Source organism: Narcine bancroftii, chromosome 3 (genome assembly GCF_036971445.1).
Source record: "Narcine bancroftii isolate sNarBan1 chromosome 3, sNarBan1.hap1, whole genome shotgun sequence".
In the NCBI taxonomy this organism is placed as follows: domain Eukaryota; kingdom Metazoa; phylum Chordata; class Chondrichthyes; order Torpediniformes; family Narcinidae; genus Narcine; species Narcine bancroftii.
The window spans coordinates 212865432-213351909 of record NC_091471.1 but is presented as its reverse complement, the minus strand read 5'-3'; the positions used below and the strand labels follow the sequence as shown (position 1 = coordinate 213351909).

The 486478-nt window shown below is 42.4% G+C and overlaps 2 protein-coding genes, 3 long non-coding RNA genes and 1 pseudogene across 10 annotated transcripts; 1 reads left to right on the top strand and 5 right to left on the bottom strand.

Annotated features, from left to right (window-relative positions):
- Positions 1-16089: 16089 nt before the first annotated feature.
- On the bottom strand, positions 16090-208758 carry LOC138758104 (AF4/FMR2 family member 1-like). Of its 5 annotated transcripts, XM_069926542.1 has the most exons (23): positions 173498-173682; positions 173190-173393; positions 121944-122067; positions 119990-120895; positions 72088-72132; positions 66022-66108; positions 65789-65822; positions 62673-62715; positions 54879-54933; positions 52878-52915; positions 49883-50054; positions 49090-49113; positions 37316-38473; positions 31940-32031; positions 29895-30132; positions 27309-27406; positions 27138-27201; positions 23068-23204; positions 22843-22914; positions 22646-22739; positions 20092-20135; positions 19361-19569; positions 16090-18285 (listed from the first exon to the last, which is right to left on the bottom strand). In XM_069926542.1, exons 2-23 carry the CDS (start codon positions 173318-173320, stop codon positions 18164-18166), a joined length of 3987 nt encoding a protein of 1328 aa, XP_069782643.1. In that variant the 5' UTR covers positions 173321-173393; positions 173498-173682; the 3' UTR covers positions 16090-18163. The 5 variants fall into 5 exon arrangements, with proteins under 5 accessions (XP_069782643.1, XP_069782646.1, XP_069782648.1 ...); XM_069926545.1 differs by lacking the exons at positions 173190-173393; positions 173498-173682 and adding an exon at positions 208410-208758; XM_069926547.1 differs by lacking the exons at positions 173190-173393; positions 173498-173682 and adding an exon at positions 208410-208758 and having other exon boundaries at positions 121944-122064.
- Positions 208759-208760: 2 nt separating this feature from the next.
- On the top strand, positions 208761-288017 carry LOC138758105 (uncharacterized). Its single transcript, XR_011354149.1, has 4 exons — positions 208761-208916; positions 275131-275260; positions 278165-278248; positions 287699-288017. It is a non-coding gene; the product is annotated as an uncharacterized lncRNA (long non-coding RNA).
- Positions 281770-295695, bottom strand: LOC138758106 (uncharacterized). The gene is made up of 3 exons (XR_011354150.1): positions 295643-295695; positions 295128-295223; positions 281770-281990 (listed from the first exon to the last, which is right to left on the bottom strand). It is a non-coding gene; the product is annotated as an uncharacterized lncRNA (long non-coding RNA).
- A 30151-nt stretch (positions 295696-325846) lies between these two features.
- On the bottom strand, positions 325847-333125 carry LOC138756374 (uncharacterized). Of its 2 annotated transcripts, none has more exons than XR_011353029.1 (2): positions 333058-333125; positions 325847-326154 (listed from the first exon to the last, which is right to left on the bottom strand). XR_011353029.1 is itself a non-coding variant. In XM_069922882.1 (2 exons), the coding sequence occupies exon 2, from the start codon at positions 328646-328648 to the stop codon at positions 327704-327706; it is 945 nt and encodes a 314-aa protein (XP_069778983.1). In that variant the 5' UTR covers positions 328649-328668; positions 333058-333110; the 3' UTR covers positions 325847-327703. The 2 variants fall into 2 exon arrangements, 1 of the variants encoding a protein (XP_069778983.1); XM_069922882.1 differs by having other exon boundaries at positions 325847-328668; positions 333058-333110.
- Positions 333126-357964: 24839 nt separating this feature from the next.
- LOC138756373 (uncharacterized) lies at positions 357965-366693 on the bottom strand. The gene is made up of 3 exons (XR_011353028.1): positions 366509-366693; positions 366258-366304; positions 357965-358051 (listed from the first exon to the last, which is right to left on the bottom strand). It is a non-coding gene; the product is annotated as an uncharacterized lncRNA (long non-coding RNA).
- Positions 366694-407592: 40899 nt separating this feature from the next.
- Positions 407593-407691, bottom strand: LOC138759714 (U6 spliceosomal RNA; annotated as a pseudogene).
- Positions 407692-486478: the final 78787 nt, after the last annotated feature.

The window sequence follows — 486478 nt, the reverse complement described above, 5'->3', positions numbered from 1 at the left end:
AAACATTTTATTAGGAGGAGACTTTAATTTTACTTTGGTGATAAAATGATGGCAAGTAAATAAGCTAAAATTGGAATAGATCTACTCATGAAAGATATGGGATTAGTAGATATTTGAAGAAGAATCCATCCAAGTGAGAGATTATTCTTTTTATTCTTTTCAGCATAAAACATATTCATGAATAGATGTTTTTAATTTATGCACAACTTCAATCTACAGGACAAAATGTTGAATATCAAACGCAAATTCTATCTGATCATTCACCTCTAATTCTATCAATTTTATTAGAGGAAGAACAAAAGATAGGTTATAGGTAGAAATTAAATACATTATTGAGAAAAAAATAATTTGTGACTTTATGAGACAAGATCAATTTTTTTCTTGAAACTAATATTAATTCAGTAACGAGTAAGTTTGTAATATGGGATTCTATGAAGGTATATTTAAGAGGTCAAATAAGTTATACTTCAAAAATAAAAAAGAAATATATGAAGGGATAGAACAGCTGGAAAAAGAATGAAATTAGATAAAGAATTACAAGTGTGTGATGGTGCACATCTCTTGTAGTGAACCAGCCCTGCTTGTATCGCCACGTTGGCGGGGCAGCTGCAGGAAGATGGTGCCGTTGGGGCTTGCTGATTGCCTCGTGGCTTAGGCCACAGCTCGCGCCCCAAGCAATGTGATGATGTCACCTCTGCACAGGGCAGAACTCCCGTTGGTCTTAAAGGGGCACGCGGAAAATTCAATTAAACAGTTCAACTGGAACCCCACCGAGTCCTGTGGTGTGTTTCTGTGCGTGTTTCTGTGTTACAGTGGTGACCCCACAGAGCCCACGTTTATCTGGTCTCCGGCTATGGATTCGACGATCAGCGTTGTGGCAGTGAAACTTCCCCTCCCTTTAGGACACATCGCCCATGCACTTAGTTTGGGCAGTTTCACATCAGACAGATGACCTCTGACTCCACCATGTTTTACCACATGGTGAGCACCGTCAACGAAGAAACTGAGGCCAGAGTGGATGACCTGATCCATGACCCACCAGAGGAGGGCAAATATGTCACCCTGAAAGCCCTCCTCCTCGGCACCTTCGGTCTCTCCTGTCAACAACGCGCGGCCAGGCTGATGCACCTCAATGGCCTGGGAGATATAGCTCTGTCTGCTCTGATGGATGAGATGCTCGCACTGGCAGAAGGCCACAAACCCTGTTTGAGCAAGCCTTCCTGGAAGAAATGCCGGAAGACATCCACCTCCTACTGGAGGACGAGTACTTCTCTGACCCTTGGAAAGTCGCAGCCCGCGCCGATGTACTTTGGAGAACTAAACAGGAGAACGAGGCTACCATGAGTCAGGTCACCTGCCCTGGACCAAGTCGACCACAAACTGCCCCCAAGCAGAAGCTGAAGGAGCACCAAACCACCTGGGGTTTCTACCACTAGCACTGGGGAGCCCAAACCCACAAGTTCCGCCAGACCTGCTCATACCAGCTGCCGACGATGGCTGCATCGGCTGGCCACGTGATCTGCCTCCTGCATGTGATAGACAAGACCAGTGGACAGCATTTCCTGGTGGACACCAGAGCAGACGTGAGTGTGCTTCCCCCAACCATCCTCTAATTCCGCATGAGAACATGAGGCCCGACCCTACAGTGAACAGCACCGAAATAAAGACTTTTGGTGCATGAAGCATTCACATACAGCTCGGGCGAGACAAGGACCAATGGAGGTTCCTATCGGCTATTGTGCGAACTGCAATCTTAGGAGCCGACTTTCTTTGGGCGCACAGTTTACTAATGGACCTCAAAGGCAAGAGACTCGTACACGCCCACACGTTCCAAACTCTCCACCTTGAGACTTCCAGCACGCATGACCCTGGTAGCAACCATCTGTATGCCCAGAAGTGAGTAACCGCACATCCTCAACAAGTTCCCTGCCATCTTACGGCACAATTCACTGCCATCATGCCTCAACATAGCGTCCACCACCATATTGCCACAGGGCCCCCCGTGCCATGCTAAGGCCAGACAACTGCCACTGGAAAAGCTGCAGCTTGCCAAAGAGAAATTCTCCTGCTTCCAGGAGCTCAGCATAGTTCGCAAGTCAGACAGCCCCTGTTCCTCTCCCCAGCATACAGTCCCAAAGGCCTCTGGGGGGTTAGCACCCTTTTGGGGACAACCACCAGCTGAATGACGCAACCATGCCTGACCAATACCCCATCCTCCATATACAGGAATTTGTGGCCAATTTGCATGGTGCCAAAATCTTTTCAAAGGTTGACTTGGTGAGGTGCTACCACCATATTCCCATCCACTCAGATGATATTGGCAAAACCGCCATCATTACTCTGATCGGCCTCTTCGAATTTTTGTGGATGCCTTTTGGTCTGTAGAACGCAGCCCAAACGTTCCAACGGCTCATGGACGTGGTGAGTAGAGATCTGGATTTTGTGTTCATTTATCTTGACGATATCCTCATCACCAGTCGAGATCACAATGAGCACAAACCCCATCTCCGCGCACTGTTCCCCCGTCTGGCAGAATTTGGCCTCACAGTCAACGAGGCCAAATGCCAGTTCGGAAAGGAGTTGTTGAAGTTTCTGGGTCATATCATCACTGTGGATGGGGCAGCGTCATCACTGGACAAGGTCAAGGCTACACAGCAGTTCCCCAGACTGAACACTCTCAAGGGCTTCAGGAGTTCACAGGGGTGGTTAATTTCTACCACTGTTTCATCCCGGGGACATTGTTTACCCAGATCTTGGTGAAACAAAGGACTCTCGAGTGGATGAAGGAGGCCAAAGCAGCTTTTGCCCAAACCAAAGACACCATTGCCACTGGCACACCCATGACCCGACACCCACACAGCACTTCCAGTGGACACAACTGCCATTAGGGGTGTCCTCGGCAATCGGTTGAGAGACAGTGGCACCCGCTAAGCGTTTTTTTAGCTGGCACCTCTGACCTCCCGAACTGAAATACAGTGCCTTCGACTGGGAGCTCCTGGCCCTGTACCTCTCCATTAGGCACTTACGCTACTTTCTGGAGGGCAGGCCCTTCACGGACCATAAGCCACTTACACAGGCCCTCGCCATGGCAGAGGACCCTTGGTCGGAGTGCCAGCAGCAACACCTTTCCTGTGTCTTGGAGTTCACCACCGACATCTGACACCAGGCGGATCAAGAGAATGTCGTTGCCAATGCGCTCTCAAGGCCCACCATCCACAATTTATCCCCCCGGGCTGAACTACGCCCAATTAGTAAAGGCCCAGAAAGGGGATGAAGAGATGCAGGCCTTCTGAACTGCCATCACTGATCTGCGCCTCGAAGACCTGAAGCCACAACACACTACTGTTTGACGTCTCAACTGGCTCCCCACGTTAGGTAGTCCCCCCACAATGGAGGCAACAGGCATTCCAAATGGTCCACGACCTGGCCCACCCTTCCATCAAGGGATCATTGGGCATGGGGGTGGAACATTTTGTCTGGCATGGCTTAAAGAAACAAGTGGCCCAGATGGCGAGGAATTGTATGCACTGCCAAACCTCTGAAGTTGAGCACCATGGCAGAGCCCCTGTACAGCATTTCAACCCGCCAGCCAGGAGGTTCAACGATATCCACATCAATATAGTGGGCCCCCACTACCTCCTGACTGTGATCGACTGAATGACGAGGTGACCAGAAGCCATCCACATTAAACACTTCCGTCGAGTCCTGCACCAGAGCCCTACTCACTGAGTCGCCCGGTTCGGCATCCTGGCTCACATGACCAGTGATAGGGGCGCTCAATTCCCTTCCAACCTCTGGGCACAACTGGCAAACCTCCTGGGGATCAAACTCCACCATTCCACAGCTTATCTTCCCCAGGCTAATGAACTCATGGAGCGCTTACACCGGCACCTCAAGGCGGCTCTCATGGCGCGACTCAAAGGACCCAATTGGGCAGATGAACTGCCTGGGGTCCTGCTTGGCATCCGATTGGCCCCGAAGGAGGATCTCCAGGTTTCATCTGTGGAAATCATCTATGCTGTCGCTGCCGGGAGAGTTCTTCGGTCCAGGCAGTGTGAGAGTATTTTGAGGTGGAATTGCATACACACATTTTAAAACACAGAATTTTTGCAGGACTTTTGCAGAGGAGCTACAAAGTATCAACATATAGCTTGCTTAGGAGAGCATGTGATTTTGCAGGCAGAGACAGAACAGCTTTGCTCTCAGAGAGGGAGTGAAGGAGAAAGAGTCACAGAAATCAGTTCCAGAGGGAGAAGCTGGCAAATTTTGGAAGGCTATCTGTTCAAAGGAGAAGACTGGTGGTCTGAAAGGTGACCTGAAAGAAAGAGGATCATCTGGAGAACCCTGAAAGGGGCAAGTTTCGTCAGCAAGGGTGATTGGAAAGGAATCAGTTGCGGATGTCCTGGAAAAGGAACCTCTCTCCGAAAACTAGCAAGAACCCTCCTGAGAGGTAACCATCTGCCTGTAAAGCACCAAAGACTGGTGAACTTTGTTAATGCTAACTTCTGTGCACAGTACAAGAATTGCGTGCAACCAGTGAGATTGGACTGTGATCCAAAGAACTTTTCTAATCTTAAATATACATTACACACACCTGCACTTAGGATTAGAGGGGGGGGGGATTAAGTAGGTTAGGTAAGTTAAGTAAGTAGGTTAAGTAATAAGTTAAAGTTTAATTCTATTTTCTTGTTCAAATATAATTAAACTATTTTTGTTTAAATAACCGTGTTGTGGTGCGTATCTATTACAGTTGGTTTTTGGGGTCCTCTGGACTCTGTAACAACGGAATCAGGAGGTGAGAACCCAACCTTTCTCGCAGACCTCCACAACTGACTCACATTGCTGGCACCCCCACCACAGAAAACGTTCCCAAAGAGCTGGCCTCATCGGATTTCATTTTTGTCCGCATGTCCTGCATTTTACCCCCCTGCAGTGCCCATATGAGGGCCCATTCAAGGTCCTTCACTGTTTGGGAAAGACTTTTACCCTGGACTTTGGGGGCAGTAAGGAGTTATTTACTGTTGATAGACTGAAACTGGCGCATTTGGACTTGAACCACGAGGACAGCCCAACCTAAACAAAGTGGTTGGCCACCCAAGTGGTGAGATGTGTAAGCCAGTTGTAGTTGTGTGGTGGTGCACATCTCTTGTAGCGAACCGGCCCCACTTGTATTGCTGCACTGGTGGATCAGCTGCAGGAAGATGGCGCCGTCGGGGCCTGCTGATTACCTTGTGGCTTAGGCCACAGCTCGCGCCCCTGGGCAACATGATGATGTCACCACCGCACAGGGCAGAACTCCCATTGACCTTAAAGGGGCGCCAGTGAAATTCAAACAAACAGTTCAACTGAAACCCCACCGAGTCCTGTGGTGTGTTTCTGCGTTTGTAGCTACTGCTACAAGAGCAAAAAAGAGAAAAAAATCATTGTTTGAATCAAACAAGTTGAGATTCAATACAATACAAACCTAGAAGGTGGAGAGACATATTATGAGGACATGACAGAAATATTATGAATTAGGCGAGAGAGCTCAAAGTATTAGCATGGAAATTAAAAACAGGGCAAGTTTCCAGGATAATAATTGCTACGAAGTAAAACACTGGTCAAGTTACTTATAAAATGCAGAAAATAAGTGATAATTTTAAGAAGTCTTATGCAAAACTATATCAATGAATTTTTGAAAGATGAAAATAAAATAAAGGAATATCTATGACAATTTAAATTACCTATGCTAGATGTTGATGAAAAAATAGAATTATCTAACTCTTTCTGAAACTGAAGTTCATGAGACTTTGATGTCATTGCAGAATAATAAAGCGCTGGGCGAAAATGGTTTCTCACCAGAATTTTAAAGAATTTAAGAAATTATTAGTACCTGCATTAATGGGTGTATTAGACCGAATGAAAGAGGTTCATGACCTGCCAGAATCTTTAAAATCAGCATTAATAAGTTATTCCAAAAAATGGAAAAGATTATTTATAATCTTCTTATAGACCCTATATCATTGTTGAATACAAACTATAAAATTGTATCAAAGTTGTTAGCTAATCGATTAGCTAAATTTTTACCAAAATTAATAAATATGGATCAAACTGATTTTTATTAAAAACAGATGAATGGCAGATAATATAGTCAAATTTTTGTTTAATAAATGTAACATAGAATAGAAGGAAACCAGCAGAAGCACTTAATGCAGAAAAAGCATTTGATAGATTGGTATGTGACTTTTTACTTAGAGTACTAAATACATTCGGGATTCCAAATGTTTTTTAAATTGGATAAAAGCATTATATAATCAGCCTAAAGTTAAAGTGGTTACAAGTAGACAAATATTAAAACCTTTTTTTTGTTAGAAAGGTCATCTAGACAAGGATGTCCACTGTCACCATTTTTATTTGCATTACCAATAGAACCGTTGGCAGAAATAATTAGAAGTGATAAAGAAATTAAAGGTCTCAAGATAGATAATAAAGAACATAAAAAGTTTGTTCACAGATAATGATATAGTATATTTAACAAGACCATAAATATTGTTGAATAAACTAAATGCAAGATTAGCAGAGTATGGATTAGTATCGGGTTAAAAAAAAATTAATGTTGATAAAAGTGCCTATGGTTGTTATGGATTATTCACAATGTAGAAGAATGATAAAGTTTAAATGCCAAATAGAACCAATTAAATACTTAGGAAGAAACACTGATAGAAATTTAAGTAATTTATTTAAGTTAAATTGTTCACCGCTATTAAAAGAGATAGAAGATTTGAAGAGTTTGAATACTGTTACGAGCCCAAAAGGACCCCAAAACCCAGCAGCAATAGACATACACCAAGTGGCTTTCAAAAGAAAAGTTATTTTTAATAGAATCAAACTTTAACTCTATACTTAACTAACCTAAATAACCCCCTTCTCATTCTAAGAGCATGTGTATGTAATGTGTGTGCAAATTCAAGAAAAGTTCTTTGGTTCACAGTTCAATCTCACTTCTCCTTCTTCCAAGTTCTCTGCTTGCAGGGAATCACCATACTGTGCACAGAATTTAACATGTATAAAGTTCAGCAAGCTTGGTGCTTGAAAGGTAAATGTTTACCACTCAGGAAGGTTCTTGTAGGTTTGCAGAGAGAGATATTTGTTTCCTCAACTGAGGTACCACCACTAGTCACCTCAGGGTCTCGCTGATGAAACTTGCCTCAACAGGATTTTCTAGATGGTAACCTCTTTCTTCAAGATACCAGAGTTCCATTCCTTCCTCTATTTCAAGAGAAACATCAGACAGATAGCACTTCCAGCTATCTACTGCTCTGGAACTTGCTTTCATCAGTTTCAAACAGTTTTTTGTCAGTGTCCCACACACTGACTGAGCTGTTAACTCTCTCTCTCTTTTCCAACTGCAACTCCAAAGAGAGCATGTGAGTCATGTCTTGCAAAACACCCACCTTCCTGAGCAAAACAACAGCAGTTCTTTCTTCTGCTCCCATCTGTTGTTAAATAAACAAAATCCAGGGCAGAAAGGGTACTGATAGACAGCATGACTCCAGCTTTATGCCTCAGTTCAATTAACACCTACTTGTGAAAGGTGCTTAAGATCCTGCAATGTGAATTCTTCAGTCTTCTGAATAAATCTGTTTTAAGATGTGTGAATGTATTGTGACCTACTCTAAATCTTATAAATTCTCCCCAAATATTAACATTGTTACAATACAAGAATTTCATTGGAAAGGTAAAACATCACGAATTGGTCTCAAAAAATTAACATGGAAATTTGATCAGGGAGGACTAAGATTACCGAATTTTAAAAATGATCATAAAGCAGCCCAATTAAGATTCTTGTTATCCTGTTATCACATTGGTGAGAAAACAGCTTGGGTTCAGATTGAAATGAATAAAATTGGGGAAACTATCTCAGAGCAAATTTTGTATAAATGGAATAGTGAATTATAACCATATAACCATTTACGGAGCGGAAACAGGCCATGTTGGCCTTTCGAGTCCACTCCGAATTGATTAAAGGGAAAGTGGGAATACCAATTTCAAAGCATTTATTGAAAATATGGAATGGGATCCATGAGGAGAATGGAATGAAAAATGATCAATTACCTAAAATGTTAAAACAAATTAACTTATTGCTTTCACTTTGAATAATTCTTTATTTGATTGGTATATTAAAGGTATACAGAGAATAAAAGACCCTTTTATAGGATTTTTTTGAATTTTGAACAATTAAAAGATAAATATAGCATACAAAATAATACAATTTTTGCACATTATCAAGTAAAATCATATTTATAAAAGAAATCGGGAGCAAATTTGAGACTTCCAGAACAAAGTCAATTTGAATATATAACATACTCTATTATTAAGAATTGTATTACCTATTATGTATATAAATTACAAGAAGAAAAAAAAGAATTTATATAAATCAAAACTATAATGGGAAAAAGATTTAAATATACAAATTCAAGAGGAAATATGATCTAGATTGTGTGTCGAGAGAGTTACAAGTACAGTTAATGTTAGATTCTTTCTTTGGCTTGGCTTCGCGGACGAAGATTTATGGAGGGGGTAAAAAGTCCACGTCAGCTGCAGGCTAGTTTGTGGCTGACAAGTCCGATGCGGGACAGGCAGACACGATTGCAGCGGTTGCAGGGGAAAATGTTAGATACCAAATGGTTCAATATAATTTTCTTAATTAATTATATTATACTCCACATAAATTAAATGAACTTAATTCTAATTATTTGGATAAATGTTTCTGGAGTAATAAGGAAATAGGGACTTTTTTTTATATTCGGTATGTAAATGTGGAAGAATTCTGGAAGGATTTGACTATTATTAAGACAAATTATGAAGATAAAGATACAAAAATATCTGACAATAAATTTACTTGGAAATATATATGAAGCAGATAAGAAATTGAAATTGGATAAATATCAAGAAAATTTTTGAGTAAAGAATTGTGTAGCAATAACGTGGAAGGCGGAGAATCGTAAAAATATTGAAATGCAATATTGTATGTATACCTTTAGAAAATCTTACTTACAGCCTAAGAAATCAAATTGAGTTTTTATAAAATTTGGAAGCTGTATATGAATTTCGTGAACAGAAGTCCATCCACATCCTCTACCTTACCCACTCCTATCAGTTAATAATTATGAAAAATAGTCAATAAATACAGTATATGCTCATAATATTAAATATATAAATTTAGATGCTCTTTCTAACTTTTTGCTTTCTTTTTCTTTTGGGGGTAGGCAGAAGGGGAGAAATAGAAAAAAAATTATTGTATCATTTTGTATTGTTTGTTGCAAGCCATTATTTCACTGAATAAATGTTCTGTATTGATGCTTACAAGTAAAACTGTCACAAAAAACCAAAGGACAGGAGACAAGGTGGCACTAAAATCAGCCAAGGCTTAACTCTCTTCTGTAATCCAGAAGACAAAGTGAGGGTATGCAAAGAAGATCCACAGACCACTGTGCGACACTGGTGACACGAGGCACGTGTGGCAAGGGATCAAGAGCATAACAAATCACAACACAACCTTACGAGTTAAGGACTATGACGCTTCCCTTCTGGACAGACTGAACATCTTTGATGAAAACAAGCTGATGCCAAAGGATACTCTGTGTCCCCGATGAACGGGCCTCTTGCACAGCTGCAGCCAAGGTGATGAGAACCCTATTGAAGGTGAACCCACACAAGGGTATGGGACCAGACGACATAACTGATCAGGTACTGAAGGATTGTGCAGACCAACTGATGGATATCCTTATTGAAATCTTCTACACATTACTGCAGCAGTGCATCATCCCCACAGGGTTCAAGGCATTATCCTGGTATCAAACAGGACGATAGTAACAGGCCGTGACACTGACCTCCACCATTATGAAATACTTAACTGTCTGGTGATGGAACACATCAAATCACACTGGGCCCATTTCATTTCACCTATAGAAAAAAACATTCTAGACGATGCTTATCCCTCCACTCCATCTTGACCCACCTGGAGAATGATACCTCATACACCAGGCTGCTGTTCATTTACTTCAGCTCAGTGTTTAATATAATCATTCCCCAGAGGTTGATGGAGAAGCTGCCCTCATTAGGACTCAATACCCTCTCTGTATCTTGAGTCTGAACTTCTTAACAGAACGGCCAGTCTGTCCAGATCAGCAGCAAGAACATTGAGAACCGTGAACCTCAGGGCTGTGTGCTCCACCCATTCCTGTTCACACTACTTATCCACAACTGCATTGTCAGATCCAGCTTCTACAGTTTCATTAAAGTTTGCAGATGACGCTAGAGTAACTGGCCTCATTCACGATGACAACTAATCGAGCTACAGAGAAGAGGTAGAAAATCTCATGATATGGTGGGAGAAAAACAACATGAAGTCTCAATGTAGATAAGACGAAGATGATCCTGCAATTAAGGGGGATCAGGAACAACTACCCTTGACTACACATTAATTACTCAGTAGTGGGGAGAGTGCACCAAGTTCCTTGGAGTCCACTTAACAAGTGACCTATCCTGGACCCACAACACCTCATTTGTCGGGAAGAGGCAACACAAACTGCACTTCCTGTGAAGAACAAGATGGTCAAGGCTACCGCCACCACCCTGTCAACATTTTACAGGAGCTCTATTGAGAACACCCTGGTCAGCTGCATCACAGTGTGGTACAGTAGCAGTAGAGAATTGGACTGGAGGAGAACCCATAGCACTGTAAGAGCAGACAGGATCATTCCTTCCCCCCACCCCACCAAAGAGGACCTGCAAAATCATTGAAGAACCCTTCCCACCCCACACACAGCATCTTTCTGTTGGGAAAGAGACACAGGAGTATCAGAGCCAGAACCATCAAACTGAGAAATGGTTTCTTCCCACAGGCAGGGGCACTGCTGCAGGACTGAATGCTCATACAAACCCTCCAAGACTCCACTATTTATTAAACTGTATTTATTTTGCACATGTATCATTCGTCTGTTTGAATATTATGTCTGGAGAGGACTGGAGAATCCTGTTTCACCAGGTTGTACCTGTAAGTTTGGAAATTGAACTTGAAACTCTCATTACTTGTTAGAATTTTGTCCACCATTTGCAATACTCCTGTGGACTGTGGATTATGCATCTCCTGCCTCAATCACATTGGAACTCAAAATTCTTGAGACGCAACAGAACTGATGCAGGATATTTTTTAATCACAAAGTGAAAGACACTGCTTCAAGTGTCCCAGCTACCGTATTTTCACTCATATAATGCAAACACACACATATAACACGCAGAAAGTCATAAATTGTGTAAAAATAAATTTTTGCATATCATGCACACACAAATACTGCATGGGTGTAGTATTCTAAATTCCAACTGAGAAAAGCAATTTGCATTTAAATAGGCCAGTTAATCTCCTGCTCTTAACACCCAATCAACCTCCCACAGGTGTCAATCACTTATAGTGATACCCTGCTGCAACATATTAACAAGCTTGGAGAGGAATCAATTAAATAGATCAATTCTTCATAGTGTCTCATCAATCAGAGGCACTTGATATGTTAATCTCCTCCCTCAAGGACAGGTCTGAACCATTAACATCTAGAAGGTTAGTGCCTTGGCCAGAATGTTGTGTATATAGCAATGCCATGCCATTCAGTTCAGAGATATTCCCAAGATCAAAATTTCCCACACCCACTGTAAATTGCTGGCTTGCCTTTCCTACGACTGCTAAAATTGTGCACTTCCTTTCAACGGCGCCATTATATTCCCAGGACCACTATAAATTGACTATTCAACTTTCCCACACCTGTCATTAATTATGCAAGTTCTTTCAACATGTAAATATTCTCATATAGCACGCACACCCCTGGTTTGTAAAATATACATATAACACACACGTTATATGGGTTTAAAAAAGGTACATGAAGCTTATTGTCTGGGCTTGAAGATTAACAAGGAACTCACTTACACTTGTTACTGACAGAGTTGTTAAGTGGATTGCTTGCCAACATACTTACCCCAGAAAGGGAAAAAGAAAGTTTCTTTGAATGTCCTTGACTTTTTTTCCTCTCTCAAAAGGAAGAGTATCTCCAAGTGCAGTTTCATATCAGTGCATGTAGACCAGACAAAATAGCTGCTTTGGGAATACAAATCATTCAATGTCAGGTTTCTTCCTCACAAGAAAAATTAGTTCACACAAATACAGGTTGTTGCATTGTACAAGGCAACTATTTATTCACACAAGCCCCAGAGTTTACATTACTTATGGAAACAGGCTAAAATACAAAGATTACTTGCGTGATGTGAATTTTTCTGGAAGTTTAATTTTTTTTATGGAGTAAATTTTTCCGAATGTCCAGTTTAAAAAAGGTAGTTTGCATCAACACAATAAAGGAAACATAGTCCAGTATTCCAATAATTCATTTACTTTCAAGCCAATATATTTCACGGCTAAGAATGATAGGCAACTGCTATTGTTAAATAAAACTAACTTATAAAGGAACACATTTTTATATTATTTTGAAAAACAATTTAGTAATCAACACCACTTACAAAGCTTCAAAAAAAAATGTGGCAGCAGGGAGAAAAATATTTCTAGTTTATGCCAACAGAAACCAAAATCATCTGTATTGTATGATTTTTCACAGAATCCCTAATTACATGTTGAGACTTGTGACCCAAAAAATGAACTGGTTTCCAAATCATAAAATGGGATGCCTAAACCAGCCTGAAATAAGTAGCTGACTTGTTGTATTGCAATACTTTGGTCAGGGCAAACATTGTTATACAGCAGAAACTCTTCTTTACCTAATATAGAATAGAAACTCCACAGCTTTTTGAGGGCTGCAAATACTGTCTTTGCTTTTTTAAATTTTAAATAAAAAGAGTGCAACAAACAAGACTTAGAATTTTTGAAGGGATCCTGTAGTATCATATGACTTTAGTGTATTTGACAAGAGTATCAACTAGCGCTTGAGAGACTTTATCAACTTTAATAGAAATTTGGCATGTCTCTGAAGGGCGTGCTTCGAGAATAATGGACAAACTAAATTAAGGCTCTACTTTGCTTACCATTCAACATTTTAAATAAATAATTTGAGAAACCAGCTTGGTCAAGAAAGGCACAATAAATACACGCAATTACACACAAAATCCCTTATTCATTTCATCAATTTCTCCAAAAATAACCCTGCATCATACAAATTCAAATCGCAACCAGATTGGACCCATTATTCGTTCAGGTAACAGAAACTTCCTCATGTTTGCTGTAGTTCTCCATGTTATATTTCAGAGATTTTTTTAAAAATTAAAGTTACAAGAATCATTCAGCATCTTTCCATGTGGAAGGACGGGTGGGAGAAGGGAACAGAGGGAGATTAAAAATAGCATCTAGATTCTTCACTTCACCTTCATACGTGGTGGTGGTGAATGTTTCTTTAAAAATACTTTTTCACCAAATCAAGTCATGGCTGAAATACCAGTTGTCTCTATCCCTTAAAAATTTGATATCGGAGACAATCAGGGCATCCCTGTACCCATCCCCTTCATAACTTGGGACGACCCCTTCCAACTAACCCAATCTGAGATAAGTATTTCTATGCTTTAAATAAATAGTAATAATTTCTGTGATTCATTATTCTGTGGATGATTGATAAGAACAAAACCAAGCTTTTTGTTTCAATAACAAATTTGCTGTTTCCACTGTGATTTGGTTCAGGTTAACTACATACATTACCTCTAAAACAGCAGTCCGTATATCCATCACTTAATTCTCATTTGAAATTCCACACACTGCAACATCAATAGTTTTGACAAGTTTAAAATAAACAAATCCATGAAACACCCACAAAAATAAACACAATGGGTGAGTGTTCAGAGTGAAACAAGGAAAATTCAGATGGCATTTTTACTAAGGAAACCTACTGCAAAAATCAGTCTTTCATTTACATCTCCATTATTGGGACCACCAACTTTATCAATGTCATTTAATTGGACAAGTAGCCAGTTATTCTCCGACAAGAATATTAAATTTTTAAATTTTAAAATAAATGGTAACAAGCCATTTAGGCCCACGAGTTCGTGCTGCCAAAATTACACCCTATTAACTTACACCACCAGTATATTTTGAACAGTGGGAGAAAAACAGAGCCCATGGAGAAAACCCAGGTAGACACAGGATGGCGCTGTAAAAGTGTTGAGCTAACCGCTATGCCAACCGTGCCGTTTTTTTTTACTTGAGTGAGTTAGCTGAAGATGGAAGGGGTATAGAAAAAAAAATACAAGAAAATAAAATGTTGGCAGTATGTGACCAGCTTGCAATGGACGGAATCAGCAGAAAATGATTCTAAACATTTTCAATATTTCTCCTGAATTTCCAAGTGGCAGAAAATGATAAAAACAAGCTGTGATGGTAATTACATTTTTCAGCTGTAAAAATGTCACAGAGTTCAGGGATATACAACTTAAATCTTGCTAAGATGTCTGATAGTGATACAGTCCTGAGATTTTGTAAGGACTAGTACATTTAAGTGGAAGGTATCTATCAATGGAATAAACGCGATAAATCAAATCTGATCCTGTTACAAAGTTGCTCCCATTTTTATTATTATGTAAATTACTTTGGTTGTGGCAAGAAAGTCCACCACAATGCTGTTCATTAAAATCTAACAATTTGAAAAGCCTTGTGTAAGAAGGGTAAAGGATTAGGAGAATAAAAAAAATCCCACATGATGTGGAAATGCATAATGCAAAGTACCGAGGACTCAGGCTGGAAATGTGATTCGCGTTTTATCAGTGAGGCAGTGAAAGACACCATTTCATTGTCATCGTTTGCAAGGATCCTGAAGCAAAGAACAGAGTTCATCTTCTGTCCAAGCAGGATGTGTATGGCTCTGCAAATTATATTGCGTGCGCACTGAAAGAGTCAGATTTGTTTTTGACATCAATCAAAGTTCAAACACTCAGAACACTCAATTGCCAAGCTCAGTATCCTGATTAAAGATTGTATCTGTATTGTGAGGAGGGATATGGATTCTAGCCCAACAATAAAATAAGTTTCAATGCATATTTAGGCTTTGAGACACTCGATGTTAGTGTAGCTCTCTACATCAGCTCGTCACAAAATGATCATCAGTTAGATGCATGATCATTCATCCAGTCTTGAACTCAGCTATTCTCCACATACCACTGTCAGTTAAATCAAGAGTAACTGCTCAAAAATTCTCAAGCCATGGATTTTGAGTATTAGTCAAAGGCAATAAAGTCCTGTAGAGTTGCATAATTTTAGAAACAAAAGTTATTTCAGTACAGCTTCATTCACTCATGTCCACGATGAGAAATGACATGTTCAGTTTTTGGGGTTTATTTCTGATACTGAACACATGTAGGTGAGCAAAAAGAGATTAAGAAATTGTTAAGTGACACAACTCAGCCTTTGGACTCAAATTCAAAGTAAAATGAACAAAATGCTGGATTTAGATAGGTTTGATTTAGTTACATTGCAGATTCTTGGTATTAGATACAAATCAAGCACTGATTTGCACCAATGGAGACATTGAGTGACCACCCAGGCGGCCTTTTCGTAACTTGTCACAGGCCATGATGAAGAAATAAAGTTCCCAAATTTGAAGGGAAGGAAAAGAATAAAACAGTATGATTTTATGCATATTCACTGCATATTAGCTTCTTCCTCTTATCTAGCTTTTTACCCATATGAACCACCTAGTAGGCTGCAATTCCATATGAACTGATTGTCCTCTAATAACTACAAGTCATTCTGATGGATATTTAAAGCGGGGAGTTAGGATGGAGCAACATCTCAATTAACAGATCTTATCCCAATCCAATATCCATGTAAATGTGAAATACAGCTTTTCCCAAGACAAAAGTATCAAAGCAAACAAAAAAAAACTTGCCTCTTGCCAAATTTAACAGAGAATAGCAAGAGAACAAGAGGTTCATCAAAGTTTAGGTCCTCCAGCTCCACTCTAATTACTCACTCAAATAAACAGACACCACTTAATCAATAATACTCTTTAAAATATCATAACTTAGTAATTGATCTAATCCTTAAAAGATTTTATATGCTACTGTAAATGCTATTGGAAACACTTTTTAATGGGTGACTGGAAAATAAAACAGACTTTCATATTTCTTTAAAACACTCAGAAACTGTGCATGTTCAAAGGTGCAAAGGGAAATTCATTTGGAAATCAAAGTGCATTTTTCTGTATTCATTGATAACGGTAACATGGCCCCTGAATTCAACGTGCCATTGCATTATTCCATACAATCCTCATTCATTTCCCATTCACCCAGTGTTGGGTTTGCAATTTAATAGGGTTTTCTGTAATGATTAACTCAATTTCAAACATGTTTTGCAAAGTTTCAAATCAGCAAGTGTGTGTGTGTGTGTGTGTGTGCGCGAGAGAGGGGGAGAGAGGGAGAGAGAGAGAGAGAGAGGGAAGGGGAAGGGGGAGGGAGAGAGAGAGCACACGTGTGTGAGAGTGTTTGTGTGAAACTTCACATAAAATTCATGATTTCTACTAAAAGTGAGCAGCAGGAATTGTTGGAGTTTATGACTCCACTGTTTTTACCCCAGGCAGTTGGAACAACTTAATTCATACCATTAATTAAGGCAGTAGATGAGCAATTGCTTGGTTTGTCCATGATCTATGCATGCTTGAAGCAAGTTTTCAGTACGTTTGTTTTGAAGATGCCTGCTTACCAAGGGAAGTTTAATTTTATCCAGAAATCTTCGACAGTTGCAACATTTTATTTTTGTTTCCCATGTCCCTTTCCCCCTATCGAAACATTGCAAGAAATCCCCTTCCCCTAGTTATAAAAATAAAATGATAGGTAGAAAGTCATCACAAGGGCTATTCCAATACTCATATAACTTGTTCACCTTGACTCAGGATAAGTCTGATGTGCAGGGAACAGGACAAAGTGAATAACAACCCTTGTCACCATTGCTCATTTAGGACTAGCACATGAATTAAATTATTTTTTTTAAATAAAGACATACAACACAGTGACAGACTGTTCTGGCCCATGAGGCCATGCCACCCAATTACATTATTTTACCTACAAACCCCAAATGTTTTGGAGGATGGGATGAAACCAGAGCACCTGGAGGAAACCTACGCAGACAGCGATTGATTTGAACCCAGGTCGCCAGCGCTGTAATGATGTTATGCTAGTCTCTGTGCTACCCCAAACTGCAACCAAATTATACTCGTAGCTTATGAATTTCAACACAATTTACCACAACTTCCATATTTTCCATAATCCTTGCTCATGAAGCAGTACAATTCATGGCCAGAACCAACTGTTCTTTACAAAGTAGAACATCTAAGGCACGCTGAACAATAATAGTTAATTTTGAGAGGAGCTACATGTGGCATTGATTTGAACTTTTACAAAGAACAGACAATGGCCAATAGGATACTCCAACTACTACTTCCCTGTTAACATCCCTACATACCCTTCACCCTGCCCTGTCCCAACACATCCTTGCTTGCATTACTTAGGGCCAATGAGAAAATAAAATGTTTTGTTTCTAATAAATAAGAGAAAAATGGCACTGTATGAATTTAACAGAGGAAGGAAAACACACAAGTTCTTTTTCCATAGCTCTAAGTGTGCGAACTAAATTAACAGTTGGAGACAAAACATTTATGTAACCCTCCGTCCCGAAGACCTTGTCCATTCAGTGTTGCATTCAAATGTTTTCCAGGAATTACCATGTTCTGGGCACTGCAACACTATAGCTGCTAAATGTTTTTCTAAATTCATGCAGTTAATGCACAATATGTGCACTACTGTTAACAAGAAGGAACAGCTACTGCCGTTTCCTAGCCTTTATACATGTCCAAAGGGGACTTTTCATCCTCTTATCCTTTTGAGTTACTTCAACAAAGAAATGTTCAATACCATGCATTCATCATTCTGAATTTCAGAGGCATCGAGAGAAAAAAAAATTGCACTTTTGCTCAAAGTGAACATTGTCAGTTCATTTTTGTCATAATTAATTCCCAACCTACATTATTAAAGTTTCTGCTGCACAGAAACACCTTTGAATTTGCTTTTGCTTTTTTTTTAAAAAACAGACAATGGTGATTTGGGTGCTGAGGTTGTACAGATACACGTCAGAATCATCTTCAGCTGCCTGTTATAGCAATTTAGTTTCCAGACGCAACCAGTGTAAACCTTGTCTGACGTAGTGTACAAGTTCAATCACGCTGCTGGTCAAGGATAAAAGGCCAACCGCTGAATCGAGCTCCATGAAGAATTCTAAGAGACACACAAAAAATAAAAAGTTTGACTTTTTCCCAATAAGCACGTTAATTTGACCAGAATGGAATACAACGAGATTCACACTTTACTTGATACAGCTTTATTCAAAAACTAAAAGAAGTATTTTTTAAAATTCTGCTTCAAACCCCGCAAATGGAAAGAGAATTGGTCACTCAGGAGCAAATATCAGAAAACAGAAATAATCTTTAAGTAAATGAATGAATAGAAACAGTGTTGAACTTGTAGGTTCTTTCATTCAATTACATTTTTAATACTGAGATCTTTAAAAATGCAGAAATGAGGCAGAACCAATGCACAAGCACTACTTACACTGGAGTGGCAGTGCCTGCCTGAGCAGCATGGAATTCTGCATCTGCATTCACTTCACTATGTGCAAGTTCTGTCCTCATGTGAACGAGGATGGCACAGGTCACGTGGAGGTTAGTGCAACGCCATTACAGTGCCAGCGACCTTGGTTCAAATCTTGTGCTGTCTGTAAGGAGTTTATACATTCTCCCCATGTTTGTGTCGGCTTCCTCCCACTTTTCAAAAACACATAGGGGTTGTAGGTTAATTGGGGTATTTTGGCAGCATTTAAATTTTAAAATTTATAACTGACGATGATCTCATTGTTCCAACATTTGATTTTCCTGGTCTCACTTTTTAAAAATAGAAAGATAATTATCTTTTATATCTGTATTTCAATTCCAACTTTACGATTGTAACTTTTAAAGAAAAACCATTAAATTCAGAAAACAAAAGATTTAATTTTTAAATTTAGACATACAGCACTGTAACAGACCCTTTCAGCCCATGAGACCATAGTGCCCAATTACACCCGATAACCTACACTCCCGGCATGGTATGAAGGGTGGGAGGGAACCGGAGACCACGGGGAAAACTCACGCAGACAAGGGGAGAACATACAAACTCCTTACAGATAGCGTGGGATTTGAACACTGTTCCCCATCACTGCCACTGTAACAGCGTTGCTCAAACTGCTACGTTAACCATGCCACCATTTTATTTTGCAAGTCACATGGAAATCCTTTTCCCTCTAGTTTTGACTTACCCCTGTTTTTTCTCGCTAGCGCATCTGCTTGTTCCCATAAGTCGTGACCATGGAGGAAAATGGAGGTGATGTTGACATAAGTGGAGGCCAGCTGATGAATCATATGTGGAATGGCAACACTTCCACCATTACTGGTAGATCCTGGCTGGGAGCCTCCAGAGCTGGCAGGGGATGGCGCCTGAGATACTGGAGAAGGTGTGCCAGTGCCTCTGAACACAAAGAAATTAAATTAAGGCTGATCTTAAAATTGTGCAACTCATAAACACAAGATTTTTTGTTTAACAAGATTTATATTATCCTCTCTCATACCATCCATGCCTTTCTTAAGATGTCAGACAAAAAGACTACAGCACAACAAAGTCACAATATAAAGGAAAAAAAGTACATACAGAATAATGGTCACTAAACAATAACATATCACTGAAGTCTCTGTCACAATTGATTCCACACTACTCAACTACTATGAACAGAACAGTTAACAGAATTGGCAAACACATTTTGTTCCGGTGCATAATGGCAACTTGCACATTCCAAATATTTAGTGTAAGCTTAATCTAGGGTGATGGATTATAGCAATGTTGATGTAATGAGCAAAATTAATTGATGAACCCAGAACTAATTGAAAGGAAATATTAGGATATATAACAACAACTGGCATATATATTTTAGGAGATGAAAATTTTTAGTACTAGTCTAAGGGAATAAAGATTAGAGCTGCATGCACTAATTACCTGGCAACACGGGGAGATGGAGCTTGAGCTGTCCTGGAAGAACTCTAAAACAGAAGAGAAATGCTCAATTTTCTGTGAAAGATTAGGGATCTGCAATAATACACAATATCCCGGTCCTCATTTCTTTCTTCCACTTCTGAAGATCTACTGTTTCTCAAAAGACAACTAAATTCCAACTGTGTGCCCAACTACCTATTCCTCGACGTAAGGGCTTGGAGGCATCTTACGGCAAAGCACAGTCTTGCCCTCAAACCACACAAAATGAACACTTTCAAAAAAAAAATCAACTAAGGAAGAAATTCTCTCTCTCTCTCTCATCACCAACCTAACATATAACCTAGTACAATGGTTCAGGTAATCGCCATCACCATCTATATAGTTCAGTAGTAATTAGATTAAAAGCAATTATAAGCTAACAAAGCACTTAGCCGATACAGGTACAGTACCCCTTATCTGAATACTTGAAATGATCCAAAATCTGAAACTTTTTTCATCTGTGTTCCCATAAGAGTTCAGAATCCCGATCAGAGAACGGGAAGCAAATAGTGCTTTATTGAGTATAGATTTTTGTCTACTTCAGTTAATTTGTGCATATGTAAATAATTGTCTTGTAAAAAAAGCAATATCGACTTGTATTTTTTTCAATATAAGCCAAAACTTTATTCCTCTTAATTTTATTATTAAGCCAATTTATATTAAAACTTACAAAATGTAATATGTTATTGACCATCATTTCTTAAGTTCAAAAATTAAAGAACTCTCGCCACTCATCCTGTTGGACCCCTGCTCCATACGAACTTTGAATTACATTTTACATCTCCAAGCAAGAAAAAATAGAAGAAAGAAAAAACCTTAAAAACAAAAAAAGTACAGATTAAAAAATACCAGTACAACTTCCATCTATTGTACGGGAGTGGCCTTCACAACAAAATGGCAAGTGGCTACGGAAGAAGACAAAAAGTCCGCCTACTCGGGACAGAATATACATTAATTAAACAGTTCATTTATAAGTATAAAGAGCTTCTTCAAGATCTTTATTCACTTGATCATCATCAATCTCAACCAATTCTTGAGGCTTTGACATCTGATCTGCAACTTGCTTCTTTCTCAGGTCCATCTGCCAAAACTTGCTGAGTAACTTGACTGAGCATCATTCGTTGATCTTTTTTAATATTTGGAAGAGAATTTGCAAATTCCAAAGCTTCATGCTCATCAATTAAAAACTGTGATTGATTTTCTCCAGAAAACACTTTAACTGTGGCTGGATATCGAAAAGAGAATTTATATCCCTTTTTCCAAAGCACTGATTTTACAGGATTAAACCCCTTTTTCTTTTCACAATTGACTAACTTAAATCTGCATAAAAAATACCTTATTTTTGCCCCTGTTAATGGACCTTGGTATTTTTGAGCATTTTGCACCGCCTCTCTTAATATAGTTTCTTTATCTGTCCTGGGAACAGCTTTTTTCTATTAGCCTTATGTGCTCTATCCAACACAAGTCCATTTGGAAAGCTCTCAGCAGCCAGAACTTCTGGAATCCACTTATGAAAAAATTGTACTGGGTTAGAGCCCTCAAAATCTTCAACCAGCCCGACAATCTTCACATTACTCCTGTGTCTATGATTTTCCAATACATCAATCTTTTGTAAAAGTTCTTTCCTTTGCACATCCCAAGGCATGACAGAATCTTCCATTTTATTAACTGTATCTTTCCATTGCTGTACTTCATAACAATAGTCTTGAATATCATCTTCAATTTTCTGGACTTGAATTTTAACTTATCAACAACTTCAGTATATTTTGCCACTTCTTTAATATTTTTCATTTCACCTTAATTTATTCAAATTGTGCTTTAACATCACTTCTGACATAAAAATTCCAAATCCATATGTTTGCACATTAACTGCATTTGGTTGATAATTATAGAAGTCTGTTCATGAGCTTCCATACCTTGAGTTCAGGCTTCAGGATATCTGTTGGGCTTCATCTTTTTCATATTTTGCTCCTGCTCCCTCCAATTCTTCATCAACTTTTTCTTCCTTCCCTTTGTCTTAATCTTCATCCTTTTGTCCCTCTGAATCACTGGCAGATGATCCTGATTCAACATCTTGTTGAATCAACGGCTCTATCTGACTAGCAACGCTAATGACCACAACCTTAACAATTCAGCTGTTCCCCATAGGGAAACAGGTTGCTCCATTGTGCGCAGGTGTGAACTTGAGTGCATGCACCGTTGCTCCTGTGACGTCTGCAGTTCGATCATCATCTTCTGTACTCCACCGTCATCTTCATCAGCTCCCCACAGAGATGGCGCTGGAGTCACATGAATCCTTGCCATTGCAGTACGAGATGCATGTATATTTAAGTCTGAGTGAATGAGTGCATTTTTAAAATTGTGTTGAAAACTCCAGAAAAAAATCCAAAATACTTCTGGTCCCATGCATTTTGGACATGGGGTACTCACCTGTACAACTAGAAAAGTACATATTGGGAAAACACTGGTGAGATGTGAAGATGACTGATAAATTCTGTCCTTCACACTTTGTGCTTACCTTGAAATGTTCAGTTAAGGTCCTTGAGTATTTCAATGCAGTATCCTTCTTTAATCTGAACATTGCCATTGAGAGAAGAGACTGGCAGCGGATACTGTTAATTACAAAGTTAAACAGGGTATTGTCACTTTTCTTGTTAAGTGTTTTGAGAAAAGTTTCTTTATTAAGTTTTATTATTGTGTACGGTGTTTACATACCATAAAACTACAAATATTTTTTCTATAGGAGTTTCTGATGAGTCATTGTAGTTTATTAGTTTCAGAATATACCTGTGAGCAAGTTATAAAATGATTTTATATTTGTGGTTAGAATGGAAATAAATGTAGATGAGAATAAAACTGACATTTTGCATATTATATTAAATTTGTTAATCGTTTAAAGAGATTAATTTGATTACTAAGTCCAAACATGAGGGCACCTACTTGATCAGATCCACAGTTTCAGAAAACATAGTGTAAGCAGACTTTGGTGGCTGTGCCTCACTTTCCATTGCTATTCCACTCTCAACAAAGGACAGAGCAGCATCCAAGTAGTTGAAAGCTTTCCCAATTTTGTCCAACTACATTGTGGGGAAAAATATTAGTATTACATTTCTTTTGAACTACCTACCATTACATTTTTTCTATTCATATGAACCAAAAATATACTTTCCTCTAAAGCAAAACCTTTTATGAAAATGTTAATTTTTTACATTTTACTTCAAGATTGCACTTGGGTAAACACAAGGTAATCAAGATGAAAAACTATGCTGTGTGAAACTAGGACATGAAGTACTTAATCATCAACAATAAGAACAAATCACAAGCCTTTTTTTAAAAAATGGGCCTTGATCTCAAGTTTGGAAAAGACAATAAGTTCTGAAGAAGGCACACCAAGTACACAAAGGGTTTCTAGAGTACGATAACTGCGGCAAATGAAGTACAGCTTGGAAGTTATTTTGACAAGAAAAGTAAATGTATAAACTAAATACTCAGTGATCACACAGGGCTGGGAGATGCAGAGGGATCCAGATGCCCAAGGGCACAATTTACAAAATGCTCACAGGATAGCTACAAAATCATCATTTTGAGGGGAATTAAATACAAATGCTAGAAGATATATTTATTTATTTATTTGTTGAGAGAGAGCGAGAGAGAGAGAGAGCTAGAGAGAGAGAGAGAGAGTGAGCGCATCATTTGGAAGTAATTCACGGAAAGGCAAGAAGGTGGACCAACAAGTAGTATTTAATTCTGAAAAATGTGAGATTGTGTAAAAAAAAACCCAGCATGTCAAATCCTCTACTTCCTTAGGAGTTTGCGGAGGTTTGGTGAAACACCAGAAAACCTGGCAAATTTCTACAGAGATGTAGTAGAAAGAATGCTAACCAGCTGCATCATGGTCTGATAATGGGGACACCAATACCCCTGAGCGTAAAAGATAGTGGACGCAGCCCAGGACTTCACAGGCAAAACCCTCCCCACCATTAAGAACAATATAGGGAACGCTGCCGTCAGAGAGTAGTAGCAATCAAAGATCCACATCACTCAGCACATGCTCGGTTCTCGCCTTTACCTCATCAGGAAAGAGGTAATAGGTGCCACCACCATGTTCAGGAGCCAGCTGCTCCCCCTCCACCACCAGACGCCTCAACAACCAACTCAATCAGGGATTTATTTAAAGACTCTTACTTTTGTACTTCATTGATTATTTTTATTCTTTCTGTATTGCACAGTTTGTTTACAGTTCTTTATTTTGTTTACATGTAAATGCTGCATACAGGTTTTTTTTGTACTACTAATAAGTGATAATTCTGCCTCGCCTGCTGGAAAAAGAATTTTAGGGTTGTATGTGATGTCATGTACGTACTCTCACAACAAATCTGAATCTACTACTCTTTGGAAGTCAAACCAGCGTACAGAGTAAATGGCAATGTGTTGGAGAATGTTATTGAACAGAGAGACCCGAGAGCATAAGTGTATAGTTCCATGAAAGAGGCGACTCACGTTGGCAGGATGGCAAAGAAGGTCCTTGACATGCTCTGGGCACCCAGCTCTCAGAAGAAGATCAATAAGTTGGAAGGAATGCAAAGGATATTCACCAGGATGTTGCCGGTTATAGGGAGAGGTTGGATAGGCTTGGGCTTTATTCTCTGGTGTACAGGAAGAGTCTGACGACTGACCTTATAGAAGTTTATGAAATCATGAGGGGTATAAAGTGAATACTTACAGTCTGTTTCTCAGGGCAAACAATTCGAAAACTAGAATGCAAAGGTTTAAGCTGAGGGAGGATTTTAAGAGGGACTCAAGGGGAAACTTTTTTATTTATTCAGAGAGTAGTCTGTATCAGGAACAAACAGCCAGAGGAAGCTATAGAAGTGGGTTCAATTACAATGGTCAAAAGACATTTTCTCAGAAGGGCTGAGAAGGACATGGACTGAGAAGGATATGAGACAAATTGCATCAGCCCAGAATGGTGACGTGTGGTCAGTATGGATGAGATGGGCCAAAGGAATTGTTTAATGCTGTACAACTCCATGACTCCAGAATGAACAGGTTATCCTATGTGCAAAGGGCCATCCAGGCTAGCCTTCATTGCCTGGAGTTTAGCAGTCTGAGAGATAATGAATTGAAAAGATCCCAAAGTATATATTTTATACAAGAGAGAAATTAATGGCACCTAAAACAAACAAAATTCCTTTTCAACCATTATAAGCCATCTGTTCTATTCGACAGCTGTGACTGGGCGGAACCAAACTTACTTTATAGCAATGTTTCCCTGGTAGGTTCCAATCCCATATTTCCACTACAAAGACAGTTTCTATCCCTAATACTGCTGCCCCTGCCCCTGCCATCCATTTACTGGTGAACCCCTCTTTATTGCTTGAGCCATCTTCAAACTCAGCACTGCCAAAGAATGCTCGTCTTCCTACAAAGAAGAGCCGGTGGATGCCATTTACTTGGATTTTCAGAAGGCATCTGACAAGGTGCTGCATAACAAGATAGGAGCCCATTTTATTACAGGAAAAGTACTGGCACGAATATAAAAATGAAATACAGTAAAGTGCTGGAGAAACTACTTTTCACATTGTACGCTCGTGATTTGGATAATGGAATTGATCGCTTTGTGGATCATATAGGCAGGTAAGGACAGGTAGAGTTGAGAAAGCAGAGTCTTCAGAGGAATTGGGCATAGGTTTGGAGAATGAGCAAAAATGTGGAAGATCAAATACAGCAGAGGGAAGCATTTTGTCATGCACTTTTGTTGAATGAATAAATGGTAAACTATTTTCTAAATAGGGAGAGAATTCAGAAAATGAAGTTCTAAGGTGATCTTGGAATCCTATACCAGGATCCCCTACTACTGATTTTAGCCTGCAAAAATCAGTAGTAGGGCTAAAATCAGTAGTAAGGAAGGTAAACGTAACGCTAGCATTCATTTTGCGATGACTAGAATGTAATGCTGAGGGTTTACAAGGCACTGGTTAGGCAACAATTAGGAATATTGTGAGCAGTTTTAATTTTTTTAAATTTTATTCACAGCACAGTAAAAGCTGATTCTGGTCATTCATACTCGTGCTACCCAATTGCACCCAAAGTAACCTACAACCCTGTATGTTTTGGAAGGTGGGAGGAAACTGGAGCACCCAGGGAAAACCTATACAGACATGGGGAGAACGTACAAACTCCTTACAGACAACGCCATATTGGAACCCAGGTCGTTGTAGTGGAATTAGTGCCACACTAATTCTGCTACCCTTATCCAAGGAGGGATGAGCTAACGTTAGAGAGGATCCAGAGGAAGTTTTCAAGAATAGTTCTATGGATGAAAGGGTTTATATGTGAGGAATGTTTGATAGCTCTGGGCTTTCAGCAGATGTTTTGAAGGATAATTGGTGGGAGGGGGAGGGGGGCGGGTCCTCATTAAAACACTGATATTGAAAGGACTCGATTTGGAGAGAATGTTTTCATTAGTGGAAGAGTCTAGGACCAGTGGTCACAGCCTCAGAATAAAAGAATGTCCCTTTAAAACAAACAAGGAAAACATTTTCAGCCAGAGGCTGGTAAATCCGTGAAATTTGTTACCACAGACAGCTGTGGTAACAAATTGAGTATATTTAAACTGGAGGTTGACAGGCTCTTGATGAGCAAGGATATGAAAGGTTTTGGGGAGAATGCAGGAGAATGGAGCTTACAACTAAAATTTACATCACAAGCTGCTCAAGTCTCCTACTGCAATTCTCTTCTAATGCAAGTAACATTCCAGTGAATTCATTTTCCACCACTGACACGCCCCTGAATTCGCCTATCTGTTGAAGCAGTGAACTTGAAACCGTGAATGGCATTTTCTATTTACATACTCTTTGCCCAATCCTAAGCTCGAGACACTTCTAAATTTGACAACTATACTAATTAATCAAGCAAAAAAGAATCAAATAAAGCTTAACACAGTAAAATTGATGATTTATTTTTTTAAATATATACTCGCATGTACAATTTCATGACAAACAACTTACCATAACATCAGCTTTGTGCTTTATTTTTTTGGCTTCCTGCAAGTGATGCTCCACTGAATATTGCCTCAAAAAAAGGTTAGAAGTTAGTATGAATACAACCATGTCAGGTTATAGATTACAGCATGGTTTTGGTGCTATGGCAAATAACTAATTTAAATAAAAGTAAATTACTTGTCATCAAATTTGAGTAGAAGCCTTGTTGGTTTGGAGTTTCCATTAGAGAGGGATTGTTCTGGAGTGATATTACTTGAAGTAACCTGGTAAGATACCTGGGGACAAGAAAGTTTGACAAATGTTAATTTTAATTCTTTCAAAGTATAAAGGAATAATTCAGTACATGCTGAATGGGTAGATACACAATATATTATGGTAGTAATCCACAAAAGTTGGAGATATCCTATTCAATTCCACATCTGTACTAAACTGAAAGGTCTCAATAGCACCAGCATTATCAATGGTCTTGATACATCTTGGCAAGGGAAGAAATCACTAACTACCATTCATATGCAACCCCAAGAACTGACAAAAGAAGACCAGCTGCTTTCCTCAAGTTTATGTTGGATATCTTTGGAGGAATATAGTAAGTCAAAGAGGTCGGAGAGGGAAGGGCACTGAGAAATAAAATGACAGATAAGTGGTCATGCTACATGCATTTGGTTTCTCCGACATAGAGAAAACCATGCTGCGAACACCAAATGCACTCGTTAGATCAGGAGAACTGCAAGTGAACCTTGAAATCACTTGGAAAAACTTCATGGATCCCTGGATGGTAAGAAGGGAAGAGGTTAAATGGCATATAGTGCCTCTCTCAGTTGTATGCCAAAGTGACAATGACAATGGATGTGGCAGGATAAATGGACAGGAAGTTCAGAATAAATAGTCCCTTTGGAATGCTGAAAAACAAGAGCAAGATTTATCTGGTTATGGAATCTCATGGATGGTGAGTTTGAATGATCAGTGAATACATTGGATGACAGATTGAAAGGTGGGGACAAGGAAAAATTTTTACCTGGGTGTAGAGGGGATGAGTGCAGAAGTGTGGGAGATGCTGTTAAGAGCTCGGTCAATTACAGTAGAGAATAAACCATAGCTAAGGAGAAAAGAGGGACTGTCATCAATGTCAATATGATAGAGACAGAGAAACCTGGAGAAGTGTATGTTTTCCTCAGGTGGAGTGACTTTTAATAGATATTGATAGCTAATCTATCTCAAGACAGAGATGTCTAGAAAGGGAAGGGTTGGTCTGGGCAGGATGATGGAAGCTGGTAGTAATGGTAGTGGAACATGAATTTCATACAAGTGTAGGAAGTCTTCTTTCTCAAAAAGTCTAAGGAAATTTGTCAAGTCTCCCTCGTGCCTCAATAACTTCAACAGGTGCACCATCAAAAGCATACTTGTTGGATGCGTGGTATGGGAGCTGCCCTACTTAAGATCAAAAGCTACATAAAGTAGTGAATGGAGCTCAGAACATACAACCATCCCTACTGTCCATTAACTCCATCTACATCTCCTGCTGACAAGAAAAGGCAACCAACTTACTGAAAGACCCATCACACACTGGACATACTCTCTTCTAACTCATCCCAGCAGGGAGAAGGCTTTTGGCACTGAAAACGTTCACTAACATGCTTGAAGACATTTTCTTTCCCAGAGCCACAAAGCTCCTTAATGACCCTCATAATAGTACTATCATGCCTCCTCTGCTTGGTACTAATTGATGTTTTTACTTTGTAAATTGTGCTCCTCTTGAATGCAGGAGATAACCTGTTAGTCTGCTTGCAGAAGAACCCTATTCACTATATTAGTTGTAATATGAAACAAGTCATCAAAATCATAGAAAGAGTTGAAGGAAGTGGCCCAAACAAATCTTAAACAAGCATTTTTTCCCTCAATTATGCAGCAAACAGGCTGACAAACAGGCCCCTAAGAGTTCAATTATAGTGAAAGTTATTCATTGCAAGTTCAGCCACATGAAGGAAAGTGGCAACAAAAGGACAGCATCATTAGCGTAGCGGTTAGTGCAACGCTGTTACAGCACCAGCGATCGAGAGCAGGATTTGAATCCTGCGCTGTCTGTAAAGAGTTTGTATATTCTCCCTGTGTCTGCAAGGGTTTTCCCCACAGGCTCCAGTTGCATCCCAACGTTCAAAATGTACTGGTGGGGGGGGGGGGGGGGGGGGTTGTAGGTCATTTGGGTGTAATTGGGCAGTACAGGCTTGTGGGCTGAAAGGGCCTGCTGCTGTGCTGTATGTCTATATTAAAAGGAACTGGTTAGGGCTCTGAAGGGTCCTCAGATCATCCTTGTGTCAGATGAAAATAGATGATTGAATGCCGGTGGTAAAGATAAGCCACTTTGGCTCAGGAAATTGTAAACTGTCAAAATGACAGCAGGCATTAGAGGTGACATGAATTTAAGTGGATAGGTACTGGCTAAGGAGAGAAAACACAGTTAAGGTAGGAAGAAATGTGTTCTGCAGGGAAAAAACGGGTTGAAACAATAGATCTTGCTTGTACATCTTGGGAAGGAAGTAAAAGCAAATGATACGAGCTTGAGGCAATATAAGATTGTAAGGAATAGAGGAAAGTTCTCTAGGCTAAACCAACAAATTAAACACATTGCACAAATAATCTTATACCTATCTATCTATAAGATTTAACAGGACATTTTAAAGTCTGCATTTGACCTATATATGAAATATAAACATTGTAAATTTATTTTCCACAGGCCAACAAATGAAGCAGATTTGTTGTTCTTACCTTGCCTTTTACATGTCTTGACTGTTTATCCTCTATTCTTTTGTGCTTGGAAGTCAACAAACCAGATGCAGAGTTACTCATGCTACTCTTAGCCTTGGTATCACTAGCATTCATCATGGAGACTTGGCTGGAAGAACTACTTATACTGTCAGGCTGTTTGTGGGCAACCTTCACCTGTACAGGAGATGGAAGTAGTGGTACGAATGATTTTTCCTTCTCAGTGAGAGATGTAGAAACTCTAAAAGAGAAAAAGTATAGTTTTGACTTTACTGACAAATATTTATATTTACTGTACAAAGGATACATTCAAGGAGTCAGTAGTATTTTTAACCACAACAAAATTGGAATTCATCAATTTGTCGTCTCCCTAGTTCAGCTTTGGACTCCATTTTTAAGAAAGGGTGAGTTTGCACTGGGCAAGGCAGAGAAGATTCCCAAGGTAAAGGTGTTGATGTACAAAGGAAGTTTGTTCAGGTCAAACCCACACATTTTTGGACTTGAGAAGGCCAACAGTTGAACTTACTGAGAATTGACAAGCTGAATGCTGAGACGTTTCCGCGAGTTGGGTTATCTGGAACCATGGGTATAGTTTCAGTATAACTGAGTCAGAGATACGGAGGGAATTTATTTTGTAAGAGGATCAAAACCTTAGGAATTCTCTCTTTCTGAGAGCTTAAAGTTGAATTTACTGACTATACAAACAGCAGTGACTGACACTCATTTAAACTGCAAGAAAATGAAGGCCTGTGGGAAAGAGAGAGATGTTGTTTAAGATTGGAGTGGTCAGGATCTTACTGAATGATCAAGTAGGCTTGGGGGATGATTAGGTTAGGGAGTTGCCAGAGCTGTGGGGGGGGAGGGGTTCTGCAGGCAGAGGTAGCTTATGGAAAGAGATAGAGGAATAGCAAGAAAATAACAAAGACAGTTCAAAGAAAACTCTTCCAATAAAAGCAAAGGTACGCTTTACAGATTTGCCAGAATTGAATTTTCACCACAATATTTTTTTCCATCCTATTATAATCCTATTTCACAAATTATTGTTTGACTTCTTGGCAGCCAGTGAGTGTAGACAAGGGAGTACATGTGAAAACCAGGTTTCTACTTACAAACCAAACTGCTACAGACGTGTTTGATGATGTAGCCTGTGTAGACTGACACTTGTTAAATACAACTGTTTGAAAGTACTGCCAGCAACTATCAAAACTCCATAGAATCACACTTTATTAGGAGAAGGTAAGAAATCATACTAGATTATGAGAGGATAAGAATCGTCAAATTCCTGGAGTCAACATCTCTGAAAATCTATCCTGCAACCATCGTGTCAATGCAATTACGAAGAAGACACATCAGTGGCTATATTTTGTTATGAATTGGAGGAGTTGTCACCAAAGACTTTTGAAAATTTCTGCAGGTGTATCACTGAGAGCATTCTGATTGGTTGCATCATTGTTTAATATGGAGGTGCCAATGCACAGGACAAGAACAGGCGACAAAGGGCTGTAAATTTGGCCAGTGCCAATATGGATATTCATCTTCATCCATTAATAACATCTTTAAGAGGTGGTTCCTCGAGAAAGAATCTTCTTTCACCTACCACCTAGGCCATGTCCTTTTTTCACTGTTACTTACCATCAGGAGTCTGAAGACACATACTCAATGTTTCAAAAACAGCTTCTTCCCCTTTGACATCAGATTTCTGAACAGACAATGAACCTATGGACACCACCTTACTTTTTTGCTCTACTATTTTTTATATCTTGCATTTACAAAATTTTAATTTATAGTCATTTTTACACCTTGTTCCGCACCATTCTGCTGTCACAAATCAACAAATTTTATGACACGTTTGTGACAATAAACTGGATTCTAATTAAAGAAATGTAAACTTTAACCAGGTCTCAAATATTGATTTTGTTTCTTTTTGTGATTGCCACAGTAACTGAATCAGCAAGGCCAAATTCAACAGGTGTCCGATGAGAACTGCTCAACTGCAATACATTAAATCTCTCTAGCTAATTTTAGAAATTGTGATACAAGATACACACCGCTTATGACTAGGTTCCTTATGGCTTGAAGAGAACAACTTATTTTCTTTTTCCAACTTTTGCTTTTTGCTCTCACTTGATTCCGCGTCAATCTGAAGCAAAACATTTCAAACAAAGAAAGTGAAATATAAAAATTTATGTTGACAATTACAATTTACAATCTATATTTACACAATTATTTAAAAAGAACCTGAAAACTCTTCAACACGGGAGCAGCCTGGTAGTTTGACTGGATCAGCATGTGACAACACATCTGCGAATTGCACACTCAGTATTCGACTGCATGGACAAATTTGATCATTGAACTGCCAGGGTCTGGTCCACATGATCAAAATGGAATGAGTCTCTGAGAATGGAACATTACACCATCATGCTTCTCTCCTTCCCCTTCTCCCTCAGTCTATGCCAATCATAGAAACACAAATATCTCAAGGTAAATCCATAGTTACCATTATGACAGGGAAGCAACTGTAAGAAAGGGAATCAAATCTACTTAGAACCAGCAGATTAACCACCAGTGAATTATCTTTTCACTACATTTGCTTGCTTAAGACAAATTGATTCTTTTTAAGAATTCCTGCATGCTGCACATACCTGCTATATAAAATGGATTTACTTTAAGGAATTTTGATATTATTTCCAAAATAAGGTACGAAAAAACTATGGCAAGCAGGGTGAAAACTAATCCAAAAGAGTTCTACAAATATGTTAATGGTAAGAGGAAAGCTAGAGACAAAATTGGTCCCTTAGAAAATCAGAGCGGAAAACTGTGTGTGGAGCCTAGAGAAATGGGGGAGATATTGAACAGTTTCTTTTCTTCGGTATTCACTAAGGAGAAGGATATTGGGAGATGTGAGATAAAAAAAAAAGCAAATTGGGTAAATATGGGGAATATAGAGATTACAAAAGGTGTAGTTTTAAGGCTTTTGAAGAATATAAAGGTGGATAAGTCTCCGGGACCAGACGGGATCTTCTCCAGGACATTGAGAGAAGTGAAGGAGGAAATAGCAGAGGCTCTGGCGGTAATTTTCCAAATGTCATTAGATATGGGGATAGTGCCGGAGGATTGGCGCATTGCGCATGTGGTTCCGTTATTTAAAAAGGGTTCAAGGAGGAAGCCTGGCAACTATCGGCCTGTAAGTTTGACGTCTGTGGTAGGTAAATTAATGGAGAAAATTCTTAGAGATAGTACTTATAAACATCTGGATAGACAGGGTCTGATCAGGAGCACTCAACATGGATTTGTGGGAGGAAGGTCATGTTTGACCAATCTGATTGAATTTTTTGAAGAGGTGACTAGGAATGTGGATGAGGGTAGCGCAGTGGATGTTGTCTATATGGACCAGTAAGGCCTTCGATAAGGTACCACATGGAACGTTAGTTAGGAAGGTGCAGTCTTTAGGTATAAATTTTAAGATAGTCAAATGGATTGAACATTGGCTGAAAGGGAGAGGCCAGAGAGTGGTAGTGGATAATTGTCTGTCAGGTTGGAGGCCGGTGACCAGTGGTGTGCCTCAAGGATCTGTATTGGGCCCATTGTTGTTCGTTATATACATTAATGATCTAGATGATGGGGTGGTGAATTGGATTAGTAAATATGCAGACGATACTAAGATAGGTGGAATAGTGGATAATGAAGAAGGTTTTCAAGGATTGCAGAGGGATTTGGGCTGCTTAGAAAAGTGGGCTGAAAAATGGCAGATGGAATTTAATGCTGATAAGTGTGAGGTGCTTCATTTTGGTAAGAAGAATCAGAATAGGACATACGTGGTAAATGGGAGAGCATTGAGGAATACAGAAGAGCAGAAAGATTTAGGAGTAACGGTACATCGTTCCCTGAAGGTAGAAACTCACGTGAATAGGGTGGTGAAGAAGGCTTTTAGTATGTTGGCCTTTATCAATCATTGCATGGAATATAGGAGTTGGGAGGTGATGTTGAGATTGTATAAGACGTTGGTGCGGCCTAATTTGGAATTCTGTGTGCAGTTCTGGTCGCCTAATTATAGGAAGGATATAAACAGAGTGGAGAGAGTGCAGAGAAGGTTTACCAGAATGTTACCTGGGTTTAAGCATCTAGAGTATAGGGAGAGATTGGGCAGATTAGGTCTTTATTCTTTGGAGTGTAGAAGGTTGAGAGGGGATTTGATAGAAGTATTTAAGATTATGAAAGGGATAGACAGAGTGGATGTGGATAGACTATTTCCGTTAAGAGGAGGAAAGATTAAAACAAGAGGACATGAGTTAAGAATTAAGGGGCAGAGGTTTAGAGGTAACATGAGGGGGAACTTCTTTACTCAAAGAGTGGTAGCCGTGTGGAATGATCTTCCGGGAGAAATAGTGGCGGCGGAGTCAATTGTATTATTTAAGAAAAGGTTGGACAGGTATATGGATGAGAAGAAGATGGAGGGTTATGGGTATTGTGCAGGGAGGTGGGACTAGAAAGGGGTGTTTGGTTCGGTGCGGACTAGAAGGGCCTAATGGCCTGTTTCCGTGCTGTAATTGTTATGTTATGTTATGTTATACATTGAGGAAGAAAATCCTGGGAATACTCAAGTCAGTAACAGCAGAGAGAGAAAATAATTTATTTCATACTGATGACCTTACACCAGAATTGAAATAGTTCAGAGAAAATGGTTTTAGCAACAGAAAATTGTAGGAGGGATACAACAAAAGGTCTGTGATAGGGTGGAAGGGAAATTAAATGACAAGAGGGAAGCTAGTACAAGGAAAAGCAAGTAAACATGGGAAAAGTCAATAAATATGGGAAACATCATCTCAAATTGCTGAACACAAATGTTAATCGTCATTTGTTGCATAATTTTCCTAGTATTTAGTCATTGCTCTTTTATTTTAACACTCCTCCCCCATTCCACCCGCATCCATATTACTTCTGTATCTAAATATATTAGCAGTCTTATATGGCCACAAATTTTTTTTTAAGTAAACCTTGAGAGACTGAAGCCATTGTTTTTTGGTCTTCAATGGAATTTCCATGTCCTAATTATCTATTAAATTCATCTTTCAGACTCCTGGCTTGAGTTGAATCAGACTTTTCACAAGTTGCATTCCAATTTTACCCAGATAATCCTACATAACACTTGCTCCACTGCATCAAAGACTGCATTGGTGCTGCCTCCCATACCATGCAGATATTGGCAATGTCATTAACTTCACCACCAACTTACACTCTGGCCCTTAACTTTACCTGGAAACCTCTCTCCCTTTGTCTCTATCTCAGGGGACATACTATCCACTGACATTCGTTACAACCCCAACTCCCACAGCTACCTGATAATTCCTCTATCCATTGTCCTTTGTACGGATATCATCCCTTTCTCACAATTCTTCTGCCTCTCCCTCATCCATTCTCAAAAATGAGATCTTCTATTCCAGGATATCTGGAATGTCCTTTCTTTGATAAATGTGGAATTTTACCCCCTTTCCCCACCCATAGTCACTGATATAGCCCATAACTGTATCTCTTCCATTTTCATGCTTCTGCCCTCTGCTCACTTATCCTCAAGCAGAACAAGAACAGAGTCCCTCTGGTCCTCACTTTCCACCTCACTAGCCCTCCGCATCCAACACCTATCCCTGACACTGCAGCGTGATCCCACTGCCAGCCCTATTGAACCCTCCTCACCAGGCATCAGTCTCTCTGAAGCACCATTTTCTGCCCTTCCCTCTCCTTTCACCTTCCTTGGGCTCTTCCCACAGTAATCTCACAAAGTGCATATCTTGTCCCTATATCTTCCCATCCCCTCAACTCCATTCAGGGCCACAAGCAGATCTTCCAAGTGAGACAGAACTGTACATGCACGTCATCCAACCTAATCTGCTGCATTAGGTTGCGGTGTAGCCCCCTCTACATTAGAAAGGCCAACATACATTGGATTGCATCACCAAACACCTATGCTCTGTTTGTGGGTCTATGCTTGAGCTTCTTGTAGCCAACCACCAATTCCCTCAACCATTCCTTCACAGATAGATCAGTCCTTGGCATCATCCACTGTCAGCATAAGGCCAAGAGTAAACATGAACAACACAATCCTCATCCCAGTTCCCATTAAACTTCTCTGATTCCTGTGAAATTTATGATAATACCGTGCAAGAGCTTAAAAAAAAAAGTGAATTAAAAGCAATATCAGGGAATTAATAACTGGAAGATCTACCTATCTGTGCTGGATTATCAAAGTTTGATTGTAAATCAACAAAGAAATTCTTACAGCAAGAGAGTTCAAATAGCAAAAGAAAATCTCTTTTGAAGAATTGGAACAGGTTGCAACATCGCAAATTTCAATATTCGGACTTTAAAAGAAGCTTGTCTATTCAAATAAAAATAAATAGCATAATTTTTTTTGATGGAAATGTAACAACTATAAGGATTATTACAACAATTTAATGAAAACAATTCAGCTGGTAAAGGCATGAGAAGTTCACAAATCAAGCACAAGTTATGTGATTGTAGCATGAAAGAGGACCTTAATAAGAACGAAATATTCAACTATTTCTTCCAGAATGCAATTTTGGGCATTAAGAATTTTCTGGACTTGACTGATTGCTTCTTTCCTTAAACAAAAATTCCAAACTGGAACAGTGAACACAATGAAAATAGAAAACAATTTTGGGAAAACTGGGAACCCTATTATTTGGACAGAATAATTTGTAATCCAATAAAACGTCAGATGTGAGAGAAAAATGGGAGGAGAAAATACCTTGGAAAAAAAACTCTTACAGAAGGTAGTAATTACAACATTATCATTGACATTTTCCAAGGAGACATTCCAGATGTTTAACCGGCAAGAAGTATGACAATATACTGCCTGGACATGCATGAATTTGGAGGGGAGGTAAGTTGGTCCCTACAGCCACCGACATTCAAGACATTTGAGAAAGATCGCTGAAGATAACTTGACGACCCTGGTCATAATCCAGTGCCGTAAGGAGTTTATACTTTATCCACAAATCTGCGTGGGTTTCCATCCTTCAAAATGTACATAGGTTGTAGGTTAATTGGGTGGCACAAGCTTGTGGGCTGGAAGGGCCTGTATGTCTGAATTAAAATCTCAGTCCTTTCTGGGAAGTTACAAAGAGAAGTGAAGACTATGCCATCAGTGAAAATCCCACTTTTGACTCCATGATAAAAGCTGTTGATGACAGATCTTAAAGATACCCATTGCCCTAATCTTAATGCTGAGGAACTTTAGCTATTGTGTCACAAGTTTGCAAAAATCCTCACAAGAGTGCTGGAAAATTGACCCATCTTCTTCTGGCCCTACAGCTCATTAGCCAGTGATGCCTGGTCAAAGGAAGCATAGAAATTAATAGTTTTTTTTGCTGCTTTAAGGAGGAAATATAAGCAATAGAAAAACTCACTGCATGCTTTCTCTTGGTCTTGCCTGATGAGCTTTCTTTGCTCTCCTTCAACCCTTCCTTATTCTTCTGGTTCATATGTCCCATTGTACACATCTTGGGTAGTTTGTCCTCATTGCCAGGTGGCAATGGGATTCTTGAAAGCAAACTTAAATCAATTTTTACCATTAATGGCATATTACTTTTGTTATCTCTTATTGGAGAGAGCAAACTTCCAATACTCCCTGAAGAAAAAACTTGATTTTTGAGGATGTTATCTTTTGTTTGATTGACATGCTTACTTAGTTTAGTCCTTTCCTTTGTGATAACTTTCTGAGTGTTACTGCCATTTTCTTCTTTGACCTTACCAGCAGGTTTATTAATGTTATTGTGAACTTCCTCCCTAACATGACTGCCAGCTTTGTTGCCGTTGGTCCTGGTTAGCTGCTTCCCCTTATTGGCAGGCTGAAAGTTGGTAGCCCTGTTTGCCTCTTTGACCCCAGTGGAAGACTTACTAATGTTTGTATCATTTATGTTCCTGACCTCGGCAGACTTATGGAAGGTAGACCTGCTTGCCTCCCTAGCCAATTTACCAGTTTTAGCCTCATTTTCATTATTTTCCAGTCTCTGAGATACATGGGCAGCAAAAGGCAGTGGTTTGTCTTTGGTGGAACAATGGTCTATGGACAAGGAGCAGTTATCTGTAAATTGCTTGCATTTGGGAGCATTCTGTACACGACCCTTGTGCTTTTTCCTTTCTATTGAAATCTTGGCTGAAGATTCAGTTCCCCTGTTCTCACTTGACCGCTGCCCATCTTTTACTTTGGCCCATTCTGTGCAAAGCTGGTCTTTGTCACCAGACTTGCAAGCTTCATTTTCTTGCTTTGCTCCAGGCACAAAGGTTATAATAGGTTTGTTAGGTTGCTTTTCCTGAACAGCTTGTTGCTGATCATGTAGGGCAGGGGATTCCTGCTGTCTGCTTCTGCTTGGAGAAGGTTCCTCTGTCATTCTCTTCTCTCTGCTGGAGCCTGTACCATCATGGATCTCCTTTGTAACAGATCGCTTATTGTCCTGGGAAATGCGTCCCATTAAAGACTCACTGTGGCTCTTGGAAGGTATGACTGGCTGCTTGTCATTCAGCCAGTTATCAAGTTTCCATTTATTTGTTAGAGAAGGATCAGGCTGCAACAGACGACAGAACACGAAAAAGAAGTCAGCTCCAATATAAATGTCAAACACACACACAGACAGTTATAAAAATGCAAAGCAATAAAATTGTTCCAACTTTAACATTTAATATTACTGCTGCAAATTTTAAGTAGTTCTACCTCTCATTTATACGAGAATCTTAATGCAAACATAAACCAGAAATAAGTGTCCCTTTGATTTTGAGAAATTGAACATGGAGTTTCTGGAAATTTTTAACTCCCATTTATGGGGGATTTTGCTGCATTCCTCAAGGTAAGAATCAGGAGAAAAACTAATTTTGGGAGGGGAAGGAAGTGGGGAGGTGACAAAATCATTTAGCAAAACAAAATGCAGTAAAACCCATTATCCAGAATTCAAGCAACCGATAGCTTCAAGTAACCAGCAAAGGAAATCGTCGAAAATAAGTAGGTTAAAAAATATGGAAGTTTAAAATCATTGTGCATCATCATTAGTTCTCCAATCACGCAACATGTAATTTCAAGCAATGGGAAAATACACATCCAGCATCCACCAGTCCCGACAGGTGCCGGACACTAGGGGTTTTTACTATATTCTCCATGCCAGTTTAGAGTATTTGTGAACAAAAATGTTCATTTTTGACCCAGCACATCAGTGTTAATTATAATCTGAATCCAAGCAAATCTCATCTGCCAACACGAGGTCTGTACCCTCCATTCCTTGTCCATTCACATCTGTCTAAGTGCATCTATGCGATCATATCTGCTTCCACTGCCTCCCCTGGCAGCACCTTCCAGACACCTACTACTTGCCTCACAAATCTCCTTTCATATTTCCCCCTCTCAACTCTACTATATGACTTTCTCATCCAGAGAAAAACACTCTTGACTATCTATTCTATGCTCTCATAATTTTATAACCTTCCATCAGTCACCCCTCAGCTTCTGGCACTCCAGAGGGAAAAACAAGTTTGACAATCCTTTTTTTTGTTGCCAATGCACTCCAATGCAAAAAACATCCTGCTGCACCCTCTCGCAAACAGGTACGGCACATGCATAGTAGGGCAACCATAACTGCACATAACACTCCAAACATGGTTGAACTGTAGGTTTACAGTTTTATACAACTGCAACACAAGTTCCTGACGTTTATAGTCAATGCCGTGATTGAAGGCAAGCATGCAGGTCTGCCTTCTGTGCTAATCTATACACTGTGTTGCCTCTTCCAGGGAACTTATGAACTCGCACAAGATTCCTCTGTGATATCAATGCCCCCAAGGGTCCTGATATTTTTTGAATAGGTTTGAGAATTTATGTACTTTTAAGAAGCAATTTTAAAAAAATCTAACACATAACAATACATTGTAAAATTGCATTAACTATCTCTAGGTTCTAAAGCCTCTCTTTGTAGCGGTGCTATGGCAGCACTACAACTTGCAGGAGGCATAAAACCGGCCATGTGACATCAGTGTGTGATGAAGTCAGCGCATGCCGAGCGTATGATTCTGGCTTTTAAAATGTTGTGCGGCTGTCAAAAGAGTAAATCCGTTTGATTCACTCGAGAAAGGCCTTGTATGGTTATTTAGTCGTATCCACTGCAATTTCAGTGGCCAAAATTGGTGACCTCGACGAATCCAAAAACGTATTTTTGGACAAACATGGACTCTGCTGATGTGAAAATACCATCTTTCTGGACAGCTGAGCCTGAACAGGCTGAAGCACAATTTCACCCTTGCAAAGACAAAATGGAAATAGCTCGTTATTATCAATTTGACAGTACCCTAGACTAGGCTGTCACTAAGAGGGTCAGCGACTTTCTATGGGATTCACCACATACCGGCAAATATGATGATTTAAAAGCACTTTTATTACATGTGTATGGTATGTCCCGTAGGGAAATGGCAGCCAAACTACTACATTTCACTAGGTTGGGAGACCGCACCCTTTCAGAACTAATGGATGAAATGCTGTTCCCGGCAGCTGGCGAAAGTCCCAATATGTTATTCAAGCAGCTCTTTTTAGAACGATTGCCAGATGATATTAGGCTCTTGGTATCCAAGTGTTCATTTGAAGACCCAAGAGCTGTAGCAACAGAGGCAGACATTCTATGGCTGGCTAAAAAGCACAGCAAGGAAAGACAAGTCTGCACAACCAAACCCTCTGATATTGACCCCATATCACACTCTAGTGCTCTTAGCACATCACTCCCTATAAGCAGGCAACGCCCCAAGACAAGCAAGCAGTCTGTGGACACCTCATCTTAATGTTATTACAACAGGAGTAGGGGAATAAATGCCCACAAGTGCCTTCCACCCTGCCCATTTGCGGGAAACCCCCATAAAGGTTGAGGCGGTTGGCAAGAAACCTGCAAGCCTACTGTATGCATGGGACCAGTTGTCCTGACGAAAATTTCTGGTGGTCACAGGTTCAGAAGTTAGTGTATTTCCACCCACTGGTTTTGACACATGCCAGCCTATCCCAGTTCTGCAACTACAAGCAGTTAACAGTTCTAACATTCCGACCTTTGCCACCAGGAAGATGAAGATCAAGTTCGAGAATCATCTCCACACTTGACCATTTGTTATAGCAGCAGTATCCCGACCTTTGGTACAGATTTTCTTCGGGCTCATTCATTCCTCATCGAATTAAAAGAGTGTCGGCTAATAGATGGAACTACTTTTCCGACTATTCCTCTGGCAAATGCCTGTACTCCTGCTCTGTGCATTCAAACATTAAGTAAACCAGTAGATGTTTGAAGATTTCCCTGAGGTTACTACTCTACAATTTTCTGCCTCCACCGCAAAGCATGGCATTACTCATCCCATTTGTACTAAGGGCCCTCCTATCCTAGCTAAAGAGTGCCACTTGCCTCCAGAGAAGCTGTGCTTAGCTAAGGAAGAATTTACCAAGATGGAGGAACTAGGCATAATTCAGAAGTCTGACAGTCCCTGGGCATCACCTTTACACATGGTCCTGAAACACACAGAGCTTGGTGACCTGTGGAGATTACAGGCGTCTTAACGATGCTACCATCCTGGATTGTTATCCGATACTTCATATTCAGGATTTCTCGGCTAACTTGATTGGAGTGAAGATCTTCTCCAAGATAGACCTGGTGCGTGGCTACCACTAAGTACCAGTAGAGCCAGAGGACATTCCAAAATCAGCAATAATTATCCTGTTTGGGTTGTTTCAATTTTTACGAATGCTATTTGTATTAAAGAATGTCGCTCAATCATTTCAACGGGTGATGGATGCTTTAGGATGTGCTATGACCAATGTCTTCATTTACCTCAATGGTATTTTAGTGGCCAGTGGGACTCAGGATGAACATTTGGGAATATCTTCATATACTTTTCATTCGTCTTCAAAAGTTTGGACTGACCACCAATCTGGATAAACGCGATTTTGGACAAGAAATTATTGATTTCTTGGGTCATAGGATTACTCAGGAAGGCATGACTCTGCTGCCATCCAAAGTTGAGGCCATTACTCAAGTCCTGCTACGGTTAAAAGCCTGCAGAAATTCTTGAGAATGGTAAATTTTTACTATTGGTTTCTTCCAGGAGCAACTCATATCATGAAGCCTCTTTTTGATTTACTGTCCAGAAACACCAGAACCATCCATTGGACTGAAGAGGGAAACAATGTCTTCTTGAAGACAAAAGCTTTGCTGACTCATGTCACTGTGCTCAGCTACCCAGTTTTAAATGCAGCCACTGCCCTTTCTACAGACGCATCCAGTATGGCCGTAGGAGGTGCACTTCATCAATATGTCATTGAAACCATTAGCATTCTTAAAATACCAACTTCGTGAAGCAGAGAAGAAATACAGTGCTTTTAATAAGGAGCTTTTGGTCATTTACCTGTCTATTTGATTCCGCTATTTTTTTTGGGGGGGCAGAGATTTTACTACATACACTAGCCACAAGCCCTTAATATTTGCATTTTCCAAGATTGCATAGCCCTGGTCAGCTTGACAACAATGCCAATTATCATTTATTTCAGAATTATCCACAAAAATACTACTTATTTCCAGAAAAGACAATGTAGTAGCTGATGCACTTTCCCTCTCTGCTCCACTTGAGGTTTCGTCTGTATTGTCCGCTTTGGAGTTAATGGCAAACTACTCCTCTGTGATATATCAACAGGACACTCATGCCCAGTAGTTCTGGCATCATGGAAACATCGAATATTCGACTCTGTGCATGGTCTCTCACATCCATTGATTAGACTGACCGTTTGTATTGATTTGGACAGGTTCATGTGGCACAGTCTTAAAAAAGACGTTACACAAATGGCATGGTCCTGCATTGCCTGCCTAAAAGCAAAAGTTCAGCAGCACTAAGACACCACTCCAGTCCTTCCCTGCAGTTACTCGGCATTTTGCATGTGTCCACATGGACATTGTTCGTCCGCTTCCTGTTTCAAGAGGATACCATTACCTTTTTACAGTAATAGGTTTACGTGGTGGCCCGAGGCCATGCCTATGGTAGATGTTACTACAGACTCTTGTGCTCGGGCGCTCCTCAGTTCCTGGGTGTCTCATTTTGGTTTACCGATGCATGTTAATTTAGATCGAGGACCACAATTTACTTGCTCGCTGTGGACGGCCTTGTTTCGCTTGCTCGGATCAACAATTCATCATACTCAGGCCAACGATGGAAAGATTTTGTCGAAATCTCAAGTCAGCCTTGATGGCTCAGTTAGAGGGCCTGAACTGGGCTGATGAGCTGCCCTGGGTATTACTGGGCATTCGAACAACTCCAAAGGAGGATCTCCCAGCTTCATCTGCGGAGCTCGTGTATGGCACACTTTTGGGCGTCCCAGAGGAGTTCGTCCTATACCATTCCAACTCCAACAATGATCCTAAGGAACTGTTGAGCAGGCTGAAGTAGACCGTAGGAAAATTGACCCCATACCACTATTGTCGCATGGAGAACACTCTTCTTTTGTGTCTGAAGATCTAAAAAATTGCGAATATCTTCATCCAAAGGGGAACACTTGGTCAACCTTTATAGCGCCCTACTAGGGATTTTATAATATACTCAGACAAATTAGTTCGACCTGTATTTTGCACTTTGGAGGGAAGCCACAGTCTTAAACCAGCTCAAGAGGACAAATCCTCCCCACTGCAGTAGCTAACAGTCCAACACAGATGACGACCACCTAAAAAAGTGGGGGTGGGACCCATGTAGCAGCACTATGGCGGCACTACAACTCCCAAGAGGCATCGAACCAGACATGTGATGACAGTGTGTGATGACAACAGTTTGTGATTCTGGCTTTTAAAAGGTTGCGCAAGTGATAAAGAGTAAATCCATTTGATTCACTCTAGAAATGCCTTGTGTGGTTATTTCACCGTGACCCCTGCGATTCCAGTGGCCACATCTTGATAGAATCCCAGACTGGTCACAGCATAGAACAAGTCCATTCACCTCATTAAGTCTGTTGGGTTTTATGTAAACTTTTTCCTTCAAGATACTTATTTAGGTCACTTTTGAATCCTACAATCGAAGCTCCCTTCATTACTACCCTGGCAGTTCACTTCAAACTTGACCACTTATTTAAAAATGTCTTTGTTCAGATAAGGTATTTTCTATCCTTTTGCAATTAGCAGCACGCTGTCCAAGCTCAAGGCTCATCAGCACTGATGCTAATCTGCAGCAATGACTGGTCTGATTAGCTGGAGCAAGGAACAAGATAGGAATGTGGACCAGATGTCGGGACAGTAACGCCACAGCCAGGGAGGGGATAAGGGGGAATAAACAACATGGTGGGAAATAGGACCAGGTGTGTGGCTGGGGAAGTGGTCAAAAACTTGGATATGTGTGGGCAAAGGTAGGGAACAGTGAATGTGTTCCAAGTGCGTGGCTGAAAACGAGGTTCAGGAATGTGGGCTAGGTTCCAGTTGAGTGGGGAGCTGGATGTTGGAGAGCAGCCAGAAGCCCGAGGTTGAGGGTGGGTGAGGGGTTGAGAGGGAAGGAAGCAGCAGACAAGGGCTGTTTTAATTGAAGGGTATGAGACAGAGAACAATGATTTTATACCTTTATAAGATGTTGCATTTTATCTACAGTTTACATTGATAATGGAAAGTGTGTTTAAGGGAGCATTGATATCACAGAGTGATTTTGTGGTACAAGTCCATAGTATCGAAACACAGTGGATAGGATGTCAAAGAAGGCATACAGAATCCTTGCCTTTAAAAAGTAAATCACTCTCCCCTGACTCTACAAGGGATGGTGCCTACATTTAAACAAAAGGCAATTTTCACTTCACATCAAAGGTTTCTTTTCAAGTCACGTTTATTGGCATCTGATTGGACAAGTACAACCTGACAAAACAGCATTCTCCCGTCCTCGGTTCAAAACACACAGAGACAACCAGACATAATGCACATACAGACAAAAAATAATACATATGCAGGACAAGTATTTTATCTATACAAATAAATAAATACGGTTTGATGAATATGAGCGTCTCGAATAGTTAAAGTGACCAGTTCCTTTGGTTGTTCAACTGTCTCATTGCCCATAGGAAGAAACTGTTCCTTAGCCTGGTGATGATGGCTTTGATACTCATGTGTCTCTTCCCCAGTGGAAGCAGCTGAAAGATGTTGTATGCAGGGTGGAATGGATTCTCAATGATTTTGTCCTCTTCAGAGAACAATCCTCGAAGATCACATCAATGGGTGGGAGGATGACTCCACATCCTCTCTGCCAGTCTTATGGTCCTGTGGACTGGCCTCCGATCAATTTCTATGCAGCAATATGATCCAACAGGTAGTCTTGTCCCCTTCAGTCTTCTCAGGAAGTGCAGTTGCTGTTGCGCCTTCCTGACAAGTGAGATGTTGAGAGCCCAAAATAGATCACTAGTGAGGTGAACTCCAAGGAACTTGGTGCTCTCCACTCTCGTACTATAAGAGTTGTTGATGTGTAGTGGAGGGTGGTCGTTCCTGTTCCTCCTGAAGTCCACAATTATCTCTTTTGTCTTGTCCACCTTGTGACTCAGGTTGTTATTCTCGCACCAGTTCATGAAAGATCAGCTCCTTGAATGGTGCAACAACAACAACCTTGTGCTCAACACTAGCAAAACCAAGGAGATGATTGTGGACTTCAGAAGGAAGTCAGGAGAACATGACACTCTGTAGTGGAGAAGGTCAAGAACTTAAAATTCCTTGATGTAACATCTCCAAGGATCTGTCCTGGAGCCTCCATGTTGATGCAATCACAACGGCGCACCTGTGGCTATACTTTGTGAGGTGTCTGAGGAGATTCAATATGTCACTGAAAACTCTCAAAAACCTCTACAGATGGAGAGCATTCTGGCTGGTTGTATCACTGTTTAGTATGGAGGCACCAATTCACAGGACAAGAATAACTCCAGAGGGTTTTTAACTCAGCCTGTGACATCACAGGCACCAGACCACTCCATGGGAGGATATCAGCCTCTATCGTCCCCTATCACCCAGGCCATGCTCTCTTCACTCTGCTACCATCAGGAAAAAGAGGTGCAGGAGCCTAAAGACGAGCACTCAATGGCACAAGGACAGCTTCTTTCCCGCTGTTATCAGATTCCTGAATAATCGATGAACCAAAGACACTGCCTAACTTTTCGTGCATTACCATTTTTATATTTTTTATTTTTAATAATGTCGTAAGATGGTTATAATGTGAATGTCTGCACTGTGATCCTGCTGCAAAATACTGAATTTCATGACTTGTTCATGAGAATAAATTCTGATTCTGATTTCATGAGATTTTCTATCTCTTCTCTGTAGTGCAACTCATTATTGTTGCTGATGAAGCCAACTACTGTTGTGTCACCAGCAAACTTGGAGCTGGATCAGCTGATAGCTGGTCAGTAGCTGAATAGAGAGCGGGATGAGCACACAGCCCTGAGGTTCACCAATGCTCAGCTTGACGGTGCTTGATGTTCTGCTACTGACCAAGACTGACTGTGGTCTCCCCATTAGGAAGTCCAGGATCCAATTACAGAGAGGGGTTGTGGAGTTCCAGTGTGGACAGTTTTGCCACCAGCCTCTGGGGAATGATCATGTTAAATGCCAAGCTGGTCAATGAACAGCAGCATGAGGCATCATTCTCCAAGTTGACCAGGATGGAGTGAAGCAATAAGGCTATAGCATCGTCTGTGGAATGTTTTCTTCTATAGGCTATTTAAATTGGTCTAGCGTCTTGTGAGGTGTGCTTTGATGAGTTCCATCACTAGACGCTCGAAGCATTTCATAATGGTGGAGGACAGTGCCACAGGGTGGTAGTCATTGAGGCCTGTTGTCACCCTCTTGGTACTGGGCTGTCTTGAACCCTGCGGGAGCAATGGACTGCTGCAGTGAGGTTGAAAATGTCCATGAAGACCTCAGTCAATTGGCCCGCACAGTCCTTCAGTACCTGACCAGGTATGTTGTCTGGTCCCTTAAACTTGTGTGGTTCACCTTGGATAGGTTTCTGCTCACCTCAGCTGCGACTATGCAGGGGGCCCATTCATCAGGTGAACATTGAGCTTTCTTTGGTGTCATCCTGTTCTTCTCATCAAGCCATGCATAAAAGGTGTTCAGTCTGTCCAGAAGGGAGATGCCATTGTCCTTGATCATAATGTTGACTTGTGATTCATCGTAGTCTTGATCCCTTGCTACATGTGCCTTTTGTTGCCAGAGTCACAGTCGTCTGTGGATCTGCTGTGCATACTCTGCTTTGCCTTCTGGATTACATGGAAGAGTTTAGCCCTGGCTGATCTTAGAGCCACCCTGCCTCCTGTCCTGAGAGCAGCATTAATGACCCTGAGAAGGCCCCGGACCTCTGGATCCAACCATGGTTCCACTTTAGCTTTGGTTGTGAAACGTTTGATCTCAGAGACATCCTCAATGCACTTGCTGATGTAGCCAGTGTCTGAGCTCATGTACTCCTCTATGTTTACCTGACCTTTGTAGGTGGCTGCCTCCATGAAACAACTCCAGTCCATGGTCTCAAAGCAATCTTGCAGCACTGCTATATTTCCCCCACCCCCCCCTCCCCCAGGATGTTCTGACATTAGAGAGGATTCAGAAAAGTTCACAAGCATGATTCTGGGAATTGAAAGGTTATCATATGAAGTATGTCTTGGCCACTACTTTTTGCAATTTTGGAGAACGAGGGGAAATCTGCTCATTGAAACATGTTGAATATTGAAAGGCATGGACAGAGTTGCTGTACAAAGGAGGTTTTTCCATGATGGGAGAGTCCAGGACAAGAAGGCATAACTTCAAGATTGAAGAGCAATGACTTAGGACAGAGATGCAGAGGAATTTCTTTAGACCAATGGTGGTGAATCTGTGGAATTTGTTGCCACAGGAAGTGTGGAGGCCAAGGTGTTGGGTGTATTTAACAGAGAGATTGATAGGTTCTTTATTAGCTAGGGCATCAAAAGTTATTGCAAGGTGGCTAGACAATGGAGCTAAGTGGCAAAATAATTCAACTCATGATTGAATAGTGGCGCAGACTCGATGGACTGAATAGTTTATTTCTGCTCCTCCTATGGAGTTTTCAGTGGCCACCCATTTTAATTTGATAGAGCAAAACAACCCCCCCCCCTCAGTTTTTCCCCAGCTCTGTACAGCTCTCCCTTCCCTGTCTCCTTTCACACAGACATAAGTTATTACATCTCCCCTTATCATATCCAATGAACACCATTTGATGGTCTGGATTCCTCCCCCAGCCAGCACAGTCTGAATTCTAAGATTTCCTGAAATTTCCTGCTTCTGGCTCATTCTGTTTATTCCTTGAAGAAAGACTCAGACCTGAAACATCGGCAATATATCTTTGCTTTGTATGGACCGGCTGAGTTCCTCCAGCATTTCATTATGTTTTTATTTCAATTACATACACCATTCCCACAGCAACACATCTGTCCATGAACTTATATACTGTCAAACCAATACTGAAGTTTGTAAAACCATGAGCAACATTTGATAGGATGGACTGTAAGAAATTTTCCCCCAGGATAAAAGTGTCACACACCAGAGGACATGGATTTAATGTGAGCAGAAGTGAGTTTTATGGAAAAAGAATTGTATTTTCCTTAAATTTCCCTCACCTCAAATGCCACTTTTATAAACTTCTATCAGGCCACCCCTAAGGCTTCTACACTCAAGAGTTTGCCCAACCTCTCCCGATAACTTACAAAATCTCAACCAGGCAATATCCTGGCAAACCTCTTCTATATTCTTTTTAAAGCCTTCACGTTCTTCCTGAATTGGAGCGAACCAAATTGCACAATATTCCAAATGTGACCTAACTAAAATTCTACATCGCAACAACACGACTTCCATTATTCTGCATTCAGTGCCCCACCCACTGAAGGCAAGCACCACATACACTTTATCAATTCATGTGGCCACTTTCAAGGAGCCAGGACCTGGAACCCTGGATCCTGCCACATATTCATGCTTTTGAGTCCTCATTATTAACTTGAAACATTCAGTTTACTTATGACCTCTCAAAGTGCAACACCTCACACCTCACAAACCCCATCTGTCATATCTCTGCTTGTATCAGAAAAACTTATTATATCCTCTTGTGTTCTTAGGTTTAATTATAAAGAAAGCCAAGAGAAATAAAGAGGAACTGAATGGCTTACTTTGGTCTTGGTGTTTTCATGGTTCTGAAATGCAAATGACCATTTTTTGGTATTTTGCAAATGTAGGTTTAGACATCAATTTTCTGTTTTACAAATAAACCTTTACTTTGCATCCATAATTCAGTGATTATAGCTAAACAAGATGAAATTACCTTTATGGATGACCTTTAACAATTTTTATATGAAGTTGCATTCTGAAATTTAATCAAAAGTGAAATTTTATATTTTGCAAGCTTTGAGTTTCATTTTTGCCATCTGTATTTGCCTGTTACATCTAATTCTATTGGAGCAATTGGGCTCCCATTGTCAAGATGCAAAGTTATGACTGCAGAATTAATCTGGGACATTTCAAAATTGTCAAATTTGATCACAATACAGCAGGACATCAATGATCTCCCCCACCAAGCTCCTGATGGAAAAATTCAGTGACACAGAAAGATCCGAAGCACCAGTGGGCAGAGAAGTGTGGATGGGAAGAAATAGATGAATCAGATGAGCTTGGGCATGTGCACCAGAAGACCAAGGATGAATATTTGTAAGAGCCTGAATAAATGTCCAGAGTGATAGCAAGTAACATAAGAGCAGTTGTTATTGCACTCTTCTTTAGAGAAATCAAATCAATTTTCAGTTGAAACAGAAAAAAAATCAAGTTCCCCAATTGTGATTTTTAATTCTGCTTTAAAACGTCTACCTTTTAACAGCCATTAAACATTTACTTTAGTTTAAAAGAGATCAACATTGGCGAAAAGATGAACATTAAATTTGCTCATATGCTTTTTAGTACCCACCATACCTCAGGAGTGGGAGCTCTTGATACCCCTTCACTTGTTGCTCCCTCACTGTCTGTAGAGGTGCTTTCACTCTCTGAATCAGAGGTAGAAGAGTTCCCAGATTCACTCAAGTTATTTAAGCCACTACTGGAATGTCTTGGTAAAATATTGTCACTCTGAGGCAGTGAGGAAGCACTATGAAAATAAAATAGTTAAGTCAGAGAGGACAATATGCAATTTTTACATGTTCCTTAGCTCTTAAAGTAAGTAAACTTCCACTAACCCTGCATTAATAATATAAATGAACTTTATGTTAATCGTGAAAAGGCATGAACTTCATAAAATTAATTCTGCTTTGCTTATAGTATTTTTAAAAATTACAACTCTAGCTACCACTTTAAATTAAAACTTGAGCAAACACTAGGTCAAAAGACAGTGCTCCAACCACTTTGCTTGCTGATTTCAGTTTTTAACAAATTTTAAACTAGATGTCTTAGTATCGCACAAAAAAGATATACAGTAATAGATTCAAATCCTCAAAACACATAATACTGCAACACAATACTTAGCACTGCAACAATATGACAACTCATGCAACACATCTTGGATTTTTTTTAAATGATTGTCTGACAATGTCCTGAATAGTCTTTAACAGTTTTGCTGCTTTAATTGACATCTTTGACATGTCAATTTACAATATCAAAAATTTAGTCAGCAAATATAATTAAGCAGTAGCTAACAAAAGGTTATTTTAAAAAAAAATCAGGTCTACAGGCAAGGTCAATGTGGAGTTGGTGGTTTGTTGATTAAAAAACAGAATTGTTCACAAAAAGGCCATGGTTGGCTTGAAATTGGGTCATATTTCATCTCCAAGAATTATTTTTAGCTCTGTCATGGAGTAGGAAATGATTAAAAACTGCTGAGATATTGATACCTCAGGATAGGTTGGAATGAATTCTGAGGGTACAGAGCTTTGAAATGGCATCAGTTTTCACTCTTGCATACAAAGTAAAATGTGCAATATGAGGATGTCTTGGATAGGCTTAAGTCTCAAATTAAATCGTTCTAACGATCCACAGGATATCTATTTGAGTTGAAACAGAAAATAAGGGAGAGTAATCGGGCACTTAGCCTCTAGAGCTTGATCTTTCATTCAGTGAGTTCACAATGAACTGGGTCCTAACTCCACTTTCACTTTTGGATAATTAATTAATGCTAGTAATTGTCATTATAAAAAGCTCTCTGAAGAAGAAAGTACAGAAGTTCTAGCTCCATTTACATGTAAAAGTGTATCTTATTGTCACAAGTGAGCGGCTTGACTCTAATTTGTAAAACGCTATCTCATTGTTCTAGATGCAATTAGCAGAAACAATTTATATCTCCCTCATCAGTTTTCCTTTATATGCTGACAGAATTAGGTTTGGACAAGTGCTTTCTCTAACTTGATCAGTGAGGCATCATTCTCAAAGAATGAGATGACGCTCAATGTAAATTTACAAAAAGCCCCAGGAACTGCATTACAAACTTTATCAATCTTTGTGAAAACTAAAATCAGGTGAAAAATTAGTTAAAAATATATAACAAGTCTGTAGCCAATAGCAAAGCCAAACTGAAATCAAGATACATTGCCAAGGAAACTTCATGTAAAATAAAGAAAATATTGTATCTGTGGCTGAAATATCAAATCATATAAATCATATTCAAAATGTACAAATTGGACCAGTTTTCATCAAGGTAAAAAGGAAAATAATTTTCTCGCTGAGCCTAAATAAATTATTATTAGTTTCCCTTAGTTGCTGAGGGAAATAGAGGAGAAATGAACTGTAGATAGATTATCCCTCAGAATTCTTAGCATAGCATGATAACGTGACTTGGTGTCTCTCTCTTATTTCTATTTATTCCATCACTAAAAAGTTTTATGTCTTACATAAGAGTATATAGCCCATTTCTTTTCCTAAAGAGCTAAAATTAAAATGCAAGACCAACTGCTATTACTTTTTTCATCTTTTATTTTTAATTTATTTGTATTTATCTGAATATTTTATTAGATGTTCCCCAGATGGTCCAACATGATTTTTCAAAGTTATGATGGTTCAAATCAGTACTCTCAATTTTGAATTCCGATCTGTTCCCACGCTTGCGATATACGCTTTAGCATACCCTTCATCCAGCAATTAATTTTAGTTCAATGCTTCAATTCTTCATGCCCAGTGAGCTTTCAGCTATGCACATTAATGTTTCTTTTCCAGTGTGAAATAAAGCTTTTCAAAATTTAATTATAAAAAAAATTAGGTGGGGTATTCTATTTCGACTTACAACATTTTTGATTTACCATGGGTTTGCCGGAACACAACCCCCATCGTAAGTTGAGGAGCACCTGTATAATAGGCCAATTTCAATCAATAAAACAAGGATATCGAAAATTACAGGGTGGCCCAGTTAATATAGCAGACAGAGGAATGCTATTACAGTGACAATTCCCCAAGTTCAAATCTGGCACTGTCTGTAAGGAGTTTGTATGTTCATCACATCTCTGTGTGGGTTTCCTCCGGGTGCTCTGCTTCCCTCCCATCCTCCAAAACGTATGGGAATTGCAGGTTAATAGGTGTATTCGTGGGCAAAGGCTCATGGGCTGATAGGACTTGTCACCTTGTTATATGTTTAAAAAGTTTCAATGAAATTTCCCCACAGTCAAGTGGACAAAAATCATTACAGGATATAGAACTATGACAAGATCTCCAATTTTATTCTTGATGTATATGACCATAGATGATGTAGCTGGGCAGAAGCTGAAAATCAGTCTCTAGGAAAGCAACAATAGATTCTCTAATGTTGCCCAATTGTTCATTCTGAATGGTGCAAAATTCAAAGCAGCATGCAAGACTGATTAGTACCTTACCATGAAGTACATGCACAAAAGGGAAGCTGTAATAGTGGCAGGTATTAGAACAATGGTTTCTGTGATGACATTTGGATCTTCAATACAAACGGCAAGATGTGAACAGAAAATGTAAGTACCTTTCAGGAACAGATATGGTCGCTGGTTTTTCCATGACCTGCATGAGAAGTGGGGAAGGGCAGGGGTGTGGGGACAAGGGTATGGGTGGTACAGGAGGGAAAAGAAGGTGGAAAGAGAAGCAATCAGGTTACACATTAAGAAAATATTATAACTTCATGCATACTTTATGATGTACAGTGTCCTCCCAATTTTTGGGACAAATACCTTTTTATTTCCTTCCTTTGCCCCCTGTGTTCCACGTTTTTAAATTTGTAATCAAACAATTCACACATGATTAAAGTGCACATTATTTTATTCAAGCTTATTTCTATACATTTTGGTTTGACCATGAAGAAATTTCAGCATTTTTTATACATAGTCCCCTCATTTCAGGACACCTTAATGTTTGGGACATTTGGCTTCACAGAATTTTATGAGCACTCAGGTATGTTTAAATGCTTCATTGGTGCAGGTATAAGAGAGCTAGGTTTGCTTCTAAGCATTTGATCATCTTTGAAGTCTGTAGTTGCCATTTTTCAACATGAGGACCAAAGTCAAATAAGCCATTAAGAGGCTGAAAAACAATAAAACAGTAAAGGAACATCATTTAAAAAAATGAGCGTACTTGTGAGGTCAGTAAGTGCAATCAGGCTAGTAGACCAAGAAAAACCTCCACTACTGACGACAGAAGAATTCTCATTATAAGCCACATCATAGCAGTTAGGCAACACTGTTACAGTGCCAGCGATCAGGACCAGGGCTTGAATCATGGATGTCTATCAGAATTTTGTAAGTTCTGCGTGGGTTTCCTCTGGGTGCTCTGGTTTCCTCTCACAGTTCAAAACATATTGGAGTTATAGGTCATTTGGGTGTGATTGGGCAGCATGAGCTTGAGGGCTGAAAGGAGAGCCTGTACTGTCTTGTATGTCTAAATTTAAAAATTTGTAATGAAGAAAAATCCACAAATGCCTGTCCGACAGATCAGAAACACTCTTCAGGAAGCAGGTGTGGAAGCATCAATGACTACTATCTGCAGAAGACTTTATGAAGAGAAATGCAGAGGCTATACTGCAAGATGCAAACCACTAGTTAGCCACAGAAACAGGATGGTTAGATTAAAGTTTGCCTAGAAGTATTTAAAAGAGCCTGCAAAATTCTGGTAAAAGGATAATAGACGAAACCTGTGTCAGAGTGACGACAAGAGCAAAGCGTGGAGGCGTAAAGGAAGTGCCCAAGATCCAAAGCATACCAACTCATCTGTGATACATGGTGGTGGGGGTGTTATAGCCTAGGCATATATGGCTGCCACACTCATCTTCATTGATGATGTAACTGCTATTGACATTAGCAAAATGTATTCTGAGGTGTGTAGAAACATCTTATCTGCTCAAGTTTGAGTAAATGTCTCCAAACTTATTGTATGGTGCTTCATCCTACACCAAGACTATGATCCCAAACATACTGCTAAAGCAACAAAGGAGTTTATCAAAGGAAAAAAACTGGAAAACTCTTGAATGGTCAAGTCAGTCACCAGATCTAAATCCAATTGAGCATTCCTTTCATATGCTTAAGAGAAAACACAAAGGGATAAGCCCCCTTGACAAGCAGGAGTTGAAGATGGCTGAAGTCAAGGCCTGGCATAGCATCACCAGAGAAAATACGCAACAGCCAATGATGTTTATGAATAACAGAGTTCAGGGAGTCATTGCATGCAAGGGATCTGCAACAAAGTACTAAACATGACTACTTGAAAATACATACCATTGCTATGTCCCAAACATTATGGTGTCTTGAAATGAGGGGACTCATTGAAAAGAGTGCTGTAATTTCTAAAAGATCAAACCAAAATGTAAACAAATAACAAAATCTGTAATATGCATTTTAATCACATGTGAATTGTTTGCCTACAAACTGTGGAGCACTGGGGCAAATAAAGGAAAAGAAGGTCTTTGTCCCAAACATTATGGAGGGAGGGCACTGTATTGACATCTCCTTCAAGCAACTCAAATTCAAAAACTAACCTGATCCTCATCACTCTCTTCACCACTACTGATCTGTAGGTCATGTTCGAGCATCCTGAAGATAGATTTGCACAAAAATTAGCTTTAAAAAAAAGGCCAAAGAAATTTCCATTTTGAAGTTTTTGTTCACTTTTAGTTACTCTTCCAAAAGGATTTCGAAATTCAGTTTTTTCCACTTTTTTGGGGGAAAATTTTTATTTATGAATAATAATGAATCATACAATCAAAATCCAATCCAATCCATACGGGATAAAATGCCACTTTTAAAAATATCCCCTCAAGCCCCATGTACTCTGCAATGGTTCAATGAACAAACACTTACAAAATAAATAAATAAACAGAGGAGGAAGGTGCAAGTTTGATCTCTGGTTAGGCTGAAACCTCTGACGTCGTGAACCCAACAGATGTTGCAAATGTCCGCTGCTGTATCCATCGTACAAATATACACATGGCTAACTAATTTTTAGGCAATTATTGCTAAATAATACCTCAAAATAAAATATTTTGTTACTACATATGAAAAACCTTTATGGTCCAATCATGGAACTTTATTAAATAATTGTATTGAATAACTAAAAGTTTACTTTCCCCGCAAAATAACTTGAGGATCTAAAACTCTGTAGAAACAATATGTGGGAAAATTTGGGAAAAGAAACTAAGTGCACACACTTCAGCAAGAGTTTCCATACAACTCCAAAATTGACCAACCATTTCAATAAAATGATCCCACCAATAAAGATTCTGTTTTAAAAAAAACTTACTTGCGTAATATATACTTAACTGTACAAATATAGTAACCCAAGGGAAGATTCCCCCCACCAATCTAAGGATAAATTTGAGTCTAGCTTCACTTAAAACCAAAGCACTGACAATTTTACAGGCCGCAAAACTGTGTGATATAGTCGCTCTAACCATCCTCTGGGGCAATCACCTAATTTGACTGTAAAATTGGCATGGCTGCCTGCAGACTTCAATTCCTATCTCTACTTCTATAGGAATCTCTCTCTCTCTCTCTCTCTCTGTCTGCAGGCTAATTTATCAGTTTATTGTTAAACCCACACAAATGTGGCAGCACAGTTGGCTTAGCGATTAGCGCCACACCTTCACAGGGCCAGTGATTAGGACCAGACAGGGATTCAAATCCCATGCTGTCTGTAAGAGGTTTGAACATTCTCCCTGTGTCTTTGTGGGTTTTCCCTGGGGGCTTCGATTTCTTCCCACTGTTCAAAATGTACCAGGGGTGTAGATTAAATGGGGGTAAATTGGGTGGCACAGACTCGTGGGCCAAAATGGCCTGGGACTATGCTATATGTCTCAATTTTAAAAAAATTAAGAATAGTTAATCCCTTATGTTGGTTGGGATCTCGTCACTCAAAGAGAATGCAAGTTAACCATTAAGCAGAATCACACAATGAGAAATCACCTTTCGTCACATCGATGATGAAAGCAAATTGCTGTTTCCTACCCAATGCAACTTCATGTATCCAAGTTACCGTAATCGCTTCACATGCTGAAATAGATTGTTCAACACTGGTTTCATTTATTAACTTGATAGCCAAAGTAACACATTTATCCTCTTTCACTTTGTTATTCTCCTTCCTCCTCTTAAGGCACTGTTTCATTCTATTTAGAGAGTTATTTTTCTACATTTAACAGAACTAGTTCGAGAATCACGTCGCAAAGGAGACCTCTTCGCCCAGTGTTGCTTATATTGACGATTAAATTACATTATTAATCTAACTTTTCTGCTCTTTTGCTTTGGTCCGACAAACTGAAGTCTTTAAAATTCATGTCCCTGTCCCTTTCAAAGTTACTCCTACAAATAATAGCGCTAATCTGCAGATAGTCGTACAGCATGGAAACAGGCCATTTGGCTCAACTTGCCCACCCACCAACTAAAATGTCCCACCCACACTAGTCTCTTTTGGCTGAATTCGGCTCATATCCATCCAAACCTATCCTGTCTATGTATCCATCCATTCTTTTCTTAAATATTGCAAAAGTATCTGCCTCAACCACCTCCCCCCTCATCTTAAACCTATGAGCTCTCATTACTACTCTGGGCAAAGTCTGTGCCTTTCAGAGATCTATTCCTCTCATGATTTTATACATCACATTGAGATTACCCCTTATCCTCTTGTGCTCCAAGGAATAAAGTCCCAGCCTGCTCAACATCTCCCTATTGCTCAGGCCCAGAGTCCTGGCAACATTCTCATAAATCTTCTCTGTACCTGTTCCAGCTTGACAACATCTTTCCTGAAGCACAGTGACTAAAACTGAACACAATACTCTAAAATGGGGGCTCACCAACATCTTTTAGAACTGCAAATTACCTCCTAACTTCTGCATTTAATAATCTGACGGATGATGGCTAATGTGCCAAAAGCCTTCTAGATCATCCTATCTACCTGTGACTCCACTTTCAAGGTATCATGTACCTGTCCTCCTACATCCCTCTGCTCTGCAACACTCCAGAAATCCCTATCATACACTGTGTAGGTCCTACCCGCTTTAGACATCATAAATGCAACACCTCATATTTCTCAGTATTAAATTCCATCAACTGTTCTTCTGCCCACCTACCCAACAGATCAAGATTCAGCTGCAATCTTTGGCATCCGTGTTCACTATCTGCAATACCAGACACTTCAGTGTTATCCACGTAGTTTCTAATCATGCCATATAGGTTTTCATCTAAATTCTTGTTATACATGGCAAACAGCAATGGGCCGAGCGCTGAACCCTGAGGCACAGGTCCCCAGTCTGAAAACAACCTTTCACCCTCACTCTCTGCTCTATTCCCATGAAGCCAATTTTCTATTCATTCTGCCATCTCTCCAGTCTCATAACATATAACATAACATAACAATTACAGCACGGAAACAGGCCATTAGGCCCTTCTAGTCCGCACCGAACCAAACACCCCTTTCTAATCCCACCTCCCTGCACAATGCCCATAACCCTCCATCTTCCTCTCATCCATATACCTGTCCAACCTTTTCTTAAATAATACAATTGACTCCGCCGCCACTATTTCTCCCGGAAGATCATTCCACACAGCTACCACTCTCTGAGTAAAGAAGTTCCCCCTCATGTTACCTCTAAACCTCTGCCCCTTAATTCTTAACTCATGTCCTCTTGTTTTAAACCTTCCTCCTCTTAACGGAAATAGTCTATCCACATCCATTCTGTCTATCCCATTCATAATCTTAAATACTTCTATCAAATCCCCTCTCAACCTTCTACGCTCCAAAGAATAGAGACCCAATCTGTCCAATCTCTCCCCATACTCCAGATGCTTAAACCCAGGCAACATTCTGGTAAACCTTCTCTGCACTCTCTCCACTCTGTTTATATCCTTCCTATAATTAGGCGACCAGAACTGCACACAGAACTCCAAATTAGGCCGCACCAACGTCTTATACAATCTCAACATCACCTCCCAACTCCTATATTCCATGCAATGATTGATAAAGGCCAACGTACTAAAAGCCTTCTTCACCACCCTATTCACGTGAGTTTCTACCTTCAGGGAACGATGTACCGTCACTCCTAAATCTTTCTGCTCTTCTGTATTCCTCAATGCTCTCCCATTTACCACATATGTCCTATTCTGATTCTTCTTACCAAAATGAAGCACCTCACACTTATCAGCATTAAATTCCATCTGCCATTTTTCAGCCCACTTTTCTAAGCAGCCCTAATCCCTCTGCAATCCTAGAAAACCTTCTTCATTATCCACTATTCCACCTATCTTAGTATCGTCTGCATATTTACTAATCCAATTCACCACCCCATCATCTAGATCATTAATGTATATAACGAACAACAATGGGCCCAATACAGATCCTTGAGGCACACCACTGGTCACCGGCCTCCAACCTGACAGACAATTATCCACTACCACTCTCTGGCCTCTCCCTTTCAGCCAATGTTCAATCCATTTGACTATCTCAAAATTTATACCTAAAGACTGCACCTTCCTAACTAACCTTCCATGTGGTACCTTATCGAAGGCCTTACTGAAGTCCATATAGACAACATCCACTGCGCTACCCTCATCCACATTCCTAGTCACCTCTTCAAAAAATTCAATCAGATTGGTCAAACATGACCTTCCTCCCACAAATCCATGTTGAGTGCTCCTGATCAGACCCTGTCTATCCAGATGTTTATAAGTACTATCTCTAAGAATTTTCTCCATTAATTTATCTCCAGAGCAGAATCTCTCATCAAATGTCTTGTTGAAATCCATAGAGACAATATTCACAACTCTGCCCTTTGCCAACCTTCTTGGCCACATCTACAAACAAACAATCAGATTTGTCATACATGAGCTCTCGCTAACAAAACCATGCCTATCCCTAATTAGCTTTTGTTCATCCACGTTCATGTACATCTTCTCCCTCAGAGTACTTTCTGGTAACTTACCAATCACAGATGTCAGGCACACTGGCTAGATTCCAAGCTTCTCCCTGCAGCCTTTCCTGAATAGAAGCACATTTGCCATCCTCCTGTCTTCTGGCACCTCACCTGTACTTGATCATAACTCAGAAATCTCAGCCAGGGCACCTGCAATTCCTACTCGAGCTTCCCTCAGTGTCCTTGGATCTATCTGATCTGGCCCTACACATCGACATACATCATAAGCATCTCAACAGTAATACTGACTGTTTAACTGCTCTAAGTTCCCTAGTCCTCATGTCTTTCTCCACAGTAGAAACAGAGATATATTTGTCGAAGACCTTGCCCATCTCCTGTGGTTACACAAAGAGTTTATCACATTGGTGCCAAAGGGTCTTATTTTTCCTCTGGTTACCTTTTTCCCCCTTAGGCACATGAAATATCTTGTGGGGGGGGGGGTTATCCTTAATATTTATCTGCTACAACTATCTTCTGTTCCTTTTTTGCCTGTTTAAAAAAAAACTCTCCACACTAACATACTTTGCACCCCATCAATCACTCAACGATCCACATTTGAAAATTTAGAATAGATTATTGAACCTCCAGCTGGTGATCACCACTTTGTTGCACATGGCTTAAACTTGCCTTGTCTAGTTATTGAACTAGGTTATGGCAGTAGCCATAACTCTGGTTATAGCTTCTTCTTTCTTTGGCTTGGCTTCGCGGACGAAGATTTATGGAGGGGTAGGTCCACGCCTGCTGCAGGCTCGTTGGTGACTGACAAGTCCGATGCGGGACAGGCAGGCACGGTTGCAGCGGTTGCAAGGGAAAATTGGTGGGTTGGGGTTGGGTGTTGGGTTTTTCCTCCTTTGTCTTTTGTCAGTGAGGTGGGCTCTGCGGTCTTCTTCAAAGGAGGTTGCTGCCCGCCGAACTGTGAGGTGCCAAGATGCACGGTTGGAGGCGAGATCAGCCCACTGGCGGTGGTCAATGTGGCAGGCACCAAGAGATTTCTTTAAGCAGTCCTTGTACCTCTTCTTTGGTGCACCTCTGTCTCGGTGGCCAGTGGCGAGCTCGCCATAGAACACGATCTTGGGAAGGCGATGGTCCTCCATTCTGGAGACGTGACCCACCCAGCGCAGTTGGGTCTTCAGCAGCATGGATTCAATGCTTGCGGACTCTGCCAGCTTGAGTACTTCGATGTTGGTGATGAAGTCATTCCAATGAATGTTGAGGATGGAGCGGAGACAGCGCTGATGGAAGTGTTCTATAGCTACTGCTTACTTACATTGCAGTGCAGCCACTGGTGCAGATCCGCAGAGAGTGGGGAGTGGGATACAGCGCTCCCACAGGGTCCAAACCCCACAATCCGATTACCATTAGCTCCATGCAGGCTTTGAACTGCCTGTTAAAGGAGACGATGGTCCACTATATGATAAAAGTAAACATTTTTGCAGCTTCATTTATCCACATGTTTTGGGAGTGGCCAAATTTAAAGAGATTTTTGGAAAGGCATTTTTCAACTTTATCAACAATTTTTAAGATCAAAAATAGAACATCTCATTAATTGCTTTGTTTGGTTTTTCATGTGAGCTAGATATATCTGTCTGCAACTCAGGAGAAAGTTTTAGCCTTTACCACACTTAGCCAGACGAGCAATTTTATTGAAATGGAAAGATGACTCTTCATCTACCCATACACAGTGGTTAGATGAAGCAATGTCTTATTTAAGCTTGGAGAAAATTACATAAAATAATAAAGATAGAAAATTTCAATTTGTAAAGATGTGGGCCCATTCATAGAATATTATCATGATTGGAAGAATTAAAAATTTTGAATGTTCCAGAGATTCTCTGTCCGATATCTGTAGGTCACCACCAGATCCACAATTTCCCTTTTCTTTTACAAAGGTTAACATGATTAGAGGGAAGGGGGTAGATTAGATTTTTTTATTATTTGTTTTCTAATTTTTTTTAAATTAATTTTAATTAATTTGGTAAATATGGGTTTCAACATGGTTATCATAGATTAATTCAATAATTTGTTTCTCAATAAAAAATATTTTAAAAGTGAAAGGAGGTGATGGGAGTTTTATTTAAAATCTTGCGATCGAGGGGTCTGCTCCCAAGATGGCAATGCCTAGAATCAGCAGCAGGCACAAGGGGTTACAAACTCGAGGGAAGAGTAGGACTGGAGAACAACCCCCATCTGAGAAAAAGCAGAAGAAACAACCCACAGGAGACAGTGACAACAGAAGAACGCACAGGCTGTGGGCTATTGGCAACTCGAAGTGAGGAAAACATGCAGGCCGCAGCTGACTGCGGTTGAGGGGTTCACACTGGGCAATGTACTGCTGGAGACTGGCTCAAAATTGGCTGAAGGGGTATTGGAACCGGGTTGCAAGAGGATGCTATGGGCGGTGAAGGATTTCTAATCATATCAGAGGTTTAGATCTGGAGCTCAGGTTGCAGATGATCTGGACTGGACTCTGTGAGGCTGCGGAGGTTGTGGGAATGCTGGAGGTGAATCCAGGCACTTGGTGACTCTGGAGGGAACTCTCCTTTGCTTCTCTTTTTCTGAATTTCTGCCAATGGCTAATCTGTCTGTCTCACAGCAGACAAAAGACAATTTCATATAATACGACAGTTTTTATTACATGACAATAAATTGAATCTTGAATCTTGTAGTGGTTGTAAGAGGACTCCTTTAATTACCCCTTCTGAAAAACAGAATTGGTTTATGGCTTGCTCTGGTTTTATTTGTAAGATGTTCATTGTGATTTGGTTTTGCAAGGACCAAGAATATAAAGGCACATTTGTTAGCATACTAGTGAAGTGGAAAGAGACTGGAAGTCAGCTGCAAATATTTACAGTGAAGAAATCAGAGGTACCAATAAATAAAAACCAATGCTTAATGAACAGTGAACACCGCTAACATCTTCAGATTTAACTTTCTACTACAATTCATGGCTCTCATCATAGAGTGTGGGTATGGGATGAAAGGGGGCGAGTGGGTTATTGGTGTTTTCCAGTCTTCAACTGATGATACAGCAGAGGAATGGTACACAAACTGCCTCGCCTATCAACTGTGAGATGAAGTTGACTACACGGGTCATTAGGTGGCACAGCTGGCATAGTGGTTAGCACAACGCCTTTACAGTACCAGCAATCAGGACAGGGGCTCAAATCCTACTCTGTCTGTAATGAGTCTGTACGTTCTCCATGTGTCTGTGTGGGGTTCATCTGGGTGCTCCAGTTTCATCCCACTGTTCGATACGTACTGCAGGTACAGCTTAATTGGGTGTAGTAAATTGGGCAGCACGGACTTGAGGGCAGAAATGGCCTGTTAGCCTGCTGTATGTCTAACTTAAAATTAAATAAAATATATACTCACGGTTTCTCTGATTGTGAATTTTTTGGTGAAATCTCACATTTCTCTGCAACGGAAAATTTATATGAACACAAACAAATAGAAGTTTCATGCATTTATATTTATTTGCATCAATACAAAATCAAAGTAACAGGCTAAAAAAAATAGTTATCCTTTTGCAATATTTGCCAAACCTAGTATGGAAGCACAGCAAGCAATTCTGGAAGCTAACAGGATGCATCATTTACTGCAGGAGAAATTAAATTAAATATGTAGGGAGGTAATATTATCAGTTATTTTGGGCACTGGTTAGACTGCATCTGGAGTACTGTGCTCAGTACTAGTCTACTTATTTATAGAAAGCAAGTTAATGAGATGAAAGCAGCTCAGAGATGGCTTAGCAAACCCTTGTGAATAGAATGCTTGGCTTGCATCCATGAGGGAGGGGGCAGGGGAGAAGGGGGATCAGGGGATGGGGAGGGGGGGGGTTTCAGGGAGAGGAAAGGAGGCACAGAGGAAGAAGGGGGTGGAGAAGGGGGCACGGGGAGATTGAGCGAGGAGGGCAGGGAAGAGGGTTAGAGAGCGAGGGGGAGAGATCTTGACAGGGTTACACAGGGATAATCTGTCCTCTTGTGGGAGAATCTAGATACTTGATAACCAAGGTAAGGTAGACAGCAACGTGGAGTTGAGATTATAATCAACTCCACTATTTAATAAAGCCATGAGTTTATTACGTGGCAGAACAAATTAATTTGTATGCTCACAAGTCATTATATAATGTCTTTTAATATCTGAACTCCCAAATTACAACCATTCCTGTTGTATGGACAATGGATCTTAAATTGAGAGGTAACTAGCACAATATTCAGAATTGTTCATTACAGTCTAGTCAATTCAAATACAATAAGGCAGGATTTTCTATTTGTTATAAATATCTGGAATTCAAGCAACTGGTTTTAAAAAATTGAGGAAAATAAATGTATGTAAGTAAATAAATAAATAGGAGTTAAGATGATAGGTATAAATATGCAAGTTTAAAATTCTCAGAAGTATCACATAAACCTTTTGTGAAGATGGGAAAAATATTCAGCCAGTGGAGTGTTCTAATATCCAACATTAATTAATCCCTATAGGTGCTGGATACAAGGGATTTTTACTATATATGGGCAAGACTTTTCTCTCCTAACCAGAATTTATGTACATTTTTAATTATTTTAACTTGAAGAGTTGCATGATTTTCACACTTAAAAAAAACAAATTGAAAAAACTGTTAAGCAGCAATAATTTCATTTGAAGAATAAAGGAGCCAGTGATTATAATAGTTTTTGCTTCAAAGCAACAGAAAAATTACGATAGTTATATAATAAACACACACTATTTGAAGCCACAGGGGCAAATGCAGAGTGATTTGCATAAATAACTCAGGACATAAACAAAAAGTATTTAGCTACTTTGATTCCAGACCGACTGTAATCCAGTGGATTGAGAAAAGCAAGCTCTCTCGAAAACACAGATCAGTTATGTGGTCATAACTAACCACCCACTATTTACTACTGAAACAATTTTATGTGGTAATTATAACTTTATTCCACTTTATGCATTTAAAAACATCTATAAATTTGCATATTTAATGATAGCATTATGCACATAACCAGATTATAAAATATGCACACTTGCATGTGCTAATAGACTCACATGCATTTTTTTAAAGCAGTTATATTCTATTTAGCTGCTGTTTTTAGATCCAGAAAATGTGGTGATGTGAAAAGAGAAAAATTTAAAGATGATGTGCAGGGCTACAGTACCACCCCTACTTACGCACATACGCACTCAGAGTGTAGGTACCACCTTCAGGCTACCACAGAGCAGACTAATAGTAGCATTTAAGAGACTTTAGATAAAGCACATGAATGTGCAGGGAATGGAATCATCTGCATTCAGAAAAGATAGAGTTTAATTTGGCATCATGTTCAGCATGGATATAATGTGCTGAAGGGCCTGTGAATGTGCTGAACTGTTCAATGTTCCAAAATGAGTAGTCAAGATAAAAGGTGCAAAAAAATCTTGTATATTGGACAGAAGGGAAGCAAAGGAAGAAGCTACAAAATGTTATGTACAGCTTTGGAGCTATGTGCTGAGCTCTGGGGACAGGATGAGAATTCAAAAACCATACATGTATTTGAGTTATGTGGGGACAATATACCTCAGTTGCTTTAAACATCTCATCTTCCTTGCAGCAATTACAAGGTGCCCCAAGAACTTCTTTCACTTTGCAGCCTTCATTCAAATTACTGCTAATTTTCAATTGTGGACACTGCAAATCAGACCCATTTTGATGCTAAGAGTTATTCATTGCTGGATAGCAGTAGATCTTACCAGGTGCAAAACCCACTTCTAGCATCTTCGAAGATTTCAATAAGCTGTATGCTGGGCAGAGATCATCGCTTCATACAATTTAGCAAGCTCAAGAGTCTGCATTGATGTTCTTGATCTCACCCAGTCTGACCCCCTTGTGTCTCCCTGATAACCAGTGATTTTTCTCTAAAACTGCAGGGGAAAGTTAGGATGCAGTTCAGTCTGGAATTTGCTCAGCCAGTGAACAGAAAAACGCAGGCAACATTGTTCCTCTTCTTGTTAATAAAAAGTCCAGTGCATAGAATTAAATTAAATATCATCAAAGCACTAGAAAAATCACTAAATATCCAGAAATACTTTGACACTGCAATTAAGAATGAGAATTCTTTTCTGCTTCCTTGCATACATGGCACAAAAACACAAACCTGACATCTGCCATTTCCTGTGGCTGAACTGAAATGAATACTGCTTAGTAATTATGAAAATACATTTTTTGCAGATGCTATTAAAAAAGGCAGTAATCTCTTAAATTTACTCATTATTCTACCCAGTTATTTGCCAATGACTGGAATTTTCTTTTAATCCAAATAGTTTTAGTGCTATAACCTGGTTCCTGCTGTAAACACAATTTTTCATCAATTGTAACAAGCATTTTAAATTGGATAATATTACACTATGATAGAATAGGGAATCATTTCAAAATACAAAATGATAAATGGATTAATCTTCATTTGGACAGTGTACATATGATACAAAAGGTAAAGCAAATTTGAGAGACCACTCACTGTGTCCAACAAAGCCAGAAGCAACATGCATGTCCTATAAAATGCAAAGGAAATAACTTAGTCTTGCAAGAATTCAATTGAATTCATGTCAGAAATTATTAAATAGTCAAAACATTTTTCAGCATGAAAGACATTTTACCTGAAAGCAACCCAAATAAAATTTGCTATATTTTAATGAATTATCCAAAAGCAATTTCTATAAAGGACAATGAATTGCATACATTTTCACGCACCTTGTTCTGGAAAGGAAATTTTGATGGTTCTGTTGTACTAGGTGTTTGGATGGCAGTGAGGGGCGGTGGCCATGAATGTGTCATTTCCTGTCAAGATATCCAAAACAGGTCAATGGCAAGGCTATAATAGGGAGTTGTTATGAGCCCAGAAGACCCCAAAACCAAGCAGCAATAGATATTCACTAAGACAAACGGTTACTTAAACAAAAGTTGCTTTTAATTAACTTTAAACATAAAAATAAAATCAAATTTTAAGTTATCACTATTGACTTATTTAACCTAACTTAACCCCCTTCTAATTCTAGGCGCATGTGTATGTAATGTGGGTGTAAGTTCAGAAAAGTTCTTTGGTTCATAGTCCAATCTCACTTCTCACTCCTCCAAGTTCACTGGTATCAGGCAACTCTTATACTGTGCACAGAATTTAACATTTATGGATTTCACCAGGCTTTGGTGCTTGAAAGGTAAATGGTTACCCCTCAGGAAGGTTCTTCCATCAGTCACCTTAGTGTCTTGCTGATGAAACTTTTCCCATTCAGGGTTCTCCAGATGATAACCTTTCTTTCAGGTCATCAGAGAGTTCCTTTTTGTTTCCCTTTTTCCAAGTGAAACATTAAATAGCCAGTCCTCTTCTCTTGGATGAACCACGAGGGCTTTGACCTGGGTGTCTTCCAAATGGGGATTTCCATAAGTTTGCCAGCTTGTCCTGTTCCAGTCCCAGCTTCTGTTACTGGCTGTAACTCTGAAGAAGTGATTTGTGTGTGTGTGTGTGTGTCTCTCTCTCTCTCTCTCAGTCTGTTTGACTCTCCCTGTTTGCAAAACAACAAGACCCTCTTCGAATACCTACAGACAATCTGCGGCTCCAACAAGATCTTTCCTCTGTTGCCTTTTGTAAACAACAATCTATTAGTGAAGTCTCTTGACCACTCTCCAAAGCTCTTGCAAAAGCAGAGGAGCTGATATGTCTAGCATTAGCAGACCTCCAGTATTTTAAATAAGATCTGCTTTAAAGTGATTGTATGTGACCTACTCTAACAAACCTTTCCCAATTTATCTCCCAAAAACATATCTATATACTCTGTCACAAGGTAAAGATATAAACCTTATGTTTTTAGCCTGAGCCTTCTTCATTTTCATAGGCTGGGGGACAGAACGTAACTGAATAATGCTCGTCAATTTTACATTAATGTCAGCAACAAATTTGTTTACAATTAATCATACTCTGGATCACAATTGAGCTGAGTGCTCAAACACTCTCGCATTAAAATCCAGGTATTTAACATTATACACAGCAACAATGGACAGTTTTACTAAAATTCCCAAGAGCTGTTTATTTTAACAGACATACATAAATAACATCCAAGTGTGCGATGATTATACACACAGAAGTATCAGCAGGATGCTTAACAAACATTGAAATCCTTCTACTGACCCCTTCCATCCCTCCCCACTCCCCATCTACCATTCTGAAAAAAGAGCTATTGGGCTTTAGGCAGATTTAGCTTATTCTGACTGTATAGAATACTTCAGCAAAGAAACAGGCCTGTGTACCATCTCGTTTGTGCCAACTATTATTCTGCCTCGTCCTGTTGACCTGCACCCAGACCATAGCCTTCTATTCCCTTCCCTTCCCACCCATGTATCTGTCCATTTTTTTTGTTAAATGTCAAGATTGAGCTCACATTCACCCCTTTTTGCATGGAAAAAGTTCCCCCCAATGTTCCACCTGAGAATCTCACCTTTCACCCTTAACCCAGGTCTTAATAAAAGTGGCTTACTGGATTTGTTCATGCATTGCACCCAACTCCCGTTGGGCATGGATTTGTTAGAAACTAGTGACAATATTACAGGGCAAGAGATTGTAAAGATATTAGAAAAGGTAAAAGGGCAAAAATGCCTCAACTGTAAAGGAGATAAACAGCAAAGAAATAGCCTACTCTAGAGTTGATCAATTTAAATTGATCGTGGTTTCCTTTTGGAACCATCATTTCTCATGGTTTTTTGAAGAATAGAGGAGGGGACTGAATGGCAGGGGGAGGGGGAGCAAGAGGGTGGAAGATTGTATTAGCCATTTCAATTGACCCAGGAAAGTGGCAAAACCCACCCCATTGTTGGCAAAAATGGTGAGCAATAATCCCAATGGTATTGGCAATGTACTAGGACGAATAGCACAATTGTCATAAAATGGTTAGTACACACAAACTTGTTACAGAAGGGTTTGGAGAGTATCAAATATAAATTATTGCTCCAGTAATGACTCTTTGGAACAAAAGACTAAATAAAACGCTTCCTGTAATTGATTTGAAAAATATATGTAAAATAAACACATAAATAGAAGTAGTAACTGGTTCAGATTGCATCCTTGGAATATTGTTACTTCTCTACCATTCTACATCTCAGGGCTGTTACTAAAACAGGAGGAGCGTTGGACTTGAGAGAGCTGGGATTGTTGGGATCCAGCTGGAGATGAGTGCCTTTAAAAATCAAGTTAAGGGTTAAACAGAATGGTGTTGGTGGGATGAAGTTGTGGCACATGAAAGTGTGGCTGAAGAGTTGGTGCAGAGACTCAGATTTCTGGATCATTGGGATTGCTTCTAGGGAAGTCTAACCTGTACTAAAAGGACGGGCTACACCTGAACTGAAGAAGGACCAATATCCTGGTGGGGAGGTTTGCTGGAGCTGTTGTGGAGGGTTTGAACTAGTTTGGCAGTGGGTGGGAATCAGAAAGTGAGTGCTGAGATTAGAGTAGGACTAAAGCATGATGCAATGTATTCTGATTTGGTGAGGAAGGACAGGCAGGGGACAAAACATAAATGTAGCCAGTTAGAGGGATTGTAATGTGCTTAGGAGCATTAAGAATAAAAGGGATGAACTTAGAGCATGGATCAGAACGTGAGCTATGTTGTTGTGGCCGTTACTGAAACTTGGCTGGAGGAAGGGAGGATTGGCTAATGAAGGTACTAGGTTTGGGAGGTACAAAAGGGGGGAAATAGCATTACTGGTCAGGAATAGTATCACAGCTATAGAAAGGGAGAATGCTGCAGAGGGAGTGTCCATTGTCAGTGTGGGTGGAAATCATAAATAGGAAGGGAGCTATCACTGTGCAGGGAGTAGTCTACAGGCACCCAAATAGCAGATTTTGAAATGGTGTAGGAAATACTGGGTTGTAGTTATGGGTGATTTCAATTTGCCTAATACTGGCTCGCACCTCCCGACTGCAAGAGGGATAGATGAGGTTGAATTTGTCGGATGTGTACAAGTACTCTTGACACAGTATGTGGACCCAGACCGGCCGACTAGAGGAGAGGCCATCGTGGATCTGGTTCTGGGGAATGAACCTGATCAGGTGGCGGACTTCTTGGTGGGGGAGCATTTTGGTGAGAGTGACCACAACTCTAGCTATGGAAAAGGATAAAAACAGTCAAAATGGGGAAGAGCTTAATTAGGGAAAGGCTAATTATGATTGGATGAGGCAGGAACTCGTGAGAGTAAATTGGAAACAGATGTTCAAGGGTGAAAGCACAGAGGTAACGGAGGATGTTTAGGGACCACGTTCTGGGTTCAGGATAGGTTTGTCCCTCTAGATCATGGGAAAAGATGCTAGGAAAAGGGAACTGTGGTTGATGAAATAGGTGAGGCCACTAGTCAAGAGGAAGCATATGTTAGACAGAAGAAGCAAGAAACAGGAAGGGGTCATGAGAAATATATGGGAGCTAGGAAGAAGCTTAAGAACGGACAAGAACACTCAAAGGAGGCATGAGAATGCCTTGGAATGTAGGATAAAGGAGAACCCCAAGGAATTCTATGCGTGTGAAGAACAGAAGGATGATGAGAATGAAGGTCAGGCCACTAAAGAATAAAGGAGGCAGAGGAGGTTGGGGAGTCCTAAATGAATACTTTGCTTTAGTATTCTCAAGAGAAAAGGGTCTTGATCAGGATGAGGTCAAAATAGAACAGGCCTGTGTGCTGGACAATGTGGAGAATAAGGAAGAGAAAGTATTGGACCTTCTTAATATCAAAATTGATAAGTCCCTGGGGCCAGATGCAATGTACCCCAGGTTGCCGTTGGAAGTGAGAGAAGAGATAGCTGTGGCAATAGCTATGATCTTTGAATTCTCTTTCGACACAGGGGAGGTGGCGGAGGATTGGAGAATGGCAAATGTAGTCCCCTTGTTAAAAAGGTAAAAGGAAGAATCTGGGAATTATAGACCGGTGAGTCTGACATCAATGGTGTGCAAACTATTGGACAGGATTCTTAAGGATAAGATACATGAACATTTGGAGAAGTACACTCTATTCAAAGATAGTCAGCATGGCTTAGTGAAGGGAAAGTCGTGCCTCACAAGCCTCATTGAGTTTTTTGAGGAAGTAACAAAAGAAATTGATGAGGATAGGGTGGTAAATGTGGTTTACATGGATTTTAGCAAGGCATTTGACAAGGCCCCACAGGAGACACTCATCCAGCAAATCATGAGACATGGGATCAGTGGAACCTTGGCTGTGTGGATAAAAAAAATGGCTTGCAGGAAGAAAGTGGAGAGTTATAGTGGAAAGAAAGTATTCTGCCTGGAGGTTGGTGACTAGTGGAGTTCTGGAACCCCTACTCTTTGTAGTTTTAATAAATGACATGGATGAAGAAGCAGAAGGATGGGTCAGTAAGTTTGTGGATGACACGAAGGTTGGAGGAGTTATAGATGGAGCTGAAGGTTGTCGAAGGTTACGAGAGGGTAGAGACAGGATGCAGAGTTGGGCCGAGAAGTGGCAGATGGTATGAGATGATGCATTTTGGAAGGACAAATCAGAAGACTGAGTACAGGGTCAATGGTCAGTTCGTTAAAGCTCCTTTTCCACTGGCAACCTGCCCCAAGAATAACTGGGAGTTTACTGGGAAAGGGTCCAGTGGAAAAGGAACATTGTCCAAACTCCAGCATCAAATGACGTCATTTCACGGCAGGGATTAGCCCTACTCATATCCCCTGTGTTTGCTGACAAAACCAGTGGAAAAGGGACAGCAGAAAGTCACCCATTTCCAGTTGAAGACAGAACACTCCAATCCCTGGGGATGGGTGTGCTTAGTGCAAAAGCAATTGGTGTCTCAGTTAAGAGTGGCCCAAAGGAAATGGCACAAAGGGCTTCCTATCCCATGGCACTGCACGGCCAATTAACTGCGATGCCAGTGGAAAAGGGGTGTAAGAGTGTGGATGAACAGAGAAACCGTGTGGTTCAAATCCATACATCCCTTAAGGTCACCACACAGGTTGATAGGATAGTTGAGAAGGTCTGTGGGATGCTGGGTTTCATTAATAGAGGGATTGTGTTCAAGAGTAAAGAGATCATGTTGGAACTCTACAAATCTCTGGTGAGATCACACAAGAACATTAAGTCCAGTTCTGGTCACCTCATTATAGGAAGGATGTGAAAGCTTTTCTCTTTGGAATGTAGAAGTATAAGAGGAGACTCCCCTCCCCTCCACCTCCCCCCCAAATCACAGAGAGCCGTGTGTGCCTGGAATGCCTTGCCAGGGATAGTGGTGGAGGCTGAAAAATTAGGGGATTTAAGAGACTCCTAGACAGGCACATTGAAAAGAGGGTTGGTGCAAGAACGCAGCCTAGAGGGCTACAGGGAGGGTGGGTTTAGTACTTTTTTAAAGGAATATATAGGTCGGCATAACATCAAGGACCTTTACTGTGTTGTAATATTCTGGGTTCTACTCACTAAGGAAGCAGATCCTTTGATCAATTGAACTAAAGTTCTAAAAACATGGCATGAAAGGTTCATTTTCATAAATGAACTTGTGTGCTCAATTCAGTGTTGCCACGAGTGATTACATTTGCATATTATCTTAAAACTTTTCAGATTCATCAGTTTCTGAGCTAGCATTTTTCTCAGTTCTACAAAATCTAATATGCATCTTTATGAAAAGGACACTTTTGTCAGAATTATACAGCCAGAGAATACTAAGAGAAATCAAGATTTTGAAATATATAGTTTGTAATATCAACATTACTATAAAGCTATCTACAACAAGAACAAAACAAGGCAGTATTTAATAGCATTAGAACTTACCTTCAAGATTTCTTCAACGCAACTAACTTCATTTGATAATGTTTCCTACAATAAACAAATAATTCAGAATCCTGTGAATATAATTAGCAGGGAAACACCGAAGTCAAAAATGAAAAATTCAAATAGTTTCCGTTGGTGTATATATTTTAAAAATCAAACCCTTTGCTGAAACCACCATTTTATTTGAAAGGAAAACTATAGGTTATACTGCACTAAAGTAACCATTTATTTACATCTCCATAATGTGTTGTTTGGCAGCCCTGATAGTAACCTGATCATTATTCTTAACTAAACATTAACTAGAAAACTGAGCAAAGGGTCAAGAGTAATGGCTCACATCTTTTACTTCACCCTTCAAATTAGTCAGCCGTGGCATTTAGAGAAAGTCATTGGCTCCAGTTCCAGTTCAGGGCTTGAACGTAAAGATCTAGGCCGATGGTGCGACATAGCAAAGAGAGTAGGGTGCACTCTTGGAATGCAATTTTACAGATGAAACAGAGATTAGTGAGTGTAAAATTGTAAAAATTAAAGAGTCTATTCTTTAAATAGATCTTTTGTTTATTGTCTCATTTAAGTTAGAACTAATCTATTTTCTCTCTTTCAGAGGTCTACAATCAGAAACATTAACTTTAGGCACTTCTAGGTGGCCAATTGCGCCGCATGTAAAGCCGCATGTTTAGGCAATATGCAGCTGTTTTGAGGCCACCTGAATGTGCAGGAGATGCTCTTGAGGCGAGCTATGTAACCCTTCTCTGAGAGGGATAATCAGCTCAGCAGCTCCCCCAGCCACCTGAATGCAGCTGGCTGAAAGCGGATGTTAAAGGGTCAGGCTGCTGATCACAGCTGACACTGGGCAGGAGCTGGAGTGTGCTCAGTGCCGCATCCTGTGCAACTGTGTCTTCAGGTGGCCAGCGTTGTGCTTTAAACGCTGCCACCTGAACGGCAATTTAATGGGCTGCTTCTGCTTCTTCAGGTGCATTCTTAGCGTAGAATGCACCTGAAAAAGCCTTCTGTTTGCCTGTTGATTGAACCATTTCCTGCATTGCACTGACACTTCAAAAGTACTTTCATGGTTAAAAAGAACTTAAGGTGCCCTAAGGTCTCAAAAGATACCATGTATAAATGCAAGCATTCGTTCTTATCGGGAAATTGTCAGAACCATACTCCACACATTATTTGAATCTTGCTCGGTACACGGTGTTAGCTAAGCTTTAAAAAATTAATACCAAGTGACGTCAGATGAACACCAATTTGAAATTCCTTTGGGTCATTTTAGATCCAAGCATGGTTCTTCAGCATAAACCAGCAATAAGTCAAATAGTTGACAAGTCTTTTTGTGAAACTGTCAGGGTCAGCTGGGGCAAGAACAACAAGACAAAGGAGATGGTTGTGGATTTCAGGAGGATGAAGGTCAACCTCTCTCTATTAAATCTCAATTGTTCTGTCATGGAGAGAAAGTAGAGCACAAAGTTCCTTCGTGTGAAAGTAGAGGAAAACCTATCCTGGCCCACAACATTCCTCATTCATCAGGAAGGCACAGTAGTGGCAGCACTTCCTAAGGAGGTTGAGGAGGGCAAGGCTACCGGCTTCAATTTTGGCATTTTTTTTTAAAGAGTGCCCTGTCTGGTTGCATCATTGTGTGGAACATTAGCTGCAAAGCATTTGACCAAGTCAAGACAGAGGATCATCAAAATGGCTGAGAAGATCACTGGGGTCTCCCTTTCTTCGACAGATGACATGAACTGGTAGGATTGTATAAATAGGGCTCAATTAAATTATAGAAGATCCTTTCCATGCCACACACAGTACCTTTGACCCACTGCCATCAAGAATACAGGAGCATCAAAATCAGGACTGCCAGACTAGGAAATAGCTTTTATTCTCATAGGCTGTGATCTTGTAACTGAGTAATTCATCCCAAAAAAAACCAAAAGTATATATTAATGTGTTTGTGTGTGTACGTACTGGTATATTTATTTTAAATTGTATCTTTATGTGTGTATTACTTGATATATATTGTGTGATGTGTGCGCACCATGGCCCAGAGAAATGCTGTCAAAAGTTAATAAACTTGAACTGAAGTCATAGATCTTTGCTGGGCCTTCAACAACATTTTATTCCCATTAACTCTCAATAATTTGACTGTTTTGAATCATGTAAATGAAAAAGTGCTCATTTAAAAATGAAAAACCTGTCTATCTATGCCCATTTTCTTGATCTGATGTGAGAAACAGCAGATTCTCTATGAATAAAAATGGTAAAAGATTTTAAAATATATTGTGCATTTTAACCAAAGAATACTTACTCAAGCACCATTTTCCCAAAACATATCGAAACTAACAATTAGGGCATATAGTGCTCCAAATACAGCACACATAGAAAGTAGATAGTCTCCTGAATGTCAAATGTTAAAGAATACTATTGCTAATAATATATACAATTCTTCCCTCAATTAACACAGAAAAAAAGTTCAAAAATATTGTTTTTCATCTGTCCAATAGTAGACATTAGCTTTCTATTAACCACCTCCAGCTTATTAAAGATACTTGGAGGTTTGTTAGATCTTGAGGGCATTGAAACGTTTTTTGTCCTGCACAACAAACAAAGCAGTTAAGCTACACATGAAACATTTTTTCTGGCTTCATTCAAATTTTATTTACAGCACAGGAGAACCCATTTAAATCCATGCTGCCCAATGCACCCAAATTATCTACAACTCCGTACACTTTGGGAAGTGGGAGGAAACCAAGAAACACCTGGGGAAACCCAAGCAGACACAGGGAGAACATACAAACTCCTTAAGGACAGTGCCAGATTCAAACCTAGGTTACTGGTGCTGTAATAATGTCGTGCAGACCACTATTCAAAAGCAAATGTGCTGGGGATTGAGACTAATGCACCAACTCTTCTAAATCTGTATGAATGATTTGGTAAGAGTCCAAATGGAATCTAGAAAGAGAAAAAAAAACGAAGTACTGGAGCAGGTCAGGCAGCATTCGTGGAAGAAAATGGACGGTTGACATTTCTAGTTAAAACCCTGCTTTCAGACTGAGAAAGGAGAGGAGAGACAGGTAGTACAAGAGAAATAGGGACCAAATAGGATGAAGGATAACAGACAAATAGAGCCAGGAGAGCCAGAGTTGGGAGATGACGCTGAAGCAAAGGAAAATAAAGGAGAGGGAAGAGCAAGAGCCTGGAGGGGAGGGTGAAGTGGAGGAAAGAACAAGATTGGTAAATCTTTCAAGGGTGTGGGTGGTGAGTAGACAGAGAAGTGGAAAGGAACTGGGTAACAGGTTTAGTGAAGGTGGTTCAAAAAGAGGAGTGTGTGTGAGAAGACTGAGATGAATGGGAAGGAGATAAAAAGGGACTAATGGATACTTGAAATTGGGAATTTCAATGTTCATGCTGTTAGGTTCTTGGCTACCCAGATGCATTGGAGGTACTGTTCCTCAAATTTGCATTTGGCCTAACCCTGACAATGGAGGAGCCTTCTGGATTACTTCTTCCACCCTGTCTCTTGCAAGGATGCCACCATTTTCTCTCAGTTTTTTCCACATCTGTTCTCGAGGCTTCCTATTTCAGGACATCCAAAATGCTGTCCTCCCTCCACCCCTCCCCACTGTGGATTATACATCTCTCACCTGCACATCCTCCATTTCCATATTTCTGCTCTCACCCCACCTCCAGCCCAGGCAGAACAGAGGGAGAGTTCCCTTGGTTTACGACAAAGTTAATGGCTTTGTCGCAAGCATCAGTAGATAGTTTGTACCCTGCGATGGAGACAGAGAGATTCAAAATATGGAGAGAAGTATTGGAAATAGTTCAGATGAATTTCATGGTAGGGTAGAAGTTAGAGTCAAAGTAGATGAAATTGACTAGTTTTGTGCGGGCGCAGAATGCAGCACCAATGTAGTTGTCAATGAAGTGGAGAAGTGGTACCAGAGTAGGTTTGGGTGAGGATTGATGTTTACCAATTGTCATACTAAGGAATGAGGTCTGTTCCAAGTAGTTCAAAAGAGAAGAGTAAGAACAAGTTCTGCAAGGTAGTGTATTAGTAGTGTGCTAGAACAGGGAACTAAATGTATAACAGTCATAATTTGAACAGAAGTTAGAAGATTCCAGACCAATCCATTGAATACTTGGATATACTAATGTACTTAAAAAGAGTCTGCAGTGAAGGCCAAGCATTATAATTCCCACCAACTAATACAGCAAGATTCATATAGACTGGTGTTGACTTTGCAGGCATCTGTAATTGACTTCAGAGTACACAAGGATTATCTTAACTAGCAGAATGGAGGAAACCTGGGACAACAAAGAGTTAATTCAGTCCCAATGCACTCTTCCCATTTCTGGCCAGGTGAATAGGCAAACACCAGCTGTGAATTCTTCATCAATCATTAACTAGAAATTTTAGCAGAATGGCAATGATGAACTGGGAGAAAGATGATTCTCCTGTCAAATATGTCTATTGACAAGTGAAGGCTTAGTTAACATAAGCTCGTTGACACAATTAAAACCAGAAATTAAATTTAATGAAGGGCTTTCTGTCAGCTGCCTGGCAGCAGATCTGTGATATGAGGTGCTTGTGGCCTTCGCAAGTGTTAATGATCAACACTTTTAGCACAGCTGAATGTGGCAGGAATGCTGCCCATCAAGCCTTTTAAGGAATCCCTCGAGATCAAAAATTGTGGCCCTGGTGTCATTTTCCAAACCATCCCAACAAATCTAATACTTGATGTCCTAGGTTTTACATCTTCCCCAACACCATAACTTCTTCCATTGCAAATGCTGCCCAACTTCCACATTTTGCATTTTACTTTAGTTTGCCAGAACCATTTTGCATAAGCCTTTCCGAAGTCAGCACATGGGCCAGGGACATCTATTTTTAAATTAGACATGCAGCACTGTAACAGGCCAATTTAGCTTTACTAGTCCACGCTACCCATTTTTGCACACAATTAACCTACCCCCGGTACGTTTTTGACAGGTGGAAGGAAAACAGAAAACCCACGCAGGGGAAAACGATCAAACTCCTTAAAGAGAGCGTGGGATTTGAACCCAGGTCCAGTCCCAATCACTGGTGCTGTAAAGGTGTTGCACTAACCACTATACCAGTTAAGAAAGTGTGAAGTCAGATCTTACCAAATTAAGAAAAGCAGAATGTTGGAGGAAACAATAAAAACAATCTCACCCCAGTACAACAAATCCATTAAAACACATGGAGCTGCATTAAAGGTGACTAACTTTTCATCACAACCTTTGTCCAGCGACATTAATTGCTTCTCTCTTCATGGAGATCTAATAACTTATTGAATGTTGCCAGCACTTTGTTTTATTAAAACAAGTAATATAATGGACTGTATTCTTCCAACCTGGATGAGAAATAGTGTCCAAATGACAGAACTGCCATGTATTTCTCCATTATGTTTGAAGGCAATCACACAGCTTTGGCAGCAAACACAATTTTTAAAAAAATATCAAATGCATGCAATCAATTCAAGGTTACATTTCAGGTAATGAGAATTTTAAAAAATATATATTTTCACACAGTACAGAATTCTATTTGGTTCAGAGCTGACAAGTTTTGAGGAGGGTGGGGGGTGGGATTAGAAGGCTCAGGGGAAATCCACACAATCACAGAGAGAGTGGGCAAACACCACCGAGAGCAGCCACAGTCAAGATCGGACCCAGGTTGCTGAAGCTGCGAGGCAGCGGTGAAAATCTCTGTCCCAACCTACCATCCTTTGTGCAAAAGTACAGTACGACTCCAATTATCCAAAATGGTCAGGATAAACTTTTTTTTCGGAGAACCAGTCTTAATTTTCTTATCAGTATGGTTTGGTATTAACTAGCGCAGTTACACCCCTACAAGAAAGGTAGTTAAATCACTGTTGGCGCATTCCAAGGAAAAGCAGAAGGTGCTTCGTGCACATATTTCTTAAAATTCAGCATCTATCAAAGGTTGCCTAGCAATTTGTGCTTGCTTTGAAAAACTTCTAGCCCATTAAAAATTATATCACCGAGCCTTCTGGAAAAACCTGTTTCTGCACATCTAAAAGATTTTTTAAAAAACATGCTTCACGGTTTCCTTTTGTGTATCAATTGGTCTTTGATTTTGAATTTAGATGTACAGCACGGTTACAAGGCCCTTCCAGCCCAAAAGCCCTGTACTGCCTTAAATACACCAAATGACCTAATACCCCATACATTTTGTCAGGTGGAAGGAAACCTGAGCAACCAAAGCAAACCCACATAAACACAGGGAGAATATACAAACTCCTTATAGACAGTGCTGGATTCGAACCAGTGACACTGAAATAGTGTTGTACTAACCGTGCCAATTAAAAAGTACATTATTAGACTGTAAGTCTGTGTATACCAGTTTTCCATCTTTTCTTTGTCTACTCCTCACTCAACAAGCTTTAGCACAACAAACCATATATAATCATATAACAAGTTTTTTTAAAGTTCTAAAACAGTGGTTCTCAACCTTTTTCTTTCCACTCACATACCACTTTAAGTAATCCCTATGCCATCGGTGCCCTGTGATTAGTAAGGAATTGCTTAAGGTGGTATGTGATTGGGAAGGGAAGGTTGAGAACCTCTGCTCTAGACCCAATTGTCACTGAAATATTTTGCTTGAGAAAAATTGTCATTGGCCTATGTCCTTAGAGTTATAAAACCATGCACATAACAAGTCAATTAGGTACGATTAAAATAGTGGTTAGGTACAATTAAAATTTTTTCTTTCCACCCACATACCACCTTAAGCAATATCTTACTAATTACGGAGCACTTATGGCATAGGGATTACTTAAAGTGGTATGTGAGTAGAAAGAAAAATATCGAGAACCACTGTTCTAAAAGGTAAGTAGATTTAATCTGTTGATCATACCTGTACAGTATGCTTTTGGGTAAGAATTCTGTGCAAAATGTGACAAAATTCCTTGTTTGCAATACAAAAATTGTAAAGCTTCAAAAATCATTGATCATATTGGAAGTGTAGAACTGCTACTCAAAAGTTATCAAACAATTAACATTTCCAGATACAACTCCTCTAGTTACTTCTATTGTTCCCAAGTTCTCATTCAACATAGTTTCAACCCCTGCATTAGAACAGTGGGAATTTCTCATACAGCAAAATTGAATCTACTCAGAACTAGGAGGAGATAGAAATGAGTTGAAAAAAAATTCTCCCCCACCCCATACATTCCCTGTGAGTAAAATTTATTTTCTGGTAGTTATTTGTGAATTTTGTAAGATTGAATTTCCATTACAGGCATGCCCCATTTTACAAATACTCACTTTATGAAATTTGGTTTTATAAAAAACCTGTGTTTGCTCTTAAAGAAAGGATTTAAATGGGTTTTTCGCTTTTATGAAAATAGCCTTCAATAGTAGCGAATGGGTCTTACTTTAAACCATTTCAGCTTATGAAAGGTTTCATAGGAATCTTCTAGTTTCATAAAGCAGGTTATATCTGTACTTGAATGGCCATAATGTGGGGGGTCACCTCAGCAGTCAGCAACTATTTAGAATACATACACATACTTTAAAACAGATCTTATTTGAAATTCTGAATAATTCATTCAGTGACTTTACAGAAACTATGGAGAATATTATGCACATTTCACAAGTAGGTGCTAATTGAAATGATGTCATGAAATGAATGGACTGGAGTCAGGTCATCTGTGTTGGCCATTTTTGCAAAGCTTCTGACCTCTCTGCAAAGTGCTCACTCAGAGATCATTGAGAGGTTTGTTTACTTAAAACAATAGATGGGAGCAGAAGACTAACTCCTATTGTTTGCTGCAGAAGGTGGGGGGGGGGGGGGGGGGGGGGGTGGTTTGCAAGTGAAACTGAAGCTCCAGAGTGGCAGATGGCTGGAAGTGCTATCTGCCTGATGTTTCTCTTGGAAAGAGTGGAACAGAAAGGAACTCTCTGGTAGCCTGAAAGAAAGAGGTCATCATCTGGAGAACCCTGATGGGGCAAGTTTCATCAGCAAGACATTGAGATGACTAATGGTGGTACCTCAGTTGTGGAAATCCTGGAACAACACATCTCTCTCTGCAAACCGTACAAGAACCTTCCTGAGCGGTAAACATTTACCTTTCAAGCACCAAAGTCTGGTGAACTTTATACATGTTAAATTCTGTGCACAGTACAAGAATTGCCTGCAACTAGAGAACTTGGAAGAATGAGAAGTGAGATTGAACTGTGAACCAAAGAACTTTTCTTAAATTTGCACAGACACATCACATATATGTGCGCTTAGAATTAGAAGGGGGTTAAGTTAGGTAGTTAAGTTAATAGTGATAAGTTACATTAAAGCATGTTTTCATGTTTAAAGATAATTAAAAACAACTTTTGTTTAAGTAACCATTTGTCGTGGTGAATATCTCTTGCTGCTGGGTTTTAGGGTCCTTTGGGCTCATAACAGCAGTAAAATACCCAGTATTTGGAATTCAAGTGACTGGCAACACAATCAGCTGGCAAAAAAAGGAAATAAATAAATGAATAAAATTAAAATAAATAAGAATAAATAAAAAATTCAAATTGTAAAAGTAAATGTTCTCTGAAGCAACATACAACCCCTTAGTGAAGATGGGAACAAACATTCAGCTAGCGGATACCCCCATCAAGTGCCGCCCACAGGAGCTGTTTGAATAAAGTCTCAGCAAAATTGTGTTTGAATAAAATGGCAGTGCCCAGGATGAAGAGCTGGCCAACCCCCTCCCAGATAAGGCAACTTTGCCTATCCCTGCCGAGTAATGGTCTGTGGTGAAACCACTATTGTATATATTTGCATGACAGATGTAAATGTCATGACCTTTCCTGGTTGACCCTGCTCTCACTGGCCAGCTCATGACTATTCCCCCTTTCTTCCCCATGAAGGCTGTCATGCCACAAGTCTGCCCCCATTTCGAGTCCAGTTCAGCGTGAGCAACCAACACAGGGATGTTGTCATCTCTTGTAAATAAAAGCCTTCAGTCTTGGCAACTTCAATCTTTGTGTTATTGATTGAGCATTGGTCTTTATCTTTATTAGTATAAAGTATGATTTCTCGCCTTTGTTTTTGTACAGGGTGATGATGGTGGCATACAGGGGAATCACATTGCTCTCCATTGCAGGCAAAATCTTCGCTAGGATTCTACTAAATAGAATAATACCTAGTGTCGCCGAGAATATTCTCCCAGAATCACAGTGCGGCTTTCGCGCAAACAGAGGAACCACTGACATGGTCTTTGCCCTCAGACAGCTCCAAGAAAAGTGCAGAGAACAAAACAAAGGACTCTACATCACCTTTGTTGACCTCACCAAAGCCTTCGACACCGTGAGCAGGAAAGGGCTTTGGCAAATACAAGAGCGCATCGGATGTCCCCCAAAGTTCCTCAACATGATTATCCAACTGCACGAAAACCAACAAGGTCGGGTCAGATACAGCAATGAGCTCTCTGAACCCTTCTCCATTAACAATGGCGTGAAGCAAGGCTGTGTTCTGGCACCAACCCTCTTTTCAATCTTCTTCAGCATGATGCTGAACCAAGCCATGAAAGACCCCAACAATGAAGACGCTGTTTACATCCGGTACCGCACGGATGGCAGTCTCTTCAATCTGAGGCGCCTGCAAGCTCACACCAAGACACAAGAGAAACTTGTCCGTGAACTACTCTTTGCAGATGATGCCGCTTTAGTTGCCCATTCAGAGCCAGCTCTTCAGCGCTTGACGTCCTGCTTTGCGGAAACTGCCAAAATGTTTGGCCTGGAAGTCAGCCTGAAGAAAACTGAGGTCCTCCATCAGCCAGCTCCCCACCATGACTACCAGCCCCCCCACATCTCCATCGGGCACACAAAACTCAAAACGGTCAACCAGTTTACCTATCTCGGCTGCACCATTTCATCAGATGCAAGGATCGACAATGAGATAGACAACAGACTCGACAAGGCAAATAGCGCCTTTGGAAGACTACACAAAAGAGTCTGGAAAAACAACCAACTGAAAAACCTCACAAAGATAAGCGTATACAGAGCCGTTGTCATACCCACACTCCTGTTCGGCTCCGAATCATGGGTCCTCTACCGGCACCACCTACGGCTCCTAGAACGCTTCCACCAGCGTTGTCTCCGCTCCATCCTCAACATCCATTGGAGCGCTTACACCCCTAACGTCGAAGTACTCGAGATGGCAGAGGTCGACAGCATCGAGTCCACGCTTATGAAGATCCAGCTGCGCTGGATGGGTCACGTCTCCAGAATGGAGGACCATCGCCTTCCCAAGATCGTATTATATGGCGAGCTCTCCACTGGCCACCGTGACAGAGGTGCACCAAAGAAAAGGTACAAGGACTGCCTAAAGAAATCTCTTGGTGCCTGCCACATTGACCACCGCCAGTGGGCTGATAACGCCTCAAACCGTGCATCTTGGCGCCTCACAGTTTGGCGGGCAGCAACCTCCTTTGAAGAAGACCGCAGAGCCCACCTCACTGACAAAAGGCAAAGGAGGAAAAACTCAACACCCAACCCCAACCAACCAATTTTCCCTTGCAATCGCTGCAATCGTGTCTGCCTGTCCCGCATCGGACTTGTCAGCCACAAACGAGCCTGCAGCTGACGTGGACTTTTTACCCCCTCCATAAATCTTCGTCCGCGAAGCCAAGCCAAAGAAGATAAAGTATATTAGTAAGACTTTATCTGTAAACTCACGGTTAGTGCAATGCTGTTGCATAGCCAGAGACCAAGGTTTGAATTCAAATTTAAACTACAATACTGATATTTACATCTTCAACCATATTTTATCTTTTAAACTGTGTATTTGTAATACAGGTTAGGTATTATATGAGTGTGTCTGTCAACCAGAAAATTCGCTTACCCGTTGGTGCCAGATAGCGAGAATTTTACTGTAATTGAATAAAGGAAACTTAGTTTTAAACAAATTTCTTTATAAAACAGGAAAAACCAAGAGAGTAAAACATAAAAGTCAATATGTTTGGAGTAAAAACACGTTGGAAAAACTCATCAGGTTGCACGGCATCCTTAGAAGGTAAGGATATATAACTAATGTTTTGAGCTTGAGGCCCTCTTCAAAGCCCATGAAGAAGAAAGGTTCAGGCCAGAAACATTGGTTATATATCTTTACTGCCTACAGATTCTGCATGACCTACTGACTTCCTCCAGCTACTTGTGTTTCTATTAAAAGCTCATTGGATACTGTTCCAGTTTCCCAAGTGACATAGATTTATTTTTCTTAACAGAGCTGCACACTGGGAAAAAGTGGAATTTAACCATTCTGATCCCACCCAGTAAAATTGTTTCCTTGTGGTGGGCCTGCCATGGCAGCAAGCAAGCCGGTGCTCCAGGCAGCAAATGCAACGTAAAGCCAGCAGAACGCACAGCGACAATGGCCCCAGCAAGTGAACCAGCGGACGAATGGCTAAAGCGACCCTAAAATGGCGCTGGCCCCGCTGTACAGCCAACAGACTGGGGTAACACATGGGGAAGAAGGTATTGTCATTCAAGGGTGTACCTGCGTGCAGAGATATCCCCCTTTGTCATGCAGAATGTGACGTCATTAATCGGGACAAACGGCGGAAACTTGAACGATATAAAAGTTGGGCTTGAGCCCTAATAAACCAGAGTTTAACCTGACCACATTTGTGAGTATCGTTCTTTCGTGTAGTGCGCGGCTACAATTGGTGACCCTGACGGTTCAGACGCCATCTAAACCCAATGATGAGTAAACCAGCAGCAATCCACACAGTTGCCCTGAAGCTGCAGATCTTTTGGACGAATCAGCCATGCGCCTGATTCGTCCAGGCTGAGGCACAGTTTCAAATCCGGCAGATCACAGCAGAGTCCACCCGGTACTACCATGTGGTGAGCACCCTGGAACAGGACACAGCGAGCTGGGTGGCTAACTTTATCCAAGAGACCCCGACCGATGGAGCTTAAACTGCCTTCAACGAGCTACTCATCGAAACTTTTGAGATCTCATGGCGTGAGAGAGGACCACGTCTGCTCCATCTGGATGGGCTAAGGGACAGGTCCCCTTCAGCACTCCTTGGCAAACATAAGCCCTGCATCATGTTCATGCAGGCTTTCCTTGAACAACTACCCGAGGATGTCCAGCTGCTACTAGCAGATGCCGACTTCAGTGACACCCGGAAAGTCGCTGCATGAGCGGATGTCATTTGGAAGCAAAAGAGAGAGAGTGCTCAGCGTCCATGGAGCTCGTTGCAAGACTCCGCAACCAGACTATGATAGACCCACCTAAAGAACAGCAGACCCCAGAGGGAGCAACCCTAATGGACAGTGGTGCTTCTATCACCAGAAATGAAATGGGGTTTCAGAGCTCGCCGCTGCAGGTCTCCCTGCACTTCTCAAAGAAACACTGGGGCCAGCCTTTGCTCATGGCCGTGGCAGCTGGCCAACTTGATAACCTCCTATACGTTTTGGACCGCCAGTCCAGATGATGTTTCCTCGTGGACACGGGAGCAGAAGACAGCATCCTGCCCCTGTCAGGACTGGACACCAGAAACAGACGAGTGGGCCCCACATTGAGGGGCTCATAAGGTCCAACTGCAGTTGGGTGACAGCATCTTTATATGGGTATTCATCTTGGCAGCAGTGGAGCAACCGTTCCTCAGAGCAGACTAACAACTGGTCCATGCCAAGACCTTCCAGTCCGTCCCCCTCTGAGACACCAAGCTTCCAGCCCTCCACTTAGACTCCTCACGGTGATCCATGGCCGAGTACATCAAGATCCTGGCCAAGTTCCTGGTGGTGCTCACACCCCCCCCCCCCCCCCCCCCCAGTTCTCCATGGTCATGTCATGACATCGGGTGCAGCAACTCATCCTCACCAGGGGCCTGCCACTCCATGCTCGAGTGAGACATCTGCCACCGGAGAAGCTCCAACTGGCCAAGGAGGAGTTTTTAAAAAACTGCAAGAGCTGGACATCGTAACGCAGTCAGACACCCAGTAGGCTTCTCCCCTACACATGATGCCCAAAGCCACTGGGGGTTGGAGATCATGCAGTGACTACTGCCGCCTCAATGAAGCCACCACAGTGGATCGATACTCCATGCCGCACATCCAAGACTTTGCGGCCAACCTGCAAGGGACAAAGATCTTCTCAAAAGTGGACCTTGTATAGGGATATCATCAGATCCCGGTGCACCCCGATAATATCCCCAAGATGGTTATCATAACTCTTTTTGGCCTGCTAAGAATTTCTGTGGATGCCATTCAGATTTTAAAAAAACGCTGCACAGACTTTCCAGCGGTTGATGGTGCTGTGGGCCGAGTCCCGGACGGAACTTTCGTCTACTTTGAGGACATTGTCATGGCAAGTAAGGACCGACAGAAACACCTGATGCACCTCCGCAAACTCTACACCTGACTGAGCGAATTCGGACTGACCATTAATCCAGCCAAATTCCAGTTTGGACTAGAGATTATTGACTTCCCGGGTCACAGGATAACCAAGGAGGCTGTCATATTGCTACCCAGCAAAGTGGAAGCCATCCAAAATTTTCCCAGGCCCAGGATGACCAGTGGACTGCAGGAGTTCATGAGAATGGTCAACTTATACCACAGGTTCATCCCCTTGGTGGCTCGGATTATGCAGCCATTGTTCGCCAGCATTGCAGACAAAGCAAAGGATGTTACATGGGACGAGGAGTCAGCAGAAGCCTACGTGAAGGCCAAGGAAGCCACTCTCCTAGCACACTCCAGGGCAGAAGCTCCAACAGCCCTAACTGTGGACTCTTCAGGAGCGACGATCAGCAGGGTCCTGGAGCAAAAGATCAAAGGAAGATGGCAATCGCTGGCTTTCTTCAGCGAACATCTGCATGTCCCAGAGCTAAAGTACAGTGCTTTTGACAGGCCTTCACCACTTCAAGTACTTCCTTGAGGGCAGGACTTTCATGGCCTTTACGAATCACAAACCCCTGACTTTTGCCTTGGCCAAGATTTCGGACCCATGGTGCATTTCCGAATACACCACAGATGTGAGGCACTTCTCAGGAAAAGACAAAGCGGTGGCCGACGCCCAGTCCCAACAGAATATCCACGTGCTGTTGAAAGGAGTGGACTTCGTGGCATTGGCAGAGGCGCAGCAAGAGGACAAGGAGATGTCCCAGTACAGAACCACCACATTGGGACGACAACTTCGGGACATCCCAGTGGGCGCAGGTAACCTCATCCTCCTGTGCAATGTGGCCATTGGACAGGTCAGACCCACCGTCCCGGCGGCTTGGAGACTACCAGTTTTCAACTCCATCCACGGACTGGCACACCCATCCATCAGGACCACGGTCTGGCTAGTGGCCAGCAAGTATGTGTGGCATGATTTATGGAAGCAGGTCGTGTGGGCAAAGGCATGCATGCAATGCCAAACAGCCAAGGTACAGCGGCATACCAAGACACCACTGCAGCACTTCAAGCCCTCTGAGCAAAAGTTTGATTACATCCATGTGGACATATTGGGACCCTTGCCAGTATCTCAAGGTTTCCGCTACTTTTTCCACAATGGTCGATCATCTCAGCAGGTGGCCGGAAGCAGTCCCCCTGGCAGACACTTCCATGACCTCGCGCGCCAGGGCTCTCATCTCGTCTTGGGTGGCACGGTTTGGACTGCCTTCACACATCACATCCAACAGGGGAGCCCAGTTTAGCTCCAGCCTGTGATCCGATCTCATCAGCCTGTGGGGTGCCTAGCTGCACCATACAACAGCCTACCACCCACAGTCAAACAGGCTGGTAGAATGCTTCCATAGGCACCTCAAGGCAGCACTCATGACCAGACTCCCCAGACCTAACTGGGCAGATGAACTACCGTGGGTACTACTGGGGATACACACCGTGCCCAAGGAGGACCTCTACACCTCGTCAGCCAAACTTGTTTACGGAGCTCCACTGGTCATCCCAGGAGAATTTGCATCATTCCCCAGCAGACAACAAGATGCCACACCAGCACTTCTCTGCAGAATGAGGGAAAGAGTCAGAAACCTGGTCCAGATTCCACCATCCCAGCACTGCGAGGACCAACATATTCAAGGACCTGCGGGACTGTGAAAATGTCTTTATTTGCAGGGGTCCGCATTGCTCTCAACTACAAAGAATATACGAAGGTCCTTTCCAGGTCATACACAGCAACAGGGCCTCATTAGAGTTGGAGATCGGAGGAAATACTGAGGTCTTCACCACAGATAAAGCTGGCATACCTGGACCCGGTGGAAACACCAGTGTCATGCAAAAGAGGCAGGCTGCCAAAATCTACAAAGACTCTGCCTCCAGGCATCACAGACAATTCCGCTGATTCAGTAGGGTGAGGGGGAGATGTGGCGGCCAGTACTCCAGGCAGCGAGCACAACATAAAGCCAGTAGACTGCGCAGCGGCACTAGCCCCAGCAAGAGAACTAGCGGATGAACAGTTAAAGAAGCCTAAAGTGCCAGCGACCCTAAAATGGCGCTGGCCCTGCTGTACAGCCAACAAGACTGGGGTAGCATGAGGGGAAGAAGGTATTGTCATGCAAGGGTGCACCACGGGCAAGAAAAACCACTTTGGTAATGCAGAATGTCACGCCATCAATCGGGGCAAATGGTGGGAACTTGAACGATATAAAAGTCGGGCCTGACCCCCAATAAACCAGAGCTTAACCTGACCACGCTTGTAAGTGTTGTTCTTTTGTGTAGTGTGCGGTGACATCCTCATTATAAACTTGATATTATCTCTTCCTACTTTAGTCTTGATAAAAAGAGCCCCAACTCAAAATGCTGATTACCCACTTCTATCCATGGAATGCTGCCTGACCTGCTGAGTTTTACCAGTGGCTCATTGCTTGCATCAAAATTTAAAGCTCAGCACAGGAAAAGCACGGGGAAAATAAATCAATGTCACTTGCCTTCAACCATAGTTATATGTACATGTAAACAAATTTAATAAATCTTATATTTTAAGTGGTGAACAATGTCAAAAATCTTGAACAACCGATGCTAGCACAAAATAGGTACACAGAATGAAATAATGCATCGTCAGCTATTTAATTGTGCAGCGAAGCAATGAGAATGCAAATCCTGCTCTCATCAGACATGACAATAATTTGGAGATCAGAATTGAACCAAAGACATTCGGGTATATTTAGTAAAGTATTTGAGAATTCTGTCTCAAAATATTGCTGTTAATTTTGCAAAAACAATTTAGAGATTAAGAATATTAACAGATCAGTTAATGCGTAGCTTGAGCTATATTTAAGTCACAAGTTTTAATTTTTAAAAAATGCACATTGTGTAATATACTCATTCACATAAAGCAATAGTCATTTTCCTTATTGCACCCGGCACAATAAATGGCAACAGCTAGTTGATTGTGGGTCAATATCATGTTGAATGTTGGTGCTACAAGATGATAAAAATAAACTTTTACTTGGGGGTGGGGGAACTCCTTTGTAGGTCAAATGGACTACATCAACAACAAAAAAATTTTATTTTATTTTTTTGCAGTGATTCTTGGATCTAGGAGCACAGAGAATTCTATTTGTAATCAAAAATGTAACAACGTGAAATTAGGTTGTGCAGCATGTAACTGTCTAAGCATCATCCACAACATAAGCAAATACTTCAAAAACATCAAGCCACTAATTTTCCTTCATCTTCCTCATTCATTCAACTATCCAAACAAGTATTGAACTGGCTCTTGCCTGACACTAACATTGCAAGTGAATTCCACAATTGCAACTCTATATGAGGTCAATAGGAAAGTCTGCAGACACTGTAATTGTAGTTAAATACACAAAGTTGTGGGAGAAACTCAGCATCTTTAAAGAAGCAAAGGGTAACCAACATTTTGGGCCTGAGCCCTTTGTCAAGGTACAAGCAAAAAGCAGGAAGGTACCAGAATAAAAAAAACTGGGGGAAGGAGAGGAGATGAGAAGGGATAGGGAGAGGAGCATGGGCAAACATGCAAGTCACGGGTGGATATGGCTGGGAGAATAGAAGAGAAAAATGCTGAGATGTGATAGGTAGAGGGGTAACTCACTGAATGGAGAGAGAAGGGGAATTGGTAGGAAGGTGACAGAGGGATATACAATTTATTCCTCTCCTCAGTTCCAATTTTCCTTATGGTAATCTTGTATCTGCAGTGCTTTAATCCATAGAAGCATGCTTCTATCTATCCTTGATGTGATTTGTTTATGTTTATTCTCAGGTTTTTATAATTAAGTGCTTTGCTTGTGTATTTCAGGTTATAAACAGGTTTTGGAGTTGATGTTTTTGAGTAATTAATAGTTAGTTGCTAGAGAATTAAATATCTCTCTGTATTAGGAATATGAATGAATAGAAAGGCATCCTGAGAATCGCACCCAAATGATATAATTTGGTTTTATCAAAATAAAGTCAAGAGTTCCAAGCATGGGGGGTGGGGTTATGTGATGGGAGCTGAGGAGTGAGCAGCGGATCCAGAGAGCTCCCAGACTGAGAAGACAAAAATCATAGAAACCGACCGAAAATGACCAACATAATAAAAAGAAAACATAGGAGGAGATAGAAGAAGACACAAGGAAAGGAAAAATTATGAAGAAAAACAAGCAAGCATTAAAGGGAGCAGGTGAAGAAAAAACCAATGCTGGTAATCGAGCCAGATCACCTTGTGGCAGTCAAAATGGTGGAGGCGACCTGAGGTTAGCATTGGAAGAGAAAGATGAAGTGGAAGAGATCCCCTCCCTGCAACATGAAGAACAGAAAAGGCAGGTGGAGATGAGTCAAAGTCAAGGTGTGGGGATATTTCCCCCCTCCTGGAATGGGCAGAGACAGAGTCAGGAACTGATAAGTGAGAGGAATCACAGGAAGAATTGGGGACATCGGAAAGGAGGCCTTCAACAGAGAGGAAGACTTCAAAGGGAAGGAGTCGGAGAGGTCTGAAACTCCTCTTGAGAAGTGGAATCGGCAGTCAGCGTCAGAGGAAGAGCCTGGGGGGAGGCCTGGGAAGTGACGATCGGGCGCGAGGTGGGAATGGCGGCCAAAAGGCAGGAGCAAGGGGAGTGCCAGGACAGATGGGAGAACCCAATGAATGCAGAGGTCAGTCCTACGATGGTGCAGGGAGGCAGAGGAATGACAGCGACAGTAAAGAGGAAAATTGGAGGTGCAATCTGCAGAGAGTTGCAGGTGGAGCCTATAGTGAGAGAAAGAGGGAAAAGTGTAAGTAACCAAACTGAGAGAAGCCAGAAGGAGTAACCTGACAGAGAGAGGAGGAGGAGATATAGACCCTTCCCCAAGAGATATCTTACAAGCACATCTGTGAAAAATTAGATTAAAAAATTGGATTTCTTGGTTCAGGGGCTAAATAAAATTCAGGGGACCCTGAGTAGGTTAACAAATAAGGTGGCAGACATGGAAGACAAGGGTACGGAAAACTCTGATAGAGTCAGAGTAATAGAGACAAGATGGAAGCATGGTCGAAAGATAGGGTGTAGATGTGGCTAAAAATAGACTCCCTGGAAAATCATAGTAGAAGGGGCAATGTTAAAATTGTTGGGTTAAGGGAAGGATATGATTACCTTCCTTCAAGAATGGATCCTAAAGACATTGGGTAGTGACAAGGTGGGGGATAATATAGAAATAGAAAGGGCGCCTCACTCCTGTGCCCCACACCCAGGTCCTGGTCGGAAGCCATGCTTTATCTCGATGAAGGTTTTAAGGTTACAGGATAAGGAAAGAATTTTGCACACAGCAGCAGTTGGTACAAAGGAAAGGGGAAGTCCATTAGAGATTCATGGGCAAAAGATATTTTTTATCCAGACATCAGTGCAAAGCTGTTAAAAAGGAGGAAAAAGTAAAAAGGACACTCAGGCAGATATGAATTTCCTCTTCACCATCCAGTGACACTGAAAATAATGATGCTGTGGGGGAGGGGAATTTTTCACGGACTCTAGGGAGGCCCAGGAAATTGCCAACAAATTGCCAAGAGTCAAAAAGGGAACATCCAAGGATTTAATGGAAGAGAAGACGTTATAGATACATTGAGCTATTGGAAAGATAAAAAATAGTCAATATATAAGCAACATATATGATTAATACTTGTCTTAAAACTGAAATGTGATAATTAAGTATAATTAGCTCAGTAAATTTGGATAAAATATGTAAAGCAAAATGTGATGGTCGGAGATAGAAAGATTAGGTAGTTAAGGGTTGAATAGTTATGTTGAAATTTAGTTATTTATTAAATGTGTGGGTTGAAGTTTATAAGATAAATAGTTAAATAGGAGGGTTATTGGTTCTCTGGATACAAGTTTGTTAATGACAAAAAAATATTATCTGGGAGGGCTTTGCGGTGGGGTGAGTGGAAGAAGGGAGGAGGATGGTCCATAAGATAGAGGGAGATGGCGCCAACATTTTGGGCACCAGAGCTAGAGAACTGGGGGAGGGGAGGAAGGAGGAGTAGTTGAGGAGAAGAGGATTGGTTAATGGGAGAGGTAGTAAGGTGACAGGGTTGTGTAATGTGTTGTGTCTGGGTTGTTATCATTGATGTTTTTGCAGGGTATGTGATAGACTTGATGTGCCGGTCCGGAGGGTTAGTCATAGGATTGGATGGGCATTTGGGGTGCAGGGGAGCATAAGTGTGAGGAGGATCTCCGAGGCAATGATTAATACAATTAAATATCTGAGTTTTAATGTAAAAGGTGTAGTGACTCCTGCGGCAGTGCGACGGAGTAAGGACACGCCCACAAAGAGTGAGTTTATTAGCTTGAATCGGGCACGTCTCCATGCTGGCCCACCCACTTCCGGTGACATACCTGCCGGTTACCGGAAGTGACATCACCACATTGTGGTGTCACTCTCTGGTTGGCGGGGTGCTACGCGGAAGTGGAAGGTGCCTTAGCCTGCACGTATCACTAGGCGCGGGCTCCTTCTCAGCAATGAAGGGGAGCCCATGCCATCTTGGACCAGTTGCGTGCTGTGGCAATTTGGCGCACTTACTCACACGCTCGTTCAGCCCACTACACCACCCCCCTGCACCCCCAGAATCGCCACTGCGCTCTGAGCGGTCTGCCTTACAGTCTTTGGACGGACTACAACTGTATCTGACCAGGATGGCAATTCAGAGTCCAGGTGGGCGACTTTGAAGCAGTCAACTGTGAATCTGTCCTGTCGACCGCAATGTCCAGTGTAAAAACCACGCCAACCCTCCACAGTACTTTGAAAGGGACTTTGTACCTGCACTGTAGGGGGGTCCCTTGCAGACCTCTGCGTATGAAAATGTAGTGGGTGGACTGCAGATCCACTGGGACATAGCTGGGTGGTGAGCCGTGTCTGGACAGTAGCGAAGGGTTTGTCCACCTGTCTGTTCTCTCAGCCTGTTCTGGACGTCTAATGCGCTGGTCTGTGGGCCAAGGGTATTAAAGTGTAGATCCCCCGGAATGGAGAGCAGTGCGCCGTATATCATCTCTGAGGACAATGCTGGTAGGTCCTCCTTCGGTGCCATGCAGATCCCGAGCAGTACCCATGGGAACTTGCCCATCCAGTTCGGGCTGGTCAGTTGGGCTTTCAACACAGCCTTCAGGTGGTGGTGGAACCATTCAATCAATCCGTTTGACTGGGGATAGTGGACTGGCAGCTGTAGAATTTTGCCAGGTTGGACCAGAGGGAGAAGGTGAACTGTGCCATTCGGTCTGATACGTGTCGAGACTCAAACCTCGCGACCCAGGTGGCAACGAAAGCCTGAATGCACGTCTCTGTGTCGCACGTAGCCACGGGTGAATCTGTCGATGGTTGTGAACAGGTACCTCATGCCTTGGCTCACCAGGAGAGGGCCAACGATGTTGACATAGACATGTTCAAACCTGCACTGCACTGGCCTTCGAGGACTTTGGTTTATCGCTGCACCTTAGTCCATGGGCACAGTCCTTAGGTTCGAGCCCACAGGGTGGGATCTCGGTGGGATCCATGACACACGAACTTGTCCAAGAGCAGGTGGACTGTGGACCTTATGGAGGGGTGAGACAAATTGTGAATTTGGTCAAAAACCCATCATCACCAGGTCACTGGTAGGATCAGCCTCGGGGGACATGGTGGAGATGTCGCACAGCAGGGTCAGTTCTCCTCGTGTGGGGCAGAAATCTCTGACCTTCAGGCTGGTGATGGCCATCCGGTACGGCTAGACATGTGTCTTCCCCCTGATCTTTGGCGAGCTGGGTGATGTCGAGCCCTCTGTAGCTTGTGGCGACAGTGGGCCAGGGCAGTGCGTCAGCTACTACGTTGGTCTTGTCGGCAACATGGCGGATATCCATGGTGAATTCCGTTACGTAGGTGTGTGATAGTACAGATCTATCACCAATGTATATAGTGTATATAGTTACAGTATCTAGACTGTGCTTACAGCGATTGGCTGAGAGCTAAGCCACGCCTACTGTCTGGGCCTTAAAGGGCTGTGTCCCTAGCCAGGTCGGATCATTCCGGACTGGTCGGCCATCTGTGAAGAGCTCCTGTCTTTTGCTAATAAAAGCCTTGGTTTGGATCAACAAGTCTTTGATTCTTTCGACGAGCTCTACAAGGTGCCACTGTTGTCTGGCTGACCACGGATCTGAAACCTTGCTCAGTGCTAGGTCAATGATTTGTGGTCGGTGTAAGCGGTGAACACTCTCCCCTCTTGCATGTAGCGGAAGTGCCTTAACTCCAGGTACAAGGCCAGCAGTTGACAGTCGAATGCACTGTACTTGAGCTCTGGTGTTCGGAGGTGCTTACTGAAGGAGAGGGGTCTCCAGTGCTCTTTGACCCATTGCGCTAGCACCATGCCCACTGCTCTGCCTGAAGCATTCATTGAGCGCGCCAATGGTGGGGTCTGGGTGGGCCAGTACTGAGGCTTTTGCTAGTGCTAACTTGGTGGCATGGAAACCCTCCACGGCCTCTGGAATCCACTACAATGTCTTGTGGCTGAATTTGACAAGGGTGAACAGGGGCTACATGAGGGTGGCCGCTCCCGGGAGGAAACTATGGTAGAAGTTGACCATCCTCAGGAACTCCTTTAGCCCCTTGGTCGTGCTCGGCTTAGGGAAAAGCTGAATGGCCTCCACCTTGTCGGGCAGTGGTATGGGACCCTATGTGGTGAAGCATTGCCCCAGGAAGTCTATCATCTGCAAGATGAACTGGCATTTGGCCGAGTTAACCGTGAGCCCAAACTGCTGCAGCCTGTCGAATAGGCAGGTGAAGTGCATCCTGTGGATGCTGGTGTTGGGGCTGGTGATGAGGATATCATCTAAATAAATGAAGATGAAGTCAAGGTTCCTGCCAATCATGACCATTAACCACTGGAATTTCTGTGTTTTTTTAGTCCGAAAGGCATTCTTAGGAATTTGAAGAGGCCCAGGGGTGTGTTGATGGCCATCTTCTGGACGTTGCTGGGGTGTAACGCGATTTGATGGTACCCTTTTATGATGTCCGCCTTGGAGATTACTCTGCGAAATCTTGAAAGTGCAGAATGAGGTACCTGTCTGGGACCGTTGCTTCGTTTAGACGTCGGTAGTCCTTACAGTAAGAGCCAGAGCTCTTCTGCACCATGTGGAGCAGAAGGTCCACGGGCTGCTGGAACGGCAGGCGGCCCCCAACTCCTCCATGGGAGCGAATTTGGCCTTGGACTATTGGAGCTTGTCTGGTGGGAGGTGCCAGGCTCGTGCATGCACTGGGGGCTGGCTGTCTCTATGTGGTGCTCCATGTCATGTGGCAGGTTGGAGTTGTAGAAGTTCAGTGCTAGTAAAGCCGGGTATTTGGCCAGCAAAGAGGTGAATTCATCTTGGTCCGAGGCGTGGATTCCGAAAGCCAGGAAAGAACGCCTCCACAGCGTAAGGGGAAACTACTGGAAAGTTGTGGCATTTACCAAATGGCATCTTGTCACATCTACCAGCAGTCCATGAGACCAGAGGAAGTCGACTCCAAGTAGTGCACGTCCCACGGCAGAGATGGTGCACTCCCAGTGGAAAACAGTGTCTGCAACATGGATGGTGACCAGGCAGGCACCGTAGCTGATAGGGGAAGGCTTTTGGCATTGTGTCTCGCCTCAAAGTACCTGTGTGGGATAAGGCTAATCTCCACACTTATCCCTTTTCGTCCTCTGGTCTCTGAGGTAGAGTAGGCCTTTCTGTGTGCCAATTGCTGAGGCCACTATAGGGGGTTGCACTGCTAGATCTTCATGCTCCATCGACAGCAGGAGAAACAGTATTCATTCTTCTCGGCGTGGCCTTCACATTGTTGCTGCGCTGTGGCTACCGCTAGTGCTTCTGGTGGGCTGGGTGGGTGGCAGCACCAATCGCGTAGACTGGCTGCACGTGGAGGGAGCTCTGCTGTGGCGTGCAGAACAGCATGTCTGCCTCCTTGGCTATGAGGTGTGGGTCGCTGAACTCCACGTCTGAGACTGCCGAGGCCACGTGCACAGGTAGTTTCGAGAGGAATAGGGCCTCGAACAGGAAACAAACTGTGTGCCCTTCCACCAGGGCTACCATCTCATGCATGTTTGGAGGGATTTCTGTCTTCCAGGCCCCGTATTTTGAGGATGCGGATGGCACACTCGTGCTGGCTGAGCTCAATGGTGTCGAGAAGAAAATGTCAAAACTGCTCATACTTACACTCCATCGGTGGGTTTTCCATGAAGGAGCTTACTTTTGCAGCTGTGGCAGCATCCAGGGCACTGACAACATGCCAGAACTTTGTGTCCTCTGGGCTGGTTTTTCCAGAAGGGCGTTAGATGCTTGCCTACGGAGTTGGCCGCTGGCGCTGTAACTGTGGATGTAGCTGGTTGCTGCATCCTGCAACATTCGATGCTGGTTTCAAAAAACATTGGAACCGTCGGGGTCACCATTATAGCAACTGCTGTGGTAGTGCTACAGAGTAAGGACACATCCACACAGTGTGAGGGTGAACCAAAGATTGGTTTGAATCCACACATCTCCACACTTCTAGTTTCTGGAAGTGACGTCACCTCGTCACTCTCTGGCCGGCAGGGCACTACGCGGAAGTGGAGGGTAGCTTTGCTTACATGTGTCACTAGGCGCAGGGTCCTTCTTGGCAGTGAAGGGGAGCTTGCAGCATGTTGTGGCTATTTGCCCCATTTACTCACGCAGTCGCTCAGTCCGCTACAATGGATTAAATAGATCCGTGAAGAGAATCTTGGCACACATCAAAAAAAGAAAGTGGATATAGCCTTTCTCCAAGAGGCACGCCTTACAGTAAGAGAGCATCAAAAGTTAAAAAGAGGATGGGTGGACCAGACAATTTCATCCTCCTTTATTTCTAAGGCAAGGGGAGTAGCCATTTGATAGGGAAGAATGTTCCAGTGAGGGTGGAGAGTGTAGTCAAGGATAAAGCAGGAAGATATGTAATGGTACACTGTCAGATATATTCAGAACCGTTGACCTTATTTTGACGAAAAGAAATTTATACAAAATGTCATTTTGAAATTGGAGAGGGGACTTCAATTATTGTCTGGATCCGGTTTTGGAAGTCAATGAAAAGATTAACAAGGCTCAAAGCAGCCAAAGCTACATTGGCCTTTATGAAGGAGATGAATTTAATATATGCATTGGAGATGGCAGCATCCAAGGAAGAGGAATTATTCCTTCTACTCAAAGCAACATGATTCCTATACCAGGTGAGATTTATTTCTGGCATCAACCCAATTAGAGGGAAGGATCATGGAAACTTTTGTCAGATCACTCCCCCCAGACACTTACAATTATAATACCAGATAAACAGGAGACTGTGCATAGGTGGCACCTCAACCCATTGCTGTTGAATAAACTGGAGTTTTGTAGCTTTATTGGAACTCAGATAGACATGTTCTGCGAGACTAACTGTACCTCTACTTCAGATAAATTTCTCATTTGGGACACTTTAAAGACATATTTGAGAGGGCAAATAATTGGATATAATAAAACAATTAAGAGAGAATATTTGAGAGAGGTGGAACAATTAGAATAGGAGATTACTGGACTAGAAAAGGATTTTCAAAGAACAGGCTGGGAAGAAACATATAGAAGATTATCAAACAAGAAGCTCAAGTATAATACACTTCAAACTTATAGAATAGAGAACACCATTTTAAGGTCAAGGCTGAAATATTATGAGCTAGGGAAAAGGGCCCATAAAGTTCTCTCCTGGCAGCGAAGGGCAGAACAGGTCTCGAGAACAATTAATGTGATAAAAAAGGGGAATGACAGGATTTCATACAAGCTGAAGGAAATTAATGATACTTTCCAGCAGTTTTATGAACAGTTACATAGAAGAGTCAAAGGGGGAAAATCAGAAAAATATAGATGATTTCCTGTTAAAATTGGAACTGCCAAATTTAGGTCCAGAAGAGTAAGAGGAGCTGAATGCTCCTTTTACAACAGAAAAAATAATAGAGGAAGCATTAGATCTACTGCAAGATGGCAAGTCTCCAAGAGAGGACAGGTTCCCTTCTGAAATTTACAGGGAGTTTTAAGGATCATTTGATTTCCCACTCACCCCCCTCCCCTTTATGGAGGTTGTGGATCAGGTGAAGGAGACCCATACTCTTCCAGAATCTTTTTCAACGACAATCATTACAGTGATTCCCAAAAAGGACAGGGACCCACTGAAACCTTCTCTTATAGACTCATCTCATTACTGAATGCAGACTATAAGATTCTTGCCAAATAGATTGGCAAAACATTTGCCAAAATTAATAAATATTGATCAAGCAGGCTTTGTGCAGAAGTAACAGGTTACAGACAATATAAGAATTGTTGAGCATTATTCATTTGGCACAGTCAAGGGGTGATCCAAGTATAGCTGTGGCCTTGGATGCAGAGAAAGCATTTGACATACCGTATAAATTGGATTAGGATGTTATATCATGTGCCCAAGGCTAAAGTTGTGACCAATGGACAAGTATCTTCAGCTTTCCCACTATCTCGATCTAGTGGACAGGGGTATCTCCGGCTCTATTCATATTAGCTACTGAACGGTTGGCGGAAGCCATTCGCCAAGATCCAGACATGAAGAGCTTTAGAGTGGGTCAGGAAGAACACAAAATCATCCTGTTTGCTGATGATGAACTGATATATTTAACAGACCCTGTAAACTCGTTTGCCAAGCTTCATTCAATGCTGGAAGACTATAGGAAGATCCCTGGGTACAGAATTATTTGGGATAAAAGGAAAATTATGCCCCTCACAAAGGGGGGCTACAGTGAATTGAAAAAGAAAAATCAATTGAGGTGGCCACAAATGGGAACTAAGTACCTGGGGGAAAGGTAGACAACAATTTATCAAATGTGTACAATCTTAATTACATCCCCTTACTCATAGCGTTGCCCGGAGATTCTTTCCAAACCTCATCACTCAGGTAAGTAGATTCCTTTGGAATAAAAAGGTAGTCAAGGCCTTCATGCATAAACTAACATTGGACTATAGTCTGGGTGGATTGAGATTACCAGATTCCAAAAAATATTATTAGGTAGCCCAGTTGAGATGGATCGCCTTGCTCTTTGATGGGGGAGGTACACCATCCTAAGCATGGTAGGTGAGAAAAGTAGCAGGAGAATTTATTTATAAATGGGATACCAAATTGTTATCGGGCAAGAAGGGCAATCCCTTACTAAAACATATGCTATACATGTGGAACAAAATTAACCAATGTATTTGGCTAGAAGGTGGGGCTGTCTCCAAAAACCCCTGGACTCAGAATAATTTAATACCATTGACTATCGATAACAAGATCCTGGACACCTGGTGCCAAAAGGGAGTTCAGGTGTATCGAGGACTGCTATAAGAGGGGGCAGCTCGTGTCATTTGAGCCGCTAAAAATTAAATATGATTTATCAAATAGGATATTCTTTTTCTACTTTCAGTCGAGATCTTTCTTGAGGGATAAATTTGGTCCAATCATGGCCCTACTGGAGTACAGTGACATGGAGACTCTGTTTCAAAGAGGGAACACAAAAAAGTTTATTTCAGCAATGTATTCCTGTTCCAAGCATGAAGCCTGAAACGAGGGCTTCATAGGTCAAGGCACAGATGAGAGTCGGACCTAGGTATTACAAAAGATGAACGGCGCTGGTCAGATCTGTGTCATGACAGCATGACCACAATAATTAACTCACAATATAGATAAATGCAGTATAACTTTCTTCACCAGCTGTACCTCACACTGCAGAAATTGACCAATGTTTCAGGTGCGGTATAGAGACGGGTACCTTTGTGCACTGAACCAGGTCATACTCCATGGTGAGACCCTTTGGGTAGAGCTAGGCCAAGGCCTAGAGAAAAATCATAGGTAAAGAGTTTCCACAGGACCCAGAGTTATTCCTGTTGGGAAATATCATGGACACAAGACATCCTAAGAAGCTGTCCAAATTTCAAATCCAATTTGTATTGAACGCTCTGGCGGTGGCCAGGAAGTGCATAGTGGTTACCTGGAAGATGGACTCTCATTTGGGCATTGCATGTTGGAATATGGAAATGCACAATTGTGTTTCCTTGGAGAAAGTTACTTATAATCTAAGGAAAACTTTTCTTGAAATCTGGCAACCCTACCTGTGTTACATTGGTGCAGTCCCCTGTGCTTCACTGCCTGTCCCCCTTTTTTTGACCTTCCTCTCCTGGGTAGTGGATGGGAGGGTCTATTCCAATCAGGCAAAATCAAGATGAATGTATGAGACCTGGAAGACCGGTGTTGAGCTCCAACAGATCCTGTGTTTAATGGGTTTTTCTTAAATTATTATTTGTCCTTGGTCAGTAGCATCTGGTTTTCTTATGTTAAATAAGCATTTTTTTGCCTTTTCATGTAATTTATGTTTTTTTTTTAATGGTTAATTTTTTTTAGTTACTTTGTGTTGGGGGGAATAAAACCAAACTCAGTAGAAGAAATGTAAATATATACTTGATGAATGTGATTGTTGTACTGTGAATTAATGGAACTATCCAAGTTTGGAAAAATCATAAATAAAATATTCAAAAAAAAATTCCAAGCATGGAAACATGTCCTTCAGCCTAATGCCCATGCCAATAAAGCTAAATCCATTTGCCTGTGTTTGGCCCATGTCCCTCAAAACGTTTTCCGACCATGTGCCTGTCCTAACGTCTTTCACACGTTACACTTCTTCAGGCAGCTCATTCCATGTAACCCACCACCCTTTTGGTCACCGAATTATAGGAAGGATATCAATAAGGTTGAAAGAGCGCAGAGGAGATTTACAAGGACGTTGCCAGGACTTGAAGAACTGAGTTACAGGGAGAGGCTAAGCAGAATGGGACTTTATTCTCTGGAGCTCAGAATGATGGGAGATTATGAAAAAATTTATTAAATCAGTATGGTATACTTTCAGGATGTAAAGTTAATTGGGAGCAGAGTGAAATATTATCGATATCAGATGAGGATTATACAGAATGTAGACAGATTACTAAATTTAAATGGTCTAATAAAATTAAATATTTAGGAGTTATAGTTAATAGAGAATATCAAGATTTGTATATTTTGAATTATATATCATTGTTAAATGAGATTAAAATTGATTTACAGAAATGGAAAGATTTGCCATTAACTTTAATTGGAAGAGTAAATTGTATAAAAATGAATATTTATCCTCATATACAATATCTTTTTCAATCTATTCCATGTATGATACCAAAGAAATTTTTAAAAGAATTAAATGAAGTAATTCGATTATTTTTGTGGAAGGGTAAATTGTCTCGGGTCTCTATGCATAAACTAACATGACGATATGAATGGGGAGGACTTCAATTACCACATTTTCAAAATTATTACGAAGTGGCACAGTTGAAATTTATTAATAGGTTATTTGATGTTCAGCAACCACCTGTGTGGGCCAAAGTTGAATTGGATCAAATTTCTGAAAAAGAAATGAGTCAATTTATTTATAAATGGAATCCTTTATTGTTACAAAAATATAAATTACCAGTATTAAGGCATATATTGGATATTTGGTACAAATGAGATCAATTTATAGGTTCTAAATGGAAAATTTCAATTAAATCACCATTGTATCAGAATAAATTAATTCTGTTTTCTTTAAATAATCCTTATTTGAAAAATTGGGAATTGAAGGGAATAAGTACTATACAGGATTGTTTTGAGGCGGGTAAATTTTCTACATTTAATAGATTACAAGAAAAATTTGGTATTTCTTCAAATTCTTTTTTGGCTTATTATCAAGTCCAAGATTTTCTGCAAATATAATTTGGTAAGGATTTAATTTTACCAAGTAAATCTAAGTTTGAGATTTTAAGGGTTGATAAGGAAATGAAAGGGTTTATATTGGATATATATAGGTTGTTTCAAGAAAAGATGGACAAAGTTGGGATATATAGGACAAAAGAGAAATTGGAAAAGATTTAAATATTGAATTGTCTTGGGAGGAATGGTCAAATAGGTGTACTGATAGTGTTACAAAATTAATTAATGTGAGATATAGTATGGTTAATTATAATTTTATCTATCAGTTATATTTGATTCCTGAGAAGTTGAAGAAATGTGGGTTTAGTTTAACAGATATGTGATTTAGATGTGGAGAAAAGACAGGTACTTTTATGCATTCTATATGGACATGTAAGAATTAAATTTTTTTTGAGAAAAAGTTATAAAATTTTTTGAGAGATTTATTCAAAATTGATTTGCAAATGGATCCAATGATGTGTTTAATGGGTTATATGAATGCTGTTATTCCGGGATTGGCTGATAAGTCACAATTGGCGTTTTTGTGATTAGGGAGAGCGGTTGCTAGAAAATGTATAGCAATAACTGGGAAAAATTATGTAGAATTGAATATACAAAGATGGCTTAATGAATTGCAATTGTGTTTATATCTGGGGAAAAAAAAGTTTGCAAAATAACTATCCCTTTTTTGTTAAAATGTGGAGTTTATATTTGGAATGTATGGCTATAGATTTTAAATAAATGATATGTAAAGAGTTGGCATGTTGATTAATTAATTTTAAATGTTTAATTTTTTTGTAAGGCTCCAAGGGGTTGGGAGGGGGATACTATATTCTGGTTTTTTATTTGGTTCTTTTATTGTATTTTTATATTTCTTATTTTTGTACGTTCTATAAAATTTTCAAATAAAAGAAACCAAGCGTGTCAAATATTTTTTTTGCTACCCTTTCCATCTGTGTCATCACTTTCCTAAAACTGTTCCCACAAGCGTTCTATTCTACAGCATTCTCCATGGCCGTAGCCAGGTTAAACATACAAAAGATGCAATTGTCAGAATTTTATAGAACATACAAAAAAAAGAAATACAAAAATACAATTTTGCAATTGTCAGAATTAAATTCCACTGGCCCACTTTCTCGGTTCATCTTAATCCTGTTAAAATGATCAATGAATGGACCAGAGAGCACATTTACTCATTTCCTTCAGTGGAAGTTTTCATTCCATGTTATCTATGCAAAGATAACACAAAATCATAAAAACAGAAATTTATTACATTTTTTTCTCAGTTGAGAAGGAATCCCATTCGCAATATGTACAAAGAACACTTTAGCCAGCATAGGATCATGGGCCAGAAGGGTATGTTACTGTGCTGTATCTTCAACATTTTAAAATAATTTAATATATTAAAAATTCTATTAATTTTATGCCAGGCTTAACCCTCCTACTCTGTATTTTACATAGAGTTGTATACAAAATAGGAGCTAGTAGTTGTTTTAAATACTCTTAAAAATATATAACATTTAAAAAGGGAACCGAATAAATGCAGAAGTTAGGAAGTTTTCAATTAATGAAGATTAGTTCACACATGAAAAAAATGCAGCAACCAATCAAGCTTCAAATTCCTTGGTGTCCACATTTCCAATGATCTCACCTGGCTTCTGAACTCTTCCATTCCTGGTCAAAAAGGCACAACAGCACCTTTATTTCCTGAGGAGCGTCAAGAAAGCTCACCTCATTCCCAAGATACTGTTGGATTTTTAGCACTGTACCATTGAGAGCATACTCACCTATGGCATCTGAGGGTAGGGTATGGCAACGGTCCCGTATCGAACCATTAAAATACTCAAGTGGGTGGTGAAAACTGCCCAGCAGATTATTGGCACCCAATTGCCCATCATTGAGAACATCTATCAGAAATGTTGCCTGGCCAGTGCGAAAAGCATTATCAAGGATGCACCTCATCCTAACTATGGACTTTTTTATTCTCTTTCCATCCAGTAGGCGCTACAGGAGCCTCTGCTCCTGATCCAGCAGGCCCAGGAAGAGCTTCTTTCCTGAGGCTGTGACCTTGCTGAACCTTATATCACAGTGTTGAGCAGTACTGTACCCATATTGTACTATCAGTATTTTTACACTTGTTTTTTTGCTAAACGTTTGCCTTTATTCAGTTACTTGTAAATAGCATTAATCTTTGTTTTTTCTGGTTAGATGGCTTTCTATCTGTACTTGGCACAATGACAATAAAGTTGAATCTAATCTAATGCATTTTATCCAGTGTTTTTCACTACACTTGTAATGAAATTCAGAACACGTGCTGAATTTCAACTACAACACTATTTTCTCACTCAAAGTTTCCAAGGGTCAAGGATTTCGTGCCTCAACTACAGTTCCGTGGGCTTTAGGAGAATTGTGTGTTCCTCCCGATGTTTTTGCCAAGTTGCTTCGTGGTCCTGTCATTGAGACTGGAGATTTCCAAAGACATCCATGAAGCTCCTCCTCTATTAAGATTGGACACCCTTCAGGGATTCCCGAAAATCTGAATATTTCTTCCCCACCACACATCCACTCCCTACCCAACATCCCCAACCACCCTCTAATAGGAACGTGTTTTGCAATTAAGCAAAGCAATGAAAAGCAATGCTGAGTTGGCTTGCAACACCAAGCCGTGGACAAAATCTAGAAATATGACATTCAATTCCTGCCACTGATGATTTGGGTTATTTGAATTCAGCGTTGTAAAGAACTGCAAGGAAATTAAACCCAATAAACAAATAATTGTAAAACCCAATATTAATGCCACCAATTTTTTTTTCATTTTCTGAAATAGCCCAAGTGAGGTATGCTAAATTGCTACCATTGGTCCCAAGAATGCCGCCCCCAATGTTCGAAAATAACCTGGCAGTGGAGTGGGGGAATAAATAATGACATTAGGTTTTTTTTTATGCTAGGCCTCCACTTCAAGGTAAAATTTTAAACTTACCTGTTTATGGAGCAGCCCTAAAAGGCTGCTGCAGTGCTGTTTTTATGCAGAGAGGCATCTCGATGCATCATCTGGATCCGTTATAGGCGTGGCAACTGTTGCCATTACAATGCCTGTCGTAAATACTTGGAAGAGCAATGGCCATCTTCCCTACCCATAATCCCCCATGCAGCTGGAACCGTTCTGTGTTTCTGAGAACGGTTCCAGCTGTGTGGAGGATTATGGGTGGGGTCGATGGCCATTGCTCGGCCGTGTATTGAGCTGCTGACGGCAACAAGTGGCCCCAAAGGCCAAAGTGACCCGGTGAGGAGCAATAGGCTGGAGCAGCCAACGGGGCTGTCACAGTCCACCCCAGCTGCCCCCAGCAGCCCAGCCACCCCTGACCTGAAGGCCCCCCATCGGCTGCCCCTGCCCTGAGGGGGTCATGGAGGGTGAGGGATGAATGAGTGGGAGAAAGAAGTGAATTGGGTCACAAGCTGACAGAATTATCACAATATAATCACCCGCCCCAGCCCGCTGCTTGCAGCAGATGTACATTTCTGTACCGAGGTGGAGCAGTGTGCTCCACCTCTAGCACGACCTTGGAGAGGGTTTGGAATAGTCGTCTTGCAGCCGCTCACGAACCATTTTGTAATTTTTCTGACACAAGGGTGGAGAATCTCTGCCTTTATGTTTGAAATTTTTGTTTTATAAAAAGGCCCATTATTCTTTATGTGTTGGCACCAGTTTATAGTCATTGCAAATCATTTCTGATAAAATTAACGCGACAAGCTAATTGCCATATCTCTGTCAAATGGCATTTAAACAGCTTTTTATAACATGATAGTTGAGGAATTGAGCATTAAGCTTACTTCCCTCTACTTACAATCAATATTGTAGGCATACACTGGTTTAAAGTATCATGTCTCAAATTAGGCTTTCTTTATTTACTCCCACCAGAGAGATCGTGACATTTTAATTCAACTTCTTAATATCTCCATCCTCTGCAACCAAATTTCGTTTTCTCTCCTTCCCAGTTCTTTTCCACAGATGCTGCCTGACCTGCTGAAATTCTTATTTTTAAAGATTACAAGCATTTAGTTTTGTCCTTATTTTCAATCAACTTTTGCCATGCTAACCATCAACAGCAAAAGCTTTAGCTTTATAAAATAAATTTCTCTTTGTATTGTTATAATATACAAACTGTTAATAAAATTGATCCAGATATAATTATCTGCAATGTTGGAAAGAGAATAGAGATGAAGAACTTGCAATATTCCCCTCCAGAACTGTCAACCACATGTCAAGATTTGTGACAACTGCTTCACCCTCCTGGTAAAATTGGTCTGCATTGCAAATACTGTGGTTTTAGCTGGATAGCAAAGTCTCCTATGAACAGTGGCAAAATCATAACACTTTCTATAAATCTGCATTATAATAGTTATTGTACAACATTGTGGAGCATTAGCATGAAAAAAAAATTGAAATTTCACATGTTTTGGATTTGTTTTCCAACAAAATAAATCAGAAGGTTCAGATCTGTCCCAAGGTCTTTTAACAGTTATTTTGAGCAAAGTACTTTTTGGACATTGCAAATTAAAATACTGTCAATTGGGTGGAACAAATGATTGAATGCACAGCAGTTTGTCTAAACTTGCCTTCATAGAATGATACAATCGACAGCAAGACGTACATTGAAAAGAAATACAAAGACACATCAGTCAGAATTGATAATTAAGTTGATTTTAAGAAGTGCATTCTCTGGAACACCTTGAAGCCAACCATTCAGGACCAAAATGAGAATGGTGTTGGATAATTTCCTTCTTTTGTTACTTCAACTACAAACATTTAACAACAATAGATTTCAGAGAAAATAGATGGCAAAAAACATGTATAGGAATGGGTACGTAGACAATTCTGAGAAAATCCTGTTATAAACTGAATTAAACACTGATAGGACAGGAGAGGAAAGGTGAGATTTGATGCGGGGGGGGGGTTGTTGGGGTAATGTGGTTGGTTCTGTGAATGCAAAGCTGGAGGGAGGGAGACACGGGGTGGAGTGCAGGGGTGCACAAGAGAAGGGCAAGAGAAAGCTCGATCTGGCACTGATAATACTTTGTTAAGTGTTCCATTAATTAGGATATCAAAGGTTATAGGGAGAAGGCAGAGAGGTGGAGATGTGAGAGAATGGATCACCTCATGATGGAAAGGCGGAATGGACATGACAGGCCAAATGGCCTAATTCTGCTACAATACCTTATGATCTTATAGAAGTGCATGAGACCATGGATAGAGATGCTGGTGTGGGAATGGGGTGGGGAATTGCAATAGGTTGCCACAGTGAGATCCCCTCCATTATGGAAGACAGAGCAAAGGAGCTTATCGAAGCGATTTCTCAGTGTGTCCAGTCTATCCGATGAAGAGGAGATCACTCTGAGAGAATCAAATGCAGTAGTTGAATTCTGCAGATTCACAAGCAAAGTGTTGCTTCACTTAGACTGTTTAGAGTCCTGTATAGTGGTGAGGGAGGAGATGTGGGTGTAAGTTTAGGATTTTCTGCAGTCATGGGGGCAGGTAGCAAGGAGGCAATAGTCCCGGTGGAAGGCAGAGAAGAGGTGGCTGGAGGTGGGATCATGTTGTCGATGGCAGAAATGACAGCACCCACCCATCTCTCTTTCCTTATCCCTTTGTCTCCTATCCCAAACGCTCACCCCAGTCTCCCTCACATCCTTTCCTCCAGCTCTGCATTCAGAGCCACACCCCCAATTCATTCCCCCAATCAAATCACATCTTTCCTCTCCTGTCCTCCTAACCATGTCCAATTATTGCCTTTTGCTTAAGGACCTGTGCTGCTGCTCCTCCTCCAGCCTTTTTATTCAGACGCCTTCCTGTTTTTTTATTCATTCCTTGATGAAGGGCTCAGGCCTGAAATATTAGTTATACATCTTTACCTCTTTTGGATACTGCAAGACCTGCTGAGTTTCTCCAGCATTTTTGTGCTTTTAGTACAATTTACAGCATCTGCTAACTTTTGTGTTTCACTATATTCACCTATGACCTTTTATTTGTTGGCCTGTACACCTCCCCCCTCCTCCTTCACCTTTTTATTCAGGCACCTGTTGTTTTTTTGTTGCTGACACATTTGAAAAAGGGCTCAGGGTTGAAACACTGGTTACTCTTCATTTCCTATGGATGCTGCATTACTTGATGAATTCCTTCAGCTTTTGGAAATGCTATTGCTTTTAGAAGCACTGTCCTTGAATGATTATCCATAACTTGTACCCTCTGTTTTCGGGGGGGGGGAAAGTAAGAAATTTTTGAGGCAATGAAGAACAACATTACTGTTTTCAAATGGGAATCTGGTAGCATAACAATGCTAAAGGTTTGTGTTTCCATAATTCATTACCATCTGGTTGACTACTGAGCATTTAGCAAAGTATTTTGTGTGGCAAAGAAAACTGCCATTGGACAAAAAAAAATTACTCAACAATACTAGCAATGCATTGGATAATTGATTCCAACGACAGATTCCTCAGCAAAATACAATTTCATGCAAGTGTGCAGTACTGGATTGTGCAAAACCAACTATTTTACAGTTTAAAGGTTCTCCTCATAATTATGTGGAGATGGCAGGTTCATTAATCCTGGAATTCAAGTAAAAATTCAAAATGTGCTTCTTTTAAAAAAATTTTTTTTTATAATGTGTTACTCATTTTTAAATACCTTACATACCTCATTCATGGCCAAACTTGTTTGTTTGTGGGCCACATACAGAAAAATATAAGGAGTCGTGGGTCAAACAATATTAAACCAGAAACCCACTGCCTCTTCAAAAATTCATTTTCTATCAAAATAACTACACAAGACAGTTTAACTGTTTACTTTACAATAATTTATTGGTATGCTCACATTTCAGTAAGCATTTCTATATCTGCTGCTCTTAAGTATAATTTAAATAAATAAAATAAAACCTCTTTAAAACACTCATTCAAAAAGCCAAGTGCAAAATAAAAACAGGAGAAAAGATCAAGGGACAAGGCAGTCTCCAACATTCATTCACAACTCTCAGTGAACAGCTCATGGTCCAAGTGTCCACCTTCATGATTACGATGCAATGTGCCTATTAAAGATCACAAATTCCTTCAAATCGAGCAAATACACTTCCCCGTGACTCTTGAAAAGTATTCATTTTCCCACGGTCTCTGAAATTTTTGGCACTCCCTTGCTATTTTTTGTCTTTTCTGAAGTAAACTTTTTTTTAAACAAGTAACTTTCCCATCGATAAGGAACATTGCATTGGTTGGTCTAGTAATTGTTCAAATTTTGAACAAATGTCAGCAACATCTAATGTTGAAACTAATAAGTACAATGTACATACAGTGCAATTTACTGTTAGAGACTATGGGCCACTAAAAAAAGAGGCAATGGGCCGCAGTTTTTCTATTCAAGTTTTAAAATTATATCCTGAAAAGACAATCATTCACTGAGTTAAAGGGTAGCTACACAAGGATTTTTTTAAACTCTGTCCCTTGGAAATTTGTAAAATGGCAGTGCATATTTCCCATCCACTCCATACCAACTAGTTGAATTGTATTAAAATCTTGTGAATTATTTTCTTTATGGTTGTAAGAGAATGATACATTGATGATATCTAACAGGTACAATATTGTCATTTCATGTCAGGTTGATTTGATTTAACGTTTTTTCCCAGTGAATAAACATTGGAAATACTGAATGCACAAGCACAACGCCATTTTTTAAAAAAAATTACACATACAGTATGGTATCAGGCCATTTCTGCCCACAAGTCTGTGACACCACATTTACACCCAATTAACCTAATACCCCCCCAGTACGTTTCGAATGGTGGGTGGAACCAAAGTCCCTGGGAAAACTCGCAGACACAAGGAGAGCATACAAATTCCTCACAGGCAGTGCAGAATTTGAACCCCAGTCATGACTGCTGGCGCTGTAAAGGCATAGCACTAACTGCTACACCAACTATGCCGCCCCAAGAACTTAGCAAGAAATAGTGACACCAATCGCTGGAATGTAACAGATTAAGCAGCCAATTATATCACACAAGAAACTACAAAATGTCCATTTTGATCCTATAAAAACAAGATGAATGTCTCACAAGCAAAAGATAAAGGAATGGAAAATCTGTTATGACAAGATTAGATAGGTTACTGTTTTAATATTTGAATAACTTTAAATTAAGTCCTCAATTTAGTACTTCAAAACCTGGTGTTCTACACTTCCCTCTGAAATTGGATTCTTAGCTCCCACATCGGAAGCCCACATCAGTGCAGATTGATAAAGCAGTCTCCTCAACACAGGCACGACAGCCATGCTGATGCACTTATGTGGGTCAGAAGAAAAGCATGATGCCACTGGTGAATGCATCTGGAGTGATGCGTGAGAGAAGAAACACGCATGCATGGGTCAGAACAGGGGAGTGGTATACCTCGTGATGGACCACGCGCATGTGCAGGGTTGGTGGAGGAGGAGGAGATTAACAGCATCACAGTTACCTGTGTGAAGGAAAGCCAATGAGAAGGGCGGGGGGTTTTGCTGAGTGCTGTTTTCTGGGAAGAATTGTCTCTTGAGGGAATAAAGAACATTGATGACATTTTTGTGCTGAAGAACGAGTGAGTGTATTCTTTTAATTCTGTGTATTGTGACAGAGTATTTAGAGGTGGTTAGGGAGGGATTTCCTACTCCCAATGTGAAGAAAGCAGTGAGAAGGTTTTTAGGAACAGCAGGATATTACAGGAAATTTTGCTCAGGTTGCTCTTCAGATTGTCAGGCAGTATTAGAAAATTTAAAGAAGTTGCTATGCCATTGCCCTGTGTTAAAATCTCCTTATTTTGACAGACCATTTTCTGTAGCAGTGGATGCCAGTGTACAGAGCCGTTGTCATACCCACGCTCCTGTTCGGCTCCAAATCATGGGTCCTCTACCGGCATCACCTACGGCTCCGAGAATGCTTCCATCAGCACTGTCTCCGCTCCATCCTCAACATTAATTGGAGTGACTTCATCACCAACATCGAAGTACTCGAGCTGGCAGAGTCCGCAAGCATCAAATCCATACTGCTGAAGACCCAACTGTGCTGGGTGGGTCACGTCTCCAGAATGGAGAACCATCCCCTTCCCAAGATCGTGTTCTATGGCGAGCTCTCCACTGGCCACCGAGACAGAGGTGCACCAAAGAAGAGGTACAAGGACTGCTTAAAGAAATCTCTTGGTGCCTGCCACATTGACTACCGCCAGTGGGCTGATATCACCTCAAAACGTGCATCTTGGCGTCTCACAGTTTGGCGGGCAGCAACCTCCTTAGAAGAAGACTGCAAAGCCCACCTCATTGACAAAAGACAAAGGAGGAAAAACCCAACACCCAACCCACCAATTTTCCCTTGCAACCGCTGCAACCGTGCCTGCCTGACCCACATCGGACTTGTCAGTCACCAACGAGCCTGCAGCAGACATGGACATAACCGCCTCATAAATCTTCGTCCGCGAAGCCAAGCCAAAGGAAAAAAAAAGAAAGAAAAAAGTAAAAGGATGCCAGTGAGGGAGCAGCAGGTGCAGGTTTATTGCAAAAACATAATGAAATTGACCATCCAGTTGCCTACTTATCAAAAAAAATTCAATGTTCATCAAAGGAACTATTCCACAATTGAAAAAGAACTGTTGTCTTAACTCTCATGAACCAATTGTTATATTCACTGACCACAATCCTCTGCTGTTTTTGAATAAAATGAAGAATAACAACAGAAGATTGATAAACTGGGGTTTGATATTACAAGAATATGATCTGCAAATTAACCATATCAGAGGTGTAAATAATGTGATTGTCGATTGTTTGTCAAGATGTTAAAATTGATTGAGTATAAAAATACTTCCAAATTGAATTACATGTTATATATTGTGTATTCTTTTATCTCTTTAGTCATTTTTAAGACAGTTTAGTTATAATTGAATTTTAACTTAAGAATTAAAATTCCCTTTAAAGGGGGAAGTTGTGAGAGTAGAGGTGCTTTGGGAGGAATTATTAGAGCAGGTTGCACAGAAACATTTTAAAAACACAGAATTTGCAGGACTTTTTCAGAATGCTTTTTGCAAAAGAGCAACAAAGTATCGACAGCAGCTTTCCTGGGCGAGCATGTGATTTTTGCAGGCAGTGAGAGTTTTGCTCTCAGAGAGGGAGGGTGTGAAAACAGAGAGAGAAAACAGAAATCAGTCCCAGAAAGACAAAGCTGGCAAACGTTTGAAGACTGCCTGGTCAAAGAAGAAGGCTAGCTGTCTGAAAAGTGACCTAAAAGAAAGAGGATCATCTGGAGAACCCTGAAGGGGGCAAGTTTCGTCAGCAAGGCTGATTGGAAAGGAATCAGTTGCAGATGTCCTGGAAAAGGAATCTCTCTCTGAAAACCAGCAAGAACCCTCCTGAGTGGTAACCATTTTCCTGTTAAGCACCAAGGACTAGTGAACTTTGTTAACCCTGCTAACTTTTGTGCTCAGTACAAGAATTGCCTGCAACCAGTGAGATTGGATTGTGATCCAAAGAACTTTTCCAATATTAAATATACATTACACACACCTGCGCTTAAGTAGTTAAGTAGGTTAAGTAATAAGTTAAAGTTTAATTCTGTTTTCTTGTTCAAATAAAATTAAAAACTACTTTTGTTTAAGTAACCATGTGTTGTTGTGCATATCTATTGTTGCTGGTTTTTGTGGTCCTCTGGACTCTGTAACAGTATATTGTATAACTTACAGTTCCTACCAGTGGCCCTGTGGGTTCATAGTCCTTAAGTAAAAATGGAGAATGATGAGGATAAACCTATTACGGGGGCAGTCGGGGAGGTCAAACTTGAAGATCTCCTCCATTTCTATCCACAATTCACCAGCATGTTTCTTGATCCTCAAGGCACATTTCTCCTCTCTTTATGTGACAAATCAGAAGTCAATGTTTGGTTTTTTTCTGTGGCGCGATTCCCATAGCAGATTAGGTGTGAAGTAGGATGTTCTATTTAATCCAGCATACAACCTCCCAAACAAACCCAGCCATCCCAGGAGAGTTGCACTGCTGAACTGCTAGCCAATGACAACCAAGGTGACAGAAAGCCATCAGAGATGCTGAGGAGATGGTGCAAGCTGGAGAAGACCCTACCAAAGGGGAAGTTTGGAAGCAGAGATTCCTCCGCTGTTTGCCTCCTCAAATTCAGGGACACCAGATAAGTGTCCTTTGAGTACCCACCCTTGACACACCAATCTTGTGATGTCCATGACCTCTGCAATGCAGCTAGAGGCACTGACCCTAGTCAGCAGGATAAATCAACAACAGGCTTCAGCACCCAGTCAGCAGAAGACAACGGAGCTGGAATAGCAAATGGCAGCACTCACTGCTCAAATTACCCCCTTTTCTGGCCTAGTTGGAATCGTGCAGGTTGGGGACATGGTAGAGGCAACATACACCATATTTGTTGGAAGCACTATAAATTTGGCGTTGCAGCCTGGTCACGCCAGCCACCTTGCAACTGCTACAAATGGCAACCAGGAAATAACGAGACCTGACAGTAGAGGCAACTGCTGCTCATGGGCAATTCAGCCACCGTCTCTTCCTCAAAGACATCTCACGGGTGTTCAATTTCTTGTAGATTCCAGTGCAGAAATTTCTGTAGCCCCTCCAACTCCTGAAGAGTGCAGACTCCCAAACATGACATGTATGGATTCTGTTCGCTGCAAACAATTCTCAGATTCAGACATATGGCCAGAGGTCACACGCATTAGATTTCAGTCTCAGCAAGCCATTTCATTGGGTTTTCACAGTCGTAAATGTAGCGAATTCCATCATGGAGGCAGTTTTTCTGTCACAATTTTCATAGCTGCTGGATTTGAAGAATTGCAGTGTTGTCGACTGCAGCACTTGTATGCAAGTGAGTTGCATTTGTCATCCCTAGAACGTCGTCACCCTCCTGACAAATCTCCAACCTAGCTCCTGCCCATTTCGAGGATTGATCAAGCATTTTCCTGACTTGGCAACCCTATCATATGGCCATGGGACATCAAAAATGCAGTAATGCACAACATGGAGGCTAGAGGTCCTCTGGTTGCAGTGCGGGCTCATTGATTGCCCCCGATCATCTTAAAATTGCAAAAGCCAAGTTCAAGCACATGCAGAAGGTGGGAACAATTCATAGATCTGACATCTGCTGGACATTGCCGCTGGATATGGTCCCAATGAAGTTTCCGGGGTAATTGGCAGCTGTGCACTGAAAAATGTCACCGTTCCTGACAGATACAACATTCGAAATTTACAGGATTTCTGTGAACCTGTATGAAAAATGGGTATTTGCAAAAAGAGACCTGGTTCGCACCTACTACCAGATTCCGGTTCAACCTACTGATATTGCCAAGACAGCAATAATTACTCCTTTCGGCAGGTTTGAGTTTCTTCAAATGCCATTCAGTTTGTGGAATGCTGCTCAAACATTTCAGCAGTCTACTCTCTGGCCTTGATTTTGTGCATATCTACATTAATGATATTCTTGTGGCAAGCGTGGAGAAGAGGAACACAAGGACCATCTTATCACACGATCTATCCAGAGACGATAAATTTGGCATTGTAATCAAACTGACAATGTCTTTTTGGTGCTTCTGAACTCATATTTTTGGGACACAAGGTTACCAGGGTCGATATCTGAAAGGTCAAGAAATTTCAGATTTTCCTACTCCAGTTACATTCAGCCAGCTATTGCATTTATTTGGGGATGATGAAGTTTTACTGCTGTTTATTGTCAAATGCACCTGCGTCTCTCCTCCTCCCCTTACTGACCAACTCAAGAGATCCGATAAATTGGCTTCTAAAAAGACCACTGTGTTTGGGCAACGATGCTTTTCGTGCTTTCAACAATGTGAAGACTGCACTTTGCGAATGTCATGATGCTTGTACACCAAAAATGTAACGCCTTGCTCTCTCTTACAATGTATGCCTCCACAGGTCCGTGGGAACAGTATTAGAACAAAAAGTTGGTGGGAGGTTGGATACACTGGCGTTCTTTTCAGCCAAACTGTAACCGATTCAGACAAAATGCATCAAGTTCAGGCGAGAACTCCTAGCCATCTACCTCAGTGCAGCACTTCCATTTTTTGGTGGAAGGTTGCCCTTTCACCATTTATACAGACCACCAGCCTCTTGTGCATACTGTGTGCACCACCAATCACATGAACTTCAGTTCTTGGATTTGATCTGACAATTTTCCTTGGACATACAGCACATCTGATCAAGCCGAATGCAGTGGCTGACGCCCTATCCAGGCACAACAATAGAGGCCTTACATCTGATAACTACCATCAATTGCACTGCCATGGCTCGCACACAATACACTGATCCTGATCTCATCCAGTCCCTAGAAGATCAACACAGGTCTCCACTTGAAAGACATACGCCAGGCTGACTCGTGCGAAACACCAGCTTGCGACTTTTCCACAGGTAGACCCAAGCCTTTGAACCCATAGCAATACAGTGGGTGGTTTTCATTCCCCTCCATAACCTCCCTCATCCAGGCACAAAAGCTCAGGTCAAGCTGATTATGGAGCGGCTTACCTGGCCTTACATTAACTGAGATGTCAGATTATGGGTTGCCATATCAGCATTCTAAAGTCACCAGACACACAAAATCCAGACTTGGAAATTTTCCTGTTCCAGATTCTCAATTTGGTCCGCTTCCACCATCAAGAGGATACACTTATATACTCAGGTGTGAAGATCGAGCTACCAAATAGAAGGAGGCCATTCCTGTCACCTTTGGAGACTGTCATTTGGGCTTTCGTTGATCGTTGGGTTCTGGTTTTCGGTGTCTGGGCACCATTATGATGGTCCGAAGATCTCAATTCGAGGTGGCATTGTTCTGAGCTCCCACTAATCTTTTGGGCACCACCCGCATTTGAACTATGTATGTGCCGGATGATTTACAAGAATGCATGTGTTCGTTTGCCATGATGCCATTTGCCGACCACTTCAGCCTGTTTACATTGGCCCATCCGAGTTCATACATCACCCAAAAAGGTTTTTGATCTGGAGAAATGGGAAGGCTGAGTTTGTTCCCATTGACTGTGTGAAGCCAATGTATATCGACTATCCATTTTCTTCTCCTCACATGACCTCAGGGGTTGGGGGAGGTGCAGTTGTGTACTTATGTGGGTCAGGGGTAGAGCCTGTCACAGATGGTGACATACCTGGGCAGTGCACGAGAGAAGCAATGCAAATGCACAGGTCAGAATGGGGAAGAGTGAACAGCGTGCTGGACCACACATGCACAAGGTTGCATGAGGAGATTAGGAGTGTTGCAGTCACCTGTGTAGCAGAGAGCCAGTGAAAAGGAGGGGGAGGGGGTAGCTATGCTGAGTGGTGTTTTATGGGAAGAGTTGTGCCTTGAGAGAAGAATAAAGAAAATTTTGCACTGAAGAATGATCGTGTTCTTTTAATTGTGCACCTCAAGTCTGCATGCTTAGCCCACTGTTCTACTCCCTCTGCCACCATGACTGTGGGGCTGGGCACAATTCAAATGCCATCTACAAATTTGCCGATGACACTACCATTGTAGGCAGAGTGACAGATAGCAATGAGGAAGCGTTCAGGAGCATGATAGTGGAGTGCTGCTGCAACAACAACCTTGCACTCAATGTTAGCAAAACTAAGGAACCGACTGTGGATTAGAAACAAGGAAAAAACAAACCAGTCCTCTTAGAGGGGTCAGTAGTGGAGATGGTAAAGAACTTCAAATTGCTGGGTGTCAACATATTTGATGATCTATCCTGGGGCTATAACATCAATGCAATCATAAAGAAGGCTCACCAGTGACTATATTTTGTTAAAGGCTTGAGAAGATTTGGTGTGTCACCAAAGACTCTTGCAAATTTCTGCTGATGTACTGTAGAGAGCATTCTGACTGGTTTCATCACTATCATGGAAGTATTAATGCACAGGACAGGAAAAGATTTCTGAGGATTTTATACTTGGCCAGTGCCATCATGGGCACTAGTCTTCACTCCATTAAGGACATTTTTAAGAGGTGGAGTCTCAAGAAAGCAGCCTCAGTCATCAAAGACCCTCCCCAACCGGCCTTAATATGATGTCCTGCTACCATCAGGAAGGAGGTTCAGAAGCCTGAAGATGCACACTCAATGTTACAAAAACAGCTTCTTCCCCTGCACCATCAGATTTCTGAATGGACAATGAACCGATAGACTCTACCTCAATTTTTTTCCATTTTATTATTTATTTTTTTAAACACTGTTATTTATTGTATTTTTACTCATGTCATGTATAATACTGCTGCCGCAAAACAACAGATTCTGTAACATGTTTGTGACAGTAAAACTGATTCTATTTCATTAAGGTTGAAGGGAAAAACTAAAATGGAGGAAAAAAAACATGGCAACAAAAACTGGACAAAATGTCACCATGTCTAGATTAGAAGATGGGAAATAGACAATTAATTTTCTAAAATAATGTATTGAAAGAGAAAAATAAATAAATAAAGATTAGGAGGAAGAATAACGAGAGGAAGTTTTTCATTTTACAGATAAGTGAGCAACGAGAGTTTATAGTTACAGGTAGTCCTCAAATTATGACTGTGTTCCGTTCTGAATGACCGGTCACATCCTGAAATGGACTCGAGTAAAAAATTCCCTGTATCAGTTTTACTGTTCGTCAAATATAACTTGGCAGCCACCCCTGCCATAGGTGCTATTTTCCATAGATAGGCCCCCACTTTCATCCCAAAAGCATACATTTTTTTTAATTACGTATATTTTTTTCTTTTTAAAATAAAAAATTCAGTCGTATGTACAGATAGACGCAAAGTGCATAGGTTGTCAGGCGGGAATTACCTGTCTACCAATTCAGTGTTCAGGTGCACTTCTTCTTTGGCATAACTATGAAATCCACAGGGGGAATATACTTCATAATTTAAAGAGGACTAAAACAAGACCTCTGCGCCTAATGTTGTTTCTTCAGTCACTGAATGAAACTGGGGAGAAATCTGCCAAGAACAAATAAAATGAAGAAACAAATAATTGTCTGCTGAAGAGAATCTAGGAGTTGAAACTAATTTAAAAGGATACCAAAAGTGGAACAGGTAAGTGGAGCTCCTTAACCTTGTGTCATTTTGGATATTTTGACCATGTAGCAATGGTAAAAATATAAAGTATCATCTGGAGGATCATAAATATGCTTGTGATTTAAAGCTGAAGATAATTTTTTAAATTTATTTATTGTCATCATGAAAAGAAAAATTAGTAAACATCTCTATACTTTAGATATTTTAACTTTGATCCATACTTTTACCACCCTGCCTTCAAATTAATCTGGACTATTTCTTGCACCTCTTTCCCTTTTCCTAGAATTTTTTCTCTCCATTTCAGGAGACTAAAAATCCACTGACATGTACTATAAACCCACTGCTTCTACAACCAAAGAGACTGCACCTCTTCCCACCAGCCTCTTGTAAGAATGCCATACCTTTTTCTCACTTTTTATGAATCTACCCATTCTGCTCTCAAGCTTGCTTTACAATTTATTTATTTAAAAATAAATTTAAAAAAATAAAAACCTGGCCCTTAGAACTGCTAAATCATTCACAATATGAGCTTGGTTTTGTAGATGTTAAGTCAAAATCAGAAATTATTCCTTTGTATTACAGCACTGTGCAATATCAGACATAAATATGCTTCAATTATTTCTATTATTACCAGGCAGGTTAATATCAGAACTGCTTTGTGTGAAAGTCAACTGGTTTCTGATGCCAATTGCAAGTTAGTGTCAACACAACTTTCCCTGCAGTACACAGGGAATGCTATAATCAAAGTCATCCACCAAAATTAATAGAGCAGATTCTAAAATAATTTTCAAATAAAGTCAGGAATGCTCAGGCCGGAAGGCAAGCTGAATTCTGAAGGAATCTGTCCAAACTAAAGAATGTTTCTTTTATAAATTGCACAAGAAAAAAAAATCAAATCTGTTTTTTTTATTACTAAACAATTCTGGGTAATTAGTATTCACTGTGCTTTATTTAAAAGATGCACATTTTAAATTATTAGATTGACTTTAATAGTGGGGTAACTACCGTATATTTTGGCGTATGTTGACCCCCTTTTTCAGCCAAGATGGGCCGTTGACTGGCATATACGTCGACCCCCATATATAACGTGGATTGACCTGCTGGACATTGGCTGGAGGTGATTGTTATCATGGAGGGTCCATCGACACAACGCAGCACGCGACGAAAATATGAAGCAAGCTTTAGTTTCCAAGAAAACCAACAATTGCATTGCTGCAAGAAAATTTGATGTATATGAAAAGTTGGTTCAAGACTAGAGGAAGAAAGAAGAGACTTTAAGAAACATGCGAAAAAGGCAATGTTCTTTGAGAAAAGGAACCACTCATTGGCCAGAGTTGAAAAATCATGTTGAAAAATGGGTACTTGAACAGAGGCAAGATTGCAACATAGTCAACCAAAAATAAGAGCATTTGCACTGCCATGGGGCAAGTCGCATACAGACCTCAATGATTTTGAGGTTACAGTAGGCTGGTACAATCCTATTATGCCAAAAAACAGAAATTGCACAGAAACTAGCAAAAGATCTTCATCATAAAGTTGAAATTTTTCACCAGTTTATTATATGGAACTGGCAAAACATCAGTTTGCATTGGCAAATATTGGAAAAATGGACGAAACCCCCACGAATTTTGACTTGATAGTTAATAGAACAGTGGAATGGAAAGATGTTAAAACCAGAAGTAAATGCCACAAAAGGACTAGGTTTACTGTGCTGTAATTGTGCATGGCCAACAAGGCAAAGTTAAGGCCCATGGAAATCTTCAAATGCAAAATTAAACCGAAAATGAAATATCCTGCAAGTATTTTTTTACATTTTCAGGAAAAAGGATGGATGGATGAAAATGATGTAAAACTATGGATAGACAAAGTGTGAAACAGGCAGCCAGGCGGTTTACACAAAGAACGGAGTTTGCTGGTCTGAGAGATATGTTTTGTAGCCACTTAAATGAGAACATTAAAATAGATTAGCACTACATAATACTGACATGGAGGTTATCCTGGGTGGTTTGACATCTATGTTGCAACCACTCGATGTCTACTTGAACAAGCCATTCAAAGACCATATGCGCGACGAAAGGAATACACGGATGTCGAGTGCAGAAAAGTAATTTACAAAAGGCAGGGCAATGCGTGCTGTATCACTTGATATGCCATGTAATTTTGAGCTCAAGGCATGGGACAAAGTTTAAGCAGAGACTGTGATAAAATCATTGACCCCCCTCTTTTTGATATATAGAGATTTTTGGGGGTTTCACAACTCGATTTGTACGCCTAAATACATGGTTAAAAACTGTTATCAATTTCCTATGTGTCTAGTAGCAAAGCATAAGCCCTAGCTGCTGTATGTGGTAACCTAGCAACTAAGATGACCAGTTTCTTTTCAAATGATGTCTTCAAAGTTGTGGGCATTATCAAATTAAGATTAGCAGTGATTACTTGCCAAACAAAATACAAGTTTTAAGCAATGTAATAACAATTCTAAGCCTATTTAAATTCCAAATTTACTTTAAATCCTTGGATCTTGGCATGTACCTTACAGCAAAATACGAAATGAATCTGGGTGGTGGTTACTTCAAACTATTGAGATCATTGCAGAAAAAGCATATTCAGAATGGCAGTATTTGTGCACTCACCTCAACTGGCTGAGAAGAAATTTTAAGTTTAGACAGCTTTTTCCTGGCACATACTTTCACTTTGACTATATTTCCAAATGAGTCCTTGCTGTAATCCTCTGAAGGTGGCTTTAGTTCTGGGGATTCACTGGGGGCTTGATCTTGACCATCCATGGGTCTTACATAAGCTGTAGGCTTTTGCTGTGTCATGTTTGATTTTGATGGCAAAGATGGTGGAAATGCTTGAGATGCATGTTGGTTGGGAACAGAGGTATTCAGACCAGAAGACAAGCTCTCAGAATCACCGGAGAGTAGACCCATTTCATGAGGAGAGTTTGATGGGGGGCAGTCTTTGCTATTGCTACTTTGTGATTTGGAATTGGTAAACACAGTGGAATGTATGGGGGATAGTGGGGTCAGAGGAGACAATGGCTGTAAAAGTGAGGACAACTGTAACAATGGTTGAAAATCTTGCAAGTGGGATAACTGGTCCTTGGCTTGATTGTCCACATCCAATTGCTGATTATCCGACCCATGATGGCTATTGCAAGTTTTTCGGTCATTAAAGGAGCTATCCTTATTTTGGCTTCGATTATGAAGTGATTTGTAATTTTTTGCGTTATGGTTGGAACTTTGGCCATTTTGTTCTGATAATGCTGTATTTTTTTGAAAAGAGCAGTCAAGTGTCGATGGAATAGAACTGTGAGGTCCCATTAATCGTGGATTTTTGCTGTGAAAGGCAGACTTCATTGAACTATTACTTCTGCTTGGACCACGTAAGGATTTTTCTTGTGATATCAAAGGGACTGCCCTTTTGGGTATGCCAATGAAGTTTTGCTGAGACATATTATTTATTAAATCCTTCATCTCCTCGTAGTTGCCCAGCATGTTTTGAATACGGTTGGAAAGTTCATCCCCCTTATTGGTCTGCACAAAAACAGATAAAGTAATTAATATCTCAAGAAGAATCATTACTGACACCTTCACATAGTCATGCAAAATCAATACCGATAAAAATCAAGTTTTGGGTTACAGAATGAATAATGGCTAAATAGCTATAAAATAATAATGCATCCTACAAAATTTCAAAATTAAACAAAAATGTTGGTTACAAATTAGAACAAATGAAGCAATAGGTTGTGACAACTCCATGGTTGGCCAACAAATTTATGGTATCTTTTAGTTTTGTGTTGTAGAGTGATTCAAAATAAATCTTATACTTGGTCAAGTCCCAGGCATTCTTTGACCATGTAAAGCACCCAAATTGCTTTGAATGTTGTCTTGATATCTTACTTTTAAAGAAATAAACATTTATTGGATGTTGAGTTCTTCAAAGATCACCTACAAAATCACAGTGAATGTTTCAGTGCAAATTGTACAGAAAATCATCTAGTGCACTAACATTTGGAACCATAGATTATTTTTTTGTTCCATTCACCCAAGCATTGATTTCAACAAGAGTGGCAGGCACAGTAAAGCCTATTTCAAAATGAGTGCCACATCCAATGACTTTGGCAACAGAGCAATTCTTGACCTTGAAACCCTTAAACTGGCCAAATTCAGCATCCTTTTGACAGATCAAAGGAAGAGTTTGAAGTCAGAGTAGAAGGCTATGTAGGATTGGCCTCAGGTGCGAAATAAAGGGTGTGGCATGGACACCCAAGACTTTAGGGAGGCCAGTGAAACAGCTACACTTTTTCCAGCACTCCCTCAAGGACCTCTCCAAACACTATTTTACAAAAGGTCCATTCTGCCCATCTCCCTGGGATTCCTTTCTTGGTAAGCCTAGCCTTTACAAAGAACAATCAATGCTCTTTTGCTCAAGCTTCAAATTAAAATAACATTTTGGAATATGATGTAGCCAGGCTATTGATCACCATTGATTATTGTATGAGGATAATCCCATCAGTTTATTTCCTTTCAAGTGGAGCTAAAATGAGTTCATTTAAAAAAATGGAGCTCTTCCATACTTTACCTTGTATGGTTCATCAAAGAGAGGGGCATTTTCAAGAAAAGGTTCTTTGTTGAGATTAATTTCTTGGTTTCTCCTTTCCTTTTCTTTAATTCGAAGCAAATTTCTGTCCTCATTGAATAAGCTGCTGAAGAGCAGAACAAACTATATTTAAAACTTCTCCAAATAGGTTTTATTTACTGGGCAAGCAGTTTATAAAATGCATAACAGAAATTAAGAAAGATGAAAAAAGACTAGGGCATTTGCTTGTCTTCATATCAACCATTCCAAATAGGCATCTCTACTGCTGCTCACCCACTGCCTTGCTTGAGATAACTATCATAATATTAAGTGCAACCAAGTACAATTATTTGAAAATATTCTTTGGTTTGGCTTCATGGACGAAGATTTATGGAGGGGTATGTCCACGTCTGCTGCAGGCTCGTTGGTGACTGACAAGTCCGAGGCGGGACAGGCAGGCACGGTTGCAGCGGTTGCAAGGGAAAATTGGTTGGTTGGGGTTGGGTGCTGGGTTTTTCCTCCTTTGTCTTTTGTCAGTGAGGTGGGCTCTGCGGTCTTCTTCAAAGGAGGTTGCTGGTTTGATTCGTTATAATGGTAATAATAATGATCGTTTAGTGTCATACACATTATACAATGCACATGCACATTGAAACTTTTGCTGTAGCTGAACAGCTATTCTGTTTAACAAAAAACAGAAAAAATTGTATTTAAAACACTTAATTGAATTACAAAGATAATAAATATACAAAACAAAACAAAAATTATATGTTATACTGCTATACACTGTATTGCAATATATTGATGTTTCTGTTTTTGCTATTTGCTTCTGTATTCTATTCTCCTCATGTATTGTTTACTTATATGTTTAATAAAAAGATTGAAAGAAAGAAATCTTGCCATCTTTGAAATTTCAATTTTATAAAGCTGTATTCATGTTCAATGAAAAACACCAAAGTCCAATCGCTTTTTTTGCACAAGGATAAGTAAATATAATTTTTGTTTTGTGTATTTATTATCTTTGTAATTCAATTAAGTGTTTTAAATACAGTTTGTTTCTGTTTTTTGTTAAACAGAGTATAGCTGTTCAGCTACAGCAAAAGTTTCAATGTGCATGTGCATTGTATAATGTGTATGACACTAAACGATCATTATTATCACCATTATAACCAATCAAATGGAGTCAATGATATTTTGAACTTAACTGGTATTCAAATGGCCTGTGATTGCCATTTGAATCTAACTGAACCGTTTGTTGCACATTTTCACCTTCATCAACATGTTAAACATGGTTACTCAAATAAAGACACTGATATGTAGCAAAAGACATGGATCAGAATTGCACTTTCGAAAAAAAAATCACGAAAATAGATTAGTCCTTCATCTAATTGCAATGCACAAAATGATTATGCCTTTCACCTGGGAATTCTTACTGCACAAAGTAACCCATTTAATGGAAAATAAACTCAGAACATTTTGAAGACTCAAAAGGTGAGGCAGCATCTATGGAGAGCAAAAAGAAAGTTAACATTTTGAACCAATCATCTTTTCACTGCAACTTGGCAGTGAGAAAGCTGAACAACAAAAGGAATTGCTTACACTAACCATCCAAGGATATAATCTTTACTAAACAATATTTATTTTTATAAACAATATTTATTTTTATAAACAATATTTATTTTTATAAACAATATTTATTTTTATAAACAATATTTATTTTTATAAACAATATTTATTTTTATAAACAATATTTATTTTTATAAACAATGGTGGAGGGGTAGCAGGTGTTCTTCAACATGGTGGTGCAAGCCTTGTTGCACCTATACCTCTTTCCTAATGGTAGCAGTGAGCACAGAGCATGTACTGGGTGGTGTAGGTCCTTGATCTCCAATGGCAGTGTTCCTCATAGATATTTCCAATAGTTGGAAGTATTGGTGTTGATGTAGTCAATCAGCAGACTTTCTACCACACATCTATAGAAATTTGCCAGGGTTTCTCATGTCATACAAAACCTCCGCAAATGCCTGAGGATGTAGGGATGCTGAAATGTTTTCTTCAAGATGCCATTAGTGTTGGGTCCAGGAAAGATTCTCAGAGATAGTGACTCCCAAGAACTTGAATTTACTCACCTTCTCCACCTCTGATCTCTGGATTATATTTTTGGTTTCCCCATCCTGAGATCAACAATCAGCTCCTTAGTTTTAGTGACATTGTGAATGAGGTTGTTGTTGGTGCATCATTTGGCCATCTTTTCGATCTCGCTCCTGTATGCTGACTCATCGTCCTTTTCTACACAATCCACTACCATGGTATCACAGTGAATTTGTAGATAGTATTATTGTCATATCAAGCCATGCAGTCATTGACGTAAAGTGAGTAGAGAAGAAGGCTAAAAACATAGCCCTGCGGAACTCCTGTACTGATGCAGACTGTGGAAGAGATGTCTTACCAATCCTCACAAATTGTGGTCTGGAGGTAAGGTGAGTGGGATGTTGATCACTGTTGATTTGAGTACCACTGTTCGACATTCATTTAGGCAGGTTAACACACTTTTCTTGGGCATTGGTACAATTGACGCCTGTTTGAAATATGTAACTTTATGGCATGGAAGCAGGCCATCTCGGTCGGCCCTTCAAGTCAACGCCAGTTCACTCAAACAACTCCGCTAGATCCCCCCGCCTATTCTCCACCCATATCCCTCCAACCCACTCCTAACCATGTATATATCCAGCCTCCTCTTAAATGAAAGAAATGACTCTGCCTCAAGTATTTCCTCCGGAAGATTATTCCATTCAGCCACTACTCTCTGAGTGAAAAGCATCCTGTAATAATGTTTCTCCTAAAATTTTGCCTCCTTACCCTCAACTTGTGTTCTCTTGTTTCAACCTCCCCTTCTCTCAGGGGGAAGAGTCTACTTGCATCTAGTCTCTCTATTCCCTTCATAATTTTAAACACCTCTATCAAATCCCCTCTCAACCATCTACGTTCAAATAAATAAAGTCCTAACCTCTTCAATCTTTCTCTGTACTCTAGGTATTCTAAGCCAGGCAACATCCTTGTAAATCTTCTCTGCACCCTCTCCACCTTACCTGTATCCTTCCTCTAATTTGGCGACCAGAACTGAACACAATTCTCCAAACCTGGCCTCACCAATGCCTTAAACAGTCACAGCATCACTTCCCAGCTCCTATACTCTATGCTATGATTTAGGAAGGCTAACATACCAAATGCCTTCTTAACCACCCTGTCAACATGGAATCCACCTTCAAGGAACGCTGCACCATAACTCCAAAATCTCTTTGCTCTTGTGCATTCTCCAATGTTCTCCCCTTTGCTACATAGGTCCTATTTTGATTATTTTTTTCCAAAATGAAGCACCTCACACTTCTCTGCATTAAATTCCATCTTCCATCTTTCAGGCCAATTTTCCAGACAAACCAAATCCCTCTGTAGTCTCTGAAAACCATCCTCGCTATCCACCACTCCCCCTATTTTCGTATTGTCTGCGTATTTACTTACCCAGTTAACCACCCCATCATCCAAATCATTAATATAAATTATGAACAACAGGGGACCTAGCACCAATCCTTGAGGCACGCCGATCATCACAGGCTTCCATCCTGACAGACAGTTGACAACCATAACCCACTGCTGTCTATCCTCCAGCCACTTCTGAACCCATCTTACTATTTCTATATTAATCCCTTGTGACTGAACCTTCCTTACTAACCTTTCATGTGGAACCTTATCAAAAGTCTTGCCGTGAAAATATTGGTAAGTTGGTTAGCACAGACTTTTAAGACTCGGCTGGGTACCCCATCCAGATCACTTTCCTCAGGTTCACTCTCCTGAAGGCAGCCTGCACATCATCCTTGGATAGGACAGAAGAGGATCATCGTGGGACATGGGGGTGTGCAAAGGTAGTTCTTTCTTGTTCTTCTGGTTGAATCAGACATAGAAGGCATTGCGTCTGACTGGGAGTGAAGCTTTGCCATCTACAACTGCACTGGATTTGGTTTTGTAGCAGGTTATGTCATTTAGGCACTGTCAAGTATCCTTTATAACCATATAACCACTTACAGCACAGAACAGGCCAGTTCGGCCCTACTAGTCCATGCCATAACAAATCCCCACCCTCCTAGTCCCACTGACCAGCACCCGGTCCATACCCCTCCAGTCCTCTCCTATCCATGTAACTATCCAGTCTTTCCTTAAATGTAACCAATGATCCCACCTCGACCACGTCCGTCGGAAGCTCATTCCACATCCCCACCACCCTTTGCGTAAAGAAATTTCCCCTCATGTTCCCCTTATAATTTTCCCCCTTCAATCTTAAACCATGCCCTCTAGTTTGAATCTCCCCCACTCTTAATTGAAAAAAGCCTATCCACGTTTACTCTGTCTGTCCCTTTTAAAATCTTAAACACCTCTATCAAGTCCCCTCTCAATCTTCTAAGCTCCAGAGAAAAAAGCCCCAGTCTGCACAACCTTTCCCTGTAACTCAAACCTTGAAATCCTGTCAATATTCTCGTGAACCTTCTCTGCACTCTCTCTATTTTGTTTATACCTTTCCTATAATTTGGTGACCAAAACTGTACACAGTTCTCCAAATTTGGCCTCACCAATGCCTTGTACAATTTCATCATAACCTCCCTACTCTTCAATTCAATACTCCGATTTATGAAGGCCAACATTCCAAATGCCTTCTTCACCACACCATCTACCTGAGTATCAGCCTTGAGGGTACTATTTACCACAACTCCTAAATCCCTTTGTTGCTCTGCACATCTCAATAGCCTACCATTTAATGCATATGACCTATTTAGATTTGCCTTTCCAAAATGTAACACCTCACACTTATCTGTATTAAATTCCATCAGCCATTTCTCAGCCCACACCTCCAGCCTTCCTAAATCACCTTTTAATCTACGGTAATCTTCCTCACTTTGTGGTTTCAGTTTTTGTACAGAAACTCCACATCACCAGAAGATGGCTTTCCTTAGGTCATACCTGCTCCTTCTGTAGCGATCTAGATCTCCAGACTTAAATGCTTGTGATCACCCTCAGCAGGTTCCAGATTTCATTACCGAGACTGATGAAAAATTTACTGAATACAACAAAACATTTTATTATTGTTGCGCTCCTTTCAAAATTTATGGGAGAATTTCATGATAGCTTTCCTGTAACTCAGGGAGTCTCTGTACCAGCACAACTCAGCCAAAACTACCTCTAGAGAATATGGCTACAGGTGTTAAAATTTTAACTAAGTGGCTGGAGATGGGGTGGCTTCAGAAGAAACTTGGCCTGATACATATACAACTGATTTAATGTAAACAGCGCTTTCTTTTTGCTACTTAAAATACATTTTCAATTTTGTACAAAATTATACATTTGCATTATATACAAATATACATTTATACATTTTGCCGATCTGCCTCAATTAAAAAAAAATCCTACATATGGAGCTCTAAAGCAATTTCACAGATGCAAAACAGAAATAACTTCAGGGCTTTTACCAAAACATTTAGAGGCAAGGTTTCTTATCGGAGTCTAGTGGCCATTTTAACATTTAATCACAGGATACCTCACTGACAAAAGACAAAGGAGGAAAAACCCAACATCCAACCCCAACCAACCAATTTTCCCTTGCAACCGTGCCTGCCTGTCCCGCATCGGACTTGTCAGTCACCAACGAGCCTGGAGCAGACGTGGACATACTCCTCCATAAATCTTCGTCCGCGAAGCCAAGCCAAAGAAAGAACAGGATATGGAAATGCATGTGTTAGATCACATAGTCAGTCAGTACATTACCTCTTCCAGCCAGTAAATATTAAATCATGTGCTTTACGCTATAACATTTAAATATCCATTTAAAACACACAGGAAAGTATTCATAGCAATTGATTTTATATTCACATTATTAACTACAAGATGCTTCCGTAAATCTAACAAAGACAAATATAAAAAGGGGAAAATATCCCGATTACCTTTTCCTTTTCAGATCTCTATTCAAAAATGACATATTTTGAAGTGACATAGAAAAATGGAACTTAAGGCTCCATTTGAGCCTTAAGTTTTTGTGTCTTTGGCCAGTTAATAATTTAGTTGAGGTGGTGTGTGGGGGCAAGAAAACTACAATTTTTATAAAAATTTCACCAACTTTATATGGATTTTTTAAATTTTACATATTTAACACAGAAGAAGAATTGATCACTTTCAGCTGCCTACCAACATTTCATATAAAACATTAACAGAACTGCCAGGCAGGTGTAAAGACAGGACTTAAAAAAAAACGTAGAAATCCCGCCAATATTGCCATAAAGAACACTGACATTATGGGAGCTTTGGCTGTTTACATTGAACTGAACAAAGCTGGCATAATGCCAGGTCAATGTGTCTTTTTACTCAGCAAGCCAGCATTCCGGAAGCAAGAGAGGTGGAACGAGTAACACAGTATCAACATCTAGTATCACGTAAATCATAGCTTATTTGATGCCATGTTAGACCCACTTTTACCTCTCCCAAAAAAATAGCTGGCTGTGGGCTTTGGGGACTCTCTCCCGGCGGTCTGTTGTCAGTCCCCACACTGGTCAATGTTGCATTGATAAAGTGTCAGGTGCAAGAGAGACGAGTCTGGACACAATGGTTTGCAATCAAACTTAACTTTTATTAACACTCAATTTATAAAAGATCATGGGAAAATACACAAAAATTAATAAACATATGCACACAATTTATAAAGAGCGTTGGAAAATACATGCACAATTTGATAAAACATACGATTTATAAAAGATCATTGGAAAATCTACTGGAAGTATTGACCTATAGCAGCGGTTTTCAAACTTTTCTTTCCACTCAAATGCCACCTTAAGTAATCCATATGCCATGGGTGATCTGTGATTAGTAAGGGATTACTTAAAATGGTATGCATGAAATCCATACTAGGCAGTCAATATACAATGTCTTACGTTTTGGTCAATTTTCATAATCATACTGATTATGAATGTCTATGGATCTGAATTTCCCCCCCACCAAAAAATATTTCTCTAATTTAGTACTTCTTGGCTCTTCATTTCAATTAGTCTCATTTTTAAACATTCTGTGAGAATTTGGGTACAGATTAGAAAACATTTTACATAGCATAATTTTTTATTCTCTTTAGTCCTATTTTTATCTAATCACCTTTTTCAACCTTCTTTGCATGATATTATTTCTCAGCAATGGTGCAGAGGTTGTTCTAAAGATCTAAATGTTCTAAAGATCTTTTTATTGATGGCTGCTTTGCATCATTTAATCAGCTTTCATTCAAGTTTAACTTGCCTAACTCAAAATTTGCAAGTTCAGCATTTTCTTCAGCCTCAAATCTCTGATTTCCCTAAAGTAGGGTCTCCAAAGTGTTCAATGGTACTATCCAAGGGCTTCAAAAAAATGCTAGGGGGTTGAAAGAAAGTTGATGAAACCCAGGGGCGGGAGTCGATTGAACTTTTGAGGTTGAAAGAAATGTAGAGCCTGGAGGTCCCAATTCCTGCCCAGGAGTCTGAGGCGACTTCTTTTAATGCGGATGGCATCGCACCCAATGTTGAGAATGGAGTCACCGTCACCAACTCCGGATGCAGCCAATGCTGAAGACTTTGAACCTAACTTCGTTTGGCATCTTCCTGGCCAGAAACAAAAAGGTTTTTTCTTACTGTTATTGTAATCGCTTGCTTGTTGTAAAGTAGAGGTGGGCAGCATTTTTTTTTAATTTACATACCATCTCAAGCAAATTCTTACTTATCATAAAGCGCTAATGGCATAGGGAATACTTAAGGAGGAATATGAGTTTTAAAAAAGAACCCTGCTGTAAAGTCTTAGCTTTATTTTCAAGTATGTACCGAAAATCTACTTAATTATTATTATTTATTTTTTGTACATGCCTGGGGGATTATGAGGGATCAAGAATTCCATGAAGGGATCGATGGTCTAAAAAGTTTGGGGACCACTGCCCTATATTGTCTGAAGCAAACTTGTTGATGAATTTTTTTTTAGTTTTCAACCCATTTGTGAAGGTTTAATAAGTATAATTTACAAGAAGCTATTACATTTAAAACAGGCCTCGTTTTTTAAAATTAAAAATGCCTGGGAATGGGACCTAAATTTGACTATATCTGATGAAGATTGGGATGTTATTTTTAAGATGGTTAATAGCTCTTCACTATGTGCTGTCATTGTTTATTGGAATTCAGTGGTACATAGAGTGCACATGTCTAAGGCTAAATTGTTTCCCTTTTATCCTGATAAAAGTTCCTGTAGTAATGGGTGCAAGAGAGAAGCTTCCTTAATTCATATGTTCTGGACTTGCCCTAATCTGGAAGAGTACTGGAGAGAGATCTTCTGCACCCTATCTTTAATTCTTAATATAAAATAGAGCCAAATCCTTTGGTTGCTCTCTTTGGTACAACAGGAAAAGATGGCATTCTTTTATCTTCACTTTTAGTGAGACATGCGATTTTGCTTAAATGGAAGGATGCTGCCCTGCTCATTTACAGTCAATGGCTGGGGGACATCATATCTTGTCTAAATATGGAAAAGATTTGATATTTAGTAAATTATTCAAATACTGTACAAGATTTCAGATTTTGTATGGGCCATTCATAATTCACTTTCCCACTTTATAATTTTTCAACATAATTTGATTGCCCAACTTATATCTTTAATTCCTTTATTCTCCCTTTGCTTTTATTTCAATGCTAAGCATATATAACATCATACAACGACAGTAAGGGAATAGGCTGTGACTTTTTTTTCTTTCCATTTTCCTTTTTTTTGTTTGAATATAATATACTACCCAGACTATGACTTATGGATGTGTTTTTCAATTTATATACTTGTCTTGATGCACCATTTAATAGCCATGTATAAAACTTCATAATGGATTTTAACTGTATTTATAAATTTGTATTGTTTAAAACTAATAAAAACAATTTAAAAAGAAAAGGTGGAAAAAAAAGGGTTGAGAACCACTCCTCAAGACCCAATTGTTACTGAAATATTTTGCTTGAGAAAAATTGTCATTGGGTCATTTAAGTTATGAAACTGTGCACATAATGAGTCAATTAGTCTGAATTAATCACTGATTAAAATAGTAGTTTTCAAACTTTTTCTCTCCACTCTATCATTGGGGGCTGGTGACAGATAACAAAAGTTAACATTGGGGCTTCAGACTGTTCAAACGGAGTACAAACCCACAGACCAGCTTGATCACACCACACAGTGACTAGAGACACCTGGGGCCAGCTGAGAGTAGGGCAGTGGGATCAATGTGAATGTTGATCTTTTATCGCAATGCCACTCCCCAACTCTAATGTCCTCTCCCTTAATATCTGAAGGACTGTCAGTGACTGTCTTGATTTCATTCAGTAACTGAGCATTCACACCTTCCTTCTGTAGAGTTCCAGATTCAGTACCCTTTGATACATACTTTTTAAAAAAATCTTATTCATGAAAGGCCAATGGCCACCCCACTTCTGCCCTATCAAAACCATGAATTATGTACTTATGAATTAAATCATCTCTCATTCTCTTCCCAGGAACACATTAGTGCTTCATCCACCTAACAAAATGGTGAGTCTAATTGAGGATGTATCACCATCTCACCATCAGCTCATTTCATCCCCAGCTCGTTGAAAACTTCTGCATTTATTGGGAGCATGCAAAGATATCCTAGATGGGATAAATCCCAAGTGCCTGACGGTCAGGTATTCTGTCATGAACTACTCAGTGTCAGCCAGATTGACTCTGCCTTTTACCTTTGCTGTATAATTGCAGTTCAGTCTGGCAGACTTAGTGTCAAATCAGTGATGTACTGGGAATGATACCTTGGTGGGTTGGTATTGGACCCAGTCATTTGTTGTAAATCAATCAGCTACTCTTTGTGATTGCCCTCGCCCCTCTCCATCAACGGCCCACAACAATAGAGAGCAGGCAGTGGGCCACCAGGACAGAGCGGGACAGAGGTATTTATTATTAAAAAGATTTTTCTTTTTGTTCTTCTTGTGTGTTTGCTCAAAGTTTTAACTGCTTACTGGTAAGGACACTTAAAAAAAAGGTACACAAACACAACCTTTCCCTTCGTGGAGCTGGAATGGCAATCTTTTACACAGAAGGCATTCCACTGCTGTTGCTACCACTCCTGCAAGAAAAAAGCCGGATTGGAATGAACCCCCCCCCCCCCCCATTCTGTCTCGGAACCTTTTATACAGCAAGCGTAGCATAAAAAAGCCATAAATATTCCAGAGTGAAGTGGCTGTGTAAAAAGCACAACTCAGATAGATTCACCCATGACAAACTGCCCTCCATATCAAAAGCTATTCCTTACACTCCAGAAACTTGCAGTACAAGGAAGATTGATGATAGGGGTCAGGGGATGGGAGTAGAAAATAAAGGCAAAAGTTGTCAAATATATCCCATTCATTCTAAATTTTTCACTGTGTTGAAGTATTCTCCTACATCTAGACTGTTAAATATGGTTAGTCATGCACTACCACGAAATGCCACTTGACATAGCCTTGGCAACAACCGTCCTAGATTACAGACAATGGTTCACAGCAGATTCATTTATCACATGCATAAAAAACATTTCTATAGCCTCTTTGCCACTGGCACCTTATCTCAGGAATTATCAGGTTAAGGAACCAGCGGAAAAGGAAAACAACCAGCATGCCAGCGCCAAATGACATCAGATCATGCTGGGGATTGATGGCCTCTACTCCTACTCCCAAACGGCTTCCTATCTCAGGACACTGCATGGCCAATTAACTGGGATACCAGTGGAAAAAGGGCTTATGACTGCTCTTTTCAGAAGCAAATGTACATTGCAACTAACTTCTCCAGTCTAGTCTTCTGTAGCTGTAACAAAAAAATCTGCTCGTGTTTACATCCCAAAGGTTATCAGCTCATGCATATACTAATTTATTGTACAATCCATGAGAGATGCAGATTACTCACCATCAAAACAGATCAGGCAAGTCACAATCAAGCATCCTCTCTCAGTTTTGTGATGGCTCCCATTTGCTTTAACTACCTAGTTTTCTATTTACAGGTTTGACCTACCCATGCTGCTTCATTTGTGATGAGCTCATGCTATTTGAGATCTCTTGATACACAATCATCTGTCACATTTTTCCATCTTACCAAATGTTACTATCACAAGTATTTAATGTTCTAGGAAGTACCTTAATATGCCATAGTCATGAAGGCCACAATATGAAGTTTTTTCATTTTATATTACATTAATTTCTTGCATATCAAAATGAAGTTGAAATAAGCAAAATGTTGTTAAAAAGCCTAAAAATTCTGACACATCATATGCACCCCTCTCTCCTCCCCCCACCCCCTGAAGGTGCACACTGGAGGAGTTAAAAGACAATATCAAATACAAACAGTGAAAAAAATAAGATTAAGTTTTTACACTGGAGATCAACAGCAGGATTCAGTTGACTTGCACTGTCCTCCTTGACTTTTTTTTTTAAAACCACAGTGCTCAAAAAGGTCGACACACAACTCTCAATGTTTATTCCATCCATTTCAATTCTGGAAGCCTTGAGCAGAGCAATGAAATCAAGGAACAAATTGCCAAATTCCTGGACCCACGATAGATCATCTCTTCCAACTGCTTACACTTTTCATTCCCTCCTCCAGGAGGTAGGAAATGATATGGACTGTCCTTCTTGACATCCATACTGCTGCTGCTGTCAGCCACACACCCAGCATTCAATAACGTCAGCACATGACCCACAATGACTCTTGTAGAGTCCACACAGTTCTTCATTCTAATGGAATTCCTCCAAATAAGAGTTCAATGAGAGAACAAGTGATTAAAAAGCCATAATTCCAAAATGGGATAGGAACCAGAGAATGGTGGCACAATAAGCCTAAATTATGCAAGAGTTAGGACTGACTGGATGTTAGCTAATCCAATTATTTTCCCCCAAAATAGAACATCTCTGGAAAACATTCCTAGTTAGTGTGGTGGTTGCTGACCTCCTTACAATGAAGAGCACACTGGATCAACTCTGGGTTGCATAATGAAGTTGTGGAGATGTGGTTCTCAAACAAAGTCCTCATAATCATCACAAGATTTTCTACCTTGAAAACAACTGATGTTCATACTTAAATGCACATATCCTAATTAGCTAATTCAAGTCAAGACTGAAACAATAAAATGTTGGTCTTGAGAGTCTACTGACAAAGATCATTTTAAAGCAAAACTCATTCTTAAAATATTAGAATAGTTTGTAATAATTGCACAATTATTTGTACTATACTTAACCATCTAAGTAACCTTTGTCGGTTTCAAGCACCGTGTTAACTGGAAAGTAACAGGTACAAATTATTCTGACAGCAGAACCATGAAGCAGTGTTTAATTTGGTTCTTGTCAAGAAATCTGGTGTCACGATTGGTTTAGCAACAACCAATCTTTAAATAAATCTCATCAATTTGAGGCTTGAGGTGGGAGCTGGAAGGAAAAGAAACAACAGGAAATGTTCAATGGAGCCATATGAAACACATTCATGAGCCTTTCCTGCAGTGATGTTGGGGTGGAGTAAAGGTGTGAAGGAGAGCTAAACTCAGGAACTTTGAATTACAAAAAAAATTTAGCTAGCTGGTATTTACAGAAGGCACTGTCACTTTATGTCATTACAAAGTACGACACTAATATAAAGGCTGTAGAATCCAACTAGTCTCGAACATTTCTGTTAAAATGGATACTGTTTCTAACAACAAATCAAATCTCCAAACATTAAGCCAAAATACTTTTTTGATATTATTCTACATTTGTCTTTACACAAAATGGATCAGACATTACAGACATGTCACTGAGATTTTTAATGGTGCACTCTTTTAATAACTCCACAGACAATTTGACATAGGTAAATAAACTAATAGATTCAATACTCCAGGAATGAATGTGATAAGATAGCAAGCTAACTTTAGAATACACCAAAGCATTTCTCAGCCAACAATGCATTTTTGCAGCAGACTCTTTCTCCCACCCCCCCCCCCCACCACCCCCACTATTGTAGTTGAGAGTTCGTTGGAAAATGTCGATATTTTGCCCTCCAAATAGAAATTCTGGAATTGAATACCTATCTTTGAGGTCTGGGACTTGGAAGGACTGACAGATGCCATCACATCTGTTACTGTGCTTTGTTGTTAGATCATTTTTGTGCCCAGTGACAAACCTATCTTTCAGGTTCTTCGGTATTTATACTGGGGGGGGGGGGGGGGGGAGGGAAGAAAAGCCTGGCACATACTGAAATGACACTGCTTTTAATTAAGATGCCATTACCATTTTTCAAAAGGCAACAGAGCTATTACACCATAACACATTGGAGCAGAAATAGGCTATTTAACCCACTGAGTCAACCCTGCCATTAAATCATGAGCTGATCCATTTTACCACTCAGCCCCACCTTCTCCCCATAACCTTTGATGCCTAGCTAATCAAGAGTCAATCAATCTCTCCCTTAAATACATCCAATGACTTGGCCTCCACATCCTCCTATGGCAAAAAATTCCACAGATTTACCACCCTCTGGCTAAAGAAATTCCTCTGCATCTCTGTTTTAAGTGGATGTCCTTCAATCCTGTTGTGCCCTCTTGACTCGCCCACCATGGGTAACAATAACCTTTCTACATCTACTCTGTCCACAATTTTCAACGTTTGAAATCTTTCAATGAGATTTTCCCCCCCCCACCCCACATCATTCTCCTTAATTCCAATGAGCACAAAGGGCTGTTAAATGCTCCTCATATGATAACCTTTTCATTCCCAGAATCATCCTTGTGAACCTCCTCTGATCACTCTCCAATGTTAGCATATCCCTTCTTGAATGAGGAGCCCAAACCGGCTCACAATACTGTACTCCAAATGAGGTCTCACCAGTGCATTAAAAAGCCTCGCATCACATACTTGCTCTTATGTTCTATTCCCTTTGAACTCTTAGTTTTGTTTCCTTTTCAAAGCATTGAAGATCAAATGTGGACAAGGAAAGCTCCTCTGAATAACCAACCATCCATCCTCAATAACCTCAATCACTGCCTCTACATGTTGAGCAAAATGAAAGAAGCAAGAGGCTAATAAGGAGAGACTACTCTGCAGAGGGATTTCACAATATCCATCACCAGGAACAGGTTGTTACTGCCACTGTCTGAACTGGCTGAGTCCTGACGAAAACAATTTCAGAAAAGGTCTGTGGCAGCTAGTAAATGAACTAATTTGAAGGATAAACCTGCTTAGCCCCCTCACATATCTATGGTAGCAGATGCATCTGCCAACAACGGCAGTGGCAGATTCCAGACTGACCACCACATCGTCCTTATTGAGACATAGTGCTATGTACACACTAAGAACGTCCTCCATCATGTTGTATAGTATCTGAGTGCAAATAAATGGGATCTCCAAACTGTTCTGCTATCTCAAAACTGGGCATCCACGAGGCACTGCAGACAGTAGCGGGAATTAATATATTTTAATCACAATCTGCAATTTCATGGACAAGTATAAACCCCAGTTTATCCTTATTTTCAAGTCAGAGGATTGACTTTGAACAAATGCATGGGGTTGCATTTTGCTAACTTAAATTAAGCCTGGACTTGAACAGTAAATGATAACGATGAGAGATTATTGTCATATCACAAGTCAATATAAAAATGCAGTGAAATTCTTGCCTGCTGCAGTTGTACAGCAAAGTACAGGCAACTGGAAGGTCCTGTAGAATGTTTAGAACAGAGAAACTGAAGGGTACAAGGACATAGATCCCTCAAAATGGCAACAGGTAGACAAGATGATGAAAATGACTGGCACACTTACTTTCAGTGGTTGGGGCATTGAGTACAAGAGTTGAGACACCATGCTACACAACTATACAAGACATAGGTGAGACTACACTTGGAGTATTGTCTGCAATCTGGTCATTTAGTGACAGGAAGAATGTGGTTAAGTTGGAAAAAATGAGGAAAAAAATCATAAGTATGTCACTGGAACTGCAGGACTTGAGGTTCCAAAGAAAGACTTGATAGGTTTGGGCTTTTATCCTTAGAATATAGATTGGGGGTGGCCTTTAAGAGGCATACAAGATCATTAGGGGCATACAGATAAGGTAAATCAGTGGTTCTCAACCTTTTTCTTTCCACTCACATACCACTTTAAGCAATCCCTATGCCATCAATGCTCTGTGATTAGAAAGAGATTGCTTTAGGTGGTATGTGAGTGGAAAGAAAAGGGTTGAGAACCACTTAGGTAAATAGTCAACAGTATTTTTCCCCAGACTATACTAGAAGATATATATTTTAAGTGAGCAGGGAAAGATTTAAAGGTGACCCAATGGGCAACTTTTTTTCCCCAAAAGGAGAAGAGGAAGTGGAAAGAGCTGCGAAAGCTAGTAGGAGAGACCATTACAACATTTCAGCAGTCCTTTGTCTCTAGTGTCTTGGAACATAATATTAGCTAAACAGGTGCAAGATTTTATTCATTGAGGTAGGATTCAAAGCAAATGGAAATCCAATTAATCCTTTCCCAACCATTTTGTTACTAGAGAGTTATTGTATGCATATTGAAAGTGGAACTTTTCAACAGCCCTCAGCTTTAAAATACTTAACCTCCTCACTGGCGGGCTTTCATGTTCCTTAACATGAAACAATTTTTCCCTCCTTCCCACATCTCCCTCACAGTTCTTGACTATTGCTTATCAAGAGCATGTTTTGAAAAAGCCTATAAACCGTATCTTATTCAATCAGTCTTAATTGTAATCTGTACCAAGCAAATACAGTTTCATCTGGATAAGTGTGAGGTGTTGTACTTTGGAGGTCAAACAAGAATAAAAGAAACAAGAATGGGAGTTGGCCATCTAACCCGTTAAGTTTTCTCCGCTATTCACCAAGGTAATAGCTGATCTGGCCTTGGAGTCGGCTCCACCAGTCTGCCTTTTACGCATATCCCTCAATTCCCCTATGATGCAAAGATCTCTTTCTTAAACGTACTTAAATGAGGTTAACCTCTGTCCCCCAATTCTAGTCTCACTTATCAGTGGAAACAACTTTCTTGCTTCTAATCTCATCTACTGCTTTCATAATTTTATACAGTATGTTTCTATAAGATCATCCCTCATTCTTTAATCTTCTGTGATTAAAGTATCAGGTGACTTAGGTTAACCCCTTCATCTCCAGAATCAACCAAGCAAGTCTCCAATGCACCACCTAAAATAGCAGCATATACCAGTAGTTTCACATACAAGGAAATCAAAGTTACACAGTATTCCAGGTGCAGCTTCATTTATACCTTGTGCAGTTTTGGCAGAACCTCTCTACTCTTAAATTCAATGCCTTTAGCAATGAAGGCCAACATTCTACATGTCTTCTTGATTGCCTGTTGCACCTGTAAACAACCTTTTGTGCTTCATGTACAAACACTCCCAAGTCCATCTGCATAAAAGCAGGCCACAATCTTTCATCCTGTAAATAAGGCAATTTACAATTTTTCCTTCCAAAGATGATCTCACGTTTACCAAAATCAAACTCCATCTGTCAGATTCTTGCCCACTCACTTAACTCACTTGTATCTCTCCACAGACTCAAGTTCTCTGCACATTTGCTTTATCACTCAAATTTCACTAGCAAGCTACGTTTATTACCCCCTCCAAATAATTTATGCAGACTATGAACAATTATGCACCACTGATAGCCAAGCAGAGAAACACCCATTTATCCCAACTCTCTGGTTTCCATTTGTTAACCATTCCTCTATCCATGCTAATGCCCAACTCCAATTCCATGCATCATTATCTTTTTTAAAATATTTTTATTGTTTTTTAACACAAGCATAAATACAAAATTGATAATTAAATAATACATTTATATGCAAGCATGCACAAAAAAAGTAAATATAACTATATCAATAATTGCTTGAAATATCTCAAAAATGTTTAATTGAATTGATCCATGCAACCATGTTAAATCTTTTTATGAAGAAATCCTTTATGTGCCAAACATAAATACATATGATGCTTGCTTTCATTAGTCTGGGCATTGAATACAAGAGTAGTAAGGAAGTGGTGCTGCAGCAAATATAAACTTTTTGGTTAAGTGGCATCAGAATGTTCCCTGGATTAGAGAGCACGAGCTGTAGGCAAACTTGGGTTTACAAAATTACAAGAGGCATAGATAGGGTAGACAGTAGGATCTTTATTCCAGAGTAAAATTTTCACACACTAGAGAGGCTAATTGAAGGCCTTGTTTTTTTTCCCCCACCTCATGTAACAAACAAAAAATGGCAGTGCTGCCGGAGCTGCTGTCACAGCAATGCTGCCTGTGAAGAGTTCAACCGCCCTGTCCTAATGCCAGCGGTTCTGGACAGGCTTTAAATGGCCTGTTAAAGGAGGTGACGATGTTTGTAAGTAAAATCCTATAAGTGTGGAGGTCGGTGTCCAAGAGGCCGGCGTCGATGCTTGGCAGTGGCTACAAGGAGTTGCATTGTCCAGGAACTATAGGAACACCCCGTTGAAAAGAAACCCTACAGGACAGTGATCACGGCAGCAGACCAACACTAGACTGGCAGTCCATTCCATGCCCCCTGACCACATCACCTACAGCCTGGGTCCTTCAGCTGCTGAGCCCCTCGCTAGTTTGCTGCTGTGATCACTGTCCTGTAGGGTTGCCTCCTCCACTGCTTCTTCTCAACAGGGGGTGTTCTTCCCATTTCTGGTACCCTGATCAAGGTGGCATACCAGCGAAGCGCTCACCGGCTGAAGAACTCAGGCTGCAGGTGATTTGTAGTCAGGGGGCCCACAAAGGATGCGGGCTGCTAGACCAGGTATAGAAGGTGGGATTCAAGGTGGCGCTGAAGGCAAGAAGGGCTTTGGGTGCTGAAGGCTTCCCAATCACATGGGAGGTTTGGACCTGGATCAAACAGGAGTCTGCATGGCTGCAGAAGCACGGGAGATGAATCTACGGACACTCAGTGACAATGAACAAGACTCTCTTTTGCTTCTCTTTCTCCTATTGTTAAGAGTACCGGGCAATACTAATGGCAACTCTTTGTTTGCCTTATAGTAGACAAGTTGCTCAGTATTTCATAAATGTATTATAGCGTGACAATAAGAGGAACCTTAAACCAAGATGGTGGGAGAGAAGAATGTAAATGAGAACAAAACTTGAATGCTTCACAAGGCAGCCCATCAACTTCGAGCAGAGTCCTAGGGAGACCATAGCTGAAAGAACGGTTGAAAATGGCTGAATTAAGCCGCTTTCAGGTGCAATCTCCACCAAGCTGCACGAGAGGCACCTCAGAGTGCTCTCCGGCTCCTCTCTCTTCGGGCTGTCAGGGTTGGGGCGGAGTGGGCGATCCCCACACTGATCCCACTGCCCTGTATCAGTCCCCACACTGATCCCACTGTTCTGCCTGCGCTGGCTGCCCCAGCATCCCGCGCCAGCCACCCCACAGTGTGGGGACTGATACAGGGCTGTGGGGAGAACATGGGGCAGTGGGATCAGCGTGGGGCTCGACATAGGGCTATGGGGAGAGAGCAAAGCAGTGGGATCAGTGTGGGGACCAACACAGGGCTGTGGGGAGAGAGCGAGGCAGTGGGATCGGTGTGGGTATCAACACGGGGATGTGGGGAGAGAGTGGGAAAGTGGGAATCAGTTTGGGGACAGCCCATGCCAGCCGCCCCTGCGCCGACAGCCCACGCTGGGGGGGTGGGGGGGGGGTGGACAGGGGCAGCAGGGAGGGAAGCTGTCAGGCGCTCACCAACTGATTGTCATTCCCTTAGCAGCCGCTTTCAGGCGGCTACATTCAGGTGCCGGGGGGAACCTCAGTGCTCCGGCAATTATCCCTCCCGGAGGAGGGTTATCAAGTGCGCCTCGCAGGCGCTTCCTGCGCTTTCAGGTGGCCTCCCGACAGCCGCGTTGAGGTCAAATATGCGACTTTACATTGGGGTATTTTGGCCACCTGAAAGTGCCTTTAGAGGACATGTTTAAGGTGTTGGGGGAGAGTGGGATAGTTTTAAGGAGAAATATGGGGACATTTTTAAAACACAGGAGAGTGAAAGATGCATGGAATGGACTGCCAGTCTAGTTTTGGAAGCAGTTACAGTTATAGCACTTAAGAAGCTTATAAACTGAAACATGCATATGCAACGAATCGAGGGGCATGTATCATTTACCAGCAGGCGAGGTTTAGTTTAATTTATGCATCACGTTCAGCACAGAGATCATGGGCTGAAGAGTCTGCTCCCTGAACTGTTCTATGTTCCAAGTCCACTGAGGCTTTCCATATGTGACATCAGAAAAACACATTTCCAAAGCAAGATGTGGGCATGGAAGCTTGCTATAACCTTGACTGATCGTACCATCTAAAGTAATGCCAGAGGAAGTAGAAGGAAAAGGGAAGGAAAGGATCTTGAGGGATTCAACCTCTTCCTCTGAAAATTCAAGAAGCAGAAATTTGAAAACGTTGGTGGATTTGGATCCAATAAGCTCAGAAAGATGTGCGAAAATGATTTGTTATAGGATAAAACATGAACAACAAAAGTTGAGGACAGTTGGAAATTGATTGTGTCCGGCTGGCTGATAGATCCTGTCTTTTGTATGCACATAATACATAGATAAGCACCTAACAATATTGCATCTAGGCTCTAACAGTTTCACTGCCGCTCTTACTGAAATTAGTAAATTCAGCACATTTCTAAATTGTGCAGGCCAAAAAAAAAACTAATCTGAACAGTGGAGGGAATACAACAAGAATTAGCCAGAACACAAATTCAAAATTAAAATTATACTTTTTTGATGTGCTGTTCCTTTGATCCTGCAAGGGTGAAGACCAGAGAAGTTTTTCATTCCCTATTAAATTTTGTTAAACAAGAAAGCCTGCAGATCCTGGGGTCGAGTACAATTCACAAATGTTTTGAAGAAACTCAGCAGCATTCAAACCCATGCCTGAAACTTGGTTAACCTCTACTTCCTATGGATGCTGCAAGATCAGATGAGTTCCCCCAACATTTCTGTGTCTTCACTACAATCACAGTGTCTGCAGACTTTTGTTTCACTCCCCTAATAACTTCCTTTCCTGAAACCACCAACAATGAAATGGACAAATGTCCTGCTTTTTCATTTCTGGATGAACATCCTGGACCTCACTGCAACTTTATTGTGGACTGCCATTGCGAAGATCACTGCAGGAGTTAAAGGAGAAAGTCCGCCTCTGCTTCTCTAGGACAGAGAAGACGAGGAATTTCCAGCATCATTTGCATCTTGAAAACAGATCTACAAAAGGGGGGTGGGAAAATTAAGCACATATATCAGGGCAACTGTGCTTTCCTGGACATTATTTCAAAACAAAATTAATTCAAAACTTTTCCTTCTTACATCTAACCAAACCCTAAAACTTGAGCCTCCATGTCTCAACCCACTCTCAACATTAGTATTGCTCAGTGAAACAATTTCACAAATTACTTCATCAAAATGGAGATTCTTTACATGTTCTTTACCCCCAGCCCCCCACCCCCCAACCCCCATGCCAAATAACCCAACATTCAGTTCCATCTCTCATTTTCATGTTGTTTCCAAGCTCATTTAATCATGTTCACTTAATTCCATTCTACTAAAATTGTAAACTATGCACTATTTAATCCTAAACTATATTTTCTACACTGCATATTCTGCATCACAAAACCACACCCTTCCACACACAATGCCTTTGACGCCATCTCAAACCACAAGAAGCATTATTTGACCTTTAGAATGGACTGTACTTCAATGTTATATGTCTTTCTCCATATTTGAGTAGCAAACACTAGAGGAGATCAGTACAAGGTGAAGGGAGGAAGGTTTAAGGGAGAAGTTAAGGGCAAGTGATTTTTTTGAAAAAGGAGTATTGGCCACTTGGAATGCATTGCCAGGTGTGGTAATGGAATAGACTATACTTCAATGTTATCTGTCTTTCTCCATATTTGAGTAGCAAACACTAGAGGACATCAGTACAAGGTGAAGGGAGGAAGGTTTAAGGGAGAAGTTAAGGGCAAGTGATTTTTTTGAAAAAGGAGTATTGGCCACTTGGAATGCATTGCCAGGTGTGGTAATGGAATAGACTATACTTCAATGTTATCTGTCTTTCTCCATATTTGAGTAGCAAACACTAGAGGAGATCAGTACAAGGTGAGGGGACTAAAGTTTAAGGGAGAAGTTAAGAGCAAGTGATTTTTTTTTAAAGTATTGGCCACTTGGAATGCATTGCCAGGGGTGGTAGGAGAGGCTAGGACAATAGGGACATTTGGATTCCAAGATAAGAAAAATGGATATAAAAATAGAGGATTATGGGTTAACATAGGGAAGGTTTAGTTTGAGTAGGTTTTTAAATAGTCAGCACAGCATCATGGGCCAAAATATTATCTGTTCTATTTCATGGCCTTTACTTCATCCATTTTACATTAGTCTTTGGCCCCCAATCTTCATTATTCTATTACTACTACTATTCATTCTTGAACTGCCATGGTTTCATCCTTCCACACTGTTAGAATCTCCTCTGTCATTACACCATTCTCAGCCTGTTTGTTGCCCAAATTCTTGCTCTCCCAACTAGACTCCTTATGCACATCCATTGTTCATTATCTTTCAGGTGCCGTTTGGCTCTCCATCCATCACGATCTCTGACCCTCCAAAATGTAGTTGTTGCATCCCTTGTTCTCCTTTGGTGAAGGCTCCGTCTTTGAAATGAGACCGTAGTTGACGCTGAGTTCATGATTATGCAAGGGAAAAATATTGAAGTGGTTTCCTGTTGCCATCTTCAGTTGCAGTGCCCATACCAGCTTTTTAGTTTCACAACCATAAATTCCAATTTGTAGAATCTGCTTGTAAAAAACAATCCACCATCTGCATTCCATAGCTTCACGTAACCCTGATTGGGAGGCTACTAAAGTAAAATACCCATTATTCAAAATTTAATCAACCAGAAATTCAAACAGCCAGCAAAAAAAAGGAAATAAATAAATTCAAATAGACAATACTGGGCATATGGACCTAGAGAGGGAGCACTGAGACTTTATTGGACACGTACAGGTTTGCCTCGCTGAATGGGAAATGCCCCTCAATGCACCCTCATTACTTTTGCAGTCGCCACTTGCATGAAGGGGAGTCGTGTTGTCAGAGTGAGGAAGGTGCATCAAAGGCCTGACCAGGACACTGGCATGGAAGTGAGTCGAGTTGCACCGAGGATGAAAAACAGCCGATGCCGCTCGCCGCTAACTCTCCTAAAGTGTCTGTCCCTCCTAATAAGTCTTTAATTTTATTAGTATTAGGTATATTAGAAAGGCTTGATCTGAAAACTTGGGGAAGGGCCGGGTTAATTATGACTGCAGCTCGATTAGCCAAGTGGCTAGCGCAATGTTGTTACAGCACCAGCGACCAGGGTTTGAATTTAAATTTTGTAAGTTACGGGAATTACTTGATTAAAGAGAACTTTACGTAATTAAAGACAATAATACTGATTTTATTTTAAATCACTTTACATTTTGCACTCTTATTTTCTAAATGGTGTATTCTTAATGCAGGTTTATTAGTTAGGCATTGGAAATGTGAGTATCAGTCAACCGGAAAATTTGCATTTCCGGCATCCACTGTCCCCGTAGGTGCCAGATAATGGGGATTTTATTGTTTCAATATCAAATGAGAGCAACATTATCTGTCTGAATGTACAGCAAAATAAAATGTTTATTCGTGTTAACAAGGAATTAAGTCTGTCAGCTAGTGTAACAACAAACCCTGATAATGTTTTAATGAGTAAAATGTCTAGCAAAAGTTAACCACAATCTGCAACATAATTCAGAAGCAGCAGATACCAGTTTAAAATCTATACAGTATAATAAAGTATTAATATAGATGATGGAGTTTCATATTATTTTATTAGAATCCCACCAGAAATATGCAATTTTGAAATTTAAAAAAAATTTATTTTAACAAAGCAATAGTAGGCCTTTTCACACTTAGACCCAGGTGAAATTCCCAGGAAGGTAGGACCTCCCGGGCATTTCAGAACACGGTTCAAATTCCCTGTAATTTGCCCTCCCCAGCAATTTAGGCGGACCCGCCTCCAGCGATAACGTAAAGTGACACATTATGCCCTCACAGGAAGTCCTACCGCACAGTAACAGTGGACGAGACTGACTTAACGACAGTGGCCCTACAATTCTGTTTTGCAATAATGAGGCAGGCAAGTATCGTGAGCATAATTTTGAATGGCGCCTTGCAAACGCTTTAGAAAACAAGAACGTATATTCACGGAGAAAATGTAGAAATGGCTGCAAGCGGTGATGCAGCACGCAAACGCTGACAACACAACGCTTCCCCTGCTTGGCCATTTTACGATTCAGATTGCAGGGAAAAATTACCCAGGTCCGCAGCCCTGTCTCTTAGGTAGGGCCACAGACCCAGGTAATTTTCCTAGGCCAACATTTTCACACTCCTGGTTCATGGGAGGGTTCCTGGAAAAATTTCCCAGGAATTCCTATTTTACACAGTGGTGATAAAAGCGCTATTATTTAATGGAATGGAAACATAGGACTAGATAATAGATAATGTAAATTAAACGCTTTGGATTCCAAAATACAGTAGCCCTAAAATTGAAATGACATTGAAATGCCCAAGGAAGGTAGTCAAAAAAATTATGAGTTTAATGATATCTGCCAGGTTAAATCAATTACTTTGTTAAAATTATTCAATTTCCTACATTCCTTAAGTTCAATCATTTTCGCCTCATGATTGCAATTTGCAACTTTGAACACCAGATCACAGTTGCACCAAACCTCAAATGACATGGCTTAAATCAAAATGTGCAATCATTTCATAGTTTTCACTAATTGAATATGGATAAAATTCAACTTTGACTCAAGTTTTCTTGGGAAAGAATTTCTGATCAAGTACAAAAAAATTAATTTTGCATTCAGTTATTATTTGTAATAACATTAAATTCCAAAATGTAATAAATAAAACCTGGGGAACTGATAGCTTTAAACTACCTGGGAATGCCATGACTTGGCCAGACAAAATCTGTTTACATGTAACACATTTGCAGCTGTAGACTAATTTTGTTGAAGTCACCAACCGCTCTAAACAAACAAAAGATGTGCAAAATCTACTATAAAATTATTATATTTTAAAGTACATTCTATTGTCACAATTGATCCTACTAAACACAAATTAAGCAGTTTCTTTGTGATTAAATATAATTAGAAGTCTACAAGATGGAGGAGGACAGAATTTGAACTGAATTTATCACACCCCTAAATTTGCTGTTTCAAATACACAACTTTCAGTTGAAAACATTCTTGATCTTGTTAATTTTAGCAAAATTAATTAACTACATCAGAATTTAAACCTCAAGAACAATTCTCACAAATGCAGTGAATAATTATTGAAAGGGCATGACAAAACAATGGAACAATACACAAAAAAATTCTAAAACTTGGCAGTGAATGAGCATCGGCAGTTACTTATGACTTTTACACAGTTGCTGACTGTGTAAAAAGGTCATGACAGAAATTTGTAGCTAATTTCCATTCCATTTTTTCCCCAGGAGCCCTAGATATTTTTTTACAGACTGCCTCCAGTCTAAACTTTGCAAAAATGGGCTAATGAAAACATCCGACCGCCTCGCTCTTAGCCCCCAATATCCACTGTCACCCTGGCTATCTGTCGCTCCCCCCCGCCCCACCGCCATCCGTCACCCTCCCACCCCCGCTGCCCATCGGCCCCAACTCCCGCTACCCCCTGGCTACCTGTCACTCCCCACCCGCTCTTCCCCCGGCTATCCATCGTCACCCCCCTGCATCCAGCTGTCAGTTGCCCCCCGCCTGTCCATTGCCCCACCCCCCTTCACCCCATCTAACTTCCAACAAGGTAGCAGGGTTCAGTGATCCAATCCTGGAGTTCACTGGAGCGCTCCACTGGCTTGCGGCGAGGGCACAATGCAGGAGCAATGTCCATCTTCATTATCTATAATCCCTTTATGCAGCTGGAACCGCTCTACCAGAGCCAAGGATATGCAGAGCAGTTCCAGCTGCTTTGGGGGGGGGGGGGGGGGGTGGTGGAATTATGGGCAAGGAAGACAGCCATTGATCCTGCGTTGAGCCAGCCACCACCTGCTTCTCTCACACCAGGTGCTGGGGGCCAAGAGTCACCTCTCCACCAAATGTAAGAGAGGGCTCCCACAGGGGCGGGGACAGTGGGGAGTGGGGTCTCCCTCTGAAAACAAAGAATATTTGCACATTTTTTTTAAAATCAGTTATATTTCATTCAATCTACCCTCACCAATAACGGCCAACCTCTGAAATCACCACAACTTGAGTGTAAATGGCCATTACAGGAGATAAGAATGCTAATTTCTTACAGGAAATTAGCATTACTTATTTGTAAAAACTATAACCCATTCTGCTCACCACATTAAAAATTTCTTATTATTTTGATTGGAGAAAATGCAGCCAAAAATCTTTTAAAAGTAGCAGTAATGGATATTGTAAAGACGTGGCAAATAACATGTCAGAAAGTCAGTGAGAGGACCCCTCTCTTCATGATTCCCTCGTCCACTCCTACCTTCCCATCAATCATCGCCTACCAACCTACCCTTGTGACTGCAGGAGATGGCCGACTTGCATCTACACCTCCTCCCTCACCACCATTCAGGCCCTAAACAGTCCTTCCACTTGAATCAAACCTCACTTGTGAATCTGCAGGGATTATCTGCTGCACCCAGTATACTCCCGTTGTGGTCTCCTCTATGCCGGAGAGACTGGATGCAGACTGTGAAATTGTGTCGTTTCGCATCTTGGCTCTGTCTGCTGCAATAGTGTGGATCTCCAAGTACCCATTTTAATCCCCACCCCATTCCCTTGCTGACAGGTCTGTGCATGGTTTCATTGGCTGTCTGACCGCCATACAATTTGGACAAAAAATACCTCATCTTTCATCTATGCACCCCCCAATTGAATGGCATTAACTTCTCCGGTTTCTGTTAGAAACCGAACCCCTATTTTCCTTCCTTTGACTCTTTTCCTCTAGCTCTGTCTCTAGGTCCTTTCATTCTAATCCTCCGCCTGGAGGCCAGCTATTAGTGTGGAGGGAAAATTATAAACTTACCTTTGATGGAGCATCCCTAAAAAGCCGCGCTTGTGTTACATTCATGTTGAGCGGCACCTGCCCCCTGGTGCTGAGGCGCTGCTCATCATAAATACGCAGCAGAACAATGGCTGTCTTCCCTACCCATAATTCCCCACGCAGCTGTTTCCCAAAATGGTTCGAGCCCCATGGGGGTAATGGGTAGGGAACACAGCCAAAGCTATGCCGCGTTTTGAGCCACTGATCAGCGGCCCAGAGAGGTGCTGGAACGGCCGGCGGTGCTGTCACAGCCCGTAATGGCTGCCCTTGCCTTTGGCCACTCCCCCGCCCTGATGGAGTCATGGAGGGAGAAGGGTGAGTGGATGGGAGAGAGAGGGGAGATGGGTTGCAGGCTAATGGCATCATCGCAACGTCATCCTGCCCCTAGCAGTGGCATTACATTCATGTGAGGCAGCAGAGGGCTGCGCTCTGCCAATGCTCCTTCCCTGAAATGGACTGCAGTCAGCCCCTTGGAGTCGGCCACGGTGCATTCATAGAGGCAAATCTCCTGATGTAATGGCAGAGAATCTCCACCTTTACAGTCAGGCTTTTTCACTGCATGAAAGGGCCTTCTTTCTTTTTATTGCCTTTTCCCCTCTGTTTCCTTTATCATATCAAATTAACACTTTTTGTCTGTTGGTCTGTACTCCTGCCCTTCCCTTTCTTTAATTCAGACCCCTGTTTTTTTTCAACTCATATAGTGAAGAAGGGCTCAGGCCAAAAGTGTCTGTAATATATCTTCCTATGGACACTGCTAGACCAGCTGTTCTTCCAGCATTTGTGATTTAACTACAATTACAGCGTCAGCAGGCTTCCGTGTTTCACAATATTAATATCAAATTCTTCAGTTTCTGTTTGCCAACCCCTGTCTTTCTCTTTCCCTATCGCTGTCTTGTTTCCTCCAGTCCTTCTCTCTCTCTCCCCTCCTCTGCCGGCCGGTCTCAGTTTCCTTTTCTCCTGCTCTGCATGCATAGTGCTACCCCTGATTAATTCTCAGTTTTTCTCTCCTGCCTTCCTTTACATGTGCAACAATGGCCTCTTGGCCTGTGATCCTCCCCCTTGGGAGGCAGCTTCTTCTTGTGGGTGTCCACGGTGGCAGCAGTGGATCAACCGCTCCTCGGGGCAGATTTCCTGCATGCCCACAGCTTGTTGGTGGATCTGAAGGGCTGGAGACTCATCCACGCAAAGAAATTCCAGACCTTCCCTCTCAAGGATCTCAGACTCCTAGCCCCACCTGGACTCAGTGCAGTGTTCCACAGATGAGTATGCCAAGATCCTCGCAGAGTTCCCACGGAGCTTACCCCACCCCCCCAGAGATGCCCAGACATGGAGTACAACATCACATCCTGACCCAGGGCCCACTGCTCCACGCAAGTGCCAGACTGCCCCAGAGAAGCTCCAAATAGCTAAGGAGGAGTTCAAAAAGCTGGAGGAACTGGGCATAGTACAGCAGTCAGACAGCCCATGGGCTTCTCCCCTGCACAGGTTGCCCAATGCCACTGGGGGTTGGAGACTGTGCAGCAACTATCGTTGGCTTGATGAGGCCGCTATGCTAGATTGCTACCCCGTTCTGCATGTACAGGACTTTGCGGCCAACCTGCATGGGGCAATGATTTTCTCTAAAGTGGGCCTCGTGCGGGGATACAATCAGCTCTCCACACACCCTGATGACATCCCCAAGTCCAACATCATCACCCCATTTGGCTTGTTTGAATTCCTACACAGGCCATTCAAGCTGAAGAATACGACGCAAACCTTCCAGCGGCTGATGGACTTGGTGGGCCAAGACATGGACAGCACTTTCGTCTACCTCAACGACACTCTGGTGGCAAGCATAGACAGGCAAGAAAACTTGGTGTACCTCTGCAACCTCTACACCTGGCTGAGTGAGTTTGGACTGACGATCAACCCAGTTCAGATGGGAGACCATTGACTTCCAGGGCCATTGGATAACCAAGTAGGGGGGGGAGGGGGGGAAACCACACCACTATCCAGAATGTGGAGGCCATCTGAAAGTTTCCTAGGCCTAGCACAACCAAGGGGCTGCAGAAGTTTGTGAGGATGATCAACTTTCATCACAGATTCATCCGCTCAGCGGCCAGAATCATGCGGCCCTCATTCGCCCGCATGGCAGACAAAGCCAAGAACGTAACCTGGGACACCGAGTTGACGAAGGCTTTCGTAAAGGCCAAGGAAGTATTGGCGCATGCCGCTCTTTTGGCACACCCCTGGGTGGACACTCCAACAGCTCTGACGGTGCACGCTTCAACGACGGAGATCGACAGAGTTCTGAAGCAGCAGATCGGAGGCAGCTAGCAGCCGCTGGCTTTCTTCAGTCAGCATCTGTGAACTCCAGAACTGAAGTACAGCGCTTTCAACAGGGAGCTACTGGTGCTGTACCTAGCCATCCGTGACTTCTGATACTTCCTCGAGAGCAGGACTTTAACGGCCTTCACCAACCACAAGCCCCTGACCTTTGCCCTGGCCAAAATCTTAGACCCTTGCTCAGCTCGCCAACAGCATCATCTGCTGTATATCTCCGAGTATACCATGGATTGCAACACATCTCAGGCAAAGATAACATGGTGGCAGATGCACTGTCCAGGCAGATCATCCACGCGGTATCGAAGGGACTGTTTTTCATGGCACTGAGAAAGGCGCGACAAGACGAGGAGGAGATGCCTCAGTACAGGACAGCCATTTTGGGACTGTAACTCCGGAATATCCCAGTTGGCACAGGTAACACCACCCTCCTGTGCAATGTGGCCACCGGACAGGTCAGACCTATCATCCCCATGGCTTGAACACAACAGGTTTTCAATTCCATCTATAGGCTGGCTCATCCATCTATCTGGAACACGGTCTGGCTGGAGGCCAGCAAATATGTGTGGCATCGTCTACAAAATCAGGTCAGCAGGTGGGCGAAGGTGTGCATACAGTGCCAGACAGCCAAGGTGCAGCGGCACACAAAGACTCCGCCACAGCCTTTTGAGCCTGCGGACTGAAGGTTTGACCACATCCACGTGGACATTGTGAGACCCCTACCAGTATCCCAGGGATTCCACTGCTTGTTCACAATGGTTGACCATTTCAACAGGTAGCCAGAAGCAGTCCTGATGGCAGACACCTCCACGACCTCCTGAGCCAGAGCCCTCATCTCCTGGGTAGCACAGTTCGGCGTACCATCACACATCACATAGAAAAATAGAAGACAGGAGCAGGAGTAGGTCATTTGGCCCTTCGAGCCTGCTCCGCCATTCAATGAGATCATGGCTGATCTTAAAGTTCAGTACCCCGACCCCGCTTTCTCTCCGTAACCCCTAATTCCCTTATATTGAAGAAATATATCTAATTCCCTCTTAAATATATTCAATGAACCTGCCTCTACTGCCCTCTGTGGAAATGAATTCCACAGATTCAACACCCTCTGGGTAAAGAAATTCCTCCTCATCTCGGTTCTAAATGGTTTGTCTATTATCCTCAAACCATGGCCCTGGGTTCTGGACTCCCCCACCATTGGAAACATTCCTTCCGCATCCATTCTGTCCAGTCCTGCCAGAATTTTATACGTCTCTATGAGATCCCCTCTCAATCTTCTAAACTCCAGCGAGCACAATCCCAATTTGCGCAATCTTTCCTCATAAGTTATTCCTGCCACTCCAGGTATCAGCCTGGTGAATCGCCTTTGCACTCCCTCCATTGCAAGAACATCCTTCCTCAGATAAGGCCACCAAAACTGCACACAATATTCCAGGTGTGGTCTCACCAAGGCTCTGTACAACTGCAGTAATGTATCCTTATTCCTATACTCAAACCCTCTTGATATGAAGGCCAACATACCATTTGCCTTTTTAACAGCCTGATGTACCTGCATGCTCGCCTTCAGAGACTGGTGCACAAGAGCCCCTAGGTCTCTCTGCACTTCCCCATCTCCCAATCTATTGCCATTCAAATAGTAATCTGCCCTCCGGTTTGTATTACCAAAGTGGATAACCTCACATTTATCCACATTGTAGTGCATTTGCCATGTATTTCCCCAGTACCCCAATTTATCCAAATCACACTGGACCTTCCTGACCCCCTCTTCAGTGCACACAACCCCTCCTAGCTTAGTGTCATCTGCAAATTTGGAGCTATTACATGCAATCCCCTCATCTAGATCATTAATGTAAATTGTGAACAGCTAGGGTCCCAGTACAGATCCCTGTGGCACCCCACTGGTCACCGCCTGCCACTCAGAAAATGAGCCATTTATCCCAACTCTCTGTCTTCTATCTGCCAGCCAGTTCTCAATCCACATCAATACCTTGCCCCCAATCCCATGAGCCTTGATTTTGCATGCCAGTCTTTTATGTGGAACCTTATCGAAGACCTTTTGGAAATCCAGGTACACCACATCCACTGCTCTCCCCCATCTATTTTACCTGTCATCATCTCAAAGATTTCCAATAGATTTGTCAAGCACGATTTACCTTTTGTAAATCCATGTTGACTCTGTCCGATCCCTTCTCTGCTAGTCATATGCTCCGCTATTACATCCTTAATAATGGATTCCATCATTTTGCCCACTACTGATGATAGACTCACCAGCCTATAATTCCCCGCTTTTTCTCTACCCCCCTTTTTAAATAGTGGGGTAACATTAGCTACCCTCCAATCCATGGGTACTGATCCTGAATCTATCGAGTTCTGGAAAATAATTCTTAAAGCATCTGCTATCTGAATGTCCACTTCTTTAAGTACCCTAGGATGTAGATTATCAGGCCCTTGGGATTTATCGGCCTTCAATCCCATCAATTTCCCCAAGACCATGTCCTTAGAGATACTGATTTCTTTCAGTTCCTCCCTTGCATTAGTCTCTATGTTTCCCAACATCCTTGGGAGGTTATTTGTATCATCCTCTCTTGTGAAAACAGAACTGAAGTAAGAATTTAATTGGTCTGCCATTTCCTTATTCCCCATTATATATTCCCCTGATTCTGACTGCAAGGGACCTACTCTGGATTTCACCAATCTTTTCCTCTTGACATATCTATAAAAGCTTTTGCAGTTGGTTTTTATGTTTGCCGCAAGCTTACTTTCGTAATTTATTTTTGCCCTCTTGATTAATCCCTTTGTCCTCCTTTATTGCATCTTGAACTGTTCCCAGTCTTCGGATTTGGCACTTTTTTTGGCCAATTGATATGCTCTCTCTTTGGACCTAATGCTGTCTCTAATTTCCCTTGTTATCCACGGTTGAGTCACCTTTTTTGGTTTATTTTTATGCCAAACCGGTATAAACGATTTCTGCAATTCTTCCATTAGATCTTTGAATGCTTTCCATTGTCTATCCACCGTTAACCCCCCCCCCCCCATAAACACCACCCAATCAATCTTACTCAACTCCCATCTCATACCATCATAATTCCCTTTATTTAAATTCCGGACCTTAGTCTCGGTTTTAATTTCTTCCCTCTCCATGTCAAGTGAGAATTCGATCATATTGTGATCGCTTCTACCCAAAGGGCCTCGTACAACAAGTTTGCTGATTTGCCCCTTTTCATTACATAATACCCAGTCTAAAATGGCCTGCTCCCGAGTTGGTTCCTCGACATATTGGTCTAGATAACTGTCCCGTAAACATTCAAGGAATTCTTCCTCCTCAGTATTTTTACTAATTTGGCTAGTCCAATCTATATATAAATTAAAGTCTCCCATGATGACAGCTGTTCCCTTATTGCACGCTTCTCTAATTTCTCTTTTTATGCCTTCCCTCACCTCTACATTACTATTTGGAGGCCTATATACCACCCCCACCAACGTTTTCCACCCCTTGCTATTCCTCAGTTCTACCCATATAGATTCCGCATCTTCCGAGTTAATATTCTTCCTGTCAATCGTGTCGGTCCCTTCGCTCACCATCAAAGCTACCCCACCCCCTTTTCTTTCTTGTTGATCCCTCCTAAATATTGTTTACCCCAGGATGTTAAGTTCCCAGGCTTCCCCACCTTGCAGCCATGTTTCTGTAATCCCAATCAAATCGTATTTGTTTGTCTCAATTTCCACAGCCAATTCATCTGCCTTGTTACGAATTCTTCTTGTATTAAGATATAAAGCCTTCAGATTTGCTTTTTTCACCCTCCTTGCTCTTTCTGATTTTTTACTTTCGCTGCCTAACCCAACTTTTCTATTTTATCTTTCCTGTCCTTTGCCCTATCATACAGGTTCCCATCCCCCTGCCAAATTAGTTTAAACCGCATCCGACGGCTGCACCAAACCTAGCTGCCAATATATTGACCATCCTTCTTGTAAAGGTCATGCCTTCCCCAAAAGAGATCCTAATAGACCAAAAAGCCAAAACCCTGTCTTTTACACCAGCCCCTCAGCCACACATTCATTTGTCTTAACCTTCTATTTTTGTCCTCAATTGCACTTGGCACAGGTAGAAATCCAGAGATGGTCCTGTTTCTTAGTTTCTGTCCTAGCTCGCTGTAATCACATCGGACAGAGGAGCCCAATTCACCTTCAGTCCAACCTGAGTCTGTGGGGCACCACACTTCAGCCTATCACCCACAATCAAACGGGCTGGTGGAGCGCTTCGACAGAAACCTCAAGTTGGCACTTGTGGCCAGACTACAAGGACCCAACTGGGTGGATGAGCTACCATAGGCAATGTTGAAGATCCACACTGCACCCAAGGAAGACCTCAACACCTCAAAGACAAAACTGCCAGTTCTTTGGGGGGAGGGGGGGGGGATGTAGCAGTGCGCCACTGCAGCAATTAGGCCAGCGAGCGCAAGCAGGAGCCAGCAGACTGCACAGCGGCACAGGCGCAGGAAGTGAATTTGCAGTCGTACGCCTAAGGCAGCATACGGACCAGCATCCCCAACATGGCGCTGGCCCCCACTGCGCAGCCAAAAACTTGGGGATAGCCCGCAGGGAAGAAGGCCTTGTAATGCCAGAAGGGGGCCCATGTGTGGGAAACCCACTATTGTTATGCGATAATCCTTTTCCAATCGAATTATCTCCTGTTCCAATTCATTGATCTCCCTCATATACTTTTTTTTTAATGCCTTTAGTGGATCTAATTATTTGTCCTCTCAGATAAGTTTTTAATGTATCCCATAACAGAAATTCGTTGGTATTAGGTGCCTCGAAAAATATTTCTATTTAAACTCTAATGAAACTACAAATTTCCGACTTTTTTTTCCCAATAGCAATGGGCTAAAGCACCACCTGTACACCATACCTTGTTTGTCTGGCATGAGAATAGTTAAAGTCAAAGGCAAATGATCTGATTGATAATAGCCTTTCCATGTACTCAGTTTCTACAATTCTGCCCTCTAGTAAGGCAGAGGCTAGAAACAAGTCAATTCTGATGCAAGAATCACGTTGTTTCAAGTAGGAGTAATCCCTCTCCCTCGGATGCCAACATATCCAAGCATCCACCAAATTTAACTCTTTCATGAGGGATAGAGTTGTTTTTGCCGCCCTGGCTCTTGTCACTTTTTTTGTAGATTTATCCAATGCCGAATCCAGGCAAAAATTAAAATCCCTTCCAATTAAAATATTTTCCCATCCTTCTGCCAAGTGTAAAGGACATTTTGAATAAATTTTTCATCATCAAAATTGGGGGGCATATATATTCATTAGTATCCAGGGTTCTAAATAGATTTGACAATGTACCATTACGAATCTTCCCGCTGAGTCTATGTGTCTTCCACCCTTACTGGAACATTTTTCCCTATTAAAGTGGCTACTCCCCTAGGCATGGAGTTAAAGGAGGATGCTATCACATGTTCCACCCAGCCTCCTTTTAATTTTTAATGCTTATTGCTTACAAGATGGGTGTTTTGTAAAAAGGCCACATTCACCTGCCAAGACCCTCTTCCTCTTCACTTTTCCATTTAAGCCATTGACATTGAAGCTCAAGAACTTAACTGTTTCCATTGCCTTGGTACTCTTTCTCCAGATTCCCTCCCTTTATCTCTCTTTCAAAACATTTGTCCCTCACCCAGTTAATGATGACTACTGACCACATTCAAAATAAATCCTGGAAAACAAAAATAAGAGGTAAAAAGAAATAAACAAACATAGGAACATAGGAAGTAGGAACAGGAGTAGGCCAAAAATGACCCATATCGAGCCTGCTCCGCCATTCAATACGATCATGGCTGATCTAATTTATGTCCTAACTCCACCTACCTGCCTTCTCCCCATATCCCCTAATTCTTCTATCGTGTAAACATTTATCTAACCGAATTTTAAATATGTTTAATGAAGCAGCCTCAACCACTTCCCTGGTTAGAGAATTCCAAACATTCACTACTCTCTCTGGGAAAAACTATTTTACTCATCTCTGTCCTAAATCTACTCCCCTGAATCTTGAGACTGTGTCCTCTCATTTTAGTTTCCCCAGCCAGCTCAAAAAACCTTCATACATCTATTCTATCCATACCCTTCATAATCCTATATGTTTCTATAAGATCTCCTCTCATTCTTCTGAACTCGAGCAAATATAATCCTAGACAATTTAATCTTTCATCATAAAGTCAACCCCTTCATCCCAGGGATCAACCTAGTAAACCTCCTCTGGACCGTCTCCAAAGCCAGTATATCCTTCCTCAAATATGGAGACCAGAACTGGACACAGTACTCCAGGTGCGGTCTCACCAGTACATTAACAATAACATTACTATACATCTTTGACCCCAGCCTCTATTTTTCCTTCCCCACCACTCCGACACCAGCCTGAAAGCTTTTGGCGCTATCTTCCTTCTCATCTTGGAGTGTGCACATTGCATCCGTTTTCTCACCTCATCACCCTCTCAGTCACTCCAGAGCTCCCAACAAATGTTTTTTTTTCTTATATAAAAAAGAAACATTTTTGATACACAAAATTTAATACTTATTCCTGTAGTATTTACAGCCAATTATTTACAAGATCATTTTCCTTTCATTCTTTCTCCCACCAGCTCCCTTAGGGTTTTTTTGGGGCAGCAGTCTTTCCACCCCTAGGTAAAAATACCTTCAGGGTTGCTGGGTATAATAAGGTAGACCCAATTACCTGGTTTCTTTTTTAACTGAATCAAATGCTTTCCACTTTTTTTTTAAAAAAGCACCATAGTTAAGTCTGGGTAAAAGAGGATTTTACCCCCTTCGAATTCTGCAGGGCCACTCTGCTCTCTAGCTCCTATAGCTGCTGCACCCAGAATCTTTTTTTCTGTCTTGATAGTTCATAAGCTTAATCAAGACAGAGCGAGGTCTCTGACCTGAACCTGGTTTTGGAAGGTTTTGAAGGTCCCCTCTATTCTCTTTTCCCCCCAATATCTCCAGGATCCAATTCCTAAAAAAGTTACTGGGTCTCTTCTTTCACCCATAGTATTTTCATATTATTTCTTTTGCTTAAATTTTCTAGTAGATCTAATCTTTCCCATATTTTTTTCCTTTCTCCATTACTCAGATATCTCAATCTCTTTCCAGTCTTTCCATGCTATCTTTCAGCCCTTCTTCTTCCATATCCACCCTACCTGATAATTTTCCCATGGCTCTCTTTATTTCTCCCTTTTCCTTTGATAAATCTTTTAAAACTTTCTTTATTCTGTTTTCAGAAGCCTCCACCACAGCTTCCACCTTTCCTTTAATATGCCTCATGAAAGGTTCTAGTTCCTCTCTTTCAGTCCTGCTTTTCTTTGTCAGTGGTGTCAGGTCATCCTCCTCCTCAGTGTTGCTTTCCGCACTGCTGCTGCTTCCTGACACCCGTGCTGCTGGCTTGAAGTCACTCATGTCACCGCCGCTGTCCACGAGGTTTGCCCCACTCTGCAGTTAGGGACACTTTGTTCCTTCCAGTCTTTTGGCACAGGATGGTTATCTCCCGTGCCTACCTTTGCCCCACTGCTGTTCCTGAGCTGGCGTCGCTTTCAACCCTTCTCTCCATCCACATGAGGTTCACCCTGCAGCGGCAGCTATGCCATCTCTCTGGTGCCATCTTTCCTGAGCTTGTCAGTGTGCATGGTCCGAAGCTTTCAGGATCAGGCCCATCCACCTGCTAGGTGGGTCACAACTCTGATTTTTTTTTCCTTCTGCCTCTGGATATGTTTAGCAGGCTCCGCCATCTTCCCCACCAGGAGATCACTATTCTTGATCCTCTCAGGGTACTGGAGTCGGTATTTCTTTTAAGGTGATCTTTTTGTCCTTCTTCCCCATTGCTGTGGTGTTTCTCGATTTTTTTTTAAAAAAAGGAATATTGGAAGAAAATGTTCTATAGTGCTTTTTGGCTGTTTTTCCTCAAATACACCATTTTTCCTGGAGCTCCAGTTTTTCCCTCCTACTTCTTCCTTTATCTTATCTGTGCCTTTCACAATTTTAAATGTTCAGTTATATCCTTGCAGACAGGCATTCAAATGATTTGCAGATCCTTTTATGCCAATTTGTACAACAGGAAGGGTATAGACAAAATGGCCTCTCAAAACTCCCTGCCCTCTATCACGGAGGTCTTAGACAATTACAAGCAAGAATGTCTAGATCAGTCAGTTACGCTGACAGACTACTTCCATTCCTTTGGGTTAAGTAAGACTCCCAGAAGTGATGACTGAATTTTATACGGCTCTGTTGGACTGGGTGGCTATGAACCTGCTGGAAGTATACAATGCTATTCTCCTGGCAGGAAGCATGTCAGATTCCATGTGGAAAGACATCCTCACCCTCATCTTCAGAGAAAGGGTAGCAGAGGGGTTATTGTGTCTTTGCTATTTTTTTCCTTTGAGCTAATTCGATCTTTAACTTCTCATGATAACATTAATGCATCTCCACGTACAGCTTGGACACAAAATATGGCTTAGCTAACTAAGAGTAAACTAAGCACAGGTGAACAGCAACTTTTTAAACAGTGGAATATTTACTATTACAAAAATATTTCTACTTGCAACATGTCATTTTTTAAGATTCTCAAGATTCAATTTTTAATGTTATGTAATATAAACAGTGCAATATTACATGGAATTTATTTTTGTCTGCAGTAAGGCAGACAGATTCACCATCAGCAGAAATTGCCTAAAATGCCTCTTATGGTCAGAGAAAGAGAAGCAAAACAGTCCTTCAGAGTCACCAAGTGACTGTGGATTTGCCTCCAGCTCCTCCACATCCCCCACAGCCACATAGAGTCCAGTCCAAACCATCAACAGCCCGAGCTCCAGATTCAAATCTCCAACACAACCCTCTAGCATCCCAGTTCGTATACTTGGTACCTCTTCAGCCAGTCTGAAGGGTCATCTCTTCGGTTTTTCCTTCTCAAACACCAGGTGGTCTGCCCCATTTCTGGGGCACTGCGCCAAGTCTCTCTTTCCCTGGAGTTTGCAACCCCTCATGGCTGCTGCTGAACATGGGCTCTGTCATCTTGGGTGCATACTTTGCAGTCATAGAACTTTTAAATAAAACCACCATCAGCTCTGTTAACTGGTCATTTAAAGCTTGTACGGTACCAGAGCTGAGGACAGTCGGACTGGGCGGTTGGACCCTGTGAAAGCACTGTGATTCCACTCCCTGCTCTCTACTGGTCGGCACCAGCAGCAGCACTGCCATTTTTAGATAAGTAACATGAGATTAACGGAAATGTCATGGAAGCAGTGGTCAATAATACTGTCCCCAAGTGGTGGTGGGGGAAGCATTTCTGTTGATTAATAGGGAAAGAAGAAGAGCACCACAGTACCAGGTAAATTAGCTGCTCCGAGAATTGGGTAACTGCAGGCACTGGAAATCTGAAATAAAATTAAAGTGCTGGAAACATTTAGCAGAATTGTTTGTATTTCCAGGAAAAAAGTTACCAAATCTATACATTAAGCGGAAGACTCTTTGGTAGAACACCATCAACTTCACTTTTCTTTTCACTGATGCTGCCCGTCCTGCATTATGGCTTTTATGAGAATATGGTATGAAAAATAATGACATGTCAATAAAGCAACAATTCTTGTTTCTGCTGCCAACGATTTCAACTTTTTTAAAAAATACATATTTCAAATTCTATTGTTTTAATGAAAACTACAGCAGAGAAAATTCAATACCATCATCTCCTTTTACTTTGGAGTTATGTCAATGGTGAAAGGAGGGAAGTGATTTTTCTAGGCTTCGTACCTTTTGAGGTTATAGACAAAATTGACCCATCGAGCCAGCACCACCACTTATCGGATCATGGCTGACCTTTCCCTTTCAATAACTAATTCCAGCCTTATCCCCATAACCCCCAACTCCCCTGCCGACAAGAGCCTTATCCAACTCTCTCTTAAATCAATCCAGTGAATTCGCCCCCACTACCCTCGTGGCAATGCATTCCACAGACCCACAACTCTCTGGGTAAAAAAAAATTCTCCTCATTTCTGTGTTAAATGGCCTTCCCTGTATTCTTAAACTATGCCCTCTAGTCCTAGTCTCTCCCCATCATTGGGAACACGTGCTCTGATTTCACCCTGTCAAGCCCTTTGATAATCCTAAATACCTCAATCATGTCTCCCCTCATCCTTCTAAACTCCATTGCATATAATCTTTCTAACCTATCCACGTATGACAATCCTGCCATCATGGGAACTAACCTCGTAAATCTGCGCTGCACTCCCTCTATAGCAATTATGTCCTTTCTTAAATATGGGGACCAGAACTGGACACAATACTCCAGGTGAGGTCTCACCAGGGCCCTGTACAACTGCAGGAGGGCTTCTCTACTCCTATACTCCAATCCCCTCTTTATGAAAGTCAACATACCGTTCGCCTTCTTCACTGCTTGTTGAACCTGCAAGCTAGTTTTGGTGAACAAGTACACCCAGATCCCTTTGCATTACCCCACTCCCCAGCTCAACTCCATTTAAATAATATTCTGCTCTCTTGTTTCTGCCTCCAAAATGGACAACCTCGCATTTACTCACATTAAACTTCATCTGCCATTTCTCCGCCCACTCCCCTAACCTGTCCAAGTCCCCCTGCAATTTCCTGACATCCTCCTTGCACTTCACACTACCACCCAGTTTAGTGTCATCTGTGAATTTGCATTTGTAGTTATTAATCCCCTTATCCAAATAATTTACAGAAATGATAAATAACTGAGGGCCCAACACCGACCCCTGCAGGACCCCACTGGTCACATCCTGCCATCCAAAAAATGACCCATTTATCCCAACCCTTTGTTTCCTATTTCTCAACCAATTATTTATCCATGACAGCACCCTACCCCCGATACCATGTTCCTTGATTCTGCTAACTCGCCTCCTGTGTGGGACCTTATCAAAGGTTTTCTGGAAGCCCAAGTACACCACATCCACTGGCCATCCTCCTTGTTACGCCCTTGAAAAATTCCAGGAGATTAGTCAAGCAAGATTTTCCTTTAAGGAACCCACGCATTATTATTTCTTCCTAAGTGTTCTGCTATTTCTCCTTTAATGATGGATTCCAATATCTTCCCCAAGACTGATGTCAGGCTGGCCGGTCTATATTTCCCGTATTCTCTCTCTCCCCTCTAAAAAAATGGTACTACCCAGCCACTCTCCAGTCTGCAGGCACTTCCCCCGAATCTAATGAACTTTGGAAAATGTCGACAAGTGCTTCCACAATTTCCAGAGCAACCTCTCTAATCACCCTGGGATGCAGCCCATCAGGCCCAGGGGACTTATCAGGCCTCGGTTCTAACAATTTGCTCACAACCACCTGCTTCTGGATCTGAATATCCATCAGATTCTCTGTTTCCTTCGGTAATTTCACCAAGTCCCTAGATACTGCTTGACCCTTATCTGATCATAACCTATATCCTCCTTGATGAAAACAGATACAAAGTATTTGTTCAATTCCTCAGCCATCTCCATGTTCCCATTGATAATTTCACCTTTCTCTGTTTTTAAGGGCCCAATTTTGGTCCTAACCAATTTCTTCCTTTTAACATAACTGAAGAAGCTTTTGCTATCCCATTTTATATTACTTGCCAATTTATTCTCAAACTTCATTTTCCCCTCTCGAATGATTTTCTTAGTTTCTCTCTGTTGGCTTTTAAATGCTTCCCAATCCTCTAACTTCCCACTCTGCTTTGCCATCTTATACTATTTATTTTAGACCTCACACTGCTCTTGATTTCCTTTGTCAACCACGGCTGCCATTTGCTCTTCTTAAAGCATTTCCTCCTCCTTGGAATGAATCTATTCTGAATCCTGTGAAAAATGTCTAGAAATTTTTGTCCAGTAGTCCTCCCAGCTAGAATGTCCTTCCATTTTATTTTGTCTAGCTCATCCCTCATAGCTGTATAATCATCCTTATTCAGCTGTAGCACTAATGTTTCTGACTTCCTTTTCTTCTCCCTTTCCATTTGCAGATTAAAAGTAATCATACTATGGTCACTATTACCTAATGGCTCCCCTACCTCAAGGTCCCTTATTAACTCGCGTCATTGCACAATGTCAAATCCAGAATCGACTTCCCCCTGGTAGGTTCTATCACAAGCTGTTCCAAGAATATATCTCGGAGAAATTCTATAAACTCACTCTCTAGTTTTCCTAAACCTACTTGATTCTCCCAGTCCACTTGCAAGTTGAAGTCACCCATAACTACTGCATCACTACCACTCTGACATGCCATTCTTAATTCTTTATTTATACTGATTCCCACATCTGAGGCACTGTAAGGAGATCTGTATATGACCCCCATTATGGTTCTTTTGCCTTTGCAATTTCTTAACTCTATCCAAACAGACTCTACTCCACCTGATTCAATGTCTTTCCTTTCCAGTGCCTGAATTTCATTCCTCACCAACAGAGCCACCCCAACTCCTCTACCTAACTTTCTGTCTTTTCGATAGGTCGTATACCCTGGAACATTAATTTCCCAATCCTGTCCCTCCTGCAACCATGTCTCCATTACTCCAATAACATCATATCCTCCAATGTCCATTTGCGCCTCAAGCTCATCCATTTTATTCCTTATACTCCGTGCATTCATTTACAATACCGTGAAACTGTACCACCCTGCTCTCTCCAATTTGCTGCCTGACACCCTCTCTATCCACTTCCAGTCTGGTTCCCCTCCCCCTGCCAATTCAGTTTAAAACATATCCAACTGCATTATTAAACCTTACTGCAAGTATATTGGTTAGAATGCTTTAGTTTAAAAAGTACACGTCTGTGAGAGATGGGAAAATTGACCTAAAATTATGAACATGGAAGAAACTAAAGTTCATCAGTAAAATGGCTGAAACCAGTTCAAACAGGATAAGTTTGGGGCTTAGGATGCAGGAAAGCAGAGTCAGCACGATTAACATAAGAATCTTCTATCCTTTGTGACAAGACCATAGGACTAAGATAAGGAATGGTAAGGTACAATAGAATGTAGGAAGTTGAGGTAGTCTGGATCAGATAAGGGTCTCCTAGCCCTGGACAGAAGTACCAAGTCATACATTTCTAATTAGCTAACCATACACAGATTTATACATATGAAATTAGCCAACCCTAGATAGAATGAGTCAACTCTGCATATTAAGAGACTGTAGCCCAGAGAATCAGGAAGGTGTGAATAAGGACAATGACATGATGGGGCACCCACAGGATACCCCCTGGTCCTCCAAGTGTACTGAAACTGCACGTAGGCAGGAAGGTTTACCTATGCCAAACCCATCCAGGGGGGCAGAAGAATGTAAGGGGGAGGGCATTCTGATACTGAAATTGACTGTATAAAAGTTGGGTGAGCCCCAGTATATGTGTGTATTCCCAGGGTAAGGGGAAGCACCCAACTTTGCATTGTTGTAGTAATAAATGTTCTTTGTTCTCAATTTTTGTCTCGAGCAATTTCTTTAAAGGTACTTTAATTCCTAACAAATGGGGGCTCGTCCGGGATCACACTCCCTCCACTGACAGAGTGCCCCGACGACGAGAGTAGGTGCACCCCGGCTGATTCAGCTGGACTCACGGGCGACGGGTGGCTGGTCAGTGGAAGAAGCGAGTGATATCCGAGAAGAGGCATTGAGAACAAACGGCGGAAGGACGCGCGCTAGAGCAGTACTGCCAGAACTCGGTAAGAGTATTTTACTTGTTCCTAAGCATGGGAATAGCGGGCAGTAGAGATGAGAGTCCTGACACAGGACGTGACCACCAGATAGCTACGTACAGCCCGCTTGGGATGATGTTATCTGAGTGGGGCACAGGAAAGACCCGCGGTAAAGACAAACTGACGATGGTCAGGTATTGTTGTAATGAATGGGTGAGATACCCGGTTAAAGGGAGCTCCGTGTACTGGCCAAAATTCGGATCCGAGGATGAATGGATGTGTGAAGCTTTGAACTTATGGCTCTATCAAAACCAGCCAGACAATGTTGAGAGCAGGGAATATGCAGCCTGCTGGCTCAAGGGATCCATTGAACAGCTGATTTTGAATGAGAAAGAATTCAGGAATAAGAGAGAGGAGGAACCTCTTATCCCTGAACCACAGGGTTGGGATGTGTTACATTCCCTCCCTCCACCTTATGTTCCTCCTATGCCGGCTCCTATCTTTCCTTCCCCTCCTATTGCCTACCCTTCTGCACCTCCCCCTCCTCCTCCCATACCACTAGAGAAGAGAGAGGAGAACCGGAGTGGTATGGTGACTCGCTCACAAAGCGCTCGATTACCACCCCCGTTAACAGTAGAGGTAGAGCATTGTTACTCCGAACAGCGTGAGACCCCTCAGGAAGAAGTGGCAGAACCTTGCGATGTATTCCTCAGGGAACAGGAAAACAAATCAAAGAAACCAGAAATTAGCTGGATGCGACCCCTACGGGAGGTTCCCGTAGGAGAAGGTCTTGGGTTCGTAAATGTGCCCCTGACCAGCACTGAAGTACGTAATTTTAAGAAAGAATTAATCTCCCTGATAGAAGATCCCCAGGGATGTGCCGAACAGTTAGACCAATTTTTGGGACCAAATTTGTATACTTGGGAGGAATTAACAGCCATATTTAAAACCTTGTTTACCTTAGATGAGCGGGGAATGATCCGACAGGCAGGCATTAAAGCATGGGATAAGGAACACCAAGGGGGACACGAGGCGATCCCTGGAGAAGCCAAATTCCCTCTCACAAAACCTAATTGGGACAAAAATACCAGTGCTGGCCGCACACTGATGGATGAGTATAGGATAAATTTGATCAGAGGAATCAAGGATTCTGTCCCCAAAGGACAAAACTTTAAAAAAGCCTTTGAGGTTCCCCAAGGTCCTGAGGAGACCCCCTCTGCATTTCTCAATCGACTGCGCACGGCAATTCAACAATACGGGGGTCTCGACATAGAATCCCCAGCAGGGGAACAATTGGTTCTAACGGGTTTCGTTACCAACTCAGCCCCAGACATCCGAAGAAAGTTACAAAAGACAGAAAATTGGCATGAGCAAGGAATTACTCAGTTACTACAGATTGCTCAGAGAGCATTTGTACAGAGGGCAGAGGATAAACAAAAAGGGAAAGCTAAAATTCTATTACAGACAGTTAAAGGAATAGTAGCTGACCACCACCAAAAAGAAGGGAGCCAAGGGTGGGGAGGTGGAGACCCCAGCAGATGGAGGAGTAGAGGAGGATTCCGGGGACGACGTATACCCCCTAGAAGTTTTGGGAAAGATTGGGAAACGGGACCCCTCATTTGTTTTCATTGTAAAAAGGAAGGGCACTTTAAAAAGGATTGCCCACTGCGAGCAATGGACACACGTTCCTATGCCTTGATGGAAGCTGATCACGAATAGGGGGGTCACGGTTCTCAATTAATACATACCGTGGGGCTGCAAGGAGAACCGTTAGTTAATTTATGCATAGGACCTCACGGGGATAAGATGACATTTCTGGTCGATTCTGGAGCTGCCCGATCTAGCGTTCTATACCAACCGAAGGGGGTGAAAATAGAAGGGACAGTCACAGTTTCTGGGGTAGGAGGTAGAGACTTTCCAGTCCCAGTATTGCGAGAAGTCAGTATTCAAATGGGAGATAAGATCATAACTGAGGATCTTCTATTACTTCCCCAAGCCGGAGTATGCTTGCTAGGGAGGGATCTACAGGACCAATTGGCTATCGGTACTCGACCTCTACAATCAGGCATTGGAGTTCAATTCTATGTTTTAAACGAAGAAGATCGCAAACTGATAAACCCAAGAGTATGGGCAGGGAAGGGAAATAGAGGAATCCTTGATATTCCTCCGCTACAAGTCACGCTAAAAGATCCTCAACGAATTGTTAGACAGAAACAGTACCCAATTCCGATGGCTGGCCGGAAAGGCTTACAGCCCGTAATTGACCAGTTGATTCAAGACGGTATACTCGAACCCTGTATGTCTCCCTTTAATACCCCGATTTTACCTGTTCAAAAGCCAGACGGCACTTACCGCCTAGTACAGGACATGAGGGAGCTTAACAAATTCATTCTTGCCCGTCACCCGGTTGTACCCAACCCGTATACCATCATGAGTACAATTGACTCCCATAATCAATGGTTTAGTGTCATTGATTTAAAGGATGCATTCTGGACTTGTCCATTGGCCACAGAAAGCAGAGACATGTTCGCCTTTGAATGGGAGAACCCCTTTACTGGCCGTAAAAACCAATACCGGTGGACAGTCCTTCCCCAAGGCTTTACCGAATCACCCAATTTATTTGGTCAAGTCTTAGAGCGGGTATTAGATGAAGCTCCTAAGATAGAAAATTGCCAACTCATACAGTATGTGGATGACTTGCTAATTACTGCAAGAACACAGGAATTAGCTAAAGATTTTACAGTGGCACTTTTAAACTTTCTGGAGAAGAAAGGTCTGAGAGTCAGTGAGTCTAAATTACAATTTGTGCAAACTGAGGTCAAATACTTAGGTCATCTAGTTAGTCAAGGAACCAGGAAAATTAGCCCAGAAAGAATAACTGGTATTATACAGATCCCCCCTCCCAAAAATACTCAAGAACTCAGGAAATTCCTTGGGTTAGTGGGATTCTGTAGAATATGGATAGAGAATTATTCGATTCTGGTCAAATTTCTTTATGATAAGATTTCCAGTATAACATCCCAAACCCTTGACTGGACGGATGAAGAGATTGAAAAATTCAACTTTGTTAAACGATGCCTAACGAGTGCCCCAGTTTTAGCGTTGCCAGATCTAAACAAAACCTTTGATTTGTACACTAATACCAAAGCTGGAACAGCCACCGGCGTGCTCACACAGAGCAAGGCTGGCTATAGACAACCAGTGGCTTTCCTGTCAAAGCTTTTAGACCCCGTTTGTCGCGGCTGGCCAGAATGTATACAAGCCGTCGCAGCCACTGCAATTTTGGTAGAGGAAGGACGAAAGATTACTTTCGGTGCCCCTATGACAGTGCATACCCCTCATACAGTCCGCAATATTCTATTACAGCGGGCTGGAAGGTGGCTCACGGATTCGAGAATCCTAAAATACGAAACGATCTTAATGGACAGCAATGATTTGACCTTAATTACAACCAAAACTCTCAACCCAGCAACCTTCCTCATCTCCCCAGCTAGTGACCAGCCTTTGGACAGTTTAGAACATTCGTGCTCAGAGGTTATCGACTTACAAACAAAAATTAGGGAAGACCTAACCGATGTCCCTTTAACTGAAGGGGAAAAACTGTTTATTGATGGTTCTTCACGTTGTATTGCAGGTACCCGCTATAGCGGGTATAGCGTAGTGGACGGTAAACAGGAACTTGTGATCGAAGCTGGTCGCCTCCCCGGCCATTGGTCAGCACAATCCTGTGAGTTATATGCCCTCTGTAGAGCACTCCACGAACTAGAAAACAAGGTAGGAACGATCTACACTGATTCTAAATATGCTTTTGGGGTAGTCCACACCTTCGGTAAGATATGGAAGGAAAGGGGGATGATAACTGGCAAAGGACAAAAGTTAGCTCACGAACAGTTAATCACCCGATCCCTGGAGGCTTTAGCACTCCCGTCCGATATTGCCATTGTACATGTGCGTGGACATCAGACTGGTAACAGTCCTGAAGCTAGAGGAAACCGGCAGGCTGATGCAGCTGCCAAACAGGCGGCATTAGCAGAAAGGATTCATTTATACCAGCTCCTACCCACGCCAATAGAGATTAAAAAGAATCCCATCTTTACACGGGAAGAAGAGGTTGAAATGAGAGATCAGGGATTTTGCCAGACTGCCGACGGGTTGTGGTGGACAGTAGACGGACGGCAAGTTATTAACAAAGCCATAGCCCGCCAAATCATAGATCAGTTACATCAACAAACACATTGGGGAACCCAGTCCCTTATAGATGCTTTTACACGTTCCCTTCACTGCCTTGGCATATACAATATTACTAAATCTGCTACTCGATCTTGTCCCATTTGTCAAAGGGTTAATAAGAAATCGATGCGCCAAGTAATACCTGGCGGTCGCGACATTGCCGTCCGCCCGTTCCAGCGCATACAGATAGACTTTACTGAACTTCCTAAGATTGGCATTTACAAATTCCTCCTTGTCATGGTTGATCATTTCACAAGATGGGTCGAAGCTTTTCCTACCCCGAATGATCGTGCCAACACTGTCATCCGAATACTTATTGAAGGTATCATTCCACGATACGGTATGATGCAGACCATTGATTCAGATAGAGGTACGCATTTCACCTCTAAGATTCTACAGGGTGTCTGCAAGAGCTTAGGAATAGAATGGCAACTACATACCCCATGGCATCCCCAAAGCTCGGGGCGAGTCGAGCGTATGAATCAAACATTGAAACTCCAACTCACTCGACTTCATGAAGAAACTGGTCTGTCCTGGATTAAATCATTGCCTTTAGCGCTGATTAGAATTAGGACAGCACCTCGTAAAGACCTCGCAGTCTCACCGTATGAGATGATGTTTGGACTCCCATTTATGGGATATCACACTGATTCTCCCATTCCTGAAGCTAATGACCAATACATTTCTAAATTTTTACGAGGACTTTCTACTTCCATCCAAGATTTAAAGCAAAAAGGACTCTTAGCCCAAACACCACCCTTAGACTTTCCTATACATTCTATTAAACCTGGAGATTGGGTTTATATAAAAGCATGGCAAGAAGATCAACTAAAACCTGCCTGGGATGGTCCCTTCTGTGTACTTTTAATTACAGACACCGCAGTAAGAACAAGAGAAAAAGGCTGGACCCACATTCAAAGGGTTAAACCAGCTTCTGAACCACAACACCACGACACACAGATTCAAACCCCAACCTGGCGTGCAGTTCCTCATCCATCAGACCTGAAACTTACACTGCGCCGTGACAAAGTGCCGTAATGTTATTTTTTTATGATTATTCAGTTATTGTTGTATTTTACTTGTCTTTTGATTATTCAGTTATTGTTGTATTTTATTGCAGTTTTCAATCAGCTTGACATTTATTGTGGTTTTTTTTACAGTTCTTATTTTTTTATTGCAGTTGTCAATGAGCTTTACATTTATTGTGTTTTATTCAGTTCTTATTGTCTTTTATTGCAGTTTTCAATGAGCTTGACATTTATTGTGTTTTATTCAGTTCTTATTGTATTTTAATGCTGTTTTTAATGAGCTTTACATGTATTGTTCATTGTTGATTACTAATTTCTTTGGAATATTGTTCGTTAATGTTTTAAGCCCCCCTGGAATAGGGGCAGCAGAGGTTACAATTCAGCTCCTTTAGAATGTAGACAGGGCATAGATTTAATGTATAGTCATAATGGGATATAAGGGATCCCAATACGGACCAGGGGAATTAAACAGCTTTAGTGGAGTACATCTAATTTGTATCATAGCCTACACAGGTATTAGAGACAAGAGTTTTGAGGCGATAGCACAAAGGACATGGTGGGACAAAGACAGACAGAATGGTAGTCAGGATTGTACATGTAGCAGAGAGAGAGAGAGTTGATACATATGCTAATGTACACAGACAGGCTGCAACTCACAAGTTCAATGATACATATGCTAATGTTAGCAGACAAGCTGCAACACACAGTTAAATCACAAGAAACAATCCCCCCCTGCTTGGTCACTTTTCATCACCCCATGAAAGGGAGCACCAGTTTCCAACAACGTGAGCTGCTTGACACTTTAATATCAGGCTCCAAACAGCCTTCGGAGATCGGTGGCCCTAGGGTTCGGGGCTGAAGAGGACATCAGATACGAGCCACAATCAAACGGAACCGCCTGACTACTGCTACTCGTTCGCTGCTGAAGGCAGCGCTTCTCACAGACTGCGACTCGTTCGCTGCTGAAGGCAGCGCTTCTCAGAGACTGCTACTCGTTCGCTGCTGAAGGCAGCGCTTCTCATAGACTGCGACTCGTTCGCTGCTGAAGGCAGCGCTTCTCAGAGACTGCTAATTGTTCGCTGCTGAAGGCAGCGTCTCTCACAGACTTCGTCGGGACAACACTTACAAAAGTCGGGTGCTTCAAAGACACTACTTCAATATTTCAACGTATGGGATGGACTAGACTCTTTACTGAGAACTGGAGCCTGATACTCAAAACCCTAATAAGCAGCTGGACTCACTCCCCTGACCTTCATGGTGCTCCCCTACCTAAAGACTTTACACAGACATTACAATTCGGTTATTGACCAGCTGGGTAAAACTACACCTTACACTTGAAAGATCAGTGTTACTGATCTAAAAGAAAAGTGAGGAGAGGGGGGGGGGGGGATCAGTCACACTGACACTAGTAACCAAAGATTAGTAACACTGATCATGGTGAAAGATCAGTATTACTGATCTAAAAGAAAAGTGAGGATTGTGAGAGATGGGAAAATTGACCTAAAATTATGAACATGGAAGAAACTAAAGTTCATCAGTAAAATGGCTGAAACCAGTTCAAACAGGATAAGTTTGGGGCTTAGGATGCAGGAAAGCAGAGTCAGCACGATTAACATAAGAATCTTCTATCCTTTGTGACAAGACCATAGGACTAAGATAAGGAATGGTAAGGTACAATAGAATGTAGGAAGTTGAGGTAGTCTGGATCAGATAAGGGTCTCCTAGCCCTGGACAGAAGTACCAAGTCATACATTTCTAATTAGCTAACCATACACAGATTTATACATATGAAATTAGCCAACCCTAGATAGAATGAGTCAACTCTGCATATTAAGAGACTGTAGCCCAGAGAATCAGGAAGGTGTGAATAAGGACAATGACATGATGGGGCACCCACAGGATACCCCCTGGTCCTCCAAGTGTACTGAAACTGCACGTAGGCAGGAAGGATTACCTATGCCAAACCCATCCAGGGGGGCAGAAGAATGTAAGGGGGAGGGCATTCTGATACTGAAATTGACTGTATAAAAGTTGGGTGAGCCCCAGTATATGTGTGTATTCCCAGGGTAAGGGGAAGCACCCAACTTTGCATTGTTGTAGTAATAAATGTTCTTTGTTCTCAATTTTTGTCTCGAGCAATTTCTTTAAAGGTACTTTAATTCCTAACACGTCCTTGATTCAGTTCCTCCTCCTATTAAGAATTATCAGAGTTTTGTGAAAATTTCTGAATGAATGAAACAGAGTGATGCTGATAATATTAGGTCTTTATCTACTGATTTCCTACTCTTCACCCATGTATTGGTTAGCTGTGTATTGCTGAACACAAAGACTAGATACGTGGCTGGAAAATGAGTCAAGATCTTTTGGGGCAAGAGTGTAGCAAGCAAGCAACAGGATCCAAGCCCTGAATGCTTGTAATTTTGAGTTTGGAACAAGCTGAAACTTAGATGTTGTTACAGTTAAATTGTTGTTATCCAGAATTCAAGGAACCAGCAGCCTTAAGCAACCAGCAAATAAAGGGTTAAAAAAAATAGGTAAATAACACAGAGTTTAAAATTGGTGCGCCTTGCCATTAGTTTGCATATTGCATGATTGGCAATCTCAAGCAACCAAAATATTCACTTATCCTACATCTAACAATCCACATAGGTGTCGGATACCAGGAATTTTACTGCATATTCATTGAGGAGCTTGACCATTGCATTTCATTGCAGCCTTGGGGGGAAGGGGGGGTCAATGCTCAAGAGCTGGTGTAACCATAGTATTAGCATTGTCGCTAGTCGCTGCAGAGCGAGATGTAGAGAAAAGCGATGCTCTGCAAGGTCCTAATGCCTGGTCCTAATGCTGACCACCTCATGGCCTTTTGAAAGAACCAACAGATTTATTATATCCTCCAACCATAAGGTCTGTGCTGAAATTGGCAGGGCCTATGCTGGGCAGAGGCCACAAGGAGTTGCAGATTCTAGGAATCTGCAGACCAGTGCAGGGCAACAGAAATGGGGAGAACATCCCCTGTTGAGAAGAAGAATAGAGGACAACCCTATAAAGACAGTAAGCAAGGCAGCAGGCCTGCAAGGGGCTCAGAGGTTAATAGGCAGGTGAGTGAGGTTAAAAGAGGAAAAGAGACGAGCACTTGCACGAGGCGTACAGCAGAGGTCAAGGGAGTGCAGCACCCCTTTCGGGGAAAAATTTTGAAAATGTACACACAAAATTACCAGTTTCAAGCCATTAAAAAAAACCTGATCATTTTAAACAAAATCAATTTTTTTTGTGAGCACAGTATATCACACAGACACTACCATCTGTACCCATCCTTCCAAGCCCCTTCCACATCACCAGGCAGAACCTGCTTGACCTATGCTCAAAGCAGTGTGTCTGGTTCTCCTGATCCCAAGCAGCACTAGCCCATAACCAGCACACCAAGAAGTTCCCCTGACCAACTTCACCCAATCTCCAAGTAGTAACTACTACCCTTCACCCAATCCCCAGGCAGAGCCCCTGCCCAATCCCCAGACTGGGTCCGCGTTCAACCTGAACCCAATCTCCAGGCAACACCTCTTTCCCAATCCCTAGGCAATCCCATCCTGTGCCTGGCACCCTGAGGCAGTGGATTCCACAACCCTCGCCTTCTCTTCTCTCCCCAACCTTCTGGAAGGCAGGCAGCTCCTTGCATGGGACAGCTATCACCTCCTTCGCCCACAGGCCTTCACTGTATCCTCTATTCACAGGCCAGTTCCCCAGTGCCATAAAGCCACTCAGGATTTCCTCCTCACAAACCATGCAGCTTGAATTTCAGTTAAGGTGGTCTCAAAATGCTGCAGTTACCTGAACGGAGCAGCTACTCTCGCCGCCTTGGCTGCCAATACCGGGTGACCGCTACGCCTTGACTCACTGCACTCGCATGCCTCGGCCCCACAGGCCCACCTGCACAGCCCATCTCTCGCTCGGCCTGCCATTCATGCGTCATCGATGCAACGATGAGGAAGGGAGCAGCAAGCAAGTGACTGGATGGCTGTAGAGGCAACAGTCCTGGCGAGCGAAGGGGTGAAAAAAAAAACGCAGAATATAAATTTTTTAAATGGGGAAATCCTCAGAAACTGGAAAGATTTACATGCTAGAGTTAAAAGGCTCACACAAGTTGCTGGAGACTGGTTCATGGGAACCAGAATTTTGTATGCAAGAATGGCCTCAGTCACTGAAAGCTTCCTGATCAATAAGAGGTTGATCTGGAGCTCAGGTTGTCGATGATTTGAACTGAAATCTGTGTGGGTGCAGAGGCTATGGGAGAGCTGGAGGCAAATCCATGCATACAGTATCTTGAAGTGACTCTCTTTTGCTTCTTTCTCCTATTGTTATGGGCGCCAGGCAACGCTCATGGTGACTCTTTGTTTGCCTTACAGCAGACAAAAGTTGAAGTAAATCATGTACATTACATTTTTAATGTAATGACACTATAGGAATCTTTGACTCTTTGCTGTAAGACTTAGTGATCATGTTTGTTTTGTATAGGCAGTACATATTTCTGCCCTTTATGAATAACCAGGACTTGGTGCAGTTTGATTTTCAAAAAAAAAAACCACAATATTTTTCAGCAAGATTATGATTTTCCAAGGGATGTGGCTGTACAGATAGATTAGTTACAGTGTGGTGGTTATTTGACAAATTTTATCTGAAGTTTTACTGGTAATGATGTTTCCCATAAGTTAATAGGTTATCAGGTCTTCCATGTTTTTAAATAATGCTAAACTTATTCTATGAAAAAATTCAATTTCAGTGATTAACTAATATGGAGAGATCTGACAAAACAAGAAGCTTACAACAAATAAAAATTGGGAAGATAGAACGAAAAGGTGATGGCTAAATAGTATTAAAGAAATTGATTAACTATAGTAAAATCCCCATTATCAGCACTCAATTGACCAGAAACTAAAACTGGCAAAAAAAAAAAGAAATAAATAAAGACATGAAATAAGAAAGTTTTAAATAAATGTTTAAAATTGTAAAAGTAAACATTTTCTAAAGCAACAGGAGCAAGCATTCAGCCAGCAAAGCTCCCCAGTGCGTGCCCTGCCCGCAGTAGATGTTTGAATGTATAAAATGGTGGCACACAGGATGAATTGCTGTCAGATGCCTCTCGCCGCTGGGGCAACTTTCCCAAAATGTTTCCCATTCTTTGCCTGGCAAGTGTGTCCATCTTTATTAGTATATTATTAAGAACATTAGTAAGCCTTCATCTGAAAACTTGAGGGAGGGAGTTCATTACGATGGTGGCACAGTTAGTGCAATGCTGTTACAGTGCCAGCGACTGGGGTTCAAATTTAAAGGAAGCTGCATTGAGGGCCTGGCCAGGACACTGGTGTGCTGTTGAGTCGGGTAGCACCAAGGGCCTGGCCAGGACAACTGCGTGAAGATGAGTCAGGTTGCCCCGTGGGATGAAAAAGCCAGTCGATTCCACTCGACGCTGGAGTGACTCTCCCAAAGTGCCTCTCTATCCCTGCCTGGTACAGTCTTTATCTTTATTATTATCATTAGCTACATTAATAAGGCTTTATCTGTAAACTTGGATGGGATTAGCTTTGACAGTGGCACGGTTAGCATAGCAGCTGGTGATCAGGATCAAATTTAAATGTAAATTTTGTAAGTTTGAGGAATTACTTGATTAAAGTGAATTTTACATAATTAAAGACTATAATATTGATTTTTTTTCCAAATTACTTTACATTTTGCACTGTCTTTTAAAAAGTAATCTGAATGCAGGTGTTGTAGCGTTCATGCTACGTTCACGCATGCACACCAAAGCCTTGGAAAATTAGACTGGTTTATGTTCTAGCCATTGCGCTTAGGTCGGCACCAGGTGCTGATATCAGGGCCCTGCATCATCAGAGTGCCAGCCTGGGCTTGGCTGGCGTTCCCACCAGAGAACCCCATCCTCCCACTTGTGTGGAGGACGCCTAAATTTGTGCGGTCGTTGGTCATTTTGCGGGCCAGTCCACATCTCCGTGTGCGGGCCCCCCCGAACTGGGGACCAGGACATTGTCCGTAGCCTTGCACGGTTTGTCCTTGCATTGTGGGGGAGGAGTGGAGATTGGCTTGTTACAGTCCCGTTACACCAGTTTCAGGCATTCGATAGTAAGTCTCCTCTTTACCACCGATGTTGAGGATGATGGTGGAACCGTTGTCCGTGACGACCCTGTAGGGCCCCTTGTTGGGTCATTGTAGGGGTAGCCGGTGTGCGCCCCTTCTCACAAATATGTACTGACAAGTCTTTAAGTGCCTGGGGATGTTGTGTTTGTGCTGACTGTGTGGTGAGGGTTGTCACAGGACCAGGGACTCCAGTTTTCACCACAAGTGCTTGAGGGTTGGCGCAGGATATTCCAGGTGTTTATCGGGGGCCAGGAACCCCCTGTGAATTATCAAAGGTGTGCCGTAGACCATCTCGCCCACCAAGGCATTGAAGTCCTCCTTCAGCACGGTACAGATCCCCAAGGCAGTTCATCCACCCAGTTGAGACCTTTGAGCCGGGCCATCAAGGCTGCCTTGAGATGCCTGTGAAAGTACTCCACCAACCCATTGGCCTGAGGGTGATACGCCGTAGTGTAGTGGAGCTGTGTCTTCAAAAAGTTAGCCAGCGCTGCCCAGAGATGAATTGTGCCCCCCTGTGCAAGATTAGGTGCTGGTGCAGGTTTCTGTGATGATATCAGCCAGCAAGACTGCCTCCGTCCACCCTGTGGAGCAGTCAACCATGGTCAAGAGGTATCTCTCCCCACAGGAGACTGTAACGGACCCACTATGTCGATGTGTACATGGCTGAACCTGCATCGTGCTGGTTCAAAAGTCTGTGTGGGCGCTCTGGTGTGAATCTGCATTTTGGAGGACTGACAAGTTCATGCAGGTTTTGGCCCACTGGCTGATTTGTTGACAGAGGTCATGCCAGACAAATCTGCTAGCCACCATTTTGACCATGGCAGATTGCAGGGTGCACCAGATTTTGGATAGCATCGAAAACTTGATGCCTCCATGCGGCCAGAACAATGGGGCAGGGGCTGCCGGTAGAGACATCGCACAGCAAGGTCAGGTGACCTGGGCCAACCGGGACATCCTCCACCCTGAGGCGGCTATCCTAAACGCGGGGATCTCGGGGTCCTGCTGCTGTGCTTTGGCAAGGACCACATAGTTGACTCCTTGAGACAGGGCGTGACAGAGCATCATCTACCACTCTACTTTTCCCCCGCGATGTGCTGTATGTTCGTGGTAAATTCAGACAGGTAGGACAAGTGTCTCTGTTGTCAGGATGACCTTGAATTGCCAGCCTTCCAAAAAGTAATGGAAGTGTCTTACTGTCAGGTACAGTCCTAATAGCTCTCAGTCGAAAGTGCTATATTTGAGCTCAGGGGTTGGGGGGTGGGGTAGTGGGGGGGGGGGGGAAAAGAGGTGCCTACTGAAAAAGGCCAGGGAATGCCACTGGCCCTCAATGAACTGCTCCAGCACACCTGCTACCATTGTGCTGGAGACATCAACTGTCAGGGCGGTAGGTACCTTTAGTCTGGGATGGACCAGGAGGGTGGTGTTGACTAGCATCTCTTTGACTTTCTGTAGTGCCCTAAAAGACTCATTGCCCCAAGTAACATCTTTTGACTTGTCTGCCATCAGCGCAAAGAGGTGCGCATGATGCAGGCTGCTGCTGGTATGAACCTGTGGTAAAAAATTATCATAATCGGCGACTTCCTGTAGACCTTTACCGTGCGTGGCTTAGTGAAGTGCTGGAATGCTTCGACTTCTTGGGGGGGGGGGGGGGGGCAAGTGTACTCTCGTGTCTCTTTATCCTGTGCCCCAGGAAGTAAATGGTGTCCAGGCTGAATTGGCATTTTACAGGTTGATTGTCAGCCCAAACTCACTCAAGCAGGTGCAGTTGTTTCAAATTGCAGCTGTGGCTGGCGATGAGGATATTGTCCAAATAGATTAATGCAAATGGGAGTTCACGGCCCACTGCACCCATCAGCCACTGGAAAATTTGTGTTGCGTTCTTTAGACTGAAGGACATACGGAGTAATTCAAACATCCTGGGGGACATCCGGGATTTGGTGTTACCACCAGATGAGATTCACCTCGGAGAACACCGTGCGCCGTACAGATTGGCGGCAAAGTCTTAAATATGGGGCACAGGATATCTTTTGGGCATGATGGCTTCATTCAGGCAGTGGTAGTTGCCACACATTCTCCAACTCTTTCCCCCTTCCCCTCACCCCCAGCTGTTTTGGGCATCATTTGGATGAGGGAGGCCCAGGACTGTCGGAGCGCCACATAATCCCCAGCTCCTCCATTTTCTTAAACTCCTTTCCTAAGGCATGGAGCCCTCGGTCAAAATGTGGTGCCTTACCCCATGCTTTGGCTTGGCTGCAGAGAACTGTGGTGTCATTATTGAGGGGAACTCCTCAGGATTCGGGCAAATTCATTGTTTGAAAGTGTTATTGAGTCCAGGTGAGGGCCTGATAGCTTGACTACCCCAGAGGCAGAGTCTGAAAAGTTCTAGCAAGTACCACCGTCCCTCAAGGTCGAAAAGCAAGCAGTGGGCCCGAAATCACCCCCCAAGAGCGGTTGCACCACAAGGGTGAGGGTCCACGTAAAGGAGCTGTTACTGAATACCAGGGGAATGGTGCGGGTCCAAAAAGTCCTGGGCTTTGCTTGCCACTGCAGGTGTCAAGGTCTGTGGGGGGGGGGGGCAAGGTAGGACACTTATCTCATCGCCAGTATCAACCAGGAAATGCCTGCCCACCAAGGAGTCCCAGACATAGAGGAAGCTATCATGTGGGCCAACCACTGCAGGCAACAACAACGGTTGGCCAGAGCATTTCCCATAAGGTGCCCGCAAGGTGGGCAGCATCGATGGGCCTCTGCACCTGATCGCTGATGATAATAGTATAGCTGCCCAGGGTATTAACTTTCCTCTACTCTGGTCTTGATCTTACAGGCAGCTGTTCATGGGGCTTACTGATGTGGTCTACGACAGCACTGATGTCCTTCTTCGCTCTCCAGAGCATGTCCGCCCAGGCTGCCACCCTCCGAGGGTTGCTGGTTGCTGATCAGTGAGCAAGAGTCGGATATCCTCAGGAAGCTGCTCCAGAAAGATCTGCTCAAAGAGCAGGCAAGGCTTGTGGCCCTTGGTTAGAGTGAGCATCATTTGGGCGGACAGGGCCCTGTCCCCAATCAGGAATTGGGGAAAGTACAGGTTAACATCTCTTTGAGAGCCACATATTTGCTGCCATAGAAAATCTACAACACTTGCTACTGTGTCTGATCAAGGGTGCTCACAACATAGAAGTAGCAGGTGCCATCAGAAGCAAAGTGTCAAAGCTGGAACTAAGCCTCGGCCTGCTCGAACGATACACGTAGCTGCGACACTCAAAACATTGGGAACCTGAGATAGACCACGTGGATGGTCACTGGCTCCACTTCATCTGTCATCTTCTGGTCTAACTGCTGGTTGGACTTGTCAGGGTCACCCATGTAGTGTTCGCACTACACAAACATAAAGAACGACAGCACACCAAAGCCTTGGAAAACGAGACTAGTTTATTGCTCTGGCTGTCACGCTTCAATGGGCCCTAGATGCTGAGGTCAGGGCCCAGTGTCATCGGAGTGCCGGCCTGGGGTTGGCTGCATTCCCCATTTCCCGCCGCCCAGAGGTCACTTGGGACGACAGACAATGTCACCCCCGGGTCCACGTGGTCGCTGCGTTCATTCGTCATTTTGTGGGCCAGTCCACAACTCTGTGTACGGGCCGCTACAGTATCTTAGTTAGCCATTCTAAGAGTTAGTCTCAGTCAACTGGAAAATTCACATTTCCAGCATCCGCAATCCCCATAGGTGCAGGATATTGTGTATTTTACTGAAGTATTTTAACAGGTCTCCTTTTCAGGCATGAATAAATGTAATGGGTAAGTACAAAGATTTTAGTTCAAAGTTGAAACAAAAATAGGTTTATGAGACTGATATTTTGCCCAGCTCATCAGAAAAAAAATTAAGAAATCTCAAAAGTCTAACATTAAAATAAAGAAATTACCACTGTTCAGCAACAAAATTAACTAAAAAATATAAAGTTAAAATAATCACAAGAATGAGTTTGTGGAATATTAAAAGAGGCCATTGGTCACTTAGATTTTCTATTGGAAAGATGAAGAGTAAAAATGCAGAATAAAAAAAAACAAAGTAAAAAAAACAAATCAACACTTCCTACATTACAATAGCAAATACACATCCAAAGTTCTTAAATGCTGCAAAATGCTGTGACACAATGAGAACCCATGCATGCTATGTTTTTAAAAATCAAACCACCATTTATCATGCCCCTGCTGTTGTCGTAATAGGCAGAAAAGATTCCTTCATCCAGAAGATCATAACATATAGGAGCTGAAGTCTGTATGGGCCATCGAGTCCGCACCTGTTCAATAAATTGGGTAGAGGCCAGATAAAGGCAGAGAATGGAAAATCATTTCAATCATAAAAGGATCAATGGCACAGAATATTACCAGAACCACAACTTCCGTTTTTCCAAAGGTGTTAATATAGACCTGCCACGTATTCCCAACATGATTGCTTTCAAGAAATAGGTGTGGCAGGAATAAAATAAATTGTCACATCAATTAGCAGTGCAAAGTTCAGCAGAAAAATTAAACTGAAATCTTTAATTTTCTTGACTTTAGAAACATAAACCTCTGGGTTTTACATGGATCTTATCCACAGCAACTTTAATTAAATCTTGTGAAAGCTTTTGTCTGGACAAAAAGCATAGAGTGAAAAAAAACAAACAGGTGCAGTGCTACCCACAGAGATAAACAAATGTGTAAACACATGTGCTGATTAGCCAACAGCATCTTAATCTTCACACATGCGTCAATATCATGTTGTTATCAAACCCAATGGTGACTGTTCCAGCACCTTGGCCCTGAACTAGGATGAGGTTGAATGATTAATAATATTTTGAACAAACTATATTTATAGACCTGATAAGATTTTTCTTCAACCGCTTATAAGTTAACCATAGAACACTCCCTTTCTTCTCTTTGGCTTGGCTTAGCAGACGAAGATTTATGGAGGGGTAAATGTCCACGTCAGCTGCAGGCTCGTTTGTGGCTGACAAGTCCGATGCGGGACAGGCAGACACGGTTGCAGCGGAAAATTGGTTGGTTGGGGTTGGGTGTTGGGTTTTTCCTCCTTTGTCTTTTGTCAGTGAGGTGGGCTCTGCGGTCTTCTTCAAAGGAGGTTGCTGCCCGCCGAACTGTGAGGCACCAAGATGAACAGTTTGAGGCGATATCAGCCCACTGGCGGTGGTCCATGTGGCAGACACCAAGAGATTTCTTTAGGCAGTCCTTGTACCTCTTCTTTGGTGCACCTCTGTCAGGGTGGCCAGTGGAGAACTCGCCATATAACATGATCTTGGGAAGGCGATGGTCCTTCATTCTGGAGACGTGACCTACCCAGCGCAGTTGGATCTTCAGCAGCGTGGATTCTAAACTGTCAGCCTCTGCCATCTCGAGAACTTCGATGTTAGGGATGAAGTCGCTCCAATGAATGTTGAGGATGGAGCGGAGACAACGCTGGTGGAAGCGTTCTAGGAGCCGTAGGTGATGCCGGTAGAGGACCCATGATTCGGAGCCGAACAGGAGTGTGGATATGACAACAGCTCTGTCTACGCTAATCTTTGTGAGGTTTTTCAGTTGGTTGTTTTTCCAGACTCTTTTGTGTAGTCTTCCAAAGGCGCTATTTGCCTTGGCTAGTCTGTTATCTATCTCGTTGTCGATCTTTGCATCCGATGAAATGGTGCAGCCAAGATAGGTAAACTGGTTGACCGTTTTGAGTTTTGTGTGCCCGATGGAGATGTGGGGGGGCTGGTAGTCATGGTGGGGAGCTGGCTGATGGAGGACCTCAGTTTTCTTCAGGCTGACTTCCAGGCCAAACATTTTGGCAGTTTCCGCAAAACAGGATGTCAAGCGCTGAAGAGCTGGCTCTGAATGGGCAACTAAAGCGGCATTGTCTGCAAAGAGTAGTTCACGGACAAGTTGCTCTTGTGTCTTGGTGTGAGCTTGCAGGCGCCTCAGATTGAAGAGACTGCCAACCGTGCAGTACCGGATGTAAACAGCGTCTTCATTGATCAGCATCATGCTGAAGAAGATTGAAAAGAGGGTTGGTGCGAGAACACAGCCTTGCTTCACGCCATTGTTAATGGAGAAGGGTTCAGAGAGCTCATTGCTGTATCTGACCCGACCTTGTTGGTTTTCGTGCAGTTGGATAACCATGTTGAGGAACTTTGGGGGGGCATCCAAGGGGCTCTAGTATTTGCCAAAGCCCTTTCCTGCTCACGGTGTCGAAGGCTTTGGTGAGGTCAACAAAGGTGATGTAGAGTCCTTTGATTTGTTCTCTGCACTTTTCTTGGAGCTGCCTGAGGGCAAAGACCATGTCAGTAGTTCCTCTGTTTGCGCGAAAGCCGCACTGTGATTCTGGGAGAACATTCTCGGCGACACTAGGTATTATTCTATTTAGGAGAATCCTAGCGAAGATTTTGCCTGCAATGGAGAGCAGCGTGATTCCCCTGTAGTTTGAGCAGTCTGATTTCTCGCCTTTGTTTTTGTACAGGGTGATGATGATGGCATCACGAAGGTCCTGAGGCAGTTTTCCTTGGTCCCAGCAAAGCTTGAAAAACGCATGCAGTTTGGCATGCAGAGTTTTGCCGCCAGCTTTCCATACCTCTGAGGGGATTCCATCCATACCTGCTGCTTTGCCACTTTTCAGTTGTTCAATTGCCTTATACGTCTCTTCCTGGGTGAGGACCTCATCCAGCTCTAGCCTTAGGGGCTGTTGAGGGAGCTGGAGCAGGGCGGAATCTTGAACTGGGCGGTTGGCACTGAAAAGAGATTAGAAGTGTTCTGCCCATCGGTTGAGGATGGAGATCTTGTCGCTGAGGAGGACTTTGCCGTCTGAGCTGCGCAGCGGGCTTTGGACTTGAGGTGAGGTGCTGTACACAGCCTTTAGAGCCTCGTAAAAACCCCTGAAGTCGCCAATGTCCGCGCTGAGCAGGGTTCGTTTGGGGAGGCTTATCCACCACTCATTTTGGATCTCCCGGAGTTTGTGCTGAAGATGGCTGCATGTGCAAAGGAAGACTTTTTTCTTCTCTGGCCAGGACGGCTTTGTAAGGTGAGCCTGGTGGGCAGCTCGCTTCTTTGAATACTACACCACAGAAAACAGGCCATGTGTGCCGAAAACATCATACCGCTAGTCCCACTGACCTGCGCCCATTCCATAACCCTCCAGATCTTTCCTGTCTATATGCCCTAATTTTCCTTTCCCCCCAATGATAAATTTACACATGCACAGACCAGGAATAAAAACTGCAAATTTGTACTCACTGATACATTGTTGGATATTCCGTGTTTAAGAATTAAATCAAGTTACTGCAGATGCAACATGGGAACAGCTCGACTTACACTAGCATTGCATTGCTGACTAATCAACATGCTTCAGTCTTTTGGTTAATGGTTCAAATGTTTATAATAGAATACAGATGTATATTGAATTCCAAGAACTTATTTTTTAATTTCCCATCACGTACCATTTTTTAGATAAAACCTATTTTTGCAATTTCCTGACATATTTTAAATCTACTCGTATACTTCCCCCAAAGCAAGCTGCTTTGGTCAGTCCAAATATGCCTTGGTATGCACTCATTGCAGGTGCTATGCAAATACTGTCTTAGGCATGGAAGGCATTTAAAGATGAGGCTGAAAATTTTTTTGGCAAACACAGAGCACCAAACTACATTCAGCTGATTGAAAGCATGCTTTAAGGATACAAAACCACAAAGTTAATTTTCTTCATTCGGACTTGAACTTTTTCCTGGCTGATCTTGGTGCAGTCAATGAGGAACGTGGTGAAAGGTTTCACCAGAACGTTCCATCCATGAAGAAACAACATTAGGACATCTGGAATCCATCAATGCTGGACTATAATTGCTGGACATTAACACGAGAGGCATCAGATACTGAGTACAAATTAAAATCACCAGCAAATCATTTTTAGGTCTGTTGAATGAACGTAATGTGTCACCATCATTATGTGATTAAATTAACTTTGAATTTAGCATGTTTAATGTTTCTCCGACTTCCTTCATGATACAGCAGATCTGAAATTATCTTTGTGTTCAGTTTGAAGTGGTCTATCATAATCCCTATTTTTTTTTAGGGGAAGCCAACCTTTTGAAGAAAATTGATGCCCAGTGTTATTTTTGGTGTTCATGCTCAAATGACGACTGCAGCCAAGACACATTTCTTGTCAGGTTGGAGTATGGGACATTGTATTCTCAAAAACCCATTATATGTCAAAAAACACCTATAATTTATTTAAATCCATGCACTAAACTTAGTTAAGAACTGTAGAAAAAAAAATTCAATACAAACTAGAAAGTATTTACTAGTTGACTAAGACTCTCTCTTCTAATGCCTAAAATATCTGTATTAAGAATACACCATTTTAAAGGTCAAACTATATTTATAGTCCCGATAAGATTTTTCTTCAACCCGTAATTTGAAAAAAAATCAATATTATAGTCTTTAATTGTGTAAATTTCACTTTAATCAGCTAATTTCCGTAACTTATAAAATTTGAATTTGAATCCCTGTCACTGGTGCTGTAACACCGTTGCGCCAGCTGCTCCGCTAACAGTGCTGCCATCATAATTAACCCCCCCTCCCCTTGCACTGAAAACCCAACTCACCTCTATGCCACTGTCCCAGTCAGATCCTCAGTGCACTCTAACTTACCTGCATGCTAGTGTCCTGGTCAGACCCTCAGCGCTACCAGACTTCCCTGCACGCCAGTGTCCCAGTCAGGCCCTGGGCACAGTCCAACTCACCTCCACGCCAGCATCCCAGTCAGGTCCACAACGCAACCCAACCCACCTCCATTCAAGTGTCCCACTCAGATCCTCAGCGCACATTCCTTTAAATTTGAACCCCAGTCACTGGCACTGTAACAGCGTTGAGCTAGCCATTATGTTAACTGTGCCGCCATTATAATTAAACTCCCCTCCTCCATTTACAGATAAAGCCTTATCAACATAATATACTAATAAAAAGAAATACTCTTACTAGGCAGCGATAGGGAGACATTTTGAAAGTCACCCCAAAATAGGATATTGCACTTTAATTTTTTGAAAATTCTACAAGACAATATATAATTGATATGTGACTTATATTCTGTATTGTATTAAATAAAACTATACAATTAATATCTAAACAATATATACATGTAATATTTCTATCAAATTAATAAAAAATGTTTTAAAAAGAAAAAAGAGACACACCCCAACAGCATTGGCTGGCTCTTCATCCTAGGCACTGCCATTTTATTCAAACACAACTTGGTGAAATTTTATTCAAACAGCTGCTGTGGGCAGTGTACAACCAGGGCGTTCCACTGCCTGAATGTTTGCTCCCATCTTCACCAAGGGGTTGTGTGTTGCTTCAGAGAACATTTACTTTTACAAATTTATGCTTTTATTTAAATCAAAAATGGCAGCGGGCCCGTGGGGAGCAAGGAGTGGAGGAGATAGAGTACTCCTGCAGGGTCCAACTGCCCAGTCAACTGCTGTCAGCTTTCCACAGGCTTTGAATGAATAGCCTGTTAAAGAAGCCGACAGTACTTTTATTTAAAATCCCATAAGCGTGGGGTTACACCCAAGATGGCAGTGCCTATGATCAGCAGCAGCCGCAAGAGGTTGCAGACTCCAGGGGAGTGGAGGAGGACTGGCGCAAGAAAACGGAGAGACCATACCTCGTCTGAGAAGGATAAACAGAGTAGCTGATGTACAGGATGGTGACAGACCACTGAGGGGCTCTGTGGCTGAAAGACCAACGCATGCAGTGGGCTGCTGGAGACTGGCTCGAAACTGGCAGAAGGGGTAGCAGGTATCGGAACCTGGATGTGAGGGGGTGATAAAGGCACTGAAGGGTTCCTGACCATGTGGGAGGTTCAGATTTGGAGCTCGGGTTGCCAATGGACTGGACTTTATGTGACTGCGGAGGCACTTCAGGCAAATCTATGGACGCTCGTTGACTCTGGGGGGGGGGGGGTGGACAACTGCCTTTTGCTTCTCTTTAACCGCTTTCAGGTGACCAGAATATCCAAATGTCTTTGGCTTGGCTTCGCGGACGAAGATTTATGGAGGGGGTAAAAAGTCCACGTCAGCTGCAGGCTCGTTTGTGGCTGACAAGTCCGATGCGGGACAGGCAGACACGATTGCAGCGGTTGCAGGGGAAAATTGGTTGGTTGGGGTTGGGTGTTGGGTTTTTCCTCCTTTGCCTTTTGTCAGTGAGGTGGGCTCTGCGGTCTTCTTCAAAGGAGGTTGCTGCCCGCCAAACTGTGAGGCGCCAAGATGCACGGTTTGAGGCGTTATCAGCCCACTGGTGGTGGTCAATGTAAAGCCACCTAAAATACCCAAATGCAGTTGTTGGGAGGCCACCTGAAAGCAGAAAACCCGTCCCCAAGGGGTTACTCAACCCACCTCAGGGAGGTATATTCTCCACTTCTGAGCGCTCCCTCCAGACAAGCTAGCAGCTTTAAGGTGCCAAGCAGGGGACGGACTGATGACAGTCAGCCGGTGAACCAACTCCTCGCTGCCGACAGACACGGGACGTCAGGGCTCCAACCCCATAGTCCCACGCCAGGGGGCTGTCAGGCAGCGGGGAAGGGGGCTGTCATGCGCTGCCCCTGCTCCAACTCAGGAGCCAGTGTTTGCTCTGCAGCACCTCTACCCGCTGTGGACCTTTCAGGTGGCAGAACACTGCCTTCACCACTGCCACCTGAACATCCCCTTTGCAGACACCCGCAGCTCCAGAACTGCATTCTCCTGGCAATTCCACCTGAAAGCAGCCTTTCTCTGACTGTAAGAGGTGCCTCAGGCAATTTCTGCCAATGGTGAATCTGTCTACCTTCCAGCAGGCAAAAGCAATTTCATGTAATATGACACATTTATTACAATGACAATAAATGGAATCTTGAAATCTTTATTGATTTTTAAATCCATTTAATTATTTATTTCATCTGTGTTATTGCCATTTGTTTGAGTTTCCGGTTGATTGAGTGCTGGATAATGGGGATTTTATTGTAATACAGTACAATTCCGATTATCCAAAATCGGATTCTCCGAAATCTTCACTTATCCAAGATTTTTTCAGAGCTAAACTGACCTCACAGATTGAAAAAAAAATTCACTCAACATGAAATTAGAATGATTGTCCTCATTTCAGGTAACTCCCTCTCCTCTCTCTTTCCATTTCTTCATTACTTTTCTCTCCAATTCTCCCTCTTATACTGCATGCCATTGTCTCCCAGTCACAAGCGGTTGGAAGAATCCCTTATCCTAGTGTCATCAAGGAGAGCGGCCTCCAGGCAGGAGTGGAACCTTGGGCTCAGTGGCATTCCTTCCCTTCCCACCTCTCCTCTCCCCACAGCACACTGGAGCTCCCGACACTGACTCCAAACCCTACCCTTGGCCAATATTGCACACCGGACCCCTGGTGTGCATGTTTGGTAGGACGAGGGGAGGAATCGGAACTCGGGCATCCAGAGCTCCAGTGTCCAACCGGGGAGACAGGAGCCCACTGACTCACCAGAAAGTGTACCACCGGCCCAGAAAGCCTCTGTGGGGATCAGCAGCAGCAGTGGGGGATGTGTCGGGGATCAGCGGTGGCGGTTGGGAGATCTCAGTGACCAGTGGCAGTGTTGGGGATGTGTCGGGGATCAGTGGTGGCCAGTATTTTTTGGTGAAAATTAAACATTATTTTAATGCTTAAAAAGCCTTTCCTTGTTCTTTGTTGTTTACAAATTGATACAAGTGATTTGCTGTTGCTACTGGGCTGTTTAAAAAGACCAGTTAGCCAAAAAGACTGTTTATTTGACATAGGCTCATTCCAGACCATTTCTGATAATTGGAGTTGTACTGTACTTATTAGGTGCAGTATTAAACTTCCCTGAAGCTTGTTATCAAGTTGATGTGCAGACTGTCTTTAATTGCAGGCCATTACTTATTAGGAATTAGTAAACAGGCTTGATATTTAACCTCACAAGCTGTGCTGAATATCAGCAACCAGACCCCACTCATTCATTTTTTTTCCTCAGAAGCGACATACAAGAATTTGGGTCCAAAATTCAAACAACAGTCAGAATATATGGCCTACTGTAATTGCCAATACAGTATTTGCTTTTATTTTGGGTCATAAGGTGCTGGATTAGCAGAGCTAATTGCCAAACCACTCATTCTTAGGTTCACGTGGACAAACTGTTGGCGAGGATTTAAGCAAGAAATAGATGATTCTTAGGGACAGGATTTACAAGCCTTTCGAGCAGCCATTTTCAAAAGGGGCCATATGGCTCCCCCAGAGGTCACAGCACATTTAAAGGGGGAGGGGGTCACAAATTGAAATCATTTAAAAAATGGGTTTATTTTAATGATGTCAGTAGGAAAGTATGGAAGAAACCAACTAAACTTGACTGCTTCACAGGGAAAGGGCCCTTTGAATTTTAAGAGTCCTAAGGCCCGGGGGGGGGGGTGGGGGGCGGGGGGCGGGGGGTGCGAGGGGGTAATTACCAAAATAAATGGTTGAGAATGGCTGTATTAGGGAAATATTAGGGAAGCATAGTTTTCTCTGGGATAGTCAGCATAGCTTTGTGAGGGACAGAATGTGCCCTCAAGTTTAAAATGAGATTTTCAAGAATGTGACAAAATAAATTAATAAAAGCAAAGTAGTGAATTTGGTGAATATGGATTTAGGACATTTGACAAGGGCCCCCTGGTAGAGTCATTTAAAAAGTGATTAGGCACAAGATCCATGGAACCATAGCTGCATTGATTCAGAGTTCGCTTGTCTGTAGAGTTAGAGGGTGGTAGTAGATGGAATGTATTCTGCCTGGTGACTAGTGGCATTCTACAGGGATTTGTTCACCGACCCCTGCTTTTTGTGAGTTTTATAACGATTTGAATGAAGAAGTGGAGGGGTGCATCAGAATACTTGCAGATGCTGCAAAGGTTGGAGGTATAGATAGTGTCAAAGGTTGTCATAGATTACAGTAGAATATAGGCAGGATGCAGAGTTGAGCAGAGAAATGGCAGATGGAGTTCAATCCAGATAAGTGTGAAGTGATGCACTTTGGAAAGTCTAACTTGAAGGCAGACTTTTTGGTTAATCACAGGATTTTTAACATTGTGGGAGAACAGAGGGATTGTGGGAGAACAGAGGGATTGTGGGATCCAGGTCTAGAGATCTCGCAAGGTTGTGCAGGATGGCTAAGAAAGCATTTGGTTTGCTGGCCTACATTAATTGAGATAGAAGACAGAGTGGTAATGGATAATTACTTTTCAGACTGGAGGTCTGTGACTAGAGATGTTCCTCAGGGATCTGTTGTTTGTTGTCTATATCAATGATCTGGATGATAATGCAGTAAATTGAATCAGCAGGTTTGTTGATGACACAAAGATTGGAGGTATTGTGGACAGCGAGGAAGGCTTCCAAAGCTTGGAGAGAGATATAGGACGAACTGGAAAAATGGACCAGAATATGGCAGATGCAATTTAGTGCAGACAAATGTGAGGTGTTGCAATTTGGAAGGACAAACCAAGGTAGGACATTCACAGTAAATGATAGGGCAATGAGGAGTGTGGAGGAGCAAAGGGATCTGGGAATACAGATACATAATTAGCTGAAAGCGATGTCAAGAAAGCTTTTGGCATCTTTGGCTTCATTGAGTGTTGGAGTTGGGATGTTATGGTGAGGTTGTACAAGACAATGGTGAGGCCAAATTTGGAGTATTGTGTACATTTCTGGTCACCTAACTACAGGAAAGATATCAGTAAGATTGAAAGAGTGCAGAGAAGATTTATTAGGCTGTTGCCAGGTCTTCAGGGGTTGAGCTACAGGAAAGGATTAAATAGGTAGGACATTATTCCTTGGAGCGTAGAAGAGAGAGGGAAGATTTGATAGAAGTTTACAAAAATTATGAGGGATATAGACAGAGTAAAAAATGCAAGTAGGCTCTTTCCACAGATGAGGAGATAAACACGAGAGAGGACAAGACTTGAAAGGGGAAAGGTTTAGGGGAAACATTCAGGGGAACAACTTCTCTCAGAGTGGTGGGAGTGTGGAACGAGCTGCCATCTGACGTGGTAAATGCAGGCTCACTCTGAAGTTTTAAGAATAAATTGGATAATTACATGGATGGGAGAGGTCATGGATTACATGATGTTCAATGGGATTAGAGGAATGATATTTCGGCATGAACTAGAAGGGCCGAATGGTATGTTTTTTTGTGCAATAGTGTTCTGTGGTTCTATTCTCATTTTTAGAGTAACAAAGAAATAAAATACAAAAATTATCGTACTTATCTCCAGAGTTGCCATTCACACTGCAATTGTGGTGATTTTGGAGTTGCTATGTTTTTGGAGGCTGGATTTTTGGGGTGGGGGCAGGTCTTCATCCGTCCTCACCCTCACTTACCTTTAGTGGAAAGGTGACTCAGTCCCCAGCACTCAGTGGGAAAGAAGCAGTGGCTCAATGCTGGAGTAATGGCTGTCTTCTTTACCCATGATCCCCCACTGGAACCGATCTGCGAACCCCTGGCTCAGGCAGAACGGTTCCAGTTGCATGGGGGATTATGGCTAAGGAAGACAAGCCGGTGCGGCGCTCAGGGGAACTCTGGGCTTGGCAGCATTGCACCTCTGCTGCCGCATCTGGAGTTAGATGGGAGTGGGGGTGGGCGACAGACAGCCAGGGGCATGAGCCATTTTTGGAAAATCCCTGCAGACAATCTAGATGACAGTCGCTCCGTAAAAATGAGTAGGGGTCATGGTGGAAAAATTATGTTATAGAATTCATGTAATAAATTCCATCTCGACGTTTTTACCCTGCCATCAGAGCAGAAAGTTTTCTGCTTCTCAGCGGCTGATTAAAGTGCGTAATCATTGAGTTGAACAGTCATGAAGTGATGTTGCAGTTCTATAAAACTCTGGTTAGACCTCAAGGAGTATTTATGCTCTATTTTGGTCACCTGATCACAGGAAGGATATAGATGCTTTAGAGAGGGCACAGAGGATATTTACCACATTTTTGCACATTTAATACGCGGTATATACGTATTTTACAAACAAGCTAACCCTCCCCCCATGGTGTTTTATGCATATGCAAGCTAAACTAGAATATTTTTACATGTTGAAAGAATGCGCATAATTAATAGCGGCCATGGGAAAAATGCAAGCGTGGGAATATTATAGAGTATGAGAATGTAATAACAGCAATAAAAGAATGGGCACAATTTATAGCGGGCATGAGAAATTTTGATCTTGGAAATAACTCTTTGTACTGAATCCCATGGTATTCCCATAAACAGGACATTCTGGCTTAGTAACATTAAGCAATGTTAATTGCCCAGACCCGTCCCTGAGGGAGGAGATTAACTATCAAGTGCCTCTGATTTGAGACATAGGCCCTTTCATGCCAAGCCTCTACCTGGAGGCTGGCTGTATGCATGGAGGGAAAAATATAAACTTACCTTTCATGGAGCGTTTACATTGAGCAGTACCTCATAATGCCCCCTGGAACCAATGGAGGCAGGGCAACTGAAGCCATGGCACCGCCTGTCGTAAATATGCAGCAGAGAAATAGCTGTCTTCCCTACCCATAATCCCCAACACAGCTAGAAATGCTCTGGTTTACCCAGAACGATTCCAGCTGTATGGGGGATATGGGTAGGGAAAAGGGCCACTGCTCTGCTGCTTGAAGTGGCCCAGTGAGGTGCCAGAGAGGCCAACCCTGCTCAGATGGCCCCCCCTGCCAGGCCGCCCCCTACCCTGAGGGATTCATGGAGAGAGAGGACTGAGTGGGTGGGAGAGTGGGAAGATGAGTCACGGCATCATTTGCAATGTCATTGCCCACCTCTAGCCAGTCGCTTGAAGTGGCATTACATTCATGCAAGGTAGCGGAGCGCAGTTCTCCACCGATAATCCTTCCCTGAAAGGGACTGCAGTCAGTGCATTCTTAGAGGCAAGTCTTCCAATGCAAGGGCGGAGAATATCCACCTTTACATTTGGGCTTTTTCACTGAATGGAAGGGCCTAATATTGGAATTAAAATGCTGCTTAACTCTTGAAGCCTGCCTGCAATCTATTTTAATTGATTCCTCTCCAAAGTTTGTTAATGTGTTGCAAATGCATCTATATAATGGGCAATTGACACCTGTGAGGGGAGTTGATTGGGTGTTAATTGCAGGAGATTAACTGTGGCAGACTAGTATGTGCTTGGGGCTGTGTGTTTATAGTCATGCGCATAATATGCTAATATTACACATATTATAATTTTCTATGTGTTACATGCAGGTGTGTATTATATGATTGAAAATACTGTAACCGCATGTTGCCAGAACTGGTGTCTTATGAAACAAGGCTGACATAGGGTTTTTAATTTTGGAGCAACAAAGGATGGGAGGTACACAAGGTATGAGAATAGATAGTGTAAACAATCAGCACTTGTTTTCGGAGTCAACAATAACAAGTACAAGAGAAAATCTGTTTAAAGTGAGGGGAGGGAAAGTTAAGGAGGGGTGTCACAGCAAGTGTTTTTTTAAAATATATACACAGTAGTGGATGCCTGGAATGCACTGCCTGGCTTGGCAGTGTAGGGTGGTACAATAGGGACATTTAAAAGACTTAAGCTGCTTTCAGGTGCATTTTCTGCTAAGAATGTGCCTACAGAAGCAGATTCAGACCTATAGAATGGTCATTCAAGTGGCAGCACTGAAAGCACAGAGCTGGCCACCTGAAAGGGATAGCTGCATGGAAGGCACCTCGGAGCGCACTCCGGTTCCTGTCCCTTTGGGTTGTCAGGGGTGGGGTGACGGGTGCGGGCTGTCGCCGATGGGACGGACTGTCCCCACACTAATCCCACTGCTCCGTGCTCTCCCCACAGCCCTGTGTTTGTCCCACACCGATCCCTCTTCCCCACTCTCTCCCCACAGATCCGTGTCGGTCCCATACTGATCCCACTGCCCTGCTCTCTATGTCGGTCCCCATACTGATCCCACTGCCCTGCTCTCTATGTCGGTCCCCATACTGATCCCACTGCCCTGCTCTCTATGTCGGTCCCCATACTGATCCCACTGCCCTGCTCTCTATGTCGGTCCCCATACTGATCCCTCTGCCCTGCTCTCTATGTCGGTCCCCATACTGATCCCACTGCCCTGCTCTCTATGTCGGTCCCCATACTGATCCCTCTGCCCTGCTCTCTATGTCGGTCCCCATACTGATCCCACTGCCCTGCTCTCTATGTCGGTCCCCATACTGATCCCAATGCTCTGCTCTCTCCCCATGACCCCGTGTCCGTCCCCATGACCCCGTGTCCGTCCCCATGACCCCGTGTCCGTCCCCATGACCCCGTGTCCGTCCCCATGACCCCGTGTCCGTCCCCATGACCCCGTGTCCGTCCCCATGACCCCGTGTCCGTCCCCATGACCCCGTGTCCGTCCCCATGACCCCGTGTCCGTCCCCATGACCCCGTGTCCGTCCCCATGACCCCGTGTCCGTCCCCATGACCCCGTGTCCGTCCCCATGACCCCGTGTCCGTCCCCATGACCCCGTGTCCGTCCCCATGACCCCGTGTCCGTCCCCATGACCCCGTGTCCGTCCCCATGACCCCGTGTCCGTCCCCATGACCCCGTGTCCGTCCCCATGACCCCGTGTCCGTCCCCATGACCCCGTGTCCGTCCCCATGACCCCGTGTCCGTCCCCATGACCCCGTGTCCGTCCCCATGACCCCGTGTCCGTCCCCATGACCCCGTGTCCGTCCCCATGACCCCGTGTCCGTCCCCATGACCCCGTGTCCGTCCCCATGACCCCGTGTCCGTCCCCATGACCCCGTGTCCGTCCCCATGACCCCGTGTCCGTCCCCATGACCCCGTGTCCGTCCCCATGACCCCGTGTCCGTCCCCATGACCCCGTGTCCGTCCCCATGACCCCGTGTCCGTCCCCATGACCCCGTGTCCGTCCCCATGACCCCGTGTCCGTCCCCATGACCCCGTGTCCGTCCCCATAACCCCATGTCGTTCCCCACACTGATCCCACTGCTCTGCTCTCTCTCCACAGCCCCATATCAGTCCCCACACTGATCCTACTGCCCTGCTCTCTCTCCACAGATCCATTTCCGTTCCCACACTGATCCCACTGCTCTGCTCTCTCCCCATAGCCCCATGTGGGTACCCACACTGATCCTACTGCTCTGCCTGCGTCGGCTGTCCCACAGTGTGGGGACTGATACAGGGCTGTGGGGAGAGCATGGGGCAGTGGGATCAGTGTGGGGACAGACATGGGGTTATGGGGAGAGAGCAGAGCAGTCGTATCAGTGTGGGGACCAACACAAGGCTAAGGGAAGAGTGGGGCAGAGGGATCAGTGTGGGGATCGACACAGGGCTGTGGGGAGCAATTGGGGAAGTGGGATCAGTATGGAGACAGCTCGTGCCGGCCGCCCCAGTGCGCGCCGGGGGGCAGAGGCAGCAGGGAGGGAGGGCTGTCAGACCCTCGCCAGCTGATCGTGATCCCCTTCGCAGCCACTTTCAGGTGGCTGCATTCAGGTGCCAGATGGGGGGGGGGGGTGGGGGTGGTGGAACCTCAGTACTCTGGCGATTATCCCTCCCGGAGGAGGGTTACAAAGTTCGTCTCGCAGGCACCTCCTGCACTTTCAAGTGACGTCTCGACAGCTGCATGTGGGCATAATATGCGGCTTTACATCAGGGGATTTTGGCCACCTGAAAGTGCCGTTAGATTGGTAAGTGGTGTACGTAATAGAGGTTATGGGTGTGAGGTAGAGAAGGATTAGATTGTTGTGGAGTAGGTTTACACAGGTCATCACAACATCATGGGCTGAAGGGCCGATACTATGCTGTAAAGTTCTGTGGACAGCAGAATCACTGGACAGCAGGAAATTTCCTGGTCTTTATTCTGCTAGCTGCCTCTGCTAACCAACAACACCATTTCTTCACTGACTGGCAGGAGGCCTGAGGCAGTTTGGAATTCCAGAAGATATGATCCTTGCCTTGCCAAAATTAACAGTGGGGCACTGTGTGTCTGATTGGTACCAGTTGTTTTACACACATATACAACACGTGGGCAACACCGATTTAAATGAAACATCCTGCATCATATCTGCAATTCTCAGCTAAAGGCTTTTAGGGTTAACGATTGTACTGCAGACTGTGAACATCCAGGATGCACTGAATTCAGGTGACAACCACTACCGACCGGAAGTGTGCATCTGCATGGGGTGGGGAGAGCTGGTGGTTGGGAGCATACCTTTTAAACACTGGCATTAGCGTTACAAGTGCATCATTTTCAAGTAGTTAGTTAACATGACCAATGAGACCAGCATATGAGAGTGTGGTAGGGTCACCAAGGATTCACTAATGACGTTAGTGCCAATGTTTAATCCAGGTGGAAGCCAATGAACAGCTAGTCACATTTCCAGCCCAATAAATATACACTGATTAGATGCTGGCTATGTTTTTCTGCTAATGCTGAGTGACCTGAGTGTTTCCAATGTCTTCTCTATTTATTTTAAGATTTCCAGCACTCATTTTAATCAGTTTCTGTCCTTGATAATGCTTCCTCTCCCTGTAACATCTACCCATCAGATGGAGGGGAAAAAAGAAAATGAAAGACAATGAGAAGATTCAATGAGCTGAATCACTAACAAATGCTACCCTGGCTTGGAAGCATATTCTATGCCCACTCAATTATATTTTACAGCTTAGCTGTCTTTGCAGAGAGGCATGAAACAAAGTGCACCATGATATTGATTGGAGAAAAACTCAGATGGAGAATTTGAAACAAATCAACTCCTCCCCCCAACCCCACTCCCTTTGGTCACTAAAAGGTCACATTCCACCTTATGTAAACCCTATGCCATAAGTGCTCTGTAATTACTAAGAGATCGCTTAAGGTGGTATGTGAGTGGGAAGAAAGTTTGAAAAACAGTTTTAATTGTACCTCATTGACTCGTTATGCACACAGTTTCATAACTCGAAAGGAAATGTGCCAATGACAATTTTTCTCAAGCAAAATATTTCAGAAACAAATTGGATCTACAGCAGTGGCTCTCGACCTTCCTTCTCAGGTCTTCCTTCTTTGGCTTGGCTTCGCGGACGAAGATTTATGGAGGGGGTAAAAAGTCCACGTCAGCTGCAGGCTCGTTTGTGGCTGACAAGTCCGATGCGGGACAGGCAGACACGGTTGCAGGGGAAAATTGGTTGGTTGGGGTTGGGTGTTGGGTTTTTCTTCCTTTGCCTTTTGTCAGTGAGGTGGGCTCTGCGGTCTTCTTCAAAGGAGGTTGCTGCCCGCCAAACTGTGAGGCGCCAAGATGCACGGTTTGAGGCGTTATCAGCCCACTGGCGGTGGTCAATGTGGCAGGCACCAAGAGATTTCTTTAGGCAGTCCTTGTACCTTTTCTTTGGTGCACCTCTGTCACGGTGGCCAGTGGAGAGCTCGCCATATAACACGATCTTGGGAAGGCGATGGTCCTCCATTCTGGAGACGTGACCCATCCAGCGCAGCTGGATCTTCAGCAGCGTGGACTCGATGCTGTCGACCTCTGCCATCTCGAGTACTTCGACGTTAGGGATGAAAGCGCTCCAATGGATGTTGAGGATGGAGCGGAGACAACGCTGGTGGAAGCGTTCTAGGAGCTGTAGGTGGTGCCGGTAGAGGACCCATGATTCGGAGCCGAACAGGAGTGTGGGTATGACAACGGTACATACCACTTTAAGCAATCCCTTACCAATTACATTTCACTATGGAACAGGGAATACAGGTAGTCCCTGACTCATGACCGTAATAGGACCGAAGAATCTTGGAATGACACAAATCAGAATTGTACTCACGTGCGTGGAGCACCAAAGTCTTAAAGCTTCCTGAATTTATCAAGCAACCCTGGCAAATCTTTCCACATTCTGGGCCATGCTTACCTTGGTAGTTGGTGATCCGGTGTACTGGTATTGCCATCTTGATTCCTGTGCACATGCATGAGCCTTCGGTGAGCTGAGCACTCAGACAATATCGAAATTTCATCTTTCACTGTCGTGCATGCGCTAACCGAACTCCAATTGCGAACCTATTGTTTATGTTGGTGCATGCACGAGCCTTCAGTGGGGTCACCTATTGGAGTTTGGTTGGTACATGCGTGAGAGTTCAGGACGCAATTTCAATATCATCAGGGTGCTTAACTCTCGCGCATGCACCAACCAAATCCAATAGGCGACCCCACTGAAGGCTCACGCATACACCAACATACGCAGTAGGTTCACGTATTGGAGTTCGATGAGTGCAAGCCTTCAGTGGGGTCGCCTATTGGGGTTTTGTTGGCGCACGCGCGAGAGTTAAGCACCCTGAAAATATTGAAATTGCGTCCTTAACTCTATCGCGTGCATCAATTGAACTCCAATACGCAAACCCACCACGCATGTACCTACCAAAGACTCGCACATATACACAGGAATCAAGATGGCTGCGCCCAGCCCCAGGACACTGACCAAGTACACAGATTTTGGCTCTTACATGCCCTGTATCCCTGAAATACGTGTGGTTGTAAGTCACATAGGTCATACTATCTGTACTTGAGGTGGAATGTAAGTTTCTTTTAAAAAAAGATTGCCTACCTCTGCTATAGGTGATCAATCTTGAGAAACTAGAAAGGGGAAGGATAGAAAATAACACAAGATGCAGAGTAAATGCCATACACAAGTTATGGATGTGCAAATGATGCCTTGCCATCTGGAAAAATTAAAATTTGCAAGTTAATACTTAGGTCCCATGAGTCAATTCATGTCAAATCTTTTCCGAGCTGAACTACCAAAATTGCAAGAGGAGCAAAACAAATTGATAAAACCATTTGAAATAGAGGAAATACAGGAAATAGTAAAAAAGCTGCCGAACAATAAAACCTCTGGAGAGGATGGACTCCCAATAGAATTCTATAAAAACATTTAGAGTTATTAATTCCTCCTCTCCTGGAAGTAATGAACCAGATAGAAGAAACGCAAAACTTGCCAGATTCATGTAAGACAGCAATAATTACAGTAATACCAAAGACGGGGAAGGATCAACTAACACCAGCATCATATAGACCAATATCTCTACTTAATTCAGATTACAAGATAATAGCAAAATTATTAGCATACAGATTGGCTGACTGTGTACCAAAAATAGTAAAACAAGGTCAAACTGGATTTATTAAGAAAAGAAGAACAGCGGACAATGTCTGTAAGTTCATTAATTTAATTCATGCAGCTCAAGGGAGTAAAAAACCAATGGTGGCTGTTGCCTTAGATACAGAAAAAGCCTTTGACAGAGTAGAGTGGAACTACTTATTTAAAGTGTTACGGAAGTTCAATCTGCTTGAAGTTCAATCTGGTTTAGAGCATTATATAAGGGACCATTGGCGAAGGTGACAGTAAATGGATATGTATCTAACCAATTTAAATTAAATAGGTCAACTAGGCAGGAATGTCCACTATCCCCTCACTATTTGCTTTAGCAATAGAATCATTGGAAGAATTGATAAGAACAGAAAATAAAAGGGATAAAAATAAAGGAGAAGGAGTATACTTAAAAGAACCAGAAATATCAATAAAAGAACTACGTAAGAAATTGAAGGAATATGGAGAAATAAGTGAAGCGATGCCAATGAATAATGCGGATTACACAGAGTTTAAAAAAGAATCACTATTTAAATGGCGAACACAAGCAATCCGATACCTAGATATTAGATTAGATAATAATTTAATAAATTATCAGCCATTAATGAAGAAATTACAGGATGACTTAGAACATTGGAAAGAATTGCCACTAACATTGATAGGGAGGGTAAATTGCATTAAAATGAATGTCATCCCAAGGATACAATACCTACTTCAATCATTACCAATTCCCTTAACAGAGAAATTCTTCAATGAACTAAAGAGAATAATAAGGAAAATCTTATGGAAAGGGGGGAAATCGAGGATAGCGCTAGATAAATTAACAGAGTGGTACAAACAAGGTGGTTTGCAGCTACCAAACTTTATTACCAACTACCAAAATTATTATTGAGATAAAATCAACTAATCCCTTTCACAATAGATAACCTTTCCTTTAGAGAATGGGAGAGAAAAGGAATTAAAAGAATGGAAAATTGTTTTTAGGGAAATAATTTATTCATATTTGAAGAAATGAAGTACATATATGGAATAACTCATGGTACAATGTTTGCATACCATCAACTGAAAGCCTACTTAAAGGACAAATTGGGAAGCAGACTGAGATTACCAACAGGAAGCAGCTTTGAATATGTGATTACAGAAACAACGATAATAAAAAGATTTATAACAAACATGTACATTAAGCTGCAAGAAAAGGAAAACAAAAGTGGGAAAAAGATTTAAACAAAGATAAAAAATGAAATATGGGAAAAGCTATGCTCTGGAACTATGAAAAATATAATAAACACAAGGTCACACATGATACAATATAATTGGTTACACAGGCTATATATCATCCCCCAAAAGTTAAATAAATGGGATCCAACATTATCAGATAGATATTTTCACTGTAAGAAGAAAATGGGAACAACAGTACATTTGGGCATGTGAGAAAGTGAGAAGGTTTTGGGAAGATCTAAATCAGGTATTAAATAAAATCACAAAAAGCAACATACTAAAAAATCCAGACATCTTTCTTTTAAGTAATACAAGAAGTAAAGAATTAGGCCTCAAAATGGTTGAAGTGCAAAAAAGATTTATTATGATAGCCTTAGTTGTAGCAAAAAAATGTATAATGTCAACTTGGAAATCAGAAGAGGGCCTGAGAGTACAGCAATGGTACATAGAAATGAATAAATGTATTCCATTGGAAAAAATAATATATAATTTAAAAAATAAAGTCACATTATTTGAACAAATTTGGGAACCGTACATGGAACACAACAGAGAGGGCTTGCCTCGGACCTCCACCCCTTAAAATTATAAGAAGACAAAATGACCTGACCCAGTGTGTAAAAGTAGATGACACAATTTTCTTGTTTATTTTCATTGTGTGATGACATTGTTTAATGGTTTTATTGTATATGTTGAACTTTTAATGGGTTTGGAGGGGGGGTTGGAAGCGAGGAGGGAAGGTAGGGGGAAAAAAGGGGGAGAAAATGCCACTGTGTATATTTAAGAGGGAATCTTTTCTGAGCCATTACAAAGTCATCTTTCGTGTAGATATAATATTTTTCCCATATAAATGCTGGATTCGTGAGGGGGCCGACAGTAATCAGGGTTCCCGAAGGGCCTCAGGTGTTAAAAGCTTCATAATCGTCTCAGAAAGTTTAGAACTAAGAGCTCAGGTTCATCATTTGAATGAACAGGAGGCCATGAAGCTGCAACAGTTACAGGAGCACAAGAGGGGAATTCACGGGAATCACTAAAGGGATTCTATTTTGCTTCTACATCTCTTATTGGGAGGGATACTGAGCTTGTTGTGCCTTTTTGCATGCTTTTATGGGAAACAGAGATTACCAAATTTTGTCAATTATATGCATGACAAATAAAGGAATCTTAGATCTTGAATCTACCCAAATAGTTTATGCTTTGGCATCAAGCAGAAGTGACGAAAATCTACTCCAAAGGCAATGCCAATCATCTTTGAGAAGCTACACGACACTACTTCGATGAAGAAATGTTAATCGTAGCACAAGGCAATAGAAGAAACATGAAAGAAATGTGGTGTAATAACAAGGGTGGCAAGGATCACTTCACTATCTACACCACAGCACAAGTCATCTCTAGTCACAGAAAACAACTGCAGAGACCCATTCCCAGGAGGGACTTCAAGTATTTACACTGCTTCATTTTGTGGTCATGCTATTTATAATTTCAGTTTGGTTCTAAAGAGGAGTGTAAAAGTGCCCTGGGAACCCCTTGGACCATTTGCGAACTTTAAAAAAAAACAAAAATGTTGGCAAAATGTGAATCATGCTGCCTACACCATCTAGGTATTTACACTTTAATAGTTTGGAAAAGATCTGAGTACATGTGATATCCATGAATCACAGATCTAGTCAGGCTAAAAATGATATTACTCACCCAGTCAACTTTGTGCATGCAGCGTGAACTAACTGCCCTGTAATTGAATAGATAATACAAGCAAAACAAAAAGGTAAAAGCGCATATTACAATTAATAAAGATTGGTGGGGAGTCATTCAAATCTTTATTAACATGGAGAAATAAATTTTGACTTGCAACCCAAATTTAAACTTGCAATTAGTAGCACTGCCCAGTTATGTTATTGGGAGCAGTGCTGTGTTCACAAGAATGCAGCAAACCCCTGACAACAACCGAAATATGATTTCAACAAGTTTTATAATTGCATTCATTGTTTGTACCTACACATTACTTTAGGCAAGTCACGAGGAGAAATAGGCTATTCGACCCATCAAGTCTGCCCTGCCATTTAATCATGAGCTTTTCAATTTTCCCTCTCAGCCCCACTGCCTGGCCTTCTCTCCATAACCTTTAAAATGTCTTCTTTCTTTGGCTTGGCTTCGCGGACGAAGATTTATGGAGGGGGTAAAAAGTCCACGTCAGCTGCAGGCTCGTTTGTGGCTGACAAGTCCGATGCGGGACAGGCAGACACGATTGCAGCGGTTGCAAGGGAAAATTGGTTGGTTGGGGTTGGGTGTTGGGTTTTTCCTCCTTTGCCTTTTGTTCGTGAGGTGGGCTCTGCGGTCTTCTTCAAAGGAGGTTGCTGCCCGCCAAACTGTGAGGCGCCAAGATGCACGGTTTGAGGCGTTATCAGCCCACTGGCGGTGGTCAATGTGGCAGGCACCAAGAGATTTCTTTAGGCAGTCCTTGTACCTTTTCTTTGGTGCACCTCTGTCACGGTGGCCAGTGGAGAGCTCGCCATATAACACGATCTTGGGAAGGCGATGGTCCTCCATTCTGGAGACGTGACCCATCCAGCGCAGCTGGATCTTCAGCAGCGTGGACTCGATGCTGTCGACCTCTGCCATCTCGAGCACTTCGACGTTAGGGGTGTAAGCGCTCCAATGGATGTTGAGGATGGAGCGGAGACAACGCTGGTGGAAGCGTTCTAGGAGCCGTAGGTGGTGTACACTGCAGATAATTATATCACTGAATTGTACAAACTGTCAACGTCATTCATCTTCCAGTGATTATAGATAGCTCCTGTTTATTTGAAATTATTACACTAACCTTGAAAATAGAAAGAATACAGAGTCCAGCAGAGCAGGACTGCATTGATTCAATCTAAAAAACAGCAAAAGCATTCTGGATTCAGGACGAGCATGAAGTAGGACCGGCAACAGAAACCACTCCCATGTGCATCTCCAATTCCCAACTAACAATGTAATTTCAAAGTCAAATTTAAGAACACAAAAAAAAGGCAAGATTTAGTTGTCTGCATCATAAATCTACAAGATTAATCATTTGCTCTTGATATTCAGCTTTATAGTCTGAATGGACTGCTTGCAAAAACTGATGACGAGTTTTCAAGGTATTAGCATAACATTATTCTCGACCTGATCACCAAAATACTCGAAATGTGTTTAGCCATTATGCACGGACAACAAATCTCAGGTTTGCAAAGTGAATGTGACCGGTTTAGTCAGGGCTCTTGGGATCTTCAGAAACCTCTCTGGACAAATGGAAGGCTACTCACTTGTGAGCAAACAAACCCACACAACCAAGGCCCCTCAACTCTTCCTCTGTTATATTGACGACTACATCGGAGCTGCCTCAGGCACGTGTGATGAGTTTGTCAGCTTCATTCACTTCGCTGCCAACTTTCTCCCGATCTCAAATTCACCTGGTCTATCTCCAACAACACTCTCCCCTTTCTGGATCTCGGTCTCATCCTGAGAGACAAGCTTTTCACACACATATTTTACAAATCCCATTACTACCTTGATTACACTTCCTCACACCCTGTCCACTGCAAGGATTCTATAACCTTCTCATAATTTCTGTCTCCACTGCATCTGTTCCCAAGAGGTCTTTCATGCTAAATCATCTGAAATATCTGCACAAATATGGCTTCCCCTCCTCTAACATGAACTCAGCCCTCTGTATTTCCCGCTCATCTGCCCTGCCTCCCCTGCCTCCGGATGCAACATTTTACTGTACCTTAGAGGCCTCAAACCCAAAACATTGATTATGTATATTTAACTTTGCTATATAAAGTACACTGTTTGACCAGCTGAGTTTCTCCAGCATTGTGTTTTTACTACAAATCCACTCCTTAATCAGATTAATCAAGGAGGCACAAAGTTAAAGAGCCAAGCTGCTGAACCTGAACTGTTACCCAGAAACCTAAAACATTGATGTAGAAACAAGAGTTTGAATTCTTCTGCGTCTGAAACCATATCCATTCTGGCTCAGGTTACTCCAGATCTACTAACTAACTCTCTCCTCAGTTCTAGAGTAATGAAAGACAGACCTGTTCAATTGCATTTCATGCTCACAACACAGCCTCCTCAGCATTGGTGAGGCCCACTATTGTACAAACCATCTGTGCTCAATCCAGAGCAGCCACCTTGAGCTTTCATTGGCACTTCATTTCAACTCTCTTCGCCATTCCTGCTTGACAGGACCTGCCTTTCCTCAGCATTCCCACTGCCACATTGAGGCCAAATAGAAGAACAATACCTCACATCAACGATAAGGAGGGCACCAATGCCTTCTGTCGTGAAGATCTTCTGCTCAACAGAGTCAGAATACTTTTTGGTAAAATGCAGATGCTGCTACCTGACCAGGGAATTCTCGGCCATGCTGATTGCTACAGCATTCGGCTAATGAGGGTGAAGCTATGAAGGAACTTTACAATTCCATCGGTGAAGCCCCACCCTGAAGGTGTCATGATTGTTGCTGGTGATTTCAATCACACCAACCTGAAAATAGTCTTACTACTTCAACAGCATGTCATCTTTGCCACGAGAGGAGAGAACATCCTCATCGGGTGTACACCAACAGCTCTGGTGCATAAAAGGCTGCAACTCACACCCCCCGCCCCCCACACCTTGGTCACTCGGATCACATATTCATCCTGCTCACCCTGGTGTACAGGCTGCTGGCAAAACAAACTAGGTCAGTTCACAAGGAGATCAGGACATGGCCTGGAGGCCACAGCAGCACTGTATGACTGCTTTGAGACCACGGACTGGAGCTATTTCAGGGAAGCAGTCACCTGCAAAGGTCATGTAAACACAGAGGAGGATACAAGCTCAGTGAGAAGAACCCTATCCAAGGTGAACCCAAGGTGGTCATGACCAGACAACATAATGCAGTTGGGTACTGAAGGACCAATTTACAGAGGTCTTCATGGACATCTTCAATACCTCACTGCAGGAGTCCATTGTTCCTGCAGGGTTCAAGACAGCCATCATCACCCCAGTTCCCAAGAGGGCAAGAATCATAGGCTTCATTGACTACCACCCTGTGGCACTGATCTCCACCATTATGAAAAGCTTTGAGCGTCTGGTGATGGAACACATAAAGCACAGCTTCCAGAGACACTGGACCCATTTCAATTCACCTATAGAAGCAATCTCCCTCTCTCTCAACTGACCCAAGACTGCATCACTAGATCTAGCTCCAATAGTGTCATCAAGTTGGCAAATGACAAAATAGTAGTCACACTAAAGTTTCTTCTTCTTCTTTGGCTTGGCTTCGCGGACGAAGATTTATGGAGGGGGTAAAAAGTCCACGTCAGCTGCAGGCTCGTTTGTGGCTGACCAGTCCGATGCGGGACAGGCAGACACGATTGCAGCGGTTGCAAGGGAAAATTGGTTGGTTGGGGTTGGGTGTTGGGTTTTTCCTCCTTTGCCTTTTGTCAGTGAGGTGGGCTCTGCGGTCTTCTTCAAAGGAGGCTGCTGCCCGCCAAACTGTGAGGCGCCAAGATGCACGGTTTGAGGCGTTATCAGCCCACTGGCGGTGGTCAATGTGGCAGGCACCAAGAGATTTCTTTAGGCAGTCCTTGTACCTTTTCTTTGGTGCACCTCTGTCACGGTGGCCAGTGGAGAGCTCGCCACTAAAGTGAAGAGGTGGAAAATCTCATGATGTGCTGCAAGAACATCAAACCGAGTTTCAACATAAACTAGACAAAGGAGATGATAGCGAACTTCAGGAGGACCAGGAATGAGCACCCTCCATTACACATCAGCAATTCTGTCGTGGAGAGAGTGAAGAGCACCAAGTTCCTTGGAGTTCACTTAACTAGTGACCTATTGTGGACACTCAACATCTCCTCATTTGTCAGGAATGTGCAATGACGACTGAACTTCCTGAGAGACTGAAGAGGGGAAGGCTACCACCCATCATGTCAACCTCCTATAGGAGCTCTCTTGAGACTCTCCTGGCTGACTGTATCACAATGTACAGTAGCTGCAGAGAAATGGATCGGAGGTCAATCCACAGGACCATAAGAGTGGCAGAGAGGATAAATGGAATCTCCCTAACCCCCACAATTGACATGATCTACCCGGATTGTTGTCTGAAGAGGGCACACAAAATCATTAAGGACCCTTTTCACCCTGCACACAGTTTCTTTCAGCTGCTCTTGTAGGGGAAGAGATACAGGAGTATCAGAGACAGCACCACCAGGCTGAGGAACACATTCTTCCTTTGGGCAATGAGAATGCTAAACAACCGAAGGAACTGCCCACACTAACCATCCAAAACTCTCATACGTTCAAAATAATATTAATTTATATGTATAGACAAAATATTTGTCCTGAAAATGTATTGTTTCCTCTGTATGTGTGTTACGTTTAGTTGTGTGTCTGCATGTTTTGTACCGAGGACCAGAGAACGCCATTACGTCAGGTGGTACTTGTACAATCAGATGACAATAAAATTGCCATGGGTAGCTGACAAACCCACGGTGTAAATATTGCATTTTCCAATTTCAAAGCCTGGACCTGATCACTGATGCTAACCACTACGTAAACCGTGCCACCCTTGTTTCACTCTGATATTGTTTCAGTATTGTTCTCTGTATAAAAAAAAAGCAGAGGGCTCTTTCACAAGTGTACACCCCAAATGGTAACAATTGGAGAGCTTAGTTACCAAATAAAATTAATTTTTACAATAGCACATTCCACAGAATATGCCTATGCAATCCTATAACACACTGATTTGTAGCAATGCAGATGAATTAACAAAATACTTGCACAAGATCATCTCCTCAGCAAAATAAAGTTTAAAAACCACTGGGGTAAAATAATTGACCTTCAGATTAAATTCAGCATGATAATAGGCCCTTTCGGCCCACGAGCCTGTGCTGCCCCAATTACACACAAATGACCTACAACTCCCACTATGCTTTTTTGAATGGTGGGCAGAAAATGAAGCCCCTGCAGAAAACCCACACAGACACAGGAATAACGTACAGAAGGATGTACTTGCATTGGAAGCAGTGTAGGGAATGTTCAGTAGGATGATTACTGAGATTAGAGGGTTGACATATGAAAGTTGATCAAAAATCCTTGGAATATAGAAGAATGCAAAGTACAAGATTCTTGAGGGACTGGCAGGTGAATGTTGAGAAGATGTTTCCCTGAATGCAAGTTATAATAAGATGCTCACAGTAACAAGTCCCTCAGCCACTCACTTTGCACCAAACATTCTCATCAACTCTCCCCTGACTCTACCACTCATCTACACACAAATGGCAATTTACAGTAGCCAACTAACCTTGCAACCACATCTTTGAAAACATGCAAACCCTACATAGACAGCATCCAAGATCAGGACCAAATCAGGATCTCTAGGCCTGTGAGGCAGTGACTCTACATGCTGTGGTATTGTACTGTACTGGCAGGGACCTCTTTAGTTTCAGAATAAAGGGTCATCCATTTCAACCTAATCCAAAGATGAATTTCTTCTCTCAGAGGGCTAAGAATCTTTGGAATTTTCCAGCCCAAACACTCATGGGAGTGGGAACAATTAATATACAGAACTCGAATCAGACTGACAGTTATTTAAACCACAAGGGAGAAAATGGAAGGGAGCAGGAAAGTAGCATCAGTTGGATCAAAGGTCAAACTACTCCTGCTCCAGTTTTTTAAAAAAATACTCTTATATAAACCAACCTAAAATATAACTCTGACGTGAGTGCTCAAGGTTTGATTAAAGTTTCAATGCCATCAAAACATTGCATTCAATGGTCAAGTTTCACTGGGTTTTTCAACAAAATTATTGTGATCAATGACCTCTGAAAAGGAAGAGGAGAGCATACAATTACAATGCATAGCAAGCTTCACCACCAAAACCAACACAGGGTCAATAACCATAACAGAACATACAGGAATATAACAGGACATAGACAGAGGTCTAATTATTTCATTGCCCCAAGACCTTTACCCCTGACATTTTGTATTCATAAATTGCTTTTCTAAATTCATGCATCACATGTTGTAATGAGCATAATAGCAAATATACATTGATTATTCAAGTATGGAAAGTCCAAGGGGAATCTCAGCTGATATCAATCTTAATTTTATGGCCATACACAGCACACTGTTACAGTAGGGATACTAAAAGGGTTGAAATCTCAGCTAATTTGCAGACACAAATGAACAATTTCAGCCACACAGCAGTCTTGGCTGAAAACATCTGGCTTAGCAACACATAGAATCATATTGTATTTAGTCAATTAAACTTTTCTGTACAATTAAGACTTCAAGATGAAGCTTACAATGCTTTGTCTCTAATGACAACCTGAAAATTGAGTTTTTTTAAACTGTGCAAGAAAATAAAAATTAAATCTTGCTCTTAAGAAGCATGATTAAAATATGTACATGTTTGTCTGTTCAATTAACACTAATCAAAAGAAGAGAACTGGACAGCACTGGGTTACCAGACTGTCCTTTCACTTCTGGGAATACATTTGCAATCCTGATGAAGTCTCCTTTGCGCCAACTGCAAAGATGTTAAGCAAAATGAACAAGAATGGTCTGTTTCTTTTTTCCAAAATTAACTAAACATAAAATAACAATGGAGAGGAAGAGAAAAAAAATCACATTATTCTAACTTCAAAACTGCACAAAACAAAATCAATCTTCATCTGACAATCATTACAATTAGTATAAAAACTCAATTAACAGTTAATAAAATCTTAGTGTTTTTGTCTTTAAAATAAAGAGTTAGTGTTAAAACAAAAACTAATGACAACTTATACACAAGAAACATCGGGCAAGCAATAAATGAAAAATATTGAAATTGAGACAAGTACAAGAAGATCTAATCACAAGTAGGGAAATGAGAACCAAAGTCATGGAACAGGAAGGAGGTTATGCAATAGTTTGGAATATTCAAAATAGTCGTTCAACAAGTCATACATATTTTGTTTAATTAAGATTTTCTCTTTATATCATCCTCAGTGAAATTTAAATGATTATTTAAACCCTTGATAAATACTTTTTCCTCGCCAAAATGGTCTTCCATCATTCAACATGTACAGTACAAACACATTTTTGGATAGTTCTCTGGATCAAAAATGATGATGTTAATTCGATCAAAAATATTGAGGGCTCCATGAAACCATAACCAATTTCTCATTTAGTTCAGGAAAGGAAGAGAAAACTAATGTTTGTAAGTGCATTTCACTATAAGGCTACATTTTACAAATTAGATCAGATCATTTAAACTTAAAATTGATTTTACCATAATTAGCAACCGCAAATGATGAAAATTCACTCTGGTACATTTGCCCTTTGCTAAATCAGCATATTCTTACAAACCGATTGAATTTCTTTCTTTGCTCATAAGCCCAATGCAAGTGACAAGCTCCTGAACTTGTACCAAAATCCGATGCAGCCGACACCAACAAATCACCACATCTAAAGGAACAACAAACTTCAATGGCCCTCACCACCCCTAACATTTGCAGCTGCAACTCATCATGAAGCAAGCTGGCCGAAGGCTCCTTACCTGGGGTGAGTCGCCATGGTGCAGGAGGCAGCTGCCGGCGGCTTGCCATCAGCCTCAGAGACGGCAGCCCCGCAGTGGCTCGGACATCGCCGCGCTGCCGACCCTGGAGCGAAGAGGTGACGCGGCTGAACTTGCGGCCGAGCCGAGCGGCCGGCACATCATGGAACTGCACTCAATCGGTCGCCGGGCCCAGCGAGCCACCGATCGGCCGAACTGGTTGGTGGAAGACCATCCGGGCACTTCAGAGGCAACAGCCGTGGCTTCAGCCAACCAGGGCGTAGGAGCCGCGGGGCTGCGCGCCGGACCGTTGGCCGGAGCGCGTGCGCGCTCGCGCGCCCGCCCAGTTAGGAGCCGGTCAGCGTCACAGCGCGAGGGTGAGCGGCACGTCGACCCGACACAATGCTCCCCACCCGCAACCATCCAATACGAACAGGGGCGAGGTTGGTGCCGGCGGCTCGCTTCCTTATTTGGGCATCTTATTTCTGGCTAGACTGATGTGGAGCGGCGGTTAGTAATGGCTTGTTGAAAGGCGGCGGGATGCGGGATGCGGGAAACCGTTGTGGGGAGAGGATGGGGGAATGTGGGGGGGGGAGAAAGGATGAGGAAATGTGGGGGGGAGGGGATGGGGGAATGTGGGGAGGAGAGAGGATGGGGGAATGTGGGGAGGAGAGAGGATGGGGGAATGTGGGGGGGAGAGGATGAGGGAATGTAGGGGGGAGAGAAGATGGGGGAATGTGGGGGGGGAGAGGATGGGGGAATGTGGGGGGGAGAGGATGGGGGAATGTGGGGGGGAGAGAAGATGGGGGAATGTGGGGGGGGAGAGGATGGGGGAATGTGGGGGGGAGAGAGGATGGGGGAATGTGGGGGGGAGAGAGGATGGGGGAATGTGGGGGGGAGAGAGGATGGGGGAATGTGGGGGGGAGAGAGGATGGGGGAATGTGGGGGGGAGAGAGGATGGGGGAATGTGGGGGGGAGAGAGGATGGGGGAATGTGGGGGGGAGAGAGGATGGGGGAATGTGGGGGGGAGAGAGGATGGGGGAATGTGGGGGGGAGAGAGGATGGGGGAATGTGGGGGGGGAGAGAGGATGGGGGAATGTGGGGGGGAGAGAGGATGGGGGAATGTGGGGGGGAGAGAGGATGGGGGAATGTGGGGGGGAGAGAGGATGGGGGAATGTGGGGGGGGAGAGGATGGGGGAATGTGGGGGGGGGAGAGGATGGGGGAATGTGGGGGGGGGAGAGGATGGGGGAATGTGGGGGGGGAGAGGATGGGGGAATGTGGGGGGGGAGAGGATGGGGGAATGTGGGGGGGGAGAGGATGAGGGAATGTGGGGGGGGAGAGAGGATGAGGGAATGTGGGGGGGAGGGGATGAGGGAATGTGGGGAGGAGAGAAGATGGGGGAATGTGGGGGGGAGAGAAGATGGGGGAATGTGGGGGGGAGAGGATGGGGGAATGTGGGGGGGAGAGAGGATGGGGGAATGTGGGGGGGAGAGAGGATGGGGGAATGTGGGGGGGAGAGAGGATGGGGGAATGTGGGGGGAGGGAGGATGGGGGAATGTGGGGGGGAGGGAGGATGGGGGAATGTGGGGGGGAGGGAGGATGGGGGAATGGGGGGGAGGGAGGATGGGGGAATGTGGGGGGAGGGAGGATGGGGGAATGTGGGGGGGAGGGAGGATGGGGGAATGTGGGGGGGAGGGAGGATGGGGGAATGTGGGGGGGAGGGAGGATGGGGGAATGTGGGGGGGAGAGAGGATGGGGGAATGTAGGGGGGAGAGAGGATGGGGGAATGTGGGGGGGAGAGAGGATGGGGGAATGTGGGGGGGAGAGAGGATGGGGGAATGTGGGGGGGGAGAGAGGATGGGGGAATGTGGGGGGGAGAGAGGATGGGGGAATGTGGGGGGGAGAGAGGATGGGGGAATGTGGGGGGGAGGGAGGATGGGGGAATGTGGGGGGGAGGGAGGATGGGGGAATGTGGGGGGGAGGGAGGATGGGGAAATGTGGGGGGGAGGGAGGATGGGGGAATGTGGGGGGGAGGGAGGATGGGGGAATGTGGGGGGGAGGGAGGATGGGGGAATGTGGGGGGAGAGAGGATGGGGGAATGTGGGGGGGAGAGGATGAGGGAATGTAGGGGGGAGAGAGGATGAGGGAATGTGGGGGGGAGAGAGGATGAGGGAATGTGGGGGGGAGGGGATGAGGGAATGTGGGGAGGAGAGAAGATGGGGGAATGTGGGGGGGAGAGAAGATGGGGGAATGTGGGGGGGAGAGAGGATGGGGGAATGTGGGGGGGAGAGAGGATGGGGGAATGTGGGGGGGAGGGAGGATGGGGGAAGGTGGGGGGGAGGGAGGATGGGGGAATGTGGGGGGAAGGGAGGATGGGGGAATGTGGGGGGGAGGGAGGATGGGGGAATGTGGGGGGGAGGGAGGATGGGGGAATGTGGGGGGGAGGGAGGATGGGGGAATGTGGGGGGAGGGAGGATGGGGGAATGTGGGGGGGAGGGAGGATGGGGGAATGTGGGGGGGAGAGAGGATGGGGGAATGTGGGGGGGAGAGAGGATGGGGGAATGTAGGGGGGAGAGAGGATGGGGGAATGTGGGGGGGAGAGAGGATGGGGGAATGTGGGGGGGAGAGAGGATGGGGGAATGTGGGGGGGAGAGAGGATGGGGGAATGTGGGGGGGAGGGAGGATGGGGGAATGTGGGGGGGAGGGAGGATGGGGAAATGTGGGGGGGAGGGAGGATGGGGGAATGTGGGGGGGAGGGAGGATGGGGGAATGTGGGGGGGAGAGAGGATGGGGGAATGTGGGGGGAGAGAGGATGGGGGAATGTGGGGGGGAGAGAGGTGGGGGAATGTGGGGGGGAGAGAGGTGGGGGAATGTGGGGGGGAGAGAGGATGGGGGAATGTGGGGGGGAGAGAGGATGGGGGAATGTGGGGGGGAGAGAGGATGGGGAATGTGGGGGGGGGAGATGGGGGAATGTGGGGGGGAGGGAGGATGGGGGAATGTGGGGGGGAGAGAGGATGGGGGAATGTGGGGGGGAGAGAGGATGGGGGAATGTGGGGGGGAGAGAGGATGGGGGAATGTGGGGGGGAGAGAGGATGGGGGAATGTGGGGGGAGAGAGGATGGGGGAATGTGGGGGGGAGAGAAGATGGGGGAATGTGGGGGGGAGAGAGGATGGGGGAATGTGGGGGGGGGAGATGATGGGGGAATGTGGGGGGGGGAGATGATGGGGGAATGTGGGGGGGGAGAGAGGATGGGGGAATGTGGGGGGGGAGAGAGGATGGGGGAATGTGGATTGGAGAGAGGATGGGGGAATGTGGGGGGGAGAGAGGATGGGGGAATGTGGGGGGGGAGAGAGGATGGGGGAATGTGGGGGGGAGAGAGGATGGGGGAATGTCGGGGGGGAGAGAGGATGGGGGAATGTCGGGGGGGAGAGAGGATGGGGGAATGTCGGGGGGGAGAGAGGATGGGGGAATGTGGGGGGGATGAGAGGATGGGGGAATGTGGGGGGGGGGGGAGAGAGGATGGGGGAATAGGAAGGGTGGGAACTGTGCTTGGGAAAGAATATGGTGGGGAATGTGCCAAGTTAGGGATAGGAAAGTTGGGTGGGCAAAGTAACTCTTTATATTTTTATCACTGAGGTTCAGTGGAAAGCTGTTTCATCAGGTTTTGGTGTACAATTGGATGATCAATAAACTTGAAAATTTCAACTAAATCCATCTTTTGTTCACTGATTAATTGATTACTGTGGGCACCATTTTAGGTATACAAAAATGATCACATTATACGAAATCCCTGCCCTTTCCGTGCATTCACTGAGAATGAATCTGAATTCAGCCAAAACTATATTCCTATTCATGTTGTGTTTTGTATTATATCCAACTAAAAATGTATATATCGAAAGAAGAGAAATAATCCTCCCAATTTGCTTATTTAAAATAAAAGCCAAGGATTGTATGCATTTCTTCAATTTATATTCAATCATATTCATTGTTCTGCAAAAGTTATACTTTTGAACAAGTTTTTTTTTTGCAGAGAAGGAAAGACAAATGTTTGCAGCTTTGGCTGAGAGCAAGTTCTTGCAGATTGGGGAAGCAAACTAGGTCAGACTTCCTGCTGCTCTAATTCACCAGCCAATATTTTTTGTTCCCTATCTTGAGTTGAAACATGAAACCATTTTCTGAGAATTTATTACTGAAGCAGAATAATGTTTTCAGCTGCAACCTATTATTATTGTTTTATGTGGCAGTGCTGTCTTGATGGTTCAATTGCTGACTGTACATTTGTGAAACTGAGAAATAAGAGACCAGGAAATCACTGATCTAATTCTTGCAGCATGCTGAATAACTTGATCTCAGCTAGGGTAGGCCCTCATGTGGATGGGGGACCCTCTAAGAAATACTTTCATTGCAATGTGAAACATAATTAGCCTCTTCTAAATCAGAAAGGATGGCAAAATTATTTTTTCCAGAGTATTAAGCAAAAGTTTAAAATTATAACTGAACTACAGTTTTGTTATTTATAAAAATAACAAAAGGGTGAAAAATATCTTGAAAATAATTTGTGAATTAAATTCTGTAATTTCTGCATTAAGACCAATCACATTTACTTACTACAACATAGGAGGCCATCTGGCTTACCATGTCTGTGTTTGCTCCCTTCAAGTTTAAATTTATTTTTAGAGCACATACTTGACAGAACATACAACCCAGAGATTATTTTCCTTCGGGCCAAACAGAATTTCTACTTGACAATATTGTAAACTATATTCAAGGAAAAGATACATAAAAGATAGAAATGTCAACAAACTGTGCAAATACAGAAAAAAAATACAGTATTGAGCTATAAATAACATGTAAAGTCAGAGTCCTTAAATGAGTCTGAGTCTGATGGTGGAGGGGTAGCAACTGTTTCTGAACTTGGTGGTCCGAGTCTTCTGGCTCCTGTACCTCTTTCCTGATGGAATCAGCAACAACAGAGCGTATCCTGGGTGAAGTAGATCCTTGATGGTTTATGCTGGTCTCTGATGGAAGCTTTCCATGTAGATGTTCTTGATAGTGGGGAGGGTTTTGTCTGTGATATCCTGGGGTGTGTCCATTGACTTGAACATGCTCAGGGGTATTGGTTTCCCCATACTAGATAGTGATGCAGCCAGTCAGCACACTTTCCACTACATACAGTATCTAGAAATTTACCATTTCCAATGTCATACCGAACTCCTGAGAATGTAGAAACTAATGTTTGTTCATAATAACAGTAGTGTGTTGGGTCCAGGAAAGGTCCTCTGAGAGAGTGATTCCCAGTCATTTAAATTTGCACATACTCTCCACTTCTCATCCTCAAATGATCACTGGATCATACACCTCTGGCTTTCCTTTCCTGAAATAAATTCCTTGGTTTTGGTGACATTGAGGGTGAGGTTGCTGTAAGCACATCATTCAGCCAAGTTTTTAGTCTCCCCCCTGTATGCTGATTCATCGCCACTTTTTATACAACCCACTACATCCATGCATTGACTTGCATCCGGGTTACGTTCTGGAAGTGGGTACACAAATAGATTTGGACATAAGTCAATCATATACTGTATAACATAAGATACCATGACACGTGCACTATAATATTTAAAGTTTTGCCTCTTTCATATTAGTTTATCACCTTTAGCTTCTCTTCCAAATTGGTGCATGCCTTTTTTTTTAATAAATTTTATTTTTAATTTATGTCAAAACATATACAGTATCCACAACAGAAGAATAATAAAAACTATGACACAAAAAGAATATAGTTTTTATATATTTTTCTCCCCCCCCCCCCCCACCTCCCTCTCCAAAAAAGTAGGGAAGAAAAAGAAAAGCCTATGTACTAAACTTATAACTTTTAATTAATTAATTGCAGTTTACATAATAATCTTAAACCATAACTAGGTGTCTTGGGTAAACTTGTACCTCTCACTTTGTTCATTTTAGATTGGTCACAGTGTTTCAGCTACCGAAAAAAAAATAGACACACACACACACACACACACACACACACACACACACACACACACACACACACACCGAGAGCAGTTCAGTTTATACAAGTCTTTATTACTAAATCTAAAGCTGAATTCACACTACAATATGCAAGTCCTTCCCAATTATACCTGGACTGGTCCCAACTGCCTAAGCGAGGCAACAACTGTACACTTGTAGTAGGTTGTCGGGGCGCCGGTAGCAGCTTCTCCACCTCCCTCGACCGGGACGTTAGCTGGACTCTTGAAGTTCTTCTTGCTGAGAGATGTTGCCACCTCTTGGAGAGTCTCAAACTTCAGCAGTGGGACCAGGTTTATATTACCCAAAAGTTGTTTACTTCTGATCTTATCTCTTTGAACAAATGATTTAATTATCTTCAAGGTCTCCTGACAGTCTGCCACCAACAAAAGAAAACTGCAATCTCTGGGCCTCATGGTGGAAGTTGGATAATGTCTACTGATTCATATGCATCCCTGGGCCCCATAGTGTAAATTAGATGATGTTGTTTTCTGATTCAACATCCTGGGCCCCATGGTGGAATTTAGATTATGTCTGATGCAACTGCATCCCTTCTTGCATAAGCTGGTCTAAATCCTCCATTACACTAGGGCGGAAAGTCGTAGCAATAGAATCCATGTAGGGTTTCCAAATCTTATCAAATTTTTCTGGTTGATTTTGTAAATTATACGTTATTCTCTAATGGTATACAATTTAATAATTCCATTTGCCATCTATTCAATCCCACAATATCACCAGATTTCCATGTTACACTATAAATTTCTTTGCTAATTCTACACTTAAAAATTTATTTTAATAAATATCTAACTTCAATTGGGAAATATTTCCCAATAAAAATACTGTGGGATCCTTCAAAATTTACGTCTTCAAAAATTGTCCCAATAAAATACTTGTATCCTTCCAAAACTTAACAACTTTTTTACATTGCTAGACTGCATGCAGGAAAGATCCTACTTCATTACATCTAAAACATTGATCAGAACAATTCGAATGAAGTGCATGTAATTTATATGGAGTATAATATAACTGATGTAGAAAATTAAATTATACCATTTGATATCTAATGTTAATTGTATTAGTTACACTTTCATAGCATAATTTTGACCATACTTCTTGAATCTGTATATTTCAATCTTTCAATCTTTTTCCCATCAGGATTTAGATTTAAATAAATCCTTTTTCTGAATAGTATCTTGTAATTTGATATACATATTAGTAATAAATCTTTCAATAAACCTATCTGTTATTCGATATTCAAATGGACTTTGTTCTGGTAATTTAAAATTGCTCCCTTTCTTTCTTTGTAAATGTGATTTAATAATAAGAAAAAATAGTGTTAAATGGTATATTATTTTTTCTTCTTTGGCTTGGCTTCGCGGACGAAGATTTATGGAGGGGGTAAAAAGTCCACGTCAGCTGCAGGCTCGTTTGTGGCTGACCAGTCCGATGCGGGACAGGCAGACACGATTGCAGCGGTTGCAAAGGAAAATTGGTTGGTTGGGGTTGGGTGTTGGGTTTTTCCTCCTTTGCCTTTTGTCAGTGAGGTGGGCTCTGCGGTCTTCTTCAAAGGAGGCTGCTGCCCGCCAAACTGTGAGGCGCCAAGATGCACGGTTTGAGGCGTTATCAGCCCACTGGCGGTGGTCAATGTGGCAGGCACCAAGAGATTTCTTTAGGCAGTCCTTGTACCTTTTCTTTGGTGCACCTCTGTCACGGTGGCCAGTGGAGAGCTCGCCATATAAAACGATCTTGGGAAGGCGATGGTCCTCCATTCTGGAGACGTGACCCATCCAGCGCAGCTGGATCTTCAGCAGCGTGGACTCGATGCTGTCGACCTCTGCCATCTCGAGTACCTCGACGTTAGGGGTGTGAGCGCTCCAATGGATGTTGAGGATGGAGCGGAGACAACGCTGGTGGAAGCGTTCTAGGAGCCGTAGGTGGTGCCGGTAGAGGACCCATGATTCGGAGCCGAACAGGAGTGTGGGTATGACAACGGCTCTGTATACGCTTATCTTTGTGAGGTTTTTCAGTTGGTTGTTTTTCCAGACTCTTTTGTGTAGTCTTCCAAAGGCGCTATTTGCCTTGGCGAGTCTTATCTTTCAATTGGTTAAAAGTCAAAAAAATTGATCCCAAAAATACAATCCCTTATTTTTTTATTACACAATTTTACCAAACATCGAAATAACAATTATTAACCGAAAAAGAAATTAAAGGATTTTGATTTAATATCATTTTAGCCAACTGATAATTCTTCATTCCTCTTTCTACATGTTCTCCATTCCATACTTTAAGCATATGCTTCAAAATTGGTGGATCTGATTTTCCTTTTAATAATCACTCATGCCATTATGTTCACAATCACTTTCTCCTATTTTACTCATTTCAATTTACACCCATGCAATCTTATCATCGGTCTGATAACAAGAAGACAAAAATCTAAGTTGAGCTGCTTTATAATAATTTTTAAAATTAGGCCATCGAAGTCCCCCTTGATCAAATTTCCATTTTAATTTTTCCAAGGCAATGCCTTTTCTTCTCTGATTCTGCCAGAGGCTTGCTTTGGGGGTGGTTTGGGGCCATGATGCACTATATTTTCAAATAAAATTTGGCCAACAAGATAATGTGCAAACAAGAGACTGCATGGAACGTGATTTAATGCCCAGATGTTGGTGTCTCATATGCTATCGAGAATAGAAAAATATTATACCGTGCAGTGTGCTTTTTTTCATAGTAACTAGAGTACATATTAATGTTATTACTCAAAATAACAATAAAAAGTACATATATATGTTACAAATTTCAAATGCATATATGTATTGTACTATCAGGTGTATTGTAACAATATTAATATTTGGGGAGAATTTATAAGATTTAGAGTAGGTTACATACATACATACATTTTAAAACATCTTATTTGAAAGACTAAAGAAATATTGAAGATCTCTTGGAGAATGTAAGCACCTTTCACAAGTAGGTGTTAATTGAACTAACATAAAATGAATGACCATTGTTTGGAACTGGAGACCCGATGGCTAGTGGCTCTTTTCAAGGGATTTGCCAGAGTGCACAGAAAGGTCACTCCTGGATTGTTTACCTAAGATAACAACGTGAGAAGAAGAAAGATTCTGTTGTTCGCTGGAGAAGGTGGGGGTTTTGCAAGATATGAGTCACATGCTCTTTTTGGAGTTTCAGTTGGAAAGGAGAGAGGGTTGAGTTAACAACTCAGTCAGTCAGTGACTGAAAAGTGCAATCCAGGAAAAACTGTTTGAAACTGATGAAAGCAAGTTCCAGAGTGGCCGATGGCTGGAAGTGCTATCTGTCTGATGTTTCTCTTGAAATAGAGGAAGGAATTGAACTCTGTGGTAGCTTGAAGAAAGAGGTTACCATCTGGAAGACCTTGATGGGGCAAGTTGCATCAGCGAGACCCTGAGGTGACTAGTGGTGGTACCTCAGTTGTGGAAATCTTGGAGCAGCAAATATCTCTCTCTGCAAACCCTACGAGAACCTTCCTGAGTGGTAAACATTTACCTTTCAAGCACCAAGCCTGGTGAACTTTATACATGTTAAATTCTGTGCACAGTGTGGTGATTGCCTGCAACCAGAGAACTTGGAAGAAGGAGATGTGAGATTGAACTGTGAACCAAAGAACTTTTCTTAAATACACACACACACACACACACACATTACATACACGTGCAGTTAGAATTAGAAGGGGGAAATTTGGGTTAGTATAGAGTATAGTATGAATAAAGTTAAAGTTTGATTCTATTTTCATGTTTGAAGTTGATTAACAATAACTTTTGTCTTGGTGAATGTCTATTGCTGCTGGGTTTAGGGGTCCTTTGGGCTCATAACAGTATACTCTGTACCGTTATATGGCTGGTAGTGCGGGCCCAGTGTAAATTTTTATTAAATCCAAATGGTGACCTCAGACATACCTGTGATTGGACGTACTCGATGGGGCATAAGTCGAGTTATGGCTGTCCTGTAGTATAAGCAAATTTATAAATGGTGTTGACATAGCATGCAGTCCCGCCATTGGTGTAAAGTGAGTAGAACAGTGGGGGCAAGAACACAGCCCTGTGGTGCTCCGGTACCAATAGAGATTGTGGAGGAGATGTTCTTGGCAATCAACACTGATTGTGGTCGAGAGGTGAGGAAATCCAGGAGCCAATTGCACAGTGGGATATTGAGGCTTAGGTCTTGAAGTTTGCTGATCAATTTTGAGGGGATGATGACATCTGCTATAGACCTGTTGCTGCGGTAGACAAATTGGAATGGATCCATGTCACTGCTCGGACAGGAGCTGACATGCTTCAACATCAGCTTCAGTGCCACTGGTTGGTAGTCATTTAAGCAGATTATCACACTCTTCTTGGGCACCAGTACGATTGAAGCCTGTTTGAAACAGATGGGTACCACACCCTGTTGAAGTGAGTTGAGATCAATCCCTTTATAACAATTTTCTTTCTCTGCAATTCTGTAACTTATTCTTTTTCTTGTGCCCATTAACTTCCCTTTCCTGTACTGAAGGTGACCAGAGACATAGTGGATATAGTCATAGCTGCACCATAAATCCAAGAGAAATACAGGAAACTGACTTTATCATTTGGCAGAGATTCTTGTTCATTTTGCTTAAGATCTTTGCAGTTGGCGCAAAGGAGACTTCCTCATCAGTCTCATCAAGATTGCAAATGCAATCCCAGAAGTGAAAGGACAGTCTGGTAACCCACAGTGCTGTTGAGACATCTTCTTTTGATTAGTTAACCAATGATCTACAGTGCAACCATTCTCAATGAAAACCGACATAAAGCAAGAGTATCATTAATCTAACACTTAAATCTATCTTGCTGCAAAATTGCATTTTCAATAAATTTTCTGCTGATTAGGAAACTGTTATGACGAACTAGGCACCAGAACCAAAAGGTACCCAGACTTCAGTAAAGCTACAGTATGCAGGTTATGCATATGTATGTGCTTGAAGAACCAAACTCCAACCTAATGATGTTGCTTTTCCTGAAGCATCAAAGGTTTCAGATTTATTGTCAGAGTACATACATGTCATCACAGACAACCCTGATTACTTATTAGAAGTGCAAAAAAAACTACATAAGGAATACATGTAAACAAATAAAGAAATAAACAGATAATGAATGTAAACAAACTGACTGCAATACAGAGAGAATTTTTAAAAATCAATGAAGTGCAAAAGTAAGAGTCCTTAAATAATTGTTGTTGAGGAGTCTGATGGTGGATGGGTAACAATTGTTCCTTAACCTTGTGGTTCAAGTCTTGAGACACCTAGACCTCTTTCCTGATGGCAGCAGCGAGAACAGAATGTGTGGTGGGTGAAGAGGATCCTTGATGATTGCTGCTGCTCTCTGGCGGCAGTGTTCTATGGATGTTTTTGATGGTGGGGAGGGTTTTCCCTGCAATGTCTTGGGCTGTGTCCACTACCTTTTCCAGGGCTTTAAGCTCAGGGGTATTGGTGTCCCCATACCAGAGAGAGATGCAGCCAGTCAGCTCACATCAATGGCACATTTCATCACCAGTAATTTGGTGAGAGTAGGATTATCTTATCCTTTGGTGAAGTGAAGAGTGAGGAGTAAAACCCGGCACAAACCTCACATCTTCCTATAAGCTTAAGAGAATGTACTCCCTATAGCAAACATCTCAAGGCACTGGAAAAATACCACCAATCTACTTTTGCAAATTTGTGAGATTTACTGAAAGAATAAATAAAATAAGTGTCAGTGCTCTCTCCCAGGACAACTTCCCTGTTCTGATGTCTTGATTACACTCAGTTGGCTTTTTTGGGAGGTCAATCATTCATTAAGCTGAAACTGGTCTCTGAAAACACATTATTCTTAACCCTTTCACGAAAGGAGATAACCTATGAAAGATTTAAGTGAGCTCAAAACCTTGAAGAAATGCTATATTTCCACTGGCTCCTGGAAATCTTTGGCCTTTGACAGCACAAACTGAAGAAGGAATGTTCAGAATGGTGTTGTGAATCTTGAGGCCATGCACTGGGAGCATAAAAAGACCTTGTGTAAGTGATGAACGGTGTGGATGACCAAACAGACTACTCATCTGCCCACCCCAAGATCCACTATTTTGTTACATCAGCCAACTTGGAACATACATAATCCATAGAAGTAAATCATCTTCATTATCCAGGGACTTTAAGAAGAAGATGGTAGCCAATTAATCACATAACATATCTGGAATGTGGAAGGCAGCCAGATAATGAGGGAATGTGCAAATGCCACACAATATCCAACGTCTGAGTGAATCTGGCATTCCCATTCTTTTACAGTTGCAAATATCATGATGAAAAGCAACATTAATTGGGCCCCTTACAAAAAAAATACTGAGTTGCAACCTTAAATAGATATTTTTTTAATGTATATATGAATTATGGGCTAGTTTAAGTTCAGTATTCATATTTATGGCCCATATGTAGCTTGGGTGGTGGTACCTCTGGGATTGCACTAGTTCACATAAAAGTCTTCTCTTTGACCAAACTGAATATCTCTCTTAAGTTCATTTTCTTTGATTTCTTTGTTTAATTTACGTCTCTGTGGATTGCCTTGGGATGTTTTTCTGAGTTAAATACAAGTTGCTGGGTGTTAATGATACTGGCAAGGCAACATTTATTGCCCATTCCTGACTGTCCTAAGGGTATAGTCATCAATCATCTCATGAAGGCTAAATTACATAGAAGAGGTAGCTTAATATGGCAGAAAATGGGTCATCAGCAAGGATTTTTGTTCCTGACTACATGTAATATCTATAATTCAAACTTTCCTCTCCTCCAGCAGCAGTCAACTCCAGTCCCACATTTTATTCTCTTTATTAATATAGTTCAAGTTTAACAATTCATGGGAGCAGGGGAGGTGTGGCATGATGTCGTAAGTGGGAGACGTAAAGATATACTTCTCCCGGGAGAACTAATTAATAACCGGCCTCCAAACATTTTTTTGAAATTTTAAAAGATTAACAAAGCTTTAGGAACTTACCTGCAAAGTTTTAATTATGGCTTCAAGGAAGGGGAAGATGCAGACAAGCAAGAAAACAGTTGTCCTGCAGGCTCAGCCTTCTGTGGAATTGGAGGCACAGTCTGAAGTTCATGGAAGTGATTTAGAAGGACAAGAAAAAGAAGACCAAGACAGAGAGGAGGAGGAGGAGGAAGAAGTAGAAAATGAAGATGAAGAAGCCCAACTAGTACAAGGTATTGAAGCCATGCAGGGTAAGATTCCTGAGAATAGAAGTCAAGAGCAAACTTCTATACTAATGAATCAATTGCAGTTAATGGGCAAGAAGATTGATATGCAATTTGTATCTGTAAAATGTGATGTTAATGCACAATTTGAATATGTTAAGGGAAAATAAAAATATTAAGGAGGAAATGAAAAAATATATTAATGTGGTGGCGCTCATCTCTCGTGGTGAACCGGCCTCCCCTTGTATTGCTGCGCCGGCAGGGCAACCGTGGGAAGATGGCGGCGTCGGGGGTAGCTCAGTGCCTCTTGACTCAGGCCACAGCATGTGCCTTGGGCAACGTGATGACGTCACCGCCTGTGTGGGGTGGAGCGCACGTTGCCATTAAAGGGCGCGCACAGAGTTCGAATAAATCAGTTCAACTGGAATCCCTCAGCATCCTGTGGTGTGTTTCAGACTTGGTAGCTACCACTACATTGGTGACCCCAGCGAGTTCAGATGTTTTTCTGGCCTCGTCATGAACTCGGCAGTGGTCAACGCGGTCACAGTGAAATTCCCCCCGCCCCCCTTCTGGACACATCGCCCACACTCTTGGTTCAGGCAGGTGGAGGTGCAGTTTCACCTCAGACAAATCACGACAGACGCCACGATGTTTTACCACATCGTGAGCACCCTCGATCAAGTAACTGCTGCCAGGGTGGATGACCTGATCAATGACCCACCCGAGGAAGGTAAATAGCTCTCCCTCAAAAGCATCCTCCTTGGCACCTTCGGCCTCTCACATCAGGAGCGCGCTGCCAGGCTCCTGCACCTGGACAGCCTGGGCGACAGAACCCCGTCCGCCCTCATGGATGAGATCCTCGCACTGGTAGAGGGATGATGTTTGAGCAAGCCTCCCTCGAGCAGATGGCAGAAGACATCCAACTCCTGCTGGTGGACAAGGACTTCTCAGATCCATGGAGAGTTGCAGCCTGCATGGATGTGCTCTGGCAGATGAAATGAAAAATGAGGCTGCCCTCAGTCAGGTCACCCGCCCTGGACCTAGCTGACCGCAGGCGCCCCCCCAAGCACAAACATGCTACTAGCAGCCTAAAGATCTGTGATCAAGACCTTTGACACGCGCTGCGTCCAGATTCAGCTCGGCAAAGACAAATTTCGCTGTAAATTCATGCTGGCCACACTGAGTACGGTGCTTCTGGGAGCTGACTTCCTCCGGTTGACATAAAAGGCAAACGTCCAATGCACGCCCGCACTTTTCAAACAGTCCGTCTTGATTCCACAGGCACATGCGACCTGGGAATAGTTACCATCAGCGCCCCCAAGGATGAATATACTTGTATACTCAACGAATTCCCCACTATCCTGTGGCCTCAGTTCACCTCTGCCATGCCCCAACATGGTGTCCGCCACCATATCTCAATCCAGGGCCCCCCCACGCCAAAGCCAGGCGGCTATCCCGGGAGATGCTACAACTGGCGAAGGACGAATTCTCCCAACAACAGGAGCTGGGGATCATCCGCAGGTCAGATAGCCCTTGGACATCCCCCCTCCACATGGTCCCAAAGGCTTCTGGAGACTACCCCCATTTGAATGATGCGACCACGCCGGACCGATATCCATCACGCACATACAAGACTTTACAGCCAACCTGAAAGGTGCCAAAATTTTCTCGAAGGTCGATCTGGTATGGGGGTACCATCAAATCCTAGTCCACCCCGATGATCTTGGCAAAACTGCCATCATCACCTCTTTTGGCCTATTCGAGTTACTGCAGATGCCCTTTGGCATTGCAGCCCATACGTTCCAATGGGTAATGGACACAGTGGACAGAGATCTGGACTTCTTGTTTATTTATCTTGATGATATCCTCATCGCCAGTTGGGACCACAATGAACACAAAGTCCATCTTCGCGGTCTATTTGCCTGCCTGGCAGAATTCGGCCTCACTGTCAATGTGGCCAAATGCCAGTTCGCAAGGAGTCCCTGCAGTTCCTGGGCCACACCATCTCCGCGGATGGGGCCGTCCCATCACCGGAAAAGGTCACAGCCGTACACCAGTTCCCAAAACCTGACACCCTCAAGGGTTTACAAGAATTCACCAGGATGGTCAATTTCTACCACCGCCTCATCCTGGGGCAGCTTAAATCATGTGACTGTTGTTCGCATTAATCGCCGCCAAAAATAAGACCCTGGAGTGGACCGAAGAGGCCGAAACAGCCTTCTTCACAACAAAAGACGCCCAGCCAAGTGCCACTCTATTGGCCCACCCACGATCCGATGCGCACACTGAACTGTCAGTGAATGCTTCAGCCACAGCCAACAGGGGCGACCTAGAGCAATCGGTGAATGGCCAGTGGTGCCCATGTGTTCTTCAGCAAACACCTCCACCCTCCCAAACTTAAGTGCAGCGCCTTCAACAGGGAGCTCTTGGCCCTGTACCTTTCCATCAGGAACTTTCAGTACTTCCTGGAGGCCAGGCCTATCACGGTATTCACTAATAAAAAGCTGCTCACCCAAGCTAAAAGATCCTGCGCCAGAACTCTGCTCGCACACTGGATTGCTAGGTTCGGTATCCCAGCACACATGACAAGAGAAAGGAGAGCCCAGTTCACATTCACCCTCTGGACACAGCTGGCAAACCTCCTGGGGATTAAGTTTCACCATACTACTGCTTATCATCCCGAGGCCAACAGACTCATAGAGTGCTTCCACCAGCACCTCAAGTCGGCCCTCATGGCAAGCCTCACTGGCCCCAACTGGATGGACAAATTGCCCTGGGTCCTGCTCAGCATCAGAATAGCCCTAATGGAAGACCCACAGGTATCTTCCACAAAGCTGGTCTACGGCGCACCATTATTGCTGCCCGGGGAGTTCTTCGGCCCAAGCACAAGTTCCAGGACCAAGAACCAGATCTCCTGGCAGACTTGCGGGACAAGCTCACCTCATTTGTGCCCCCGCAATTGACCCACCATGGCAGCCATCTGACCTGCACCCCCAAGGAGCTGGCTACAACAGACTTTGTTTTCGTCCAGCTAGCCCACATCTGGCACCCCTGCAACACCCTTACGAGGGCCCCTATAAAGTCCTGAAATGCTCAGGCAAGACATTCACCTTGGACATTGAGGACAGGGAGGAGGTATTTACGGTTGATAGACTCCAGGCGGCACACTTGGACCTCAGCCAGCCAATGCAAATGGCCCAACCCAAATGACGGGGTCGGCTGCCAAAGTGGTGAGACACGTAAGCTGGTTCTGGGGGGGGGGGGGGTGGTTGTGCGGCGGCGCACATCTCGTGGTGAACCAGCCTCCACTTATATTGCCGCGCCAGCGGGGCAGCCGTGGGAAGATGGCACCATCAGGGGTAGCTCAGTGCCTCGTGGCTCAGGCCACAGCGCGCGCCTTGGGCAATGTGATGACATCACTCCCCACACAGGGCAGAGTGCACACTGTCCTTAAAGGACACATGTGAAGTTCAAATAAATCAGTTCAACTGAAACCCCTACATTTAACAACGTAATTGGTCTATATGAAGATACTTTCAAAGGATCTCTATCTTTTTTAGGAATTACTGTAATTAAAGCACTAGAACAAGACTCAGGTAATTCATAATGTTCTCCAACTTGCATCCCCAAACACTGTGGATAAATCATAATAAGAAATTTTATAAAATTCAACCGAAAATCCATCATCACCAGGCGATTTACCGATTGGCATTTCGAGCATAAGCCATTTTAATTTCCAAATCAGTAAATGGTTCTTCTAACTCCTGTGTATCTCCATCCTCTAATATTGGTAAATTCAACTGTGATTAAAAAAAAGATCAATCGATCCAGTTTCCTGTTTTCCTTCAGATGTATATAACTTTTGGAGAGGAGTCACGTGATGGAGTAGTGGCCAGACGGTGAACTCCAGCCCTCTCCAGAAAAGTCGGGAAAAACAAGAGAAAATACAAAGGCACAGAAATAAAAGTTAAAGAAAAGTGAGTATAAAGGTGGAAAGAAGATGGCGACAAAAAAAGAAAAATCAAAATCAACGGTAAGAAGAGAGGAAGAGAAGACAATGGAGGAAGAAGGAGAAGGCCTTACCTGTCCGAAGAGGCCCACTGTGGAGAGAGAAGCCCGCTTCCTCAGGTCGGTAGAAAAAGGACTACAAAAATGGCTCGCTGAGCCAAGTAAAAGTGTGCAACCGCGCATGAAAAAAAACACACCGACGGGAGGGGGGACCAGCTGGGGAGTCGATCTCCACAGCCGGCAACGACAGCTGCAGAACACCTGCAGCAAGAAGAGACCACAGAAGACAATGGAAACAAGAAAGAAGAGAAGAAAAGGGCAACAAAGAAACAACAGATGGCCAACCCAGAGGAAGAAGAAGAGGAAGAGTACAGTGAAATAGAAGAAGGGAAAGGCAAGATAAAGGATATACTTTCTCTTGTTAGAGGATACATGGAGTCATTTAAAGAATGGCAAACACAGGAATTTAATGATTTAAGAAGAAGAATAAACAACACAGAAGAGAAAATGAATAAAATAGATATGACCTTAACAGAAATGGGAAAAAAAATGGACAAGATGGAAGAGCGGGCAGTAGCAGCAGAAATGGAGGTAGAAGACTTAAAAAAGAAATTGGAGGAATCTAATAAAAAAACTAAAGAGACACAAGAACTACTAGCTCAAAAAATAGATATAATGGAAAATTATAACAGAAGAAATAACATAAAGATAATGGGCCTTAAGGAAGATGAAGAAGGCAAGAATATGAGGGAGTTTATAAAAGATTGGATCCCTAAGACCCTAGGATGTCCAGAACTACAGCAAGAAATGGAAATAGAAAGGGCACATAGAGCATTGGCCTCTAAACCACAACCACAACAAAAACCAAGATCTATTTTAGTAAAATTCCTAAGATATACTACAAGAGAAAAGGTACAATGGAAAAAGTAAGAGAGGGCAACAAACCACTGGAGTATAAAGGGCAAAAAATCTTCATTTATCCAGATATAAGTTTTGAACTCCTAAAGAAGAGAAAAGAGTTCAATACAGCAAAGGCGATTTTATGGAAGAAAGGGTATAAATTTATACTAAAGCATCCAGCGGTATTGAAAATATTTATTCCAGGACAACAAAACAGACTATTCTTGGATCCAGAAGAAGCACGAAAATTTGCAGAACAATTACAAAAATAGACTGAGGGATGAAGACGGGTAATGAGAGTAAAAATGATCACGATTGATATGTATGTGGGTAAAGACAAAAATAGACTGAGGGATGAAGATGGGTAATGAGAGTAAAAATGATCACGATTGATATGTATGCGGGTAAAGAGGTATAAGAGTGAATAGAGACAATGTGCATACGTGAATGTATCTGTACTTAGAGGAAAATATAGATAGCATAGACAAGAATTAATAAGGGAAGGTAATGGAATAGAGAGAATAAGGAGGGAATTAAAAGAGTGACCTTTGTGACATATGAAAAGTGAAATCTTTTCTGGGGGGGGTGGGTGGGGGGAAATAGCGGTCACTGCAAAATCAGTTGACGCTTGCGAGTGGATTCGCAAACCCAAATGGAGAGGGGAGATGTGGTTGTCCGACAAGGGATAAAGGACAACTCAGGAGGGGAAGGGGAGATTGGGGATAAAGAAGATATAAATAGGAGAATAAGGAAAATGTTGGATGTTGTAGGAATGTTGTCTTATAAAGAGTTGAAAATAAGAAAACAGAAATGGAAAAGGAGGAAAGGTAATGATGGAAAAACGGAAAGAGAAGATAAACAAAATATAAAATGGCTACGCTGAACTATATGACTTTAAATATTAATTGAATACATAACCAAATTAAAAGGAAGAAACTACTAAATTTACTGAAAAAGGAAAAAATTGATAAAGCATTTGTCCAAGAAACACACTTAACTGAATTGGAGCACAAGAAATTAAAGAGAGATTGGGTAGGACATGTAACAGCAGCATCGTATAATTCAAAAGCAAGAGGAGTGGCTATATTAATTAGTAAAAATGTGCCATTTAAAATAGAAGAGGAAATAATAGATCCAGCAGGGAGATATGTTATGATAAAATGTCAGATATATTCGGAGTTTTGGAATCTACTTAATGTATATTCACCTAACGAAGAAGATCAAAAGTTTATGCAAGATAGCTTTTTGAAGGTAGCTAATACGCAAGGGAACATACTAATAGGAGGGGATTTCAACCTGAATTTGGATCCAAATATGGATAAAATGGGGAAAAAAATTAACAGGAAGAACAAAGTAACCAAATTTATAATTAAATCAATGCAAGAAATGAAACTTTTGGATATATGGAGGAAACAAAACCCAAAAGAAAAGGAATACTCATACTACTCGGCTAGACATAAAACATACTCAAGAATAGACCTATTTTTGTTATCAGCTAGTATGCAGGATAGAGTAAGAAAAACAGAATATAAAGCGAGAATGCTATCGGACCATTCACCCTTAATATTGACAGTAAAGCTAGAGGACATCCCTCCAAGAATGTATAGATAGAGATTAAACCCCATGCTACTTAAAAGACAGGATTTTAGAGAATTTATTGAAAAACAATTAAAAATGTATTTTGAAGTAAATACGGAATCAGTGGAAGATAAGTTTATACTATGGGACGCAATGAAAGCATTCATTAGAGGGCAAATAATAAGTTATGTAACCAAGATGAAGAAGGACTATAATCAGAAAACAGAGCAGTTGGAAAGGGAAATAGTGAACATAGAAAAAAAATTAGCAATGAAGGAAGATACAACTAAAAGAAGAGAATTGGCGGATAAAAAAATAAAATATGAAACATTACAAACATATAAGGTAGAGAAGAATATAATGAAGACAAAACAGAAATATTATGAACTAGGTGAAAAAACGCACAAAATCCTAGCATGGCAGCTTAAGACAGAGCAAGCTAAGAAAATGGTATTGGCATCAAGGAAAAAAGACAAACAAATTACATATAATCCAAAAGAAATTAAGGAAAACTTTAGAGAATTTTATGAACAATTATACCGAACTGAAAACGAAGGGAAAGAAGGGAAAATAGATGAATTTTTGACTAAAATTGAACTACCAAAACTACAAATAGAGGAACAAAATAAATTAACAGAGCTATTTGGAATAGTAGAAATACAAGAGATAATAAAAAAATTACCAAATAATAAGACACCAGGAGAGGATGGATTTCCAATAGAATTCTACAAAACATTTAAAGACTTATTAATACCGCCCCTCCTGGATGTAATCAACCAGATTGATGAAACACAAACTTACCAGATTCATGTAAAACAGCAATAATTACAGTAATACTAAAACAAGGGAAAGATCAACTCTCACCAGCGTCATATAGACCAATATCTTTGCTAAACACAGATTATAAGGTAATAGCTAAACTATTAGCAAACAGATTAGCAGAACAGGTACCGAAAATGGTAAATTTAGACCAAACTGGATTTATCAAAAAAAGACGCACAACAGACAATATTTGTAAATTTATTAACTTAATTCATGCAGTAGAAGGAAATAAAGCACCTATAGTAGCAGTTGCTTTAGACGCAGAGAAGGCCTTCGACAGAGTAGAATGGAATTATTTGTTCAAAGTATTGCAAAAATTCAGTTTACCGGAGAAGTATATTAATTGGATTAAAGCATTATATAAGGGACCGTTAGCGAAAGTGACAGTCAATGGACATGTATCAAAGCAATTTGACTTAAGCAGGTCAACGCGGCAGGGATGCCCACTATCACCTTTATTGTTTGCGCTAGCTATAGAACCACTAGCAGAATTGATAAGAATAGATAATAATATAAAAGGAATAAAAATAAAAGACAGGGAATATAAAATCAGTTTATTTGCGGATGATGTTATAGTGTACTTAACAGAACCAGAACTATCAATAAAAGAATTATATAAGAAATTGAAGGAATATGGAGAAGTGTCGGGTTACAAGATAAACGTAAATAAAAGTGAAGCAATGCCTATGAATAATGCGGATTTCTCAAAATAAGAAGGAATCTCCATTCAGATAGCAAATGCAGGCAATAAGATACCTAGGTGTACAAATAAACAAAAATCTAGGCCAATTATATAAACTCAATTACAATCCACTAATGAAAAAATTACAGGACGATTTAGAGCATTGGAAAGATCTACCGCTAACACTGATAGGAAGGATTAACTGTATTAAAATGAACATTTTTCCAAGGATATTATACTTATTTCAGGCATTGCCAATACAACTGACAGAAAAATTCTTCAAAGAGTTAAAGAAAATAATAAGGAAATTTTTATGGAGAGGGGGGAAACCGAGGATAGCACTAGATAAATTAACAGAATGGTATAAACAAGGAGGCTTACAATTGCCAAACTTCAAAAATTATTATAGAGCCGCACAATTAAGATACCTATCAGATTTTTATCAAACAAGGGAAAAACCAGACTGGACGAGATTAGAATTAGATAAAATAGGGGAAAATATACCTGAACACATATTATATAAATGGGACGAAAAATTGGTACAACATAGAACTTCTCCAGTATTACATCATCTCCTCAATATTTGGAAGAAGATTCATGTAGAAAGAAATAAAACAAATTATCAATTACCAAAACTAATATTGACGCAAAATAAGCTACTCCCTTTTACAATAGATAACCTTTCCTTTAGAGAATGGGAAAAAAAAGGGATTAAAAGAATAGAAAATTGTTTTTCAGGAAGTAGATTCTTATCCTTTGAACAAATGAGAGATAAGTACAATATAACTGGAGATACAGCGCTGGCATATTACCAACTGAGATCCTACTTGAAGGATAAATTAGGAAGCAATTTGAGTTTACCAGAGGGAAGTAACCTTGAATATGTGATTACAGATACAATGTTAATCAAAAGATTTATAACAAATATGTATATTAAACTGCAAGAAAAGGAGAATGAGGAAACAAATGGTAAAACTAAACAAAAATGGGAACAAGATTTAAATATAAAGATAAAAAAGGAAACATGGGAGAAATTATGTTCTGGAACGATGAGAAATACAATAAATACGAGGCTACGTATGATACAATATAATTGGTTACACAGACTATACATTACACCGCAAAAGTTAAATAAATGGGACCCAACAGTATCTGATAGATGTTTTCGATGTAAAAAAGAAATGGGAACAACAATTCATGCAATCTGGACATGTGAGAGAGTAGAAAAATTTTGGGATGATCTCAATCAGATATTAAATAAAATAACAGAAAACAATATACCAAAGAATCCAGAGATCTTTCTCCTAAGTAACATAAAAAACAAAGAATTTGGAATTGATTTGGAGGATGCACAAAAAAGATTTGTTAAGATAGCCCTAGCCGTAGCAAAAAAATGTATTATGTCAACCTGGAAATTGGAAGATAATTTGAAAATACAACAATGGTATATAGAAATGAATAAATGTATTCCATTAGAAAAAATAACATATAGTTTAAGAAATAATATTGAAATATTCGAACAAATATGGGAGCCTTACATTAAATACAATAGCGAAAACCTACCGGGGACAAACATTACCTAAGTTGATGGAAGGAGAAGGAAAGAAAAGAATGGACTCAGTAGAATTTCTGGTGTATTTTTGTTGAATGACAACATTGTCTGACTGGTTTAATGCAACCTAGATTGTATACCTAAAATGGATGAGAGGGGGGGGTGGCCTGGGAGGAGGGGGGGGGAGAAAAAGTCACTGTATATGTGTGGAAAAGAAAAAGTGTATATCATGGCTAATGTGATTTATGGTGTGAAAAATAAAAAATTTTAAAAAAAAGATGTATATAACTTTTTATAAAATGAATAAAATTCATCATTAATTTCTAAGAGAATTCTGTCTAACAGCAGTAATAGTCCTCGATATCTGTTCTTTCTTTAATTACCATGCCAATACCTTATGTGTTTTCTCTCCCCATTGTTTAGTCCTATTAATCACACATTCAAATTGATAAGATTGCAAAGTATTATATTTCAATTTCAGCCTAGATAATTGTATTTTCTGATCTTCTGTAGCATCTTTCTGAAATTCCTTTTCTAACTCATCGATCTGTTTCTCTAATTCAAGACTCTGATTTAATCGATTCTTTTTTATTTTAGAAGTATAATTAATTATTTGTCCTCTCAAATAGTCTTTCATAGTATCCTATAATATAAACTTACTTTGAACAGAATTAGAATTTTCTTTAAAAAAAAATAAATTTGTTTTTTCAAAAAATCAATAAATTCCATATTTTTAAACAACATTGTATTAAATCTCCAACGATAAGCCACTTGGATTTTCTCAGAAGTTGCTTATGTAAAATATAACAAAGAATGATCTGAAATCACCCTACTTTTATATTCCGCTTGTTGTATTTTCCCTTGTAAATGCGCCGATACTAAAAAGAAGTCAATCTTTGAAAACGATTCATGTCTAGATGAATAAAAGGAAAAATCTTTCTGTCGGATTAAGATGTCTCCAAATATCTACTAAATTAAGATCTTTCATCAACGCTTGGACCTGAACTGCCATTTTATATTTTTTAACTTTCTTTGGAGATTTATCTAATAAAGGTTCCAAAACACAATTAAAATCACCTCCAACTAAAATATTATCATTAGCTTGACCCAAACATAAAAATGCATCCGAAATAAATACTTCATCATCTGCATTTGGAGCATAAATATTAAGTAAAGTCCAAAATTCAGTAAAAATCTTACAATTCAATTTAAGAATACATCCTGCCTTTTCCTCCATTGATTTTAATTCAAAAGATAAATTTTTATGTATCAAAATTGCTACACCTTTAGCTCTAGAATTAAATGAAGAAGAATATACATGCCCAACCCAGTCCCTTTTTAATTTCACGCTTTCATTCACATTCAAATGTGTTTCTTGTAAAAAGGCAATATCAATTTTCATTTTCTTAATATACGCCAAGACTCGCTTACGTTTAATCGTACTATTTAATCCTCAAACATTAAAAGTAGCAAACCTCAACTTTGACATATCTACTATTATTACTAAATACCAATAATATCTTTATATAAAAACTCAAATCAATGTATATAGGCACTCCAATTTAAAAAATCACAAATTAAAAACAAAAAAAATAATAAAAAAATAATGAACCACCCCCCCTCAAAAATAACTACCAAAAGGTAGTAATGCCCTAAACAAAAATTGGGTGTGGGTCACCCACCAGTGGCTGATGACTAGTAAAGAACTTAGTGCAAATCTCTCCCTCCCCAGACAGTCAGGACATCAAAATATCATAATAACAAAAGAAAAAATAGAATAAGAAAATTCTTCTTTTCATCCAGAAGATTCCAATCTCGAAGATCCCATTTCAGAAGGAGGTAAACTCTTTCCATTCCTGTTTTTCCCATTTCTGCCATTTCTTCCATTTCCAGAGCAACCAGATTTTTCTTTAGGAGATAATGGTGGACTATGTCTTTGTCCTCTTATTTCTGGCAATGAATCAGCAAAAATCATTGCTTCATGATCAGTTTCAAAAAAACCGAAATTGATAGTCTCCATAAAACACCTTCAACACTGCAGGGTAACGAAAAGTAGACTTATAACCTTTACGCCACAAAATTTCTTTAACTGGATTGAATCGACGTCGACGTTGAATGACCTCTTGACTCAGATCAGGATAAAAAAAAAAGACTCTGCTATTCTGAATTAATAATGGGGTTTGTCGTTGTCTCATATTTTGTACTGCAAGTCGAAGTATTGCTTCTCTATCCAAATAACTCAAACATTGAATTATTACCGATCTCGGTGGTTGACCAGCTGAGGGTGTACTTCTTAAAGCGGTATGGGCTCTTTCCAGTGCCAATCCCCCAAAGAAAAATTCTTGCCCTAATATTTGCAGAATCCAGTCTTTATAGAAACGAAGACCAACAATTTTCAAATTATTCCTTCTGCTTTGATTCTCCAAATAATCTAATTTTATTTCTAGCTCCTTCTCATGTTCTCCTAATTCTATGACTGATTTTTCCACCTTCAACACTTTTTCTGTGTTAGAAGTCACTTGTTATTTACAGTCCAAAAAAGGAGTCTGAAATTTTTAAAATTCTTCATAAGATGCATCCACACGTGTCTTAACCATATTTAATTCTGAACTTATACCAGCATTCATATGAAACATTTCATTCATTTGAGATGTCAACAAAGGTTTTATAACAGCTTGAATAATTGCATTCAATTGCATACACTGTAAGTCAGTAAAGCTCAGCTCTGCTCTCTCTGACATAGTGGCAGAACAAGGTAACTTCAGCTCCTGCTGCAACTCAACAGAAGGCATTTTAAAAGTTTTACTGCGAGTCTGGACTCCCAGCGACGGCACCCCGACTTCCTCAGGGGGTCGCCACTGGTCTCCCCCCATATCTCGTTTTTTATCAATTCACGAAGAAAAACGATTTCTTCAGATTGAAATGCTACCTGATGCATTTTCAACAATTGAGTCATCTTCCTGCGTGCTCCCTCCATTGAAATCGAAAGGCTTTCCAAATCGGGGTCCACTTCTTGGGAACACGCACCTTCTTCCAGAGAATGGGTAATTCCAGCACCATCCTTTATTTGGTGAGCAATAGATTTTTTTTTTCAGCCCTCACAGGCATCTTTGGGGTTTAGACAATGAAAAGATTGAGCCTGGGGCTATAATAAGTCATCTAGGCCCCAAATCTTCAGCACTTCAAAAATGTAACTTCTTATGAACTTGAGGTTTAGTATTTTTACCATTAGTGGCCATAATAATTCCTTAATACTTTAAACTAAAATTTTAAAAGTTTGAACTTGAAAACAAAGGGTTAAAAAACAGGTATTTAAAAGTCTGGCCAGAGAGGTCGAGATTACACGTCTAGACTCTATGCCATCTTGCCAGTTCTCCCCCCCCCCTTATTTTCTTTTTGACAGAGATGTCAAGTGTGATTGATAGTCTTAAGGTGCTGGGGCCCCAAGAAGAGAGGGGAGTTCTGAATTTTTTGGAAGTATTGAGATGGCTGTTGTTAGGATATTAAACTTTGTAACTTTTAATATAAATGGGCTTAACAATATATTAAGGGAAAAAGGGTGTTAGCTTATATAAAAAAATAAAATTTGATATTGCTTTTTTGCAAGAGACCCATTTAACAGAGAGGAACTCCAAAAAAAGAGATTGAATAGGTCAAGTGGAAGCCTCACCATTTAATTCTAAAGTTACGGAGGTATTAGGGTCATTGTAGAGTGGTAAGTCACCGGGGGAGGATAGTTTTCCACCTGAATTTTTAAAGAAATTTGAGGACCTTTTAATAACACCCTTTTATGGAGGTGGAGCAAGTGGTGGAATCCCATTCTCTACTGAAATCTTTTTCAAATGCAATTATTACAGTTATACCAAAGAAACAAATCTGTAAAAGCCTGCATCTTATAGGCCAATATCATTAATGAATACAGATTATAAAATTATTGCTAAAATTTTTACCAAATTTAATTCTTGTGGATGAAACAGGGTTTGTTAAAAAGTGATAATCTGCTGATAATGTTGCTAGATTGATTAGTTCAATTCATGTAGCTCAGAAAATGAGTAACTTAACTGTGGCAGTAACTTTAGATGCAGAGATGGCTTTTGATAGGTTAGAATTGGATTTTTGTTTAAAGTACTGTAAAAGTTTGGTTTTGGACCTACATTTATAAATTGGGTTAAAACCTTATATAAAAATCTGTCTGAAAAAGTGGTGACTGATGGACACATTTCTACCTCTTTTCAATTAACTAGATCACATAGATGGATGTTCTTTATCAGCAGCTATGTTTATTTTGGCATTAGAGCCTTTAGCAGAATTAATAAGACAAGATTTTAAGATTAAGGGTACAAAGGTTAATCAAGAAGAATATAAAATAAATTTGTTTGCTGCTGGTGTTTTGGTTTATTTGACAGACCCTATGAATTTGTTCCGTTAATTACATATAAGATAGGAAGAATAAGATGAAGTATCTGGGTATAAAATTAATTGGGACAAATTGAAATTTTTTCCTTAGTTAAGGGTGACTATATTCAATGAAGAAAGGCCACTCAATTTAGGTGGCCAGATGCTGGAATACATATTTAGGTATTAGGGTTGATAATGATTTAAATAATTTATATAAGTTGGACTATTTGCCATTACTTAATAAAATTAAGGAGGATTTGAATCGATGGAATAACTCGCGTATAAATTTAGTCGGTAGAGTAAATTGTATTAAGATGAATATTTTCCAAGAGTTAAATATAGTTTTCAGTCGATCCATTTCAATTCATTTCAATTCCTCAAATGAAAAATTAAGAACTTGAATTCAAGTGTTAGAAAGATTTTATGGAAAGGGAAAATGGTGAGGATTTCTTTGGAAAAATTGACTTGGAAGTTTGAATTGGGAGGTTTACAACTTCCCCATTTTAAGAACTATTATAAGGCAGTTCAAATGAGATTTATTAAAGTATTGTTTGGTGTAAATAAATTCCCTGCTTGGGTTAATATAGAATTTAGTAAAATAGGACAAATTAATATACAGGATTTTATATACAAGTGGAATTCAAAATTGTTGGTGGGAAGTGAAGATATACCTATTTTAAAACATATGATTGAATTATGGAATAAAATTCATTATGAAATAGGTGCGAATGGTTTCATTTCAGGAAATATACCTTTAAGTCAAAATAGACTTATTCCATTTTCTATGGTTAATCGATTTTTGAGACTTGGATGCAGATGGGTATTGAAAGGAAAGAGGATTGTTTTGAAGCTGGAAGATTTATAACATTTAAATGAATGAAGAATAAATTTAATGTGCCAATAATACTTTTATAAATGTATATAAGATTATGAGAGGCATAGATAGGATGAACAGCTAGCATTTTTTTGCCAGGGTGACAATGGCTAATACCAGAGGGTAGTGAGGAGGAAACTTTAGAAAAGATGTCAGAATTAAGTTTTTTTTTAAAAAAACACAATGAGTGGTGCATGCCTGGAATGAATGACCAGGGTGGTGATGGAGGCTGGTGCAATAGGAACATTTCAAAGATTTTTACATCAGCACAAGTAACATAAGATCTTAAGGAAATTGGGTTGCTTTCTGTGGATAGTTGGTATTGGCATAACTCGTTTCAAATTTGTTTAGAACTGTGGTTTTCAAACCTTTTCTTTTCACTCACAAAGCACCTAAAGTAATCCCTATGCCATAGGTGCTCTGTGATTAGTAAGGGATTACTTCAGATGGTATGTATGTGGAAAGAAAAAGTTTGAAAACCACTCTTTTAATCATACCTAATTGACTTGTTATACACATGGTTTCACAACTCTAAAGGAAATGGGCCAATGACAATTTTTCTCAAGCAAAATATTTCAGTAGCAATTGGCTCTAGAGCAGTGGTTCTCAACCTTCCTTTCCCACTCACATACCATTGTTCTGAGCCCAAAGGACCCCAAAACCCAGCAGCGATAGACATTCATCAACATGTGGTTTTTAAAACAAAAGTTATTCTTAATCAACTTTAAACATGAAAATAGAATCAAACATTAACATAACTCTGTACTTAACTAACCCAAATTAAGCCCCTTCTAATTTTAAATGCACTTGTATGTAATGTGTGTGTAAATTCAAGAAAAGTTCTTTGGTTCACAGTTCAATTTCATTTCTCCTTCTTCCAAGTTCTCTGGTTGCAGGCAATCACCATACTGTGCACAGAATTTAACATGTATTAAGTTAACCAGGCTTGATGCTTGAAAGGTAAATGTTTACCACTCAGGAAAGTTCTTATAGGGTTTGCAGAGAGAGATATTTGTTGCTCCAGGATTTCCACAACTGAGATACCACCACTAGTCACCTCAGGGTCCCACTGATGAAACTTGCCCCATCAGGGTCTTCCAGATGGTAACCTCTTTTTTTAAGCTACCACAGAGTTCCATTCCTTCCTCTATTTCAAGAGAAACATCAGACAGATAGCTCTTCCACTGCTCTGGAACTTGCTTTCATCAGTTTCAAACAGTTTTCCCTGGATTGCACTTTTCAGTTACTTGTCAGTGTCCCACACACTGACTGACTGACTGACTGAGCTGTTAACTCAACTCTCTGTCTCTTCCAACTGAAACTCCAAAGAGAGCATGTGACTCACGTCTTGTAAAACCCCTACCTTCTCCAGCAAACAACAGGAGTTATTTCTTCTGCTCATCTGTTGTTATCTTAGGTAAATAATCCAGAATTGATTTTTCTGTGAGCACTTTGCAGAAAGGGTACTGATAGACAGCATGACTCCAGCAAGACAATGGTCAAGCATTTTATGATGTCAATTCAATTAACACCTACTTTTGAAAGGTGCTTTCATTCTCCAAGAGATCTTGCAATGTGAATTCTTTAGTCTTTCAAATAAGATCTATTTAAAAATGTGTGTATGTATGTGACCTACTCTAAATCTTATAAAATCTCCCCAAATATTAATATTGTTACACCACCCTAAATAATCCCTTACCAATCACAGAGCTCCTATGGCATAAGGATTACTTAAGGTGGTAGGTGAGTGGAAAGAAAAAGTTTGAAAATCACTGGTTTAGAACAAAGACTGCCATCATCGATTGTCTATTTCCACTTGTGTGCTGCTTTGCCAACCAAATTATTTTTATTTATTAACCTGTTGGGATGTGGGTATTGCTGATATGACCAGCATTTATGGTCTATCTCGAATTGTCTTGAAAAGGTGGTAGTGAGCCACCTTCTTGAACTGTCGTTGACTTTCTGGTGAGGGTAGTCTTTGTTGAGATGTCATGAAAAATGTCAAGGCTTATGAGAATTTCCAATATGTAGAACATCATAAATTATAATTTGATTGCTAAGCGAAGGCAGCAACCACTCCATCTTTTCAGATGAATAAAATATTTGGGAAAGTGTTCAGAATATGATTTTTGTATAAGTTCTCCAACAAAGCTTCAGTAAAGACAATGGGCCTAAACCCTTTGTGCTACAAAATGTTTTTATTTACAATTAATGCACAAACATGAATTCTTTTATATTCCATGTTAACTTTCAAACTAGCATGTTATCATTATTAAGTGCTTTACTTGGTCTGTACATCTGATCCTAATTATCGGGGACTAGAAAAGTGGGTTTTCTGCAGAAGATCGCTGCCAGATAGCAAAATGTTAGTAGGAGAAATCTTTTAATTACTTCAGAAATAATGTGGGTTTTTTTGCAGCGAATGCTGAACATTTTATCCGGGACCAGACAGATATTCATGGATAGAATTATTTGGCTAAATTTAAATAAGTGATCTTCATTTACTGGCACGTCTTCACTTTTGGCTAGCAATGCTGCCATATTTCACATTGAGCTGCAGAAACAAATGGAGCTGCAGTTAAAGCAGAGGCTGCAACGGTTTTTTTTCTGATTATCAGCAATGCCTGCTGGTGCCTGTGCTACAAAATTGTTTGGGGGTGGCAGAGTAGACCTCTCAACTTTGTGCTAGCCAGGATAGTAAATGCAAGAAGCAAATACTAAATCAAAAGTTGCCCACAAGATGCATTGGACAAGTTAAGATATTTTTTTAAAAATCAATGAAAACAGTTAAGAAAATAACTCTTGCTCTAACTATAACAGGTACCTTATCTGAATCAGAATTTATTCTCATAAACGTGTGTCACGAAATTCATTGTTTTGTGGAAGCATTATTATGCATTACATGTTGTATGAGGAAGAGGTTTGAAGGGTCCAAAAAGCAGAGTTTGAATTTGATAATAGTCTTTATTTACCTGTGAGGGAAATTCACCACAGGGTGTCACAATCATTCACACACTCAAAGTACAAAAGCAATCCATCAGGTAGAACAGACTCGCCAAGGCAAATAGCGCCTTTGGAAGACTACACAAAAGAGTCTGGAAAAACAACCACCTGAAGAAACACACAAAGATCAGCGTGTACAGAGCCGTTGTCATACCCATGCTCCTGTTCGGCTCCGAATCATAGGTCCTCTACTGGCATCACCTACGGCTCCTAGAACGCTTCCATCAGCGCTGTCTCCGCTCCATCCTCAACATTCATTGGAGTGACTTCATCACCAACATCGAAGTACTCGAGCTGGCAGAGTCCGCAAGCATCGAATCCATGTTGCTGAAGACCCAACTGCGCTGGGTAGGTCATGATCGTGTTCTATGGCGAGCTCTCCACTGGCCACCGTGACAGAGGTGCACTAAAGAAGAGGTACAAGGACTGCCTAAAGAAACCTCTTGGTGCCTGCCACATTGACCACCACCAGTGGGCTGATATCACCTCCAACCATGCATCTTGGCGCCTCACAGTTCAGCAGGCAGCAACCTCCTTTGAAGAAGACCGCAGAGCCCACCTCACTGTCAAAAGACAAAGGAGGAAAAACCCAACACCCAACCCCAACAAACCAATTTTCCCTTGCAACCGCTGCAACTGTGTCTGCCTGTCCCGCATCGGACTTGTCAGCCACAAACGAGCCTGCAGCAGACGTGGACATACCCCTCCATAAATCTTCATCCGTGAAGCCAAGCCAAAGAAAGGTAGAACTAAACAAGCTGTAACTATAACCTACACTAGATAGAGATACACAGTAGAGGAAAATGCAATAGCAGTAGCCATCACCACTCAATCTAGTGAAGCTATGGCACCAACATTAAATAAGGAAAAAGAAGCACAGTACGATCATGATTAATAAGGGTACACCATAAAGTCCCACACACATTGCTGGCAAACACTTGATCTTGATTCTCCAGCATCAGCTCTGGCTCGTAGCCTGGAGTGGAGCTCAGGTTCGTTCCTTGGGGAATAAAGACCCAGCAGCTCCATGAGTGGGGCTTTTTACCCCTCTGCTGATCAGTGGGACCATCCCAAAAGAGAGAAAGTAAGAACAACAGAAAAAAAAGAAGGAAAATCACCGAAGAAGAAAGAAGAAAGCCTTACCTGCACGCAGAAGCAGGGAACTACAGTGGTGAAGAGCAGCTGATCTCCGAAGTTGATGTGTACCCAGTGAAGTCGTGACCTCCTGACCGGTGGACTTCAAAAATGGCTCTCAGAGCCAAACAAAAGTGCACAGTGCACAATCAAAAGACAAATTGAACACTGGTGGAAGGGGGGCTCAGCCGAGGAGCGGGCAACTACAGGGCAACCAGCTGAGAGATACCCAGCATCGGAGCGCTCAGCTGGAGGAAACCTACAAACAAGAAAAACAGAATAACGGCGAGGAAAGAATCAAGGGGCCAAAAGAGGGAGAATGGCGACAGGGTGATCGACGACGAGATGATATACAGCAGGAGGCCCAGTAGACCGACAGCCTGCGACTGGAGGCCCAACAGCAAGAGGAGATCCGACAAAGATATAGAAGTAACTCATCAGAAAGAGCAGAAGAGACACAGATACAAAGAAGAAAATAAGAAGATACAAACACAGGTCAGACACAAAAGAAGAGGAGGAAGAAGACCAACATCTTCACAGGGAAAAAGAAGATAAAACAGATGGGCAAAATATAGAGAAAGCCTTTTTTGAAGAGCAAATGAGGTCATTAAAAGAATGGTTATCATTAGAATTTAGTGCAATTAAAAGAAAAATAAAAAGAGCAGAAGATAAAATGCAAAATTTAGAACTGGTCATGACAGAAATAGGGAAAAGAGTAGAACAGGAAAATGCTGTAGAAATGGAAGTAAATGATTTAAGAGAAAAATTTGAAGAAAGTGACCAAAAAATTAAAGAGACACAAGAGTTGTTATCTCAGAAAATTGATATGTTGGAAAACTACAGTAGGTGAAACAACGTAAGAATAGTGGGCCTGAAGGAGGATAAAGAAGGCTCAGACATGAAGGAATTTATAAAAGGATGGATCCCGAAGGTTTTGGGGACGACAGATTTGCATGAAGAAATAGAAAGGGCACACAGAGCACTAATACCGAAACCGCAGTCACATCAAAAACCAAGATCCCTCTTAATAAAACTTTCAAGATATACGACAAGAGAGAATATACTGGAGCGGGCAAGGAATAAAGTTAGAGAAGATAATAAGCCGTTGGAATATAAGGGACAAAAAATATTATTTTACCCGGACATAAGTTTTGAACTCTTCAGAAGAGGAAGGAGTTTAATACAGCGAAAACGATTTTATGGAAGAAAGGCTATATATTTATGTTAAGACATCCAGCCGTACTTAAAATATTTATACCTGGGGAACAAAACAGGCTGTTCTTGGATCCGGAGAAGGCACAAGAATTTGCAGAATGTTTGCAGGACAAAAGAAGAGATGAAGAGGAGTGACAAGAAAGAAGACCGGCAATCAAATATACAAAAAGATGTAATAATATAAAGTAAAAATAATGTATATATAAAGATCTAAAGATGGAAAAGAGAAGGGAAAGGAAGGAAGGAAGAAGGGGGAAAAAAAGAGAGAGCTTTGTTATATGTATAGAAAAACAGTATTTTCTGGGGGGGCTGGGGTGGGGGGAGAGAATAACCGTCCCTGCAAAATCAGTTGACGCTTGCGAGTAAGATCGCAAACCAAATGGAAAGTGGAGTTGTGGTTGCCCGGCAAGGGATAAGGGGCAACCCAAGGAGGGGGGGGGGGTTCATTTGGGGTTATGGTGTTATCGGCTGTGGGGATTGTTGGAGTATTTTATGTTTTAAGTGTATTCATTAAGATTAAAAAGGGAAATTTAAAAGACAATACGGGAAAAGGGGGATGGAGGTGGCGAGGAGGTGGAAAAGAGGTGTAAAGAAGATATAAGATGGCCACGTTGAACTTGACTATAAATATTAATGGAATAATGTTTTAATGGCTAAGTGGTAGAGTGTGGGGGAGGGTTCCTCATTAACTCAATGAACAGTTCAGCAACCAAAACCTACTAACCTACTGCATTGATTGGACATCAATTCCCCCACTTTATCCGTTGTTCTGAATTCATCAAGATAAAGTGGTTATCAAAACAATAGGAATTTACTAAAGTAGTATATTGTTTATTACTTTTGTTTAGGAGAAGGTATAGAAATTTTACAACCAAATTAAATTAGTTTTTTTGATTTTGTCTCTTTTAAAATATATTTTTGGGGCACCGCTGAGCTGATTGTTAATCTAGCTTATTAAAAAAGAAATGCATTTCTCTAGTATCTTATCGGACATGAAGAGATCTCGTATCACCTTTTCAGATTTCAGATTTCTTGTCAGAGAACATACATGCCATCACATACAACCCTGAGATTCCTTTTTCCTGTGGCACAGCAGAATAACCACAAATTGGTTGTGCAAAAAATAAACTGTACACAGCGTAAAGCATGTAAACAAACAAAGAACTGCAAACAGATAACGAATGTAAACAAACCGCGCAAGTGCACAAGTCGGAGTCCTTAAATGAGTCCCTGATTGAGTTTGTTGCTGAGTCTGATGGTGGAGGGGGAGCAGCTGCTCCTGAACCTGGTGGGGCGAGTCTTGTGGCACCTGCACCTCTTTCCTGATGGCAGCAGTGAGAACAGAGCGTGTGCTGGCTGGTGAGGGTCTTTGATGATTGCTGCTGCTCTCCAACAGCAGCCTTCCCTGTAGATGCACTCAGTCGTGGGGAAGGTTTTGTTTGTGATATCCTGGGCGGTGTTCACCCATTTTGGAGGGCTTTACACTCTCTGTTCTTTCTGCAGGAAATCAGCCTCCCATCGGCAGCAATTTGCAGCAGAGAAAACAATTAGTGCAATGTATTCTTGAAGGAGTTTTCCTGATTGTGCAGAATGGTCTATGACCAAAAATATAAATGTCTGAATTATGATTCAAATCAATGGCTAGTCTACACAACTGCATTTCTTTTCTGTTCTAGTTCTTTTCATAACTTTTCCATGCAATGTAAACAGGGCACATTCCACAACACTGACAGCTAGAGAAAACACTGTTTCTTTCAGAGTCAGTTCTGTGCAAAGTAAATGGATAGAAAACAGACTTCTTTTGAGGAAAAAGCAACCAAATCTGCTATCACTGTTAAATAAACAGTCAATCTTGCATGATTATAGAAGTCTATTTTCTTATGATAGGTATCTACCTGTGTATTACCCATAGTGTTCATGAGCACTTGCTTGCAAGGGGCATAAAAAATGAGCAATATTCTAGGTAAATAATTTTCAGCATCTTGACCCAGGTTATTATCTGAAACCCAGTAGTAGAAATCAAACAGCAATAGAATTATAGCAATATTTATCCCTGTGTTATTTTTTAATGAACTGAATGGCACAACCAACCAGTGTGTTGAATGGAATGACAACTGTACAAACCTTTGTTCAGCTGGAGCTCTGTTAAGACTCTTTGTTGTTGACTTGAACATTCAACATACTCTGACTAAATGTCCAGGTATTTGTCTGAACAAAGTGCCCTTGGTACCTACCCCTGTGACCGCAGGAGATGCTCCACTTATGCCCACACCTCCTTCCTCACCACTATTCAGGGCCCCAAACAGTCCTTCCAAGTGATGCAGGGGTCATCTACTGCATCTGGTGCTTCCATTGTGGTTTCCCCTACCTGGGAGAGACTGAACAAGGACTGGGAGATCACTTTGTTGAGCACCTCAGCTCTGTCCACACAATAGTCTGGTTCTCCCAGTGGCCACCCATTTCAATTCCCCATCCCATTCCCTTGCTCACATGTCTGTCAATAGTCTTATGTACTGTCAGACTGAGGCCACCTGCAAATTGAAGGAACAACACCTCATCTTCTGACCGGGCATCCTCCAAACAGATAGCATTAATATTGACTTCTCTGCAGTGGCAGATAATCCATTAAGCTAAATAGGCTGAAACCTAGGTGCCTGGAAGGTAAAGAGGCCTGACTGTGATTTGATGATTGGCCGACAGGGCAATGAAACACTGTCATCTGTGTGGAGGGAATGATGTACGGACAATGAGAGTAGACATTTGGGGGTGCGGGGGCAGTAACATCATGCAGCTGATGATGTGAACAGAGATGCCTTGAGAATAAATTGAGAATAAATGCAATAGACATGGTAGCCATGGAGACTGTTACCCATCAACAGCTTGGTCCTGGAGCAAAGTGAGTACCACTGCACTGTTGGAATCAGGCCGCAGCCACATCCTGGAACGGATGTCTTCGTTGTGGGTGAGGATGCCGATGGTCTACACGGTACCTTGGGAACAACGCGTTGCCTTGCTCTGTGTTTTACAGCACCTGTGGTAAAATGGTGGGTGATTCTGGCTGGGGTTTATCGACCCGGTGGGAGGCCTGAGTCGCAGCTGCAATCTCTCTGTATTACCGGCCACTACTTCTGCCCGGAAGCTATGGATTGGAGCGCAGGAGTGGTGTGTATCAATGGGGGAGATGGTGCAGGGAGCCAGCCTGTCCTGCCACCATGTTGATTGCATCAGAATCTGATGGCCAACTACTTCCAGAACAGAGAACCAAGCCAACTCGACGGCAGAGGGACGGGCGACATTTCGGGTCAAGACCCTCAATCAGGGCATCAGAATTCTCCTCCTTCTCCACACTTTATTCTATTCAACGAAGGGTGGAGTCAATGGGGCCTTACTAAAGCTTAGCCTAGGGCCTGGGTGATAGTTAATCTGCCACTGCTTCTCTGGCTTTTGTTAACCACCCCCCCCCCCCACACATTTCTTCCCCCAGTTCTTTATCTCCTTTCCCTGTCTCCTTTCACACAGAAAAATTCTTACCTCTCCCTTATCATATCCAATTAACACATTTTGTTGGTCTGGATTCCTCCACCAGCCAGCATTGTCTGAATTCTAAGATTTTCTGATATTTCCTGCTTCTGACTCATTATGCTTATTCGTCGAGGGAGGGCTCAGACCCGAAACATCGGCAGTATATCTTTGCTTTCGATGGATGCTGAAAAGAACAGCTGAGTTCCACCAGCATTTTGATATGTTTTTACTATACTCACAACGTCTGGAAACTTTTGTGCTTCACTCAGATCATAGTCAGGAGTAAATTACAAAATTCTGTAGACACCATGGTTGAAGTTAAAATCCTGGAGAAGCTCAGCAGGTCAAATAGTGTCCTTTATGTAGTAAAGGCAAAGATCCAGAACTGACGTTTCAAGCTTTTGTTTTTCATTTTTTCATACTTTGATGAAGAGTTTAAGCCCAAAACATCAATTATGTATTGTGTGTGTGTGTGTGTGTGTGTGTGTGTGTGTGTGTGTGTGTGTGTGTGTGTATATGTATTTAGCCATGGGTGATCACGTCCAGGAAGGGGAATGTGGCCTTGAATCTAGAGTTGTCGACTCTGCAGTCCATCCCCCTTTGGAAGACAGAGACATTGGTGACTCCAAAAGGGAAGCAGAGGAAGTAATAGAGGCAGTTGTCCTCTATGGGCTGTCCTCTGGTCGGATTGGTATTTGGTGGTAAGCCAACTTGAGGTCAATGATTGAGAAAACCCAGAACTGGGTGATCTCGTTGATGACATCGGCAATGCAGGGAAGTGGGTAGGCATCCAGCAAGGTGAAGCAGTTTATGGTCTGACTGTAGTCAATGGCCATATATATGTATGTGTGTATGTATATACTGTTTGGTCTGGCCTGCCCCCGAACCTGTGACTACTCCCTCCCAGGTATCCCCATAAAGGCTGTTATGCCCAAACCCCTCCTTCAGTACCTGCCTTGGAACCAGGCCAGCAACATGCAAGCTGTGCTGACACTTTACAGTGATTAAAGCCTATTAATCACGATTTTCTGACTGATTGTGATTTAATCACCTTAATTTTAGACCAGGGACAAGGTAATACGGGTGGACAGATTAAACACTGACCCTAGGGATTCAGAGGCCTCGACTAAATTCGACCAATGGGTCCAATGCCTCAGAGTATTAATGGGGCACAATGACGTGTGGAGCAAAGAAGACAAGAGGCTCAGGGCAGCCACCAAGCTTTAAGAGAGTATATACTACTTACTCTGAAGCAAGAAGTTCCTGTAGAAGCAGTATTGGGCCCCGATGAATGTCATATACGCACGATTCCTCCTGGGCAGCCGAAAACAAGTGCTGGGTGAGTCAATTGACGAGTATATGAGGGCACTGTGGCAGCTAGGGGGAGCCCGCAACTGCCAAGAAGTCTCTGCAGCTGCCCACCTTGAAGGCCTAATATGGGACGCACGTGTGGCCGGGTTCAGTTCTGACCACATCAGACAGATACTCCTGGAAAAGGGGGATCAGAGCCTGCAGGAAGTAGTGGACTTGGCTAAATCACTGGAGACAGCGCAATGAAGGGCCAAAGCATTCTCTTCGGGCATTGCGGCTGCCACGTAGGGGATGCGGGTGCTGCCATTCCACGTCACTGCTGCTGCCATCGAGTACCAGAGTGCATACCCAATCCAAAGTGCCACATGCTCTGCTTGCAGGAAGAAAGGGCACTATGCAAAGCTGCGTAGGTCCCAACCTTCCCTGGCAGTACTGTGTGTGGCCGACAGCCGCCGCCATCTTGGACCTCCCCATTTCCGGCTTCACTTCAGGCGTCACTTCCCATGGACAGGGATGGGTCAACAGGGCCCTGGGCACGACAAGCCGGAGCCGCACCACTTTCGGAAGAAAGGGACAGCACCACGTGCACAACATTGGGGCGGCCATCTTGGCAAGCACCCCCGAATCAACACAGTAGTGACTCAGACAGCAACTAGACGCTCGCCTCCATCGTCCTCGACCAAGATAACCTGAACCAACTGGCCAGAGCCATGATGAGCATTGAGGTAAATGGCCACCCTACGAACTGTTTATTTGACACAAGAAACACCAAGAGTTTCATCCACCTGGGTACTGTACACAATACTCCCTTGTTGTAACCCCGACACAATGTAAGGTCTCCTTGTCCTCCAAATCCCACCCAGCCAAGATCAGTGGCTGCTGCACTGAGACATTGACTGTGTGGGGCACGGAGTGCAGGGACTTTAAACTCCTGATCATGCTGCACTTTTACGCACCAGTCATATTGGGACTGGACTTCCAGTGGCAGCTGCAGAGCATCTTCCCCCACCCCTTAAGGTCTGCAACACCAACCAACCGATTTCTCCTGAACGCGACCTGTGACCACTCTACTCTCCAGGTCCCACCACCACCCCTGTTCAAGAACCTCAACCCCGATTGCAAGCCGGTAGCCACTAAGTGCAGATGGTTCAGCCCCGGGGACAAAACATTCATTAAAGCAGAAGTCAAACAGCTCCTAGTGGAGGAGGTAACAGAACCCAGCACCAGCGTACGGACAGCTTAGGTAGTGGTAATAAAGAATGGAGAGAAACAACGCATGGTCATTGACTACATTCACCATAAACTGCTTCACCTTGCTGGATGCCTACCCACATCCCCACATCGCCGACATAGTCAACGAGATCACCTAGTTCTGGGTTTTCTCAATCATCGACTTCAAGTTGGCTTACCACCAGCTACCAATCCGACCAGAGGACAGCCCATAGAGGTCAACTACCTCTACCACTTCCTCTGCGTCCCTTTTGGAGTCACCAATGTATCTGTCTTCCAGAGGGGGATGGACTCCATAGTCAACAACTATGGACTCAAGGCCACATTCCCCTTCCTGGATGATGTGATCACCTGTGGCTATGACCAGCAAGACCATGACGCCAACCTCCACAAGTTACTCCAGGTAGCCAAAAGCCTCAATCTAACCTATAACCAAAAGAAGTGCATCTTTAGCACTTCACAGGTGGTCATCCTAGGCTGCGTGGTGGAGAATGGTGTCATTGGGCCAGACCCAGACTGCATGCATCCCTTGTTTGAACTCCCATTACCCCAGATCCTCAAGGATCTGTAAAGGTGCTTGGGCTTCTTTTCCTATTATGTCCAGTGTGTCCCCAATTACACAGACAAAGCCCGCCCCTGGTGAAATCGACCACTTTCCCCTGTCAGCAGAAGCCCAATTGGCATTCACACGCATCAAGGGCAACATCACCAAGTCGGCGATGCATTCTGTAGACAAATCCATCCTCTTCCAGGTGCAGAGTGATGCGTCCGACTTCACCCTGGCCGCCACAATCAATCAGCCAGGCAGACCTGTGGCATTTTTTTTCCAGAACCCTCCAGGCCGCTGAACTCTGGCACTCGACTGTTGAGAAAAAGGCCCAAGTCATAGTGGAAGCTATGCGCCATTGAAGGCACTATCTGGCCGGAAAACTGTTCACCCTGCTGACTGACCAACATGCAGACACATTTATGTTCAACAACAAACACTGGGGAAAAATTAAGAACAAGATCCTGAGGTGGAGAATTGAGCTATCCATCTACAACTATGATACCTTGTACCGGCCCGGGAAGCTCAACGAACTTCCCGATGCACTGTCCTGGAGGACATGCACCAACGTGCAGCTAGATCATCTCCAAGTCCTCCACAACAACTTGTGCCCCCCTGGAATCACCAGGCTCTACTACTTTGTTAGAGCCCGCAATGTCCCCTACTCGGTCAAAGACATCAGGGTATTGACATGCAACTGCCCGATCTGTGCCAAGTGCAAACTCCAGATCTACTGGCCGGACAAGCCCACCTTATCAAAGCCACCTGCCCCTTCGAGCAGGTGACCATAGACTTTAAAGGACCCCTTTCGTCTACCAACAGGAATGTATACTTCCTTAATATCGTGGATGAGTACTCCTGCTTCCCCTTCGCCATCCTCTGCTCGGATAAGACTACGGCCACAGTCATAAATGCACAACATGGCATCTTCGCTCTGTTCGGCTACCCCGTTATATCCATCGCAACTGAGGGTCCTCCTTTATGAGCAAGGAGCTGTGCCAGTACCTGTTGGCCAAGGACAGAGCCACGAGCAGGACCACGGGCTATAACCCCTGGGGGAACAGGCAGGTAGAGAGGGAAAATGCCACTGTTTGGAGGGTGGTCCTCTTAGCCCTTAAATCGAAAGGACTGCCCACCTCCCGGTGGTAAGATGCCCTCCCTGACACACTCCATGCTACCAGGTCCCTTCTCTGTATGGCCACGAATGCAACACCATATGAAAGGCTCTTTCCCTTCCCCAGGAAATCAGCATCCGGAACCACACTACCATCCTAGCCGATGAATCCTGGGCCTGTGCTTCTTCAAAGGCACATCAGACACTGCAAAACTGAACCTCTGGTTAAGAAGGTCCACCTCCTCCATGCCAAGCCCCAATACACCTATGTGGAGTATCAGGATAGTCGACAGGATACCGTCTCAATCCAGGACCTGGCGCATGCAGGAGAACCCTCAATCAACTGGCTAATCCCCTCCCTCGGTAACCCTGACCAACCAGCCCCACTATCGGCACCTGAATTCGCACCCCAAATTCCAACTGACCCGAACAGCATTACGGTTCCAACCCCAACTCAGCCACCAGAGGCACGCCTGTTACACCAGACACCACCTGAGAACCGACAGCTTTGCCACTGCAGATGCTGTGATGGTCACAGCGACAGACGAGACCACCAGACAGGCTGAATCTGTAAGGGACTTTGAAGAATTGTGAAGCTGCATTGAACATTAAACCACACCACCCCACCAGACTTTGTTTAAAAAGGAGGAATGTGGTGCTACCACTATGTATGTATGGATATATATATCGTATGTACTCCTGAACCTCCCTCCCAGATATCCCTATCAAGCCTGTTACACCCAAACTCCTCCCTCAGTATCTGCCTTGGAACCAGGCCAGCAACATGCAAGTTGTACTGATACTTTACGGTGATTAAAGCCCATTAATCACAATTCTCTGTCTGATTGTGATTCATTGGTAGTACATGTATCTTTGTCTTTGCTAAGTAAAGGACACAGTTTGACCTGCTGAGCTTCTCCAATATTTTGTATTTTTTAAATCATAGTCAGATCTTATTTCATTTATATTTATCCTATTATAGACTAGTTCCAGAAAATTATATATACAGTTGTGTGGTGGCCCGCTGCAGCAGCGATCGAGCCGGCGCTCTGGGCGGTGAACACAACCAAAGGCCAGCAGCCCGCGCAGCAGCACTGGCCCCAACAAGTGAACAGAAAGGGCAGCTTAAAGGTAGTGACCCCAAAATGGCGCTGGTCTTGCTGCGCAGCTAACAGACAGGAACAGCGCACGCGGGGAAAAAGGGCATTGTTATGCAGGAAGATACTCATGCACAGGAAACCCGCTTTTGTATTGCATGTTGTGACGTCAGCCAAGCGGGGTCACGGTGGGAACAGTGCAAGTATAAAAGTCAGGCCTAAGCCCGAATAAAACTCAGAGCTTCACCTGACTACACTATGTGTGTGTGTGTGTGTGTGTGTGTGTGTGTGCGTGTGTGTGTGTGTGTGTGTGTGTGTGTGTGTGTGTGTGTGTGTGTGTGTGTGGTGTGTGTGTGTCTTCTTTTTTAAATATTTTATTTATATTTTTTTACAACCATAATAACATCAATTATAATTAATTTATATACAGAAAATATATCTGTGTCTTTCGAGTAGTGCATGGCTACAGTTAGTGACCCCAATGGTTTAGACGGCATCTAAACCCAGCACTGAGCGAACAGGCAGCAGACAACATGGTCATTTTAAAGCCGCCGACCATCTGGACAAATCAACCACACATGTGGTTTGACCAGGCTAAGGCATAGTTCCAGATCCAGCAGATCACAGCAGAATCCACCCAGTACTACCATGTGGTGAGCGCCATTGTCCAGGACACAGCAGGCCGGGTGGATAACTTCATCCAGAAGCTCCCATCAGAAGGTGCATACACCTCCTACAAGGACTTGCTTATTGAGACCTTTGGGCTTTGTGAGAGAGGGGTACGTCTGCTCCACCTGAACAGGCTAGGGAACAGGCCCCGTCAGCCCTAATGAACGAGATGCTGGCCCTCCTGGGCAAACATGAGCCCTGCATCATGTGTGAGCAGGCATTCCTGGAGAAAATGTCCAAGGATATCCAACTGCTCCTGGCTGACATGGATTTCAGTGAGTCCCGGAAAGTCACAGCACAAGCTTGAGAAGAGAGAGGGCTTGGTGTCCGTGGGGCTCATCACTAAACCCCACAGCCAGACCATGCAGAGCTACCAAGAGAACAGCAGTGGCCCAGAGGAGGTGATCCAGATGACCAGTGGTGTTTGCGCCCCACCAGAGATGGGGTGCCGGAGCCAGCTGGTTCAGGCCGCCATGCATGTTTCAGGGAAAATGCTGAGCCCAGCAATTGCTAATGGCCATGACGACTGGCCACCAACACAGCCTCCTGTAAGTTTGGGACCACCAGTCTGAATGGCTCTTCCTTGTGGACACAGGAGCAGAGCTCAGCGTCCTGCCCCCGTCAGATCAGGACACCAGGAAGAGACAGTCGGAACCCACGCTGAGGGTTGAAAGCAACAGCACAATTCAGACCTATAGTACCTGCAAGGCCCAACTGCAGATACTATAGGTCACAGTGAAACAGCCACTCCTCGGGGCAGATCTCCTGCACAACTACAGCCCACTAGTGGACCTCAACAGAAGGAGATTGGTCACACCAAGACTTTTCAAACCCTCCCCCCTCAAAGATGCCAAGCTCCCAGCACTCAACCTGGACTCCGTACAAAGATCGGACAATGAGTACACTATGGTCCTGGCTGAGTTGTCTGCATGATGATGCCCCAACATGGCATACAGCACCATATCCTAACCCAGGGCCCACCGCTCCATGCAAGGGCAAGACGCCTTCCTCTGGAGAAGCTCCAGCTGGCGAAGGAGGAATTCAGAAAGATGGCAGAGCTCGCCATCGTACAACGTTTGGACAGCCCATGGGCTTCTCCCCTGCACATGGTACCCAAAACAACTGGGAGCTGAAGACCATGTGGTGACTACCACCAGCTCAACGAGGCCACAACACTGGATCGGTGCCCCAGTGCTGCATATCCAGGACTTCGCGGCTAACCTGCATGGGGAAAGGATCTTCTCCAAGGTGGACCTCGTGTGGGGATATCATCAGATCCCAGTACACCCCAATGATATCCACAAGACCACCATCATCACCCCATTCAGCCTCTTTGAATTCCTCCGAATGTTGTTTGGGCTAAAGAATGCCGCACAGACTTACCAGCGACTCATGGATGCAGTGGGCCGAGATCTGGATGGCACCTTCATGTACCTGGATGACATCTTGGTGGTGAGCAAGAACCAACAGGAGTGTATGGTGCAACTCCGCAACCTCTACACCCGACTGAGCAAGTTCAGCCTGACAACCAACCCAGCCAAATGCCAGTTCGGATTGGAGTCCATCGACTTCCTGGGCCACAGGATAACCAGGGAAGGAGCCACATTGCTACCCAGTAATGTGGAGGCCATCCGGAAGATCCTCAGACCCAACTTGACCAAAAGACTACAGGAGTTCGTGGGGATGATCAATTTCTATCACAGGTTCATCCCCTCAGCTGTCTGGATCATGTGGTCCTGGTTCGCCCAAATGGCAGGCAAGGCAAAGGATATCACCTGGGACAAGGAGTCAGCGGAAGCCTTTGTGAAGGCCAAGGAAGCCCTGGCAGATGCCATTCTCCTGGCACATCCCAGGTCAGATGATCCAACGGCCCTTACAATGGATACCTCAGGATCAGCGGTGTTCTGGAGTAGATCGAAGGAAGTTGGCGGCTGCTGGATTTCTTCAGCAAACATCTGCGGCCTCCAAAACTGAAGTACAGGGCTTTCGACAGAGAGCTACTGGTGCTGCACTTTATCATCTGCCACTTCAGGTACTTCCTAGAGGGCAGGTCATTAATGGCTTTCACAGATCACAAACCCCTGACTTTCGCTTTGGCTAAGATCTCAGACCCCTGGTTGGCCCCTCCAGCAATGACACCTGTCTTACATCTTGGAATACACCACAGATGTAAGGCATGTCTCTGGCAAGGACTATATGGTGGCCGACGCACTGTCCAGCCAAAATATCCAACGCTCTCAAGGGGAGTGGACTTCGTGACACTGACGTGGTGCCATATCAGGATTGCTGCTCCAGGACATCCCAGTCGGCATGGGTAATACCGGCCAAGTCAGACCCATCGTCCCGGTGGCTTGGAGACAACAGGTTTTCGACTCCATCCACGGACTTACTCACCCATCCAAAAAGACTTCAGTACAGCTGGTGGCCAGCAAATATGTGCGGCATGGATTGCGGAAACAGATCAGCAGGTGGGCGAAGGTGTGCACACAGTGTCAAACAACCAAGGTACAGCAGCACACCAAGACCCCACCTCAGCATTTCGAGCCTGCAGAACGAAGGTTCGACCACATCCACGTGGACATAGCAGGATCTTGCCGGTATCCCAGGGTTTCCACTATCTGTTCATGATGGTTGATCACTTCTCCAGATGGCCAGAAGCAGTCCCACTGGCAGACACAAGCACAACTTCATGTACCAGGGCCCTCATCTCATCCTGGGAGGCACGATTCGAGTTACCATCCCACATCACATCCAATAGAGGAGCACAGTTCACCTCCAATCTGTGGTCCGACCTCACCAGCCTGTGGGATGCCCAGCTGCACCACACAACAGCTTACCACCCACAGTCCAATGGGTTGGTGGACCGTTTCCACAGGCACCTCAAAACTGCACTCACGACCAGACTCCAAGGACCCAACTGGGTAGATGATCTACGATGGGCGCTGTTGGGCATCCGTAAGGCACCCAAGGAGGTCCTAAATACATCTTCGGCTGAACTCACCTATGGAACTCCACTGGTGGTCCCGGGAGAATTTATACCAACCCCAGGCGGACAGCAGGACGGCTCTGCAGTGTTCCTCAGCAGGCTAAGGGAAAGAGTTGGCAACCTGGCCCCATTTCCACCTTCTAGAAATGGAAATGTGAGGACCATCATTCCCAAAGACCTGCAGGACTGTGAGTATGTTTTCATTCGCAGGGGTCCACATCATCCACCACTTCAGAGGGCATACGAGAGTCTGTTCTGGGTCATCCTCAACAATGGGGCAATGTTCGAGCTGGAAGTCAGAGGCAAGACAGAGATCTTCACCACAGACTGGCTGAAACTGGCACACCTGGACCCAGCATGCCTGGTCGTGACACCAGCACTACGTTGAAGAGGCAGGCCATTGAAGGCTTCAGAGACTTTGCCTCCTGGAACCAAGGACAATAGTGCTGGTTCTGTGTGGTGGGGGGTGGGGTAATGTGGCAGCCCATCGCCACAGCGATCGAGCCGGCACTCCAGGCGGTGAACGCAACCAAAGGCCAGCAGCCCATGCAGCAGCACTGGCCCAACAAGCAAACCAACGAGTGAACAGCAAGGAGAGTTTAAAGGCAAGTGGCCCGAAAATGGTGCTGGCCTTGCTGCACAGTCAACAGACAGGGACAGTGTGCAGGGAAGAAGGGCACTGTTAAATAGGAAAATACCCATGCGTGGGAAACCCACTTTTGTTATGCATGTTGTAACATCAGCTAAGGGGGACCATGGTGGGAACAGCGCAAATATAAAAGTCGGGCCTGACCCCAAATAAAACTCAGAGCTTAACCTAACTACATGATGTGTGTGTGTGTGTCTTCTTTCGAGTAGCGCGCGGATACAGTTGCTTTGAAATTTATCCCAGGACACTATTACTGCCTAATAATATATACTCTGCTGTGAAATTTATTGCATTGCGTTCGAATGAGGTTGGTAGGTAGCATATAGTAAATCATTTTGTTTTTACTACATTCACAGTGTCTGCAGACTTTTGTGTTTCCCTCAATGCTATTGTTTAACAGGCGTAGCTCCATGAATCTGAGGATTATCAGGCAAATATTTTTGTATTTTCTGTACACCTAATTTGTCTGTGTGTTCTTTAAAAAAATATTAGTGCTATTTCAGTCTATGTCTGTTTTTCCTATATGTTTGTTTTTCTTCCATTTACTTATCTTTTGGTATGATGTATTTGTCTTCTATTTTATTGTTTATGTTCTGTTCATTAATTACTATTATCTCTTGTAATCTATCTTGCATACATATGGCTTTCTGTTCTGATGACCTTCAAGGGGTCTCCTTTGATTTGCATGCGATCTCTGATTTTTGCAGTCTCCAGACTGCTCAGTTTAGTAACATTGGGCTGAAATGTATTCACTTCAGGCTAAGTAGTTTGATAGAAAGCCAGTGATGATCTGTGCCGCACATCTGGCCTCTGCTCCACCTCTAAACTCACCAAGAGAACTAGTGGATAGGGCAAAAGTGTACTGAAATGAGAACCTTGCAACCACTCCTTAATATTATGCTAGCCATGGTTGGCATCTCTCAGGTGATCTCACCCATTTGAATGAAGTTAGCTGACCTTGCTGCTGTGGTTTATTTTTCTTTATTACACTTTACCCTTCTGCTTTTGATTAAAATTAAGTAACTTACTCTTTTTATTTTTAATAATTAATCTATATATTTTTTACTGTTTAGATTTATTTGAACTGTTTTTATATGTATCTGATTATTATGGACATTTACAAGTGGTTCAAAGGGCTTTGGTGATAGAGATCTGTCAAAGGTTCATCAAAGCATTCAGGAGTCAGAATCCACTGTTTGAGATCCAGTTGTCAATCATCTAGTTGCAGCAACCTGGCCTTAAGGTGATTTGTTCCTCAGGAGCTGGAAAAGGTAATTGAGTCAGTGGGTAAATTCAGGGTCAAATGCAGCTGCAAACTGGATTAACGTGGTAAGACAATGCTTTCTCCTTGTGACTCGGGATTTCATATGGCTGCTCTGGATTTCTCCCACATCTTAAAAATTGGCCGACATGAATTGCCCCAAATGACCAGATGAGCAGGAGAATCTGAGGTGTCAGTTGACAGGAATATGCAGAAAATAAAATGGATCAGGATAGGATTGTTGTAAAACTGGATGCTTTGATGATCAACGTGATTAAAGGTCCATTTCTTTGCTGTATCCCCTATGAACCTGTGACACTTTGGTATCGTCATAAGCACAGACATCATGGGCTGTTCCTGTGCTCTACTGTTCAATGTTTTGTTTTGCGACTGGTTATCAGGAATTGTTGAAATCAATGTTGAATCTTGAGGGCTGTAATATGCTCAGATTGAGGAGAACATGCTTTTCCTCAAGCAGACTTTGCACTTCATTGACCCTTAACACAGCTCTCAGAACCCAAAAAAGCCAGACAGTACAAGTGGATGATTGCCTCTCTGACTGGAAAAATGGCGGCAACGCCTGAGCTGCTGTACAGGAGCGCTGCCACTGGTGCAGACCCAGGAGAGTACTCAGTGCTGCTCTGAATGGTGGGAGGAAACCAGAGCCCCTGGGGAAAACCCATGCAGACATGGGTAGAATGTAAAAATTCCTTACAGACAGTGTGGAATTCGAACCATGGTCCTGATCGCTGGCACTTTAACAGCGTTGCGCTAATCGCTACATCAAACATGTTGCCATGAGGTTGCTTTGGCAGACAATGTGAAGGAAAATCTGAAGGGTTTCTACAGGTATACTAAGAGTAAGGGACAAAATTTGTCCCCTTGAAACATAGAAGATAGGAGCAGGAGTAGGTCATTCGACCCTTCGAGCTTGCTCCGCCATTCAACGAGATCATGGCTGATCTTAAAGTTCAGTACCCCATCTGATCAGAGAGGTCAGCTATGTATGGAGCCAAATGAGATAGGGGAGATCTTAAATAGGTTTTTGTATCAGTATTTACTTAGGAAATTGGCAAAGAGTCAAGCAAAGTTGGGAAGTTAGTAGTAGGTAAATTATTGGAAGGTGTTCTAAGATATCGGATATACAAGTATTTTGATGGCCAGAAACTGATAGGGATGGTGAACATGGCTTTGTATAAGGTTGATCTTGTTTAACTAATCTGATAGAGTTCTTCGAGGAGGTTACCAGGAAAGTTGATGAAGGAAAGGTTGTGGATGTTGTCTTCGTGGACTTCAGTAGGGCCTTTGACAATGTCACACATAGGAAATTAGTCAGGAAAATTCAGATGTTCGATATTCATGGTGAGATAGTAAACTTGATTTGGCATTGGCTACGTGGAAGAAGTCAGAGAGTAGAGGTGGATGATTGCTTCTCAGTCTGGAGCCCTGTGACTAGTGGTGTGCCTCAGGGATCAGTGCTGGGACCATTGTTTTTTGTCATCTATATCAATGATCTGAAAGATACTGTGGTAAATTAGATCAGCAAATTTGGAGATGACACAAAGATTGGAGGCTTTGTGGACAGTGAAGGAGGTTTTCAAAACCTTCAGAGGGATCTGGACCAGCTGTAAAAATAGGCTGAAAATGGCAGATGGAATTTAATGCAAACAAGTGTGAAGTGTTGCACTTTGGAAGGACAAACCAAGAAAGGACATACACAGTAAATGGAAGGGTATTGAGGAGTGTGGTAGAACAGTGGGATCTGGTAGTACAGATACATAATTCCCTGAAAGTGGCATCACAGGTGGATAGAATTGTAAAAAGAGCTTTTGGCATATTAGCCTTCATAAATTAAAGTATTCAGTATAGGGGTTGGGATGTTACAGTAAAGTTGTATAAGAAATTGATGAGGGCAAATTTGGAGTATTGTTTGCACTTTTGGTCACTTAACTACAGGAAAGATATCAATAAGATTGAAAGAGTGCAGAGAAGATTTACTAAGATATTGCCCGGACTTCACAAACCGAGTTATAGGGAAAGGGAAAACCAGTCAGGATTTTTTTCCCTAGAGCGTAGAAGAATGAGGGGGAGATTTGATAGAGGTATTTAAAATTATGAGGGGAATTTCTTCACACTGAGAGTAGTGGGAGTGTGGAACAAGTTCCCAGAAGTATGGAGGGATATGGACTGGGTGCAGGTCATGGGAGGTGCCAGGAGATGGGAGGAGTACGGAGGAATATGGACTGGGTGCAGGTCAGTGGGACGAGGCAGAAAAATAGTTCAGCACAGACTAAAAGGGCTGAATGCCTTGTTTCTCTGCTGCAATGTTCTATGGTTCTACAAGTGCATGGTAATTGAAGTCTGATGGCCAAATGTTGACATCTCATCTGACTAAGGAGACTACTTCTATCCCACAAAATATGAAAGACAATGTAGCTCACTAACTGCATCTTATTGTTTATTCATGTTACTGTGTCCATGGTATATGTCTGAACACCACTCGATGATTCTCAATGGTTTATAAAGGCCTGGGCCATATATTTTTTAAAAACTAATGCAATCAGTTTAATGTTCGGAAGTGTACAATTGTAACCTGCCTCATCTCTTTTTTTTTCCAATTTTTAATTTTTCACACTATGAACCATATTGACCAAAATACACACAAACATTTCCCTCTTGAATCTCCACAGTGTCATTTTCTCCCCTTTTCCCCCCCTCCCTTCCCTCCCTCCTTCCCACCCACTAAACGTTCAACATATACGATACATTAAACCCATTAAACAATGTCATCACACAATGAAAATAAACAAGAAAATTGTGTCATCTACTTTTACACAGTGGGTCAGTTCATTTTGTCTTCTTCTCATTCTGTCATTTTAGGTGGTGGAGTTCTGCGGTAGGACTTCTCTGTTGTGTTCCATGTACGGTTCCCAAATTTGTTTGAATACTGTGATGTTATTTCTTAAATTATATGTTATTTTTTCCAATGAAATACATTTATTCATTTCGATGTACCATTGCTGTGTCTCATCCAGGGTGGGAACCTCATCCAGCTCTAGCCTTAGGGGCTGTTGAGGGAGCTGGAGCAGGGCGGAATCTTGGACTGAGCGGTTGGTACTGAAAAGAGATTGGAAGTGTTCTGACCATCGGTTGAGGATGGAGATCTTGTCGCTGAGGAGGACTTTGCCGTCTGAGCTGCGCAGCGGGCTTTGGACTTGGGGTGAGGGGCCGTACACAGCCTTTAGAGCCTCGTAGAAACCCCTGAAGTCGCCAATGTCCGCGCTGAGCTGTGTTCGTTTGGCGAGGCTAGTCCACCACTCATTTTGGATCTCCCGGAGTTTGCGCTGAAGATGGCTGCATGCGCGACGGAAGGCTTGTTTCTTCTCTGGACAGGACGGCTTTGTAAGGTGAGCCTGGTGGGCAGCTCGCTTCTTTGCCAGCAGCTCCTGGATTTCCTGGCTGTTTTCGTCAAACCAGTCCTTGTTTTTCCTGGAGGAGAAGCCCAGTACCTCTTCAGTGGATTGCAGTATGGTAGTCTTCAACTGATCCCAGAGGGTTTCAGGGGACGGGTCCGTGAGGCGGGTTGCAACGTCGAGCTTTGCTTTGAGGTTTGCCTGGAAGTTTCCTCTCGCTTCGTCTGACTGCAGTTTTCCAACATTGAACCTCTTTCTGGGGGCTTTATTGTTCCTGGGCTTTGGCTTGAAGTGAAGGTTGAGCTTGCAGCGAACCAGCCGGTGGTCAGTGTGGCATTCCGCGCTAGGCATGACCCTGGTGTGGAGCACATCTTGTTTGTCACTTTCTCGCACCAGGATGTAGTCCAGGAGGTGCCAGTGTTTGGATCGGGGATGCATCCAGGTGGTCTTAAGGCTGTCCCTCTGCTGAAAAAGGGTGTTTGTAATGACAAGCCGCTGTTCTGCGCAGAGCTCCAACAGGAGGCGCCCATTGTCGTTGCACTTGCCGACGCCATGCTTGCCCAGGATTCCTGGCCAGGTTTCTGAACCCTTCTCCATTAACAATGGTGTGAAGCAAGGCTGTGTTCTCGCACCAACCCTCTTTTCAATCTTCTTCAGCATGATGCTGAACCAAGCCATGAAAGACCCCAACAATGAAGACGCTGTTTACATCCGGTACCGCACGGATGGCAGTCTCTTCAATCTGAGGCGCCTGCAAGCTCACACCAAGACACAAGAGAAACTTGTCCGTGAACTACTCTTTGCAGATGATGCCGCTTTAGTTGCCCATTCAGAGCCAGCTCTTCAGCGCTTGACGTCCTGCTTTGCGGAAACTGCCAAAATGTTTGGCCTGGAAGTCAGCCTGAAGAAAACTGAGGTCCTCCATCAGCCAGCTCCCCACCATGACTACCAGCCCCCCCACATCTCCATCGGGCACACAAAACTCAAAACGGTCAACCAGTTTACCTATCTCGGCTGCACCATTTCATCAGATGCAAGGATCGACAATGAGATAGACAACAGACTCGCCAAGGCAAATAGCGCCTTTGGAAGACTACACAAAAGAGTCTGGAAAAACAACCAACTGAAAAACCTCACAAAGATAAGCGTATACAGAGCCGTTGTCATACCCACACTCCTGTTCGGCTCCGAATCATGGGTCCTCTACCGGCACCACCTACGGCTCCTAGAACGCTTCCACCAGCGTTGTCTCCGCTCCATCCTCAACATCCATTGGAGCGCTCACACCCCTAACGTCAAGGTACTCGAGATGGCAGAGGTCGACAGCATCGAGTCCACGCTGCTGAAGATCCAGCTGCGCTGGATGGGTCACGTCTCCAGAATGGAGGACCATCGCCTTCCCAAGATCGTATTATATGGCGAGCTCTCCACTGGCCACCGTGACAGAGGTGCACCAAAGAAAAGGTACAAGGACTGCCTAAAGAAATCTCTTGGTGCCTGCCACATTGACCACCGCCAGTGGGCTGATAACGCCTCAAACCGTGCATCTTGGCGCCTCACAGTTTGGCGGGCAGCAGCCTCCTTTGAAGAAGACCGCAGAGCCCACCTCACTGACAAAAGGCAAAGGAGGAAAAACCCAACACCCAACCCCAACCAACCAATTTTCCCTTGCAACCGCTGCAATCGTGTCTGCCTGTCCCGCATCGGACTGGTCAGCCACAAACGAGCCTGCAGCTGACGTGGACTTTTTACCCCCTCCATAAATCTTCGTCCGTGAAGCCAAGCCAAAGAAGACCATTGCTGTATTCTCAGGCTATCTTCTAATTTCCAGGTTGACATATACATTTTTTTGCTACAGCTAAGGCTATCATAATAAATCTTTTTTGTGCTCTATCCAAATTGAGGCCGAGTTCTTTACTTCTTATATTACTTAGAAGAAAGATCTCTGGATTTTTTTGGTATGTTGCTTTTTGTGATTTTATTTAATACCTGATTTAGATCTTCCCAAGACTTTTCTACATTTTCACATGCCCAAATTGCATGTACTGTTGTTCTCGTTTCCTTCTTACAGCGAAAACATCTATCTGATACTGTTGGGTTCCATTTATTTAATTTTTGGGGTGTGGTGTATAGCCTGTGTAACCAATTATATTGTATCATGCGTAACCTCGTGTTTATTGTATTCTTTTTTTTAAACTTTATTTAAGATTTAAATTAATAATAAATTAATAATGAAATAATGAAATGACAATACAACATCAGTAATCTAAACAAACTATACCCCCCAATAATTATTACACAACATTAATAAACCGACTCAAATTAATCCAACCCCCCCCCCTCCTTCTCCCCCCCACAATAAAGAGTGAAGGATTAATAAGATTAGTAATATATGTAAGAGAAAAAAACCCACTTACAAAAAAAACAAAAACATTAAACAATAATCAATTCTTAAAAAAGAATTGTAGCATGAGAAAAAAAACTTTCTCTATAAAAATAAACCTTCACCAAATATCAACTAACTTCACATCTATCATCATATTAGTCACATAAACCACCATCTTAAAACAAAATCCAAACCTCATTAAGCATTATACAATTCAATTTTAGTACTCTTCCACCATTTTTCCCTTTTGCTCTTGAATACTTATCCAATAAAAGCCCCAATACCACATTTAAATATCCCCAATCATTACTTTAAAATTCACATATCCAAATAATAAAAACACATCTACAACAAAAACTATATCTTCAACAAATGGAGCATAAACAACAAACAAAATTCAAGCCTTATTAAGAATTGTACAATTCAATTTATAACTTTCACCATTATTCCCTTCGTTCTGTAACTAAGATAATAAAATAATTTACACCAGAATTACCACTCTTTTCACCTTGAAGTTAAATAAAAAATAAAAAGCTTATCCATCCCATTCAGATTTAATTTTCAAATATTCCTTATCTACTAAATAAACTTTACAAAAAAAACCACATCAACTTTTAATTTTTTAAACAAGCAAATACTTTCTTATACTTAATAAAATTATTAAAACCGTAAGTATTTAAAAAAAAAACAAATTTAAATTTAAACATTACTTAAAAGAACACACAAAAAAAAGAGAAGGAAAAAAAAGAAAGAAAAAAAACATTCCCTCCCCTTATCCCCTCCTAAAACTACAAAAAAATATATAAAATTTTTTTAAAAATAATAAAAAAAACCTTCACTCCTCAATCCAAAAATTAATAAGAAAAAAAACCAGGCAGGAGGCAACTGCTACCTCCTCCTGGGTCAACCGCTCATTGCGGTAACTCCCACACAATATCGGGTGTGAGATAACTCACACGTAGCTGATGACTTCTGGAAAATAGTGCCCACCAGCTCCCTCTCCCAACTCATGTTTCACATAAACTATCATCATTATTTAAAGTTTTCTCAAAAAGAGAGAGAAAAAAATCTTTTTAGTATTTTTTAATCAACTTTATCACTTCGACCACCATTATTTCCATTTCTCCTTGGAATTCGATTCCCATCTTGTATCTCCACTCTCTTTGGAGACCGTGGAGGACTACGTCTTTCCTGAAATTGTATAATTGGTAACGATTGAGCAAAATCCATAGCTTCCTTAGGATCATCAAAAAATTTTGATTGGTAACCATCTTGAAAAATCTTCAGTACTGTAGGATATCTGAATGTTGCTTTATAACCTTTTTTCCACAACACTTCTTTCACAGAATTAAATTCACGTCATTGAGACATAACTTCTTGACTCAAATCTGGATTAAAAAAAACACAATTATTCTGAACTATCAAAGGAGATCTTCTTTGTTGTGCACTTCTTATGGCCACAAGCAAAATTGTCTCTCTATCATAATAATTTAAACAACGAACCAAAACAGGTCGTGGCTTTTGTCCAAAAGAAGGCTTTCTTCTCAAAGCTCTATGTGCACGTTCCAGTATTAAGCCTCCCGGGAACTTATCTTGTCCTAATACTTGTGGAATCCACTCAGTAAAGAATTTTCTCGGATCTGATCCTTCTGGTAAACCAACTATTTTTATGTTATTCCGTCTGGATTGATTCTCCAAATAATCAACCTTTTTCATTAAATTTTTATTCTGAATTTGTAAAGTTTCAATTGTTTTATTGACACCTTCTAATTGATCTTGAACCTCAACTAAACCTTGGTCACAAAAATTAAGTCTTTCACTCGTTTTAAGCTTAAAAGCTCCATAATCAGCCATCTGTTGAGTATTAATATCCACCAAGGTATTAAGTTTAGTATCAAGTTGATCTAAAGCTTTAACAAATTCTTTCAATGTAGCAGTTAACTTAGATTCAAGATTCTTAAGAAACTTATCCACTGAAGTAGATTCAGACACAGTAGGGTCCAGTTGTTTCTGAATAGCCAAAAGGTCTTGTATTCCCTCCCTTAATTTAACTGATTTTCTTGCAGTGTGACTTCGTGTAGAAACCCCCGCCATAACCTCCCTAGTAATATTTGGAGGTTGATGGCGAGGGTTATCCCCAAGCCATATTCTGTCAAGCATCTCCGACACATCGAGGTCTATAGGAATCTTCATTTCAGGTGGTGCACTTCGCAGTGCCACCACTACATCAGTCAGTGGACGTCCCTTTAACTGCAAGCCTTCAGCTGGTAGCTTCCCAGCTGTTTCAGCTCTCAAAGGCTCTGTGACAGCGCTCATAGCGGGCATTGACTGAAATACACGCACCTGGCTAGCCCTTTGTTCTAAGGGCTGCCGGGTGCCATTTTTAGAGAGCCCTACCGGCAGAGAACGGAGCTCCGCTGCTGATTCCTGTGCTTCTCCTCCTGGATCCATTCCACGCTGAGTCCTGGCTTCTTGTAAACAAGTAGGCTCTGATATCTTCGGAAAATGTAATTTCTTAACAATCTGTTGCCGTTTTTTCTTGCTTTTTTTCCAACAATTGTACCATTGGAAACTAGTTTAACAGCTCTAACTATATCTAACCTTGAAAAGATTTTAACGGGCATTTAAAGACAAAACAACACCAAAGAGTCGGGAGAGGACTGGAAGGCACGTCTATTCCTTACGCCATCTTGCTACACCCCCTGTGTTTATTGTATTTCTCATAGTTCCGGAGCATAGCTTTTCCCATGTTTCATTCTTTATCTTTATGTTTTGTTCCCACTTTTGTTTGAGTTTACAGCTTATTTCCTCATTCTCTTTCTCTTGCAGTTTGATGTACATGTTTGTTATAAATCTTTTAATTATCATTGTGTCTGTAATCACATATTCAAAACTGCATTCTTCTGGTAACCTCAGCCTGCTTCCAAATTTGTCCTTCAAGTAGGTTTTCAGTTGGTGGTATGCAAACATTGTACCGTGAGTTATACCATATTTGTACTTCATTTGTTCAAAAGATAATAATTTATTTCCCGAAAAACAATTTTCTATTCTTTTGATCCCTTTTCTCTAAAGGAAAGGTTATCTATTGTGAAAGGGATTAGTTGATTTTGCATCAATATTAATTTTTATAGTTGATAATTTGTTTTTTTTTCCTTTCTACATGAATCTTATTCCAAATGTTGAGCAGATGGTGCAGTACTGGTGAACTCCCCAGTTGCACCAGCTTTTCATCCCACTTATATAGTATATGTTCAGGTACCTTCTCCCCTAGTTTATCTAGCTCTAATCTGGTCCAATCTGGTTTTTCCCTTGTTTGATAAAAATTTGATAGGTTTGTACCATTCTGTTAATTTATCTAGCATTATCCTCAGTTTCCCCCCTTTCCATAAGAATTTCCTTATTATTTTCTTTAGCTCATTGAAGAATTTCTCTTTTAGGTGAATTGGTAATGATTGAAATAGGTATTGTATCCTTGGGAAAATATTCATTTTAATGCAATTTACCCTTCCTATCAGTGTTAGTGGTAAATCTTTCCAATGTTCTAAGTCATCTTGTAATTTCTTCATCAATGGCTGATAATTTAATTTGTATAGATGGCCTAGATTATTATCTAGTTGAATACTGTTAGGTCTGCTTTGTTCAAGAATGAGTGAGTCAGACACCAGACTGAGTCAAAATCAAGGTTCTTTATTACCGGATTGTAACACTTACAACTAACAGTGTTAGTTGGAGAAGGCGCATTCTAACGATATCAGCAAGTGATGTTTTTTTATACCCCAGGACATGCACTTAGTAAATTATCATACCATTACATTGTCCAATGAATAAGCTGTTGCTACCCTTCACTGTTAGTCTACTGCTCATCAGCTTGTTAGTGCCAAGCTTATCTTGAGTGTACAAGGTCACATCTGCATTCTGTTACTCCTTAGTACTGGGTGACTCCTTCTCCGGTCCCATCTCATGATGTTTTTACCTTACAATCCCTCCTTTGTCCTCTTTAGAGGACAATCTTGCCCTGACTACGCTACCACCGCGTTACATTAGTTTGCCTATTATTGCCAAGCTCTATACGGGTTCTGTTCACAGGGTTTTTCGGCTGGTGGGCGAGGGCTCCCCCCAACCTTCTTTAGCGTATACCCCCATCCTTTTCCCCGATCCCATTGCCCGTTTACAAGTTTCCTCCCCGTTTGCCCCCAAGCAAATAACTGGCTATCCCTTCTAAGCATTTGTAATTAGTTAAGATAAAAGTTAACATTTGTGCTACAATCAATTTTATAATATTTGTTCTACAATCTATTTTATAATCCCTCCTTCACTGGAACTCCTTCAGTGTCCGGGTTCTCCTTATTTGCATTCGCCACCTGTTGTGAAACTAAAGCAACCATATTACCCAGCATCTGCATATAATGGTCCAGTTCCACTTCCCTTTCTTCCCAATTCTTTACCCATGCTGGATCAGTCTTTGGACTGAGCATGGGTCGACCCATTAGAATCTCGTGTGGTGACAGGAAGGCATCTTTGGCCTTCTCTTGTCGCATAGACATCAGTACTAATGGCAATGCCTCGACCCAATTCAACCTGGATTGGATCCTAATTTGGATTTTTATCGTCCTGTTTGCCCTTACTACTAGCCCCTGGCTCTCAGGCCTATAGACACTACCGAAACGGTGCTTGATCCCTAAGTATTCTTCAACCTGTCGGATCAGCTCATTCTTAAAGTGGGACCCATTATCAGAGCATATTCTGCTGGGGACCCCGTAGCGGGGTATCAACTCTCGCATCAGCCAGCCTATTACACTATCCGCATCCTCCCTCTTCGTTGGGACAGCCTCCAACCACCGTGAGAACCTATCTACCGCCACTAAGAGATATCGGTATCCTTCCTTTGTCCTAAGGTCAGTACCCATATCTGTATAGTCAATACAGATCTCTTTCCATGGGGCTGTCGGTACTGGAAATCATAAAAGCGGGTGGGGTAAGGTGATCCTTTGGTTATGCCCATTGCAGATAGTACATTCAGCTCTAAAGTTGTCAATGTGCTCGCGTAAGTGGGGATTCCACCAATGTTGTTTAAGCGTATTATAAGTTTTGGTGGCGCTAATGTGAGTTGGCCCATGTGCTTCTTCAAATAATAGCGGAAGTAATTGGCGAGGGGCAACTATCGTACCTATTGGGGAGCGCCAAACATGTACTGTCCGATTGTCATAGATGATCTCCTGTCGTGTAGCACCGCATTTCATCCATTCCTCTTTCTCACTTGGGCTAGCTTTTTCCTGTATTTCTATCAGATGTTCAATATTTGTTGGGGTTCCTCTCCTTCTCTTTTTGGTCACTCAACTTACTACTATTTTCTCTTCCCTCTAATTCCTCTTTTTTGCCATGGGACCTCAGAATCATCCCCTGTATAGGTTCTTGATATCCAGTAACCTGTTTGGCTGCTCTGTCAGCTGCCATGTTTCCTTTCCCTTCCTTTGTGTTTTGTAAGGAATGACCTGCCACCTAATTAGACTGAGAGCCCGGGGAAGCATGACTGCCCTGACAAGTCTCCGTAAAACCAGATCATGTCGGAGAGATTTATTGTCAGAGTATATACATGACATCACATTCATCCAGAGACTATGAGAGAGAGCGAGAGAGAGAGAGAGAGAGAGAGAGAGAGAGAGAGAGAGCATAGCGAGAGAAAGAGAAAGAGATAGAGAGGCAGATACACAGAGCACGAGAGATAGAGAGAGAAAATGCCTTGCACTGGCCCCACTGGGAGAAAAGTCTTCAGATTAACGCTTCCGTTTCATGGTTACACCTTTAAAAGGTTCTCATCCTGTGATCACTGGTCTGGATCAGATTGGATCTCCCACCACTGGGAACCACCACTTCTTCCTTCCCTCCCACCATGAATGAGCTATACGTCAGCCCACAATGTCTACCCTGATCCCACAATGGTGGGGGTGCGGGAAAGAGGGAGGGAGAGAGGATAAAACAGGATCCCATTTGATACGGAGCTGGAATTGTGGGCACAAAATTAAAACCAAATTGTATTTCTCTGCCCTGCCCCACCTGGGGATTTCAGGGCATCACCGCCACAGATTGGGATTGGGAGGGGGAGTGGGTGAGAGAGGAGGGGGGGGAGAAGAGAGAGAGGGGGAGAGAAGAGAGAGGGGGAGGGGGAAAGGAGGGAGGGAGAGAGCAAACCCGGACACTTCGTGGCTGGAAACCGGAAACAGGCACTTTTCCTTTCCCTTCTGTGTTTTGTTTCTTCCAGCTAATCTAAGACCCTACGCTTTAGAATTTTGTTTCCCTCACCTGTCAGGAACATCTTGGCGCTCCCGGGTAACCACCCCATCTTCCTCCAGCGATCTACACATTTTCGGAGAATTCTTTGTTTCTCCAATGCCTCTTTACTGGTATTTCGCTTCTCTAATTCCTGATTAATTTCCCTAATAACTTGGTCAAAGGTCTTAGCAGGCAACTGTGCAGCCATTGCTGTGGGGTCGCTTCCTAATGCCTCTCTTAATTTAGGTTCTTGTCCGTTTAGAGGATCTATGTTAACAAAAATCGCCTTTAAAAATGTCTCCTTGCAGGCCGGATGACAAAAGTTTTTTAGTGAAACAGTCTCCAAGTCTGGTCCTCCGGTGAACCTCAGACTGTCCTGTATACTCTGATTGCTCGTCTTCCACTCTCTGTTTTCCCAAAGAGGTCTGAAAGTTAGGTTACAACTAGGAAACCAAGTTTTTGGGCTATATTTTTGTCCAGTTTCCCTGTACCAATCTATGAATTTACGTAACTTTATTTCCTTGGTGATGCTGGGAATACCTTCATTTAACTTGTCAAAAATATTTCGAATAAACTGTGTGTCTCTTAAGATTCTGTCAACTTTTTCATTGATATCTCCTACCTGATCCGGACACAGCTTTTGCAGTCTTTGGTCGTCGTCCTTGTTCACCAGGCAGGCATCTCTGAGTACTCTGTTTGTCGTCTCAGGGTCTCTAATGTCCGCTGTGGTATTCCACCACGGCAAATTTGGAAAATAAATTCTTAAGTTTTCAAGTGTACAGACATTATCATACCTACCGGATATTTATAAGCCAGTCTTTATACAATTGAGACCAATAAGCCTGAACCTTCGTTTTCTTTCAAAGCCCAACCTTCACGTGGGAGATTTCTCCTCTTAATAACCAGTTTAGGGCAGAAAACTCAGGTCCCCAATTGTTCATAGACCACCTTCTCACTCTATTGGACTTTGCAACGACACAATAAAGACTTTTTAAACTTTAGTAGTTTGTCGGCGAAGCACTTATCAAATGTCACTCAAACACCTTTAGGACTTTTATAGTTTTGTCTGTAAACACTTGCGTGTTACAATCCTGGCAGGTGACGACCTTCAATTATGATCGTCTAATTTGTCCGATCTCCAGTTCTTACTGACAATCATAGAGATTTTAAATGAGAGAATTTTGTTAAAACAGGCTTCTCTGGACCTTTTTGTCAGCCGGCTGAAATGATTGTCAGGAAAAACAGAAACCGTCGTCTAGTGTTCACTCACCCATCACGTCGGGGTCACCAAATTGTTAGGTCTGCTTTGTTCAAGAATGAGTGAGTCAGACACCAGACTGAGTCGAAATCAAGGTTCTTTATTACCGGATTGTAACACTTACAACTAACAGTGTTAGTTGGAGAAGGCGCATTCTAACGATATCAGCAAGTGGTGTTTTTTTATATCCCAGGACACGCACTTAGTAAATTATCATACCATTACATTGTCATACCCACACTCCTGTTCGGCTCCGAATCATGGGTCCTCTACCGGCACCACCTACGGCTCCTAGAACGCTTCCACCAGCGTTGTCTCCGCTCCATCCTCAACATCCATTGGAGCGCTTACACCCCTAACGTCGAGGTACTCGAGATGGCAGAGGTCGACAGCATCGAGTCCACGCTGCTGAAGATCCAGCTGCGCTGGATGGGTCACGTCTCCAGAATGGAGGACCATCGCCTTCCCAAGATCGTATTATATGGCGAGCTCTCCACTGGCCACCGTGACAGAGGTGCACCAAAGAAAAGGTACAAGGACTGCCTAAAGAAATCTCTTGGTGCCTGCCACATTGACCACCGCCAGTGGGCTGATAACGCCTCAAACCGTGCATCTTGGCGCCTCACAGTTTGGCGGGCAGCAGCCTCCTTTGAAGAAGACCGCAGAGCCCACCTCACTGACAAAAGGCAAAGGAGGAAAAACCCAACACCCAACCCCAACCAACCAATTTTCCCTTGCAACTGCTGCAATCGTGTCTGCCTGTCCCGCATCGGACTTGTCAGCCACAAACGAGCCTGCAGCTGACGTGGACTTTTTACCCCCTCCATAAATCTTCGTCCGCGAAGCAAAGCCAAAGAAAAACATTGTATAATGAATAAGCTGTTGCTACCCTTCACTGTTAGTTTGCTGCTCATCAGCTTGTTAGTGCCAAGCTTATCTTGAGTGTACAAGGTCACATCTGCATTCTGTTACTCCTTAGTACTGGGTGACTCCTTCTCTGGTCCCATCTCATGATGTTTTTACCTTACAATACCTAGGTATCGGATTGCTTGTGTTTGCCTTTTAAATGCTTTCTTAAACTTTGTGATATCCGCATTATTCATCGGCATCGCTTCACTTTTATTTGCGTTGATCTTGTACCCCATTACTTCTCCATATTCCTTCAATTTCTTATGTAATTCTTTTATTGATAATTCTGGTTCTCTTAAGTATACGATGACGTCATCTGCAAATAGACTGATTTTATATTCCTTCTCTTTTATTTTTATCCTTCTTATTTTATTTTCTGTTCTTATCAGTTTTGCCAATGGTTCTATAGCTAATGCGAACAGTGAGGGAGATAGTGGACATCCCTACCTAGTTGACCTGCTTAATTTAAATTGGTTTGATATATATCCATTTACTGTCACCTTCGCCAATGGTCCTTTATATAATGCTTTAATCCAATTAATATATTCTCTGGTAGGTTGAACCTCTGTAGTACTTTGAATAAATAATTTCATTCTATTCTGTCAAAGGCTTTCTCTGTGTCTAAGGCAACCGCTACTGTTGGCATCTTGTTTCCTTGTACTGCATGGATTAAGTTAATGAACTTACAGATATTGTCCATGGTTCGTCTTTTCTTAATAAATCCAGTTTGATCTAGTTTTACTATTTTTGGTACACAGTCGGCCAATCTGTTTGCTAATAGTTTAGCTATTATCTTATAATCTGAGTTGAGTAGAGATATTTGTCTATACGATGCTGGTGTTAGTGGATCTTTCCCTGTCTTTAGTATTACTGTAATTATTGCTGTTTTACGTGAATCTGGCATGTTTTGTGTAACTTCAATCTGGTTCATTTATTCCAGGAGAGGAGGAATTAATAAGTCTTTAAATGTTTATAGAATTCTATTGGGAATCTGTTCTCTCCCGGTGTTTTATTGTTCGCTAATTTTTTTTAATATATCCTGTATTTCCTCTATTTCAAATGATTTTATTAATTTGTTTTGCTCCTCTTCTTGCAATTTCTGTAGTTCAATTTTAGCTAGAAACTCATCTATTTTGTCTTCTTTCCCTTCATTCTCAGTTCAATATAATTGCTCGTAGAATTCCTTGAAGTTTTCATTGATCTCCTTTGGGTTATATGTAATTTGTTTGTCCTTTTTCCTTGATGCTAATACCGTTCTTATAGTTTGTTCTGTTTTAAGCTACCAAGCTAGTATTTTGTGTGTTTTTTCTCCTAGCTCATAATACTTCTGTTTTGTCTTCTTTATATTTTTCTCCACCTTGTACGTTTGTAGTGTTTCGTATTTTATTTTTTTGTCCACAAATTCTCTTCTTTTTGTTGTATCTTCCCAAGGCCTGGGCCATTTGAGCAGAAGGAAACTTCACAGCACATAGGAGTTTGTATTCATCATCAATTAATGGAAACTTGTCTAAGTAGATCCCATCGTATGGAGACCATTGTGATGTTTAACAACCTGGCTGAAATTTCAAACTATATTGCTATTGGCATTTTACTGTATTTTTTTTCCTGTCTGATATTAACCTGAAGATTCTTACTTACTCTTGCCAAAATGCTGAAGGAAATCAGCTGATTTCAGCATCCATAGGAGCCAAAGATATACTGCCGATGTTTCGAGCCTGAGCCCTTCTTCAAGGAATAAGCAGAATGAGAAAAAAAATCAGGAAACCTCAGAATACAGAAAGTGCTGGCTGGGGAAGGAATCCAGCCAACAAAAAGTGTTAATTGGATATGATAAGGAGAGAGGTGAGAATTGACTATGTCTGTGCGAAAGGGGACAGGGAAAAGGGAGAGAGACAGAGTTGGGGGAATGCAACAGAAAAGAAATGAGGGGGGAGGTTAACGATAGCCAGAGAAGTTGATGTCAATGCCAGTTGTAGGGTGACCAGTCAGAAAATAAAATGTTGTTCCTCCAATTTACAGTTAGCCTCTGTCTGGGAGTGCATGAGTCCATGGAAAGACTTGTCAGCAAGGGAATGGGATAGAGAATTAAAATGGGTGGCCACAGGGATATCCCCGCTATTGGAGTGAACAGAGTGGCTCTTTCATTCTGACATGGTCAGTAGCTGTTACTCAGGACTGATTATCTGGATTATAGACTTTGAGAAACATAGAGACTAATGCAAGGGAGGAACTGAAAGAAATCAGTATCTCTAAGGACATGGTCTTGGGGAAATTGATGGGATTGAAGGCAGATAAATCCTAAGGGCCTGATAATCTACATCCTAGGGTACTTAAGGAAGTGGCCATTCAGATAGCAGATGCTTTAAGAATTATTTTCCAGAACTCGATAGACTCAGGATCAGTACCCATGGATTGGAGGGTAGCTAATGTTACCACACTATTTAAAAAGGGGGTTAGAGAAAAAGCGGGGAATTATAGGCCAGTGAGCCTTTCATCAGTAGTGGGCAAAATGATGGAATCCATTATTAAGGATAATGATAGCAGAGCATATGACTAGCAGAGAAGGGATCGGACGGAGTCAACATGGATTTACAAAAGGTAAATCGTGCTTGACAAATCTATTGGAATTCTTTGAGATGGTGACAGGTAAAATAGATGGGGGAGAGCCAGTGGATGTGGTGTACCTGGACTTCCAAAAGGCCTTTGATAAGGTCCCGCATAAACGACTGGCTTCCAAAATCAAGGCTCATGGGATTGGGGGAAAAGTATTGATGTGGATTGAGAACTGGCTGGCAGGTAGAAGACAGAGAGTTGGGATAAATGGCTTATTTTCTGAGTGGCAGTCGGTGACCAGTGGGGTGCCACAGGGATCTGTACTGGGACCCCAGCTGTTCACAATTTACATTAATGATCTGGATGAGGGGATTGGATGTAATATCTCCAAATTTGCAGATGACACTAAGCTAGGAGGGGTTGTGTGCACGGAAGAGGGGGGTCAGGAAGCTCCAGTGTGATTTGGATAAATTGAGGGACTGGGCAGATACATGGCAAATGCACTACAATGTGGATAAATGTGAGGTTATCCACTTTGGTAATACAAACCAGAGGGCAGATTACTATTTGAATGGCAATAGATTAAGAGATGGGGAAGTGCAGAGAGACCTAGGGGTACTTGTACACCAGTCTCTGAAGGCGAGCATGCAGGTACATTAGGCTGTTAAAAAGGCAAATGGTATGTTGGCCTTCATATCAAGAGGGTTTGAGTATAGGAACAAGGATACCTTACTGCAGCTGTACAGGGCCTTGGTGAGACCACACCTGGAGTATTGTGTGCAGTTTTGGTCACCTTATCTAAGGAAGGATGTTCTTGCAATGGAGGGAGTGCAGAGGCGATTCACCAGGCTGATACCTGGAATGGCAGGAATGACTTATGAGGAAAGATTGCGCAAATTGGGATTGTACTCGCTGGAGTTTAGAAGATTGAGAGGGGATCTCATAGAGACCTATAAAATTCTGGCAGGACTGGACAGAATGGATGCAGATGGGATGTTTCCAATGATGGGAAAATCCAGAACCCGGGGCCATGGTTTGAGGATAATAGGCAAACCATTTAGGATCGAGATGAGGAGGAATTTCTTTACCCAGAGGGTGGTGAATCTGTGGAATTCATTGCCACAGAGGGCAGTAGAGGCAGGTTCATTGAATATATTTAAGAGGAAATTAGATATATTTCTTCAGTATTAGGGTATTAAAGGTTACGGAGAGAAGGCGGGGACGGGGTACTGAACTTTAAGATCAGCCATGATCTCGTTGAATGGCGGAGCAGGCTCGAAGGGTCGAATGACCTACTCCTGCTCCTATCTTCTATGTTTCTATCTATGTTATGGCTGTGTCCGGGTAAATTAAGCTGGAGTAGGAATCTCAAGCATATTAGCCTTATATTTACATTTGTGGAACACCCTTTGAGTGCTTCATGTGGAAATATGGGATGCTTCTTTGCTCTTGCTCAGTATGGCTGACAGCTTCCTACTAAGCAGGAATTCACATGTGCTTTCTCTTTATTTTGGGGTCTGAGTATGTTACATAGTACTGGAAACAGTAAAGCATACATGTATATGGTAGTATCACCCACAAGAAGCTTCACCATCAAGGCACCATCTTGACTTTAAGGCATCATGAAGTAAAGCACGTCAACTCCTCTATTCCTCAGGAGTTTGCCAGGGTTTCATATGACACCAGAAACCCTGGCAAATTTCTACAGATGTGTGATGGAAAGTGAGCTGAGCAGCTGATTCATGGTCTGGTATGTGGACACCCCAATACCCCTGAGTAGTGGACACAGTCCAGGACATCACATGCAAAACCCTCCCCACTAACGAGAACATCTACAGGAAACAGATAGCAGCAATCATCAAGGGTCCACACCACCCAGCACACACTCTGTTCTTGCACTGCCATTGGGTGCCACAAGACTCGCACCACCAGATTCAGGGACAGCTGCTACCCCTCCACCATCAGACTCCTCAATGACAAACTCAATTAGGAACTTATTTAAGGACTTTTACTTGTGGACTTTATTGATTTTAAATTCTCTCTGTTTTGCACAGTCAGTTTGTTTACATTTGTTATCTGTTTACAGTTCTTTATTTGTTTAAAGCAATCAATAAGTGTAATTCTGCATCACTGCAGGAAAAAAGATACTGGAGCCTTGGCATCACCTTGATTCGGACACAGTTCACGCTGCCCACCAGTGTTATGGGGAGAATCCTCCATCTAGCAAGATCCTCCTCAATCTTCCGGAGCAAAGGGAGATAATTAAGTTTGTAAAATTTTACAAAACCTTGTCCACTTTTATCCCCAGATATTTAATGCTTTCTTACAGCCATTTAAATTGACTTCTCTGTTGATATTGTTTATATTGTTCATCAGGCATAATCTCACTTTTGTCCTGATTTACTTTATACCCCAAGACCTTCCCATAATCCTCAGCCTGGCCAATGACCCTGGAGGTCTGTCAAATATAATAACACATTATCATTGAAAAGGTTGATTTTGTGTTCCACCTGGCCCACACTGAGCCCCTTTATGTCTAGATCTCGCCAAATGTCTTCAGCCAGCGACTCAATTGCTCATACGAACAGTGCTGGGGACAATAGACAACCCTGCCTCCTGGACCTGCTCAAAAGAAACACTGGAGACATCTGCCTATTTGTAATAATTTTTGCTTGGGGTTTACAATAAAGAATCCTCATCCAGTTAATAAATGTTTGACCCAATCCAAATTTTTCCAGTACCTTGAACAAAAAACCTCATTCCAATCTGTCAAAGATCTTTTCCGCATCCAGAGCTATGGCCACTCCTGGATCCAACCCTGATTGTGCCAGGTGTACTATATTAAGCAATATAGTTATGTTGTTTGCTGATTCCCTCCTTTCTACAAATCCAGCTTCGTCTGGATTCATTAGTTTTGGCAAATATTCTGCCAATGTTTTGCAATGATTTTAGAATCCGTATTTAATAATGAGATGGGTCTAACAAGGACACGCCACCATCTTGGATCTCCTTTTAATGTGTTTTTAATGTTTGCAGATTTTGATTGATGATATGTAAGTTGTTCTTTGCTCATTTAATATACAGTTCACGAGGACCAATCCATCTCGGAACTCTGTGCGTATCCAGATCCAGGTTGATCTGGCAGGTGGTCATAGAAGTAGCTCTTCTCACCCATGCATGATATGGAAAACATTCAAACTATTGTTTAGTGCCAAAAGAACATTCCTTGTGGAGCTGCCAAATGTTTTAGACGTGATTGCTCTTAAATTGATATCCCTGCTTGGTAGCTTCAGAAATGGGAGTGGTTAGAGCAGAATATAAAGGATGGACTGAATAATAGGCCAGATACCTAGTGTCTGAAGAGCCATCAGCAAGAGACCAGGAGATATCTGAGGGCAAGGCTGACAGTTCAAATATTAGCTTGCCTAATGACAAATACAAATTAAAATAATGTACCAAATTGCACAAGAACATTTTAAGAGATGAAAGGCTTGCTGTATTTCCCTCAAGAGTGAACCCAAATACAAAGAGTTTATTTTAGAATTCAAATGAGACCAGTTAAAGAGAATCCATTAAATATTTATTCAAGGGGATCTATTAGATTAATGCATAACCAGTAGAGCCACTGGCTCACAGCACCAGAGTTTTTGGTTTGGCCTGGGGTAATGTCAGTGTGGTGTCCACACATTTTGCCTGTGACTGCGTTTCAGTTTCCTTCCACCTTCCAAGGACGTGTGCATTGTTTGGCCACTGTTGATTGCTCCTTCTGAGAGGGAATGTTTGAGAATATGGGCTTAACTGGGGATCGTGTTAATGGGTAGTTGATGGTCAGTTGGCTGAAGGGCTTCTTTATCTCACTATGAATCTATCAAATAAGTGAAGCTATGGATCATTTGAATATAAAAATACTCTTGATTTTGAATATGAAATATTGGGGGTCCATGTGTCATTCTAAAACATAGAAACCTAGATATATTTCGAATGAGATCTCTTGCTTCTCTTTTTTTCTTAGTTTAAGGGGTTCTGGGCAACACTAATGGCGACTCTTTGCCTTTTAAATTTATTTTTTTAAAATTTTAAATTAAATTTAAATTTAGACATATAACATGGTTACTGGCCATTTCGGCCCATGAATCCGTACCACCCAATTTACACTCAATTAATCTACATGGAATGATGGGAAAAAAACCGGAGTCCCCAGAAAAAACCCACGCAGACATGGCAGAACAAACTCCTTACAGACAGTGTGGGATTCAAACCCTGGTCCCGATTGCTGGCGATGTAAAGGCGTTTTGCTAACCACTACGCTTACTGCATTGCCCCTTATGGCAGACAGAAGGCAATTTCATGTAATAGAACATTTTTTGTACTATTACATGACAATGAAGGACTCTTGAAGCTTTTATTCCCCTCAGGTGAATGTATGAGATCCCACAACCATATTTGGAAGAAAAGTGGAGTCTCTCCAGCGTATTGGCAAATATTCATATTTCAATATAGTCTAATAGACTGGATATGCCTGAGATTGTCTGATCTCGGAAGCTAAGCAGACTCAGGTCTGGTCAGTACTTGGAGGGGAGACCACCTAGGAACACCAGGTGCTGTAGGTTTCTGTGAGGAGCACTGGATAAAGTGGTGGCTCTGTCTGCCTTACAGTAGACTTCATTGCCTCTAAAGCACTTCGGGATGTCGTAAAAGGTCCATAAAATTACATGTTTCTTTCAAAGGTGACAAGAATCAGTTATTGGGGATTATCATTGACCAGAAAATGAGATGGAGAAGCCATACACAAAAGTTAGCTGCAGGCGCAGGTCAGAAACTAGGAATTCTGCAGAAAATTTCTGTGAGGGGCACTGGACAAAGTAACGAATCTCTGTCTGCCTTACGGTTGACTAGAGTTAAAGAATTTCATGTATGTTACATTCTAAATGTAGTATTATGTGACAATAATGGGATCTTTACCTTTCCTTTTACCTTTCCTTTAGCATTGATTATCTAGTCAGTACTGCACTGCTAATTATGGAAATTTGTTGAGAGAGTAAACTTGTTGCTTGCTGTGTGTATTGCTATACCACAGAAACTAAATGCCAAAAGTACTTCATTGCCTCGAAAGCACTTTGGGATGTCATGAATTGTAAAAGTTCCATAAAATTATTCATTTCTTTCATAGGTGACAAGAATCAATTTCTGGGGATTACCATTGACCAGAAAATGAGATGGAAAAGCCATACACAAAAGTTAGCTGCAGGCACAGGTCAGAAGCTAGGAATTCTGCAATAAGTAACTCACCTTTGAACTCTCCAAAGATTGTCCACTCTCTATAGCCTCTTTCACGCTTGCAGTGGTCCCAGGAATTATGGCCTAAAAAGTGTCTAGTGTGAAAGGAAAATCTTCTCAATCCCTCGTACAATCCCCAGCGTTTGCAGTTGCAGGCAAGTGTACAATGGGCAATTGCATTCTGGAATCGAAATGACCCAAGTTTTTGCACGAGTGCAGGAACGTGAAAGAAGAAAAGATTAAAATAAAGGTATAAACTTTGTTTTGGGAAAGTCGGAGCAGGAGAAATAGAGAGAAGAAATAAATAGCAATAGCGGACAATGTTCAAGCAGCTTGGGAAAGTTGGTAGCGATATAGCGCACTTTTTATAAAGACCATGGGAAAAAAGCAATGGTGGACCTAGCTACCCAGAATGCTCTGCAGCAGAGAAACACCTCCATGAGTGCTCCATGCACACAGCTGTGCATACAGCCCTTTCTCCGCTGCACGAAATTCTGGAAGGACAGATCTGCCATCGCTTTTTCCAACGGTATTTATATATTGTGTGCGATAGTGCTACCAACTTTCTCGCCCTGTATAAATTATACCTAATAGTGCTACCATCTTTCTTGCCCTGTATAAATTGTACCCAATAGTGCTACCATCTTTCTCGCCCTGTATAAATTGTTCCCAATAGTGCTACCATCTTTCTCGCCCTGAATAACTTGTACCCAATAGTGCTACCATCTTTCCTATGCTGTGTGAATTGTTCACGATAGCGCTACCAACTTTACCACGCTGTTTAAAAATTATCCACTATGGCTATTTATTGCTAGTACTTTCCCACGGTCTTTTATAAAGGTTTATATCAGTCGGAACATCAACAACAGGGGCTGAAGGGCTCATACTGTGCAGTATATTTCATCTTGTATTCATATGTATGAGTTCTTAGACAACACATGGTCGAAGGAAAAGGTTTTTTTACCTTAAAGTTAATGTAAACAGCACCATGAAGCATGCCATGAGGCTGCAAGCTTCCATTACAGATCTTGCATACTCTCCCTCTGTGTCAGCCCCTGCTGGCAGCCAAGTCTAATCAAACAGGAACTATAATCAAGGCCTTGCTCGTGCCCAAGCAACCATGATCACTAACATTAGACTGTACATAAAGCTTAATTATGTTATAATTAGGCATGATTAATACATTGATCAAGATTTAGGGAGGGTCTACCATTGCTCGATGCGTCATGACATCACCGGTAGAAGGTAGAACAATCCTAACCCCAGGGATGGCTCTTTGCAAGTGTGAATGTGTGCAGTGTCCCAGTTAAGAGTGATCAAGTGTGAACAGCAAAAATGCCATTCCTCTCCTAGGACACTGAATGGCCAATTTAGTGGGATGTAAGTGTAAAAGGGGCTTATAAGACTCAAGCCAGGGATGTAATCTCACAACTCCCACTTGCCTGGATGAGTGGAGCTTTAACAACAATCAGGACATAACAGCTCCCTATCCACAACCCTTCACGTGCAGTCGAGTGAATGACTGATAACTAATATTTCTGGTACGATTTATATTTCAGGCTTCCTCCAAAAGGTCCTGCAATATAAATAAAGGTGCAGGAATTGACTCAAAATTCCTGCACATTCCTTTTTAGACTGTCCATGTAGCGGCAAAATTCCTTGATTGTGCTGTTACATGTCTGCAGTCTAAAACCATATTTTATTTCTCTCTATCTCTCTCAAAGGTAAGGTCTGGGAAAGAGAGTATAAGTGAACTGAACAGAACTTTCTAGATCTGCTCATATTTGTCTTTTATAAATCGTTCAGGTCTGTTTTTTTCCCATGCTCATTAATATTTTAATGGCAAATACCAGGTTTTAAGTCTGAAATTATAATTCATTTTCACATTCTGTATTTGGTGCTGGACTGTTTCTTATTTAAATTTTAACTATTTGTAGACTTTCAATATTCCATTTAATTTTTTTAATTGAAATGTTGATCACAATTGAGTAACGACTTCTGCAGGGCCTCGAGACACTTGGAAGCCTATGCAGCTCATTCAGATGGTTAGTTACTGTAACTCCTGGAGAAAATTTTAATGTCAGAATCTTTAAAAGGAAGAAAAATATACTCCACAGGGGCAATAGATAGGGTGGGAGCTACCAGTCATTAATAGCTTTGTTTTGGTAACTAATCAAGGCCAGGGTCGATATACCACACATGTAGTTGCTTCCTTTGTTCAGAAGGGGTACTGAGAAGTAAAGGGCAATTGCCTGCCCCGCTGCCCATCATTATTAGTGGGGCTATTCCTACGCCATTGTCCTCTTCCCTCACGGTTGAAACATCAACTGTGAAGTGGGATAAGAAGTGGGCTATAGGACTTGTCGTTTGCTTGGTCGGTAGGCATAGTGGGCCTTCTTGTCCACTACTCTTTCCTGGGGAAAGGAGGATAAACTATGTATTCTATAAAACTGACAGGCTCTTTATCTCTATTAGGAGCATTTTTGGATATACGCATCATTCCTTGAGGCTTCGAGGGAGTGTATAATTGCATAGTGTTGAGTGATTGGCATGTTCTGCCCTTGGGTTTGAGACAAATCTGTTTGGGAATACTCTGTTAGCTCACTAAGGGCATATTCTCATTGTTTTGGCTGTCATCCCATACCATTCGCTTTCTCTGTTTCTTTTTGTTCTTCTGTGCCCAAGAGTGGTGGGGCTGTTGGGTGAATGGCAAGACTCATAAATCGGGTAGTTATGCCTGACAAGTGGTCCTTAGGTGTTCTATTCTTATGCTGCTTTAATTTATTGATCATCTGGCGTTTTTGTCGTTTCTCCCTGTCCTTCCTCTCCTACTGTTTGTCATGCCATTCACATTCTGACTGTAAATTCTGCCAGGATTTGTGTTCTCTATTCTGAGTGCATATCCATATCTCCCCCTGCAGCTCGCATTCTCTCTCCATCCCATATTTCTCTCATCATCCCAATTCTTGTGGACTTCTTCATTCCTCTTTTTCCATTTCTTAGCTTCTACTTTTTCCTAGATTAATTTCTCAGCCTTGGCTAAAATGCTTGTGTTCTATGTTCCTCCTGTTGGCATGCCTCCAAAGTGCTGACAGGAAATGATATTGTCTACTATGGTTTGGGTCCAGAAAACACATCTGCTGCACCAGGGTAACCCTATTGTTTGTCTATAGTTTGACTCATTTTCCTAGCCTGATTGCCTAAATGTTTCTCAGATGGTATTTTTCCTAATAAGAGCAAAATTTCCAGGACTAGCAGGCAGTTGTTTCCAAAATGTACATTAAATTTCCGAGTCTGACGAGCAGTCATTTCCAAAATGTGATTTAAATTTCCCGGACTGACAAGCAGTAATTTCCAAATTGGGTATACTTTAGTCACTAACCTCTGAGTTCGAGAAGGAAATTTCCCGGACTACTGTAGTCGCAGTCATTTCCAAATTTGAGCTAAATTTCCCGGACTATATGACAATAACCACACCTCTTATCCTTATTCCTTTAATCCTTTTCCTTTTACCTTATCTTAACTGTCTTTCACTCTCTGGTTGTTTGTAAGTCTCGGCAGGGGACCAAATTAACCTCATACAGAGTTCAGGTTCAAGGGTCTTGAAGGTGTGCTTCGACTCCTTCCAATGTTCCAGTTTCCCTGTGGCCTCTTTCTTCATATGAAGAGATCATCCCAGCAAGACTTGCCAACTACGTAAATGTGACAGTTCGACCCCGCTGTCAATACAGAAAGACAAGCACAAGAACCATAGAGCAATACAAAAACCTTTATTATAATTTTGATTACACTAGTGTTAATGAGAGGAATTAAGACCATTTCATGTCAGGCCTCCACCTGGAGGCCAGCTACAAAAACGGATCAAAAACTTAAAACTTACCTTTCAGACAGCAGCCCTAAAAGGCTGCTCCAGCCTCCCATTCATATCGAGAGGTGCCTTATAGCGTTCTCTGGAGCCGACGGAGGTGGGGAGACTGGTGCTGCAGTGCCATCCGTCATACATATGCAGCAGAGCAATGGCTATCTTCCCTACCCATAATCCCCCACGCAGCTGGAACTGCTCTGTGATTCCCAGACACCATTGCTCTGCTGTGTTTTGAGCCGCATAAAGCGACCCTGAAGGCGGCCAGTAAGACTGTTACAGCCTGCACCTGCCATGCCCTGGTGGCCCCCGCTGGCTCCCGCTGCCCCGAAGCCTCCCTCTGCTCCAAAGGCTCCTGATGGCTCCCGCTGCCCTGAAAGCTCTAGCTGGCCCGACGGCTGCTGAAGGCTCCCGCTGCCCCAATGGCTCCCACCCACCGCCCCTACCTTGAGGGTGTCATGGAGGGAGAGGGGTGAGTGGGGAAATGGGTAACAGGCTGATGGCACCATCAGTCCGCCCCGAATCAGCTGTTTGCAGCGGCTGTATATTCAGGTCAGGCAGTGGAGCATAGTGCTTTGCCAATTATCCCCCAAGAAGGGTTGGAATCAGCGCCTTGGAATCAGTCACAGCGCATTCATGAAGGTACATCTTTAGCCATAAGGGCGAATAACCTCCTCCTTTACAGACGGGTATTTTCCATGCTTTAAAGTGCCTTTAGTGTCACCTCACTAGTACTAGTAAATCTCATTCAAAGATACAGTGAATCTGTACAATATTTAAGGCAATTTTTAATCAGTCGATCTCTTACAAATTGATAAGTATCTCTTTGAATTTGTTTGAAGTACAAATAGATAAATTGGTCTTTCACAATCTTAAAAGGGACATTAGAATTTGTTTGAAGTACCTTGTTCCATCTCAGGGTGTACCTTCTTAAGAAATGGAAATGATTGACATCAAACAAGTGTGTCACATGAACCAGTCAACTCCAATAGATTTCTGATCTTACATACAAATTAGTTTCTGTCTGGAAGGGTCACTTTTTATTCACTTCAACATTTGCATTCTGGATATTTTTATTTAACACGTAAATTAACAGTCTAACAGTAATATCAACTATTTAATATTTACAAGAAGGAAGCTTCAAGAATGAGGTATGATCAGAACAGTACCTTGCCGATGCCTTAGTGTTGGTGTGAGAACCCTGTGGTTATTCACAGCCACTATGTGGTTTGACAGATACTGTAATCAGCTGCCTGGTGCGCGGGAAACTATAGATGTGTAACGGCAGCTACACTGCTACTGAAAGAACACACAACCAGACGGGTTGAGCTCAGTGAGCAGAACTGATTTATTGCAGGCTGCTGGGCTGGACTTATACTCCTAGCCCGCTGAGAACTGCGCTGAGGGGCGCTGACGTCACCCAGGTGTCACGTGGTCCCCCAGCCCAGGCTTCTGAGCCCTGTGCTGAGAAGAAGGGGAAACGCCCGACCGCGCCATTTTGGCTGGTTGCCCCTCCACGTGGATTACAAGCGGGGCCCATTCACCTGCCTAGTGGTGTGCCACCACACAGCCCCCCCAGAACCGGCGCCAATGTCCTTTTTAGCTGGGCGGCCTCGCTTCTTGGACTGGGCCACAATTACTGGTTTGGTGGGATCAAGGTGCGCTGGCTTCAGCCTGTCTACAGTAAACAGTTCCCGCCTGCTGCTGATGTCAAGCGTGAACATAGACCCTGAATGTTGGACAACCTTGTATAGCCCCTCATAAGGTCTCTGCAGAGGTGCTGTGGGCGGGCCCCGCCAAATAAAATTGTACTCTGAGGAAAGCAGCTCGCAGGGGACGTGAGATGGCCGTGTGCCATGTCTGGGTGGCGATGGGGGTGCAAAAGAGTCCAAGCGGGCATGGAGTTGGGGAAGCAGCTCATGCGGCGACCGCTGGAGGTTGTGAGGCACGTTGATGAACTCACCAGGAAGTGCCAGCAGTGCGCTGTAGACCAGCTCAGGTGATGGTGCCTGCAGATCCTCCTTGGGCGTGGAGAGGATGCCCAGAAGCACCCAAGGCAGTTCGTCAACCCAGTCGGGACCAGTGAGGCGGGCCATAAGTGCCGACTTAAGGTGGCGGTGCAGACGCTCAACCAGCCCATTGGCCTGCGGGTGATAGGCCATGGTGCGGTTTAGCTTGATCCCCGACCTGTTGATGAGCTGTGCCCAGAACGCAGAGGTGAACTGGGCACCCAGATCAGTGGTGAGGTGATTTGGAACGCCGAACCGGCTGACCCAACTGTGCAACAGTGCTCGGGAGCAGGAGTCCGTGGAGGCGTCCAGCATCGGGATCGCCTCGGGCCAACGAGTGGTGCGGTCCACCACCGTGAACAGGTAACGGTTGCCCCGGGAAATGGGTAATGGCCCGACTATGTCTACGTGAATGTGGCTGAACCGTTCCCGGACATGCTCAAACTCTTGCACGGGCGCCCTGGTGTGCCTCTGTACCTTGGACATCTGGCAGTGGGTGCATGTTCTAGCCCAGCCCGCGATCTACTTCCACAGCCCGTGCCAGATGAACCACTCTGCCACCATCTGGACCGTGAACCTGATGGACGAGTGCGAAAGGTCGTGGATGTGATGAAAGACTTGCCTGTGCCACTGCTGGGGAACCACTGGCCGTGGGGTGCCCATGGAGACATTGCACAGGATGGTGCTTCCGCCGCTCGGAATGAGGAGGTCCCGGAACCACAGACCCGTGATGGCAGTCCTGAAGGATCGGGTCTCCTCGTCGGACGTTTGGTCCTGGGCAAGCTGGTTAAAGTCGAGGCTGTTCATCAGCGCGCAGATGGTCGTTCATGAGAGTGAATCAGTGACCTCGTTGTCCTTCCCCGCCTTGTGTCGAATGTCGGTGGTAAACTCCGACGTGAAGGAGAGGTGACGCTGCTGGTGGGCCGACCAGGGGTCCTTCTCTATTGCGAGTGCCTGGTTGAGGGATTTGTGGTCAGTGAAGATGATAAAAGTCCACCCCTCCAAGAAATAGCGGAAATGCCATACTGCCAGGTACATGCCCATTAACTCACGGTCAACAGTGCCGTACTTGCGCTCTGGTGGGTGGAGAAGTCAGCTGAAGTATGCCAGCGGCTTCCATTGACCATTCACCTGCTGCTCCAGGACGGCGCTGATGGCTGTGGCAGAGGCATCAACGAAGAGCGCCATATGCAGGTCGGTGTGCGGGTGGGCGAGCATGGTAGCCTTCGCGAGGGTGTCCTTGGTGGCCTCAAATGCCCTGCAGGCCTCTGGGGTCCAGGTGAGCATTTTGTGCTTGGCTGCGATGAGGGCGAATAGCAGCTGTATGATGCACACGGCTTCCGGGATGAATCGGTTGTAGAAGTTGATCATATCCACGAACTCCTGCAGCCCCTTGAGATTGTCCGGACGGGGGGTGTGGCAAGATGGCGTAAGGATCAGACGTGCCTTCCAGTCCTCTCCTGACTCTATCTTATTGATTTGTCTAGAAATGCCCGTTAAAATTCTTTAAAAGTTTAGATAACTTCAGTGCTGTTAATTTAACTTCTGATGGTACAATTGGTGAAAAAGAGCAAAAAAACGACAACAGATCATCAAAAAACTACATTTTCCAAAAGTTCAAGTTTTGGAGCCTACCTATAGAAAAGGCACCGGGTCTCAGCGTGAAATGGATCCTGGGAGAGAGGTACAGTGTTCGCATGGAGAGCTCTATGTTACATCGGTAGAGCCCCCTAAAGAGGGCGCCAAACAGCCTTTAGAACAAAGAGTTACTCAGGTTCGCACATGCACAGTAGCATCTGACGGCAATGTTATGAATGAACCGCCTCTAGTATCATCAGATGAAGTATTACCAGCTGGGGAAAGGCATTTGTCAACTGTAGTGGTGGCGCTGCAAACTGCACCTCTTGAGATGGAAGAACCTATACAACTTGATGTACTGGGAGAACTTAATACATTATGGACTGGGGAAAACCCCGGCCAGCGTCCTCCAGTCATTGCTGGAGAGGCTGTGCTGGGGTTTCCACACGCAGTCATACTACAAGGAAGGCAACCAGAATGAAGGAAGGAACAGAAGATCCTTTGGTTATGCAGAAGAAGCAGGAATCTGTTGAGCCAGAATCTCTTCCAATTGAAAAGATTCTTGTGAATTTTGAATCTAAATTATCTTATACAATGCAGGGATTATCCAAGATTATGACTGAACTTGGTACTAGGTTTAATACCCTGGTGAAAATACATTCTCAACAGATGGCTGAGTTTGGAGCTTTTAAGCTTGAAGTGAGAGATAAATTTAATTCGTGTGAAGAAGATGTAGACGAAATACGGGATCAAGTTCTTGATGTGACCAAAATGGTTGAAGACTTACAAACTCAAAATAAAAATTTGGTGAAAAAGACTGATTATTTGGAAAACCAATCCAGACGGAACAATATAAAGATTATTGGTTTGCCGAAAGGTATGGAGGGACCAGACCCAAGAAAATTTTTTACTGAATGGATTCTGCAGGTGCTGGGTCAAGAACATTTCCCGGAAGGTATAATACTGGAACGTGCTCACAGAGCTTTGCGTAGAAGACCTATTTCAGGTCAAAGTCCAAGACCTGTTTTGGTTCGTTGCTTGAATTATTATGACAGAGAAATAATTTTACGAGTGGCTATTAGAAATGCACAACAGAGAAAATCACCCTTGATGATTCAAAATAATCGAGTTTTCTTCTATGCGGATTTGAGTCAAGAGGTTATGTTCCAACAACGGGAATTCAACCCTGCTAAAGAGTTGTTGTGGAAGAAAGGTTATAAGGCAACCTTTAGATATCCAGCTGTTTTGAAGGTTTTTCAAGATGGTTACCAACCAAAGTGCTTTGATTCTCCAAAGGAAGCTATAGCATTTGCTCAAGAGCTGCCAATCACTCAGTTTCAACAGAGATATAGTCTGCCGCGATCTCCAAGGAGACAAGAGATGGAAGAAAAGAGCCGTGCTCCAAGAAGGAATGGTCGTAATGGTGACTTGGCAGTTGGAGCTGATTAAAAGAAGAGTTGTCCTTTTTTTTCTAATGCTTTTTTTTAAAAAAAAGGGATATTAAATAATGATGATGTTAGTTTAAGATGAAGTGAGAGTTGGGGGAGAGAACTGGATAGGCACTATTTTCTGAAAGTCATCTGCTACGTGTGAGTTATCTCACACCCATTTTTTTTTGGGAGTTACCGCATTGCGCGGTTTAGACGGGAGGGGGTATTTTTAACCTCCTACCCGTTTTTTTTTTCTTTTTTTTTGTATTATTAGATTAAAGAGTGAAGGGTTTTTTTTTTGTTTAAATAATTTTTAAAAAATTATTATTTTTTCCTTTTTTTTCTCTTACTTTCTTTTTTTTTCTTTTTTTTGATCGTATTAAGAGAGGGTAAGGGGGTAAGAGTTGGGGTTTTTTTTCTAACTGTTGTAAGACATGTCGAAATTTAAATTTGCTTCTCTTAATGTTCAGGGTTTGAATAATCCTATAAAGCGTAAGAAAGTACTTGCTTATTTAAAAAAACTTAAAGTAAATGTGGCCTTTTTACAGGAAACTCATTTGACAGATAAAGAACATTTGAAACTTAAGCGGGACTGGGTTGGACAAGTCTTCTATTCTTCATTTAATTCAAAGGCAAAAGGAGTTGCAGTTTTGGTACATAAGAATTTACCATTTCAATTGCAAGATGAGGAGAAAAATGTAGGAAGACTACTTAAGTTGAATTGTATGATCTCTAATAAAGCCTGGACTTTGATTGATGTTTATGCTCCAAATGTTGAAGACACTGCTTTTATTACAGAAATATCTTTATTATTGGGACAAGCTAATTCCAATGTGATGATTGGGGGGGATTTAAATATGGTATTAGAACCATTATTGGATAAGTATCCAAAGGTAATTAAGAAATCTAAGATGGCCATACAGATGGCTAATATGATGAAAGATTAGAATTTAGTTGATATTTGGCGTAGATTTAATCCTACACAGAAAGACTTTTCTTTTTATTCTTCTCGACATAATTCTTTTTCAAGACTTGATTATTTTTTAATTTCGGCACATTTACAGGATAAGGTTATATCTGTGGATTATAAGGCAAGGTTAGTCTCGGACCATTCATTGTTATTACTGGAATATCAAAGTTCTCAAGTTACACAACATACTTTAAGATGGAGATTTAATACTATGTTACTACAAAAGCCAGAATTTATTGTTTATTTGAGAAAACAAATTGAGGATTTCATTGCTAATAATGTTCACTCTGTTTCTGATCAGTTTGTTTTGTGGGACGCAATGAAAGCTTTTTTACGAGGTCAAATTATCAGTTATGCATCCAAACTGAAGAAAGAGAGAGTTAGAGAAACTGAGGATTTGGAGAAGAAAATAACAATCTGTGAAAAAGAATTTCAAAAGAAAGCTACTGAATTCCAAAAGATCCAATTAACTAATTTAAAGTTGAAGTATAATAAGTTAGTCATATCGATTTGAATGTTTGTTGAATCGTTCAAAAAATAAATTTTATGAATGGGGTGAGAAAGCTCATAAAGTACTAGCTTGGCAATTAAAAAAAGAACAGTTATCTAGGATTATACCAGCTATTAGAAATAAATCAGGTATTACTCTTAGTTAAAAAGAAATTAACGATGAATTTTGTAATTTTTACAAAAAACTTTATTTGACTGAATGTAAAGAGATAAAAGAAGATGCAATAGACTCTTTTTTGATAAATATTAATTTACCACAGTTATCTCAAGAAGACAGACAAGAGTTAGATAAACCTTTTATGGATAGTGAAATTGAAATGGCTATAAAAGATATGCCAAATGGAAAAGCGCCTGGTGGAGATGGTTTTTCTATTGAGTTTTACAAGACTTTTTATGTTGATATATCTTCCTTATTTAAGAATGTAATACAACAACTTTATGATACTTTTCAATTACCTGAGTCCTGTTCTAATGCTATAATTACAGTTATACCAAAAAAAGATAAAGATCCCTTACAGGTAGCTTCTTACCATCCTATATCTTTGTTAAATGTAGACTATAAAATAGTGGCTAAAGTTATGGCTAATAGGTTGGCTCAGTATTTACCAAAGATAATACATTGTGATCAAACAGGTTTTATAAAAAATAGGTATGCTTCGGATAATATTCTACGATTAATTACTTTGATAAATAGATCTAAATCTCAGAAGAATTATCCAATGGTGGTTTCATTGGATGCAGAAAAGGCATTCGATAGAGTAGAATGGAAGTTTTTATTTAAAGTACTTGAAAAGTTTTCATTTGGTCTCTCATTTATTGGTATGATTAGGGCTCTGTATAATGATCCGAAAGCTAGAGTTGTTACTAATGGTTTGCTTTCAGAATCTTTTAATTTAACAAGATCTACTAGACAAGGATGTCCATTATCACCCGCCTTGTTTGCTTTAGTTATTGAACCTCTAGCACAATTAATACGTCAGAATGATAGTATCAAAGGTATGAGAGTCTTGAATGAAGATTATAAAATAAATTTATTTGCGGATTACGTTTTGCTGTATTTGGTGGATCCTGATGTTTCTCTGCCAGCACTTCAAGATTCATTAGAGATTTATGGTCAATTATCTGGTTATAAGGTTAATTGGACTAAAAGTGAAATTTTATCAATTAGTAAAGATGATTATTCAATGTTTAGAAATATTATGAATTTGAAGTGGACGAAACAAATTAAATATTTGGGAATTAATGTTAATACTGACTACCAAAATTTATATTCACTTAATTATCTTCCTTTAATGAAGAAGATTAAGGCATATTTAGTTAAATGGAAAGATTTACCTTTGGGTTTATTAGGAAGAATTAATACTATAAAAATGAATATTTTTCCTCGTATACAATATTTATTTCAATCAATTCCTTGTTGTTTACAAAAAAAGATTTTTAAAGGATTTATATAAAGTAATTAGGGATTTTTTGTGGAAAGGAAAATTTCCTAGGGTGGCGTTGAAAAAATTGATGTGGGATTTTCAATTTGGAGGGTTACGGCTACCTAACTTTCAATTTTATTATGAAGCAGCTCAATTTAGATTTCTTAGCGCATTAATGGCCACACAAGATACGCCTAGTTGGGCACAGATAGAATTGGCAGTTCTTTCTGAAATATTTTCGAATGAATTTTTATTTCGATGGAATAAAAATTTGTTACGAACTTATGATGTACCAATATTGAAACATTTAATGAATTTATGGACAAGTAAATTACATAAAATGGGTTTGACAAATAAGTGGTCAGGAAGATTACCATTATATAATAATCAACTTGTTCCTTTTACGGTATCTAATACTATTTTGAAACAATGGGAGGAGAAAGGAATACATAATTTATCTGAATGTTTTTTAGAAGGTCATTTTTGTTCTTTTGTAGAATTGCAAAAGAGATTTGATATAAGTGGTTATTCTATATTTGTGTATTATCAGTTAAGATCTTTTGTAAAACAGGTATGCGGTCGTCAAATGAATTTACTATCTGAAACTGATTTTGAGAAATATGTACTCTCATTTCCAAAAAAGGGTTATATATCAGGTTTGTATCGTATTTTGTTGGAAAGTGAAAGTAAAATAGATTGGGATAAAGATAAAATGAAATGGGAAAAAGATTTAAGTTTAACAATAACTGAAGAAGATTGGTCTGAAATCTGCCGTAATAGTGTTCGAAAATTGATTAATGCTAGATTGGCGATGATTAATTATAGTTTTATACATCTATTATATTTAACACCCAAAAAATTTAAAAAATTTGGTTTTAGTAAGTCAGATCTTTGTTTTCGTTGTGATCAGGTTTCTGGTACTTTTTTACATGCTGTTTGGTTGTGTGATCGGTTACAACAATTTTGGAAAGGTATTCAATCTGTATTTAATAATCTATATAATCTTCATATTGTATTAGACCCTGATATATTTTTATTAGGGAATATGCAACCGTTGATTGATTTAGAATTAGATAATTACCAGATCTCTTTTATTTACTTAGCGCTGGCAGTGGCCAAGAAATGTATAGCGATTACTTGGAAGAATAGAAATGTATTGTCTTTAGATAGGTGGTATTCAGAGATGAAGTTTTGTTTGGTTATGGAAAGAATATCTTATTCTATACAAGATAAGATGTCTTTATATGAGTTAAAGTGGACCCCATTTATTGATTATATACAATTGAAATAAGTTTGAATTAATCATTTTTTTTCTTTTAAAAAAACTTTTTTATTATATATTTTTTCTATATATATGTTTTCTTTTTTTCTTTTATTAATTGTTTTTTTTTCATTTAAGTTCTTTTAGTTTTTGTTTTTTCATATATATTCTTATATAATAAAATTTTTTGGATTAATAATTAATATTTTTTTTGTTTTTTATATATATCGATTTTTTTTTAAGATATATATTTTTTATTTTAAAAAAATTATACTAATAGTATTAATTCTTCACTCTTTATCGTGGGGGTGGGGAGGGGGGGTTTAGGGGTTAAAAATAGGTTTTTTTTGGTCTTAGTTTTTAGTTGTTAGGGGGAGATGCCGAGATTGGTATTGTATTAACTGTGTTACTTTGTACTTGTATTACTTTATTTTGTATTTTTTCTGTATGTGAATTACTTACTTTCTTCATATGTTAAAATTAATAAATAAAGTTTTGAAAAAAAAAGAGATTGTCCGGACGTGGGAATTCCTTGATAGCGGTGACCTTCGTAGCGGTGGGCATGGCTCCCTCAGCCGTGATTGTGTGGCCCAGGAACTGCATGGACTCTTTCCCAAAATGGCACTTGGCTGGGTTGATGGTGAGGCCGAAGTCAGCCAGCCAGGAGAAGCGGGTGCGCAGGTGGGCTTTGTGTTGCGTCCGATCCCTGCTGGCAACGAGGATGTCGTCTAAGTAAATGAAGATGAAATCCAGGTCCCTGCCCACTGAGTCCAAGAGGCACTGAAAGGTCTGAGCGGCGTTCTTGAGCCCAAATGGCATGCCAAGAAATTCAAACAAGCCGAAGGGGTGATGATGGCCGTCTTGGGTATGTTCTCAGGGTGCACTGGGATTTGGTGATAGCTGCACACTAGGTCCACCTTGGAGAAAACCCTCACACCATGCAGGTTAGCCATAAGTCATGGATGTGAGGGATGCGGTAACGGTCAGGAACTGTCACCTCGTTGAGTCGTTGATAGTCTCCGCAGGGGCGCCAGCCACCGGAGGCTTTCGGGACCAGATGGAGCGGCAAGGCCCACGGGCTGTCAGACCATCGATGATCCCCAGGTCCAATAGATGTGAAAACTCCTCCTTCGCCACCTGGAGCTTGTCAGGGGGGAGCCAGCGTGCCTTGGCATGAACTGGTGGGCCCTGGGTGGGGATGTGGATGTGTTGCGAGGCAGCGGAGAACTGTAGCTTGAGGAGGGTCGGAAACTCATCCAGGATTCGATGGAACTCCTCTCTGGGCATGCTGATTGTGGCCATCTGCGGCTGCTCTGTCCAGGAGGCTTCGAGGCGAATGGCCTGGAATGTACGGGCGTCCACCAGGCGCCTATCCCAAATGTCCACCAGAAGCCCATGGTCAAGGAGGAAGTTGGCACCCAGGATGGCGTTTGAAAGGGACGAGATGGTGAACCTACACGAGAACTTTCGTCAGCTGATCTGGAAGTGGACTGTCTTGTCTCCAGATCTCTGTTGCATTGGCTGCATGGAGGGGAGCTCCTCGAGGTCGGTTCCTGGACTCGATGGCCATGATCTGGGTGACGCTGATCTGGGCCCCAGTGTCGATGAGGAACTGCCGGCCGCTGACTGAGTCCCACAGGTAGAGGAGGCTGTGTCCTTGGCCAGCCGCCGCAGCCATTAACAACAGCCGGCCTGATTGTTTCCCTGGAATGAGCAGGGCTGACGACACTTCTGAGCCTTGGCTCCCCAGCGCTGGTGGTAGAAGCAGAGGCCTGGAGCAGATGCTGTGCCCCTGGTTATGCTTTTAGTGGCCCCTGCAGGGGCCAGATGCTCTACCGCAGTGCTAGAGGTGGGCTTGTCGGGGTCATGCACGTGCCTCGTGACCTGCTGGACCACTGAGCCCTCCGGGAATCGCTCAAGCCATAGCTCGGGCATTCTGAGCGACCTTCCTCGGATTGGTAAAGCTCTCTTGGGCCAGTAACGGTCAGATGTCCTCAGGGAGATGGTCGAGGAAAATGCACTCGAAGGGTGGGCAGTTTGTGTGATCACCCATGAGCACGAGCATTTCATCCATCAGCTCCATCGGGGACCTGTCCACCAGGGCGTCAAGGTGCAGCATCCGAGTAGCACACTGGCACCTGATAGTCCGAGGGATCCGGTGAGCACTCGCTTGATGATCTCGTATTTGTCTTCGGCGGGTTGATGCTGAACGAGGTGCAGCACGCATTTGGCGGTGGCCTGGTCCAGGGCGGCGACCACATGGTTGAATTTGGTCATGTCGGATGAAATCTGGCAGAGATGAAACTGAGCCTCCACATTGCGCTGACGTCATCCAGGCGTCACGTGGTCCCCCAGCGCGGGCTTTTGAGCCCTGTGCTGAGAAGGGGAAACCCCCAATTACGCCATTTTGGCCGGCTGCCCCACCGCGTGGATTACAAGTGGGGCTGGTTCGCCTGCCTAGTGGTGTGCCGCCACAGATGAATGGAAAGTGCTTACAGCACGATCATTACTACTCATTAACAATGCGTAACTGTGAATGGCTTTTCATGAGGCTCTGTTACGCCAGTTTTGGGTAGAATCTGTGGGTCTTTAACACCTTTGTAATCTTGTTCTGAACAAAGCACATTTTAGTGTTTTTCTGAATTGTCAGCCAAAAGTCAGTTTTGTTTGGAGGCTTGGGATGATGGCTATGAACAGTTAAATTAAATGTTAATTTAGCTTGTCTGGAAGGAATCCAGTGTCTGCTTTGAGTGAACAAATGGTTTTTCCTAACAAAGCTTTTTAAAGCTAGGCAATTCTGTATTTACTAAAAAATAAAATCAGTGGTGCTTTTTTCTCGTAACTGTAATGTCTAGACATCATAAAAATGCAAACTTTAACAATAGTAACGGATGAAGGTGATCACCTCGATAACAATGATTTGACCTGATTAAATAATACAGAAAATTTTCCTTAAATAGGTGTTTATAACTCCTAGTAAATATAATTCCAAGATCGATAAATTGATCTTTCACAATCTTAAAAGGGACATTAGAATATTTTAATAAGGAACCCTATAAGGGTAATAGTTCACTTTTTTTTGTTTGAAAATGTTATTTAATTTCACATATGCATTAAAGCATACATAAATTTCTTGTTTAAAAATATTAAAAATTAATATATAGTGATTTTTGAATTTTTCCCCCCTCCCCCCTCCACAGTCCAATAGAAAAGAAAAAAGAAAGAAAAGAGAACATCTGGATATTATTTGTAAAAACTTACTAAAACTATCAAATAAAATCTAACATATTTTAATTTTCAGGAGTCCGAAGATTCAAATTGGGTGATTACAACCTAATTCCTACAATACGATTTCCAAATCTTTTGAAAAACTTCAAATTTATTACGTAAATGATAGTTGCTGGGGTTTCACTTGCCATCTACCCATTCCCAAATACGCAACTGATTTCCAAGTTACTGCCACACATTTTCTAGCTACCACTAGGGCTATTTTAATGAATTCTTTTTGATATTTATTTAATTTCAATTTTAATTCTGCATCAAAAATATTTCCAAGTAAAATTTGGATCTTGAGGAAACTTAACTTTTGCAAGTCTTTCCAAAAATAAACCCAGTTCTATCCAAAAGGGTCTTAATATTGAACATTCCCACGCAGAATGTAAAACGTACCTATTTCTTTATTGCATCTAAAACATTTATCTGAAAAATTAGAATTTAAACTATTTAATTTCTGTGGAGTAAGATATAGTTGATGTAAAATAATGATATTGTACCGTTCTGTACCGGACATTAATTGTATTAGTCATACTAACCTGACAAAGTTCCAACGAAGTTTCCTCTTGAATATTTATTTTTAAATCTTTCTCCCATCGTCTTGACTTATGAACTCCTGGTTTATTCATTCCTTTCTTCAAAATTGTATATAGATAATTGAAATAAATTTTTAAATATTTATATTGATTAATTGTTCCAATCTAGATCTAAATTTTCTCTTAAATATGTCTTTAACTGATAATAAGAGAATATTGTATTGTTTTGTATTCCATACCTACATTTCAACTGGTCAAATGTCATTAACGTTGAACATTGAAAACAATCTTCTATTGTCTTAATTCCTTTGTTAAACCAAATATTTTAAAATATATTATTTATTGTAAAGGATAAGTTGATTCTGATTCAGTATCATTTCTGGTATCTAAAAATTTCTTATTCCCATTTCCAAATGTATTTTACTCCATATTTTAAAAAGATGATTTCACAAGGAATATCTCTTATCTCCAATAAGCAATTTATCATTCCATTAATATATAAAATTCTCTGACTTAACTTCTCCTATTTTATTAATTTCTTTATGAATCCATGTTGGCTTCTCTCCCTCCTGAAAAAAAGTAAGAGAGAAATCTCAGTTATGATGCTCTACAATAATTTTTAAAATTTGGTCTTTGTAGACCTTCTAATTTAAATTTCCATGTTAATTTTTCTAATGCAACTCTTGCCATTTTCCCTTTCCAAATAAATTTCCTTACATACTTATTTAGTTCTTGAAAAGATTTTGATGGTATAAATATAAGTAACATTTGAAATAAGTTCTGTACTAATTTTTATACAACTAACCCTTCCTATTAATGTTATAGGTAGTTCCTTCCATTTCCGTAAATATTTTTTCTTAAGCAATGGTGTATAATTCAATTTAAATATGTTATGTAAATTATTGTTGATTTTAATAGCTAGACATTTAATTGCATCTCTTTGCCATTTAAACTGACTTTTCCTTTTACATTGCTCATAATTTGTCATTACTATTGGCATTATTTCACTTTTATTATAATTTATTTTGTAACTGGATACTACACCATACTCTTTTAATCTTAAATACAATTTATTTAATGACCTTTCTGGTTTAATAGTTCACTTTTATGCAGATTTAAAGGCAAAGAACTGACTATTGTGAACAAATAAAGGTAATATGTTTGGTATAGAAATGTCAGGATTGGATATAAAGAGCAAAAAGATCATCTGCATATATGGAAATCTTATGTTCGATTCCATTCCTATATATCCCTGTGAAATCTCTACTTTCCCAAAAAGCAATTGCTAGAGGTTCTAGTACCAGGTCAAAAAGCAAAGGACTTAAAGGACAATCTTGATGGGTACCCTGTTGAAGCATAAAAAAGTTTGATTGCTGTGAATTTGTAAGAATTGAGGCAGTACAACAAAAATATAATAATTTAATTCATTTAATGAAACATGGTCCAAAATTTCATTTTTCCAAAATGGCAAATAAATAGTCCCACTCCTTCCAATCAAAAGCCTTCTCTTTATTCAAAGAAAGAAAACATTTTGGGGCAGTGAATGTAAAATATTCAATAATTGATGTATATTAAAATAAGAATAATGATTCTCAATAAAACCGGTTTGGTCGTCAGAAATAATTAATGGTATAATATTCTCAAATCTCTTGGCCAAAACTATGCACAAAATCTTCATATCCACATTAAGTAACAAAATAGGCCTATATGATGCACATTCAGCAGGGCCCTTCTCTTTTTTACAAAATAAAATACAGCCTCATTAAAAGATAATGGAAGATACCCATGTTTTAATGAATCGTCAAACACAGAACTTAAATGAGGTAAAAGATTTATAAAATTCAACAGGATATCCATCTAGTCCTGGAGATTTACCAGATTGTTAGTATGAAATTGCTGGTAATATTTCCTTATGAGAAATAGGAGCCTCCAGACCTGCACATTTATTCTGAGAAAGAAAGCAGATTTAGGCAGTCCAGGAAGTATAATTTTTATTAAATTCAGAGGATTTAATCTTTATTAAATTCATTCAGAACCCCTATACCTTTCCACGGAACCCCTGGGTTCAGCAGACCCAGTATGGGAAATGTTGATCTACAGGATGCACTGAAGCAAATGGGTGGCACAGTTGGCGTAGCAGTTAGCGCAATGCCTTTACAATGCCAATGATCGGGACCAGGTTCAAATCAAGGAGTTTGTTCATTCTCCCCATGTCTGCGTGGGTTTTCCTTGGGGGCTCCGGTTTCCTTCCACTGTTCAAAAAACGTACCGGGGGTTGTAGGTTAATTGGGTGTAAATTGGCTGGCACATATTCATGGGCCAAAATGGTCTGTTATCATGCTATATGTCTTTAAAAAAAACTCACCAAGAGTCCTCAGGCAATGCCTTCCAAACTTACTATCTCTACCAGATAGAAGGACAAGGGCAATAAAAGCATGAGAACACCATAACCTCCAAGCCACATGCCAAACGGACTTTCAAATATATTGCCATTCTTTCACCATGGCTAAATCCTGGAACTCCCTTCCCTCCCTCATGGCATTGTGGGTATACCCAAAACTTCAAGAACTGGTTCAAAAAGGCAGCTCACCACTACCTACTCAAGGGCAATTAGGGTAGGCAATTAAGTCTGCAAAGCCCTCATCGCTTGAATGAATAAATAAAAATTGTACAATCCATTACCTTGGAAAATGTGGCCATGGAAAACCATGGCCAATACATTCTTTAGTGTTGGTTTCTGGGGTTAAAACAGTGTTAGCAAACCTTAAATAAATCACAAAATGTTCCAGTCACAGTTCAAACTGATTCTTGCTGCCTCATACAACACAGGATATTACTGAATAAATGGCACCTTTTCTTGGAGTTAAGACCTTAATGAATGGAGCCATAGCACAATACAACCAACACACTTTCAACTACTAGGTGTGAGCAAGAAATGAGTGTATGCCACACTGATACCAGAGCCATCTCATGGGAAAAGAACCTGCATTGGCTGCAGAGGCAGATCTGGTGAAAACAGTAGTCAATCAAGGAGGCTGGTGAGGAGGAGAGGGTGGAGTGTGCAAGGACATGCGTTATTTCCATAATTTCCCGTACATTTGAGAGCCTTGTGTTGCAAATGTCCAGGATCAGCGCCAGAACAAATGTTAGAGGGGGGCATTAGCATGTTGGGGGGGGGGGCTCGTTCAGCAGGGGGTAGTTTTAGCCGGGACTTACCTGTCCACGGGGGGGGGGGGGGGGGGGGTTGCTATTGGATGCTGGGACCTATCTGTCATTAACATCATCCGCCCCTCCAACAAAGGAGAGGAAGGCATTCCTTTTATTGTGCCACTAGACGCTACTGATGCTTGACACACACTAGTGATGTGGGGCGGGTGGAGAATCGCTAGCATGTGTCAAACTAGAAGGGGTGGGGGTGGATCTGCCGGCCAGTATAGGGAGGCACAGCATCTCATTTGGGGTGGGTCAATGCCCATGGTTGCCCCCCCCCAACCCTTGGCGCCAACCCTGCAAATGTCCCTTCCAAGTGTGAATGCAAAGGCAGTATTTATCAAGAACAGAAGGTTCCCAGATTGTTTGTGGAAGTTTTCTTGAAATTTGGAAAGCAGCAGTGATCAGAAAAATATCATCCACGACATGTCTCAGCAAGAAACAGCCTGCAAAGATCTGCTGGCAAGACTTCTGAGAGTGAGAATGACCCTGATTCCTCTTGAAAGCAGGACAGGACATGTTTTTTTTTGCCATTTAAGTTTGCCCAACAAACAAACGCTTGCTTACTCTATTCTTAAATTCAAAGCCAGGGTCACCCTCACTTCCATTAACCTGCTTCAGAATCTTTACAGTGTGTGCTGAGACATAGCTCAAGGACAATTGGATGCTGACTGCTGCATTGCAGTTCAGAGAAGTGCATCTATGTAAATGAGCGTTCCTGCCTCATAGCAACTCCCTTCCTACTTCCTCCTACAGATGTCACCTCTTTTCATTTAATTTTTAATATTTTTTGTAATTTAGAGGTACAAAACAGTAACAGATCCTTCTGTGCTCCCCAAATACACCCATGTGACTAGTTATCCTGCTAACACTGTACATCTTTGGAATGTGAGAGGAAACTGGAGCACCTGGAGGAAACCCCTGCAGACACTTAAAGACAGCACCGGGTTCGATCCAGGTTGCCTTTGCCATAATAGCATTGTGTGCTAATTACTATACTAACCATGTCACCCATTTGTCAGATGTCATTCTACAGTTTCTGATTTCATTAATTATTTGGAATTGGAACCACTTCCCATTTTGCAGCATTTCTGGCCATTTAATTTTGAGTGAGAACCTAAAACACCTTGTTGTGGGGCAATCCCTCATTAACTTCAGGGATGACATGTCTGACCTTTTAATTGACCTTTAGTTTTACCCTGAAGCATTTTTAAGTGCTTGTTACTCTCAGTCATTATTCAGAATGTGCTTGAAAATCAAGCCAGAAACAAAATGTGGTGTTTACACAGCAGTAGATGTCATCCGGGAGCACCAGATAAACAATATGGTGAAACACGAAAGTCTGCAGACGCTGTTATTATAGTAAAAACATAAATGCTGGAGGACTCAGCAGGTCTCGCAACGTCCTTAGGAGGTAAAAATATATTACCGGACATTTCAGGCCTGAACTCTTCTTCAAGGTATAAGTAAAATGCAGATAGGCCTACCCTTTCTTTTAATTTAGATGCATGCCTGCATTTTACTTACCCCTTGTAGAAGGGCTCAAGCCAGAAATTTTGGTAATATATCTTTACCTCCTATGGATGCTGTGAGACTAGCTGAGTTCTTCCAGCATTTCTGTGTTTTTATTACTAGATAAACCAAATCAAGATATATTAAATTTTCTCACCAAAATGTGGAGGTTGACACTCACCTTTCAGTATGTTTGCACCTCCCAGTAGTGGATGTTTTGATGGTGGGCTTTTTATGCTTTGAAGATAAGATCTGGGTCAATTCAATTCACAACAGGCCAAGTTCATATCCTAGTTTATTACTGTACATATTCAAGCAGTAAAATAGCATTTCTCCACATTATGGTGCACATGTATACTTCTTCTTTGGCTTGGCTTCGCGGACGAAGATTTATGGAGGGGGTAAAAAGTCCACGTCAGCTGCAGGCTCGTTTGTGGCTGACAAGTCCGATGCGGGACAGGCAGACACGGTTGCAGCGGTTGCAGGGGAAAATTGGTTGGTTGGGGTTGGGTGTTGGGTTTTTCCTCCTTTGCCTTTTGTCAGTGAGGTGGGCTCTGCGGTCTTCTTCAAAGGAGGTTGCTGCCCGCCAAACTGTGAGGCGCCAAGATGCACGGTTTGAGGCGTTATCAGCCCACTGGCGGTGGTCAATGTGGCAGGCACCAAGAGATTTCTTTAGGCAGTCCTTGTACCTTTTCTTTGGTGCACCTCTGTCACGGTGGCCAGTGGAGAGCTCGCCATATAACACGATCTTGGGAAGGCGATGGTCCTCCATTCTGGAGACGTGACCCATCCAGCGCAGCTGGATCTTCAGCAGCGTGGACTCGATGCTGTCGACCTCTGCCATCTCGAGTACTTCGACGTTAGGGATGAAAGCGCTCCAATGGATGTTGAGGATGGAGCGGAGACAACGCTGGTGGAAGCGTTCTAGGAGCCGTAGGTGGTGCCGGTAGAGGACCCATGATTCGGAGCCGAACAGGAGTGTGGGTATGACAACGGCTCTGTATACGCTTATCTTTGTGAGGTTTTTCAGTTGGTTGTTTTTCCAGATTCTTTTGTGTAGTCTTCCAAAGGCGCTATTTGCCTTGGCGAGTCTGTTGTCTATCTCATTGTCGATCCTTGCATCTGATGAAATGGTGCAGCCGAGATAGGTAAACTGGTTGACCGTTTTGAGTTTTGTGTGCCCGATGGAGATGTGGGGGGGCTGGTAGTCATGGTGGGGAGCTGGCTGATGGAGGACCTCCGTTTTCTTCAGGCTGACTTCCAGGCCAAACATTTTGGCAGTTTCCGCAAAGCAGGACGTCAAGCGCTGAAGAGCTGGCTCTGAATGGGCAACTAAAGCGGCATCGTCTGCAATGAGTAGTTCACGGACAAGTTTCTCTCCTTCCTGATGGTGGGAGGTCAGTGATACTGTGTAATGAATGGTAGGGTCCACATTAATTCTTATTTAAACAATGTTTCCAGCAAATGTGGACAATAGAGGAAAGGGAGACCCCTGTGACCTTCTAGGCCATTTTAATATTATTTAGATCATAGAATATAGAACACTACAGCACAGTACAGCAAACAGTTGCCAAATGCCACCTAGTGACCAAATGTTAAAATTACAATGGGATTGTAATAAAATCTATTCTGAAAGCAGGCACATGGCCATTATATCTCAAACCCCAGGCCCAGTGCCCAGAATCACAAACTAAGACCCTCCCTTCCCCATGGTTGCTTGGTTCAGGTTTGGAGATTCAGTCTCACAAATCCAAACCATCCTAGAGACCAGAAACATGATCTGAGCAGCAACAAGGTCTCTGGTAATGCAGTGAGGAATTCTGCCGTATCCCTGAAAGTTTTGACAGTCCGCAAAGGTATCCTTTTCCCCCCAGCTTTTAAATAACTCTGACATTCAGGAATGTTTCAAATTTATTTATATAAAGATAATTTAAGTATTAAAATAATTAAATTATTTTATAAAATAAATATAACTAAAATCATCTAAAAGCACAAGAAATTAAAACTATTAAAGTAAAATAATTAATAAAAATGCTATTTTCTCCATTCCTTCCAAATACACAAGCCAACACCCCCTTAGAAATTAAGAGTTTCATGAATTGAGATGAAATTCCTTAGTGGAAACAGTAGAGATCTGGTTTTCTGAATCAGTCAGTGTAGGCCCTGGACTTTTGTTCAGCAACTCACCAGCCTCCCAGCTAGGCTTGGCCTATTCCAATTCATATTAATGCAACAGGTCCACAGCAGATGAATGCCATTTTCCTGGCCCTCTGTTCAACCCTGGAACATCTGAACAACAAGGATACCTATTTCAGACATTCAACAACTGCAGCTCAATCTTTTACACAAAGTCCTAAACAAACTCATCCCCAAATTTTGGGACCTTGGTCTCAGCACCTTCCCCTGCAAATGGATCCTTGCAGACTACAAGAAGTAAGGATTTGAGAGACTAATGTTGCGACTATCTTCCTGTATAGTTGCCTGGAGAGCCTGGAATGTCCTTGTTTATGTCTCATTTATAGAAAAAGATCCATAACAAGTTGAATAGAGTTTCCCAAGGTTTATTACTTATCAACTTTGATAAACAATTAACATGATGTTTAAAGGATACTTAAAACCCTCCATCTTCGCAGAACAAAGAAAATTTATAACTGATTGCCTTATCTCAAAACCACAGAGAGACTTGGGTCTCACAGGCTGCAAACCACAGAAAACACTCAAAGTAATGCAAAATAAATTGGGGGCTGCCACATATTGGCAGCGCAAGTACACAAATGATTTTGTCATTTTAACCCTTACATTACCAGCCCTTTAATTATTATATTGTAGCGGGCTGCACTGATCTGCAAGCAAACCGGGTCATGGAGGTGCAGGCTCGCACAGGGGTGACATCACAATGGACCCAGTGGGGCTGATAAGCTCTTGGAGAGTTCCAGTAAAGTTAGTTGGTTGGTTCAGCTCACTCACAGCTTCCATGTGGGTTTTTTTTTCACTGCATAGCACCACAGTGATGACCCTGAGAGTCCAAAACAACATTTTGGATCCCACAATGAACAACATAAGCACACAGAACGCAGTTTGGCTGAAGCTAACATAACATAACATAATAATTACAGCACGGAAACAGGCCATTAGGCCCTTCTAGTCCGCACCGAACCAAACACTCCTCTCTAGTCCCACCTACCTGCACAATGACCATAACCCTCCACCTTCTTCTCATCCATATACCTGTCCAGCTTTTTCTTAAATAATAAAATTGACTCTGCCGCCACTATTTCTCCTGGAAGCTCATTCCACACCGCTACCACTCTCTGAGTAAAGAAGTTCCCCCTCATGTTACCTCTAAACCTCTGCCCCTTAACTCTTAATTCATGTCCTCTTGTTTCAATCTCTCCTACTCTTAACGGAAATAGTCTATCCACATCCACTCTGTCTATCCCTTTCATAATCTTAAATACCTCTATCAAATCCCCTCTCAACCTTCTACGCTCGAAAGAATAAAGACCTAATCTGCCCAATCTCTCCCTGTACTCTAGATGCTTAAACCCAGGTAACATTCTGCTGACCTTTTGGACCTCATAGAAACTAGTCTGGTTTGATCAGACTGAGGCCCAGTTTTAGGTCAGGCAGATCACTGCAGATTCCACACGATATTACTAGGTGGTCAGTTCGCTTGAACAGGAGACTGCCGTGTGAGAGATGGGAAAATTGATCTAAAATTATGAACATGGAAGAAACTAAAGTTCATCAGTAAAATGGCTGTAACCAGTTCAAACAGGATAAGCTTGGGGCTTAGGATGCAGGAAAGCAGAGTCAGCACGATTAACATAAGAATCTTCTAGTCTTTGTGACAAGACCATAGGACTAAGATAAGGAATGGTAAGGTACAATAGAATGTAGGAAGTTCAGGTAGTCTGGATCAGATAAGGGTCTCCTAGCCCTGGACAGATGTACCAAGTCATACATTTCTAATTAGCTAACCATACACAGATTTATACATATGAAATTAGCCAACCCTAGATAGAATGAGTCAACTCTGCATATCAAGAGACTGTAGCCCCGAGAATCAGGAAGGTGTGAATAAGGACAATGACATGAAGGGACACCGACAGGATACCCCCCCTGGTTCTCCAAGTATACTGAAATTGCACGTAGGCAGGCAGGATTGCCTAATGCCAAACCTCTCCAGCAGGAGGCAGAAGAATGTAAGGGGGAGGGTATTCCTACACTGAAATCAACTGTATAAAAGTTGGGTGAGCCCCAGTGTGTGTGTGTATTCCCAGGGTAAGGGGAAGCACCCAACTTTGCATTGTTGTAGTAATAAATGTTCTTTGTTCTCAATTTTTGTCTCGAGCAATTTCTTTAAAGGTACTTTAATTCCTAACAAATGGGGGCTCGTCCGGGATCACACTCCCTCCACTGACAGAGTACCCCGACGACGAGAGTAGGTGCACCACGGCTGATTCAGCTGGACTCACGGGCGACGGGTGGCTGGTCAGTGGAAGAAGCGAGTGATATCCGAGAAGAGGCATTGAGAACAAACGGCGGAAGGACGCGCGCTAGAGCAGTACTGCCAGAACTCGGTAAGAGTATTTTACTTGTTCCTAAGCATGGGAATAGCGGGCAGTAGAGATGAGAGTCCTGACACAGGACGTGACCACCAGATAGCTACGTACAGCCCGCTTGGGTTGATGTTATCTGAGTGGGGCACAGGAAAGACCCGCGGTAAAGACAAACTGACGATGGTCAGGTATTGTTGTAATGAATGGGTTAAATACCCGGTTAAAGGGAGCTCCGTGTACTGGCCAAAATTCGGATCCGAGGATGAATGGATGTGTAAAGCTTTGAACCTATGGCTCTATCAAAACCAGAAAGACAATGTTGAGAGCAGGGAATATGCAGCCTGCTGGCTCAAGGGATCCATTGAACAGCTGGTTTTGAATGAGAAAGAATCCAGGGATAAGAGAGAGGAGGAACCTCTTGTCCCTGAATCACAGGGTTGGGATGTGTTACATTCCCTCCCTCCACCCTATGTTCCTCCTATGCCAGCTCCTATCTTTCCTTCCCCTCCTATGACCTACCCTTCTTTACCTTCCCCACCTCCCCCACCACTAGAGAAGAGAGAAGAGAGCAGGAGTGGTATGATAACTTGCTCACAAAGCACTCGATTACCACCTCTGTTGGCAGGAGAGAGAGGTAACTTTAATTCAGAACAGCGTGAGACTCTTCAGGAAGAAAGGGCAGAACCCTTTGATTCATTTCCCAGGGAGCAGGAACCCAGACCTAATAAGCCAGAAACCAATTGGATGAGACCACTGCGGGAAGTTCCCATGGGAGAGGGTCTCGGTTTCGTAAATGTGCCCCTGACCAGTACTGAAGTGTGTAACTTTAAGAAAGAACTGACCTCCCTGATAGAAGATCCCCAGGGATGTGCTGAACAGTTAGACCAATTTTTGGGACCATATATATATACAATATGGGGGTCTCGACATAGAATCCCCAGCAGGGGAACAATTGGTACTAACAGGTTTTGTTACCAACTCAGCCCCAGACATTAAGAGAAAATTACAAAAGACAGAAAATTGGCATGAGCAGGGAATAACCCAGCTTCTACAGATCACACAAAAAGCATTTGTCCAGACATCTGAGGATAAGCAGAAAGCAAAGGCTAACATTTTGATGCAAGCAGTTAAAGGAATAGTAGATGAGTAACATGAAAAAAAGGCAGGGACTGTGTGCCAGCTCCTGAATGTTGGGAGAAGTGCAGGGAGTGGGAGAGTAGAGACCAGAGATAATTTCATAAATCACGACTTCCCACTTCAGTCACTGACCAATATTGATTAAAATTCATGCTAAAAATTAAATGTCATAAATGATCGTTTTTCAATACTGTAGAATTAGTGAATTTAACTACCAGTTAATTCCAATTTATGAAATAAATTGTAATTAAATGTGATTTTGCACAGGGAGTACCTGAGAGTTGAGTGATGTTATAACATTTGCAGGGAGAAATGTTTGCGCAAATAGGGTGAGTTCTATACATCTTAACTTTAAGTGTATGTGAGATAAAGAAAGGATCTGATGTGTAAAGTGGCTGGATCAGCCAGTTGAAGGGGGAGTGTGCATGTCCCTTTAAGTGCACTGTGGCACTTGAAATTGAGGCTTCAGGCTCTTGTCTTGCAGTTAGAGGTATGGAGCCCTATCAACACATTTAATACATTTCTTCTACACATTCAGCAGTCAAGGTCCGTGAGTTTAAAGATCACCCACCTCTGGAGAATAAAGATACCTCTGGGGATTCCTATGGGGATTCCTATAAGTTTAATCATTCATTTCTCTGGTGCATTTTCCTCTGGAGTGAAATTAATGCCTCAGCACAATTTCTCTGTATTGCCGCTGTTATTTAATTCATGATAACTTTCCCCATTCATCAGGTTTATATTTAAATCCGGTAGTGCAGAAGTTACATTGTAAATAATCACGGAGGTAAACCCTGCGCGACTGGATTCAGCTTAATGGAGAAATAAACCTGCGAACTGGTCTATGGTGCTGTGTGAGTATTGCAATAGGTGGAATATGATTTAAATTGGTGGCATAGTTCAGAACAATTGGGTGCATAAGAATAATAATATCATTAAGAACTCACAGATCTTGTACCGGATGCTATTCAGTACATCTTGACTTAAGGACTGGAGAAATTGGCATGTTAGAATGAGATTGGCATGGCACCAATATTTCTTGATTCAATAATGACTCCACAAGCTCCAGGATTCATGCAGCAGAACTTTTAAGTGGAATATAATAGAAACTAGCCTGTACTTAAATTATTGTGTGTGCAATCTTCATAAGAACATCTTTTAACTTTTTTTTTGGTGCCTGTTTTACAGACTGTTTTAAATAAGGCCAGCTCCTGTGAGCTGTGGCACAAGGCATTTTACTTAAGGCAGAACTAAAGGTTGAATATGTTTCAAGTTCTCTTGCAGGGGCTCTTGTGCTGCAATGTCTGTTATGTACTCACTCTAACAAATTGGAGGGTTGTGCCCCATACAGACAAGCAGCTCCAACTGCATTTTAATAAGGTCTAACATATTCAAAACCCATGCAAATATGGTTTGTGTTTCATTTTACAATTTTTACACTAACACAAAGGAAAGTCAGATTGTTACAAAGTGCCGTAATTTAACATTTTTTTTCGTTTCTTTAATGGTTTATTCAGTTATTGTTGTATTTTATTGCTGTTTTCAATGAGCTTTACATTTATTGTGGTTTATTCAGTTATTGTTGTATTTTATTGCTGTTTTCAATGAGCTTTACATTTATTGTGGTTTATTCAGTTATTGTTGTATTTTATTGCTGTTTTCAATGAGCTTTACATTTATTGTGGTTTATTCAGTTATTGTTGTATTTTATTGCTGTTTTCAATGAGCTTTACATTTATTGTGGTTTATTCAGTTATTGTTGTATTTTATTGCTGTTTTCAATGAGCTTTACATTTATTGTGGTTTATTCAGTTATTGTTGTATTTTATTGCTGTTTTCAATGAGCTTTACATTTATTGTTGTTTATTCAGTTATTGTTATATTTTATTGCTGCTTTCAATGGGTTTTACTTTCATTGTTGTTTTACTCATTTTTTGGAATATTGTTCGTTAATGTTTTAAGTCCCCCTGGAATAGGGGCAGCAGAGGTTACAATTGTGCTCCTTTAGAATGTAGACAGGGCATAGATTTAATGTATAGTCATAGTGGGATATGGGTTAACAAGGGATTCCAATACGGACCAGGGGAACTGAACAGCTTTAGTGGAGTACATCTAATTTGTATCTTAGCCTACACAGGTATTAAAGACAGGAGTTTTGAAGCGATAGCACAAAGGACATGGTGGGACAAAGACAGACAGAATGGTAGTCAGGATTGTACATGTAACAGAGAGAGAGAGAGTTAATACATATGCTAATGTACACAGACAGGCTGCAACTCACAAGTTCAATGATACATATGCTAATGTTAGCAGACAAGCTGCAACACACAGTTAAATCACAAGAAACAATCCCCCCCCAGCTTGGTCTCTTTTCATCACCCCGTGAAGGGGAGCACCAGTTTCCAACAACGTGAGCTGCTTGACACTTTAATATCAGGCTCCAAACAGCCTTCGGAGATCGGTGGCCCTAGGGTTCGGGGCTGAAGAGGACATCAGATACTAGCCACAATTCAACGGAACCGCCTGACTACTCGTTCGCTGCTGAAGGCAGCGTTTCTCAGAGACTGCTACTTGTTGCTGCTGAAGGCAGCGTCTCTCACAGACTTCGTCAGGACAATGCTTACAAAAGTCGGGTGGTTAAAAGACACTGCTTCAATGTTTCAACGTGAATCTGCCCATGCCCATGTTCAGACGTGGCAACTTCGGACTGATGTGGGATGGACTAGACTCTTTACTGAGAACTGGAGCCTGATACTCACAACCCTAATAAGCAGCTGGACTCGCTACTCTGACCTTCATGGTGCTCCCCTACCTAAAGACTTTACACAGGTGTTACAATTCGGTTATTGACCAGCTGGGTAAAACTACACCTTACAATTGAAAGATCAGTATTACTGATCTAAAAGAAAAGTGAGGAAGGAGGGGGGGGGGGGGAATCAGTCACACTGACACTAGTAACCAAAGATCAGTAACACTGATCATGGTGAAAGATCAGTATTACTGATCTAAAAGAAAAGTGAGGATTGTGAGAGATGGGAAAATTGATCTAAAATTATGAACATGGAAGAAACTAAAGTTCATCAGTAAAATGGCTGTAACCAGTTCAAACAGGATAAGCTTGGGGCTTAGGATGCAGGAAAGCAGAGTCAGCACGATTAACATAAGAATCTTCTAGTCTTTGTGACAAGACCATAGGACTAAGATAAGGAATGGTAAGGTACAATAGAATGTAGGAAGTTGAGGTAGTCTGGATCAGATAAGGGTCTCCTAGCCCTGGACAGAAGTACCAAGTCATACATTTCTAATTAGCTAACCATACACAGATTTATACATATGAAATTAGCCAACCCTAGATAGAATGAGTCAACTCTGCATATCAAGAGACTGTAGCCCCGAGAATCAGGAAGGTGTGAATAAGGACAATGACATGAAGGGACACCGACAGGATACCCCCCCTGGTTCTCCAAGTATACTGAAATTGCACGTAGGCAGGCAGGATTGCCTAATGCCAAACCTCTCCAGCAGGAGGCAGAAGAATGTAAGGGGGAGGGTATTCCTACACTGAAATCAACTGTATAAAAGTTGGGTGAGCCCCAGTGTGTGTGTGTATTCCCAGGGTAAGGGGAAGCACCCAACTTTGCATTGTTGTAGTAATAAATGTTCTTTGTTCTCAATTTTTGTCTCGAGCAATTTCTTTAAAGGTACTTTAATTCCTAACAGCCGGATGAATCATCAACTTCTTGCTTCAGACAACAGGCATGAAGCAATTAAGTCGTTCCTTACCTGCACTTTTGGCCTTTCCTGCCGTGAATGAGCAGCACGGCTACTCCACATGGATGGCTTGGGTGACTGCATTCTGTCTGCCCTTATGAACGATATGATGGCATTAATGGGCAGACACATGCTCTGCTTACTGTTTGAGCGGATATTTCTCGAACAGATACTGGAAGACGTCTGCCTACTCTTCGCGGATGATAACTTCAGTGATTCATGAAGGTTAGCAGCCCATGAGGATGTCCTGTGGCATGTTGAGCAATATGGCGGGGTGTCCCATTGACTTAGTTGATGCTTCACGCCCAGTGACTCATCTCTCTCTCTCTCTTACATTCCACAGAGGATGCTGGTGACAATGGCAGCTGGTGGAGACTCAAACTCAGAGTGGTGGTGTTTCTACCATCAGAAATGGGGTTCTGGAGCCCGCCACTGCTGTACGCCTTGGTCCCATCTTGGAAACGCCGGGGCCAGCAATCACTGATAGTTATGAGACAGCCAAGACAGTCTCCTTTATCTATGGGACCAGCACTCAGGACAGCACTTCCTCGTGGACACAGGGCAGAGGTCTTTGAAAGCAGCACCACAGGTAGATAGGGTAGTAAAAAAGGATCTTGGTGCATTGACCTTAATCAGTCAGAACAATGAGTATAGAATTTGCGAGGTTATGTTGTAGTTGTATTAGATGTTGGTGAGACCACATTTGGAGTGTTGAGTTTTTGTCACCATGTTATGGAAAGATATATCAAATGGAGAGGTACAAAGAAGATTCATGAGGATGTTTCCAGGACTCAGGGGCCTGAGCTATATGGAGATGTTTTGCAGGCTAGGACTTTATTCCATGAAGTTAGGAAGATGAGGTGTGATCTCAGAGGTGCACAAAATCATGAGAAGAATAGATCAGGTTAACGCACAGAGTCTTTTGTCCAGAGAAGGGAAACCGAGAACCAGAGGACATAGGTTTAAGGTGAGAGGGGAAAGATTTGATAGGAACCTGAGGGATTGTTTTTTTACACAGAGGTGGTAGGTGTATGAAACGGGCGAATGAAGAGGAGGTAGCTGAGGCAGGCGCTGTTTAAGAAACAGCACGGGTTTCAAGGGATATGGGCCAACGCAGGTTGATAGGGCTAGTGTTGATGAGGCAATTTGGTCAGTGTGGACAAGTTGAACTGAAGGGCCTGTTTCCATACTGTATGACTCTATGATTGAATACCTACTTAACCTGAAACTAGTTTCTGAAATATATTCTGAGAATTCAATTTCATTTACCAAATAATTTATATATCTGGATGTAATTATGTGGCAATGTAACAATCTACTGCATGATTTTAATTGAGTGAAACATGAAAATCTGCAGACGCAGAGATTGAAGAGCAGTAAAAACACAATGCTAGAGAAACCAGCAGGTCACATAACATACTCAAAATAGCAAAAATAAAAGTACATAACCAGTGTTTCAGGTCTGAATCCTTCATCAACGTACGAGCAAAATGTAGACAGGCACCTGAATAAAATGGTGGGAGAGGGGCAAAGTGAGGATCTCAGGCCCATAGGCAAGAGGGAGGGCACAATAGAAAGCAGGGGGTGGTGGGATGGCTCTGTGAATGGGGATGGAGAGCTGGAGAAAAGGAATTGGAGGGATGGGGAAGAGAGGGAAAATGGATAATTGTCTTGGAGAAACCAGAGAAGTCGACGTTAATGCCATCTGGTTGGAGTGCCCAGACGGAATGTTAGGTGTTGTTCCTCCAATTTACAAGTGGCTCTGGTTTGGCGGAGCATTAGGTCATGGACAGATATGTCAGTATGGGAATGGGGCTCAGAATTGAATTGGTTTATGCAGACAGAGCGAAGGTGCTCAGCGAAGCGATTTCCCAGTCTCTCTGATGTAGAGAAGGCCACAGGTGGAGCACCAGATACAGTAGATGACTTCCACGGATGCACAAATGAAATGTTGCTTCACTTGAAAGGAGTGTTTGAGGCCTTGAATTGTGGAGAGGGAGGAGGTGTGGGTGAAAGTGTGGTACTTCCTGCAGTGATGGGGAAAGGTGCTAAGGGGATGATTAGTGGGAAAGGATGAAGGAGGAAGTGGACCTTATGGAAGATGAAGAGGGAAGATGTGACTGGTGGTGGGATCACATAGAAGGAGATGTAAATGGCAAAGGGATAAATGAGGACAATTTTAAACTTTATTTTCATTATACTTTTAATTGTTATGTTTTTCATGGAATTGTGCAATGAAAAGGCTATTTTGTTGCCCTTTGCTGTCTCCCTGTAGCTCTATATTTCCTTTTTTGTATTCTTCCCATTCCCTTTCCGTGATCCCTGAATCCAATCCAATGTTAGTGTGGTGAAATACTCCCCACCTGTCTGGATGAGCAAAACCCCAGCAACTATCAGTATGAAGCTTGACAGCATGTAGGATAGCAAACTTTTCAGCAAACCTCAATGGCAAACATGCATTTACGAAAATAGATCTAGTACGTGCTCACGATCAGATTCCATTTGAGCCTTCTGATCTCGTGAAGTCATGCCCTTTTGGCATGTTTTGAGTTTCTGCATATGCCATTCAGTTTACAAAATGCAGCTCAGACATTCCACTGGTTTATGGACCACGTTCTCGCCGGCCTCGATTTTGTGTTTGTTTACATTGATGATATTCTGGTCGCAAGTGTGGGTGAAGAGGAGCACGAGCGCCACCTTATCTAATTGTTTCAGAGGCTTGATGAGTTTGGCATTTTCATCAATCTCAATAAATGCATTTTTGGCGCTGCTGATCTTATATTTTTCGGACATAGACTTACACAACCTGGTATTTTGCCCGATGAATCGAAAGTGCTAGAGATTGGAGAATTTCCTACACCCGTTACATTTGTCCAGTTGCAGCGTTTTTTAGGCATGATGAATTTTTATTGCCGATTCCTGCCAAATCCTGCACCATCTGTATAACCCCTTCTTCTTTGGCTTGGCTTTGCGGACGAATATTTATGGAGGGGTAAAGTCCACGTCAGCTGCAGGCTCATTTATGGCTGACAAGTCCGATGCGGGACAGGCAGATACGGTTGCAGCGGTTGCAGGGGAAAATTGGTGGGTTGGGGTTGGGTGTTGGGTTTTTCCTCCTTTGTCTTTTGTCAGTGAGGTGGGCTTTGCGGTCTTCTTCAAAGGAGGTTGCTGCCCGCCGAACTGTGAGGCGCCAAGATGCACGGTTTGAGGCGAGATCAGCCCACTGGCGGGGGTCAATGGGGCAGGCACCAAGAGATTTCTTGAGGCAGTCCTTGTACCTCTTCTTTGGTGCACCTCTGTCACAGTGGCCAGTGGAGAGCCCGCCATAGAACACGATCTTGGGAAGGCGATGGTCCTCCATTCTGGAGACGTGACCTACCCAGCGCAGTTGGATCTTCAGCAGCGTGGATTTGATGCTGTCGGCCTCTGCCATCTCGAGAACTTCGATGTTAGGGATGAAGTCGCTCCAATGAATGTTGAGGATGGAGCGGAGACAACGCTGGTGGAAGCATTCTAGGAGCCGTAGGTGATGCCGGTAGAGGACCCATGATTCGGAGCCGAACAGAAGTGTGAGTATGACAACGGCTCTGTCTACGCAAACCTTTGTGAGGTTTATCAGTTGGTTGTTTTTCCAGACTCTTTTGTGTAGTCTTCCAAAGGCGCTATTTGCCTTGGCGAGTCTGTTGTCTATCTCGTTGTCGATCCTTGCATCCGATGAAATGGTGTAGCCGAGATAGGTAAACTGGTTGACCGTTTTGAGTTTTGTGTGCCCGATGGAGATGTGGGGGTTCTGGTAGTCATGGTGGGGAGCTGGCTGATGGAGGACCTCAGTTTTCTTCAGGCTGACTTCCAGGCCAAACATTTTGGCAGTTTCCGCAAAACAGGACATCAAGCGCTGAAGAGCTGGCTCTGAATGGGCAACTAAAGCGGCATCGGCTGCAAAGAGTAGCTCACGGACAAGTTGCTCTTGTGTCTTGGTGTGAGCTTGCAGGCGCCTCAGATTGAAGAGACTGCCATCCGTGCGGTACTGGATGTAAACAGCGTCTTCATTGTTGAGGTCTTTCATAGCTTGTTTCAGCATCATACTGAAGAAGATTGAAAATAGGGTTGGTGCGAGAACGCAGCCTTGCTTCACGCCATTATTAACGGAGAAGGGTTCAGAGAGCTCATAGCTGTATCTGACCCGACCTTGTTGGTTTTCGTGCAGTTGGATAACCATGTTGAGGAACTTTGGGGGGCATCCGAGGCGCTCTAGTATTTGCCAAAGCCCTTTCCTGCTCACAGTGTTGAAGGCTTTGGTGAGGTCAACAAAGGTGAGGTAGAGTCCTTTATTTTGTTCTCTGCATTTTTCTTGGAGCTGTCTGAGGGCAAAGACCATGTCAGTAGTTCCTCTGTTTGCGCGAAAGCCGCACTGTGATTCTGGGAGAACATTCTCGGCGACACTAGGTATTATTCTATTTAGGAGAATCCTAGCGAAGATTTTGCCTGCAATGGAGTGCAGCGTGATTCCCCTGTAGTTGGAGCAGTCTGATTTCTCACCTTTGTTTTTGTACAGGGTGATGATGATGGCATCACGAAGGTCCTGAGGCAGCTTTCCTTGGTCCCAGCAGAGCTTGAAAAACTCATGCAGTTTGGCATGCAGAGTTTTGCCGCCAGCCTTCCAGACCTCTGGGGGGGGATTCCATCCATACCTGCTGCTTTGTCACTTTTCAGTTGTTCAATTGCCTTATATGTCTCTTCCCGGGTGAGGACCTCATCCAGCTTTAGCCTTAAGGGCTGTTGAGGGAGCTGGAGCAGGGCGGATTCTTGGACTGAGTGGTTGGCACTGAAAAGAGATTGGAAGTGTTCTGACCATCGGTTGAGGATGGAGATCTTGTCGCTGAGGAGGACTTTGCCGTCTGAGCTGCGCAGCGGGCTTTGGACTTGGGGTGAGGGGCCGTACACAGCCTTTAGAGCCTCGTAAAAACCCCTGAAGTCGCCAATGTCCGCGCTGAGCTGGGTTCGTTTGGTGAGGCTAGTCCACCACTCATTTTGGATCTCCGGGAGTTTGCACTGAAGATGGCTGCATGCACTACGGAAGGCTTGTTTCTTCTCTGGCCAGGACGGCTTTGTAAGGTGAGCCTGGTGGGCAGCTCGCTTCTTTGCCAGCAGCTCCTGGATTTCCTGGTTGTTTTTGTTGAACCAGTCCTTGTTTTTCCTGGAGGAGAAACCCAGTACCTCTTCAGTGGATTGCAGTATGGTAGTCTTCAGCTGATCCCAGAGGGTTTCAGGGGACGAGTCCGTGAGGCGGATTTCATCCTCGAGCTTTGCTTTGAGGTTTGCCTGGAAGTTTCCTCTCACTTCGTCTGACTGCAAGTTTCCAACATTGAACCTCTTTCTGGGGGCTTTACTGTTCCTGGACTTTGGCTTGAAGTGAAGGTTGAGCTTGCAGCGAACCAGCCAGTAGTCAGTGTGGCATTCCGCGCTGGGCATGACCCTGGTGTGGAGCACATCTCGTTTGTCTCTTTCTCGCACCAGGACATAGTCCAGGAAGTGCCAGTGTTTGGATTGGGGATGCATCCAGGTAGTCTTCAGGCTAATGACAAGCACAGAGCTCCAACAGGAGGCGCCCATTGTCGTTGCACTTGCCGACACCATGCTTGCCCAGCATTCCTGGCCAGGTTTCTGAGTCTTTGCCAACGCGAGTGTAAAAGTCGCCAAGGATGACAACCTTTTCGGCTGTAGGGGTGCGTTGAATGAGGTTGCGCAGATCAGTGTAGAACTTGTCCTTTTCTGCTGGTTCCGCCTGGAGGGTTGGAGCATAGACACTGATGAGGGTGATGTGACGCTTGTTTTGAAGGGGGAGTCGCATGGACATGATCTGGTCCGAGTGGCCTGTCGGGAGGTTTTCGAGTTTGGAGGCAATGGAGTTCTTGACCATGAAGCCTACACGAGATAGGCGTCGTTCATCCATAGGCTTGCCAGACCAGTAGAGTGTGTAGCCCGCACCGCGTTCTTGGAGGCTGCCTACATCTGCAAGGCGGACTTCACTGAGTGCGGCTATGTCGATGTCAAGTCTGAGGAGTTCATGTGCGATGAAGGCAGACCGACGTTCAGGTCGGTGGCTGTCAGCCTTGTCTAGCATGGTTCTGATGTTCCAGCATGCTAGCTTGAGTTTGTGAGCATCTTTTGAAGGGGAGGACATGGAGGGGGAGGACATGGACATGTCCTCGGGCCTACGCAAAGGAGCTTTTAGGTGGAGTGCAGTGTGCGCCGTACTGCCTCCCCCTCGCTTCTGCCCAGACTGGGGACTCCGCCTGCCTCACTCGACCGAGGCCGGGGCCGCCGCCTCCCCCTCGCTTTTGCCCGGATTGGGGCCGCCGCCACCTACCCTCTGACCGGACCGGGGCCGGGGCCGCCGCTGGTTTCCCTGTGCCCGGACCAGGGCCGCTGCCTCCTTCTTTCTGCCCGGACTGGGGCCTCCGCCTGCCTCACTTAACCGAGACCAGGGCCGCCGCCTCCCCCTCGCTTTTCCCCAGATCGGGGCCGCTGCCGCCTACCCTCTGCCCGGACCGGGGCCGGGGCCACCGCTGGTTTCTATGCTACTAGGGACACTAATTAAAACATTTCCAACACTATATAACAGTGCACAACTTAGCAACAATTTCTCTAGCGCTGTTGCATGGCCTAGAGTGAAGCAGGGTGGGATACCAAGGAATAACCCCTTACAGAACTACTAAAAGGATCCGATAATTTTGTGTCCAAAAGACCATTAACTTTAGGAGATGATGCTGTGTGTGCTTTCAACGATGTGAAGACTGCGCTTAGGAATGCCACGATGCTTGTGCATCGAAAGCCCAAGCCCTTTCTCTCTCTTACCACAGATGCATCTGTCAGTGCTGTGGGAGCAGTGATAGGACAACAAGTCCTTGAGCAATTGGATCCTCTGACGGTTTTTCAGCCAAAGCTATCACTGGTTCAGGCAAAGTATAGTATGTTTGGCTGAGAACTCTTAGCCATCTATCTCACAGTGAAACATTTCTGCTTTTTAATTGAAAGGTCATCCTTTCACCATTTATACAGACCACCAGCCTCTTACGCAAAATGTGAGTACAAGCACACATCTCTACTCACCCAGATTCGGCACTTTGATGCCACCTATAAATTGGAGGAGCAAGACCTAATATTCTGTCTGGACACTCTCCAACCAGATGTCAATAACATTTTTCTCTGTTTTCTGTTAGCCTGCTCCCTGTTCTTCTCTTCCCCATCCCTCTGTCTTCTTTCCTCCAGCTCTCCACCCCCTTCCCTCTCCATTTACAGAGACAACCCCCTCCCCCTGTTTGTTTGTATTTCCTCCCTCCCGTATTCACATTACCTTATGCCTGTGGAACTGTGTTCCTCCCCCTGTCCCTCTCCCCCCCAACATTTTGTTTATACCTTGATGAACATTGATATTGTATCTTTATGTTTGCTATTTTGAGTACACTGACCGGCTGAGTTTCTGCAGTATTGTATTTTTACATGGAGAGCATTCTGACAGAAAGAGATATGAAGTCAGCCAGCGCTATCATGGAAATCAGTCTTCATTCCATTAAGGACATCTACAAGAGGTGGAATCTCAATTACCCTCACCCCACCCAGGCCATGCCCTCTTCTCACTGCTACCATCAGGAAGGAAGTACAGGAGCCTGAAGATGAACACCCAACGGTACAAAAACAGCTACTTCCCCTCCATCATCAGATTTGTTTTATAAGAATTCTGGAGGAACTCAGCAAGTCATGCAGCATCCATAGGAGGTTAAGATAATATAACTGACTTTTGAGCCTGAGCCCTTACTCAAGATATGAGTAAAAACCAAGCAGGTGCCTGAATTAAAAGGCTGGGGAGGAGGGAAGAAAGGGCAGGGGGAGGAGCACAGGCCAAAGATTAAAGGTGTGTCGAGCTTTAGAGTAGCAAATAGTGTATGGAGAGAACAGCAAGAGAAGCTCTCACAGGACATCGGTTACATATCTTTACCCCCAGCATCTTTGTTTTTTGCAATCACAGTGTCTGCAGACTTTCATGTTTCACTCCTGTTTTTAGCATTATTCTAAAACAATTTTGCCTTTGTAACAAAACAAAATGGATGAATATGAAATGGCAGTTGATTCTCCTGAATTTTATTCATGCCAAAGAGCCATCAACCTGCTATTTTCATTCATATCTGCCCATGAATCTCACACCTGCTGACCATGTTGTCACCCAATCATCTGCAGTTCCATCTCAGTCTTCAGGGCAAGATTAGTTTCCCAGCCTCTTGTATTTTTATTTCTGAATGCATACTGTAGTTAGTAGTTATTGCTCCTCTAATTACTGTACATTCTTTTCTTTGTTGACCTCGTTCTTTCTGCACACACCCAGTCTCAGAAAACCCCTGTAATTAACCTTCTGGTTACATTAGTCTCTTTGTCCTTCTTATGGTTATTTTGATCTCTCTAGTTACACGACTCTCAGGTTACATTGATCAAGTACATATTTCATGCTGGTGTCATTATAATCCCTTAAGATATTCTGTTCCAATTATTTTAAGTATTTATATTCTCCCCGGCTAACTTTGGCCATCTGAGGGAAAACATGTTTCAAGATCAAGATGTTAAAACTGGGACAAAGTTCCTAGTCCACCTTGAACCGATGATTTGTATAATTTGGAGACATGGGCCATTCACTGCAGGCACCAGGATAGCAATAGAAAAGTGCCAAAAAATCTGTCTGCAAAATGCTTCAAATCCTCTGGCGCAATCAGTATTCTGTCCCAGGTCTACACCCCCAGGACTGAGACTCTAGTTACACCTCGCCACCACTGAGGGGCAGGCCATTGTTATTTGAATGCCTGATACCACATTCCTGAGATGTGTAGCCTGCTCTGAACTTCACCATGGCTAAAGATTATTAGAAGGACAGGGGAAATGATTGTGTGGGTAGCTTGTTTCTCCTTCTCACCTAGTTACCCTTGGGTTCTATGTTGAATGGAAAAAAAAGCCATGTTTTTTGAAGGAGGATTATATCTAGGATGATGTCACATGGAGGACCTCGTCCTAGCTTCCCTCCTACCACCATCAAACTCAGCCCTCACCTGCACATCATCCATTATCCTCATATCTTTCCTGGCCCCCTCTGCCCCCACATGCAGCAAGGACAGGATTACCCTTGTCTCCAACAACCATTCCACCAGGTTCCGCATCCAATCATTTCTCCTACCTACTACATGCTTCCACCACCAGTCACATATTCCCTGCTCCTCCCTTCTCCGCTTTCTGCAGGGATCCCTCCCTCCATGACTCCCTTGTCACCTCCTCCCTTCCCACCAACTTCCCCCTCAGAACCAACCCCTTTGACTGCAGGAAATGCAACTCCTGCACCCACACCTCCTCCCTCACTGCAGTTTGGGACCCCAAACAGCCCTTCCAAGTAAAGCAACACTTCACTTGTGAATCTGCAGGGGTCATCTACTGCTTCCAGTGTTCCCGTTGTGGTCTTTGCTATTGCTACCTTAGCTCTGTCTGCCGCAGTAGCAGGGATTTCCCATGTCCCACCCCATTCCCATGCCAATGTGACAGCCAGACAGAGACTGCAAATTGGAGGAACAACAGCTCATATTTCATCTGTGCACCCACCAACCGGATGGTGTTAACATTGGCTTATCCGGTTTATGCTAGCCACCCTATTTCTCTTTCTCTATCCCCATTTCTCCTTTCCTCACTCCATCTCACTCTATTTCTCTTTCCCTCTCTCCCCTTTCAACTAGCTTTGCATTCATAGAACCACCCTCCTCCCCTGATCAATTCTCACCTGCCCTCCTATCCATGTTCATTTATTACCTTTTGTCTGTTGGCCTGTGTTCCTCCTTCCACCAGCGTTGTCTCCGCTCCATCCTCAACATTCATTGGAGCGACTTCATCCCTAACATCGAAGTACTCGAGATGATAGAGGCTGACAGCATCGAATCCACACTGTTGAAGATCCAACTGCGCTGGGTAGGTCACGTCTCCAGAATGGAGGACCATCGCCTTCCCAAGATCATGTTATATGGCGAGCTCTCCACTGGCCATCGTGTCAGAGGTGCACCAAAGAAGAGGTACAAGGACTGCCTAAAGAAATCTCTTGGTGCCTGCCACATTGACCACCCCCAGTGGGCTGATATCGCCTCAAACCGTGCATCTTGGCGCCTCACAGTTCGGCGGGCAGCAACCTCCTTTGAAGAAGACCACAGAGCCCACCTCACTGACAAAAGACAAAGGAGGAAAAACCCAACACCCAACCAACAAATTTTCCCCTGCAACCGCTGCAACCGTGTCTGCCTGTCCCGCATCGGACTTGTCAGCCATAAACGAGCCTGCAGCTGACGTGGACATTTACCCCTCCATAAATCTTCGTCCGCGAAGCCAAGCCAAAGAGAAACGAAAGAAGAGTGTTTTCATTCAGACACCTGCTTGCTTTTTGATCATACCTTGGTGAGGGACTCAGGTATGAAACATGAGGTCTCAGGAGAACACTAACTCCAGGGATAGAAGGGCAGAGCAGGAGGCACCAGGGTGTTCGACTCAGCAGTGCCACTTCAGCAAGTTCCCCATTTTCCTGGGACCTCTGTCTGAAAGGTCTTGATGGAATGTGGCAAATTTGAGGTGAAGGACACATCAACCATTCTATAGAGGTAGGAGTGGAGAGCACCAAGTTCCTTGGAGTTCACTAAACTAGTGATCTATCATAGAAACACATCTTCTCACTTGTCAGGAAGGCACAACAGCACTGCATTTCCTGAGAAGACTGAAGCGGACAAGGCTATCGGCCACCATTATGTCAACCATCTATAGGTTTGCAGAAAGAGATATTTGTTGCTCCAGGATTTCCACAACTGAGGTACCACCACTAGTCACCTCAGGGTTTCGCTGATTAAACTTGCCCCATCAGGGTCTTCTGGATGGTAACCTCTTTCTTCAAGCTACCACAGAGTTCCATTCCTTCCTCTATTTCAAGAGAAACATCAGACAGATAGCACTTCCAGCCATCTACTGTTCTGGAATTTGCTTTCATTAGTTTCAGTTTTCCATGGATTGCACTTTTCAGTTACTTGTCAGTGTCCCACACACACTGACTGACTCTCTCTCTTTTCCAACTGAAACTCCAAAGAGAGCATGTGACTCATGTCTTGCAAAACCCCCACCCTCCTGAGCAAAACAACAGGAGTTCTTTCTTCTTTCTCAAGTTGTTCTCTTGGTAATGAACAATCTTTGACCTTTCTGTGAGCACTTGCAGAAAGGGTACTGATGGACAGCATGACTCCAGCAAGACAATGGTCAAGCATTCAATTAACACCTACTTGTGAAAGGAGCCATTCTCCAAGAGATCCTGCAATGTGAATTCTTCATTCTTTCGAATAAGATCTTGTTTTAAAATGTGTATGTATGTGACCTACTCTAAATCTTATAAATTCTCCCCAAATATTAATATTGTTACAACACATCCACACCTGCCTCCTGAAGAGTGTTTCTGTTCTGGATTTTTCTTCATTATGGTGAGAATTCTTCAGTCATTAGTAGTGGAGGACTTCCTTGGCCAACCAGTACTGAGCTCAGCAGTACACTCTGTTCCAAACTTGATTTTGGTAATCCTAAGGTTTGGGTGATGTCTCTTACTGTTTTATTCTTCTTTTTCAGTCTCATAAGGGCTTCTTTGACTTTCATTGGCACAAACTCTGGTTCTCATGTTAAAACTCCAAATGTGATCAAAAGCTTAGAAGCAAGTCTAGCTCTCTCATACATAGCTGCACCAGTGAAATAATTAAACATACAAATACCTGTGAAGCCAAATGTCCCAAACATTTTGGTGCCCAGAAATGAGAGGACTGTATAAAAAGTGCTGTAATTTTCTACATGGTCAAACTAAAATGTATAGAAATAACCTTGAATAAAATCTGGAATGTCCACTTTAATCGCATGTGAATTGCTTCACGACGAATTTAAAGATGTGGATCACAGGGGCAAATAAAGGAAAGAAATGTCTTAGTCCCAACATTACGGAGGGTGCTGTATCTTTCCATCCTGTGGGCGCTGTGAGTTCCTCCAGCATTTACCTAATCCAGTACAGCCGGTTGCCCTCATTATACTGTCACTCTACATAATGTTTCATTATTTCCCGCAGTTCTGTCCCCCTGGTCACTCCCCTGTCACGTTTTGAACGGGGTGGGCCTGCGCTTCAGTTCCCATCACGTACCGACTGGACCCGGCGGCGTTACTGTCGGCCGGAGCCGGTGGGTGACGGCGAGCCTGGCGGGCGGACTGTGCCGGCGAGTTGCCTTCAAGTTGCGGGTGCTGCACAGACGGAGTGAAGGAGGGAGGCGAGGTGTGCCGGCGGAAACACAGCGATGTACCGGCGAAGTCGAACGCCCTGGTGCCTCCTGCTCTGCTCTGCCCTTCTATCCCTGGTAGGTCCTAAAGCATGGGCTCGGCCAAACGCGGAAGAGTGTGGTTCCTAACCGGCTTCTCCAGCCTAACACTTCTCACTGAGGCTTTAAACCTGCCCCATTCCCTGGAACAAATCCAAATAAATGTGCATACATGTGTGAACCAGTCACTGTAAGGTCAGTTGCAAATGATGGAGTTTTCAGTTCTTGTGAGTAGAAATACTTAAAAGAGTATCCTTGAACTTTGTACTCTGGCCATTTTTAACCTTTTATAATTACTCTGGACTGGCTCCATGGGTAAACTACACCAGTATGTACCACCTGGTGGTTGGGTATAAAACCAGTCCCTGAAAACCAAACACTTTTTGGTCCCTGAAAACAGGGACATGGTGTATATGCACTTGGTGGTGGTCCCTGAAAGCAGGGACATGGAGTCCAAAGGATTAAAAAGTACTCTTAAAATCGTTATTTGGCAGATAATATTGTGAAGTTGATTCCTTTAATTAATGTTTCTTGGGAGGAATCCTACCTACCAATGTTGGATGCAGAAAATGCATTTGATAGAGTAGAGTGGAGTTTTTTTTATTTAAAGTTTTGGAGAAATTTAAATTTGGTCCCTTTTTTATTGGTTGGGTTAAGGTTTTATGGAGGAGCCCTACTGCTAAAGTTGTGACAAATGGATGTTATCTTCACCTTTTATGTTGACTAGATCGAGTAGAAAAGGCTGTCCTTTGTCACCAGCTCTATTTGCATTAGTTATCAAACCTTTGGCTCAGGTGATTAGACAAGATAGTAATATTAAAGATATTAAGGTGAAATCTGCTGAATTTAAAATTACTTTGTTTGCAGATGATATTTTGATATATTTAACAGAACATCACAATTCTTTGAGGAGTTTACATGATAGATTGGAACAGTATGGTGAGATATCCAGTTATAAAATTAATTGGCAAAAGAGTGAGTTGGCAAATTTGTCCTTAGCTGAAATAGTTTATTCTTCTTGTAAGCACATTGTGAAATTTAAATGGTCAGATCAGATTAAGTATTTAGGTGTTAAGGTATATTGTAATCATTTATATGAATTAAATTATTTGCCCTTATTGTCTAAAATTAAATATGATTTGAATTGATGGAAAGATTGACCGATTACATTAATAGGATGTTAATTGTATCAAAATGAATATTTTTCCTTAAATTCGGTGGGGTTTTTTTTCAGTCTATTCCTTGTAAGATTCTTCAAAATGTTATTAAGGTTTTAAATGCCTTGGTGAGGAAATTTTTATGGAACGATAAAATGGTAAGGGCACAGAAATGAACTTGGAAATATGAATTAGGAGGTTTGCAACTTCCTAATTTTCAAAATTATTATGATGCAGTACAATTTAAATTTATTAATAGGATGTTTGTAAAAGATAAACCTTTGATATGGGCTAATATTGAACTATCTCAAATTGGTGAGAAGAGGATGGATCAGTTTATTTATAGATGGAATCCTAAATTATTGAGTAGTTATAATTTATCTGTTTTGAAACACTGTTTTGTATGGTATTAAAAAAAATGAAGCCATAGGTACTCAAGGCAAGATTTCAGGTAAAACTCCATTGTATCCCTTTACACTTAATAATCAACTTTTGAAGTTAAGGGATCAAAAGGGTAATAAATTGGTGCAAGATTGTTATGAAGTAAGATATTTTATTTATTTTCCAAAGAATGAAAGAGAAATGTGATACATCTTCAAATACTCTTTTTTCTTCTTTTTCTTTTTTTCTTTTTTTTTCTTTGGCTTGGCTTCGCGGACGAAGATTTATGGAGGGGGTGAAAGTCCACGTCAGCTGCAGGCTCGTTTGTGGCTGACAAGTCCGATGCGGGACAGGCAGACACGGTTGCAGCGGCTGCAGGGGAAAATTGGTTGGTTGGGGTTGGGTGTTGGGTTTTTCCTCCTTTGCCTTCTTTTTCTTATTATCAAATTAAAGCTTTATTGTTGGATAATTTTGGGCATACTTTATGGTTACGTAGACTGTCTAAGTTTGAAATTTTACTTATTGAGGGTGGTAATATCTGAGATGAATGCTTTGTTACAGAATAAAATGCTTAAGCCGGATATACATAAATTTAGATTGAAATGGGAGAAAGATTTAGGCCTATCTATTTCTCAGGATAATTGGATGAATTTATGTAAGGATAGTATGACTAAAATTGTAAATGTAAGATATAGATTAGTCCATTATAATTTTATTCATCAATTATATTTAACTCCAGAAAAATTAAGGACATATAATTTTATTTCTTCGTATTTATGTTTTAGGTGTTATAAGGATGTAGGTTCTTTTTTACATTCTACTTGGTTATGTGAAACAGTGAAGCCTTTTTGGAATAAACTTAAGGAATTTTTAGAAGTTATTTTGAAAGTGAAATTTTCATTAGATCCTTTAATTTTTTTGTTGGGTAATATTAAGAGGATTAGTTTAGAATTAAAATTAAATAGATTTCAAATTGCTTTTTCGAGATTGGCATTAACTGTGGCTAGAAAATATTGGCAATTACTTGGAAAAATGAGACTGATTTGAGTATTCAGAGATGGCATATGGAGATGAGATCTTGTATTCCACTGGAAAAGATAACATATAATTTATGTGATAATTATCTTTTTTGTTGTAAAACTTGGAACCCGTATTTGGATTATATGGGGTTGAATTATTAAATCCTCTTCCCGCACAAGTAGTGGTGTTACTCCAAATCATGGTAACTGATGAATTTTGTTGTTATGTGATATCTTTCTTTTTCCTTTTTTTTTTGGGTAAGTTGGAGGGGGTTGGGCTGGGTTAGTGGTGGGGTTTGTAGGGGATTAGTTTTAAAATATAATGTATGTATTTTTTGTATTGTTCTTTTAAGTTTTATTTATTAATTGTATGTTTCAACATATGGCATCATGATTCAATAAACAAAATTTTCAAAAAAAAGTAATCTTTTAATTTGAACTTTGGTGACAGAAGAGTGTGTAGGGGAACACATTAGGTGTTTTTAAACTGCCCTGTAAAATGGGATTAACTGGGCAATTTTCCCATTCACAGGACAGTTTGAAAGGGTCAGACACAGTTAGGAATGTTGGAAATCAACTGGATCCCTACCCTACCTTGGAGGTAGTCAGGGAACCAATTAAAACTTACCTAGGTCATGCATTCCCGTGGCTTGAAAGTGAAAATGTCTGACCCAGTTACTCCTGTGATGTCACCGCTTGTGCGCTGGCGTCATGGAATCTCTGGCAGAAGGGGAAAGAGGGGTCGCTGGCAGGGAAGAGGGGATCCTGCAGTCAGCGGGGCTGGGGGTGGGGGGATGCCATGATTGGCAGGCTGGTGGGAGGAAAGCCGTGATTGGCGGGCTGGGGGAATGCTGCAATCAGTGGGCTAGGCAGGGGAATACCACGATCGGCAGGCCGGGAAGGGGAGGCAGAGGGGTTGGCTGCCACGGGGGTAGAGGGGTTGGCTGCCATGGGGTGCAATTGACAGTGGGAGGGAGGTGCAACTGGTAGGGGTTGACTGACAGCTTGTTGGGGGGACGGGGAGACTAGTTTGCGTGACATGTCACTGCGTCATTGCGGGGGCGGGATCTCCTTTAAATCCCCGGGTTGGCGATTTTCTGGGGCTATTCCCCCCCCCCCCCCCTCCTGGGCCCCAGGAAGGCTACCAGGGTGCTGCAGCTTAAAATTATCTATTAGGTCCAGTAATCAGAATGCCATTAGTTTCAAGATAATTATGGAAAGGAATATCAGTCTGTCCTTGGTTTCATATTCTATATTGGAGAAAGGTCAATTTTAAGGAAATGAGTAAGTAATCTGCTAAGCGTGGATTGAGACAGGTTGTTTTCTGGTAAGTGCTTGGGAAGTGGGAAGCTTTTAAAAATGAAATTTAGAGAGTACAGAATTTGCATGTTCCTGTCTTGGTTTAAGAGAGATATTATCAATGGTTGTGGTAAAATCATGAAACAGTTGTTACATTCTCTGATAACACCAACAATTTATGTTATCATCTTAATGCAACTGAAGAGCCATAACTCTGTATAATTGGCAGCTGTTGGAGACCCAGTACTAATGTGAGTGTGACGCTATTATTGGATTTTAACCTCTCCCCCTCTTCCCCTCCCCCCCCCCCCCACCTTTGGGGTGACATGATAGTCGGCTGCCCTGGTGTCTATCGTCCTTCGAACTGATCCTTAGGGGTCTGCGACTCTCCTGAGTTGTTCACGATTCCAGCCGGTGAAAGGTCCCTGGTGGCCACTGAGTCTTTCCGTCCATCCCTGAATGTGACAAATGTGTCGTGGGGGTTCGCGTGGGTCCATTTTGAGGGGCCTGCAGTGCTTCTGGAGGAGCTCCAGTCGTGGTGTCATCAACCCATCTCGGCAGCACCATGCCAGTCGCAGCTTTCCTCGAAAAGGAAAACATACGGTCATGTTGTATTGTATTAGTGGCGGTACACAACAGCGAGTGTATAGAATGTAAAGCCTCCGGTAACACATCTTGCCATGGGTAGGTCTTTTGCCCTGAAGGTCAACAGGATGGTTTTCCTGATAGTGGCATTTTCCCTTTCTACTTGCCCATTATCCCTGGGATTGTAGCTTGTGGAGCGGCTAAGGCAGTGCCTCTATCCTGTAGGTACTGCTGGTCTTCGGCACTTATAAAGGCGGCACTCCTGTCTGTGTGTATATAGCTGGGGAACCTGCACATGCTGAAAATAGATTGTAGGCACTTTATTACCGTAGCTGCTGATGCGTCAGGGAATGGGATTGCAAAAGGGAAATGGGAGTGTTCGTCTATGGCATTAAGGAAATAGACGTTCCTGTTGTAGGAAGGAAGCGGGCCTTTAAAGTCCACGCTGAGGCGCTCGAAAGGACTAGTAGCTTTTATCAGTGTGGCCTAATCCGGCTGATAAAACTGCATTTTGCATTCGGCGCAGATGGGACAGCCCTTGTTTACTTTCCTTACTTCCTCAACTGAGAATGGGAGAGTTTGGATTCTTATGAAGTGGAACAGTCTAGCGACTCCCAGGTGGCCCAGCTCATTGTGCAAGCTCTTCAGTTGGAACCTGTGGTTGAGGGCCGCACAGGTGCCCCTGGACAGTGCATCTGGGGGCTCATTGAACTCCTTGGGTGGTATAGAATGGCGTAATTATGCGTAGACAATTTTATCCTCCAGCACAAGATTTTATTGTTGTTTTAATTTCCTCGTTCTGGTTGTCGAACATAAAAACCACGGATCGTTGGTCCATGACAAGGGTGAATCGTTTACATGCCAGATAATGTCTCCAGTGCCTTACAACTTCCACAATGGCTTGAGCCTCCTTTTCCACTCCTGAGTGTCTTACTTCTGACCCCTGTTGGGTCCACGAGAAAATGGCTACCGGTCGCCCCTACTGGTTCAATGTGGCAGCTAGCGCTACATCTGAGGCATTGGTCTCCACTTGGAATGGGATTGTCTAATATATGGACTACAGGGTTGCTTTTGCCATCAGGTCCCTAATATCTGTGAAGGCTTTGATAGCTGCTGGGCAGAGGGGGGAAGCTGAGGCTTTTATGAGTGGGCAGGCCCTGTCGGTGTATTTGGGGACCCACTGTACATAATATGCGTAAAGTCCCAAACATCTCTTTAAGGTTTTCTGTGTGTGTCGAACTGGGAGGTCTAGGAGTGGGCGCATGCGGACAGGGTAAGGGCTGACTTCCCCATTCTGTACCACATATCCCAGGATGGCAGGATTCCTAGTGCTAAAGACACATTTGTCCCTAACATATGTTAGATTGCGTTCCTCTGCTGCCTGAAAAAACATTTTAGATTAATGTCATCGTCAGCTTGTGAGTGGCTGCAAATTGTAACATTGTCCAGGTTTGGGAACGCAGTCTACTCATCTACTATGCGGTCTATTTCCTGCTGGAACAGGGACACCCCATTGGTGATGCCAAAGGGGAAACAGAGAAACTAATACAGCCTGCCATCCGCCTCGAACGCTGTGTATATGTGATCGCTTTCTCTAATGGGTAACTGATGATACGCTGCCTTGAGGTCAATAGTGGAGAACACTTTATACTGAGCAATGCTGTTTACCATGTTCGCAATACATGATAGTGGGTAGGCATCCAGCTGCGTAAATTTGTTGATCGTCTGACTGTAATACACCACCATTCGCTGCTTCTTCCCTGACTTCACTACAACGACCTGTACGCTCCAGGGGCTGGAGCTCTTCTCTATAATGCCCTCCTGCAGGAGTCTGCGAGCTTCTGCTCTAATGAAATCTCTGAGCCTCGGTCTGTACCTCTTGCTCTTGGTGGCTACTGGGGTGCAGTTGGGAATGAGGTGCGTGAATAGTGGGGGAGGTTCTATGTTCAAGGCCGTCAGGCTACGGTGTGGCCTGTTCTTAAGGAGCAGTGGGGGAAGGGGCCCATTATGTACTATCATGATACTTTTCAATTGGCACTGAAAGTCCAGCCCCAGCAGGACGGGGGCACAGAGGCGTGGGAGAACTAGCAACTTAAATTCTTCGTACACTGTGCCCTGTATTTCCAGTGTGACCCTGCAGAAATGTTTTCCTTTAGCTATGTGTCTGCTGGACTCTAACAAAATCTGGTGGTCACTCGGGTACATGTTTAGAACAAGGCATTCTACCAGCCCCCGGTCTATGAAACTTTTAGTACTCCCACTATCCATCAAGCAATTTTCTTTTGAGCCGTTAATTTTAATACTAACAGTAGCATCCGATAAATTGTGTGGACTCGCCTGATTCAAACCCAGAGAGGCCAGCATGGCATGTCCTCTGTTCTGGTAGTACTCGGCATCCTGGTTGTGGTAGTACTCTGTATCGCATTCATCCTCCGATGGTGGTGTCCTCTGTCCGGCATCCTTTGCCCGACATGGCCGGCTGCACATGGCACTCTATTTCTGTCGACCTGATGAGGAGGAAGAAGAAGGGCTTTGGTTGGATCCTTGAGGCTTCTGCAGGCTTTCGCATAATGTCCTCTCTTTCCACATTTTGAACAGTCCTTTTCTCTAGCCTGGCAGTGAGCTCTGAGGTGGTTGCACTGCCCGCAAAAAAGGTACTTGGAGCGCTCCAGTGGGGCTGCTGCTGCTTTGTGCTGCCCTTGAGCACTTGTATTCCTCTCCTTGTGAGGGGGCTAACAAGTCCAGTTCTCTCCTAGAGTCCTCCAAAGCCTCCTCAATAGTCTCTGCCTCTTCCAGCCTGACTATCCCTTTTTCCAGCAGCTTTAGTCTGATTTCTGTAGTTCTGACGCTCGCTACAATCCTGTCACTTACAAGGTCATCCGCATACTCTTGGGCTGATACTGCTTTAAAAGTACACGCCCTTTCTAGGTCTTTCAGGAAGAGGATGAAATCTCTTAACAGACTCTCCCGCTTGCTGTGACCTGGTCATGAGTCTGTGTCTGGAGTGGAGCTCGCTGTGCCCTTTATTATAATGTCTCTGTAAGGTGCTCATAGCCTCTTGGTAGGACTTAGCATCCCTGCATAAGGGAGTACGGGCGATTTCCCCCAGCTGCACTATCAGTAACATTAACATCTCTTCCTCCGACGTCCCATCAACCCCCACATAATTTAAAAAACACTTCTGCCACCGGCTGAAGTGCGTGCTTGCTCTAGGGGTTCTGGGGTCCAGTTCCAGTCTGTCTGGCCTCAGCACTTGGGTGAACCTAAGCCTCTGATCCAGTGGGCTGGTGGGGGGGGCGCATACTGAGCCTGATCCCTTCCCCATACAGCCACTTGGTCCTGGGGAAGCGTGTGCGCCCTCTGGGGAATTGAGGTTAGCTGGGGTTGTCTCAGGGGTAGCAACCTATCCATGCGGTCCTGGTAGTAGATCGTGATTGGGAGGGTGACTTGCCATGCACCTTCTTCCCGCTCTTGTCCTGATCCTTGATTATAAATCAGTAACCCAGGGGTTGCATAGCCAGTCCTGGTTCCGGTTAATTAACTAACATGCAGGGATCTTGGCTGCTCTTTACCTGCTCCAAGATACTTCTGTCCCCCTTGTAGTTCACGGTCGCTGGGTGAGTCCCTCTCTCCACTGCGATTTCAGTCCTGCAGCTCTCCAACTGGTCCATACTCGGTTGTACATGTGTGGGACCCATCTCCGTTTCCAGGTCCTTAGATCGGGTTTCGGTGGAGTCGGGAGCATGGGCGAGGGCAGAAGTAGCTTCCATCCTCGTTATATATTAGTCTATTAAATTGTATTGTGACTAACAACAACCACACAAGCCAGAGTGCAAGTTAAATGCTAGTTTTAATAGACTAATATATACAGCTATGTCTTGTCCCTGTGCAAGCCTAGGTCAGAATGGGGGAGCCTAGCTCTGGTTTGCTTTAAATACAAGGTCATCAGATGGTGGCCCCTGGTGACCAAGTGGTGTAATAGAATATCACCACACTAACGACTCGGGTTCTAATCTGGTGCTGTCTGTAAGGAGTTTGTACATTCTCCCTGTATCTCTGTAGGTTTTCCCTGGGGTCTCCAGTTTTCTCCCACCCTCCAAAAACATAGGTTAATTTGGGTGTAATTAGGTAGCTCAAGTTTAAATGGCCAGAATCATCTTCTAACAATTATTTATTTGTAAATAATTTTTAAAAAGCAGAAGAGTAAGAGATAGTGGAGTCTCCTGTTGATAGGAGATTTGGAGAGAGGCTTGTTTTCTGCGAATGAACTCTTGAGTGATTTGCTTACTTTGAACCATCAGGGCAGCTCCATTTTAGATACATAGCTTGTATTTTGTAATCAAATTTCGGTGTCTCTTTGCAGATGGTAGTTCTTTGCTGTGTGTCTGTTTCTTGCATTCAATGTAGGATCTGATTACCTGTGACACTTTCAGTGTTGTCCATTTCCTTTAGATTTGACTAAATTGTCATAACTTATCTAAAATATCTAAATTATATTTTATTTTCTGAGGGTTTGGATTTCTTTAATGACATTTGGATCCTCCACTTCAGAAACTGTTCACATGTTGGTTAACCACCGAGTAGGTAAACTGTGGTTCGTTATCTTGGTTTAAAATTGAGGCAAAAGTTTGACAGACATTTAATTACAACATCAGTCAACACAGGATATGGTCTCATTGAACCTCACCATGTACTGTTCCCTATGATGAGGTGAAACTCAAAAGTCTATAAATACTGTGATTGTAATTAAAACATAAAAATGCTGGAGGAATTCAGCAGGTCATGCGGTGTCCATAATGGAATCAACATTTCAGGCCTGAGCCTTTCTTCAAGAAATAAGCAAACAAGCAGGCAGGTGCCTGAATGAAGAATGGTTCCTTGGTTAAATCATGGCATGCACAAGGACTTATGTTGGAGTTCCTTTCTTCTGTACACTAGACTTGGCCATGCATGTGCCATCTTTTGTGCTTTGCTGCATTTAACGATGTTTGATTGAAAATATATTGAGGTAATTTTTTCTTAACATTAATATACTTTCCTTGTGTCACAACAATCTTTGCTCACTAGCTTTTCTCCATTTCTTTATCGCTTCACTCCAGTATTGCTGAGCAATATATCCTGCTTTGTGCTAAACATTGCAATGGAGTAAAGCTATTTTTACTATTTTTTAACAGGTCACTTGCCTTTATTTTCTTATTTTCTTATGTTTTAATAGATGGAGCATGTTTTCTCTGCATGGAACATGATCGAGAAACACTTTCTTGCCTTTTTAGATGAAGATGTTGCCATTTTGAAGCATCACTCTCAGTAACACCTTGGATGCACAAGTAAAACCATTGAACCAAAAGTGGTTTCAAGTGGCCTTTGATTACTTTCCACTCTAATTTTCTTTCTACGCCCTATTGGTCAAATTTCCCCAAACATACCCTTCAATTTGTGATTATTTGGCCTGTGATAGTACAGATTTTATCACCAATGTGTATATGTACAGATTGTAGTGTAGGGTGACTGTGATTGGCTGAGAGCGTAGCCACGCCTACTGGCAGGTCTTAAAGGATTGCTCCTAGCCAGACCAGGTCATTCTGGACTGGTCGACCTACTTGTGATATGCTCCAGTCTTTTAGTTAATAAAAGCCTTGGTTTGGATCAGCAAGTCTTTGGTTCTTTCGACGCGCTCATCAATTTTATTAACTAGAAAGTTTTGAAGTGATGGAGCTTACGGCTGGAACGCCTCGACATCGACCCACAGTCAGCTACAGCCTCGAATGACTTTAAGCACTGGGTGAGATGCTTTGAAACATACTTACAACTCTCTGATCCTGCTGTGATAGAGGATAGCCATTGACTACTAATATTGATGACTATGGTGTCCCTGAGAGTCTATCAGAGTGTCCAGGATGCGACCACTTACGCTGCAGCCATGAAGGTGCTAAAAGGGCTCTACGAGCGACTGGTGAATAGGGTCTACGCTCAGTACAAACTTGCGACAAGGAGGCAACAGCCCGGTGAATCCTGTAGAGCTTGTATTCAGGCACTAAGGGCAATGGCAGGGACTGTGCCTGCACAGACAGAACTGCTGCAGAGACCACAGACGATTTCATTCAGGATGCCTATGTGGCTGGGGTTCGATCGAATGAGGTGAGGCAGCACCTGCTAGAGCACAGGGGAGAAAACCGAGAGGGGGTGAACTCTCGGGGCTGGACCCCACGGTCTGATGTGAGTAGGATGCCCTCCCTCTACCTAACTACCCCCCGGCACACCGACGGCCTGTCGGCTGCCACTACGTGGCCCGATGCGACCCCAAAGTGTTATTTCTGCAGGAGGGACAAGCACAGCAGGTCCCAGTGCCCGGCGAGTAAAGCCAGGTGCCAGAAGTGCCTTAAAAAGAGCCACTTTGCTGTAATCTGTCGCTCCAAAATGGCCACCGTCAAAGATAGTGCCTCATGTGTAGCCCAACCTCCTAGTCAAACACTTCTTCCTCAGAGCTCTCTTCCAATGAGAGCAAGGGCTCCAATGCGCGGCAGTGCCTGACGTCATGGGGCAAATGCCGAGCATGGAAGGTACAACCCACTCTCACTGCAATGACATTCACCCTCCCTCATGAAGCAACGTCCGACCAGGGCCTAGCCCCGAACTCAACGGCAGCCACTACCACTGAGCCTGCTGCCGCCACTACCGCTGAGCCCACGGCCAATGCTGCCAACCAGGGACTCACTGCCGCTACCGATGCTACCAATTGGGGACCCGCCACCCCCGAGGCAGCCGGCCCCGTTACCCACCGATGCTGCCAAGCAGGGACACGTCGCCGCAACCGATGCTACCGACCTGGTACCTACCACCGCGACCGCTGACAACCACCTCACCGGTGACAGCAAGCAGCGACCCCCAGCACTTACCTTTGGCTGGCTGACACCCCCAGCAGGCTGCAGGCAGCAACACCAACCCCTCGATACTGTCTCTTCAGTCCCAACTGTTTCTGTGACATCATCAAGCACACGTTGCGTGACGTCATCATGCAGGACTCCACTGTCCTCATTACAAGTCATTGCATCAATAACCCTAGACCAGGACTGCCCCCATCCCCTCACAAAAGCAATGGAACTGATTAAAATACATGGACACTATACCAATTGCTTATTTGACTCGGGGTCAACTGACAGTTTTATCCGCCCAGACCGTTGCAGACTGGCTATTCTCCCCAATGCCCAGAGGATTTCATTAGCGACCAGATCGCACTCAACCGGGGTAAAGGGGAATTGCGTGGCAATTCTGAAAGTCCAGGGCATCATGTTCACAGACTTCAAACTATTAGTCCTTCCCCAATTGTGTGCCCCTGTAATGCTGGGACTGAATTTTCAGTGCCAGTTTCAAACCATTTCTCTGCACTTTGGGGAGCCTCAGGCTCCACTCTATATCTGTAACCACTCCACCCTGGAAGCCTCCCGAGCCACCCGCCCTGGGGCCTCATCTGTAGCCTCTCCACCCTCCAAGTTGCTCCGCCAGCACTCTTCGCAAATCTCACCCCTGGCTGGAAGCGTGTGGCCACCAAAAGCCAGCAATATAGTTATGAACACAGGAAATTTATCACAAGTGAGGTGCGCAGCCTGCTAGATGAGGGCATTATCGAACCTAGCTCAAGTACCTGGAAGGCCCAGGTGGTGGTTTTTAAAAACGGGGAGAAGCCGCGGATGGTGGTTGACTACAGCCAGACAATCAACCACTTCACGATTCTGGATGCATACTCCCTTCCACAGATCACGGATGTGGTGAATCAGATCGCCCAATACCGCATATTCTTCAGCATTGACTTGCATTCGGCCTATCACCAGCTCCCGATCCGCCGAGAAGACCGACCTTTCACGGTCTTCGAAGTGAATGGGCGGCTGTATCAATTCCTCAGGGTACCCTTTGGTGTCACCAATGGCGTCGCAGTCTTCCAGAAGGAAATAGACCAGATGGTAGACCAGAACAGGCTGACTGTTACTTTCCCGTATATGGACAATGTCACCATCTGCCGCCATGACACGGAGGATCATGATGCCAACCTTCAGAAATTTTTTCATACTGCAACTCGGCTGCACTTGACCTACAATTTCGACAAGTGTGTCTTCCGGACCACTCGGCTCGCAATTCTGGGTTGCGAGGTGGAGAACAGGGTGGTCATGCCGGACCCTGATCACATGGACGCCCCCATACCCAGAAGGCACTCAGACGCTGCCTGAGCTTTTTCTCCTACTATGCCCAATGGGTTCCACAGTATGCCGACAAGGCACAGCCACTGATCAAGACCACTTCCTTCCCTCTTTCAACCAAACCCAGAGCGGCCTTCAACCGCATCAAATCGGACATCACCACTGCAACCCTGCACGCCATTGATGAGTCCATCCATTCCAAGTCGAGCGATACGTCCGACTTTGCACTGGCAGCCACTTAGAACCAGGCCGGCCAGCTGGTAGCCTTCTTCTCCAGAACCCTCCAGGGTCCTGAGAGCCGACACTCCTCTGTCAAGAAGTAGACTCAGGCTATAGTCGAAGCAGTACGTCGTTGGAGACACTACCTCACTGGCAGGCGCTTTACACTGCTGGTCTCCTTCATGTTTAGCAATACCCAGCGAGATAAGATCAAGAATGACAAAATCGCCAGGTGGAGAATCGAGCTCTCCACCTTTAATTATGACATTCTGTATCGGCCTGGTAAACTCAACGGCCTGGTAAACTCAACGACCCGCCAGTTGCGCTTTCTAGGGGGACTTGCGCCAACATACAACTGGACAGGCTGCAGAGACTCCATGAGGAGCTCTGTCATCCAGGGGTCAATAGGTTCCCGCACTTTGTCGAAGCTAGCAACCTGCCCTACACAATTGAGATTCGTTCCATGACCCGAGCCTGCCCAGTGTGCGCTGAGTGCAAGCCCCACTTCTTCCGTCCGGAGAACACCCACGTCATCAAAGCCACCCGCCCCTTTGTGCATCTCAGCATGGACTTCAAGGGGCCAACTGTAATACCTACCTCCTTACGGCCATTGACGAGTACTCCCGCTTCCCGTTCATTGTGCCCTGCTCAGACATGACCGACTCCTCAGTCATAGAGGGCCTGCACAGCATCTTCGCCATCTTTGGGTACCCCAGTTACATCCACAGTGACAGGGGATCCTCGTTTGAGCACAGAGCTGCGGCAGTACCTTCTGGAGCGTGGAATTGCTTCAAGCAGGACCACCAGCTATAACCCACGCGGTAATGGGCAAGTCGAAAGAGAGAATGCCATTGTCTGGAAAGCGGTTACTCTTGGCCTCCGGTCCAAGGGTCTCCCCACCTCTCACTGGCAGGATGTGCTCACTAGTGTCCTACACTCCATCCGCTCACTCCCTTCTATGCACCGCGACCAATGCCACCCCCCATGAAGGGATGTTCTCTTTCCCGAGGAATTCCGAATCAGGAACAACCATATCGGTGTGGCTCCCGGTACCCAGGCCAGTCCTCCTACGACGCCACGTCCAGTACTCAAAGAACAACCCCTTGGTTGACCAAGTGAATCTGCTCCATGCGAACCCACATTATGCCGACATTGAGTGCCCGGATAGGTGGGAGGACACAATCTCAGTAAGGGACCTATCCCAAGCCGGATCAGGCGCAGCTGTGCTTCCAACCCAACCTCCCCCAAATCCTCCTCCCCTAGGTCAGGTGCTTGAACAGAGGGACCAGCACCACCCCACCAGCTCAGGCCAGACTGTCGATAACGCCGTTGGACAATTGAGCAAAGCAGTGGCCACACCCTAAGAGCCTGCCAGCGACCCCAATCCCAGCACCACGGCGGTCATGCCGGATGGTCAGGCCCCCTGACCGGTACAGCCCCTAACCTCCACCGGGCCCTTTTTTTCTTTTTCTTTTTTTTATATCAGCCCTCCATCCACCCCGGGGTCAGTTCTCAAAGAAGGGGTGAATGTGATAGTACAGATTCTATCACCAATGTGTATAGGTACAAATGGGAGTGTAGGATGACTGTGATTGGCTGAGAGTGTAGCCACACCCACTGACAAGTCTTAAAGGGTTGCTCCTAGCCAGACCAGGTCATTCTGGACTGGTCGACCTACATGTGATATGCTGCAGTCTTTTAGTTAATAAAAGCCTTGGTTTGGATCAACAAGTCTTTGGTTCTTTCGACGCGCTCATCAATTTTATTAAGTAGAAAGTTTTGAAGGGATGGAGCTTACGCTACGGCTGGAACGGCTCGACATCGACCCACAGTCAGCTACAGCCTTGAATGATTTTAAGCACTGGGTGAGATGCTTTGAAGCATACTTACAGCTCTCTGATCCTGCCGTGATAGAGGATAGCCATTGACTACTAATATTGATGACTATGGTGTCACTGAGAGTCTATCAGAGTGTCCAGGATGCGACCACTTACGCTGCAGCCATGAAGGTGCTAAAAGGGCTCTACGAGCGATCGGTGAACAGGGTCTACGCTCAGTACAAACTTGCAACAAGGAGGCAACAGCCCGGTGAATCCTGTAGAGCTTGTATTCAGGCACTAAGGGCAATGGCAGGGACTGTGCCTGCACAGACAGAACTGCTGCACAGACCACAGACGATCTCATTCAGGATGCCTATGTGGCTGGGGTTCGATCGAATGAGGTGAGGCAGCACCTGCTAGAGCACAGGGGAGAAAACCGAGAGGGGGTGAACTCTCGGGGCTGGACCCCACAGTCTGATGTGAGTAGGATGCCCTCCCTCTACCTAACTGGATTTTTGGACCTCTACTGTACTTTTAATATAAATTACTTCGAGGCATTCAGAGATTGTGAAAAGTGCTGTATGACTTTTAGTCACTAGTTGGGCAAAGTCCAAAATGCACACAATGTGTGATTCCTGACTCTTTCCTTTCTACTGCTCTGCTCAGAAGTACATTTATTGAAAGATCACTCCCAGTCACTTCTCGTTGGTTTGGTGAATTATGTGTTTATTAACACTATCATACTGACAAAACACACAACCAGACTAGGATTTGAGACTGTTCCTCTGCATCTGGATCCTCAGCTTCCTCCTTTGCAGATTCCCATGAGTGTGGATGAGTAGTATCTCTTCCTCCACACTGGCCATCAATACAGGGGCATCCAATGCTGTGTGGATAGACCCCTACTCAACTCCCCATTCACTTAAGGGTGCATAGCAAAGTTTGGCTCCAACTAGATCTGCAAGTTTGCTGTTATCACCATCGCTATTGGAAAGGATAATTCTGAATATGGATGGAGATCAAGAGGTTCGTTGAGTGGCGCCAGAACAACAATCTTGCTCTCAATGTCACTTCGGTGCTTTTATTGTGCAGGAGAGTCTGAGAGACCACACACCTGCCCACATTGATGGGGCAGAGGTGGAGAGTGTCAGAGCCTTCAAGTTCCATAGAGTCCATATTTCAGAAGATCTCTCCTGGACCCAGCACATCAAGGCAACTGTGAAAAGGGCACAGGATTGCATCTACTTTCTAAGGAGATTTAGTATATCATCAAATAACTCCATCAAACTTTTATAGGTAGGTACACTGTGGAAAATATACTGACAGGTAGCATCACGGCCTGGTTTGGGAATTCAATTGCCCAGCAACTCTGAAGGCTCCAGCAGGTAACAAAGGCAGCCTAGTCTCTCACAGGATCTGACATCCCATTCATTGAATGCACCTATGCAAGGCACTGTTCAAGAAAGGACCCAACAGCATAAAGGATCCCCATTGCCCTGGTCACAACCTCTCCTTTCTGCTACCCTCTGGCAGGAGGTACAGAAGCCTGAAATGATCAGACCCTTATGTTTAAAAAACAGTTTCCTTTCCAACAGTTATCAGGCTCTTGGACCTCCCCTTGATAAACTAATCAGGGAGAGCTCCAAACCCAAAAAAGGCCTTGTGTATTATTGCTGTCACTTTTTTGTACAAGGATAGCTGTCAATATTTATTACCTATCTTTTTTACATTTATTGTCTTTTTAATTCAATTGTTTAGTTATCAGAATTAGAATTTATGGAATTAAACATTTGTTGCAAAATTTGTTGTTTTGCCCCAGCATTTCAGATGAAAAATTGCTATAAATTAAATTGTAAAATAAATAAATTGGTGCAGAGAAGAGAAAAGAGTGAGGTTGTGTCTGTGGTTTATTGTTCATTCAGAAATCTGATGGTGGAGAGGAAGGAGGTGTTTTTGTATCGTTGGGTGTTCATCTTCAGGCTCCTGTACCTCCTTTCTGAAGGTAGAGGTGAAGAGAGGGCATGGTCCCACAAAGTACCTGTTAAACTGCAACAAGTAAAAAATTTTGATGCACATGTACATTGTACAGCAAGTGTGACAATAAGCTCATTATCATTATTAGCTTGATTCCAAAAGCTAGTCTCTTTCTTAAAAACCACGTCAAGTAATTTTGAGTCATAATAATTTACAGCACTAATGTCAAGAAGAACACCTTTATTTCTGTAATGTAGATAAATATTGGGATAATTTGGTTAAATTAGAGTAGGTTTCATATATAAACACATTTTAAAACCAATCTTATTTGAAATACTGAAGAATTCATATTCAGTAGACTTTATACAGAATCTATGGAGAATGCTATGCACATTTCACAAGTAGGTGCTAATTGAAATGATGTCATCAAATGAATTGACTGGAGACACTGGCTGTTTGCAATATCTACAAAGTGCTCACAGAAAGGTCATACCTGGGTTCTTGTTTAACTAAGACAATAGATGGGAGCAAAAGACTAACTCCTATTGTTTGCTGGAGAAGGTAGGAGTTTTGTGGCAAGTGAGAGTGTCACATGGGCTTTCTAGCAGTTAGAGAGAAAGAGAGAGAAAGGTGAAAAATGTTCTCTCAGCCAGTGTGTGTGTGACACTAAAAGACAGCTGAATAGTCACAGCTGAAGCAAGCAGGAAAACCTTGTTGGAACTGAAACAGATACCTTCAGGGTGGTGGATGGCTGGAATTGCTAACGGTCTGAAATGGCCAACGGTCTGAAATGGCCAACGGTCTGAAATGGCCAACGGTCTGAAATGGCCAACGGTCTGAAATGGCCAACGGTCTGAAATGGCCAACGGTCTGAAATGGCCAACGGTCTGAGATGGCCAACGGTCTGAGATGGCCAACGGTCTGAGATGGCCAACGGTCTGAGATGGCCAACGGTCTGAGATGGCCAACGGTCTGAGATGGCCAACGGTCTGAGATGGCCAACGGTCTGAGATGGCCAACGGTCTGAGATGGCCAACGGTCTGAGATGGCCAACGGTCTGAGATGGCCAACGGTCTGAGATGGCCAACGGTCTGAGATGGCCAACGGTCTGAGATGGCCAACGGTCTGAGATGGCCAACGGTCTGAGATGGCCAACGGTCTGAGATGGCCAACGGTCTGAGATGGCCAACGGTCTGAGATGGCCAACGGTCTGAGATGGCCAACGGTCTGAGATGGCCAACGGTCTGAGATGGCCAACGGTCTGAGATGGCCAACGGTCTGAGATGGCCAACGGTCTGAGATGGCCAACGGTCTGAGATGGCCAACGGTCTGAGATGGCCAACGGTCTGAGATGGCCAACGGTCTGAGATGGCCAACGGTCTGAGATGGCCAACGGTCTGAGATGGCCAACGGTCTGAGATGGCCAACGGTCTGAGATGGCCAACGGTCTGAGATGGCCAACGGTCTGAGATGGCCAACGGTCTGAGATGGCCAACGGTCTGAGATGGCCAACGGTCTGAGATGGCCAACGGTCTGAGATGGCCAACGGTCTGAGATGGCCAACGGTCTGAGATGGCCAACGGTCTGAGATGGCCAACGGTCTGAGATGGCCAACGGTCTGAGATGGCCAACGGTCTGAGATGGCCAACGGTCTGAGATGGCCAACGGTCTGAGATGGCCAACGGTCTGAGATGGCCAACGGTCTGAGATGGCCAACGGTCTGAGATGGCCAACGGTCTGAGATGGCCAACGGTCTGAGATGGCCAACGGTCTGAGATGGCCAACGGTCTGAGATGGCCAACGGTCTGAGATGGCCAACGGTCTGAGATGGCCAACGGTCTGAGATGGCCAACGGTCTGAGATGGCCAACGGTCTGAGATGGCCAACGGTCTGAGATGGCCAACGGTCTGAGATGGCCAACGGTCTGAGATGGCCAACGGTCTGAGATGGCCAACGGTCTGAGATGGCCAACGGTCTGAGATGGCCAACGGTCTGAGATGGCCAACGGTCTGAGATGGCCAACGGTCTGAGATGGCCAACGGTCTGAGATGGCCAACGGTCTGAGATGGCCAACGGTCTGAGATGGCCAACGGTCTGAGATGGCCAACGGTCTGAGATGGCCAACGGTCTGAGATGGCCAACGGTCTGAGATGGCCAACGGTCTGAGATGGCCAACGGTCTGAGATGGCCAACGGTCTGAGATGGCCAACGGTCTGAGATGGCCAACGGTCTGAGATGGCCAACGGTCTGAGATGGCCAACGGTCTGAGATGGCCAACGGTCTGAGATGGCCAACGGTCTGAGATGGCCAACGGTCTGAGATGGCCAACGGTCTGAGATGGCCAACGGTCTGAGATGGCCAACGGTCTGAGATGGCCAACGGTCTGAGATGGCCAACGGTCTGAGATGGCCAACGGTCTGAGATGGCCAACGGTCTGAGATGGCCAACGGTCTGAGATGGCCAACGGTCTGAGATGGCCAACGGTCTGAGATGGCCAACGGTCTGAGATGGCCAACGGTCTGAGATGGCCAACGGTCTGAGATGGCCAACGGTCTGAGATGGCCAACGGTCTGAGATGGCCAACGGTCTGAGATGGCCAACGGTCTGAGATGGCCAACGGTCTGAGATGGCCAACGGTCTGAGATGGCCAACGGTCTGAGATGGCCAACGGTCTGAGATGGCCAACGGTCTGAGATGGCCAACGGTCTGAGATGGCCAACGGTCTGAGATGGCCAACGGTCTGAGATGGCCAACGGTCTGAGATGGCCAACGGTCTGATGTTTCTCTTGGAATAAGTGGAACAGAAATTAACTCTGTGATAGCCTGAAAGAAAATGGTTATCATCTGGAGAACCCTGATGGAGCAAGTTTCATCAGCGAGACTCTGAGGCGACTAGTGGTGGTACCTCAATTGTGGAAATTCTTGAACAAAAAATCTCTCTCTGCAAACCTCCAAAGAACCTTCCTGAGCAGTAAACATTTACCTTTCGAGCATCAAACCTGGTGAACTTCATACATGTTAAATTCTGTGCACAGTATAAGAATTACCTACAACCAGTGAACTTGGAAGAATGAGAAGTGAGATCGAACTGTGAACCAAAGAACTTTTAAATTTACACACACATCATACACGTGCGCTTAGAATTAGAAGGGGTTTCATTTAGGTTAGTTAAGTTAATAGATATAAGTTAAAGTTTGATTCTGTTTTCATATTTAAAGATGATTAAAAACTACTTTTGTTTAATTAACCATTTGTTGTGGTGAATATCTATTGCTGCTGGGTTCTGGGGTCCTTTGGGCTCAAAATAAACTTTTTCCATTTTCTATGGGAAATCAATTTTTAAAGATTTGGCAAAATCATGGTATTAGGAAAATTAAAGATTGTTTTGAGGCTGGGAAATTTATTACTTTTAGTAGAATCAAGGAAAGGTTTGAAGTCCTGGAAAATACTCGATTTATCAAATTATGAGGTTCTTTCGTGAAAATTTTGGTCAAGATTTGTCAGTATCAGTAGAAACAGAGGTAGAATCAGTGCAATGTACTAGAGATATCAAGAAATTTATTTCAAATATGTATAAATTATTACCAAAGAAAGTTTGGAAGGAAGGCATTTATAAATTAAGAAAAAGATGGGAAGTAGATTTAAATAAGAAAATAGATGAAAAAAATGGATTGAGATACATAGAGAAAGAATGAAATGTACAATAAATGTGAGATGCAGGTTGGTTCAGTATAATTTTATACATCAATTATATTTGACACCATAAAAGTTATATAAAATGAATCATATTTATTTGGATTTATGTTTTAGATGTGGACAAGAAGTTGGTACATTTTTTCATTCAACTTGGCAGTGTTCCACAGTTAAACCTTTTTGGTTTGCAATGGATAATTTATTAGAACGAACTACGGGGGTAAAATTCCCACAAGATCCAATACTATTTTTATTGGGAGATATTGGAGGAATCAAACCTAAATTGAAATTGAATATATATCAAATGAAATTTGTTCAAATTGCTTTAGCAATAACTATAAAATGTATCCCAATAACTTGGAAGTCAGATATCGATATGGGATTAGATCTTTGGTGTGCAGAAGTTAGGATCTGTGTACCACTTGAAAAAAAATACTTATAATTTAAGAAATAGGTGCCATATGTTTGGGAAAATATGTGTAAAAGAGACAGGTATTAAGTTTGAGGAGTGTTTTATTTTTCTAAATTCAAGGTAAAGCAACTGTATGTCCTGACTAAAATCCTCTCTGACCTTGAATGAGCTCCAAATAGCTTCATCTAAGAACACATTTCTTGTTTGCACTTGTTCTAATTTTAGACAGATTTTAGCTAAGGAAAGCTTAATTCCTCATTGTGTACATTTGCACAAGCAACATCTGTGGACGCAAAAGGTGCAAATTGACATTTTGGGTCAAGACCTTGCCAAAGGACTGAAAGGGAAGAGAAATAATTGCTTGTATATAGCAATTATATACAGGAGGTGGGGTGAGTGTGACAGAGGCAGGAAGGTGATTGGAACAGAAGTTCTGGGTGAGATTCAAAAGATTTATTTTGCAACTTTGGTTTTTGTCTTCCTCTAAACCTATCACAAAGGGAACTCAAAGGTGCTTTCCATATAGATGACTGAACTTCTTGAAGGTCCACAAGGTACCAGATAGGGAGTGGATGATGGGTGAAAGGGACAAGACTAATGGAAAAGCAAGCAGGACAGAAGCTGGTAGATGGAATCAGATTGAGGGAGATGACAGATGGAACCAGGCTGGGAGAGGAATTGGAAGAACAAAATTGAATATATAGCTATGTGTGGGAGGAGATCAATCTTGTTTATTGGATAGTTGACATTGGAAAATTCAATGTTCATACCAAGCTGCCAAAGTATAATGTAGGATCTTGTTCATCCTGTTTGTGTTTGCCCTCTCTGAATCAATGGAGGAGGCTGAGGACAGAGAGGTCATTGTGGGAATGGGGCGGAGAGTTAAAGTGGTTTAAATGTTACAGACATGTTATTATTAATCTTTAGGCTATATTTTATATATATATGTTTTTAGTAAAATTACTGTGTGGGCTGGGCAGGGACATATTCAAACAAGTAAAACACATACTGGAGTCTGTTTGCCTGAAGCTGGAGAGCCATAAAACTATAAGTAATTGTTCCATTTAAAGTTTGAAACAATGGATGTTTGCTCAGACACAACACCCATTTGCTTGTTGACCTGCCTAGACAAGCCAGAGACCATCTGCTCATTAAACTCAAACTTTTGGAGAAATTGGAGACTGAAACCTAAAAATCATGGAGTGATCAAAGCAGTCGTGTGATTAGACACTTGAAGCAGCATTTTAAGTATTCAACCAGTTTTCATCTGAAGTCAGAGATGCAGTGACATTCTACAAGAACGGCTGTTGTTGTGTTCTCCTTGTCGGGGAGGAACACAGAATTTAAGTGAAAGTCTCTCTTTGTCAAGAGAAGGCAAGGCTACAATGGCTATTGTAATAGTCAGTGACTAACCCATATCTGGCTAACAGAAAGCAAGATCATTCTTGCAGTTGGTTAATAACCATTCTGATGGTTATTTTGTTTGCGAAACCATCGCAAAAATCGCAAGTTCCGTAACCTGTACATAAGAGAGGGGAATTGTGAAATCCTTCGAATGAAGAAACATTTCTCTGAAAGCAACTCAACAAGAATTCACGAGTTTTGTGAAATCTGACAACTCAGTGCCTCAACTACATAATTACCTCCGAGCAACAGTTTTTAAAAGCTCTACATTTCAACACGAGATTTCTAAGACTGAACTTTTAATCTGACTTTTCAGAATTGTGCCTGAGCTGTAGCGCTTTGGGATCTGCCCCACCCACCCACCCACCCACACACACACACACACACACACACACACACACACACACACACACACACACACACACACACACACACACACACACACACACACACACACACACACACACACACACACACACACACACACACACACACACACAATAGTTATTAATAAAAAATTACTGTTTTGAAGAGACCATTGTCTTGGTGAATTTTTATTCCACATACTAAATGCAGTAGATCAGGCTCGAAGAGAAATATTTGAACCACTGCCTCACCTGGAGGAATTGTTTAGGTCCCTGGATGATGGTGAGGAAGGGATGGATGTTACACCTCCTTTGGTTGCAGGGGAAAGTACCAGAGAATTGGGGAGGGATGGGTGAGGGAATCTGGAAATCCCAAAGAGAACAGTCCCTGCCAAGAGTAGAAAGGGTGGGGCCTGGGGGAAGAATAGGATTGCATTGAAGTTGATAGAAATGGGGAGAATGTTGGGTTGGATTCAGAGGCTGGTACAATGGACTAAATGTTTAGGGAAAGAAACAAAATATGTACGAGAGTAAATAATTTCATGTTGCTTCATGAAAAAGACGTGAAAACTTCTAACACTGAGGAGAGGCCAAGGCTAAAATTATAGATTATTAAGCAGTTGGCATGTGGGTGGGTGAGTCTAAGGTAATTTTGGTGATAGGTAATTGGCACTGAAAGAAGGCTTTGTGAAAACATGCCTTCAAGGTCAGTGACGAGAAGCAGAAGGATGGATTAAGCACAAGTGTAGCTTAATTGGCAGGTCCCAGCTGAGTTGCAGGAGGAGATACTATCCAAGATGCTGTTCGTGGGTTGGTGGAAGTGTACTGGATACTGCTGGAATCATGAAATTCTGGTCAGACAATGGAAAGCATCTGAAAGTGCTTCTGAGGGCATCTATTAATGATTAGCTGATTCACCCATTTCAATGACTTCCTCTTTTTATTGACGCATGACCAGTACCACTGACTTTACTTAAAAAGTGCTTTGGATGACCCTGAGAGTGATTTTATTTCAAAAGTGCTTCCCTGGATTTTTGAACTTCCATGATATCATGAAAGATGCCAGATCATGTTGAACAGAGTGGATGTGGAAAGGTTGTTTCCCATGGTGGGAGAGTTGAGGACAAGAGGGCACATCTTCAGGATTGAAGGGTGTTTACTTAGAAGAGAGATGCAGAGGAATTTATTCAGTCAAAGGGTAGTAAATTTGTGGAATTTATTGCTATAGGTGATTGTGGAGGACAAGACATTGGGTGCATTTAAGCCAGGGATTGCTAAGTTCTTGATTAGTCAGGACATCACAAGTTATGGGGAGAAAGCCAGGCAAAGGGGGTGAGTGGGAAAATAGATTAGCTCATGATTAAATGGATTGACAGACTTGATGGGCTGAATAGTCTATTTCTGCTCCTATGACATAAATTAGATTTCTTGCCTTCTTTCCTTCAATTAACTTGCTTGATTGATCAGTTCAGATGTTATTCAAAGCGAGCTATGACAATGTGAGGGAGCAAATGGTGGAAGGTGAAGGGAAAAAGAATATAAAATGCTTCTATTATCAGAGTAAATACAAAGGTGGCCATGTGAATTTATTGGAACATTTGTTACATGAGTACGCCATATGACAGTTGGTTTTGTTAGTGATGGGTATATACATAGAAACATAAAAGATAGGAGCAGGAGTAAGTCATTCGACCCTTCAAGCCTGCTCTGCCATTCAACGAGATCATGACTGATCTTAAAGTTCAGTACCCCGTCCCCGCCTTCTCTCCGTAACCTTTAATACCCTTATACTGAAGAAATAGATCTAATTCCCTCTTAAATATATTTAATGAACCTGCCTCTACTGCCCTCTGTGGCAATGAATTCCACAGATTCACCACCCTCTGGGTATAGAAATTCCTCCTCATCTCGGTCCTAAATGGTTTCCCTATTATCCTCAAACCATGGCCCCGGGTTCTGGATTTTCCCATCATTGGAAACATCCCATCTGCATCCATTCTGTCCAGTCCTGCCAGAATTTTATAGGTCTCTATGAGATCCCCTCTCAATCTTCTAAACTCCAGCGAGTACAATCCCAATTTGCGCAATCTTTCCTCATAAGTCATTCCTGCCATTCCAGGTATCAGCCTGGTGAATCGCCTCTGCACTTCCTCCATTGCAAGAACATCCTTCCTTAGATCAGGTGACCAAAACTGCACACAATACTCCAGGTGGGGTCTCACCAAGGCCCTGTACAGCTACAGTAAGGTATCCTTGTTCCTATACTCAAACCCTCTTGATATGAAGGCCAACATACCATTTGCCTTTTTAACCGCCTGCTGTACCTGCATGCTCGCCTTCAGAGACTGGTGTACAAGTACCCCTAGGTCTCTCTGCACTTCCCCATCTCTTAATCTATTGCCATTCAAATAGTAATCTGCCCTCCGGTTTGTATTACCAAAGTGGATAACCTCACATTTATCCACATTATAGTGCATTTGCCATGTATCTGCCCAGTCCCTCAATTTATCCAAATCACACTAGAGCTTCCTGACCCCCTCTTCCGTGCAGACAACCCCTCCTAGCTTAGTGTCATCTGCAAATTTGGAGATGTTACATCCAATCCCCTCATCCAGATCATTAATGTAAATTGTGAACAGCTGGGGTCCCAGTACAGATCCCTGTGGCACCCCACTGGTCACCACCTGCCACTCAGAAAACGAGCCATTTATCCCAACTCTCTGTCTTCTACCTGCCAGCCAGTTCTCAATCCACATCAATACTTTGCCCCCAATCCCATGAGCCTTGATTTTGGAAGCCAGTCATTTATGCGGGACCTTATCGAAGGTCTTTTGGAAGTCCAGGTACACCACATCCACTGGTTCTCCCCCATCTATTTTACCTGTCATCATCTCAAAGATTTCCAATAGATTTGTCAAGCATGATTTACCTTTTGTAAATCCATGTTGACTCTGTCCGATCCCTTCTCTGCTAGTCATATGCTCCGCTATTTCATCTCCATTCGGGCACACAAAACTCAAAACGGTCAACCAGTTTACCTATCTCGGCTGCACCATTTCATCAGATGCAAGGATCGACAATGAGATAGACAACAGACTCGCCAAGGCAAATAGCGCCTTTGGAAGACTACACAAAAGAGTCTGGAAAAACAACCAACTGAAAAACCTCACAAAGATAAGCGTATACAGAGCCGTTGTCATACCCACACTCCTGTTCGGATCCGAATCATGGGTCCTCTACCGGCACCACCTACGGCTCCTAGAACGCTTCCACCAGCGTTGTCTCCGCTCCATCCTCAACATCCATTGGAGCGCTTACATCCCTAACGTCGAAGTACTCGAGATGGCAGAGGTCGACAGCATCGAGTTCATGCTGCTGAAGATCCAGCTGCGCTGGATGGGTCACGTCTCCAGAATGGAGGACCATCGCCTTCCCAAGATCGTGTTATATGGCGAGCTCTCCACTGGCCACCGTGACAGAGGTGCACCAAAGAAAAGGTACAAGGACTGCCTAAAGAAATCTCTTGGTGCCTGCCACATTGACCACCGCCAGTGGGCTGATAACGCCTCAAACCGTGCATCTTGGCGCCTCACAGTTTGGCGGGCAGCAACCTCCTTTGAAGAAGACCGCAGAGTCCACCTCACTGACAAAAGGCAAAGGAGGAAAAACCCAACACCCAACCCCAACCAACCAATTTTCCCCTGCAACCGCTGCAATCGTGTCTGCCTGTCCCGCATCGGACTTGTCAGCCACAAACGAGCCTGCAGCTGACGTGGACTTTTTACCCCCTCCATAAATCTTCGTCCGTGAAGCCAAGCCAAAGAAAAGAAACATCCTTAATAATGGATTCCATCATTTTGCCCACTACTGATGTAAGGCTCACCGGCCTATAATTCCCTGCTTTTTCTCTACCCCCTTTTTAAATAGTGGGGTAACATTAGCTACCCTCCAATCCATGGGTACTGATCCTGAGTCTATCGAGTTCTGGAAAATAATTCTTAAAGCATCTGCTATCTGAATGGCCACTTCCTTAAGTACCCTAGGATGTAGATTATCAGGCCCTTGGGATTTATCTGCCTTCAATCCCATCAATTTCCCCAAGACCATGTCCTTAGATACTGATTTCTTTCAGTTCCTCCCTTGCATTAGTCTCTATGTTTCCCAACATCCTTGGGAGGTTATTTGCATCTTCTCTTATAAAAACAGAACTAAAGAATTTAATTGGTCTGCCATTTCCTTATTCCCCATTATATATTCCCCTGATTCCGACTGCAAAGGACCTACTCTGGATTTCACCAATCTTTTCCTCTTGATATATTTATAAAAGCTTTTGCAGTCAGTTTTTATATTTGCCGCAAGCTTACTTTCGTAATTTATTTTTGCTCTTGATTAATCCCTTTGTCCTCCTTTGGTGCATCTTGAACTGCTCCCAGTCTTCTGTTGTGGTACTTTTTATGGCCAATTGATATGCTCTCTCTTTGGACCTAATGCTGTCTCTAATTTCCCTTGTTATATGAATGATTTAAATAGTAGATCCATTTGGGAATTTGGATATTGTTCAGCATCATGTATGAAACGTTTTAAGTAAATTTTGAAGTGTAGTTATTCCATAGTATATCACACTAACTTAATAGCCCATTGATATTTTTGCTCTTGATTTTTATGTAACCCTGATCTCTTTCGTGCAGGCTTGTTTACAGCTTTACTTTCTTGATGTGTCAACTAAAATTCATATACTGGGCCATAAAAACAAGGACAATACAAGCGCTGTAAGTACCACTCTATCTATGATATGTTTTGAATTAGTTTTATTTTTTTGAATAATTGTTAAGTAACTACTGCCAGTCACCATGAAATAAATACTTCACAGGTATCTGACACATTTACTGCAGATTCAAAAATATAAATAATAATTTGCTTTACAAATCATATTTTTTTGCTGAACAACGTTGGTGGTTTACTGAGTTCACTAAGACTTCTCTCTACAGTCTTCATTGAATAATCTATTAATAGCATTAGCTACAAGTTCAGCTCAGTCACGTAATTTCCGATTTGGGGCACATTAATTCCCAGGGTGGTGTAAACTTTTGACATTTGATCAAATCAGATACCATTTATTCTCATGTAATAAAACAGAAATGTAATATTAGACAAAATTGTCTTTAGTCGGCCATAAGCCAAAGATTCCTATTAGCATTGGCTGGTGCCCCTTACAGTTAGAGAAAGAGAAGCAAAAGTCTGTCCTTTCAGAGTCACTGAATGTCCTTGGATTCACCTCCAACGATCCCGCATGCTCCATAGCCACACAAAACTCTTAGTTCAGTTCATATAATTGGCAACCCAAGACCAGATTCAAACCTCCGACATGATAAGGAAGTCTTCAGAACCCAGGGCCATTCAGGATCCCTAATCACTTTCTCGAAACTGGGTTCCAATACCTGGTTATCATGAGCCAGGTTTTCATGAGATAAAAGCATATGAAATTGCCAAACAAATGTATTTTACTGTACAGGTAATCCTCAACTTATGATAGGGTTGTGTTCTGGCACTTTCATCGTAAGTCAAAAAAAAATCGTAAGTTGGAAAAGAATACTGCACATCCTATGTTTTCTAATTAAATGTTTGAGTACATTTATTCCACACTCGAAAAACCATTAACGTACACAGCTGAAACCACACTGGATCTGAAGAATGTTTGAAGCATTGAACTAAAATTAATTTCTGAATGATGAGGATGCTAAAGCAACAGTCATCAACTTCACTCTCTTTTGATGCTGCTCGAGAAAAGCTTGTAGAATGCAATGCGTCATCGACACTTGTTGAAAGCACTGGGGCATCGACACTTGTTGATGGTTTAACAAACACAGTCTTCTTCAGGGAGATGTCAATTTTTGACTGGACAGATTGTTTCGTCCTTTCAATGTAAATTTCTCTGTAGCAAGCAAGAGCATTCTGTATTTGCCCGTCAGCTCTTGCAAATCTCTCGTAATTGATGTCCATGTCCACATCTGTATGCCACTATTGATAGTAGCAGCGCATCAGTCAATTTCTTTGCTGTTTATTAGTGTCTCAGGTATAACTTCTGCTTCCTCTGCCTCAGTTTCTTCATTTTGTGCTTCCTCCAGTTCGTTCAGCTCTTCATTGGAAAGCTCTTCAGCCTCAAATGCCAACAAGCTGAAGAATGTCCTCTTCATCCATTCCCAATTTTGGGTGTTTCCCAAGAACTAATATCTTGTTATGTACTTCATCAACTACAGAATTTTTGTTAAAGACTTTGAAAGTGTTCACCAATGTCTTCAAAACTTTCTTCCAAATGTTGTTCATGTATTGCCTTGTGACTTCTTCCTATACTGCAGTGATCTTCTGGATAGCATTTAGAATGTTAAAACCTTTCCAAAACTCTCGGAGCGCTCAGCCACATTCAATCGATTCAATAGCCTGGGCAAATGTTTGGTATAAATTGTACATTTTTAATGTAGCTATTGTGCCTTAGTCCATTGGTTGAATGAGAGAGTTGGTGCTCAGTGGCAGAACTGGATGACATACATCAGGATGCATGTTGCCGAGATGCTATGGATGCCCTGGAGCATTGTCTAAAATCAGTAGAATCTTGAATGGGATCTTTTTTTGACAACAATATTCTTTTAGGAATAAAACCGTTCAAAAACCAGTCTTCAAATAATGCTGATGTCATCTAGGCTTTCTTGTCATGACAATAATAAACAGGAAATGTATGCTTACTCCCATTTTTGAATGCTCCAGGATTCTCAGACTGGTAGATTAGGAAAGGCTTCGATTTGAACCCTGCAATATTTCCACCCAAAAGCAGCATTACCCGGTCTTTGAATCCTGGCATTATCTTGCCCTCTTAATGAATATAGGTACATACCAGCATACGCTTCCAGAATCAGCCCATTGCATCAACATTAAGTATTTGTTCTGGCAAAAAATTTTCATCAACAATTATCCTATGCAGCTCTTCCTTAAAAGCTTCAGCATCTTCAGTATCGGCCCTTGATGCCTCACTGCTAACCTAACCTTCATATTAGCTGCAGGCATAAATATCAAAGCACAAAGTTGGATATTTAATCTTTTCCAATATAAATGCAAAAAATGTCAAATATAAAACCAGAAGCAGGTGTAAAGGATTTGTATTAACATATAATTTAATGTTAAACTATATTTCTCTCTATACATACATATTAGTAAGGTAAATTGTAGAGTTAAAATATTGTATCTGTATTCTTAGTAAGTTAGCTGTGGGTTGGTTCAGGGTCACCATACATCTGTAGCGAACTGTTGTTTTCTGAGTAGAATGTTCATTCTTGGAATCTGTGTCTTGGACAGACAGAGCTAATGCATGAGTCAGAATGGGTACGAAAGCCTTACAATTTTACAGTCATGCTTTCGTACCCAGGATGGAGATCAAGAATTTGGTTGTGTGGTGCCAGGACAACAATCTTGCTTTCTATTTCAATAAGATTCCAGCTGCATTGAATTCGCCCATCGTTATTGAATGAAGATCTACTGGGACCAATGCCTGAAGAGGGCGCACAAAATCAGTGAACCGGTGCGGACTCGAAAGGCCAACATGGCCTGTTTCCGCTCCGTAAATGGTTATATGGTTATGGTTATATTAGGAAAATTATAATGCCTTTTGAAGTTTTGGAACCACCCTTGACTTGTAAATGTTTGCGTATATGTAGATCATCTTTAAGAGTATCGAAAATACTTCTTGCCTTTGGTTGTTTCATCACTAGGCTAAGCAGATCCGATTTTGTATTTGATCTTCCATCTATGTGACAAGTAATTTTTCCATATCATCAATTGGCTCTTTTCTTCAATATGATAGTTGAATTCACCGATGCTGACAATTTCACTGCCTCACTGATTTGCCTCTTATCCTTTAAGATGGTTGAGATTGTTGATTGCAAAAGTTCTAATTCGTGTGCTATAGCCATTACCAGCTTGCTTCCTTCATGCTGAGCAAGTATCTTGAGTTTTGTCTCCAGAGTAATTGCTTTCCCCTTTTTCTTCTCACCAGAAGCAGGAGACACACATGGGCATTTAGTAGACATGATGGGTTGTTTACAGTCCACTTGTATGCATGATCGCTACAGAGTCTGCAAGCATGGTTGAGTCAGTATCGTGAGAGAGTGCAGTATGATACTCTTGCATGATGCTGTCATTGCTCAACATTGTGAGAGAGTAATGAACCGCATATTGCAAGCATGGAAACAGATCAAAATTCAAAATTGAAATTACGGATTCGAACTATCATATCTTTGAAAAATCGTAAGTTGGACTATCGTAAGATGGGGATTATCTAGATTTTATTGTAGAATCTAACTGGAATATGGACTTGGAGGTGCTGATCTTAATTTCTATTCTAGAGGTGGCATGGTTGGAGTAGTGGGGCAGCACAGTTAGCGGAATGCCATTTCAGCTCCAGCGATTGGGGCTGGGGTTCAAATCTCACGCTGTCTGGTGGAGTGGGTATGTTCTCCCTGTGTCTGTGTGGGTTTTCCCTGGGGACTCTGATTTCCTCCCACCATTCGATATGTACCGGAGGTGTAGGTTAATTGGGCGGCATGGGGTCATGAGCTGAAATGGCCTGTTCATTTATGTCCAAATTTAAAAGCAAAAATAAATTTAAATTTCATTCTTATTCAATCATAAGATGTGGGCACTGTGGTGAGGTCAGGGTTAATAGGCTATCCCTCCGTACTCTTGAGATGTTGGAGGTGAGTTAATTACTTTGTTTCATTACATTCTGCCCAGTAAAATAGTTTGAGTCATGGTGTTTGGAATTCCAGGATTTTGCCCTCATGAAGTTAACAGAACTACAGTATGTTTCCTAGTCAGGATTGCCTGTGATTTGGAGGGGAACCATAAAATACAAAAGCAGAAGCAGGCCATTCGGCCCATCAAGTCCACTCCACTATTCCATCATAGGCTGATCTGTTCTCTCATCAGCCCTATTCCCCTATCTTCTCCCCATAACCTTTGATACTCTGACTATCCATATGGCCATTATTCTTTGCTATTTTAGATGGTAACATTTTTTTCAAAATGTATTTATTGAGCATCTAAAACAACTTTGTACACATTATGCAGATGTTCGTCGTGCTATTTTTTTTAACAGAAATACCAACACACACAAACATTAACGTACACCTGCAAATACACACCAAGACCCCCCTACTCCCTGACCCTCTTGCCACCTTTGCTGACAGTATCATCGGTATATTACCATTTGTACTGGTACAACTGTCTCACAGATGGTCTTTTACTCCGTAAGCACTCATAATTCAGAGAAAAAAAGCATAAAGGGTTGCCATTTGTGGAAAATGTTTCTGGTGGACCCTCTTAATGTGTATTTGATTTTCTCCAGTTTAATAAAGAAACCGTTATCCTTAATCCACTGTGTAATCGAAGAACCTATTCTATTGCGGGCTCACTCTTAAGTTTTAAGAATAAATTGGATAGATACATGGAAGGAAGAGGTCTGGCGGGTTAGGGTTATAGAATGGGGACAGGTCAGTGGGGCTAGCAGAATGATATTTTGGTACAGACTAGAAGGACCGAATGGCCTGTTTTCCTGTGCTGTAGTGTTCTATGGTTCTAACTCCTATCAGACTTCCAGTGCCACAAGATTAGATGCTTGGCTAATAGGGAAGTTTGGGAAAGCCTTTGAAATAAAATGTTAAATCTGAAAGTAACAAAATAAGTGTGAAGCAGGTAAGCCATATGTGTGTGACCAGGGGCATAGCCAGGTTCTGTGACTGAAGGCGAAAATAAGTGATTGTTATTTAAAGGTCGCTGAACAGATGTCACTGCCCACTTAAAGTGACATCTAATCTGGTACCAAATCTTTACCCTATTGAGTACCACTGGGGTTGTTGGTGTGGTTAGAGGGTTTTGAAGACCATGAAGAATATACCATGGTGGGCAAAGTCGATGATTTACAAGACAACTATTCCAGTTTACTCCAGGAGAGCTCAGGGGAATGTACCAGTAATTTAGCTCACTGACAAAAGGCAAAGGAGGAAAAACCCAACACCCAACCCCAACCAACCAATTTTCCCTTGCAACCGCTGCATTCGTGTCTGCCTGTCCCGCATCGGACTTGTCAGCCACAAACGAGCCTGCAGCTGACGTGGACTTTTTACCCCCTCCATAAATCTTCGTCCGCGAAGCCAAGCCAAAGAAGATGTGCTGCCTAGTAGTAAAATTAGATGGTGGGAAGAGTGAGTCCTCCACTAACCTTACAATTTTACAATCATGCTTTCGTACCCATTCCAAATAAAGGCGGAAATTATTTGTCCAGCGAGATGAAAAAATATTTTGGAAGAATAAAGGGAATAGTTTGAAACAAGTAAAGGAATCTCAGTAATATGTTCATTTTGACTAAGTTTATTCTGCCCATTAGTGACAGAGTGTTTAGAGTAAATGATGTTGAAGATCATACGAATGTTAAATGACAAGAGACGCTCCTTTATGAAACCATTCTGCACTTCAGATATGACCTTTGGTAACATTCCTTCTAGTCGAGATACTATCACCTTGGCTAACATTAGCCATCAAAGTTAAATAGAGATAATGATCCTATAGGAGCCTCATGACATAGGATCCTTGTCTTTAAGAGAAAAATTATTGATGCTTGGTTTAAAATAGTCAGTAAAACTCCTCGCTTCATTAGACACTGATAATAATAATGGGGCTAGTTTATCAGTAAACTTTTAAAAAATTCCATTGAAAATCTGTCAGAGGCTGAAGCTCGATGAGACTGCATTGCTTTAATCAGCAGTGTAATCTCATCCAAAGTGAGTGAGGCATCCTGTTTCTTAACTCGGTTAAAGTCAATGATCAGAATTGTAAGATTGTTAAGAAATTGGTTCATTTTGGTGTCATCAGAAGTGTATTTGGATTTGTTGAGCGACGAGCAGAAAGATTTAAAGGCAGCATTGATTTCTGTGGGATCAGATGTATGTATTAGAGGGGTCTCTAATTTGGAGTATCAGCTTTGATGCAGCCTGACATTTCGATTGGTGGGCCAATAGACAGTTTGCCTTTTACCCGCGTTGGTAATGTGAACTACGAGTTTGCATTATAACTGCTCCACTGTGTAGTTGATACAAGATCAAATTCCGCTTGTAAATCAAGACATTGCTTGTCTAATTCTGGGGATGGACAAACCACAATTAGTTGATCCATTTCACTAATAGCGGATGTTAGTTCATTGATCCGACCAGTGTGTTTCTTATTTAATGAAGCTGAGTTATGTGAATTATTTAACCCCTTAAATAACACTTAACTGACTCCCAGAGTAGGGAATAGGAGGTTGACTCCTTTAGATTATGAGAGAGGAAATTACTGATAGAGTCTGATATGTGTTCTCAAAATTTTTCATCTGTCAGAAGAAGAGTCTCCAGCGAGGTGGGTTAATGGGATGATTGGGTAGTTGAAGGTTTAATAATAATGGAGCATGATCAGAAATCACAATTCTGGAATAATCTGAGAAAACGACACATGGATTGAGGGAGCCATCCAAAAAGAAATACTCTATCCTAGAATATGAATTGTGAACTTTGGAAAAGAATGAAATTTTTTTTTGTTGAGGTATTGTGAAATCTCCAAGGGTCATCAGCCCATTCTGTAGTGTGAAATCAGAAAATGACCTGGCCATGGTGGATTCGGAAGTGCTGCAGGAGTTAGGTTGGTCTAGAAGCAGATGTAGAACACAATTTAAATCCTCCCCCCCCCTCCAAAATTACTGTGGATATCTTACGAGGGAAGCCTACTTAATAGCGTGTTAGCAAATGAGACGACATTGAAGTTGGGTGCATAGACATTGACCAGTAGGCCCTGTTTATGCAAAAGCTAAACAGCCACTATGGTAGATCTTTAATTTCTATCTGCTGTCACATCAGATGATACAAATTGCACATTTTTATTTATTAAGATAGCTATTCCTCGTGATTTAGAGTTGCAATTGGAATGAAAAGCCTGACGTACCCATGGAACTCATAGACTTAAGTGGTCTTTAATGCAAAGGTGAGTCTCTTGCAAAAATACTATACATCACGTTTTAACCTGTTCAGATGGGAGAAAACTTTTGATCTTTTGATGGGGCTTCCCATTCCTCTGATATTCCAACTGATATATCTGACAAGCGTGCCCCTGCCAGGAGTGCTTGGATTCATTGGATTGATTATACATTTAGATTTTGTGGGGTGTACTGCCCTAATAGAAAACCAGCACCAAGGTGGTTCTTCTAACTCTGATGCACCCCCCCCCCCCCCAACATACACACAAATCTGCATACACACCCACATACTTACTACACTCATCTCTATTAAGACAAAGCCATGGGGACAACATTTTACATTCACATGATCCAAACATCCTTGCCCCTAAATGTCAAGCACTTGGAGAGTGAGCTTAAGTATAAAAAAAAACATAACTGTCCCTCTCGTGAATTTTGAATTAGGTTTGCAGGCATATTGCAAGGCAGTTCAGTCAACTCTCCATCATTCAGCCCAATAATCTGCTTATATATTTAACCGTAGTAAAGCCGTATTATAAAAGTCTTGGAATTCCACCTTACAAGTTTGGTAACTACAAGATAAGAATGCCCAACAAGTGACAGTGCTCCATTGCACTTCAGTTGTTTTTCAATATCTTGACATATACTCTCGCTCTTCAGCTGTGAGGAAATCCTTTACCTCATTGTCATAGGTGATCCATAGTCATCCTGGGTAGATTAACCCATATCAGACCCCGCTGCAGGATAAGCAGTTCCCATCTGACATCGTTGAATGCTGCTCGGGCTTGGGTCATTTTTGCCATAAGATCAAGGAAAACAGAGATCGTCATTCCCTTTAGTTTTACCTCCCAGTGTTCTCTGGTACAGCATAGGACATCCACTCAGTCACTGTAATAGTTAAGTCTGGCCAATATGGCCTATGGCCGGTTCTCCGGCCCTGGTATTAGCCTTAGGGTGCGGTGTGTTCAGTCCACCAGTGGCTCTTTATCCAATCCAAATGCCGCTTCTAATAAAGCTGATACTGCATTTTTACTCATGCTGTCAGTTCCTTCGGGAACCCCCACTATCCTGATGTTATTTCTCCGGGATCTCGCTTCCAAATCTTCACATCTGTTTCCCAGCTTTATCTTATCGGTTGTGAGAGTTTTAATTATTTTGCATTGAGTAGATGTCACTGGTACATCCTGATGTTGAATGTTCCATCTCCCCAACAGTATCTTTAATTTCTCTGAAATTTGGTGCCTGTAGATACTTTTTCGGCCATGAATTGCTTTTTTATAGTCTGTAGCACCGACTTAAGGGCAGCCAGTTCTTCTCCAATACATATTCTTATCTCCATTTTAATGGTGTCTACAATTACTTTGAAGTTCAGTCAGCACTGCTAGTTTTAGCCGCTCAATGTCAGTTACCTGTTCTTCCTGGTCTGACAGTGAGTTGGCTGGGGAGACAGGATCAAGCAAGGCTGAGGCTTCAGTCTGTGGGGTAGGCCTCTGCGGATGCTGCATACTTTTAGCCTTCCTGTTATGCATTTTAACACTTCAAAATTCACTCCTGTTACTTCAAAGCATTGCCAACTATAATCAAATGGTATGACAGCACCTGGATTGCAATTAAATAATACTTTATTAACACAATTTGCAGGAGCTTTGTAGGTTGTGACTTACTTCCATCAGCCACTCTCAAATGCTTCCTAGATGGTAAAAATTGCAGTTGGGGAGGCTTTGTGTAATTGTATTCCAGCACTCTTCATGGTAGTGGCTTGCTATGACAGAAAGGATTTGGGAACATAGGAGGGGAGAAACACATTACAAAATATGCAGCCTATTTCTGTTTGACAATCCTAATCCTTTGTGTTTATTACAATTCAAGCCAGTCAAGAGTTTTCCTTTTGATTTTTCAGCCCAGAATCCCATTTCAACAGGGATTGAATTATACCAAATATAGAGAACAGAAATTTGTTGAAGCAGATGGAGAGGTGTGGTTTGGTTAATAAAAAGAATGCAGGATTGTTGATAAGAAACTAATAGTTGGTTAATATATAGGTTAACTCGTGAATGAGGATGGAACTAGACATATTCAAATATTTTAAAAGTGTCTTAAAGACGGAACAGGAAGAAAAAATAGGGGGAAGTTGAAAGGCCTGAAGGCAGATAAATCACTTAGACCAGATGAATTTACACCCCAGCATTTTGAAAGGTGGATCTGAAGAAATTGTGGAGGAATTTCAAGAATTTCTAGATTCTGGAATGGTGCTGGAGAATTGGAAAATTGCAAGCGTCACTTCATTCTTTAAGAAAGGAGTGAGGCAAAAGACAGGAAATTATAGATAGCCTGACTTCAGTAGTTGGTTGGTTAGAATCTATTAAGGATGAGGTTTCACTGTACTTTGAGGCATACAGTGAAATCGGTTGAACAGTTACGAACAGAAGACAGGAGAAGGGGGTTGAAAAGAATAGACAGTCATGACGGAATAGGGAGACAGACACGATGGGCCAAATTAGATAATTCCACTCCTATATTTGTGGTCTCATGGAAATTAAAGTGGTCATATGGAGAAGGTACAAGTTTCACATTAAGTAGCCCCCATATTACACATCGAAGTTCAATCCCGGAAGCTCTGGGGCAGCAGGACTAACTGCTGCAAAATCTCATGCCTCATGGCCGCACTGACAGATTCAGTTCAAACAGAATCGTCAAGTTTGTGGATGATACAACAGTAGTTGGCCTCATTCGCAACAATGATGAGAAGAGATTGTAAAATGGTGTGAGGACAACAACCTGAGTCTCAATGTGGACAAAATAAAGGAGGTCATTGTGGATTTCAGGACGACAAAGTTTAAGGAGTCTCCACTATATACCAATGGTTCCATCATGCAGAGAGTTGAGACACAAAGTTCCTTGCTGTGCATATAGCAGATGACCTATCCTGTATCTGCAACAACTCCTCATTAGGAAGGCACAGCAATGCCTTCACGTCCTAAGCAGATTGAGGAGAGCAAATCTACCAGCCCCCATCTTGACAACAATTTACAGAACCACAATTGGGAGTGTCCTATCTGGTATGTTAGCTGCAAAGCACTGGAATGGAAGTCAATCCAGAGGGTTAAGGAAATCATTGGGGTTTCCTTTTCCTCTATTGACCATATTCACCGGGAGCATTGCTTAAATAAGCTCAAAGAATTATAGAAGACCCCTTCCATCCAACACAAATTATCTGTGGTCTACCACCATCAGGAAGTAAATACAGGAGGATAAAAATCAGCACTGCCAAGCTGGGAAATAGCTTCTTCCTACAGGGTGTGAGATTGATGAACTGAGTAAATTATTCCAAAATATTTAGATGTATTTATTTAATACATGATGTATGTGATTATTATGGGGTGTGTATCTTGTGTGCACTGTGGTCCAGAGAAATGCTGTTTCGTCTGGTTGTCAGATAATAAACTTGAAGTTGAAAATTCTGCTTCCATTGGAGCATGGATGACCAAGCTATGGCCCCCAGATCAACTGCGGCCCATTGCCCATTTTTGAGGGGCCCATTAGAACAAAAGCCCCTTTCATACTGCTAATTCCGTGAGGGTTTACCAGCTAATGTAACGGGTCTGCTCCCAGTAATTGCGCAATGTGAAACGTCCCAACTGGGCAGGGTGAGTTAAATTCAGCCAGGCTCTGACTTCTGGTGGGATCAGGTGTCAGAGCCTAGCTGAGTTAACTTGTTAATCACTCTGTGACAGTGTGAATGGTCTGCTCAACTTACCGGGTACCATTAGTGCCTGTGTGCTCGCGTCACTCTGGCAGTTATATTTCACAACGTGGCCGGCCATGCTGTGAAATATAACTATACAGTCAGCGGGACTCTCACAAGGCCCCCCCTCCCCAATCTCCCTCCCTCAGGGAGCCGCTATCCCGAACCCCTCACTCGCTCACTGGACAGCCCTGATTGCCGCGTATTGGTTGGGACACTCTGCAGATGTGTAGCTGCACTTGAGCTGAATTTGTCCGACAGCTTGGCATAGGTAAAGAGTGCCATGGTTTTGAAAACATTACAACTTTTCTAACAAGTGCATGTTGGAATTCGGACCCAAAACAACTTCCTGAGACAAGGAGCAGAGTGCACATGGGTCCCAGGCAATTTTAAACCAGAGTCTGTCTCCGGCAGTGAAACTGTAGTGGGGGTATAAGCAGGGCTGGTGCCAGACTATTTTGCACCTTAGTCAAGGCCAACTACTTGCACCCCCCAAAAAATTGCCAACTTAGATTTTAAAAAAACAGATATTTTGTTTAAAAAAAATGAAAAGCACAAAACTTGAAACTGCTAAATTGACTTTAAATTGCAAGATTAAGGCAAAATTGCTAACCTAGAAGATTTTTACAAACTTTGCAAGTTAAACCTCCTATGACTGCCGTGGAGGTGATGGGAAGAGTGCACAAGGGAGTCATGGAGGGAGTGGTCCCTATGGAAGGCTGAGAGGGGAGGAGAAGGAAAAATGTGTCTGGTGGTGGGATCCTGTAGTAAATGGTGGAAATTCCAGCGGATAATGTGTTGGATGCGGAGGCTGGTGGGGTGGTAGATGAGGATGAGGGGGATTCTGTGTTTATGGTTTCTAGGGGTGGGGGGGGCTAGGGCAGATGACCGGGGAATGGAGGAGATGTGGGTGAGGGCTGAGTTAATAGTGGTTGAGGGGAAGCCATGTTTGTGGAAAAAGGCAGACATTTTAGAAGCTCTGGACTGGGAGACATCATCTTGAGAGCAGATGCGGCAGAGACAGAGAAATTGAGAGAAGGAGATGGAGATCTTGCAAGGACCCATTGTCGTTACCCCCACCCCAGCACCTTCCATTGTGGTCATAGGAGCTGTAATACCTGCACCCACACCTCCTTCCTCACCATGGTCCGAGGTCCCAAACAGACCTTTCAGGTGAAGCAACACTTCACCTGAACCTCCAAATAACTAATTTACTGCATCTGGTGCACCCTCTGTGGCTTTCTCTATATCAGAGAGGCCGGTTGCAGATTAGGAGATCACTTCACCCAGCACCTCCTCTCTGTCTGCAACAAAAGCAACCTCCCCATAGCCAACCATTTTAATTCTGAGTCGCACTCTCAAGCTCACATGCCTGTCCATGGCATTTCACACTAACCCACCTGCAGATTGGAGCAACAATACTTCATTTTTCATCAGGGCACTGTATTCCATTAATCAGTTTTTCCCCCTCCCCCCCCCATTTAACTAGTTATTCCAGTTCCTTTCTCTCTCCACCTAGCCTAGACCTCCCCCCCCCCACAGTGTTTCTCCCTCTCTCTACCTATCATCTCCCACCCTCACCACCCCCCTTTCCCTTTTGTTCAGACATCTCTCATGTTCCCCCACACCTTGATGAATGGCTCAAGCCCAAAACGTTGGTGATGTGTCTTCACTTTTGCTACATAAAGGCAGTGTTTGACCTGCTTAGTTTCTCTAGCGTTTGTGTGTTTTTTCACTTAACCACGGGGTCAACAGAATCCTGTGTTTTACCCCGTCTTGTTGGTCAGTTGTCAGTTCAGTATCACTGTAAAGATGCCAGCAAAATCATAAGCGACCCTGAGGGAAGTGTTGGTTGATGCCCTGGTATCGAATGGGTTGTATGGAACGGTTTGTCCAGAAGCCCTAGTGGGACACTGCACCTTTGGATCTTCTGCCAGAGGTTTCATTCGGCGACTGACTCACCGGCCAAGGAATACCTGCCTTTCAGTGGTGCGGTGGGGGGGTTGTGGGGAGGCGAGTGGTTGTGCTTGTTCATAGCTTGCTTTGCTGTGTCAAAAATAGCCTGTTCTCGTCCCATTAAAAATGTGGCTTTCTTACAGGAGACCCTATAGGGTGGTTTAAAGAGCATGGTAATGTGAGGTATGTGCTGGAACCACGAAGCCCTGGGTGTCTTGTTTTATTTGTGGGGTTGGCAAAATTCAATGTTTTGTTCTTGGAGTCTCAGAATTATTTCTTTAGCCTGAGGACCACTGCATTCCTAGAAACCGGACCTTCTGGTTGAAAACCACTGTATTCCTAGAAACCAGACCTTCTGGCTGGGGAATTGAACCCCCCCCCCAGCCTCATTTCCTGAGGGAGGAGATTAGCATGTGAAGGTCTTCTGAAACAATGGTACACTGGGCAATTGACACCTCTGGGAGAGGTTGAATAGGTTGGACATTGCAGCAGATTAAACAGTGGAATATGTCTTGTCTTGTCTCTTGTCCCAAGTAACTGCAAATTGCTCTTGTGAATTGAACTGGAGAAATGGGATGGAAAAGAAAGCATTCTTTTACATATATAATTAAGTTAGTCTTGAGTCAAGAAAGTATTCTTTCAATGGAGCATATCACAGCTGCAGGCATAAATATCAAAGCAAAAAGTTGGATATTTAATCTTTTCCAATATAAATGCAAAAAATGTCAAATATAAAACCAGAAGCAGGTGTAAAGGATTTGTATTAACATATAATTTAATGTTAAACTATATTTCTCTCTATATATAAATATTAGTAAGGTAAATTGTAGAGTTAAAATATTGTATCTGTATTCTTAGTAAGTTAGCTGTGGGTTGGTTCAGGGTCACAACACATCTATAGCGAACTGTTGTTTTCTGAGTAGAATGTTCATTCTTGGAATCTGTGTCTTGGACAGACAGAGCTAATGCATGAGTCAGAAAGCAGGATGGAGATCAAGAATCTGGTTGTGTGGTGCCAGGACAACAATCTTACTTTCAATTTCAATAAGATTCTACCTGCATTGAATTCGCCCATCGTTATTGAATGAAGATCAACTGGGACCAATGCCTGAAGAAGGTGCACAAAATCAGTGAACCGGTGCGGACTCGAAAGGCCAACATGGCCTGTTTCTGCTCCGTAAATGGTTATATGGTTATATGTTGCAAGGTTTGTACTGTGGGCTACAGGCAATCTTGGAGGGAGGGGGGACAATAACTGGTTCCCCTTTGGCTGTCCCAGCTACAGTTGTGGCCTGTGCAACCCCAAACATAAAATTGCCCCTGTTCCTTTAAAGCCTTGATCCCTGGAATGCATTCAGGCAAAGGCACAATTAAGAATGTTACAGATATTTGTGGACTCGGGTCTCCCAGGTGGGAGTGGGCTATGGCTCAAATGTGCCGGGGCCTTGGCCTTTATCTTATTGGGGGGGGGGGGGGGTCTGCCGCCCCGTGGGCGAGGGTTCCTGCTGGCGCGGATGAGAAAGTTTCTGTCTCAGCTGGTCTCTGAGCTTAGCCTTGAGGGCAGGAGAGACTGTTTCAAATGGGAGAGGAGCAGAGGCAGTATCAATGTTGGCGAGGCAGCCCTGGGCTTTATCCCAGAGTGGTTGTGGGTTTTCCCCTGGCTTTTTTCCCCCACAAAGCTCCTTCCACAGGAGTCCACCCCTGTGTGCAGCGTATCCAAGTAAGGCTGCCTGTGTTTAAAGTGGGGAGGGAATATGTTTCCAGCCTTACCTCTGCTCTATGGACCTGGGTGGGTGCCCCCACTGCGTGTATTCTAGCCCTTCCAGGAAGATGATGGCATTCTGCACGGTCTTCTCATTAGCCGGTGCCATGAGGGGCAGGACCACTGACTTTAAATTGGAGCGCACGGTGGTGACCAGGTATCTTGCTAGGGCACTGGACACCTGGTATTTTCTAAAAAAAAATTACGGTCACAGATTCCCTGGTAGATGCCATTGACCAGTGCCCACTGTCTAATAACGCAAATGCCCTCACTGACCGCACCCCATTGCGGGTGCCCATGTAGATCCCACTCTAGGAGGGTGAGGTACCAGACCCTCACTGCGGTTACTACTCGATCCCACAGGGTAATGCATTCCTGGATCTCTGTCTGTGGTACCCAAAGTGCATTGTTGATCCTTTTTTGGTCAGAGTGGCTCCTCAGAGTGCTTGCCTCTTAAAGAGAGAGGCTCAAGTTGAGGGCCCCCTCATCCCACAACCAGAGCAGCCACCTGGCCTGGTGCTTGCCTGGTGGTTGGCAGTAGGGACCCACCTGTTGAGTCAACTCCTTTAGGGAGAAATCCCAGGTCTCTGTCGTCTCGGAGTGACCATGGGCATGCCACACTGCGGCTTGGTCAGCTGCATCCTCCCTCCTCCTCCTCTCGGCAGTGGACCTGGGACCGCATGGTGATGGGTTGAGCATGGAGGGTTTCAGGTGCATAGGGGACTGGTGGTTATGGGACCTATGCTCCTTGGGTACCCCCTCCTAGTCAGTTTAATTATATATCCCCAGCCATGCATCTAGCTTGTTACCATGCTGGACCAGGGCTCGGATGTTTTGTGGGACTGGCTGCCAGCCAGACCTGTGGGCTGCTCACGCCTGCTGCAGCTATATTAGCCTGCAGGTGACTTCAAGTCCCTTGTCCTCGAGATTGTTGGCTCAAGACTGGGCAGCTTGGACTGCCTCCTGCAGCATGCGGCAGCACTGCCGGAGCTCTTCTAACTTCCTGTCCTTCTGGCTCCATAAGTGCTAGCTAGATCTAGTTAGTAATCCTGACCTGGCATCTCAGGAAGGACACAAACAGCCAAAAGGCACCCCTTTGACTCCCTTTGGCCTTAGAGAACCCTGCCTCTTAAGGAGGGAGACCACATAGTGCCCCAGTTTCTCACCATGTGCATCAAACTGTTCAGACCAGTCCACTGGTTTACAATGGATGTTGGCCAAGCGCTCTAATCCCTTCCTCTTGTTTATCCACCTGGGAATCCTATCCTCAGTGTCTGCATTGGCTTTTTTGCCCCCGTTCCAGTATATTTCCCCACGCCTGTGTCCAGCGAAGACCCCTGAGAACCTGCTTGCAGTGCCAATTGTGAATGAGGAAACAGGTTTGGTAGGTCTGAACACAGTTTTGGTTGGGAAAGATTTTATTTACAGAAGGCAAGTGTGGGAAATGGTAACATATGCAGCTGTAGGTAAGTAATGGTGGCACTGAAACATGCTTACAATTAATAGCAAACGTGGAAAAATAGCGTGGGAACTGTCGGACTCTGGCTTTACCTTACTCTTAATTTAGTCTATGTGTGGTCTGAGTCCAGCGTGTTCTTTGAATGAAGTGATAGGAGAAGGTATTCGGTTCAACAGTCAGTTTATTACACAGCACAAGAATAAAACTTAACAGAGCTCTGGGTCAGTCGTTAGTTCATAGGTCACCTGCACAGTGAGCTATTCCCCAAGACTGACCCCTATTGTCCAGTCGGCTCAGTTTATATAGATCAACCTTATCATACAGAACAAAAGTTGGCTTCCTTTGCTAGATTTCATTATCATACAGAACAAAAGTTGTCTTCCTTTGCTAGATCTTTTTGCATAAGGGTTATCACAAGTCATCTCCTGTTTTGCAGATATCTGGGGTGTAGCACTCCCATCTTAATCCTCCAGGCCAGACTATCCTGTTGTTTTGATCAGAAATTAATTCATCCCCAGATATTTCTAATCACCATTCTGTTCCTGTCTGGCCAGTTTCTGCTGTACTCTTTAACACCTCCTCCTGCCTTAATCTTCCTCCTAGACTGGTTTTCCATTCCCTTTGTTTCTTGCAGGCCATTCTTTGTTCTGATCTGGCCTGTGTCTCCTGTGCTACTCACCACCTCCTTCAGTTTGAGCATTCCTCCTAAATCGTTTTATGCATTTCCTCTCCCTGTATTTTGGGAACAGACCATTTTGCTCAGCCAACTTTGCTCCATGCTGTGATTGCCACTTCATCACATTCCTCTTTTCCCCTGAACCATGCAGTAAATATAAACTTATTAATTAATCATTTCTTTCATAATGTTTTAACCCCTAGATTCCAACAGAACAAAATACACACACATGCAATGAGCTGGTGCATACAATGATCAAGGAAAAATCACTATGATGCCCCACCACCCCTTGACTCAATGCAGGCACAGCTCTATGCTATAAGAGACACTAATTAAAAGCTCCCAACCCTTTAAACGGTGCACATCTTACCAACAGTTTCTCTAGCACCCTTGCACATTTCTCGGCTTGAACTGAAGCTGGCAAAAAAGAGAGAACAAAGAACACATGGCACCTTTATAGTCTGGAGGGTCCAGCCCAGGTTGTTAGCTGAGGTTAATGGCTCAGTGCTTGGATGGTTAATCAAATTGCAAAAGCCTACAGGCAGACTGGAGAGTCCAGTCCAAGTAATTTACATGGGACTAAAGGCAAGGTATGCACTAATGGGTGGGGTGGGACCAAACCTTGATTGTCAGCTAGTATGTCCTCTGACTAGGTTGGGGCAGTGCTGACACGTGACAGCCACAATCCTTCCCGATACAAATAGCTGCCTAGTTCACCTAATGGTAGTGCCAGCCCTGGCTATCACAGCACAGCCACCAGGGCTGTCAGTGCACAGCTAGCCATGCTGTGAAATATAACTGCGTGGTCAGTGGGGTTGTCAGAGTGCAACCGAGTGTGCTGTGAAATATAACTGGACCATCGGTAGGGCTGTCAGAGCACTCTACACAATACATTACTTGTGACATCACTGCTGTAGGCCACCCACACACCCCCCCCCCCCTAAAATGCTGGGTTCTCAATGAACCCAGTAAATCATTGGGAAAGACTCTCTGGGTGCAACATGCCCGGTAAATTTACTGCTTACTTGGAGGGTTGGCGGTGGGAAAGGGGTGAGAGTCTCAAACAATAAATTGCACTGTATATACATTGTACTTCTTATGTTCAACACTAGATGCCACTGCCATTTTGAACAACTTCAAGGCTACCATTGCATTTCTTAGTTTCAACACTAGATGATGCTGCCAGAGTTTGAAAGAGATTTATAGTATTACTTTTAATTAACATTAATGCCTACTGTAATATGTGAGCTCATCAATAAACTACTATAATGTCAGCAGTTAAACTGTTCAGTAATGTTGTTCATGTAATAGTTGAGTTTTGGGGACTAGTTTTTCCTGTCAAAATTGGATGTTGACTTTGACCCGGATACTACTTTTGAAGGGAGTACCTGTGTTGTTCAAGGTTTTGGGAGCTCAAATGGCCTGGACCAGGTGGTCAGTCCGCATATGGGGCATCAGGAATTTGGATGGATGGGCGGTTGGGCTAAAAATAGGGGGTTGAAAAGTGATCAACTATTATACGAGTATATACATTAGTTTATTTGATTAAAAAATGCATTTTAGATTGTACACAGGTTTTATAGTCTAAAAATAGTTTTGCTTGCAGTATAACTCATTGAAAACTGCAATATTGTTTGATCTGTAGCCCCTTATTTTTTTTTTAATGTGGCCCAAAATGAAAAACGTTTGGCCACCCCTGCATTGGAGAATAATGATCATTATGCAATATGTTATTAGGAAGCCCATGGAAAAGGATATGGACTCACCATATAAGGATATGGTGAGAAATAGTCAATGGGAGTGTGCCTTCAAAATCCCAGCCCCCTCACCTTCTACTTATGCCCTTTCATCTTAGATGCTCCTTCATGGAATGTCTGATTTGGAGAGAAGTTATGGTCAAAGTAATTTTTGACAATTGATGCTGATATAAGAGTGTTTATTAATTCTTTGCCCTTAACCTGCTATTCTGTGTACTTCTCAATATAAGCAGAACCTCAGCGGCAGCACCACTTCCGTGGATGATGACACCTGTCCAGTTTTTAGGCTGCAGTCCGAGATGGAGATGCTACAGGATGAGGTCACTTGTCATCGAGCAGATTTTGTACCGGGTTCCTGTCGCATCATGAAAGAGTTGTTTGCAGATAAAAAACCTGCCAACTGTTCACACCAAATGTCAGATATGATTTGTGTGATAAAGGTATGAATTTTAAATTAAGTAAATAACCTTTATTTAGATTAAAAATTATTAACTCTTTGAAAACACTTGAAATGAACTTTAAACAGTAAAGTTGAGTTAAATGGCTGTAGTATTTTGAACAGTTTATGTTCAAGTATATATTGTCATGTACTAAGGTGTAACTCAGTGATTCTGAACCTTTTTCTTTCCACTCACATACCACTTTTAAGTAATCCCTATGCCATAGCCGCTCTGTGACTAGTAAAGGATTGCTTAAGATGGTATGTGGTTGGGAAGAAAATGTTTGAAAACCACTGTTTTAATCACACCTAATTGACTCGTTTTGTGTACGGTTTCATAACTCCAAAGAAAATGGGCCAATGATAATTTTTCTCAAGCAAAATATTTCAATAACAATTGGGTCTAAAGCAGTGACTCTCAACCTTCCCTTCCCTCTCACGTACTACCTTAAGCAATCCCTTACTAATCACAGAGCATCAATGGCATAGTGATTATCAAAGTGGTATGTGAGTGGAAAGAAAAAAGTTGAGAACCACTGGTGTAATGAGAAAGTTTGTTTTGCTTTGAGTCCAGCTATTCAACTGATACATAGTGCAGCAAGTAAAATTCAACATTGAGCACAAAGCTACAGGGAAAGGTCAGTCAGTACAGAGCAAAGGCAACATAATTTTACAAGTTTGAGGTTTATTCAGGAGATTGATAATGGTGGGTAAATAAGTGTCTTTGAGCCTGGTGGTGTGTGATTTCACACTTGTGAATCTTCCAGATGGGAGTTGGGTGAAGAGAGAGTGGCTGGGATGGGATGAATCTTTTATGATGTCAGCTACTTTTCTAAGGCTGTGGGAAGTATAGATGGAGATGAAGGGGTTGGGGGGGTGGTGTGGTTTGAGAAATGGTCCCAGCTGGAGCTATAACTCTCTGCAGTTTCTTGGAGTCTTGGGTGGAGCAGTTCTTGAACTGCACACTAATGAATCCTGAAGGGATACTTTCTGTGGTCCATCCGAAGAAGGATGAGGGACACAGATACCTTGGAAAATATTTTACTCTTCTGAGGGATTTGAGACACTGGTGTGCTTTTATGGCCCTCTCTTGGCCAGAACAAGTTGATGGTGATGTTTACTCCTTGGAACTTAAAACTGTTTTCTATCTCCAGCTCAGTACCACTTTTGCGAACAAGAGAGAGGATTCCACCCCTCCAGCAGTAATCTTGCCGATGTTGAGAGAGGGGTCGTTGTTCTGCCACTAATCCACCAGTCCCTCTTTCTCCCTTTTATATTCAGACTCATTGTTATTTGAGATCTGGCCTCCAATAGATTGCATATAGGGTTGAGCGGAGTTTCACCACAGCCGTGGATGTATAGTTGAGGGACTGAGTAGGCACCCTTATAAGGCTTCTTTGATGAGAATAATCATGAAAGATGTGCTGTAACCAATCCTCACTGATTGTAGCCTAGAGGACAGTAAGTCGGGAATCCAGTTGTAGAGGGGTTGCTGAGGCCAAGGTCACAGGGTTTTGGATTGTTTGCATGGCATTGTTATGTTGAAAGTGAAACTGCAGTCACTAAATAGTTGTCTGACAAAGGTTTTAGAGAACTAAGAATGAAAACAAAAAAAGAGAGGAATTAAGAGATAGACCATAAAATGCTGGAAATGCTCAGGTTAGGATCTATGGAGAGAGAGAGAGAGAGAGAGAATTTGCAACAGAAGGGATATATTTTAAAATTCCCATCAGTGTTTGTTTTTCGGTGTTGGTCATCACTTTTTAAATGAATGCTCATTGAGTGATGAATGTTTCCTATGACTAACTTTTGGCTGAAAAACATATCTTCAACCACCCATAGCATTGTGAGAAACAGAAGTACCTTCACAGAATTTGCTGAGACAAAAATTGAGAACAAAGAACATTTATTATACAACAATGCAAAGTTGGGTGCTTCCCCTTACCTTGGGAATACACACATACGCTGGGGCTCACCCAACTTTTATACAATTTATTTCAGTATAGAAGTACCCTCCCCCTTACATTCTTCTGCCTCCTGGATGAGTTTGGCATTAGGCAATCCTGTCTGCCTACGTGCTGTTTCTGTGAACTTGGAGGACCAGGGGGTATCCTGTCTGTGTCCCATCATGTCATTGTCCTTATTCACACCTTCCCGACTCTCAGGGCTTACTAACTTATGCTGAACTTGCTAATTCTGTCTAAGGCTTACTAATTACATATGTGGAACTTGCTGATTCTGGTCTAAAAGGCTAGAAGACCCTTATCTTATTCAGACTAACTTTACTTCCTACATTCTATTATCTATCCTTATCTTATTCATACTGGCTTTATTCTTTACACATATATCCATACTAGTTTTCTTCATCTTTCATATTAGTTTTACTCATCTCTCACAATCCTCACTTTTCTTTCAGCTACGCTTCGTGAATTCTCAACTGGAATGTATTACTTGTAAACTTGGTCTTTTTCCCAGTGAGTCAGTAAACGAACTGCAGTCACCGAATCATCAGACAGAATTTGGGAAACATACATCCTTTGGGTTATAGTGATCTGATGAGGGGTCCGTTGAATTAAATACTGGACACAAGTCTTTAGACAGGGGAGCACCATAATGGCCAGAATAGCAAGTCCAGCTGCTATAAGGGCTGTGGGTATCAGACTCCAGTTACCAATAAAAAGCCACGTCTGAACCTGGGCATGGGAAGATTTTCGAACTCCTGAAGAAGTGTCTTTAACTGCCTGACCGTTGTGAGCATTGTCATTAACCAGTCTTTCACAAACGCTGCCTTCAGCAGCCAACGAGTAATCGAGAGCCAGGCGGTTTTGTTGAACTGTGGCTCGTATCTGTCGTCTTTCTTCAGCCCATAAATTCAGGGCCATCACTGTCTTTTCGGTGATGATCTCCAAGGCTGGAGTCTGATTAAATGATTTAAATGCCAAGCAGCTGTGGTGTTCTGGAGCAGCTTATGTCATTTACAACTGGAACTCCCCTTACAGTGGTGGTTCTTAATTTTCCGAATGTCTGTGTGACCCAAAGGATGATTTACAGGAGACCAAGTTGGGGAGGGGTATTTCTTGTCACTTAACCTGTGAGTTGCAGCTTGTCTGCGAACATTAGCATAAGTATCACTGAACCTGTGAGTTGCAGCCTGTCTGAATATTAGCATATGTATTCACTCTATCTCTGCTACATGTACAATCCTGACTAACATTCTGTCTGTCATTGTCCCACCATCTTCTTTGTGCTATCCCTTTAAAACTCCTCTTTTTAATACCTGTAGAGGTCAAAATACAAATCAAATCTACTCCTCTAGAGCCGTTCTGTTCCCCTGGTCCATGTTGGGATCCTATATTAACCCATACTAAATAAGGTACCCCACTATGACTATACTCTATACCTGCTCCCTGTCTGCATTCTAAAGGTAAATAATTGTCACCTCTGCTTCCCCAATTCCAGGAGTACTTAATACATTGTGAGCAATTTGGTGATTTCCCAAAAATTGGGAACCAACAAGTAAACAAAACAGCAAATGGTAAAAACAACATTACAGCACTTTTTCCCGGCGTAGTGTAACTTTCAGATCAGAAGGATGAAGGACTGCACGCCAGGTGGAGGGTAGATTATCAATGTCTTTAATCCGTGGATCAGCAGCTTGTTTAATTCGTTCTATGTGAGTCCACCCCTTTTCTTTCGTTCGCATTGCAGTGTCTGTAATCAAAAGTACACAATAGGGGCCGTCCCAGACAGGTTTTAGTTGGTGATCTTGCCATGCTTTTACATATACCCAATCACCAGATTTAATAAAATGAATAGGATGCTCCAGGGGTGGGCTTTGAGCTAATAAACCCTTCTGTTTTAATTCGTATAGAGAGGCAGAAAGTCCCTTTAAATATTTAGATATGTACTGGTCGTTCACCTCAGGGGTAGAGGTAGTAAAAGGTGACATACAAGGTTCGAGTATACCATCTTTCACAAACTGGTCGATTACTGGCTGCAGCCCCTTTCGGCCAGCCATCGGAATTGGATACTGCTTTTGTCTAATTACTTGCTCAGGATCTTTTAAAGTAACTTGCAGGGGAGGAATATCTAACACTCCTCTATTGCTTCTTTTTGCCCATACTCCAGGATTTATTAGTTCCCGATCGTCCTCGGTTAATACATACAATTGAACCCCGATACCTGATTCCTGTGGTCTGGTGTCGATAGCCAATTGGTCCTGTAAATCTCATCCTAACAAACAAACTCCAGCTTGGGGAACTAGTAGAATGTCCTCCGTTACTATCTTCTCTCCCATTTGTATTCTTACATCCCTTAATACAGGGACCGTAAAATCTCTTCCTCCTACTCCCGAAATCATCACTGTCCCTATCTTAACACCCTCGGGTGGTTGTAAAATACTAGACCGGGCTGCCCCAGAATCTACTAAAAAGGTCATCTTGTCACTGTGGGGTTCACTGCAGGTTTCCAACATTGAACCTCTTTCTGGGGGTTTTACTGTTCCTGGGCTTTGGCTTGAAGTGAAGGTTGAGCTTGCAGCGAACCAGCCGGTGGTCAGTGTGGCATTCCGCGCTGGGCATGACCCTGGTGTGGAGCACATCTCGTTTGTCTCTTTCTCGCACCAGGATGTAGTCCAGGAGGTGCCAGTGTTTGGATCGGGGATGCATCCAGGTAGTCTTAAGGCTGTCCCTCTGCTGAAAAAGGGTGTTTGTAATGACAAGCCGCTGTTCTGCGCAGAGCTCCAACAGGAGGCGCCCATTGTCGTTGCATTTGCCGACGCCATGCTTGCCCAGGATTCCTGGCCAGGTTTCTGAGTCTTTGCCGACACGAGCGTTGAAGTCGCCAAGGATGACAACCTTGTCGGCTGTAGGGGTGCGTTGGATGAGGTTGCGCAGGTCAGTGTAGAACTTGTCCTTTTCTGCTGGTTCCGCCTGGAGGTTTGGAGCATAGACACTGATGAGGGTGATGCGACACTTGTTTTGAAGGGGGAGTCGCATGGACATGATTCGGTCCGAGTGACCTGTCGGAAGGTTTTCGAGTTTGGAGGCAATGAAGTTCTTGACCATGAAGCCTACACCAGATAGGCGTCGTTCATCCAAAGGCTTGCAAGACCAGTAGAGTGTGTAGCCTGCGCCGCGTTCTTGGAGGCTGCCTACATCTGCCAGGCGGACTTCACTGAGAGCGGCTATGTCGATGTCAAGTCTGAGGAGTTCATGTGCAATGAGGGCAGATCGACGTTCAGGTTGGTGGCTGTCAGCCTTGTCTAGCATGGTTCTGATGTTCCAGCATGCTAGCTTGAGTTTGTGAGCATCTTTTGAGGGGGAGGACGTGGAGGGGGAGGACGTGGAGGGGGAGGACGTGGAGGGGGAGGACGTGGAGGGGGAGGACGTGGAGGGGGAGGACGTGGAGGGGGAGGACGTGGAGGGGGAGGACGTGGAGGGGAGGACGTGGACCTGTCGGGCCTGCGCAAAGGAGCTTTTAGGTGGAGTGCAGTGTGCGCATTACTGGCCCCACCCTTTACACCCATGGTTCGTGTACCATGGCCAAGCAAGCTGGGACGTGGCAGCGAGGTCCTTGGGTCGTAGGTTTTATATCAGAGTGGCCTTCTCCTATGCAGGTTTCTTACCCGGGCTGGAGGGGTCTGCCTCCCCTCCTAGGTCGGTCCATACTGCCCGGACCGGGGCTGAGGCCGCCGCTGCTCTCCCTGTGCCCTGACTGGGGCCGCCGCCTCCAACTCTCTGCCCGGACCGGGGCCTCCGCCTGCCTCACTCGACCGAGGCCGGGGCCACCGCCTCCCCCTTGCTTCTGGCTGGATCGGGGCCGCCGCCGCCTACCCTCAGCCCGGACCGGGGTCGGGGCCGCCGCTTCTCTCCCTGTGCCCGGCCTGGGGCCGCCGCCTCCACCTCTCTGCCCGGACCGGGGCCTCCGCCTGCCTCACTCGACCGAGGCCGGGGCCGCCGCCTCCCCCTTGCTCCTGCCCAGATCGGGACCGCCGCCGCCTACCCTCAGCCCGGACCGGGGCCGCCGCCTCCACCTCTCTGCCCGGACCGGGGCGTCCGCCTGCCTCACTCGACCGAGGCCGGGGCCGCCGCCTCCCCCTTGCTCCTGCCCAGATCGGGACCGCCGCCGCCTACCCTCAGCCCGGACCGGGGCCGGGGCTGCCGCTTCTCTCCCTGTGCCCGGCCTGGGGCCACCACCTCCACCTCTCTGCCCGGACCGGGGCCTCCGCCTGCCTCACTCGACCGAGGCCGGAGCCGCCGCCTCCCCCTTGTTCCTGCCCGGATCGGGGCCGCCGCCGCCTACCCTCAGCCGGTGTAGCCACCGGAGTACTAACACAAGAGAGGGCAGGCTGTCGACAGCCAGTTGCTTTTCTGTCAAAAGCTTTAGACCTTGTTTGTCATGGTTGGCCATCGCAGCCACTGCTATTTATATCAGAGTGGCCTTCTCCTATGCAGGAGAAAGATTACGTTTGGTGCCTCGATGATAGTTCACACCCCTCACACAGTCCGCAATATTCTCTTACAACGTGCTGGAAGGTGGCTCACAGAGTCTAGAATTTTTAAATATAAAGTGATCTTAATGGATAGGGATGATTTGACTAAAGAACACCATCCAGCAGCTTTCTTGGTTTCTCCAAATTCTGACAATACCATAAATGAGTTAGAGCATGTATGTTTAGAGGTAATAGATTTACAGACCAAAATTAGAGAGGATTTAAGTGATGAGCCTTTACAGGAGGGTGAAAGGTGCTTTATTGATGGATCTTCCCGTTGCATTGATGGCACTCGCTATAGCGGGTATAGTGTAGTGGATGGGAAAGAAGGAGTGGTGATTGAAGCCGGTCGCCTCCCCGGTCATTGGTCAGCACAATCTTGTGAATTGTATGCCCTCTGTAGAGCTCTCCAAGGTCTAGAGAACAAGGTGGGCACTATCTACATGGACTCAAAATACGCTTTTGGTGTAGTGCACACCTTTGGGAAGATCTGGAAAGAGCGGGGAATGATAACTGGAAAAGGACAAAAGTTGATCCATGAAAACTTAATTGTCCAATCTCTAGATGCTCTTACATTACCTGAGGAAATAGCTGTAGTTCATGTACGAAGCCATCAAAATGGTGACAGTCCTGAAGCACAGGGGAACAGACAGGCAGATGCAGCTGCCAAACAGGCTGCGCTCACAGAGAAAATAGACATGCAGCTGTTACTGCCCACCCCTGGAGTATCCTATTCATTCTATTAAACCTGGTGATTGGGTATATGTAAAAGCATGGCAAGATCAACAACTAAAACCTGTCTGGGATGGCCCCTATTGTGTACTTTTGATTACAGACACTGCCGTGCGAACGAAAGGGATGGAGCCACATCCAACGAATTAAACGAGCTGCTGAACCACAGACTAACGACATTGATAATCTACCCTCCACCTGGCGTGCAGTCCTTCATCCTTCTGATATGAAAGTTACACTACGCCGGGAAAAAGTGCTGTAATGTTTTTACCATTTGCTGTTTTGTTTACTTGTTGGTTCCCAATTTTTGGGAAATCACCAAATTGCTCACAATGTATTAAGTCATCCTGGAATAGGGGCAGCAGAGGTGACAATTATTTACCTTTAGAATATAAACAGGGCACAGATATAAAGTATAGTCATAGTGGGGTATGGGTTAATATAGGATCCCAACATAGACCAGGGGAACAGAACGTCTCTAGAGGAGTAGATTTGATTTGTATTTTGACCTCTACAGGTATTAAAAAGAGGAGTTTTAAAGGGATAGCACAAAGAAGATGGTGGGACAATGACAGACAGAATGTTAGTCAGGATTTTACATGTAGCAGAGATAGAGTGAATACATATGCTAATATTCAGAAAGGCTGCAACTCACAGGTTCAGTGATACTTATGCTAATATTCCCAGACAAGCTGCAACTCACAGGTTAAGTGACAAGAAATACCCCTCCCCAACTTGGTCTCCTGTAAATCATCCTTTGGGTCACACAGACATTTGGAATGTTAAGAACCACCACTGTAAGGGGAGTTCCAGTTGTAAATGACGTAAGCTGCTCCAGAACACCACAGCTGCTTGGCATTTAAATCATTTAATCAGACTCCAGCCTTGGAGATCATCACCGAACAGACAGTGATGGCCCTGAATTTATGGGCTGAAGAAAGACGACAGATACGAACCACAGTTCAACAAAACAGCCTGGCTCTCGATTACTCGTTGGCTGCTGAAGGCAGCGTTTGTGAAAGACTGGTTAATGACAATGCTCACAACGGTCAGGCGGTTAAAGACACTTCTTCAGGAGTTCAAAAATCTTCCCATGCCCAGGTTCAGACTTGGCAACCTTGGTTCGGTGTGGGATGGACTAGACTTTTTATTGGTAACTGGAGTCTGATACCCACAGCCCTTATAGCAGGATGGGTCACGTCTCCAGAATGGAGGACCATCGCCTTCCCAAGATCGTATTATATGGCGAGCTCTCCACTGGCCACCGTGACAGAGGTGCACCAAAGAAAAGGTACAAGGACTGCCTAAAGAAATCTCTTGGTGCCTGCCACATTGACCACCGCCAGTGGGCTGATAACGCCTCAAACCGTGCATCTTGGCGCCTCACAGTTTGGCGGGCAGCAGCCTCCTTTGAAGAAGACCGCAGAGCCCACCTCACTGACAAAAGGCAAAGGAGGAAAAACCCAACACCCAACCCCAACCAACCAATTTTCCCTTGCAACCGCTGCAATCGTGTCTGCCTGTCCCGCATCGGACTGGTCAGCCACAAACGAGCCTGCAGCTGACGTGGACTTTTTACCCCCTCCATAAATCTTCGTCCGCGAAGCCAAGCCAAAGAAAAAAAAAAAAAACCCATATGAATAGGATAAGGATAGATAATAGAATGTAGGAAGTAAAGTTAGTTTGAATAAGATAAGGGTCTTCTAGCCTTTTAGACAGAATTATCAAGTTCTGCATATAAGAAGGTTGTAGCCCTGAGGGTCGGGAAGGTGTGAATAAGAACAAAGGCAGGTTTGTGAATAAGGACAATGACATGATGGGACACCGACAGGATACCCCCTGGTCCTCCAAGTTCTCAGAAACAGCACGTAGGCAGACAGGATGGCCTAATGCCAAACTCATCCAGGAGGCAGAAGAATGTAAGGGGGAGGGTACTTCTATACTGAAATAAACTGTATAAAAGTTGGGTGAGCCCCAGCGTATGTGTGTATTCCCAGGGTAAGGGGAAGCACCCAACTTTGCATTGTTGTATAATAAATGCTCTTTGTTCTCAATTTTTGTCCCGAGCAAATTCTGTGAAGGTACTTCTGTTTCTCACAGGAGGAAACTGGTGTATGCGGAAGAAGCCCACACAGACAGGAGGAGAATTTACAAATTCCTGACAGACAGGCAGGCAGCACCAGATTTGAACCCGGGTCACTGGCGCTATAATACCTTTGTGCAAACCGCGCCTCCATACTTGCAACTTAGACTTTTTTTTCTCTTGTTTTCTCAAAGCAATACAACCCTGAAAAGCCCCAAGCAAGTTGTCGACGTGACCTGTGCAGTGAATCATCTTCGGTCATGATCGGATTTTACAATCAAGAGGTGGGTGTTAATCAGTGGCTGAAGTTTAAGTCCACACTGGAAGCAGTGTCATTTATCAACCAAGAGTTGCTAGTGGATTGGAGGACCTATCACCATGGTTATTGTTTTATACGTTGCCTCAGCCATGATGGAAGGAAGATGTCACAGCTTCTTATTCTGCCTCCTGCATTGCGACCACAGCACAGCTCAACTAACAAACTTACAAATGAGCCTGCATTAAATGTGAATATTTTACTCTTGGATTCTGTGTCCAGACACCATTTTTATAGAAGTCTACCAAAAACCATTGAGACATTCAGAAATCTGAACACCAATGTATTCAAAATCGGACAAGTATTTGACTTTGAATTGGTTCAAGGTATAAAAAGTCGGACGTTTGAGTCTCTTCAGGCTCTCTTTGGCGGTGAGTCTTTCAATCCGCTTAAACCGTTCAGCTCATTTGATCTGCCACCAAAAGCTGTGGATTTCAACAAAACACTTGGAAGCTTTAAAAGATTTGGATATGAGACTCTTTATTTGGAAGACATGTGCTGGAAGTGGGATTGGGGTTTGGTGAAAGAACTGGGAGCACTTAAGGAAAAAGCATCATTATCAGAAAGATCACAGCTGCTCTTGGAAGCAGCAAAGAGAAATGGAATTGACAGGATGGATGTTTCTTATTCTAGCTGTGAAATTCTTCAAGAAAATGGGGTGAAGGATATGTTTCATGGGCCCGCTACTCTATGTTACAATGGTATCCATCAACACACCTACCTTCTACGGTATGTCGAGTACTTTATCTCTCGTTTCTCCTTCCTGCAAAAGCCTTTCTTCAGCTTTCTTATGCTGGACTCCAATCATGAATATACTGGTCTCAGGATACAACAAGTAGATGAAGACCTGGCCAAACACGTAATTTTCTTAGCCAATCAACAGAACACTCTGACCTTCATTCTTTCAGATCATGGCAATAACTATGGGCAGTTTGTTTCAATGACCACAGAAGCACAGGTAGAGTTATTCCACACGACACTTTTTATCATTGTTCCAGATGCAGCAGCCGGATTGCTGGGTGAAGAGAAGATTCAATCCTTGCACATAAACCAACGCAGGTTGATCAGCCTCCTTGATGTTCATCGTACCTTGCAAGGTATATTGCCATATGCTGAGGTCATGAAAGAGAATGATGTGGATTATGGAATAAATACTGTCGGCTTACTGAGTCCAGTTTCCCCAACTAGGACCTGTGTCAGCATTCCAAGGATTCCTCCGAACTTTTGCATTTGCCAAGATTTTGAAAAACCAGTCGTGAATGATTCTAGTTTTGCACTGTTTGCTGAATTTGCTCTTGGTCGAATGAACCATGAAATCGTTCAACAACAGAAAGCTGCAAAAGGAACTCCTCAAGAGCATCGGGCTTGTCAAAAATTAATTGCTGTTCGATTTGACAATGTGAAAATACGTAAAGAACACAGAAATCAAACTATTATGAAACTTGACCTTTTCATAAAAGGTTCAGAAGGTATAGGTCATCGGGAAGAAAAATATTTGGTGGTTATAGACTTAAGTTTTCACGTGGATGCTTCAATGACTTTAGTGGGATTTGACCGTTTGACTCCATATAGTCCTTATGAGATTTGTACTAATCATGATGTAGATTTAAGATTGTGTATTTGTGATTTAAAAGATGGCCATGAATCATCCATTCCATCTTGGAAGAACACTTTGACCCCATCAGTGTCTTGGATTGAAACTAATTTCAGTTCAATTCACGAGAGTTGTTTGCATCTTGTCAAAAGGCAGTATAGCTCAGGTGTGGTCCTGGCTGTGGTTAATACCTGTGCACATTTGCACTATGGTATTGAATTTGATTTCCTGACTGTAAATATGTATTCTTCATCTGCAATGCCTATAAATATGACACTTTGGTCAGGGTCAGAGGAGCTGCTAACTGTTGGATTTCAAAAAACTAAGGGAAAACCCTGGAAATACAAATATTTTTTGAATTACAGAGCATTCACATTATAGCAGAAATTACAGCAGAAATTACACACATAAAGTTAATGCTAGTTCTCCAATAAGAGGATCGTCTTGACTTCAATGAAATATTGACATGCTTCTGTCTATATCAACAGTGCTGAGGTAGAGAGCTTTGAGCTTTTGGGTCCAAATATTATTAACAATTTGTCCTGATTCAGCTACATTGATGCCATGACCAAGAAAAGGTACAACGATGCCTAGACTTTCTTAAGAACCATAAGGAAAATTGATATGATCTTTTTAAATTCTCCATGTCTACTGTATTCTGTCTGGATGAATCATGGTTTGATGCAGGAGCTATGGTGCTTGAGACCGCAGGAAATTGTAGAGAGCTGTGAATCCATCTCATCCAAAGCAGCTCTCTTTCCGTCAACTGTCTACATTTCTTCCTTCTAGGGAAAGCAGCTGGCATATTAGAAGACCCATCCCACTCTCTTCTCCCCTTCCCAATGGGCAGACGATACACAAGTTTGAGAACACACATCACCAGATTCAAAGAGAACTTCTTCCTTGCTTTATTGGACTACTCAAAAGGTCTTTCATTAGTAAAATGATGATGCCCTTGCCCTAGTTCAACTGAACAACTTCTCTGTAGTACTACACTCTAAACTTTCCTTTTGCACTACCAGTTGTACTCAAAGATAGATTTGATTTGTCTGGATATCATGCAAAATGAAGTTGTTCACAGTATCTTGGTACACATGAAAGTAAACAATTCAATTCCTGAGGAGTGCAGCCATAGTCAAAAATATGACATGGGCATACACAGATTACAAGATGGGAAAGCAATAGCAAGGGTCAGTAGGTGTTTCTACAGCACAATGTGCTCCCAGGTGCCATGTTAATGTTGCCACTCAGTGTCTGCAAGAGGTAGTTTAGGAACATTGGTTAAAAAAGAAAGGAATGACAGAAAATTGGCAAATAAGACCATGTAGGTTGAAAGAAGAAAGAAAGGATTATCATACTGCTGTGGATACACAGGAGACAGCAGATGCTGGAATCTGAAGATAAACACTCTCTGCAGTGTTTATCAGCATTTTTCCAGTCTTGATAAAAGGCTTCAGCACAAAACATTAACCATTCTTATTCTTGCACTGATGTTGCTTGACCTGCTAAGTTCCTCCGGCAGATTGTAGTTAGTTTTTCCTCATATGTCTGAGGATGAGTGATTTAAGCTAGTTTCCAATCAATGCAAATATATCAAGGCTAGTAATTGTGCATTTCACTCACCTTGCATTAAAGCGGGCAGAATTGTTGGCAGTTATAATGGGGCTAAGTTCTTAGTATATATTCAAGAGAACATTTTACATCTGTGTGTAGCAAGAGAGGAATTATGCTGGCCAAAATGTTAGGAAGGTCCATGGTGGGAGAATCAAGGACAGAAATATGGAGGAATTTCTTCAGCTAGAGGGTGGTAAATCTGAGGAATTTATTGGTACAGGTGGTGGTGGAGGTCAAGTCATTGGGTGTATTTAAGACAGAGGTTCTTTATTAGCCAGAGCATCAATTATGGGGAGAGAGCTGAGCAATGGGACTGAGTGGGAAAATGGATCAGCTCATGATTAAATGGTGGGGCAGACTTGATGGGCTGCATAGCCTATTTCCACTTCTCTGTCTTATGGAATTTACCTGGACAAGTGAAAGGTTTGGGAGGGGAAGAACATTCATGAAGCAGCAATCATGATTTGTTTAGATTCAGTATAGATATAAAAAAGGACAAAAGTATTCAGGATTATAAGCTCTGAATTTGGGTAAACTCATCTTGACTAGAAAGACGTGATCAGGAAATGGATTCTTGAAGGTAAATGGAAGTATGGAAAGATAAATTGGTGAGAGAAGCTCAGCTCGGGAAGCTCCAGTGTGATTTGGATAAATTGAGGGACTGGGCAGATACATGGCAAATGCACTACAATGTGGATAAATGTGAGGTTATCCACTTTGGTAATACAAACCGGAGGGCAGATTACTATTTGAATGGCAATAGATTAAGAGATGGGGAAGTGCAGAGAGACCTAGGGGTACTTGTACACCAGTCTCTGAAGGCGAGCATGCAGGTACAGCAGGCGGTTAAAAAGGCAAATGGTATGTTGGCCTTCATATCAAGAGGGTTTGAGTATAGGAACAAGGATACCTTACTGCAGCTGTACAGGGCCTTGGTGAGACCCCACCTGGAGTATTGTGTGCAGTTTTGGTCACCTTATCTAAGGAAGGATGTTCTTGCAATGGAGGGAGTGCAGAGGCGATTCACCAGGCTGATACCTGGAATGGCAGGAATGACTTATGAGGAAAGATTGCGCAAATTGGGATTGTACTCGCTGGAGTTTAGAAGATTGAGAGGGGATCTCATAGAGACCTATAAAATTCTGGCAGGACTGGACAGAGTGGATGCAGATGGGATGTTTCCAATGATGGGAAAATCCAGAACCCGGGGCCATGGTTTGAGGATAATAGGCAAACCATTTAGGACCGAGATGAGGAGGAATTTCTTGACCCAGAGGGTGGTGAATCTGTGGAATTCACTGCCACAGAGGGCAGTAGAGGCAGGTTCATTAAATATATTTAAGAGGGAATTAGATCTATTTTTTCAGTATAGGGGTATTAAAGGTTACGGAGAGAAAGCGGGGACGGGGTACTGAACTTTAAGATCAGCCATGATCTCGTTGAATGGCAGAGCAGGCTCGAATGACCTACTCCTGCTCCTATCTTCTATGTTTCTATGAGAGATCATACAAAATAAATTCCTCTGGTAAAATAAAAAGAGGAACTCCAAACTCTAGAGTCTGGTGGTTCTCCACATTTTTCTCTCTGCTCATATACCACTTTAAGTATTCCCTGTGCCATCGATCCTCTGTGATTAGTAAGGGATTGCTTAAGGTGGTATATGGGTAGAAAGAAAGAGTTTGAAACCACTGTTTTAATCATACCTAATTGACTCATTATGTGCATGGTTTCGTAACTCCAAAGGAATTGGGCCAATAACAATTTATCTCAAGCCCGTGATCTGGGGGACAACCACTTACTCCATAAAGACAAGATCATGTGACCCAGGGGACAATCAGCCACCCCTCTGATGGAAGATTCTGTGACTCAGATATTAACCTGCAAACTAAAGCTTATTAAAAAAGCCGCCTGTCAATGATGCCACTGAGACCTTTTCCTGCTGACCATGCAGATAGAACAGGTTTTTCAGTCCTAGCGCAGCACCACTCAGTACAACATGGCCTGTCGTTGATGCTACTGTGAGGCCTTTTCCTGCCGACCAGGCAGACAGTACAGGTTTTTCAGTCCCAGTGCAGCACTGCTCAGCACAGCCCAGCTTACCGGCCCGGTGGCAGCCAGCAGACTTCCAGCAGCAATGGACAGCTGCTTAGCACAACTCCACCTGTCAACTACTGTACGACACTAAGCAACAACAAACAGTTGCTCAGCAGAGCGCCACCTATCAGCTCCTGTGTGTCATTCCAGACTTTAGCTGCTAATTGACTTGCTTTCACTTTAGCTGCAGTTAACATTTTCCTACCAGACTTGAGATTACCACTATAGACTCTCACAATTACCAACAACCTGCTTACAGTATGTAATCCCTCTCAAAGGTTTGATACTGTTCTCGATTTCTCATGTGCCTTCACTGTAATTATCTGTAATCAACTCTGACTTCTTGCGACTACCTTTGATTACCTTGTGCATACATTATATCTCACATGATTCCTATTGCATTTATTCATGTTGTCAATAACTGTTTGCAGCTTTCCACTTTATTGAGCCCTGTTAGGATGTACAGTACATATCACTTCCTCCTCCAGCAGCTTCATACACGATGCTCCAGCACGGCGCCAAGATTGGCAAGTTGGTTTTGCTCTCCCTGCACAGTTCTGTGACAGAATGCCCGCACTAATTCGGAACTGCTGACCCAGGTGGTCGATTATCGCTGGTTCTGGGGGGAGCTGTGTAGTGGTACACTTGGAGGGAGTGGGCAGAACCAGCGCTAACAGCTCCTGTCTTGTGACAGCTAGACACAACATCCTCCTATCTATTGGCAACTTCCCACTACAACCACGAGGCATAGTGACTCAGCAGGACTCGTAGGTCTACTGAGAAGCCCTGGCCTACTTAACTATGTTATGAGGTCATTAGAACTCCAGATGTCAAGATGCCAGGTCACAGTTGTGTGTCTATATTAAGCCTGATTACACTAATCAATGCTCCTCTCTTTGCTGGCTGACAACAACTGTGGTCTTGTTATTTCAACATTAGTTGGAAGAATTGTATTGAAGTGAGTATATTTCCAAGAGTTCAGTACCTATTTCAAACATTGCCCATTCCATTAACGAACAGGTTTTGTTCAGGAGTTAAATAAATGTCAGAAAATTCCTTTGGAAGGGTATGATATCCAGAATCTCCATAGAAAAATTAACATGGAAATATGATTTGGGAGGTTTACAAATGAGATCTCTTACTTCCTTTTTTGAGGAAGGAGACACCTGGATGGTTGAAAGTAGAACTGGAGAAAGAATAACAGAAAATTTTATATATAAATGGGAAGCAAAATTAATATCTGGTGAGAAAGAAGCCCTCTTGTTCAAACATAATTAATATCTGGTGTGAAAGAAGCCCTCTTGTTCAAACATAATTAATATTTGGTATAAAATAAATTATGAGATAGGAACAAAAGTGGGTCTACAAGAAAAGCCTTATCCCTTTTACAATGGGTAATAACATTTTAGAGACTTGGTCTCGTAAAGGGACCAGATATATTGAGGATTGCTATGAGCAGGGGAAATTTTAATTTGAACAATTTTTTTAAAAATGGAATTCTTAACAACACAATCTTCTGCTATTTTCAATTAAGAGCATACATAAGGGAAAAATTGTTTTTACAAACAGTAGTGAGATGGAGTCTCTGATCTGAAAGGGAAATGCAAAGAATTTAAATTCAGCCATATATTTCTTCAAACAGGAGCCCCTAAATAGGGAGTTCATAAGTCTAGACAGAGGTGGGAATCAAACTTAAATGCAAGAGTATTGTTGAGCAAAACTGGTCTGATTTATGTAAGGACAGTATGACAAACACAATAAATGTAAGGTAAAGATTAGTAAATATAATTTTTATCTCATGCCACAGAAATAAAAAGTTAAAGTTAGACTTATCAGATAAATGATTTAGATGTGGTTAAGAGATAGGAACTTTCTTACTTTTGTGATGGAATATTTGGGAATGTTTTTGAGAGATAAAATTGGTAAAATTAGAGTAGGTTACATACATACATACACACTTTAAAACAGATCTTATTTGAAATACTGGAGATTTCATATTTAGTGACTACAGAAACTATGGAGAATGCTATGCACATTTTACAAGTAGGTGCTAATTGAAATGACATGAATGAATGAAGTGATGTCTTTAAAACAAGCAGGAGACACACTATCTATTGATTGCTCTCTGCAAGGGTTTTAACTGCACAGAAAGGTCACCCTGGGTTCTTGTTTGCCTAAAACAACAGATGGGAGTAGAAGACTAACTCCTGTTGTTTGCTGGAGAAGGTCAGGGGTTTTGCAAGTGAGGAGCGAAGAACATGCTGCTGGCAGTTTGAATCTCAGACAGAGAGAGAGACAGATGGAAGTCTGACTGTGTGATACAGAAGGCTGTAACAAGCCAGGAGAAGCTTGTTGGAACTGAAACAGAAGCTCCAGAGTGGCAGATGGCTGGAAGTGCTATCTGTCTGATGTTTCTCTTAGAATAAGTGGAACAGAAAGGAACTCTTTGGTAGCCTGAAAGAAAGAGGTTATCATCTGGAGAACCCTGATGGGGCAAGTTTCATCAGCAAGACATTGAGGTGACTAATGGTGGTACCTCAGTTGTGGAAATCCTGGAACAACAAATCTTTCTCTGCAAACCTACAAGAACCTTCCTGAGCAGTAAACATTCACCTTTTGAGCACCAAAGCCTGGTGAACTTCATGCATGTTAAATTCTGTGCACAGTATAAGAATTGCCTGCAACCAGTGAACTTGGAAGAATGAGAAGTGAGATTGAACTATGAACCAAAGAATTTTCTTAAATTTACACACACATTACATACATGTGTGCTTAGAATTAGAAGGGGGTTAAGTTGGGTTAGTTAAGTTTATAGTGATAAGTTAAAGTTTGATTCTGTTTTCATGTTTAAAGATAATTAAAATAACTTTTGTTTAAGTAACTATTTGTTGTGGTGAATATCTATTGCTGCTTGGTTTTGGGATTCTTTTGGCTTGTAAAACTCCCAACATGCTCATGTTCTAAGGTGAGATCTTTGTGGGTGGAGTTAGGAAATTTTTTAGAACATATTATTGTAATTCCTTTGGAAAACCCAGAATAGTTTTTACTGGGAAATATAATGGAGATAAAACCAAAATTTTAATGATCTAAATATCAAGTTGAAGTTGTTAAAAATGCATTTGCAGTGGCCAGAAAGTGTATTGCAGCTATTTGGAAGTCTGACTCCCATCTAGGTATGGCATGCTGGAATGCAATAATGTATCGCTGTGTTCCCCTTGAGAAAATTACTTGCAATGTAAGAAATAAGTATGACATATTTCTGCAAATATGGAGACCATATTTACAGATCTCAGGTGTAAAATCTTTAGTTGAATTTCTTTCAGTCCATGTTAACCTTCTCCAAAGAAGAAGACTAGTTAAAAAATGAATTGAAATCCTTCTTTCTTTTTCTCTTCTCACACACACTTTTTTCTGGGTCTTTTGGGTGGGTGGGGTGCGGAGTTGTAGAGTTTGGGTTACAACCATCAAGCTGCATAAATTTGACTACTTGTCTATTCATATTTTTAAAATTTTGTAATTGACTACATGTATGGTCTAAAAAATTTTAAATAAAATATTTTTTAAAAAAGCACGTCAGTGCCTCTACATCCTCAGGAGTTTGTGGAGATTTGGTATGATACCAGAAACCCTGGCAAATCTCTGCAGAGGTGTGGTAGCAAGTGTCCAGGTGCATCATTATCTGTTGTGGGAACAGCAATCCCCCTGAGCGTAAAGCCCTCGAAAAGGTAGTGGACACAGCCCGGGACATCACAGGCAATATCCTCCTCTCTATTGAGAACATCTATAGGGAATGCTGCTGTCAGAGAGCAGCAGCAATCATCAAAAACCCACACCACCCAGCACATGCTCTGTTCTCGCTGTTGCCATCAGGAAAGAAGTATAGGTGTCAGAACTTCGTAACACCAGGTTCAGGAACAGCTGCTACCCCTCCATCAGTCTCCTCAACAACATACTCAATCAGAAACTCATCTAAGGACCCATACTTGTGTACTTTATTGCTTTTTCTTTTGTTCTCTGTACTGCACAGTTAGTTTACATTCGTTATCTGTTTACAGTTTTTATTTGTTTACACGTTTTACACTGTGTGCAGTTTTTATTTGTACTACTAATTAGTGGTAATTCTGCCACAACCACAGGAAAAAGGAATCTTAGGGTTGTATGTGATGTCATGTGTGTACTCTGATAATCTTAGTTTGAAGGAGGCAGAGAAGAGAAGGGGGAAAGTGTGAACAAGAGAGAGACAGACAGAACCTTGCAGTTAAATAACTGTTTCTGTCACCACTGTCTTGGAATTTGAACTCAGAATTATGTGTTCTCCACTAATATGACCTTGGTCTGCTGTGTCATGCCTGAACTCAGGTAGACTGATTGAAACCTCAGGTTTTCTGATGACATCACAGATGCCGATTGTGATGCCACTTTGACGGACGACCGCCCTGTCCCATCCCCACCCTGCTTCCACCTCAGTGTGAGTGTGAGCCAGAAGCAGGTGAGTGGGTTTGTGGCCATGATGTTCCGGATACTGCTGAAGTTGCTCAGGTACAGGAACAAAAGCCTTGCATTTCACAGCATGGCCAGAGCACAGCCAAGTGGGAAGCTTGATCTGTGGGATCTCTGCTGGCACAAAGTAGTGCTCTCGTCCCAAGGAGCAGCCAAACATTGAAAGACTAGCAAATTAAATTGCTCCAATGACTTTTTGTAGGCAAAACTCAGCTCAGGTGACTGGCCCGGCAAGGTGAGGTGAGCCACCTGGCGAGCGGAGGTGAGTGGCCCGGTGAGCGGCCCGGCGAGCGGAGGTGAGCGGCCCAGCGAGTGGAGGTGAGGTGAGCGGCCCGGCGAGTGGAGGTGAGGTGAGCGGCCCGGCGAGTGCAGGTGAGGTGAGCGGCCCGGCGAGGGGAGGTGAGGTGAGCGGCCCGGCGAGGGGAGGTGAGCTGAGCGGCCCGGCGAGGGGAGGTGAGGTGAGCGGCCCGGCGAGGGGAGGTGAGGTGAGCGGCCCGGCGAGGGGAGGTGAGGTGAGCGGCCCGGCGAGGGGAGGTGAGGTGAGCGGCCCGGCGAGGGGAGGTGAGGTGAGCGGCCCGGCGAGGGGAGGGGAGGGGAGGTGAGGTGAGCGGCCCGGCGAGGGGAGGGGAGGGGAGGTGAGGTGAGCGGCCCAGCGAGGGGAGGTGAGGTGAGCGGCCCGGTAAGCGGAGGTGAGCGGCCCAGTGACGCGGCGAAGGAGTGAGACTTCCAGGCTTTGGCTCAACAGGCTTAGGCAAGGTAAGCGGCATTATTTTAACTCAGTCATGCCAATGGGGTTAGTGCTTTGTACTGGGTGTCAGATGTGGGAACCATGGGTGAGTTCCACCCTCCCAAATAGCCACATCTGCATCAGATGTACCGTGATGCAGTTCCTTAAGGACCGAGTTGGGGATCTGGAGCTGCAGCTTGAGGACCTGCGGCTGGTAAGAGAGAGTGAGGAGATAATAGATTCAACTTTCAGGGAGATAGTTACCCCGAGACCAGATGTATCAGGTAAGTGGGTAACTGTCAGGGGAGGGAAGAAAAATGCCTGGAAAATGGAGAGCACACCTGTGACTACCCCTCTCAGCAACAGGTCTCATCCCCCACTCCTTGGATATGCATTACATCCATTCCCTTTTCCTCCTTAGATTCGCCAGGGATTTGTCCTTCCCTTCCACATTTTTCACTTTGGATGGCTGTTATATCTTGGTTTCTATTTTTTTCTCTATTGGCTTATTTTCTTTTCTTTGATATCTGGACTTGATGTGCCTCTGCTTTACACATTAACAGCATTTGGCCTTAAATTAACATTTATCAGGGGTGTGGTTGCTTTCCCCACAGCAGAAGCATTCCTGTTGATTTAATTTTGTCATGAACCTCACTCCAGATGGCTTTCTTTGTATGATATGTATATTTTGGTAAGCCATTTCAGAACTCAACACTGTAGCATATTGAGACTTATTGTCCAAATCTTTCTGACTTAGCAATCGTTGTTGGGCATTGTGGTCAGCTAAGCCCATGACTAATCTGTCCCTTAATGCTTCGTTCAAGAACTCCCTGAACTCACAACTTTCAGACAGTCTACGTAATTCAGCCAAATATTCTGCCTTTTGCTTTTTGGAATAAAATTCATATCAGTATTTCCCTATTACTGCGCACAACTCCCCATAAGACTTGGTCTTGCAGGTGACAAACTCAATTTAAATATATTGCTTCCACTTCATTTGGAAACAATGCTTGTTTCCTTCTTAAAACTGGTGTATCTGTTTTATTGTGGGCAAGACAGTACATATCGAATCTTTAAATGTAGTCATGCCGGTCTTCAGAGTCATTTGTTATTTGTGTATTATTTCAGGTTGGGGGGGGTGTGTGTTCCCTTTTGTGAATTCCCCTGTGTGTAAATAAAGCCCACTATTGTTGATGTGGCATGGTTGGCAAAGCGGTTAGTGCAATGGCTTTACAGCACAAACGATTGGGACTGGACTGGGATTCAAATCTAATCCTGTGTATAAGGAGTTTGTATGTTCTCCCTGTGTCTGCAAGAGTTTTTTCTGGGGGCTCCGATTGGGATGTAAATGGGGTGACACAGACTCATAGGATGAAATGGCCTGTACCGTGCTGTATGTTTAAATTTAACACGTGTCTACTTTTGATTCTCTGTGAACTCATCTAAACTCTTGGCTTCGCGGACGAAGATTAATGGAGGTGTAATGTCCATGTCAGCTGCAGGCTCGTTTGTGGCTGACAAGTCCGATGCGGGACAGGCAGACACGGTTGCAGCGGTTGCAAGGGAAAATTGGTTGGTTGGGGTTGAGTGTTGGGTTTCTCCTCCTTTGTCTTTTGTCAGTGAGGTGGGCTCTGCGGTCTTCTTCAAAGGAGGTTGCTGCCCGCCGAACTGTGAGGCGCCAAGATGCATGGTTTGAGGCGATATCAGCCCACTGGCGGTGGTCAATGTGGCAGGCACCAAGAGATTTCTTTAGGCAGTCCTTGTACCTCTTTGGTGCACCTCTGTCTCGGTGGCCAGTGGAGAGCTCGCCATATAACACGATCTTGGGAAGGTGATGGTCCTCCATTCTGGAGACGTGATCTACCCAGCGCAGTTGGATCTTCAGCAGTGTGGATTCGATGCTGTCGGCCTCTGCCATCTCAAGTACTTCAATGTTAGGGATGAAGTTGCTCCAATGAATGTTAAGGATGGAGCGGAGACAACGCTGGTGGAAGGGTTCTAGGAGCCGTAGGTGATGCCAGTAGAGGACCCATGATTCGGAGCCGAACAGGAGTGTGAGTATGACAACGGCTCTGTATACACTAATCTTTGTGAGGTTTTTCAATTGGTTGTTTTTCCAGACTCTCTTGTGTAGTCTTCCAAAGGCGCTATTTGCCTTGGCGAGTCTGTTGTCTATCTCGTTGTCGATCCTTGCATCCGATGAAATGGTGCAGCCGAGATAGGTAAACTGGTTGACCGTTTTGAGTTTTGTGTGCCTGATGGAGATGTGGAGGAGCTGGTAGTCATGGTGGGGAGCTGGCTGATGGAGGACCTCAGTTTTCTTCAGGCTGACTTCCAGGCCAAACATTTTGGGGCAGTTTCTGCAAAACAGGACGTCAAGCGCTGAAGAGCTGGCTCTGAATGGGCAACTAAAGCGGCATCACCTGCAAAGAGTAGTTCACGGACAAGTTGCTCTTGTGTCTTGGTGTGAGCTTGCAGGCGCCTCAGATTGAAGAGACTGCCATCTCAACATGGTTATCCAACTGCACGAAAACCAACAAGGTCGGGTCAGATACAGCAATGAGCTCTCTGAAAGCTTCTCCATTAACATCTAACCTATTGAACACAAAAACCAATTAGTTTAGAGAGAATTAATACTTGGATGGAGGCCAATCATGCAGGCTGCTTGGAATTACATGATACCAAACCTTTGAATTTTTCTTGGACTTGCACCAATCTGGATATTAGTGTTCCATCATGTTCTGACAAATCCTTTTTTTTAACTTTATTTTTCATTCAAGATGCAGGTAATAATTCACATATATAACAATAAACTAAACATGAACATTACATTTTATAGTTTATATTAAAAAAAAGAGAAAAAAAAGAATCCCGCCCCCCCCCTTTCAGCCAACTCTCCTAAGGAGAGCCATGAAAAAAAGAAAAAAAAATTAAAGAAAAATGAAGCATACATATTAAAATCTAATCAATGTAAATCAAAATGTAAATATTCTGAATATAACAACCATTTATTAAGAAAAAAATTATAGTTATCATGCGAAACATAATTTTTCCATTATTAAATAATATTTCATCTCATTATGCCACCTATTAATATCAATCATATTCATATCCTTCCACATACTAACAATACATTTTTTCACTACAGATAATGCTAAATATACAAAAGCAAGTTGAAATTTATCTAATACCAAACCTTTCAAAGATTGCTAACTACCCAATAAAAATGCCGTCGGGTCTAAATGTATTTTAATCTTATACAGATATTCTAAAAACAATTGAATTTTCTTCCAAAAAGATTGTATATGTATACATGACCAAACCACATGAAAAACTGTTCCAACCGCATTACCACAACTAAAATACAAATCTGATTTATGAAAGCCATATTTTTTTAGTTTTTCAGGTGTTAAATATAATTGATGTAAAAAGTTATATTTAATCATTGCGTAACGTGCATTTATCAGTCTAGTTACAGTATCATAACAAATATCTGACCAATCATCCTCAGAAAAAATAAAACCAATCTCCACTTCCCATTTACCTTTAGATTTATCCCAACCCTTTTTATTCATACCATCCTGTAATATTTGATACATAACTGAAATATATCCCTTCTCTGGTACCTTCATAAGAAAAGTCTCAAATTTAGTCATTTCAGGTAAAATCATATCTCTACCAAACACATGCTTTACCAAAGATCGAATTTGATAATAAAGAAACAAAGAATTCTTATCAATACCATAACTGTCCCTCATCTGATCAAAAGATAAAAATTTACTGTCTTTAAAACAATCTCCCAAATTTTCCACACCTTTTAATCTCCAATGTAATAAACTCCGATTATGTATTGAGAAAGGAATAAGTTGATTATTATACAACTGAGTCAAAGCCGACAATTCACCACTAGAACCTATCAATTTCTTTTTCTTTGTCCATAATTTAATTAAATGTTTTAATATGGGCACATTATGTTGCTGTAACAAATTTACATTCCATCTAAACAAAAATTGATGTATTTCAAATTCATAAATATTTGCCATCTCAATTTTGGCCTAACTAGGGGGCCATTCCAAATCCAACAATGAACTAATAAATTTAAATTGGGCTGCTTCATAATAATTTCGAAAATGTGGCAACCATAAACCCCTTAGGTCATATTTCCAAGTTAATTTATTCAATGCTACTCTTGAAAATTTACCTCTCCATAAAAACTCCCTAACCATTTTATTCAAATCTCGAAAAAAAAATATTGTCAAGTAAATACGGAACAGATTGAAATAAATATTGTATACGCGGAAAGATATCCATCTTAATCGTACTTATTCTACCCAATAAATTAATAGGTAGATCTTTTCATTTAATCAAATCAGTCTTAATTTTTTTCATTAACTGAACATAATTTAATTTATATAAAGATTGATAATGAACATCCACAATTATACCCAAATACTTAATTTGATCTGTCCATTTCAAATTAAGAATATTTTTATAAGATGAGTAATCTCCTTCACTCACTGGTAATATTTCACTTTTATATCAATTAACTTTTCTCCAGAAAGACGTCCATATTGCATCAAACACTCCTTCAAATGCAAAAGTGATTGAGCTGGATTTGTCAAGTACACCAATACATCATCAGCAAATTAATTAATTTTATATTCCTCATCTAAAACTTTCATACCTTGTATCTGTGTATTTTGTCTTATCGAGCCAAAGGTTCGATCACTAACGCAAATAAAGCTGGTGATAAAGGACAACCTTGACGAGTAGATCAGGTCAGTTTAAATGGTTCTGAAATCAAACCATTCATCAGTACTCTAGCTACCGGTTTACTATATAAAGCCTTAATCCAATCAGTAAAAAAAGGACCAAACTTAAATTTCTCCAAAACTTTGAACAAAAAATTCCACTCAACTCTATCAAACGCTTTTTCAGCATCTAAAGATATCACCATCGGATAGTCTGGAGATTGTCGAAATCTATTAATCAAACTAATCACACGTAAAATATTATCTGAGGCATATCCTTTATAAAACGTGTTTGATCCATATGAATCAACTTAGGTAAAAACTTAGCCAATCTATTCGCTAAAATTTTGGCTATAATTTTATAATCTACATTCAACAATGAAATCGGTCTATATGAAGATACTTTCAAAGGATCTCTGTCTTTCTTTGGAATTACCGTAATTAAAGCACTAGAACAAGACTCAGGTAATTCATAATGTTCGCCAACCTGACGTAGTACATCTCCAAACACTATAGACAGGTAATCATAAAAAATTTTATAAAATTCGACTGAAAATCCATCATCACCAGGCGATTTACCGTTCAGCATTTCGATCATCTTAATTTCTGAGTCAGTAAATGGTGCTTCCAACTCCTGTATATCTACATCCTCTAAGGTCTGTAAGTTCAACTGTGATTTAAAAAAAAATCAATCGATCCGTTTTCTTGTTCTCCATCAGATGTATATAGCTTTTTATAAAATGAACAAAATTCATCATTAATCTCACGAGGTTTATACGTAATAAGCGAATTCCGTCTAACAGCATTAATAGTCCTCGAAACCTGTTCTTTCTTTAATTGCCATGCCAATACCTTATGTGCTTTCTCTCCCCATTCATAATATCGTTGCTTAGTCCTGTTAATCATACACTGTTCCTGACAAATCAATTGGGATAGCAAGGCATGAACCAGAGACCAAAGTGGCTCTTATGTCTTGAAGAACCTCCTCCTCCACCGAATCCAGAAAGTTGGATTTATGAAACATGTTTTTGGAGAAACTCAGTGGTCAGGCACCATATGTGGAGGAAAATAGTATTTCAGGTCACTCATCGCAGGACCCTCAAAATCTGGCCTACTCTAGTGGCTTTAGTGTTAATATGGCTTGTTCCAAGGATGTTGATGGTAGAACATAGAACATTACAGCTCAGTACAAGCCTTTTGGCCGTCAATGTTGTGTCGACCTACATAAAAGAAAAATTAAACCAATCTTACTTGTAACACTCTATTTTTCTTCTATCCATATGCCTGTCTAAGAGTCATTTAAATGCCTGTAATGTTTCAGCCTCACCATAATCCCCAACAAGGCATTTTAGGCACCCCCAACTATGTTAAAAAAAATTACCCCTGATATCTTCCCTAAACTTCCCTCCCTTCACTCTGTACAAATGCTTTCTGGTGTTTGCCATTCCTGCCCTGGGAAACAGGTGCTGGTTGTCCACCCTATCTATGCCTCTCATAATCTTGTAGATCTCTATCAAGTCTCCCCTCATCTTTCTTCACTCCAAAAAGCAAGTCCCAGGTTGCCTCATAAGACATAATTTGAGCCAGGAAACATCCTGGTAAATCTCCTCTGCACCCTCTCCATAGCTTCCACAACCTTCCTACAATGAGATGACCAGTACTGAACTTAAGTGTAATCTCACCAGAGATTTGTAGAGTTGTAACCTGGCCTCTTGACTCTTAAACTCAATCCCCCTATTAATGAAGCCCAGCATCCCATAAGCCTTCTTAACTATCCTATCAACCTGCATAAAAACTTTGAGAAATGTGTGGAATTGGACCCCAAGGTTTCTCCATTCTGTGGATTACTGAATACACATGTAATCAGGCTTTTGGGACCAATTTTTCAGGTCAAATTTGAGTGTTGACTTTTATGTAGATACTACTTATATCCGCAGTAAGTACCTGCGTTGTTTAAGTAATCAAGAGCTCAGGTGGCCAGGACCTGCATTTAGAGCATTGGGAGCTTGGATGGGCAGGTGGTTAGGGAGAGAATCCATAGTCGGGGTGTCAGGAGGTCGGATGGACTAGCAGTCAGAGCCAAAAATAAGAGTCAACTTTTACATAGAATATTATGAAAAATGTGTGATTTTCTGGCCAAAAAAGGGGATTGATTTTTACACGAATATATATGGTATCTTGTGGTAATACAATTGAATTTAAACATTTAGACATACCGTACACATAGCTTGGTAACAGGCCATTTTGGCCCACAAGTCCATGCTGTCCAATTTACATCCCATTAACCTACACCCCAGGTATGTTTCAAATGGTGGGAGGAAGCAGGACCCCCTGGGGACGCAGACACTGGGAGAACGTACAAACTCCTTACAGACAGCGCAGGCCTTGATAGCAGTCACATTGTATTTGGTTTAGAATAAGTTGAGAGTGAATGGGAGAATGGACTGAGCGTAGAAGAAAGATGTACATGTTCTTTGTACCATTAGTAGCGTCCCCCTGTCCAGTGCCGTTACTCCCCCACCCCCCGCCGCCCCTGTCCAACACTGGGATTCGATGCCTGGGGGTTGATGAGGGATCAAGTATTCCATTAAGGGGTTGATGGTCTAAAAGGTTTGGGGACACCTGGGTTAGTGTGATGCTATTACAGCACCAGTGATCTGGATTTGAATCCAGCTTGTCTGTAAGAAGTTTGTACATTCTCCCAGTGTCTGCATGTGTTTTTTTCCCTGTGTGCTCTGGTTTCCTCCCACCCTTCAAATTGTACACGGTTGTAGGTTAATTTGGGTGTAATTGAGTGACACAGGTTTAAATGGATGGAATTGGCTTCTACCATGCTGGAAAAATAATTGAAAATTACAAAATTTAAAAATTTCATAGATTATTTCATTTGCATGTATAGTGGCTTAACTGTAGAACAGTACAGGTTGTTCCCTTGTCTTTCCATCTCTCCACCACAGACAAATGCTTACCTCTCTGAAATGGACTGAAATAATAACACAGGAGCTGAGTCTTCAGTCCAACCAGTTCTCCTTTTCATTCATCAATTACATTATAATAGTCCATGCCTCATTTGTCTGTCCTTTTTCAATCATCCATTATTTTCACCACCTCATTTATCTTAAAATGTTGTTGGTCTTTGCCCTAGTTATTAACTCTTGATATGTATTTAGATTTCTTAACAGTATAGAAGAGCAGAGGTACCTTGGGGGTTCAAAATCCAGAGGTCTCTCAGGTTGATAGGGTAATTGAAGTGGCTTATGGTATACTGGCCTTCATAAGGGGGATTGAGTTCAATGGTCATGAGGCGATTTTGCAGCTCAAAAAACTCTGGTTAGACTACACTTGGAATATTATCTTCTCCATAGCTTCCACATCTTTCCTGTAGAGGAGATTTACCAGGATGTTGCCTGGATTGGAGAATGGTCCTTATGAGGGAAGGTTAGCAGAGCTTTTCTCTTTGGAGTGACAAAAGATAAGACGAGACTTACTAGAGGTCTACAAGATTATGTGAGACATAGATAGAATGGACAGCTTTGGGACCAGAGAACATATGTACAATGTGGGGGGAGGAAAATTTAGAGAAGATTACAGGGGTAATCTTTTTACACAAGAGTCATGGGTGAAGGTGGAGGCTGTTACAATAGGGACATTTAAAATACAATAAGACAGGCACATGGATACAAGAAAACTAGGTTATTGGTGTGAGGTCGGGAAGGTTTAGTTTTTGAGTACGTTTTTATAGGTTGGTTCAACATCGTTTGCCCAGGAGCCTATACTGTGATATAATGTTCTATGTATTCAATGGTATTAAAAAAACTCTGAAGATAAAGATAAACTTTGTGTAATCTTGTATTCAGTGGTAAAGATCTATCACTACTTGCTTTCCTCATCCTTCATAATTTTGAACACTGCTCTCGTACCACTCCAATATTCTTCAGTTTTATGAAAATTATTGTACCTGCTATTCTCTGCATTATCTCTGATATGCCCTTTATAATACCAATGTGGGTCTTTCAACAAAGACATATTTGGAGAGTGTAGCGTGTCGAATGACTCAAAGACTTGTTGACTTTTATTAACAAAAGACTAGAGCGTAGTACATCGAGGTCGACCAGTCCAGACTGACCTGGGTCTGGTTAGGAGCAGCCCTTTATGACCTGCCAGTAGGCGTGGCTATGGCTCTCAGCCAATCACTATCGCTATATGTAAATATATACAAATATATACAGTGGTGATAGGATCCCATACTATCACAGAGGGGTTGAGCAGGATATGGGCCAACTGCAGGCAAATGGCATTAGCTCAGAGTGCCAACGTGGTTGACAGGGACATGCAGGGCTGAGGTCCCCTTTCCATGCTGTATAATGCTATTGCCAGTAGAAAAAGCCAGGAAGGTTGGCTTACCCACCAGCTGGGGCTTTTAATGAAGGAGCTCTTCTGATGCTTTATGATTAGCTTCTATAAACATTAGCAAACACATGAATTAAAATAATTATTACTTAAATTACACACTAGTTTGCAATTAAAACACCAAAAGCATATTCATATGAATCTTATTGTGTGGTTAGGATAGCACTAATATGAGATAAATGAGAAGAATTTCTTTTAAATTTACCCCATTCTATCTATCAGTTGAATTTCTTTTGGTATATGATAACAAAGTCAGTTAAAATTGTCCTTTTATAACTAAAGTAACAGAAGCTTTAACATTCCCTTTACAATATACTGGAAAAAAAATATTTATTTGTCATGCAATTTGCCCATAAATGCATGGGTTATCAGTAGATGTTGGTCGGAAAGTCATCTCAACAGTGGAGGCGGGTGGGGGGGGGGGGTCGCAGGACTTTTAAAGGGGGCTATGGACTGAAATTATAAAATACTATATTTTTTTGTGTTTTTTATGTAGTCGGTAGAAGAGAGATATGGAAGAAACTGACTAAATCTGACTTCCTCATCAGGAAGGGGGCCCATAAGCTTTGAGCAGAGTCCTTAAAGGGCCATAGCCAAAAAAAGGTTGAGGAGGGTTGTTCTAAAGCCACTTCAGTCAACTAATCGGGTGTGGGTTGCCTATTTCACATCATCCCTTCAGTGAGAACATGCAACTCCACTGAAGAATAAAAAAATGTTTTGTGGTTAATATTCTGCCCAGTAGGAAAGGAGACCATATTGCATTCTCAACCTCGTGTGTCAAAATATAAACTCATTTACCCTGTGATCATTGCATATTTAGTCTTTTTATTATTAGATTTATGTAATTGATTCAAAAGTCTGTGCACCAGTAATTTATTAATCTCGTTTTTCAAATAAAAGCTGGTGTCTGAAGATGGCGAATAGGTGCATCATGCATCAAGTTTAAAGAGAGATTCCCTGCTGCACAATGAACCATAGAACTTGTTTATATCCATCTAGGACAAAAGGTGTCCTTGCTGCTTCTGACCAGTTCAAGTTGTAAGTATTAAATGCCATCACATATTATAAATGTGGAAAAATAGTTATTCTCCTTGATCAATACACAAAAGTGCTGGAGAAATTCAGCAGGTCACGTAGCAGGCCATAGGAAGGGTAACTAACGTTTCAGGCCTGAGCCCTTCATCAAGGCATGAGCGAAGAGCAGACAGGTGGCTGAATAACAAGATATGGAATAGCCAGATGCACAGTTTTGATGAAATGGAAAGATAATATTCCACCTACACATACACAATTGTTAAGCAATATTATGTCTTGCTTAAATTTAGAAAAATTTAGATTTGCCACTAAAGAGTCATTATTAACTTCCAAAAGACGTGAGTAGGGCCCATTCATGGATCATTATCATAACCTGAAGAATTCGGGTTCTTCTGAGGCTTTGGTGCTGTGCTGTCCATCTCCAAGTTATCACTTGATTCCTACGTGCCAGCTTTTAACCTTGCTTAGTGGTAGGGATTCTGAATTACCATATAATAACCATATAACTACTTACAGCACAGAACAGGCCAGTTCGGCCCTACTAGTCCATGCCGTAGCAAATCCCCACCCTCCTAGTCCCACTGACCAGCACCCGGTCCATACCCCTCTAGTCCCCTCCTATCCATGTAACGATCCAGTCTTTCCTTAAATGTAACCAATGATCCTGCCTCGACCACATCTGCCGGAAGCTCATTCCACATCCCCACCACCCTCTCCGTAAAGAAATTTCCCCTCATTTTCCTCTTATAATTTTCCCCCTTCAATCTTAAACCATGTCCTCTAGTTTGAATCTCCCCTTTCTTAATTGAAAAAGCCTATCCACATTTACTCTGTCTGTCCCTTTTAAAATCTTAAACACCCCTATCAAGTCCCCTCTCAATCTTCTACGCTCCAGAGAAAAAAGCCCCAGTCTGCACAACCTTTCCCTGTAACTCAGACCCTGAAATCCTGTCAACATTCTCATGAACCTTCTCTGCACTCTCTCTATTTTGTTTATACCTTTCCTATAATTTAGTGACCAAAACTGTATACAGTACTCCAAATTTGGCCTCACCAATGCCTTGTACAATTTCATCATAACCTCCCTACTCTTCAATTCAATACTCCGATTTATGAAGGCCAACATTCCAAATGCCTTCTTCACCACACCATCTACCTGAGTATCAGCCTTTAGGGTACTATTTACCATAACTCCTAAATCCCTTTGTTGCTCTGCACTCCTCAATTGTCTACCATTCAATGTATATGACCTATTTAAATTTGCCTTTCCAAAATGTAGCACCTCACATTTATCTGTATTAAACTCCATCAGCCATTTCTCAGCCCACACCTCCAGCCTTCCTAAATCACCTTTTAATCTACGGTAATCTACCTCACTGTCCACAACACCACCAATCTTTGTGTCATCCGCAAACTTGCTTATCCAACTCTCCAGCCCTACATCCAGATCGTTAATATATATAACAAATAATAGTGGACCCAGGACCGAACCCTGAGGAACTCCACTAGTCACCGGCTTCCAATTGGACAAACAATTTTCTACCACTACTCTCTGACACCTCCCATCCAACTACTGCTGAATCCATTTCACTACCTCTTTATTTATACCTAATGCCTCCACCTTTTTTCCTAACCTCCTGTGGGGAACTTTGTCAAAAGCTTTACTAAAGTCCAAATAGACAACATCCACAGCTTTCCCTTCATCAACCTTTTTTGTAACCCCCTCGAAGAACTCAATCAGGTTTGTCAAGCATGATCTACCCCTGACAAAACCATGCTGATTACTCCCTATCAATCCTTGTACGTCCAAAAATTTGTAAATAGCATCCCTCAGAACACTTTCCATCAACTTTCCCACCACAGACGTCAGACTTACAGGCCTATAATTCCCAGGATTGCATTTGGACCCTTTCTTAAACAGAGGAACCACATGCGCCACCCTCCAATCCTTTGTCACCACCCCCGTGGCCAGTGACATCCTAAATATCTCTGTTAATGGCCCCACTAACTGTCCACTAGCCTCCCTGAGTGTCCTAGGGAATATTTTGTCCAGTCCTGGAGATTTATCCACCTTTATCTTTTTTAACACAGCCATCACTACCTCCTCGGTTATCCTTATATGCTTCATGACCTCCCCACTATTTTTCTTTACTTCAACTGGTTCAACATTTTTTTCCCTAGTGAATACCGAGGCAAAGAAATCATTCAAAATTTCCCCCATTTCCTCTGACTTCTCACTCAGCCTACCCTCACTATCTAAAAGGGGTCCAATTTTATCTCTCACTAATCTTTTACTTTTAATGTACTTATAGAAACCCTTTGGATTTATCTTTACTCTGTCAGCCAAAGCCTCTTCATGCCTTTTTTTGGCCTTTCTAATTTATTTCTTAAGATTCCTTCTACACTCCTTGTAGTCCTCCTTCAACTTCTCAGCTCCCTGCTCTTTATACCTCTTGTACACCTCCCTTTTTCTCCTAACCAAATTTCCAATATTCCTCGAAAACCAAGCCTCCCTATGACTTCCAGCCTTTCCTTTGATCCACACTGGGACATAACTACTCTGTACCCTCAAAATTTCTTTTTTGAATTATAAGGAGTTTTTTGAATTTTACAATATAATATATAACTATTGATCAATTGTGCATAATGCAAACATCAATGAAAATATTTGAAAAAGAAAAGAATAAAAAGATGGGATGGGGAGAAGGGAGGGGGGGCAGTGGGAGGAGTACAGGAAGTAATAAGGGGATGGGTTAGCCCTTTGAATGGAGAGGGGAGCTGGAGGAAAGGGGATGAGGGAGAGAGAGACAGAGACATGGGGAGAAGTTTAATAGGAAGTGATATTAATGCGTCTGGTGGAGGGTGCCCAGATAGAATATTAGGTGTTGATCCTTCAACTTACAGCTGGCCCTAGTTTGACAGTGCATAAGGCATTTGTCAGGTGTATCAGTGGGAGGTCTGTGTTATTGCAGCAAGCAGAAATGATCTCCCTGTCCAGTCTCTGATAAAAGGAGCACCAGATGCAGTAGAGGACTCCTACAGAGTCACAAGGGTTGCTTCACTTGGAAGGACTGTTTGGGACCCTGAATGGTGGTGAGGGAGGAGGTGTGGGCACAAGTATGGCACTTCCTGTGGTCACAGGGATAGGTATCGAGAAAGCGATTAGGCATGAGTGGACGAGGGAGTTCCGGAGGGAGGGTTGGCGGAGGGGGAAGGAGAGGGGTAGATATGCCTGGATCAAGTTGTAGGTGGTGAAGATTGCGGAAGATAACATGCTGGATGCGAGGCTGCCACCAATGACTTCCTTCCTGTCAGCCTGTACTCCTTCCCCTGCCCCTTCCTCCTACCTCTCCTCTGCTCCCCACCTTTTTATTCAGAACCCTGCCTGCGTTTAGCTCATACCTTGACAAAGGTCTCAGGCCCAAAATGTTTACTTCCTATAGATGCAGCATTATCTGCTGAGTTTCTCCAGCACTTTTGTGTATTGCACCCTACCCCTGCATCTGCAACTTTCTTGTTTATTCTCCTTGATTAGAGCATTTGAGTTACTTCTCAATTCAATTAGAAACACAAAGATTTCAAAAAAAATTGTAGTTTTACTCTGGCCATTGTTAAATTAGGAAGGTTCCCATCACTTGCCTGTTATCATCACATTATGTTTGGACTCAAATCAAATGTGGTATAATTGATGCAACTCGAATGAATTAGGAACAGATCACACACAGAGTCTTCTCCTCCCCAGTCTTTTTATAAGATGGATCTTTGCTGATCTGCTTGTAGATGTTATTCCCACCCTTTGCTGAACGCAAATCACTCCACTATTTCCTGAAATGTATTCAAAAACTCTTCTGTTGCTACTTTGGGGGAAAATTCAGTTTAAGGACATGATTGAAGATTTTCTTATTGTCATTTAATAGTACAGAACATGGAATATTGCACAAAATTGCCTTCTGCCTGCTGCAAGGCAGATAGAGTCACCATTGGTGTCATCCAGCACCCCTTATAGTACGACAGAAAGAGAAGCAAAAGAAAGTCCCTTCAGAGTCACTGTAGGCTTTTTCAGGGGCATTCTACGCTAAGAATGCGCCTGAAGAAGCAGAAGTGGCCCTTTAAATTGCCGTTCAGGTGGCAGCGTTTAAAGCACAACGCTGGCCACCTGAAGGACACAGCTGCACAGGATGCGGCTCTGAGCACACTCCGGCTCCTGCCCAGTGTCAGCTGTGATCAGCAGCCTGACCCTTTAACATCTGCTTTCAGCCAGCTGTATTTAGGTGGCTGGGTGAGCCGCTGAACTGAGCTGATTATCCCTCTCGGAGGAGGGTTACGTAGCTCGCCTCAAGAGCGTCTCCTGCACATTCAGGTGGCCTCAAAACAGCAACATCTTGCCTAAACGTGCGGCTTTATGTGCGGGGCAATTGGCCACCTGAAAGTGCCTTGTGTGTCTATGAATTTGTTCCAGCGCTCTCACATCCTCTGTAGCTTTTTTTAAATATATATTTTATTTAATATAAAACCACTTAGCAAACATATCACAATATTTCAAACCTAATCCATGCACATGTGTTATTTTATAAAAAAGAAAGTAAAGAAATACAAAAATAGAAAAACCTCCTATAAATCCCCCAACCTCCTACAAACTAAAGACAAGAAAACCACAACAGGACCACTTCACTTTCCAATACTTTTAAAAATATATATTCATAAAGATCTCTAGGAAAAAAGGCATGTTTGAGGTTCATTTAAATTTTAATGCCAGCAGTTTGTAAATATGGACTCCATATTTCACGAAATGTATGACATTTATCTCTTAAATTGTAGGTAATTTCTAAGGTGGAATACAACTCCGAACTTTCACATGCCACCTATCCATTCCCAAATCAAGTTATAGCAATACATTTTCTAGCTATTGCCAAGGCAATTTGAACAAATTTTACTTGATACATATTCAATTTTAATTTAGATTTAATTCATCTAACATCTCCCTGTAAAAATAACATTGGATCCTGTGGGAATCTTACTCCAGTTATTCATTCTGATAAATTACCCAAATCAAGCCAAAAAAGTTTAATTGTGGAACACTGCCAAATTGAATGCAAAAAAGTACTAAATTCTTGTCCACATCTAAAACATAAATCTGAATAAATATAATTAATATTATGTAACTGTTGTGGTGTTAAATATAACTGATGAATAAAATTATATTGAACTACACAGACTCCTGCTTGATCCATTGGCAACCCATGCTCCAATATGAAGCCTCAGACTCAATCAGGAAGTCTTCAGTGCTTGAGGTCCTTGGGGAACCCTTCTTGCCCTCAGCACCCTCTTGAATCCAAATTCTGCTACCTGGTTCCCATGAGGCAGTCACCAGCAGCCTGCAGCCTATGACGTTCCCCCGAATGCAAGTCTCCCACAGCCTGTGCGGGTCCTCAGCCACTGGTCTGCTGCTGTGGTCACCATCCTGTTGGGTCATCTCCTCCTCAAGGCCTTAGGGGGGGTGCTTTTCCCCATTTCTGGTGCCCCAAATCTGCACCCGCTTGTGACTGCTGCCCCAACACATTCACTGCCCAACACAGGCACTGCCATCTTGGGCAAAGATCCCATGGTTTCAGGTTTTTTTACAGACCATTAAAGTCCTGTACAGAGCCACTGAATCAGGACCAGACAGTTGAACCCTTAGGAGCAGTGCTGTGACAGTTCTCAGGAATAAAACCCTTTGAACTGCATCCTGTATGTTTCTATCATACCTAAAAATCTAATAGGCCCATGCTGTGCAGGCATACTTCTATTTGTGAGGGTTGGGGTTGTGTGGGATGTGGATACGTGCCAGATCAGCTTGGATGAGGAGAAGGCCTTTTATACAATATTGTACATGTACATTGATGCTCATACTCTGCAAATGAGGAAGAGGGAAGGGAGGGAATTCAGGAATTTGTTATAACTGCTGTTCATAGACCTCAATGGCACAATTTATCAGTGGGATATGAAATGCCTCTGCTTGCACAATGAGGTCTTCAAAACCAGGATATGTGAGTGATGTCTTTGGCCCTCACCTGCATATCCTCCATTACCCACACATTTGCCCTTGCCCGCTCTGCCCTCATGTGCAACAAGGACAGGATTCCTCTTGGCCTCACCTGCCACCCCTCCAACCTACGCATCTAACAAATCCTCTGCCACTTCTACCACTAGACACATAATCTCCTCTCCTCCCCTCTCCACCTTCCACAGGGACTGCTCCCTCTATGACTCACTCGTCCATTCCTCCCTTCTCACCAATTCCACCCCCCTTGTGAATCTGCAGGGGTCATCTCCTGCATCTGTGGTCTCCTGTGCATTGGAGAGACTGGGCTCAGACTAGGAGGTCACTTTGTTGAGCACCTCGGCTCTGTCCACCACCATCTCCCAGTGGCCACCTATTTAAATTTCCCACCCCATTCCCTTGTCGACATCTTTGCCCATGGTCTCATGCATAGCCTGACTGAGACCACCAGCAAATTGGAGGAACAACACTTCATTTTCCATCTGGGTACTCTCCAACAGATGGCATTAATATGGACCTTTGATTTCCGTTAGCCCCACCACCTATCCTTATGTCTCCTTTCCTCCAGCTCTCTTTCTGTCTCTGTATCTCTCCCTGTGTCTGTCTCTGTCTCTTCCCTTTTCCCTCTGACACATTTGGATCTATGACATCTATACCTGTGTGGCTCTGTACGGCGATAAACACCATCTACAAATTCGCTGACGATATCATGGTACTGGGTTGTATAAAGAAAGGGCGATGAGTCAGCAAACAGGAGGGAGATTGAAGACTTGGCTGAGTGGTGCACCAACATCAACCTTGCACTCAATGTCACCAAAACCAAGGAGCTGATTGTTGACTTCAGGAAGGGAAAACCTGAGGTGTACGATCCAGTGATCATTGGGGATCAGAGGTGGGGAGGGTGAGAAAATTTACGTTAACTGGATATGAATGGTACACGAGAGAGGAAAGGTGAGAATTGGCTGGGGAGGGGGTTGTTTTTGTCTCTGTTAATGCAGAGAGTCACTATCTTGGAGGATCTTTCTTGAATCCAACACACTAATGGCATCATGAAGAAAGCTTGTCAGCGGCTCTACTTCCTCATGAGTTTGTGGAGGTTTGGTATGACATTGGAAACCCTGGAAAATTTCTACAAAGGTGTGGTGGAAAATGTGCTGACTGGCTGTATCACAGTCTGTTATGGGGACACCAAACCCCTGAGCATAAAGCCCTGCAAAAGATAGAGGACACAGCCCAGGACATCACAGGCAAAACCCTCCCCAACATCAAGAACATCTATAGGGAACGCTGCCATCGGAGAGTAGCTGCTATCACCGATTCACACCACCCAGTACACGCTCTATTCTCGCTGCTGCCATCAGGAAAGAGGTGTAGGTGCCACAAGACTCGCACCACCAGGTTCAGGAAAAGCCACCATCAGACTCCTCAACAATAAACTCAATCAGAGATTCATTTAAGAACTCTTACTTTTGCACTTTATTGTTTTTTTTCTCTCTTTCTGTATTGCACAGGCAGTTGATTATATTTCTTTATTTGCTTACATATGTATATTGTGTACAGTTTTTTTATGCCCTATCAATAGTGGTAATTCTGCCTCACCTACAAGAAAAAGAATCTTAGGGTGTTATGTGATGTTGCATGTACTCTGACAATAAATCTGAAAATGTTAGCTCTGCATTAACAGAGACAAAAACAACCCCCTCCCCAGCCAATTCTCACCTTTCCTCTCTCCTGTGTCCCATTCATATCCAGTTAACAGCTTTTGTCTGTTAGTCTGTACTCCTCCCCCTCCCATTCTTCCTTTCTCCCCAACCTTTTCATTCAGATGCTTGTAGTGCTCGGAGTCAGAGATGGAATGTTGCTCCTTAGGAATGCTGTTGTATCTTGAGTAGATTCAAGATGGAAGCCTCCACGTGAAGTCTGGCATGTGTATGCTCTTTGCTTAGTTAATAAATCTAGTTGTTTTTAAAAAGAACCCAAGTTTCTTTATTGTAATAGAAGAAACATCACATGGTGCCAGGAGTGGAAGAAACAGTGAAGTTCTCCTATGCACAGGAGAGAAATGAAAAAAGAAGCATATAGTGTGCATAGTGAGTAAAAGTCAATATCAATAGTGAAAAATATGGAGAGTTTAAATATTCCTAATGCTGTAAATTGGACTGGAAATATCAACCACGAGTGGAGGCTATTTAAATAGAGCTTTATGCTGTACCTGCAAGCCATTTGAATCAATAGTGCACTGGATACACAGAAGATTACACTACTACTTACTGCGGTGGGACCTCAAGCACTAGAGGTTTTCAACACATTTATTTTTGCCAAGACAGAAGACCATAGCAAATTTGACAAGGTTATCAAGATGTTTGATAAACACTGTTCTCCAAAGAAAAATTAAATATTTGAGAGGTATTGTTTTGCTTGTGCATGCAGCTGCAGGGCGATAACTTTGATACTTTTTTAACAGACTTAAAATTAAAAGCAAGAACATGCAATTTTGGGTCTCTGCAAGATTCAATGATCCGTGATCAAATTGTGTTCAGGATTAATGATATGAAAGTGAGAGAGAGGTTGCTGTGAGAGACAGAGCTTACCTTAGTTGGAGCTGTGAAGATACGCCATGCCAATGACTTAGCTCTGCAGCACGTGAAAAAAATTTGGTTGTAGTGTAAAACCAGTGAAAATGAAGGGATAGTCATAGCCATTGTGTCTGGATCACAAAAATATGGAGAGACATTCAATTGTAAACAATGTGGCACTAAACATGCGCTAAAGCAATGCCCAACTCATGGAAAAGTTTGTAACAAGTGCAAAGGACAGAATCACTATGTAAAGCAATGTTTTTGCAAAGGGTAACAAGACAGATGTGAAAGTGTACACATTCTCGAAGAAGCTGCTCTCAGTGATACACTTTTTGTGGGCATGGTGGTGCAGGAAGTGAACAGTGTCAAGAAGGATAAATGGACTGTATCATTGCATACAAATGGGACAAATATTCCTTTCAAGCTGGACACGGGCAAAAATGAATCTGATCTCTGAGCACCACAACAGGGCAATGATGATAAAGATGTACAACCTGCTGAGTTCCTTCAACATCTCTATATTTTTAATGAAATGTTTCCCATCAGACAGAGCTTCATGAATTTGCGTGTCATCCTTGCGCAATGATCTATCTCTGTATCGTTCCAATTTTAGTATATGTGCTGCCAATGTGAGCACAACTGTTTTAATCTTATTGTTAAATCTCACGGGAAGGACGTGCATAAAAGGGGCCACAATAGCAGACAGTCAGAGAAGAAGAAGCTCCGTTCAAAGCCTCCTGAATGACTTCAGCATTTTCTGCTGGGACCTCTGGTTGATCCACATCATTTCAATGGTTCAATGGAAATTCTTATGTCGTAAGAAGGTTCAGATAGAATATGAAATCCCTCCATTTGCTTGTATCTTTCTCTGGAGGCAGCTCAGTTGGCGTAGTGATTGGTGCAACACCTATGCGACACAAGCAATCGGGATTTGGTTTCAAATCCCGCGTTATCTGTAAAGAGTTTATATGTTCTCCCTATGTCTGCATGGGTTTTCCCCAAGGGATCCGATTTCCTCCCACCGGGGCTATAGATTAATTGGGTGTGAATTGGGTGGCAAGTGCTCATGGGCTAAAATGGCCTGTTACTGTGCTGTACGTCTAAAATTCAAATATTTAAAACTTTCCCAACCTTATAGCCTCCAGATTTTTGCATGTCAAATTTAAAATTGTACTGTAAAATTGGATTAGCTATATTTGACATAATAATTTGGATTGTTCCATTTTTTTTTGTAGTCAGGATCCCTGGAATTTGATAATGATGACAAAGGTATTGAAGAGAGCACAGAATGCAAGGATGGGAGAGTCAAAATTCCTTAATGAAATAAAATTCTTTAATCATTGCTCACTCCAACATGTGGAACAAATGGAAAAAACAAGAACTTCTTTGCAAAGTAAGTTGCACACATTGTGGGAACATTTGATAACTTAAGCAGAAAATTATTTTTTTAAATTTAGATTTAGACCTACAGCTTGGTAATGAGTCTTTTCGGCCCACAAGCCCCTGCCGCTCAATTACACCCAATAACCTATAACCCACGGTACGTTTTGAATGTTGGGAAGAAATTGGAGCAGACATGGGGAGAACGTACCAACTCCTTACAAACGGCCCGATATTCGAACCTCAGACCTGATCGCTGGCAATGATACAGCATTGTGCTAACCGTGCCACCCCATGCTAAGGTGGCAGAAAGGGCAATAACCCGATGTTTAAACAAGTTATTCAGGCATCTGATTGTGTTTTGCTCCTACCATGACAAAGGGCACCGGCCCCAAACGTTGGTTATCCTTTACTTCCTCTCAATGCTGCGTGACCTACTGAGTTTCTCCAGCAGGTTTGTGTATTGCATTTAATAACCATAGAGTTTACATTTAAAGTGATTGGCAGGAGTAGCAGAAGCTTCACAAGGACCATTATCATGGATAAAGTGATTAGAATTTAGAATGCTTTTGTGATGGATTATGTTATATTTTATATTGTATGAAGATAAATTGTGGCAGTTTTTTTAGTGTAGGTCACATACAAACACTTCAAAACATCTCATTTAAAATGCCAGAACTCTGCTTAAGCCAGACAGTGCAGGCTCTGAGTACCTTTGCAAAAACTTTGAAGAATGCCTATAAGGACTTCACAAGTAGGTGTTAATTGGACATGCTGTGGATTATTGTTTTGGAAAGCAGCAGATTAGAGTATTGCAAGATGAATATAAAAGTAGAGTTCTATCTGACTATTCATTATAATTTTTTTCTTGTGAAAGTTCAGAAGTGGTATGTTCATCGTACAGATGGAGGTTTAATGCAATGTTATTGAAAAAACAGAGTTTGTTACTTTTGTTAAAGAGCATATCTCTTTATTTTTGACTGAGAATATTAATTCTGTGGATAGTCATTTTGTAGTATGGGATGCGTTAAAAGCTTATTTGAGGAGACAGGTTATTAGTTATTCTACGAAAGTTAAGAAACAATTTATGGCAGAAAGTTTAATGTTGGAAAATCAGATTGCTGAGTTAGAGAAAGATTTTCAAAAGGATGTGACTGAAGGCAAAAAAGCTGCATTAGCGAAATTGAAATTACGTTATAATACTTGACAAACTTTTCAGTTTGAGCGTTTAATTAATCGAACTAAACAACGTTATTATGAGTTGGGAGAAAGAGCTCATAAGGTACTTGCTTGGCAATTGAAAGCTGAGCAGGCATCTAGGACTATTAATGCCATTAAAAAGAATTCAATAACTACCTATAAGCCTCAAGAAATTAATGACCAGTTTTATTCATTTTTATTAAAAATTATATACTTCTGAGGGGAAGTGGGATAATGGTTCTATTGAATCTTATTTATCTAAATTGAAGTTACTGGTATTAGATGAGAAAGGTATCCAGGAAATGGAATCTCCATTTACAGATTTTGAAATTAAGGAAGCTATACAGGAAATGCCAAATGGGAAGTCCCCAGGGGGATGATGGACTTCCTGTGGAATTTTATAAATTTTTAAATGATTATTTATCTAGTGTATTTGGAGATGTGTTAAAACAAATTAATGAAGAACAGAAGTTGCTGGAATCTTGTTCAAGTGCTTTAATAACTGTTATTCCAAAAAAAAATAGAGATCCATTAAAAATGTCTTCATATAGACCTATTTCTTTATTAAATGTAGATTATAATATAGCCAAGGTATTAGCTAATAGTCTTGCTACATATTTACCTAAGTTGATACATACTGATGAAACATGTTTTATTAAGAATAGAAATGCATCTGATAATATTCTTCAATTAATTACTTTGGTCAATGCATACCGAAAGCAGCCTAACCATTGCACTCGATGCAGAAAAGGCTTTTGATAGGATTGAGAGGGATTTTTATTTAAGGTGTTAGAAAAGTTTAAATATGGCCCTTTTTTATTGGTTGGGTTAAAGTTTTATATACGAACCCAATTGCTAGGGTGGTGACAAATGGTCAGATTTCTTTACCATTTAGGTTGACTCATTCAACTCGGCAGGGCTGCCTTATTTGCATTGGCTATTGAACCATTAGCTCAGGCTATTAGGCAAAATGATGAAATTAGAGGGATGAAGGCTATGAATGAAGAATATAAGATTAATTTATTTGCAGATGATGTATTGATATATATTTGACGGAACTGGAATGGTCGTTGAAAGCAGTTACAAGAGTGTTTGTTGAAATTTGGAGAATTGTCAGGATATAAAATTAATTGGGATATAAGTGAAATATTACCAGTTGGAATAGGAGATTATTCAGAATTTAAAATTATTTCAAAATTAAAGTGGACAAATAAAATTAAATATTTAGGTGTGTTTGTAGACATTGATTATCATTCATTATTATCAGTTAAATTACATGCCTATATTAAAATGGATTAAAGCAGATTTGATTAAGTGGAAAGATCTTCCATTAACTTTGATTGGAAGGGTCAATTGTATTAAAATGAATATTTTTCTTCAAATTTAATATTTATTTCAGTTAATAACTTGTTTACTTAGAAAAGTTTTTTTCCAGGATTTAAATAAGGTAGTGTGGGAGCTTTTATGGAAAGGTAAATTAGCTCAAGTGGCATTGTATAAACTTACATGGAAATATGCATTAGATGGACTTCAGTTACTACATTTTCAAAATTATTATGAAGCGGTCCAGTTGAAGTTTATTAGCAGGTTGATGGATTTAGATTAGCTGGGCTAAGGTGGAAATGGCATGTATTTCTGAGGTTAAGGTAAATGAATTTATATTTTGTTGGAATTTGAATTTGCTACAGGAATATAATATGCCGGTACTGAAACATTTGTTAAAGATCTGGATTTTAAAAAATAGGGTTTTGGGATCAAAAGATAAATTATCAATTTAATCAGCTTATTCCTTTTTGTTTAATAATTATTTAAAGAGTTGGGATTTTAAAGGTATAAAGACAATATAGGATTGTTTTGAAGAGGGACAATTTCTTTCTTTTAATCAATTGAGAGAAAGATTTGATATATCTGTAAATTCTTTGTTTCTGTATTACCAACTTTGAGTCTTGGTAAAGGATAATTATGGTGGAGAGATGAATTTACCCACTTTGTTGAGATTTGAGTCTTTGATTTCCTCTGCACCAAAGAAGTGTTATATTTTTGTTATGTATAATTTGTTGCAAGATAATATGGATAAACCAGATTGGGAAAAATCTGAACTTAAATGGGAGAGTAATTTAGTGTTTATTTTTCCTGAAGATGATTGGGCAGATATGTGCCAGGACAATATAATTAAATTGACAAATGTAAGATATGGAATGGTTAATTATAATTTTTTACATCAATTATATTTGACTCCAGAGAAACTGAAAAAATATGGGTTTAGTAATTCAGATTTATGTTTTAGATGTGATTCATGTATTGGAACTTTTCTACATGCTGTTTGGACGTGTTAAAGTTCAACCATTTTGGCAAGGAATTAAAGTAGTTTTGGAAAAATTGTATAACCTTACATTACCATTAGATCCACAATTTTTTTGTTGGGTAATTTGATTTCGTTGAGGGGATTAGGTTTGGATAAAATTCAAATTGCTTTTGTATGTTTGGTGTTATCAGTAGCACTAAATGTGTTGTGAGTACTTAAAAAGATAATATGTTAACATAATGAATTAAAGGTTGTATTGGAAAAAAATTACTTATTATTTACATGATAATTATTCCCTTTTTGTTAGCAAATGGTCTCTGTATTTGAAATATATGCATTTAGCTATATTTTGAATTGTTTTCAACATTTATTATTTTTATATAAATAAATAAATAGATAGATATTTATTTATATATATATATGAGTCCCGCATCAGACTTGTCAGCCACAAACGAGCCTGCAGCTGACGTGGACATTTACCCCCTCCTTAAATCTTCGTCCGCAAAGCCAAGCCAAAGAAGAAAGAAGAGTAAATAAATAAATAAATTTATATATATTTTTTATATATATATATATATATATATATATCTTCTTTGGCTTGGCTTCGCGGACGAAGATTTATGGAGGGGGTAAAAAGTCCATGTCAGCTGCAGGCTCGTTTGTGGCTGACAAGTCCGATGCGGGACAGGCAGACACGATTGCAGCGGTTGCAGGGGAAAATTGGTTGGTTGGGGTTGGGTGTTGGGTTTTTCCTCCTTTGCCTTTTGTCAGTGAGGTAGGCTCTGCGGTCTTCTTCAAAGGAGGTTGCTGCCCGCCAAACTGTGAGGCGCCAAGATGCACGGTTTGAGGCGATATCAGCCCACTGGCGGTGGTCAATGTGGCAAGCACCAAGAGATTTCTTTAGGCAGTCCTTGTACCTTTTCTTTGGTGCACCTCTGTCACGGTGGCCAGTGGAGAGCTCGCCATATAACACGATCTTGGGAAGGCGATGGTCCTCCATTCTGGAGATGTGACCCATCCAGCGCAGCTGGATCTTCAGCAGCGTGGACTCGATGCTGTCGACCTCTGCCATCTCGAGTACTTCGACGTTAGGGATGTAAGCGCTCCAATGGATGTTGAGGATGGAGCGGAGACAACGCTGGTGGAAGCGTTCTAGGAGCCGTAGGTGGTGCCGGTAGAGGACCCATGATTCGGAGCCGAACAGGAGTGTGGGTATGACAACGGCTCTGTATACGCTTATCTTTGTGAGGTTTTTCAGTTGGTTGTTTTTCCAGACTCTTTTGTGTAGTCTTCCAAAGGCGCTATTTGCCTTGGCGAGTCTGTTGTCTATCTCATTGTCGATCCTTGCATCTGATGAAATGGTGCAGCCGAGATAGGTAAACTGGTTGACCGTTTTGAGTTTTGTGTGTCCGATGGAGATGTGGGGGGGCTGGTAATCATGGTGGGGAGCTGGCTGATGGAGGACCTCAAAATGAGTGGTGGACTAGCCTCGCCAAACGAACCCAGCTCAGCGCGGACATTGGCGACTTCAGGGGTTTCTACGAGGCTCTAAAGGCTGTGTACGGCCCCTCACCCCAAGTCCAAAGCCCGCTGCGCAGCTCAGACGGCAAAGTCCTCCTCAGCGACAAGATCTCCATCCTCAACCGATGGTCAGAACACTTCCAATCTCTTTTCAGTGCCAACCGCTCAGTCCAAGATTCCGCCCTGCTCCAGCTCCCTCAACAGCCCCTAAGGCTAGAGCTGGATGAGATTCCCACCCTGGATGAGACATATAAGGCAATCGAACAACTGAAAAGTGGCAAAGCAGCAGGTATGGATGGAATCCCCCCAGAAGTCTGGAAGGCTGGCGGCAAAACTCTGCATGCCAAACTGCATGAGTTTTTCAAGCTTTGTTGGGACCAAGGTAAACTGCCTCAGGATCTTCGTGATGCCACCATCATCACCCTGTACAAAAACAAAGGCGAGAAATCAGACTGCTCAAACTACAGGGGAATCACGTTGCTCTCCATTGCAGGCAAAATCTTCGCTAGGATTCTACTAAATAGAATAATACCTAGTGTCGCCGAGAATATTCTCCCAGAATCACAGTGCGGCTTTCGCGCAAACAGAGGAACTACTGACATGGTCTTTGCCCTCAGACAACTCCAAGAAAAATGCAGAGAACAAAACAAAGGACTCTACATCACCTTTGTTGACCTCACCAAAGCCTTCGACACCGTGAGCAGGAAAGGGCTTTGGCAAATACTAGAGCGCATCGGATGTCCCCCAAAGTTCCTCAACATGATTATCCAACTGCACGGAAACCAACAAGGTCGGGTCAGATACAGCAATGAGCTCTCTGAACTCTTCTCCATTAACAATGGCGTGAAGCAAGGCTGTGTTCTGGCACCAACCCTCTTTTCAATCTTCTTCAGCATGATGCTGAACCAAGCCATGAAAGACCCCAACAATGAAGACGCTGTTTACATCCGGTACCGCACGGATGGCAGTCTCTTCAATCTGAGGCGCCTGCAAGCTCACACCAAGACACAAGAGAAACTTGTCCGTGAACTACTCTTTGCAGACGATGCCGCTTTAGTTGCCCATTCAGAGCCAGCTCTTCAGCGCTTGACGTCCTGCTTTGCGGAAACTGCCAAAATGTTTGGCTTGGAAGTCAGCCTGAAGAAAACTGAGGTCCTCCATCAGCCATATATATATATATATACACATATATAATTTATATTTTTGGCTCCCCTTAAGGGAGCTGGCTAAAGGGTGGGAGGGTGGGTTTGGGATTTATCTTGTAAAATCAATTTTTGATTATTGGATTGTATGTTATATTTTTTTAATCTTTAAATAAAGTTTGAAAAAAAAGGAAAGCAGGAAATGAATGAACTCAGAAGATTAGGTCTGAAGCCGCAGTCTGAGAGTCTCATGTGGTTTTTCTCTGATAGAGAGAGAGAGAGAGAGAATTCATTTCTACAGTTCAGCAGCAGCAGCTGGGACTGGAACAGGACAAGCTGGCAAACTTGTGGAAAAACCCCATTTTGAAGATGGGTTGTGAGTTTTTAGTTCAACCTGGTCAAAACCCTTGTGGTCCATACAAGAGGAGATGGTTGGCTGTATAATGTTTCACTTGAAATAAGGGAAACAGAAGAGGAACTCTGTGATGACCTGAAAGAAAGAAAGAGATTATCATCTGGAAAACCTTGATGGGGCAAGTTTCTTCAGCAGGACACTGAAGTGGCTGATCAGAAGGAATCAGTTGTGGATGTCCAACGAGCAACAAATCTCTCTCTGAAAACTGACAAGAACCTTCCTGAGCGGTAACCATTGACCCTTCAAGTACCAAAGCCTGGTGAAATTCATAAATGTTAAATTCTGTGCACAGTTTAAGAATTGCCTGCAACCAGTGAACTTGGAGGAGTGAGAAGTGAAATTGGACTGTGAATCAAAGAACTTTTTTGGTGGGCTGAACACCTTTGTGCCTCAATTCAATGGTGCTAATACAGCATTATGTACATTCATATTGACGGGTTTGATAGGGAGAAGTAAAGCTGATCACTGTGGTCTCTTTATCTGATTGCTATTAGAGGTCTTTAAAGACTCTCCCAAAGTTTCTCTATTTTATTTTGCTGGCCACTGAAGATTGTGAGGGCAAAGCAGTGGGTTGGTGGTAGAGGAGATAGAATTTATAGTGTGACTGTTGCACTACATAAAGATGGAGTGGATTTAATGTACTAGACCAGGGGTGTCAAACTCAAATTCACAGAGGGCCAAAATTAAAAAACTTGGACTAAGTCGTGGGCCAAACTAAATATTTATTGAAAATTTTCAACAACATCTGCATGTTTTCTCTTCTTTCAACATATGTAATGTTAAACTTTTTCTTATTAAAATAAATGTTTAATAATAGTTTTGGTTAAACTCTTTCCAGAAGCATTAAAAAATGAGAAATAAAATATTCAATAAATAATATTTCTCTATAGCCTTTAAGCTCCTTTTAAATGTATTTTTTTTCACAAGCCAACAAGTCAAAAAAATAACAACTTGCTTCAATGAAAATCCAATCTTTCAACTATGAACAGTCCAAAGTTAACCAAAGAAAATATTAATCCAAGCTTATCTTGCTACACTGTGATTTACTCTGATGCACCTGGGTCTAAACCAGATACTTGGCATCTCTTCTTAGATGCAAGTTCATCAAACTCTGGGGTCAGAGTTTGTCTCCCACCTGTCTTGAAAGGTCCTGTTTTCTGTGTTTCGTTTGGCCATTTTTCGTAAGGGGTTTATTACATGTGAGTTAGACGACAGGTCACAGATACTAATGAAAGTAAAGAGAGGAGGTGGGGGCAATTAGCGGGCTGACGGGCTGGAGCCAATGCATTTGCAAAGCATTCTGGGATTTGTAGTATTAGCTGTGCATGCACTATACTGGCGCGGCGGCCAGCGGGCCAGCTCTAATACATATTTGATATGATCTTGCGGGCCAAATATAATTATATCACGGGCCAAATTTGGCCCACGGGCCTGAGTTTGACATGTGTGTACTAGACCATCCCTCCCTATTAACTTTGGGCAGCACAGTTAGGGTAGTGGTTAGCACAATGCTGTTATGGCACCAGCGATCGGGATCAGGGATTAAATCCCGCACTGTCTGGAAGAAGTTTGTAAGTTCTCCCTGGGTCTGTGTGGGTTTTCCCCAGGGACTTTGGTTTTCTCCCACCGTTTGAAACATAATGTAGGTTGTAGTTTAATTAGATGTAATTGGGCAGCATGGATTTGTGGGCCCAAAAGGTCATTTCTGTGATGTATGTAAAGTGTGAGAGTGAGTGCTTATCATAATTGAGGTTGGGGAAGGATTTTCTGGCTTAGCTTGGCTTTCTTCTGAAGGCCAAGACTTGTTTATTTAAAATACTTGTTCACATATGAAAGGAAGTTATACTTCTGTAATGCATCAAATAAATTTAATAGAGATTGGGTCCCCAAGTCAGAGATTTTGATTAAAAATTTGTAAAAATGTAATGATTTCTTTGAGTATGTAGGAGTTGTTCAGAGAAGCTAATGATATTTAATATGTGTGGAATCTTTTGAATTGCTTTATTATCCATAACAAAATCATTTTTCTAATTTCCAGCAATTGAAATTGAAAAGGCTATCAATACTTGGAGACTGGTAAAGATTTTTGAGATGTGGAATAAACAATGGATTGAATTTCAACCAGTAACCGATGCTGGAGCAGTCACAAGGACACCCCAAGCCAATAATGGGTAGTTACCATGTAATCTGTAAACACTGCCTAAGTGAGCTGTTGCTATGACTTCTTAGGCATTTCCGTGTGCAACCGGAGAAGGGGGTATGACCCTTCAAACAATCTATAGTATTCTGAATTGAATCATTTGCTGTTCCAACTTTGTTTTGTATACCATTTAATTAAAATTGAAGCATGATTTCAAGGAAGTCTCTATGATCAAATGGAAGTGAACTCTTAATGAAGTGAAGAATGCTTTTCAGCTCTTTTAAAAAAAAACTCAGATTTTCTGTGTTGCACTGGAGAGAATAGATCCTGGAATCTGGAGCCAAACACAATCTTCCAGAAGAACTCAGTTGGCTGAGGAGCATTGGCTTATCTCCCATTGAACATCAGGCAAATTGTCTTTCGATTTTCCGGGTTGTTGCCAAGCTCCAGATCTTGTACTTTAGTTTGTCTAAGATTAACATTTAGAAAGCCCTCACACTGATGACTTGATCCCCTGTAACCCCTCCCCCTATGACCTGGCCATAAAGGTCGACTTCCCTGCCCCCTTCCATTCATTTGAGCACATGGAGCTGGGCCAACTGAAATCTAATGTGTATTGAAGCCTGTCATTCCTCACTTAGCCTTTGGAGTCATTGATAGAGCGTATCAATTTAATACATATTAATTTTCCACACAGGATGGACAAGCTGCTGAGACCCAACAGACTTGAAATTGATCCACAGACACCCGGAGATGCTGAATGGTACAAGCAGTGGATTGCCTGCTTCAAAAACTTCCTCGAAGTTGCAGCAGGTCTGGTGGACTCTAATGAGAAGAAACTTAAGGTCCTGCAAGCTAGAGTTGGCCACTGAGCGTACCTGGTGATCCAAAACTGCACAACCTACCCAGAGGCTATGGCAAACTCTACCGACCCCAGCAGAATGAAGTGTACTCACAATATCAACTGGCCTCAAGGAGACAGCAACCTGGTGAGTCCATGGACAAGTTCCTCTGAGCACTGTATGACCTGGGGAGAGACTGCTGAGGCACTGCTACAGCCCCCATGCTTGTAGCCCAGTGCGTGGAGGAGCTGGTTCAAGGTGCCTGCGTGGCTGGAGTAAGGTCTGAATACATTCATCAGAGATTGCTCAAGGAAGACAAGCTGCCCCTGAAAAGAATCTTCCAGCTTGCCAGGACTCTTGACTCGGCCCAACACAACACCAACAAGATCGCTGTTAAGAACGGGGCCTCCATGTTGGGACCCGGCATCACAGATGGCCTCCATGAAAGCGAGCCATGATCCCACTGCTGCTGCCATCACAATCAGACACCCAAAGTGCTACTTCTGCAGCCATCTGAAGTCCCCCTGATGACTTTGTCCAGCTAAGGAGACGATCTGCTCAGGATGGAGGAAAAAGAGACATTACCAGTGTGTCTGTAAGCCCAAACCCTCCCAAGCGAGGAATGAGGCACTGACATCGCATCTGGCCCCGAACGACTCGACTGCATGCGTGACTCGGGAGTCACCGTCTTACCTTGTGTCTCCTCCGTCCTCCTGGGTGACATCACCTCCACCTTCCGCTGCCCGGATGACATCACTTCTTCATTCTTCCACTGATGCGACAATGTGGTCAATATGGGAGCTGCCATCTTACTGGTCAGACCTCTCTTTCGACAGCAAAGTCGATGACCCGATCCTAGCCTCCGTGACTCTGAACCAGGGCAGTTCTCATCCGATTGCCCACTTAATGATGGAGATCGAGGTAAATGGGAAAAGAACAAACTTCCTATTTGACAGTGGGAGCACAGAGAGCTTTATTTTCCTGGACACTGCCCAGAAACTAACTCTCTCTCTCTCTCTCTCTATCTCTCTCTCTCTCTCTCTCTCTCTCTCTCTCTCTCTCTCTCTCTCTCTCAGACCCACAAGGAGCACCATGTCTATGGCTGCAAAGGACCAATCCTCTGAGGTCTGGGAGTACTGTGTATCATCGTTAACAGTGGGGGAGTGAATGTTAGGATAACTTTCATTTGCTTGTAATGCCACAGCCCTGTATGCCGATACTCCTGGGCCTTGGCTTCCAGAACCAGTTTAGGAGTGTGACGATGGTGTTCAGAGGACCACAACCACCCATAATGGTACCCAACCCCTTACCAGCAGCCCCCTCCCCCCAGCAACTGGCCCCTGCCTGCGGCTTCTCAACCCTCTGCATATCCCCTCTATCGTTATTCGAGAACCTGACCCCAGACTGCAGACCCATTGTTCCAAAAATCAAGAGCTATAGAACCGAGGATTGACATTTATGAAGTCTGAAGTGCTGCGACTCCTGGTAGAGAGGATCGTAGCTCCCCGTTCGAGCCCATGGAGAACCCAAGTCCTGGTGGTCAGTAGTGGAAGCAAACCCCATATAGTGATCGATTACAGCCAGACGGTCAACCACTTCATTCAGCTAGACGCTTACCCCCTCCACCAGATAGATGATATTGTCAATAAAATAGCCCAGGTTTAGATAATTTATTTTGTAGAAATTTATAAATTTCAGAAATAATTTTTTTTTTAAATCATCTTTAGTAAGTAATAATTCTAGTGAAGACTCTCTAGGTAGTCTTAAATCATGACTTAATTGTTCTAATAATTTTTTTAAAACTTGATAATAAAAAAAGGTATTTGAAGGAATTTGTGGTTAAAGGTTAAAAATTTCCCAGCTTCAAAACAATTTTAGATTTTTTAAATTCCCTTTTGATTCCAAACGTTTAAAAATTGATTATCTTCAGTGAAAGAAAAAAGTTTATTCTGATGTAAAGGTGTTTTCATTGAGATCTTAACCTTCTGTTTGATCATCAATTTTATTCCATAATTCAATTAGATATTAAATTATTCCATAATTCAACATCATAAATCTAGAATGAAATGGGAGCTGGACGTCGATAGAAAGATTAATGAGAATGTATGGAAAAATATATGTAGAGATAGTATGACTAAAGTAATAAATGTACGTTATAGATTAGTTCAGTATAATTTCTTACATCAATTATATTTGACTCCATTTAAATTGAAAAATTTTCAGCTTTGTTCTTCAGATATGTTTTAGTGGTCAAGAGGTAGGTACTTTTTTCATTCAATGTGGACTTGTTCCAAGTGTTATGATCCCAAAGGACCCCAAAACCCAACAGCAATAGACATTCACCATGATAAGTAGTTACTTAAACAAATGTTGCTTTTAATTATGTTTAAATGAAAACAGGATCACTATTAACTTAACTAACCCAACTTAACCCCCTTCTAATTCTAAGCGCACATATATGTAATGTGTGTGTAAATTTAAGAAATGTTATTTGGTTCACAGTTCTTTCTCACTTCTCATTCTTCCAAGTTCACTGGTTGCAGGCAATTCTTATACTGTGCACAGAATTTAACATGCATGAAGTTCACCAGGCTTTGGTGCTCAAAAGGTGAATGTTTACTGCTCAGGAAGGTTCTTGTAGGTTTGCAGAGAAAGATTTGTTGTTCCAGGATTTCCACAACTGAGGTACCACCATTAGTCACCTCAATGTCTTGCTGATGAAACTTGCCCCATCAGGGTTCTCCAGATGATAACCTCTTTCTTTCAGGCTACCAAAGAGTTCCTTTCTGTTCCACTTATTCTAAGAGAAACATCAGACAGATAGCACTTCCAGCCATCTGCCACTCTGGAGCTTCTGTTTCAGTTCCAACAAGCTTCTCCAGGCTTGTTTCAGCGGTGTGTCCCTCTCTCCATCTGAGATTCTAACTGCCAGCCATATGTCCTTCTCTCTCTTACTTGCAAACCCCACGACCTTCTGCAGCAAACAATAGGAGTTAGTCTTCTGCTCCCATCTATTATTTTAGGCAAACAAACCTCTCAATGACCTCTGAGTGAGCATTTTGCAGGGAGGTCAAAGGCCTTGCAAAAAGGTTCAACACAGACAACCTGACTCTTCCAAGACAATGGTTCATTCATTTCATGACATCATTTCAATTAGCACCTATTTGTGAAATGTGCATAGCATTCTCCATAGTTTGTGTAAAGTCACTGAATATGAATTCTTCAGTATTTCAAATAAGATCTGTTTTAAAGTGTGTGTATGTATGTATGTAACCTCTAATTTTACCAATTTATCTCCCAAAAACATCTCCAAATATTTCATCACTCGAGGTTAAAAGTTTTTGGCTGCAAATTAAATCATTTTTAGAGCAGATATTAAAAATAGATTTACTTTTTGATCCAACATTATTTTTGTTAGGAGATATTAAATCAACGGCTTTAAAATTGAAACTAAATATGTATCAAATTGAATTTTTACGTTTATCACTAGCGGTCTCCAAAAAATTCTTAGCTATTACGTGGAAATCTGATTTAAATTTAGGGATGAAAAGATGGCATAATGAAATGAAAAGCCTGTATTCCTTTAGAAAAGATTACGTATAATTTGAGAGATAAATATTCTTGTTTCATTAAAGTTTGGAACCCTTACTTGAAAGCTGTTGATGTTAAAGTATGAGGTCTCGGTCCTCTCCAGTGGATGTCTCCGCTCCTGCAACCAAAAAGCTTTTTAGTTATAAAATGTTAAGATTAAATAATGATCTCCCTTTTCTTTTTTTGTAGTTGGGGTAGAGAGGAGGGAGGGTATTAGTTGGGAGGTTTGGAAGGTTGAGTTTTTATTTTAGATCCAGTAATTATTATTGTTTGTGATGATTAATCTTAAATAAAATATAAAAAATATAGCCCAGTACAAAGTGTACTCTATGATTGACCTGAAGTCAGCATACCATGAACTCCCCCTTTGCCTGGGGGACTGTAAATACACCGCCTTCGCAATGGATGGTTGACTTCATCACTTCCTCAGGGTGCCCTTCAGAATCACTAATAGCATCTCAGTGTTCCAAAGAGAGATGGATTAGATTGTAGACAGGCATAAACTGACAGCGACGTGCCCCTACCTTGACAATATCACCATCTGTGGCCATGACCAGCAAGACCATGATGTAAACCTGGTAAAATTTCTCAGCACAACCAAATCCCTTAATCTGACTTATAACACGGAGAAGTGTTATAGTACCATTCACGTGGCCTTCCTGGAATGAGTCGTGGCACATGGTGTCATTGCCCCCGATTCCCACTGCATGAGTCCCCTTGTGGAACTCCCGATAACACAACCTCAAGGTGCTGAGACGGTGCCTGAGGTTCTTTTCTTACTCTGCCCAGTGGGTGCCCAACTATGCTGATAAAGCCTTGGTAAGATCCACAAGCTTTCCCTTATTGGCAGAAGCCTGGGCAGCATTCGACCAAATCAAAGGAGACTTTGCTAAATCCATGATGCATGCCGTGGATGAATCTATCCCATTCCAAGTAGAGAGCACTGCCTCCAACTTTGCACTAGCTGCCTCTCTCAACCAGGTGGGCATGCCAGTAGATTATCGTTCCTCACTCAGCCTTTGGAGTCATTGATAGTGTGTATCAAAAAGGTCCCCCTCTGAGCTAATGGCCAGCACTAGCCAATGGATGCTCCAAGTGCTTAGGATAATAATCTATTTCCTGAAAAACAATTTTCTATTCTTTTAATCCCTTTTTTCTCCCATTCTCTAAAGGAAAGGTTATCTATTGTAAAAGGGAGTAACTTGTTTTGCGTCAATATTAGTTTTGGTAATTGATAATTTGTTTTATTTCTTTCTACATGAATCTTCTTCCAAATATTGAGTAGATGATGTAATACTGGAGAACTTCTATGTTGTACCAATTTTTCATCCCATTTATATAATATGTGTTCAGGTATCTTTTCCCCTATTTTATCTAATTCTAATCTAGTCCAATCTCTCTTTTCCCTTGTTTGATAAAAATCTGATAGGTATCTTAATTGTGCGGCTCTATAATAATTTTTAAAGTTTGGCAGTTGTAAGCCTCCTTGTTTATACCATTCTGTTAATTTATCTAGTGCTATCCTCGGTTTCCCCCCTTTCCATAAAAATTTCCTTATTATTTTCTTTAACTCCTTGAAGAATTTCTCTGTCAGTTGTATTGGCAATGCCTGAAATAGGTATAATATCCTTGGAAATATGTTCATTTTAATACAGTTTATCCTTCCTATTAGTGTTAGTGGTAAATCTTTCCAATGTTCTAAATCGTCCTGTAATTTTTTCATTAGTGGATAATCATTGAGTTCATATAGTTGGCCGAGATTTTTATTTATTTGTACACCTAGGTATCTTATTGCTTGCATTTGCCATCTAAATGGTGATTCCTTCTTAAATTTTGAGAAATCCGCATTATTCATAGGCATTGCTTCACTTTTATTTACGTTGATCTTGTAACCCGACATTTCTCCATATTCCTTCAATTTCTTATATAATTCTTTTATTGATAGTTCTGGTTCTGTTAAGTATACTATAACATCATCCGCAAATAAACTGATTTTATATTCCTTGTCTTTTATTTTTATCCCTTTTATATTATTTTCTGTTCTTATCAATTCTGCTAGTGGTTCTATAGCTAACACAAATAATAAAGGTGATAGTGGGCATCCCTGCCGTGTTGACCTGCTTAAGTTAAATTGCTTTGATATATATCCATTTACTGTCACTTTCGCTAATGGTCCCTTATATAATGCTTTAATCCAATTAATATACTTCTCCGGTAAACTGAATTTTTGCAATACTTTGAACAAATAATTCCATTCTACTCTGTCGAAGGCCTTCTCTGCGTCTAAAGCAACTGATACTGCAGGTGCTTTATTCCCTTCTACTGCATGAATTAAGTTAATAAATTTACAAATATTGTCTGTTGTGCGTCTTTTTTTGATAAATCCAGTTTGGTCTAGATTTACCATTTTCGGTACATACTCTGCTAATCTGTTTGCTAATAGTTTAGCTATTATCTTATAATCTGTGTTAAGTAAAGATATTGGTCTATATGACGCTGATGTGAGTGGATCTTTCCCTTGTTTTAGTATTACTGTAATTATTGCTGTTTTACATGAATCTGGTAAGCTTTGTGTTTTATCAATCTGGTTGATTACTTCCAGGAGGGGCGGCATTAATAAGTCTTTAAATGTTTTATAGAATTCTATTGGGAATCCATCCTCTCCTGGTGTCTTATTATTTGGTAATTTTTTTATTATCTCTTGTATTTCTACTATTCCAAATAGCTCTGTTAATTTATTTTGTTCCTCTATTTGTAGTTTTGGTAGTTCAATTTTAGTTAGAAATTCATCTATTTTCCCTTCTTTCCCTTCGTTTTCAGTTCGGTATAATTGTTCATAGAATTCTCTAAAGTTTTCCTTAATTTCTTTTGGATTATATGTAATTTGTTTGTCTTTTTTCCTTGATGCAAATACCATTTTCTTAGCTTGTTCTGTCTTAAGCTGCCATGCTGGAATTTTATGCGTTTTTTCACCTAGTTCATAATATTTCTGTTTTGTCTTCATTATATTCTTCTCCACCTTATATGTTTGTAGTGTTTCATATTTTATTTTTTTATCCGCCAATTCTCTTCTTTTAGTTGTATCTTCCTTCATTGCTAATTCTTTTTCTATATTTACTATTTCCCTTTCCAACTGCTCTGTTTCCTGATTATAGTCCTTCTTCATCTTGGTTACATAACTTATTATTTGCCCTCTAATGAATGCTTTCATTGCATCCCATAGTATAAACTTATCTTTCACTGATTTCGTATTTATTTCAAAATACATTTTAATTTGTCTTTCAATAAATTCTCTAAAATCCTGCCTTTTAAGTAACATGGGGTTTAATCTCCATCTATACATTCTTGGAGGGATGTCCTCTAACTTTACTGTCAATATTAAGGGTGAATGGTCCGATAGTATTCTAGCTTTATATTCTGTTTTTCTTACTCTATCTTGCATACAAGCTGATAACAAAAATAGGTCTATTCTTGAGTATGTTTTATGTCTAGCCGAGTAATATGAATATTCCTTTTCCTTTGGGTGTTGTTTCCTCCATATATCCAAAAGTTGCATTTCTTCCATCGATTTAATTATAAATTTGGTTACTTTATTCTTCTGTTAATTTTTTTCCCAGTTTTGTCCATATTTGAATCCAAATTCAGGTTGAAATCCCCTCCTATTAATATGTTCCCTTGCGTATCTGCTATCTTCAAAAAGATATCTTGCATAAACTTTTGATCTTCTTCGTTAGGTGAATATACATTGAGTAGATTCCAAAACTCCGAATATATCTGACATTTTATCATTACATATCTCCCTGCTGGATCTATTATTTCCTCTTCTATTTTAAATGGCACATTTTTACTAATTAATATAGCTACTCCTCTTGCTTTTGAATTATGTGATGCTGCTGTTACGTGTCCTACCCAATCTCTCTTTAATTTCTTGTGCTCCAATTCAGTTAAATGTGTTTCTTGCACAAATGCTATATCAATTTTTTATTTTTTCAGTAAATTTAGCAGTTTCTTCCTTTTAATTTGGTTATGTATTCCATTAATATTTAAAGTCATATAGTTCAACGTAGCCATTTTATACTTTGCTTATCTTCCCTTTCCGTTTCTCCATCATTACCTTTCCTTCTTATCCATTTCTGTTTTCTTGTTTTGAACCCTTTATAAGACAACATTCATAAAACATCAAACATTTTCCTTATTCTCCTATTTAAAACTTCTTTAGCCCCAATCTCCCCTTCCCCTCCTGAGTTGTCCTTTATCCCTTGTCGGACAACCACATCTCCCCTCTCCATTTGGATTTGCGAATTCACTCACAAGCGTCAGCTGATTTTGCAGTGACCGTAACTCCTCTCCACCCAGCCCCCCCAGAAAAGATTTCACTTTTCATATGTAACAAAGGTCACTCTTTTAATTCCCTCCTTATTCCCTCTATTCCATTTCCTTCCCTTATTAATTCTTGTCTATACTCTCTATATTTTCCTCTAAATACGGATACATTCATGTATGCACACTATACATATACACACGTATACCTCTTTACCCACATACATATAAATCGTGGTCATTTTTACTCTTATTACATGTCTTCATCTCTCTGTTTGTTTTGTAGTTGTTCTGCAAATTTCCTTGCTTCCTCTGGATCCGAGATTAGTTTTTGTCCATAAGATCGTTTTCGCTGTATTGAACTCCTTTTTCTTCTTCAGGAGTTCAAAACTTATGTGTCTTTTTAGTTCGCAGTCTTTTGTACTCTCGTTATACGTCTTCATCTCTCAGTCTATTTTGTAATTGTTCTGCAAATTTTCGTGCTTCCTCTGGATCCAAGAATAGTCTGTTTTGCTGTCCTGGAATAAATATTTTCAATACCGCTGGATGCTTTAGTATAAATTTATACCCTTTCTTCCATAAAATCGCCTTTGCTGCATTGAACTCCTTTCTCTTCTTCAGGAGTTCAAAACTTATATCTGGATAAATGAAGATTTTTTGCCCTTTGTACTCCAGTGGCTTGTTGCCCTCTCTTACTTTTTCCATTGTTTTCTCCAGTACCTTTTCTCTTGTAGTATATCTTAGGAATTTTACTAAAATAGATCTTGGCTTTTGTTGTGGTTGTGGTTTAAAGGCCAATGCTCTATGTGCCCTTTCTATTTCTATTTCTTGCTGTAGTTCTGGACATCCTAGGATCCTAGGGATCCAATCTTTTATAAACTCTCTCATATTCTTGCCTTCTTCATCTTCCTTAAGGCCCACTATCTTTATGTTATTTCTTCTGTTATAATTTTTCATTATATCTATTTTCTGAGCTAACAGTTCTTGTGTCTCTTTAACTTTTTTTATTAGATTCCTCTAATTTCTTTTTTAAGTCCTCTACCTCCATTTCTACTGCTGCTTCTCGTTCTTCCACCTTGTCCATTTTTTTTCCCATTTCTGATAAGGTCATATCTATTTTATTCATTTTCTCTTCTGTGTTGTTTATTCTTCTTCTTAAATCATTAAATTCTTGCGCTTGCCATTCTTTAAATGACTCCATGTATTCTTTAATAAGAGAAAGTATATCCTTTGTCTTGCCTTTCCCTTCTTCTTCTATTTCACTGTACTCTTCCTCTTCCTCTTCTTCTTCCTCTGGGTTGGCCATCTGTTGTTTCTTTGTTGTCCTTTTCTTCTCTTCTTTCTTGTTTTCGTTGTCTTCTGTGTTCTCCTCTTGCTGCAGGTGTTCTGCAGCTGTCATTGCCGGCTGTGGAGATCGACTCCCCAGCTGGTCCCCCCTCCCGTCGGTGTGTTTTTTTGCATGTGCTGTTGAGCACTTTTACTCGGCTCAGCGAGCCATTTTTGTAGTCCACTTTCTACCGACCTGAGGGAGCGGGTTTCTCTCTCCTCCGCGGGCCTCTTCGAACAGGTAAGGCCTTCTCCTTCTTCTTCCGTTGTCTTCTCTTCCTCTCTTCTTACCGTTGATTTCGATTTTTCTTTTTTCGTTGCCATCTTCTTTCCACCTTTATACTCACTTTACTTTAATTTTTATTTTTGTGCCTTTGTGTTTTCCTTTGTTTTTTCTGACTTTTCTGGAGAGGGCTGGAGTTCACCGTCTGGCCACTACTCCATCACGTGACTCTTGCTCCAAGTGCTTGATGTTCAAAGCCTCTCCCGTGATATTGCCTTGTTCCTGTCCGATGCGGATTTTTCTGACCCTCGTGGGTAGCAGTCAAGGAAGACAGACTATATTGGGTCCTCAAGACCTGTGTCCTGACAGTTCAACAGGTAGCCGCAATCAACAGAACAAATACCTCATCCACCTCACCAACTGCCCACAACCCCAGACAAGCAGGTGGACCCAAAAGTCTGCACTGAGACAGATGGGGTATCTACCATAGAAGGTGGGGCTGGAACATCTGCACCATGTACCTACTTGGCTGACAATTAGGGAAATGGAACCGCCAGCTACCAGTAATGGCCGCAGCAGTTGGGGAACATACCTCTTCTGCGCAGTTGACCGGATCTCTGGACAAAGGTTTTTCGTTGATATGGGATCCAAACGCAGCCTCCTGCCACCAAATGCCTTTGAATAGGAAACATGGGCCAAGCAATTCAACCTACTCGTGGCAAACGGAACACCTGTACCCAGCTACGGCACCAGGTCAGTCCATTTGTTGCTGGGAGATTCAGCTTACCGGTGGGATTTCACTATCGCAGCCATACGCCAACCGATCCTAGGGGCGGATTTCCTGAGGACCAATAACCTACTGGTTGATGTGCGCAGCCGCCGGATAGTCCATGCCTCCACTTTCCAGACATGCCCACTCTCGCCTAGTATGTGGCCAGCCCTGTAGTACAAACTTTCCAATGCCTATTGGACATAGTTTCCAGAGACTTCCTCTTTGTTTTCATCTAACTGGATGATATCCTAGTGCCCAAAACTACGGAGGAAGAGCACTTCTTATTTACGAAGCTCCAGGATTTCGATCTTAGCGTCAAATCAGCCAAGTGTGAATTCGGTAAAGACACTATTGACTTTCTCAGGCCTAGAGTCACATCTGCCGGAGCAGCCCTGTAACCAACTAAAGTGGCAGCTGCCCAGAACTTCCCAAAGCCCTCCACCATCAAAGGTTTGCAAGAGTTTTTGGGCATGGTGAACTTCTACTACCGTTTTGTGTGCCTCTAGCTACCAAGATATTACGCCCACTTTTCCACCTCTTGACGGGCAAACAAAAGCTGTTGACTTGGATGCCTGAGGCAGTCAGTATTCTGGGAAGCTAAGGAGGCACTAGCTAAGGCAGCCATGTTAGCACACCCATCCATGGGCGCCCCATTGGCACTGACATTGGACGCTTCCAACACAGCAGTAGGAGCAGACCTGGAACAGTGAGTCAATGGCCACTGGCAGCCTCTCGCCTTTTTCAGCTGCCATCTACAGCTCCAGAACTTGAATTATTATTATGTGACAATAAAAGGAACCTTGAACCTATTGTGCCCTCAAAGCACTCCAGTATACTTGCTAAAGGGGACCTGCTTTACCTAAATCTATGCTGTGACTGACTGGTGGAACGTTTTCTCTCCTGATGTCCTGCTATTCTTCCTTAGTGACAGCTTCAAGCATTTTACCAACTGCCAATTACTGTAGTTCAACTATCTATGTTTTTGCTGATCAACTTAATCGCTCTCAAGCACTTGGTCTTGTAGTGGTGAGCCGTTCTCAACGGGAGCCCTATGGACCACCTGGGGGCCACAGCACATTTTATTAAAAACCTTGTTTTCTTTTCACTTCACTGAACATAATTTTAAAAATGTTTTTATGTAATCGGCAGAAGAGAAATACGGAGGAAATCAAAACTTGACTGCTTAACAGGGAAGGGGGCCCATGAACTTTGAGCAGAGTCCTGGGGGTGTCATAGCCAATAAAAAAGATTGAGAATGACTGCTCTATGCTAACCTCCCCCCAAAATGTCCCTTGACAACAACGGAATGCTGTCTAAGCAGACTTACTCCTCAATTATTTCTTCAACATACCAGTTCAAAAAAGAATTTCTAATATCTCATAAGTTCATCTTCCTCCCTATTTCTGCAATACCCTGGGAGTCACACCACATTTAAAGGTGGGAATGAACTGAAATCAGAATTTATTTTATGTAGTTGGTAGGAGAGAAGTGCGGGAGAAACCAACTAAACGATTGTTTCACAGGGAAGGGGCCCATGAAGTTTGAGCAGAGTCCTGGGGAAGGGGGTGGGGGTGCGGGAGCATAGCAGAAGAGCAAATAGTATAGATCTTTTCTCAAATCTGTCATGTCTTGTCCAGGCCTCCCAATGTAGAGGTGCAGAACAGTGGTGGTCATACATGCGTCACAAAAGAGCCACATACGATAAACTTCAAATGTTTGACAGCCGCAAGACATGAAAAAATATTACATAATCATTTTTACTCCTACATGCACATTTTGTTGCAAAAATATTAAATGAGTATTTAAAAAATGCATTATACGCAATAATATTGATTCATGTATGTAGTTTTTAAACTGTTTATTTGTATTAGTTTCATTAATCAAAAAGTACACATATAGTGTGGATTGCAGAGGTTAAGTGACCTCTCCATCTAGATTTATAAATATCTGTGTATTTTCAACCTTTTTTCTGAACCCATGTTTTCTCTATCTTCATTCATTCACAGGCCCTAAGTTCTCCAGCAGGGGTGTCAAACTGAAATTCACAGAGGGCCAAAATTAAAAACTTGGACTAAGTCGTGGGCCAAACTAAATATTTATTGAAAATTCTCAACAACATCTGCATGTTTTCTCTTCTTTCAGCATATGTAATGTTAAACTTTTTCTTATTAAAATAAATGTTTAATAATAGTTTTGATTAAACTCTTTCCAGAAGAAGCATTAACAAATGAAAAATAAAATATTCAATAAATAATATTTCTCTATAGCCTTTAAGCTCCTTTTAAATGTATTTTTTTTCACAAGCCAACAAGTCAAAAAAATAACAACTTGCTTCAATGACAAACAGATTTGTCTTTTAAAATGATGAACATATAATCTGCCTCCCACCTGTCTTGAAAGGTCCTGTTTTCTGTGTTTCGTTTGGCCATTTTTCGTAAGGGGTTTATTACATGTGAGTTAGGCGACAGGTCACAGATACTAATGAAAGTAAAGAGAGGAGGTGGGGGCGATTAGCGGGCTGACGGGCTGGTGCCAATGCATTTGCAAAGCATTCTGGGATTTGTAGTATTAGCTGTGCATGCACTATACTGGCCCAGCGGCCAGCGGGCCAGCTCCAATACATATTTGATAAGATCTTGCGGGCCAAATATAATTATATCACGGGCCAAATTTGGCCCACGGGCCTGAGTTTGACATGTGTGTTCTACAGGAACACTGGATTCACTGGTAGTGTGTTGTGCTGATGCTGGCTCCGCCCCATCTGCTCACATATAACCCATCTGCTCAAATATAACATATATCTGGCCTAAGCCCAGAACCTTCCTGAAGACCACTGAAACCCTATCCTTAGAAAAAACGCTTGTTCTCCCTCCAGTCATGAGAGCTTTTATTCACGCTATAGGATGATAATAGGACTTGTCAGAAAAAATATAATTATAATGTTAACCAAGGGTAACAACAGTTAAAATAAGAAAAACATTGATGGGCAAAAACACGCGTTATGAAAATAAAAATAAATAAATGATTTTACTTGGAAGTTACCACAATTATGTTGTACGGACAGTGTTGCCAAGACACATCTTCCACACCAACATCACAAATTCATTTTTTCAAACCAACTTTATCATTATTTCCCAAAATATTCCTATGCCCCACTAAAATATTGAGCCCCATGCCCCACCAAATATTCCCATGCCCCACTGGTGGGGCGTGTATCTCACCTTGAGAATCTATTGCCTGGACTCTGAAATGCCTTTTATATGAGACTGTTCTTTTTTATATATTATAGTCCTGACTTAATCATATTTCTGCACCCAATCATTCATAATGTCATATCTTAACAGGACGTTGTAGAGCGCATTGAAAGAACCAAAGACTTGTTGATCCAAATCAAGGGTTTTATTAACTAAAAGACTGGAATGTATCATAAGTTGGTCGACCAGTCCAGAATGACCTGGTCTGGCTAGGAGCAATCCTTTAAGACCTGCCAGTAGGTGTGGCTACACTCTCAGCCAATCGCAGTCATCCTACACTACCATCTGTTCATATGTACATATACACATTGGTGATAGAATCTGTACTATCACAGACGTCATCCCTTGGCTTGCTACAATTATTTTCAGTCATCCCTTGGCTTGCTACAATTATTTTCATTATTTTCCACCCATTAACCTGATCATGTTTTGTTGAGCTCATCAAAAGAATCAAAGACTTGTTGATCCAAACCAAGGCTTTTATTAGCAAAAGACAGGAGCTCTTCACAGGTGGCCGACCAGGGGGCGTGGCAAGATGGCGTAAGGAATAGACGTGCCTTCCAGTCCTCTCCTGACTCTTTGTTATTGTTTTGTCTATAAGTGGCCATTGAAACTTTCTAAAAAGTTTATAAATAGTTAGAGGTGCTGAATTAGCTTCTAATGGTACAATTGCTAAAAAAAAATAAAATAAAACAGCAAATTACATTTCCCGAAGTTATCTGAGCCTACCTGTTTACAAGAAGCCAGGACTCAGTGTGAAATGGATCCAAGAGGAGAAGTTCAGGATTTGGCAACGGAGCTCTGCTCTGTACCGGTAGGGCTCTTTAAAGATGGCGCCCGGCAGCCTTTGGAACAAAGGGCTAGCCGGGCGCGTGTATTTCAATCAACGCCCGCTATGAGCGCTGTCACTGAACCTTTGACAGTTGGAACAGCTGGGACGCCGCCAGCTGAAGACCCGACTTTAAAGAGACGTCCACCGATTGATGTAGCGGTGGCACTGCGAAATGCACCACCAGTTATGAAGACTTCAATGGATCTTGATGTAATGCAGGCTTTTGATGTAATATGGGTTAAGGATAACCCTGATTATCAGTCTTCTGATACTGCTGAGGAGGTTGTGGCAGGGGTTTCTACGCGGAGTCATACTGCAAGAAAAGCAGTTAAACTAAGGGAAGGAATAGAAGATCTTTTGGCTCAGAAACAGCAGGATCCTATTTTCCCTGAATCTATTCCAGTTGATATGCTTATTAAGAATCTTGAATTTAAGTTTTCTTCAATCAAAGAGATAGGTAAATTTTTGGTTCGTTAATACTAAACTTAATATCTTGGTGGATATTAATACTCAACAGATGGTTGATTATGTAGCTTTTAAGCTTGAAACGAATGAAAGACTTGATGTTTGTGACCAAGGTATAGTTGAGGTGCAAGCTGGGACGTGGCAGCGAGGTCCTTGGGTCGTAGGTTTTATATCGGAGTGGCCTTCTCCTATGCAGGTTTCTTACCCGGGCTGGAGGGGCCTGCCTCCCCTCCTAGGTCGGTCCATACTGCCCGGACCGGGGCCTCCGTCTGCCTCACTCGACCGAGGCCGGGGCCGCCGCCTCCCCCTTGCTCCTGCCTGTATCGGGGCCGCCGCCGTCTACCCTTCGCCCGGACCGGGGCCGGGGCCGCCGCTGCTCTCCCTGTGCCCGGACTGGGGCCGCCGCCTCCCCCTTGCTCCTGCCCGTATCGCGGCCGCCGCCGTCTACCCTTCGCCCGGACCGGGGCCGGGGCCGCCGCTGCTCTCCCTGTGCCCGGACTGGGGCCGCCGCCTCCCCCTTGCTCCTGCCCGTATCGGGGCCGCCGCCGTCTACCCTTCGCCCGGACCGGGGCCGGGGCCGCTGCTGCTCTCCCTGTGCCCGGACTGGGGCCGCCGCCTCCCCCTTGCTCCTGCCCGTATCGGGGCCGCCGCCGTCTACCCTTCGCCCGGACCGGGGCCGGGGCCGCCGCTGCTCTCCCTGTGCCCGGACTGGGGCCGCCGCCTCCCCCTTGCTCCTGCCCGTATCGGGGCCGCCGCCGTCTACCCTTCGCCCGGACCGGGGCCGGGGCCGCTGCTGCTCTCCCTGTGCCTGGACTGGGGCCGCCGCCTCCCACTCCCTGTCCGGACCGGGGCCTCCGTCTGCCTCACTCGACCGAGGCCGGGGCCGCCGCCTCCCCCTTGCTCCTGCCCGTATCGGGGCCGCCGCCGTCTACCCTTCGCCCGGACCGGGGCCGGGGCCGCCGCTGCTCTCCCTGTGCCCGGACTGGGGCCGCCGCCTCCCCCTTGCTCCTGTCCAGCTTGCTTGGCCACGGCACACGAACCATGGGTGTAAAGGGTGGGGCCAGTACTGCGCGCACTGCACTCCACCTAAAAGCTCCTTTGCGCAGGCCCGAGGACAGGTCCACGTCCTCCCCCTCAACGTCCTCCCCCTCCACGTCCTCCCCCTCCACGTCCTCCCCCTCCACGTCCTCCCCCTCAAAAGATGCTCACAAACTCAAGCTAGCATGCTGGAACATCAGAACCATGCTAGACAAGGCTGACAGCCATCGACCTGAACGTCGGTCTGCCCTCATTGCACATGAACTCCTCAGACTTGACATCGACATAGCCGCTCTCAGTGAAGTCCGCCTGGCAGATGTAGGCAGCTTCCAAGAACGCGGCGCGGGCTACACACTCTACTGGTCTGGCAAGCCTTCGGATGAACGACGCCTATCTGGTGTAGGCTTCATGGTCAAGAGCTTCATTGCCTCCAAACTCGAAAACCTTCCGACAGGCCTCTCAGACCGAATCATGTCCATGCGACTCCCACTTCAAAACAAGCGTCACATCACCCTCATCAGTGTCTATGCTCCAACCCTCCAGGCGGAACCAGCAGAAAAGAACAAGTTCTACACCGACCTGGGCAACCTCATCCAACGTACCCCTACAGCCGACAAGGTTGTCATCCTGGGCGACTTCAACGCTCGTGTCGGCAAAGACTCAGAAACCTGGCCAGGAATCCTGGGCAAGCATGGCGTCGGCAAGTGCAACGACAATGGGCGCCTCCTGTTGGAGCTCTGCGCAGAACAGCGGCTTGTCATTACAAACACCCTTTTTCAGCAGAGGGACAGCCTTAAGACCACCTGGATGCATCCCCGATCCAAACACTGGCACCTCCTGGACTACATCCTGGTGCGAGAAAGTGACAAACAAGATGTGCTCCACACCAGGGTCATGCCTAGCGCGGAATGCCACACTGACCACCGGCTGGTTCGCTGCAAGCTCAACCTTCACTTCAAGCCAAAGCCCAGGAACAATAAAGCCCCCAGAAAGAGGTTCAATGTTGGAAAACTGCAGTCAGACGAAGCGAGAGGAAACTTCCAGGCAAACCTCAAAGCAAAGCTCGACGTTGCAACCCGCCTCACGGACCCGTCCCCTGAAACCCTCTGGGATCAGTTGAAGACTACCATACTGCAATCCACTGAAGAGGTACTGGGCTTCTCCTCCAGGAAAAACAAGGACTGGTTTGACGAAAACAGCCAGGAAATCCAGGAGCTGCTGGCAAAGAAGCGAGCTGCCCACCAGGCTCACCTTACAAAGCCGTCCTGTCCAGAGAAGAAACAAGCCTTCCGTCGCGCATGCAGCCATCTTCAGCGCAAACTCCGGGAGATCCAAAATGAGTGGTGGACTAGCCTCGCCAAACGAACACAGCTCAGCGCGGACATTGGCGACTTCAGGGGTTTCTACGAGGCTCTAAAGGCTGTGTACGGTCCCTCACCCCAAGTCCAAAGCCCGCTGCGCAGCTCAGACGGCAAAGTCCTCCTCAGCGACAAGATCTCCATCCTCAACCGATGGTCAGAACACTTCCAATCTCTTTTCAGTACCAACCGCTCAGTCCAAGATTCCGCCCTGCTCCAGCTCCCTCAACAGCCCCTAAGGCTAGAGCTGGATGAGGTTCCCACCCTGGATGAGACATATAAGGCAATCGAACAACTGAAAAGTGGCAAAGCAGCAGGTATGGATGGAATCCCCCCAGAAGTCTGGAAGGCTGGCGGCAAAACTCTGCATGCCAAACTGCATGAGTTTTTCAAACTTTGTTGGGACCAAGGTAAACTGCCTCAGGATCTTCGTGATGCCACCATCATCACCCTGTACAAAAACAAAGGCGAGAAATCAGACTGCTCAAACTACAGGGGAATCACGTTGCTCTCCATTGCAGGCAAAATCTTCGCTAGGATTCTACTAAATAGAATAATACCTAGTGTCGCTGAGAATATTCTCCCAGAATCACAGTGCGGCTTTCGCGCTAACAGAGGAACCACTGACATGGTCTTTGCCCTCAGACAGCACCAAGAAAAGTGTAGAGAACAAAACAAAGGACTCTACATCACCTTTGTTGACCTCACCAAAGCCTTCGACACCGTGAGCAGGAAAGGGCTTTGGCAAATACTAGAGCGCATCGGATGTCCCCCAAAGTTCCTCAACATGATTATCCAACTGCACGAAAACCAACAAGGTCGGGTCAGATACAGCAATGAGCTCTCTGAACCCTTCTCCATTAACAATGGCGTGAAGCAAGGCTGTGTTCTCGCACCAACCCTCTTTTCAATCTTCTTCAGCATGATGCTGAACCAAGCCATGAAAGACCCCAACAATGAAGACGCTGTTTACATCCGGTACCGCACGGATGGCAGTCTCTTCAATTTGAGGCGCCTGCAAGCTCACACCAAGACACAAGAGAAACTTGTCCGTGAACTACTCTTTGCAGATGATGCCGCTTTAGTTGCCCATTCAGAGCCAGCTCTTCAGCGCTTGACGTCCTGCTTTGCGGAAACTGCCAAAATGTTTGGCCTGGAAGTCAGCCTGAAGAAAACTGAGGTCCTCCATCAGCCAGCTCCCCACCATGACTACCAGCCCCCCCACATCTCCATCGGGCACACAAAACTCAAAACGGTCAACCAGTTTACCTATCTCGGCTGCACCATTTCATCAGATGCAAGGATCGACAATGAGATAGACAACAGACTCGCCAAGGCAAATAGCGCCTTTGGAAGACTACACAAAAGAGTCTGGAAAAACAACCAACTGAAAAACCTCACAAAGATAAGCGTATACAGAGCCGTTGTCATACCCACACTCCTGTTCGGCTCCGAATCATGGGTCCTCTACCGGCACCACCTACGGCTCCTAGAACGCTTCCACCAGCGTTGTCTCCGCTCCATCCTCAACATCCATTGGAGCGCTCACACCCCTAACGTCGAGGTACTCGAGATGGCAGAGGTCGACAGCATCGAGTCCACGCTGCTGAAGATCCAGCTGCGCTGGATGGGTCACGTCTCCAGAATGGAGGACCATCGCCTTCCCAAGATCGTATTATATGGCGAGCTCTCCACTGGCCACCGTGACAGAGGTGCACCAAAGAAAAGGTACAAGGACTGCCTAAAGAAATCTCTTGGTGCCTGCCACATTGACCACCGCCAGTGGGCTGATAACGCCTCAAACCGTGCATCTTGGCGCCTCACAGTTTGGCGGGCAGCAGCCTCCTTTGAAGAAGACCGCAGAGCCCACCTCACTGACAAAAGGCAAAGGAGGAAAAACCCAACACCCAACCCCAACCAACCAATTTTCCCTTGCAACCGCTGCAATCGTGTCTGCCTGTCCCGCATCGGACTGGTCAGCCACAAACGAGCCTGCAGCTGACGTGGACTTTTTACCCCCTCCATAAATCTTCGCCCGCGAAGCCAAGCCAAAGAAAAAAAAAAAAAAAAATAGTTGAGGTACAAGATCAAATACAAGACGTAAATAAAACAATTGAAACTTTACAAATCCAGAATAAAAATTTAGTGAAAAAGGTTGATTATTTGGAGAATCAGTCCAGACGGAACAATGTAAAAATTATTGGCTTGCCAGAAGATATAGAAGGACCAGATCCAAGAAAATTTTTTACCGATTGGATTCCACAAGTGTTAGGACAAGATAAGTTCCCGGAAGGTTTAATACTGGAACGTGCTCACCGAGCTCTGAGAAGAAAGCCTCTTCCAGGTCAGAATCCAAGACCTGTTCTGGTCCGTTGTTTAAACTATTATGATAGAGAGACAATTTTGCATGTGGTTATTAAAAATGTGCAACAAAGTAGATCTCCTTTGATGGTCCAGAACAATCGTGTTTTTTTAAAATCTGGATTTGAGTCAAGAAGTTATGTCTCAACGACGTGAATTTAATTTTGTGAAAGAAGTGCTATGGAAAAAAGGATATAAAGCAACATTTAGATACCCTGCAGTATTGAAGATTTTCCAGGATGGATGTCAACCAACATTTTTTGATAACCCTAAAGAAGCTATGGACTTTGCTCAACTGTTACCAATCACGCAATTCCAGGAACGACGTAGTCCTCCACGGTGTCCAAAGAGAGTGGAGACGCAAGATGGGAATCAAATTTCAAGAAGAAATGGAAGCAATGGTGGTCGGAGTGACAAAACATAACATAACAATTACAGCACGGAAACAGGCCATTAGGCCCTTCTAGTCCGCACCGAACCAAACACCCCTTTCTAATCCCACCTCCCTGCACAATGCCCATAACCCTCCATCTTCCTCTCATCCATATACCTGTCCAACCTTTTCTTAAATAATACAATTGACTCCTCCGCCACTATTTCTCCCGGAAGATCATTCCACACAGCTACCACTCTCTGAGTAAAGAAGTTCCCCCTCATGTTACCTCTAAACCTCTGCCCCTTAATTCTTAACTCATGTCCTCTTGTTTTAATCTTTCCTCCTCTTAACAGAAATAGTCTATCCACATCCACTCTGTCTATCCCTTTCATAATCTTAAATACTTCTATCAAATCCCCTCTCAACCTTCTACGCTCCAAAGAATAAAGACCCAATCTGTCCAATCTCTCCCCATACTCCAGATGCTTAAACCCAGGCAACATTCTGGTAAACCTTCTCTGCACTCTCTCCACTCTGTTTATATCCTTCCTATAATTAGGCGACCAGAACTGCACACAGAACTCCAAATTAGGCCGCACCAACGTCTTATACAATCTCAACATCACCTCCCAACTCCTATATTCCATGCAATGATTGATAAAGGCCAGCATACTAAAAGCCTTCTTCACCACCCTATCCACGTGAGTTTCTACCTTCAGGGAACGATGTACCGTCACTCCTAAATCTTTCTGCTCTTCTGTATTCCTCAATGCTCTCCCATTTACCACATATGTCCTATTCTGATTCTTCTTACCAAAATGAAGCACCTCACACTTATCAGCATTAAATTCCATCTGCCATTTTTCAGCCCACTTTTCTAAGCAGCCCTAATCCCTCTGCAATCCTAGAAAACCTTCTTCATTATCCACTATTCCACCTATCTTAGTATCGTCTGCATATTTACTAATCCAATTCACCACCCCATCATCTAGATCATTAATGTATATAACGAACAACAATGGGCCCAATACAGATCCTTGAGGCACACCACTGGTCACCGGCCTCCAACCTGACAGACAATTATCCACTACCACTCTCTGGCCTCTCCCTTTCAGCCAATGTTCAATCCATTTGACTATCTCAAAATTTATACCTAAAGACTGCACCTTCCTAACTAACGTTCCATGTGGTACCTTATCGAAGGCCTTACTGAAGTCCATATAGACAACATCCACTGCGCTACCCTCATCCACATTCCTAGTCACCTCTTCAAAAAATTCAATCAGATTGGTCAAACATGACCTTCCTCCCACAAATCCATGTTGAGTGCTCCTGATCAGACCCTGTCTATCCAGATGTTTATAAGTACTATCTCTAAGAATTTTCTCCATTAATTTACCTACCACAGACGTCAAACATACAGGCCGATAGTTGCCAGGCTTCCTCCTTGAACCCTTTTTAAATAACGGAACCACATGCGCAATGCGCCAATCCTCCGGCACTATCCCCATATCTAATGACATTCGAAAAATTACCGCCAGAGCCTCTGCTATTTCCTCCTTCACTTCTCTCAATGTCCTGGGGAAGATCCCGTCTGGTCCCAGAGACTTATCCACCTTTATATTCTTCAAAAGCCTTAAAACTACACCTTTTGTAATCTCTATATTCCTATAAGCTGATTAAAAAAAATATATTTTTTTTTCCGAGAAGATTTAGATAATGATGATAGTTTAATGTGAAATGGGAGTTAGGAGGGGGGACTGGGTGGGCATTATTTTCCAGAAGTCATCAGCTACATGTGAGTTATCTCACACCCAATATTTTGTGGGAGTTACCGCATTGTGCGGTTCAGACAGGAGGAGGTAGTTGTAACCTTTTACCTGTTTTTTTTAAATTATTTTTTGGATTAAGGAGTGAAGTTTCTTTTTATTATTATTTTTTTTAAATAATTTTCTTTTTTTTGTTATAGTTTTAAGAGGGGATAAGGGGAGGGGGTCTTTTTTTTCTCTTTTTTTTTTCTTGTGTTGTTGTAAGAAAGGTTTAAAGTTTGCTTCTCTTAATGTCCAGGGTTTAAATAATCCTATTAAGTGTAAGAAAGTATTTGTTTACTTAAAAAAACTAAAAGTTGATGTGGCTTTTTTGCAGGAAATTTATTTAACAGATAAGGAACATTTGAAACTTAAACGTGAATGGGTTGGACAAGTTTTTTTTATTCTTCATTTAATTTAAAGGCAAAAGGAGTGGCAATTTTGGTGTACAAGAATCTACTATTTCAGCTACAGAATGAAGAGAAAAATGGTGGAAGATTATTAAAACTGAATTGTACAATCTTTAACGAGGCTTGGACTTTGCTTGATGTTTATGCGCCAAATGTTGAGGATACAGCTTTTGTTGTGGATATGTTTTTATTACTTGGACAAGTAAATTCTAATGTGATGATTGGAGCCTTTATTGGACAAGTATCCAAGAGTAATTAAGCCATATAACCATATAACCACTTACAGCACAGAACAGGCCAGTTCGGCCCTACTAGTCCATGCTGTAGCAAATCCCCACCCTCCTAGTCCCACTGACCAGCACCCGGTCCATACCCCTCTAGTCCCCTCCTATCCATGTAACGATCCAGTCTTTCCTTAAATGTAACCAATGATCCCGCCTCGACCATGTCTGCCGGAAGCTCATTCCACATCCCCACCACCCTCTGCGTAAAGAAATTTCCCCTCATGTTCCTCTTATAATTTTCCCCCTTCAATCTTAAACCATGTCCTCTAGCTTGAATCTCCCCCTTTCTTAATTGAAAAAGCCTATCCACATTTACTCTGTCTATCCCTTTTAAAATCTTAAACACCTCTATCAAGTCCCCTCTCAATTTTCTACGCTCCAGAGAAAAAAGCCCCAGTCTGCACAACCTTTCCCTGTAACTCAGACCGTGAAATCCTGTCAACATTCTCGTGAACCTTCTCTGCACTCTCTCTATTTTGTTTATATCTTTCCTATAATTTGGTGACAAAAACTGTTCACAGTGCTCCAAATTTGGCCTCACCAATGCCTTGTACAATTTCATCATAACCTCCCTACTCTTCAATTCAATACTCCGATTTATGAAGGCCAACATTCCAAATGCCTTCTTCACCACACCATCTACCTGAGTATCAGCCTTGAGGGTATTATTTACCATAACTCCTAAATCCCTTTGTTGCTCTGCACTCCTCAATTGTCTACCATTCAATGTATATGACCTATTTAAATTTGCCTTTCCAAAATGCATCACCTCACATTTATCTGTATTAAACTCCATCAGCCATTTCTCAGCCCACACCTCCAGCCTTCCTAAATCACCTTTTAATCTACGGTAATCTACCTCACTGTCCACAACACCACCAATCTTTCTGTCATCCGCAAATTTGCTTATCCAATTCTCTACCCCTACATCCAGATCGTTAATATATATAACAAATAATAGTGGACCCAGGACCGAACCCTGAGGAACTCCACTAGTCACCGGCCTCCACTTGGACAAACAATTGTCTACCACTACTCTCTGACACCTTCCATCCAACCACTGCTGAATCCATTTCACTACCTCCTTATTTATACCTAATGCCTCCACCTTTTTTTCCTAACCTCCTGTGGGGAACTTTGTCAAAAGCTTTACTAAAGTCCAAATAGACAACATCCACAGCTTTCCCTTCATCAACCTTTTTTGTAACCCCCTCGAAGAACTCAATCAGGTTTGTCAAGCATGATCTACCCCTGACAAAACCATGCTGATTACTCCCTATCAATCCTTGTACGTCCAAAAATTTGTAAATAGCATCCCTCAGAACACTTTCCATCAACTTGCCCACCACAGACGTCAGACTTACAGGCCTATAATTCCCAGGTTTGCATTTGGACCCTTTCTTAAACAGAGGAACCACATGCGCCACCCTCCAATCCTTTGGTACCACCCCCGTGGCCAGTGACGTCCTAAATATCTCTGTTAATGGCCCCACTAACTGTCCACTAGCCTCCCTGAGTGTCCTAGGGAATATTTTGTCCAGTCCGGGAGATTTATCCACTTTTATCTTTTTTAACACAGCCATCACTACCTCCTCGGTTATCCTTATATGCTTCATGACCTCCCCACTATTTTTCTTTACTTCAACTGGTTCAACATTTTTTTCCCTAGTGAATACCGAGGCAAAGAAATCATTCAAAATTTCTCCCATTTCCTCAGACTTCTCACTCAGCCTACCCTCACTATCTACAAGGGGTCCAATTTTATCTCTCACTAAACTTTTACTTTTAATGTACTTATAGAAACCCTTTGGATTTATTTTTACTCTGTCAGCCAAAGCCTCTTCATGCCTTTTTTTGGCCTTTCTAATTTATTTCTTAAGATTCCTTCTACACTCCTTGTAGTCCTCCTTCAACTTCTCAGCTCCCTGCTCTTTATACCTCTTGTACACCTCCCTTTTTCTCCTAACCAAATTTCCAATATTCCTCAAAAACCAAGCCTCCCTATGACTTCCAGCCTTTCCTTTGATCCACACTGGGACATAACTACTCTGTACCCTCAAAATTTCTTTTTTGAATATCCTCCATTTTTCATTAACATCCTTACCTGAAAATATCCTGTCCCACTCAATACTCCCCAAATCCCTTCTTATTCCTACGAAATTTGCTCTTTTCCAATCCAGAACCTCAACTTTAGGCCTCTCCTTGCTCTTCCTTAAAACTACCCTAAAACTAACAGAATTATGGTCACTAGACCCAATTGGTTCTCCAACATTAATGTCCGCTACATGACCTAGCTCATTCCCTAACAGGAGATCCAGTATTACACCATCCCGAGTCGGTTCTTCTACTAACTGATTTAGAAAACAATCCTGAACACATTTAACGAACTCCAGCCCATCCAGCCCTCTATCCGTATGGGTACCCCAATCAATGTGTGGGAAGTTAAAATCTCCCATGATCACTACCCTATGATTTTCACACATATACGTTATCTCCCTACAAATTTGTTCCTCTAATTCCCTTGGCCCATTTGGTGGTCTGTAATACACCCCTATTAGCACCCTCTTGCCTCCTCCACCCCTCAATTCCACCCCTCAATTCCACCCAAACAGCCTCACTGGTCAATCCCTCCATACCATCCTGCCACCTCACGGCAGTAATGTCCTCCCTAACAAGCAGAGCAACTCCTCTTCCTTTTTTACCCCCTGATCTATCTCATCTAAAACAAATGTATCCCGGAACATTAAGTTGCCAGTCCTGCCCCTCCTGTAGCCAGGTCTCACTAATTGCCACAATATCGTGACCCCAAGTATCTATCCATGCTCTCAGCTCATCTACCTTGTTCACTATGCTTATTGAATTAAAATATATGCATCTCAGAGAATGACCCTCACATATATTCTCTTTTTTACCTTCTACCCTAATCTCCATCCTACCTTTGTTATCTTTTTTATTCCTAGCTAGGTGGCCATACTCCCTTCACACTGCTCTCACCCTCTGTTCCCCACCCCCATTATAATCAACTTGTTCCTTTTACACATACTGTTTGGTTTTGTGATCAATTGCAACAGTTTTGGAAAGGTATTCAATCTATTTTTAATAGTTTATATAATATCTATGTTGTATTAGATCCTGATATATTTTTATTAGGGATTATGCAATCATTAATTGACAGGCTTAATTGATTATTAGATTTATTTTATTTATTTAGTCTTAGCGGTGGTCAAGAAATGTATAGCGCTTACTTGGAAAGATAGAAATATATTAACCTTAGATAGATGGTATTTAGAGATGAAGTCTTGTTTAATTATGGAAAAGATATCTTTTTCAATTCAAGATAGGATGTCTTTTTATAAGCTGAAGTGGACTCCATTTGTTAAGTACATGCAATTAAGTTTGATTTAAATATGTTTTAGATGTGATATTTTAGATTTGATAACTTTTTTTAATTAGTATTTTTACCTGTTTTTTTTTAATTTGTTTGTGAGAGTTTTTTTATATATATATAATATTATTAACTTTATTTTGGGGGGGAGGGGTGGGTTTTTTTTAATATATATAGATTTTTTTTTAGTGGCCGTATATATGGGGTTGGGTTAGACTAATTTAAGTTAGGACATTAATGCTGTGTTGAAATAATTACTTTATTTTTATTTTTCTTTAAATGTAATTTTTTTTTGTTTTATTCATGTGATAAAATCTTTAAATAAAGTTTAAAAAAAACCAAAAAACAGGTGGCCGACCAATCCGGAATGATCCGACCTGGCTAGGGACACAACCCTTTAAGGCCCAGACAATAGGCGTGGCTTAGCTCTCAGCCAATCGCTATAAGCACAGTCTAGATACTGTAACTATATACACTATATACATTGGTGATAGATCTGTACTATCACATTCACCCCTTCGTGGAGAACTGACCCTGGAAAAAAAAACGAGGGAGTGAATGAAAGGAAGGGGTAGGTTAAGGACTGTAGTGGTCAGGGGGTCTGACCATCCGGCATGACCGCCATGGTGCCGGGATTGGGGCGCTGGAGTGGTGCGACCGCTTCCTCGCTCAATTCCCCAGTCGTGTTGTCGGCATGGTGGCCCGGGTCGTTGGGGAGTTGTTGGTCCTTCTGTTGAGGCACGGGGCCTGGGGAATAAAGAGTTGGGGAAGGTTGGGTTGGGGGGTTTGCTGGGTCTACCGTGTCCTGAGCTAGGTCCCGCACCGAAACAGTGTCCTCCCGCCCATCTGGGAACTCAATGTAGGCGTAATGCGGGTTCGCGTGGAGTAGAGTCACTCAGTCGATCAAGGGGTCATTCTTTGAGTGCCGGACGTGGCGTCGCAAAAGGAGGGGGCCAGGGACGGTGAGCCATGCCGGTACAGTGGTTCCTGATTCGGATTTCCTTAGGAAAAGGAACATCCTTTCGTGGGGTGCGGCATTTATTGCGGTACAAAGGAGGGAGCGGATGGAGTGTAAGGCACTAGTGAGAACCTCCTGCCAGTGAGAGGTGGGGAGACCTTTAGACCGGAGAGCCAGTGTAACCGCTCTCCATATGGTGGCATTTTCCCTCTTGACCTGGCAGTTACCGCGTGGGTTATAGCTCGTGGTTCTGCTTGAAGCGATACCACACTCCAGAAGGTACTGTTGCAGCTCTGCGCTCATGAATGAGGACCCCCTATCACTGTGGATGGAATTGGGGTACCCAAAAATGGCGAAAATACTGTGAAGGGCCTGTATCACTGAGGTGGCAGTGGTGTCTGGGCAGGGCACAGCGAACGGGAAGCGGGAGTACTCGTCGATGGCCGTAAGGATGTAGTTATTACAGTTGGTCGACGGTAGGGGCCCCTTAAAGTCTATGCTAAGACTCTCTAAGGGGCGGGTGGCTTTGATAAAGTGGGAGTTATCCGGACGGAAGAAATGGGGCTTGCATTCAGCGTACACCGAACAGGCTTGGGTCATGGGGCGGATCTCCTCGACTGTGTAGGGTAGGTTGCGCGCCTTCACAAAGTGCGCAAACCTAGTGACCCCTGGATGACAGAGCGCCTCATGGGGTTTCTGTAGTCTGTCCATCTGTATGCTGGCGTACGTCCCCCTGGAGAGCGCGTCAGGCAGGTCGTTAAGCTTACCAGGCCGGAACAGGATGTCATAGTTAAAGGTGGAGAGTTCGATTCTCCATCTGGTGATTTTGTCGTTTTTTTTAATCTTACCACGCGGGGTGTTGCTGTACATGAAGGAGACCGCGCGTTGATCAGTCAACAGTGTAAAGCGCCTCCCAACGAGGTAATGTCTCCAACGACGCACAGCTTCAACTATGGCCTGAGCCTCCTTCTCGATCGAGGAGTGTCTACTCTCTCGACCCTGGAGAGTTCTGGAGAAGAAGGCTACAGGCCGACCGGCCTGGTTCAAGGTGGCTGCCAGGGCGAAGTCGGATGCATCGCTCTCGACTTGAAACGGGACAGACTCATCGATCGTGTACAGCGTCGCAACGGCGATGTCGGATTTGATTCAATCGAAAGCCGCTCTGGCTTTGGTTGAGATGGGAAAGGAGGTGGTCTTGATAAGAGGACGCGCCTTGTCGGCGTAGTGTGGAACCCATTGGGCGTAATATGAGAAAAGGTCCAGGCAGCTTTTGAGTGCTTTCTTGGTATGGGTGGGGGGGGTAAGTCCATTAGGGGATGCATGCGGTCAGGATCTGGCATGACTATCCCGTTCTCCACCACGCAACCTAGAATCGCGAGTCGTGTGGTCCGGAAGACACACTTGTCCAAATTGTAAGTCAGGTTCAGCCGACGGGCAGTTTGAAGAAATTTGTCTAGGTTGGCGTCGTGGTCCTGCATGTCATGGCCGCAGATGGTGATATTGTCCAGATACGGGAAGGTAGCAGTTAGCCCGTTCTGGTCCACCATCCAGTCCATTTCCCGCTGGAAGACCGCGACACCATTCGTGACCCCAAATGGTACCCTAAGTAATTGATACAGCCGCCCATTCGCTTAGAAGGCCATGAATGGTCGGTCCTCACAGCGGATCGGGAGTTGGTCGTAGGCCGAACGTAGGTCAATGGTGGAGAATATGCGGTATTGGGCGATCTGGTTCACCACATCCATGATGCGTGGCAGGGGGTACGCATCCAGGAGCGTGAAGCGGTTAATAGTCTGGCTATAGTCGACCACCATCCGTAGCTTTTCCCCGTTTTTGACAACCACCACCTGGGCTCTCCAGTCACTTGAACTGGGTTCGATGATGCCCTCATCCAGCAATCTACACACCTCACTCCTAATGAATTGCCTGTTTTCATAACTATATTGCCGACTTTTGGTGGCCACAGGCTTCCAGCCAGGGGTGAGGTTTGCGAAGAGTGCTGGCGGGGCAATCCGGAGTGTGGAAAGGCCGCAGGATTGGCCCCGGGGCACGGGGGCGGGTTGCTCGGGTGCTTCGGGGGTGGGGCGATGGCAGACCGAGAGGGGGCCGTGGGGTCCCCCAAAGTGTAGGGACACCGTTCGGAACTGACACTGAAAGTCTAATCCCAGCCACACTGGGGCGCACAATTGGGGAAGGATGAATAATTTGAAGTGGGTGACCGTTACGCCCTGTACTTCCAGCGTGGCGATGCAATACCCCTTTATCCCGGTCGAGTACGACCTTGTCGATAATGAGATCGTCTGGGTAGTGGGGATAATGTCAAGTCCCCAACGGAGGGCCAGATCTGACTGGATAAAACTGTCAGTTGACCCAGAGTCAAATAAGCAATTGGTGTTGTGTCCATGCACTTTAATCAGTTCCATTGCTCTGGTGAGGGGATGAGAGCATTGCTGGTTTAGTGTTTTTGAAGCAGCCACTGATCCAGTTGACAGGGGAGTTCCGCGTGATGACGTCACGCAACGGGATGATGTCACGCATCGGGATGACATAATAGACGTAGTCAACACTGGAGGAGCAGGTTGGAGGACCTCCCGGAAGTGCTGTTGTGGCGGCGTCGGCGGATGAAAGGTAAGTAGTGGGGTTTGTAGTTGCTTGCGGTTGGCGGTGGGTAGGTCGTCAGTCATGGCGGTCGGGCCCCGACGGTCGTCAGCGATGGATGCTAGGGTGAGTACCTAGTTGGCCGTGGCGGGTCCCCAGTCGGTCGTGGTGGCCGCATCAGCGGTGGCGTAGGCAGCGGCAGACGGGGAGCGGGCAGCAGCAGCAGTAACGTTGGCCGCGGCGGTGGCTGTGGCGGCGGCATCAGCAGCGGTAGCGTCGGCCCCGGGGGTGTCTGTGGCGGCGTCAGCAGCAGCGGTTGCCACAGTCAGGACCGAGGCCGGGTCGAGTGTTCCGCACGGGGGCGAGAGGCAGGCCAACACCATGGTTGCGAGGGTGGGCTGCTCCTTCCGGGTTCGGCGTCTCCGTGACGTCAGGTGTTGCCGTGTAGGGAAGCCCTCACTCTCATTGGACGAGAGCTCTGGGGAAGAAGAGTTTGAATGGGATAGTGGCGGTTGGGCTTCACACGAGGCACTGTTTGCCGGCGGCCATTTTAGATCTACACACTGCAGCAAAGTGGCCGTTTTTAAGGCACTTCTGGCACCTGACTTTTCTTGCTGGGCACTGGGACCTGCTGTGCTTGTCCCTCCCGCAGAAATAACATCTTGGGTTCGCAGGGGGCAGTGTAGCAGCAGCTGACAGGCCGTCAGTATCCTGGGGGGTGGTAGGGTAGAAGGGCACTCTACTCACATCAGAACGAGGGGTCCAGTCCCTAGATAACTTGTTGGACTTTAAGGCTGCATCCTCCATTGTGATTGCAATCCGGGCCACGTCCTCTAGTTTTTCTACCCCTTGTTCGAGCAAGCGCAGCCTCACTTCGTTCGATCGGAGCCCGGCCACATATACACATTGGTGATAGAATCTGTACTATCACAGACATCATCCCTTGGCTTGCCACAATTATTTTCATTATTTTCCACCCATTAACCTGATCATGTTTTGTAGAGCTCGTCGAAAGAATCAAAGACTTGTTGATCCAAATCAAGGCTTTTATTAGCAAAAGACAGGAACTCTTCACAGGTGGCCAACCAGTCCGGAATGATCCGACCTGGCTAGGGACACAGCCCTTTAAGGCCCAGACAGTAGGAATGGCTTAGCTCTCAGCCAATCGCTGTAAGCACAGTCTAGATACTGTAACTATATACACTATATACAATGGTGATAGATCTGTACTATCACATGTTTGGAACCATGTATTTCATCATATCCAGCCACCTGTTGCCTTTTAATTGTTACTGTGGCCTTGTGTAGTAAATACAAATGGATTATTACTTTTGTAACATAGTGTGCGTAAATTGTTATATAGTATTGGATTAATGAATGGTGGTTTATTTTCCATAGGTTCTACTGTAGTAATATAAGCACCTGTGGCAGATGTAAGTTATGGACATATGCCATCATGTTGAAATAGGATGAATAACAAGACCACACCTCAGGTTTCAGCCAGCGAAGAGCAAATACATTTGCTGTCAAGCTTGATATAGACAAACAACAGGTGACCTAGTGTCATGACGTCTGGAGTACATAAAACCTCATGGCATTCACGTTGAGTAGGCTAGGGCTTCTCTGTAGTCCTTAAGGCTGTAGTGGCTAGTTGCCAGGAGATAGGAGCCTGTTGTGTCTAGCTATCATGAGATTGGAGATGTTAGTGCTGGTTCTGCCCACTCTCCCCCTCCCCCCCAGCGTACAGCTACACACCAACAGATTCACAAACCCACTCAACACATTGCTGATTGACAGCCACCTCACACTGCAGTAGAGAGGCATCACTGGGTTTATCTTAAAGCTTTAGTTCTTCACTAAACCTTTTGCACTGTTGGTGTGCCTTCCCATTTCAAGGACAGATTTCATAACAGCATTAGAGATGTTGGGAGCTCGGCTGGCGGGCGGGTGTCAGGACTGGGTGGTAAGTCCAAGTTCAGGGCATTGGGATCTCAGATGAGACAGTGGCTGGGACATGCAGAGCTCAAATGGATGGGCAGCCAAGGAATTGGGAAATTGGATGAGAGGGCAGCCAGGGCATCAGGTGCTTAGACAGGAGGGCGGCAGGGGCCTCAGTAAGAGTCTGTGGTCGGGGAATCGAGAGCTTGGATGATCTCAGCAAACATATTTCTGTGAGCCACACATTATATGCCAAAGATCCACATGTGGCTGCGGTTTGGCCCCGCTTTGTGTAGACCAAGAGCATAGCTTAACAGGCTGGCATGTAGTATTCTCTGGCAAGTTGCTCCTGGTGCACCATCATTACAGATGAAGCACGTGATGAATGTGAGTTCATAGAACATTACACCACAGTAAAGGCCTTCAGCCTACAATATGGTGTCAACCTATATAAACATACTTAACACTGTAAACTTTCCCTACCCCACACATGACGCATGACCCGCTCTTTTCCTTTAATCCATGTGCTTATCTAAGAGTCTTTTAAATGTCCCTAGTGTTCCAGTCTCCACCACCACCCCTGGCAATGCATTCCAGGAACTCCCTACTCCCTGTGTAAAATTTTGACTCCCGATGGCTCCTTAAACTTTTCTCCCCTCAGTTTATAAAGATGTCCTCTGGTATTTGCTCCTGTTGCCCTGGAAAAAGGGAAAAAGTTGCTGGTTGTCTAGCCTATCCTCTCATAACCTTGTAGACCTCTATTAACTTACCTCCCATCCTTCTTTGCTCCCAAGAAAAGACCCAGATATGCTAACTGTGCCCCATCAGAAGCGTTCTTCAATGCAGGCAGCATTCTGGTAAATCTCTTCTACACCCTCTCCAATGTACCACAACCTTCCTGTAATGAGGTGACCAGAACTGAGCACAGTATTCTAAGTGTGGTCTAACCAGAATTTTATCGAGCTACATTACCTCACATCTCTTGAACTCAGTCCTCTGATTAATGAAGGCCAGCATACCATAAGCCTTTTTAACTGTTCAGCAACCTTGAGAGATCTATGGATTCGGACCCCAAGTCTCTCTGTTCTTTCAAACAGCTAAGAATCCTGCCATTAACCATAGACTGCACTCTGCTTTCAAGTTTTGACCTTCTGGAAAGAGAAAATAGCAAGGGTTTCTTTGGAAAAATTAATGGGGAAATATGATTTGCAGCTCCCCAATTTTATAAAGCAGCCTAGTTGAGTTTGATTAATATAATGTATGACGTAGATAAAATAAAATTGGGTAAATATAGAATTTAGTAAAATAGGGGAAACAAACCCATAAGATTTTACTTTTTAATGGGATTCAAGATTGTTAACAGTGAATAGAGAAATTTTTACATTGAAACGTTTAATTTAACTTTGGAATAAGGTTTGATGTCTAGAAGATCATCTTGGGTGTGTCAGGTGATGACATGGGGTTAGACTGCAAGTCCCTACTCTCCTCGAAAAAGAGTCAAAAAGGTTGAAAAAGTAAAGAAAAATAGAAGTTTTTAAAGATTTAAAGAACAATTTAAAATGCCACCGAAGAAAGAAAAACCAGCTGTTCTAACACAAGAAACGGAGCAAGAGAAAGATCAAGATAAAGAAGAGAGGCCTACCTTGAGGAAGGATCCAGGAGCTGTGCATAAGGTACTGGCCAAGGATGATACGTCGGGAGCTGGAGAGTCCTTGGACATTGCTGTGCAGTGAAAGGAACTCTCTGGTAGCCTGAAAGAAGTAACTGCATCCTCAGAGTGCAAAAAAAAAGGAGGCAGTTTTAAAAAAGGCTCAAGAGGTTCTAGCTCCAGTGGACAGGAAGAAGAGCAAGAGAAATGCTCTGAACAAGGATTTACAGACAGAATGATGGTGAAAATGAAAGAGACATTTATTTCTACAGCTGACATGAAGACTTACATGGATAATTTCCAGCAATCTATGATGTTATGAATGGAAGAAGTTAAGAAATGTGGAGAGAATATAGCTGAAAAATAAGAGTTTTACAAGGAAAGTGGAAAAAAAAATGATGGAGCAGGTGGGCAGAAGATTTGAAATTATGAATGAAAAAATTAAAGGAAATGAATTTGAAATTCAAGGCATTAAGGAACAAATAAAGAAGGTACAAGTTGAAGTGGCTTCAACAAAAGAACAATTAATGCAAAAAATTGACATTTTAGAAAATTTCAGCAGAAGGATTAATGTAAAGATTGCTGGACTTAAAGAAAGTGATGAAGGACACGAAATCAAGATTCTTGAAACTTTGGGAGTAACTGAATTCCAAGGAGTCATTGAGATTGAGAGAACACTGAGACCAAAGCCACAACCAGATCAGAGACCTTGTCCGATACTTGTTAAATTTCTTCATTATGAAGTAAGAGAGAAGATCTTGGAGCTGGTGGCTGAACAGGTGAAAAAGACAATTACCTTTGGTTTATAATGGGAATAAGATTTTCCTTTACCTGATATAAGTTTTGATTTGTTAAAAAGGAGAAAGGAATTGAATGCAGTTAAAAATGTATTGTCCCAGATGAAAAAAATAGATTTTTTTGTAGATCTTAATGAGGCAAAAGTGTATGCTGATACTTTGCCAGAAAGAGAGAGGCAGGTGGCTATTGATACTTGAAATGTCCCCATGAGTGTGAAAGAGTTAGATGTAACTGACAATTTCAAGAGAGTTTAATTGGAAAGAAGGTTTTAACCTATAATTGATCTATATATGATTTAAAATATTGTTGAATGAATAAGAATGAATAGTCATAATGCAACGGGGGAATGTGTCATATTTCAAGTGAGTTATTTGGGGAAATGGAGCTGACTACTGTGGAATCATGCAAGCAAATGTGGTTTTTACCACAACCTGTATAGATTACGGAGTTAAAGCTGCTAAAACATCATGCTTCTTGGGGGGGGAGGGGGAGAATTCTTTTCTCTTTTCTTCCTTTTTTGTTGTTTTTTTTCTCTATTTGTTTCTTTCTTCTTGTTATACACCTAGATTGATTAAGAATAATATTAGATATGTTGCTAACATTGTGAAATTGGGAGGAGTGGGAAAAGGTGGATGGATGGACAAAGGAATTTATAGAGGTACCTGGAAATTAAATTTTGCTAGTATTAATATAAATGGAATACAGAATCAAATAAAATGGAAAAAATACTTATATATGAATAAAAACAAAAGTAGATATAACCTTTTTTGCAATAAACTCATTTGACCGAAAAAGAGCATCAAAAGTTGAAAAGAGATTGGGTTGGATTGGTATTGGTGTTTTCATTTAATTAAAAAGCTAGAGGTGTAGCAATATTATTACATGAAAAATTACCAATTAGAATATTAAATACTACTATAGATACAGTCAGAAGGTATATAATGGTTACATGTCAAATCTATTTGGAATATTGGACTTTATTGAATGTTTATGCACCAAATACAGATGATGGAAAATTTATATGACATATTTCTGCAACTAACGAGTGCAAGAGGGAAGCTATTAGTAGGAGGAGATTTCAATTTTACCTTAGATCCAAAGTTAGATGGATCAGGTAGTAAAATTATAAAAAGTAAAGTAGCTAAGATTGTTATAGATTTAATGAAAGATATGAGACATAGATATTTGGAGAAAAACTCATCCAAATGATAGAGATTATTCTTTTTATTCAGACATAAAACATACGCACGTATAGAGATGTTTATAGTTTCTGCACAGTTACAAGCTAGAGTTCAAAATGTAGAATATCAAGTGAGAGTTTTATCTAATCATTCACTTTTAATTTTGTCAATTGCATTAGAGGATGAACAAAATATAGGTTATAGATGGAGACTTAATACAATATTATAAAAGAGAAAAGATTTTTGTGATTTTTGTGAGACAACAGATAAAACTTTGTTTCAGAAGCTAATGAAAATTCGGTAATGAATAATTTTACTATATGGGATTACATGAAGACATATTCAAGAGGTTATATATCTAAGATGAAGAAAGAACATATAAAAGAGGTAGACCAATTGGAAAAATAAATATTAAATTTAGAGAAGGAATTACATATCAAAATAAAATGAAGAGAAAAAAGATTATTGTAATCAAAAAAATTGAGATACAAACTTGGGAGGAGTGTAGAAAGAGATATAATGAGAACTCGACAGAAATGTTATGAACTAGGTGAAGGAGCTCACAAAGTATTAGCGTGGCAATTAAAAGTTGAACAAGTATCAAGAACAATAATTGCAACAAAGAAGGAAACTGGCCAAATCTCCTATAAGATGCAAGAAATAAATTAAAATTTTAGAAACTTTTACAAAAAATTATATTAATCAGAATCTCTGAAAGCTGAAAAAAAGAGAAATATTTATCACGTTAAATTACCTATGTAAAATATGGAAGAAAAATTAATATCTAATCCTTTTACTGTGATAGAAGTGTATGACTCTCTGATGTCATTACTGAATAATAAAGACCCAGGGGAAGATGGTTTTCCCTCAGAGTTTTATAAAGAATTTAAGGAATTGTTAATTCCTGTATTATTGAAAGTATTAGATCAAATGAGAAAATCACATGATCTGCCAGAATCTTTTAAAAAAGCACTAACAGTTATTCCAAAAAAAGGGAAATATCCTTTACAATCTTCCTCTTATAGACATATATCATTATTAAATACAGATTATAAAATTGTATCTAAATTATTAGCTCATAGATTAAATATTTAATAAAATTAATAAATATGGGTCAAACAGGTTTTATTAAAAATAGATCTGTAGATAATATAGTTAAACTTATGAGTTTAAGTGTAGCACAAAAAGAAAAGAAGCCAGCAGTAGTGGTCGCATTAGATGCAGAAAAAGCATTTCACAGATTAGAATGGGACATTTTATTAAAGGTGTTAAATATATTTAGAATTCTGTCTGATTATATAGATTGGATAAAAGCATTATATAATCAACCAAAAGTTAAAGTGGTCACAAATAGGCAAATATCAAAGACTTTTTTTATTAGAGAGATCATTTAGAGAAGTGATATGCCATAAGCAAGGACCAGATGTATCATACTATAGGCTATTATTAACAGAAAAAGCCACCTCTACTGACCAGTGGGATAAATTGCACCATCAGTTAGACCAGTAGGGTGGAGCTAATCTACAGTCATAACCAATAGCAAGCAGTCAGCATAATACATTATATCACTACAGCAAGGATACCGGTTATCACCTTTTTTATTTGCTTTGGCCATAGAATCTTTGGCAGAAATAATTAGAAGGGACAATGAGATTAAAGGTTTTGAGATAGACAATAAAGAACATAAAATTAGTTTATTTGCAGATGATGTTATAATCTATTTAACAAAACCAGAAATAGCATTGTATAAATTAAATGTAAGATTAGTAGACTATTGTTTAGTGTCTGGTTATAAAGTAAATGTTGTTAAAAGAGTTATGTGATGCCTATGGTTGATCTGGATTATACAGAAAGTAAATAAATTACAACATTGAAATGGCAAAAAGAAGCAATTAAATATTTAGGAATAAAAATGGATAGAGATTGAAATAATTTATTTAAGTTGAATTACATACTATTATTTTTAAAAATTGAAGAAGATTTTTTTAAAATGGAAAGATTTGCCAATAGCTTTAATAGGATGGGTAATTTATTTTAACAAGAATACAGTATTTATTTCAATCCATCCCTATACCAGAGAAGTTTTTCCAAGAGCTAAAAAAAAAAAGGAAATTTATTTGAAGAGATAAAATGACAAGTGTAGCTCTGGAAAGACTGACTTGGAAATTTGAACAAGGAGGATTAAAAATCATTACAAAGCAACCCAATTAAAATTCCTCTCCTCTTCTTATCAAATTGGAGAAAAAAACTGTGTGGGTTCATATTGAAATGAATAAAATAGGAGAAATCAACCCAGATTAAAGGTAACGGAATGGAATTCATATGGAAAGAGGAATTAAAAACTATCAAATACCAAAGATGATGTTAAAACAAAATCAGCTTTATTTCTTTTACTTGGAATGATCCTTTTTTTTTAATATTTGTTATAGTAAAGGTTACAGAGAATGAAAGATTTTTTTTTAGGTTTCCTTTTTTTATGACTTTTGAACAAATGAAAGAGAAATATGAAATACCAAATAATACAATTTTTTTCATACTATCAACTTCAAATATATCTAAAAGGTAGGAGGCTTATGAGGAACAAAGTCAATTTGAATATTTAGTTACAGATACATTTATTGAGATATTTATTACAAATATGTATATAAAATTACAAGATACGATGGGAAAAAAATTATAAATCACAGCAAAGATGGGAAAAAGATCTAAATATACAAATTCAAGAAGCAGTTGGTCAAGATTGTGCCAAGAGAGTGGAACAAATACAATTAATGTTAGATATCAAATGGTGCAGTATAATGTTTTACATCAATTGTATTATACTCCATATAAATTAAAATGATTAAACTCAAATTATTATGACCAATGTTTCAGATGTAATAAGGAAGTAGGAATCTCTGTACATTCAGTTTGGTCCTGTGTTAAAGTGGAAAAATTTTGAGAAGATTTAAGTATATTATTAGGACGAATTCTGAAGATAAAACTACAACAGGATCTGAGAATTTCTTTTTCTTTCTTTTTCTTTGGCTTGGCTTCACGGACGAAGATTTATGGAGGGGTAAATGTCCACGTCAGCTGCAGGCTCGTTTGTGGCTGACAAGTCCGATGCGGGACAGGCAGACACGGTTGCAGCGGTTGCAGGGGAAAATTGGTGGGTTGGGGTTGGGTGCTGGGTTTTTCCTCCTTTGTCTTTTGTCAGTGAGGTGGGCTCTGCGGTCTTCTTCAAAGGAGGTTGCTGCCCGCCGAACTGACAAAACCAAGATGCACGGTTTGAGGCGATATCAGCCTACTGGCGGTGGTCAATGTGGCAGGCACCAAGAGATTTCTTTAGGCAGTCCTTGTACCTCTTCTTTGATGCACCTCTGTCACGGTGGCCAGTGGAGATCTCGCTATATAACACGATCTTGGGAAGGCAATGGTCCTCCATTCTGGAGACATGACCTGCCCAGTGCAGTTGGATCTTCAGCAGCGTGGATTTGATGCTGTCGGCCTCTGCCATCCCGAGTACTTCGCTGTTAGGGATGAAGTCGCTCCAATGAATGTTGAGGATGGAGCGGAGACCATGCTGGTGGAAGCGTTCTAGGAGCCGTAGGTAATGCTGGTAGAGGACCTATGATTCGGATCCGAACAGGAGTGTGGGTATGACAACGGCTCTGTATATGCTAATCTTTGTGAGATATATATGAAATATATGAAAAAAATGTGAAATTGAAATAGGATAAATATCAAGAAAAATATCTTAATATAGCAATGGAGGAAGCTAAAGATGATGGACAGATGGAACATTGAAATAAAAAATGATACCATTAGAAAAAAAATGCTTATAATTTAAGGAATCTTACTGGGAATTTTTATAAAATTTGGGAGTCATATATGGAATTTGTTTATAAAAACCCATCCACATCACTCATTCCTCTCAATCAATAATCTGGAGATACTATAGTTATATTAATATGATTGGTGATTAATATTTAGTTCAGGTCTTTTCTTTTTCTTCTTGGGGGGAGGAGGGGGGTTTGGGGAAATGTAATTATTTTTGTATCACCATATTGTATTGAATAATATTGTATTATCGATATATAATTGAATAATTGTTTGGTATTGATACAAGTGATAAATAAAATTTTCAAAAAAAAAAAGAACACCCTTATTTCAAAATAGCCTTATTTCATTTTCTATGGGAAATCAATTTCTAAAGATCTGGCAACGTCATGGTATTAGGAAGACTGAGGATTGTTTTGAAGCAGGGAAATTTATTACTTTCAGTAAAATTAAGAAGTTTAACGTATCAGAGCGTGCCAGATTTTGTTATTATCAGGTTATGAGATTCTTACATGAAAATTTTGGTCAAGATCTGTTATTGCCAGCAGGGATGGAAGTGTTACAGTGATATAAAAAATTAATTTCAGTAATGTATAGGTTGTTACCAAAAAATATACTCAGAAAGTAAGGGTTCATAACTCAAGTCAAAGATGGAAAGTAGATTTGAATAAGCAAAATGAGTGCAATTGGATTGAGTTGTGTAGATAAAGTATAAAAAGCACAATAAACGTGACATATAGGTTGGTACAATCTAATTTTATTCATCAGTTATATTTGACACCACAAAAGCTAAACAAATTGAACCAGATTTTCTCAGATTTATGCTTTAGATGTGGACAGGAAGGTGGTACATTTCTGCATTCTACTTGGCAGTGTCTTAAGGTTAAACCTTTTTGGTTGAAGATAGGTAATTTATTAGAAATGAATAACAGCGGTTATATTCCCACAGGATCCAATCTTATTTTTATTGGGTGACATTAGAGGGGTTAAACCTAAATTAAAATTGAATATCTATCAAGTGAAGTTTGTTCAAATTGGTTTAGCAATAGCTAGAAAATGTATTGCTATAATTTGGAAGTCTGATACGGATCTGGGAATGGAGAGATTGCATGTGGAAATTTGGAGTTGTATTCCACCTTAGAAAATTACTTATAATTTAAGAGACAAATATACATTTTGGAAAATATATAGCCCATATTTACAAACTGTGGGTATGAATATTTGAATGAATCTCAGCCATTCCCTTTCTCCTAAAGTCTCTGTATATTAGAAGAACCCTTATAGTAAGGAGCGCTCCTGTTGAAGATTTCTTGTCCCATTCTTTTTTGTTTTGTAGAGGCTTAAAGAGGTAGGTGGGAGGTTTATGCAGGGTGGGGGGGGGGGGGGGGTGGGGGAGGGAAGGTTTCTCTTTCATACTTTTATTTTTCTGTTATATGCCACATGTATTTGAAATGGACTTCTACTATAAAATTTGTGAATCTTTTGTGGTTTTAAATTTATAAATAAAATATATTTTTAAAACATTTGACCTTCCAAAATGCATAATTTCACACTTATCGGATTGCATTCCATCTGCCAATTTTCCATGCACTCTACATCCTGTCCACAGCCTCATGCACTGCCAAACCAAGATCACTTATAAATTGGAGGATCAACACCTAATATTCTGTCTGGGCTTTCTCCAACTAGATGGTATTAACATCGACTCCTCCGGTTTTTGCTAGCCCACTCCTTGCACTCCCTCTCTTCCCTATCCCTCTCTTTTTTCTCAAGCATTCCATCCCCTTCCCTCGCCATTCATAGAGGCATCCCTCCTCTCCCTGTTTGCTGATGTGCACTCTCTCCTTTATCCACCGGCTACCTCCTGCCTGTGGGCCTGTGCTCTTCCCTCTGACCCTGGGCCTGTACTGGCTTTGGAGTCTCCTTGTATGTCATGTAGACCCTGATGATCGTGTAGGCGTGGTGGCCGACCGTGAACATAGCAGGCATAGTTTGTAGTCATTAGATCCCACAACTTGAGTGGAGGCATGCAGAAAGTCGTTAAAACAGAGTAGCCAGAGTTTGATTTTGTCTAGGGTTCGAGCAATTGCTGATCAATGTCTAACTTGTCCAGCCTTAGCAGCTTGTCCATTGCAGTTAAAACAATCTTTATGGTAATAAAAGTGATATGCTATCAATAACACCAAAAGACTGAAGTTACTAGATGACAGGCTTTTATTACCATAAGACTGGACATGTGCTCCTATTGCTGTCCCAGTTCTAGGATTTGCTATGAAGGAGGGTCTTGGGCATAATTGCCTTTATTGGGGAATTCCAGGGGAAGGAGTTACAGGGAGGTGGGCCAGCCTTACACAGAGATACAGAACAAATGGGATAACAGCATCACTGTGGTATCACCACATTCACTCCTTCTTTTAAAAGAAAGTCCAGTGGGGTGGAGTGGGTTTAGTGTCCCTCACATGTTCAGCTGGTCTGGTGTTCTTCTGTGTCTGGGACTGCTGCAGGATCCTGGGCAATTTGGAGTATGTCTGGGGAGGAACAGGTGTGACAGGTGTTGGGACAGAGTGCTGGGAGTCAGCCATGGTGGTGGTGAATGGGGCATGGTAGGGTTCCCGGGTATGTAGTGGTTACTTGTGGTGATATGTCTTACTGGGTCAGTGGTGTTTTTAGGATCTCCTGTGCACGCCAGGTCCCGGATGGAGACGATGTCTTTGTGCCAGTCCAGGTATGCCACATAGATGTATTTGGGGTTGGCATGAAGGGGGGTGGATTTTCTCGACCAGTGGATCAGGTCCTTGCACATACCTCTGAGGCAAGAGTGATCCTGGAGACATCAACCAGGTAGCATTGTTCCCAACGTGGACTTCGAGAAAGAAAAACATTCACTCATGTGGCGTGGTGTTAATGGCTGTACACAGGAGTGATCTAATCATGTGGAGAGCCTCGGGGAGGTCCTCTTGCCAATGGGAGATGGGTAGGCCTTTTGATTTTAATGCTAGGAGGACTGCCTTCCACATGGTGGCGTTCTGTTGCATCTGATGCTCCCCTGGGAGTTATAGCTGATAGTTCTACTCATGGCGATGCCCTATGCGAAAAAGTACTGCACAACACGTTACTCATGAAGGAGAACCCCCAATCACTATGAATGTAGCTCACATACCTGAATAGGGTAAAGATATTGCACAGTGCCTTTATGACTCAAGCCGTGGTCATGTCCGGGCAGGGGATGGCAAAAGAGAATTGGGAGTACTCATCAATGACATTGAGTAAGTATAGGTTCCAGTTTGAGGAGGGCAGGGATCCCTTGAAATCCATGCTCAGGCATTTTACGAGCCAGGTAGCCTTAATCAGGTGTGACTTGTCGGGCCTGTAGAAACATGGGTTGCATTCAGCACAGGCAATTGATGAGGGAAGGTTCCGAGTGAAAAAACCTGGTGACTCCGGGATAACAGAGGGCTTGTAGTCAGTCAGACTGCACACTGGCGCACATCCTCCTGGACAAGGCATCTGAAGGCTCATTGAGCTTTCAAGGCCGGTACAAGATGTCATAGTTATAGGTGAGAGTTCTATTCTCCACCTTAGAATCTTTTCATTTTTGATTTTGCCCCACTGCTTATTAGTAAACATAAAAGTGACTGGACATTGGTCAATCGGCAGGGTAAACTTTTTGCCAGACAGGTAATGTCTCCTGTGTTGCACTGCCTCATTGATGGCCTGCACCTCCTTTTCAATAGAAGAGTGCCAGACTTCAGGGCTAAGGAGGGTGCGGGAGAAAAATGCCACGGGTCTGCCCGTTGTGTTAAGGATGGTGGCTAGGGCAAAGTTGGAGGCAACACTCTCAACCTGGAATGGGGTGGATTCATCCATGGCAGGCATCGTGGCCTTGACACAGGTGAAAACCGCCTGAGCTTCTGCTGACAGGGGGAAGGAGGTGGCTTTTACCAGGGTCCAGGCCTTGTCCATGTAATTGGTGACCCATTGGGCATAATATAAAAAGTCCAGGGACCTCTTCAGGGCCTTTTGGCTATGTAAGAGTGGGAGCTCCACCAGGGGGCGCATGTAGTCAGAGTCAGGGCAAATGACGTCATGTTCCATGGGACAACTGAGCATAGCCAGGCATGATGTGTGGAACACACATTTGTTTTTATTATAGGTGACATTAAGTGCCTTGGACGTTTGGAGGAATTTTTCTAAGTTTGAATTGTGGTCCTGCAGATCATGGCCGTAGATGGTGGCATTGTCCAAATAGGGGAATGTGGCCTTGAGCCCGTGCTGGTCCACCATCTGGTCCATTTCTCTCTGAAAGACAAAACCATTGGTGGCTCCAAAGGGACCCGTAGAAAGTGATAGAGGCGGCCATCCACCTCGAACACAATATACTGGCGGTCCTCTGGGTGGACGAGGAGCTGGTGGAATGCTGATTTTAAATCTATGGTGGAGAAAGCCTGGCATTGGGTGATCTGGTTCACCATGTTGGCAATGCGGGGAAGTAGGTACACATCCAGCTGCATGAAATGGTTGATGGTTTGACTGCAGTCGATCACCATGTGGAGTTTTTCCCCTTATTTTGACCACCATGACCTAGGGCTCTCCAGGGCCTTGTGCTCAGTTCAATGTTCCCCTAAGCCAGAAACCACTGCACCTCTGATCTAATAAATGCCCTGTCCCCATTGCTGTATCACCTGCTCTTTGTAGTGACTGGTGGGTGAGATTGGTTCCTCCAATCGGCCAAGGCACTCAACTTCACTTATAATAAAAACAAATGTGTGACCCATCATGCCTGGCCATCCTCGGTTGGGCGAGGGGGGTGGTATCCAGAGGTGGACATCCACATGGTGGATGGATTGTGGTTTGCTACTTGGTCACGTGCAGTGGGGAGGGTGGGCGGTTTAAAAACTGGTGATTGTGGACTGTGATGAGGCCCATCGAATTCCATAGTGACATTCTTGAGGTGGCACAGGAAGTTCAACCCCAGTATCACAGGCACACAGAGCTGTGACATTACTAACAATTGAAAGTTTTTATAGTTTATGCTGCATACGGTCAGCATAATCACACAGTAGCTACAAATCTCTGCCAACTGAGACCTGGAGGCCATGGAGATTTTGCAACTTGCCGGGCTCAACACGAGAAAATAGACCCGCATGGTATCAAGATGTACAAAGCTCTCCGTGCTCACGCTATCAAATAGACAGTTGGTTAGATGGCCATTTACCTTGACCTCCAAATGGGCAAGCTGGTGGGGGCTGTCCTGGTCAAGTACAATCAAAGCGAGTACCTGGTCGTTGTCAGAGTTTCTGTCTGATTCGGGCTGGTAAGATGGCGCCTGCGACGTGGGCCGGTAAATTCGCAGCTTCTATGGTGTGCATATGGTGCTGTTGCTCTGGGGCGGAAGTGGCGCCAGAAGTAACACTGGCCAAGACGGCGACTGCCCCCACTGCCCACACATGATGTTGCTAGGGAGAGGAGAAAGTCTGGACTTACATGCTTTGGCACAGTGTTACTTCATCCTACATCCTGAGCACACGGCTTCCCTGGCTGGGCAGCACTTCTGAGGGTGCTTCTGTTGGTTACAGAAGTAGTATTTTGGGTACTCGGTGGCAGAAGTGAAGTGAGGACGCCCTTGTGTGGCTGCGGCCTGGGAACCCGCATCCCAAGTTGGTGGCGCCCGTGTTCCCCATGAGGCGGCTGCTTTGTTGAAGGAGCACTAGTCCGTGTTGCGGAGGGCTACATTCAGTGTTTTGGACCCACTGAAGACCCTCTGTAAGGTCAATTCATCCAGATCCAGCAGCCGCTGGTACATAGAGTCAGATCTAATGTCAGCTACACAGGCATCCTGAACGACCTCATCTGTGTAGACCTTAGGAGTAACATATCTGAAGCTGCAGGCTCACTCAAGTTTGCACAGGGCCTGAAAGTATTCCTCAAGAGGCTCACAAGGTTGTTGCTTGTGAGTGGCCAGGAGAAGTCTGGCGTAGAAAATGTTAGACCTGGGCCTGTACTGGCTTTGGAGCCTCCTTGTACATCAAACAGCCCATGATGATCGTGTAGGCGTGATTGCCGACCTGTGATCATAGTAGGTGTAGTTTGCAGTCATAAGATCCCACAACTTGAATGGAGGCATGCAGAAAGTTGTTATAACAGAGTAGCCAAAGCTCAAATTGGTCTGGGGCTTCAGGCAATTGAGGATCAATATCTAACTTGTCCAGCCTCAGCAACTTGTCCATTGCGGTTAAAAAAAAACTTTATGGTAATAAAATACCAATAATGGCAAAAGACTGAAGTTACGAGATGACAGGTTTTTATTTCCATAAGACTGGATATGTGTTATTTCTGTCCTGATTCTAGGATTCGGACTGAAGGAAGGACTCAGGCATAATTGCCTTTATTGGGGAATTCCAGGGGAAATTCAATTTGAAAATGACATTATTAATGTTCCTTCTTAGTTTATTCCTTGCAGGTGTGGGCTTTAAGTATTGAATTGTGAGAGATGAGTAAATATGAAAATATGAAAGATGAGGAAACTAGTACGGATATATGTGCAATGAATAAAGCCAGTATGAATAGGATAAGGATAGATAATAGAATGTAGGAAGGTAAAGTTAGTCTGAATAAGATAAGGGTCTTCTAGCCTTTTAGACAGAATTAGCAAGTTCAGCATATAAGAAGTTAGTAAGCCCTGAGAGTCGGGAAGGTGTGAATAAGGACAATGACATGATGGGACACAGACAGGATACCCCCTGGTCCTCCAAGTTCTCAGAAACAGCGCGTAGGCAGACAGGATTGCCTAATGCCAAACTCATCCAGGAGGCAGAAGAATGTAAGGGGGAGGGTACTTCTATACTGAAATAACTGTATAAAAGTTGGGTGAGGCCCAGTGTATGTGTGTATACCCAGGGTAAGGGGAAAGCACCCAACTTTGCATTGTTGTATAACAAATGTTCTTTGTTCTCAATTTTTGTCTCGAGCATATTCTGTGAAAGTACTTCTGTTTCTCACAGAATGATGAAATTATGCAGTGCCAAAGGACATTGCTTGGCACATAATACCTGCTGAGTGATCCAACACATTTCCTGTGAGCTCAGTTGAGGAGACCCTTGGGACCTGTCATCGATATAGATTTTATACAACTCATTACATGTAAACATGCAGTTTCCTTTTGAATGAATCCTGTTTCAAATTCATGCCCAGATTTTCCTTAGATTTCCTCTCTCCCAAGATATTCATAAACCAATGGGTTTATTAGGTTTCTGAATGCCTTACTGTACCACTGGTAGACTGTCTGCTGTATGTCAGATAGTTTTACCTCATCTGACTTCCTCTATTCCTTTGGTCTGGGCCACTGGTTGCCCTTGCCCCAGCCTCTACACATTGCCACTGGCAGGCACAATTAAGGACTTGCTGTTGGAAAAGCTCAAAGTGGGTTTTCCAAATCCTGCTAATCAGCTGTGTGGGCTTAAAATGGGAACATAAGAAATAGGAGCAGGAATTGGCCATCCAGCCCATCAAGTCTGCTCTGCCATTCAATTAGCTCATGTCTGATCTGATGATGGCTCATCTCCACCTACCTGCCTTTTCCCCATATTCCTTAATTCCCCTACTATGTAAAAATCTATCCAACCTTCTCTTAAATATAGTCACTGAGGTAGCTTCCACCGCTTCAATGGGCAGCAAATTCCATAGATTCACCACCCTATGGAAAAAGGAGTTCCTCCTCTTCTCCATCCTAAATCAACTTCCCTGAATCTTGAGGCTATGTCCCCTAGTTCTAGTCTCCCCGCCAATGGAAACAACATACTGTATTGTGAGAGATGAGTAAAACTAATATGAAAATATGAAAGATGAAGAAAACTATTATGGATATATGTGTAATGAATAAAGCCAGTATGAATAGGATAAGGATAGATAATAGAATGTAGGAAGTAAAGTTAGTCTGAATAAGATAAGGATCTTCTAGCCTTAGACAGAATTAGCAAGTTCTGCATATAAGAAGTTAATAAGCCCTGAGAGTCGGGAAGGTGTTGTGAGAAACAGAAGTACCTTCACAGAATTTGCTCGAGAAAAAATTGAGGACAAAGAACATTTATTATACAACAATGCAAAGTTGGGTGCTTTCCCCTTACCCTGGGAATACACACATACACAGGGGCTCACCCAACTTTTATACAGTTTATTTCAGTATAGAAGTACCCTACCCCTTACATTCTTCTGCCTCCTGGATGAGTTTGGCATTAGGCAATCCTGTCTGCCTACGTGCTGTTTCTGTGAACTTGGAGGACCAGGGGGTATCCTGTCGGTGTCCCATCATGTCATTATCCTTATTCACACTTTCCCGAGTCTCAGGACTTACTAACTTATGCTGAACTTGCTAATTCTGTCTAAGGCTTACTAATTACATATGTGGAACTTGCTGATTCTGGTCTAAAAGGCTAGAAGACCCTTATCTTATTCAGACTAACTTTACTTCCTACATTCTATTATCTATTATCTATCCTTATCTTATTCATACTGGCTTTATTCTTTACACATATATCCATACTAGTTTTCTTCATCTTTCATATTAGTTTTACTCATCTCTCACAATCCTCACTTTTCTTTTAGCTACGCTTCGTGAATTCTCAACTGGAATGTATTACTTGTAAACTTGGTCTTTTTCCCAGCGGGTCAGTCTCAGCATCATCAGATAGAATTTGGGAAACATACATCCTTTGGGTTATAGTGATCTGACGAGGGGTAAGTTGAATTAAATACTGCACACAATTCTTTAGGCAGGGGAGCATCATAATGGCCAGAATAGCAAGTCCAGCTGCTATAAAGGCTGTGGGTATCAGACTCCAGTTACCAATAAAAAGTCTAGTTCATCCCACACTGGACCAAGGTTGCCAAGTCTGAACCTGGGCATGGGAAGATTTTCGAACTCCTGAAGAAGTGTCTTTAACCGCCTGACCGTTGTGAGCATTGTCATTAACCAGTCTTTCACAAACGCTGCCTTCATCAGCCAACGAGTAATTGAGAGCCAGGCAGTTTTGTTGAACTGTGGCTCGTATCTGTCGTCTTTCTTCAGCCCATAAATTCAGGGCCATCGCTGTCTGTTCGGTGATGATCTCCAAGGCTGGAGTCTGATTAAATGATTTAAATGCCAAGCAGCTGTGGTGTTCTGGAGCAGCTTATGTCATTTACAACTGGAACTCCCCTTACAGTGGTGGTTCTTAACATTCCGAATGTCTGTGTGACCCAAAGGATGATTTACAGGAGACCAAGTTGGGGAGGGGTATTTCTTGTCCCTTAACCTGTGAGTTGCAGCTTGTCTGCGAACATTAGCATAAGTATCACTGAACCTGTGAGTTGCAGCCTGTCTGTGAACAATAGCATATGTATTCATCTATCTCTGCTACATGTACAATCCTGACTAACATTCTGTCTGTCATTGTCCCACCATCTTCTTTGTGCTATCTTTTTAAAACTCCTCTTTTTAATATCTGTTGAGGCCGGAATACAAACCAAGTCTACTCCCCTAGGGCCGTTCTGTTCCCCTGGTCCATGTTGGGATCCTATATTAACCCATACTAAATAAGGTACCCCACTATGACTATACTCTATACCTGCGCCCTGTCTGCATTCTAAAGGTAAATAATTGTCACCTCTGCTGCCCCTATTCCAGGAGGACTTAATACATTGTGAGCAATTTGGTGATTTCCCAAAAATTGGGAACCAACAAGTAAACAAAACAGCAAATGGTAAAAAAACAACATTATAGCACTTTTTCCCGGCGTAGTGTAACTTTTAGATCAGAAGGATGAAGGACTGCACGCCAGGTGGAGGGTATATTATCAATGTCTTTAGTCCGTGTATCAGCAGCTTGTTTAATTCATTCTATGTGAGTCCACCCCTTTTCTTTCGTTCGCACTGCAGTGTCTGTAATCAAAAGTACACAATAGGGCCATTCCAGAAAGGTTTTACTTGGTGATCTTGCCATGCTTTTCCATATACCCAATCACCAGATTTAATAAAATGAATAGGATGCTCCAGGGGTGGGTTTTGAGCTAATAAACCCTTCCGTTTTAATTCGTATAGAGAGGCAGAAAGTCCCTTTAAATATTTGGATATGTACTGGTCATTCGCCTCAGGGGTAGGTAACATACAAGGTTCAAGTATACCATCTTTCACCAACTGGTCAATTACTGGCTGCAGCCACTTTCGGCCAGCCATCAGAATTGGATACTGCTTTCGTCTAATTACTTGCTCAGGATTGTTAGAAATTGAAGTACCTTTAAAGAAATTGCTCGAGACAAAAATTGAGAACAAAGAACATTTATTTTACAACAATGCAAAGATGGGTGCTTCCCCTTACCCTGGGAATACACACACATACTGGGGCTCACCCAACTTTTATACAGTCAATTTCAGTATCAGAGTGCCCTCCCCCTTACATTCTTCTGCCCCCTGGATGGGTTTGGCATAGGCAATCCTTCCTGCCTACGTGCAGTTTCAGTACACTTGGAGGACCGGGGGTGGGGGGGGTATCCTGTGGGTGTCCCATCATGTCATTATCCTTATTCACACCTTCTAGGGTTGGCTAATTTAATATGTATAAATCTGTGTAAGGTTAGCTAATTAGATATGTAGGACTTGGTACTTCTATCTAGGGCTAGGAGACCTTTATCTGATCCAGACTACCTCAACTTCCTACATTCTATTGTATCTTACCATTCCTTTTCTTAGTCTTATGGTGGCTCTTGTCACAAAGAAGATTCTTATGTTAATCGTGCTGACTCTGCTTTCCTGCATCCTAATCCCCAAGCTCATCCTGTTTGTACTGGTTACAGCCATTAACTGATGAATTTTAGTTTCTTCCATGTTCATAATTTTAGATCAATTTTCCCATCTCTCACAATCCTCACTTTTCTTTTAGATCAGTAATACTGATCTTTCACCATGATCAGTGTTACTGATCTTTGGTTACTGGTCAGTGTGACTGATCCCTCCCCCCCCCCCACCTCCTCACTTTTCTTTTAGATCAGTAATACTGATCTTTCAAGTGTAAGGTGTTGTTTTACCCAGCTGGTCAATAACCGAATTGTAATACCTGTGTAAAGTCTTTAGGTAGGGGAGCACCATGAAGGTCAGAGTAGCGAGTCCAGCTGCTTATTAGGGTTGCGAGTATCAGGCTCCAGTTCTCAGTAAAGAGTCTAGTCCATCCCACATCAGTCCGAAGTTGCCACGTCTGAACATGGGCATGGGCAGATTCACGTTGAAATCTTGAAGCAGTGGGTCTTTAACCACCCGACTTTTGTAAGCTTTGTCCTGACGAAGTCTGTGAGAAACGCTGCCTTCAGCAGCGAACGAGTAGCAGTCTGTGAGAAACGCTGCCTTCAGCAGCGAACGAGTAGCAGTCTGTGAGAAACGCTGCCTTCAGCAGCGAACGAGTAGCAGTCTGTGAGAAACGCTGCCTTCAGCAGCGAACGAGTAGCGAGAGTCAGGCGGTTCCGTTGAATTGTGGTTAGTATCTGATGTCCTCTTCAGCCCCGAACCCTAGGGCCACCGATTTCCGAAGGCTGTCTGGAGTCTGATATTGAGGTGCCAAGCAGCTCACGTTGTTGGTAACTGGTGCTCCCCTTCACGGGGTGATGAAAAGAGACAAAGCTGGGGGGGGATTGTTTCTCTTGATTTAATTGTGTTTTGCAGCTTGCCTGTGAGTCTCTCCCTGTGTGTGAAATGTACATTGATTAATCACTATGTAGGCTGTTAACTGACTATCGCTACTGTGTTCCCCCTGGTCCGTATTGAAAATGCCCTAAATCTATGCCCTGTCTACACTGTAAAGTAGCACAATTGTAACCTCTGCTGCCCCTATTCCAGGAGGACTTAAAACATAGCGAGTACTGAAGTGACATATACAGTTAACAAACAATACCCCAATAAATTAATAAACAGTTAAAAAAATAAACAGTTAAAAATACAACAATAAATGTAACATTACGGCACTTTGTCACGGCGCAGTGTAAGTTTCAGGTCTGAAGGATGAGGAACTGAACGCCAGGCTGAGGGTTGAGTCTGTGTGTCGTGATGTTGTGGTTCGGAAGCTGGTTTGCTTCTTTGAATGTGGGTCCAGCCTTTCTCTCTTGTTCTTACTGCGGTGTCTGTAATTAAAAGTACACAGTAGGGACCATCCAGGCAGGTTTTAGTTGATCCTCTTGCCATGCTTTTACATATAACCAATCACTAGATTTTAATAAAATGAATAACAATCTGACTTTCCTTTCTGTTAGTGTAAAAATTGTAAAATGAAACACAAACCATATTTGCATGGGTTTTGAATATGTTAGACCTTATTAAAATGCATTTGGAGCTGCTTGTCTGTATGGGGCACAACCCTCCAATTTGTTAGAGTGAGTACATAACAGACATTGCAGCACAAGAGCCCCTGCAAGAGAACTTGCAACATATTCAACCTTTAGTTCTGCCTTAAGAACACAATTAGCCATAATGATTGGGCGAGTGATATTAACTGTATTGTAACTGAATTTATTTTAAAATAGCCGAGTGGGAATAAGACATGTCTTTTTTTACTGCCGACGGCAATGAATTTGACGATTATTTAACATCGCTATTGTAATTGTAAAATTAAATGCCTTGTGCCACAGCTCACAACCATATTCCATATAATAACCATATAACAATAACAGTACGGAAACAGGCCATATTGGCCCTTCTAGTCCGCACCGATTTACATGATACTCCTACTAGTTCAACCTACCTACTACTCCCTGCCCATAACCCTCCAACCCCCTCACATCGATGTACTCATCAGTGCCACTGTAATATAGTTGAACTAACCGCTACACGACCCAAAGTGAAACAAGAGCCCATGCATTTTCTGACTAAAGGTCACAAGTGCACCCAACAGACTACTTCAAGGCACTTTCAGCCTTGCTCCTCTGTGCAGCCATGTAATCTTTGAGAAGAGGCAAACATAACCAAGGGCATTAAGAGGGTAAAAATCTGGCAATTTTCTCTCCACAGAGAGCATTGGGGAGCTTGGAACCGATTGTTGATTTTGTAAAATGAAGTTGAACAGGCTTGTACACATTTTCAGACTGCTTGTGCAGTGAGTGCCATACACCATGGTCTTCTGATTCATTGGTGAGGAGGTGATCAGTAAGATGCAGCAGTGGAAGCGCTTGCTCAAAGGCTGGAGGAAAATTAGACTTAGACCTGGATTTGTCAGAATGATAAGAGTTTATTTAAAGCTGGCTTTTGTTAGGTCTGCTTTGTTCATGAATGAGTGAGACAAACACCAGACTGAGTCGAAATCAGGGTTCTTTGTTCTTTATTACCGGATTGTAACACTTGCAACTAACAATGTTAGTTGGAGAATGCATTCTGCCGTTATCAGCAAAATGGTGATTTTTTATACCCTTGGATACATGCTTAGAACATCATCATATCATTACTTGTCCAATGACTAAAACTGTTGCTATCCTTTCCCTGCTAGCTTCCTGCCTCTCAATCCATCAATGTCTCTCTTATCTTGTACGTACAAGGATGCATTCACATCTTGTTACAGCCCTGCACAGGGTAACTCCTTACACATTCCCATCTCATGATGTTTTACCTTACAATCCCTCCTTTGTCCTCTTTAGAGGACAATCTCGCCCTGACTATGCTACCACCGCGTTACATTAGTTCGCCTATTATTGCCAAGCTCTATACGGGTTCTGTTCATAGGGTAGTTCGGCTGGTGGGCGAGGGCTCCCCCAACCCTCCTTTGCGTACACCCCCCATCCGTCACCCCGATCCCATTGCCCGTTTACAAGTTTCATCCCATTTGCCCCCAAGCAAAAAACTAGCTAACCCCCCGTACATTAGTAAATTCCCAAGTTAACATATGGTCTACAATCTAATTCATAATACTTGTTCTACAATCTGATTAATAATGTTTGTGTTACAATCAATGTTATAATATTTGTTCTACAATCAAGGTTATAATATTTAGGTTACAAGCAAGGTTAAAATTATATGTGTAACAATCTAATTCACAATCCCTCCTTCCCATCACATTCCCCTTCAGACTCCAGATCGATCTCAGCAACTTTCTCCGCCTCCTGTAATGTGAGATAGTCTTGCTCCACAGCCTGCACAGCTTGATATTTCGGAGGCAGTTCATCACGGTCAGCAAAGGCTCTCTCTATGGTCCTCGTGACCAGCGTTCGAATGCATGGAATACAACAACAGCCACAAGTGATAAAAATTGATACAGAAATGAACAAACCCAGCAAAAGTTGTCCTAACAATGTGCTCCATCTCCCAAACACTCCCTGTAACCAGGATAAAACAGGATTGGAGACTCCAGACTGGGCTTTTAATTCTTTCGCCAATGCCCTAAGTTTCGTTAACCCCTTAGTGAGTGATCCATCTGGCCCTGTGTTATTAGAGATAGAAGTGCAGCATAGATCTCCAAACATAGCACACACTCCACCTTTCTCTGCCAGGACCATATCAATCGCTATCCTATTCTGAAGTGTCATAAGGGAAGTTTCTGACAGTTGTTGATGTATTGCCTCAACAACGTCCCTGGTCAAATTTGCAAGGCGCTGGACATTATAGTGAATAAGGTTGATCCTATTAACATTTTTATTTACAGTGATGGGAAAAATTGCACTAAAAACAGGAAAACTTTCAAACCCAGCTGCAATCTCATCGGCTAATTTAAATTCATCCGGAATATTCCGGGCTTGGCCAATGGCATCAATCCATACCCCATCAGGGTTCCTTCCTCCCGGCCCCAAGAGTCCAACACTCCTCCTTTTTCTCCACAGCCAACTCTCTGTGTGGCGCAATTCTAGGGAATCCTCGTCTCCCTCCTGCCTTTTGACAATCAGCACTGGCGCATTAAGGGTTACTAGAGCACACCGACCATCCCAGTTAGCGGGGAGCCAGTTGTACAGCACTCTTCCTCCACAAAACCACCAAATATCCGCCCTAGCCTGGGTCAAGCGGGTTGCACTACTGCTATGTGAGAGATCAACATGAGTCCTGCACGAGTCGCTGGGCAGCCAACCCACATGGAAAACGTGCGCTGCTGTGTTGTTGTTGGCAAAACAAGTAACATTAGTTATGCCTGTGGATCTAAAGACAGGGGAAGCTACATTAGCCTGAGCTATGGGAAACGTCTGTTCCCATATCAGACACCTATTCAGTGGGTTGGATTCTGACATTAGGTTCAAGGCGCAGTCCATAGCATCTGTCTCCTCAAAAATTGATCTGCTCATCCGTAATAATGGCCTTCCTCGGGCACAGACCCAGCAGTTCCCATACCCTGCTTGGTCCGCATATTTACCCATCTGATCTATCCAGGAGTTTGACTCATCAATACCTGTCTCAATTGCTATCTTCTCTCCCCTGGACATCTTCGTACTGTCGAATTTTCTCACTTCCCCCTCTTTCGAAGTGGGTTAAATTCTATTTCATCCCCCAATTTACTGCTTCTTACAATTCTCTCTATTTGCTTCAGGGCCCCTTCTGCCTTTAATTTTATCATGATAGTTCTGACATCTGCGAGTGCTAATTGTTCTTGGCAGGTTTCTCGCTCAAAACAAGAAATCCATGGACTAGCCCCATTACTCAACGGAGGTAGTTTTTTCATTAAACTCTCTAAGTCCATTCGTGACCAGGGTACATATTTTTGAGTTCCCCGTCCCGTGATCAGTAATGGGCATTGATATCTCAATTTTGGGGATTTCTGCTCCTTCTTTACTCTTGGCATGCATTTATTTATCCCACCTTGTTCTGACTCTTCTTCGTCACTGTCACTGTCCCTATCAGCTTCCAATGTCTCAGGGTCAAAGGTATATTGGTCACGTTCATCTCTAAGATAATCTTTTCGGCCATAGTTTAGTTGTTTCACATCTTTCTCTTTTGTCCTAACTATGTCCAGGTAGGCATGTCTATTTTTCTCCCTCCCGAGTCTTTTCCTTTTACTTTCCTCCCATGGTGGATCGTATCTCGTTTCCTCATCTGTACTACACTTTTCGTCCTTTACTCCTATTACCATTCCTTCAGCTTTAATTTCTCCTGACAGTGTTGTAGTTATCTTTTCCACTTCCTTCAATACACCTACCATTAATTCTTTTTGATCCTCACTGATCTGCCCCAGCACATTAATATCTCTGTTTAAGTTTTTAATGTTATCCTGAACCTTTTTCATGTTCCATTTCTGTATCTCTAACTCCTTTTCTATTTTCTTGGACTCCAGAGGGGTCTCCACATCTATTACTCCCCCTTCTATTTTTATTAAAGGGGCCTGTACCTCGTCTGATGTGTCCCTATTCCCGAGGTTCTTGTCACACCCCAGTGTCTCAATATCTGGATATAAGGGACGTGACTCCAGGATCCCATCTGGGTTGCCAGGGGCACCTTTTGACTCCACATATGTATAGGGCGGGGGTCTACAAGCTATTTCTACAGGGGCAGTAACAGGTGGGTTACCAGGGAGACCAAATTCTTCAAATAGAGCTAGGACATCGCGGTACTGAATCTCCTTGTCTCTCACCCTCTTTTTTGCTGACTCGTGATTAAAGATTTTGTTTTCTGTGTCCCGTTTTGTTTCTTCCAGCTTGCCTAAGACTCTACGTTTTAAAATTTTGTTTCCCTCACCTGTCAGGAACATCTCAGTGCCCCCGGGTAACCAACCCCTCTTTCTCCAGCGGTCTACACATTTTCGGAGCATTTTTTGTTTTTCCAATGCCGCATTACTGGTATTTCGCTCCTCTAATTCCTGATTAATTTCCTTAATAACTTGGTCAAAAGTCTTAGCAGGCAACTGTACAGCCATAGCTGCGGGACCGCTTTCTAATGCCTGTTTTAATTTAGGTTCTTTTCCGTTTAGGGGATCTATGTCAACGAAAATTGCTTTTAAAAATGTCTCCTTGCAAGCTGGATGACTAATATCTTTTAAAGGAACAGTCTCTAAGTCTTGTCCTCCAATTGACTTCAGACTGTCCTGTATACTCTGATTGCTCGTTTTCCACTCTCTGTTTTCCCGAAGGGGTCTGAAAGTTAAATTACAACTAGAAAACTAAATATTTGGGCTATACTTTTGTCCTGTTTCCCTGTACCAATCTATGAATTTACGTAACTTTATCTCCTTGGTGATGTTGGGAATACCCTCATTTAACTTATCAAAAGTATTTCGAATAAACCGGGTGTCTCTTAGGAGTTTATCAACTTTTTCATTAATATCTCCTACCTGATCCGGACACAGCTGTCGCAGCCTTCTGTCGTCGTTCTTGTTCACCAGGCAGGCGTCCCTGAGTACTTTTTTTGTTGTCTCAAGGTCTCTAGTGTCTGCTGTGGTATTCCACCACGGCGAATTGGGGAAATAAATTCTTAACTTCTCAAGTGTACAGACATTATCATACCTACCGGACATTTATAAGTCAGTCTCTCAGATACAATTGAGGCCAATAAGCCTGAACCTTTGTTTTCTTTCAAAGCCCAACCTTCACGTGGGAGATTTCTCCTCTTAATAACCAGTTTAGGGCAGAAAACTCAGGTCCTCAATTGTTTATAGACCACCTTCTCACTCTATTGGACTTTGCAACGACACAATAAAGACTTTTAAACTCTAGTAGTTTCTTGCGAAGCACTTAATAAATGTCATTCAAACACCTTAAGGACTTTTATCTTGTCTGTAATCACTTACGTGTTACAATCCTGGCATGCGACCTTCAATTGTGGTCGTCTAATTTGTCCGATCTCCAGTTCTTACTGACAATCATAAAGATTTAAAAAAAAAGAGAATTTTGTTAAAACAGGCTTCTCTGGACCTTTTTATCAGCCGGCTGAGATGATTGTCAGAAAAAACAGAAACCGTCGTCCAGTGTTCACTCACCCATCACGTCGGGGTCACCAAATTGTTAGGTCTGCTTTGTTCATGAATGAGTGAGACAAACACCAGACTGAGTCGAAATCAGGGTTCTTTGTTCTTTATTACCGGATTGTAACACTTGCAACTAACAATGTTAGTTGGAGAATGCATTCTGCCGTTATCAGCAAAATGGTGATTTTTTATACCCTTGGATACGTGCTTAGAACATCATCATATCATTACTTGTCCAATGACTAAAACTGTTGCTATCCTTTCCCTGCTAGCTTCCTGCCTCTCAATCCATCAATGTCTCTCTTATCTTGTAAGTACAAGGATGCATTCACATCTTGTTACAGCCCTGCACAGGGTAACTCCTTACACATTCCCATCTCATGATGTTTTACCTTACACTTTAGATAGAAGAACATCACAGGTGCTCCTCAATTTACGATAGGGTTGCGTTCCAGCAGACCCAGCATAAGTTGAAAAAAAATCTTAATTGGAGACGTACCTTGTCTAACATTGACAGCACTGTATCAGTCCTCATACTGATCCCGCTGCCCCACTCTCTAACGACAGCGCTGTATCAGTCCCCATACGGATCCCGCTGCCCCACTCTCTAACGACAGCGGTGTATCAGTCCCCATACGGATCCCGCTACCCTGCTCTCTCCCAACAGTCCCTGTAAGCTTTCCGAAAATGTGATTAACCAACGAGGCTACAAAAAATTCACCTTAGAGGAATTATTAAAGTTTATTGGAAAAATCAACGATGCTTGTGATGACCTTTAACACATTATATGAAAGTAAATGACAGTCATGCTATTGTGTCATCGTAAAATCATAAGTAGGGGAGCACCTGTAATACCTTTCATATTTTTCTAATGTTGATTGCACACACAATCATTTAAGTACCGGCTAGTTTCTATAATATTGTTCTTAAAGTTTAGCTGCATGAATCCTGGAGCTTGTGGAGTCATTAGTGAATCAAGAAATATTGGTGCCATGCCAATTTCTCTGTACCATGCCAATTTCCCAGTCCTGAAGCCGGGACATAGTGAATAGTATCAGGTACAAGATCTGTGAGTAATTAATGCTATTATTATTCCTATGCGCCCAATTGTTCTGAACGATGCCACCAATTTAAATCATATTCCACCTATTGCAGTACTCACACACCACCATAAACCAGTTCGCAGGTTTATTTCTCCATTAAGCTGAATCCAGTCGCGCAAGGTTTACCTCCGTGATTATTTACAATGTAACTTCCGCACTACCGGATTTAAATATAAACCTGATGAATGGGGGAAAGTTATCATGAATTAAATAACAGCGGCAATACAGAGAAATTGTGCTGAGGCATTAATTTCACTCCGGAGGAAAATGCACAGAGAAATGAATGATTAAACTTATAGGAATCCCCATAGGAATCCCCAGAGGTATCTTTATTCTCCAGAGGTGGGTGATCTTTAAACTCACAGACCTTGACTGCTGAATGTGTAGAAGAAATGTACTAAATGTATTGATAGGACTCCATACCTCTAACTGCAAGACAAGAGCCTGAAGCCTCAATTTCAAGTGCCACAGTGCACTTAAAGGGACATGCACACTCCCCCTTCAACTGGCTGATCCAGCCACTTTACACATCAGATCCTTTCTTTATCTTACATACACTTAAAATAAGACGTGTAGAACTCACTCTATTTGCGCAAACATTTCTCCCTGCAAATGTTATAATATCACTCAACTCTCAGGTACTCCCTGTGCAAAATCACATTTGAATACAATTTATTCCATAAATTGGAATTAACTGGTAGTTAAATTCGCTAATTCTACAGTATTGAAAAACTATCATTTATGACATTTAATTTTTAGCATGAATTTTAATCAATATTGGTCAGTGACTGAAGTGGGAAGTCGTGATTTATGAAATTATCTCTGGTCTCTACTCTCCCACTCCCGACGCTTCTCCCAACATTCAGGAGCTGGCACACAGTCCCTGCCTTTTTCATGTTACTCATCTACTATTCCTTTAACTGCTTGCATCAAAATGTTAGCCTTTGCTTTCTGCTTATCCTCAGATGTCTGGACAAATGCTTTTTGTGTGATCTGTAGAAGCTGGGTTATTCCCTGCTCATGCCAATTTTCTGTCTTTTGTAATTTTCTCCTAATGTCTGGGGCTGAGTTGGTAACAAAACCTGTTAGTACCAATTGTTCCCCTGCTGGGGATTCTATGTCGAGACCCTCATATTGTATATATATTTGGTCCCAAAAATTGGTCTAACTGTTCGGCACATCCCTGGGGATCTTCTATCAGGGAGGTCAGTTCTTTCTTAAAGTTATGCACTTCAGTCACATTTACAAAACCGAGACCCCCTCCCATGGGAACCTCCCGCAGGGGTCTCATCCAGCTAACTTCTAGCTTATTATTTCTGACCCTGCCCTTTCTTCCAGTAGGTTACGTACCTCCGTACTGGTCAAGGGCACATTTACCTTCGTACTGGTCAAGGGCACATTTACCTGCCCTTTCTTCCAGTAGGTTCTCACTCTGTTCTAAATGACAACAATCTTTCTCTCCTGTCAACGGAGATGGTAATCGAGCGCTTTGTGAGTGAGTTACCATACCACTCCTATTCTCTTCTCTTTTCTCTAGCTGTGGGGGATGAGGGGAAGGTGCAGAAGGGTAGGTCATAGGAGGGGAAGAAAAGATAGGAGCCGGCATAGGAGGAACATAAGGTGGAGGGAGGGAATGTAGCACATCCCACCCCTGTGATTCAGGGACAAAAGGTTCCTCCTCTCTCTTATCCTTGAGTTCTTTCTCACTCAAAACCAGTTGTTCAATGGGTCCCTTGAGCCAGCAGGCTGCATATTCCCTGCTCTCAACATTGTCTCTCTGGTTTTGATAGAGCCAGATGTTCAAAGCTTGACACATCCATTCATCCTCGGATCCGAACTTTGGCCAGTACACGGAGCTCCCTTTAACTGGGCGTTTAACCCATTCAATACAACAATACCTTACCATTGTCAGTTTGTCTTTCCCACGGGTCCTTCCCGTGCCCCACTCAGATAACATCAACCCAAGCGGGCTGTACGTAGCTATCTGGTGTTCACATCCTGAACCAGGACTCTCTTCCTTGCTACTCATAATTCCCATACTTATAGGCAAGTAAAATTCCTCTTACTGAGTTCCAATAGCAATGCTCTAGCGCGCTTCCTCCCGTCGTTTGTTCTCAATGCCTCTTCTCGGATATCACTCGCTTCTTCCACTGACCAGCCACCCGTCGTCTGTGAGTCCAGCTGAATCAGCCGTGGTGCACCTACTCTCGTCGTCGGGGTACTCTGTCAGTGGAGGGAGTGTGATCACGGACGAGCCCCCATTTGTTAGAAATTGAAGTACCTTTAAAGAAATTGCTCGAGACAAAAATTGAGAACAAAGAACATTTATTTTACAACAATGCAAAGTTGGGTGCTTCCCCTTACCCTGGGAATACACACACATACTGGGGCTCACCCAACTTTTATACAGTTTATTTCAGTATCAGAGTGCCCTCCCCCTTACATTCTTCTGCCCCCTGGATGGGTTTGGCATAGGCAATCCTTCCTGCCTACGTGCAGTTTCAGTACACTTGGAGGACCGGGGGTGGGGGGGGGTATCCTGTGGGTGTCCCATCATGTCATTGTCCTTATTCACACCTTCTAGGGTTGGCTAATTTAATATGTATAAATCTGTGTAAGGTTAGCTAATTAGATATGTAGGACTTGGTACTTCTATCTAGGGCTAGGAGACCTTTATCTGATCCAGACTACCTCAACTTCCTACATTCTATTGTACCTTACCATTCCTTTTCTTAGTCTTATGGTGGCTCTTGTCACAAAGAAGATTCTTATGTTAATCGTGCTGACTCTGCTTTCCTGCATCCTAATCCCCAAGCTCATCCTGTTTGTACTGGTTACAGCCATTAACTGATGAATTTTAGTTTCTTCCATGTTCATAATTTTAGATCAATTTTCCCATCTCTCACAGTATCATTTAAAGTAACTTGCAGGGGAGGAATATCTAACACTCCTCTATTGCTTCTTTTTGCCCATATTCCAGGTTTTATTAGTTCCCGATCCTCCTCGGTTAATACATACAATTGAACCCCGATACCTGATTCCTGTGGTCTGGTGCCGATAGCCAATTGGTCCAGTAAATCTCGTCCTAACAAACAAACTCCAGCTTGGGGAACCAGAAGAATGTCCTCCATTACTATCTTCTCTCCCATTTGTATTCTTACATCCCTTAATAGAGGGACCGTAAAATCTCTTCCTCCTACTCCCGAAATCATCACTGTCCCCTCTATCTTAACATCCTCGGGTGGTAGTAAAATACTAGACCGGGCTGCCCCAGAATCTACTAAAAAGGTCATCTTGTCACTGTGGGGTTCTATGCTTAAATTTACCAATGGTTCTCTGTGCAGCCCCACGGTGTGTATTGACTGAGAACCGTGACCCCCCCCCCCCCCGCTATTCATAATCTGCTTCCATCTGTCGGACTCTGGCTTTACCCTACCCTTAATTTAGTCTATGTGTCATCTGAGTCCAGCGTGTTCGTTAAATGAAGTGATAGGAGAAGGTATTCAGTTCAACAATCAGTTTATTACAAGCACAAGAATAAAGCTTAACAGAGCTCTGGTTCAGTCGTTAGTTCATAGGTCACCTGCACAGTGAGCTATTCCCCAAGACTGACCCCTATTGTCCAGTTGGCTCAGTTTATATAGATCAACCTTATCATACAGAACAAAAGTTGGCTTCCTTTGCTAGATTTCATTATCATACAGAACAAAAAGTTGGCTTTCTTTGCTAGATTTCTTGCATAAGATTTATCACAAGTAATTTCCTGCTCTGCAGTTATCTGGGGTGTAGAGCTCTCATCTTAATCCTCAAGGTCAGAATATCCTGTTGTTTTGATCAGATCATCATACCATGCCTACTTTCTTCTCCTTTCTTTAGCTGTGGGGGAGGAGGGGAAGGTGAAGAAGGGTAGAGCATAGGAGAGAGGGGAAAGATAGGAGCCGGCATAGGAGGAGCATAAGGTGGAGGAAGGGAATGTAACACATCCCATCCTTGTGTTTCAGGGACAAAAGGTTCCTCATCCTTCTTGTCCTTACATTCCTTTCCATTCAAAACCAGTTGATCAACCGATCCACTGAGCCAGCAGGCTAGGCTGCATATTCTCTGCTCTCAATATTATCTCTTTGATTTTGATAGAGCCAGATGTTCAATGCCTGACACATCCAGTCCTCATCGGATCCTAACTTTGGCCAATATACCAAATTCCCTTTTATCGGGTTTTTTTTTTAACCCATTCCAAACAGCAATACCTGACCATGGTCTGTTTGTCTTTCCCACGGGTTCTCCCCGCACCCCAATCAGATAGCATTAATCCTAACGGACTTTGCTTAGTTATCTGATTGTCCCGTCCTTCCTTAGGACTATTTCCCTTGCTACTCACACCTCCCATACTAACAGGTAAGTAAAATTCCTCTTTCCGGGATCCAGTAGCTATTCCTTGCGCGCTTCCTTAACGTCCTCCCGTCGTTTGTTTTCAATGCCTCTTCTCGGATATCACTTGCTTCATCCACTGACCAGTCACCCGCCGTCCATGAGTCCAGCTGAATCAGCCGGGGTGCACCTACCCTCGTCATTGGGCACTCTGTCAGTGGAGGGAGAGCGATCCCGGACGAGTCCCCATTTGTGAGAAACAGAAGTACCTTCACAGAAATTGCTCAAGACAAAAATTGAGAACAAAGAACATTTATTATACAACAATGCAAAGTTGGGTACTTTCCCCTTACCCTGGGAATACACACATACACTGGGGCTCACCCAACTTTTATACAGTTCATTTCAGTATAGAAGTACCCTCCCCCTTACATTCTTCTGCCTCCTGGATGAGTTTGTCATTAGGCAATCCTGTCTGCCTACATGCTGTTTCCGTGAACTTGGAGGACTAGGGGGTATCCTGTCGGTGTCCCATCATGTCATTGTAAGGGGTAGCCACAGTATGTAGCAACAGTATGTAGCAGTAGGTTTAGAATTGCCTGCTCCCAAAATACAAAAGAGAGGATATGTATGAAACAATTTAGTAGGAATGTTAAGGCAAAAGAAGGTGTTGATTAGCACAGGAGACGATGGCCAGACAAGAACAAAGAAAATCCTGACAGAGACTGTCAGAAAAGAGAATGGAAATAACTCAGTAAGGCGAAGACAGAAGGAGGTGTTGAGTAGAACAGAAGAATATGGCCAGATGAGAACAAAGAAATAATTAGAAATATCTGGGGTATGAATTGATTTCTGATCAAAACAACAGGATATTCTGACCTTGAGGATTAAGATGGGAGCTCTACACCCCAGATAACTGCAGAGCAGGAAATTATTTGTGATAAATCTTATGCAAGAAATCTAGCAAAGAAAGCCAACTTTTGTTCTGTAAGGTTGAGCTATATAAACTGTAGAGACTGGACAGTAGAGGTCAGTCTTGGGGAATAGCTCACTGAGCAGGTGACCTATGAACTAACGACTGAACCAGAGCTCTGTTAAGCTTTATTCTTGTGCTGTGTAATAAACTGATTGTTGAACCGAATACCTTCTCCTATCACTTCATTTAACGAACATGCTGGACTCAGACGACACATAGACTAAATTAAGGGTAGGGTAAAGCCAGAGTCCAACAGTTGGAAGCAGATTATGAATAGGTGGGGGGGGGGGGGGGGTCACGGTTCTCAGTCAATACACACCATGGGGCTGCACAGAGAACCATTGGTAAATTTAAGCATTGAACCCCACAGTGACAAGATGACCTTTTTAGTAGATTCTGGGGCAGTCCGGTCTAGTATTTTACAACCACCCGAGGATGTTAAGATAGAGGGGACAGTGATGATTTCGGGAGTAGGAGGAAGAGATTTTACGGTCCCTGTATTAAGGGATGTAAGAATGCAAATGGGAGAGAAGATAGTAACGGAGGACATTCTACTGGTTCCCCAAGCTGGAGTTTGTTTGTTAGGACGAGATTTACTGGACCAATTGGCTATCGGCACCAGACCACAGGAATCAGGTATCGGGGTTCAATTGTATGTATTAACCGAGGAGGATCGGGAACTAATAAATCCTGGAGTATGGGCAAAAAGAAGCAATAGAGGAGTGTTAGATATTCCTCCCCTGCAAGTTACTTTAAATGATCCTGAGCAAGTAATTAGACGAAAGCAGTATCCAATTCTGATGGCTGGCCGAAAGTGGCTGCAGCCAGTAATTGACCAGTTGGTGAAAGATGGTATACTCGAACCTTGTATGTCACCTACCCCTGAGGCGAATGACCAGTACATATCCAAATATTTAAAGGGACTTTCTGCCTCTCTATACGAATTAAAACGGAAGGGTTTATTAGCTCAAAACCAACCCCTGGAGCATCCTATTCATTTTATTAAATCTGGTGATTGGGTATATGTAAAAGCATGGCAAGATCACCAGCTAAAACCTGTCTGGGAATTTTGCATCGCTATTCCTTTTTAGTACTAGTAAAGTTTGTTAGTTTGTACAAGGTACAGGGATATTTTTCTGGTTGGCAAACAATGGTGAATGGAGTGCTGCAGGAGTCGGTGCTGGGCCTGCAACTGTTCACCATATACATGAACAATCTGGAAGAGGTGACAGAGTGTAGTGTATATAAGTTTTCTGATAACATTAAATTGAGTGGAAAAGCAAATTGAGCAGAGGAGGCGGAGAGTCTGCAGAGAGATATAGATAGGTTAAATGAGTAGGCAGGCGTCTTCCACTTTGGAAGGAAAAATGGAAGATCAGAATAGTGTTTAAAAGGAAAGTGATTGCACCATGCTGCCGTGCAGAAATACTTGGGAGTACCTTTGTATGGATCACATAAGATTGATTTGCAGCTGCAGCAGGTTATCAAGAAGGCAAATGGAATGTTGGCCTTCATTGTGAGAGGGATTGAATTTAGGAGCAGGGAGGTTATACTGGAACTCTACAAAGTACTGATGAGACCACATCTGGACTGCTGGTCTCCTTACTAGAGGAATGATATACTGGCTTTGGAGGTGGTGCAGAGGAGGTTTGCCAGGTTGATTCCAGAGATGAGGGGGTTAGTCTATGAGGAGAGATTGAGTTATCTGGGATAGTACTTGCTGGAATTTAGAAGAATGAGAGGGGATTTTATAGAAACGTATATGGCGAGCTCTCCACTGACCACTGTTAGGTCTGCTTTGTTCGAGAATGAGTGAGTCAGACACCAGACTGAGTCGAAATCAAGGTTCTTTATTACCAGATTGTAACACTTGCAACTAACAGTGTTAGTTGGAGAAGGCTCATTCTAACGATATCAGCAAGTGGTGTTTTTTTTATACCTCAGGACACGTACTTAGTAAATTATCATACCATGACATTGTCCAATGAATAAGCTGTTGCTACCCTTCTCTGTTAGTCTGCTGCACATCATCTTGTTATTGCCACACTTATCTTGAGCGTACAAGGTCACACCTGCATCCTGTTACTCCTTAGAACTGGGTGACTCCTTCTCCGGTCCCAACTCATGATGTTTTTACCTTACAATCCCTCCTTTGTCCTCTTTAGAGGACAATCTTGCCCTGACTATGCTACCACCGCATTACATTAGTTCGCCTATTATTGCCAAGCTCCATACGGGTTCTGTTCACAGGGTTTTTCGGCTGGTGGGCAAGGGCTCCCTCCAAACCTCTTTAGCGTATAACCCCCATCCGTTTCCCCGATCCCGTTGCCCGTTTACAAGTTTCCTCCCCGTTTTCCCCCAAGCAAATAACTGGCTATCCCTTCTAAGCATTTGTAAATAGTTAAGATAAAAGTTAACATTTTTACTACAATCTATTTAATAATCCCTCCTCCCCGTCACATTCTCCATCAGACTCCGGATCGATCTCAGCATTTTTTGACGCCTCCTGTGACGTGAGATAGTCCCGCTCCGTAGCTTGTAGAGCTTGATATTTTGGAGGCAGCTCATCGCGGTTGGCAAAGGCTCTCTCAATGGTCCTCGTGACCAGCGTTCGAATGCATGGAATACAACAACAGCCATAAGTGATAAAAATGGATACAGAAATGAACAATCCTAGGAAAAGTTGTCCCAACATTGTGCCCCATTTCCCAAACACTCCATGTAACCAGGACAAAACAGGGTTAGAGACTTCAGATTGGGCTTTTAATTCCTTCGCTAATGCCTTAAGTTTTGTCAGGCCCTTAGTGAGTGACCCATCTGGCCCTGTGTTATTAGAGATAGAAGTGCAGCATAGATCGAACTGGAAGGTGCTATCCTTGTCTTTATCTATCTTCAGAATAACTTTGGCCCTGCATGGATCCAAACTACTCTGTTGGCTTGTTTGGCAACCCATCAGCAGGAATGCCCATAGGGCCCTCGGCATTGTCCACATGAGTCTCATCATATTTTCCAATACTCACTACTTGTTGTTTTGCCTTGGAGCAAAAGGCAAAATGATGCCAATTATTATCCCCTGGTTTGTCAATTCTTACCGACCTAACTGTCACGGCGGTAACAGTGTATGGTCCAATCCATCTAATTTCAGTCCAATGTACCTTCCCTGGTTTACGGATATACACCAGGTCTCCCTCCTTCACTGGAACTCCTTCAGTGTCCAGGTTCTCCTTATTTGCATTCGCCACCTGTTGTGAAACTAAAGCAACCATATTACCCAGCATCTGCATATAATGGTCCAGTTCCACTTCCCTTTCTTCCCAATTCTTTACCCAGGCTGGATCAGTCTTTGGACCGGGCATGGGTCGACCCGTTAGAATCTCATTCTTTGGCCTTCTCTTGTCGCATAGACATCAGTAGTAATGGCAATGCCTCGACCCAATTCAACTTGGTCCCACCTAAAACCTTTCCTAATTTGGATTTTATCGTCCTGTTTGCCCTTTCTACTAGCCCCTGACTCTCAGGCCTATAGAAACTACCGAAACGGTGTTTGATCCCTAAGTATTCTTCAACCTGTCGGATCAGCTCATTCTTAAAGTGGGACCCATTATCAGAGCATATTCTGCTGGGGACCCCGTAGTGGGGTATCAACTCTCGTGTCAGCCAGCCTATTACACTATCCGCATCCTCCCTCTTCGTTGGGACAGCCTCCACCCACCGTGAGAACCTATCTACCGCCACTAAGAGATATTGGTATCCTTCCTTTGTCCTAAGGTCAGTACTGTCGGACTCTGGCTTTACCTTACTCTTAATTTAGTCTATGTGTAGTCTGAGTCCAGCGTGTTCTTTGAATGAAGTGATAGGAGAAGGTATTCGGTTCAACAGTCAATTTATTACACAGCACAAGAATAAAACTTAACAGAGCTCTGGGTCACTCATTAGTTCATAGGTCACCTGCACAGTGAGCTACTCCCCAAGACTGACCCCTATTGTCCAGTTGGCTCAGTTTATATAGATCAACCTTATCATACAGAACAAAAGTTGTCTTCCTTTGCTAGATCTTTTTGCATAAGGGTTATCACAAGTCATCTCCTGTTTTGCAGATATCTAGGGTGTAGCACTCCCATCTTAATCCTCCAGGCCAGACTATCCTGTTGTGTTGATCAGAAATTAATTCATCCCCAGATATTTCTAATCACCATTCTGTTCTTGTCTGGCCAATTTCTGCTGTTCTCTTTAACACCTCCTCCTGCCTTAATCTTCCTCCTAGACTGGTTTTCCATTCCCTTTGTTTCTTGCAGGCCATTCTTTGTTCTGATCTGGCCTGTGTCTCCTGTGCTACTCACCACTTCCTTCAGTTTGAGCATTCCTCCTAAATCATTTTATGCATATCCTCTCCCTGTATTTTGGAGCAGACAATTTTGCTCAGCCAACTTTGCTCCATGCTGTGATTGCCACTTAATCAAATTCCTCTTTTCCCTTGAACCATGCAGTAAATATACACTTATTAATTAATCATTTATTTCATACTGTTTTAACCCCTAGATTCCAACAGTACCCATATCTGTATAGTCAATATAGATCTCTTTCCATGGGGCTGTCGGGACTGGAAATCGTAAAAGTGGGTGGGGTAAGGTGATCCTTTGGTTATGCCCATTGCAGTTAGTACATTCAGCTCTAAAGTTGTCAATGTGCTCGCGTAAGTGGGGATTCCACCAATGTTGTTTAAGCGTATTATAAGTTTTGGTGGCGCTAATGTGAGTCAGCCCATGTGCTTCTTCAAATAATAGCAGAAGTTATTGGCGGGGACCAACTATCGTACCTATTCGGGAGCGCCAGACATGTACTGTCCGATTGTCATAGATGATCTCCTGTCATGTAGCACCGCGTTTCATCCATTCCTCTTTCTCACTTGGGCTAGCTTTTTCCTGTATTTCTATCAGGTGTTCAATATTTGGTGGGGGTCCCTCTCCCTCCTTCTCTTTTTGGTCACTCAACTTACTACTATTTTCTCTTCTCTCTAATTCCTCTTTTTTGCCATGGGACCTCAGAATCATCCCCTGTATAGGTTCTTGATATCCAGTAACCTGTTTGGCTGCTCTGTCAGCCGCCGTGTTTCCTTTCCCTTCCTTTGTGTTTTATAGGGAATGGCCTGCCACCTTAATTAGGCTTAGAGCCCGGGGAAGCATGACTGCCCTGACAAGTCTCTGTAAAACCAGATCATGTCAGAGAGATTTATTGTCAGAGTACATACATGAATCACATACATCCAGAGACTGTGAGAGAGAGAGAGAGAGAGAGAGAGAGAGAGAGAGAGAGAGAGAGAGAGAGAGAGAGAGAGAGCATAGCGAGAGAAAGAGATAGAGAGGCAGATACACAGAGCACGAGAGAGAGAGAGAAAAAATGCCTTG

Coding starts and splice junctions, on each gene's coding strand:
- LOC138758104 (XM_069926542.1), bottom strand. CDS start 173,320: ATGGCAGGCCGAGCGAGAGATGGGCTGTGCAGGTGGGCCTGTGGGGCC. Junction 22,740..22,842: donor AAAATATTTGTAGTTTTATG/GTATGTAAACAC, acceptor TGTAATTAACAG/TATCCGCTGCCAGTCTCTTC. Junction 20,136..22,645: donor CCTTAACTGAACATTTCAAG/GTAAGCACAAAG, acceptor CTTCTGTTTTAG/AGTTCTTCCAGGACAGCTCA.
- LOC138756374 (XM_069922882.1), bottom strand. CDS start 328,648: ATGTGCAGCCGGCCATGTCGGGCAAAGGATGCCGGACAGAGGACACCA.